General features: G+C 43.5%; 4 protein-coding genes, 1 long non-coding RNA gene and 2 pseudogenes across 6 annotated transcripts in view; 2 read left to right on the top strand and 5 right to left on the bottom strand.

Moving 5' to 3' along the window:
* NEXMIF (neurite extension and migration factor) overlaps positions 1-63,961 on the bottom strand; it is a 516,507-nt gene extending 452,546 nt beyond the window's left edge. Inside the window, exon 1 of the mRNA XM_077467898.1 lies at positions 63,493-63,961. The gene's annotated coding sequence lies outside the window, so the exon portion shown is untranslated. The remainder of the gene's footprint in view (positions 1-63,492) is intronic.
* A 47,241-nt stretch (positions 63,962-111,202) lies between these two features.
* Positions 111,203-159,415, top strand: LOC143987983 (uncharacterized). Its single transcript, XR_013276729.1, has 3 exons — positions 111,203-111,309; positions 137,488-137,652; positions 159,310-159,415. It is a non-coding gene; the product is annotated as an uncharacterized LOC143987983 (long non-coding RNA).
* An 84,333-nt stretch (positions 159,416-243,748) lies between these two features.
* Positions 243,749-405,774, bottom strand: ABCB7 (ATP binding cassette subfamily B member 7). The gene is made up of 16 exons (XM_077466692.1): positions 405,530-405,774; positions 364,376-364,456; positions 361,792-361,878; positions 342,984-343,103; positions 295,749-295,881; positions 283,738-284,006; positions 279,479-279,567; positions 276,752-276,839; positions 274,253-274,427; positions 268,387-268,544; positions 266,663-266,826; positions 265,998-266,127; positions 264,029-264,200; positions 258,903-259,006; positions 254,741-254,848; positions 243,749-244,366 (listed from the first exon to the last, which is right to left on the bottom strand). Exons 1-16 carry the CDS (start codon positions 405,668-405,670, stop codon positions 244,148-244,150), a joined length of 2,238 nt encoding a protein of 745 aa, XP_077322818.1. The 5' UTR covers positions 405,671-405,774; the 3' UTR covers positions 243,749-244,147.
* Positions 379,163-379,250, bottom strand: LOC143989631 (U6 spliceosomal RNA; annotated as a pseudogene).
* Positions 405,775-405,830: 56 nt separating the features above from the next.
* On the top strand, positions 405,831-429,342 carry UPRT (uracil phosphoribosyltransferase homolog). The gene is made up of 7 exons (XM_077467368.1): positions 405,831-406,177; positions 416,231-416,273; positions 417,305-417,374; positions 417,463-417,525; positions 421,947-422,108; positions 426,081-426,179; positions 428,884-429,342. Exons 1-7 carry the CDS (start codon positions 405,963-405,965, stop codon positions 428,988-428,990), a joined length of 759 nt encoding a protein of 252 aa, XP_077323494.1. The 5' UTR covers positions 405,831-405,962; the 3' UTR covers positions 428,991-429,342.
* Positions 429,343-434,120: 4,778 nt separating this feature from the next.
* Positions 434,121-511,461, bottom strand: ZDHHC15 (zDHHC palmitoyltransferase 15). The gene is made up of 12 exons (XM_077465650.1): positions 511,266-511,461; positions 505,567-505,593; positions 502,728-502,822; positions 494,031-494,151; positions 491,029-491,098; positions 489,118-489,150; positions 471,570-471,690; positions 464,405-464,537; positions 447,191-447,317; positions 446,273-446,382; positions 442,384-442,464; positions 434,121-437,938 (listed from the first exon to the last, which is right to left on the bottom strand). Exons 1-11 carry the CDS (start codon positions 511,399-511,401, stop codon positions 442,421-442,423), a joined length of 1,017 nt encoding a protein of 338 aa, XP_077321776.1. The 5' UTR covers positions 511,402-511,461; the 3' UTR covers positions 434,121-437,938; positions 442,384-442,420.
* A 7,076-nt stretch (positions 511,462-518,537) lies between these two features.
* Positions 518,538-559,999, bottom strand: LOC143953643 (histo-blood group ABO system transferase-like; annotated as a pseudogene). The gene is made up of 7 exons (XR_013269206.1): positions 559,696-559,999; positions 540,775-540,847; positions 537,553-537,609; positions 537,123-537,188; positions 532,666-532,701; positions 531,474-531,608; positions 518,538-522,831 (listed from the first exon to the last, which is right to left on the bottom strand). The product of XR_013269206.1 is annotated as a histo-blood group ABO system transferase-like (transcript).
* Between the last annotated feature and the right edge of the window lie 16,717 nt (positions 560,000-576,716).

The following is a 576,716-nucleotide window of genomic DNA, read 5'->3' as shown; positions in this document are numbered from 1 at the left end:
ATCATGGGGACATGGATGGTTGGGTGAGTTCGCTTTGAACATTAAAGGAAAAGTATAGCCAAAGCTCTTTTGGCTGTACTTCTTCTATGGATCACAGGAGTGCAATTCGTTTTGCGCGCCTGTGACCCGTTTTCAGCAGGGAACGGACTTGTCAGTCCAGGCACTGCATCCTCCTGACCACAGAGTCTGAATCCACCAGGTGCCTGAACTGACATCTCAGCTCAGCCTCTCAGCGAGCTGCTGAGAGCCTGAGACGGCCGCCCCACCCACTCCACAGCTCAGCACTCCAATGAGCGAGGAGGCAGAAGAGCAGAGAGCTGTGACTGACAGTCTGCAGCTCTATGCTCATGGAGCCATGAAAAGCAAGTGAGTGCGATGTTCGATCACTCGGTTCTCAGTGTAGAGGCGCTGGGGGACAGATGCAGCATCGGACCGATGCTGCATTCACCTAGGTAAGTATTAATCAGGGGAAAAAATGTCCTTTACTCCTTTTTTAATAATGAATAAAATAGTGGTTTAGTTTGTGGTGCTCAGATGCAGTGTAGTCCTGCTTTAAGGTGGCAGAGAGGCAGCAGGGTAAGCCATTGGCTTCTGCTGCTGTCAGTCAAATCCTGTGAGTAGAGAGCGTGGGGCAGGGCTGAGCCAGGCTGTGTGTGTCTATAGCCTGGCTCAGGATTGAGCCTGCGGGTTATGAGGGCACACAAAGAAGAGTAGGAGCCAAAAACACTGGTGGCGGACCCAAGAAGAAGAGGTTTAGGGCTACTCTGTGCAAAACAACTGCACAGAGCAGGTAACTATAACATGTTTGTTAATTTATTTTTTCATTATCTTGACAAATGCTTTAAACCCTTATTATAAGAATTACAACAAAGGGCAACTAATATTCTAATTATAGTAAAATAAATTTTTCTGTGATTTAAGCATATTTAAGAGGTACAGTATGCATCTGTTTGTCTGTTTGTGATGCATCCACAGCCAAAGAAAAAGAAAAGAAAAAAAAAAAAAAGGACAATGGATCTTGTCTTTAGGATACAGCCATATGACAAACTCTTTTCCTATTCACATTTAAATGCAAATGAATGTCACATCGCTGGGAAAACTACATATATCAAAAATTCTTAAGATAACTGCATTTTTTGTATGATGTTCCATATCAACATGTTTTTTTTTTATCCAGAAAAAAACTTTATTCAGTAGTGCACACATACAGTCCAAATAATCACAGACAGTACAAAACAATACAGTACAGTGCAAAGTGGTCCGAGGACATACAGTACATAAGGGCGTTTGAGTCCCCCCCACCCCTCCCATCTACAACCCGACAGTGATAGTAATCTTTACATACACCAAGACATTAATCCACAGCCATGCAAATAGAAATATATTTATATTGCAGCGCTTATCGCACCCCTGGTCCGAGCAGTCGCATATCAACATGTTGTAATACAGCATTGTTTTGAGCAATAGTCCTTACTCAATATATCATTTATATAGTGTATTTATATATTGGGACAGATAAAAAAAAAACTAAAGCCTCTTAAAATACATAGGTTTTCCTGTTCTTAGGCTCTTCCAATTCTAATGGCATGTAGCATGGCCAATAAGGCCATTGTGGGGGGGGCTGCAATTGAAAGAATCTTGAGTTGGGGGCAAGTGTGCTGTTAATCTTCATAAGAATTGTGCTTGTAAGTGCCTTTTGTTTGACTCGTGGAAAATAAAAATTAAAAACTATCCTTTAAATCCCTAAAGCAGCATTGAGTTTTTCAGGTCTACAAGCAGATAGGTGCATTAATCCAACATTAAGTATTGTTCCTCACAAAATTAGATTCATATGAATTAGATATGGCCAAAAAGCAGATTAAGAGAGAAATAACAATGCTGATTATTTTCCCATAATCATTCGTATGTATGGGTTAAACAATCCTAGTCCAATCACCAGATAAGCTCATACTAATATGATAAACAGGGATAAAATGTTGGTCATAAATCACACATCAGAAGTCACCCATATGTCTATAAAATCACATGAATATTATGTCATCCGGTATGCAATTCTGATGTCCTGGAGTGCTGGTATTTCAATTAAAAGCTATTCATTTCATGTATCCAGGAAGACCTAGTAGTTTATATATTGTCTGAAAAGACTACTGCTTGATTCATCACAATTATGTGTTATTTCAAATGCATCCCTGCAGAATCTGCAGGTATGAAGACAAGCATTCAAGGAATATCAACCATGTTCCTTTGACTTCTGATCCTGCTTTGTTCTTGGAATCCTAAAAACTGCAAGACCTTCAACCATTGCCTACTGTTCCTCCATCTACAATCCCATAAAAGTTACTATTCAATTAAATATATCTATTTCTATCATATGCAGCATGTGACATATTTACTGCATAATAAAGATACAAGCTACACCTTATACATGTAAACGATGTTCCTAAGGAGTAAAAATACTCTTTGGGACTGTGCAAATTCATTTATGTTTCTGTGTCAAAATGGTTAATTTATACACCTTCAGCAAAAAATGTGCCTGTGACAACCAGATACAAGCTGTCAAGCTGACCCGATTTCCCCATCTACACATTCAATGCGGATGGGGAAATCCTCCTCTTTGTATTCTCTCTGTCCTGACGGGGGGGGGGATACGCTCCCACCATCAAAATACACAGATCAGCTGGGCTGATTGAGCAAAAGCATACCAAAATGGCAGTTGAACAGAAGTCAATTGGTAGATCAGTGTGACCACACATGCCTTCAAATTCAGCCGTTCCCTGCCGACCCAAATTTTGATCCATGTATGGCCAGCTTGAAATATTTACAGCAGGGGCCTGAAATGAAAATGTAACCCTTGCACAATTCCCCATTGCCGTCAATTGGCATCCCTCACGATATCTCCCTAGACAGCTTAGAACGACAGACCCCATTAGTGGGCAACTCCATACCACAGGGACCTGTCCCGCTACCTACTGCATAGTCCCCGAATAGTCCCCACAACCACTCCTGGGCCGACCTCGTGGTTGACCTAGGGATAAGGATTCTCTAAATGCTACATAACACACCAGCACAGGTTGTATCTTTTTTTGTATTCGAAAGATTTAACTGGAAACCACTTATCTTCTGACAGTTTACAAAACCAAGATGGACAGGCTGTTGTAAGAGGACCCGTATGTTTTAATACCTTTGTGTACTGATTTTTTGTTCAAGAGTTTTGTCTGGAAATTCTATCTAGTCTGTTGGAGATTTCTGTACACTTGTGCATTTTCTTTAATAAAAAATGTATTGGAAAAAAAGAAAAAAAGAAAATGTAACCCTTGTCTCCATGCAATAGGGTTCTGCTCCATTTCCTTTTTAACCACTTCCCACCCGGCCAATGCATATATACGGCCGGGTGGGAGCCGCCTACTTCTGATAGGACGTTCAGGAACGTCCTTCAGAAGGAGAGGGATCTCGCGCGCGCGTGCCCGCGCAGCGGCGTGATCCCGATGCGCTCGTGTCACCCGGACACGGCGCATCTCAGATCGGCAGGAGGGCTCTGTGATTGGCCCTCCTGATCACATGATGGCCGTGTCCAATCACGGCCCTCATGTGATGTAAACAAACAGCCGGTTGCTAGGCAATCAGCTCCTCCTCTCCTCACACGGAAGTCGTCGCTGAGGAGAGGAGAGCAGATCGCTGCAGCCGGCTGATGATCAGTGAGTATGAGCTGTTTTTTACAGCTTTTTACTCACTGATCACCAGTCTAGTGTAAACGCACAACACACCACACAATATAAACACAATGTCCCCACATATGTCCCCAAAACATACATGTCCCCAAATAATAAAAACACATGTCCCTAATAATAAAAACATGTCCCCCACATATGTCCCACTAAAATCACATGTCCCAATGATTATCTGCACACATATGTACATGATCATTTGCGTACATATGTCCGTCATCACACAAACCAATTATTATACACTTAACGGAATTTTTTTTACCAAAAACATGTAGCAGAATACATTTTGGCTTAAATTTATGACAAAATTAGATTTTATTGGATTTCTTTTAAAATAGAAAAAATTAAATATTGTGTTTTTTCCAAATTTCCGCTTTTTTTTGCGCTTATATCACAAAAAATAAAAAACGGAGTCGTGAATAAATACCACCAAAATAAAGCTCTATTTGTGCGAACAAAATAATAAAAATTTCATTTGGGTCACAGTGTAGCATGACCGCGCAATTGTCACTGAAAGCGCGAGAGCGATGAAAGCTGAAAATTGGGCTGGGAAGGAAGGGGGCGAAAGTGCCCTGTATTGTAGTGGTTAAGAAACCTATCCAAATCCTACATTTTTAATATAATAGATTTAAATATTAAATAATAATATATTTTGTTATGAGAACCAATAGATACAAAATAAGATGCCTAGAATACTATAATGACATATACTATATAGTACACTAAACCTGCCACAAACCTGCACAGTTCTAACTAAGCATGTAATAAAAGCTGAAAAACGCACTGAAAATTACATGTCAAATCGATCAATAGATACAAAAACAAAGGCGGCTTATATGCAAGTTTTATACAAATATTATTTTATAACTTAAGAGTCTCTCCTCATCACACCTTATATTTGATGAATAACCGATTTCTTTTCCAATCAGTCTCCTCTGATCAGAATAATCAATCTATAGTCAACAACCCATTTGACCAACAAAGAAACATTCCCAAAGGAGAAGTTCCTGGAAATGGCTGTAAAATAATTGGGTGGTGCAGTGACCACTGGCTGGAGAACTGAAACAACACAGCACACCAAGGATCTCTGAAAAAGTGTCCAAAAGTGTTGTTAAACAATCACATCATGGAGTAACACAGCAATTTTTCAGAACCACGCAGCACCCCTTTCTCAGACTCCTGGAGTATGAAGCGAGGTAAAACCTATCCGGATAGACCTCAGCACCACCGAGGGTTTATCCGGCTCCGTACTCCAGGGAGAGCATGCACTGACCAGCCAGCTGCAGCAGTGATTTGCTACACACTGAAGAGCGTTCCTTTAACATTTCTCCTGTAAGTTGCCAATCTGTTGATTTCCATTAAAAGTGCTTTTTCATATTACACTTAGTAGGTGCTGCTTCTTTTTCTATTCTTGCCATTGCAGAGTTCCTTCTAGCTCTTTTATAGCAGCTGCCACCAAGTTGTTTTGGACATTTTTGGACTTTTAAACCAGTTCATTGTTTCATCTTCCTGTAAGAAAATTTGGGACTTATCATTTAGTGCACTAGACCATCCCCTTTCTTCCTAGGCAGGAAGCTTTTACACCTCAGAGGATCTCCTTGGCTTTTAGTTAGGGTTGTCCCGATATGATTTTTTAAGACCGAGTACAAGTACCGATACTTTTTTCAAGTGCTCGTCAATATTTCACAGGATGAAGGATTAAGGAATGATTTATACTATATATTTATGTTTTATGATTTGGTTTATGATAGCAGCTTATAATTTGATAAGAATTTGACAACCTGTCTTGAGCGCTGGGATCAGTGAGGAATATTTTTTTAATACTTTTCAGTGATATTAGTACTAGTTACTCGCCAATACCGATTACCTTTTTTTAATGTCATGTGGCACTAATATGCAGCACTGATGGGCACTGATGAGGCGTGGACTGTGTCCGTAGTTTTTATTTTTTTTACAATTTTATTTTTTACAATATTTTTTATTATTATTATTTTTTACAATTTATATATTTTCTATTTCTTTTACAATGTTTTCTTTTTTGTCTGGGAGAGAGTGGACAGTCAGTGTCAGTGTTTTTTTTTTTTTTTTTTGTATTATTTTTACAATTTTACTTTAGAATATTTATTCCAAAGTTTATTTTCTTTATTATTTTTTATTCAACCCTGTTGGGGGGGGGGGGGTCTTTGCTGAGATGTCAGGGGTCTAAACAGACTCCTGGCATCTCCCCTTTGAGTCATGGAAAGGGACTGAGGATAGAGGTTCCCCAGGCCCTTTCTCAGCACCCTCAGCTGCACTGAACATGAATGGACAGGAGACAGAGGCTCCTCTCCATTCATAAACTAAAGCATGATAAACATGGTTTACGATGCTCAGTTATGAATGGACAGATTCAGTCATCGCTGAGATGACTGAGCCCATTTTATGCACCTTGGAGTTCCACATGAAGGCTTACTGGGTATCATATAAATGTACTCACCGAGGCCAAGATGCCGAGAGCGGTCGCTGTTGCGACTCGGCGCAGACCACCCCTGAAAGTGGCACAGAGAGTGGTTGCACCAAGAGGCACAAGCTACCAGTAGGACAGTCACTTGCTAGCAGATCAGCAGGTAGCTTGAGCAGAGCTGAGAGGTGATGTCCCGTGGGAAGGTCCGAAAGCAATGGTAGCAAGTCCGTAAGGCAAAGACAGAATCCAGGAGACAGGCCAGGGGTCAAACACAGTCCAGATCAGAAGACAAGTACCAGGAACGCTGAGACAGAAGGATAATCCAAGACAAGCCGGGGGTCGAACACAGGAGACAGCAGGTAAGTCCAGATGCAGGCTGAGGGTCAAACACGTTAGAAAGCAGGAGTCCAAGATCAAGCCAGAGGTCGGGTCAGGAGAAGATCAGCGAGGTCGATAAGGCAATCCGGGTCACAACGGGTAATACAGATAACAGAAGCAGACGTGGGAATCACAGGAAGCTGAAGACAAACCAGCAGTGTGTTTGGATGACCTCACTTCCTTTATAGGTCAGCGAGGGGTCACACCCTGTGTGTGTGTGCTTGTGTGCTTTCGTTTATTCCTCTTGCACACAGCTGTGCGCCGGAGTGCTTTAACCGTGCGCATCCTATGACAGTGCCCCCCCCCCGAGGGGCGGCCTCCGGACGCCCAAGCTAGCCATCAATTCCGGATGTTGCTGATGGAATGTCTTTATTAATTTGGGAGCGTGAAGGTTCTTGGATGGTTCCCAGGAGTTATTTTCTGAAGGATACCCCTTCCATTTTACCAGGTATTGTATTTGTCTACCGACTTTCCTGCATCCTAGTAAAGCTTCTACTTCGAATTCATCTTCTCCATCGATCTTGATGGGTGGAGGAGGAGGCACTTCCCTTCCAGGAAAAGGACTAGGAACCAATGGCTTCAAAAGGGAGGCATGGAAAACAGGGTGTATCCTGTATGATTCAGGGAGGGCTAGTTCAAAGGCTACAGGATTTATTACCCTTTTGATTTTGAATGGTCCTATGAATCTGGGACCCAGCTTGCGTGTGGGACAAGGAAGTTTGAGATTGGTGGCAGATAGCCAGACTTCCTCGCCAATTTTAAAGGTAGGGTTCTCCTTCCTTCCCCTATCATGGTATTTTTTGTAATCATCCTGGGCCTTCTGTATGGTCTCCTGGATCCTTTGGAAATTAGATTGGATGGCGGCTATCCGATCTTGGACCGCAGGAACAGTGGATTCTGGGATGGAGTTGGGGAGGAAAGAAGGGTGAAACCCACAGTTGATCCAAAAGGGAGTCTGGTTGGTAGTTGTATGAATAGAATTATTGTAGGCGAATTCTGCATATGGCAATAGGGCCGACCAATCATTCTGAGATCCTGAACAAAAGCAGCGAAGATACTGCTCAAGGGTTTGGTTTGTCCGTTCCGTTTGCCCGTTACTTTGGGGATGATATGCCGATGACAAACAGATCTTGATTTCCAGTATCTTGCAGAGTTCTCTCCAAAATCTAGAGGTAAACTGTGGACCTCTATCAGACGTGATACTGCTGGGAACCCCATGGAGCCTGACAACCTCCTTAATAAAGAGATTGGCAGTTTCCAGAGCAGAGGGAGTACCGACCATAGGTAGGAAATGGGCCATCTTTGAAAGACGGTCGACTACTACCAGAATTGTGGTGAAACCTTCCGAGGGCGGTAGCTCCACAATAAAATCCATTGACACGTCTGCCCAAGGTCGGTCAGGAATGGGCAAAGGCCTTAACAGACCCCAGGGCTTGATCTTGGGACCCTTGCTACGCTGGCACGGTACACAAGAGGCAATGTAAGTCTGGCAGTCCTGTCTCCAACATGGCCACCAGAAAGAACGAGAGATCAGTTCCGCTGTCTTCTGTGTCCCAAAGTGGCCGGCCAATTTGTGATCATGACAAATCCTTAGAACTTGAGTCCTAATCTCAAGGGGAACGAAGACCTTGTTTCGGGCCCAAAACAGATTGTCACGTTTTTCCAAGGTAGATAGGACTGGGTCATTGCAATGGACTGAAGCTGTTTTGATGGCCGTAAGTAAGTCAGGCTGTGGGAGTAGAAGGAAGTTGTGAGGAGACAAGATCGTACTAGGCTCCGTTACCTGGGAAGACTCAGGGAACATGCGCAAGAGCGCATCCGCTTTGTTGTTCTTGGATCCGGGCCGGTACGAGATATGGAACTGGAATCTTGAAAAGAAAAGCGCCCAACGGGCTTGACGGGGTCTTAAGCGTTTGGCAGTCCGCAGATATTCAAGATTCTTGTGATCTGTGAATATTGTGATGGGATGAGTGGCTCCTTCCAAGAGGTATCTCCACTCCTCCAGGGCGAACTTGATGGCCAATAGTTCTCGGTCGCCTACGTCATAATTCCTCTCCGGTGGGGTTAGCTTCCGAGATGCGAAAGCCACCGGGTGTAACAAAGCTTTAGGCCCTTGTCGTTGAGAGAGGATGGCTCCTGTGGCTGTCTCTGAGGCATCTACTTCCAGTACGAATGGTAATACTGGATCGGGATGCCGTAAAATAGGAGCTGAGGTGAACAAGGTCTTTAGTTTGGTAAAGGCTACTTGGGCTTCTTGAGACCACTGAAATCGGGTATGTTGGCGGGTCAGCTGAGTAATGGGGGCGACTATTGAAGAGAACCCGGCGATGAATCTGCGATAAAAGTTAGCGAAGCCTATAAACCTTTGCACGGCTTTCTTATCCCTTGGAGCAGGCCATTCCAAGATTGCCTTGATCTTTTGGGGGTCCATGGAGATGCCCTCAGTAGAAATGATGAATCCTAAGAACTGAACTGTAGTTATCTCAAATTCACATTTCTCCGCCTTAAGGTACAGCCGATGTTGTCGGAGGATGGTGAGGACTTTCCGCACGTGGACCCTGTGGAGTTCAAGAGAAGCAGAGAAAATAAGGATATCATCTAAATATACCACTATAAAATTATCAAGATAGTCTCTGAAGATGTCATTTACTAGATGCTGAAATGTGGCCGGGGCATTGCACAGGCCAAAGGGCATAACAAGATATTCATAGTGGCCAAATCTTGATCTGAAGGCTGTCTTCCATTCATCCCCAGCACGGATTCTAATGAGATTGTAGGCCCCCCGCAAGTCCAGTTTGGAAAATACTTTGGCAGATCCTAAGCGCTGGAATAACTCAGGGATGAGTGGAAGTGGGTAGCGATTTTTGATTGTGACTTTATTAAGTTCCCTGTAGTCAACACATGGCCTAAGGGATCCATCCTTTTTTCCCACGAAGAAAATACCTGCCCCTGCTGGCGAAGAAGATGGGCGAATGAACCCCTTTTCAAGATTTTCATCAATGTAGGCTTTGAGAGCCTTTAGTTCAGTCTCGGATAAGGGGAAAATTCGTCCAAAAGGGATCTCAGAACCAGGTAACAGTTCAATGGGACAGTCATATGGTCTGTGTGGTGGTAGACGGTCAGCCTTCTTTTTATCGAAGACGTCCTTAAACTCGGAATAGACCTGAGGAATGTGCTGCAGGTGATCAGTGGTGGGGGCCACGGTCATACAAGGAGCTGGAACAGAATCAAAACAATGCTGCATACAGTAAGCGGATGTAAAGGACACTTCCTTCTTGTTCCAACTGATCTGGGGATCATGAGCCTGCAACCAAGGAAGTCCCAGGATGATAGGGAACATGGGAGATGATATTAGGTCGAAGCGTAGAAGTTCTCTATGGCCAGAGTCTGTAATAGTGAGCAAAGGTAGTGTCTCCTGTGTTACTGGACCTGAGAGTGGCAGAGATCCATCTGCTAAATGGACTAGAAGATGTGTTGCTTTATTCTGGCTTGGAATGCGTAGTTGCTGTGCGAGGGAGATGTCCAAAAAGCAACTACATGCCCCTGAATCAATCACGGGTGGGAGTGGGATCTTCTCTTCTGCCAGCTGTAGGGAAACAGAGAGAGTCACATAAGTTTGAGCAGGACCAACACTCTGGTAGTTCATTACACACCGTGGGGGCAACTTACGGGGTCTCACGGGACAGCTGTGAATGAAATGTCCAAGCCCCCCACAGTATAAGCACAGATTGGCTTGGCGTCTTCGTTGTCGCTCTTCTGGGGTGAGACGAGGACGGACCAAACCTAGCTGCATGGGCTCCCCTTCCGAAGCTGAGGGACCCGAAGGAACCGGGATGGGCGGATACGGGATAGTGGCCTTAGGAAGCATCCAACTAGGCCGAGGGGCCTGGAGGCGTTCGGAGCGCCGCTCGCGCATCCGTCTGTCCAGTTTTGTAGCCAACTGGATTAATTCCTCCAGGGAGGCAGGAGTCTCTACTCGGGCCAACTCATCCTTTAGGTTCTCGGAGAGCCCCAACCGGTATTGATAACGCAGGGCCGCCTCATTCCAGCTGGTGTCAGCTGACCACTTGCGAAACTCAACGGTGTAATCCTCCACCGGTCTTCTCCCCTGTGAGAGAGCATGCAGGGTAGCCTCAGCCGTGGCAGTACGCTGAGGGTCATCATATAATTGTCCCATAGCCTCAAAGAAGGTGTCCGTGGAGTTTAACAAGGGGCTTCTCTGTTCCATAAGGCTATGGGCCCCGGCCTGGGGTTCCTCAGCCAGAAGAGAGATAATAAACCCGACCTTGACAATCTCTGAAGAAAAGGTCCTGGGTTGCAAAGCCAAGTACAAGGAACATGCATTTTTAAAGGCTCTGAATTTCTTTCGGTCGCCTGAAAATCGCTCAGGCGTGGGTACTCGTGGTTCGGGTACTGCCATCATCATACCGGGTGGAGGCTGGACATGAGGTGTGGAGGCATCGCTGACTGAGGCCTGCGTAGGATTTGTGGGTGCCGGAGCTGTGGCTAGTCGCTGAAGCCTGCTGTCGATCTGCGCATAGCCATCCTGTAGTCTCTGTACTGCTTCTGTGAGTGCAGAGACTTGTTGGCACAGGACTTCTAATGGCGAACCCGCTCTGTTGGCCTCTGTCATTGCTGGTTTGTACTATCATATAAATGTACTCACCGAGGCCAAGATGCCGAGAGCGGTCGCTGTTGCGACTCGGCGCAGACCACCCCTGAAAGTGGCACAGAGAGTGGTTGCACCAAGAGGCACAAGCTACCAGTAGGACAGTCACTTGCTAGCAGATCAGCAGGTAGCTTGAGCAGAGCTGAGAGGTGATGTCCCGTGGGAAGGTCCGAAAGCAATGGTAGCAAGTCCGTAAGGCAAAGACAGAATCCAGGAGACAGGCCAGGGGTCAAACACAGTCCAGATCAGAAGACAAGTACCAGGAACGCTGAGACAGAAGGATAATCCAAGACAAGCCGGGGGTCGAACACAGGAGACAGCAGGTAAGTCCAGATGCAGGCTGAGGGTCAAACACGTTAGAAAGCAGGAGTCCAAGATCAAGCCAGAGGTCGGGTCAGGAGAAGATCAGCGAGGTCGATAAGGCAATCCGGGTCACAACGGGTAATACAGATAACAGAAGCAGACGTGGGAATCACAGGAAGCTGAAGACAAACCAGCAGTGTGTTTGGATGACCTCACTTCCTTTATAGGTCAGCGAGGGGTCACACCCTGTGTGTGTGTGCTTGTGTGCTTTCGTTTATTCCTCTTGCACACAGCTGTGCGCCGGAGTGCTTTAACCGTGCGCATCCTATGACACTGGGCCTCATCACACTGTGTTACTTCTGTGCCTGTGCGATGAGACGGGAACATACATACCCTTTGTTCACAAAGAGCGATTTTCTATGAAAGTTTTCTACCTAGTGAAAAGTTTTTCCTTTTTTTTTTTATCTACTCTACATTATGGTAGGAATTGGGTCCTTCTTGACTCCTACTCAGCATATGAAGAAGAGAATTGGTTGTCCTACCAAAGTTTGGGACGTGCCCAGAAATGTAACAGGTACTGATCGCTGGGCCCTCGGGACCAGGCTGGGGGCCAGTGAATGGCAGCCTCTTATTCTTGGTCTGCCCTTTCGGCATATTCCATGGGCTAAACTACCTGAGTTTGTAGTGGCATGCCACTGTTCTGTAAAAGTTAAAAAAGTTAATAGACAATACCATGCTGCTTCTGGTGAATACCACAACGTCATTAAATGAAGCTATGAGGGTGGTGCAAACCTTTGGTCATTATTCTGGATTGGTAGTTAACTGGACTAAAACCTCACTCATGTTTCTTGATAAAAGACCAGACCAGCAACTAACAACAATCCCTGATATTCCAGTATCTAGGAACATTAAATATTTAGGTATACAGGTCACTCCAGACCCTTTAGGCTAGCTTAGGTTGAATCTCACTCGTTTACTTAATCGTAGTCGCGATAGGATTAAGGTATGGTCCAAATTGAAAATGTCACCAGTAGGTAAGATCAACCTTATAAAAATTATTCCTATGCCCCAAATTTTATACGTGTTACATAATTCACCACTAGTTATCCCACTGAAACAGTTCCAAATTATTAACTCTATGGCACTCCTCTACAGCAGTGAGGAGAGTGAGTCTGGAACAGCTTCAGTGGCCTAAGGAAGCAGGTGGGTTGGCACTGCCAAATCCATGGCTGTACTACCTGGCCTCCCAGCTACAACACATGGCCAGAGCAATTAACTCCCCGTGCCCCAGAGATGAACTTAGCGGACTCCACTACTAAACTTCTAAAGCCGCGTACACACGGGCGGACTGTCTGGCCAACTTAGTCCGTCGAAACACATTTCAGCGGACAGTCCGCTCGTGTGTGGGCTTCAGCTGACTTTTTCAGCGTGCAGTCTGGCGGACTAAGTATTTCGGAAATTCCGTAATATTGTCCGTCATACTTTGGTTTCAGCGGACAATCCGCTCGTGAGTAGGCTAGTTCGACGGACTAAGAATGGCGCATGCTCAGAAAGGATTTATATGGCGGAAGGTTGCATTGCTGTGTATTGGACTTCCTATTTCTAGTCCCGTCGTACGTGCTGTACACGTCATCGCGCAAGCTTTCAACGGACTGTTTGTGTATCCGTGTGTGGTCAAGTCCGTTCATTCGAAAGTATGACGGACTGTCCGTCGGATTGTCTGACGGACTAAGTTGGCCAGACAATCCGCCCGTGTGTACGCGGCTTTACATTTACGATCGGGAAAGGGGTCGCTGAGGGATTGTAAACCTTGCAGTTCAGTAAATCAAACAAACTCTACCCCACGTATAACCTAATGCAAAATAATTTGGAATAAAGTCAGAACATTTCAACAGGTCACTGGGTTTACTACGTTTTTCCTATATGGCACAATGACCGGTGCACTGAGATAGGGAAATTGCAATATAGTAGAAAATGGCAGCAATACGGGGTTAACTACTTATACCAAATATTTCGTAATGGAGAGCTGCGAGCCTTTACTGCTCTGCAGGTGGAATTTCAGCACCCCCTCTCCATGCAGTTCTACTACTTCCAACTCCAGCATGCGATAAATGCCCCAAATGATGTGGATGAATGGGTACAAAACACTACTTCCATTTTTATTTACATGTCAGAGGTATTGTCTTATAAGGGCTTCATATCCTGCAGATGCATTATGCTACTTAATCTGTCCTTACCGGATTCTATCCAAAAAGTGATATCCCAGTGGGCCCTTTGAGGAGGAACAATGGGAGGAGGGGCTATTGGTGGTTTCACAGTGTTCTTTAAATGTTGCCCAGCGCCTGTCCCAGTTGTATATACTCTTGCAAGTCCATTATACTCCTGCCAAGTTGGTTAGAATGGGAGTGCGCGAAGATCCATCATGTACTCGCTGCATGTGGAACCATAGCGACCTGATACATCTTTTGTGGTGTTGCCCCAAATTACATGTTTACTGGACGGAGGTTATAGGGGTTATTAATTGGGTCTTTCCAGATTCGGATTGAAAAGGTTCCGAAACAATGTCTGTTAGGTATTATACGATGGCTTAGTGGAGGAGGTCCCTAGGCAGGCGATAGCCAGGGGTCTTTTTCAGGCCCAGAAACGTATTTTACGGCACTGTAAATCAACATAACCCCCTACAGTACGGGAGTGGCTAGAGCAAATGGGTAACACTTTAAGGCTAGAAAAATATATCTACCAACATAGGGGCAGTACAGCAACATTTGCCAAGCTATGGGAACCATGGCTGAATGTACTCGGGTTGGCTCCGGTAGAACTAGTATTGGACGGTTTGCTATAAACACTATGCCATGGCATTACCATTTGCTGGGCCCCTAGCTCACACTCGGGGGGGGGGGGGGCTGTGCCTCTATACCTGTGCAACTTTGTATAGATCCGAATTAGATCTCTGCACATATGTCACATGAAGCTGTTTATTGCTTCTAATGTGTACATGTTTACACTACACATGTTCGTTCAAAACTTTCAGTATCCTATGTGGAATTAAAAAGGAAGTAAAACCTGTATGCGCACGGGAGCCGCCACTCGCGGCATATCGCCATTGATCACGGCACGCTCAGTGCGCCTGCGCGCCGCTGTCTACGGCGCATGCACCGTAGACAGCGGTGCCTGTCTTTCGGCAAATATCTCCTAAACCGTGTAGGTTTAGGAGATATTTCGTGGACCTACAGGTAAGCCTTAATCTAGGCTTACTTGTAGGTCAAAGTGTGTTGTAAGGGTTTACAACCACTTTATGGTCTGTGAATGTATAACAAACTGTATTGCTCTGACGCCAGCAATGGATGTATTATGCTTGTCTAATAAAAAAGAGTTTTGAGATAAAAATATATATATATATATATATATATATATATATATTGTTTATGGCAATATCTGAGATAAAGAACGACATATTCATTTGTGAAATAAACAAGTCCAAAGAAGATCAGAAGGTCACTGAGATTTGAGGTGTGAAGAACATTTCTGCTGTTTCCATGGCATGAAAATTCTCAAACTGTTTAGAATTTTAAAAAGCTGATAACATAATCACTTAAATAAAAAAGAAAATGTTTGCCTGTTTCTTACACATTTGTGTGATGAGTTACTGATGAAATGTTCCCCATTAGCACTGCACCAAATCTATCCAAAGGCAGAGTCCATTTTCCTCTGAAACCTGCAATGCTGCTTTGAACAACATACTGCAGTGAGTGAGCAGATGAGACACACATTACAAACACAACAAAAAAAAAGAAATGGCACATAACAGATGTGTCCTCTCTTCTACCATCTCCCCAATGTTATTTAAAATAGATTACAACTGCAAACACCTCATTCTTCTGTTCATCTCAATTTACAGCTATAAGGTTCAATTATCCATGAATGTTACCATGTACACATGGAGCACAAAGCACAATAAAATTTCAGCAGATGCATAAAAGCATTAACCCCTTTAGCAGCTTTTATTGAGAATGCCGCATGCGGATTTTATGTAAGCCCCGTATCATTATAGCAGATATAAGAGAAGCTTAATCACATGTAAAATGTATACCACAGCAGAACAAATCATCCCTATACTTCATAAATGTATATTTCTACTTACTGACTGCCTTTTACAGGCTCACTCCGCCTACAGCTTCATGTCTACTCCATGGAACATGTTACAGCGCTCTACAACGTAGCAGTATTTAAAGGGCACCACCTAATCATCTTACTATTATTGTTCTGTTTCACTGACTGTTTATGGGTATTTTCAGACTGACACATGGGGGCAGATCGTTTTCTACATTAAATGCTGAAGCAACTTGTATCCTTCAAAGCTGGAATGATTTATTGAAAGAAACCTTTTTAAAGATCCTTTTAAAACACCAGCATAATACTGGAAGGTATAGAAGCAGCAATAGCATAGCAGGTGGACCATATGCTTGCAGTAGTCTTACTGCTTAACCACTTTCAGACCGGACCAATTTGCTGGTCAAAGACCAGACCACTTTTTGCGATTCGGCACTGCGTCGCTTTAACTGACAATTGCGCGGTTGTGCGACGTGGCTCCCAAACAAAATTGACGTCCTTTTTTCCCCACAAATAGAGCTTTCTTTTGGTGGTATTTGATCACCCCTGCGGTTTTTACTTTTTGCGCTATAAACAAAAATAGAGCCTCAATTTTGAAAAAAACGCATTATTTTTTACTTTTTGTTATAATAAATATCCCCCAAAAATATATAAAAAAACATTTTTTTCCCTCAGTTTAGGCCGATACGTATTCTTCTACATATTTTTGGTAAAAAAAAATCGCAATAAGCGATTATTGATTGGTTTGCGCAAAAGTTATAGCGTTTACAAAATAGGGATAGTTTTATAGCATTTTTATTAATAATTTTTTATTATTTTTTTTTTTTACTAGTAATGGCGGCGATCAGCGATTTTTATTGTGACTGCGACATTATGGCGGACACATCGGACATTTTTGACACATTTTTGGGACCATTGTCATTTATACAGCAATCACTGCTATACAAATGCAGTGATTCCTGTGTAAATGACACTGGCAGTGAAAGGCTTAACCAGTGGGTGGCAGTGTAGGGGTTAAGTGTTCCTAGGGGTGTGTTACTAACTGTGGGGGGGTTGGGCTTTCATTTAGTGTACACTGATCTCTGCTCCAATCACATGGAGCAGAGAACAGCGTCACTAGTTGCTAGGCAGAATGGAGAAATGTTGTTTACACAGGAAATGCTGTGTAAACAACGTGAGACGATCGCGAGGGATGCCCGCGGCGATCGAGTCCGCGGGTCCCGCGACCGGACTCACGGGGGTCCCGACCAGCGCGGGAGCGCGCCGGCGCCGGCGCGCTCCCGATGGCAGGGTGGCATCGAATATTGGACGTACCTGTACGCCAATATGCCTGCCCGTGCCATTCTGTCGACGTACATCGTCGTGCGCTGGTCGGGAAGTGGTTAAAGAGGAAGTAAACCCTGATAGGTGTTACTTCCCCTTTGATTCCCTGCAAAGGTAAAGCATAATGGGCAAAGAAAAAACTATACATCGCATAGTAGTCCATTATGTGTCACTTACCTGACACAGGAGCCAGCGAAGTCACCGCTGTCCCCTGTAGTCCGGAGCCTCCATCTTCTTGGTGGGTCTCGCTGCTCCGGCACTGTCATTAGTCGGAGCCGCGATTACGTCACTCCCGCGCATGCGCACGGGAGCCGCCACTCGCGGCATATCGCCGTTAACTGTGGCACGCTCATTGCGCATGACTTTCGGCAAATATCTCCTAAACCGTGTAGGTTTAGGAGATATTTCTTGGACCTACAGGTAAGCCTTAATCTAGGCTTAACTGTAGGTCAAAGTGGTTTGTAAGGGTTTACAACCACTTTAACAATGCATCGTTTACCTGTATCCGCCATTCCTCATATGTCAGAGTTTTGGAGGATATCCATTTTATTGCTATCAGTTTTCGTGCTGTAAATAGCATCCTATTAATGAGTATCCTAATTACTGGAGTGTATAATTCTTTATCTAATTGGCCCAATAAGCATACTCTTGGATCTACCTGTACCTGTGTTTGATACGATGATTAATAGTCTCTACCACATTTTGCCAATACCTGAACAGCTTAGGGCATTTCCAAAGCATATGCATTAGGTCAGCAGATGTTCTTGAACATCTCGGGTATTCCGACGTATCCCGCCTCCCCCATTGGTATAATTTAGCCGATGTCCTATAAGCGTTATATATTATATATAATTGGGTTAAGCATTGCTGCGGAGAGAGATGGATACGGACTGTACGTGTTCCAGTATACACTGACAGGTTTCATCTGTCATTTTTCCAAGGTCATTTTCCATCCCCTTCTGGCTAAACAGCTGTTTACCTTCTGTGATTGTTCAGTCAAACGGCCATAGAGAGTGGAAATAAGACCCCTCTTAGCCTGTGTCTTTACAAGGAAATCCATAAGTGGCATATTTTGTATCTTAACGTTGTTATCTTTAAACTTACTCTGTAGCACATGGCGCAGTTGTAGATACTGATAAAAGGTGTGGGAGGGCATTAAATGTTTTTTTTATGCAAATTTTGAAATGTTTTTAATATATTATCCGTATAAAGCTGTGCAATATATTTTATCCCCTTTTCTCTCCGTACTCCAAAACCCTTTTAGTCTGCCCATTTCCTCACTGTTTTTATTTCCCCGTAGGGAAGAATAGACTGAGATATTACTATATTGCATAATACGTCTCATTTCCTTCCATACTTTACGTATGCGTCCCAGGGTAGATCCCTGTAACGCATGAGCAAAATTACCTGATTCTAATTGAGCTATCAAATGAAATTGTGAAGCTCTACTCAGAAGTATCGATATGGATAGGATCTGTCCAGTCGATCACTCCCCATCCTGCGACCTGTTGGGAGTTGTACTGCTAAAAAGTACATTTTAGCATATGGAACAGTTAAACTCCCCTTATCTTTAGGGAGTTGTAGTGTAGTCAGCTTAATTCTAGCATTTTGCATCTTCTTTTAGACCCCCCGATCCCTCCATAAAGAGTACCTGTCACCACCTATTTCTGTTACAAGGGATGTTAAAGCAGGGTTCCACCCTAAAGTGGAACTTCTGCTGATCGGAACCCTCCCCCCCTCCGGTGTCACAATTGGCACCTTACAGGGGGGAGGGGGGTGGAGATACCTGTCAAAGACAGGTATTTACACCCACTTCCGGGCATAGACTCCCGTGGTAGTCTATGTCATTTCCTGCCCTGCCGCGCTGTCTGCTGGGACACACACGGGTCCCAGTGACAGCGCGGAGATTTCCTATTGCGCGGCGCAACTCGCGCATGTGCAGTTGGGAACCGGGAAGTGAAGCCGATTCGCTTCACTTCCTGATTCCCTCACCTAGAATGGTGGCGGCAGCAGCCGAGAGCCGAGCGATCGATCGGCCTCGGCTGCCGGCATCGCTGGAACCCGGGACAGGTGAGTGTCTATTTATTAAAAGTCAGCAGCTGTAGTATTTATAGCTGCTGGCTTTTAATTTTTTTTTTTTTAGGTGGAATCCCTCTTTAACATTCCTTGTGACAGCAATAAATGTGACCAGAATTTTTTTTTTCTTAAGGGGACAATGTAAAAAAAATAATAAAAAAATTAATAAGAAAGCAGCAAAGAAAACGCATACGTAAGTTGCTCCTACAAATGTAAACGGTATTCAAATTACACATTTGAGGTATCTCCGCGATCGTCAGAGTGAGAACAATAATTCTACCAAAAGACCTCCTCTGTAACTCTAACCTGGTAATGGTTACATTTTTTTAAAGAGCGCCTTTGGAGATTTTCAAAGCATGACATTTTAGGTATCTATTTACTCGTTGTAACATCATCTTTCACATTATACAAAACAATTGGGCTAACTTTACTGTTTTTTTTTTAATTAATGAAAGTGATTTTTTCCCCAAAAAAATTGCGTTTGAAAGACTGCTACGCAAATACCGCATGTCTTTGCTAAAAAAAATATATATAATGTTTGGGGGTTCTCAGTAATTTCCTAGCAAAAAATATGGATTTTAACTTCCAAACAACAAATGTCAGAAATAGGCATAGGCATGAAAATGTTAAGGATATACCTTTCTTGGTGTAGGAGGTGCAGGGGTTAGTACAGACTTGGGATGGAGGAATAGTCTGCAGGAGTCCGAACATTGCTCCTGAATGTTATTTTTATTTTTTTTCTGTCTGTGCCTTAGCCCTTGTACACATGGCCGGAGATTCCGACAACCAAATCCGTCGGATTTTGTCAGACGGATTTTGTCCGAAACTGTTGCATACACACGGTCGGACAAAGTTGTCGGAAAATCCGACGTGATGACGTTATTTCGTTATGACGGGACTACGTTCAGGCTAGTAGCCAATGGCTTTGGTGTAGGAATTTGATCTGAGCATGCGTGGCACTTTGTCCGATCGGAATTCTCTACACATGATCGGAGTATGTCCGATTGGAGCATTTTGTCGGGAAATTTTACCAACAAGTTGGAAAACTTGTTCCGTCGGATACTCCGACGGAAACAGTCCGATGGGGACCACACACAGTCGGAATATCCGACAAAACGGTCCGATTGGACACATTCCGTCGGAATCTCCAACTGTGTGTACAAGGGCTAAGTTAAAGAGATTTACCCTCTCTATGTGTCCTGCTTACCATTGGAAGTGAAAGTAAAAGACAATCCCAAAGTTTGAGTTGTCCCCAGAAAAGTAATAGAGGGGAAACCTTCCAATGGTGACACCAGTTCTGGTGTCCTGGGGGACCCCAAAGAATTCCTGAATTTGCAGCCATTTCCTCACACTTCCTATTTGGCTATGGGACAGGAAGAGAAGGAAAATCTTCTCAATGGGACACAGATGGCGAAAAAAATCTGACAGGAGTTATAATAATCCCTTACTCCTCTATCCAAAATGAAAATAAAAGTTTTGCCTAGTTCTACTTTAAGGTAAAAAAAAAAATTTTGTGTCACAGAATCACCCCCAGCCCCCCTTATACTTACCTGAGAATGATCTTAATCCAGTGCTATGCATGAGAGCATTGGCTCTCTCTGCTTTCTCCCTTCTCACTAGGTAGATTGATAGCAGCAGGAGCCATTGGCTGCCGCTGCTGTCAGTCAAATCTTGTAATGAGGGAGTGGGGTTCAGGGCAAAGACGCCCTCCGAGAGGGTGCCTCAGGAGCGAGCCCACACAAGTGCCCCCATAGAAAGCTTCTTTTTTATGGGGCACTCGCTTAAGAGGAGAAGCCAGAAGCACTATCAGAGGACCCCAGAAGAGGAGAATTGGGCTGTCAGTCCAAAACCATTGCACAGAGCAGGTAAGTATAACATGTTTGTTATTTTATTTTAAAAGATGAAGCTTTAATATCATGTTAAAGACGAGTGATTTTTGGGGTCCACAGGTGTTTAGAAATAAATTAACATTTGATTTTGGCACTGAAATCGTCATGTCCCTGTGTACTGCTCTGCTACTTCAACCTCCGTCTTGAAGACATTGTTGAGAACTGCACTTTTCCAAAGCAATTACTAAATATGGCCACACGGTCAGCTTTTGTTTGAGTTTTGATCTGTCATATCAGCTAAGGCTACCAAGAAGTAACAAGTGTGAAGGCCTCCTTGAGCAACCCATGCAAATTACAAACACAGAACCTCACAGTCCACAGTTGTTGATAATTCAGTAGAATTTGTTAATGTTACAAAATCTGTCTGTTTTGGACAATAAACACTGCAGCACACCAACTATTTCATAGTAATAAGACAGATGCTTTAACTATATTTGTTGTACATTAATTTGCTTCTGCATTGTTTGTCAATTATTGTTGCTGTGTTGATGAATCATTCTGTACCTCCCAGAGCTGGAACCCCCACATGGTGTGCTATGGCTTTAGGTACGCTGTTCTACATAAACTGCTATGGCTTTAGGTAGGCTGTTGCACATAAACTGCTATGGCTTTAGGTACACTGCTGCACATAAACTGCTATGGCTTTAGATATGCTGTTGCACATAAACTGCTATGGCTTTAGGTACACTGCTGCACATAAACTGCTATGGCTTTAGATACGCTGTTGCACATAAACTGCTATGGCTTTAGGTACGCTGTTCTACATAAACTGTTATGGCTTTAGGTACACTGTTGCACATAAACTGCTATGGCTTTAGGTACGCTGTTCTACATAAACTGTTATGGCTTTAGGTACACTGTTGCACATAAACTGCTATGGCTTTAGGTAGGCTGTTGCACATAAACTGCTATGGCTTTAGGTAGGCTGTTGCATATAAACTGCTATGGCTTTAGGTACGCTGTTGCACATAAACTGCTATGGCTTTAGGTACACTGTTGCACATAAACTGCTACGGCTTTAGGTAGGCTGTTGCACATAAACTGCTATGGCTTTAGGTACACTGTTGCACATAAACTGCTATGGCTTTAGGTACACTGTTGCACATAAACTGCTATGGCTTTAGGTAGGCTGTTGCACATGAACTGCTATGGCTTTAGGTACACTGTTGCACATAAACTGCTATGGCTTTAGGTAGGCTGTCGCACATAAACTGCTATGGCTTTAGGTACACTGTTGCACATAAACTGCTACGGCTTTAGGTAGGCTGTTGCACATAAACTGCTATGGCTTTAGGTACACTGTTGCACATAAACTGCTATGGCTTTAGGTACGCTGTTGCACATGAACTGCTATGGCTTTAGGTACACTGTTGCACATAAACTGCTATGGCTTTAGGTAGGCTGTCGCACATAAACTGCTACGGCTTTAGGTACACTGTTGCACATGAACTGCTATGGCTTTAGGTACGCTGTTGCACATAAACTGCTATGGCTTTAGGTAGGCTGTTGCACATAAGCTCCTCTGGCCATTGCCAAAACTGCTTGGATGAAAGTCCAATCCAGAATTTAAGAATTAAAGGGAATTTGTAGAAAGAGAGTCTAGTTAAGTAAACTAACTAAATCCTGAAATGGCAATGTGAAAGAATTTAAAGTTAGGCTAAAATAATGCAGGAGCTATGTGTCAAATGTAGGTACTTAACGGGATTGAAAAGGAAAGACTAACTGTGAAATAAAAGTAAAATGTGCCCATTCCCATTATACACATACACTGAGCTGTCAGCATTTTCTGAGCTAAAATCTTAGCTGTAAATCTGAACCGAAAACATGTTTTATAGCCTAGAATACAGATAAATTGCAGAAAAATCCGGCATGGTTTTTACCCTATTGATCTCCTAATTTTTCACCAGTTTATATCAGGTGAACAGAGAGACACTCCGGCGGCTCCAGTGAAAAATGACAGAAGTAGGAAGCCGGCCATTCATCTGATTTGTGTTTGTTTTTGCTGGAGTTATAAATGTAACACTACTATCCCAGCTGGAATAGATACATTGCTACTGGCAAAGCAAAAGCTTTATTATCTGACTACTAACGACAGCTAAAAGCACCAAGTAAAAAAAAAAAAAAAAAATAGCCCTGATTTTATGGCAAAGTATCCCTTTGTGATGTCAGAAATCTCACATGTTATTGTACCGATCTAAGGAGGGGATTTAGATTCCCAAACTTATTCTGAGTTTATAATTCAACCCGGAGGAATAATAAAGCAATATAAAGAAAACAAATTAGGTGTAGCCTACAGACACATATATATGATTGTATTCCCAGGTTACAAAGGGATTACAGGAATTACATCTAAAAATAATAAAAAAAATAAGGAAAAATATATAGTCTTTTCAACAGTTGGATATACATAAAAAAAGAGGTCTGCTTCATTTAAATCCTAATAGTGTATGTTTAAAGTGGTTGTAAACCCTTACAAACCACTTTGACCTACAGGTAAGCCTAGATTAAGGCTTACCTGTAGGTCCAAGAAATATCTCCTAAACCTACACGGTTTAGGAGATATTTACAAAAAGACAGGCACCGCTGTCCGTAGACAGTGGCGCGCAGGCGCACTGGGCAGGCCGCAGATCACGGCGATATGCCGCGAGTGTCGGCTCCCGTGCGCATGCGCGAGAGTGACGTCATCGTTGCTCCGACGAATCACAGCGCCGGAGCAGCGAGACCCGGAAGTCACTCCGGGATCCATGGCAGCGGCAGACATGAAGACGGAGGACCGCTTCGAGGGGCTTCGTTCTCAGGTAAGTTATTCATAATGACATAATGAGCTAGTATGCTATGCATACTAGCTCATTATGTCTTTGCCTTGCAGGTTGCTTCCCCCCCCCCCCCCCACATGGGTTTACAACCACTTTGAAGTTTAAAAACATTGTTTCTATGCATAGTCTGCAATTAGATAAGCACACTGGTGCAGTTATATGTACTCATTGCATAGTAAAAGCTGGTACACACGGGCCGAATATCAGCCGGTATCGGCCGGTGTACCTGAAACTGCCTGACATTTGGCCCACGTGTACAGCAGCCTGTCTGATAGAAAGTGGTATAACGGCCGGCCTTTATCGAAGGAGCGTGCTGGAAAACCAGCATCCAATCAGCACTGGCAGCCAATGGTTGTGATCAGTGTGTTCCAGCGGGGGGTGAGTCCCCCTTGTCAGAACACAACAGCACAGCGGGGGAGATCGCCACACTAACATTGCTTAGTTGGTACGGTGATCTTTTAAGATTTTTAGTTTGGCCCGCTTAGGTTGAACAAAAAAAAATTCCCTGTGCATACCTTGGATGAGCCCCTTCTTCCTGCTCTGTAGTGCTACACAATAAGTAAAAACACACAGAAAAATGAAAATGTGAACTAACACTCTACACAATTCTATATAGTATGTAAAACACGTGATCAATATTAAAATGAGCTATACTTTTCTTTAAGCCCTTGTACACATGGTCGGACATTCCGACGGAAAATGTCCGGCGGACTGTGTTGTCGGATAATCCGACTGTGTGTGGGCTTCATCGGACTGTTTCCGTCGGAATATCCGATGGACCGAGTTTTAGAGCTGTACTTTTTTCAGTGCACTGTGACTGTATACCACCGCAATGCAGTGGTATAAACTGGGCACATTTTGGGCATTTTGCCTTGTCCATGCAGTGGGACTGTGCTGCTGGAATAGCCACCAAACCCGATCCTACCGCATCTGGTGTGAATCTACCGTCACAGTCTCCTGTAACATTTTTCAGTCTATAACTGTCTCCTGAAGCATGTCGATATTCTACAACAGCACTCGTATTTAATGTATAGAATGCATTAAGGTAAAAAAAAAAAAATGTTAGCATTTACAACGACCTTAAACACTGGTAATTTGTAAAATATTACATTTTTGTTATTGGGTTTTCTTGTCCTTTAACCACTTCAATACTGGGCACTTAAACACCTTCCTGCCCAGACCAATTTTGAGCTTTCAGCGCTGTCGCACTTTGAATGACAATTGCGCGGTCATGCTACACTGTACCCAAATGAAATTTTTATCATTTTTTTCCCACAAATAGAGTTTTCTTTTGGTGGTATTTGATCACCTCTGCGGTTTTTATTTTTTGCGCTACAAATAAAAAAATACCGAAAATTTTGAAAAAAAAATGTTTTTTTTTGTTTCAGTTTCAAAACTTTGTAAATAAGTACGTTTTCTCCTTCACTGATGGGCACTGATGGGGCTACACTGATGGGCACTGATAAGGCGGCACTGATGGGCACCAATGAAGTGGCACTGATGAGGTGGCATTGATGGACACTGATATGTGGCACTGATAGGCGGCACTGATGGGCGACACGGATGGGCGACACGGATGGGCGACACGGACGGACACTGATAGGTGGCACAAATTGGCACTGATAGCTGGCACGGATTGGCATAGATGGGCGGCACAGATGGGCATGGATAGGCGGCAGATGGGCATGGATAGGCGGCACAGATGGGCATGGGTGGGCATGGATAGGCGGCACAGGTGGGCACTGATAGGCGGCACAGGTGGGCACTGATAGGCGGCACAGGTGGGCACTGATAGGCGGCACAGGTGGGCACTCATAGGCGGCATTGGTGTTATACTATAGTAATGGATGCCAATCAGTGCCAAACAATAATGCATGCCAATCAGTGATGCCCATTGTGGGCACTGATTGGCATCCATTATGGGCACTGATTGGCATCCATTGTGCTGAATGGCATCCCTGGTGGGCTAGGGAGGATTACCTTTTTCCATGGTGGTCTGGTGGCGTCCCTGGTGGTCCAGTGTGGGCATCCTCGGGGGGCTGTGCTGATAATCGATGAGCACAGACCCCCCCTGTCAGAGGAGCAGCCGATCGGCTCTCCTCTACTCGCGTGTGACAGACGCGAGTGAGGGAAAGCCGATCACCGGCTCTTCCCATTTACACTGTGATCAGCCGTGATTGGACACGGCTGATCACGTGGTAAAGAGTCTCCGTCGGAGACTCTTTACCGAGATCGTAGTTGCCGGGTGTCCGACTGACACCCCGCAACAACGATCGCCGCGATGCGCGCCCCCGGGGGCGCGCAGCGGCTCATAATCCTGATCACGTCATATGACGTCCGGTCAGGATTATGCAACCACTTTGCAGCCGTCAATTGCCTATAGGGCGGGCGGCAAGTGGTTAAGTAAAGAAAATATTCATACGGGAAAATCTGTTTACTCCATGATTAATTCTGTCGCTACATTTCTAAATTGCTATTTTAAGTGTATTAGCTGATCAGTACATTTGATGCCAAACCAAACCAAGTCATTTTTGCTATGTGTAATTATAATACAAATCCCATAAAAAATAACTAAAATGATTGTTGCCATTCCGGATATACATGTAAATGTAAAAAGTGCATGCCATTTTCTCAGCAATGAATCTGCATTTAGGCTGCACTCAAGAATACTTAGGAATACTAAATTACAGAGAATTATAATAATACTGCACTGCACCAAATAAAACATTGCATTGATAAACCTGTAAGCATTGTATCCATGCACAGGCTCTGATTAATATCCCCTGATGTGTCCTTGTGAGCGTTAGCCCCGGGGTTCACAAAGAGAGAGAGGGCAATCGAATTAGAACAGGGTGAGTAGAAGGACAATTCTACTTCAGGAATACAGAAGATGGGCAGGCCAAGAGAAGCTTCTTTCATGTTGCACTTCTGCTCATGTACTGTATGTGCAGGTATGTATGTACTGTATGTGCAGGTATGTATGTACTGTATGTGCAGGTATGTATGTACTGTATGTGCAGGTATGTATGTATGTACTGTATGTGCAGGTATGTATGTACTGTATGTGCAGGTATGTATGTATGTACTGTATGTGCAGGTAAGTATGTATGTACTGTATGTACAGGTTCACAGAGTACTTATGTGTTCACAGAGCATGTACAGATTAGAGGTCGACCGATATATCGGCTGATATTTGGCATTTTTTAATTAATCGGCATCGGCCGATTGTGCTTTTAAAAAAGGCAGATGATATCTTCAGCGCGACTTGCAAATTACTTCTGTAATAGAAGTCAATGTAAGTTGCCTGAAGCCATCAGTGAAGTGACTTCCCTCCTCTCTGGGCAGTCTGCCAAGAAAAGAGCAAAGAGATACAATGTTTCCACTTCTGAATGAACTCATCTCAGTGTGTAGAAGTTCTCAGCTTAACTATTTAAAGACTAAATCTTTTCTGACACTTGATGCTTACAAATAAAAATCCTGTATTTTCTGCCAGAAATTCACTTGGAACCCCCAAAAATTATATATATATATATTTTTTAGCAGAGATCCTAGGGAATAAAATAGCGGTTGTTGCAATATTTTATGTTATATTTGCGCAGAGGTCTTTCAAACGCAATTTTTTTTGGAAAAAATACACTAATGATTTAAAAAAATAAAAAACAGTAAAGTTAGCCCATTTTTTTCACCCAAAAGTTTTGATTACCTGTTTTTGTGTATTTAATATATATATATATATATTTATATAATTTTTTTTATCAAAATTATACATACAAGTGAACTGATTGGATGTTTGTTTTGTTTAATATATGTTTAAATGTAAGAAATTTTCTGTATTACTTAAGGCTGCTTTCACACTTAAGCGGGCAGGCGTTGATGGTAAAACGCTGCCAGTTTTAGCGGCACTTTGCCATAATTTTAGCGGCGCTATTCGGCTGCTAGCGGGCACTTAAAATCCAGCAAGCGGCAGAGGTAGGGGTTAAATGTGCCCGTAAAAGCGCCGCTGCCAAATCGCATTGCAGGCGCTTCGGCAGCGGTGCCCATTCATTTCAATGGGCAGGAGTGGTGGAGGAGCGATATACACCACTCCAAAGATGCTGCTTGCAGGACTTTTTTTTTAACGTCCTGCCAGCGCACCTCCTCAGTGTGAAAGCACTCGGGGCTTCCACACAGACTGCAGGGGAGCCGTTTTGCAGGCACTTTACAGGCGCTATTTTTAGCCCAAAAGCGCCTGAAAAACGCCCCAGTGTGAAAGGTGTCTAATGCAGGCCATACACGGTCGAATTTCGAACGAACTTTCTTTTTAAAATCAGAAAATTCTGTGATCCGATGATGCCACCATTGATTTTCAAAATTCGGCCGACCAAGCCTTCAATTTCACCTCATGTTGTTACAGAAAATAATTTTCTTGGCCGGGAATCTTCTTTTCTCTCCGTAAATTTTCTTTTATCTCCGTACATTTTCTTTTCTTATTACATTTCTCGCACGATTCTCCCATCATTGATTAGAAAATCATTTGTTTTTCAACAAATTTCCAACATTCGATTCCAACATCCGATTCCTCAAATTTTATTTCCGCACGAAAATCGGCTGTTGCTGCAGCCCCACTAATGGTGCGAATTTCATACGAAAATTCTTAGATACGATTTTCGAAAAGAAAATTCTTTCGAAAATTCGAACCGTGTATGGCCGGCATAACTGTTAGGCCGCGTACACACGCGTGGACTGTTGGCCCAACTTTGTCCGTCCAACAGTTTGAGCGAACAGTCCGCTCAAACTTAGCATGGACGGACATGGCCACACACGACGGACGAACAGTTTGCTGAAACCGTGCGCGATGACGTGAACGGCACGTACGACGGGACGAAAAATACGACGTCCTATACACTGCAATGCAACCTTCCGACGTGGAAATCCTTTCTGAGCATGCGCGAGACTTAGTTGGCCGAACAAGCCTACACACGAGCGAACAGTCCGCTGAAACCTTGTTTCAGCGGACAGTTTTTCGGAATTTCCGTAAGACCTTGTTCGGCCAACTGTCCGCTGAAACTGTCCGCTGAAGCCCCACACACGAGCGGACTGTCCGCCCAAACACTGTTCAGCGGACAAGGTTGGGCGAACAGTCCGCGCGTGTGTACGCGGCCTTAGATTTTATGAAATGAAGGGGGAAAAAAAAATTAAAAAAAAATCGACCTAACATATCGGCCCAAAGAAAACGGCATCATATCGGCCATCGGCCGCGGCGATTTCTAAATATCGGCATCGGCCAGAGAAAAACCCATATCGGTCGACCTCTAGTACAGATGTGTTCCCAGTGTGTATATGGATTTGTACACGTTCACAGAATGTGTGCGTGTATTTTTACTGTTCTAGGTCTCTTATCTTCTTCCATCCACAGCACTCAGCATACAAATGTGACAAGGACTGAGCAGGCCTCAAATATTAATTATCACAGTGCTCAGAACGTCTTTAGCATCAGTTCACAGTTTATCTGAGGTGACTGCATAAGCAACACTAAATAGAGGCCTCCTGTAATAGACATATGCAGTATATGAAGAAGAGAGGAACTTTGTCCAGTTCTGTTATTTACTATCACAGCAAGTGTCAGTGTAGGTGACAAGTGGAAGAAATCACCCCTAGTCTGCACCAAGTTGGATAGCAGTCCTTATTATAAAATCTGGGCCTTGCAAGGAAAAGGGAAAAAAGTTTTTTTTTTTTGTGAAACATGATGCAGTCTAGGTAGGGTTTGAATAGATGAAAGGTGAGGCGTAAATTTTCCCACGTTTTAAATTTTAATATACCAGAAGGTATAAAACACATGATGTACTAGAATCAACTATCTACACATAATATGAATGTAAAAAGTGGGAGGCAAACCTTTTGCCTTCTATCTTCCATCCTCTGGTACTAACTCTTTAGCACATACTCAGTAATACTGCAAACATAAATATGTAACCAATCCATCTAATGTAGACCATCAATTAAAATGTATTTAACGTTTGGATAGAGTATGGAGAGGTTAGAATCCCTCTTAGTTTTTATTGCTGTTTGTGTTGGTATTGAGATGATACATTCTCACCTACTATTCAAAATGATTATTGTCATCTGAGCAAAAAGTGAGAAATCCAAAATGTGGCAGATGTCACCAGAACATGAAGAGAGAAGATATCTTCTAATGGGGACTTTAGTTACGGTGACATTTAGAGCCGGTTCACACAGGGGCGACTCAGATCCGACTTCAAGTCGCCCCAAGTCACCTCAGGTCGCACAACATGTAGAAATCAATGTAAGTGAATGAGAGCCGTCTTAATGCACACTACTGAAGTCGCTCCGGCTTCAGAAAAGGTTCCTGTACTACTTCAATCCGACTTGTAGGCGACTGGCACCCATTGATTTCAATGGAGGTCGCCTCCAAGTCGGATCTCGGTCTATACGGAGGCGACTCTCAGAGAATTATCAGCTCTCAAAAGGAGTTCCCCCTGAGAGCTCATTCTCTGATTGGCCACGGCAAGTCGCCTGGCCTGGGGCGATTTAAAGTAGTGTTGTAAGTCGTGTCCAAATCACGTCCAAGTCACTTCCAAGTCACATCCAAGTCGCGTCCAAGTCACATCCAAGTCATGTCCAAGTCACGTCCAAGTCACGTCCAAGCTGCCTCCAAAAGTCATGTTGAAAGTCGTGTTGCCCCTGTGTGAACCGAGCCTTAGAGCCGGTTCACACAGGGGCGACTCAGATCCGCCCCAAGTCACCTCAGGTCGCACAACATGTAGAAATCAATGTAAGTGAATGCGAGCTGTCTTAATGCACACTACTGAAGTCGCTCCGACTTCAGAAAAGGTTCCTGTACTACTTCAATCCGACTTGTAGGCGACTGGTACCCATTGATTTCAATGGAGGTCGCCTCCAAGTCAGATCTCCGTCTATACGGAGGCGACTCTCAGAGAATTATCAGCTCTCAAAAGGAGTTCCCCCCTGAGAGCTCATTCTCTGATTGGCGACAGCAAGTCGCCTGGCCTGGGGCGACTTAAAGTAGTGTTGTAAGTTGTGTCCAAGTCGCGTCCAAGTCACGTCCAAATTGCCTCCAAAAGTCGTGTTGAAAGTCGTGTTGCCCCTGTGTGAACCGAGCCTTAGAGCCGGTTCACACAGCGGGCGATGTGAGGCGACACGACTCGCCTCGCCTCGTTCTCGCAAGTCGCCCCCGTTCTGTACAATGGAACCGTTCTGAGAGGAGCGACTCGAGTCGCTCCGACTCAGAAAAAAGGTTCCTGTACTACTTTTGGGCGACCTCGGGGCGACTTGCATTGACTTCTATACAGAAGTCATTTGCAAGTCGCCGCTGAGGCCGCGGCAGGTCGCGGCGAGGCAAGTCGGAGTCGCCTCGCCTCGCCTGCAGTGTGAACCGGCCCTTACTCTATTCACTTTCTGCCATATCATCAGAAGTGAAAAAAATCTCCCCAGGAAGTGACACAAACTTAAAGAAAAAACAAAACAAGCGATAATATAAATTATACATAAATACATATATCCAAAGCTTTAAAAACACTTTAGCCAAAGGTGATCTACATTGTGTACCTGTGTAGAACCGTTTCACTTTTTTCATTGCACGACTATATATACACTATCTCACGAAAGTGAGTACACCCCTCACATGTTTGTAAATATTTTATTATATCTTTTCATGTGACAGCACTGATGAAATGACACTTTGCTACAATGTAAAGTAGTGAGTGTACAGCTTGTATAACAGTGTAAATTTGCTGTCCCCTCAAAATAACTCAACACACAGCCATTAATGTCTAAACCGCTGGCAACAAACGTGAGTACACCCCTAAGTGAAAATGTCCAAATTGGGCCCAAAGTGTCAATATTTTGTGTGGCCACCATTATTTTTCAGCACTGCCTTAACCCTCTTGGGCATGGAGTTCACCAGAGCTTCACAGGTGGCCACTGGAGTCTTCTACTCCTCCATGACGACATCACATAGCTGGTGGATGTTGGAGACCTTCTGTTTGAGGATCCCCCAAGGATTCTCAATAGGGTTTAGGTCTGCAGACATGCTTGGCCAGTCCATCACCTCTACCCTCAGCTTCTTTAGCAAGGCAGTGGTCGCCTTGGAGGTGTGTTTGGGGTCATTATCATGTTGGAATACTACCCTGCCCTTCAGTATGTCACAGTACATGTTGGCATTTGTGGTTCCCTCAATGAACTGTAGCTCCCCAGTGCTGGCAGCACCCAGACCTTGACACTCCCACCACCCTGCTTGACTGTAGGAAAGACACACTTTGTACTCCTCGCCTGGTTGCCGCCACACACACTTGACACTATCTGAACTCTGGTGAACTCCATGCCCAAGAGGGTTAAGGCAGTGCTGGAAAATAATGGCGGCCACACAAAATATTGACACTTTTAGTACACTCACAAAAATGTATTTATTAATAATAACATTTACAAAAATGCGAGGGGTGTACTCTCTCGTGTGTGATACTGTATATACACTTTCTAAGAGTATTAAAATTTCAACACAAAGCTTCTGATGACATATTTTGGCGACATCCAATTATGCATTGTAGTTATCATTTACCGTATATACTCGAGTATAAGCCGAGATTTTCAGCCTCTTTTTTGAGGCTGAAAGTGCCCCCCTCGGCTTATACTCGAGTCATCGCTGTCTGCCCGCTCGATCAGCGTGTCGAGCAGACAGACAGCGGCCATTCTATCATTCAAAAGCCGCGCCTCCGGCTCCGCCTTCGCCTGTGATAGGCGGAACACTGAATTTCCCAGCAGCCTGTGTTCCGCCTATCACGGACATCGTATCATCCTCGTACTACGGACGAGGATGAAAGGATGGCCGTGATAGGCGGAACACAGACTGCTGGGAAATTGTGTTCCGCCTATCACAGACAGGGAGGCGCGGCATTTGAACAGGGGAATGGGCGCCGACGAAGAGCGGTGATCCTGGGACGGGACCGGACGGAGGCTCGGCTCGGCTCGGGACGGGACGGGACCGCACGGGACCGGACGGAGTCTCGGGACGGGACCGGACCGGACGAAGGCTCGGCTCGGCTCGGGACGGGACGGGACCGGACGGAGGCTGGGGACACAGGTAGGCTGGACACACAAGGCCACACACACACACACACACACACACACACACACAGGGATGGATGGATGGATGGACACACACACACACACACAGGGATGGATGGATGGATGGACACACACACACACACAGGGATGGATGGATGGATGGACACACACACACACAGGGATGGATGGATGGATGGACACACACAGGGATGGATGGACACACACACACACACAGGGATGGATGGATGGATGGACACACACACAGGGATGGACAGGCATATCTCACCCTCGGCTTATACACGAGTCAATAGGTTTCCCAGTTTTTTGGGGGTAAATTGGGGGCCTCGGCTTATACTCGGGTCGGCCTATACTCGAGTATATACGGTACTCATTTTACCATTGTGACAATTAATATTATCAGTTTATTTTTACATACCATCAATGGTATCAAACCCATCACTGTCATTTTTAAATGACAAAAATGTTGCTTCTTCCTCTCTTAGCTACCAGAATACAGACAGTGCAAGCAACATCTTTACTAAACAGCTACTGCAAAATATAAGCTTGCTACAAAAGTTACATGATTAAAGAGTAAGCCCTTGTACACACGGTCGGGGAGATTCCGACAACCAAATCCGTCGGATTTTGTCCAACGGATCTTGTCCGAAACTGTTGCATACACTCGGTCGGACAAAGTTGTCGGAAAATCCGATCTTTCAGAACGTGATGACGTAATTTCGTTACGACGGGACAACGTTCAGGCTAGTAGCCAATAGCTTTGATGTAGGAATTTGATCTGAGCATGCGTGGCACTTTGTCCGATCGGAATTCTGTACACATGATCGGAGTATGTCCGATCGGAGCAGTTTGTCGGAAAATATTTCCAGCAAGTTGGAAAATTTGGTCCGACGGAAACAGTCCGATGCAGAACACACACAGTCGGAATATCCGACAAACCGATCCGATCGGACACATTCCGACGGAATCTCCGACCGTGTGTACAAGGGCATAGTCTGTTGACACATCTCTTTCCACTTACTGAAAATTTAAATAAGAGCGACAATAACACACAATTTGCTGAACTGGTAAGCAAAATGCATCACAAGTACATGCAATAAGCAAATATGATCATCGTCTGTACCTAAATAATTCTAAACTATAATCAAAAACAAAATGTATCGTAAAAAGATTATTTGCTATAAACTGACACTATATATCCATACCTAAAAAAAAAAATCCCTTTATAAAAATTATTCTCCAATGAAATTCTCTAAAGAAAGCATTCTCCATTTTGTTTTATTGCACTACTAAATCTGTGTGGATAAATCCCAAATTGAAAAAGTAAAATCATTTTTAGTTTCAAGCTAGGCAATAACTAAGTTTCAATAAACAAGAGCATTTCCAGAAAAAAAAATACATCTAATTAATTGTATGCAACATAAGATAAAAAGCTCACACTAAAATACCCAACTGATATCGTTTTTCAAAAAACAGCCCAAAAAAAAAAAAATAAGAATTTCAGCATGCGGTATCTTCGCAACCACACAAGCAATCAGAACAAAACCTGGCACGTTGTGAGACGAGAAGACTCTCACTGTGCAAACCAAACTTTTTACAAATATGAGGAAAAACTTGTTGATGTTTATAAAAAAAAAGCTAAAAAAAGATTTATGGCTAGGAAGGCCAGAATACATGGTGGATGAAGATTTATGAATGCATTTTGAAAACTGTAGTTAAATACTAAAAAAGTATCTGTGCGAAGTCTCACACACTGGACAAAGGGGTGTTTCTGCCTTTGAAAAAAGATTATTGTCACACTTTGTGAAATAGCAGAAAATCCAAGCTTCTCATAGGAGGCTCTAAGTGGAGGCTGTAGCTTCTCCAGCGCACACAGCATATCCACTTGCCGACCAGCGCACGCCGATGTACGTCGACAGAATGGCACGGGCAGGCAAATGGGCGTACATGTACGTCCCTTTAAATTTGCCGCCCTGCCATTGGGAGAGTGCCGCGCTGGTCGGGACCCCCGTGAGTCCGGTCGCAGGACCCGCGGACTCGATCGGCGCGGGCATACCTGCGATCGTCTCACGGAGCGGCCGAATGAAGAAATGCATTTCTCCATTCTGCCTAGCAACTAGTGACGCTGATCTCTGCTCCATGTGATTGGAGCAGAGATCAGTGTTCACTAAATGAAAGCCCAGCCCCCCCACAGTTAGTAACACACCCCCTAGGAACACTTAACCCCTACACTGCCACCCACTGGTTAACCCCTTCACTGCCAGTGTCATTTACACAGGAATCACAGCATTTATATAGCAGTAATTACTGTATAAATGACAATGGTCCCAAAAATGTGTCAAAAATGTCCGATGGGTCCCCCACAATGTCGCAGTCACAATAAAAATCGCTGATCGCCGCCATTACTAGTAAAAAAAAAAAAAAAAAAAATTATTAATAAAAATGCTATAAAACTATCCCTATTTTGTAAATGCTATAACTTTTGCGCAAACCAATCAATAATCACTTATTGTGATTTTTTTTTACCAAAAATATGTAGAAGAACACGTATCGGCCTAAACTGAGGGAAAAAAATGTTTTTTTATATATTTTTGGGGGATATTTATTATAACAAAAAGTAAAAAGTAATGCGTTTTTTTCAAAATTGTCGCTCTATTTTTGTTTATAGCGCAAAAAATAAAAACTGCAGGGGTGATCAAATACCACCAAAAGAAAGCTCTATTTGTGGGAAAAAAAGGATGTCAATTTTGTTTGGGAGCCACGTCGCACGACCGCGCAATTGTCAGTTAAAGCGACGCAAGAAGTGGTCTGGTCTTTGACCAGCAAAATGGTCCGATCTGAAAGTGGATATACAACGCAGGAGATAGCAGGTATGGGTGTAAATTCATTGTCTCCTCTGTCTACCGCATTCTGAAGATGAATATAGAAGGTTATTCTTCTCAGGGTCAGGTTGAAGGACACTATATAAGACCTATCCTTAGAAACAAGCAGAATGATGCATCCCATACCATTGTGCTACAGCCAGGTAGAACCTTCACAGTTGTCTGCCAGAAATTCATAAGAACCAGCTCCAACTGTGCAATCACATTAACACTTCAGAGTTCATTTAATAACAATACAAAAAGCAGTGATGTGAAGTACGCTATAACAAGTAAGCGGAAATCAGATATCACCACCAAATAGCTCTGGGACTCGGAAAATGACCACCACCACTCACTGTGATTATAAATAAAGCTTTGAGTAAAGACTCACACACAAAACAAATAAATATTATTATTACTATACAGGATTTATATAGCTCCAACGGTTTGCACAGCAATTTAAAACATGACGGCAGACAGTACATTTACAAAAAATTCTATACAGGAGGAATCAGAGGGCCCTGCTCATTAGAGATTACAATCTCAGCCCTTGTACACACGGTCCGACATTCCGACGGAAAATGTCACAAAAAATGAAAATGTGAACTAACACTCTACAACACCATAATACATATTACAAAATTCTATAGAGTATGTAAAACACGCGATCAATATTAAAATGAGCTATACTTTTCTTCTTTTTTTTTTTAACAGAAACGTTTTTATTGGTCTCTGAACGGATACAGCAATGCAGCCATCACAGCATGTTTTCTACATATAAAATATAAAATACAATGTAACAAGCACAAGAAAGAAAAGAAAAGAAAAAAGAAACAGAGCAGAATCATGCGATAGAGTATAGCGTACAATCAGATTTAGCAGTCACATTCTGGGGAACATATCGGCACCGCATCTATTCCAGTATCTATACTTTTCTTTAAGCCCTTGTACACACGGCCGGACATTCCGACGGAAAATGTCCGGCAGACCGTGTTGTTGGATAATCCGACAGTGTGTGGGTTCCATCGGACTGTTTCCGTCGGAATATCCAACTGACAAAGTTTTAAGCCCTTGTACACACGGTCGGAGATTCTGTCGGAATGTGTCCTATCGGACCGCGTTGTCGGATAATCCGACTGTGTGTGGTTTGCATCGGACTGATTCCGTCGGAATATCCGTCGGACCCAATTTTCCAACATGTTGGAAATATTTCCAGACCAACTGGTTCGATCGGACATACTCCGATCATGTGTAGCGAATTTTGGTCAGACCAAGTGCCACGCATGCTCAGATCAAATTCCTACATCAAAGCTATTGGCTACTAGCCTGAATCTAGTCCCATCGTAACGAAATTACGTCATCACTTTCTGAAAGATCGGATTTTTCGACAACTTAGTCCGACCGTGTGTATGCAACAGTTTCGGACAAGATCCGACGGACAAAATCCGACGGATTTGGTTGTCGAAATCTCCGACCGTGTGTACAGGGGCTTAGAGCTGGGCTATAATACTTTCCAACAACATGATCCGATCGGACTTTGTCCGATCATGTGTAGAGATTTCGGATCGGACAAAGTGCAACGCATGCTCAGATCAAATTCCTAGACCAAAGCTATTGGCTACTAGCCTGAACGTAGTCCCGTCGTAACTAAATAACATCATCACGTTACGAGTGATCGGATTTTCCGACAACTTTGTCCGACCGTGTGTATGCAAGACCAGTTTCGGACAAAATCTGACGGATTTTGTTGTCGGAATGTCCGACCGTGTGTGTACAAGGGCTCAGTGGTTGGGTCAAGTAATACAAAAAGTAATAACTATGGGGGTGAGCTAATGGAGTAAATATAAATACAGTTTTAGGGCTTCTCTGAAGTAGGAGTAGGATATAATCAGACAGATTGGGATACAGCGTTCCAAAGGATGGGAGATGCTCGGGAAAAGTCCTGGAGGTGAGCAAGGGAAGAGGTGACAAGGGAACTAGAGAGCACGAGGTCTTGAGAGGAACAAAGAGAATGATTTGATATGGTATTTTGAATATTAGTATTAAATTACAATGCACAGCCTTCCACTGAACCAGGTGACTTCATTGTCACTATACATTCCTCATGCAGAGTAGATTCACTTGCAGAAGAATGGTTTACACTTGGTCTTAATGAAATCAACTGACCACAATCCATAACAAATCAAAAGCAGAACACTTGAGGTCAGCACAGTGGATAGTCTGTATCAATTTCTACAAGAGAGGTCATGCAATATTAAAAGGCATTTCCAGCCACCTACAATTTTGTCATCCTTCTTCAAAGAGGACAGATAATCCTTAATAACGCCTGCAAGTAATTATTCTCCCAAATACGCCTGATGTTTGGCTTGCAGGCAGGTGATGATAATGTGTTATCCAACAGGACAGACATAAGGATGATAGCTGTACCGGCAAACAAAAGTGAAAGGTACTCACGGCTCTGAACGTACCATTTTATTAGAAAATGATTGTGAAAACCAGTATTGTGATTCCAGATGATTATTGCTGAAAGATCCTTTTATACATGCACAATAGACCATAAACTAAATAATAATAATAATAATAATAATAATAATAATAAATAAAGACAACATGAAATGTCCTGGGTATCCAATGCCATTGTTTCTTTAATTTTTAAAGCTGTGCCTCTTTGTAAGGGTTAAGCCGCGTACACATGGGCGGACTGTATGGCCAACTTAGTCCGTCAGACAATCCGACGGACAGTCCGTCCTACTTTCGAATGAACGGACTTGACCACACACGATGAACAAACAGTCCGTTGAAAGCTTGCGCGATGACGTGTACAGCACGTACGACGGGACTAGAAATAGGACGTCCAATACACAGCAATGCAACCTTCCGCCGTGTAAATCCTTTCTGAGCATGCGCCATACTTAGTCCGTCCAACTAGCCTACTCACGAGCAGACTGTCCGCTGAAACCAAAGTCTGACGGACAATATTACGGAAATTCCGAAGTACTTAGTCCGCCAGACTGCACGCTGAAAAAGTCCGCTGAAGCCCACACACGAGCGGACTGTCCGCTGAAATGTGTTTCGGCGGACTAAGTTGGACAGACAGTCCGCCCGTGTGTACGCGGCTTTAGTTCACCTTTACCAAAAAAAACTGCCTATGCAGATAAGGGGCTTCTGTAGATAAAAACAAACAGTGCAGCTCTGATTAAAGTGGTTGTAAACCCTTACAAACCACTTTGACCTACAGGTAAGCCTAGATTAAAGCTTACCTGTAGGTCCAAGAAATATCTCCTAAACCTACACGGTTTAGGAGATATTTACAAAAAAACAGGCACCGTTGTCTACGGCGCATGCGCCGTAGACAGTGGCGCGCATGCGCACTGAGCAGGCCGCAGATCACGGCGGTATGCTGCTCGTGTCAGCTCCCGTGCACATGTGTGACGTCATCGCGGCTCCGGCGAATCACAGCGCGGGAGCAGCGAGACCCGGAAGTCACTCCGGGATACATGGAAGCGGTGAAGATGAAAAAGGAGGACCGCTTCGGGGGCTTCATTCTCAGGTAACTTATTCATAATGAGCTAGTATGCTATGCATACTAACTCATTATGCCTTTGCCTTGCAGGTTGCATTTAAAAATAAAAAAAAAGTGACTTTACTTCCTCTTTAATGTTGAACAATACCCTTGCTATAGGTGTAAGCCATTACCTCCTGAAGCCTGACTGAAATGCTGGATGTTATTGGGATGTTCTTAAAAGAGGTCGAGTCATCACTGTTCACCTCCACCATCCCAGGATTGACCTCTCAAATCCTGAGCTCAGAGCTACTGCATCAGAGGAGAGAGAGAGAGCATGTGAGAGAGCGTAAATAATAGAAATGGCTCACTCCTGTGATGGTGGAGGTGAGCAGTAAGGACTAGGTCTCACGTAGCAATATCCTGGGAGTATTCCAGTCATGGGCAGTTTTAATGTAAAGATAAAGTAACGCTTTAAAGTGGTTGTAAACCCTTACAAACCACTTTGACCTACAGGTAAGCCTAGATTAAGGCTTACCTGTAGGTCCAAGAAATATCTCCTAAACCTACACGGTTTAGGAGATATTTGCCCGAAGACAGGCACCACTGTCTACGGCGCATGCGCCGTAGACAGCGGCGCGCAGGCGCACTGAGCGCGGCATTTTCAGCGATGGAGCTGCCGCGCGTGTCAGCTCCCGTGCGCATGCGCGGGAGTGACGTCATCGCGGCTTCGCCAAATGACAGCGGCGGAGCTGCGAGACCCCACCAAGAAGATGGATGCGCCGGACTACAGGGGACAGCGGCGACTTCGCTGGCTCCTGTGTCAGGTAAGTGACACATAATGGATGCAATACATAGTAGTCCATTATGCTTTGCCTTTGCAGGGAATGAAAGAGGAAGTAAACTCATCAGGGTTTACTTCCTCTTTAAATTGCAGTTAATAATCTGATCAACTGTTACACCCAGAAAATCACGGCCACATTTCCTTTGTAAACCATGTTTCTACTAAGATATGTTTATAAATGTCTTGGGAATCAAGGCGTGGAATCAAGGTGTGGGAAATAAGCTTGTGGCTGTTACTGTTTTGGCTTTAATGTAAAGGTCATCCAGGAGGCCATAACAGAGGGCAGGGAAACTTTAGGATTCCAATAGACCCCGGATGTCTCCATAAAGAGAACCCATCACTTGTCAATGTTAGCAATAAAGTAAAAAAAAAAACCTACCTATGCAAACGAGGGATGTTCGTAGATAAAAGCAAACTGTGCAACTGAAGTTGAAAAATAACCTTGCCATAAGTGTAGGCCATTTACAAACCTCATGAAGCCTAATTGAAATACTCCCAGACCATTGCTAGGAGTTTGCTAGGTGAGGTCTAGTCGCTACTGCTCACCTCCGCAATCACAGGTGTGACCCTTTTCTCCGATTCAAAACCCCCTTGCATACACTTTCTCTCCCTGATCCGAATTGTCTGATGGACCTGCTCCGGCAAAAAATCCGCTGGACTTTATAACGAACGGACTTGGCCACACACGGACACTCCGAAAGTCCGGCGATTTCTAACGCGATGACGTACAGCATGTACGACGGGACTAGAAAAAGGAAGTTCAATAGCCAGTAGCCAATAGCTTCCTTCTTCCTTCTCGTACTTGCTTCAGAGCATGCGTCATTCTTAGTCCGCCGGACTAGCACACTGAAGAATGGATTGTCCGCTGAAAGCCAAGTCCAGCGGACAAATTTTGAGTCAAAACTACTTTCTAAGTCCGCCGGACTTTTACGATAAAAAAGTCAGCTGGAGCCAACACACGATCGAATTGTCCGGCGTACTATGGTCCGTATGCAGCATTAGCCTCACTTAGCAATGTCCTAGCAATGCCCGGGGAGAATTCCAGTCAGGCTTCATGAGGTACGTAAATGGCCTACACCTATAGCAAGGGCATTATTCAACTTTAGTCAGAGCTGCACAATTTGTTTTTTAACCGCTTGCCGACCACCCACCGTATTGACGGTGGCAGAATAGCTCCCCTGCGTGAATCACCGTAGCTGTACGGTAAGGGGTATAGGGGGTGCACGTGTTCACCAGGCACCCGCGATCACTCCTTACAGAGCCAGAATGAGGATCTGTGTGTGTAAACACACAAATCCACGTTCTGGCAGGGGAGAGGAGACAGATTGTGTGTTCCTAGTATATAGGAACACCAATCGGTCTCCTCCCCCAGGCAGTCCCCCTACAGTTAGAACACGCTGAGGGAACACATATAACCCCTTGATTGCCCCCTAGTGTTAACCTCCTCCCTGCCAGTGACATTTATACAGTAATCAGTAGCTATTTTTACTTTAGCTCTGATCGCAGTATAAATGTCAATGGTCCCAAAAAAGTGTGAAAAGTGTCTGATCTGTCTGTCACAATACCGATATAAATCACAGATCGCTGCCATTACTAGTAAAAAAAAAAAAAAAAAATGCCATAAAGCTATCCCCAATTTTGTAGACGCTAAAACTTTTGCACAAACCAATCAATGGAAGCTTATTGCGATTTTTTTTACCAAGAATTTGTAGAAGAATATATTTTGGCCTAAACTGAGGAAGAAATGTATTTATTTTTTTTCAATTTAGGGATATTTATTATAGCAAAAAGTAAAAAAATAATGTTTTTTTTTTCAAAATTGTCACTTGTTTTTTGTTTATAGCGCAAAAAATAAAAACAGCAGAGGTGATTAAATACCAAAAGAAATCACTGTGGGGAAAAAGGGATGACAATTTTGTTTGGGTACAGCGTCGCAGTGCCGTATCGCAAAAAAACAACCCAGTCAGGAAGGGGGGAAATCTTTCCGGGGCTGAAGTGGTTAATCTACAGACACCTCTTATCTGCATATCCAGTTTTTTGGTAAAGGGGAAATAACCCAGTAAATAAAATTAATTGTTAAAAAAAAAAATGTATATTATAATTAAATAAATAACAATGACAACAAAAAAAGCAACCCTGTCACCCTGCGTGTATACAACAGTCACCAGGACAAATAGAGAGGGCGAATCTCCCTAGCCAAAACAAAAAAAGCTCCAACCCTTCATATTCCAAAAAAAATAAAAATAAAAAAATAAAAGGTTTTGACTATAGATACATTGTATCTATAAACTGACAATTTACATTAATGTAAAAAAGGGGACAGTTGGAATGAAGCCCACATGAGAGATAGATTTTTTTTGCATCTAAACCCCTTTTAAGTTTTATTAAAGAGACCTGTACTTGGTGGGAATCACACACTTGCTTCTTCTATTTCTCAGGGACACAGGATGATATTTTTGCCTCTGATGCATTGGTTACAGAAGCAAAGGAACAAAAGGTCCAGCAGTGACAATGGATTCTCCTGGAATGTCCACAGCCTGTGAAATAGAAGCTCAAGAGTGCTTGAAAAATAAGAAGTTTGCACTCGCAAAAAAAAGAAAATCAGAAAAATGTAATTTAGCTGAATTTACCCTTTGACCCAAAGATGAAAACTTTTAACTCTTCTAAGATGGAAAATGCAAGTCTAAGCAAATGTTGCAAATCTTGAAGTGCTTTAATTTCTTCATCAAAAATCATAAAGGGTTTTCAAATATGTTATTTAAACTCACTGACACATATTAAAAGCAGATTATATTATCACACAATATACAAGTTACAGTCGTCATCATTATACTATAGGTAAATATGCGAATATAAGGTGCCGCAGTGAAACTTTTTCACCTGTATTCAAAGTATTAGCATACAAGAAAGTGCTCTTTCTGCCAGACATTTTATATTTAAAAAAAACACCATCTAAGAACCGGTTCACACAGGGGCAACTTGTCAGGGCGACTTAGCCGCCTGACAAGTCGCGTCCCGCTCTGTGCAATGGAACCGTTCTAATCGGAGCGACTCAAGTCGCTCCGACTTAGAAAAAGGTTCCTGTACGACTTTTGGGGCGACTTGCATTGACTTCTATACAGAAGTCGTTTTGCCGCAGTGGTCGCGTCCAGGTCGCCTGAGGCAGTCGCGCTGTAAGTCGTGCTGCCTCAGTGTGAACTGGACCTTCGGCTTGGTGTCTGCTATTACCTCTTTTTTTTTTAACTAGAAATCCTCCTTTGTGTTTTCACTTGACTTTGGTTAGGCTCGGTTCACACCAGACGCGGCACGACTTGCCGTGCCGCAACCTGACAAGTCGCCCCCGTTCTGTACTACGGAACCGTTCTAAGAGGAGCGACTCAAGTCGCTCCGACTTAGAAAAAAGGTTCCTGTACTACTTTTGGCATGACTTCAGGCGACTTGCATTGACTTCTATACAGGAGTCATTTTGCAAGTCGCCGCTGAGGTCTCGGCAGGTCGCGGCGCTGCAAGTCGTGCCGCGTCACGCCGCCTCCTGTGTGAACCGAGCCTTAGACTAAGCCTGATCTCAATGACTTTGAAGCTAAAGCTAGCCATGCACATTTAGATTTCTCTCGTTCAGCCTGTGGGAAAATCAATAGATTTCTCAATCCACACTAAACAGCATGGATGGCGGAATCTGCATTGGCAGCTATTGTATTACCCGAACAGTTACCACATACAGTATATTGAGCTGGAACTTCAGCCATATTCTGAGTCCTGCTGCCGAACCAGTACCTCCGTTCCCCTATCCGACAGGTACACCTTTGTAGATGGCAAGTGCACTTTTACTAAAAAGACATTTATATTGTTGTTTATGGAGAGAATGCACCTTGTGCACCCAGGGACAAGGAGTGAAGGAAGGTTTCCCATGTAGGGACACTGCAATAAATGCCTGAAGGGGTTTTACTCAAAACTAAAGAAAAAGGTTTTCCTGAGCTGGAATTTAAAGTGATTGTTTTTTTTTAAAACGTATCATACTTACCTGCTCTGTGCAATGGTTTTGCACAGAGTGGCCACGATCCGCCTCTTCTCTGGTTTCCCGTAGGTGCTCCTGGCTTCACCTCTTTTCAGTGTACCACCATAGGAAGCCACTTTCTATGGTGGTTGACCTGCGTGCTCAATCCTGAGCCGCTCTGCCTGTGTCTATAGACACAGACAGCGTGGCTCAGCCCTGCCCCCCAGCTCCCTCATCACAGGATCTGACTGACAGCAAAGCCTCTGACAGCGGGGAGAGCCACTATAGACAGGCACAGGGCTAGACTGAGTGAGGGCTCATATACCACTGATAAGGTAGTACAGCCAACCCATCTGTACCAAGCCCAGCCACCATCAGTTCAAAGCCGAGCAGGATGGATGGCTGTACTGCCTTGTAACTTTTGTGGATACCCTGCAGCGCTGACGACTTTCTCCCTCCGGCTGCTCAGCAGGGGGATCAGTTCTACAAACTTGTAAACGGCCCGATTTTGCAACAGGGACAGCTGCAGAGTCTCTGCCTTTGCCTCTGATTCTGTGGGGTTTTGAAACTCACGCTCCATCCCTCTATGTCCAGCAGTGTTATCTCTTGCCAGGATGAAAGATAGAGGAATGAAGAAGTTCTCTGCCTGCTCTACCTCTGAAGCTCTGTTCCCTCCACAATGTGCTCGGTGTACTGTAAACTCCAGTGCTGGCTGCAGTGCTTGAATGAAATAGCGCTTCTGCTGGAGGGGGTGAGTGTGGGGGGGAGTGAAGCTGCAGAAAGTTCAGGATTCAGACAGGGGTTGAATGTGCCAGGAGCCAGCCTAGAACTCTAAGTAGACGCTAGCTGGCACTGCAGTGCTGGAGTCAGGGGCCACTGAATACACCAATCCCTCCAGCTGACAGACATCTCTGCCAACCACCCCTAATGCCCCATTAAAACTTCACGTAGCAGATATGCAAATTCCTGCTTGCATTTGTTTTCTGCTTGTTTCTCACACATAGGACAGCCCATTAACTTGAAAACTTGAATAGGCTGGTATACGTGCGATAACTGCACCATAGAAGCTCTAGAACCCTTTCAGGTGTGCACCTTTGCAAGTTTGCTTGTATTCAAAGTATTAGCATACAAGAAAGTGCTCTTGCTGCCAGACATTTTATATTTAAAAAAACACCATCTAAGAGCCGGTTCACACAGGGGCAACTTGTCAGAGCGACTTAGCCGCCTGACAAGTCGCGTCCCGCTCTGTGCAATGGAACCGTTCTAATCGGAGCGACTCAAGTCGCTCCGACTTAGAAAAAGGTTCCTGTATGACTTTTGGGGCGACTTGCATTGACTTCTATAAAGAAGTCGTTTTGCAAGTTGCCGCAGTGGTCGCGTTCAGGTCGCCTGAGGCAGTCGCGCTGTAAGTCGTGCTGCCTCAGTGTGAACCGGCCTTCGGCTAGGTGTCTGCTATTACCTCTTTTTTTTAAACTAGAAACTGTGCACCTTTGCAAGTTTGCCACACGACAAAATGCAGGTCTGCTCACTGCATTTGGGGTGCCATTAACAATTAATGCCACCACAAGCATTATGCACGTTTGCAGCTGCACAATATGCACTTCGTCACACATTCAGGAAATGCCAAACTAAGGGCTCGTTCGCATAAGCGGCTGAGCCAAATCCTAACAATACAGTTAGGTAGGTCTGTACACATGCCTTAGCTGTAATGCCTTAGTTCACAGCTGCGCCATGGCTGCTGAGTTTGACAGGCAGCACCACCTATCAAACTCCCCATTGAGTTCAATGGGGCTGCTCGGCAACTACGAGCCAAATACTTGGCTCACATTTGCAGCCCAGTCTCGCAATGTAAGCAAAATAGTAAAAAAGAAAAACAAAAAAAAAACAAGTGTCAGGAGGCAGCGGTAATAAGGATATAGTTTCTACCCTGGCATTTTAGCGAAAATATCATTTGATATTTTCAGGGGGGCCTGTCAGGCAGGCTGTATGGGGCCCCATGATTTCTAACAGCAGCCCTGCATACACATCTTACTAATAAGAGCACACACAGTAGCAGTGTATCTCAGCTCCCCTCCGCATGCCTTTACTATTGTTCCAAGGACACTGACTACAGTTAACTAAAACACGACTTTGGGGAATACTTAGCTGCCAGACTCCATTAACAATGTCAAACTGTGCTTTGGAGGCTGTCATGCCTTCTATAATGGTTTAAACAAAGGTAAAGCAAAATCTGCTTCAAAATCTTTTAAACGTTAGGACGTTGTTGACCAAAACATTCAAGGTCCAAACAACAGACACTGAAAGGGTTACCTCCACTTTCTCCTTCCTATTTTTCTATATATACCCAATGAGCTGATGTGCCTATAGACATGGTAATTGTTTGGAAAATAATATATAGTCTCGGAAACAGCTTTCTACTCCTTTATATACAACAATTATTATTGTGAACATCAGCCTACTAGGGTACTAAAGCAAGTTTCAGACAGACAGCTAAACACACAGTCAAAACACTAATATGTAAATTGTCTGTTCTGCCCCGGGATCCATAATTCTGTTCAGTCAGTCCTGTGATCCAGACACCTCAATAATTTTGCTATTCACTGCATTGACTCCTGTCACCAGGCTCCCATTGTTTGACTGAATGCACTATCCAGGGTAATATGGTCTGGCGCAATCACGGTGGCGCCCTGTCCTTTCCCAGTTCTGTTGTGTAGAGGGCTTTATATCTGCCTAGATTTCAACTTTACATAATCTTAAAATGGACAGAAAGGTTACAACCTGTCTTGACACATTTGTTTAGATCAGGGGTGCCCAACCAGTGGCCCGGGGGCCACATGTGGCCCGTGGAGCCCTCTGATGTGGCCCGCGACCTCCTGCTCTGTGATGGAATGGAATACTGTTATTGATAGTAAGTCACTAAAATCAAAAAAAATGTATCACTAAAATCACAGTATATATATATAGGCATATCTGTTCTGCAGTGGTTACTGGGCTGCTTTCAAACTGATCCGCAGGTGCAGAGCAGTGCACCTGGGGGTTACCTGCACTGAGCCATAGGCCCCTTTCACACGGTCAGTCCGACCCAATTGGACCCTCCATTCACCTCTAAAAAGTAGAAGATGTAAATGGACTTGTGTCTGCTTACAAACGCCTACCTCCAATCCGATCCGCAAAAAGAAAAAAAGTAGAGTGGGCTCTATAGAGTAGAGTGGGCTGCCATGCACCCGCTCCACTCATTGTGGCCCGCGACCGGTTACCAAGTCACTTAGGTGGCCCTCACTCTTCAAAAGGTTGGGCACTCCTGGTTTAGATTTACCAAAACAGCCCAGTGCAACAGCATACTTAAAGTGGAAGTAAACACTCCTATCGTTTTCAGCCAAGGAAGCTGCCATCTTGGCCTCCCTTTAATCTTTAACTGCCATGAAGCTGCACATGTGATCATTTATGACACCAGCCATTGGATGGTTTGACAGTTTGGTTGACAGCACAACCAATGTGACAGTTAAGATTTCCGGCATGCTGGGAATGTAACTGTTTTTTCAAACTGTTAGATCAATGGGTTTACTTCCGCTTTAAACAACGTGTTTAGCTTAGATCAGCCTTTTTAATCGTTTTACCATGTGGGAAACCCTTGAAATAATTTTTAGGTCTCTGTGAACCCCTGTTAATATTGGTTATATCTACAGCTCTCGGTACAAAAGCCACACCATATTGATGGTCCGTAATAATCATGTCATGGTTCACTGGTGATCAGTGTAGTTCCCCCGTACTTTGGAGGTCAGTGCGAAGAATACTCCTTGATTGGTGGTTAAAGCGGGAGTCCACCGGGACTCCGCGTTTTTTATTTTTTTTTTAAAAGCCAGCAGCTACAAATACTGCAGCTGCTGACTTTTAAAATAGTGACACTTACCTGTCCAGCGCGCCCGCGATGTCGGCACCCGAAGCCGATCGCTAGGTCGTCTGTCGGGTCCTGCCGCAGCCATCTTGGGTATGGGAATCAGAAAATGGAGCCTTTCGGCTTCATTTCCCGGTTCCCTACTGCGCATGCGCGAATTGCGCTGCGCAATAAGGACGCTCCCCGCTGCCTCTGGGAGCTGTGTGTTTCCCAGCAGGCAGCGGGGCACTTGCGGGAAGGGGCGGGCACTTGCGGAAAGGGGCGTAAGTTACGCCCCTTTCCGCAGAGAGCTGTCCCGGAAGTGGGTGCAGTTACCTGGATTATCCAGGTAACTGCACCCCCCTCCCCCCTGAAAGGTGCCGATTGTGGCACCGGAGGGGGGGAGGGTTCCGATGAGCGGAAGGTCCACTTTAGGGTGGACCTCCGCTTTAATAGACAAAATGTCACCCTAATGGCGCGTACACACGATCGGAATTCTCGTCGGAAAAAGCTCTGATGGTTTTCCCAACGGAATTTGGCTCAAGCTGTCTTGCCTACACACAGTCACATCAAATTCCGATCGTTTATAAAGCAGTGACATACAACACGTATGACGTGACTAGAAAAAGGAAGTTCAATAGCCAGTAGCCAATAGCTTGTGTCTCGTAGTTGAATCTGAGCATGCGTGATTTTTGTCGGAATTGCATACACACGATCGGAATTACCGATAGAAAGTTTTTCCGTCTGGAAAATTGAGAACATGCTATAAATTTTTAAGAATTTCAAAGACAAAAAACACTGCGCTATCCGAAAAGGAAAAAAAAAGCAGCTAACACAATAAACTGGATAATTTAGTTCAAATAATATATACATAAAAAGTGTTGCGCTAAAGAACGTGTTACACGAAAAATGTGGCAAAAGTGACCTATGTATTTTACCACTTTTAAATTCTGAAAATTATTTAGCATCTGAAATCATACTTAATACAAAGCCACTATAAACATGTATGTATAAGAAAAAGTCCTTTCATAGAAAGTCAAAATGTGATCCCCCTTGGTGCAAAGATGAAGAGATGGAAAAATCCTTCAGTCCATAGAAATGTTGATCATAAACACCCTGGTGCTGACACCGCCACACAAAGAAGGATGTAAGGTTACCGACTCCAATTGACCCAGGCAAGCGTATGCTCCAAGGGTCAAATGCGCTTTGGTATCATACAGCTGAAGAGCCCTCTAGCCGGAAAAGCTGGACACTCAATGCTGAAAATCGCTCCACAATTGTTTCACAGAGTTGAACACGAAGCCAGTGCTCACAGAACAGGTAACACTCCCCGCAAGGAACCATGCAGAACGAAAAAAATTGGGCCAAATAGCGTAATTCCATAAAACAAACTACTTTATTAAAAATTGGATCTCACTTACATTTATGCAGTGAATTGAGCGCTTCTTATATAAAAATTGGCAGCAGTGGAGTCCTCCCAACGCGTTTTGTCTCCTTGGACATCGTCTGGGGTGTCCCTCCACTGCTGCAACACTTACTTATATAGCCAAATGATTGGAGTCCCCCTCCCAGTGTCACTACAAGTCACTTCCGGTTTCAGCCCCAAAATGGCCGCCCCGCGTGTGTTTCAAGCCTCTTTCTGGAATTCAGAATGTAAACAATGCTTAATACGCATAAATCTCTGCTTATACAACAGAAAAACTGGACCATTGATGGTTAAATGATAACTGTTGTTCCCAGAATATATAATGCTGATCACCAAATTGTAAAAATGAATAGTTTGTTTGTATATCGAAAATTACAGTAACAAAAGAGATTGTGCCATTATTGGTGAGGTGACCCGGAAGTGACGTGAACAATAGCCCATCGTCACTTTCGCTTCCTGTTTGCCTGGAACGCAAACAATCCGTTGTGGACCGCACAGTGACACAAGAGGTTGTACCTCTCATGGTGTACCAGCAGCGAACGCTTAACGTCACTTCCGCTTCTTGTTTGCTTGAAACGCAAACATACAATTATGGTCGACTCCTACTCCCAGAAATGACGTGTTCCCCTGTCTTATACATACATGTTTATAATGCTATCAATTTTTGGCTGGCGGAAATTCGGACAGCTAAATTCAGATGGAGCATACACACGGTCGCATTTTTAGATGAAAAGCTCTCATTGGTCTTTTTCTGGCCGGAATTCCGATCGTGTGTACGCGGCATTACACACTGTTAACATGATCACTGGTGCCAGTGGCTTCCTGCCTGAGTGAGAAACAAGAGAAGTTCTACTAGCCCCATGTCAGTGGCTCAGCAGAGTACTATCAAGACGGGACATCAATCTACCACTGCTTACTACTCAAGAAAGACCAAGAGGGTCTTGGTGCATGCACAGCTCAGGGTGCATTTTCAGTATGGTGCATCAGATCCAGCATTGTCCTGTTGAGATCCTCTTCTCTCCTGCCCCCCTCTCGGTACCAAGCCGCCATCTTCTTGCGTGATTCCATCAGGAAGCTACTGGCTCTTCCAGGTTCAGCGGGTGGCTCGCCCGATAATGAGCCACTAGGCCCACTCCCCTCCTCCTTTCTCAATGAAGGACTATACTTCCTTGAATGTGTGAGGTACTTCTCCCAGGAGGCACAGCAGGCAAAGTGCATGTCATTCACATAGGCAGGTGACATGCATGAGGGGTGCATGTCAAAAAAGGTGAATTTAAAGTTTTGTTTTTTTTAAAGTCCTGTTTGCACAGCAGAGGGGAGGAGGGGTGGAGAGGAGGCAACATAAAATTAAGGGTGTAGATCCGCTTGGAGCTAGCCATAAATGATTCATGTTTTCCTTAAGCCAGAAAAAAAGAAAAGAAAAAACGAATAGATTCCTCCATCCACACAAGTGAGGTGGATAGAGGTATCCCCCCGCCAGGAGATTGTATGCTGACTGCGGGACTCTCCACTGTCAGAACACACTGATCAGCAGCTGCAGCCACTGATCAACAAACGTTTTCCAACACTCCCATTCGACAGAAGTCAATCTAATGATGGGCTTCCGATGAACAGATACGGCTACATAAAGATCAAAATTCAGCCACTCCCTAAATTTCAACCAGCTGAATTTCAATCCATCTATGGCCAGCTTTAGTCTGGCGTTAATGCTGAACTAAACTGCAAATTACCTCCAAAAATACCTCCACTCCAGTGATGTGATGTCTGAGAGCTCGCTCGCTGGCACCGACATCTTCTCTCCAACCTTTTCAGGTCCAGGGTTTTCATCCGTCTTGATTGGCCAGCGGAGAATGACATAACACATAGGAGTTCAGTTATTCCAGTAACAAGGCATGGTGACAAAGTATTTTGTGCATGGGCAGCTCAGTGTAATTCTATAGAAGATTAAGTACAAGCAGGTAAGTTTGTTTTATTGAAGAAGAGCTGTAGTATGTCTCTTCTGCAAAAAAAAAAAAACATGCCTGCTCACAATTTTTATTGTTTCGCTTTAGTTCCACTTAAAGCGGGATTCCACCCTAAAGTGGAACCTCCGCTGATCGGAACCCCCCCCCCTCCGGTGTCACAATTGACACCTTTCAGGGGGGAGGGGGGTGGAGATACCTGTCAAAGACAGGTATTTTCACCCACTTCCGGGCATAGACTCCCACGGGAGTCTACGCCATTTCCTGCCCTGCCGCGCTGTCTGCTGGGACACACACGGGTCCCAGTGACAGCGCGGACCATTCCCCTGGCGCGGCGCGGCTCGCGCATGCGCAGTAGGGAACCGGGAAGTGAAGCCGATTCGCTTTACTTCCTGATTCCCTCACCTCGAATGGCGGCTGCCGGCATCGCTGGAACCCGGGACAGGTGAGTTTCCATTTATTAAAAGTCAGCAGCTGTAGTATTTATAGCTGCTGGCTTTTAATATTTTTTTTTGGGCGGAATCCCTCTTTAAAGCTTTGTGAAATTACACTATAGTGTTTTTTATTGTGTACTATGTTTCACTTGTATTTCTAGCATGGAAAATATTACCTTTGGCTCTCTCTCTCTCTCTCTGTCTGCCTATCTGCAATACTTGTCTAAGGTCAGGCATGTACTGGCCATTGGGACTACAGGGAGTTTCCCGGTGGGCCGATGGCTCAGTGGGCCGGTTTCAGTGACAAAGTAATGGCTGCGCGGCTCGCCTTCAACTTCACGCAGTGATGTAAGAAAGATGAGAAAAATACAGAGGAGAATAAGTGAAATAATAAAAGAGGTTTGTTATGCTACTTATGTTTTTTTGCACAATTACGTATAGTTTTTTAAACTGTTTTTGTGCTTGTTTGCAAAATTAAAGTGGGCTGGTCTGGATGAAGTCCAGGGCCAAATTTGTGTCCCAGTCCAGCCCTGTCTAAGCCCCTGTACACACGGTCGGAGATTTCCACAACCAAATCCATCGGATTTTGCCCGTCGGATTTTGTCCGTCGGATCTTGTCCGAAACTGTTGCATACACACGGTCGGACTAAGTTGGCGAAAAATCAGATCTTTCAGAACGTGATGACGTAATTTCGTTACGATGGGACTACATTCAGGCTAGTAGCCAATAGCTTTGATGTAGGAATTTGATCTGAGCATGCGTGACACTTGGTCCGATCAAAATTCTCTACACATGATCGGAGTTTGTCCGATCGGCCCAGTTGGTCGGGAAATATTTCCAACGTGTTGGAAAATTGGGTCCGACGGATATTCCAACGGAATCAGTCTGATGCATACCACACACAGTCGGATTATCTGACGACACGGTCCGATAAGACGCATTCCGACGGATTCTCCGACCGTGTGTACGCGGCATAAGGTTGTTTCTCCCAGGTGAAACACCAATCAACTCTGCCCCCAAACCAAATGGCAACACACGTTTATTGGTGTGGCAAATCTCTGACACCTCACTATGTCTGCAAACACTGTGTAAGGTGAGAGTAACCTATAAATAAAGCATAATGTTTCTTATGGGTTGGCACCTACAGTTTACACAGAATTCTTGTTGCCTATAACATATTAAAAAAACACGCATACAATATGTATGGCATTCACAAGTATACAGGCAATGACATAAATAGCTTAAATCATACTGGCTTATGTTAGTACAGTTGAAGTGTCTGTTTCAGTATCAACAGCGGCCACCTAGATTCATCTAATTGTGTGAATGAAGATGGTGTGAAATGGTGGTCATTATCACACTCACATGAAATGATTTCTTTGCAGTTTTGACAAAATCAATGTGGTTATTGTGTTTTATCAGAACATGGGTGCTCAACCTTTTGAAGAGCAGGGGCCACTGAAGTGATTTGATAACCTGTCGCAGGCCATATGGAACTATGGGTTTTTACCACCCCAGCAAATTTAAACACGCCCTTAGGCTGGATTCACACCTAGGCATTTTTTGTGCTTTTTGCATTTTTCAGATTTACGCTACAGATCGTGTTGCATAGGAAACCATGGTGAATAGAATGTAGTGCAAAACTGCAAAATGCAAAAAGCACTAAAACTGCATAGGTGTGAATCCAGCCCCTACAAGACTGCTTTCAGACTGATGAGCTGCGGTTTACCAGCATTGCAGGTGCAGTGCAGTGCATTCCTGCAGGTTAGCTGCGCTTTGTTACAGACATCTATTACATCTTGCGAGTGTGGTGCACTTTCTAAAAGCGCAGCAAACCCGCAGGCTATAATAGAGTCAAGGGCTCAGTGCAGCTAACCTGTAGGTGCACTGCGCTGCACCTACGCATCAATGTGAAAGCAGCCTAATATCCTTTTTTTTATAAGTGCTAATATGTCCATTGCAAAAGTGCAGTCAATGAGATGTTTAATACACTGACCTTTTCCTACTCCTACTGCTGGCATCACTCTCCAGGCTACAAGAAGGGTCTCAGGCAATGTGCCTGGGACAATAGTTGAAGCTACAGAGGAAGTATAAGCTTATGCGGCTCCTGCTCGCTCCACAGCCACCCGATCTGTCCCCTGCCAGTACCAGCTCCATGTACTCTGATGCTCTGGGATGTTGGGTCGGCAGACCGTTGACCATGATCTGGGCCACCATCCATCCCAGTGCAAGGACATGAGCTTCTCTGTAAACTATACAAAAAACAAGGTGCACTGAACAATTCCCAAGTGAGAGGACCACATTGGAAATTGCTCCATGACACTCATATGATCTAGTCCATCTGCCTGTGCACCTTGTTGACCTGGAGAACTTGGTTTTCATGTGAGCTGCTTTTACTTATTGCTTAGAATAAACTGTGACTCCTTATTTTTGTTGACAATTTGGGCTTATGGTTGTTATTTATCATTATGTCTGGTTAAGCGCTCCTAATCTGGTGACTTCTATGCGCTTCTCTGGTTTGAGGTCATGGTCCACATCAGAGGGCTCAGAGCGCCACATGTTGTGTATAGTTCCATAAATGACAATGCATCTATGTTCAGATCAGTAAAAACATTATGTTTCATAGTTAGTAAGGTTGAATAAAGACACCAGTCCATCCAGTTCAACCTGAGTGAGTGTCTACAACCATCCCTATCCCTGTACATTTCACACTCACATTGGTCTCTACCCTCAAGGAGCCCACAATCCAAGGTCCCCCATTCATATACTAGGGCCAATTTTGGACAGAAGCCAATTAACCTACCTGCATGTCTTTGGTTAGTGGGAGGAAACTGGAGTACCCGGAGGAAACCCACGCAGGCACAGGGAGAACATGCAAACTTCAGGCAGGTAGTGTTGTGGTTGGGATTCGAGCCAGCCACTACACACTACACCACTGTGCCGCCCTTTTTTAAGTCTTCCACTGGCTCAGAAAACAGTCTAGGGCAGTGATATGCAATTAGTGGACCTCCAGCTGTTGCAGAACTACAATTCCCATCAGGCATAGCAAGACTCTTACAGCCACAAGCATGACTCCCAGAGGCAGAGGCATGATGGGACTTGTAGTTTTGCAACAGATGGAGGTCCGCTAATTGCATATCCCTGGTCTAGGGGTTCTTTTTAGTGTTTTTTTTTATTGGAACATGAACTTTGATAGGGATAGAGAGCATGGGATACCACCAATGAACTGTATCTGAACAACTTGAGGGCTCCTCAAATTCTGCCTGCACTACATAGTATGTTTTTTTTTACTTATGTGTGCAAGAGGCCTTAAGGTGGCAATGTTATTTTTACAGCTTTGTGCACACCGGATGCACTTCTTTTACTGGCACATTGAAAAGGACATTTCTTTGCACCCCATGGTCATGGCTCAAAATTATGACAGACAACATTGTTCAATGGATTGAATAGTAAACCCTAATGGAGAGTAATTTACATGCAGTGCACATAAGTAGATACATTCCATGGTGAATAAATATATACTGTATAAATGTGATTGATCATTTAACAATAACACAGCTCAGCTGAAAACGATGCCCTTATAAATTCAGTCTCACATGCATGTGTGTGTGTGTGTTTTTTCTATTTTTTATGGACTACTTCAGGGGTAGGCATCCCCCGACGCTGGTGCAGCAAGCGGCACACAAAGCCTCTTTTGCCGGCACTCAACTCCCTTCCCATCAGCAGAGCAGCGCAGGGAAGCGTCAGTGAGACACTAATGCATTCCAATTTCAGAATTCCCCACACCGCACCTGCACAGAGGTAGAGGCACCGTGCCCCCACACATTGTAAAAGATGGGAAACATTGTTTGGTTCTCTAACTTTGGTGTAGCTGCGATCGGCAGCTTTTGTGATGGGGAAGAGATTGGATGCAGTTCTGCTGGTGGGGGGGGGGGGGGGGGTCCCTGTTTCCAAGAGAAGGACTGTCATTGGCCACTGCTAAAGCCAAGCACAGTCCTGCTAGCCCAGGCCACCATCTGGAGGAAGAGGACTTGCTTGGTGGCCACTACCAATCACAGAAAAAAGGGATTTCACTGTGATTGAGACAACCATAATCAGGTGACAGTTTGTGGCATTACTGTTGAGCTTCTGGGAACTTTGTTGAAATTATTCCTGAACCTTTGTGTCACTTACTACTGAACCCCTCGGCACGCCGTGTCCCTTTAAGCCACAACCAGTATTCAGCGCAATGAAAATCACACACAACCACTTTTTCTCAGCTGCGGGGGCCCAACTAATGATTCTGCACACAGGCCCACTGCTTTCAGAAAATGCCTCTGACCTGAGCTCATCACTGTGCATCCATTCCATATGCTTGTATGTGACATCACATACATCACATACATCACATACATCACATACATCACATACAAGCACGTGGGCAGCGATGCGAGAGGTGAATCAGCAGAATGAGTGTGCTAGGACAGGTAGATGTGTCTCGTCTCTGCCTCCTTTCACCACTCTGCATATCACACATATCATAGATGAGAAGAGGGTACAGCGGTGGAGCAGATGAGCAGGAGGGTACAGTGGTGGGAAAAATGAGCAAGAGAGGTTCAGAGGTGGAAAAGAAGAACAGGAGGGTACAGCAATGGGGCAGATGTGCAGGGAGGTACAATGGTGGAAGAAATGAGAAGGTGGTTCAGCATTGGGACAGAATAGCAGGGGGGTAAATTGTTGGGCCAGTTGAGGAGGGGGGTTCAGTGTTGGGCCAGATGAGCAGGGGGGTAGAGCACTAGGGCAGATGTGAAAGGATGTGTATTGGTGGGGCAGGAGAGCAGGGGGAACAGTGACGGGGCAGGAGAGCAGGGGGAACAGTGACAGGGCAGGAGAGCAGGGGTTACAGAAGTGAGACAGATGTGCAGGAGGTACACTGGTGGGGCAGGTGAGAAAGCGGGTTACAGTGGTGCGGCAGATGAGCAGATGGGTTCAGTGTTAGGACAGATGAGAAGGTGATTCAGTAGTGAGACAGAAGAGCATGGGTTTACGGTGGTGGAGCTCATGTGCAGGGAGGTACAGTGGTGGGGCAGATGAGAAAAGGGGTACATTGACTGGGTAGATGAGCAGGGAGCTTACAGCGGTGGGACAGAAGAGCAAGGGCGTACAGAGGTGGGGCAGATGTGCAGGAGGTACAGTGGTAGGAGGGATGAGAAGGGGGTTTAGCGGTGGGACAGAAAAGCAGGGGGGGTACAGTGATGGGGCAGATGAGAAGGGGGTTACAGCAGTATAATCAAAAGGTTGCCTACCCCTGTTCTACTTCAATCAAGAGCTCCTAACAAAGCACCAAAGATACCTCTGTTATTTCAGTTTTAGGTAGATGTTGCGTAGTTAAAAGTAAACAAATAAAAGAATAAATTTGTTTTTATATCACTCTAGATATCATGCACACTGGACGTTTTCTAAACTCTCCTGCAAGCCTTTCCTTTTGGCAGCACTGTTTTGACGGGAAGAAAACGCCTGACGCTTGTAAAAGTGTGTAGTGTTGATAAAGTGCTTGGACATTAATTTATTTTATTGGCCAAAATAGTAAGCCAATGAAATGAATTAAACATGTGGTAATGCTAAGCTAAGGCTCTGTTCACATACAGTATATGAGGCACTGGTTTCTCTGCAGAGTCCGGTGCAGTTTCCATTCACTGGTGCACAAAGCAAGATCCATAAAGTCATGGATGAGCGAGATTGGGGTGGAGGAACTTGGCTGGCCTGCACAAAGTCCTGTCCTCAACGCTATAGAACCCCTTTGGGATGAATTAGAGCGGAGACTGCGAGCGAGGCCTTTTCGTCCACATCAGTGCCTGACCTCACTAATGCGCTTCTGGAAGAATGGTCAAACATTCCCATAGACGCACTCCTAAACCTTGTAGACGGCTTTCTCAGAGGAGTTGAAGCTATTAAAGCTGCAAAGGGTGGGCCAACTCAATATTGAACACTATGGACTTAGACTGGGATGCCATTATGTAAAGGTAGGTGTCCCAATACTTTTGGTAATAGAGTGTATGTGAGCCGGCTCTATTGAAAGCCGATTTGGTTCACGTTATGCCAATCGGATGTGGCTCAAAACGCATCTGATGCATTACCATAAGTTTAGACACGTTACAACACGTTTACAAGCACCAGGCATTTTTTATGCCAAAATGTTGCCACTTCTGGATACACTGGCAGTGTGTTTTTTTTTTATCTGCCTCTAAAAGCCCTAAGACCCCTTTCACACTGGAGCGTTTTTCAGGCGCCTGTAAAGCGCTTGAAAGAAGCCTCATCTGCAATCCCAATGTGAAAGTCCAAGTGCTTTAAAGTGGTTGTAAACCCTTACAAACCACTTTGACCTACAGGTAAGCCCTAGATTAAGGCTTACCTGTAGGTCCAAGAAATATCTCCCAAACCTATACGGTTTAGGAGATATTTGCCCGAAGACGGGCACCGCTGTCTGCGGCGCGAAGGCGCACTGAGCGTGGCATCCTCGATAACGAAGATGCCGCGCAATGCCGCGCGTCTCGGCTCCCGTGCGCATGCGCGGGAGTGACGTCATCGCGGCTTCGCCGAATGACAGCGGCGGAGCTGCAAGACCCACCGAGAAGATGGATGCGGCGGACTACAGGGGACAGCGGTGACATCGCTGGCTCCTGTGTCAGGTAAGTGACACATAATGGGCTACTATGCGATGCATAGTAGTCCATTATGCTTTACCTTTGCAGGGAATGAAAGAGGAAGTAAACTCATCAGGGTTTACTTCCTCTTTAAGAGCCCTTTCACAATGTCAGCGCCTGAAAAACGCTCGTAAAGCGCAACTTTAACTAGCAACGCTTTACCAGCGTTTTTCGAGCATTATTGGGGCGCTTTTAACCCCTGCTAGTGGCCAAATAAAAGGGTTAAAAGCGCCCACAAAGAGCTGCTGCCAAAAGCGCTTTTCAGGCGTTTTGCAGGCGCTTCCCATTGATTTCAATGGGAAGGGGCGCTTTAGGAGCGTTGTATTCACCGCTCCAAAAGAACTGCAAAGAAGCTGCTTGCAGGACTTTTTTTGACGCTCTGCCAGCGCAGCGCCTCAGTGTGAAAGCACTCGGGCTTTTACATTGGAATTGCAGTTGTGGCTTCTTTCAGGTGCCTTTTTTAAAGCTAAAGCGCTTGAAAAAACGCACCCAGTGTGAAAAGGATCTCAGTGTGAAAGCACTCGGGCTTTTACATTGGGATTGCAGTTGCAGCTTCTTTCAATCGCTTTACAGGCGATTCTTTTAACGCTAAAGCGTTAAGACCCCTTCCTACAGTGTGAAAGGGGTCTAAAGGTCTATGTGTGCATGGACACATAGGCTAACATGCAGTGGAGTTTAGAGGCAGGAAAAAAAATGCAAAAGGCCCCTAGGAGCAGCTACTAAAATGTCCAGTGTGCATGAGGCCTTACGATCCTGACACATGCCACATCCGAACACCTGCTATGGCAATGACAAGGTGTCCCCCTCCCCCACTTTCCTATTGAATTTTATATAATGAACACAAAGGGAAGTGTGGAAAGACCATTGCATCAAGAGTAATACTCCAAAATGGATAGAAATTGTGGTAGGCAGATGTCACCACTGGAGGACCCAAGACAAAGACAAAGTGGCCAATATCACCACTGAACTGCTGCTTTTGGGACAAATGACCCTTTACATCTTTAAGTATGGCTCTAGCTTACATCAGACTAATGCCCCGTACACACTATCAGATTGTCTGCTGAGTTTTTCCCTTCAGATTTACCAAAACCATATAATATGAGGTCAAACCTTAGGAGTTTCAATGTGTATGCAATCAGGCAGGCCCTTCCACTACATGGTTTTGGTAAATCTGAAGGAAAAACTCAGAAGACAATCTTATAGTGTGAACGGGGCTTAATGCAGGCCATACACAGGTCGAATTTCAAATGAATTTTCTTTTCAAAATCAGAAAATTCGTAGTTTTTTTTTGTGATCCGATGATGCCACCATTGATTTTTCGAAATTCGGCCGACCAAGCCTTCAATTTCACCCCATGTTGCTACAGAAAATAATTTTCGTGGCCGGGAATCTTCTTTTCTCTCTCCGTAAATTTTCTTTTCTTATTACATTTCTCGCACGATTCTCCCATCATTGATTAGAAAATCGTTCGTTTTCCAAAAAAATTTCCCAACACGTCCGATTTCTCAAATTTGATTTCCACGCGAAAATCGGCTGTTGCTGCAGCCCCACTAAATGTGTGCGAAATTCATACGAAAATTCTTAGATACGACTTTTCGAGAAAAAAAAAATGAAAATTCTTTCGAAAATTCGAACCGTGTATGGTCGGCATTAGGAGACTGATGTCATTTCTATGTCAACATAATACAACTTTCCAGCCTTACATTATACAGCAATAAGGGACTTAAAAGTGGTTGTAAACCCTTACAACCAACTTTGACCTACAGGTAAGCCTAGATTAAGGCTTACTTGTAGGTCCAAGAAATATCTCCTAAACCTACACGGTTTAGGAGATATTTGCCGAAAAAGACAGGCACCGCTGTCTACGGCGCATGCGCCGTAGACTGCGGCGCGCAGGCGCACTGAGTGCGCCTCGCTCAATGGCGATATGCCGCGAGTGGCGGCTCCCATGCACATGCGCGGGAGTGACGCCATTGGGCATAGTAATATTTTAAAGTGGTTGTAAACCCTTACAACCAACTTTGACCTACAGGTAAGCCTAGATCAAGGCTTACCTGTAGGTCCAAGAAATATCTCCTAAACCTACACGGTACTGAGCGCGCCGCTGTCAACGGTGATATGCCGCGAGTGGTGGCTCCCATGCGCATGCGCGGGAGTGACGCCATTGGGCATAGTAATATTTTAAAGTGGTTGTAAACCCTTACAACCAACTTTGACCTACAGGTAAGCCTAGATTAAGGCTTACCTGCAGGTCCAAGAAATATCTCCTAAACCTACACGGTACTGAGCGCGCCGCTGTCAACGGTGATATGCCGCGAGTGGTGGCTCCCGTGCGCATGCGCGGGAGTGATGTCATCGCAGCTTCGTCGAATGACAGCGGCCGAGCAGCGAGAGCCACCGAGAAGATGGATGCGCCGGACTACAGGGGACAGCGGTGACTTCGCTGGCTCCTGTGTCAGGTAAGTGACACATAATGGACTACTATGCGATGCATAGTAGTCCATTATGCTTTACCTTTGCAGGGAATCAAAGAGGAAGTAAACTCATCAGGGTTTACTTCCTATTTAACTTAAAGCGGGATTCCACCCTAAAGTGGAACCTCCGCTGATCGGATCCCTCCCCCCCTCCAGTGTCACAATTGACACCTTTCAGGGGGGAGGGGGTGGAGATACCTGTCAAAGACAGGTATTTACACCCACTTCCGGGCATAGACTCCCGTGGGAGTCTACGCCATTTCCTGCCCTGCCGCGCTGTCTGCTGGGACACACACGGGTCCCAGTGACAGCGCGGAGATTTCCTATTGCGCGGCGCAACTTGCGCATGCGCAGTAGGGAACTGGGAAGTGAAGCCGATTCGCTTCACTTCCTGATTCCCTCACCTAGAATGGTGGCGGCAGCAGCCGAGGGCCGAGCGATCGATCGGCCTCGGCATCGCTGGAACCCGGGACAGGTGAGTGTCCATTTATTAAAAGTCAGCAGCTGTAGTATTTATAGCTGCTGGCTTTTAATATTTTTTTTTTTTTTTGGTGGAATCCCTCTTTAACCCTATTTCTATATAGATATTAGGAACCCGAGCTTGTAACTGAATGTTCCCAATGGAGATTTCCGTTACTCCCGACACAGATGGTTAATTGTATTAGCAACCAAATTTCCTCTCCGGTATCCATTCCAAAAGTCATTCACACAGCGGACTATTTGCCAGCAACCTTGTTAATATGTAAATGATAGCTAGCCGTGTTTCTATGTTGGCATTATACGTGTGCACGGTAAATCACTGCACGGTTGTGCCAAGTCCAGAGAAACGGTTTTCTACAAACTGTAGGCAGAGTGTAAAAGGGGGATAGATACATTGCAAGGCAGAACGTGGAAGGAAGTCAAGGGAACAGCAATGGCCTGTGGCAAAGACAAAATCCACTTGTACCACGCATTACTGCGAAGATGTCACAAGCGCCAACAGCATCGTACTATATGCACACAATGGGCAATCTGAGGATCTCTTCTGCGTAGCCACGCTATTCTATCCCCGCAGGATTCCACGCGCACGCAAGGCCTCTACTATGTACCTTCCTACGATAAAAATACACCTCATCAAATACACAACTGTGTCATACAAGCCTTTACATACATTAACCAGTGTAACGTAGAGTCTCGTGGGCCAGCCGTGGACCTTCAGGGCATTTTCTGCTGCCCTCTAACCTCCCAATGGGCCCTCAAAACCAAGCGCCACCGGATTTCATCACTTTCCACAAAATATATATATATATCGCTAATCTATCATCATATAATCTTTCCAATAACCCCAGCACCATTGCCGAACGTCTGCCTCCTTTATACATAAATGATAAAATCGCTTAATATTACATTAGTAAGAATAATTTAATAGACGCCGACATAATTAGCGACATTACGGAGAATTTATTCCCGAGCCTCCAGGAATCCGCATATACTCCAAAAGTATTTCAGACACAACAGTAATTAGACAAAAAAATAGTAATTATGTCAGAAAACGGACTTTTAAATAAAGATCATTTCTATGTCATCGTTATATATCTTCATCGGCTCATTAAAACGGCATTTGCTTTGTGCGCTCATTGGGGGGGGGGGGGGGGGCGAAAAAGGGGAAATGTAAGATAATGACATAATTGTTTATTTCTGACCCGTGTTGGATGCAAAACCTTTCCGTATATACACATAGATGACGACAGACAGCTAGGAGTTTGTGCTGCGGACCAATCGGAAAGGAAAACGATACACAACTAACTCTCCATCCCCATCCTAAAGCCCCCACACACACTATCAGATTTTCTTCCCCTTCAGATTTACCAAAAACCATATAATATGAGGTCAAACCTTAGGAGTTTCAATGTGCATGCAATCAGGCAGGGCCCTTCTACTACACGGTTTTGGTAAATCTGAAGGAAAAACTCAGCAGAAAATCTGATAGTGTGTATGGGGGCTTAAGAGGATCCCCAAAAACGAGAGAGAGATGACAGCCCCCCCCCCCCCCCCGGTACCCCGGGGCACTGCTACACGGAGCTTCTCTTATTATTATTAGCTTTGTTTTGGCGACACTGGGTGCGAATTGCCCGCGTCCGAACCTCCTAGGAAAGCGGAAACGTCGTGCGGATGAAGTGAATGTCAAGCTGGAGCATATGTTAGCACCTCGGCGGTAGACGATGCACGGTTTGGCGGCGGCGGAGGCTTTTTTTTTTTTTTTTAGGGGAAATAGGTGGCCCCGGTGATTGGTTCTCTGTGGATAGGAGGTGCGTGGTGCCTGATACATTGACATTCTTACTATGCCCCCCCCTGATTCTACAAACAAGTGCGAGGCGAAGACAACCCATTGACATGTACGATGCATTCACCCATGGAAGCCTCCCGGAGCCACGCATCTCATCTATAAATGATTATTAAGTGCAGCAGGGCTCGGAGGGAACCCAACGTGGGCCTGGCCATGCTCCTCATGCCTGAAACTGAGGGGGAGGAGGCCTGGGCAGGCTTGGATGGTGGATGCATGCCCCTCACCCCCCCCCCCCACCCACCACCACACACCCTAAAATGGGATCCAAAGCAGGCACTTACCTAGAAGGCAATGTGACATGGCTGGGGTGCAGGGTGTCCCCCCTCTCCTGGCTCTCTTGTATGGTGGATGGGTGTCCTGTGCTGGTAGTGTCCTCCTTCCCTCTCTGGGGGCCCCTGCTGGATGAGTGACTGTCCCCCCCACCCCTCTGCAGCACTTAGTGAGGAGCAGAGCTCTGGCTCGGGAGCCCCGGTTGCAGCAGGTGGATGCTCCTCCCTGTCTCTGCTCCTCCTGCAGGATGCTGCATCCTCCCCAGCGCGCACAGCCCTTTGTGCATCACCCTGCTCTCTGCATCTCCCTCAAGGAGGAGGAGGAGGAGGAGGGGGGACCGGGCCGACCGGGAGCGCTCCTCTATTCCTGCACTAGACGCGTCCTCCGCTCTCCATCCTCACACAGCGCCCGTCATTGTTCCCCTCTCCCCGTTCTCTACTATTAAGGGGCTCCGGGAAAGGAAGCGGGGCCGCGCGGCGACCTGTCATAAAGGGCGCGCACCCGGGGAGCAGGGAGCGCGCCGAGGAGAAGGGGCTGCAGCAGGTGCACGAGCACAGAGGACCATAATGGGGGGGGGGGGGGCGGGGCCGGGAGATGGGGATGGATGGAGGAATAAAGCAGCACATGGTTAACCCTTGTACTGGCTGAGGGAGCTCCACACTCCATGATAATAAGCCCCAAAGCAGTTGCATTTCTATGTACAAACATCACCTCACAACTCTATTCTGTGCTAATACACGCAATTCCTCACATGTTTCCTGGGCGCCTCACCGTATCTTCTCCAGCGTTTACCTCAGACCATTCACTGCAGGTGTATCCTCCCCCCGGTGACTGATTCACGGGGGGAACTTTGCTCCGCACCGTACATTAGCCATCATACCGCTGAGCGAATGTTATTTATTGTGGGATTGGAACTGTATTGGTATGTGGTGGAGTTATGTACTGAGTCGCAGTCCCCCGTAAAGTATTTGGGGGTTTTTGTATCGATTCTTTCGATATCTGCGACCTAGGATTGCGTGTGTATTGCGGCATCGTGCGATCGTGCAAGCTGTATTGTGCACAGCAATTGTTTTTTTAATGGCGCCTCCGCACACCAAGCTATCGCACAGGGGCGGACTGGCAACTCATGGGGTCCCCCGGGCAATAGGAGATTATGGGGCCCCCCAGGCAATCAGACATTATGGGGCCACACAGTATATACAAACACACACAGTATACAATCACACAGTATACACAAACACACACACACACAGTATACAATCACACAGTATACACAAACACACAGTATACACAAACACACACACACAGTATACACAAACACACACACACACAGTATACAATCACACAGTATATACAAACACACACACAGTATACAATCACACAGTATACAATCACACGGTATACACAAACACACACACAGTATACACAAACACACACACAGTATACACAAACACACACACACACAGTATACAATCACACAGTATACACAGACATGTTTCTATTGGCTGAGAAGGTACTGGAGAGGTGGGGCAGCTATAATCTCTGGATTTTTGGACCAAAAGGATGTCGGTAAGGGACATTTCAGAGACAGATGTAAAAAAAAACACAGATTTTTACATACTTTCCCTGGTTTTACAGAGGCTGGCAACCCTGATGGGGCCCCCTAGTGGCACGGGGCCCTCGGGCAGTGCCCGAGTGGCCCAATGGTCAGTCCGCCCCTGCTATCGCACATGCTTTGCATCTCACCACAACTCATGGTTATTACTGTTACGTTATTACCAAGCATTGTAGTGAGATGCAAATGAAAGAAAATGGTTGTGAGCTTCTTTTTTATGCGATTTAGATGTAATAGGCAGCATATTCAAGTGACTGAGATGGCCTAAAGCAGGAGTCTTCAAACTACGGCCCTACAGTTGTTTTTTCAGGAACTACTATTCCCATCATGCCTAGTCGTGTCTGACAGAGTTATACAATGCCTCATGGGATGTGTAGTTCCTCAACAGCTGGAGGGCCGTAGTTTGAAGATCCTTGGCCTATAGCAACACACATGCACTGGCACATTACAAAGATGTGAACGCAGCCTTAGCCCTTGTACACACGGTCGGACATTCCGACAACTAAATCCTTCAGATTTTTTTCTGATGGATTTTGTCCGAAACTGGTGTTGCATACACACGGTCAGACAAAGTTGTCGGAAAATCCGATCGTTCGTAACGTGATGATGTAATTTGGTTACGACGGGACTACGTTCAGGCTGGTAGCCAATAGCTTTGGTCTAGGAATTTGATCTGAGCATGCGTGGCACTTTGTCCGATCGTAATTATCTACACACAATCGGACAAAGTCCGATCCGATCATGTTGTTGGAAAGTTTTATAGCCCAGCTCTAAAACTTTGTCCGTCGGATATTCCGACGGAAACAGTCCGATGGAGCCCACACACAGTCGGATTATCCGACAACACGGTCCTATCGGACATTTTCCGTCGGAATGTACGACCGTGTGTACAAGGGCTTATACATAGGCAGAAGAAGGAATGATGTAAGTGCATATGTCCGCATGATTTTATGTTTATCGAAAGTATGCATGCTTATGTTCCTCTTTTTGTGTGTTTTTGTTTTCAGTTTAAATCCTCTAGACCAGTGATGGTGAACCTTGGCACCCCAGATGTTTTGAAACTACATTTCCCATGATGCACATGAACTCTGCAGTGTAGTTGAGCATCATGGGAAATGTAGTTCCAAAACATCTGGGGTGCCAAGGTTCGCCATTACTGCTCTAGACCGTGTACAGAGAGACTATAATAAGGAGATGTAAGCACACGGAGCATCTTGAGTGGAGCCCCAAGCACCTTCAAGTCACACCCTATGTCAGAGCAGCTTTCTTTCCTGAGAGATTCCATGGCATCTAGAGAGTATATTGATATTTAATTTATTTTTCTGGGGGGGGGGGGGGAGGGGACCCACAAGTGAATTTTATTTGTTTTATTCATTTTTCTATTTTTATCAATTTTAATAAGAACTTTTTAGTTTTTTATGTTTTTTTTTTTTTTCATTTTATAATTTTCCCCAAAAAGTATTTTTTTTTTTGGAAAATGAACTTCTTATTTTCTGTTCAATTATTTTTACTGGTTTCACAAAATAGCACATAACAAGTCAATGCAAGATACATAGAGCCTGAACAGGGCATGCAGGCCAATGGTCAGACATTAACAGGTGTAGACAGTATAGTACAAGAAAGAATGACCAATATATGACCTCAGGGTCCTTGCACAGTGTCAACCAGCATGCAATTAAGAGGTGAGAGAGAAAAAGATGTGAGTTGAAAGAGAAAGAAGAAGGGGGGGAGAGTAGGGGAAGGTGAGTGGGGTCAAGTGTCGGGGGGGGGGGTGGGGGAGGAGCATCGAAGAAGGTTTACTGGTATCTCTCCAGCTATGGTGAAGTAGAATGACTGTTCAGAGGTCTAGAAGGTGGCAAACAAATTCTGCAGGCATAAATTCAAGATCCATGGATCCCAGGTTATATGAAAGGTGCACAGAGAGTGTTCATCAGCCACAATCTGGCTATAATTTGTTTGGTGTCTGTGAGTATATCAAATATGAAAATTGTGTGCAGTATTTCATGTAGCTGGGTCCATAAGGTCTGAACAGTTGGTAAGCTCCATCATATGTGTGTGCAAGTGCCTAGTCCAGAACAGCCCCAAAAACAAAAACAGGTCCTGGCATATACAGTATATATTTATATATAGTTATATATAGTTACAGTTATGGTATAACATGCAACTCGAACCTGGAACCAGGTACCAACGATTCAGCAATTTATAGTTTGTTGCAAATGTGAGTGTAAGCAACATTTGGTGGTTTGCCATATCTGTTGCTATTGTTAAAGGAAATGCTGAGATCTGATTCCCATTTCTGCCTATAAGTGTGATGGGGATGTGGAACCTGTTAGGAGCTGAGAATATAGTAAGGGGATCAAGCCTGGGGAGTGTGGCTCATTCTGGCAATTTCCTTCAAAGGCATCATGGGTGGTCCTACAATTGGGAAAGGAATGAAGGACTGAACAAAATGCTTGACTTGCAGATAGCGAAATAATTTTGACCAAGCAAGGTGAGGAGGGAACTCCTGTTGGTAAGTTTTAGGTCTACCCAATGTCAAAATGCTGTTGGGTTTTCCCATCCCAGCAGGAAAGCAGGATTGACCAGAAAAGACATTGGGGGTAGGTGAGCGGCCTGGAGCCTGCCCCAGGGCTGGTGCAAGGATTTTTGACACCCTAGGCGAAATCTCATTTTGCTGCCCCCCCCCCCCCCACAGCCTCACCAGCGCCCATCAATGCCACTTCACCAGCGCCCATCAATGCCACTTCACCAGCGCCCATCAATTCCGCCTCACCAGCCCCCATCAAAGTCGCTTCACCAGCGCCCATCAATGCCACTTCACCAGCGCCCATCAATGCCACTTCACCAGCGCCCATCAATTCCGCCTCACCAACGCCCATCAAAGTCGCTTCACCAGCGCCCATCAATGCCACTTCACCAGCGCCCATCAATGCAGCCTCACCAGCGCCCATCAAATCCGCTTCACCAGCGCCCATCAAATCCGCTTCACCAGCGCCCATTAAAGCCGCTTCACCAGCGCCCATTAAAGCCGCTTCACCAGCGACCATCAATGCCACTTCACCAGCGACCATCAATGCCACTTCACCAGCGACCATCAATGCTACCTCACCAGCGCCCATCAAAGCCGCTTCACCAGTGCCCATCAATGCCACCTCACCAGCGCCCATTAATGCCACTTAACCAGCACCCATCAAATACAGACTCGGGGGGGACATTTGGCATATCAGTCAACAGTTAATATAATAAGTATACACTCACATTTTAACATTACATTTCATGGTCATCACATTCACATATACAGTCTCATTAACTCAGAGAGAAAGCAACAGTTTTTTACTTACCACACCAGTAACACCTGTTCCTTGCTGGCACCAACTCTACTGTAATTGCCAGCCTGTGTACCTGCGTTGTGTGGTGCCTCTTCAGCCAGCCCAGGCTGCACAAACTTGACCCCAAGCCCGGAGAGCGGCCGTCAGGCGCCATGCCGTCATGCTGTATCCCATGATGCATGCATCCATCCTCCATCCATACTCCGTTCCAGGAGAGCGTGGGGGGGCGGGGCCAAGGGTGCTATGCTGCTGGACTGACATGGCACGGACTGTGACACACACCGACACTGTAGAGCGCTGCGGAGAGCAGCCTCGGCATGATATCATATTACATGTGTCACAGGCCGGGCGGACTGACAGAGAGCGGAGAGTTGAGAGGGGAGAGAGCGGAGAGGGGGGCCGGCTACTGTCTGACACTGAGAGCGCCCTGGGGGTTGCTGCAGCTGAACAGTGACCTGGACATAATACTGGCTCACTGCGTGATAGAACAGAGAGGAGGATTACTGTAAACACATCAGCGGAAAGCCAGAGCGCGGTGGGGCGGCGGGGGGGCGATGGCGCTGCTGCTTGACATGGCACTGACAGCTGCAAGCACAGTGCAGGATTAAAATACCCAGCGGCCAGGCGCCCTAGGCGGCAGTGCGCCCTAGGCAGTTGCCTAGTCCGCCTAGTGGTAGCGCCGGCCCTGGCCTGCCCTAGTATTTAAGGTCATTGCATATCTTTAAAGAGTGATGGGAGATGGGGTTCTAGAGAGGACTTGTCACATGGGAAAAACCACAGCAGATTTGTGGGCATTATAGCATCGCAGTCAGCTGCCTCGGGGGACGTCCATATAGAGGCTTCAGCTTTGGCATGTTATTTAGTAAGGACCACCAACTGTACAGATTGATAGTACTACTGAAAATGCAGAACCCCTAACCCACCCCTAAGCTGGTTCTAGGAAAGAGTTTGTTTAGGTGCCTCAAGACTTGTGGCAGTGACAGACTAATTTTAACAGTTTGTGTTGAAGTTCCCACAGAACAGGGGTTGTGACCCTAATAGGCAGGACCCAGGAACAAATACAAGAGATCTTGATCTCAGCAATGCAGTCCAACCAAGAGAAAACGTAATCCTTCCAAGCCTGGAGCAGGGTTTTAAGTCTGCTAGGAAATTGGAGATAGTTAGCAGCATATAGAGAATGGTAGGCAGGCATAAGGTAGATCCCCAGATAGGAAAGTTGTTTGGTCTCCTAGTGGTAAGGAAAGGTTGTTTGTAACAAGGCCACTTTAGCTAGCGGTAAGGAAATATTTAAAATCTGGGACTTAGCGTTATAAATGTGCAGGCCAGAAATGCTGCTGAAATCATCACCAACTCCATTGTCACGCTTCAGGTTGGGAAGCGGGACAACGGGGTTGATGATGAATAGTACAATGCCATCCACAAACAGGCTGTGCTTGTGGTGATGTCCTGCTTTTAACTACTTTTTAATGTTTTTATACATCTTTATTTTTATTTAATTATTGATTTTTTTTGCATTTATTTTTTTTAATTTGTAATGTTTACTCTTTTTAGAACAGCCAACTGGCCACGACATCAGACAGAGGAGGAGTTAGAGGAGGCAGAGGCAAAATATTGATGAGGAGGCTAGTACCTCCAATCCACCCACAACCACGTCAGTTTCTATCTCCCTCTATGTATTTATAGATATCTCATGTTATCTATAAGTTGAAAAAAATGTAAAGTGAGCGCTAAAGCAAAATTATACAGCTGCTAGCAAAAGGCAATATACCAAGTCCTTCAAATCAATAAACATATAAAATGTGCAGCACTGTAATATGTGAAAAAAAAAATAATATAATAATGTAAATAAAAATAGTCCTTTTGTATTATTAAAAAAAAAACACAAATCATCCAGTGATCCAACTTAGTAGGTGCAAGAATGTTCAGCCAATATAAGGATTGAAGGCTTACCGGAATTATTGGCTACACAACTAAATGCAGCAAACACGTATGAATTACACCACTCCTGTGGAGTTGGTATGTCCTCTCCTCTATCCTTTGTGAAACTCCATAAGGCCCCTGAGGCTGCACTTTTGTGCAAATCACGAAGGGTAGGTATTAAGAGCCAGAATGTCGTGGCCGCCACATCAAAGTTCTGGGTGGCGATGTCATATGTAAGTTTAGCAGCTTGTCATGTTGATTTTACGTGTATTTTTATATCTGTTTTGTTTTTAATTGTATGTCCATTCCAATAAATACTGCACTGTGAGTTATGCTTTTGTTTATTGCCTTTGGTATTTGGGGACATATGAATGGGGTTCTGCTCTGTTAAAGTGAGAAAGATTGGGTAACTTTACCCTTGTTGCCGCAAAAAGATTATTTTCTGGTGAGTGCGCATTGCATGGGGGGTGATAACTTATGAAGGTTGGTGATCGGAGTTTGCAGTATTATTTTGTATGAAGTGATGTCCACTTGGGTGTAATTATCAATATTGTAACAATATTACACCATACAAGTTTTTTCTTCTTTTCTGACACACCTGGTGTTTCACAAATAAGGATAGAGGAGAGGACATACCAACTCCACAGGATTGACGTAATTCATGCGTATTTACAGAAGGACTATTTTTATTTACTTTTTTTTTGCACATATCACATCGCTGCACGTTTTGTATGTTCATATTATCTATATCTCTCTATCACTATCTATCTGCTGTATCTCTATTATCTATAATTACATTGTCTGTGTTCTTTCTTCATAGCTTACTCATGTACAAGCCTCTTCTCCTAGAGGTCATGGACATAAGCCCTGTCAGCGTAAGAGGGGGCAAGAAATGGCGACACAAACTGAAGCAAGAATACTGGAGCTAATTGGGGATATCAGGCAGGAGAGAAGGCAAAATAATTTTTTCCCGACCTGAACAATCCCTAAGTGATATTTTACCAAAGCTTTTTCATGCTTCTCGAGGAGCTTGGTGTGGACCGAGAGAAGCATTGCACAGAAAGCAGTGGCCGCTGGTGGTATCTTTTTTGGGGTGGGCGGCAAACAATCCACCCGCCACGATCAGTTGGATCACCTACAGTCCTCTGCGCCCTGAGCCTCTGGCTCTAATCATGTGCTTCTAAAAAACTAAAAAAAACATTGGAATCCATGTGTTTGGCATTCTACATGTAGATTAGGGGACAGGCACATGGATTAGGGATGGTGGTGCCCCTGTGCACCATGTGGACAAGCAGCCACTGATAGAAAGTATATATGCATTTGTGTTGGCCTCCAGGGCACCTTAATCCTTCCACCAAACCAATCCTCCTCCATGTCTGTTGATACCTTGTCAGAAACCATGAAAGAGACTGAGACAGAAGTACAATCAAATCACACTTGTTTATTAATAAAAATAAAAAGGTAAATAGGAAAAAGCGTAGTCAAGCATAGCCAGAGTCCTGTAGCCAGATCGGGTAGTCAGCCAGTCCAAAGTTCATTAACCAGATCGGGTAATCAGCCAGGCCGGAAGTCAGGGATCCAAGGAGAGCAACCGCAAGCAGGATAAGAAGCCAGGTGGGATGTCAGCAAGCCAGTCTTGAAACAAACAGCAGGAGATGGTTCCCTGTGATGTGACCAACACGAAGGCAATGAAAAAGTGAGCAGGAAGGCTTTAAATAGGCAGGTCAGGCGAGCATCATCGGGAACAGCTGGTAACTGTTGAGCAGCCAGCTGAGCAGCCAGCCCAGAGGAGGAAGGGCTAAGCCAGCCCTGACACACCTTCATACTATACCTGTCCCGGTCCCTCCAATCCCCATCTTACCTACCTACAACAAGCTTTAAAGCAGTATTAAACCCAAAAGCAAACATTTATATGGATGATCTGGATGTTTGAGTTGAACGTAAGTTTCGACTCGAACATCAGCTGTTCGTTTGTTCGCAGAACAAATGAACATATGGGACATTTGTGGCAAATTCGAGCACAGAGGAGCGCCTCATAATGCACTGCTAGATCGCAGTACATTGACGGCTGCTGATTGGCCAAAGCATGTACCTGACCTGCATGCTTTGGCCAATCACAGCACGATCTGCTGCGAGAGCCATAATTGGCAGGGTGCAGCCGGTCATAGAATGCCAACAAACCACGGTAACGAGCTGTTACCAGGTTCTCCTCCTCACACACTGATCATGTGTGAGGAGAAGATTGCGGTAACAGCTCCGGTGGAGGCTTTTACCACGTGATCAGCCATGTCCAATCACGGCTGATCACGATGTAAACAGGAAAAGCCATTGATCGGCTTTTCCTCCCTTGCGTCTGACAGACGCAAGTAGAGGAGAGGCGATTGGCGGCTCTCCTGACAGGGGGGTCTGCGCTGATTGTTTATCAGTGCAGCCCCCCCTCAGATGCCCACAATGGACCACCAGGGAACCCCCCAGGACCACCAGGGATGTGAGCAACATGTGGATGGCCAGGTATGTAACCCATGGCCATCCACATGTGCCCAATCTGTGCCAATCAGTGCCCACAAATGGGCACTGACTGGCACCATCATGTACAAAATAAAATCAGTGACGCCCAGAAATGCCATCCATCAGTGTCATCAGTGCCACCCATAAGTACCCATCAGTGCTGCCTATGAGTGCCCATCAGTGCTGCATACCAGTGTCACCTATCAGTGCCCATCATCAGTGCCCATCAGTGTCACCTCATCAGTACCACCTCATTGGTGCCACCTCATCGATGCCCATCAGTGCCGCCTTATCATTGCCCGTCAATGCAGCCATATCACTGCCTGTCATTGAAGAAGAAAACGTACTTATTTAAAAAAAAAATAACAGAAACAAAGAAAAACTTTGGTCTTTTTTTATTTGTTGCGCAAAAAATAAAAACGGCAGAGGTGATAAAATGCCACCAAAAGAAAGCTCCATTTGTGGGAACAAAAGGATAACAAATGGCATCTTGGAGTGTAATTTGAAGAATGCATATGCTGTGTGTGAGAAATAACTTGTTATTATGACAATTGTGTGTAAAAAAAAAGAATTTTCTTAATTTTCCCAAGAATTGTGCGAAAAAAATTATAACTTAAAAAAACTCACTATGCCTCTTATTAAATACCTTGGACTGTCTACTTTTCAGAAAGGGTTCATTTGGGGGGTATTTGTACTTTCCTGACAATTCAGGGCCCCAAGCGATGAGATGGCTGTCAGTGCATCAGGTGTGATCAATTTTCAATGATTTGCACCATAGCTTGTAGACTTTCACACAGACCAAATAATATACACTTATTTGGGTTATTTTTGCCAAAGACATGTAGCAGTATAAATTTTGGCCTACATTTATGAACAAAAATGACTTATTTGCAAAATTTTATCATAGTAACTAAAAATAAGTTTTTTTTTTTTCACATTTTTGCTCTTTTTTCACTTATATCGCAAAAAATAAAAAAGGGTAAAAAATGTTGTTTGGGTACAGTGTTGCATGACTGAGAAATTGGCATTGAAAATGTGAGAGCGCTCAAAGCTAAAAATTGGTCTGGGCAGGAAGGGTGTATAAGTGTCCTGTATTGAAGTGGTTAAAGGGAACTTTCATTTTTATTGTTTCACTTTAAGCATTATTAAAATCACCACTCCGGAAAAAACTGTTGTTTAACCACTTCAGTTCCGGACCAATAAACACCTTAAGGACCAGAGGTCTTTTTGCAATTTCGCACTGCGCTGCTTTAACTGGTAATTGCGCGGTCATGCAATATTGCACCCAAACGAAATTTGCGTCCTTTTCTTCCCACAAATAGAGCTTTCTTTTGATGGTATTTGATTGCCTCTGCGATTTTTTTTTTTTGCGATATAAATGAAAAAAGAGCGAAAATTTTGAAAAAAAAAGATATTTTCTTCTTTTTGTTATAAGAAAAATCGAATAAACTAAATTTTAGTCATACATTGAGGGCAAAATTTATTCAGCCACATGTCTTTAGTAAAAAAAATGTCAATAAGCGTATATTTTTTGGTTTGCGCAAAAGTTATAGCGTCTACAAACTAGAGTACATTTTCTGGAATTTACACAGCTTTTAATTTATGACTGCCGATCTCATTTCTTGAGGTGCTAAAATGGCAGGGCAGTACAAATCCCCCCCAAATGACCCCATTTTGGAAAGTAGACACCCCAAGGAAATTGCTGATGGGTATGTTGAGCCCATTGAATATTTATTTTTTTTGTCCTAAGGGATTGAATAATGACAAAAAAAAAAAAAAAAAATTTTTTTTACAAAAAGTTGTCACTAAATGATATATTGCTCACACATGCCATGGTTATATGTGAAATGACACCCCAAAATACATTCTGCTGCTTCTCCCGAGTACGGGGATACCACATGTGTGGGACTTTTTGGGAGTCTAGTCGCGCACGGCACCCCGAAAACCAATCACCACCTTCAGGATTTCTAAGGGTGCAAATTTTTGATTTAACTCCTCACTACCTATCACAGTTTCGAAGGCCATAAAATGCCAAAATAGCACAAAACCCCCCCAAATGACCCCATTTTGGAAAGTAGACACCCCAAGCTATTTACTGAGAGGCATGTTGAGTCCATGGAATATTTTATATTTTGCCAAAAGTTGCGGGAATATTACAAACTTTTTTTTTTTTTGCACAAAGTTGTCACTAAATGATATATTGCTCACACATGCTATGGGCAGAAGTCAAATTACACCCCAAAATAAATTCTGCTGCTTCTCCCGAGTACGGGGATACCACATGTGGGGGACTTTTTGGGAGCCTAGTTAACTAGCTACCTAGCGACACTAGCGACACTGATGCAGCGTTCAGAAAAATTATCGCTTAGTGACACTGGCAAAAGGGGGTGAAAGGGTTAACTAGCGGAAATCAGGGGGTTAAAACCATTATTGGGTAGTATATCGGGGTACCTAGCGCTATAAAAACCTGGCGGTGAACCTAAAAAAATAACTAGCTACCTAGCGACTGTAGCGACACTAATGCAGCGATCAGAAAAACGATCGCTTAGTGACACTGGCAAAAGGAGGTTAAAGGGTTAACTAGCGGCAATCAGGGGGTTAAAAACATTATTGGGTAGTATATCGGGGTACCTAGCGATATAAAAACCTGGCGGTGAACCTAAAAAAATAACTAGCTACCTAGCGACACATGCAGCGATCAGAAAAATTATCGCTTAGTGACACTGGCAAAAGGGGGTGAAAGGGTTAACTAGCGGCAATCAGGGGGTTAAAAACATTATTGGGTAGTATATCGGGGTACCTAGCGCTATAAAAACCTGGCGGTGAACCTAAAAAAATAACTAGCTACCTAGCGACTGTAGCGACACTAATGCAGCGATCAGAAAAACGATCGCTTAGTGACACTGGCAAAAGGGGGTGAAAGGGTTAACTAGCGGCAATCAGGGGGTTAAAAACATTATTGGGTAGTATATCGGGGTACCTAGCGATATAAAAACCTGGCGGTGAACCTAAAAAAATAACTAGCTACCTAGCGACACTAGCGACACATGCAGCGATCAGAAAAATGATCGCTTAGTGACACTGGCAAAAGGGGGTGAAAGGGTTAACTCTAGGGGCAATCAGGGGGTTAAATCTTTATTGGGGGGTGATAGGGGGCTACCCTGGACCTAACACTAACTGTCCTGACAGTTTTTACTGTCACAACTGACACTGAATGCATTGATCAGTAAAGAAATGATCAATGCAATCAGTGACACTGTGACTGGGGGGGGAGGGGGGCGGGGGGGGGATCGGGGGGCGATCGGGGGGGGATCGGGGGGGGTTTGTGTGCCTGTGTGTACCTACATGTCAGTGTAGTGTTCGTGCACACTTACTTTTACTCTTCTCCTCGTAGTCCGGTCAAAAAGACCGCCCCGAGGAGAATGACATCACTTCCTCCTTCCTGTGTAAACAATACACAGGGGAGGAAGCTTCTCATTGGCCAGGAGCGATCCAGAGGGGGTGGCCGAAAACGAACGGCCATCCCCTCATCACGGATCGCTGCTGGACCGAATCGGACCGCCGTAACCAGCGGGAGGGGGTCCGATGGGACCCCCCACCCGCTGGAAGGCAATCACGTAGATGTACGTGATTCTGCCTGCCTGTGCCATTGTGCTGACGTACATTGGCAATACGGCGGTCCTGAAGTGGTTAACCACTTGCAGACCGGACCATTTTGCTGGTCAAAGACCAGACCACTTTTTGCGATTCGGCACTGCGCGGTCGTGCGACGTGGCTCCCAAACAAAATTTACGTCCTTTTTTTCCCACAAATAGAGCTTTCTTTTGGTGGTATTTGATCACCCCTGCGGTTTTTATTTTTTGCGCTATAAACAAAAATAGAGCGACGATTTTGAAAAAAACGCGTTATTTTTTACTTTTTGTTACAATAAATATCCCCCAAAAATATATAAAAAAAATTTTTTTCCCTCAGTTTAGGCCGATACGTATTCTTCTACATATTTCTGGTAAAAAAAAAATCGCAATAAGCGATTATTGATTGGTTTGCGCAAAAGTTATAGCATTTACAAAATAGGGATAGTTTTATAGCATTTTTATTAATAATTTTTTATTATTATTTTTTTTACTAGTAATGGCGGCGATCAGCGATTTTTATTGTGACTGCGACATTGTGGGGGACCCATCGGACATTTTTGACACATTTTTGGGACCATTGTCATTTATACAGTAATCACTGCTATATAAATGCAGTGATTCCTGTGTAGATGACACTGGCAGTGAAGGGGTTAACCAGGGGGTGGCAGTGTAGGGGTTAAGTGTTCCTAGGGGTGTGTTACTAACTGTGGGGGGGCTGGGCTTTCATTTAGTAAAAAACTGATCTCTGCTCCAATCACATGGAGCAGAGATCAGCGTCACTAGTTGCTAGGCAGAATGGAGAAATGCTGTTTACTCTAGAACTTTTTGCCTGTTTGCGGTGTTCTGGTGCACACCGAACGGGGGGGGGGGGCATCCCAACTCACTAATACAGGATGTGTGTTACTGGCCAGTTTACCAGTTAAAAATAAAGGGAAAAAAGCCAAAGAAAAGAAAACTGATGCAGCCATAATTGGTAAGCTGCAATATATTAAATTTTTTGTTTTGGGTTTAATACTGCTTAAAGTTTATTTCATTTTTTGTTCATGTTTATTAATGCCACTTTTTTTTCTACTTATTGAACAATTGTTTTGGCCTTTTTTATGTTTGTCAAATGTTCTGGCCAAAGCTTCTATTTAATAATATACTTAAAATATAATATTTAAAAAAATGAAATTTTTCATATTTACGGTAATAAGAAAAAAGTTTTAACACCTCATTGCAGACTCTCAGAGGACTCCTCTATCCCCCCGACTCCCGGAGGCTCCCACATCAATGCATATGAAGCACAGGTGAGAATACGCTAATCCCAGGAGTACTATGGAAAAGTATTTCTTATAATTGAAATAGGGTAAACTGAACTTGGGTAACATTTTCACTGAAACTTGTTTTTTGTTCAGGGCTCGTATGCAATTGGGAAACAGTCTTCTCCCAAAATTCATCAGCAACCTCTTCCCATATCTCTTTAACCACTTGCTTACTGGGCACTTAAACCCCCCTCAGTCCCAGACCAATTTTCAGCTTTCAGCGCTGATGCACTTTGAATGACAATTGCGCGGTCATACAACACTGTACCCAAATGAAATTTTTATCATTTTTTTCCCACAAATAGAGCTTTCTTTTGGTGGTATTTAGTTACAGCTCGGAGTTTTATTTTTTGCTAAACAAACAAAAAAAGATGCAAAAAATAAAAAATAAAAAATCATGTTTTAATAGTTTGTTATAAAATTTTGCAAACGGGTCATTTTTCTCCTTCATTGAAGTGCGCTGATAAGGCGGCACTGATAGGCTGCATTGGTGGGCACTGATGGGCTGCATTGGTGGGCACTGATAGGCTGCATTGGTGGGCACTGATAGGCTGCACTGGTGGGCACTGATAGGCATAGTTAAGGCGGCACTAATAGGCACAGATAAGGCGGCACCGATGGGCACAGATAAGGCGGCACTGATGGGCAAAGATGGGCACAGATAAGATGGCACGGATGGGTGGCACGGATAAGTGGCACGGATGGGTGGCACGGATGGGCACTGATAGGTACCACAGATAGATGGGACTGATGGGCACTAATAGGTGGCACTGATAGGTGGCTCTGATAGGTGGCACTGCTGGGCACTGATGGGCGGCACTGATGGGCGGCACTGCTGGGCACTGATGGGCGGCACTGGGGTGCAGCACCTTTGAGGCAGATTGGGTGGCACTGTGGGTGGCACTGTGGGTGGCACTGTGGGTGGCACTGTGGGTGGCACTGTGGGGTGGCACTGTGGGCACTATGGGCACAGACGGGGGGCACTTACTTTTACTTTTAGTGATACTTCAGGATGGCACTGCGGGAGGCAGGTGGGCACTGGCAGGTGGCATGTGGTGCCTTGCATTGCTGGCCGTGATCGGGACTGATGTCCCGATCACGGCCGCCGGTGATCGGCTTTTTTTTTTTCTCCTCGCGCTGTCAGCGCGAGGAGGAATAATAGCCGATTACCGGCTCCGTTCTATCACATGATCAGCTGTCATTGGCTGACAGCTGATCACGTGATAAGGGGTCGGGATCGACCCCTTGCACGGATCGGTGATCAGGCGAGTCTCATAGACTCGCCGATCACAGAGCGCGCCGCGCGCGCCCCTCAGGGGGCGCGCAGGCCGCTCGTAACCGGGACGACGTCAATAGACGTAGTCCCGGAAATCTAGGTCCGCGCTAATGCCGTCATTCGGCAATAGCTCGGTACCGAAGTGGTTAACTGGCTGAGGCATAATGACATTATGTAACCCTACCCTCAGTGCCAAGCAAGTTTCCCAGGTCACTTTTGCCACCATGCTCACACACCCATCAGAAAGTAATGGTGTAGGAAGGCAAAAGTTTGTCCTGTTTTCAGAAACCTAGAATAGAAAAAAATTGTCATAAAAAAATTGACCATGGAAAAAAAAGGGAAAAATATGAATAATAGAGCTAAAAACAGCATTTTAAAAAATCTTATGGGAAAACAGGACCATTTATAAAAAAAAAAAAAAAATAGAAACAAGTGTAAAAAAAAGGATAGAAAATCATTGAAAAAATTATTGGCACAAACACTTTTTGTAAAAAAATAGATACATGTTACCTTTATATAATTACATACCTAATGCCGCGTACACACGATCAAATTGTCCGGCGTACTTAGTCCGCCGAAACGCATTTCACCAGACAATTCGATCATGTGTGGGCTTCAGCGGACTTTCTCAGCGTAAAGTCCGGCGGACTTAGAAAGTATTTTTGCAGTCCAATACATTCGTCAGTATGCTAGTCCGGCGGACTAAGAATGACGCATGCTTAGAAGCAAGTACGAAAAGAAAGCTATTGGCTACTGGCTATTGAACTTCCTTTTTCTAGTCCCGTCGTACATGCTGTACGTCATCGCGCTAGCAAACGCCGGACTTTCTGTGTGTCCGTGTGTGGCCAAGTCCGTTCGGTAGAAAGTCCGCCGGACTATCCGCCGGATTGTTTGCCGGACTAAGTACGCCGGAAAATTCGATCGTGTGTACGCGGCAAAAGTGTCACTGGAAGACATTCCTCAGATAACATGCTTATCTTCAACTGGGTGTCCATGCAAGTTAGATGGGGTCACAACCTCTCCAGAAGATCATTGCCTACAGACACCCTTGTAAAGTTGAAGAACTTGTCAGTATAATTTCACAGCTAAATAAACATGTTAGCATAGTATCCCGAAGATATGCACTGAGACATTAGGAGATGAGTCAAGTAGCCACGAACTATGGTGCTTTCATGCAATTCTCTCCATCTTCTGACCTTCTCCAGCAGCAGAAGCAGGTGTATTTCCTCAATTGTGTTCATGACTGAATCCATAATGAACAGAACAAGGAAAGACAGATAGCTCCCTGCTAAACACAGCGCTCTCTCTGCTTTCACAAAATGGCTCCCAAATATAATAATTAACTACTTAACAATGCACTGCGGGCACTTAGGAGTGAAGAAGGTGTTATTTTGGAAAAATGCTTATAAAAGTCAGTGCACTTAAACGTGTGAGCAAAACACGGTTTAAAGAGCATTTTTGCAGCTGTGTTTTCCTCACAGCATTTCTGGCATTCAATTGGGGTTTGTCAAATGCCCTGTGTAGCCTTACACAGTGCTACACCTACTTCCTTTTGATACCATTTAGATTGGAGACATGGGGGGGGGGCGTTCACTGTCTGAACTGCGTCTTTCCACAGTAAATAAGGGTTTGTACTGGTTAGTAATGCGGAGACCAAAAAATGGGCTTGGATCAAGGGCCTGTGAATGACAATGCCAACCCATGGTTAGGTGTATGGCAATGATCATCAGCATGCGCCTAGTGATCCAGAAGCAGTTAAATTAGTATGTGTGTATGTAAGGATGACAATGGTCTTAAATAGTAAAACAAAGAGTAGTTACCATAGCAGCCAATTAGTCTTAAGCTTATTGTAGTTAAAGCAATAGATTATAAATGCCAATTGGCTGATGTTATAATTGTACTTTGAATGTAAATATTTGCCCTACAAAATAGATCAGCAATCAGTAATACGCAGCATTACTTTACATTTTTTATTTTGTATGTTCATTGTCACAGATACATAATATGCAGGGTATTGCAAAGTACAAGATAAAGAGCATTCAGTGCGTACATTGTATGAACAAGCTTTGAGTTAGATCTACGAAGTACATGACAAAATTCACAATCAATGTTCAACGATACAAGTGAAAGAAATAATCACAACGAACCACAGTATAACTGTCCATTTGGAGTCTCGGGGACTCCGTTTAACAAAAGGTAGAACCCATATCTTTGTATAAAGTTTCTACTGGCTCCCATTTATCTGGGGACAAGTCATTTCCTAAAACGCTGTCCTACCCACCAGGATTAAGAGTTATTACAAGTTACATTGTAGGATTTCTTTTCCAACCACTTAAAACATTTTTTTTCCCTTCTCCTCCAACCACTCAGCTTAATGGCCTTGTAAAAGTCTATCGTTGACTAGTTGAAGTGGCGCTAGCCCGGGTACTTCCAGCCATGCACACCACAGTGTGTAAAATTTACGGGGTACATTCCTATGTTGGAATGTCAGTTTTTATCTTATTAGCATTCGGTTGACCTGTTGTACCCATTAATGTCTAGTAGGAACCCTGGGAGCTATCCAAAGTTGTGCAATTAATTTGCGGGCTACGTATAGCAGGCGAAGAATTGCCGTACGTGCAGAAGGGGATAACATCTCTTCATCCAGGGCACCCAATAGACATACCTTAGGGTCTCGCTGAATAGTAAAATCAAATACCTGAGAGATTGTGTCTAGTATTGCATTCCAGTACCGGAGTTTGGGGCACTTCCAGAACATGTGCAGCAGGTCACCACTGTCTCTCTGACATTTTGGGCATATGGGTGTATCACGTATTCCCCATTTGTGAAGACGTGCTGGGGTTTTATACTCCTGGTGCAACAAGAAAAGATGTGACAATCGCTGAGAAGCAGATACTGAGACCAGGGGGGCAGAGGCGAGGCAAAGGTTGCACACCTCCCCAACCAATGATTCAGCATTACATTTTTGACAGCCAATGAGTGTGTGCACATTGCTATGGCTTACTGCTCTGTAAACATTCTTATTGTAGTACTTTATTGTTTTTGTTTTTTGGATAGAATGGAGAGGGATTAGAACACCTAGACCACAGACCCATTATTTCTGAGGAAGCATACACATTGAAGGATTTTGTCCCACTGAAAAAAGAGAATCTGGAGGAGGAAGACAGATTTCAAATTGTGTATGCAAGCGGTCAGTGGGAGAATACTACACAGGACAAAGAATGAGTGAAAACAAGGGAAGAGCTCACTCAGCTCAGGTAGGTTTGGACATGTGTCAAAACCAGCCTGGGCCATCCCACCAGGAAGCTATTGAAGCCAACAGTCAGTCATAGTTGGTGGAGGAATACCCTACCTCAGGGCCGCATGTATGCAAGGGGCAGGTATCAGTGGCGGCTGGTGAAGTTTTAGGATGGGGGGTGCCAGATCCTGCCCTTACTTTTTGACCCCTGCCACTTCTCACAAGCCCCACCCCATATATAATCCACCCATTTTGTCCTCTATTCCACTTGCTTCCACCCATAGTATAGAGAAAGAGACAGCGCCCTCTAAGTGCAGCAATAAAGTTGCTAAAATTTATTAAAAATGGTTAAAAAACACTCACATTAAATTAGTGGTGTACAGGCACATCAGGGATGTAATGTTTCATCCGTATGTCCACGGGGGCGACTCGCAGGGCTGTAAGGCAGGGTTTCAGGCATCTGACTTCATGACCGATGGTTGGTGTTCTGGTCTATTCCTTGTATTTCCTCGGAATGGTCAGAGCAGACAGGGTAGTGCTGGTAGCTGTAGTGCCTTTAGTCCGATGTTCACGGAGTCGGTGTCCTCAGGAGACGGGCTGGGCAAAGCGGCGCTTCGGAGCATGCGTGCTCCTTCTTCAGGCTTTAGGTGATGTGTGTGTGGTGGAGGCCAATTTGAAGAACAAGTGGGAGGGGCAATGAAGGGGCGGGTAGTAACAGAGCTAATATATACATATATAATAAGTCTGATCATACAGAGAAATAGTGTAAGTAACAGTGTGATGACAGTTTACTTTATGATTTGTACCCTGCAGAGCGTGCAGGGAGGTAGGTCAGACACGCCGAGATGCGGCATGTCTATAGCAGAGGCGCGCATCTCGGCGTGTCTGACCTACCTCCCTGCACGCTCTGCAGGGTACAAATCATAAAGTAAACTGTCATCACACTGTTACTTACACTATTTCTCTGTATGATCAGACTTATTATATATGTATATATTAGCTCTGTTACTACCCGCCCCTTCATTGCCCCTCCCACTTGTTCTTCAAATTGGCCTCCACCACACACACATCACCTAAAGCCTGAAGAAGGAGCACGCATGCTCCGAAGCGCCGCTTTGCCCAGCCCGTCTCCTGAGGACACCGACTCCGTGAACATCGGACTAAAGGCACTACAGCTACCAGCACTACCCTGTCTGCTCTGACCATTCCGAGGAAATACAAGGAATAGACCAGAACACCAACCATCGTTCATGAAGTCAGATGCCTGAAACCCTGCCTTACAGCCCTGCGAGTCGCCCCCGTGGACATACGGATGAAACATTACATCCCTGATGTGCCTGTACACCACTAATTTAATGTGAGTGTTTTTTAACCATTTTTAATAAATTTTAGCAACTTTATTGCTGCACTTAGAGGGCGCTGTCTCTTTCTCTATTCCATTGTTTCCTAGAGCTACTTCTTGCTTTAAGACTGGCAGCCCTTTAAGGTACAGCCTGTACTGCTGATCCTCCTTATGGACTACTTTGATGATCTACAAAGACCCTGAACTTCTCTCCGAGGATACTGGTGTGTGGATATACCCAAAACTCACACAAAAACCGATATACTTTGGCTATATAAAGACGATCAATATATATAATCTTTATATCAACAATTTGTGATCATATTACAACGTATATAATTTTGGGATCCCCAGCGAGCGCCATAATCCCCTCCTCTGCTGTTCCACCCATAGTGTCAGCAGTATACAGCTCAGCATCACAGGACAGAGTATACAGCCCTAGAATCACAGAACAGGAGTATTCAGCCCCAACATCATATGACAGAGTATACAGCTCAGTATTACAGGACAGAGTATACAGCTCAGCCTTACATATCAGGGTATATAGCTCAGCCTCACAGATCAGGGTATATAGCTCAGCCTCACAGATCAAGGTATATAGCTCAGCCTCACCGAGCAGGGTATATAGCTCAGCCTCACAGATCAGGGTATACAGTTCAACATCACAGATCAGGGTATATAGCTCAGCCTCACAGATCAGGGTATATAGTTCAACATCACAGATCAGGGTATACTGACCACTGCCAAAACATCCACAGTCTGCACTCACTGACTGGGGAGACCTCACTGAGTAGAGAAGCGCAGGAAACTGACTGAGGGAAGCGTTTGTGGAGCCGAGGGGCAGCTTGCAGCTGTCAGACAGTCAGCTTACTCAGCTAGGACTAGGAGAGAGAGACTGAGAGCTGTGCCATTAGCTTTATCTACCGTTACTGCACCGCTCAGCTCAGGCTGGCTTCCACCATGCATCGGTTGCACAGTCAGTCAGTCTCAGAGTCCACTCCACACCATAGTGAGCCAGCCTCACTGACTTGGCCACCATTACCATTAATGTAGAAGGCTGTAACGGGTGAGCAATAGGCTGACACATAAGCAAGTCACTCAGCTTGTCCAGCTGACGCTCCCCCCTTACAGACAGTGGGGTGTAACAAGTAAGTTACACACAGCATGCTATACCATCTCTGCAGACTTTAGGGAGAGCCAAGAGTGGAGAAAAGTCTCTATTGGGGTAAATTAAGGGTAGAGTCTGTACTGGGAATGGGGAGGGGGGCAATATTTGCTGTACACTGGCCAGCGTATTACCTCTGTGCCATGTGCATTGCACACTCCTGAACACTGTCTGAGACACATACTTGAACCCTCTACTCAATGCACTCCTCAGATCAGCAAAACAATCAAACCTCAGCACAACACCTGTACAATATGCATTCCTGAACCCTGTGCTGTCTGTGCTTATCACACTCCTGTGCCATCTGTGCATATCGCACTCCTGTGCCATCTGTGAATATCGCACTCCTGTGCCATCTGTGCATATCGCACTCCTGTGCCATCTGTGAGTATCGCACTCCTGTGCCATCTGTGAGTATCGCACTCCTGTGCCATCTGTGAATATCGCACTCCTGTGCCGTCTGTGAGTGTCGCACTCGTGTGCCACCTGTTGTACACTGCCAATCATATGCAGCTTTTGTGCCCACCATATGCAGCTTCTGTGCCCATAATATGCAGCCACTGTGACCCCCCCCCCTGGTCGCATGCCATCAAACCGGCACTTACTCCATCCGGGTGACTGCAGCAAGCTGTGGGATGGGCAGGCGACGACTCCTGGATCCCCCATGGTTCCAGCGCGTCTCCTCCTCCATTCCGTGGGGCGCCGGCATGCACACCGGCAGTACTACCCCCAATAGGATGCCCGGCGCTTTGGCCAATCGGGAAACAGGTCTCACTGACTTTGGTGTAAAAATAACGAACATTAATTCGCTATGGTCACACAGCAGAGTGTGATCAGGGTGCACTCTCTGCTCCCCAAGCCCACCCTTTTTTGAAGCCTATTAGAGCCTTAGGCTCTAAGCAGGTACTGATAAACCACCCCTCCCACGCTTCCATAGGATAGGGAGGCAGGGGCAGGGATTAGGAGGGGCGGCGCTCGTGTGCCCGCAATGCACGGGCCACTCCTGGTTCAAACGTCACTACACTGATGCTATCTGAACTGTCCCTACTCTAGCTATACACTAATGTAAAGATTACTGACATGGTCTTACTACACTACACTGAAACTATATGAGCTTTGCCTACTCTACACTAATGTATGAATGACACGGTCTCACTATACTACAGTGAAACTATCTGAGCTGTCCCTACTCTAGCTGCACACTATGCAAAGCTGAATGATGGTCTTCCTCACTACACTCACACTATCCCTAGACTGACACTAAACTAATATTCTACAATGACAATTGAAACAAAATAGCACTATAGCACCCTAACTAATAGCACTGTTCTCTCTCTCTCCACGCCAAAATCACACTGAAAATGGCTGCCATTGAAAGAATGCTTTTATACTGTGGGGCGGAAATGAGCCATGATTGGATAAAGTCATGATGACAGTGTCCAACCATGACTCTGTCAGTGCTCTGTGCCCTGATTGGCTGAAGCTTTCACTGCTTCAACCAATCAGGGCTTTCAATGCACTGTTCAGCGCCACAATGCACTGTAGTTGGTTCAGGGGACCGAACAAACGGTCAAATGACCCGTTTGTTCGGATGTTCGTCGAACCAAACAACATAAGTTTTGCCCGAACTTATGCTTGGGCTGAACCTTTCGCCCATCCCTAGTGAGGATTGTACTGGGGGAGAGACTGAACTGGGGAGAATAGCACTGCGGGTCAAACTGACCATGGGGGAGAGGATTGCACTGGGGGCAGACTAAACTGGGGGAAATTAAGGATGGAAGAATCAGTTTGTTACACACTCCTGCACTATATATACTGTACACTATATTGTCAATTGCACACCTCTGCACAATATCCACTTACAGACCGGACCATTTTGCTGGTCAAAGACCAGACCACTTTTTGCGATTCGGCACTGATTCGCTTTAACTGACAATTGCGCGGTCGTGCAACGTGGCTCCCAAACAAAATTTACGTCCTTTTTTTACCACAGATAGAGCTTTCTTTTGGTGGTATTTGATCACCCCTGTGGTTTTTATTTTTTGCGCTATAAACAAAAATAGAGCGCCAATTTAAAAAAAACGCATTATTTTTTACTTTTTGTTATAATAAATATCCCCCAAAAATATATAAAAAAACATTTTTTTCCCTCAGTTTAGGCCGATACGTATTCTTCTACATATTTTTGGTAAAAAAAAATCGCAATAAGCGATTATTGATTGGTTTGCGCAAAAGTTATAGCGTTTACAAAATAGGGATAGTTTTATGGCATTTTTATTAATAATTTTTTATTCTTTTTTTTTTACTAGTAATGGCGGTGATCAGCGATTTTTATTGTGACTGCGACATTATGGCGGACACATCAGACATTTTTGGGACCATTGTCATTTATACAGCAATCACTGCTATATAAATGCAGTGATTCCTGTGTAAATGACATTGGCAGTGAAGGGGTTAACCAGTGGGTGGCAGTGTAGGAGTTAAGTGTTCCTAGGTGTGTGCTACTAACTGTGGGGGGCTGGGCTTTCATTAAGTGAACACTGATCTCTGCTCCAATCACATGGAGCAGAGATCAGCGTCACTAGTTGCTAGGCAGAATGGGGAAATGCTGTTTACAATGTAATTTCTTCATTCAGCCGCCCCGTGAGACGATTGCGGGTATGCCCGTGGCGATCGAGTCCGTGGAACCCGCGACAGGACTCACGGGGGTCCCAACCGGCACGTGAGCACGCCGGCGGCGGCGCGCTCGTGATGGCAGGGTGGCATTAAAGATTGGATGTACCTGTACACCAATATGCCTGCCCGTGCCATTCTGCCGACGTATATCGGCGTGCGCTGGTCGGGAACCGGATATACACTATCTTGTGCATTACACACTTCTCACCAAAGTGTTTAGTGTCAACAGCTTCTGGTTTCTAAGCAGTCCTGATTATTTAATGACGTTATTCTGTCTCAGGCAGTGTGTTAGCTCTCTGTCTATTTTCAGTGTAAACAAAATGATTGTGCTGAGTTTTATACATGTCTGTGAGACTTGCTTGTGGCACAGCGATCTACAGGGGCAGACTGACCATTGGGCCACTCGGGCACTGCCCGAGGGCCCCGTGCCACTAGGGGGCCCCATCAGGGTTGCCAGCCTCAGTAAAACCAGGAAAAGTATGTAAAAATCTGTGTTTTTTTTACATCTGTCTCTCCAGTACCTTCTGAGTAGAAACATGTCTGTGTATACTGTGTGATTGTATACTGTATGTGTGTGTTTGTGTATACTGTGTGGCCCCATAATGTCTGATTGCCTGGGGGCCCCATAATGTCCTATTGCCCGGGGGCCCCATGATTTGTCAGCCCGCCCCTGGTGATCTATACACATTTTATGGGTACAAAAGGCTTTTTTTTTTATCCAAACATACCCCTTTAAGCCACTCCCACTGTTAACACAAGTCAGCCACACTCACACATGCACTGTTCGTGTGTAGCAAGCCACATTAATTCTGTCCTTGGAGCACCCAAAACTGCCCTGGGCCTTTTTACAATCCTAATTAACCCCCTTGCACAAAGAAACCCATGTCTACACCACACTAAGCACACCAGAACAATGGGGCCCAACTTATGATCCTACACATAGGCCCACTGATTTCATGGAACACCCTATATGGATGTACAGAATGGTATATGGATGTGCAGAATGGTATATGGATGCGCAGGATGCTATATGAGAGGTATATAGATGTACAAGATCGTATATAAGAGACATATATGGATTTCCAGGATGGTATATAAGAGAGTTATATGGATGAATAGGGTTGTATAAAAGAGCGGTATATGGATGTACAGCATGGTGTATACAGTGTGTGTGTGTGTGTGTGTGTATATATACACACACACACATATACAGTGCCTTGAAATTTTCCACATTTTGTCATATTACAACCAAAAACGTAAATGTATTTTCGTGAGATTTTATGTGATAGACCAACACAATGTGGCACATAATTGTGAAATGTAAGGAAAATGATAAATGGTTTTCAATTTTTTTTACAAATAAATATCTGAAAAGTGTGACTTGCATTTGTATTTAGTCCCCTTTACTCTGATACCCCCAACTAAAATCTAGTGGAACCAATTGCCTTCAGAAGTCACCTAATTAGTAAATAGAGTCCACCTGTGCGTAGTTTAATCTCAGTATAAATACAGCTGTTCTGTGAATTCCTCATAGGTTTGTTAGAAAACCTTAGTGAACAAACAGCGTCATGAAAGTCAAGGAACACACCAGACAGGTCAGGGATAATGTTGTGGAGAAGTTTAAAGCAGGGTTAGGTTATAAAAAAATATCCCAAGCTTTGAACATCTCACGGAGCACTGTTCATTCCATCATCCGAAAATGGAAAGAGTATGGCACAACTGCAAACCTACCAAGACGTGGCTGTCCACCTAAACCTACAGGCCGGACAAGGAGAGCAATAATCAGAGAAGCAGCCAAGAAGCCCATGGTAACTCTGGAGGAAATGCAGAGATCCATGAGAGAATCTGTCCACTATCCGTAGAAGAGTGGCAAGAAGAAAGCCACTGTTGAAAAAAAGCCATAAGAAGTCCCGTTTGCAGTTTGCGAGAAGCCATGTGGGGGACACAGAAAACATCGGACAGAGCTTGACAGAACTATTTTGCAAAGCATAATGGGCAAGAATGTCACTCTCTAGATGTGCAAAGCTGGTAAAGCAATCTACAAAAAAACTTGTAGCTGTAATTGCAACAAAAGGTGGTTCTACAAAGTATAGACTTGGGAGCTGAATATAAATGCACGCCACATTTTCACATATTTATTTGTAAAAAAATTTGACAACCATTTATAATTTTCCTTCCACTTCACAATGATGTGTTTGTCTATCGCATAAAAATCCCAAAAATATTTACCTTTTTGGCTGTAACATGACAAAATGTGGAAAATTTCAAGGGGTATGAATACTTTTTCAAGGCACTTTATATATAGTAGGGTTGGCATCTTTGCCCAATTGCTCTGCACTGCAGGAAAGCAAAAGAAAGCACCAGGGAGGGAAAAGGGACAGTGAGAAAAGGGGGAAAATTTGAGGAGGACTGTGGTTTCTCTTTTTTTGGGGCTGTAAGATAGCTTTATCTGACTGCATAGGATTTTGAAGAATGTCATTATTAATTGAAATTGGAATCATGATAAACGATGATTGTTTCATGAGTAGAGAGTTGATCACTGATGTAAAAGAGTCGTTCTATTTTTTTATTGTTCTATTGATTAGAACCTTTACCAGGTGTAATTGCTCTCTGTGTGCCCTTTAGGGAGATTCCCCCTCTTTATTTGTTGTGGTGACTGTTACCACCGAAAATCCTAAATTTTGGGTTGTCACCAGAATAGGAAGTGAGCGGAAATATTCCAATGGGTACACTAGTTCTGATGATCTTGGTGACAACCAGGGATTTTCTCACTTTGGAGGATTTTTCCTCTTCTTACCTGATTTGCCTATAGGACAGGAAGTGAAGGGAAATTTCCCCAATCAGACACAGATGGCAAAAAAACTGTCAGGGATTATAAGCCTCCCTTACGCTATCCAAATGAAAAATAAACATTGCCTTTAGTTCTACTTTAGGCTGGGTTCACACTGCTGCGGGGGGAGATCCGGATGTGATTCGCACCGCAAATCACATCCGATCTCCATAGCGATGCGAGTTCAGCCATACAGATAGTATGGCTGAATTCGCATCGCTCCCGCAGCAAACTCGCACGGGACCCTTTTTTTGGTCCGCAACAGAATCGGATCGCATGGGGGTTCACACCATGCGATCCGATTCCTGTGCGAGTCGGCAGATCGCACTGCGATATGCGGACGGATCTAGGGGTGTCATTAACATATCATTGACACTCCCAGCCGTCCGCATAGGGCAGTGTGAACTGCCGGCGGGAGTAATGCGATGCGGGAAAACGCCGCGGATTCGCGGCGTTCCTGCATCGCAGCGGTGTGAACCCGGCCTTAAGGTAGGAAGGCCATACATGCACACAAACATAAGCAATTCATATTTACAAGCCATGCCCTAGCCCCTTTAACCACTTACCTACCGCCTCCTGTATATATACGTCAGCACTTTGAAGAGGGATATCTCTGTAAGGGCAGCAGCTGCTGCCACAACCGAGATATCCATCTTTACAGCAGGCGGTCGTGTTTCAAGATCACCGATATCACTTTTGACCCCAGATCTCATATTTTTAAGAGGACCTGTCATGCTTTTTTCTATTACAAGGGATGTTTACATTCCTTGTAATAGGAATAAAAGTGATTTTTAAAAAAAAAAAAACAATGTAAAAACAAATAAAATCAAGTAAAATAAATAAGAAGTTTTTAACACCCCGTCCCGACGAGCTTGCGCGCAGAAGCGAACGCATACGAAAATGTTAGTCAAACCACACATGTGAGGCATCACCGCGATTGGTAGAGCGAGAACAATAATTCTAGCCATAGGCCTCCTCTGTAACGCAAAACATGCAACACAGTGGTGTAGTGGTTAGCACTCTCACCTAGCAGTAAAAAGGGTCGCTGGTTTGAATCCCAACCACTGCACCACCTGCCTGGAGTTTGCATGTTCTCCCTGTGCCTGTGTGGGTTTCCTCCGGGTACTCCGGTTTCCTCCCACACTCCAAAGACATGCAGGTAGGCTAATTGGCTTTTGTCCCAAATTGGCCCTAGTATATGACTGGGGACCTTGGATTGTGGGCTCCTTGAGGGTAGGGACCGATGTGAGTGTGCAATGTACAGGGATAGGGACAATTGTAGACACTCACTCAGGATGGACTTGTGTCTTTATTCAACCTTACTAACTATGTAACCTGTAGAATTTTTTAAATGTCGCTTATGGAGATTTTTGAGGGTGAAAGTTTGACGCCATTCCACGAGCAGGCGCAATTTTGAAGCATGACATGTTGGGTATAAATTTTCTCGGCGTAACATTATCTTTCACAATAAAAAAAAAAATGGGCTAATTTTACTGGTGTCTTATTTTTTTATTCTAAAAAGTCAATTTTTTCCAAAAAAATTGCGCTTGTAAGAATGCTGCGCAAATACGGTGTGAAAAAAAGTATTGCAATGACTGCCATTTTACTCTCTAGGGCAGGGGTGCTCAACCTGTGGCTCTCCAGCTGTTGCAGAACTACAAGTCCCATGAGGCATAGCAAGACTCCGACAGCCACAAGCATGACACCCAGAGGCAGAGACATGATGGGACTTGTAGTTTTGCAACAGCTGGAGAGCCACAGGTTGAGCACCCCTGCTCTAGGGTGTTAGAAAAAAAACAATATATATATATAATGTTTGGGGGTTCTAAGTAATTTTCTAGCAAAAAAAAAAACTGTTTTAAACATGTAAACACCGAGTCTGAAAAAGAGGCCTGGTCCTTAAGTGGTTAAACCACTTTGTGTGTCTATACTAGGGATGAGCTCAGGCGTGTTCGCATGGAACACGTGCAGATCCCGCCAGGAAGTCGGCGCTTCGCTGCGCTAATCACAGGCAGTCAGGGCTGGACTGGGACAAAAATGTGGCCCTGGACTTCATCCAGACCGGCCCACTTTAATTTTGCAAACATGCACAAAACAGTATATAAACTATACGCAATTGTGCAAAAAAACATAAGTAGCATAACATAAGGAGTCCTCACTAACCTCTTTTATTATTTCACTTATTCTTCTCTGCATTTTTCTCCTCCTTCTCACATCCCTGCGTGAAGTTGGGGGCGAGCCACGCAGCCATTACTTTGATGGGCTGTCACTGAAACCGGCCCACCGAGCCATCGGCCCACCGGGTAACTCCCTGTAGTCCCGATGGCCAGTACATGCCTGCAGGCAGTGAGACATTGCCCGATCTCTGCAGCCACACATCGGGGCAATGTCTCACTGCCTATGATTAGCGCAGCGCTTGCGCCGACTTCCTGGCGGGCTCTGCACGTGTTCCATGCGAACACGCCTGAGCTCATCCCTAGTCTATACTACTGATGGCACCCAATAGGAGAGCAAGCTTTTTACCCCTTCTTCGCCCTGCTCGGAATTCTGTTGCACATGTTGCTAACTGGCTGATCGGAGGAAGAAATGCACTGAAAATTTGCTGGTCATGTTTTTTCCTATGATTAATATATACAAAAAGCTCTGCTAGGGAATACTTCTGTTATCCTATTGCTCGGAAAAGTATACATGACCTTTACTATGAACTCGCTATCACTAGTGATCTATAAGCTGTCATATAAAAAAAGCTGCCATTTTCTCCAAGCATATATAACTATGGCTGTTTTGCCAACTTTAGGTCATATAAAACACTTCTCTTTAAGCCATATTCAGATTATTTCTGCTATTCTATCTTTAGATACCTTTGAGACATAAACAGATGGCTGTAATACACTTGAAGGTATGAAGTCACATTCACGGAAGTAATGAATACTCTTCTGGGTGCTTCTTTGGTAACAGAAGATATTAAAGTCAATCACATAAATGTGGCTCAGAATACTGCCACCATTATATAAAATGTATCCATATCTACTTAGGCTAATGTCATGGGGTGATCTGGATGCTGGAGAAAAGTCACCAGTGGCAGGATTGCTAAGAGAATGCCTGCCAGCCCTTACAAAAGTGCTTGCTCACTAGCTGACCTAGCAAGATGTTGCTCCTGCTGCTAGCAATCGAGATTGGGTAGCATTCAAATCCATTAAGGGAATGATACCATAGAGGTAAATTGATGGTTGTCCCATGTCACTTTGCCTCTGAGAACCTGTGGGCTGCCCAAATGAGATCATTTTTAGTTTTTCTTGTGAATAGAGATTTTAGTGAAATATCAAAAATTTCTCTACCTGCTTTTTTTTTTTTCAAATATCGGGTGACATTAGTCTTGTTGCAGAGCATTCCCAGACGACTGAAATTAAGTTTAATGGGATTTTACATTTTTTTTTCAGGGAGAGATTTTAAAGACCATTTTGTATCCTTTCTGAAAATGAAAAGGTCTTTTGGAAAAGGGTAAAGATTGCAGATAAAAATAGTGGCAAAGAAAAGTATTTCCTTCTAGCGGGTCATCCCTATCTGTAACAGAATTTTTATTTTTTCCTCCTTGGTAGCTTTAACTGTTCTTCTTTTATAATGCTTTCCTTTGGAGAAACAGCATTCAAACTGGAATTAGCAAAAGAGAAATTGCATTTTTATGCAGGGGCGGACTGACCATTGGGCTACTCGGGCACTGCCCGAGGGCCCCGAGCCACTAGGGGGCCCCCTCAGGGTTGCCAGCCTCAGTAAAACCAGGGACAGTATATAAAAATCTGTTTTTTGTTAAATCTGTCTCTGAAATGTCCCTTACCGACATCCTTTTGGTCTAAAAATCTAGAGATTATAGCTGCCCCACCTCTCCAGTACCTTCTCAGCCAATAGAAACATGTCTGTGTATACTGTGTGATTGTATACTGTGTGTGTGTGTGTGTGTGTGTGTGTGTGTGTGTGTGTGTATACTGTGTGGCCCCATAATCTCAGATTGCCTGGGGGCCCCATAATGTCCTACTGCCGGGGGCCCCATGAGCTGTCAGTCCACCCCTGACCAGAAGTTGCTAATAGTGAGCACAGCAGCTGCTGAGATGTTGAAAATACATTTCTCTTTAGGAAGCATATAAGATATAAAAATATAATTTTTGAGGGAGAAATAATGACAGCTACTGTTAATTTTGTTGGCAAAAACTTTTTGTCTTTTGCAATCAGAATCTGAATCTAAGTGACAATGAAAGAAGTACAGAAACCCTTCTCCCGTGTTGTGTCATCATCCACTTTGTTTTTACCTTTTACAACAAAAATCAAAAAGAAATGCCTCATAAGAAGCAGAATTTTTAGCATCTGGTGTCCGTTGTTCACCTAAATATGGAAGATAGGCCACTGTTCTTTTTTCTTTTAAAGGAGAAGTACAGCCAAAGCTTATTTGGCTATACTTCTTCTGTGGATCATAGGAGTGCAGTTCATTCTGCACTCCTGTGAACCGTTTTCAGTAGACTGAAGCCCACTGTCGGATGACGTCACAGAGCCGGTCCAAGCTCCGGCAAGACCGCAACAATGAAGTCAGGATCCGCCCACATGTCTGGACTGGCACCCGGCTAAGACAGCCACTCCCGCCCCCTCCGCAGCCCATTGCTCCAGTGAGCATGGGAGGTAGAGCAGAGAGCCCGTGACTGTGACAGTCACTAGCTCTCTGCTCAGGGAGCCCTGAGAACTGAGCGATCGGTGGTGTTTGATCGCTCATTTCTCAGTGTTAGAGCAGACGGGGAACAGATGCAGCATCGGATTGATGCTGCATCCACCAAGGTGAGTATGATTCTGGAAAAAAAAAAAAAAAAAAAATTCTTCTCTTTTAAGCACACACACATGTGGGCGTGTTAACATGAAAAAAGAAAACATACTAAATATGTACAGATTAATTTATTTATATACTGGCAAATGTGTGCTCATTTAAGAACAGGCTAATATTTGAAGTGAAAATCTGTCCCATAAGAAAATTGTCACCTATTCATTGAACACAATATGAATGGAGCTATTGTTGAATAGTCCTGCTACTCAATAACATTATGCTTTCAATAATATTGCGAGCAGTTTAAACATTTATCAGTGATCTGTAGTGGGATGCTGATGGATTGCATTTTCCAACTCAACCTTTCGATGTTCCATTTTTTTTCTTCCATGACCTCTGCTGCTTCCGGCAATAGCTCTCCTTGCTGAGCCACCTGAGATGCTGGAAAGCATCCTATCTGAACCTTTGCATAATCTTTCCTTGTACCTTGTTTCTTGTGAACCTTCAACTCCCTGCTCCTCCCATGAGCATCCTATTTAAGCTATGCTTTTGCAATTTCTGTTTGGCAGATTATTTTGCTCTCTCCATCAGATCTCTTGCTCCTTTGCTTACCCGCTGCTGTCTTTATCTCCACTACCACTCAATAGGAACTTTTGGCTTGTTCCCCAACTACCCTTCTGCTTGATCCCAACTTGCAACCATGTGTTACCGACCTTTAGCTTGTTTACTAACTACGCTTCTGCTTGATCTCTTCCTGCTATATCTGCTACTGGACTTTGGCTTGCTCACTTCTGGTTGGGGCAATCCCAAGGACAGTGACTTTGGGCTAACACACAGCAGCAACACTGATGAATACCAATTAGTGCTTAGACTCGCACCTTGAATGAGCATGCGTCATCAACCAGGGTGACCTGCTTGAACACCTGTACAGCTGGTCAATGGGAGCCTCTCTACACTATAGCTACTGGTCTCTGAAAAAAAAAAAAATGCTGAGCAAGTGGTGTCAGCCCTGCCATTTATTTTTTTATGGATTTCAAAGGACACAGCCCTTTCTTCATGCCTCTCCTTTATTTCCATACCCCTAACTGTGCACAAGATTTTTTTTAACTCGCAGGATTTCTGGTGGAATCTGGTATTTTGGCATTGGCAAAAAAAAAGCTGCAGCTGGGGCTGCCATTCAAGTGAACCTTTTTGCCCTCAAGAGTTACTATGAAAAGAAACTGCATAATAGGCATAAACCTGTAGCGGTTCACCTTGAAGTACATGATCAAATTTAGCAATTCGTGGAATGATCATCAATCGTGTTCCATAATCAAATTGTGGTGGTGACAGGAACTGAGTATTGTTATATAGCCCTTTTCACACATTATGGATAGTTTACCCAGTTTGGTTCAGAACTAATTTATTTTTGACCTGTTTCTTACCTGAATCTTACATCTCATTACCTTTGTTTTTGTCTTTCAATTTAACTATAGTACAACATCTAATTTAGGTTTGCTTTATTTATTTGTTTATTTTTATTCCTTTCACTTAGGTTCTATGATCTACATCCACCTCCTCTATTTGCATGTGTGTGTCTCCTCTACTCTGTTTACTTTCTCAGCATGTTTACTATGATAGTTATGACCACCACCAACCTAACAAAATACATTTGAACCAAGAAAGATGACATCTTGCAGATGCATGCAACATCCCTTCCAGGTAATGAAACGCACACTCACTGGCAGGCGAAGGCACATATGGTTTCAGAAGTGCACGCTGGAGCGCTCGGATTGAGCACATTGTGCTGCTTTTGTAAGTTTGGTTCATCCTATCACCTGCATTGAAGGGGCACTTTTCTATGTATAATTTATTATGTTATTCATTGTATTACCCTGGAGTGGGTATGACAGATACACAATCAGCAGGGTTATGGTGGACTTTGTTGATCACTTGTTAGGCATGAATGTATTTGTGTTACACACGTACAGTGCTGCGAAAAAGTGTTTGCCCCCTTCCTGATAATTTTTTTCCTATACTTGTCACATTTAAAGGGGTTGTAAACCCTCAAGGTTTTTGCTGCAGCTGCCCCCAGAGCTCCCCCTTTTTTCTTTCCTGACCCCGTCCATTGCAGCGATGAGAACAAGCCCAGCAGCTCCAGTCGATGTCTTCGTCCTCTTTGAATAGATTGATAGCAGCGGGAGACAATGTCAATTCAATTTTTTGGTAGGCTAGCCCCTCCTGGGAAGATTCATAACTGTTCCAAGTTTTCTTCTTTTGTGGATAATGGCTCTCACCCTGGTTTGCTGGAGTCTCAAAGCCTTAGAAATGGCTTTGTAATCCTTTCCAGACTGATACATGTCAATTATTTTGTTTCTCATCTGTTCCCAAATTTCTTTAGATTGCGGCATGATGTGTTGCTTTTTGAGATCTTTTAGCGTGCTTCACTTTGTCAGACAGCTTCTATTTATGTGATTTCTTGCCACTTGTGTGGCAAGTGAAATTTAACGCGGCTTTCCCAAAAATTTGGTTAATCAAAGTTCATTCATGATTAAGCATGATAAAGTAAAGGGGGGCGGGGGGGGTACTTTTTCACATAGGGCCAGGCATGTTTGGACAGCTTTTTTACCTTAATAAATTAAATTAAAAAAAAAATTAAAAATCAGGAAGGGGGCAAATACTTTTTCACAACACTGTATGTGATTAATAACTTGGACCTGTGTGTCTCTGAAATACTGGGTATGCTTTATATAGGACTAAAGTAATATGCACTGGATTTGAAAATGGTTTCCTGTTTTTTTTTTCCGGTAAGCCCTTGTACACACGGTCGGACATTCTGACAACCAAATCCGTTGGATTTTGTCCAACGGATTTTGTCCGTCGGATTTTGTCCGAAACTGTTGCATACACACGGTCGGACAAAGTTGTCGGAAAATCCGATCGTTCAGAACGTGATGACGTAATTTCGTTACGATGGGACTACGTTCAGGCTAGTAGCCAATAGCTTTGGTCTAGGAATTTGATCTGAGCATGCGTGGCACTTTGTCTGATCGGAATTCTCTACACACAATCGGACAAAGTCTGATCGGATCATGTTGTCGGAAAATTTTATAGCCCAGCTGGAAAACTTGGTCCGTCGGATACTCCGACGGAAACAGTCCGATGGAGCCCACACACGGTCGGATTATCCGACAACACGGTCCTATCGGACATTGTCCATCGGAATATCCGACCGTGTGTACAAGGGCTAATAGATATTTGATGGCACCACCATTGGCCAAGCACCCACTTCATCTCGTTTTGGTGGTTGGAGACAGTGTGGCATGTATTGTTAATTTTAGAATAAAGTGAACCCGTCCCACTTCTTTCAAGTATGTGACAGAGGAATTACTGGAGCCATTCAAACCATGCAAGCAGTGTTTTTAAAAAAGACAGATTTAAAGTCACAGTATACATTTTTTTTGGGCAGAAATGTATTTCAATGTAAACCTTTCTGGCTGTGGAAAAGGGGAATTATGAGCCCCCAAAGGCCTTGATGTACATTTCATGTAACTGCTAGTTGTTGCATTCCCGGCGCACCTAAACAGCATATTGCTGCATACAGGCTTTGTTGCTTGTAATGGCAGTAACCTAAAATGACCGAGAACTTCTCCACAACCCAGTGCTTGCAGAAAAACATAGGTAAACAGCTGTTCATATACCATATTACTGTGTTTTACAGTTTGCCTGGAGGTAATAGAAATTACTTTCTCATATTTGAAATTGGTTATCTTTAATTCTTTATGGGTATACATTAACATGAATGCAATTTTCCAGTCGCAGCAGAAGAATGAGTAAGATATTCAAAGCTCATACAAACTGCAGATTAGAAAAATCAACAACACTTTGAGCAGACGCCTTTGTAAAGTGTAGAGTTTAAAAAAAAGTACAATATTTAACAATACGCTCTAAATGAACAGTTTGATCCTAAGACCACCTACCTCCCCTTATGCCTAGCACATACGAAATTTAATGTCATTATTTCACTGCATTTTACCCCTTTGACAGACCCTAAAATTACATTGTGTGCGTGGTGCATTGCAAGTCACAATTAATGTACGAAAGCTTTAGAATACTTAAAATATATTACTCAAGTAATAAGTAGACAATATAGGCTAAATCATGAACTGGCTTTTTATATTTCCAAGCTTGGGCTCTGCCCTCCTCCTCAGCAGTGCTCAACCATGCATTGTGCACTGTTAAATATTTCAAATTGGAATTTAAAATAATATATAACAAAAGGACTTGTCCCCCCAAAAGCTTTAAGCTCTGGCAACCCTTTATCAATGCACTTGGTCACCCGACTCAACAGTTTGGCATTGGGAATGGACCCCCGCTATACTCTGGGACCTGCTAACTTGTTATTTAAAATGGCTAATTATTTTTGTTCCTTTACCACTGTAAAGGGGCAGGATTTCTGAGTATGTGAATGTACATAGGTATGTGCAATTTGTCTTATGACTCCGTAACCAAGTCCTCCTGGACACCACCCGCCATCTTTGGGCAAACCATCTCCCCAAAGACCAAGGCGAAGAGTCTCCGGGTCATTTTGGACTCACAAATGTCAATGGATGCAGAAATAGGAGCAGTAGTTAGTGGTGCTCACCATCTACTATGCCTGCTACGCAGACTAACCCCGTTCATCCCTCAGAAGGACAAAGCAGTGGTAGTTGGAACAGTCATTAATTCATGACTGGACTACGCAAACTCACTTTATATAGGATTACCCCAATATCAACTTGCGCGATTACAACTTATCCAAAACATGGCGGCAAGGCTGATAACAGGAAAAAAACCCTGGGAATCCATCTCCCCTTCCCTGAGGAACCTACATTGGCTAACCGTAAAGAATCGGATCACATTCAAGACCCTCTGCCTCACCCACAAATGCGTGCAAAAAGACGCTCCACAATAGCTAACTGAGAAAATAAATCATTACACACCAAACCGCTGTCTACGATCATCTAACAAAAATCTCCTCCTCGTTCCCAAAGCACGGTACAAATCGAAGGGGGATCGGAGATTCGCTGCCCAAGGACCTCGGCTATGGAACACTCTACCAACCAACATCCGCCTGGAAGAAAACCACCAGGCCTTTAGGAAAAAACTCAAGACCTTCCTCTTCTAGTTGATGACAACTAAGCTCTACACAGCGCCTTGAGGCGATTCCGTTCGCGTTGTGCGCTTTACAAATAGTTTCATTCATTCATTCATTCATTCATATGTTAGCATACCTGCAGGTATGCAGTTTGTTGCTGTTACTCACATACAAATGCATAAACAATTAAAATATATTTCAAGATGTATTTTAAATAAAAATCCTAAATTGGGAGGGGTACTCTACCGTAACAACCAAGACCAATGAGCAAATATCTTCCTGCTAGACAGGAAGATGTTTGTTCACAATACATTTTTTAATCTTTTTTTATAGTGAAAAGTGTCCAGCTGCTAGGCATGTCTGATTGCCCACTTAAAGCGACTCTGTCGCTAAATTGAATGTACCAATAAAAGATGTCCCTGAAAAGTAAATAATTACCTCTTCTGCTAGCCATGCTACTGAAAGCCACATTATTTAAGATACACTGCCAGCGACATCTTTTTAAAAAATGGACGCTTCAGGGAGTGTTGATCTTTTTGTCCTTGGATGTGTCCAGTGTATAGGTAAGTATTTACTTTTTCCTTCACAAAGATATATTTATTGGGACTTTTACTTTACTGTCAGAATCCCTTTAAATTATAGCTATATTTATAGGTTAAATAAGCCCAACTGCCCCCTTGTTTTGGGTGACCAGATGCACTCGGTTTCCGGGGACAGACTGGCTCTGGGGACAGGGCCTTTGGTCCAGGGACTGAGGTTTTGTCCCTGGATTGCAGGGGCGGCAGTAGGTGCAGGGCCGATCCTGGGCTAGCATTAAGGTGGGGAGGGGGGGTGCTGAAGCCAGTGGCATATCAATGGAGGCAGTTCGCCCCGGGTGTCACACACTGGGGGGTGTCAGGCTGTCGCCCACTGTGACAGCTTTAATTTCAATCACTGAATGCCTGCCGTCACACAAAGTCCTGCCTCCTGGTTTGGGTCCTTTTGATAGACAGCACACTTGTCCAGTGCTGGGACATATGCTGTCTATCATAGGTAGGAGCCAATCCAGGAGGCAGGACTTGTGAAACGGCGGACTCCCGGCGATTTACATTAAAGCTGTCACAGCAGGCAATGGCGGTCTATGTAATGATCTGTCCGGCTCTCCTCTTCCTCTCTTCTCTCTGATCCCCTGCACTGGTGAGGCTGCATTGGTTGGGCACAGGCGAGGTTGCATTGATAGGCGCTGGTAAGGCTGCATAGATGGGCACTGGTGAGGCTGCATAGAGGGGCATTGGTGAGGCTGCATAGATGGGCACTGGTGAGGCTGCATTGCTGGGCACTGGTGAGGCTACATAGATGGGCACTGGTGAGGCTACATAGATGGGCACTGGTGAGGCTACATAGATGGGCACTGGTGAGGCTGCATAGAAGGGCACTGGTGAGGCTGCATTGATGGGCACTGGTGAGGCTGCATTGCTGGGCACCAGTCAGGCTGCATAGATGGGCACTGTTGAGGCTGCCTAGATGGGCACTGGCGAGGCTGCATTAATGGGCACTTGAGACTGCATAGATGGGCACTAGTGAGGCTGCATTGCTGGGCACTGGGGAGGCTGCATTGCTGGGCACTGGTGAGGCTGCAATGATGGATATTGGTGAGGCTGCATAGATGGATACTGGTGAGGCTGCATAGATGGGCACTGGTGAGGCTGCATAGATGGGCACTGGTGAGGCTGCATAGATGGGCACTGGTGAGGCTGAAGTGCTGGGCACTGGTCAGGCTGCATAGATGGGCACAGTTGAGCCCTGTAGTCTTTATGTAGTGCACTGCTGAGCCCTGCATTCTTTATGTAGCACGCTCCTGAGCGCTCCTTAGCCCTGCATTCTCTATGTAGCGCACTCCTTAGCCCTTCATTCTTTATGTACCTTACTCATGAACTCTGCATTCTGTAAGTAGCGCACCCCTGAACTCTGCACTCTGTTTTTTTCTTTATCTTATCTTCATAACATTTGGTAAGGATATCTCAAAAAATTCTAAGAAGTATCTTTTTTTTTATCTCATGGATGAAATGTGAGAAATAACGCATATATCATACAATCATTCCATAAACACATACAACATACACTGCATACATAATGTAATTTGAGGAAAATATGCTTATAAAATACCATTACCATATGCCAATAAAAAAATAAAAAATACGTCCCCGGATTTAATTTAAAAGATCTGGTCACCTTACCCTTGTCTTCCCCAGTATAGTAGTATATTCTCTAACACAGACCAGATCTAACACCCCCATTGAGGGAAAAAAGTGTAAAAAAAATAAAAGAAAGAAAAAAATATTTAACCACTTTAGCCTCTGAAGATTTTACCCCCTTCCCAACCAGAGCACTTTTTACAATTTGGCACTACGTCGATTTAACTGACAATTGCGCGGTCATGCAATGCTGTGTCCAAACAAAATTTGCTTCCCTTTTTTCCCAAAAATAGAGCTTTCTTTTGGTGGTATTTGATCACCTCTGCATTTTTATTTATTTTTTGCGCTATAAACAAAAAAGTGCAACAATTTTGAAAAAAATATATATATATTTTTTGCTATAATAAATATCCCCAAAATGTTTTTAAAACTAATTTCTTCAACAGTTTAGGCCAATATATATTCTACATATTTTTTGGTAAAAAAAATCACAATAAGCTTAAATTTAATGGTTTGCACAAAAGTTATAGTGTCTACAAACTATGGAAACGATTTATGGCATTTTTATAATTTTTTTTACTAGTAATGTCGGTGTTCTGCGATTTTTAGCGGTACTATGACATTGCGACAGACAGATCGGACACTTTTGACACATTTTTGGGACCATTGACATATATACAGCGATCAGTGCTATAAAAAGCCACTGATTACTGTGTAAATGTTCCTACTTAGTGGTTCTCATGCATGCGATCACGCCCGCCGGCCACACGCATCGAGTCCCCCGCCCTGCAGCGGGTGTGCGCGCACTCTGGTAGCTGATATAGGGAAGGACGTACCCATACGGGATTTCGCCCATGAGAGCCATTCTGCTGCTGTAAATCTGCGTGAGCCGGTCGGGAACCGGTTAAAGAGCATTAAATGCAATGTCATTTGGACTGGAAACTTGTGAAAAAGTTGCCTTTGTGCTAATATGTGCCCTCATCAACTTGATCTTATCTTATGTTATGCTGCCAATTTACACAAGCTGAATGTTTCCATGCATGCACTTCAATATAGTGTTGTAATCAGGGGCAGACAGACAACTCATGTGGTCCCCGGGCAATAGGAGATTATGGGGCCCCCAGGCAATCAGAGATTATGGGGCCACACAGTAGACACAAACACACACACACAGTATACAATCACACAGTATACACAGACATGTTTCTATTGGCTGAGAAGGTCCTGGAGAGGTGGGGCAGCTATAATCTCTGGATTTTTAGACCAAAAAGGTGTCGGTAAAGGACATTTCAGAGACAGATGTAAAAAACAAAACACAGATTTTTACATACTGTCCCTGGTTTTACTGAGGCTGGCAACCCTGATGGGGCCCCCTAGTGGTATGGGGCCCTTGGGCAATGCCCGAGTGGCCCAATGGTCAGTCCGCTCCTGGTTGTGATATAGTGTTGAAAGGTAAATAAGGATCTCCAAAAGCCATACCATTTTACCATTTTACTATGCTACGTAAAAATCGCACCTATGTGATGCCACTTGTGATTTGGTGCTTACAAGTTAAAAACTGTTTTTTTGCTAGAAAATTACTTAGAACCCCCAAACTTTATATATTTTTTTTCTAACACCCTAGAGAATAAAATGGCGGTCGTTAGAATACTTTCTGTTACACCGTATTTGTGCAGCAGTCTTACAAGTGCACAGTAAAGTTAGCCCAATTTTTTATATTGTGAAAGATAATGTTACGCTGAGTAAATTAATACCCAAAATGTCATGCTTCAAAATTGCACTCGCTCGTGGAATGGCGACAAAACTTTTACCCTTAAAAATCTCCATAGGCGAGGTTTAGAAAATTCTATAGGTTGCATGTTTTGAGTTACAGAGGAGGTCTAGGATTATTGCTCTCGCTCTAACGATCTCGGTGATACCTCACATGTGTGGTTTGAACACCGTTTTCATATGCGGGTGCTACTCACGTATGCGTTTGCTTCTGCACGCCAGCTCGGCGGGACGGGGTGTGTTTAAAATTTTACCTTTCTATTTTTAATTTTTACACTGTTCTTTTAAAAAAAAAATGATGTCACTTTTATTCCTATTACAAGGAATGTAAATATCCCTTGTAATAGAAAAAAAGCATGACGGGACCTCTTAAATATGAGATTTGGGGTCAAAAAGACCTCAGATCTCATATTTACACTAAAATGCAATTAAAAAAAAGAAAAAATGTAATGTCATTTGAAAAAAAAAAGTCTCTCTAAGAGCTATGGACAGAAGTGATGTTTTGACGTCACTTCCACCCCTGCAATGGTATGGAGAAGGGTGGGGGCCATCTTCCCCCTCACTCGTCTCCATAACGAACAGGGAGAAGAACCCGATCGCCTCCGCCGCTGCCAATGACTCTGGTAAGCGGCAGAGGGCACCGGAGCGTGGCCGGAGGAGGCTCCCTCTCCTGCCGCCGATAAAAGTGATCTCGCGGCGAATCCATCACAGAGACCACTTTTATCTGAAAGCACCGACCGCTGAAGAAGAGGATACTGGGGTTATGGCAGCTAGTTGCTGCCATAAACAAAGATATTACTCTTCAAAGTACTGATGTATAACGACAGCAGGTGGTCTGTAAGTGGTTAAATAAAAAATGTGATCTCTGAGTCTGATATTTACCAGATTCAACTTCTAATAGTCTATACAGTATATATCTCTTCTAATAGTATATACAGTATATCTCTTCTGTCTGTTATTCTCAGAGTGGATTAGAGATTTTGCTCCCTAACCATATAGTTGGTTATTCATATTTACCACTGCATATCGATAGTTAAGAATAAATTGCCTTTTTAAACTTTACATATTAACTAAATTATACCCCACACTTTTTTTTTAAGGTGGATATCCGATTAATCATGTCAGAATGTAGTGTCGAAAGTGGAATAAAGCTCCCAAAGCAAATTGCAACTGTGTACTTTGAGCATTTCGCTATGTTACATAAAAATATCACTTATTTTCTATTTTAATTGACAGGCCTATATTTAATGGTAAATATCTGGCGGGCGAGCAATTTGTTTAGAAGTACAAGAAAAGCATTTTTTGTCAAATTTTTACTATTTGTGCCAAAAAACCTAGGAAATAAAAATATATGTCTACATATCTGCTACCAAATTGAAACCCTATTTGTCCCCAAACTCCCTACCTGTTACCCCAAAAATCCTGTGCCATCATAGGTATAAGGCATAGAACCAAGACATTTTTGAAAAGACAAAAGCAATCTGGGAAATTGGGAAATGACAGGATTAACCACTTCCCGACCAACGCACGACGATGTACGTCGACAGAATGGCACGGGCAGGCATATTGGCGTACAGGTACGTCCAATATTCAATGCCCCCTGCCATCGGGAGCGCGCCGCTGGCAGCGTGCTCCCGCGCTGGTCGGGACCCCCGTGAATCCAGTCGCGGGACCCGCGGACTCGGCATCCCCGCGATCGTCTCACGGAGTGGCCGAATGGAGGAAATGCTGTGTAAACAACATTTCTCCATTCTGCCTAGCAACTAGTGACGCTGATCTCTGCTCCATGTGATTGGAGCAGAGATCAGTGTTCACTAAATGAAAGCCCAACCCCCCCACAGTTAGTAACACACCCCTAGGAACACTTAACCCCTACACTGCCACCCACTGGTTAACCCTTTCACTGCCAGTGTCATTTACACAGGAATCACTGCATTTATATAGCAGTGATTACTGTATAAATGACAATGGTCCCAAAAATGTGTCAAAAATGTCCGATGGGTCCCCCACAATGTCGCAGTCACAATAAAAATCGCTGATTGCCGCCATTACTAGTAAAAAAAAAAAATAATAAAAAATTATTAATAAAAATGCTATAAAACTATCCCTATTTTGTAAACGCTATAACTTTTGCGCAAACCAATCAATAATCGCTTATTGCGATTTTTTTTTTTTTATCAAAAATATGTAGAAGAATACGTATCGGCCTAAACTGAGGGAAAAAAATGTTTTTTTATATATTTTTGGGGGATATTTATTATAACAAAGTAAAAAATAATGCGTTTTTTTTCAAAATTGTTGCTCTATTTTTGTTTATAGCGCAAAAAATAAAAACCGCAGGGGTGATCAAATACCACCAAAAGAAAGCTCTATTTGTGGGAAAAAAAGGACGTCAATTTTGTTTGGGAGCCACGTCGCACGACCGCGCAATTGTCAGTTAAAGCGATGCAGTGCCGAATCGCAAAAAGTGGTCTGGTCTTTGACCAGCAAAATGGTCCGGTCTGCAAGTGGTTAAGGGAGAAAAAGGTCTTGGAGCTCAAGTGGTTAAAAAGGATAGTTTTTGTGTTATCAGTGCATCTGCAGCTGGTCACTATTCTTAAATATTCTTTACGAAATACATAAACCTACAAGGTAATTGATGTAGCCAGTCTCTGGGCGGAGAACAAACCTGATTTAACCCTTTCATACAAAAAAGCCTATTTCTGACATTTGTTGCTTACAAGTTAACCACTTACCCACTGGGCACTTAAACCCCCTTCTTAACCAGACCAATTTTCAGCTTTCAGTGCTCTCACATTTTGAATGCCAGTTACTGTCATGCAACACTGTACCCATATTCATTTTTTGTCCCTTTTTTCACACAAATGGAGCTTTCTTTTGGTGGTATTTGATCACCTCTGGCTTTTTTATGTTTTGCGCTATAAATGAGAAAAGATTGAAAAATTTCCGTTATAAAATTTTGCAAATGAGTAATTTTTCTTCTTTAATTTTGACCAAAAATGTTTACTGCTACATATCTTTGGTAAAAATAACCCAAATCAGTGTAAATTATTTGGTCTGTATGAAAGTTATAGAGTCTACAAGCTGTGCTGCCAATCACTGAAAATGTATCACATATGATGTACTGGCGGCCTATCTCATTTCTTGAGACCCCAACAAGCCAGGACAGTACAAATACCCCCTAAATGACCCCTTTTAGAAAGTAGTCAGCCCAAGGAATTTAGTAAGATGCATAGTGAGTTTTTTTTTTTAAAGTTGTAATTTTTTCCCACAATTCTTTGCAAAAATTAAGATTTTTTTGTTCTTTTTTTTTTAAACAAAAAAGTCATATTAATGGGTAATTTCTCTCACACAGCATATGCATGCCACAAATTAAAACACATTCTGCTACTCCTCCCGAGTATGGCGATACCTTATGTGTGAGACTTTTACACAGCCTGGCCACATAGATAGACCCAGCATGCAGGGAGCACCATCAGGGACATACATTTCAAATCTAATTTGACTACCTATTACACATTTGTGTGGCGCTGATGGGCACTGAAGTGCCACTGATGTGGTGAACCATGGATGGAGCATGGATGAGCAATGGAAGGAGCACGCATGGAGCATGGATGGATGGATGGAGCATGGATGGATGGATGAGACATGGATGGAGCATGGATGGAGCATGGATGGATGGATGGATGAGACATGGATGGAGCATGGATGGATGGATGAGACATGGATGGATGAATGAGACATGGATGGAGCACACGTGGAAGATGGATGGATGGAGCAAGCATGGAGCATTTATGGAGCAAGGATGAGCCATGAATGGAGCACAGATGAGCCATGGACGGAGCATGAATGGATGGATGAGCCGTGGTGGACATCCCTTCCCGCTCCTTTAGGATAACAGCCTAGCGTCTTTTAGCCGCATCAGTTGTTATCACTCAGGCTACTTTCACACTGAGGCGTTTTACAGGCGCTATAAAAATAGCACCCGCAAAGCTCCTGTAAATCGTCTCTTCTGTCACTTCAGTGTGAAAGCCCGAGGGCTTTCATACTGTAGCAGTGCGCTGGCAGGACGCTAAAAGAATTCCTGCAAGCAGCATCTTTGAGGCGCTTTAGGAGCAGTGTATACACCGCTCCTAAAGCGCCACTGTGAGTTTTACCACCGACGCCCCAGAACCTCATTTTGAAAGTGTCCTAAAAGGCCAAACACTGGCTCTTAAAAAACAGGCATCACCCCGGTTTAACCCCTACAAGCCATGAACGCAAATTTGCGTACTGTTGGCGCGAAGGGGTTAAGCCAGCCAATCCTACAGTCGCTTGCTTGTGATAGTGTGTGTGACATGTGCTTCAAGCTCCCTGTTTGTCTGACCTATGCCTGCTAGTTTGGATTTCCATTGTTGACTACCTCGGATCAAATATCGACTTTGCTCAGAACTCAGCCTTCCCTGCACCCGGACTGTTACTGAGCACTCTGCCTGTCTGCCAACTGCAAGTACCTGTTCTCTGTGCTCAACTTGCGCCTGCCCTAGCATGGTAGCCAGGCACTATAGCTTTGTGTACAAGACCTGGGGGCAACCGAGTACCGGTAGACCTACTTGCATTATGGGAAAGGAGGCTGCTATAGACGAAGACTACAGAAGCCAACTATAGTGCCTGACTACCTACGCTAGGGGAGGGTTGTGTTTCAGGAGCATGCAACGCTCCTGCTTCTAATTTCAGCATCCTGATTTTGGCTGTGGCATTCTTCTTGTCTATCTGTCCACCTGGAAAGTGATTGATGTGGCCAGTCTCTGAGTGGAGACCAAACCTGATTTAGGCCAGCCAAGTCTGCAGTCTCATGCTTGTGATATTGCGTTTGTTAAAAACAGGGCAAGTTCCCTGTTTGCCTGCCCTGCTCTGCCAAATTGGATTCCCTTGTTGACAACCTCAGATCGGATATCAACTATTCTCTGAACCCTGCCTGCCTTTTGACTACGGATTTGAACCCAACTATTCTAAACCTTGCCTGCCTTGTACCTTGACTGTCAATTGAACCACTCTGCCTGTCTGTCAACCACAAGTACCTGTTTGCTGTGCTCCATTTGTGCCTGCCCCGGCATGGTAGCCAGGCACTATAGCATTGTGTATAAGTCCTGGCGGCAACCAAAGACTGGTAGGTCTGTTTGCCTTAGGCAAAGGGGGCAGCTACAGGTGAAGAATACAGAAGCCAGCTATAGTGTCTGATCACCTGTGTTAGGGGTATGTGTGGCAGAGTGACACAGTGCAGGAAGTATAGGGGTGTGGATGTGATTAGACCCTAGACTTGCAGATAAGGGGTCATTGGAGTTTTTTTTAAATCATTATATTGCACAAAATATAGAAATAACAAGCTATAAAGAAAACACGTACAGGGGTTGCCATTGCGAATGCTAGATCACTTGCTGTCCCTGGGTTCAACACTTTTATGGAACAAGCAATGCAGCTAATGAAGTCAGAGTAAAGTTAGTTTCCTGACGCATCATGGCAGCACACACTGGGTTGTGACTCTGCCCCCACAACCTGACAGGATTGGTTAGCAGGGATGAGCTCAGGCGTGTTCGCATGGTCCACTTGCAGAGCCCGCCAGGAAGTCGGCGCAGTGCTGCGCTAATCACAGGCAGTGAGACATTGTCCAGATGCGCGGCTGCAGAGATCGGGCAATGTCTCACTGCCTGTGATTAGTGCAGCGCCGACTTCCCGGCGGGCTCTGCAAGTGGAGCATTCGAACACGCCTGAGCCCATCCCTATTGGTTAGCTATAAATTTGAAGGAGGGGCACCCCACTTCATTCTCTTTTTTTATCCTCATCCGACAAGATTGGAAAGACAAGACTCTGCACCCTTACAGTATTCGCCCCACCAGGTTAGCCTCTCCTGTCTGGAAGTCTCTCCTGTTCAGCCTCTAAAGGAGTCTTTATGGAGAGAGCCCCACCTGGTGGTCTCAGGGGCAGGGATTTCTGGGACAAACAGGCTTTAAAGAAGCTTAAAAAATCGCAGTGGCTTCCTACCTGTCTCCTCTCCTGTAAATGTGTCATTTTCTTTCATTTTTGTGTGTTTTAAAGTTCTGCTGGGCTTTATAGTTCCACAGTAAGGATGAGCTCAGGCGTGTTCACATGCTCCACGTGCAGAGCCCGCCAGGAAGTCGGCGCAGCGCTGCACTAATCACAGGCAGTGAGACATTGCCCCGAAGCGCGGCTACAGAGATCGGGCAATGTCTCACTGCCTGTGATTAGTGCAGCGCTGCGCCGACTTCCTGACAGGCTTTGCACATGGACCATTCGAACACGCCTGAGCCCATCCCTATTGGTTAGTTGTAAATTTGAAGGAGAGGCACCCCACTTTATTCTCTTTTTTATCCTCATCTGACAAGATTGGAAAGACAAGACTCTGCACCCTTACAGTATTCGCCCCACCAGGTTAGCCTCTCCTGGCTCGAAGTCTCTCCTGTTCAGCCTCTAAAGGAGTCTTTATGGAAAGAGCCCCACTCTGGTGGTCTCAGGGGCAAAGATTTCTGGCACAAACAGGCTTTAAAGAAGCTTAAAAAATCGCAGTGGCTTCCTACCTGTCTCCTCTCCTGTAAGTGTGTCATTTCCTTTTGCTGAGCTTTATAGTTCCACAGTAAGGATGAGCTCAGGCGTGTTCACATGCTCCACGTGCAGAGCCCGCCAGGAAGTCGGCACAGGGCTGTACTAATCACAGGCAGCGAGACATTGCCCCGATGCTGGGCTACAGAGATCGGGCAATGTCTCACTGCCTGTGATTAGCACAGCGCTGCGCCGACTTCCTGGCGGGCTCTGAACGTGGACCATGCGAACACGCCTGAGCTCATCCCTATTCCACAGGCAAGGAGAATCTCCAAGATGGTTGCAGTGTCCTCATCAGCTCTCTGCACAGGTGCTGGGAGAAGTGAGGTCATACTACTGGAACTTTTGCCCTTCTCCAAGATGGCGCCCGGGACTACACAGCACTACTGCACATGTGCGGTGATGTCATTTCCAGCGTGACGGAGGAGGGGAATTTAAAAAGCCTTGTAATCTGTCAGTTTTTGCTGATAGTTATACAGGCATATTACAAAAGGATTTTCCTTGCTGTTTTTGCTGTCCTCAGTCTCAGGTAAGTCCACATCTCTTTTGCTTGTGTTAATAAGTGATCTTTTTATGTCTGTGGCTACTTGTGCAATCCTATACTATATGCTTTCTAGATACTGTCTTCTGGTGCACTGTTTTAATGGAAGCCACTAACCCAGAGCAGACCATCATCATATGAGATAAGAGGTGCCAGCATTCATGGTAGGTATGACGGAGAGACAAAAAGAGTGCATATTCGCTAATCATGCGATTTCTGGTAGCCCTTCCAGGTCTAAATCTACCAATTCCAAGCATCACAGACGCTCTAGTCATACTTCGAGTCATGGGAGATCTAGAAGAAGGTGCTCAAGATCTTCATCCTGCCATTGTCACTCTGGTCGCAGCCTCTCTCATTATAGTCGCTCACACCGGAGTCGCTCATATAAAAGGTCACCTTCACCCCATCACGAAAAGAGCTATCACACCTGCCCTGCAGCAAACACTTGCTGGGTGTGTGGAGCTCCAGCTTTGCCAGACAAAATGAAGCAACCAGAGAAAAGGAATCTGATGTAAGAGAGGTGACTGACCTCATCAGAGAGTCTGTACGGGAGACTATCTTGGAGAGATGTCAAGTGGGCCAATCACCCTCTACTTATACAATTTATAACAGTGTGTGTCAAGATCAGGCCTCCAAGAAGACCGACTTTCCCAGCATGGGATTTATCGATAGTCCTGAAAACCCTATCAGAGTCTCCTTTCCATCCAGCTGATTCAATCACACTATGGAACTTAACTTTAAAACTAACATTTCTTATAGCTATCACTTCTGCTAAAAGAGTTTCGGAAATACAGGCGTTAATGATTTCAGAGCCATACGTGGTCTTTTACCCAGACAAGGTGGTACTGAAACCCTCAGACCAATTCACTCCAAAGGTGTCATCATCCTTCCATTACAATCAAGAAATCAATCTTCCGTCATTTACAGATAATCAAGGTCAACCACACACTTTGGATGTTAAGACTACTATTAGAAATTATCTATCAGCTTCAGTCTTTTTCAGGAAGACCGAAAGTCTATTAGTGATTCCCCATGGGGGGGAGAAGAGGCCAGATGGCATCATCCTGCAGCATCGCATCTTGGTTGGTCAAGACAATCAAGAAAACTTATGACATTCAGAATCTGCTGGTACCCCGGAGGCATCAGGGCTCATTCAACAAGGGTAGTGGCAGATTCCTGGGCAGTGTATTGCAGAGTGTCTCACGAGACAGTTTGCAGGGCAGCTACCTGGCCCTCCAGGCATACTTTCATGTCCCACTATAGAGTGGATTCGTCTCAGGTATCAACGGTAGATTTTGGAAGAGCCGTTGTTCGAGCCAATTCTTCAGCTATATAATAAACACTACTACTTAGTATATTAGTGATTTCCCCATGGGGGGAGAAGAGGCCAGATGGCATCATCCTGCACCATCGCATCTTGGTTGGTCAAGACAATCAAGAAAACTTATGACATTCAGAATCTGCTGGTTCCCCCGGAGGCATCAGGGCTCATTCAACAAGGGTAGTGGCAGATTCCTGGGCAGTGTATTGCAGAGTGTCTCCCGAGACAATTTGCAGGGCAGCTACCTGGCCCTCCAGGCATACTTTCATGTCCCACTATAGAGTGGATTCGTCTCAGGTATCAACGGTAGATTTTGGAAGAGCCGTTGTTCTAGCCAATTCTTCAGCTATATAATAAACACTACTACTTTAACTTGCACCCACCCGATTTGGCGAGTTATTTCCCAGTGTGTGCTGCCATGATGCGTCAGGAAAAACGGGAAATTGTATACTCACCTTTCCGTAATTTTCCTTTCCTGACGCATCCCCATGGCAGCGCACAGCATCCCACCCCTTCTTTAGGATGATAGTTACAGTCTCCTTCAAATTTATAGCTAACCAATCCTGTCAGGTTGTGGGGACGGAGTCACAACCCAGTGTGTGCTGCCATGGGGATGCGTCAGGAAAGGAAAATTACGGAAAGGTGAGTATACAATTTTCAGTTTTTCTTCATCTACGCACTTGTTCTAGGTCAGTTATTCAGAAAACAAAAGTTCAAAGTTAAGATTCAGCAATAGCAGTCTACACATTTTTTTTTTTTTTTTTTTCAGAACAGGTTTCCTATAAGTTGTATTTAAACAAGTGAGGGGCAAATGTTACAGAGACCCTGCTTGCCTCAGATCAGCAGATTCATTTACATGGCATATCAGAAATACATTTTGAAGACATTCTATTTATTTTCAAGGTGTTACAAGCTTGTGAAAGAATGAATGATGCAATTTGAATCTATTTTTCTGGATAAAAATCCCTCCCCAGGGGATTGTTGAGTTGACACCAAGGTCTGTGTGCTGTCAAGAGTCTTGAAGTGACCTTTCACTTGTTGCTGCAGACAGATATACTCAGCCTTCAGGTTATGAAAAGCACATTGTATTTTTAAAGTCCTGACCTTTATGGGGTTTTTTTTTCTAATTCTCATGATGTTCCATTGGGCTGAAAACCTTTTTCAAATTCTTTAGGATCCTCAACTGAACTACAACAGCACAAATAACTGTGTACCTATGAAATAAATTCTATTTAAACATAGTCGATAATATATTGTTACATAACACAATGCCTAAAAAGGTATGTACCGTATTTATCGGCGTATAACACGCGCCAACGTATAACACGCGCCGGCGTATAACAAGTTTAGGAAGGAATTTTAAGGAAAAAAAAAACTTGCATTTAAATGCCCATCAATGCAGCCTTATCAGTGTAATTTGCAGCCTTGTCATGCCGCCCTGTCCATCATTGCCGCCCTGTCCATCATTGCCGCCCTGTCCATCATTGCCGCCCTGTCCATCGTTGTCCCCTTGTCAGTTGCAGCCTTGTCCATCATTGCAGCCTTGTGCATCGTTGTCCCCTTGTCAGTGTTAATTTCAGATTTTATTTTTAAAAATGGCGCCGTCGAGATGTCCTGTGTATCTTGGCGGCGCCCGGTAGTTCTCAGCGGCCTTCGGCCGTTCTCGTCGGCTTTCGGCCGCTCTTGGCCTTTCTCAGCGGTTTTTGCCCTCCGAGAATGGCTGAAGGCGGCTAAAAGCCGCCGAGAGGCTAAAAAATCACCAAAAAATTGCCGAGGATCGGCGTATAACACGCACCTGCAATTTCCCCCTGATTTTAAGGGGAAAAAAGTGCGTGTTATACGCCGATAAATACAGTATATGTTTTTACTTTTCATTGATGTTTTACTTGATAAACAAAATATAATGGGCATATAAGTGGGAATTAACAGAGCTTCATGCTCCATTATCATTATCAGTACAGGAAGCTGGCATATGCTGCATCAACAAAGCAGGTGGACCTATTTCAGGTCTATCTGCACCACCCACACCAGTTTCTATTGGAGAGTGATGTAGAAACTGGCATGGGTTCCCCACCTAATTACAAAGGGATAAGAGCAGTTTCAATATATAGAAAACTGTGAACATCCCCCACTAGATTGGACCTGTTTTTTGGGCTATGGACTGACTGCCAGCAACCTGACAGATAGCTTACAAGTCTCTTTCTGCCCCTGTACTGAATACACTACACGGGCAGAATGTGCATATAGGTATGGGAAGCTCTATTCCCTGTCTATATCCCCAGCTTTTAACTGTGAAAAATGCATGGTTACTAGCCTCCCCCTCCATTGCTCTCAGGTGTGTGTGTGTGCTCTCTCTATGCCTTCTGGGTCAGGGGTAAGAACAAACCATGCAGAATTGTAGAACTGCCCAGGAGTCAGGAAGAGATGAATCGCATCCACAGAGCGACCAGGCAAGCACTGCAATATGCACTGGGCTCAGGCAAGAACCATCTTGTATAGAACGGCTGACCAATGAGAAATCAGAAGTGGGCACGCCAATACCTTCACTTGAACATGCTTGCATGGGAGTTCAGAAACCCATGTGAAAACACATGCTACAAGAAAGATAGGAGGATTAGGTACATGTGTGTACCATGTGAACAGGAGGCAGACAATGACAGGGACAAAGCTGAAGATTTTTTTGTTGTTGGTTATTTAATTAGAGCGATTTAAATTTAAAAGCTAACTCGTACAATGTCTCGGTGTGATCTACAGCATTGTGATCTCACCTCACATATGTCACAATGACATTGTATTTTGAAGTTTAATTGCACACACATATTTTGAGTTATTATTGCAGAAAATAAAATTTTACATGTTTACTCTTTCACGTTCTGTCATTGTATTGACATTTTAACCATCGAAGGAACCACTTGACGTGTTTGGTCCTCTGTTCTTGCTCCCATGACTCTGCTAACAGCTCTGTACTCTGACACACCTGGCTGGGCTGAGGATATTGGTGCAGAAACCTGTATGTATAAAGACCCCCAAACACAGAAACAAATATACACCAGAAAATTACACCGACCTGTTTAACCACTTTCAGACCGGACCATTTTGCTGGCTTAAGACCAGACCACTTTTGCGATTTGGCACTGCGCCGCTTTAACTGACAATTGCGCGATCGTGCGATGTGACTCCCAAACAAAATTTACGTCCTTTTTTTTTTTTTTTTTTTTTTTTTTCCCCACAAATAGAGCTTTCTTTTGGTGGTATTTGATCACCCCTGCGGTTTTTATTTTTTGTGCTATAAACAAAAATAGAGGGACAATTTTGAAAAAAACACATTTATTTTTAACTTTTTGCTATAATAAATATCCCCCAAAAATATATAAAAAAAAAAAAAAAAAAAATTTCCCTCAGTTTAGGCAGATACGTATTCTTCTACATATTTTTGGTAAAAAAAAATCACAATAAGCGATTGATTGGTTTTCGCAAAAGTTAGAGCATTTACAAAATAGGGGATAGTTTTATGGCATTTTTTTTAAAAAACATTTTTTTTACTAGTAACGGTGGCAATCAGCTTTTTTTTTTTTTTTTTTTTTTTGACTGTGACATTATGGCGGACACATCGGATATTTTTGGGACCATTGTCATTTATACAGCAATCAGTGCTATACAAATGCAGTGATTCCTGTGTAAATGACACTGGCAGTGAAGGGGTTAACCAGGAGGTGGCAGTGTAGGGGTTAAGTGTTTCTAGGGGAGTGTTACTAACTGTGGGGGGCTGGGCTTTGTGTTAGTGAACACTGATCTCTGCTCCAATCACATGGAGCAGAGATCAGCGTCACTTGTTGCTAGGCAGAACGGGGAGATGCTGTTTACAACGGCATCGCCCCGTGAGACGATCGAGTCCGCGGGACCCACGACCGGACTCGGGGTCCCGACTGGCACGTAAGCGTGCCGGCGGCGGCACGCACGCGATGGCAGGACGGCATATTAAAATGGACGTACCTGTACGCCAATATGCCTGCCCGTGCCATTCTGCCGACGTACATCGGCGTGCGCCGGTCGGGAACTGGTTAAAGCAGAACTTCACTCTCTCAATCAATATTGACTATTCTAAATCCTTATGCTGCTACGGTAGTTTTAGGAAATCAATAAGAAGGTATATTATATTTACTTGGTTTAAACTGTTTTTTACATTACTTCAGGTTCTTCCTAGTTTCTAGGCCTAGGCAAATTATGTCAGATCCCATGAGTCTTTAGGAGAGGTTTCTGCTAAGTGCAGATAAATTTTAGGAAGTAAATACTACATGAATCATTTGCTCTTATCAAGATGGCTATGGCCAAACATTCTAGGGTGATTTTAAAAGTGATTTCTCAACAAAATAAATCATGGAGATGTAAATGGATGGGTGAGTTTGCTCTGAATATTAAAAATTAATTAAATAACATTTTTTTGGTTTGTGGTGCTCAGATGTAATATAGTTCCACGTTGAGTATTGTAATTGATGTAGAGCTTATACCGGGGTATATTAGGCAGGAAAAGTTATACTAATATGGGTTCACTATCAAAGATTATAAGACATCAGGTAACGATCAAACATTAGCAAATGGTAATTAACCACTTGCTGACCAGCTGCTGCAGTTATATTGCGGCAGGTTGGCTTGGCTGCGCAAATCGGCGTAAGTGTACACCAGTCCCTCAAAAGCCCCATACACACGATCGGACTTTGTACAAACTTTCCCGTGGACTTTTGTACAAAGGGCGTGGTCCACAAGTTTGTATTGCATACACACGGTCGGACTTTTTGACAACAAACACGAACGTAATGACGTCACAACGTACTGACGCCGCTTCAAAAGAGGACGTTCAATGACTCCAGCGCCACCTTTGGTCAACTTCTGTATTGTAGTCTGATCTTTTGCATTGTTTCTGAGCATGCGTGTTTGTACCTTGTACAAAAGTCCGATGCTTTTGCATACACACGGTCGGACTTTGCTCCATCGGACTTTTGTTGCCAGAAAGTTTGTCCGTTCGCACAGCCAACAAAAGTCAGATGAAAACAGAAAAAGTTCGTACGATGGGGCGTACACACAGTCGGATGTTGCTCCAAAACAGCTAATTTGCATGTTTGTTGTCAAAAAGTCCGACCGTGTGTACGGGCCTTAATTGTGATAGCAGGCGCACACGCGCACCAGCGTTCACTTTCACTTAATGGGGGTTATTTACTAAAGGCAACTTCACTTTGCACTGCAAGTGCACTTGGAAGTAAAGTCGCTGTAGATCTGAGAGGGACATGCAAGGAAAATAAAAAAACAGCATTTTTGCTTGCACATGATTGGATGGTAAAATCAGCAGAGCTTCCCCTCAGATCTATAGCGATCTACAGCGACTGCACTTTCAAGTGCACTTGTAGTGCAGAGTGGATTTGCCTTTAGTAAATCAACCCCAATATGTGAAAGCTTTTTCCAATCTACTTAGTTAAACTTGCATTGGATTTGCATTGCTTAGCCATTTATATTATCCAGTGTGACCTAAAGTTTCAGATTTTTTTTTTTTTTCATACCAACTCAAACTGTAAGGAAAACTTTTTTGAAATTCATAATTTTGCAAGTACTTCATATGCATAAGGCTAAAGGAATTATATAATAATATTTGACTACTCTGTGTCTACAATGGGATTGCGTGGCTCCTTCTCAATAGCTCCCGCCTGGTACTCTTCCACCTAACGTTATCTCTGCCTCTCTTTTCACCATCCTTACTTAGAAGGAAATGTAATACCTTGGAGAACCCAGAGCGCCCACACAATCACAACTGTGCATTGAGCCCATTCATTATATACATGTATGCAACATAGATGTCTGTGACAGGATACAATCTTTCTCACCATATCAGACATGCAGGTGTTCAAACTGATGCTTTATTTCCAATTTGTCATATGAACTTGCTTTTTCTTTCTGATTACACCCATGTTGACTCCATACCCTAAAATATATCATTCCTGGATGGAAAATGTCACTTTATATCAGTGTCCCACATATGTTTGCTCTTTTCTACTCTGAGGAATAATAAATAAAGAATAAAAAAAAGTATATTGGATAAATTAGGTATCCTAAAAACCCATTTAGAAACACAATCTTTTAGTAAAAAGACAAAGGCACAGCTACCAATATAAGTGAATATATACAGGGACTACATTTTGTATAAGTCAATTATTTACATAGGTGCCATTCTTGCCTTTGAATTGAATTCATTAAAGAGGAAGTAAACTCTCCCACTCTGATGCTTCTTTTCATTTAGTCCATTATAATAAGTAATTATCAGACTATAGCCACTGTAATCCAGCCCAAATCGCATATTATTTACTGTTTAAAGAAACTTTAAAAATCTTGTTTCCAGGGGTTAGGCAGCGCCATCTTAAGTATTGTTTTCTGAGTCCACAGTGGAGTGTATTTCCGCCCTTACATTGAGCACTTCCTGTACTGTAAACCAAGCCTCCTTCTCAATCCAACGTTTCTATGGCAACCCTGCTTCCCTGTTCATAGCTGACTTGTTTATTTCATAGATTTTACTTGTGCCGATGTTTAATGTTTGCCTTTGTCAGACTTATCAGCTTCAGCTGATAAGACTGCAGTAATGGGCAAGTTTAGACTGCATGCGAGGTCACATGGTGTGTAGGAGGAAGCTCTGAGTGATTAGCAGAGTTCAGTGCTGTGCCGTAGGAAGTCCTGATAACAGATAGATAAGACATGGAGAGTGTGCCGTAAATCAAGGGAGATCTGGGCATGCTCAGTGACGTCATTCTAAAGAACAAAAAGGATTACAACAATACTAAGCAAGTAAGGAGATATCTACAAGCAGTGTTCATTAGGGTTTTTTATGCTGATTTACATGGGACAAAGTTGTGGGGGAGGGTTTACAACCACTTTAAGACATAACGACTGAGGATGTAATATAAACAGCAATGTCCCTAAAAAGTAACAAATGGACTGGTCCCTCTTGATGTAGAATTAAACCCTCAGCATTTTCTCGCTTAACATACTGAGCAGCACAATACAATAAACATTCCCAAGTAAAGTATTTTTGAAATGCTTACTCCAACACTTTGTATATTTCAACTTTCAATGCGGCTGGCTTTCAACCTGCCAGTGCTACTTCCCTGAACTTCTGTTTTTCAGGGGAAAAAGTTAACAGTGGCCAATGTAGTCTGGAGTCAGTTCATTAGCTTGCTTTGCTAAATTACTTAATGCAGACCTGAAGTCCCTCTTCCCCGACTTCAGGTCTGCATTAAGTAATTTAGCAAATTTTGTATAATTTTTGATTACGTAAGCTATTTTAACCACTTGCTTACTGGGCACTTAAACCCCCCTCCTGTCCAGACCAATTTTCAGCTTTCAGCGCTGATGCACTTTGTATGACAATTGCGCGGCCATACAACACTGTACCCAAATGAAATTTTTTATCATTTTTTTTCCCACAAATAGAGCTTTCTTTTGGTGGTATTTAATTACAGCTGGGAGTTTTATTTTTTGCTAAACAAACAAAAAAAAAGATGCAAAATAAAAAAAAAATGAAAAATCATGTTTCATAGTTTGTTATAAAATTTTGCCAACAGGTCATTTTTCTCCTTCATTGAAATGCGCTGATGAGGCGGCACTGGTGGGCACTGATAGGCTGCACTGATAGGCACAGTTAAGGCGGCACTAATAAGCACAGATAAGGTGGCACCGATAGGCACAGATAAGGCGGCACTGATGGGCAAAGATGGGCACAGATAAGATGGCACGGATGGGTGGCACGGATGGGTGGCACTAAGGGGCACTGATAGGTACCACTGATAGATGGGCTCTGATAGGTGGCTCTGATAGGTGGCACTGCTGGGCACTGATGGGCACTGGTAGATGACACTGATGGGCACGGATATGTGGCACTGGGGTGCAGCACTGTTGTTGAGGCAGATTGTGGGCACTGATGGGTGGCACTGTGGGCACTGATGGGTGGCACTGTAGGCACTGATGGGGGGCACTTTTTTATTATTTAGGTGGTACTGGCAGGGGGCAGGTGGGCACTGATAAGCTGGCCACCGGTGATCGGCCTTTTTTTTTCTCCTCGCGCTGTCAGCGCGAGGAGGAAAAATAGCCGGTTACCGGCTCTGTTGTGTCACATAATCAGCTGTCATTGGCTGACAGCTGATCACGTGGTAAGGGGTCGGGATCGACCCCTTGCTCCGATTCCCTGATCAGGCGAGTCTCATAGACTCGCTGATCACAGAGCGCGCCGCGCGCGCCCCTCAGGGGGCGCGCAGGCCGCTCGTGCACAGCAAAGCAGGTCCGCGCTGTAGCCGGTGGCGGAATTATAGGGGTCGCCAAGATCGCCATGGCGACCGGGCCCCTTGCTGCAGGGGGCCCTCAGGCCCCCTGTACTCTTCCGTAGGAGGGGAGGCTGAGCGGAGCTCCTCTATCATCAGCCGAACTGAAATCGGCTCTGTGCGGGAGCTCCTCACATTAGGGTAAAGTGTGTGCTCTTTGTCTCCCCCTACAGTGCAGTACCCGGCAGGAAGAGCCAAGGTACTGTAAATGTCTGCCGTTTTTTTTTTATAAGACTAGCTACTGCATTTGTGTTTATATGTGTGTGTGAGAGCATGCTTGTATGTATGTGTGTGTGAGCATGCTTGTATGTGTATAAGAAAAAAAGGAAGAAACTGCGCAATCCCTAATGTCCCATATTAGGATATAAACATCTCACCCAAAATTGAATGAGAACTTAAAAGTGCACAATATTTGTACAAAGAAAACCATAGAAACCAAACCTATTGCATGGCATATACTAACCACATTTGATAATAAATGTATAACAGTGTCACTAATTACATAACCGTCTCACTAATTACATAAACAGTGAATCTCAGTGATATTTGTGCCCAAAACTGACACAAAAGAAATGTGCAAATAAATAAATCACATAAATTATTGATGTGTCCTCATTGAAATAGTTCTTTGTGAAAAACAAAATTTTGAGTGCAAATGCACTATAAACGGAAACATCACGTGTCCAAAATGGCTCCAAGTCTCTGAATCATGTGTCAACGTGGAACGAATTGAAGTGCACCACCACCAAACGAATAAAATTAGCTCCTTACCAGATGCCCTAGTAAGGTGCGCTTTTTGAAAGATCAGGTCAGAATATGCATGAAACTTGAATCGTCCAACCCTGGATCCACTTTAGAACAGGACTCGGGTGTATTCCAACAGGAAGGAAAATGGTCCACCATAGGAAGGAAAAAAGCACTCCAGATAGTGTAAAACCATTTATTAAAATAAAAGTAAGAAAGAAATGCACTTACAGAGTTATTGTAAAGAAAGGCATATCATCATGGAAAGCGTCGGCCGATCGCAACTCCAAAATCATATCCTAGTTCTGCTGCTGTTCTAATGAGGTAAAAACGTAGCGTGTCACACCGCCCTACGCGTTTCGTGATAAATCACGTCGTCTTGGGGTACGGGTGACACGCCATAATGCCTCCATTTTATAATAAGCTGTGGTCCATGTCACCTCCTCCATTGGACAACCAAGCCTCACTTCCGAGTGTATACTGGAAGTGGCGCATATACGTCATTTGTGTTTGTCATTGGATTATATCTTAAAACCTAACCAAAAGAGAAAACTAAAAAAGGACCCATATTAGATAAAATAAATTATTCAACCGAGTCTCTAAAGCTCTAATATTGAGCTGCTGGAATGGACTATTCGGCCCCATGTTTGAAAACGGAACCAGGCCTCAATGTCAGCAACCAATCAGGGGCGAGGTCAATCCGGTCAGAGCGACGGAAGTGACGCACATCAGCGTGATCACCCGTCCCTCTATAGTAAAAACGCCGTGGCCACGCCCCGTCCCCGCGCGCAACTAAGGGTCACGTTCCAAAGCCGAACCCGCTACGTCACCTCCCACACAGGAAGTGTCTGCGCTCCACATAAACCGAGCCTCGCTTCTGATGTATGAATGAATCGACATTGGGCATTTCTTCCTTTTTTTTTTTTTTTTCTTATCTACATACGTATATAACTTTTTGGTATATATTTGAACTGCAGCATCATACAATTTTCTGTGTTTTTGTTTACTCTGTAGCGCAAATGTTTTCTTGTATGTATGTGTGTATGTGCATGTGTGTGTGTGTGTGTGTGTGTGTGTGTGTGTGTGTGTGTGAGCATGCTTGTATGTGCTTGTGTGTGTGTGTGTGTGTGAGCATGCTTGTATGTGTGTGTGTGAGCATGCTTGTATGTATGTGCTTGTGTGTGTGTGTGAGCATGCTTGTATGTGTGTGTGTGAGCATGCTTGTATGTATGTGCGTGTGAGCATGCTTGTATGTATGTGCGTGTGAGCATGCTTGTATGTATGTATGTGCGTGTGAGCATGCTTGTATGTATGTGCGTGTGAGCATGCTTGTATGTATGTGCGTGTGAGCATGCTTGTATGTATGTATGTATGTGCGTGTGAGCATGCTTGTATGTATGTATGTATGTATGTATGTGCGTGTGAGCATGCTTGTATGTATGTATGTATGTATGTATGTGCGTGTGAGCATGCTTGTATGTATGTATGTATGTATGTGCGTGTGAGCATGCTTGTATGTATGTATGTATGTATGTATGTGCGTGTGAGCATGCATGTATGTATGTATGTATGTGCGTGTGAGCATGCATGTATGTATGTATGTATGTGCGTGTGAGCATGCATGTATGTATGTATGTATGTATGTGCGTGTGAGCATGCTTGTATGTATGTATGTATGTATGTATGTGCGTGTGAGCATGCTTGTATGTATGTATGTATGTATGTATGTATGTATGTGCGTGTGAGCATGCTTGTATGTATGTATGTGCGTGTGAGCATGCTTGTATGTATGTATGTGCGTGTGAGCATGCTTGTATGTATGTATGTATGTATGTATGTGCGTGTGAGCATGCTTGTATGTATGTATGTGTGTGTGTGTGTGTGAGCATGTGTGTGAGTGTGCATGTATGCATATGTATGTATGTATGTGAATGTGCATGTGTTTCAGTGGCGGTGCATCCAAAAGGGTGCACAGGTGCCACCCCCTCTCTCCAGCCACACCCTCTATATCCAATGGATAGATTCATGCATAGCATAGCATGAATCTATCCATAGCCACCGCTGGCACCCCCATATTTAGGTGTCTGGTCCCTTTTGGGGTGTCGGGCGCCTGAATTACAGCGGCGGGGGGTGTTTTTGCAGCACCTGATTAGAGCCATGGGCTCTAATAGGCTTCAAAATAGGTGAACTGCGAGCGCCATGCTTGACGCTCAGTCTACCCAGGTGTGTTAGAAAAGTGAATTAATCACTTTCCTAACACTGAACCGCCTCTCCACCAATCAGGTGTGCGGGTCTGTTACCCATCACCTGATTGGCTGAAACGATAGGCGCAGCTATCGGACGCCTATCAGGAGGAGAGGACAGGAGATGAGGATGGCAGGAGATGCATGGAGGACCCCGCTCATGGCCGTTACCCGCTGCCCCACCCAGACAGGGTAAGTGGCGGGCAGACAGCGAGCGGGTGGTGGGGATTCACAGTGGCAGCATTTGATGGGCACACCAACAGCATTTGATGTGCACAGTGGCGGCATTTGTTGGGTACACTGGCAGCATTTGTTGGGTACACTGGCAGCATTTGTTGGGCACAGCGGTGGCGTTTGATGGGCACAGCGGCAGAGTTTGATGGACACAGTGGTGACATTTGATGGTACAGTGGTGGCGCTTGATGGTACAGTGGTGGCATTAGATGGTACAGTGGTGGCGTTTGATGGGCACAGTGGCTTTAATTGATGTTTTTTAAATCGGTTCCTTTTATATGTGGCCACTCGGAGAAAAGAGCCCTGTCCAGAGGTCGGGGGGGGGGGGGGGCCCTCCCAAGGTTTCCTGCATCGGGGCCCTGAAGGTTCTAGTTACGCCACTGGCTGTAGCCGTCATTTGGCTATAGCGTGGATCTCTAGTGGTTAACAAACCTTAGAAAGCCGGAGTAAGGTAAAATAGGATAAACACTATTTTCTTGCACTGTACAAACTATCATCATCACACTATGCAAGTGTACAGGATATGTCTCTCTCTTTAGTCATTTATCTCAGCTATCCTCTGCCTGCTTCTCTTTAACATGCATTCTACTTAGAAAGGGAAATATACCCTATGTGTTAGTAGCATTTATTTTGACATATTTTTTCTATTAATGTTCAGTGAAACATATGGGTATGTGTTATTCTGCACATCAATCCTTATTTCTCTGCATATTTACATTCATTTGTATCACTTGTAACTGCCATATAAATTGCTCTCTGTCATTTGAACGATGGAAATACTGAGCAAGACTAGCAGTAAAAAACATGTATTGACTCAGACTGTGCATCCAATGAACATGACTTTACTTCTATTGGTGTTGGCTCAACAAGGCAGCTGTGTCCATTTACTAACAAACTACATATTTTATGGTAAGTCATGGTGCAAACAAGAAGTAATTGTTACACCGGCATTTCAAGTTGTTTTCCTGATCAATAAATAACAGACTTGTACCCAGTTTGGCTGTGTGTGTGTGTGTGTGTGTATATGTATGTATATGTATATGTATATATGTGTGTGTGTATATATATATATATATATATATATATATATATATATATATATATATATATAATATATATATATATATAATATTTATTTACACACACATACACACTATATTACTAAAAGTATTGGGATACCTGCCTTTACACGCACATTCATTTTAATAACATCCCAGTCTTAGTCCGTAGGGTTCAATATTAAGTTGGCCCACCCTTTGCAGCTATAACAGCTTCAACTCTTCTAGGAAGGCTGTCCACAAGGTTTAGGAGCGTATCTATGGGAATATTTGACCATTCTTCCAGAAGCGCATTTGTGAGGTCAGGCACTGATGTTGGAGAGAAGGCCTGGCTCTCACTCTGCACTCTAATTCATACCAAAGGTGTTCCATTGGGTTGAGGTCAGGACTCTGTGCAGGCCAGTCAAGTCCCTCCACCCCAAATCCGCTCATCCATGTCTTTATGGACCTTGCTTTGTGCACTGGTCCAATTTGATAAAGGAGGATTGTGATGTGGGCTTGTTTTTCAGGGCTTTGGCTTGGCCCCTTAGTTCCAGTGAAGGGAAATCTTTAGGTGTCAGTATACCAAGACATTTTGGACAGTTTTATGCTCCCAACTTTGTGGGAACAGTTTGGGGACAGCCCCTTCCTTCTCAAACATGACTGCTCACCAGTGCACAAAGCAAGGTCCATAAAGACATGGATGAGCAGGTTTGGGGTGGAGGAACCTGACTGGCCTGCACAGAGTCCTGACCTCAACCTGATAGAACACCTTTGGGATAAATTAGAGTGCAGACTGAAAACCAAGCCTTCTCTCCAACATCAGTGCCTGACCTCACAAATGCGCTTCTTGAAGAATGGTCAAACATTCCCATAAACACACTCCTAAACACTGTGGACAGCCTTCCAAGGAAGAGCTGAAGCTGTTATAGCTGCAAAAGGTGGGCCAACTCAATATTGGACCCTACGAACTAAAACTGAGATGCCATTAATGTCCATGTGCATGTAAAGGCAGGCATACAAATACTTTTGGTAATATAGTGTGTGTATGTGTGTGTGTATATGTATATGTATGTATGTATATATATATATATATATATTATACAGTGGTGTGAAAAAGTGTTTGCCCCCTTCCTCATTTCCTGTTCCTTTGCATGTTTGTCACACTTAAGTGTTTTCGGAACATCAAACCAATTTAAACAATAGTCAAGGACAACACAAGTAAACACAAAATGCAATTTGTAAATGAAGGTGTTTATTATTAAAGGTGAAAAAAAATCCAAACCATCATGGCCCTGTGTGAAAAAGTGATTGCCCCCTAAACCTAATAACTGGTTGGGCCACCCTTAGCAGCAACAACTGCAACCAAGCGTTTGCGATAACGTGCAATGAGGCTTTTACAGCGTCCTGGAGGAATTTTGGCCCACTCATCGTTGCAGAATTGTCCTAATTCAGTTACATTAGACGGTTTTCGAGCTGAACGGCCTTTTTAAGGTCATACCACAACATCTCAATAGGATTCAGGTCAGGACTTTGGCTAGGCCACTCCGAAGTCTTCATTTTGTTTTTCTTCAGCCATTCGGTGGTGGACTTGCTGGTGTGTTTAGGATCATTGTCCTGCTGCAGAACCCAAGTTCGTTTCAGCTTGAGTACACGAACAGATGGTCGGACATTCTCCTTCAGGATCTCTTGGTAGACAGCAGAATTCATAGTTCCTTTTATCACGGCAAGTCTTCCAGGTCCTGAAGCAGCAAAACAGCCCCAGACCATCACACTACCACCACCATATTTTACTGTTGGTATAATGTTCTTTTTATGAAATGCAGTGTTCCTTCTACGCCAGATATACTTGGACACACACCTTCCAAAGAGTTCCACTTTTGTCTCATCGGTCCACAGAATGTTGTCCCAAAAGTCTTGGGGATCATCAAGATGTGTTGTGGAGAAATTGAGACGAGCTTTGATGTTCTTTTTGCTCAGCAGTGGTTTTCTCCTTGGAACTCTGCCATGCAGGCCATTTTTGCCCAGTCTTTTCCTGATGGTGGAGGCATGAACGCTGACCTTAACTGAGGCAAGTGAGGCCTGCAGTTCCTTGGACGTTGTTGTGGGGTCTTTTGTGACCTCTTGGATGAGTCGTCGCTGCGCTCTTGGGGTAATTTTGGGCGGCCGGCCACTCCTGGGAAGGTTCACCACTGTTCCATGTCTTCGCCATTTGTGGATAATGGCTCTCACTGTGGTTCGCTGGATTCCCAAAGCTTTGGAAATGGCTTTATAACCCTTTCCAGACTGATAGATCTCAATTACTTTCTTTCTCAATTGTTCCTGAATTTCTTTGGGTCTCGGCATGATGTGTAGCTTTTAACCACTTTCAGACCGGACCAATTTGCTGGTCAAAGACCAGACCACTTTTTGCGATTCGGCACTGCGTCGCTGTAACTGACAATTGCGCGGTCGTGCGACGTGGCTCCCAAACAAAATTGACGTCCTTTTTTTCCCACAAATAGAGCTTTCTTTTGGTGGTATTTGATCACCCCTGCGGTTTTTCTTTTTTGCACTATAAACAAAAATAGAGCGACAATTTTGAAAAAAACGTATTATTTTTTACTTTTTGTTATAATAAATATCCCCCAAAAATATATAAAAAAACTTTTTTTTCCCTCAATTTAGGCCGATACGTATTCTTCTACATATTTTTGGTAAAAAAATCGCAATAAGCGATTGATTGGTTTGCGCAAAAGTTATAGCGTTTACAAAATAGGGATAGTTTTATAGCATTTTTATTAATAATTTTTTATTATTTTTTTTTTTTACTAGTAATGGCGGCGATCTGCAATTTTTATTGTGACTGCGACATTGTCGGGGACCCATCAGACATTTTTGACACATTTTTGGGACCATTGTCATTTATACAGTAATCACTGCTATATAAATGCAGTGATTCCTGTGTAAATGACACTGGCAGTGAAAGGGTTAACCAGTGGGTGGCAGTGTAGGGGTTAAGTGTTCCTAGGGGTGTGTTACTAACTGTGGGGGGGTTGGGCTTTCATTTAGTGTACACTGATCTCTGCTCCAATCACATGGAGCAGAGATCAGCGTCACTAGTTGCTAGGCAGAATGGGAAAATGTTGTTTATACAGCATTTCCTCCATTCGGCCGCTCCGTGAGACGATCGCGGGGATGCCCGCGGCGATCGGGTCCCGCGACCGGACTCACGGGGGTCCCGACCAGCGCGGGAGCATGCCGCTGGCGGCGCGCTCCCGATGGCACGGCGGCAACGAATATTGGACGTACATGTACGCCAATATGCCTGCCCGTGCCATTCTGTCGACGTACATCGTCGTGCGCTGGTCGGGAAGTGGTTAAGGATCTTCTGGTGGACCTTACTGTGTCAAGCAGCTCCTATTTAAGTGATGCCTTGATTGTGAACAGGTGTGGCAATAATCAGGCCTGGGTGTGGCTAGAGAAATTGAACTCAGGTGTGGACAACCACAGTTATAGTATGTTTTAACAAGGGGGGCAATCACTTTTTCACACAGGGCCATGATGGTTTGGATTTTTTTTCACCTTTAATAATAAACACCTTCATTTACAAATTGCATTTTGTGTTTACTTGTGTTGTCCTTGACTATTGTTTAAATTGGTTTGATGTTCCGAAACACTTAAGTGTGACAAACATGCAAAGGAACAGGAAATGAGGAAGGGGGCAAACACTTTTTCACACCACTGTGTGTGTGTGTATATGTGTATATATAGGCAAAGGGCTTAGGCAGGTGTGAAAAAATGTTGTAAATAAAGTAGGATTTCAGGAACAGAAGTGTTTAATAGTTTATTTTTATCAATAAACTAAATTGAAAGTAAATGAACAGAAGAGATATCCGGATCCGATCAATATTTATTGTGACTAAGTTTCAAACAAGACAATATACTGACAACAGTTTCAGGTCTAGCTACTTGATCCTTCCTCAAGCCTATGAGGATCAGGCAATAGACTTGAGGAGGTGTCAGGGAGCTAGAGTTGAAACTGTTATCAGTATATTGCCTTTTTACTTGGAAACAGTAAGGATTTGTTACTTCAGATGTATTAAAAAGAAGAAAAAAGAAGAGTGCTGCAATGACTTGGTGTTAAAAAAAAAAAAAAAAAGAAGCTATTGTGTATATAAATATACCATGTTTTTACCAAGTCACTCATGAAAAGTAAGCTATAAAATGCAGGCACCTAAAGGTGCTTTACCCACCACTATGTGCAAATCCCCAGGCTATTCTGATTAAGTAAAGCTCTGACCTTTCCTGGTGATATTTAACTCCCACCTCCCAAGCATTCCTATTGGGCCATCACTATGATGGGTCACCACAATGACTAATAGGAATGAGGCAGGATGAGAGTAGAGGTCGACCGATATGGGTTTTTCTCTGGCCGATGCCGATATTTAGAAATCGCGGCGGCCGATGGCAGATGTATAATGCCAATTTTTTTTTTTTTTTTTCCCCTTCATCTCATAAAATCTAAGTTGGACACCTTTCACACTGGGGCATTTTTCATGCGATTTTGGGCTAAAAATAGTGCTAAAAAAATTGCCTTCAAAACGGCTCCCCTGCAGTCTGTGTGAAAGCCTGCGTGCTTTCACAATGAGGACATGCGCTGGCAGGACGTTAAAAAAAAAAAAAAAAAAAAAAATCCTGCAAGCAGCATCTTTGGAGCGGTGTAAACCGCTCCTCCACCACTCCTGCCCATTGAAATGAATAGTCACCACTGCTGAAGCGCATGCAATGCGATTTTTTTTGCAGCACTGCCCCGCTAGCAGCCGAATAGCGGGGCTAAAATGATGGTAAATCGCTGCTAAAACTTGCAGTGTTTTACCGTCAACGCCTGCCCGCTCCAGTGTGAAAGCAGCCTTAATAAGTGATGCAGAAAATTTCTTACACATTTATTAAACAAAACAAACCTCCAATCAGTTCACTTGTATGTATAATTTAGATAAAAAACAAAACAAAAAAACAATTTATTAAATACACACACAAAAACAGGTACTCAAAACTTTTGGACAAAAAAAAAAAAAAGGGCTAACTTGCGTTTGAACGACCTCTGCACAAAATACCGCGTCACATAAAATATTGCAACAACCACTATTTTATTCCCTGGGGTCTCTGCTAAAAAAATATATATAATTTTTGGGGGTTCTGAGTGATTTTCTAGCAGAAAATACAGGATTTTTACTTGTAAGCAACAAGTGTCAGAAAAGATTTAGTCTCTAAATGGTTAAACTGAGACCTTCTACACAGGGAGTTCAGCCCATTGAAGAAGAAAACATTGTATCTCTTTGATCTTTTCTTGGCAGCCCAGAGAGGAGGAAAGTCCTTCACTGATGTCTTCAGGCAACTTACATTGACTTCTATTACAGAAGTCTTTTGCAAGTCTCACTGAACATGTAATCGGCTTTTTTATCAGCACAATCGGCCGATGCCGATTAATTAAAAAATGCCAAATATCGGCCGATATATCGGTCGACCTCTAGATGAGAGTGCGCAAGCTCTGATGCTACCAATTGTGCCTGAGCTTTGTCTAATTAGAAAAACCCAGCTTTCCAATATAGCACAGCTTGAAGACTGCTGCAGGTAAGTAGAAGCCCCTGTATACCCGATAGGAAAAAACATGTTAATACTCCTGATACAGGAAGACACCAAAGATAATAATAAAACTCAAAAATGGATGCAATTTGAATTAATTAGCTAGCAAAGGAATGGTACATAGGGTTAGGGGTAGGTATAAGCCTACCAAACTTCCCTTTACTAAGAAACTCAATGAAAATTGTTGACAATAATTGACTTTTTAGGCATAAATATAGATATAACAAAAAGAGGGAAGATAAATTTAAAACAATTTTTATTTCTAAAAAGACAACAAACAAAATCTCAATGCCTCAGAGCGTAATCCTTCACTGTCTAGCGTATTGTAAGTACATCACATTCTACATGTATTCCCATAGGCATCCAACATAAGGGACATCAAGGAACAAATAACCATCAGTACAGAAAATAATTTATATAGCCAGTATATCACATAGGAATCAGCTCAGAGATACTCAAATGCTCTACATGTTTCGCGTTCACCATAACGCTTCATCAGGAGCTTATCATTTTTCTAAAAATAGAAAAAACATAGCATTAAGATAGTTTGTTATAAAAGAAAATAATAAACCATAAAAATAATTATACAAATAATTCCCAAAGATTTTTACCAAACTTCCCTCATACTCAGTGAAGCCAGTACTATGAAAAGGTAATCAATCACATGAGCTGGAAATTACATTTTTGGACTAATTCTGTACACAAACAGGGTACAGAATACCACCATTGCTGACATGATTACAATGAAGCCATACTTGAATTTTTTGCCAATTTTGGAAAATTATAGCTAGCTGCTGATTAAAATTGAAAGGTAGTTTATAACCACCAAGAAATTACAAAATGGCTTTTGTAGCAATTATATGTAGAATTTTTATGCAGCGGAGTTATCCTTTGTTAGAAGTGCATAAAAGAGGGCTATGTAAGCATGCATATACACTGTATACAATGCAAATTTTCAAAAACATGGGACCTACCCCTGAAAATAAGCCACATTTGAAAAAAACACAAACATTAGAAAGAAATAGTTAAGGTCACTTAACATTTTGCTGTTATTTTTTTCAACAGACAAAAACATGGAAACATTTAGGAGTCAATGGCCACCTAAATGTTCAGAAATAAAAGCATAGCAGCAAAGATAAAGTTACCGTATTTATCGGCGTATAACACGCACTTTTTTCCCCTTAAAATCAGGGGAAAATCGCGGGTGTGTGTTATACGCAGATACTCCGCGATTTCTGAACAATTTTTTGGGCTCTGGGCGGCTTTAAGACACCCAGAGCCCTTCTCGGCGGCTATCGGCCGCTCTCTGACCTTCTCGGCGGCTATCGGCCGCTCTCTGACCTTCTCGGCGGCTATCGGCCGCTCTCTGACCTTCTCGGCGGCTTGCGGCTGCCTCGCCCCCCTTCTCAGGCGGCTTTCGGCCGCTCTTGGACCTTCCGAGAAGGGCCGAGAGCGGCCGAAAGCCTCCGAGAAGGTCCGAGAGTGGCCGAAAGCCGCCAAGAACTTCCGGGAGCCACCAAGATACATAGGACATCTCGGCGGCGCCATTTTTAAAAAATAAGCCGACAATGCAATGACGAGGCTGCATGACGAGGCTGCAATGAGGACAGGCTGCATGACGAGGCTGCAATGAGGACAGGCTGCAATGAAAAGGCTGCAAATGACACTGACGAGGCTTCAGATGGACACTGATAAGGCTGCATTGATGAGCATTTAAATGTAAGTTTTTTTGTTTTGTTTTTTTTTTCCTTAAATTTCCCTCCAAAAAGTTTTTACCACAAAATTCCCTCCTAAACTTGGGGTGCGTGTTATATGCCGGCGCGTGTTATACGCCAATAAATACGGTACTTGTATCTATTTGCATAATATGGTTGATTCTATGTTATGAATACTGTAAATTAATAAAAATACGTATTTTTAGTAACCTCAGAATAGTTTAATGTACAAACAAAAAACATTGTGTAAGAAAATTTAAACTTGAACTCCAGGCACAAAGCCTTTCATTTATATGAACTCCACAAAGAATATAACTCCAGTTTTTGTGCACCAAGTGTCTTTGACAACCCAGATATTGCCATGTAAAAGTAGCGGTGACATCACCACTGTGCTGTACATGGCCTGTGCAGAGAATGGAGTAGTAGGAAGGACTGAGTAGGCCCACCCACTACAGTCTGCCTAGGAGAACTAGAAAACTGCACAGGTTTAGGAAAAAAAACATAAATAACCCTATCCCTAAGTAAGAGTGCACATTCCTCTTGTATCTAGAGGGTATTTGCTTATACTGGAGTTTAGCTTGAACTGATGCAGATATAGAAATAAAAGAATAATTTACAAAATGGATGGTTACATTGATGTACATACTGTTATGGGATCTACTGCAGTGGTTTCCCACAATACAAAGTTCAGGGCAGAAGCAAACAATTGGCAGGTCTGTGCTGTCACATAGGAGGCTTTCCTAACAGAGGCAGTATCTTAAGGATAGTTCTCTCCCCAAAATGTTGAATATATGTTCCTTAAAATGTATGTTACCCGGGGCGTGGCTTGGCCATGACTGTGTGAGGAGGCACGGCTTCTCAACTCCTCACAGTCTGCCGCTGATTCAGTGAATACCGGGTGGAATACCACCACTACCGGACATTGCCCACGATGTCACAGTACCGCAGGGTATGCTCCCAGCCATGGGGCACCGCAAAGTCTGCCAAGGGCTCCCTAAATAACTTCGGCAACAGGGGGGCAGCTGCATGGAGGGATATCCAAGATGGCGCCCAGTCGGAGCAGGGATGCAGACACAGTATCCACGGCCCTGCCAGTACATCAGCCTCCAGCCTCCCCTATCTCATCCCCATGGCTGGTAAGCAAAACAGCTCCCACAGTGTCTCAGGGCTCCTCCGCCCTCCCAAGATCAAGGCTCTGACATCTTTGAGCTGCAGGGAGATCAGAACCTGAGAAAGCACATATGGTCCCTTCCCACTAAAGAGGATCTGGAGAGATTTGCTAGCCGGGTGGAGAAGGCCCTGAAACAAAACATTGAGCAGCTGCAGGCAAATACTGCCCATCTTGGCAATAGAATTGAAACCCTAGAGCAGAGATTTAAGGAATCACTGCCCACTATATCCCAGCTCGGAGACACATGCTCTGCACAGGATCAGAGGATTGAGGCCCTAGTGTGTCAGCTTGATCACTACGAAAATCGTAGCCGACGTTCTAACATTTGTATCTGCAGGTTACCCGAGGCTATGTCAGCCCCTATATTATAGGGCATATTCAAGGAGATCCTGGAGTTAACTCCTGCCACGTCAATTGAAATTAATAGAGCGCACAGAGCCCCCCTTCTCAGGATGTATCGCAAACACGAGAGACGTTATTTTCAAACTGCATAAATCCACGGTTAAAGAGGTTGTAAACCCTTGTATTTTTTCACCTTAATGCATTCTATGCATTAGGGTGAAAAAACTCCTGGCAGTCACTGGCCCCCCAACCCCCATTTTATTCACCTGAGCCTCTTCATTTTCTTGGAGGAGACGCACTGTCCCAATCTCCTCTGAGTCCCGACTCTTGATTGGATAGATTAATAGCAGCGCAGCCATTGGCTCCCGCTGCTGTCAATCAAATCCAATGACGCGGGCGCCGGGGGTGGGGCTGAGTCCGACATTCATGTCTGGGAAGGTAAATGCTGGAGTCAGGAGCGTGCCCACAAGGTAACCCCCTCGGGAGAGTGCTTCTCCTAGGGGGTTATCTGATGTGGGGAGCCACGAGGGTACCCCAGGAAAGGATGATCGGGGGCACTCTGTGCAAAATGAGCTGCACAGTGGAGGTAGGTATGATATTTTTTTTTTTTTTTATAAAAAATTATCCTTTACAATCACTTTAAGGAGCAAATTATGCAACCTATGCGTAAATGTCCTTTTTTCTATTTTGATGGGGTCCGATTATTCTTTTACCAGAACCTGGTGGCACACTAATGCAACACAGGGCACTTCACCCTCTACTGGAAGCTCTGAAGGCAACAGGTATCACTTATCACTGGGGGTTCCCCTTTAGCCTTCAAGCCGAGAGAAATGGAAAGTCTGTAACACTGCGCACTAAAGATGACCTCTCCCATTTCCTTGCCCAGCTGTGATTGGAGCCAGTAGATTTCCCAGATATTCCTCATACAGCTTCAGCTCAACCCTGGCTCCTTGCATGACCTAAACCTAAACGGCGCTCCAAGGGTCGTAAGCGCTCATCATTAGGCACATTGCACTGCCCTGTTCCTTGAAGATGATGGCCCTTACCGACTTGCATGCTAGAGTCACTTGTCTTTCTTTTTGTCATCATAACCTAGAAAGACGCCATTATCTTTAACCACTTAAGGACCAAGCCTCTTTTTTACAGTTGTTGTTTACAAGTTAAAATATTTTTTTAGAACCCCCAAACATTATATATTTTTTTTTCTAACATCCTAGAGAATAAAATGGTGGTCATTGCAAAACTTTCTGTTATACTGTTTTTGCAAGCGCATTTTTTTTTTTTGAAAAAATACACTTCTTTTAATAAAAAAATAGGACAAGAGTAAATTTAGCCCAATTTGCGTGGAATGGTGGCAAACTTTTTTACCCTTAAAAATCTCCATAGGCGATGTTTAAAAATTTCTACAGGTTACCAGTTTTGAGTTAGAGGAGGTCTAGGGCTAGAATTATTGCTCTCGGTTTAACGATCGCGGTGATACCTCACATGTGTGGTTTGAACACTGTTTTCATATATGGGTGCTACTCACGTATGTGTTCACTTCTGCGCATGTTCTCGTCAGGACGGGGTGCTTTAAAAAAATTTATATATTTTTTCTTTATTTTACTTTACGTAAATTTTTTTATTTTGACACAGTTTAAAAAAAAAAAAAATTCGGATCACTTTTATTCCTATTACAATATCCCTTGTAATAGAAAAAATGAATGATAGGACCTCTTAAATATGAGATCTGGGGTCAAAAAGACCTCAGATCTCATATTTACACTAAAATGCAAGAAAAAAAAATTGTAAAAATAATTGAAAAAATAAATACATTTTTTTTCCTTTTAAGAGCTATGTGCAGAAGTGACGTTTGACGTCGCTTCCGCCCTCCCATGCCATGGAGCCGAGCAGGGGCCATCTTCCCCTCAGTCGGCAGCCAGGCATCTATGGGAGAGGACATGATCGTCTCCGCCGCTACCAGCGGAGACAACCGGGAGGGGGGTGGGCTCCTCTCCTGTCTCTGATAAATTTGCAAGGAATCCACCACAGAGACTACTTTTATCTTAAAGAGAAACGCACACTGTTCTCGAAAATACAGAGGTTATGGCTGCCATAACCCTGGTATTTAGCATCAAAGTACCAACGTATGGGCCCTTCCTGTTCCAATATGACTGTGCACCAGTGCACAAAACAAGGTCCATAAAGAATGGGTGAGCAAATTTGGAGTGGGGGGGGGCTTGACTGGCCTGCACAGAGTCCAGACCTCAACCCAATAGAACACCTTTGGGACGAATTAGAGCGGAGACTGCAAGCCAAGCCTCCTCGTCCAATATCAGTGCCTGACCTCACAAATGCGCTTCAGGAAGATTGGTCAAACATTCCCATAGACCCTACTAAACTTTTGTCACCATCTCAATTCTGCCAGGAAATGTATGATGCAGCCATCATTGGAGTGCATGTAGACTGGAGTGGCTGCAAAGAGACTGCACCGAGATGCAAGGAATTATGGAAAAAGAATGAAAACACATTTTATTACAAAAAAAAAAAAAATCAATTGCCTAAGATGCATAGTGCTTTGGAAGCCGAAATGTTTACAAGAAACTCATGCAAGCATGGAAGGCCTATTTTTTTTAAAACTTCTGAAATCTTGCCTAATGCACAGATGCATTGCAAGGATTGCAGACATGGAGCCTCCTTCCCAGTGTAAATAAACCATTACACCTGTCGATAAATTTCGATTTAAAAGGCAGACCTGCCAGCCATTATGCCCCATACACACTATCAGTTTGTCTGCTGAGTTTTTCCTTCAGATTTACCAAAACCATATAATATGAGGTCAAACCTTAGGAGTTTCAATGCGTATGCAATCAGGCAGGCCCTTGCACTACATGGTTTTGGTAAACCTGAAGGAAAAACTCAGCAGACAAACTGATAGTGTGTATGGGGCTTTAGTGGAATGGTCATTTGAAGACCTCCTATAGTAGCAGAATATTTCAAGTAACAACTTCTACAAATATCTGCCAAACAAAAATGTAGAACGATAACTTTAGCTACATCTGTGTTTATTACCCGTTACTATTTATATATAATTTTTTATTTCCTATTGAGTAATAGTAGAAATATCTTTGGTGTTTGAACAGACGTTATTTTTCTTCTGCTAAAAATTTCACTGTCTCTATGCAAATACAAACCTATTTGTGGATTCTTAAGGAGAATTACTTGGAGAATTACTGCTTCTCGGTAAACAGACCTTTATCCATTTGTGGGGGATGTTCTCGGTTTGAATTGTGTTTTTTTTTTTTTTTTTTTTTTTTTTTTTTTTTTTATGTGCTTGGTTAGTTACATCTCTATATAAATTCTTATTTAGAAATACTTTTTTTTTCCCTCTGTCTAAACAGTTTCAGACCAAAAAGAAAGCAGATGGACTCATGCCTGAAGGATCTTGGAATATTTTCAGAAACGATTTGGAGCCAGTAGATGGGCTAATTTGAACCAACATATGCCAACATGGACAGTCATGTCAGCTTTCATGTGGCTTCATCAAGATTAGCGCCAGAGGAATGGTAAAATAACTAGGATCTTATAATTCTCACCAGTGCCAAGGAGTGTTTCTAAGTACCGAGAGTAAGAAAATAATAGCCTTTCCTTACAAATATTTATAACATTGCAATCTTACAACATTCATAATACAGAAATACAGAAACAATTATGCAAGTAAACTTTTATCTGAGAGTTTTAATTCAAATAGGTCCTTTGAATGTAACGTTCTAAAAACAGTTAGACTAGGGATGCAATGCATATTTACTTTTTTTTTTGTCATTAGAGTACCATTTCGAAATAATGCTGTTTTTGTTAAGCCAAAGGGGATTTAAAGCTGAGGTCCACCCTAAAATGGACCTTCCGCTCATCGGATTCCTCCCCCCCTCCGACGCCACAATTGGCACCTTTCAGGGGGGAGGGGGGTGCAGTTACCTGGATAATCCAGGTAACTGCACCCACTTCCGGGCTAGCTCTCTGCGGAAAGGGGCGTACATTACGCCCCTTTCCGCAAGTGCCCGCCCCCTTCCGCAAGTGCCCCACTGCCTGCTGGGAAACACACAGATCCCAGAGGCAGCGGGGACCGTCCTCATTGCGCAGCGCGGCTCGCGCATGCGCAGTAGGGAACCGGGAAATGAAGCCGAAAGGCTCCATTTCCTGATTCCCATACCCAAGATGGTGGCGGCAGCACTCGAGCGTCGATCTAGAGATCGGCTTCGGGTGCCGACATCGCGGGCGCGCTGGACAGGTAAGTGTCACTATTTTAAAAGTCAGCAGCTGCAGTATTTGTAACTGCTGACTTTAAAAAAAAAAAAAAAAAAAACGCGGCGTCCCGGTGGACTCCCGCTTTAAAGAGTCATTGTAAACATTTGATTAAGATTTTTCTTTTGTTTGTTCGCTTTGCCACATTCAAATGGGGAAAATAACGTTTTCGTTTCGACCAATTCAAAATTTATCGACTTGAACGTTTCAAATCGAAGAATATTCCAAAAAGACATGAAACAATTTCCGAGTACGAATTCTAAATACAAAGCCTGAATAGGAATTGAACGAATCAACCGAATTTAAGGAAACGCAAAATAACTAGATTAACGATTCTAAAAAAAACAAAACTAAATAAATTTTTTCGTCATGCACGTGTCTACTTCACCTCATTCACAACTATAATTCACTTTGAAAAGTGAAAATGCTCTGAATATTTAGTAAATCCACCTCAAAGTTTTTGGCTTAAAGTATATATGTGTGTATGTGTATATATATATATATATATATATATATATATATATATATATATATATATATATATATAAATATAAATTTTTTTTTTTTTTTTTTTTAATTATTTCAGAAAGGATCGCAGATCTTAGCACAGCCGAACTTCAGTTTTTTATGATAGGCAAAGCTCCAACACTTCCAACTAGTGTCAGAAAATGCTGTCAAAACCTTTTCTTACACATTCCTATTGGCCCATCACCAGTTGCGGCTAGTGCTCCATTTTTTTGGGGGGAGGGCCGCAAACCACTTCAAGCTCGACAGCCCCTCTCAATGGCTCGCAGCCCAGCTTGAAAGCCTGCTCGCTGGCCCCACATTTATCCCATCCAGGTTCCGAGTGGCTTTGCCAGCTTCCCCAGCTTCTCCTCCCAGCCAATCTGGTTGCATCTCCTCGTGCCCAATCTGGTCTCAGGACCCGCTTCCTATCCTGATTAGCCAGGAGGAGAAGCAAGAAGACAATGGCAAATGTTGATCTGCTATTGTCACAAGTGGGTGGACTCAGGGTGCAGTGCTCTGCACTCTGAGCCAATGTTTTTCAAGCCAATTGGAGCCTCTGGCTCTAATCACATGTGTCCGGAGCCCTGCATGGAGATTAGGGTGTCGAGCACATAGAGATTAGGTGGGTGGCACCCCTGTGCCCTTTATGGATGGGCCGCTGCTGCCCATAAATATGCTTCAATGGGCAGCAGAAATGTGATAGAGGTCAGGGAGGGAGGGTGGCTTCAGCTTCATCAGGAAGTACCAACATTTTGCCTGTCAGAATGGCATTAGATTCAGCCATTATAGTAAAGTGCCTGAACTCCGGACAGATAGAAACACCTACCCTATAATCCAGTTCTAGAATCAGTGGGAAAAAAATCATTATGGTTGTATTTACACATTTGCATTTTAGTGCAGTGTGTTAAATCCTGCTTTCTGAATCTATGATGTAAATTCTAGGAAAATGCACCTTCGATATGGGTAAATGTAAAATATAATATAATGTGTCTAAATATAATATAATGTGTCTAAATGCACCACACTGCAACTGCACCACATAGAAAAAGCATAAGCCTAAATGTAGTCTATATGTATTTATACATAAAGCTGGAAAATATATCTGAAACTCTCTTGAACACAAGAATACTGCATTCAGAGGCAGGGCAACACTGTAAGCCAATCAGGCTCTACTGCGTGTAGTGCTGTCTATCCAACACTAAACTTTATCTAAAAGAAGAAAGGAGTATAGAAAGGATCTTATGGGTATGCTTATGTTTTTGCTTTGTCCAGTTACAGTATGAGGCAGGTCCAACTAACCTTAGTAATCCCAAAGACTGCAGAATCTGGTTAAGCTGTCTAACAAGAATATGTGGATTACAAAATGGCTGTTAGAACTATAAATCTTTTACCCGCTTGCCAACCACAATACGTATATACACATAGCGGCTTGCAAGTGATTCTCAACTGGTAACTGGCTTTCTTGTGCAAGCAGTCTGAATGGCTAATTAGTCGCTGAATAGCTTTCTGAAGCAGTGGCAGGGGTCTTCTCCCGCCGCTCGCCGGTGTTTCTCAGGCTTACCGTTCTCACCGGTGCACCCAAGAAATGATCTGACGGGTCGTGCAGCTGGCCATAGAGGTTACCAGATTGCCTCTATGATGTTGGAGGACCGGAGTGACATCATAACCTAATTTCCCGTGTAAGGCGGAAGTAAACAATTTTTTTTTTTTTTTAAAGCAAAGGTCACATTTTTTATTATCTTATACTTTTAAAAGGTAGAGGAGAGATTTCGGGTCTTATTGACCCCAGACCTCTCCATAAAGAGGACCTGTTATCCCTTATTTATATTACAAGGGATGTTTACATTCCTTGTAATTAATAATAAAAGTGATCAAAAAAATTAATTAAAGGGACAGTATAAAAATAAAATAAATAAGAAAAACAAATGCAAATGCATACGTAAGTTGTGCACAAATATGTAAATGATGCTCGCACCACACATGTGAGGTATTGCTGCGAACGTTAGCACCTTAAGGAACTCAGTCAAGTAATTGCCAAACCATTCTTTATTATAAAAAAAAAATTTGAACAGTATATTGACTGGAATGGTACCAGCTGATTGGAGAAAAGCCAATGTAGCACCAATATTTAAAAAAGGGCCAGGATACATTCCTGGGAATTACAGACTTTGCATTCATTTACTAACATCAATTGTATGCAAGCTCTTGGAGGGGATGATAAGGGACTATATACAAGATTTTAGTAATGAAAATGGTATCATTAGCAGTAATCAACATGGATTCATGAAGAATCATTCTTGCCAAACCAATCTTTTAACCTTTTATGAGGAGGTGAGCTGCCATCTAGATAAAGGAAGGCCCGTAGACGTGGCATATCTGGATTTTGCAAAACCATTTGATACAGTTCCCCATATATGTTTACTGTACAAAGTAAGGTCTGTTGGACCATAGGGTGAGTACATGGATTGAAATTTGGCTATAGGGGCGAGTTCAGAGGGTGATGATAAATGGGGAGTACTCGAAATGGTCCAGGGTGGAAAGTGGGGTCCCCCAGGGTTCTGTTCTGGGACCAATCCTATTTAATTTATTCATAAATGACCTGGAGAATGGGATAAACAGCTCAATCTCTGTGGAAACGTTATAATATCTGCAGAAATTAATGGGATGGGCAACTACATGGCAAATGAGATTTAAACACTTAAGCCCCAGACCATTTTGCTGGCCAAAGACCAGAGCACTTTTTGCGATTCGGCACTGCGTCGCTTTAACTGATAATTGCGTGGTCCCTTTTTTCCCCACAAATAGAGCTTTCTTTTGGTGGTATTTGATCACCTCTGCGGTTTTTATTTTTTGCGCTATAATCAAAAAAAGAGGGACAATTTAGAAAAAAAACATATTATTTTTAACTTTTTGCTATAATGAATATCCCCCAAAAAACATTTTTTTTTCCTCAGTTTAGGCTTATACGTAGTCTTCGACATATTTTTGGTAAAAAAAAAAAAAATGGCAATAAGCATTTATTGATTGCAAAATAGGGGATAGATTTATGCCATTTTTATTATATTTTTTTTTTACTAGTACTGGCGGCAATCAGCAATTTTTATTGTGACTGCGGCATTATGGCGGACACATCGGACAATTTTGACACATTTTTGGGACCATTGGCATTAATACAGCGATCAATGCTATAAAATTGCATTGATTACGGTAAAAATGTCACTGGCAGTGAAGGGGTTAACCACTAGGGGGCGGGAGAGGGGTTAAGTGTCTCCTGGGGAGTGATTCTAACTGTCTGGGGGATGGGCTAGTAGTGACATGACACTGATCGATGCTCCCGATGACAGGGAGCAGACGATCAGTGTCTTGTCAGTAGGCAGAACAGGGAGATGCTGTGTTTACATCGGCACAACGGGGAGATGCTGTGTTTACATTGGCATCTTCCCGTTCTTCAGCTCTGTGACACGATCGCGGGCACGGTGACGGAGCTAGCGGCAGGCACGCGCGCATGGCGGGAAATTCAAAGTAATGTACGGGAACGTTACTTTGCCCAGCCGTGCCATTCTGCCAACGTATATGTGCACGACACAGTCGGCAAGCGGTTAATGTAGATAAATGTAAAATAATGCATTTGGATGGCAAGAAATATAAATGAAATCTACTCACTAGGGGGAGAACTTCTGGGGGGAATGTAGAATGTAAAAGGACCTGGGGGTCCTAGTAGATGACAGGCTCCCCACTCCCCAGGACACACTTGATATATATATTATAGTGCTTGGTGGCTCCTCTCACGGCTCCCGCAGATCTCACTGCGGGAGCATAAGCTCAGACTAATTGAAGCTGAGCACAGGATCTCTGCCATAGAGAATAAGCTCTATAAGGCTCAAGCCACTGAAGAATCACTAGACAAAACCAATCATTTTATTATTCAGAAGCTTTATAGGAGTCCCTGAATCCCTACAGGCACCTGCCATTTTGGAATTCTGCGCTTCGCACATCCCGGAAGACTTGGGTTTTTCCACCCCCTGCAAAAATCCTGATCTTTGCTGACTACTCCGCGGACGTGTCTAAAAAATGTATAGCTTTCCAGCAAATATGTTCAGAGCTCTTCAAGCATTAATAAAATTCACTCTACCATTCTCTGCCATACTCCAGCTAAAGTCACCGAACGGGGACCAACTCGTCTTCCATGACCCACCAGATGCTGAAAACTTTCTCTGCTCCCTGAACCCGGAGGCTCATGTGAATCTCCCTACTAAGACCCAACCTATCTCATGCCCCCTGGATCAATGGAGTCCAAGGAAGGACCCCCCCGAAACATCTTAAATCCTCAGGCTCCAACAACCGCTTCGGCTATCGCTGAATTTCCCCCCACTGTGGCCCTCATGGCCTCTGTGGTATTAGGACATATGGGTAAATGATTTCATATTAGCTTTCTCATCTGTTATTCATGCAATGTTTTTACAATTTGTTATTAGTTACTGGTATAGAAAACATTTACCCTATTTGGGCACCACCTTTCTTTCTTTTTTTGTTCCACAAATTACACCTTTCTATTTTATCATGGGCTTCACTAGCCACCTCCCAGCACTCCCATGTCTTTACATCCTGGGCATTTCCAATCAAGTAATTTTACAGACGGGCAGTTACATAACCCTGGTCATTGGGTGAGATCTAGGGAGCTGGCTTATTCAGCAATCCCATGTGGAGAAAAGAAAAGTCCCGCAATTATTTGTATGTTTGGGTTACTTTTTCACTGATCATTTTATGTTCTCATCCCCGTTGTGCACCTGCACCATATATTTTAGCACACTATCTCAACTCCTTGACCGTACTCATCCTCTCTATGGCACTGACTCGACTTCTATTCCACTCCTAAAATTACTTCAACTTTGAGACCCCTTTGACTTGCAAGCCCCTTGATCTAATCCACTACCCTAGGGCTCCTTCATAATGCTTGGTGGTTCTAAGTAATTTTCTAGCAAAAAATACTGATTTAAACTTGGAAAGAAAAAGTGTCTGAAAAGGCTTGGTCTGCAAGTGGTTATTATCTTTAATAGATCGCATATGTGTAAATCTTTTGTCTATGTATCTGTATGCTTGGAGTTTAGCTTTAATTGCAAGTGTACATTTTGAAGTGGAAGCTTTAAGCGTGGGATAGCATAATCATTAGACATTTTAAAACATACTAGAGTTTTTTTCATTAGCTAGATGCAAACATTTTTGTTTTTTATAATTTTAAATATTTTAACTCTAAAAATGGTGTAGAAAACCTTTTTGAATTAATCAATTGCAAAAGAAAAATTTATAAAAGGAAATATAGACGTAATGGGGGTCACTCAATTTAAAGTGAACCCGTGCCTTGTTCATGCTGAAACAAGCAACAGGGTTTATATTAATAGTGTCCCCACAGGCAGCTTTTTTTTACCTTCACTTCCCCACCGCTCTGTTTGGCCATTAGGAGTAAAGGATGTTAGCCCTGTGTACGCTTCAAATCTGTCAGGAACCATGAAACAGAGGCAGAAGTACAATCAAATCACACTTGTTTATTAATAAAAATAAAAAGGTAAATAAGAAAAAGCGTAGTCAAGCATAGCCAGAGTCCAGTAGCCAGATCGGGTAGTCAGCCAGTCCAAAGTTCATAAACCAGATCGGGTAATCAGCCAGTCCAGACGTCAGGGATCCAAGGAGAGCAACTGCAAGCAGGATAGAAGCCAGGAGGGATGTCAGCAAGCCAGTCTTGAAACAAACAGCAGGAGATGGTTCTTAGTGATGTGACGAACGTGAAGGCAATGGAGAAATGAGCTGGAAGGCTTTAAATAGGCAGGTCAGACGAGCATCATCGGGAACAGCTGGTAACTGTGGGGAGAAAAGAGAGCTGGCAATTAGCCAACAGCTGAGCAGCCAGCCCAGAGGAGGAAGGGCTAAGCCAGCCCTGACAAAATCAAGACTTGGAATTTTCTTCGAGCCATGTACTCTTGCCCTTCCCCATACCCGGAAATTCTGGATATTTTGTGTCACTCCCCACAGTTCACTGGTAAACATGGCTGCATTGACAAAGCACAAATTCACTTTAAATTCTTACCCTAGTTGGCCACGGTTTCGTAAATGCATCAGTTTTGACAGGCCTGGCATAAAGAGATGTATCATCAGGTTAAAAACCTGTCTTGTGCAACTTTACCATCTTTGGCAAAGTGTTTGTAACTGGTTAAGACTTTAACAAGACCGCAATGATTTAAATTCAATAAGCCTGAAAACGTGGCATTGGCAAATATATGGTTTTGCTTATAATATGCTTATATTTCTTAGTATTACATTTGGTTCTCAGTATGGTTTAAAGGTAATTAACAGGTGTCTGCAGCTGCAGAGAGGAAAATGGTGCAGTGCGTCATAGGCAAACAGTGATCCTGCCTTTATGTGTACAGCTAAGAGCTTTCATCACTAGCGACAGACACCAGCAGCTTGACATGAGTTATAAACTATGACATTTGTGCCCTGAGATCATAGCAGATGTGTCTCTGCTGATAAAAGCACTGGACCCATGTTATAAGATGTTAAATCTTGGGATATAAACAAGGAGAACCAAGTGGGGGGGGAATGTTTGCTGCAATTAGCTATTATTCTGGAGAGAGAATTAAATCACAACCAAGGAAATATCAATTCCCGATCTTGTTAAGATATATTGACAGCAGTAGCACTGGTGACATGCAGAATCCCTCAGGCTACAACACTGTGATTGGAAAAAATATATATAATGTAATGAAGGATAAAAATGTATTACTATATGTATACTTCTGTAAACAAACTGTTAAAGCAGGACTCCAGGTACAGGAACTTTTGTAATCCCTGTGCCGGTTTATTCTGACCAAACAAGTAATTTTACTGGAACAACTACAGACACACACTGACCGATTCTCTTTAGAACTAATTGCTGGTGAGGATTCTACCACACTTGTTTCTCTGGTTATACAGTTTATGTGACAAGCACTTGAACTTTTTTCTCTGTAAAATTGTCCAGAAGGTAAGTTAACTTTTAGATGAAGAACATTTACTTTGTTCTCATCACTGTTCAATATTTGGTGTTTGTGTGCATTTTCCAATGTGTGACTGTTATGAATAATTTGTGCCAATTCAGTTTATATTGCTATTTTGAGGTGGTTACCATGAGCAATAAGCTCCTCGTGTATGACCACTTTACATCCCTCCCATATTGAGCTCTAAGACACCTCCCCAGGGATATTACTCTGAAAATAGTTTTAAATGGCAGTTATTACCAGTAATATCATCCAAAAGATTTAAGTCGTCACAGCTGATCTTTACAGATCACACATATGATCTCTTCATGGGTGTGTGATCAGAGATTATAATTTGTTCTATTGTAGCCCTTTCTGGGTGGTCTAGATGAAATTGTTCAACATATAAAAGACCTATTCTGGAGACAGTCTGTTGAACTTTTGTGTAATAACTATAGTCACTAGTCAGCGCATGCGTTGACTTCCAGCAATCCAGTGTAGACTTTGGATTGTGAAAATGTTTCAGGACTACAAAGGAGAGTAGATATTTGCCTGTGTAAGTATACAGAGCTCTTGGTAGAGGTTTTCCCTTCAGAAGAGCAGAGCACCCAGTTCACCAAGGGTTGATCCTTTTTATTGGATGTATTCCATTAAGTGGAACAGGGCCTATTGGTAATACACATCAAGCTATCACAGGTCATCTAGCTCAGCCTCTATGCCCTTCAAGGACACAAAGTGTTTTATTAATTGGTGCATGGGGGTGCACAGTAAGAAAATAACCAAGGCATGTACCACAGATATTGAAAATTGAAGTTGGTTGCGTCTAAGGTGGTTCTGTTTGTGAGGATAGGTAAATTAGTTCAGGAGGTCCAATCAAGGCCTCTTGTTGAGGGAGGCAGATCCAGGGGGTATGTGTTCCTTGGTGCTCGCTTTTAGTTGGCGAGTGATGATGCTATTCCAGACCGTTGCTCATGCAAGAAAAGTGGTAAAAATCAGCTGGCTACATTAAAGCAGTTCAAAAGCCTAATCAAGGGAGACTCCTTTGAGAGGCGTATTTATGGGCCCTGAGCCCTCCCATAAACAGTAGGATTGGAGTTGCTGTATTCCCCATTATGTCTTGTGGAAGTGTTTTTACATGAAGAATCATTGAACAAAGCTGATTTTATTAGATGTGAGGCCAATTGGATTTTCCTTTGTTCCATAAAGACTGTTGCGGACGATGCCAGCACCTGCTACTGTGTCAGTAGTGGTGGAAGAGTGGACCGACCTGGAGCAATGTTTTGTTTTCTTTTAGTAGAATTGGATAGTATGAGGATGGGGTTTCCCATCTATATGGAGTAATGCTACATACAAGTACATTGCCTACTAGTGGTGTGGAAAATTACAATGAAGGAACTTGCCCATCCTCAGTTCAGTGTAAGGTGCAGAACTCATTGATGAGGCGTATCAGTCTGTCACTTGCAATGATGGTTTAGTTGGGTGGAATGAACAGAAAAGGATGCTGATTTCTGTGTTATTTATTGGCATTGCTGCTGTTTCAGTCTGCCCTTGCTGGTTTTCCAAGGTTTTTTTTTCTAGCTGGGTAGGGCAAAGTCCTCCACCACTCTCCAGTTAGAAATCTCGGTTCTAGCCAGGTGTAGTTGCTCGGTGAAGAATGGCAGGTCCAGGTTCAGTCTCTGAGAAGGAAGGTTTTGTTGTTCATTTGTGCAATTAGGCAGAATGGATACCTCCAGTAATAGGGCATCCCCTTTTTGCACAGTTGGTCCAGAAGGAGTTGAAGGGCTCTTTTCAGCATTAGAGTGCATGCAGACCAAGATAGAAGTACAGTTAAATCACACTTGTTTAAAAATAAAAGTGAATAGAACAAATGTAGTCAAAACATAGCCAAAGCCAAAGTTTGATAACCAGAACGAATAGCCAGACAAGTCAGAAAGCCATAGATCAGCGTAGTGGAACAGCAAGCAGGATCTGGAGCCAGAAGGAATGTCAGCTACGTAAGTCTTTAAAAGGAACGCAGGAGATTGCCTTGGTCAACATCACAGAGACTAATGCAGGCCATACACGATCGAATTTCGAACGAATTTTCTTTTCAAAATCAGAAAATTCGTTTTTTTTGTGATCCGATGATGCCACCATTGATTTTCGAAATTCGGCCGACCAAGCCTTCAATTTCACCTCATGTTGCTACTGAAAAGAATTTTCTTGGCTGGGAATCTTCTTTTCTCTCCGTACATTTTCTTTTCTTATTACGTTTCTCGCATGATTCTCCCATCATTGATTAGAAAATCGTTAGTTTTTCTAAAAATTTCCAACATGTCCGATTCCTCAAATTTTCTTTCCGAACGAAAATCGGCTGTTGCTGCAGCCCACTAATGGTGCGAAATTCATGCGAAAATTCTTAGATACGATTTTCGAAAGGAAAATTCTTTCGAAATTCGAACCGTGTATGGCTGGCATAAGGCAGAGATCATCTGGGCTGGACAGCTTAAGTAGGTAGGATTGATGAGCAGGATATCATTAACAGGTGAGTCACTGTGGAGAGATAGGAGCTTGCAATTAGCTAACAGCTGAGCGGCCAACTCAGAGGAAGGAAGGGCTGAGCTAAGCCCTGACAAAATGCCTGTATCTCTTAAGAAACACTGCCGGATGCAGTGTGTCATGTGCTGTCTGTGGCCATCATCTTGCATACAGCCTGTGCTCTTCAGGGCCCCACAAACTGTTTTTAAAAGAACCAGAGTGGGTGTCAGAGTTTTGCCACTTCCCTGGAATGTTGCCTGCGCTGTTATTGACTCATGGCAGCATCGTTGCATAACCGGGACACACCCTTTCTCTACCTTTTCTGATATTGGTGCGCCAAACATTATTCTCTATTAGTCTGGTTAAATACCTTTTGGGTATATCAAAAGCATAGTGCTATTGATTTTTGAGTGTCAGTATATAGTGTTGTTATAAAAGATTCACAGACAATAAAGCATTCTGCAATTTGTGTCCTTGTTTAACGAGACCTACATGTGGAATACATGCAACAATCTTTCAAGAAATAACAAAACAGAGAGGGGATCAGAATAAATATACTTGTGTTTAGCCACCAGAGAGATAATAAGAATGGGTTACAGCCTTTAGACATCTACATATCAGGGAAGTCCAGCATTCCAAAGAGCGCCCAATCAGTGTCAGGGGTAAGTATTTGAATACATAGGAGGGACACCACAGCTTTCTAAAATTCTTTGATCTTGGGGCAAGCCCAAAAATCATGGTACTAGTCTGTGTCTTCATTTCAAACAGGACAAGGCCCATGAGATAGTAGTGTTGTAAAGATATATGAAGCTGACCATGTATGGCTCATTTTTTATTTTTTTTTTCCATTTAGCCTGCTGGCTGAACGGGAAAACAGAACCAATTTCTCCATCCACACATTCAAGGTGGTTGGGGAAATCCTCCTCTCGTGAAAGAGGGACAGGGGGACAGCTGAGACCTATGCGATTTTTCCCTAGACATCTGCGCAGGAAAATGAAATTGCTAGCAAAGTTGGGCTGAGGCGATTTCACACTTGTGCAACTTTTCCTGGGACTTTGGACATCAGAATCGTATGACAAGCACCCCAAGATTTTCAATGAGTACCATTCCTATCTGTGCAACTTCAAGTCACACTGACTTCAAAGTAGTCCCTATACTACTTTGGTTCAACTTTGATGCAAGTTGAGGTCCATAGACCTCAAGTTTACACAGGCATTCCCTGAAATCATGGCAAAATTGCCACTGCAAAATCGCTGCAAAATGTCAGCAAAATTGCACGACTTTCCCTGCAACTCCTTCATCCATAGACCTCAAGATTACACAGGCATTGCTTAAAGTTGCATCAAAATCGCGGAAAAAAGTGCTGCAAAATCGCACGACTTTCAGGTAGCACAAGTGTGAAAGGGGCCTAAGTCACTGTGCTGAGTACTATTATACCTAGAATATAAAGTAGTCCCACCATCAAACACTAGTAATGGTATGTTCTCAATATAATTGTGCTTAAATGGCAGAAAATCACACAGATGGTATCGCCTACTAAAAGCTTGCATTTTACTCCACAGCATTAAGGACTTTAAGGGAAACCCCACATGAAAATGTAAAAAAAAATTACATGGGACAACCATGCGCCGTAGACAGCGGTGCCTGTCTTTTTGGAAATATCTCCTAAACCGTATAGGTTTAGGAGATATTTCTTGGACCTACAGGTAAGCCTTAATCTAGGCTGACCTGTAGGTCAAAGTGGTTTGTAAGGGTTTACAACCACTTTAAGAAATGTGAAACTATGAAACTATTAGTGCGACTTCATTCACAGAATGATCTCTGATTCAATGTTTACAAAATATTTACACTCCTGAGCCAACAACACTGCATTCTCACACATTATTATTATTATTATTATTATTATTATTATTATTATTATTATTATTCTAAAAGATTAATATAGCGCCAAATTTGAGGGAAGACAGTATAGTTACAATGCAATTCACTACGGAAGAAATCTGAGGGCCCCGCTTACAATCTAAAGATAAATTGTTTCTTTTAACTTACTGAGTTTGCCTGATTGATTGCTTTTTTTTTTTTTTTTTTTTTTTTTTTTTTTTTTTTTACATTTGTAAAATGAGAAAAATAAATAATTTTTCTTCTTAGGCCCAGTCACACTTTACATAGTGAGAACTTGTGTTCCTGCTCACAATTTTGTACAGGTGATTTTCATGTGATTTTGCGTGCCATGTAAAGGGCATCCAAGTCACTTGAATGGGATGCCCTATGCACGTTTTTCATAGCAAAGAAGTTCAAGAACCAAAGTTTGGTCCTGAGCCAGGTGCATTTTTTTGGCTGTATGGTTTGCCGAGATTTTTGCCCGTATGGTTGGCCGAGATTTTTGCCCGTATGGTTGTTGTGCGACAATCACAGCAAAATAGTAGGGGTGCCATTAAGGATAAATGGCACCTAGAAATGCGCTGTGTTTTTCTGTGATTTTAGCGTCATTCAGAATAAGTTTATGAAAGAGAGAAAAGCCACGATCCGTGGGAGGATCACGGCTGATCTCTCATGTGTACAGGTTTATGTAGCTGAGGTGAGGAGCAGAGAGAATGTGATATATGTGTGTGTGTGTGTATATCTATAGCTTTGTATATGTTTTATGTATATATAACCCTTTCATGCTTAAGCCTATGTCTGACATTTGTTGCTTACAAGTTAAAATCCGTATTTTTTGCTACAAAATTACTTAGAACCCCAAACATTATATATATATATATATATCTCGAAGGCGGCCGAGAACTACCGAGCGCCGCCGAGATACACAGGACATCTCGGCGGCGCCATTTTTGAAGATAAAACTGACAAGGCTGAAAATGACACTGACAAGGCTGCAATGATGGACAAGGCTGCAATGATAGACAGGCTGCATGACAAGGCTGCAATGATGGACCAGGCTGCATGACAAAGCTGCATATGACACTGACAAGGCTTCAGATGGACACTGATAAGGCTGCATTGATGGGCATTTAAATGTAAGTTTTTTTTTTTTTGTTTTTCCTTAAACTTCCCTCCTAAACTTGGGGTGCATGTTATACGCCAGCACGTGTTATACGCCGATAAATACGGTATATGCACCTGTTGAACAGGGGCAGAAAAATTGGGCCTCTGGTGGTGGTGTTGCCACAACACTGTAAGCCCTCAGTTACTCTTGGTGGGCGCAGGAATGGGCTCTGCTGTGAAATATTAGATCAAGAATTGTAATTACATGTCCCTGTTGAATAGGGACATAAAAATTGGGCCTTAGGCACTGGTGCCACAACACTGCAACACCTCACAGAAACTCTAGTTGGAGCGCAGGAATGAGCCCTTCTGCAAAGTATTGCATCAAAAATTGTAATTACACGCCCCTGTTAAATAGGGGCTGAAAAATTGGGCCTTAGCCACTGGTGGAGGCGCCAAGAACCAAAAATGTTCTTACAAGCTATGAGCATGATCATTGAGGAAGAAGAGGATAGTCACTCAGCATAACAGGATAGTCACTCAGCATCAGCATAGGAAGGGATCTGACATTTAAAAAAAATATATTTGGTTACATCAGCATCAGGTGCTTGGTAGCTGGTGGTGACCCAAGACTGATTCATCTTTATGAAGGTCAGTCAATCAACCGAGTCAGTGGACAGGCGCACCCTGTGATCGGTTACAAAGCCTCCAGCAGCACTGAATGTGCATTCCGAAAGAACGCTGGATGCAGGACAGGCCAGTAGCTCAATTGCATACTGCGCAAGCTCTGTCCAGTGATCCATTCTCAAGACCCAGCAACCCAGAGGATTTTCGGTGGGAAAGGTGTCCATGTCTGATCTTGCCCCTAGGTATTCCTGCACCATGTAAATCAGATGCTGGTGATGGTTGCTGGAACCGATCATACCTTGGGGCTGCGGACTAAAAAATTGTCTGAACGCATCGGTTAGACGGCCACATTCTCCACCGCTCCTTCTGTGACTGACTGAAGCCTCAGCAACACATTGTCCAGGACCAGGAATTTGTAACCTCCCAGTCAGGAGGGCATGGAGCCCAAAATCGACTGCTTCATCTATGCAGGTAAGAGCCTATGACAGCTTCTAGTATGCACTGGAACCAGACGGTATGGCTGCTACACACATCGTCTCAATGATGGAACCTGGAGATCACAGGGCTCTGGAATTATACCCCTGTATGATCTGGGCATGCCCCTGTATGATCTGGGCAAACCATGTATGATCTAGGCATACCCTGTATGATTTACTCCCTGTACACACGGTCGGACATTTCAACCACAAAATCCGTTGGATTTTTTTCCAATGGATTTTGTCTGTAACTTGTGTTACATATACACGGTCGCACAAAGTTGTCCAAAAATCCGAACGTTCTGAAAGAGGTGACGTCAAACGTGTACATCAGAACTATAAATGGGCCAGTAGCCAATAGCTTTCCTCTTTTTAGTTTTATTCTGAGCATGCGTGGCACTTTGTCCATCAGAATTGTCTACGCACGATCAGAATTTATGCGATCAGATTTTGGAGTCCGATAGAGCCCACGCACGATCGGATTTTCCGACAACATAATCCAATCGGACTTTTTCCATCAGAATTTCCGACCATGTGTACAGGGCATTAGACATACCATGTATGATCTGTGCATATCCCTGTATAATCTGGATAAAATACGATAAATTATGAGGGCGTGTTTTTTTAAGTTGTCATTTTTTGGTACAATTTATTTTGAAAATGAAGAAATTGAATAAAAAAAATTCACTGTCATCAGTGCAGTACAGCATCATCATATGACTGGTGTGGCTGTTATCAGGGACACAATACATGTATACACATGTCTAAAAGCCATTTTATTAAATTTGTTTGACAGTTTTTACTATTTTTTTTTATTTTTTTATTATTATTTTCATCAGTGTCACCATAGTAACACTGTACTACTATAAGGGGGTGATCAGTGACTTTTATTTTTTAAATGTGTTTGCTGTTACAGTGATGGTCAATGTAACAGCAAAGTTTTCAAGGAGAAAGAGAGAGAGAGATCGTCAACCACGGTAGGAAGTTTTCCTAAAAACTTTCTGATAATGAGGCAGTAAGGTAAATACCCAGGTACATGAACTTATTGTTGGCCCATGTAAATGGGAAGTTGTGTCCTATGTTCTGAACCTTTTAGAGGGGTAGGTTCACATTCATTGCCTCCAACTTTTGCTCATTTATCTTGTAATTAGAGAGTGCTGCATACAGGGCAGGACTTAGGGTGGTGGAGGCCCCTGGGCTTGAGTAATTTTCGGGCCCTACCTTCTATATATTACCGTATTTATTGGCGTATAACATGCGCCGGAGTATAACACACCCCACGTTTAGGAGGGAATTTTAAGCAAAAAACATACATTTAAATGCCCATCAATGCAGCCTTATCAGTGTCCATCTGCAGCCTTACCCATCCATCTGCACCCTTGTCAGTGTAGCCTTGTCTTTTTCAGCCTTGTCATTGCAGTCTTGAAGTTTAAAAATGGCGCCGCCGAGATAGAGTCCTGTGTATCTTGGGTCTTCTCGCAGTCCCGAGAGGAGCTGAGCGCAGCCGAGCTGAGTATACTCGGCTATGTATCTGGGCGGGGCCCATGGGTTTGAGCCCAGTCAAGCCCAATGGTAAGTCCAGCCCTGGCTACATATGTCTTAAGGGATTTCAGCAGGTTAGGGATAGTAAGTTCAGGATTAGTGACAAAGAACAATAAGTCGTCTGCATTAGCTGCAACTTTGATGGACTCTCCCACTCTGTATGCCCCTTATGTCCACATTGACCCTGAAATGGCAAAGTAAAGGTTCTAGAACTAATGCAAAGTTCAGAGGCGAAAGGGAGCATCCCTGTCGGGTCCCATTGTTCCAACTAAAAGTAGAGCACAGTCCTGTATTGGACTTGAGGACACTGAGGAACAGTCCATTACTGGAGTGTAAGGAAGCACCAGCTGCTGTGGGATCAAGTAAGTACAATTACTTTTCTGAAGCCTTAGACCTAAAAGAGCATTTAACTCTTGAAGTGTGGGAGCAGCCCTACTAGAAGGGATGATTTATTTTCCCCGGGGTTGGGCTTTAAGGACATTTACCATCATTAGCTTTGATATAATAGTCACAGGAAATAAACTGCAACTATTTCTTCTACTATCTGCTACACCTTTTCTTTTTTTGATGTACATGTACTGACTGGCCAATAGATGACTTACTGAAAATTTTAGATAAACAATAATAATAATAATGCTGAAGGCATGACAGTAGCTCAAAAGGAAGGGAACACATTTAAATATTCATCATGGCATCATGGTAAGAAGCATTAGAACATCATTTTGAAATACTGTTTAATAGCAATGGACCCCCAGGATGCTAGGGATACTATGATTTTTATATCTAGAATGCATATCCTGCTAACAGGAAGCAGGGCTTGCAGTACTGCAAACAAGATTGACCCAGGAGACCTGTTCTACTATTGCTACTCATTCTTTCACTTCAGTGTATAGTATCATATGTAGATCACCTCGAGGCAAGGATATGGATAGACATTGCTGATAATTTGGCCTGTTCACTTCTTTTGGGAGGATTTTATGGATAGCATTTTGTAAGCTAATTAAAGCTTGGTAACCTAAGGCAACTTATTCTTAAGCAGGTCAGGCTTTTCAGCAATATGTCAATACTAAGTCAGTTTCCTTTGCATTGATCCCAGTTAAGCTGATTAATGACAGAATGATTGGTTAATTATGTGTTAATAAGAGAAACTTTGAAACCTGGATCAGTGGTGACCACTGAGGATCATAATGTAGACTAGGGATGAGCTCGAACATCCGGTGTTTGCCCATTCACTGAACAGTGAATATTATGGGGCCTTTGAGGCAAATTCGAGTGCCGCGGAACGCCCCATAATGCTCTGCGAGATCGCAGTGCATTGATGTCTGATAATTGGCTAAAGCATGCACCTGACCTGTATGCTTTGGCCAATCACCGCACGCTCTGCTGCAAAAGCCATGACTCATGTCTCAGGGGGACTAGGGCCACGCCCCACACTATATAAGGCTGCTTACATAGCATAGAAAAAAAACCCTGCCGACTGTTGTCTCTTGGCTTTGACAGCTGTTATATAGGCAAGGGCAGGGCAACCTGGTGATGTCAGAAGGGGCGGGGTCACCCGTTTACATCACCGTGTGGCCCCTCCCTTGCATGCATAACAGTGTTCATAGCCAAGAGACAGCATTTTAATAGAGGAATTGTTAAATACTGTCTCCTGACGTTTTTACTTTTTTGACACTTTTGTTTGGTGAATGGGTAGGGGCTCAATGTACCCCATACCCATTCACATAGGCGGGGTGGGATCTAGGGGCCAGATTCTGATAAGCCCCCCCACCTGCAGACCCCCACAACCACCGGCAAGGGTTGCGGGGATGAGGCCCTTGTCCCCATGATGGAATATTTCATTTTTATTGTTTAACCATTTAACTATTTAATATTGGCTGATCCAATTGCTCTATCACTTTTAGGTATTGGTATATTTAGACTTTTTTTTTTTAGACTTGGGGTTACCTATACGCATATATATATATTTAGACCTTTTATGTTTATTTAGGTCCTATTTTTGGCAGCTTTCCTATGACCTCCAATATGGACCGCCCAGCATCAATTCTTGGGTTCTTATCTTGATCCCAATGTAGTGGACATAGCTTAATGAGATGGGATGCGAAGTTGCATAACAAATATGGTGTTTAGGTGAGATCACATTTTGGACCTACATCGATTGTATCATAAACAAGCGTTTCAATATTCTATAGGTTTTCATCTCTGTGCATATTTCATTGTATCTATAATTTAAGACATTATAGACTATGTTTTAGTGTCATGCAGCATGAGTTGTATTCATATATGTATTCGTTTTTGATTTATTTTTGTATTCATTTCATTTACAGTTTATCTACTAGATATACCAACTACTCCTGAAGAAGCTCGTTTTTGGAGCGAAACATGTTGTGTGGTATATTCTATAAGCCCCATAAACTGTATCAAATCTGTTAATCAAATGATGTGATTAATTGTTTTTATTCAATATTTTTGTATCCCTTTTTTATACACACTATGTAATAAAAATCTTTGTCATTTTTATACTATCTCTTTTTGGTATTGTCCCTATTATGGTATATCAGCACCTTGAAAGTCCCTAAGGGCTAGATCCCTTGTCCCTGTCCTTGTTGTTCCATCTATCATAGAAGCCGGTCCAGGAGGCAGGACGTCGTATGACAGCAGCCGCACCGGGTAAACGGGAGGTCTCCGCACTGTGTAATCCAGCAGCTCTTCTCTCTCTAATCCCCATGCACTGAACAGACTGCATTGATGGACACTGGTGAGGCTGCATTGATGGGCACTGATGAGGCTGAGCTGATGGGGACTGGTGAGGCTGCATGAATGGGCACTGATGAGGCTGCATTGATGGACACTAGGAAAGCTGCATTGATGGACACTGGTGAGGCTGCATTGATGGACACTGGTGAGGCTGCATTGATGGACACTGGTGAGGCTGCATTGATGGACACTGGTGAGGCTGCATTGATGGACACTGGTGAGGCTGCATTGATGGACACTGGTGAGGCTGCATTGATGGACACTGGTGAGGCTGCTTTGGATGGGCACTGGTGAGGCTGCATTGATGGGCACTGGTGAGGCTGCATTAATGGGCACCCATCAGGTTGCATTGATGGGCACTGTTGAGGCAGCATTGATGGACATTGGTGAGGCAGCGTTGATGGGCACTGGTGATGGTGAGCTGATTCATGGTTTAATGGGCCACTTGTCTGGACTTGCCCCCCCAGACCTAAGGCTGCCAGCCTGCCCCTGGGTCACGCCCCCCATAAGGACCATGTAGATCAAACAGCTATAAAAGTTATGGAAAAGATAATGGAAGTTGGGTCATAGGACCATTACTTATTTAAACAGAATGAACAAAGAGTGACACACAATGTAACACTAGATCTAAAGGGTATTTGCATTTTAATTTGTGGGATGAGTTTATGGTCATGTATGAACCATAACCAGTGAAAGAAAAAACGTGGACAAATGAAAGTCATATTATATTGGAATAAGAAATAACTCACATTTGACTCCCCTGAAACATGTCAACTTAAATCTGGTCCAGTTGTTACATGCAATTCTTTGTTACTCAATGGTTGTATTACTGTAACAGTGTCTTTTGTTTTTTGTTTTTTTTAATTCTCACTGTAATAAAATGACTTGACCTGTATCTGATTTTGTACAACCTAATAAAGTGTTTATGGAATAAAAAATAAATAAAAAAAAGTTAGCTAATTGTCTGTCTTCAACCTTCCTGCTTCTTGCATAATGAAAGTTAAAAGTAAAGCAAATGAACCAGAGAAGGAAAATCACAAAGCAGACTGGGTGACCAAGAATGCTGCATTAGTCCGCTCATTTTGAGCACGTCTCCAGGTAGGCGGGGCCCATGAAGGATGCCGGAATCTGGGAGCCCCCTTTAATAAGGGGGCCCCTGGATACCGGCCCCCCACCCTATGTGAATGAGTATGGGGTACAATGTACCCCTACCCATTCACCTGTAAAATAAAGTAAAAAAACACAACACACAAGGGTTAAAATAGTTTATTGCACAGCTCCGGGGGTCTTCCGTCTTCAGGGGTCTTCTCGCCGGACTCCTCCGCTATCTTCTTCTAGCTCTTTTGCTAGCGGAGGAGCCCGGCTTTCTTCCTCGCCGCCGCCCTCTTGTTCCGACTTCGGGGGTCTTGTCCCCCTCTTCGGTTGTTCTTGCCGGGCCACCGCGCCTTCTTCTAGCTCTTTTACAGGCGGGCATTGGCACTATGCAATCTGATTGGCCAATCTCTGTACGAATCGATATTTAGGCAAAATAGGTAACAGGAAGATGCACTTGAACAATTAATTTTAAATTATAGGAAATCAAACAGGCTCTTACACTAAATCCTAATTTATTTAAGATCTTACTGATTGCAGTGTATGGTCACCTTTAAAGATCAAGATCTGAAAATATAAATGTATTGGGTTTATAAACACTTCTCTGTTATTTGTAATGTATTGAAAGATTTGGGTAAAAAAAAAATAAAAAAAAGAATAAACACTAAAAATAGTGCCGCTTTACCGGCGACGCCACCCCGCCCAAGTGTGAAAGTTGCCTAAGGGAAATGGCTGATTATGCGTTGTAATTAGATTCCTGAGAAACCAGCCAGTATAAACATTGAGAATTGGTGGCTGACTCCGCTCTTCCTGTTTCCCTTCTGGGGTCTAGTGCCCAGTTAGTATTACATCATTGTAGCCATCAATTGAAGCTAGCACCCTTTGCATCCTTTTATGGATGCTTAACAATTTCTTGCCTATTATTATTATCTTTCAGAATAGGACCATTCAGTCAATTGTGTCTGTGTATTGGTTGACTTACTTATAGAAGACATTGTTTGTTTGTTAAGTCACTTCCGTGTGACACCTGGCACACCACTCTTATGAGGGCCCTTCTCTATATGTAAGTGGCACCCTGTACACATTGCATCTCTATATATATATATATATATATAGGGATTATACTGAGAAAATGTTATGCTGCACTTTTCATCTGATTAAAAATGTGATGTTTCATTGAGGTCGGTCAACCAGCTCATGACTATATAGGTTTCTACAAACTGTCATACCTTGTGGTTTGGTTTACATGGTCTGACCAGTCGAGTTGTATCTACAGTACAGTACAGTACAAACCTGTTCTGATCTTTGTACCAATGTATGTTTGCTGTTTTATCTTATTCCTTTGCAAATAAAGAATTTAAAAGGAAAAAAAAAATATGATGTTTCCCTCCTCTTTTCTTTTGTACAGGATCTCTGTCTATAGTCAAGGAAATAAGGTCCTGAGGAAGCATACAAGCGAAACGTCAACCTCTTTTGACCTAGTAGCAATAGAGCTCTATTATGATATCAAGTAAGTGGTCAAATTAATGACAGCTCAAATTTTCTTGTTTTTATAGAATGCACAAACATTTTTTAACCAATACATGTTTTGTAATTTTTTGTAAAAAATTAATTTAGTATTATTACGTAGTGATTGTCCTTCTCAGGTACCAGTACAGTCCGCTCAGTCTGTCCAATTATCTTTAAACAATCTTTATATGGATGAAGTACCACCATAGCCAATACATTCTTTATATAGGTATATTTTCATATTTATTCTATTATTTAATCCTATTTCAAAAAAGGTTTGTTATAGTTACATAGTTAGTCAGGTTGAAAAAAAGATACAAGACGTTCTAGTTCATCCAGTTATACTAACAGCTTGCTGATAACATTAATGTTCCATGAGCTGTAGATGTGAACAATATTTCAGGGGTTCCCTGAGGTCTTAAACTTTTTGTCAAGGGTTCCTCTAAAGTAAAAATGTTGAGAAATCCTGGTCTAATGCAAGATTTACAAAATATGAATTTGCTTTGCTATTCTATACAAATCTCACTATCAAAAGGTGCACCATTTTAAACCCAACCATCCTATTGCCTGTATTAGAAGAGGCTGGAGACAAAGAGGAGCCACATGTTTTTGATTTGATGTGTATGAATCAGCTTCTATAAGGCTAGTGCAGAGTACACCCCTTGAAGACCCAGATCTTTGTCTTTTAGTAGATCGATCCTAATTTTATGCTGAGGATGGTAATCCTATACTGGTTATGCAGTTGTCACACAGGAGGACAGTCTCTATTTAGAGTCATTGGATTCTTCTGTCTCCATTCAAGAAGCAGAAATCTATACCATAGAAAAAAAATCTGTAAACTATCAAACAAGTAAACATTTACACAAATAGCATATATGCTTTTGGGGTGGTGCATGATTTTGGATCCCATTTGGAGGGCTAGACATATTTTTTTATTTCAGCAGGCAAACCAACCTAGCATACTAAATTAGTTGATTGACGTGAAAAGGAGGAAGGTACAATATCCTCATAAATCCAGAGCTTTTGGATGGTAGGGCATAGGATCATCACAAATGTCTCTACTTATCCCTTGAATTATACCTCAGCACAATATCTACTTCATCACACTCCCTTAACTAAAATTTAACATTTTATATCACTGATCATGCACATGGTAAGTGCAGCACAGTTATGTATCCCTACACATTGGAGTTGTAAACTTCAACAATCAATTGTTTATTAGGTTTAACAGAATCAAAGACTTGGAAGAACTGATTGTACTGATTTTTCCTATACCCCTCTTATTGACTCTCCTTGAACATGACAGCTTACGTTTGGTCCAGTTGTTACATGCAATTCTTTCTTACTATGGTTGTATTACTTTAACAGTGGCTTTCATTGTTTTATTTGAGTCCTCCCTGTAATACAATTACTTGTCTCTGGACCTGTATCTGATTTTGTACAACCGAATAAAGTTTTAATAAACTAAAATAAAGTTAGCTGATTGGCTGCCTTCAACCTTCCAACTTCTTGCATAATGAAAGTTAAAAGTGCATACTGAAGCAAACAAACTGGAGGCCAAGGAAAATCATAAAGCGGGCCAGGTTACCAAGAATGCTGCATTACAACTCTAAAAAGAAAAAGGGCACTGGATTTGGATTTTCTAATGCCACGTACACACGATCGAATTGACTAAGTCCGCCGGACCACAGTATGCCGGACAATTTCGATCGTGTGTGGGCTCCAGCAGACTTTTTCATCGTAAAAGTCTGGCGGACTTAGAAAGTAGTTTTGACTCAAAATATGTCCCCTGGACTTGGCTTTCAGCGGACAATCCGTTCGTCAGTGTGCTAGTCCGGCGGACTAAGAATGATGCATGCTCTGAAGCAAGTACGAGAAGGAAGCTATTGGCTACTGGCTATTGAACTTCCTTTTTCTAGTCCCGTCGTATGTGCTGTACGTCATTGCGTTAGCAATCACCAGACTTTCGGAGTGTCCATGTGTGGCCAAGTCCATTCGTTATAAAGTCCGGATTGTTTGCCGGACTAATTCCGCCGGACAATTCGATCTTGTGTGTACGCGGCATGAGTCACTGAAATTTTCCACTTGATACACTAGTTTTGCAAATCTACACACATACAATCCCATGAGAGGGCCAAAAAAATGTCCAAGAGTCCAAGGTAATTTAGTAAAAAAAAAGAATTTGTAGCTGAATAGATCCAACAGATTTTGGGGGCCAAACATACTCTTCCTTCACCGGGGTTTAGAAACTCTGATGGTGCTTGGAGTCAGTTTAACAGATACCAAATAAAACAGCTCTGGGATTTACAGCTTGGAAAGTTTCAGCAAGGCAGGTCAAACCAGTGTTAGAGACTGCAGGAGAAAAGAAAAAAAAAAGGTTAAAGGTGATAGCAAGTATGGTCAGGGAATGGAAAATATTGATTAAACTGTGGGGGTCTAAAAGATATGTAAAATTCTGTATAATACTGTACTACATTTGGTCCAGGTCTGATGTGGACACTCTTGGAAGTGAGGGCCCTGTGCATTATTGTGTGTCCTGGATGTCCAGGATGGACCACTGGTTATAGAATGCACAATATGTTTTCTGGCTTGCCCTGCAACAAGTGTGCTGTCTGGGTGGGCCTTCAGCATAACAGGAGATTTTGTTATGGAGAAGTAAATCTGCCTGTCCCCTGAACGTGTGGACAGGCTCACTTTTATCAATTGAATCTGTCTTGGAGTACTAATGAGTACAAAATCCCTGCTACTGATGTTAAAGACTAACATTTTCAGTGCCATCAGAAGTGGACCTTAGCTGCCAAGTTTGCTGCAGGGTAAAACATAACCTGCATTGCTTTTTGGAAATTGTGGCATTTTCCAGTGTTCTGGCACTGAAAAGGTGCTATACAATGTTTCCAAAGCTGAACCTCAGATGCCAAATTTTTATTTTATTGCTGCAAGCTGAATCATGCTCTGTGTATTCAAATGTGTGGCCTATTCTGGTACTCCAGTACTCAGATAATACATATAATTTTTAGTTCAAGATAAAACATGCCTTGTCTCTCTTTCTCTTTGGGGCCTAACCAAACTACTTACTTTCTGCCCAGCCATTGTACAATATTCTTTGCTTTTGTCTCTAAAATAATTTACTCTAATGTTTATTTTAGGATAAAACCTGACTTAGCTTTTACTGGTATACTACAGCCTAAATAAGCTGCTTACATAATGTCTAGTCACTGTCAAATATTGGTGACTATCTTTTCTCAGAAGATACACGTTTATTTTAAGATAACAGTTACCTTGTCTCAACTTCTTATACTGTGGTCTAATCAAGCTGCTTGCATATTCCTCAGTCACAGCACAATATTTGCGACTATTGTCTCTCAGATAACCCACCTCAATGTTTATCTCAACATAAAGTTGTCTGATCTCTCCTTCTTACACTCTGGCTTTACCAAGCTGCTTGCATACTGTACAGCCATGGAACAATATTGTGGCAACTGTCTCTCAAATGATACACTCTAGTATTTATTTCAAGATAAAGCCTACTTTTCTCTCCCTCTAAAATTTGCGGCTTTACCAAGTTGCTTACCTCCTATCTAGCCACTGTACAATATGTGTGCCTATTGCCTCTTAGATCATTCATTCTGATGTTTATTTCAAGATAATACCTGCCTTGTCTTTCCCTCTTACATTGTGACCTTACCAAGCTCACTCCAGCTGCTGAACAATATTTTTGGCTATTTTCTCTCAAATAATGTAGTTGACATATTTGTTATTGCAAGACTTATCCTGTCTCTTTCTATTTGTCTATCAAATGCTGACAATTGCCAAACACATACCTAAAGTCTATAATTTGATAATTTTGGAATAATTGCAAAAGAGCAGGAAAGGATGGGGAACAAAGTTGAAAGGTTTAAATTATTTTATTTTTTTTATCAGTAAACTTTCCTATAGCTTTTAGATTTATTGTGGCTACCACTTCCACCATTCTAAGGCTTAGTACCGATAAATAAAGAATATCAGGTGTCACAGAAAAAACAAAATAAAAAGTCCCTTTTTAAGTTGTAGTAAATCAGATTGGGGTGCTGCTGCTCCATTTCAGCCAATGAAGGTTAGAGGAGTATTTAAACTTTGAGGACATCAGCTATGAGGCTAGATTTGCTAAACTGAGTTTATTCTCTCTTGAGAAGGGGGCATATTTGAGGTGGGGGGGAGATTATGATCATCACATATACAAAATAAAAATGGTCCACACATTGAACATGACAAGGGACACTCTTTGCATCTGGAGGAAAAGAGATTCAACCTATGCATATGGAAATGCTTCCTTACAGTGAGAGCAGGACAAAGTGGAGTAGCTCTAGCCAGCTCAGGTGAGCCAGATGGATTTGGATATGCACAGAATATAACTATCAACATTTATAAGTAATAATGTCAGAGATTGTTGATCCAGGGAATATCCAACTGCTTTAGGAGATCAGGAAATTTTTTTTTTTGTACCCGTTGGAGATAATTTGACCATGTTTTATAAGGTTTCTTTGTTTTCTTCTGTATCAGCTGTGGGTTTAGGTGTCTATGTGAAGGCTTTCAATTTATGCATTTTTTTCATTCTTCTATATTGTTTGACATTGACAGACTTGTGTCTTTTTTTTCAACCTAACAGTTTATTCATGTAACTTCATAAGGATTTGTTGTCAAGTTCATGTTTTACAGACTTCAAGCAGGATCCAATGAACTCCCTATGAAATCAGATTCGCCCTTCCCTTATTCTGCCACTTGCCTGGAATTAAGCTTTAAAGTGTTACTAAACCCACAACAGTTAAAGCAGTCTATATATGCAGTAAAGCATGCTTATTATACTCACTATGGAACCTAAGGGGTTAATCCTCCACATTGTGTAAAAAGGCTGCTTGATCCCCTCTTCTCTGATCCTCCCCGTCTTTTATTGTTCTTAATCAATATGTTGATAGCTCAGAGCCTTTGGAGGCACTCTGCACATGCTCAGTTTGATGTGTATTGCTAAAGAGTTTTTTTTTTTTTTTTTTTGGGAGAGTGCATGTGATCAGCACAGGGCCAATCAGCACTGTCCAGACAGAGGGTCAAGGGTCATTCAGCCTCAGAGGACAGTGAGAGAAGTATGAATACTCCTCCTACAAGCTTTAACCAGACACTGATAGAAGTCATAAGACTGCCATATACTGCTGATGAGAAAAGGTATTTTGCAGTTTATATTTACTAAAATAATTGCATTTCCATATTCTGTGTACTGTGGGAGACCAGATATAGTAAATACGGGATCCTGGGTTTAGTAACGCTTTAAGTCTCAATCAATTTGACTGTTCTCAAACTACTGTAGTCTAAATCATATTAATTTACAGAAGAGAAACAATGTAATTTAATGCTAAGTTAAACTGTTAGTTCGTATTGACACATGCCAGTTGCTCGGATACAAAAATTAAGTTAACTGTCGATTTGTCAGAGGTTGGTTATTTCTGTACTTGTGTAAAAAAAAATGGCTATGCTATGATATCATAGGTGTATGATTCATCAAGTAGTTATTTCAAATGTCTTAATGAATCGTGACAAGAGAAAAACATGATGTGAACACGTATCTTGATTCTTAATTCCTCATTCCAGCAGAATCTTGCTACTTTATAGAATGCCTGCAATTTTTGGCTGGATTCACACATTTGCATTTTTGCTTGATGTATTTTCTGTTTTTAAAAAATGGAAACACATTAAAGTGCATCTCGCCACATACGTTAAGACATGCGTCAGTGGACTTCATGATGCACCTAAATGCATTATGATGCTTATTGAAATTCAACATAAAGTGTATTGCAACAGCATTGAAACGTGCAACAAACATTGATATGCATTTTTATGTGTTTCCATTGATTTCAAAGCACACTGGGGGAAAATCTCATAGGTGTTAATCTAGCCAGTTTATTTTTATCTGCTTGCATGCTCTTCTTTTATTCTTCTGTAGTTGATATAGCTTGCCCTGATTTCAGACTTTTGATATATTCCAAACTGATATTAGGTAGAAATGAGATGATTATTTTTATAGAGAGGTACATTTACTGTGTATGCTGCATATAAAATTATTGAGAGAAGTTATAGCAAAAAGCAGTGTATTTATAGATGAAATGGACTAAGGTGAACCTAAAATAAAGCAGGCAGAGGGCCGAGGAATAATCGCTAGTATTGCCTGTGGTCTCCCAGTAGCTGATATTGTCCCCATTATTGAGTAACTCTTCCTTGTTTTTCTAGGTGTTTGCCCTTGTACACACGGTCGGACATTCCGACGAAAAATGTGGGCTCCATCGGACTGTTTCTGTCTGAATATCCGACGGACAAAGTTTTAGAGCTGGGCTATAAAACTTTCCGACAACATGATCCGATCGGACTTTGTCCGATTGTGTGTAGAGAATTCCGATCGGACAAAGTGTCACGCATGCTCAGATCAAATTCCTAGACCAAAGCTATTGGCTACTAGCCTGAACATAGTCCCGTCCTAACGAAATAACGTCATCACGTTACGTATGATCGGATTTTCCGACAACTTTGTCCGACCGTGTGTATGCAACACAAGTTTTGGACAAAATCCGTTGGACAAAATCCAACTGATTTTGTTGTCGGAATGTCCGACCGTGTGTACAAGGGCTTTCTGTGTGGAGGTGGCCATCTTGGTAGAGGCAGGGCTTTGCTTTTCAAGACCGGAGCCTCCATCAAAGAAAAGGGTAGGTAACAAAGTCGTGGCATCACCAAATATTAAACAACAACAACACGCAAATATTAAGAAGCGGACTTCTTTTTTTCAGGAAAAATTAAAGACAAATGTTAAATCTGTCAGAAACAATGCACATATCTAGATGCTCCTTATAACACAGCAAATCTTCACTTTTTGAGGTGGGGGAGATAAACATATGGTTAAAGAGTTTGTTACCTCCAACACTTCATATTCCTGATATGTGCCCTCTGTACCATGTACCACTTGTATGAGAAAGTATCCTGTTCTCTTTGTATTGCTTCCTTTATGTGAAATCCCTAGTGTTCCTGCAAGTCCCGTTGCATGGTCAGCTCTCAAGCTATGCTGGAAACTCTGTGTACTCTTCTCCAACTTCTCCTGACATGCACCTGGCTGCACAGCCATTCACTGGGAAGCTCAGTGTGCTGCTGCTTCCTCTCTCCAGCTTTTATGCAGCTGAGAACAGAGGGAATGCGATCACTTATTAAAAAAAAGGGGGGAAAAGGTATTTATATATTTTTTTGTTTTGTTTTTTATATCTATACAAAAATGTTTTGCCTTTCATTTCTATTTTAACCACTTCAACCTCGGAAGATTTTACCCCCTTCCTGACCAGAGCACTCTTTACAATTTGACACTGCGTCACTTTAACTGACAATTGCGTGGTCGTGTGACGCTGTACTCAAACAAAATTTACGTCCTTTTATTCTTTTGGTGGTATTTGATTACCCCTGCTGTTTTTATTTTTTGCTCTATATACAAAAAAACAGCAATTACTTTTTGCTATCATAAATATCTCCAAAAAATGTTTTTAAAAAACAAATTTCTTCATCAGTTTAGGCCAATATATATTCTTCTACATATTTTTGGTTGAAAAAAAATCACAATAAGCGTATATTGATTGGTTTGCATCAAAGTTATAGCATCTACAAACTATGGGAAAGATTTATGGCATTTTTATTATTATTATTTTTATATAATAATGGTGGTGATCTGCTCTGATTTTTTGCAGTACTGTGACATTGCGGCAGAGAGATCGAACACTTTTGACACATTTTTGGTACCATCGACATTTATACAGCGATCGGAGCTGCTGTGTAAATGTCACTGGTAGGGAAGGGGTTAACACTAGGGGTTTAAAGCAAGGGGTTAAATGTGCTCCCCAGTTAGTGTTTCTAACTGTACGGGGATAGGACTGACTGGGGGAGAAGACATATCGTTGTTCCTACCTAGTAGGAACAAACAATATGTCCTCTCTCCCCTGACAGAACAGAACACACACAAATCCCCGTGCTGGTTCTTGTGCATGGGATTGGGGTGACCAGCGGCGATCGTGCCCTCAGGCCACTCATATCGGGTTGCCTGCGGTGCCGCGGCCACGCTCGCGCCTGCGGCGGCTTTTAAAGGGAACAATGTACCCATACGTTGTTTTGTGCACCCGTGCCACGTATATCGGCTTGAGCTGGTCGGCAAGTGGTTAAACTGAGTGCATTGTTTAACAATTTGCTAGTTTACAATCACTTTAAATTATGCAGGTACCCCGGCTTGAACTTTCTGGAAGTGAGGATTCCAGAAGAAAAATTAAGAATTTGTCTTATCTTTGGTGATGGACTTTATTCAGAATAAGCTGTTGATTTCCACAACCTTCAGACTTACCTCTAGTTCCTGTGATGATTATAAGTCCCTTCACTTCATTTATGAGATGTCCAAATTAAGGCTGCTAAGCAATACATGGTCCCCATGGAAACCTAAATCCAACCAGCTAATTTGATCAAGATAAGAAATGTAGTGAAATTTCCCTGAAAGATGTACATGCAAACCCTAGTTTCTTTGACATCAAACTAATTTAGCGCATCATCCACAAAGCAACTAGGGATGAGATTATGGTTTGCAGCTACCATGGGTTCGATGTGGATCCTCCAGGTTGGCTGTCCTGGCACATTTTTGTGCAGATTCACCCAACAGAATTCTTTTATACATCAGTGCACTGCATGGCCTTTGAATTAGGGCCAGCAGGTTTAGAAGGGCCAATAATACATCCCCGCATTATAAAAAAGGGGCACAAAGCAGTCATAGTGTCAGAGAATTGGAAGCTGTTATAGGGAAAGCATAGTAAAACCTGACAAACTGCATAGGGAGAATTTAGGATCAGTTAGGAAAATATACTTGGAGTCTAATTACTAGCTCTGTGAGCAATCAACTCACATGCTGCCGTTTTTATTTTTGATCTTACTATTGGGGGGGGGGTTGCCTTTCAGTTTATTTTCTGGTTGATTTAAGGTCAGTAATCACTTTTAGCTACTGTCCTGTCCATAGCAAACTTTTGAAAAATGGGCCTTTGCTGGTATCTTGTTTATTTATTTTGTGGATTTAATTGTAGCGCCGGCTCCTGAAGAGCATGCGCTATATGTTTTTAAAATTTAATGCTACCCTTAAACCGCAGTTTGGTTTGGGTTTGATTACTCTACTCTAAATTTTGACCTCTGCACCAGTCTGACTGGACTGCAGGGTGTTCTGCCTAGCCATAGGTGGCACTTTTACTTGCGGCAGGCATGGAAACACAGGTCTAGTTGGGTGCATTAAGGTTACTTTCTCTCGGAACCAGCCCAGTGGGAGCGTCACTCTTGCTATGCCTTCTGTAAGAGGGTACTTAAGGTGCGGCTGTCACGTGTTTCGGAGTTCCGGTCCAGAAGTATGTTCTGACTGCATGGTCCTGGTCCTCCTGACCAGCCCCCAGAACTTCCATGGCCTGGAGTGCAGATCCACACGACTTTACGTCTTGGGGCTGGCTAGCCCCAAGCGAGGAAACTGAAAGAAGGATTTGGAGGTGGTCCGGTGCCGTCTCAGTTAGTGGAGAGGCCCAGCAACTGGGAAGTTATCCAGGGGAGGACTCTTTGGGAGAAGGCCACGCAAGGGTTAATCAAGAGGAAGGCAGCGATGGAGAAAATGTTGGAATTGGTGAAGCCTTTGTATCCCAGGGCAGTAATATTGGGAACCTGAGGAGTCCATTTAATAGGCAGCACAATACGGTCCTGGACTCAGAGATCGGGAGCAGCAGGAGATGACAAATATGTCCCCAGGCTGTGGTCTTAAAACAGCCTGCGTTTTTTTGCCAGACCAGACTGAACCCAGGCAATCGCTCTCAACATTTCCTTCCACATTGTCTGAGGCCATTTTTTTTCTTGTGCATTCTTTAATAAGAGGCCCTCACACCGCACGGCTTCCTCCCGCTATTCCTCCAGCGTGTCCCCTAATCTCCACGCTGCACACTTGCCAGCCGTCATCCCCTGGCCCCTCACCTCCAGCGTGTCACGTCGGCATGACGTACATCAAGGGACTTGTTATGTCTAATAGGATTTCTTCAAAAGATGGGATAGTACTTGAAGTTAGCTAGGTCTTTGTGCAAAGGGATGTACACTGGTGTTCTATTGTCACTGTATGATAAGTTTAAGTTTCAAAAAAAGAAGATTTTACTTGTAATACAGAGTCTGGCTCTTTGTATAATGGACTGGATTTCATTCAACTTTCTTTAATTTAGTACCCCTCTTTGCAAGAGATCTAAAGATATAACATGGGCATCTTAGGTTTGATCCAAACAAATTAGTTAAGATAGTAGAGGACAAATGAGCCTCAAGCAGGATGGAGACAGCCTAAGGTGCAGTCTCTGAGAGCAGACAAGTTAATCCCTCGAGAAGAACTCCCAGGTGCAAACTAACACTGGTTCCCTTTGCTCGTAGGAAGCGGGCATTGGCAAATGCCCGATTCAATCCAATCGATATATACGCTTATTGCGCTACTTTTTTACCAAAAATATGTATTAGAATATATGTCGGCCTAAAGTGAGGAAGAAATTCATTTTTTTTATATATTTTTGGGCGGTATTATAGCAAAAAGTGAAAAATATAGCTTTTTTTCCTATAATTTTCTGTCTTTTTTTGTTTATAGCGCAAAAAATAAAAACCGAAAAGGTAATCAAATACCACCAAAAGAAGTCTCTATTTGTGGAAAAAGGGACGTCGGTTTTGTTTGGGTACAATGTCACACGACCGCGCAACTGTCAGTTAAAGCGACGCAGTACCGTATTGCAAAAAATGTTCTGGTCATTAAAAGGGTAAAACCTTCTGGGGCTAATGGGGTTATGCTCCATAAAAAAAACAGTCAGGGTCCCACGGGACAAACCAACCCTGTTTGAAAGAGTGTGGACCCCTTGGCTTTCTTACCTGCAGGCACCGAACACTTGGGATTTACAATGGATCGATGCTGGGTTGGACTCATGGATGCTTGTGGTCTCACCTTTTTGTTCTCTTTTCTGACTCACTTCCTTCTCTTTTTCTAACTTATTCCATGTATGTATATATATATATATATATATATATATGTATATGTATATATGTTTAGTGTTGGATGACATAATGGTCGTAATAATTTCATTATTGTGCTTATAGGTGGCCTAGGTGGATGGGTGGGTGCTGTCCTGCTTGACCTCTCTGCCGATTGCACAAAGTTGGCCTGATGTAAGACCCACTGGTTGTTTGACCTATTAGTGACATAAACAAATATGTTTCTCAATCATAGTTTTCTTATAAGTTGACCACTGTGTCACAGTCTCTGATACCCATTGGCGGATATCCATGGATTTAGGTCTTAATTACTTAGCTTTAATTCTGTAAATTTTATAAACAGATAGAAACAGGAAGAAGTATAATCCTAAAGTAGTGGAGGAGGCTTATAATTATGCTATGACACCCTCATTTGGCGGGGAGGTGATATTTCGAAACAGCCACCTTGAGCGGGTTCCTTTGTCTATTTATTAGTCAGAAAGTAGTGTGGATTTTTTGACTTAGGCCCCAAGGGACTGAGTGTATATTTTTACATTAAAAGCTATAGAATTCTCAGTTTTCATTTTTGTATAGGATGGTGACCTTTCGTCTTTGTAAAATGCACTTAGGATGTTTATATGGGAAGATGCAATATTTTTGGACTATATATATATTTTATTAATCCTTTTTATATCCATTCATTTCATGAATTCTTGAGATAATGGTGATTTTATTTAGTATTTAAACTGCATTAATAATGATGCTTTTATAGCACAGTCCCAGGCCTCTTTAGGCCTAATAGTTACCTCCAGAGTAAGGGACAGCTGACATCATTCAGTGTAGAGTGGGTTACAAGGCATGGTGGGTGTAATGCAAGATAAACAAGTGGGCGCATGACACTTTTATAATGCAAAAAGAGATTGATTGTCTCTTAAAAAGCACAGTGGGAGAGAGGCTTAGGGCCAGGACACCCTTAGGTAGATGCAATGTTAATTAGCAGACTCTGAGACTTCTATAGGTAGACAGCTATACTGGTGAAGGCCTCCAGCCGGACACCACTTCTGTATAGGTAGGACCGCTGTCTCCTACGACAACAATCTTGTAGCTGTTACTAACGGTAAAGTTATTCAACTTTCTACAACACGAACGGTTCTCTTTACCCCACACTCGCTCACTGTGGGTCTCCTCTTAACAAGCTCCCAGTCTCTCTCACCAGACTTCAGATCCATTAGCCACTGGATCCCCTGAGCTCTTTCACTGTAGCACTCAGTATCTTCCTCAAGTGTCACCCCCGCCTCACTGCTGGGTCCCTGGCTTGGCACACTACAAGCGTCACCTCTGCTGTCCCGCTGGGTCCCTGACTTGACACTTCCTGAAGTTTTCCCACTTATTCACCCCCCTCCCACTTCTGGTACTGGCCTCAGCTTACTCACAGTGATCTTTGGTAGCAAGGTGGATGGTCCCTTAGTGGCGATAGCTTCCCATCTACCTCCAACCACAACTGGTTCCCCGGCCGGCGGAACCGTTGCGTCTGGTTGGACTACAAGCCCACAGTTCCAACCCTCCGCTGCTTTACTGCTTCTAGGTAGGTCCTCAGACAGTCTAGCAACCAGATGTCCCCAGGATAGACCTTAGGTTTCTGGCCTAGTAGCCTGGGGCAATACAATACACGTCCACCCAGACAGCCATCCAGGTAGCACAGAACCCTGATCACTTGACTCCACCCAAACAAAAAGGTTCTCCCAGCAGGCCAAGGGACACAGGAAAATCCCCTGTCCATTGGCTGAGACACCCCATTCATTACTAATCTGTCCTTGCAATGCCCTTGTCTTATCCAATGTCACCAGATACCCGGCCATCTAGTGACAGAAGAGAGAAGTGCAGCAATTCCAGAATTAGGGCAAAATCAATTGACCTCCTAACAATTGGCCAAGGCAACTATAACTAGGCAAATACATTTAGTAGCAACCCTGCCTAAACATAAGGGTGCTACACTTTTTATAATGTTGCTTCTCATATGGATAGTGACAAATTTTAAGGATTATCGTTGGACAAAAATTGTTGGAGAAACTGTTGGGCCAAGTTGCCGGGGGAACGGGGTTTTCATTGAATAAAGGTTCTGGTGAACCTGTGTTTGGCATTGAGAGTTATTGTCTGCAAAGAAGATTAAACTGATTTGTCTGTTGACAGTGGATCTCTACATTAATGAAAACGTCTGTATTTATGAATGACATTGCAATAGGAGCTGGGAGTGCAGAAGGAGTGCGGTCATTTTTTTTAACTATTTAAAAAGTCACCAAAAAGAAAGATAAGAGTTATGAAGTCAGAAAACTGTAAGTTGCACAATGGATTGGCCCAGTCTAAGCATAGGACAGCAAGTTTGTGCCACTGCAGACTGTATTAGTAATGAGAAACTGAGCTCACAGCAAACAGCTCAGTATGTCTGCAGTCTGGCCAATAATTAACATTGTAAATCACTGCATGATTTATCGTCCATCAGATTGTTGCAAAAAGACTTTCAGGATTTGAAGCAATTATTTTATTCACAGGAGGGTGTCTGTTTTTTTTTTTTTCCTGTGAGAAGATTAAAGGGAGGAGAGGAGCAGTAGAACAGATATATTTTAATTATCTTTCCTCCTACATTTATTTTATGTGCAGAAAATATAACAGACCAGTGCCCTCTTAACTGTAAGAGTTCAGTGCAGGCAGAACTGGACTTTACACAGCTTAACACTTGTCGGCTCATTTTAGCAGTTTTTTCTTTTAAACTATTTTCTGAAATAGCATAAGACTCTACCCCAATAATTAAATTGCAGATGGATGATGCAACATCTCTATTTGGGCTATACATGGCACTTGCCACTAAATACTTACTCACCGTCTGACCTAAGTGGCATCCTTGCAATTACTAAAAGCATACTGCACAGCTAGAATTTTTTGGCACATGGGTTTACATGGGAGACAATTCATTTGAGGATGCAGGTACTTAACCACTTCAATACCGGGCACTTAAACACCTTCCTGCCCAGACCAATTTTGAGCTTTCAGCGCTGTCGCACTTTGAATGACAATTGCGCGGTCATGCTACACTGTACCCGAATGAAATTTTTATCATTTTTTTCCCCACAAATAGAGCTTTCTTTTGGTGGTATTTGATCACCTCTACGGTTTTTATTTTTTGCGCTACAAATAAAAAAATACCGAAAATTTTGAAAAAAATAAATGTTTTTTTTGTTTCAGTTTCAAAACTTTGTAAATAAGTAAGTTTTCTCCTTCACTGATGGGCACTGATGGGGCTACACTGGGCACTGATAAGGCGGCACTGATGGGCACCAATGATGTGGCACTGATGAGGTGGCATTGATGGACACTGATGGGCGGCACGGATGGGCGACACGGATGGGCGACACGGATAGACACTGATAGGTGGCACAAATTGGCACTGATAGCTGGCCCGGATTGGCATGGATGGGCGGCACAGATGGGCATGGATGGGCGGCACAGATGGGCATGGATGGGCGGCACAGATGGGCATGGATAGGCGGCACAGATGGGCACAGGTGGGCACTGATAGGCGGCACAGGTGGGCACTGATAGGCGGCACAGGTGGGCACTGATAGGCGGCACAGGTGGGCACTGATAGGCAGCACAGGTGGGCACTCATAGGCGGCATTGGTGTTATACTGTACTAATGGATGCCAATCAGTGCCAAACAATAATGCATGCCAATCAGTAATGCCCATTGTGGGCACTGATTGGCATCCATTATGGGCACTGATTGGCATCCATTATGCTGACTGGCATCCCTGGTGGTCTAGGGAGGATTACCTTTTCCCTGGTGGTCTGGTGGCGTCCCTGGTGGTCCAGTGTGGGCATCCTCGGGGGGCTGTGCTGATAATCGATCAGCACAGACCCCCCCTGTCAGAGGAGCAGCCGATCGGCTCTCCTCTACTCGCGTCTGACAGACGCGAGTGAAGGAAAGCCGATCACCGGCTCTTCCCATTTACACTGTGATCAGCCGTGATTGAACACGGCTGATCACGTTGTAAAGAGTCTCCGTCAGACTCTTTCTCGAGATCGTAGTTGCCGGGTGTCAGACTGATGCGCGAGTCGCGCATCGCTTTGTGAATGGGACGCGCTGTGTTCTGGAACACACAGTTCCCAGAACACAGCGCGACCCATTACCCAAAAGACAACGCGACAAGGAGAGAAGAAAGAGAAGCTCTCCGCGGAGGAGGAAGAGGAAGATTAGGATTATGTGCCTAGCAACAGGCATTTCTGGTATGTAAAAAAAAATAAAAAAAAAATTTTCTTTTTTTTTTTTTTTTTTTTTAGATTTTTAATATTTTTTTTTTTTCAGGGTGGCCCTCCACTTTAATTTCTCATTTAGTTATTACCATGTAGGCACATACATGATGTGATAATTGTAGAATATGCATGTGTTGCAGATTTACATTGTTGTGTGAGCACCTACACCTACGCTGTACCCAAATAAAATTTTTATCTTTTTGTTTGCACAAATAGAGCTTTCTTTTGGTGGTATTTATTCACCACTCCGTTTTTGGTAAAAAAATAAAATAAAAAAATCCGTTAAGTGTATAATAACTGGTTTGTGTGATCACGGACAGATGTACGCAAATGATCATGTACAGATGTGCGCAGGTGATCATTGGGACATGTGATTTTAGTGGGACATATGTGGGGGACAGGTGTTTTTATTATTTGGGGACATGTGTTTTGGGGATATGTGTTTTGGTGACATGTATTTTGGGGACATTGTGTGGGGACACTAGGTTGGTGATCAGTAAGTAAAAAGCTGTAAAAAACAGCTCATACTCACTGATCACCAGCTGGCTGGAGCGATCTCCTCTCCTCACCGTTAACTTCTGTATGAGGAGAGGAGAGCCGATTGCCTAGCAACCGGCTCTGTGATTACATCACATGATGGCTGTGATTGGACACGGCCACCATGTGATCAGGAGGGCCAATCACAGAGCCCTCCTGCCGATCGGAAATGCGCCGTGTCCGGGTGACATGCGCAGGCCCACACGCGCGTGATCCCCCTCCTTCTGAGGGACGTTCCTGAATGTCCACTCAGGAGAGAGCACCCACCCGGCCGTTTATGTACATTGGCTGGGTGGGAAGTAGTTAAGGGAGAAAGATTTGACACTGGAATTATCCATCAGAATATGTATGTTGTTTGAACATTCTGAAGGCCACTAAGGAACTAAAAATAAAGATAAAGTGTTTGTGGTGCAACAGAATAAAAGGCAATGCAACTGTGGTAGTGAACACGTTACTGAGCGTGGCAAGTGTCCGGTTTTTAACAAAAGGTGTAACTCATGCAACAAATGGGATCATTTTGCAAAATGCTGTATGTCCAAGCCTCAAAATAGAGGTGCGTGGATGACACCATCTAGTGACACTAAACAATAAAATGTGCACAGAATTAATGAAGTGGAAAGTGATGATCACTAAAACTGTTTTCATTGTGAAAGTGTGGACCTAATTGCAAATGAAGGCGAAAACAATTCAGACACTGGGCAATTGTACCTTGGATCTATCAGGGAACAAGCTGCTATTCCTCATTGTGGATAGAAATGTTAAGAGCCTGCCAGATTATACCAGACACCATGCGCTTAAATCGAATCCAACTCGGTACAGAAGTACATGCAGTACAATAACAGGCTCCTGAGATGACTGATTATGAGGACTTATTTTGAACTGACACTGTTGATAAGCTTCCAGTCATGTATCACATGCGCTTAGATGAAACGGTACAGCCTACGGTGTGTGCTCCTGGAAGGATCTCACTGGCTATAAAAGACAAAGTCTTGCAAGAGTTGGAAAGGATGACTAGACTGGGCATCATTGCACCAGTGCAGAAGGCTACCCCCTGGGTGTCTGCCATGAAAGTAGTAGTTAAGAGAGATGGCACTGTCGGCATATGCATTGATCCTGTGCACCTCAATAAAGCTCTCCTGAGGCCTTATTACCCATTAAAGACTGTAGAGCAAGTGTTCACTAATATGCAACATGCAAAGGTCTTCAGCATCCTAGATGCAAAATGGGGATTATGGCAAATCCCTCTGGATGAGGAATCATCATTACTCACAATATTTATGACCCCATTTGGGAGATACAAATGCTTACCAATGCAATGCCATATGAAATTTCAACTGGAAGCAAAGTCTTTCAGAGATGTATAGAATAGCTCTTTGCTGGACAGCCAAGTGAAATAGTCGTGAATGATATCTTGATTTAGGGATCATCCGATGAGGAACATGACAAATGACTTAAATACGTATTAGACCGTGTCAGAGCCATCAATATGCAGCTCAACCCCACCAAATGTCGCTTCAGGTTCTCAGAGGTGCCATATGTTGGACACCTTCTCATGTATAAAGGGGGTCAAGTCTGACCCAGAAAAAAACAAAGCCATCCATCAAATACCTGCTCCAGAGAACCAGCATGATTTGCAAAGATTTATTGGCATGACTAATTATCTCGCAAAATTCATTCATCACTACAGTGAGATAACATCTCCACTCCGTCAGCTTCTGCGCCACGATGTCGACTGGTGTTGGACTAAACAACATGCTGTTGCTGTGGATACATTGAAAGCACAATTAGTTAGTCCACCTGTCCTACATTATTTTGATGTGCATAAGCCAACGGCAGCGGTGGAACTACCGCCATAGCGACCCATGAGGTCGCTATGGGGCCCGGTGAGCAGGTGGCGGTTGAGCTGCCCGTCCGCTTGGCGAATGCAGCTGGGTGACTCGGCGGCGGGGGGTGGGGAAGCTGCCAGCTAGGAGGCTTGGTGGGTGGGTGGCCAATCAACGGGGGGCATCATCTCTCACCACCCGGCGCCCGCCCTGTAGATTTACATTGCAGATTTACAGTTTTGTGTGAGCACCTGGGGGTGGGAACAGGAAGAAGGAAGTTATGAAGTGAAACTAAAAAAGGTTTACACAAGGATCACTGCTGGCGGCGCCCGCCCTGCATCCTGGCAGTTCCGCCCTTACTCACTGTACAGGCAGCAGAGAGATTACATCATCTCTCTGCTGCCTTACTCAGACTGGGAAAAAGAAGTAACAATCCCCATTCCCCACCTTAGCAGGAAAGTGACAATCCACAACCTGTGGCAGGTGACGTAAAAAATGCAAAGCATGCAAATTTATCTCTCACTGGCAAAAGTAATTTAACTGTAAGGATGGTCGCACTTTCCGTATTAAACAGTTTATATGCTGCAATACACAGTTAGTTGTTTACGGTTTGAGGTGCCCATGTGGGTACCTCTATGTAGGCAGAACGGTGCGAGCTATGAGGACCCGCTTTGGTGAACACCGGAGGTTTATATAAAAGAAAATTGAGAAGCATAGGGTGCCACGTCATTTTAAGCACAAACACGATGGTAGAACTATAGGGTTAGAATTATTTGCCATAGAATCTATATCTATGTCTATTTCGGAAGGTGAACATTTTGACCGATTGTGTAAAGTGAATCCTTTTGGATTTTTACCTTAAATAGTATGGCGCCGGAAGGGTTAAATGAAGAAATCAACATAAGCACTCTCATATGATATAAAATCAGTCTGGTATTCATTATTTAAATAATTTTTAATGCTGTCATCTACTATACTATTCAATTTTTATTTTCATTTATATTACATATATATATATATATATATATATATATATTATTATTATTTTTATTATAATTAGTTTTGGTATTATTTTTGGTAATATATATGTATTTATAGGCATCATGGATCATGGGGTCTGGGTTTTTGACAAGACCCCACTACATAATTAATTACTTATTTAATTGACATCTTTTTATATATAAATGTATCCTGTGGTGTCCTATATATAAGGTAATACGTGAAATTATTTTAGATTGATTTGTGTGAAGGGGCCAATTAACTATAATATGATATAATGAATTTTATAAATTTTATGTAATATACATATACATATAAAATGTATTTAGATGCAATATTGTACTATGTATGACAATTTTACTCCGTTCGTAGTTTGTATATATTTTCATTTTAATTAAGAGTCCCTATTGATGCATATTATACTATATCATATTCGTATAGAGTACTCTCTGTGGTATTAAAATTGTTCACATATATATTTTTAATCATTATTTAAGTTGTAATTATATATACTAATTTTTAAACTGTTGCTAAACAGCCCCCTCCTCTTTGTAGATATATCTGGTTACAAGCCTCCTGCTCCTGGTTTGTGTGCTAGCATTGGTTTGCGGTGAGGGGTGGTAGGGCGTGTGTGCATAAGTCACAAGTGGACTAGAGGGCGGTACCTGAAGGAGGCCACGCATCGGAAACATGTCATCCTAGTAACGGTTATCAACATACCTGAGCAGTGAGCACGATCACAGTGTATTCCTGTATTCTGTCCTTCAGGACGGCAAGTTTGCACAGGTGATCTGACAGAGGAACAACATACCATCCCGATACCAATCCGGTATTTACCATTGTTTTACCTGATATAGAGCGGTGCACTAGCGCACCTAATCTATGTGAGTGCCCCAGTTGGGGGGCCTTTTTTGCTTTCTGTTTATTAAACGTAATAGGTAAACAAACTATTTTGCATAGTCACAAAGACCTTCTTATCATGGCAGCTGGAGTTATATAAGCAATGGGCATCTCACAGCCATTATACCGGAGTTCAGATGATAAATTTACCTGGCGGTCATTAAGTAGCTGACCAGCAAAAGCTAATACATGAAAAAGTATATAAAAAAATATACAATTTATGAAAAAATATGTATAGAACAAGAATGAGTATAAAATATATATATATATATATATATATATATATATATATATATATATATATATATATATATATATATATATAACCTAAAAATAGATGCATCTTTATCTTAAAACAGTGTGATGCTGAGATTGGTAAACCACATATAAAGCAAAAAACAAAAAAAAAAAAAAAAAAAAGATGCCGACCGCAGTCTGGAAGATAAATTCTATAGATAAAATAAGGATACAGAGGCAATAAAAATAAATAAAAATAAGATCCAATAAAATATATTACGTTTGCATTGGAAGTGGCATCGGTAGACACATGGAACCTAATCTGCATGAGGATGTTAAAGGGGGATTCCAGATTCCGATAAGCCCGCAGACCCTGACAACCAACGGCCAGTATCTAAACTAATGGAACGTAATGAGAGAAGAGAAAGAGACAATATAAAAATATATATAAATATTATCTCAAAAAATTAAAAATCACTAATAAAACAATTAATATCAAATTCTATGTTAAGACCCTGAGGTGCGAAAGTGTCCAACGTAAAAATCCACTTTGATTCTAATTGACTCAATGTTTTCACTTTATGGCCCCCATGCCAATGTCTCACATAGGGTTCTATTCCCAAAAACTTCAAATGAGTAGGATCTTTGTTGTGATGTGTGGCAAAGTGTTTCAATATGCTGTGCTTATCGAACCCTTTAAGTATGTTTTGCACATGTTCTCTTATGCGTATTTTAAGGGGTCTTTTTGTCTGATCTATATATTGTAGCCCACAACTACACTCAAGGGCACAGACTGCTCCCTCTGTTTTGCAGCAAATGAACTCATTAATCTCGTAGGAATTTCCTGTACTTATGGAAGTGAAGGTCTTTTTCTTTTCTTTTCATTTCGGCGTTTTGCTTTAGCGCATGCGAAACACCGTCTACAGGGGTAAAAACCTTTGCCAGTGAAGAAAGTCAAACCTCTACCTGGAGGGTCAGGGATACTGTTCACAATCTTGTCACGGATAGTAGGGGCTCTTCCGTAAACAAATTTTGGAATAATGGGAAGGATGTCTTACAGATGTCTGTCGGCCAATAGGATACACCAATGTCGTTTAATAATTTTTTTCAATTTATGGGTACAGTTCCGTTTTAAGCGCATTAATTGGCCTTTTGGTATGTTGTACAACCAATTTTTGTGGTGGCAACTCTCGAGGGGCAAATAACTATTTCTGTCTACGTTCTCGAAGTGTGTTCTGGAAATAAAATCGTTATCTTCTTGTAGGATCTCTAGATCTAAAAAATTTGATATTATAAATTCATTACGTTCCATTAGTTTAGATACTGGCCGTTGGTTGTCAGGGTCTGCGGGCGGGGGGCTTATCGGAATCTGGAATCCCCCTTTAACAAGAGAGCCCCTGATCCCGTCCCCCACCCTATATGAATGAGTATGGGGTAAATTGTACCCCTACCAATTCACCTAAAAAAAAAGTGTAAAAAATAAAATGCAGTACACAGGTTTTCAAAGTAATTTATTAAGACAGCTCCGGTGTCTCTTCCGATTTTCTTCTCCGCTCTCCGCTGAGGTCTTCTAGCCCTCTCCGGTTCTTCTCCCTCTGTCCACTTTTGCCAGGTCTTCTCTGCTGTCTTCTCCCTCTGCTCTTCTTCCGATATTGACTCTCTCCCGCTCTAATGCTGGGTGCGCATTGTGCTACAACTTATATTGTCATGGGGCGGGGTCACCAGATGAGGTCATCTGTATGCCAGCCCCTTATGATGTCACCACTTGGGTATGATGGGATGGGACATCATAAGGGGCGGGCCTGCCGAGGTTGTTGTGGAGTTGGCCCTTGTCCTCATCAACATGGAGGGAGCATGCTCGGATAAGAGATTGGTATGGATTTTGGGGGACCCCACGCCGTTTTTTTCGGTGGGGAGATCCCCTTAGAAACCCATGCCAGACCGAAGGGCCTGGTATGGTCTTGGAGGGGGAACCCATGTAGTTTTTTTTTTTTTTTTTTTTTTTTTTTTTTTTTTTTATCTTGGCGTGGAGCTCCCCCTAAAGATTCATACCGGACATAAAGTGCCTGGCATTGTCGGGATCAAAGTCACATGCCAGTTCATTAAAGTCGGACGGATGTTGGACCTCACATTGCAGAGCAAAATCGGATCCACAGTCATACGACTGTCGTGTCATACCAGTGTGAACCCGGCCAAAGAGATGGGATCTTAATTAAACAGTGTGTGTGTTTAGTATCACTTTAAGTAGTAAAAGAGAACCTAGAGGAGAAAGTGTTTATCCTGCTTGCATACCCACCTTATCTTGCCTGAGCCTCTGTGTCAAGTTCATTCTGGTCCCATGCCAACATACCAACACCAAAAATAGATGATTTACAGTGTGTTTAAAAAGTATTCATACCCCTTGAAATTTTCCACATTTTGTCATGTTACAACCAAAAACGTAAATGTATTTTATTGGGATTTTATGTGATAGACCAACACAAAGTGGCACATAATTGTGAATAGGAAGGAAAATGATAAATGTTTTTCAAAGTTTTGGACAAATAAATATGTGAAAAGTTTGGTTTGGTATTCAACCCCCCTGAGTCAATACTTTGTATAACCACCTTTCGCTGCTATTACAGCTGCAGGTCTTTTTGGGTATGTCTCTACCAGCTTTGCACATCTAGAGAGTGAAATGTTTACATATTCTTCTTTGCAAAGTAGCTCAAGCTCTGTCAGATTGAACGGAGAGCATCTGTGAACAGCAATTTTCAAGTCTTGCCACATATTCTCAGTTGGATTCAGATCTGGACTTTGAGTCATTCTAACACATGAATTTACTTTGATCTAAACCATTCCATTGTAGCTCTGGCTGTATGTTTAGGGTCATTGTTCTGCTGGAAGGTGAACCTCTGCCCCAGTCTCAGGTCTTTTGCAGACTCTAATGCCGGGTACACACGATCGGAATTCTTGTCGGAAAAAGCTCTGATGGTTTTCCTGATGGAATTCCGACGGAATTCCGCTCAAGCTGTCTTGCCTACACACGGTCACACCAAATTCTGACCGCCAAGAACGCAGTGACGTACACCACGTACGACAAGACTATAAAAGGAAAGTTCAGCACCACGTGCGGCACCCTTTGGGCTCCTTCTGCTGATCTCGTGTTTATCGCGTGTTAGCAGAAGTTTGGTTAGAGACAATTTGCGCTTTTCAGACTTGTGCTTCAGATCGTTCCTGCTCTACAGTTTGTGCATGTCGGTGCGTATCTGCTTATCAGTGCGTGTAGTCAGTTGGCATGCGTTTGTCATTGTGGCCTATATTTATATAGTACTCTTTGATTTTCAGTGCTTATTGTCCGTTCGTTGCTGATTTGGAGTTCATTCTTTCAGGCCTTGCTGTTTATCAGTGCTTTCTGTTAGTCCGTTCTGACCAGCCGACCGTTTTGAAGCCATGTTGTGTGTACGTACTCGTCGTAGAGTTTGTGCTGTGCGGGGGCTTGGTGTTGGGGTTCTTACTTTGACACAAGCCCAGTCCATGAACAGGGCAAGGAGGAGTTCATGGACCAAGAATTGGTTGCTCCAGCGTGACCTATTCTCTCATGTGCCTTTGCTGCGTGAGATCCGTGAGAATAATCCTGATGATTTCAGGAATTATCTCAGGATGACAGACCCAGTTTTTCACCATCTGTTGGCTTTCCTGACCCCTTATATCAGCAAGCAGGATACCTGCATGCGGCAAGCCATCACTCCGGAGCAGAGGCTATTTGCCACGCTGCGGTACTTGGCAACAGGGAGAAGTCTTCGGGACCTCAAGTTCTCGACAGGCATCTCCCCCCAGGCTCTGGGGATCATTATTCCAGAGACCTGTTCTGCCATCATTCAGGTCCTGCAGAAGAAATATATTGGGGTAAGTTTTCTCCTTTAACATCACATTATATTTATTTACTGTTTGCTAATGTTCTTTCATCATTCTATAATTAACATAATTGTAATAAGCTGTGAATTTCCTCTTTGTCTTCATGCATGTTGAATTTTTGTATGCTCCTTTTTTGTCCTTCATGCATATTTGCCTTCACTAACCTCCCCAGTATGCTATCCTGGGCCTATATACTCCTACTCTAGTCACTTAACAATGTATTTTGTCAGCTCCATTGTAATTTTTTATCCTAAAGACCCCCTAAAATGTGTACAAATGTTACTGTTGTCCTTAAATTCATGGAGAGTGCCAGAGGCTTTTTTTTGGGGGGGGCCCAAAATCATTTGGAACCCCCCTCTCCCAACTGCTAAGTCAGCTGATACCAATCCTCTATCTGCTGACTTTGCCAAACCCATACCTACCTCTTTTGTGGTCAGATTTATGGATGAATTTCTCAAAGCATACAGTATAGTGCAAGGGCCTGCCTCAATACTTTCAAATGCTACTGTTTAAATATTTCTTCTCCTATTATTATCTTGATAGGTAATTGCACAATCTAAAAATGTGCTTCAATTTATTAATTTGTTTTGATGCCACTTCTTATTACCTGTCCAGGGAGGGGCTGGCCAAAGTAACACACATTACTTTGTTACTCCATTACGTAGTGGAGAGGGTGGTTACTTGTCCAAAACATACCCTCCCCCTAAAATATTTACAAGGGGCCATCAGAGGGGGTGATGAATCTGAAAAGTGAACCTTATATTTTAGCCTTTAAATACTCTTTACAAGAAATGTTATACTGATGTTGGCCAACAATGTTTTTGTGTATAATCTGCTTGTAATGTTTCTGTGCAAAATTACTATATAGATTTTTCTTGTTTGACTCCACAGTTACCTTCAACGCCACAGGAATGTCAGACTGTGGCCTCCCAGTTTGCCCAGCAGTGGGATTTTCCTAACTGCGGGGGGGGGGGGGGGGGGGGGGCGGCGGCAATCGATGGGAAGCATTGTCCCACATACTATTTTAACTATAAGGGGTTTCATAGTATCGTGTATCGAGTTTCTGTATGTGAAGGTGGAGAGGAATGGCCGGATGGAGGATGGAGGAGTATTTACCCGGACCGAGTTTTACTGACGTCTCAAGAGTAGTGGCTTGGGATTGCCACCCCCGGGGGAGAATGTCGAAGGACTGCCATTTGTCTTTGTCGCAGATGAGGCTTTCGGTCTGGGAAACCATGTCATGAGGCCATTCCCCCAGAGGACCCTCACCCCGGAGAAGAGGGTTTTTAATTACCGGCTGGCCAGAGCCAAAAGAGTTGTTGAGAAAGCGTTTGGGATCCTGGCCAGCCAGTTCCACCTGTTTCAAACGGCCATTAATATGGCGGAATAAAAACTTAATACCATTGTGTTGTTTTGTTGCATCCTGCATAACTTTTTGAAAATAAATAACCCAAATTATGTGGTCACAGTTGGGCCTGACGCCGGACTTTAGCAATCAATGACGGCCCTGTAAGCAGCCCGTCCTGGCTTGCCCCCCCCCCCCAAAGCGCACGTGAAGTGCGTCAAAATTATTTGGAATATTTTTCGGGGAGGGGAGCCATTGCTTTGCCAGCACATTTTGAATACATTTTAGATTTAATCTGCTAAAATCTTGATTTTGATTTACTGCTTGTGTTTCTTTTTTGTGTCTCCTAGTACACTTGTAGTGCCAAGTGTTTTTTACATTCTTATGTAACACCCATTGTCACTGTAAACACAAAAACTGATATTGATCATTAAAAGAAGAAGCCACACATTGTTGAGTATAAATCCTTTTACTCTGTACACATTCACATGTTGTAAAACATTTTTTGTTAAAGTAAAACATTTTGAGTTATCTACATATTTTTTTTTTTTTTTTTTAGGTTACATAAACAGCCATGTTTCAAAACAGAACATACACAACTCTGGAACTTCCAAAGTTCAACATTGAAAAACTTAAGGCAAGATCACACATTATATTGTCCAAAACATGTGCATCTTGCCTTCAACAGATGGGGTGAAGTCACCCTTGTAAAAGCCTAATTTTGAAGATGCACACAAATTGTGAGTCAAACTGGGGATTTACATCCTGATCCCATGCCTAATGTCAACATGCGCTATCTCCCATCATGGGGGATAAATGGATGTGTTTTGGGGGTGCAACCCCCTCCTCTCACCTACTTGAGTTTTGAGGAAGGGGTTGCAGGCACAAAACGCGTACATTGATATCCTCTGATGGCAGATAGCACATGTTGACATACTGTGTGCATCTTCAAAATTTCTTCAAAAGGCTTTATAAAATGTTTAAAAATGTAAAAAAAAAATTCACAAAATGGATTCTGTCTCTGACTATTGACATCTTCTCTTCTGGTAACTAGATGGTGCCTCTGATTGTATTGAATAGGGCCCCTAAAAACACCAGGGACTGAGACAGGTCTAACTGACTCTTCTACAAGTTCAGGATCCACCCGAATTCCTGTAGGGTGTAGATGACCTGCTGTCTGTGTACCAAGATAAACTTTTTTGGTTCCGATGGTGTCAATCACGTGTGGCAGAAACCAAGTGAGGAGTACCACGACAAGTGTGTCTTGCCTATAGTCAAGCATGGTCTGGGGCTGCATGAGTGCTGCCGGAACTGGGGAGCTACAGTTCATTGAGGGAACCATAAATGCCAACATGTACTGTGACATACTGAAACAGAGCATGATCCCCTCCCTTTGGAGACTGGGCCACAGGGCAGTATTCCAACATGATAACGACCCCAAACGCAACTTCAAGACAACCTTGCAAAATAAGCTGAAGGTAAAGGTGATGGACTTCCCAAGCATGTCTCCAGACTTAAACCCTTTTGAGCATCTGTGGGGCATCCTTAAACAGAAGGTGGAGGAGCGCAAGGTGTCTAACATCCACCAGCTCCGTGATGTTATCATGGAGAAGTGGAAGAGGACTCCGGTGGCAACCTGTGAAGCTCTGGAGAACTCCATGCCCAAGAGGGTTAAGGCAGTGCTGGAAAATAATGGTGGCCACACAAAATATTAGCACTTTGGGCCCAATTTGGACATTTTCACTTAGGGGTGTACTCACTTTTGTTGCCAGCGGTTTAGACGTTAATGACTGTGTGTTGAATTATTTTGAGGGGACAGCAAATTTACACTGTTATACAAGCTGTACACTCACTAATTTACATTGTAGCAAAGGTTCATTTCTTCAGGGTTGTCACATGAAAAGAATAATAAATATAAATAAATATAATAATAAAATATTTTTAAAAATGTGATTTTTTTTTTTTCCTTTTTATCCCCTTTTGGGGTACCATATACATGGCTATATATGACCTTGTTCATATACTTTGCAGCCTGACCACCATGGCGTGAGTTGGCAAGCATCTTGCAATTAACCGGAAAATGAATACATTACAGTATACTTTTTATACAATACATATATATATTTTCCTGTGATACACTATTTATGCATTGATGTTCATAAACAAGTTGTTATATTGTATGTGGTTTTTAAATGTATGTGAATACATTTTTCATATCTTTGATATATTTTGTTTGAGGTGTGACTCCTAAAAAGTCCAGTGGGCTAAATATTTTTTGTTGTGTGTGTGTGTGTGTATACTAATTTGGGACTGAGACACTACCTCTACCCATTTCATATCAGCTCTTTTTGTATGTCACTGTATGTGCTTTAGAGTGCAAATAGTAATTTGCAATCTCTACCCAAGCTCAGTGGGTGCAGCACCTGAATGTTAGCCATTGGGAAAAAAAGGGCTGCACTCCTCTTCCATCCAGCACCTCCCTTTCTTCCTCTAAGGCCGCGTACACACGCGGGGACTGTTCGCCCAACTTTGTCCGCTGAACAGTGTTTCGGCAAACAGTCCGCTCGTGTGTGGGCTTTCAGCGGACAGTTTCAGCGAACAGTCCGCTGAACAAGGTTTTTCGGAATTTCCGAAAAACTGTCCGCTGAAACCTTGTTTCAGCGAACAGTTCCCTCGTGTGTAGGCTTGTTCGACAAACTAAGTTCCGCGCATGCTCAGAAAGGCTTTACACGCCGAAAGTTATAATGCAGTGTATAGGACGTCGTATTTTTCGTCCCGTCGTACGTGCCGTTCACGTCATCGCGCACGGTTTCAGCAAACTGTTCGTACGTCGTGTGTGGCCATGTCCGTCCATGCTAATTTTGAGCGGACTGTTTGCCGAAACTGTTTGACGGACAAAGTTGGGCGAACAGTCCCCGCGTGTGTACGCGGCCTAATACTGTTCGGTTCGCACCAGAACATGCGAACAGGCAAAACATTTGTTCAAACATGCAAACACTGTTAAAGTCTGTGGGACTCGAACATGAATAATCAAAAGTGCAAATTTTAAAGGCTTATATGCAAGTTATTGTCATAAAAAGTGTTTGGGGGCCTTGGTCCTGCCCCAGGGGACATGTATCAATGCAAAAAAAAGTTTTTAAAATGGCAGTTTTTTCAGGAGCAAATGAAACAATAAAAGTGTAATATTCCTTTAAATTTCATACCTGGGGGGTGTATATAGTCTGCCTATAAAGGGGCGCATGTTTCCCGTGTTTAGAACAGTCTGACAGCAAAATGACATTTCTAAAGGAAAAAAACGAATTTAAAACTACTCATAGTTACAACGAATTGTTGGGTCCGACAATACACATAACAGTTCATTGATAAAAACGGCATGGGGATTTCCCCACAGGGGAATCCCAAACCAAAATTAAGAAAAAAAAATGCGTGGGGACCCCCAAAATTCCATACCAGGCCCTTCAAGTCTGGTATGGATTTTAAGGGGAACCCCATGCCAAATTTAAAAAGAAAATGGCCATACCAGACCCTTATCCAAGCATGCAACCAGGCAGGCTGCAGGAAAAGAGGGGGGACGAGAGAATGCCCCCCTCCTGAACCGTATTAGGCCACATGCCCTCAGCATTGGGAGGGTGCTTTGGGGTAGCCCCCCCAAAGCACCTTGTCCCCCTGTTGATGGGGACAAGGGCCTTATCCCCACAACCCTTGTCCGGTGGTTGTGGGGGTCTGCGGGCGGGGGGCTTATCAGAATCTGGAAGCCTCCTTTAACAAGGGGACCCCCAGATCTCGGCCTCCCCCTGTGTTACACGGTAATGGAGTACAAAAAAGTGTAAAAAATAAAAAAAATTACAAGAGACAGTTTTTGGCAATTCCTTTTTTTTAAAGTCTTCTTCTTTCCATCTTCTTTGGGTCTTCTTCCTTCCTTCTTCCTTCGGTTTCTTCCTCCATCTTCTTCTTTTTTTGCTTCTTCCTCCGATCCTCTGCTTCTTGCTCCGGTGTTCTCGTCCGGCGTCTTCCTCCGCGACGTCTTCTTCCCCGATTCGTTCTTGGGCCGCTCCGCATCCATGGGAGGCTCCTGCTGTGTGACGCTTCGGTTATGTAACGGGTGACCCCGCCCCCCCTGACGTGACGGGGAAAGTCATAGGGAAGTCCCCGTCAAGTCCCCATGCGTCAGAGGGGGCGGGGTCACCGTTATATAAGAAGTGTCAGAAGAAGAGAACCTCCATCCTAGCCTCAAATCACACACACAGTGTGGTACATGTTTTGCTCAAGAATATCCCCGTATTTAGCACCATCTTTCCCTCAACTCTGACCAGTTTCCCAGTCCTGACTGTTGAAAAAAACATGAAAAACATGATGCTGCCACCACCATGTTTCACTGTGTGTTCTTTGGGTGATGTGATGTGTTAGGTTTGTGCCAGACATAGCGTTTTCTTTGATGGGCAAAAAGCACCATCAGACCAGAGCACCTTTCTCCATACATTTTGGGAGTCTCCCACATGCCTTTTCGCAAACTCAAAACATGCCATTTTGTTTTTTTGATGAAAGTAGTGGCTTTCTTCTGGCCACGTTGCCATAAAGCCCAACTCTGCAGCTCCTCCAGGGTTAACTTAGGTCTTTGTGCTGCCTCTCTGATTAATGCCCTCATTGCCCAGTCCGTGAGTTTTGGTGTGCAGTCATCTTTTGGCAGGTTTGCCATGTTTTTTCCATTTGGTTATGATATATTTGATGGTGCTCCTAGGGATCATCAAAGATTTGGATATTTTTTGTAACCTAACCCTGACTTGTACTTCTCAACAACATTGTCACTTACTTGTTTGGAGAGTTCCTTGGTCTTCATGGCAGTGTCTGGTTAATGGTGCCTCTTGCTTAGGTGTTGCAGCCTCTGGGGCCTTTCATAAAGGTGTGTGTAATGACAGATCATGTGACACTTAAGGCCCATACACACGATCAGACTTTTTGACAGCAAACATGCAAATTGGCTGTTTTGGAGCAACATCCGACCGTGTGTACGCTCCATCGGACAAACTTTTTTGGTTTTCATCTGACTTTTGTTGGCTGTGCGAACGGACAAACTTTCTGGCAACAAAAGTCCGATGGAGCAAAGTCTGATCGTGTGTACAGAAAACCATAGGACTTTTGTACAAAGTACAAACGGGCATGCTCAGAACCAATGCAAAAGATCAGACAACAATACAGAAGTTGACCAAAGGTGGCAGTAAAGAGCAGAAAAACCACGTGATTTGGTGAAAGTTGGCTGAAAAAGTTCTGCTGTGTGTATGCAATACAAGTTCAGGGCCGACGCCCTTTGTACAAAAATCCAAGGGAAAGTTTGTACAAAGTCCTATCGTGTGTATGAGGCTTAAGATTGCACACAGGTGGACATCATTTCATTAATTATGTGACTTCTGAAGATATTGGTTGCAACAGAGCTTTTTATGGGCTTCATAACAAAGGGGGGTGAATACATACGCACTTGCCAATTATCAGTTTTTTTATTTCTGAAAAATAGTTTTATGTATATATTTTTTTAATTTTTACTTCACCAACTTAGACTATTTGTGTTCTGATCCATCACATACAATTCAGATTAAAAAAACATTGAACTAAAGGCTGTAATGTAACAAAATAGGTAAAAAGCCAAAGGGGTGAATACTTTTGCAAGGCACTGTATCTTTTCTAAATACAGTATACTACTAAGCATGATTGGCAAAATAAAAAGAATATAAGCCATTGTTTCTTAAAAAGTCTTTATTTGGTTTATCCTTTTATTATCAATTATATCATTCTATTCAAATTACTGTAATGTCTATTATTATGCTATACTCCATGGTTATGATAAAAGCACTATATGTCTGCACTAAGGCGTTCAAAGGACACACTTAAACCCCTCTATGTACTATAAGTCAGTTTGTTTCATTCTGTACTTGTTGCTTTCTTGCTATCCTATAAAACAATCCATGGAAACATTAAATAACTTTGTTCTTTTTAAATGAAAACTTCCTGATGATAAAAAGTAAAACCACGATACATAAACACACAGTGTTCTGTTGTGTAATGGCCTTAGCCAACCAGGATAACAAGCACAACAATAGCAACATAGCAAATTCCATTTGTGACCCTATAAGTAACTTTAGGAGACTCACCTTCAAAACACACTAACAGCGTATAACGCAAATACAGCAAAAAGTTAAGAGAATGCCAAAATTACTCTGTATCTCTTCATATCTCAATGACTTTAATTATATCTCTTTTATGATTAAAATACGGTTTGCAGCACAATCCTGGCAGAATTGCCTGCATTGTGCAGCAATAGATGTGTAATTTGGACAGAATCGTGGCGATTCTACCTGCAATTCCAAGTTGTGAAGTGTGATTGGAGTCTTAGCCCCTGTACGCACGGTCGGAGATTTCCACAACCAAATCCGTCGGATTCTGCCCGTCGGATTTTGTCCATCGGATCTTGTCCGAAACTGTTGCATACACACGGTCGGACAAAGTTGGCGAAAAATCTGATCTTTCAGAACGTGATGATGTAATTTCATTACGATGGGACTACATTCAGGCTAGTAGCCAATAGCTTTGATGTAGGAATTTGATCTGAGCATGCGTGGCACTTGGTCCGATCAAAATGCTCTACACATGATCGGATTAGGTCCGACCGGCCCAATTGGTCGGGAAATATTTCCAACATGTTGGAAAATTGGGTCTGACGGAGATTCAGATTCAGATGGAATCAGTCCGATGCATACCACACACAGTCGGATTATCCGACGACACGGTCCGATAGGACACATTTCGACAGATTCTCAGACCGTGTGTACAAGGCTTAAGACCTGCCAACTCTCCCAGGAAATTCAGAAGTCACCAGATATTACAGGATGGTCTCCTGGGAGCTTGCTGCGTACACACGATCGAATTGTCCAGCGGAATTGGTCCAGCAAACAATCCGCCGGACTTTATAACGAACGGACTTGGCCACACACGGACACTCCGAAAGTCCAGCGATTGCTTACGCTATGATGTACAGCACGTACGACGGGACTAGAAAAAGGAAGTTCAATAGCCAGTAGCCAATAGCTTCCTTCTCGTACTTGCTTCAGAGCATGCGTCATTCTTAGTCCACTGGACTAGCATACTGACGAATGGATTGTCCACTGATAGCCAAGTTCGGCGGACATATTTTGAGTCAAAACTACTTTCTAAGTCCGCCGGACTTTTTACGATGAAAAAGTCCGCTGGAGCCCACACACGATCGAATTGTCTGGCGTACTGTAGTCTATTAGATCGTGTGTACGTGGCATTAGAGGTACTTAAACTGTACCATGATTAAAAATGCAAATATAATATAATGCAGCTTTCCAGTCTTCATATGTAATGGCCAGTGTTAATTTCATTGATTAAAACCGACTAAAACATTTTAGTCAACTAACTTAATACCATTTGTCAACTAAAATATGACTAAAACTAAAACAATTGAGATGACTAAAATATGGCATTTTAGTCAAAAGACTAAAATGGGACTAAAACGAAAATGCCATTTTAGTCAAAAGACTAAGACTAAAACTAAATTGAAATTTGATATAAAAATGAACACTGGTCTGCATTGCATGTTCATACCTTAATACCCTAAATAATAACATATTCGATTTTTCACTCCAGCAGTATATAATGAGTTTGGAAATTGTAGAGAAATGCTTAACCACTTTCAGACCGGACCATTTTGCTGGTCAAAGACCAGACCACTTTTTGCGATTCGTCACTGCGTCGCTTTAACTGACAATTGCGCAGTCGTGCGACGTGGCTCCCAAACAAAGTTGACGTCCTTTTTTTCCCACAAATGGCTTTCTTTTGGTGGTATTTGATCACCCCTGCGGTTTTTATTTTTTGCGCTATAAACAAAAATAGAGCGACAATTTTGAAAAAAACGCATTATTTTTTACTTTTTGTTATAATAAATATCCCCCAAAAATATATAAAAAAACATTTTTTTTCCCTCAGTTTAGGCCGATACGTATTCTTCTACATATTTTTGGTAAAAAAATTGCAATAAGCGATTATTGATTGGTTTGCGCAAAAGTTATAGCGTTTACAAAATAGGGATAGTTTTATAGCATTTTTATTAATTTTTTATTCTTCTTTTTTTTTTTACTAGTAATGGCAGCGATCAGCGATTTTTATTGTGACTGCGACATTGTGGGGGACCCATCGGACATTTTTGACACATTTTTGGGACCATTGTCATTTATACAGTAATCACTGCTATATAAATGCAGTGATTCCTGTGTAAATGACACTGGCAGTGAAAGGGTTAACCAGTGGGTGGCAGTGTAGGGGTTAAGTGTTCCTAGGGGTTTGTTACTAACTGTGGGGGGGTTGGGCTTTCATTTAGTGAACACTGATCTCTGCTCCAATCACATGGAGCAGAGATCAGCATCACTAGTTGCTAGGCAGAATGGAGAAATGCTGTTTACACGGCATTTCCTCCATTCAGCCGTCCCGTGAGACGATCGCGGGTATGCCCGCAGTGATCGTGTCCGCGGGTCCCGCGACCGGACTCACGGGGGTCCCGCGACCGGACTCACGGGGGTCCTGACTGGCAGCGCGCTCCCGATGGCAGGGCGGCATTGAAGATTGGACGTACATGTACGCCAATATGCCTGCCCGTGCCATTCTGTCGACGTACATCGTCGTGCGCTGGTCGGGAAGTGGTTAAATAATGCATTACAATTTAACTACACCCATTAGATTTTAGTCAACTAAATTTATTTTAGTCAACTAAATTTATTTTAGTCGACTAAAATGTACTGTAGATTTTAGTCAACTAAAATGTCCTGGAGATTTAGTCGACGAAATACGACTAAAAGTAAAACAATTGCAGAAGACTAAAATGGGACTAAAACTAAAATGCCATTTTAGTCCTAAGACTAAGACTAGTCAACATCACAGAAACTATTTCCTGCGATCCTGTTCAAGCCTTGCTTTGCTGACATCCTTCTGGCTCCAGATCCTGCTTGCTGTTCCACTACATTGATCCCTGACTTCTGGCTTGTCTGACTATCCGAGGCCATGAATTCAGAAGATGCAGTCAATCCACTTGTTAGTAATATTTTTTCAAGTTGGATGAACTTGATCACTGCATGGATCAGTTTACCATGGCGATACAAACGCTCTTGAGTCACATGGCTCACCTGGAATCTCCCACTGTGGCTGTCCCGGTACAACCTATGTTGCAGGCCGAACCCTGCTGTGCAAAGTAGGTTTCGTGATATCTTTGCTTTCTGAGAGAGCCCCTTGGCCTGGGCAAACCTTCTATGGGAGACGCAAAAACCTGTTGTCTTGAGCTACCCTGAGTTTGTGGCTTAGTTTAAAAGGATATTTGACATCCCCCACACGCTACGCTTCTGCTGCCAAGTGCCTTATGTCCATCGAACAGAGTAGAAGAACTGTTGCCAACTACGCCTTTGAATTCTGTACTCTGGCAGCAGAGGTTGCGTGGAACAATGAAGGCCCTCTTGGCTGCTTTTTCTCATGGTCTCTCGAATACCATCAAGGATGAGATGGTAGATAATGTTTTTGAAGCAGGGAAATTGCCCCCTTCATTGTATGAGGCTCATATGGTGTTACTTCCCAAGCCTGATAAAGACCTTCTTAACTGTTCCTCCTACAGGCCCATAGCACTGTTAAACATGGACCTCAAAATTTTGACCAAAATGATTGCCAATAGGTTGATGAGTATTCTAGAGCATTTGATATCGCCAGATCAGACAGGGCTTATGCCCAAGAAAGCTACTGACATTAATATCCGCAGAGTGTACACCCACACTCAAATAGATGAAGAGATATCTTCTGGAGGGGCTCTGTTTTTTTTCGATCTGGAAAAGGCATTTGACTCCATTGATTGGGGATATATGACCCAGGTATTTCAACGCATGGGATTTGGCCCCATATTCCTCAAATGGATATCAATGCTTTATGATCAGCCGGTGGCAGCACTCCGCCTAAATGGAGGGGTGTCTGACAATTTTCCAGTATCTAGAGGCACCAGACAAGGGTGCCCGTTGTCACTGGGCTTATTTGCATTGGTCATGGAACCTCTGGGGATTGCACTGCGCTCCTCCTCTCAAATTCAGGGTATTAGGGTGGGCACCCTTACCGAAACTACAGTCCTTTATGCAGACAACCTGGTCCTATTCATTAGAGATACTGGACCTTCTCTACAGTCTGCACTGGTACTACTGAAGCGATTTACTGGGGTTTCTCGACTCAGGGTCAACTGTAACAAATCCAAGATACTTCCGCTGTGTTCCCACATGGCAACTAGACAGGCAGAAACTAGTAATGCCTTGCAATGGGTAACACAAATTACATACCTGGATCTTCAAATTACAAATTCGGTAACCAAATTCATCAGTCTTAACGTGTCCTCATTACTAGACATTATCTCCAAAAAAATTACGCTCCTGGAAAAACCTCCCATTGTCCCTTATTGAAAAGATAAATCTAACCAAAATGAAAATTCTATCTTTACTCCTGTATACCCTTAGAAACTCTCCAGTGTGGATGTCAAAAACTATTTTCAAGTCAATAGACAGTATGATCTCTACCTTTCTGTGGCAGGGAGGAATCCCCTGCATTAAACTGACGATCATACAGCAACCGTGGGGGGGGGGGGGAGGCCCAGCAGTACCCAATGTCCATAAATATTTTTTAGCTGGCCAATTAGCGGTGGCACACCGCTGGTTGGCCACACCTTCATGTGATGCTGCGGTGTCGTTGGAGGCAGCATGTGTGGGTTCATATGAAGCGCTATCCTACTTGGTATATAGGGGTGTACGGGCCCCCTACCCTCTGACGTCCTCCATGCGCTCAGTAATTAGGGCATGGTCTGTGACTCAGAGGCTCCGGCCTTCTAGTCATGATAAATTTTCACCAAACCTCCCCTTGTGGAGGAATCCCAATCTACCTCACTTCTTTGATTTCCCAGACTCAATAGTGTGGACGAAATATGGAATTAAGACACTAAGGCCCCTTTCACACGGGGCGGATCAGTAAAGATCCGCCCCGTGATGATCCGCTCGCTCAGCGGGGATCGCTCCGTTGTCCCCGTTGAGCCGGCTGCGGACAGGGCGGTCTCCGCACACTGTGCGGGGACCGCCCTGTCAGCTCTCCGCTCTCCTCTATGGGGATCGGACGAGCACGGACCGTGTGTCTGTGTTCATCCGATCCGCTCTGCAGACGGACAGAAAAATAGGATTTTCCTCCGTCTGCAGAATCGGACATTTGCGGAGGCGGACAATAGCGGGTGTCTGCGGATGCTCATCCGCAGACACCCGCTATCCCATAGGGATGAATGGATGTCCGTATTTCATCCGCAAACGGATGGATGAAATACGGACATATCATCCGCATGTGTGAAAGGGGCCTAAATCACATTGTAGGGAATGGCACCCTAATGTCCTTTGACGTTTTGAAATCACGTTATGAAATACCAAATGCACATTTTTTTGATACATTAAATTAAGGCATGCCTTTTAATCTCAGTTTGGTGGAAGACCTCTTGACCTTGAGCCCAGTAATTTAGAACTGCTGATTTGCAGTGAATTTTTAGCTAAACCAGTTTCCAGCCTATACAAAAACCTCTTTCAGGAAACGACAAAACTATTGGAACCCTGCAGACAGGCGTGGGAAGCTGCAACCTCTGGGTTAGACAGAGATGACTGGGACGATGTATGGGGAATTGCAATTCAGACCCTGGTCTCTACTAGAGACAGACTAATTCACTATAAATTCCTGCACAGGATCTATCTGACCCCAGCTAGACTTGCTAGAATGTTTGGGAATCAACAATCCTCTTGCTAGAGGTGCTCCTTGCCACTAGCAAATTTTATGCATATCTTTTGGGAATGCCTACAGGTCAAAGCATACTGGCAGGCTGTAGCAAGCTGCATAAGGTCGGTCACCTCTATTTCGATTCCCATGATGGTTGAGGTATGCTTACTACATCTGGTGGTGCCCCTGGCTACTACCAGGGCTATTAGAACTCTTCTTACCCTATTGCTGTTTTATGCCAAAAAGCGGATTATTCTTTCCTGGAAAAGTTCCTCAGCCCCAACCTTGGAATCCTGGAAAGCATTGGTTAACAAGACAGTACCATTTTATAAAGCCACCTATTTGAGTAGGGGGGCACTGACCAAATATTAACAAGGTGTGGGGGGGTTGGATGGCATCGGTGGATACGGTATCAGACTAATTACTGCTAACCTATAGCTATTGATATTGGTGTGATAGGCCATAACGGGGGATGTATATGACTGGCATACAGGAGAAATATTGATAATTCTGCATTAGGATAACTGGTCACTTTTGCAGGGGGGACGAGTTATTTCTACATATAAAATTATTGGTGCTGGGGAGGGGGTGGGCCATACTTTGGACTGTATTTAGCATCACGGCCCAAAATGTCGGACAACGCGGGTGTGGTGTCACCTAGTGCCTTCCTCCAGTTTGGAGACCAACTTGAACCTTGAACCTGTTTCTTCAGGACCCGTGCCGTGATCGGTGGCTCCCGCGCGCATTGCACGGGAGTGACGTCATCATGGTTTCGGCCAATCGCAGCTCCAGAGAGACATGTTTGCCGGTCACAGCAGTGTGCGGGCACTGCTGCAACAGCTTCGATGTAAGGTAAGTATTTCATAATGAGCTAGTATTGTATGCGATGCATACTACCTCATTATGCCTTTGCCGTGCAGGTTTTTGTTTTTTGTTTTTTTGGAGTTTACAATCACTTTAACAACTACATTGCTGCATTAAGGCCTCTTGCACACCGCAGCTTGAAAAAGCTTTTTTTTTTTACTGAGCTAAAATACAGCCTATTAATTGTAATGTGCCTATGCACACAGGCATGTAAACAAGCCTCATACATTCTTCAGTAAAAATAAATAAATTAAATAATAAAAAATTTAGAAAAAATTTTTTTTTGGTCAGTAACATGAAAAGCAGAATTGGTATCCAAACAATACTTTCTAGGTATAGCAAAGTAATACTTATAAGGAGTAGAAGCCTTTAATTGTGAACATTATCATTGGTTAAGATAACTTTTGAACATAACTACCCTATTTACCCCTATGGAAACTAACTGTAAATAGGGCGTATAACATAAATAGCAATTTGCATACCATTTGACAAGTAGGAAGCAGATAAGATGTATACATGAAGCTATTGATTTATCATAAACTTCTCAATAGAAAGGAGTGTTTACAGTTATTTAAGATTGTTGGTAAAGTTCTTTCAATAATTTTAGAGGCTTTAGGATGGGTAATCCAGTTGAGCCAATATTTCCTAAAATGATTTATGCTATAATTCTTTTGAGCTCAAACTCAAAGAGTGCTTGTATGTTTAGTATTGTAATGACTTCAGTAAGGTTAGGGGCTTCAATTGAGTTCCATAATTTGGTTATGGTAATTCTTGCGGCTATAAGAATTTTAGCCACTATTGTTCTATAATGAGGTGGAAAGATGTCTAGATTAATACTTAGCAGGGCCATAGCTGGAGAAGCTTTGATTAGGTTACCTGTAAGGGAGCCCAAAATAGAGTTCCAAAATCTAGATAAAGTCTTGCAGCTCCATAACGTATGATACAGCGTACAGGCTGTTTTATTAATGATCATGGCTTTATACCAACGATCTTCAGAAAAGGGTTCGGACAGATCTTTTTCCCACTTTAACATATTTTGGTTTTTCACAAACTTGGGGTATTGAGAGATCATCTTATAAAAGAAAGCAATACCTTTAGTTATTAAATCTTTGATGATAGAAAGATGCTTCCAAATTAATGTTGAAATGTACCATGCTTTATTTGGGCTGAATTTCTTCAAGTGATTGTATTTATGAAGTTTGTTAATTAAAATGTTCTTATCCTCTGAAAAAAAGATTATCATAAAAGTTAAATCCTTGGTTAATCCGTTTATCCATCAAGAGTCGCGCCTTACAATAATCTAAGGCTCTTAGCGGAATCGGTATATTGTGTGCTTCACCAAAAAGGTGAAAATTTGACGATATAAATTTCCATGCTAACAATGTAGCTTTGATGGATAAAAGTTTAGGTATAATAACCTTAGGGGACAGAGTATATGCTATTGCTAAAGCAAACAGATCATTACCTTTAGTGGATTATTTTTCAATGGATAGCCATAGTTTATCATCAGTGGAAAGGACTCAGTGTTTCAATTGGTCTAGTAGCGTGGTATATTAGTAATTTTGTATATCAGGTAGATTCATAACCCCTTCATATTTATGGGATGTCAGAATTGAGAATAATACTCTGGGTTTTTTGCCATTCCAAATAGCGTTTACTTGCTTGATCTGCCAGATTCACTTTTATCGATAACGGCTGCTGTAGCTGCTAGCGATAATCGCTGTCTTCCCCCACAAGGAGAAGACAATTACTGGACAGGAGGAACCCCTTGTCAGCACTGTATGTGTTAATGGGGGTATCATGCAAATTTCTTTCCTGCAACCCATGGCCTGCCTAAAAATTATGGGCAGTCTCAGTGTCTTTGTCCTTGCAGAGTCTAAACCAGGCATGTCCAAAGTGCGGCCCGTGTTCCGGTTTAGTTTAGTTCTGGCAGCCTCAGAGGGGACAGGGAGGGGACAGGATGAGTGCCATCAGATTACATATAGAAGAATCTCCTGTTTACTCTGCGGCCTCTGTAATAGGAAGTCCCAACTCCTGGGCTGGCATTGGACGACTGTTCTGTCTATCATAGGAGGTGGGACTTTGGATTAAAGAGGCCGCTGAGTAAACAGGAGATTCACCTATATGTAATCTGTTGGCACTCGTCCTGCCCCCCTCCCTGTTCCCTCCGAGGCTGCAGATGGGCATGGATCAGGCTGCACTGATGACAATGGTGACTGCAGACATGGTACTTGTGAGGCTGCATTCATGTCAATGGTGAGGTTGCATTCAGACGCTGCATTCATGGTAATGGTGAGGCTGCCTTCATGGCACTTGTGAGGCTGCCTTCATGGCACTTGTGAGGCTGCCTTCATGGCACTTGTGAGGCTGCCTTCATGGCACTTGTGAGGCTGCATTCATGGCACTTGTGAGGCTGCATTCATGGCACTTGTGAGGCTGCATTCATGGCACTTGTGAGGCTGCATTCATGGCACTGGTATGGCTGCATTCATGGCAATGGTGAGGCTTCATTTATGGCAATAGTGAGGCTGCATATGGGCACTGATCAGGCTGCATTGATGGCCCTTATTTTGCTTCACGGTTCTGTATTTAAAATTGAAGTTTTTTCTGAAACTTCCCTCTTAAAGTGAAGGTGCGTGTTATACTATTGTGCGTGTTATACGCCGATAAATACAGTATATCCAAATAACACGCCAAGCTCATCCTTTGACTCTTCACCACACACAGCCACAAAGGCAGTGTATTAGTTAATGTGCATTTAATTTTAATGGTTCAAAGAATGTCAGACAAAATGGTCGGCCCTCACACATGTTCACATCATCAAATCTGGCCCTCTTTGAAAAAAGTTTGGACACCCCTGGACTAAACCATAACTCATTAATGTACAATGCGAAGGAGGAAGGGTTCTACATTTTGAACTCTTTATTATGACATAGTTACATAGTCAGGTTGAAAAAAGACACAAGTCCATCCAGTTCAACCTTAAAAATAAAATAAAAAATATCGTACAATCCAATATACCCAATGTTATAACCACAGTTGAGAGGAAGGCAAAAAAAAACCCCTAGCAGAGCATGTCCTCTGGGTTGACCGTACAGAGAATAACTCAACACCAAGTTCATTATATGGACCCCTTATATATTTGAACATGTTGATCATATCCCCCCCTTATTCTCCTCTTCTCGAGAGTGAATAAATTCAGTTCCTCTAATCTTTCCTCGTAGCTGAGCTCCTCCATGCCTCTTATTAGTTTGGTTGCCCTTTTCTGCACTTTCTCCAGTTCCCCGATATCCTTTTTGAGAACTGGTGCCCAAAACTGAACTGCATATTCCAGGTGATTTGAACAGGGGCAAAATTATATCTCTCACTCTGGAGTCCATACCTCTCTTAATACAAGAAAGGACTTTGCTCGCTTTGGAAACAGCAGCTTGGCATCACATGTTATTATTGAGTTTATGATCTACCAAAACCCTCAGATCCTTCTCCACCATGGATTCCCCCAGTTGCATGTATGATGCATGCATATGCTTAGCCCCCAAGTGCATAACTTTACATTTATCAACATTAAACCTTATCTGCCACATAGTCGCCCAATTAGACAGTGTACTGAGGTCGGCTTGTAAATTGGAGACATCCTGTAAGGACGTTATTCCACTGCATATCTTGGTGTCATCTGCAAAGACAGAAATTTTACTTTTGATCCCATACCCAATATCATTTATAAAGATGTTAAAAAGTAAGGGTCCCTGTACTGAACCTTGGGGTACACCACTGATAACCTTAGACCATTCAGAGTAAGAATCATTAACCACTACTCCTGTGAATTCTGTCTTTTAGCCAGTTTTCTAGCCATTTACAAACTGATATTTCCAAAGACTTTCCGTAGACTTTACCTTACACATGAACCTTGTGTGCGGAACTGTGTCAAACGCTTTTGCAAAATCCAAGTATACCACGTCCACCGCCACCCCTCTGTCCAAGGTTTTACTTAACTCTTCATAAAAAGAAATCAGATTTGTCTGACAACGTCTGTCTTTCATGAATCCATGCTGTCTGTTGCTTAAAGTGTTTTTTTCCAGCAAGAACTCGTCAATGTGGCATTTGATTAAACGCTCCAGTATCTTCCCAGCTATAGAAGTTAAACTAACAGGTCTATAGTTACTTGGTAAAGACTGATCCCTTTTAAAATATAGGCACCACGTTCGCCCTGCGCCAATCCAGTGGTACTATTCTCATCATTAATGAGAACATGCAGTGTTCAAATTTAGTTTACAGCTGATAATAAAGAACTGCAAACACAGTACAGACAGGGTTGATTAAGTTAAACATTACACTACATTCCCATAAACATTACAAAGCAGAGAGAGCAAGTAAGAATTTTTAAGCAAGTGGTGCGGCCACAGTTATAGCATCAATACATAGTGGGCACAGAACACAGTATTGTCAACTCAAACAATTGACCACAAACACGTAGAGTACCCAAAATAAACACTAAATGAAGTCCTTAGCTGAACTTGGGCATGGCAGTCACCCTGTCCAAACTGAATTTATTCACTACAAACATCCAAAATGGAAAAGCTAAGGCAAAGTCTTGCAGCTGGAAAAGGGGTGCAAAAAATTAGAGGAGAATGTAATTCCCTAGAGCAAGTGAAAAAAGCCCAATAGAACCACATGCGCCTGAATTTCTCTTCCTTGCCTCGTAGGGCTGCCATGATAATTTTGATAATGTGGATTTTCATTGAAATCAAAGAGAAAATCTTGCTTCCAAAGTGGCAAAATAAACACGCGGCATTCAATGGATGGACTAGCATAGATTTCTTATATTTATGTTTCGGGGAGATCCGAGAGATGCAGTAGGTACCTGGCTGGTTCCATACCTAAATCAAAGTCATTCCTCTGCCTGATAATTTCCCGTACTCTGGTCCAAAACCTTTCAAGGTTTTTGCAGGCCTAGAAAATGTGGAGAATGGAACAGTCTGCTTCTTCTACATTTTGCATTTTGAATTTAGCATTTTGTATCCTAGTTTGGAGGCTATGGAAGAATTATGAGGGAATTATTGAACGAGGCCCCTTATACTCCCACTTGAGTAAGGTGGGTGGTACATAGGAATCTGTAGGTTGTATTAACAGGCGTTAGGTCGCTGAGACTGCTTGTAAGGATGGCTCTGGTTCTGGGCACAGGGTTTCAATGGGATAGTCAGGATGGGAAGATATGCCCCACTTAAGTATCATGATTATAAAAAGGGCAAGTTGCAGAGGTCTCCAAGTGTCCAACTGAGGGTCACTAAGCCACTAAAGTTCCAAGATGGGTTTTAGGCCTGTTCTAGTAACAAATTCTCAAAGTCTAAAGACTCCCTGTTGTACAAGTTGGCAACATTTCCTATCCATCACGCTGGGGGGGGGGGGGGGAGCCAGAATACCCAGAACTGGGAGCAACCTAGTGACTTAAAATTCTGAGCCAAAGGAGTCAAAACACTGATTCAGGATCATAAGAGCGGGGCCTATAAGGGGGTGTATTTTGAGTGAAAAGAGTAGGTTGAGTGCTATCCAGGGTAAACACTGTAGCAGGATGTCAGTATGAGATTGTTCTATGACAGCCCATTGTTTAGAGGCAACATTTCTACACCAAGTTATGGCTCTAGAGAGATGTACTGCTTGATAATGTTTGCTCGAATCTGGAAAAGCCGTCCCCCATTAACCTTAAAGTGGTTGTAAACCCTTACAAACCACTTTGACCTACAGGTAAGCCTAGATTAAGGCTTACCTGTAGGTCCAAGAAATATCTCCTAAACCTATACGGTTTAGGAGATATTTACCTGAAAGACAGCCACCGCTGTCTACGGCGCATGCGTCGTAGACAGCGACGCGCAGGCGCACTGGGTAAGCCGCAGATCGCGGCGATATGCTGCGAGTGTAGATTCGGGTAGATTTCATAAGTTATGTCTGGGCAAAATCACATCCCCCGTCAATCTCATTCCTGTCTTTCGATGCTTAAAGAGGAAGTAAACCCTGATGGGTTTACTTCCTCTTTGATTCCCTGCAAAGGTAAAGCATAATGGACTACTATGCATCGCATAGTAGTCCATTATAGGTCACTTACCTGACACAGGAGCCAGCGAAGTCACCGCTGTCCCCTGTAGTTCTGAGCATCCATCTTCTTGGTGGGTCTCACTGCTCCGGCGCTGTGATTCGCCGGAGCAGCGATGACGTCACTCCCGCGCATGGGGAAGAAGTATCAGCAGAGTATGACATAAATATAAGATTCTGGGCATGATGTTCATCTTGAGGGTGGCTTTCTACCCATCAAGGTATAGGCTTTATGGTGTCACTTGTGAAGGTCTTCCCAAATAACAGTAAGAATAGGTGGGAAGTTGGCAGAGAATACCTTGTCTATTGATGATGTAAGCTTCACACCCAAGTATGAGAGATGGGGTGTGAGGAGGGAGTCACCCAGAGGAAAAGGAACTAAAAAAACCTTATTAGGAGGAAGTATGACGCTCAGCATTTCCGAAATTATGCAGGTTTACTCTAAGGCCGCGTACACACGGGCGGATCGTCTGGCCAACTAAGTTCGTCAGACAATCCGACAGACAGTCCGTCCTACTTTCGAATGAACGGACTTGACCACACACGATGAACAGACAGTCCGCCGAAAGCTTGCGCGATGACGTGTACGGCACATACGACGGGACTAGAAATTCGACGTCCAATACACTGCAATGCAACCTTCGGCCATGTAAATCCTTTCTGAGCATGCGCCATACTTAGTCCGTCGAACTAGCCTACTCACGAGCGGATTGTCCGCTGAAACCAAGTTTGGACGGACAATATTACGGAAATTCCGAAAGACTTAGTCCGCCAGACTGTCCGCTGAAAAAGTCAGCTGAAGCCCACACACGAGCGGATTGTCCGCTGAAACACGTTTCAGCGGACTAAGTTGGACGGACAATCCTCTCGTGTGTACGCGGCCTTAGGTTAGTAAGTTTCCCATAGTTGCGGAGTTTACTCAGAAGGTTAATAAGGGTGGTTTTCAAGGCCATAAGTTATGCTATGTTATATAAACATAAAGTAGGTGTTATCCCAATTTGGCCACAAAAGTGGAAATGCAGTTTAAATGTAACTTGCTTTTAATTCATTCATCAGTTGCAGTTAACAGTTTTAGTGCTTTCTTTTCTTGTTTGTATTTGATAGACTAGATAAGATACCTGTTCATTCTGAGAGTGTCCTCTGCATTACCAGGCTTCCTGTGTTGTCCTGACCATGCTAACCATGGCTGCAAACACGTTAGCACAGTTTGGTTGCACTTTTTTCTCCATTTGGAACAAAGAATGTAGGCACAACAGGCCTGCAGTCACCAGGTTAGCCTGTGACATCAAAGACTGGCACATTCACTGTTCAGTGCTGCCTGGAATGACTGAAAGTGGATCTAAAGAGGGAGTCCGCCGTTTTTTTTTTTTTTTTTTTTTTTTTAAAAGCCAGCAGCTACAAATACTGCAGCTGCTGACTGTTAAAATAATGACACTTACCTGCCCAGCGCGCCCGCGATGTCGGCACCCGAAGCCGATCTCTCGATCGTCTCTCGGGTGCTGCCGCCGCCATCTTGGGTATGGGAATCAGGAAGTGGAGCCTTTCGGCTTCATTTCCTGGTTCCCTACTGCACATGCGCGAGTCGCGCCGCGCAAAAAGGATGGTCCCCGCTGTCTCTGGGATCCCTGTGTTTCCCAGCAGGCAGCGGGGGACCTTCGTAAGGGGCGTAGATTCTGCGAAAAGGGGCGTACCTTCTGCAGAATCTACGACGGAAGTGGGTGCAGATACCTGTACTGTACAGGTACCTGCACCCCCCTCCCCCCTGAAAGGTGCCAATTGTGGCGCCAGAGGGGGGGAGGGTTCCAATGAGCGGAAGGTCCACTTTAGGGTGGACCTCCGCTTTAAGCATTTTATGTAGAGAGCCATCTACTGTTGTGCTTGGAGGACCTCACTTGCCTCACTTTGCCTTCAACAGCTAAAGAATTATGGATCATTCTCTGCATAATATCTCTTTGTGTGCTGATTCTCTAAATTTTGGCAGTATGACTCCAGACAGAAGCTGCTGTCAGTCATTCCAGGCAGGGTTAATAAAACTAAGCAGTACTGGCATTATAAAGAGGCTTTTGCAAACAATGGCTCAGCAAACACACTTCTGTGGCCCTCTCTCTGCAATAAATCTGCTTTTTCGACCACGGCTCCTGCAGAAAACAGTACTTCAAATACATTTCAATCAATGGAACTCTTCATGAATAGCAGCAGTTGTGAAGTAAGGGGGGGGGGGGGGAGGCAGCACAGAAGCTTGTTTTGGGAGGTAGGCAGGCAATAGTGCTTAACCACTTACAGACCGGAAGATTTGCCCCCTTTATGACCAGGCCATTTTTTGTGATACGGCACTTCATCGATTTAACTGACAATTGCACGGTGGTGCATTGCTGTGCCCAAAGAAAATTGATGTCCTTTCTTTTGACGTTATTTGATCACCTCTGCGTTTTTTTGTTTTTTTGCGCTATCTATAAACAAAAAAAAGGCATCAATTTTGAAAAAAAAACAATATTTTTTACTTTTTGCTATAATAAATATCCCCACCAAAAAATGTAAAAAAACAAATTTGTTCATCAGTTTAGGCCGATATGTATTCTTCTACATATTTTTGGTAAAAATAAAAAAAATCACAATAGTCATATATTTACTGGTTTGCGCAAATGTTATAGCGTCTACAAAATTCCCACAAGTGGGACTGTGACATTGCGGTGGACAGATCGGACACTTTTGACACTTTTTTGGGACCATTAACATTTATACAGCAATCAGTGCTATAAAAATGCACTAATTACTGTAACTGTCACTGGCAGGGAAGGGGTTAACACTACAGACACACACATCGTCGTTCTGGCTCTCGTGCCTGCGATCATAGGTGGCTGTGCAGCAGGCGCACGCCCTTAAAGGTGCCGACATACACCTACGGCGATTCATGGGATTCACAGAATTGTGCCAACCTGCCACAGTATACTAACGGCGGCTGGTCGGCAAGTGATTAAAGTGATATTAAAGTCTTTTTTTTTTTTTTTTGTTTGTTTGTTTAAAAATAAAAGACATGTTACACTCACCTGCTTTGTGCAGTGGATTTGCACAGAGCAGCCCAGATCTTCTCGGGTCCCTTGCTAGCACTCCTAGCCCCTCCCTCCTGCCGAGTGACCCCGTACCAAGAAGCTTGCTATGGGGGCACCTGTGCAGAGTCGCTGCTCTGTGTGTCCCCTCAGGCAGGGAGCTGTGGCTCCGCCCTGCTCCATCTCTCTCATTGGCTCACTGACTTTGACTGCAGCGGGAGCCAATGGCACCCTCTGCTGTCTTAGCCGATGAGGAGGGAGACTCCCAGACAGCTGAGGATCCATCACCGGATCAAGATGGGGTTCAGGTAAGTAGGAGGGCTGTGGGGAGTGCTGCACACAAAGGGTTTTTTATCTTAATGCATAGAATGCAATAAGATAAATAAAAACCTTTTGCCTTTAGAACCACTTTAACCTCTTGCTGCTCACATAATGCATATGATGTGCAGTGGCACAGAGAGTGGGCTTTAATGCACATATGCATCCATGGGAGGCAGAGATCTTTGTGCTGAACGCATGCTTTTTGCACGCTCCCAGAACAGTGACCAAGCTGCCAAAGAAAGCTTTCATTCCCAACTATTGATCAAGAGTCACGTTTATCAGCCACTCTTAATAAAAAGACCACCGCCACCCTTCTTAGCTGCAAAGAGTTGAGGCATTGTCGTAGCACCCTTTAAAACTATGCAGAACCATGAGGCACCCTAGGTTTGTTTTTGTTTTGTTTTTCAGTACAAACTGGGCCTTCATTCGGTGTTAAATATTTGCAAAGATATATCATCTAGTGAGCAGAAAGAAATTCACAGAGGAGAAACACTGTGGGGTTGGGTTCTAATACTAGTGATCACTGTGATTGGCTATTACAGTGATCGTGTGACTGGGAGCCAGTCCAGCTTCCAGTTGTTATTCTGAGACAAGGTGACAGACTGACGGTGGCGGTTCACGCTCCGTGCTGGAGGTGTGTGCTCGGGAGCTGCGATACGCCAGTTTTGAAAGGCTAATTTACAGCTATTGCAGTCATATTTCTGTAAGGAAAAAGACTTCCTGAATGTATGTACCATACTATTATAGGTTTACCTGTGGCATTTATATGTTTGTTACCCAACAGATATAACTCCCTGCCCCATTTCCTTCACTCTACAGATGCTTTAACCTTTCATGACTAAGCCTATTTTTGGCATTTGGTGTTTACAAGTTAAAATCCATATTTTTTCTTAGAAAATTACTTGGAACCCCCAAACATTTTATATATATATATATATATATATATATATATATATATATATATATATATATATATATATATATATATATATATATATATATATATATATATATATATATATATATTTTTTTAAGCAGAGACTCTAGAGAATAAAACGGCGATTGTTGCAATATTTTATGTCACACGGTATTTGCGCAGCGGTGTTTTTAGACGCAACTTTTTGGGAAAATTTACACTTTCATGAATTTAAAAAAAACTAAACAGTAAAAGTAGCCCAATTTTTTTGCATAATATGAAAGATAATGTTACGCCGAGTAAATAGATACCAAACATGTCACACTATAATTGCACGCACTCGTGGAATGACGACAAACTACGGTACCTAAAAATCTCAATAGGCAATGCTTAAAATTTTTTTCCCAGTTACCAGGTTAGAGTTACAGAGGAGGTCTAGTGCTAGAATTATTGCTCTCGCTCTGATGATGGCGGCGATACCTCACATGTGTGATTTGGACACCGTTTACATATGCGGGCGTGACTTCCGTATGCATTTTCTTTGCTTCGCGAGCTCGCTGGGACAGCGGGCGCTTTAAAAAAAAAATTTTTTATTTATTTTAAAATTTATACATTTAAAAAAATAAAAAAAATTTTGATCACTTTTATTGCTGTCACAAGGAATGTAAACATCCCTTGTGACAGTAATAAGTGGTAACAGGTACTCTTTATGGAGGGATCGGAGCTCTAAAAGACCCCCGATCCCTCCTTTACACTTCAAACTATTCAGATCGCCATTTTTGGCGATTCTGAATAGTGTATTTTTTTTTTTAAATCCGGCGCCATCGGCAGCCGAGTAAACGGGAAGTGACGTCATGACGTCGCTTCAGTGTTTACTATTAGGAGACTGGAATGAAGCCGCTTACGGCTTCATTCCAGTCCCTGCCCAGCAGCCAGAGGCATCAGATCGTGTACCGATTGAGCGGGAGCACCGGAAAGAGCGGCAGGAGGGGGGACGTCCCCTCCCGCTCCTCCGGCATAACAGCCGAGCGGCTTTTAGCCGCATCGGTTGTTATGGCTGGAAAGCCGATCGCCCGCTCTGCAAAACGGTACCGGGTTGATGCCTGCAGGTGCGGGCATCATCCCGGTATAACCCCCGGAAGCTGAGTACGCACATCTGCGTACGCTCGGCGGCAAGGGGTTAAGAGCATGATCATAAGTGCCTGCTCAGAGGAGTGCATCCCTTATGTACACTGTAATACAGCCATGATCACTGTGCTTGACTCCCAGCCTCTTCTTCACCTTGATTCATGGCTAATGATAACTAGCTGTCAGCATACACGCAGACAGTCTCCATTAGCTATACAGTTAAGCAAAAAGCCTACAACCAGGGCTTTTTTTTTCAGCGGGAACTCGGGGGAGCACAGTTACGGCACCTCCAGCACTGAATGTATGTAATAGCATGGGGTGTGGGGTATGCTGGAGGGTCTATTGATATTGGCTGCTGGGGGATTTATTGTCATTGGCGGGGATCTGATTTTGTGTGAGGGTCTATTGTTGCCGATGGGGAATCTATTGTTGCTGGGTAGTCTTATGTTGCTGTTGAGGGAGGCGTCTATTTTTTTACTGGCTGCTGGAGGATCTATTGATGCTGGCTGCTGGGAGATCTGTTGTTGCTGCTGGGGAGGGGTCTAATGTTGCTTGGGTGGATATTTTGTTATTGGGTGTGATATTTTGTTGTGGGTAGTTCACTGTTCCTGCAGGGAATCTATTGTTGTTGGGCTGGAGTCCATTGTTGCTGGGGGAGTCTATTGTTGTGTGGTGATCTATTGCTGGGATTCTATTGTTGCTGGCTGCAGGGGATCTATTTTACTGCTTTTCTTTTTATCAACAATATGTTCCATACAAATGATTTAGCACCACAAAATGATACTTGGTTCTGTATTATCTAAAAGGGGCAGTACGGGTAGGTGAGTAGGGGGAGGAATCAAGGGACGGTGGTCAGAGGTGGGTAGGGGGCAGAGACAAGGGGTGACTTTGCCGGGGGGAGTTCTACACCTTTTCTCAGAGAAAAAAAGCCCTGCCTACAACTAAAAGTGGAACTTTATCCAAAAGGGGTATTTCCACCGTTCCTCCTCCTCGGCCACATTTGGAAACATTTTTTTTAGGGGGGGGGGATGTGTACCTAGTTTGACAAGTAGCTGCTCCCTACTTTCACCTGGATCGCCTAGGCTATCCGAGCAAAAGTTTTCCTCCCACCTCTCTGCCCAGAGACTTCTGGTACACATCACAGGTCCCAGAAGGCTGGGGGACCATTCACAAAGTACAGCGCGGCTCACGCATGCACAGTGGGCAGCCCGATGTGTAGCCTCAAGTAGTCAAAGCCAGAAGCCCAAAGTTAACTTGCCAGCACTGGGACCCAAACACCAGTGAAGAAACTGGTTCAGGTCAGGACAGCGCTTAATCCCTGAGCAGGAATTTATCTGTTTATAAAAAGTCAGCAGCTACAAGTTTTTGTAGCTGCTGACGTTTAATTTTAAAATAAACGACAAAAACACCTCTGTAAGTACACTATGCCTATTAATGCCAGATATTTTGATTCTTGTATGTGTATTCACTCTGAAAATTTTTCTTGGAACGGCATGGGTTAAATTCTAGTGATTAAAATAACGCTCATTTTCAGTGCTCCTGACTACGTAGTTGCGCTCCATCATGCTTATAAGAAGCTGACAGGCAGATGTGCAATGTACCTTCCCTTGAGTTACAGATTCTCGCCCATAAATTTCCAAATATATACACAATATACAAGGCAAACTGACTCAGAAAGACACATATGTCAATTGCTATAAGTAGTATACAAAGCAGCTGCAGACACCTACATTTCCAGTGGTACAGAAAGAATAGTATGGGTATAAGGTTTTTTGGAAGTGTATGAAATGTTCTAGCTTGCTGATGACTGTTTGCTGACTACTCAAAACATGGTATGAATGAAATTTAACAAATAAACAACCCTGCTTACACTACTGCAGCCTTCAAATTGTTTATTTTGGATATTTTCAAATTGAAATGAAAAATAGGGTATACTTACCTGCTCTGTGCAATGGAATTGCACGAAGTGGTCCCTTACCTCCTCTTCTGGGGTCCCCCACCAGTGCTGATTGCACCTCCTCTTCTCCAAGTGCCCCCTCAACAGACAACTGTGCTGAGGCAGTACTCATGTGAGCCTACTGGCGAGCAGTGCTATGTGTGTCGACAGCAAGGCACCTCCATGCCCCTGCTCCTTCCTCACAGGTTTGTGGCTGACAGCAGCAGGAGCCTATGGCTCCCACTGCTTTTAAAGATTCCTGTGAATGCAAGTAGTAAGGAGCAGCGCTGCTGCACACAAAACAACAATGGATTGAATGAGGATTAATAATGCAGAGAATGCATGTGCCTGTGCGGGACTCTATGCACACAGCCACAGGCTTTCAAACAGAAAACTTATACAGAGGTACAGGCAGAAAGTGAGGGCCCACATTACACCCATGGTCTACTGATCACAGGTGCAATGCTTTCCAGGCTCCTGCAGGAAAGAAAAAAAATACTATTTTTCTGCAAAAATGTGTGTATTTACTATGTTTTCTGTAAAGGTAAACTTTCCTTTTAAGATAAAGAACTTTTTGCTTTTATAAGCACTTTAAAAAATGTTGATCTGGGTCCTGGAGATTGGAGATCTTTTAGAGCTATGACTAGGATAAAGCCTCCATTCCTAGGTCCACATCTTTTCTGTTAGCAAGGCCCCAATATTAAAGGAGAAGTACAGCCAAAGCTTGTTTGGCTGTACTTCTCCTGTGGATCACAGGGTTTGTTCTGCACCCTTGTGACCTGCTTTTAGCATACAGAGCTGGTCCAGGCTCAGGAAAGATCGCAAACATATGGACGGGATCTGCTCACATGCTTGAACCACCACCCAGCTCAGCCTCCCAGTGAGCCACCACAGTCACTAGCTCGAGTGATTGGCGGTGTTTGATTGCTCGGTTCTCAGCCAACTTCTCTTTTAATGCCGTGTACACACGACCCGACTTTCTGGCAGACTAGGTCCGACGGCCATCCCGACGGACTTTCACACAGGGATGGACAGGCATATCTCACCCTCGGCTTATACACGAGTCAATAGGTTTCCCAGTTTTTTGGGGGTAAATTGGGGGCCTCGGCTTATACTCGGGTCGGCCTATACTCGAGTATATACGGTAGTTAAAAATCCTTCTCCAGCTCTATTAATTGTAACCAGTAAACAATGCATCAGCAATAATAGAGTTTGCTGACAGACTTCATGGCAGCATACGTATGGGTTAACCCTGCCTCCACTCCTCCCCTATAGGTCCCCTCTCCCATAAATCTTTGCTCCAAGCCAGCAGCCATGTTCCTTTTTTGTCCTCCTCAAAAGGACCGCGATCAAGACGGCCAGCGGCGAGCACTGGGAAGACAGGTTGTGATACTCCGATAAGTCTGGCTATTAGCAGGGTATGGAGTGAGTTAAATGGAAGATACTCCGATAAGCCTTGGCTGTTAGCAGGGTATGGAGTTGGCAAGCGAAGGAGGCACTGGAAGAGCTGAAGCCTGGCCATTGGCAGAATAAGAAATTAAATTTAAGGACAATAAGAAAATATAGACGTGGATCTGGTCCACAGCCACCCTGCCCAGGCTGTGATTACTGCCAAGGAGCCACACGAACCAGGCTGTAACACTGTAGCTGCCCACACACAGGTTTCTTTCCCTCTCCCTGACCACCAGTGAGCAAATGAGTAGCTTTTGAGGGAGAGGAGGAGGAGAGAGAGCATTCAAGAGCATGATATGGCCACGTGATACTTTTGGCAGGACTGTGTTAGCTGCAAAGAGAACCAGAGGAGGACCCTGCCCACTGGCCAAGGAATGAAAAAAGGATAGAGAAGCCCAGGCTTGGGGCAGTCTTGTGAGGAAAGGGAAAGAAGACCACTGGAGAGAACTGCATATTTAGTGTTTGCCGCAAGGTCAGAGAGAGACTGGACTGCCACATCTGCACAGAAGGATCAGCTGTCAATAAGCTGGGTGAAGGGGGAATCATTGGTTCCATGAGCAATCACCACTACCTGGTCCCGAGTCTCCACCAATACCACTGGTTTCAGATGCCAGAGAGCAGGAGCAGACTTAATCACAAACTGTTTAATGGTGAGAGACCCCTGACTACAACTTCCTTACCCACTTCTCGTCACCCCTAATTTGTAACATAATTTGGGTACTTACATCCTGTACCATGGGATCCACTTTAATCTGAGCACTCCAATGCAGGAACTTTGAGCCCCAATGATTAAAAATATACTGGCCTGTGGGGGGGGGGGGGGGGTTTGGAGAGACTGAAGGACATTTTAGTTTCCAGTTCCTCCCCTTTAGTTAGGGCCTCCATAGATTCAGGGTTCAGGTGCAAGACACTTGGTCCTCTTATTGTTTGTGGTGTTGTACAAATTTCTTATGTTATAATTTATTGATATTTATATTCTTGAGTGCATTTCCTGAATAAACCCACCTTCTTTAGCCTTGGTGTGTCAAGGGGAGTGGTATTGCCAGAAGATTTGTCGTCATCCGGAATTAGAGGGCCTATACATCAGCAGCTCCTTCGGGGGCTCACTTCATAGAATTGGTAAAACCTTGGTGTCCAGTGTGAAATATTTGTATATCTCATCCATTAATCTTCTAGGCAGATCTGACTAAGTATTGTTATTTTCTGAGTAACCAAAATTGGTGTCTAACCAGTATCTTGTGGATCCACATGCCAGCACTGAAAGCGGAAAATGCTCTATAAAGCCAACACCATGTAATTGGCATCCTTCAACTTAAAGTCACATACAGCTTTAATACAGCAAACAACTAATGGTCCATAAAGAGATGATCTTCAGCACGCTGGTGGATTCATTGCTGACGTTCCGCTCATAGCCCTGGTGTTGGAATTGCCTGCCAATGCGGTAATTTATTCACCATAATTATGTGTCAAATCAACACAAGCTACATTATGATGTGACCTGTGAACGTCTTCATAATGAGATTGCTTGTAACCCTCTCACTGCAAGGAAGATCCTTTAAATAAGGCTGAGACACAGCCAGACCAAGCCAGTTAGCACAGAACGGGTTAAAGCCTTGACAAAACAGCAGGACAGAATCTCATCGAAACATCTCTCTTGTCCTTTCATTATCAGTAGCCTGCATGATTTTCTTTCCCAAATAGCAGCAGGATAAGCATTTCTCTGCAACAATGTGACAAAATTAACATTTATGTAGACAGAGCTACAGAAGTGTGTCACTATGCAACTAGATTACCATACCCACGCAGGCCAAAGTGTACACAGCCCAGGCCTCTCCAGCCCAACAGGGTTTCAGACTTGAGTTTATTAGTAGCAGATGGTAGAAAGTAGATATCAGTCACCTGTCTCCTACAAGCGGGGCTGAGGAATACATACGGATAATACTTCTGTTTACTGCTTAGTCTTACTCACAGAGTACATGTGAAAGTAAAAATAAACCAGACCGTTTGGATACAGAAAGCCTTAATGAGATCTGTTATAAAGCTGTCAAAGGGTCACCAGCATTGGATGCAGTAATGAGTCTTTCGGGAGAGCAATCCTGCAGCTATTTACCAGCCATATGTACTTATCAGAAATGCACTATATTTCTCTGTTTCTATGGATATGATATATCAGGGGAGTTGTTACTAAACAGATTTTGAAATGTAAAAGGTAAAGAAGGAGGAAAGAAAACACTTTGTTACTTGGGGATAAATGTAACGGGAAGAAGCGTTTAGATTCTTCAGAAAGGTGTTGGAGTATGTGCTAATTATCCTTTACTGATAAACAGCATAGACAGCTGACAAAGCACTTTGTTTAATTATTTTATATACTTCTATACATTTATATCTTTAAGTCATATTGCCAGTATCACAGAGGTGGTAAAGTTAACGCAAGTTCACGTAGTACCATTTATGTGCTCAGTACATATTTGAGCTTAAAGGAATAACACATAAATCAATATAGTGTAACTGTCTAGGAATTTACCAAAACTATACTAATAACGTTGGTATAGAGGTGGACTCCTGTCTACATATGTTTACTTTTATTTCTCTGAACTGAAATTAGATTTTTTTTTTCGGTTGGTTAATGTCTTTTGCTCAATTTGAATCAGTTTAAAAAGCAAGCAAACCAGTCAACAGCAATTTTTTATTGTCCCGATTATATGAATGTAGGTATGTGTGGTCTAGAGAGAATGATGCCATTCACAAGTCACAACTGCCCAGATTACTAAATTGCATGACTCTTTACAGATCAGACACCTGAACATATTCCAGTTTAATCCCACACACAAGCAAAATGTCAACTCCGCTCTTGTTTTATCTAGGATACAACTTTAGCTGTATGCTGAGCAATAGTGGTTATCCCACCATGTATTGGCTTCTCTACCTCTAAGGACAAAGCCTTAATTTGCAGGTCCCGTCTGAAAATCTAGGTAATCTAGCTATCTTGTCGCTTGATGCGGCAAAAGCGTTTGATAGTATAGAATGGGATTTTTTTAATGACATTGTTTAGAAAAATGTGGTTTTGGATTACAGTTTATAAGATGGATACAACTTCTTTACCCTAGCCCGGTAGCACGGGTACAGGTAAATAGACACGTATCAGCACCTTTTTCATGGCAACGAGGAACAAGACAGGGATGGCCATTATAACCATTTACTTTTTTTTTGGCCTTTTAACCATTGGCTGCATCTGTCCGACAATCATCGAATATTATTGGGTTTCGTAGACTATTAGGAGAAGATAATATTGCTTTATATGCTGATGACGTATTTTTATTTTTGGGAGACACTTTATCCTTTTTGAAGGCAGTGATGTCTTTAATTAATATATATGGCTCTTTTTAAGGTTTTACAATAAACTGGGATAAGTCCTAGTTCTTTTGCCTGTGGATCCCCTGATGACCAACCTGCCACCTTCTGCTTCTCAAATAGCTGTAGTTTCTACATTTAAATATTTCGGCATACAAGTGAGAACATACATGGAAAGGAACTTAGTCCCATTATTTAGGCGTTTTAAGCAAGTGTGGTAAATTTGGAGTAAACTGCCATTAACGATAATAGTTAGAGCTAATTTGATAAAGATGATATGGTTGCCACAATTACTATATTTGTTACATAATTGTCCTGTATGGCTTCACTGGAATTTTTTTTCTAAACAAATGCATACCTTGTTCAGAGATCTTATTTGGAGATGCATACATCCCCAGATTAGACTGGAAATCATGTAGATGCCGAAGGAAGAAGGAGGCTTGGCATTTCCTAATGGCAGATTATATTATCTGGCATCCCAACTCCAGCAATTACCTGGATGGAATGTTATAGATTGTGAGGATCCCATACAGCCAATTATATTTTCTCAATTCCCGTTAGATCCACCGGTGCAGTTAATAGTAGCTTATCACTTTTACAGTAAGTAAAGTTACCCCACATTTTACTTGATTCATAAAATATGGACTACTATTCAACAAGATACTCACTATGAGGGATATACTCAATATATGCCTATATGGAATAATCTACAATTACCTGATGTGGCGAGTCTTGAGACTTTAAGTTATGGAAAAATGCTAGCATTAAGTTTATTTATCAACTTTACGATGATGAGGTTATGCAACTGTTTGACAAACTGGCAGGGAAATACCACTTACCTAATAAATTATTTTTTCAATACCCACAGCTACGGCATGTTTTGCAGAACCAACTTAGGACCTTCCGATTAAAACATAACCCTTTGCCAATTTTAGCTCTGGCAGTAACAGCAAGAAGCTCTAAACAGGGACTCATAGGGAGTATATATTCTTCTCTACAAAGGATAGTTAGAACTAATCCACAAGAGGGTAGCAAAGAAGACACTCAGTGATGAGGAATGGGAACAAGCTCTGAAGAATTTATTTGAGGTATCCCTATCCTCCTCACAGTGTTTGACTCAGTTATTTATCAGTCATAGAGTGCATTATACTCTGTTAAAGTTGCACTCCTGGGGGAAAAGCAATTACAACAAATTGTCCAAGGTGTAAAACTGATACAGGTACACTTATTCATATGCTGTGATGATGTCCTCCACTGCATTGCTACTGGGAGCGTCTATTTGATACTTTAAACACTTTGTGCAATATGCAGCTTCACCGTAATCCAAAAATAGCATTATTAGGGATTGTACCGGAAGATACTCTCCCAGTTGAAATGTATGTGATGTGGCTGAGAACTATGGATATGGCTCGTAAACTTATATTACAAAAATGGATATCAAACTACCCGCCAAAAATAAATTAAGGTTAATCATTTAGATCCATTGATCTAAGACATGAGGAATGGACATTTAAACATAGAAGTGCTAAACAAATTGTAAAAAACTGGCAATGGTGGCTAGTTTCTAACTTGTCTGAGCAGTCAGTTGAGTATATATTAATGATGCTGGGTAAAGTTAATAATGAGACAGACTTTTGGAGGGGGATAACTATATATGTGTATAGGTACCATAAGGGTGTAATGATCTGATGAAGGGTTCTGACTAATGATTGCAGCAAGGATCCTAATGAGAGTGCGGAAGCATGAGCATATCACTCCAATTTTAAAATCTCTTCATTGGCTGCCGGTCTCTACAAGGATTGAGTATAAGGTCTCTCTTCTTGTCCATCAATGCATACATGGACAAGCTCCACCTTATCTTAAGGAACTTTTTAGATTGGAAAATCTACCGCGTTCCCTTTGCTCAACTAATTTGAATTGTTTAGAGATTCCAAAAACTAGGTTGAAAACCATGGGAGATAGGGCCTTTTGTGCTGCTGCCCCACGTCTGTGGAATGCTTTGCCTGATAGTTTGAGGGTTTCTCAGTCTATTGAAAATTTTAAAAAGGGGTTGAAGACTTTTCTTTTTAGCAAATGTTTTGTAAATTAAGCGGTTTGTTTGTTTTTATTGTAATTATGTAGCACTTTGAGGTATTTTGATGGAAAGTGCATTATAAATAAAATGTATTATTATTATTGAAGTATGGTCTGGTGAGTGCAAATATTGGAAATTAAAACATTTTTTTTTTTATGTGAGTGATTTAGTTGGATGGAGATATTGAATGGAAATGTTTTATATGTTTTTGTATTGGTGTTGTATAATGAAAAATTAATAAAAAATATTTGATTGGAAAAAAAGGACAAAGCCAAGAAAAATGCTGTCATGGCCATGTGTCCTACCTTGAAGAAACAGGACACATCTCTGAAACCGCCTGTTAAAGCCTAGTAAGAGTATATGCTCAACAGTTCTCCTCCCAAAGATGTCAAAATGCTCACATAACTATTCTCCACATGTTCTGGTCTTGCCCAAAATGGACAGCCTTCTTCAGAGGGAGAACAAACTCGCAGGAATTTAGACTTTAAAATCCTGTATGATCATTCCTTTTTTTTTCTTTCACTTTCCAAGGGAAACCTACTGCTACCTAATGCTGCAAAAGGCTGCATTCCATTACAGTGAAAAGGCCCTTGTCCACCATTGATCTTCATATGGATATTCAAGCTGGATGAGAGTAAGACGATGGATGACCTTGTCTTGTCCTCACAAAACAAGCATGATATATTCTATAAAAGTTGGTTCTACTGTAATGACTTCATTATTTCAGATGAAAGCACAATTCCGATATCATAAATGACTAAAAATCCACTCCCACTCCCAAAGGAACCCCGTTACCCCAACCTGACCAATTGTACTGCCTTTGCTGATCTAATATTGCATTTGTTTCTCTTTTCCTCATTTCTACTATTCTTTCTTTCTTTCCTGCCCGTACCCACCATCCTCCACTCTTTCCTTGGCCCTTCCTACTCTGACCTCTGGTCTGGAGAACCCCTACCTCTATATATCCCTCCACTCTACCTCCTTCCCTCCCATTATCCCCTCCTCTCACAAAGAAAATTGTCCCAGTTTCTTGTGTTTGAAAAATATTTGTAAGCTTAATTTCACAAGTAATTTCCATAAACACATTAGGCTATGGACTTTGTGGTAGATTTGTGTAATTAAATGTATATTATTGTCAAAAGTCAAACTAGAATTTGCCTTATCATGGGTTATGCTTTATTTTTTAATATCAAAAATATTGGAAGGAACACAGTGAGTAAACTGTGGTCAATAACTGGGAGGCTTATCTTCTCATTAACGCACATTATTATTGAACATCAGACATAAAATGTCCAGCTTTTTAGAACATATCAATGGTTCCAGTGGGACACACATTGTAATGTTGGATGACGACTTTTTACATGGTTAGAGATAGTCTTTTTTTTTTTTACTATTGTGAAGTATTTCACAGCAAGAGTGCTTCTAAAACATGTATCAGGCTGTGTATGAATTATAAATATGATTACCTGATTACAGAATCCCTCTAAGGTAATAACCTTGATGTGCAGCATGAGTTAGACTGCTAAATGTTAGTATATGTGTGACAGCATCTTTATTTGTCCTTGTATTACGGTGTGACTCATCAAGCCAGCACATTAATTTTTCTTACAAATTTTTATAGCATTTACGTATTCGCTTATATACAGTGCCTTGAAAAAGTATTCATAGCCCTTGAAATTTTCCACATTTTGTTATGGTACAACCAAAACCATAAATGTATTATTTTATTGGGATTTTATGTGATAGACTTTAACAAAGTGGCACATAATTGTGAAGTGGAAGGAAAATTATAAATGGTTTTCATAATTTTTTACAAATAAATATGTGAAAAGTGTAACGTGCATTTGTGTTCACCCCCATTTACTCCGATACCCCTAACTAAAATTTAATGGAAACAATTGCCTTCACTCTAATTTAATCTTTTATTATAGTTTTTGAATATGCATAGCACATATTGTCAGACACTACATAGTGCTTATTCATTAATATGACGCAATACCCACTACCCCCCCTCCCTCCAGTCTTGATCTGTTGTCCTCATCACCTATCTTCTTTAGACAGATTCAATCATTCCCTGTGAATATTTTTCTGACGTTTTAAATCGATGCCATCTTGCCCAGATTACTCTATAATTTTTCGATATGTCCCTGCTCCGCACAGCTTAGGTACTCCATATTGCCAATATGGTCCACCCTCTGTAGCCACTCTTTAATACTTGGATTTTTTTTTAGCTGCGTGGAGCAGGTATGGCACCAAAGTTTTTTTATATTGTTTCCCTGATGTTGGGGGATCCTTTCTCCTGTTATCGCCTCCATGTACTCCAATATACCTTGCCAGTATTCCTTTATCTCTGGACATTCCCACCATATGCGAGATGTTGTTCCTTGTTGTTTATAATTCCTACATCAAAGTGGGGACTTAGCAGGCTGAATTTTATTGATTCTATCCGGTGTCAGATGCCAGCGTACCATATACTTCTAATTTGCCTTTATCGAGGTTGTGTCCGATGCATAGCTGTGTACTGCGCCTATCATTTGACTTTCATTTAGTTTTTTACCCATGTCGTTTTCCCATTTTCCTATGAAAGGTAGTGTTCCCTGCCCTTCTAGTTCTGATAGTATTTCATATACCTGAGATGTCGCGTGCCGTAAAGGCTTTTTTGCATTACAGAGCTTTTCTATTGGTGTTAACTCATTCTCCTCTCTGATTGGTTGGGGGATAGTGCTTATAAAGTGTTTGTTTTGTAGAAACTCCCATTCATTTAGGTAAGACCAACCGTGAATCAATATTAAGTCCTATTTTGTTATAATTTTGCCGTATGTTACGATATCCTTTAACCACATAAGCCCGGACCATTTTGCTGGCCAAAGACCAGACCACTGTTTGCGATTCGGCACTGCGTCGCTTTAACTGACAACTGCGCGGTCGTGCCATGTTGCTCCCAAACAAAATTGACGTCCTTCTTTTTTTCCCACAAATAGAGCTTTATTTTGGTGGTATATGATCACCCTTGGGTTTTTTATTTTTTGTGCTATAAACAAAAAAAGACCGACAATTTTGAAAAAAAAACACATTATTTTTTACTTTTTGCTACAATAAATATCCCCCAAAAATGTAAAAAAACAAAACAAAACGATTATTGATTGGTTTGAGCAAAAGTTATAGCGTTTAAAAATTAGGGGATAGTTTTATGGCATTTCTATTAATCATTTTTTTTTTTTTACTTGTAATGGCGCGGTCAGCGATTTTCATTGTGACTGCGACATTATGGCGGACACATCGGACATTTTTGACACATTTTTGCATCTTTAGCATCTCTCCGTTCTTCCTCCCCATGAGACGATCGCGGGTATCCCCATGGCGATCGAGTCCGCGGGACCCGTGTTCGGACTCACGGAGGTCCCGACTGGTGCGCACGGGCATCGCCAGCGGCGCGCACGCGATGGCATGGTGGCAAATTTAAAGGGACGTACTTGTACGCCCATTTGCCTGTCCGTGAAGTGGTTAATTGTGCGTTACCCATTTGTTTTCCCATTCGTGCCCCGTTTCCTGGTGTGAAAAAATTTGTGCCCGTGATTGGAATTAATTAATTATACTTCCATTTTTCTTTTCGGTAAAGTGTATCCCATATTTTAAGTACTGTTTTAGTTATCTCGTGTGTATTTTTACTAAGTGTTCTGTATTTCGGTGGAATCCAAATAGTTTTTTGCAGTTGTGTCCCATACAGTGTATCTTCCATCTTTACCCACATGACAAAAGTATGCCTTTACACACACATGAACTTTAATGGCATCCCAGTCTTAGTCCGTAGGGTTTAATATTAAGTTGGCCCTCCTTTTGAAGCTATAACCGCTTCAACTTTTCTGGGAAGGCCGTCCACAAGGTCTAGGAGTGTCTATGAGAATGTTTGACCATTCTTCCAGAAGTGCATTTGTGAGGTCAGGCACTGTGGTGGAAGAGAAGGCCTGGCTCACAGTCTTCGCTCTAATTCATCCCAAATTTATTCATTCTATCGGGTTGGGGTCAGGACTCGAGTTCCTACACCCCAAACTTGCTCATCCATGTCTTTATGGACCTTGCTTTGTTCGGGGGGGTAGAATCTGCACCTATTCTCGGACAGAAAAAAAAAATCCCCTTCAAATCAGAAGCTATGGGAGTGGCAGTCCCTCCCCTGTTACTTCAAGGTTCAGATTTGAATGGACAGGCGTGGCCCTGAAATACTTAGCCCTGAAATACCAGCTACTCTTTTGAAACTCAACTTTCCTCCACTCTTACGCAAAGTACACAATTTAATGTAAACCTGGAATTTGGGGCTACATTCCTGGTTTGGCAGATGTAATATTATCAAAATGAATATCTTACCAAAGTGTTTATATCCCCTTCAGGCTTTACCCATCACTAATACTACTATCTTAATCAGCGCAAATAAAAACAATCTCAAAATTTAATAAATGTAAAATTCATCAAGTGAATGGATATATAAATCAGTTGCTGTTTAACACTCAAAAGTATTCCCACTCACTTTAATCTGAATACAACCTAATATATAATGCAGCGCAACTGGCAGCAGATTAACAACTGCTCAAGTGAATGTATAAATATCTAACAGAGTAACATTAAGTCTTCAAAATCAAAAATAGCTACACACAAAAACAGATAACAGTGAAATTGTATCCAAACATAACAAACAAGTGATGGCTCAGTAGTTTATGTGCAGATATTTAGTATGGACCCAGGACGTCACAGGACGTCACGGGACGTCTGGGATTAGGAGCCAGACCCTCAGCTACCACCCGGCGGTCATCGATATCCTTACTGAAGCACGTCGGGTGCCTTTTATGTGAGTGCGCTACCTCTATTTTATTTGATATTAAAACTCTGACAAAGAGAACTCAATCTCATTTGCTTATTTCCATATACCGCTGAATGAGAACATGCAGCACTGAAGAGAGGGGTAGGAGTGGAGCTGATTCACCCAAATTCATCCCTACTTGGGAACTGATTACTTAGACCCACTGGTGAAACAGGGGTCTAAGCATAAGGTGAGCGGCCATCCAATTATTGGTGGAGGATATTTATGAGCACTGCTGTATTACTGAACACGGAGGTGGAGGATCGCAGCATTTTATTCTTTTTTTTTCGTCTTTGCTTTTTTCTGAATATCAGCATATATCGTTCCAACTGCTGAGCTATCACTTGTTTGTTATGTTTGGATCCAATTTCATTGTTATCTATTTTTGTGTGTAGTTATTTTTTGATTTTTGAAGACTTAATGTTACACTGTTCTATATAGACACATTCGCTTGAGTATTTGTTAATTTGTTGCCAGTTGCGCTGCACTATATATTAGGTTTTACCCATCACTATACTTACGAGTTATTTCAGGCGGGTCCAATCCCTCTTCACAAATTTCATTTGGGCACACAAACACCCTAGGACTAATCAGATTCTATGGATATTCCCTAAACATTTTGGAGGCCTTGCTGTTCCAGACCTCTATAAGTACTACCAGGCAACCCACCTAGGACATCTGATTGGTGTCGACATACCAACATCAAACTATGGCCAAGCCTGGAGCAAGCCCAGTGCCGATTTTTGCTACACAGATCCCTACGGTGTTATGACTTTTTTGTTATGACACCCCCTTTTTTTAAAAAAATACACTCATTGGGCCCACAACGCATGTGTGCTTCAGACTCTTTGCATCTAAATTAGCTTCTGTGGAAGCTGTACCCTATCATGGGCAATCCACGCTTTTTTTCAGGGCTTCAAGAAAGCTCATTCCACTCGCTATGTGAGTAGGGAAGTTTTCAGGCCTCCCATTAATTGTCCTCAGGTACTTGGCCCACGCTACAAATCCTTTTAACTGTCATCTGACCACGCTTAAAGTATATTGCATAGAACAAGGCCTGCTACTCCATACCCTCTCGATGATGTACTCACTATTGACACCCTCCGAGGAAGCCCTTCTTAACAAAGTGGGAATCTGACCTGGGTTGACCATTTACGAAAATGCAAAAAACGAATATAATTCACTCCACCCTAAAATCCTCGATCTGTATGAAAATACAGGAGACAAATTTTAAGATTCTTTCCTGGTGGTATCATGCCCCATTCCTACATCGATATTTCCTGACCGCCTCTGATAGATGTTGGTGTTGTCGGTCTTGTCTTAAACTTGGGAGTTTCTGGAAGGAGGTCCACAACATATCCCAAAAATTTACTGATTACAACATCCCTGATGACTCTGCATTTTTCCTGCTTCATGCCTCTAACATCCCCACTAAAGTGTACAAGAAATTAATTTTACGTTACCTTCTTAAAGAGGAAGTAAACCCTGATGGGTTTACTTTCTCTTTGTCTCCCTGCAAAGGTAAAGCATAATGGGCTACTATGCATCGCATAGTAGCCCATTATGTGTCACTTACCTGACACATAAATCGTCCATCTTCTTCCGGGTATAGCTGCTCTGGCCCTGTGAGTGGCCGGAGCAGGAATGACGTCACTCCCGCACATGTGAACGGGGTGGCTCAGTGCGCCTGCACGCCAACGTCTACGGCGCATGCTCCGTAGACAGCAGCTCCTTTCTTTTTGCAAATATCTCTTAAACTGTGCCTTAATCTAGGCTTACCTGTAGGTCAAAGTGGTCTGTAAGGGTTTACAACCAATTTAATGCCGCTAAATCCTGTATCCCCCTTACCTGGGAACAGACACAGCCTCCAACTATTTGGTTGTGGCCTAGGAAGGTGGCAGAGTTGAACTAGATGGAGGATTTGGCTTTGCCGGCGCAACAAAAACAAGAGGTATATCCGAAAACATGATCTTTATGGAATACGTTTATATATTCAGAGGAAGGCAAGGCTCTCTTTGAATGTGATCCCCCTGGCTGATGGTGCTGACCTTCTCCCCCTCTGTGCTGAGTCCTTCCCTGACACCCCTTCTACAACCTCCCTCTCCCCCCGCACTCTTTTTCTCTTGACTTTCTTTTCCTTTCCTCAATCCCCTCTGTTCATAGTTAAAATTGAGGCAATTTCTGATGCACACTGGGCTCATTCCGAACACTCTCCCTTGACGGTGACCACTTGTTGGGATCCCTGCCCAGGACCTACTTCCAATGGGCAGACTGACCCATTACTGCTTATGTTTCCATTGCCCTTTTAGGGGGCTAGGGAGGTACTACAGTACTTTGTCAAGACAGCGTGGCCTTTGCATCATATCTTTCTGACATAAGTTACTGCAATGGAATGTGGATTTTATCAGTTCCGCTTTGTATTTATAATATTTTGTGTGTGGATATTTGTATGACTTGGAAAAGGCTGATTATTTGAGATCTCAGTTCAGTGCACATAAAGTTACAAAGACACAGAATTTCTGGAAAGATCAACAGGTTATTTTCTTTACTTCCTGCAATTGTACCTAGACTGGAAAAGAAAACAAATGCAGCCATCAGTTATATTTTAAATACAGTACATCTCCCTCTCTATTTCTATATCATGTACGTACAAGTTCAACAGAATTGGTCCCAGAACAGAGCCCTGGGGCATTCAGAAGATACTCTTTATCACCACCCTTTGGATGTGCTCTGGGAATAGAATAGAATGGAATAGATTAGCAATAATTATCTAGCAATAACCTGGCTAAGTTCTTCAGAGACTCTTGGGTGTAAGCCATCTGGTCCTGGTCATTTATTCACATTGAGTTTCAAATCTTTCTTTGAACATTAGTCATAAGGGAACAGTCCATGCTGTGTTCATAACAATACTGTCTTGTCTATTATACCCCTCCTTTCACTTAGTAAAAACTGTGGAGAAGAATGTATTTAACACAGTTGCCTTCTCCCTGTCACTTGTAACCAAATTCCCCTGGCTATCCTTAATGGGACCGATTTGCTCCAGCAGATTTATTAAAAAAAAAAAATCAGATTTTTTTTATTTATTTTTTTACTATTATCCGCTATGTGCCTCCCCTGGTCTATTTTGGTTAACTGTCCTAATCACACCCTTACATTTCTTATTGCATTCCTCAATAGTGTTGGAATGCTTATGGTGACCCCTCGGCCTTATATTTTCTAATTTGTAATATTTTCCATTCTCCTCATATCTACAATCCTCCCTAACCTTGGCTTTCATTAGGAACTCTTTCTCACCACTTTCATTTATATTAGCACTCCAGGCTTCTGATGCATTACTGTTTTCTACAACGGGGTGTGTGTGTGTGTGTGTGTGTGTGTGTGTGTGTGTGTGTGTGTGTGTGTGTATATATATATATTTATTATCGTATAGAGAAAAATAATCTTCCCCTATGTGGTAAGGTTATTTCCCTATTCAAAGCACTGTGCCCAGGAAATATTAACATGACTAACATACTGGTTTAGAGTAGTTGGTTATATAAACCAATCAGCCATAACTTTATCTTGTTAAAATAGAATCTGAAATTCAGTGGGATATATTAGACAGCAAGGAAACATGTTGTCCTTGAAGCTGATGTGTTAAAAGCAGAAAGAAATAGGCATAAGTTTGTTGTGCATGGTACTGCTTAGCCGCAGACGGGTCAAGGTGCCCATGCTGACCTGTGCCCACAGCCAACAGGGCCTAAAGTGGTCATGTGAGCATCAGAATTTGACCATGCAGCAATGGAAGAGTGTGACCTGGTCTGATGAATCAAGTTTTCGTTTACATTATATGGATCATAAGTAAGGAGCGTGGAGGTATAGAGAGTATGGTAAAATCTATGAAAAGGCTCTAGGACAGTGATGGCCAACCTTGGCACCCCAGATGTTTTGGAACTACATTTCCCATGATGCTCATGTACTCTGCAGTGTAGGTGAGCATCATGGGAAATGTAGTTCCAAAACATCTGGAGTGCCAAGGTTCGCCATCACTGCTCTAGGATATCCTCACGGGTAGAGGCACTGTCCCCAGCAGGGAGCTTTATCTTGGAGATAGTGGTAATGGGCTGATTGTGTAGGGCCTATAATGCCAGAGGACGGTCATTCCTGTCTCCCTGCTCAAAAAACGTCTGCTTGGTGTAAGCTGAGCCAAATGCAGATGGTGTTCCAGTTGGGTAGCCTGAGGATGAACAAGTTTAGTGTCCCTAGAGTCAGAGTTATGTGCTTCTGTTTGATTAGCTACTGACTCTCTAAGCGATTGGGTAGTAGAATTGAGAACTGATTTGATTGCAGCAATAGAGCAGATGTATTGCCTCTAGTATAGGTCTTGAAAGCATGTCAGCTCAGCTAACAGCAGGATGGGACAACCACTCCACCACCCCCATTGATATCCCAATATTTGGTCAATTGGGGTGGCACATTTTCCCTAAGCTCGGGGTGGAAATCTCAGTGAGAAGCAAGCCGCCACAAAGACATTTTATGGGAGGCTGGGGTACAAAGAGAGCCAGTTACAGGGGATTGTGATCCGACAGTCCACTAGGCATGTATGAGGTTGCCATTACATCAGCCAATAAGGTATAATTCACATAGGCAAAGTCTATGCGGGAGGAGGTTTGATGAACGATTGAAAAACAGGAATATGAATGAGTGGAGGGGTGCTTCCACCTCCAGGCCTTCATGAGCCCTGCAGCCCTCAGGCACAGAGATCCCCAGAAAATTGTTTGGGAAGTACAGGCCTGTCAAGATACAGGGATAGAATAGCAATAAAGTCACCCATTATCAATTTGGCAGGGAAATAGGGGGCAATCCTCTCCAGTACAGTGTGAAACACAGTAGGGCAAAACAGGGGGAATACACATTAAAGGGGGTTGTAAACCCTCAAGGCATTTCACCATAATGCATTCTATGTATTACGGTTAAAAACCTTCTGTAGTACAGCAGCTCCCCAGAGCCCCCTTTTACTTACTTGAACTAGATCGTTCCAGTGACTGGGACAAGCACAGCAGCTCCACCCGCGGTCTCGGGTCCTCATTGGATAGATTGACAGCAGCGGGAGCAATCGGCACAGAAGCTGGGGGCGGGCCGAGTCCTGCTGTCTGTGTTGATGGACGCAGCAGCAGGACATGGAAGCACGCCGCATGAGTGTCTCAATGGAATGCGGCTCTCCGTAAGGACACTTGAGAAAAGGAGAAGGAGCCAGGAGCACCGCTGAGGGAAGTATGACATGTTTGGTATTTAAAAAACAAACCTTTAAACCCCTTTAACAACCACATAAGCGGTGGTAAATACCACAATAACAGACGTTCCCTGGGGGTCTGTAAGAATCACTTCTATTACACATGGTTAATGTTAATCAGTATAGAAACCCCTATAGCAGGTAAAGTACGTAGCATGATACGCTTTCTGAACCCTCAGTTTTTCAGAGCCAATAATTTGCTACCCATACAGGGGTAGCACTAAATTTGCCCTTGCTTTATTTTCAATAGAGGCAAATGTGGATGGTTCTGCAGTTTTTAAAACTCAAACTAACCCTAAAATTGACTTTTAAAATGTAGCCCCCCGCCAACACTTTACCAAATCATAACCAAACGCCCTTTGAAAATAAACAAAAAAATCGATCAAGGCTCCAATAAAACACAGCATAGTGTACTGTGTCTCGTCCCCAGTAGTGTCCTCTGCTCCTCTCATCCAGTAGTGTCTTCTGTCCCCCGTACATCCCCCCCCCCCCCACTCTGGTGGTCTCTAGCCACATTCACATCACTCCCACTGTAGTGTCCTTTGCCCCTCTTCCCATCAACCTCCCATGTAGTGTCCTCTTGTCCTCTGCCCTTTCATATCACCCCCCCCCCGAGTGTCCTGCGCCCCTCTGCACCCCACCACGCACACACAGTGTAGGTAGCACTCTCCTCCCTTGCACTCTGGAGCAGAGCGGATGTCACAGTACTGGATGAAGGGTGGGAGCTGCCAGCGTTAACGTTTTCAAATTAACAAGCTAGTGATTGCTTGCTAGGGCTGCCCAGCTTTCTAGCAATCAGTCACCTGCTGGTTAATGTGAACAGTTAACTCTGGCAGCTCCCGCCCTCCATTCAGTACTATAATACATCCCGCTCTCTTCTCTGCAGTTAGGGGGCGAGTGGCGTAGGTTGGGGGGGGGAGACCAGCAATTCAGGCCGTCCTTTTAAACTGGCGACCGACGACTTGCAGACCCTCCCTGTAAAGCCTTCTATGGAGATTTTTAAGTACTGTAGTTTGTAACCATTCCATGGGTGTATGCAATTTTATGGCATGTTGGGTATCTATTTATTTTCTGTAACATGATCTTTAATATTTTACCCCAGAAAATGGGTTTTATATTGTGTTTGTGGGCATATTGGGTATCTATTTATTTTCTGTAACATGATCTTTAATATTTTACCCCAGAAAATGGGTTTTATATTGTGTTTGTGGGCATATTGGGTATCTATTTATTTTCTGTAACATGATCTTTAATATTTTACCCCAGAAAATGGGTTTTATATTGTGTTTGTGGGCATTAAAATTCATTCAGTGTATTTTTCCAAAAATGTTTAAAACACCGCTGTGCAAAAATAGTTTGACATAAAAAAATGCAACACCCACCATTTTTCTTCTCTAGGGCCTCTGCTTAAAAAATATATAATGGTTGGGGGTTCTAAATAATATTCTAGCTAAAAAGCTGATATTTACACATGAGACGTGTCAGAATTGGATTGAGCAGCTAATGGTTAACCGCCTGCCAACCAGCGCATGTAGATTTTCATCGGCAGATAGACACTGGCTAGGAAAAGGTACGTCCCCTTTGAGAAGCTATCGCAAGCGCGTGCGCGCCCGCCGTGGTCTCCGTGACCGCTGGTCCCGAGGACTCTATGTCCGTTGGGTGTCCGGGATCGGGTCACGGAGAGGAAGAACGGGGAGATACTTTTGTAAACAAAGCATTTCCCCGTTCTGCCTAGTGACAGGACAGTGATCACAGCACTCTCTCACTGAGAGCAGTGATCACTGTCCTATGTGTTGTAGCCCAGCCCCATCACAGTTAGAATCACTTCCTAGGACACACTTAACCCCTTTCACTGCCCCCTAGTGGTAAATCCCTTCACTGCCAGTGTCATTTACACAGTAATCAATGCATTTTTATAGCATCGATTGCTGTATAAATGACAGTAGTCCCAAAATAGCATAAAAAAAAATATATAAATAATTTAAATAAAAATTGCAGATCGTCACCATTACTAATAAAAAAAAAATAATAATAAAATGCTATAACTCTATCCCCTATTTTGTAGACGCTATAACTTTTGCGCAAACCAGTCAATATACGCTTATTGTGATTTTTTTTTTTTTTACCAAAAATATGTAGAAGAATACATAACTAGTTTTGACAAGTACCGGCTACCACTTCCGCTCAGATCCCTTAGGCGAATCAAGCGCAAGTTGGCCCCTCCTCTCTTTATCCACAGCTTTATGGGACACATCACAGGTCACAGAACGCTGCTGGACCATTCCCAAAGCGCAGCATGTCTCGCACATGCTCAGTAGAAAGCCGGCTGTGAAGCCAAAAGCTGTCACAGTCAGCTACCCACAAAAGAGATGCCAATGCAGGGAACACAGAGACTATGTGAAAAACGAACCCTGCTGAGGGCCGCCCTGGATCACAGGACAGATAAGTGTCCTTTTAGTAAAAGTTATCAGCTACAGGATTTGAAGTTGCTTATTTTTGTAGAGAGAAGAACCTCTTTAAGTTAACAACCAACATGTCCAAAAATGGATACTTACATTAATGATAATTTTTTCTTAATCTAAATTTGTTTCAACACTATAATAAATCAGCACAGGGAGTGTAAGGATTTATTCACCCAGTGTGGAATACTAAATGGAATATTCCTATCAAAATACTTACCGTAATTTTCCTTTCCTGATGGACTCCATGGCAGCAATGTGTGGGTTTAGTGCCGCCTCTACTACCCCATAGGACACTACTGCCATTAATCTTTGCTTCCTGCCATCGGCCATGCTTGATAACTAGCCTATTCCAGACATATGGGAGGGAACTCCTGCTGCCATGGAATCCATCAGGAAAGGAAAATTACGGTAAGTATTTTGATAGGAATTTTCCATTTTCCTGACAGACTCCATGGCAGCAACAGGTGTGAAAGAATTCACCATACACCCCGGGTGGGAAAAAATGCTGAACAAAGATTTATTTAACATCGTCAACCAACAGTACTTTCAAACCAAAATTGAGACCGTTCCTCGCTATGGTGCCCTGATCTTGAGGGTGAACTGTGGCGTTTAGACTGGAAGGGCTGACAAAAAAGAAAAAACAGGGAACACAAGAGTCATGGGAAGACTGTCCCCAGAAAGCCACCCAATAACATAGACACAGGGGCCAGGAGAAGTCGCTGCAATAGTCTGCAAGCATTCCCAAAGCTTGCAGGCTTTTTCCCCTGTTTAAATAAGGTGCCCTGTGACATCACCGCTCCGCCATACACAGCACCCATGTGCATGCACGATTATCGCCATTTTGCTGCCATCGCGCATGCACGAACCAAGCCTCGTTCTCGTACCCTACTCATGCATGCGCAGCACCGCCGTGGAACGAAGCAGGAAGTAAACGCAGGAGGAACTAGCCGCGATGCCTGTAGCCACGCAACTAACGAAGGATAGAAGGGGATACACAGGAGATAAGAAACAAAAACTGCTGCCATGACCAATAAGGAAAAATCTCACCACTCCCACCACGATCGTCTCCTGGGTCAAAGGTAAGAGGAATACACCGGACTTCTAGAGGGCAATAGGGTCACCTGCTAATAGCTGGGCTATATGACCAATGCACGGCCTGCCTGCCAGTGGCTAGGTTTCTAGCTTCTTCCAGCGCCTCTTCCCGTGCCCACTCCATACCCCGCTAGTAGCTAGGGCTTAACGGAGTAATGTGACTTTCCACTCCCAAAGTCGCAGCTTGGCCTGATCATGGGAGAGAGAGAATCCTCAGGTAGTTCGACCACCACTAGGTCCTTCGGACTTGAAAGTGTTGACTGTATTTGTTTTCTATTTATTAGGCCTTTTCTTTTTCTTTTTTTTTTACATTCACACTGGCAATTAGGGCTGATGTGTATTGTAGCGTCAGGATTTAGAGATTCCTGCTGCAGCCCTTAGCAGCTAGGTGTGGCCGTCTGGCCCGGTTTACTATAATGACAGGTCACTTTTGTGCAAAAGTAGACTTTTGCACAAACCAATCAATATATGCTTATTGACATTTATTTATTTTTACCAAAAAAATGTAGCAAAATATATATTGATCTAAATTGACAAAGAAATTTTATTTTATTTTTTTTTTTTATTGGGTAAGTTTTACAGCAGAAAGTTACAAAAAAAAATTCAAAATTGATGCTATTTTTTTGCTTATGGTGCAAAAAATAAAAACCACAGAGGTGATCAAATACCACCTAAAGAAAGCTCTATTTGTGGGGGAAAAAAAAAAACTTTATTTGGGTACAGCATGATACAACCGCGCAATTGTCAGTTAAAATAACGCAGTGCCATATCGCAAAAAGTGACCTGGTCATTATGGGGGGGGGTAAAACCTTTTGGGGCTGAAGTGGCTAAAGTTGATCTAAACCCTAACTGGTTTGACATTTAGTTTGCTAATGTACGGTGTATCAAAAATTGCCCTAGTGTCTACTTTCATCAAATCCAGTTTGTGCGTCTTTATAGTCTTTTGCATCCCAGTTTTGCACCCACTTCCTGTCTACATACAATTGCTTGAATTTCATTGCCCTGGCTTCTTGATGGTGACTGTGCCTACACAATATACTTAAAACTTGGTACTTAACTTAGAAAGTATATTAATAGATACAATTTTAATGCAATATGAAATTAAAAAGGAGGGGGTTCAGGTTCAACTGGTCAGAGAGAAATGATAAAATCCTGGCAACAGTCCAGCAAATCTGGGGCATTTGTACATTTTTCCTGAACGCAATTGTAAACTATGAAGAAAACAATATTTTGAATAACTTTTCAAATAATAGAGCTGAAAAAAAAACACTAAAAAGGTACATCCTGTGCTGCCAACATCCATTGTTACTCTGTTTAGTACTGAAATGAAAATTAGATGTGTTTAAACTATATATTATGACGCAAAGTGAACAGTAGACAAAAAAATCATGGTGAAGTTATATAGAACAGAACAAAATAAAGCATACCGTTGTGCTCATACGTTTACATACCCTGGCAGAATTTATGATTTCTTCACCATTTTTCAGAGAATATGAATGAGAACACAAAAACTTTTATTAAACTCATATTTAGTGTTTGGCTGAAGCCATTATCAACTGTGTTTACTCTTATTAAATTCTATTTAAAACATAAACTACCCAAATGACCCTGATCAAAAGCTTTCACACCCTGGTGATTTTGGTCTGATAACATGCACACAAGTTGACACAAAGGGGTTTGAATGGCTATTAAAGGTAACCATCCTCACTTTTGATCTGTTTGCTTGTAATTAGTTGTGTATAAAAAAAATCAATGAGCTTCTGGACTCCTGACAGACCCTTGCATCTTTCATCCAGTGCTGCACTGACGTTTCTGGATTCTGAGTCATGAGGAAAGCAAAAGAATTGTCGAATGATCTGTGAGAAAGGTAAGTTGAACTGTATAAAACAGGAAAGGGATATACAAAGATACCCATTGAATTGAGAATTACAATCAGCAGGGTTCAAACTCTAATCAAGAAGCGGAAAATGAGGGGTTCTGTTGAAGCAAAACCACGGTCAGGTAGACCAACTAAAATTTATGCCACAACTGCCAGGAAAATTGTTTGGGATTCAAAGAAAAACCCACAAATAACTTCAGGTGAAATACAGGACTCTCTGAAAACATGTGGTGTGGCTGTTTCAAGATGCACAATATGGAGGCACTTGAAGAAAGATGGGCTGTATGGTCGAGTCACCAGAAGAAAGCCATTACTACGCAAATGCCACAAAGTATCACGCTTACAATGCGCCAAACAGCACAGAGAGACGAGCCTCAAACATTCTGGGACAAAGCCATTTGGAGTGATGAGACCAAAATTTAGCTTTTTGGCCACAACCTTAAACGCTACACTTGGAGATGAGTCAACAAGGCCAACGATGAAAGGTATGGAGGTAAATCGCTAATGTTTTGGGGATGTGTGAGCTACAAAAGCACAGGAAATTTGGTCACAATTGTTGGCAAGATGATTGCAGTATGTTATCAAAAAATAATGGAGGAACATTTGCATTCATCAGCCAGGAAGCTGCACATGGGACGTACATACATACTCCAACATGACAATGATCGAAAACACAAGGCCAAGTCGACCCGTCATTGGCTACAGCAGAATAAAATGGAGGTTCAGAAGTGGCCATCTCGGTGTCCTGACCTCAATATCATTCAGCCACTCTGGGGAGATCATAAATGTGCAGTTTATGCAAGACAGCCCAAGAATTTACAGGAACTGGAGGCTTTTTGCCAAGAGCAGCTTCACCATCTGAGAAGATAAAGAGCCTCATCCACAAATACCACAAAAGACTTCAAGCTGTCATTGATGTTAAAGGGGGCAATACACGGTATTAAGAACTGGGGTATGTAAACTTTTGATCAGGGTCATTTGGGTAGTTTTCTGTGGCCATTATGATTTAAAAAGAGTAAACACAACTGATTGATAATAAAGGGCTTCAGCGAAACACTAACCATGAGTAAAAGAAAAGTTTTTGTGTTATCATTCATATTCTTACAAAAATGGCCAAGGAATCAAACTCTGCCAGGCAGGGGCGGATTAACATAGGGGCTATTGGAGCTATGGCTTCAGGCCCCTTACCTTAAGATAGGCCCATTTGCCCCAAAAAAAAAAAAGATCAAGCTTCGAGAGTCACAGAGACCCTCAAAGAATTTGATAGGTAGGTAGCCGAAGACGTACCCCAACATTGGTCAAAATTTGGGTCTCCTAGGACCTATGGTTCTGGAGATACGGGGCTCCTTGATCAGCCTGTCAGAAGCTACATACAGAGTGCCCAGTTTAAATACAAGCTGGCAAACTTTGTTTGCAGCAAATAGAGGATGAGCTCACAGTGCCTTAATTACCTAAAAACAATATATAATAATTATTTGTATATTACTTACTTATGGTAATTAACCCCTTACCACCCAGGCCAATTCTGACACTTCTCTCCTACATGTAAAAAAACATAATTTTTTTTTTCTAGAAAATTACTCAGAACCCCAAAACATTAAATATATATGTATATATTTAGCAGACACCCTAAGGCAGTGATGGCGAACCTTGGCACCCCAGATCATGGGAAATGTAGTTCCAAAACATCTGGGGTGCCAAGGTTCACCATCACTGCCCTAAGGAATAAAATGGTGGTCATTGCAACTTTTTATGTCACACAGTATTTAGACAGCAATTTTTCGAACATAAAAAAAAAAAAAAAAACCCACTAAAGTTAGCATGATTTATTTGTACACTATGAAAGATGCTGTTACGCAGAGTAAATAGATACTTAACATGTCACACTTTAAAATTGCGCACACTTGTGGAACGGCGCCAAACTTCAGTACTTAAAAATCTCCATAGGCCTAGTGGTAGAATTATTGCTCTCGCTCTAACAATCCTGGCGTATATGTAACCTGTGTGTATCTGCCTCTGATACTAGCCAGTGCCTCACCAGCCACTGACCTCACTGCACGTCCTTGACCCAAATCTTAAAAATACATTTGGACAGGGCTGTATGAATGCCGTAGTTGTGATGCTTTACTTCACAGCTGCAACTTTTTTTTTTTTTTTTTTTTTTAGCTGCAGCATCTTTAACTCAGCCTGCAAAGTTTGATAGGCAGCACCGCCTGTCAAACTCGCCTATTGGTTTTAATGGGGCCACTCTGCAACTGCAAGCCAAATTCGCTTGCAGTAGCAGCATAGTCCAACAATGTAAAAATACCATTCAGCAATGTAAAAAAAAAAGGAGGCGGCAGTTTCACCTCATAAACACCCGTCAACTGCTGCTATACCACTCGCTGAAAAGCAGTCCAACACAGATCACTTTTCAGAGGGCAGTAAGCATTACCGCAAATGTGAAAGAAACTTGAAACACATCATCCATTCACATTCGCCACCAACCAGGTCACACCCCAGCCACTTTGCAAGTTAGCCTCCTCCCTTCAACTTACAGCTACGGCACACACTGTCCAAAATGTATATTAAGGGCCAGTTCACACCATAGAAATGCAGTCCGGATGTGCTCCAGATGCTTTTTTTTGCATGTGCGTTTTTGATGCATTTTTGGTGTGTTTTTGATGTAGTCCAGTGCATCCCCCCCCCCTTTTTTTTTTTTCCATAACCTTAAATAAAAACGTGTCTTCCAATGCGTTTTTGGTTCATTCCTGTGAGTTTTTGATGCTTTCTACAGCGTCCCAGTACAGTCCAGGACAAGAAAAATCAGCATGTTCTACTTTTTTTTTCTGGAACTGGAACTTCAAGCACTGGAGGGAACTATGCCATTCAAAACCATATAACCTACTTTGTATCCATTTTTGATGCAGAAAAAAAATGCACTCTACTTCATGTGATGTGAACTGGCCCTTAAGATTTGGGTCAGGGACGTGCAGTGAGGTCAGTGGCTAGTATTAGAGCCAAATACACACAGCTTACATACACCACAAATGTTAGAGCGAGAACAATAATTCTAGCACTTTTTAAAGCGTCGCCTATGGAGATTTTTAAGTTCTGAAGTTTGGCGAAATTCCACAAGTGTGCGCAATTGTAAACCGTGACATATTAGGTATCTATTTACTCAGCATAACATCATGTTTCATAGTATACAAATAAACTGCCCTATGCGGACTGCTGGGAGTGTCAGTGAAATGTTAATGACACCCCCAGATCAGTTCGCATATCGCAGTGCGATCTGCAAACTCGGACAGGAATCGGATCGCATGGTGTGAACACCCATGCGATCCGATTCTGCTGCGGACCAAAAAAAGGGTCCTGTGCGAGTTTGGGGCGGGTGCGATGCGAATTCAGCCATACTATCTGTATGGCTGAACTCGCATCGCACAGAGATTGGATGTGATTTGCACTGCAGTGCGGTGCGAATCACATCCGGATCTCCTCGCCGCAACAGTGTGAACCCAGCCTAATTCAAAAAGCAGCTCTGCAGCAGCCAGCAAAAACTTTGTTTTATATGTAAGTGCACTGATTTTAAAATAAAACGGTTGAGATTATACTACACCATGAGGAGTCTCCCTGTTTTTTTACCCATTTTAACTATGAGGATTCATTTATCCATCCCTCTGAGACGATGAGCTGGATCATCTTGTCACCATAAGAGGAACACAATAAGGCTGGCGGGGGGAATATTTCCGGATTTCCATCTGAGGAGATCCCAATTAGCACTGAACGATCTTCCCAGTAAGGAAGATCGCTGGTGGTCTGGTAAGCCCCCATTTGGTGAAGGTGTCCCAACAGTGAATGTCTAAGCACTGCGCCATCAGGAGCGATCTATCTAGTGTGGGACACTGGCATGCATAAACTGTTTGCACAGGAGCACTTTAGTGATCAATTTATGAACTTTGCACTTTCATGAATATATTATATTTTGCATAAGGTCATTTTTGGATTGAATAATATTTTGATTGGATTTTCTGTTCACTTCAAAAGGTTTTGCACTATGTCATATATGTTTTTTTTGCACATGGTAAATTTTATTTAGCGCTGCGTTTTTAGGACAGTCATTTTATACGTCTCATAAGATTTTTAGGAGAGCTAGCCCTTTTCAGTCTTCTGCATTTTGAACATTAAAAGATATCTTTCAGACTGTAATTACCCTATATGCTAAATGATCCTTTGTACTAATAACAGTTCTCAAAATCAATCGTCTACAGAAAATGATTTTCCAACAAGCTGGAAATCAATTTGACTCATATCTTGTTTTATCTTGTTCATTGATGTACGTGTGATCATTTTTGTAAATGCTACAGTCACTTGTGTTCCCTGAATATTCCTCAAGTCTTCTCAAACTAAACCTTTCTATAGCCAGCATCTACCGTAAGAATTATAATGAAAAAAAAAAAAAAAACATAATTAACTAAGGTAAGAGGAGACACGTTGCATAGACAGCTCTCATCTGTCCATTCCTGAGGCGATTTGCAAGACAAGACCAACAAGCACAGAGAGTAGGATTCCTGTACCAAGAGGGCAGCAAATCAAGAAAATGAAGAATGAAGGAAGACAGCAGAGATGTCAGCAGGTCATCTGGGAAATAAGGATTCAGGACCTGGATTTAGATGGAGATCACATTTTAAGTCCATTGACGTATGTTACATGACTTAAAATGATTAAGGTCATTTTCTGTCTTTCAGAGCTATATGGACTCACTGCAATGATGGAAGACACTTGAATGCCAGGAACTCTTACACATGAAATTGAACGTCTATTTCACACAGCTTTCTGTATGCCAGCTGTGTTAACTCACTCTTTTTTGAAAAAGACAACAGTGGGCTGTGCATTCTATACCTGCCGATGTACGGTACACACAGCATGTAACATATTAGTTTAATTTCATATCATAAACATCATACAATATATCTTCTAGAAAACAAAATCTGGTTTTCTTTTTCAATTAAAAGAGGCTGCACATTTGCTTGTGTTTATATTTGTAATAATCTCAAATTGTTACTTCTTGGCACAGTTGAGTTTGCAGAAATATGCTTTCATCGTGAAAAGTTTTTTTATTTTACCTTGTTCCAGTAGCAAAAAAGTTCATTACTCCCTGTGACATCATCACATGGCTGTGAAATCCTTGCAAGTGCAGCTGTTGGGAAGCGAGTGATTATAAAGCTAGGCATACCTCCCAGAAATAGAACTTCCAACAGAGCTTTCTCTACACACAGTACAAGGGCAGGCTCTTTGGAGTCAAGCCGGGTTCACACATGTGCTGCCGCGGTTTCCAGCATGGGTTCCGGTACATCCCTGTTCACTGGTTCAGGTGTGAATCAGGTCCAAATTTTTGCCTAAATTTCGCATCCCAACCAGACCCAAAGATGCACAGAATCCTTTTGGAATGCTGACCACGGTTGCCCCAGACATGTGTGAGCTGGACACACTCGCATGTCATGCGAATTGGATGCAAGGAAATCCACATCCAATTCGCAATATGTGAACCGGGAGTCAAGGCAGCTGCATTGTTTTTCCTGAAAATAATTCATCATATGCATGTGGAGAGGTACCAAGGGGTCAGGGATTGGTGGGGTTCTGTAGTCCCAACAGGAAGGGCTGGTAATGGCGTTTGGCATTTCCATGCAACAGAGGTGGTTTTCAGCTAACTAAAGGAAGTTAGGACCTCACAAAATGTTTGTCAGGATGACCGAGTGTTTTTCTCTACTTAAAGCATATTAACCACTTAAGGACCGAGCTTCTTTCTGTTGATTTGTGGTTTACACATTAAAAACAGTTTGTCATTTAAAGAAATGAAAAAGAAAATGGCCCTTTAAGAGCTATGGGCGGAAGTAACGTTTTGACATTGCATCTGCCCTGCAATGATATGGAGATGGGTGAGGGCCCTAACACCTCCGGTAAGCCGCGGGGGGATGGGGGACGGGGTTATGGCAGCTAGCTGCTGCCATAATAATATTCCTCTTCAAACAGCCGACGTATAAGGACGGTGGGCGGTCCAGAAGTGATTAAATGGATAAACCACAGGGAAATGTAAATGTATACAGCATAGGATTTTTTTTCTCTCCAAATATTGTCAAGCCACAAACGTCATCAAAACTAAGGAAACATAATTCCAATACTTAATTTCAGGGCACTGTCAGGATTGTTGTTGGCAAGTTGTAGTCATCGGTTTGTTTCTGTAATGGAAAAACCAGTTGAACATGCCAGAAAAATGCCATGCATGGCCAGCATTACTCTAACAGCCACTACGTGTAAACAGCTATAAATATGGTTACAGGAAAAAAAAATGCACATAATGGAGGACAACCTGAGAAGAATGTCTAGATCACAAAGACAATAATAGTACATTGCTCACACAAGAAATACATGCTCATTAACTTACATAGGTAATCCTTTTTTGTATGATAATTTTTTCTGAATAAATATTTAATTGATTGTGCTTTATTAATTTATGGTCAAAAAGGTCTCAAAGTGCCCAATTATTTATCACAACCCCCTATATATGAAAAACACAATAATTATTAACTTGCAAAAATAGGATTTTTAAAACCCGCTTACCTGTAAAATCGTTTGCTTTGATGTACATCAGGGGACACAGAGCCGTAGTAATTACTACGTGGGTTATATCGGCGTATCAGGTGCTGGACACTGGCACGCCCCCTTAAGGTGTGAACTTCCCCCATATAACCCCTCCCACTACTGGGAGTCCTCAGTTTTGTAGCCAAGCATTCAAAGTGTATAAGAAGAAGGGAGGGACCTCTGTGTCTCCTGATGTACATCAAAGAAAAGGATTTTACAGGTAAGCCGTTTTAAAAATCATATTTTCTTTTCTTACATCAGGGGACACAGAGCCGTAGTAATTACTATGTGGGATGTCCCATAGCAATGGCAACTGAAGGATGGCTGGCTCTCAAAGGATTACTGTCCGTGGAGCTCAGTACAAGACATCCTTACACGTGCCCAACACCTTAGACACTGGCAAAAAAATGGAGGACTCCCATTAGTGGCAGGAGTTATATGGGGGAAGTTCACTCCTTAAGGTAGAACAGTAGAGGCTCAAATGGTGGTAACTCCAAAAGGTACCTTTGAGCAACAGGGGAAAGGGGGACTATTTCGGTACCAATATATAGTAAATCAATTTTGAAAAAATATTAAAATATAGAGTTGTTTATTAAAGATATTAATGACAATGACATCAAATTAGAAAAAAACAAAAAAACTGTCACAAAAAAAAGGGGCGTGCCAGTGTCCACCACCTGATACGCCGATATAACCCACGTAGTAATTACTACGGCTCTGTGTCCCCTGATGTAATAAAATAAATATTGGTTATATGTGTTGTGGTAGTACGGAATCTCCAATCCCGGGACCGGGTTTTGGGAACAGCCAGCAGTCTGGCTGGATGATTGCACAGGTGGGTCTTGGGCTTAAAACAAAGCCAACACCATGGTTCTAGGCTCCACCCTCCCGAGGAGTCCAGGCGTGTAAGGGAGAAGAAGTGTGCATGTCTGCACAGGTCGGTCTGTCAGAGCAGACAGAGGGTCCAAGCTTGTGGGCTGAAAAAGAAGCTAGTAAAGAGTGCTGAGGTACTGGGTGTACAGGAACTCTGTTAAAGAGCCAAGAGGGCTGCAGCCGAAGTCTGAGCAGAAGTGCTGCTAAAGAGAGCCAGGTGGCTTGGTATTTTTGGTTCTACGTACATTATTGCTGTGGAAAGCTGAAACCCCTGTGTGGGCAACTATTTTGTTATCGGACTTTTCTTTCTTTAATAAAAGTGGGCCTACAAGCCCTTAAAACGGCATATCTGGCGTGGACTCAGCTCACTGGTAAGCTCTACCTTTAAGCTAAAATAACCCCCAAATATTACAGTGTTCAAAAACATTGTAACATAGAATGTCAATTGTGCTATTAAGTTTACATACCCTTGGCATGAAAAAGGGTAAAAAAAATGATGCCAAGATGAATGCATATCAGCAGAAAATACTGGGAGACAAATTTGCATTCATGACCCTGGAAGCTGCAGGCGCACACTTGAACTTTCCAATATGACAATTATCTGAAACAAAAGGCTGACCCTTCAGTGGCCACAGTGAAAAAAAAACCCTGAAGGTTCTGAAATGGCCATTACATTTTACTGACCTCCACATCATTGAGGCACTTCTTTGGGAACATCTCAAAAGATGCAGCTCATGCTAGACAACGTTTACAGGACCTAGAATGTTTTTTTCTTTGTTGTTAAGAATATGGATGAAAGGAAGCTTTGGACAAATTAACAGGGCCTAATAAACAACTCTTACAAAGAGTTAAAGTTGTTATTGAAGCTAGAAAGAGGGCTGATACATGATGTAAATAACTAAGGGAATGCAAACTTCTGAACAGGGCCTATTTGTTAGCCTACCTAGAAAGCTATGGTTTGAGTAAAGTGTGCTATTCTGCGATACCTTATCATTTGGGCGGCACAGTGGTGTAGTGGTTAGCACTCTCACCTAGTAGTAAAAAGGGTCAATGGTTCAAATCCTAACCATGACACTATCTGCCTGGAGTTTGCAAGTTCTCCCTGTGCCTGTGTGGGTTTCCTCCGGTTACTCCGGTTTCCTCCCACACTCCAAAGACATGCAGGTAGGTTAATTGGCTTCTGTCCAAAATTGGCCCTAGTATATGAATGGGGACCTTAGATTGTGGGCTCCTTGAGGGTAGGGACCGATGTGAGTGTGCAATGTACAGGGATAGGGGTAGACACTCACTCAGGCTGAACTGGATGGACTGGTGTCTTTATTCAACCTTACTAACTATGAAACTATTTAATTTGAACCACATTAAAAATAAAATAAATCTATTTGAGCTGAACACTCATGTTTTATTTAAAAAAAAACTGATCCACATCTTACAAATTCTGCAAGGGGGTATGAAAACATGAGCATAACTGTACAAGAAAGGCTTACATTTCCCACTAAAAACCTGGAAACACATACAAATGTTATATATGAAGAAGCTTAAATGGCCAGTTCTAATATTGATATGTTAAAATCCTGATTAGAGCAGAGTAACCAATTAATTTCTTCCATTACTTTGCTCGCACAGTGTTACAGGCTAGAAATAAGATTTATTGTGTTTTTGTCACTAATCTAAAAAATATATTTAAAGGGATAAAAAATTTTTTTTTTAAATGACATTTTACCCAAGCTATGAACAAAAAAATGAAAAACACCAACACATAGACAGAATAAAGCTCTGGAGATTCAACAATACTGGTTGGGTTCTGAAAAAAATCCCAAATACTGAACACCCCCAAGAAGCACCATTAAATCCATCATTAAAAATTGATAAAATATGGCACAGCCACAAATCTGCCTACAGGAGGCCATGGTGGCATGTTGTAGTGAGGATGCTTTTATCTAAAGGGTTTTGTAAACTACTCAAGATTGAAGGCAAGAAGGTTCAAGCCAACAGACCCAAGACTGAGGTTGAGGTTCACCTTCCAGTAGGACAAATACCATAGACCTCAGTCCAATTCAGAATCTGTGTCAAGCCTTGATTATTCTTGTCCACCAACAGCCCCTATCAAAACTCACAGATAAAGAATAATATTTAAAAAAGAATGGGCAAGAATTGCAGAAATCAATTTTTTTTTCTTTTTAAACCTTTAAAACCCAATGGAAGTCTTGAGTCTTTTACATTCTTTACAGGTAGAAACCTTCCCTGCCGGCAAAATAAAACGATTAGTATTGACAGCTATAGCGGGCGGCACCAATTGTTTGGAAAAATCCGACAGGTTGGTTGTACACAAGTCAATAGGTGCCCATATATTCGACCGGTTTAGCAGGAACCAGACAAATTTAGATCTATGTATGACCGACTTGACTCTCCAGCCTTTCGGATGCCCCGTCATATTTAGACATCATGTGCAACTGTAGCAAGAAAGTGAAGAATAGACTGTAAAAATGGAGGTTACTTGTTCCAAGTCTCTCTGACTGCACATCTTTATACATTAATTTATTATGGCATTAAGCCAAACCGCATTCACACCTTCAAAGTTTTAGAAATGTGGTGTAAATGAAATAGTAAAAATCCCAGTTAAATTGTTTTAGTTCCATCTTGAAAAAAATACAAATGTGGAAAAGACCAAGCGGTAGAGGGTATATTCTTGTCCAAAGAACTGTAATCTGCTTCAAGTATATTTGTAACCAGATGTGAAAAATGAATATAATAGGTGCGTTTAATCCAGCTATATTAATCTGACCATGAAATAGTTTGAGGGAAATGGTTTTGAAAATGTCCATTTATAATGGCTTGTAACATTTTACAGAGTATATGTAAATATTTACATTCAGTCCTAGCCCTAAGGGGGCTTATTGGCAACGGACCCTACTGCAGATCATTATGCTCTAGGGCAAAACTGATCACGTCAATAAATCTGATGCTATATTTTTATATAGTGTTTGGGAACTGGATTACCTGAATGAAACTCATGCAAATATAGGAAAAGCATACAAATTCCATGCAGTGTTCTTGGTGGGATCTAAACGAAATAAATAACTCCTATCCAACATGCTGCCCTAGAAAACACGATTCTAATTTTGTACGTTTCCTAAAAAAGTCTGTGAGCAGCACACAGTTAACAAACCAAACAATAAAAGTATCAGTTATAAAGTCTTTTATAAAAACTCTTTACTATTATCAAAGCTAATCACTGTACATTAGCAACCATTTTTCAGGCCTTAAATTACTGGACCAGTTGTGGAGAAACGGACAATAGTGATGGAGAAAAAAATGACACAACTGGAAGATCAGCAAGTTGTCCAATATCACTACTGGAGACAATCTTTGTAAGAAAATATATTTCAAATATTTCAGGAAGAATTTGTTACACTATGAAGAAATCAGGTAGATATATATATATACACAAATCAAAAAAAATTATGGGAAGAAGAAAAAGGGGTCAAAAAAAGATTTGTTCCTAAAAGTGAAGAGATGAGGGAAAACATAATAATATTGAGGGCATATGAAGATCCATTTCCAGTTTAGGCTCTCCATTTCATCAGCAGGAACAGTTGCCACATCCTTTAACGCTGTTAATTATCTCCTCCTGCAGCTTCTTTCGTTCCTCCTCTTTGGACATTTCTTGGCTACTTTTCTCAGACTTCGGATTGCTGTGACTATTTAAGACCCTGTTACTCTGTGTGTGCCACAGTTCAGAATAAAGGCTGCTAGGGTTTTCCAAAAGTCCAAAATGTGTTCCTCTCTCTGCCACTTTACCCTGTCACAAGATGAACAGAAATTACAGTCAGACTAGAATAAAAATGAAACATTCTTTGTGTTGCAACAAGGTTAATTAGTATGTAAAGGCCTTATGTCAAATTAAAAAAACAGGCAAATAATTCACATCAAAGAAGCCAAGAATTTCTCCATATCGCTCCAGCCCTTCATAGAAATTTGCATACTGGGCCTGATAGATCATATAATTCCCACTGTGGCGCAACGCACCCTGGTTGGGCTTCTTCTCTTCCACGCCCGCAAGGCCATAGCCCTCAGCTGGCGTAAGCCAACTCCTCCTCCTCTCTCCCTGTGGAAAAAATTGGTCAACGGCAGCCTGCCTCTTTACAATGACTGCTATGTTAATAGGGGTTGCCCACAAAAATATGACAAGGTCTGGTCCAGCTGGCTGGCTAACGCCTCCACAGCCTCTGACCCGCAGCCTACTTAACAAGTTACCTTCTGCTAGTAAACAGGAAACTGCACCAGTGAAAATGTCGTATATCTGAGTAGCATGTTTTAGCTCCAAGTTGTCCTGCTGCACATGGAGTCAGCTATCTGTGGCCAATGAGGTGCCTTAGACTCTCTGTCATAATCTGTATGTACCAAACTGTCTTGTATTACAATACTGTATACGCCACGCCTGTAACTCTAGTCGTGACCAATGTATGTGTTCTTTTTTGTTTGTTAGTTTGCTTGCTAAATCTCAATAAAAAGATTTGAAAAAAAAAAAAAAAAAAAAGAAGCCAAGAATTTACTTATTATAATAGTCTCCCCTCAAAATATTACTATCATATACATGTAGTCCTCCAGCATTGCCCTCCTGGTTATTTATTCATAAAAGGGGTATATTGATGGATGATTCTTCTCCAGTACTTCTATCATCGGTGAACAGCTCATGACCACCAAATCATGCATGCATACAAGGGACCTTGACAAAACAAATGTACTATAGTTTTCTCAATGGTTACATCCTAAGCATGAACTGTTGCAGAGATCAGAGATGCAAATAGATCATGCTTCCAAAGCTCTGTGCTTTCTTCGCGCTATCAGTTCACCCACGACTCATGAACAAGCGAATCAGAAGTACTACAGGCACTAATACAGTGCAACAAGGAATACATTAGATCACAGCAACAGAACGTGATTCCTGAGTTTTTTCATCCACATTTCTCAGAGTTTCTTTTGTTAATGCTTCTTTCTTTGCAAACAAGTATCAAATGGTAGTTACCAGGAGCAAAAATTTTGGGTGACAAACCTTTCCAAATATTTAAAAAGTAACTGCACACCAGTAATTACTTCCAGTCTATAAACAATTTGTTGAGGCAGGCCATACAGACTCTGAACTCAAAGTTCTTATGTTGGATAATTACCCGATGTCAATTCGGGGCGGAGATTCAATCTTTCAATAAAAGAAACAGGGAGTGTGGTGCACCCACAAATTAGTCCCAAAGGACCTAGTAAGGCTTATTATGATATATACTTATAGATTTGATTTAACCACAAACCTGGGTTGTCTTTATGGGGTCTCGATTAATTGTTTTTACAATTTAAAGAGGAGTTCCCCTTAAAAAAAAAAAAAATAATAATAATTAAAAGTCAGCAGCTACAAATATTGCAGCTGCTGACTTTTAATAATTGGACACTTACCTGTCCCAAGGTCCAGCGATGCGGGGGAACGAAGCCTCGCTCATCCCCCCTCTGCTCGGCGGCGCCGGCATTGCAACTGTGGGCACCCGGCTGTGGCTTCAAAGCCGGGCACCCACTGCGCATGTGCGAGCGGCGCCACGCACCGTGACTGGCCGTGCAGTCATCTGGGACCTGCCACGTGTCCCAGATGACTGACAGGAGGGAGGGGTCAGAGCTGAGCCATTCCTGCACCGAGGGGAAGTGATGTCACCAGCCCAGGCACTGAAGGAGGCAGACTACAAGGGACCCCCTAGCAACAGGCATTTAGGGGCGAGTTAAAAAAAAAAAATAATCCAAATTTATTTTTGTTTATTTTTTCGGAATTTTAATCTTTTTTTTTTGTGTGTAACACCACTTTAAAGGTGAAAACTTGACAGTAGGAAATTAGTAGTATGAAATTAATCGATTACTATTTTCATAATCGATTAATTGGTCAGTAACATAATGGGGTTAAAAAAAAAAAAAAAAAAAAAAAAATTAACCCTTTAAAGTACAAAAAGAGCAAATAACCGCTACAGTAAATATTACTTCCGCAGTTCTACAGTAAAAAAAAAAAAAAAAAAAAAAAAAAAAATGAACCCCTTACAGTAGTGATTTTTTTGTACAATAAAGAGCTAATTTTAGTTTTTTAACCCCATTATGTTACGAAATGTCTTAGGCCTGGTTCACATCTATTTGTTTTTTGGTGCTTTTTGCAGAAACGCACTACAGTTCATTTACATAGTTTCCTATGGGACACGTTCACATCTGTACTTTTTTTCAGCCGCTGCATATTTAGAAAAGATTTGATCTCTGAGTCTGATATTTATTTATATATATATATATATATATATATATATATATATATATATATATATATATATATATCTATCTATATCTATATATATATATATATATATATATATATATTTGTATATACAGTATATATCCTCTAATAGAGTATACAGTATATCTCCTCTAATAGAATATACAGTATATCTCCTCTAATAGTATATACAGTATATCTCCTATAATAGTATATACAGTATACTTACCATATAGAAGGTTCTTTTTTACCACTGCATACAGAGATATTTAAGAATAAATTGCCTTTATTTATTTATTTTTAATTTACATATTAACTAAATTATACACAACACTTTTTCTTAAGGTTATTAACCAATTAATCGAAACAAGAATCAGCCAACTAATGGATTATGAAAATAACCGTCAGTTGCAGCCCTACTTGGCAGTGCACATGTGACGAGGTTCTGGCTGGAAGAAGCTGAATGAGTCATGATGATAAGAGGGTCACCTTCACCTTCCCTGCCTCTCAAGCAAAGACTGAACATCTTAACCAGTCAGCATGAATTGGTAGGCAATGCACAGGAAGAAGGTGATGGGCGCTCTTTGCAGAAGTCCAGCATGCTTTGCCAATTGAGTTTAATGGATGAGCCATACACTAATTGTGACAGAATACCTGTATGTCCTCACAGAATTTGATCTGGTAATAAACGATTCTAAAAAAGAACATTTTCAAACAAATAAGCAATAATTCAATTCGAAAACCACTCAGAACTGGGCCGTTCTCGCAGACTTGTGTGAACAACTCTGTTTTGTACTCCTTCAAGCTGATCGCTTTATACATCATACATAGTACTTACCATATAAGCCCAGATTTTCTGAGACCTGCCTTACTCACGTCTTTTTTTTCAGCAGATAGCATTGCTCACAGAATAATCAAGATAGCTTTTCAAAGGCAAAACTCAAAACCCTAAAAACTCAAAACCTTAAAATGATGTTTTAAATAACTCATTGTACTGGTAGTGATCAAATAATTGACGAAAAGGATGGATACAGCCATGCCTCCTATGAAGAGAGACTGTAGCAACTGTGGAATTTCTCTGTCTTCCCACTCCTGTGCTGCCATGTGTCTGAGTGTCTGATCTTGCTGCCTTCCTATGGGGCTAGTGTGAATGCCATACCAGCAGGAAACAATGTATAACAGCAGGAATTTGGCTCTAAAACAAGATTCACTAGGCATACATCTAACAGAAAAGACAGTGATGTAATGCTTCTATACACTAGTGTACCTGCATTATACCACATAGCTATCAGACTGACCAGATTTCTGTTTTCACATTACAACTGCGGCTGGCATATTGCACATAATATGAATTACAATTTAGAAACACATGCAAAACTGCAGGTAAAAGATTCCATTTGTCTGTAAAACAAGAAACAAATTGCCCATGGACACCCCGCAAGGCTGTGGTGTTAGCTGGGCAAGACACTCATTATGCTCTTAATGTTAAATTAAACTTGTAACAGATGTCCTTACTGTCATAGAAGTTACAATTAACAGGAGGAAAATGTATATATGACCACCATCAGACATTTCTTATTGCAATATTATGGACATACATTTAAATGTTGCTGTAAAAGAAATATCAGTTTTGAAAAAAAAAAAAACTGCAATTTATAACCAATTTAAAGAGAAAGTAAACCCGGATGGGTTTTACTTCCTCTTTGTTCCCCTGCAAAGTAAAAGCATAATGGGTTAGTATGCACCGCCCATTATGTGCCACTTACCTGCAAACAAAGCCCGCTGTGTCCCGCTGGTGGCTGCATCCATCTTCTGCCCTCTTCCTTTTGGCTCTGTGACTGGCTCTGTGACTGGCTGGAGCCACGTGACGTCACTCCCCACGCATGAGTCAGTCACGGCACACATGAGTGAAGAAACGCCACAGCGCATACAACGATGACATCATCGGTGCAGTGTACAGGAAATATCTCCTAAACAGCGCACGTTTTGGAGATACTTCCACTACCTATAGGTAAGCCTTATTATAGGCTTACCTATAGGTAAAACTTACAAATGTGGGTTAACAACCACTTTAATGTGCATTTGCTGTACTTCATGTGAAAAACCTTTGTACATTTTTTAGTGCCAATTCATCCATGTAAACAGTATGTCCCTTTATAAACTGATGCTCATAGTATCCTGAACACAATGGACAGTAACACAAGCAATGCTCACCTTTGTGTGTTGCATGAACTATTCTAATAGCTGATGTAGACATAATAGGATTGATAAACTTTGAGGCTATTCACTTAGCTTAGTGTACGAGATGAAGCTGTGCTCACCTAAATGGCAAGTTTACCTTTACAGAAATTTTTTTTAAAGCGGGAGTCCGCCGGGAGTTCCGCCGTTTTTTTTTTAAAAGCCAGCAGCTACAAATACAGCAGCTGCTGACTTTTAAAATAAGGACACTTAACCGCCCAGAGCGCCCGCGATGTCGGCACCCGAAGCCGATCTCTCGATCGCCTCTCGGGTGCTGCCGCCGCCATCTTGGGTATGGGAATCAGGAAGTGGAGCCTTTCGGCTTCATTTCCCGGTTCCCTACTGCGCATGCGCGAGTCGCGCTGCGCAATAAGGATGGACCCGCTGCCTCTGGGATCTGTGTGTTTCCCAGCAGGCAGCGGGGGACTTTCGGAAAGGGGCGTAGATCTACGCCCCTTTCCGCAGAGAGCTATCCCAGAAGTGGGTGCAGATACCTGTACTGTACAGGTACCTGCACCCCCCTCCCCCCTGAAAGGTGCCAATTGTGGCGCCGGAGGGGGGGGGGGATTCCAATGAGCGGAAGGTCCACTTTAGGGTGGACCTCCGCTTTAAAAAGTTGTACATTCTGATTACACCTAAAATGCTTAGATTGACAAGCAGAAGAGTGCGGCGAAGAAGACAACACCAGAGGAAGAAGCTTGCATGGGGAACCATTGATTTTGAACAGAAGCAGAGAAACATAGCTAAAAACTAACGCGGCTAAACGTGCATTAAAGACAAATGCAAAAGGCTGCTAAAAGCGCGTTCTTACAGCGGCTTTTTCCTGGTGTTAGTAGTGGCTTGCAGCCTGTTTTTCTAACGCCCTATGTGCATGAAGCCTTAGTCAGAGCATGTGCTTGAAGAGCATGGGAAAACTGGCTACTAAATATAATGGAAGTGGGAGAAGATATCTGCATATTTAACACTTTTACTACTGAAGGCAGACATTTAATGCACATTATAGAAAACTTCAGAGTTCTTTGGTCTTGTTACGTCACGTGAATCCTCGTGTCTTTTTCCCTTTCCGATCTAGGGTCACTGAGCAGAACAGGGCACCATCATCCCCTAACCAGCAGGGAGCAGTGTACAGTATTTTCATATATTAACCATTGGGTAAAACTGACATAAAAAGTTTAACCTCTGCAGGGCACGCACTTATCATAGGTGCTGCCTTTTGGAGTAGCTGTGTATAGTATGCGCCATTGCCTCCCTTTCTCTCATCCCTAGCAAGTTCCTCTCGGTACTAGTTTCTAAAGTGGTATGGTTTCTGGTGTTGTCCTGCCCCCTAGAATTCTATTGTGGAACAGGCATAGTGGAGCTAAACCAGGGATGTCCAACCAGGGATCCCATATATTCTCAAATTTTCTGGAACGATCTTGGTGTTTGTATGCGAGTTGTTCTCCAATAAACGAGTCGTTTACGGATGCAATGCATTCTGTGTGTGTGTGTGTGTGTGTGTGTGTGTGTGTGCCATCGTAGATAGCTAGGAATAGTGCCCTGAGAATGGCAATATACATGTGGAGTGTATACTGTTCTTCATCCAACTAGCCTAATAGACAAAGCTTAGGGTCAGTTGTAAGGTTGAGGTTCCATATGCTATTGATAGTGTTTATCACTGCAGCCCAATACCTTTGTAGTTTTGGGCATTTCCGCAGCATATGGACAAGTATGCCACTGTTGACCAGGCAGCGTGGGCAGAGTGGGTCACCTCTCCTGTACCATCTATGTAATTTCTCAGGTGTGTGGTACGTGCGGCGAATAATGAACAATTGGGTAAGTTTTTGAAAGGAGGATAGTGATACCTTAAGTACGTTATCTAATATGGTGTTCCATTCCTCATCCGAGATATGACCTATGTCATCTCCCCAGCCAGCTATACAGTTCAAAGTCATTGCTTTAGATACATGACAGAGAAGAGAGCTATATATAGGGGAAATTTGTCCCTTCCAGGATGATGACATACTTATTTGTGTAAGCACCGTGGGCCTGGTTAGTTCCCATGTGGAGGTCGTGGCCTGTGCCACTACAGTGCGTCTAAGTTGTAGGTACTGGAAGAATGAGGTATTTGGTACGTTAAATTCTAAGTGCAATGATTGGAAGTCTCCGAGCACACCCCCACAATATAATTTGCTCCCCTCCTTGACCAATTGGAAAATTCCTGTCGTTTGATTAGTTCTGGATAGTTTCGGTTGTTCCATATGCGTGACCAGTTAGTATAACCTGTATTTTGCTGGTGTCGTTTGGTTTTGTTCCATATTCTATCTATAAGTAGTAATGTGGGATATGAAGTAAATGCCCCCAGCTTACCTGCCTCTATACACTCCACAAGTCCATCACCAGACATCTGTGTGCGCACATTGTTCCGAATGGTGTCAGAGCACTCAGGGTACAGCCAGCCCGTTATGTGTTGCAGCTGAGCCACCACAAAATAATAGAATGGGTTTGGTACTGCCAGGCCACCAGGGTCCTTTGCTTCTTGTAAGGTTTCCAATTTGATTTTTTGAACCTTTTTCCTCCGTATCAATGTGCAAAAAATTATATTACACCTTTTAAATACATGGATAGGGATCCAGAGAGGGGCATTGTGTAGTGCATATAATATCTGTGGATTTCAGATCATCTTTATTAAGCTGCAGCAGCCGACTACGAAGACTAGCACCTTACTCCAGCTAGTTGTTTTTTCTTGGAATTGTTTAAGCAGTGGGTCTATATTAAGCCTAATACATTGGTCTAGGTTAGGGTGTATAACTATACCTAGGTATTTGAACCTATCCACTATTCTGATTTGTTCAGCTATCTGAGGTAGGTACCCCACCAGTGGATCTAAGGGCAGTATTGTGGATTTGTCACAATTTATTTTGAATCCGGAGAAGGTCTCGAATGTGTGGATTAATTTCATAAGTTTTACCAGTGATGTAGATGTGTCACCTAGAAAGAGAAGTGCATCATCGGCATAAAGTGCCAATTTGTCTTCCAGCTCCCCCCGTTTAAATCCAATTATTTTTGGGCTTCCCCTTATGGCAGTGGCCAGGGGCTCTATGACTAGGGCAAAAAGTAATGGGGACAGGGGGGCAGCCTTGCCTAGTTCCCCTGTGTAGATCAAAGGAAGGAGATACGGCGTTGTTTATTCTAATGCATGCTTTTGCCGCTTTGTACAATAATTTGATTTAAGAAATTATGTTTTCTTCCTGGTTAAGACTTTCTAGTACTCTCCATGGGTATATCCATTCAACTATCAAACGCCTCGGTGGCATCTAGCAACAGGATAGCTCTCTGTCCCTGATTATCAGTGGGGATTTGCATGTTGAGATAGAAGTGGCAGAGATTATTTGCCATGGACCTGTTTGGTATGAAGCTGGATTGGTTCAGGTGTACTAGTTTAGTTTAGTCACCACCTTTGAGAGTCTCATGGCAATGACTTTGAGGAGTTTTAAATCCGTATTCAACAGTGAGATGGGTCATTAGGATTCGAGTTTATCAGGTTCTTTCCCTGGTTTTATAAGGACTACCACCACCGCTTCATACATGGATCTCGACAATGAATCTGAATTAAACGCCTCTGTAAGTGTATGGAGTAGCTACTGTAGGAGCATTCCTCCAACTTTTTTGTATAGTTCAATTGGTAGGCCATTATTGCCCAGGGCCTTCGGATTCGGGAATGTGGCTAGTGCGAGTTGCAGTTCCTCAAGGGTAATAGGTGCATTTTAAAGGTTTTCTATCTGTTTCTTGAAGCTAGAGTAGGGTGACAGAGTCCAGGAATTGTGTGAACTCATCTATAGGGTAAGATACTTTAGAGGAGTATAGATCCTGAAAGAAGGAGGAGAACTCCTTCAGGATGGATGGGGTATTAGTAACAGTTTGTGTTGGTGATGTGGTAATGCTATGTATCACTTGAAGAGGTTGTTGTGACCTGGCTATCATGGCCAGTTAACAGTCAGCATGCTTATACTAAAATTTGTACTACCCCATACATAGGGCTGCCGAAATTTTGAAAAGGTTTCACATTTATAACAAACAGAAGGAGGTCTGTAAGGGGAAACCACTCTTTCATTGTCCAATCCACAGGCTGAGGACGGTGTGTACTTTTATCCTGTGTTCTTGACCGATCACGCTGCTGCTGCAGTGGAGGTCAAAGACTAGGCTGTGTTGTCTTGGCAGGGCGACTTGATCACAAAACTAACGGCACAACTAAACTGCAGTATATTTTCAGAATCACTGCAGTTTTATTTATTACAGGTACTTATACAGAACCATCAATATACACAGTGCTTTACATGTATAGTGTGCATTCACATCAGTCCCTGCCATCAAGAAGTTTACCAATCTAAGGTCCTTAACTCACATACTAGGGCCAATTTAGACTGGAGCCAATTAACCTACCAGCAAGTCTTTGGAATGTGGGAGAAAACCGGAGTACTCAGAGGAAACCCATGCAGGCACAGGGAGAACATGCAAACTCCATGGAGTTGTGTCGTGCAATGTGGATTTCAGGTGAGAACTGGCCTCACTCACATGAACCGACTATTGAAATACCATGAGGTTTATGTGTACTGCAGAACACCGCAAAAAGGAATCACATCTAGGCTAGTCTATATTCCTGCTGTTTGTAAAGGAATCAAGACTAATGTGTACATTCCCAATCAGGTACCTTTGTGATCCAGGAAACCTGATGGCCAGACAGACATTGAAAAATAAAAAAACCTTCACATTTTAGCCAGTTTCTAATAAACAGGTGAATCAGTGGGTAGCTCTGTCAGCACCATGCCGTCCCAAAAACACTTTTAGACTGAAAAATCATAAGACAGATTAGAAATTGTCGAACAGCGTCTGCATCCAATAAGATGCAGGAACTATTTAGTATTCTGAAACACAGGGGCACTGGCTGTCAGAATAAAATACCTGCAACAAAATAGTTGTTCAAAGGAATGTGTTAAGATTTCTTTTGTTTATCACACAGTGAACAAAATAAAACTATATATGTGTATGGCCAATAGCATGTGCCCAGTAGCATCTTTTGATTCAGTCTTTGATCTGTTTTTTTTTTCCCTTTTTCTTTTTTAATGCAGAAAGAAAACTGCAAAACAAAACAGGTCATGTGAAACTTAGCATTACATTATCTTTCTGGTTTTAAAATGCTGTCATTTTCACACTATACTATATAGACAACATATAATAAAACAGAGGATCCAGTGTTTTTCTGCTGTTCAAGCTCAATCTCGGTTTAAAACAAAAACTATTATATTTCTCATCATTCCTTACATGCCAGGTATAAGTAAAACAATTTTTGCACTCTGCTTGCCTTATGAACCAAAAGGTCACATGACTACCCCATTCCTCTTATTCAGTCTTGCAGTGCTGGACCACGGGAAGAATAGAATAGAGTCCCACAAAAGGTGTGCAAGGGTGCTTATTTAAAGCATATCTTCAAAGGTTTGTGGGCATGATGATGGGCTTCTTCCGTATAATAACATACATACATGTCTCTTGCCTATCTCACACATGCCCCTTGCCCTACAAAAAATCTTTTCAATGAAAATCTAGTGTTAGCAAATCCCGCAGTTATTGATCCCAGCTACCCCATTATATAAGCAATTAGGTGCTGCTTACCTTTTCCAGCACTATAATTTCATCTGCATCGACAATGGTGGACAACCTGTGAGCGATGAACACAGAGGTCCTGTGTCTTATCATATCACGCATCGAGCTGAGAATATTCTGTCAAATATAGAGTTGTAGAACAATGACTTCACAGGTAAACTGTCAGACTTTATTAAGGTAATATTTACATTTTGGACTAAACTAGTACTCTAAACTCAAATGTATTTTAACATCCTGCTACGGAATATGCAATATATAATTGGAAAACGTCAATTTGCATTGTAAAACCTTCAGCTTCATTTGGACACGTTGCAATCCACAGTAAACTTATGTAAATTAATTTACTCTATTGCAGCCTAAATTAGCTACTTGGTGCAAAAAGCAAAAACTAAAAGCAAGAAGGTGCGATTGAGGGCCAGTTTATACTAGGAATCAGGGCCGTCTTTAAGGCAGGGCAAAAGGGGCAGCTGCCCTGGGCCCTGTCATTGTTGTGGGGCCCAAAGCAGCTGCCTCATACTTGCCAACTATCCCAGTTTACATTCCCTTGTCCCTTGAGGTTTTAGTCCTGTTGTTGTGTACAGACAACTCACCTGCAGACCCTGTGTTTACATGTAAATAACCAGCATTGATATGTAAATAGCAGTGACATGCATATGTAAATAGCTGAGGCCAACTGCATTGATATGTAAATAAGGCAGCATTCATATGTATATCATGCCCCCTGCAGTGAGGAGATGATGTGCTGTAACCTACAGCAACCAGTGAGCAGTATTACTGTACAGTAATCTCTAGCAGCCAATCAACAAGCCAAAATCATGTGCTGTAACCTCTAGCAACTAATCAGTGATCCTTAAGGAGTGCTGTAACCTCTAGCAACCAGTCAGTAAGCAGTAATGATATGCTGTAACCTCTGGCAACCAATCGCAATCACTGCCTGATCTGATACAGTAAACTGATTTTAAGTCTAGCTGCTATTTATTGTATGTCTCAGAGAAGATGGAGAGCGAAATTGCATGGGGGGGGAGGGGGGCCCTAAGCAAATTTTTGCCCAGGGCCCAATCAATATTAAAGACGGCCCTGCTAGGAATAGCACAGGAATGCGCTGCTCATTCTTGTGCAATATTCCGTTCAGTGCAGTGCAAGCTGAGCTCATTCGTTTTGAATGAACAAATGAATTTTGAAGAAGTGGTAATAAATACCGTGCACAAATCTGGCTATTTCTTTTGCCTTTCATGGAAAATCAAATATATTTAAAATGATCATAGTTATATGTAGGCTATCTAGGCTATTAAACACTTCCTTACATCTTCTTTAGACCCAGCATGGCTTAAGATTTGAAAGAAAAATCCTTGTGGTGTCACTAGAGTAACCATATGTTTTATACGCTTTTAAGTCAAATTTATTTTGTGTTAAAAGGGAAAGGATCAACAGTTACTAAGGCAAACATACATGACTGTGTTAATTTAGAGAAAAGAGCAATCTATGGCATTGAGCAAGGCTTTTTACAACCCTTCATTGCCGAAGAGCATGCACTGAAGTAAAGCTGCTTTTTAAATAGAGGTCTAAATAATAAGTTGCAGAAAATTTCTCAAAACTTGTGTGCAGAAAAAGAAAAAACAAAAAGAAAGTTTGTTCAGCACTAGCGCATTGCCACTGAAACTGGTTTCACACCTGTGCATTTTTATATGCATTTTGTAGCATATAAAAATACACGCGACATAAAAATACATTGAGTTCACTGAGGCTGTGCACGGTGTTAAAAATGCAGCATATCCAATTTTTTTTTTTTTTTTTGAAAATCTGTTTACAGCATATCCAATTTTACATCCGAGTTTTCTGGCCTACTGAAGCTCATAAAAGTACATAAAAATACACATTGTGCATTTTCATGCGTTTACTTCCATGCATTTTCAACTTGTTGTGGGCGAGTACATGGCAGCTTGAAATCACATGTTTACAAGCACCTTCCCTGGATACCAGCCATGTGCTTAGCTACAATAAAGACTGAGAATTGATGAGGCAGTATAAAAGCAGCCAAGTTTCCTAAACTCCATACACTGAAAGCCAGGTAACACATTCCTCCATGATGTCACTATAAGAAAATAAACCTCATTGGTTAACATCAAATATGCACAATGTATAAAAATGCATGTACAACGCACATTGCTCAAAAACGAGCATTTAAAAAAAAATGCATGGCAGCGAAAATGGAGAGATGGGTACAAAAATACAGATCAATAAAAAAAGCGTAGAAAGTCTGCAGGCTATGTACCCGACATGTTTCGGAATAAACTTGCTTCAACTGGCCCCAGTTGAAGCAAGTTTATTGCGAAACATGTCGGGTACATAGCCTGCAGACTTTCTACGCTTTTTTTTATTGATATCTGTATTTTTGTACCCTTCTTCATTGAGGGTTTGTACATACATGTATCTTGTTTCTTTTAAATTTGTTTTAATAAAACATTTCCTATCGGATTAATCTGCTCTATGAAGAGGCTTTTTGTTTTTTCCCTCTTTTTCTGTTTGCATTTTTTACGCACCTATTTGGGGTGCGATTGTCCTTTTTACCACCTTGGAGCCGAAAAAACTTCACGGATTGGATACCCCGAGATTGGATGGTGTATTGGCATAGCTGAGGTTTACATCACCTGGATGGAGGAATTGCTGTCTATCGCAATTTGATGTCTGAATGACTCGCCACCAAGGTGTGTGGGTCCACACCTTCGGGTAAGCGTATCCATTACCTTTCCTGTTTATAACGTGGTATCTGTATGAAGGGTGACATCCAGCTGCTGTCTTCACCTCTGGGGTATTTTGACGTGTGGCATTGCAACAGATCCTGACTACTCTCTACCGTGAAGTGATCATCTAGGATTATAGAGACTATTGTCTTTTCTTATGTAGGGTCTGGGTATAGTCCCAGGCCACTTGGTACATCCATTATTTGAACTTTTTTTGTTTTTTTCATGTCACGAGTCACAAAGACTTTCTCACACTTGTGATCCCCTGATGAAGTCACGTGATTGACGTAACGCGTAGGGAGTGGCCGCCGTAATACCGAAAGTGACGTAAGACGCCAGGATACCATTTTTATTGTGTGCTGTTTGATTTACTTCTAAATGTGAGAGTCTTATTCGTTCGTTTATCTAATAAACCGCTCGTTTTTAACAATACTGCACTATTGGAGCCTTCTCTTCTCTTTTATGTGAATATATGGAGTGACATTTGTTTATGGACACCGCTGCCTATACCACAGTACAACAATTACAGGAATCAATAGCCCTCTGGTGGCCCGTGGTGGATGTTCATAACTGGGGAAATATTTACTGTTGAGGACCCCCTGCTGGCTAAAGAGAGAACGGAGGCTGCCTATTTTATTTGATGTGCCTATTTTCCTTAAAGTAGAGGTGAGAGTTCTGGGAGCCCATATCCTTTCCTTTCTACATGAATATGTTTTAACTACTTCCTCTTTGAGTTGAGTCTATCAGAATACCTTTGGTGCCGTTGAATATACCTACAGATTTGCTATATGGACTAGATTTTTTAATTACCTTTTTGTATATTTATTTATTTATGCACTAGCACGTTTATCATCATATTTTGTATTTGCGCAGGACCACTATTTATTTTATTTTCCAGTACTGGTATTTTGTGAATACTACTAGGTCCAGCTGCACTTATTAGCACTTTAATTGCCATTTTGCACATTTACACGTTTTAGTGACGCTTGATTTAAGTGCGTTTATTCACTTCATTTGTCTATATGAGGTTTTCTATCACATTTATACATATATTTATCACTTTCAATATTAATTTTTTGTGATCTTACACTTTAAATAGTAGCGCGAAGGCCTTTTTCCTATTTTATCTGTGTAGTTATACTAAGTGCACTTGCCTTTATTTGGTGTAGCTTGACGCTATCTATTACATTTATATTTTTTGTGTGTTATAATAACACTTTTCTTCACGAGGTGTTTTCTATTTTAAGCGCTAAATTTTTTGGTTTTTAACATTAGCGATTAGTTATTAGACCTCCAATTGACTTCCAAGATTTAGGTCCATGCTAAAAGGTTTATGTTGCTAGCAGATATGTTCTGCCCGTTCCTGTTGTTCCTTTGTACATATGCTTTGTCTCATCTCCAACAGAGAATCTTAAAAGCCATGAACATACCTCCTCAGTAATGGAGTCCAAGGAAGAAGTGGCTTCATCATACAAAATAATAGGTGGGTTCTTCAACATTGCCCTGGCAATTGCCACTCGCTGCTTTTCTCCACCTTAAGAAAAATCGCAAAAATTTAATTAAAAATTGCTAAACTATATTACTAAAATGCCACAGCAAAAAGAGCAGTATCAATAAAAAAATTAAAAAAAAACACTTTTTCTTGCTTAAAAAGCAGTCTTTGGGATCCTGTCAAGTGACTTTTACCCAAGCTGACATAATGGCATCAGTCTGTTACAGGCAGCAGGAAGAATGACTTAAAGTATAAGTTCAGCTTAAAACTAACCAAGTCTCAATTTACTCGCAGCCACATTCTAAGACTAACCTACCTAGCCTTGTAAAGAAGAAATCGCTATACATACCTTTTCTGAAGTCACTCCTGTCCAGTCTCACGCTGATCTGTCAGCAGTGACTTCTGCGTGTGGGCGTGTGCAGAAGAGGCAGTCAACAACGGAAGCTTCATAGTAACTCTATGGGTGATGTCAATTCCCAGCCATTGCTGCCTTACTTCTGGCAGACAGCATCCACTGCTGGGGACCAGAATGGACCGGCTTCAGAAAAGGTAGGTATAGCAATTTTTGCTTTTACAGGTTTGGATAAGTTAGTCTTAGAATGTGGCTGCGAGTAGATTTAGGCTGAACTTCCGCTTTAAGTTTTTTCTTCCACAGTGACACCCAGATGTGTGTCAGACATTTGTGAACACAGCCAAGAACTGTACAGGCATCTGGATTTACACGATCATGGCATCTCTAAACCAGCGTTTTAATTCAAGAACTAAATACCAACTATGGATGATGATGGCATTCAGGTAAAAGAAGAAATGACAACATTATCAGTGGGAGTGCTGTGGCTTATGTGAGAGGTAATAAATACCTGAAATTTTATTCTTCTACATTACTTACCATGTATGCATTGAAAGTGTATCTAATGCCCCATACACACGATGAGATTATCGGACGAATGATCATCCGTTTTTTATTGCATGCTAATCTCAGATTGAATCTGATGAGTTTACTAAAGTCACGAAAATTCCCGCACGACAGAAAAAAAATTCGGAAGTGATGTCATGTGTTGTAATGCATTTGTATTGCATTTTTGAACGACAGCTGTACTGATTAAAACGAAAATCATACGATCTGGCATCGTACGAAAAACATTTCCGTGCATGTCCGATAGAATAATATCGGATGAACTGTCCTAATCGGCTCTCGAAAGCTCTGTACCAACGATCCGATTATCGTACGATCGATTCGAAAGCGGTATTTTCCGTACGATTTTCGGATCGTGTGTACGGGGCATTAAGCCAAAACAAAAAATGTAATACATTGCGCCTTACCAATCCTTAAATGTGGTTATTACATTTCTTTTCTTCTAAGCTTTAAACAAACCCTAACAATTGGCTCCTATTCGCCATTAAGAGCAATTTGTTATATCTGTTCAACAAAGGCATCAAAACAAAACAAACAAAAAACAAACAAAACACACGCACCTTTTAATTCTGCCTGAAATCCCATGAACTTGTAATTTCTAGTAGTCAGCTGACAATAAAATGTCTCTGCCTCTCCCAGTTCACCTCAGTATTCACTACTGTATTCCAACCTGTAAATTGGGTTCAGTGAGAACTTCCTCAGATTAAGGATCCAATCAAAGCTCTGCGGAATCTGCCCTGTCTGCTGGGTAACAGGGAGAACTGGTCCTTCAACAGGATATCATTCAGATATCCCACAACATGAATCCCCTGAGCAATTAACAGAGTCAAAATGTGGGTAGGCAGCTTGGTGAAAACCAGGGGGCTGTGGCTATGCCAAAGAGAGGGGTGACAAATTGGTAATGCTAAATGTTCCACAGAAAAGCACAAATAGTGTTGATTAAGGTTAGAAATGTGAAAGTAAGCATCCAAGATGTCAACAGAGGTCACAAAAAAAGTGAGGATATAAACAACCTAGCTGTTTTCATGCCAAACTTTTAAAGCTGTAGAGCAAATTTAGAAACTTAAGATCCAGAATGGGCCAAACTAAACTGTTCAGTTTGGCAACTGTAAAAAAGCTTGAAAGATCCCTTGAAAGCGTTCTTTTGTTGGTACAGAGGTAAGGACCCCTTGAATCAAGAGCTGCGGGAAAGCATCAAGCAAAGCCACCTGCCAAAACAGGGAAGGAGACAAAATAGACAGCATGAACCAAGAAGGAGGTAGTGGGAGAAACTCCAGTTTGTAGCCTCTGGAAATGACACTTTGGACGAGGGCATCAGAATTTTTTTTTGGGACCAGAGTGTTGACAGACATCCCCCTACTTTTAGAAGTGGGGGCATACCATCACTGGAAAGAGGTATCGGAGTCAGTCTTGCCTGGTTTAGAGGACAAAGCCTTCTTAGAAATGTAGGTACCTAAAACTTAAACTAAGCACTGGAGGACTGGGAGGGACAAAAGGAATCCTTCCTAGCCTCAGCAGTAGAAGACCCACTGGTAGAGGCACAGGTCCTCTTTTTCTGGGAAAGGCGACTACACTTACTGTAAGTGAGTCCCATGGATGTAAATTATTTATCCAAGGCGTGACCAAAAAGGTGTTCCCCATTCAAAGCGTTATCACTCAAGGTGTTTGTTGTATGGGAGCTCAGGTGACAAGCATTCAAGCAAAAGATTCCTGCACATGTTGATGGAGATTTGACAAAATGTATCTGCCAAGGCATTTACAAATTAGCATAAGGCTGTAAGTAAAATGTCTAAATGACTGTAAACAGAGACAGCCATAAGGATGAACCTAGGATTTCTGGCTATACACTTGGCTTAGACAGCAACGGTCTGACAAACTGCCATTAAAGCACCAGAGATAGCATGGTAGGGTCGATCAAAGAAAAAGGATGGCCTCTAAACTCTTCTCTACCAGTCTTTATCCTCCATGGGGGCTGTAAGAGTATTGGTAAGGCAAGATATGGCAGGATCCACCACATGAAGTACCCACCTTTGCAGGAAACGTTCCTCAATAGGATACTGTTGGGCAAAGCATTTTGGAGAAATACAAAACTTCTCCGGCTGAGACCAGACCAGATAGGTTTTACTTCCAAGTGGACAGGGAAAATCTTGACTGGTGTAGGCAATTTAAGAGATCCCATACTGCATACCTAGGAGTGAGTACACTTTGTTTTAATCTCTGTTACGGGCATGTCATCCTGTTCCAATTCCTCAGAAAAAGAAGCATGAGGAGCATCAGTGGGGAAGGTGCCAGCCTCTCAGCAGGCAATGAGTGCGGCATCTTATCCAAGAGGAATGTGCACACTGCCCACGCGACGAGTGACGTCACCTGCTGGTTCTCCCACCGCTACTGCGAATACGTGATTTTCGACGCCATTATCGGCAAGAATTCTTTTTCGGCAAAATGCCGAAAAGGACATTTTTGGTTGATATGTTTTTTGGCGGCTGAAATTTCTCAACTCCCATCTCCTAACGTAATGTGTCTACCTCAAGAGTAAAAATAAGGGGGGGGGGGGGGGGGGGTTTCGAAGAGGCATGACCACATATAGACAGAAAGGAGGAAGCAAGTGTGGCAGATGGCTCAGCAGAATGGCCTGAGAAACGCAGGGAGTCTTACTGCGAGCAACCAGAGGAGAGGGTACTGGGCTCTGAATAGATAACCTACCATTATGCATGTGCAGCTCTGTGTACAATCTCAGTATGTCTTGGGTGCTGGGATGAATCGACTCTTGTATTCATGCACAGGAATTATGTCATCCAGGGACAGCCGATCAAGATGGCCGATGCTGGCAAATCTCAAAAAACAATAGGCAAAGACAAAGTGCTTTTGACAAGGGATCGCATACACATTGCATTGCTGGAGAGGTTGTCTTGGTAGGTAAGCACAACAGACTGTGGTTTTGTTTATGCCTGATCTAACTGTTGCTTTATATATATACACCGGTATATATTTTTTTACTTCACACTAAATATTTGCTTCACAAATAAAATATTTAATTTGCGTCAGAGGACTTCTAGAACACTATAAATTAGCTAAGAGACAGCACAGCAGAAGCTGCTGTTAGTTTTTTATCATTGATATCGACAACAGAAATTGCTAAATATATTTGGTAGTAAGTTACATCAGCCATTTAGTACTTTTTATGTGTGAAATGCAAAACACTTGTTTCATTTTTTTTCTTAATAAGAAATCAAAGGAAATGACTAAATGCAACCAAAAAAATAAAAGCCTATAATTGGGATCACGTTCTTGCTGAAGGCAAAGATAATTTAGTGGATAACATAGGCTTCCTGTCCAGTAATCTAAAAAAAAAAAATGGACTTTATACATACACTTTGCTATGTCTTCTTAAGCATAAAATAAAACTAAAAAAACTAAATAGAGCAAACGTAGCTTTAAAGTGAATGCAAATATCTCAAATGCTGTGCAGGGAAAAAAAGTTAAAAAATCTGAATGGTATTGATACTACTTCTACCTAAAGAATTACGAGTTCTTTAAATGTAAAATTTATGTTGACCTACTTACAAAGGAAGCCCAATGTTCAACAAAATAAATATTACAGTCCATCCTAAAAAATAATCTGAAACTGTAAAATGTCTGGGGCACAAGCAACAAATTGCTTATTAAACCCAGTTACAGGAAATAGTAACTCAAACAAATGCTTTTATGAATCATGAATAAACAGCTAATCCCACATCTAGGCCTCAACAGTGTGTGGCAAAGAAAGAACAGCAATGGTTTCTTTAGCCTTTGATAAGAAATAATATTCATGCCACCAAGTGGGCAGTGTGCCCAGTAACAAACACATCAAAATCTTTTGCTGTGCTACTCAGAAACCCTCTGTGATTTGAGACATAGAATTTAATTACACACGAAAGTCACTTAACACCAAAGACTTTATTGAAGGGTTCACTTATCTAAGCTATTGTAACCATAAAAAATTGGTACAAATAATCTTTTTCACTTACTAAACAATCAGTCTTTATCAGGCACTACCAGCAAAAAATTTAAAATATTACTGGCCTCTTAATTATTTACATAGTGTTTTTTTTTTTACCTTTTCACTAACCAGTAGTAATCATTTGTGAACACGGTTTTTAGGACATTACCTGATAGCTTAAGCCCTCGTTCCCCTACTTGAGTATTGTAACCATGAGGCATCCGGAGAATAGCATCGTGTAATCCTGCTAACCTGGCTACTTCATACACTTCTTCAGGTGAGGCATTGATATTTCCATACATCAGGTTATAGAAAAGTGTGTTATGGAAAAGTACAGCATCCTATAGAGAAATAAATATAAAATTTTAAGCAGCGATTTTTTTTTTCCGTATCTTTAGTCAACAATTAAAGCCTAAGCCCTTGTACACACGGTCGGAGATTCTGACAACCAAATCCGTCGGATTTTGTCCGAAACTGTTGTATACACACGGTCGGACAAAGTTGTCGCGAAATCCGACGTGATGACGTTATTTAGTTACGACGGGACTACGTTCACGCTAGTAGCCAATAGCTTTGGTGTAGGAATTTGATCTGAGCATGCGTGGCACTTTGTCTGATCGGAATTCTCTACACATGATCGGAGTATGTCCGATCGGAGCATTTTGTCGGAAAATATTTCCGGCAAGTTGGAAAAGTTGGTCCAACGGAAACAGTCCGATGCAGACCACACACAGTCGGAATATCCGACAAAACACTCCGATCGGACACATTCCGACGGAATCTCCGACCGTGTGTACAAGGGCTAACTCCAGCTGAAACATTATCTTTTTCTCATGGAGTATGGGGGGGTACTTCCATTATGTTTATATTCCAGCCAGTGTTCTTATTGGGAAGATGACCACTACGTTTTTATTCTGAGGACAACCTATCAACAGTTTTTCACTGTAACAAGAAGTGAGGGAAAATACCCACAGAGGACACAGTGCGCAATAAAAACCTGACAAAAAGGTTCTTACCTTTCCCCACTGAGAATAAATACAAGTTGTCTTTGTAGTTGAGCTTTAAATTCTATAGCAGAATCACCCACAAATACAGCTACTGGGCTTCCGTAACACTTCAGCAGTGTCACAGGCTGATCGCCTCCAAGTATTGCATGCATACTATACGGTACATGGACATACTTTTCAGTAAGACAACATTTCTGTAATAAAAATCTTTTTTTTTTATTGGTCTTATGTAATATTCAAATTTTCTGATGCAGAATTTTAGGTTTTCACTAGCTGTAAGCCCAAATCATCAAAAATAAAAGAAAGAAATGCTTGAAATATATCACTCTGTGTGTAATGAATCTATACAATATAGGAGTTTCACTTTTTGAACTGAATTACTGAAATGAATTAACTTTTTGATGATAGTCACATTTTTTGAGATGCACCTGTAACTATAGACAGAGTATGCACCTTCCTCTGCAAGAGAATGTTAATATTGCACCGGCCTTATTCTAGGAGTTTATGGAATCAAACTTTGTACAGGGGCGGACTGACCATTGGGCTACTCGGGCACTGCCCGAGGGCCCCATGCCACTAGGGGGCCCCATCAGGGTTGCCAGCCTCAGTAAAACCAGGGACAGTATGTAAATCCCGAGATTATAGCTGCCCCACCTCTCCAGTACCTTCTCAGCCAATAGAAACATGTCTGTGTTTACTGTGTGTGTGATTGTATACTGTGTGTGTGTTTGTGTATACTATGTGGGCCCATAATCTCTGATTGCCTGGGGGCCCCATAATCTCCTATTGCCCGGGGGCCCCCTGAGTTGTCAGTCTGCCCCTGACTTTGTACCATATACAGCATGGATATAGTTCTACTTTTGCAAAATAGCAGTTACCTATGTAAAGGATGCATTTTAACTACCATTATTTTGAATATATGAAAGATTTTCTAAAAGATGTCTGCAGACTTTACCTAAAATGTACTGCTTTTGCCCTTTTACATCCTGTGCTAGTAACGACCGCTTATATACTGGGTAGAATTTTAACTTTCTGAATAAAAAAGATACAAGTCTGGCTCCTCACTAAAAATGTATAAAACTTTGACTCTCATTCTTTTAAGTAAAATTTTGTCTATGACATAAATCATACCTGGGGAACAACGCCAATGGCTTTTCTCAGACTCTCCAGACTGACATCCTGAATGTTCTGGCCAGCCACATATATGTTTCCCTTCTGAGGCTCATAAAACCGGAACAAAAGTCGGATCAGAGTGCTCTTGCTTGAAAACAATTGAAAAGATTTTACAAAGTAAATGAGGGGGTTTCCACAAAATTTGACAGATTGTAAGAATAAAAATGTAACAGATCAGGACAGAAGGAGAGGACTGTCACTGCTGACTTGTCTTTAAAGGTTCAAGCTGTAGAGAGGTTATCATCATCCTGATCTTATAATCTAGCAAGTCATCAACCAGAAACATGCATGCAGAGAGCGTTCAGACTACACTAGCTGTACGCTTGTTCCAAATCACTAAATCACAAAATCAATAGGTAAAAAAAGAAAGAATTAGAAGATTATTTCAAAACCTGCACCGATACCTTTTATGTAAATGGGTGCAGTGGGATCCAAGAGAAGTGGTTTATCATAGCCAAGACAAGTTTTGCATACCCTCCTTTATTCCTATCTGACATTAATGGAATGGAAAGGGTAAAGTATTGGGAGCGAGTTATCTGAAATTAACTATACCAATTAAAGAAACCCAAGACTATTACTCTATTTTAAAGAAAAGATCTTAAAAACAAATGACAGCTTCTTACCCTGAGCCACTGCCACCAACAATTGCTATTTTCTTTCCAGCAGGAACTTCAAAAGACACACCATTTAGGACTTTTTGTCCCTCCAAATATTCAAAGTGGACATCATCAAAGGTGATATTTGAAGTCTGAGGAGTGACCACTATTGGGGGAGCCAAACCTTTATTCTAGAGAGAACAGAAGACAAATGCTGGGGGTTATAGGGTCCATGAACATTAGGCAGCAGAAAAATGCAGCATAATAAATTCTCCTATGGAGCATATTGTCAATGTATTTAGGTGCATTAGCCATGTTTGTGTTCATAGGCATTTTCCCCAAAAACACTAGAATAAAATGTACACTTTAAAACACATTTTTTTCTGCTGGAAAACTCCTCTCAAAAACACGTGTGAGGTTTTGCTTTTTTTTTCTCTAAAACAAAAAAGCCAGTAATTGCCCAAATGTACATAGACACGTAGGTTAACAGAGTTGCCTCTAAAGGCTGAAAGAAAAGAAAAAATGCCAAACGCCTATATGAGCAGCATTTTTGATGCCCAGTGTGCATAAGGCCTTAATTAAGGCGACGCCAAAGATACCCTTTTTATTTTCTAAAAATTACAAACGTTATACTTACCTGCTCTGTACGATGGTTTTGCACAGAGCAGTCCCAATCCTCCTCTTCTCGAGTCCCCCACTTGTACTTTGGTCTCCCTTCCTCCCTCTGAGTGCACCCATAGCAAGCTGATTGGATCGAAAGCAGGCTTAACTAAGTATAAGGGGGGCTGGGGAAAATCCTCTGGCACAGAAGTTTTTTTTACCTTAATGCATAGAATGCATTAAGGTAATAAACCTTCAGCCTTTACAACCACTTTAGGGTATTTGCTGGAAAAACCTGACTTGCTCTATCTTATAATGGGGGTGTTTACCTGCTACTTGAACACATCATTAGATAAACATTTCACCACCCATCTAACATCAGTATCTAGAGACACCATACTATCCCACTTCCTAAGTGGTGTTTACTCTGACCTGCAAATGACAACAATCTCCCAATCAGAGGAATCCTATCTTGAAAACATCAAACTCTATTAGACTCCCTATTACTTTAGAAGAAATACAGACAGCAAAAAATGCTTCCCTAATCATAAGGCCCCTGGTGATGACAAGTTTATAAACATTATGCAGAATGTTCCACAGCTTCTATAAATGACAACACCCAGTATAACAATGCAATTAAACCTAGTAAAGACCCCACTGATCCCAACTTGTAAAGACCTATTTCACTCTTGCGATAGGATGTAAAAATACTGGCTAAGGTTCAGGCGAACAGATTAAACAGTTATAAATAAGAGATTTAACCTGTGTGCAACTTTTCCATAATTACACACGAAGTGTCATGAAAGCATGAACTACTCACCATCCCACACCCCACAATTCCAGAATCAGAAATCAAGCAAGACTTGTATCCCAAAAACAGTATCTGAATAAGATCAAACTTACTAATATGTACACATGGGCGCATTTCCCCAGTATGTTGTGAACAACCTAGTGTATTTTCGTGTATATTTTTAGTTCCTAGTGCTGCTTACAGCTACCTACAGAGATAATTGGCTGCACAGAGCACGAAAGTTCCTAAAGTCAGACTAGCTGAGTTTGAAAAGAATGCTTGTGTGCATCTGCCGCTTTATGCAATATTACACATGCAAATCAACTACTCTTCACGACAAATAAAACCCAAGAAGAATTACCTTAATTTTTGTGTCTATATTCAGAAGAGTGAAGAGTGTGTTCATATCAATTAGAGCTTGTCTTGTCTCTCTGTAGACTGTTCCCAAGAAGTTCAAGGGCAAGGAAAGCTGGAACAACAGCCCGTTTACCATAACCAGGTCCCCGATAGTTAGGGTTCCTGAAAAGAGCACATAGCATTATGCACACAAATCCAAAGTATATACATTGTGTGTAAAAAAAAAAAAAAAAAAAAAAAAAAATTATATATATATATATATATATATATATATAAAATCACACAAAAGTGAGTACACCCCTCAGATTTTGTAAATATTTTATTATATCTTTTCATGTGACAACACTAAAGAAATTACATTTTGCTACAATGTAAAGTAGTGAGTGTACAGCTTGTATAACAGTGTAAATTTGCTGTCCCCTCAAAATAACTCAACACACAGCCATTAATGTCTAAACCGCTGGCAACAAAAGTGAGTATACCCCTAAGTGAAAATGTCCAAATTGGGCCCAAAGTGCTAATATTTTGTGTGGCCAACATTTTTTTCCCAGCACTGCCTTAACCCTCTTGGGCATGGAGTTCACCAGAGCTTCACAGGTTGCCACTGGAGTCCTCTTCCACTCCTCCATGACAACATCACGGAGCTGGTGGATGTTCGAGACCTTGTGCTCCTCCTCCTCCCATTTTAAGATGCCCCACAGATACTCAATAGGGTTTAGGTCTGGGGACATGCTTGTCCCGTCCATCACTTTTACCCTCAGCTCCTTTAGCAAGGCAGTGGTCGTCTTGGTGGTGTGTTTGAGGTCGTTGTTGGAATACTGCCCTGCGGCCCAGTCTCTGAAGGGAGGGGATCATGCTCTGCTTCAGAATATCACAGTACATGTTGGCATTCATGGTTCCCTCAATGAACTGTACCTCCCCAGGGCCGGCAGCACTCATGCAGCCCCAGACCATGACACTCCCACCACCATGCTTGACTGTAGCCAAGACACACTTGTCTTTGTACTCCTCACCTGGTTGCCACCACACATGTTTGACACCATCTGAACCAAATAAGTTTATCTTGGTCTCATCAGACCACAGGACATGGTTCCAGTAATTCATGTCCTTATTCTGCTTGTCTTCAGCAAACTGTTTGTGGGCTTTCTTGTGCATCATCTTTAGAAGAGGCTTCCTTCTGGGGCAACAGCCATGCAGACCAATTTTTTGCAGTGTGCGGGGTATGGTCTGAGCACTGACAGGCTGACCCCTCACCCCTTCAACCTTTGCATAAATGCTGGCAACACTTACACATCTATATCCCAAACACAACCTGTGGATAGGACATAAAAAAAAGGCAGTAGCAAAAAACACCATGACTTTTTTTATCTTGTACAGATTGCATAGGTTTATAGGGATGTATATCATCTCCTTTATCACCTTATAAAGCAATCTGTGAATCCCGTCAGCCAGAAGGTAATCTATTTAGTTACAATAGACACCCGTCTGGGGTTGTAGTCCTCTTGAACAAAACCAATGCATAAACAAAAAATTATGGAAAGATTCCCAAAAAGAAGCTCATCAGCGAGGACAGACCAGGTATAACAAGCTTTAATAAAACCTTGTTATACCTGGTCTGTCCTCGCTGATGAGCTTCTTTTTGGGAATCTTTCCATAATTTTTTTGTTTATGCTGTGGATATGACGCTGAGCACATGCACTCAACTTCTTTGGTCGCCCATGGCGAGGCTTGTTCTGAGTGGAACCTTTCCTGTTAAAACCGCTGCGCGGTCTTAGCCACCGTGCTGCAGCCTAGGTCATTTTTATGTAAACAATTTTTTCCACCTCCTCAGAGCCTTCTTTGCCACGAAGTGCCATGTTGAACTTCCATTGACCAATATGAGAGAGTGAGAGCTTGTAACACTAACGAGTCACATGACACAGGGAGAGAAAATGGCTAATTGGGCCCAATTTGGACATTTTCACTTAGGGATGTACTCACCTTTGTTGCCAGCCGTTTTAGACAATAATGGGTGTGTGTTGAGTTATTTTGAGGGGACAGCAAATTTACACTGTTATATAAGCTGTACACGCACTACTTTACATTGTAGAAAAGTGTCATTTCTTCAGTGTTGTCACATGAAAAGATATAATAAAATATTCACAAAAATGTTAGGGGTGTACTCACTTTTGTGAGATACTGTATGTATATATATATATATATATATATATATATATATATATATATATATATATATATATATATATATATACACACATACATACACACACACACACATTACAGTGCATATAACATAAGTCGTGCATTATATATAAGTCTACAAACTCCTGTAAAAAGAATTCCACCTTTAAATGTGACCTATAAACTGTACAACTCAGTTCAACAACAAACTTAAATCTTTTAGATGGAGGGAAGTAAAAATAAAATAATATGGTTGCATAAGTGTGCACACCCTTAAACTAAAACTTTGTTGAAGCACCTTTTGATTTTATTACATCACTCAGTCTTTTTAGGTATAAGTACATACCTAAAAAGACTGGCACATGGCACATGGCACATGGCACATCATGACTTGGCAATATTTGCCCCCTCTTCTTTGCAAAAACACTCCAAATCTGTCAGATTGCGAGGGCATCACCTGTGCATGGCGCTCTTCAGACCACCCCACAGATTTCAATCAAATTCAGGTCTGGGCTCTGGCTGGGTCATTCCAAAACTTAAGGCTGGGTTCACATTCCTGCTCATTGGATGCAGGTGCGCCTCATCCAATTCGCAATAGCAGAAGATTTTGACCGTCTCTCTATGGAGCCGGTTCACATATCTCCATTGCAGCGAATTTACACAGGAGCCCTGTGTATCTTTTGGTCACTGTCAGGTCCGATTTCAGCCTGAATTTTGGGCTGAATTGGTGAACGGGGACGCATCGGATGGTGAACAGGGATACACCGGACTGCTGCTGTGAGCCACATGCGACGATAGTGTCAACCCAGCCTTAATCTTCTTCTGGTGAAGCCATTCCTTTGTGGATTTGGATATATGCTGTGAGGCGTTGCCATGCTGAAAGATGAAGTTCCTCTTCATGTTCAGCTTTCAAGAAGCAGCCTGGAGGTTTTGTGCCAATATTGACTGGTATTTCATAATTCCCTCTACCTCGACTAAGGCCCCTGTTCCAGCTGAAGAAAAACAGCCCTAAAGCATGATGCTGCCACCACCATGCTTCACTGTGGGTATGTTGTTCTTTTGGTAACGTGCAGTGTTGTTTTAGCGCCAAACATATCTTTTGGAATTATGGCTAAAAAAGTTCAACCTTGGTTTCATCAGCCTATAATACCTTTTTGTTGACGACTGTCTTCACTTTGTTCCATGGTATATCCAATGCCTTGGAAATTCATTTGTACCCTTCTCCTGACTGATAACTTTCAACAATGAGATCCCTCTGATGCTTTGGAAGCCCTCTACAGACCATGGCTTTTGTTGTAGGATGCGACTAAGAAAATGTCGGGAAAGACCTACTAGAACATCTGAACTTTATTTTGGGTTAAAGCGGGAGTCCACCGGGACTCCGCGTTTTTTTTTTTTTTTTTAAAGCCAGCAGCTACAAATACTGCAGCTGCTGACTTTTAAATAGTGACACTTACCTGTCCAGCGCGCCCGCGATGTCGGCACCCGAAGCCGATCGCTCGCTCGGCTGCCGGGTCCCGCCGCCATCTTGGGTATGGGAATCAGGAAATGGAGCCTTTCGGCTTCATTTCCCGGTTCCCTACTGCGCATGCGCGAGCCGCGCGGCGCAATCCGGACGGTCCCCGCTGCCTCTGGGAGCTGTGTGTTTCCCAGCAGGCAGCGGGGCACTTGCTGAAGGGGGCGGGCGCTTGCGGAACGGGGGCGTAACCTACGCTCGTTCCGCAGAGAGCTAGCCCGGAAGTGGGTGCAGTTACCCCCCTCCCCCCTGAAAGGTGCCGATTGTGGCGCCGGAGGGGGGGGGGGGGGGGATTCCGATGAGCGGAGGTCCATTTTAGGGTGGACCTCCGCTTTAATCAGAGGCACTTTAAATGATGGCAGGTGAATCCTATTTAAAATGAGTTTGAATCCGATTGCTTAATTCTGAACACAGCTACACCCCCCCCCCCCCAGCTATAAGAGGGTGTGCACACATATGCAACCACTGGATTACATTTGTGCTCATAAGTTTACATACCCTGGCAGAATTTATGATTTCTTGGCCATTTTTCAGAGAATATGAATAACACAAACTTTTCTTTCATTCATAGTTAGGGTTTGGCTGAAGTCATTTATTATCAATCAACTGCGTTTACCGTATATACTCGAGTATAAGCCGAGATTTTCAGCCTCTTTTTTGAGGCTGAAAGTGCCCCCCTCGGCTTATACTCGAGTCATCGCTGTCTGCCCGCTCGATCAGCGTGTCGAGCAGACAGACAGCGGCCATTCTATTCAAAAGCCGCGCCTCCGGCTCCGCCTTCGCCTGTGATAGGCGGAACACTGAATTTCCCAGCAGCCTGTGTTCCGCCTATCACGGACATCGTATCATCCTCGTACTACGGACGAGGATGATACGACGTCTGTGATAGGCGGAACACAGGCTGCTGGGAAATTCAGTGTTCCGCCTATCACAGGCGAAGGCGGCGGCGCAGCTTTTGAACTTTACAATGGCCGCCGACGAAGAGGGCACGGGACGGAGGCAAGGGAAGGCACGGCACGGGACGGGACGGGACGGCGGCGGCAAGGCACGGCACGGCACGACACGGGACGGATGCAAGGAGGCAAGTCACGGCACGGGACGGAGGCAAGGAGGCAAGGCACGGGACGGAGGCTCGGGACAAAGGTAGGCTGGACACACACACACACACACACACACACACACACACACACACACACGGATGGAGACACACACAGGGATGGATGGATGGATGGATGGAGACACACACACACACAGGGATGGATGGATGGATGGATGGAGACACACACACACAGGGATGGATGGATGGATGGATGGAGACACACACACACAGGGATGGATGGATGGATGGACACACACACACACAGGGATGGATGGACGGACACACAGGGATGGACGGACACACAGGGATGGACGGACACACAGGGATGGACGGACACACACACAGGGATGGACAGGCATGTCTCACCCTCGGCTTATACACGAGTCAATAAGTTTGCCAGTTTTTTTGGGGGTAAATTGGGGGCCTCGGCTTATATTCGGGTCGGCCTATACTCGAGTATATACGGTACTCTTTTTAAATCATAATTACAACAGAAACTACCCAAAGGTCATTTGTGAATGCTAGAAAAGTGCTTTAGTTTCAGAAAAAAACATGTTTGGTGAATGGCCAAACCGGAACATTCTTGTTATGTTCACAAGGTTTCGTGCACCTTCAACATCGACAAATTATATTGGATGTTATTTTTGGATAACCTTTGAATACCCTTAAATACCATTAACTGCATGGACAAATTAGACTGATTTATCTGGATACTTCTATTTAAATGTGCACATTTTACCATGAAATCAAACACGTTTATGATGAACACATTTTTTGACTGTACTTTGTTATACAACACTGGGGCTCCGGAATAGGTTTTATTTCCTGGCGAACTTTATAAATCGGTACATATGATATTTTATTGCATTTCACCGTATCCACAGATTTTACCTATCCTTACAATACCTGACAGATTTTATATATAATTTACAGTTTTTACACACACATTATATTATATATATATATATATATATATATATATATATATATATAAAATGCATGCCAGTACACTACATTTTTTATATTATTTTCTATAGACAAAAAGTTTGTGTGATCAATCTAGTGTTATCCAACCTGCAAGGATTCCTTTGCTTGCAAGCACCATGATAGCTGTCAGGCCCACACTAAATATTGCACTTTGTCCAAAGTTCAGCATGGCAAGTGTTGAGGTAGTCTTCAGAGAAGAATTTTCATATACTTTCAAATAGCCATCGTACCTCTCTGCTTCATATTTCTCATTGTTGAAGTACTGTCACAAAAAGAAAGAATGCAACATAGTAAAATAAAAGCAAAACCAGCCAAGGCCCTCTGCTAATGTTCACGTTAAAAGGTACATTAGCGAAAAAAAGTTTTTTCACAGCTAACTAGTTATTGACCTAATGGAATCTAAAAGTTAGACATAGGCATACATGGTGTGAAACCTGCTCTTAACGCTCATATATTGTTGATTAATAATGGTGAATTATCACATAGCACAGATGGCAAATATGGTCAAAAATTACCCATCTACTGTCATATACATTCATCTTAATGTGGCTACTTTAGAAGAGACAGAAAAACAACAGCTTTTAAAAAATGGAACCTAGATGTCACCACATACATACTTACACACCATGTAGAAAACGAACCTGCCCTTAAATGCAAGATGGTCTAACGACCAAATCTTTGAGACCATGGAGCACGCCCCTTCTGCACCTCACCACTATTGGTTAGACCATGGGTCTTCAAACTACGGCCCTCCAGTTGTTCGGGAACTACAATTCCCATCATGCCTAGCCATGTCTGTGAATGTCAGAGTTTTACAATGCCTCATGGGATGTGTAGTTTCGCAACAGCTGGAGGGCCATAGTTTGAGGATCCCTGGGTTAGACCATTGATCATAGTTATGGGCCAACAGTCAGGCACAGAGGGCAGATGTTCCTTGGAAACGAAATCCTGGGGACAATACCATTTGCATTTTGAGGATTACACAGATACTTACTTCTGGTTTGCAAGGCCACCATTCAAAACTGTTGGGCCTCATACAGCGTGTCTGACATGCAGCCTAGCTGACTAATCCACCTCACACAGAGGCAATTTAAATATCTTATTGCGCGCACAGTAATCCCAATGGCAGCAGTTTCTAGTAATTAAATAAAAGTTCCCTGGGCCAAGTGACATACTTAGCATATCTAGCACCTGGGGCTGATCAGAGTTGTGGGTGTGGCCAAGTTGAGTTAACAATGGGAGGAGCTTAAAGGTCTATAGATAAATAAAACCTGAGCCTATTCACTGTATACACAGTACGCATATGCCGCAGTACTTGTACCTACACTCTCAGGAGTGCATAACATGTAGAGTGCAGGGCTCAGGAGTAGGTCACATACATGCTACTGTACAGAATATGACCCACAGCTCTACCCTCCCCCCACTACCAATCTTAGCCCCACAGGCTTCCCTGAGCCCACCACCTCAGTACAAACCCCCTTCTCAGCTCAACCCTTTAGTACAGACTACTTTACCCAGATCTACCCTCCCAGTCATACCCCCCTCTGTGGGGAACCAATGCATACAGAACCCCCTTTAATAACCTAACCCCTCAATACAAACCCCCCTTCGAGCTTAACCCATCAGTTAAGCCCCCTACCTTCTGTCCTAACCCCTCATTACAGACATCCCACTGTCAGTCTAATCCCATAGCACCGAATCACCACACTTAGACCAAAACTTCAGTACACACCTCCTTTCCAGCTTAATCCCACAGTAAAGACACCCAGCCCATGTCCCCAAGTACAGATACCCCTCCCAGCCTAGCCCTTCATTACAAACCACCACCACAGTACAATACAGCACTGCTTTTGCCTGACAGAAACACGAACAATAAACCAGACCTGTTTTGCAGATGCATAAAACTGAAGGTTAAATTAATCGTAACACATTTGTGACAGATGTCCGTCACATATCAGATGTCTCAGCTAAACCATAATTAAGGGGTTGCTGTTGTACTTGAATTTATAACATTACTGAGAAAGTAGCATGAGGTTTACCATTTAAGGGAAAGCTATCAGTACATTTTTAGGGGTGCAAGTTTTGTATTTACTGTAACGTTAACTGGAAAGCAACTGTAGTTGTAACTTTCAGATCCATGCTCACTCAGTGTTTACAGGTATGGAAAAACATTAGACCCCCCCACCCAGTATGAAAACCCACTGGCCTAGTGGCTGGAGGAGGTGAAGACACTGCACTCTCTGAGCGTCAACACTTGGGGGGGGGGGGGGGGGGGGGGGGCGAGTAGGAGAAAGTTGATGTGACCACTTCCGCTAGGATTCGACAACAGCCTAAACCACGTTTTGTTGGTGCCACCTGTCATAGAAGGAGTGGTGGGGAGCGCTGGATCAGCAAGTATCAGTGAGGTAGGGCAGTTTTTCTTTTACGGGAACTGTCACTTTGCTGTGAAAAATTAATAGTGTCCTCAAATAAAGACAGGAAATCAGCAACATGTCTCTTTGAACCTGAACACAAAGTAAACACAGTATTCCACGAGACTGCCATAGAACTGAAAGGAACATACTTTTAAAAACTATTATTCCTTACCTTAACAGTTTCATAATTTAGAAGTGAATCTATAGCAGCATTTCCAGCTTCATTATCAGCCTTGTTCATTTCTATTCTGAACTTCGTCCTATAAAAATATTCAGCAAAAAACAGTACATAAGTAATGCAATTTAGGGACATTAAATCGGTAGTAAATCCAGTTTCAAAAAACACTTACATTCCCGGGATGCCGGAAATGCTAACTTTCACATTGGTTGTGCTCTCAACCAAACTTTCAAACCATCCAATGGCTGGTGTCATAACTGATCACATGTGCAGTGTTATGGCAGTTGAAGAATCATTAGAGGCCAAGATGGCAGCTTCCTTGACTGAAAACGATAGAAGGGTTTACTTCCACTTTAAAGTTATGGTGAGGATGAAGAAGGATTTCTTAAAGGAAACATGTACTGAAAAAACGTGACAGTTGCCATTGCTGTCCTCGCCTTCTCAAAATTTTTAAGGTCAGTCTTTTCAAGCTAATCCACCTTTTTCAATGCTTTCTACTGCACCGACATGAACCCACTATATAGGTTAGAGGTTCTGAGTTAATGACTCAAAACAAACATGTGGATTGGAATAGTTATGCACTGAAGATAGAGAGAGCCTGGAAACTAGTGTTTTAAGATGGTAGTCACCAAAAGCAGCTCCCTTATTCTTTAAATACAGGTTTGCCTTAAATTCCAATTCAATTCTGACACCCAGGCATGCGATTATTGGTAACTGATTTAGCTTAAAAATGTCTTAGCATATTCTGTTCTCCGTCAGAAATTGTTGTTTCCCATTCTCCCTCTCCAGTGTTCTCTGCTGGCATAGCTGAGCAATAAGCGCAGCCCCTCATCACCAGCATCCTCACATACAGTGCCTTGCAAAAGTATTTACTCCCCTTGGCTTTTTACTTATTTTGTTACATTACAGCCTTTAGTTCAATGTTTTTTTTAAATCCGAATTATATGTGATGGATCAAAACACAATAGTCTAAGTTGGTGAAATAAAATTTGAAAAGTAGGATTTTTATAACAGCTTACCCTGTAAAATCCTTTTTCTTGGAGTACATCATAGGACACAGCCTCAAGTATTTGCTTATTGGACACTGGCACATCCAATACAGGAAGTTGACTCCCCTATATAACACCTCCTCCTTCCAGGAGTACCTCAGTTTTTGTAGCCAAGCAATAATAATAAGCAATATACTTAAACCCCATAAAAGAAGAGGGGCGGGAACTCTGTGTCCTATGACGTACTCCAAGAAAAGGATTTTACAGGTAAGCCGTTAAAAATAGAAACCAAAAAAAGGGCTGTGCTAAAGGATTGACTAATGAATGATGAGCAGAATAGTCACGGCTGAAGGCAACGGTGTATTACAACAAGTGAAATCTAAAAAAACAAAAAAAAAAAAAACAAAAAAAAAACGCACAGCTCACCCAATAGAGTACATTCAATAATAATAAAAGCATGTGCAAACAAAATATATGTGTGCTTGTGAGAAAAAAAAAAAAAAATCTATAATCATATTGCAAATATATACATATAAAAATCAAGTGACCTAAATCCAACAGAAAATGATGACCCAACCAGGGTTAATGAATAAGTAATTAAGTGAAGATAATATATTTAAGACAGAAAAATCCCCCAAAAAAAAGGGGTGTTTTCTTCCAAAGTGATGAAGATTGGAAATATCCCATAAACACGTGTCAAACGTGAAAGTGCCTCCACCACAGCAAACACTGCCGCTTACCAGATGGTAGAGGTCCCTTATGACAGGGCGCCACAATATGCAGGTGGCTATCACCCCAGCCGGGGGTCTCAAAGAAATGCACTGGAATGTACCAGACTCCCCCAAACTTCACAGAGATGCCCCCCCCCCCCGTAAATCAAGCCAAGCACAGCAGTGGCAACAGCATCCCCACAAAGTAATAAGAACTAAGCCCTTTTTTGGTTTCTATTTTGCTTAATGTTGTATAACATTTGGGAGTTGTAGCTTGATATACTATACAGAATAGCAGTTTTTTTTCTTTTTAACTTCTTTTTTTTTTTTTTCACCCTGGTCTCCAGGCTCTGCTGATCCTCCGCCGCTCAGTCCTATCTCTGTAGTCCTTGCTCACCTTAGGCCAGAGATAGGCAACCTCGATACCCTAGCTGTTGTAGAACTACAAGTCCCAAGAGGCACTGCATGACTGACTGCCACAGGCATAACCTCCAGGAGAAGAGGGATGATGGGATTTGTAGTTTCAGTACAGCTGGAGTGCAAAGGTTGCCTACCCCTGCTATAGGCTAGAATGGTCTTACGTTGCACACCACGTGTGCGTTCCGCTAGTTGCTCATCTCCGGTCTGGGCCCTGTTTACTTTCCTGCTGCTCCATACAGCACACCAGATGTGACGTCTGCATTAGCCACTCCCATAAACATATGAATCAGAAATGACTACTGATGATGTCTTTCTGGCTCACTTGTTGGTTTCCCAGTTCATTCTGAGATATCTTATACCTACAATACTTCCAAAACTAAGCAAAGTTAACTGTGAATAAAAGCCTCCCAAATGCTGCAGGTTGTGGTTGGGTATAACTTTTGAAGGAAAGCAAATGCAAAATCGTGAACAAGACTTTACGCTAACCTCTATTCATTGAGAGGTGCATTGATTGGCATTCAGAGTTCTTTAAAAATATAAAAAATAAAGTTTAAATGCTACATTTTGAAGTGTAAACGAGCCCCAAGACAGAATAAAATTACCTCCACTGTGTGACTCCAACAGTGAATGCTGTATAAGTTCCAAGCGTTCCCAAAGTTGCAAGTGCAAATGGGGCTCCACATTTGTAATACTGTGTAGAGAGGGAAAAACATGTAAGACATTTAAAATAATAAACAAATTACCTGTAACTGCAGAAAACATACAATGCCTTGCGAAAGTATTCGGCCCCCTTGAACTTTTCAACCTTTTGCCACATTTCAGGCTTCAAACATAAAGATATAAAAATTTTCTTTTATGTGAAGAATCACCAACAAGTGGGACACAATTGTGAAGTGGAACGAAATCTATTGGATTTTTTGAAACTTTTTTAACTAATAAAAAAAATGAAAAGTGGGGCGTGCAAAATTATTCGGCCCCCTTGCGTTAATACTTTGTAGAGCCACCTTTTGCTGCGATTACAGCTGAAAGTCGCTTGGGGTATGTCTCTATCAGTTTTGCACATCGAGAGACTGAAATTCTTGCCCATTCTTCCTTGCAAAACAGCTCGAGCTCAGTGAGGTTGGATGGAGAGCGTTTGTGAACAGCAGTTTTCAGCTCTTTCCACAGATTCTCGATTGGATTCAGGTCTGGACTTTGACTTGGCCATTCTAACACCTGGATACGTTTATTTGTGAACCATTCCTTTGTAGATTTTGCTGTATGTTTGGGATCATTGTCTTGTTGGAAGATAAATCTCCGTCCCAGTTTCAGGACTTTTGCAGACTCCAACAGGTTTTCATCCAGAATGGTCCTGTATTTGGCTGCATCCATCTTCCCCTCAATTTTAACCATCTTCCCTGTCCCTGCTGAAGAAAAGCAGGCCCAAACCATGATGCTGCCACCACCATGTTTGACAGTGGGGATGGTGTGTTGAGGGTGATGAGCTGTGTTGCTTTTACGCCAAACATATCGTTTTGCATTGTGGGCAAAACATTCGATTTCGGTTTCATCTGACCAGAGCACCTTCTTCCACATGTTTGGTGTGTCTCCCAGGTGGCTTGTGGCAAACTTTAGACGAGACTTTTTATGGATATCTTTGAGAAATGGCTTTCTTCTTGCCACTCTTCCATAAAGGCCAGATTTGTGCAGTGTACGACTGATTGTTGTCCTATGGACAGACTCTCCCACCTCAGCTGTAGTTCTCTGCAGTTCATCCAGAGTGATCATGGGCCTCTTGGCTGCATCTCTGATCAGTCTTCTCCTTGTCTGAGCTGAAAGTTTAGAGGGACGGCCAGGTCTTGGTAGATTTGCAGTGGTCTGATACTCCTTCCATTTCAAAATGATCGCTTGCACAGTGCTCCTTGGGATGTGTAAAGCTTGGGAAATCTTTTTGTATCCAAATCCAGCTTTAAACTTCTCCACAACAGTATTAGGGACCTGCCTGGTGTGTTACTTGGTCTTCATGATACTCTCTGCGCTTTCAACAGAACCCTGAGACTATCACAGAGCAGGTGCATTTATACAGAGACTTGATTACACACAGGTGGATTCTATTTATCACCATCAGTCATTTAGGACAACATTGGATCATTCAGAGATCCTCGCTGAACTTCTGGAGTGAGTTTGCTGCACTGAAAGTAAAGGGGCCGAATAATTTTGCACCCAACACTTTTCAGTTTTTTATTTGCTAAAAAAGTTTAAAATATCCAATAGATTTCGTTCCACTTCACAATTGTGTCCCACTTGTTGGTAATTCTTAACAAAAAATTAAAATTTTATATCTTTATGTTTGAAGCCTGAAATGTGGCAAAAGGTTGAAAAGTTCAAGGGGGCCGAATACTTTCGCAAGGCTCTGTACATTCATAGCCGTCAAACAATATGCAAGGTTTTAATGACCTTAACTGTACAAACAGCACACAGTCTTTCAAATAGCCCACCAGAGAGTTGTATATTAAAATATATGTGAACCCTCACCTTCTAAAACAACCTACTCAGTTTACTATGCAAAACATTAATGTATGCATATTAAAAAAATTGTAAATACCTTTTTTCTCCCCTTTTATAAGTGATCACTTACCCTCTGTTCTCAGATGCAGAAGGAGCTCAGAGAGCTAGAGGAAGAGAAACAGCAGCACACCCGTCTTCCCAGTAAATAGCTGTGCAAGTCTAATCATTGGAGGAAAGAAGGCTGAGTCCCCAGCACAGCCAGAAAACTGACCACACTGTGCTCTCATGCCAAGTATGGTCAGTTTTTAAATAGGAAAGCAGATGGACTGACAGGAACACCAGTGATTTCACAAAAGGAAGCAATACAAATAGAAAAGGATACTTTTTCCATACAAGTACATGGTACAGCATGAACATCAGGAATATGAAATGTTAGGGTAACATTCTTTAACCCATATCTAGGCTGCCTTTTTGTGGGGTAATTGAATAGTACACCAGTGCTTGAAGTTAAAAAGTGTTTAAGAATTTCCAAAATATAAGTACGGAAAAAACATGTTACAGATATAGGCCTTTAATCTTCCAAAACTAATAGCCAATAATGAACAAAAAGTAGACAAAACGTAGATCGCTTGTCGTTGCATTTCCAACGATGGATTAAAAATTCTAAGAAAATATGAAAAAAAAAATTATTTATCAAAATGATAATCACACAGGGGGATTCACTTAGCCTGGAGCAGAAAGAAATTTGGAACAGTTGTGCGTAGTAACCAATCAGGTTTTTTACTTCAGCTTGCTCATTGAGGCTGGGTTCACACTGCAGCGGTGACGAGAATCGGATGTGATTCGCACCGCACTGCAGTGCAAATCACATCCGATCTCTGTGCGATGCGAGTTCAGCCATACAGATAGTATGGCTGAATTTGCATCGCATCCGGCCCAAACTCACACAGGACCCTTTTTTGGTCCGCAGCAGAATCGGATCGCATGGGTGTTCACACCATGCCATCCGATTCCTGTCTGAGTTTGCAGATCGCACTGCGATTTGCAAACTGATCTGGGGGTGTCGTTAACGTTTCACTGACACTCCCAGCAGTTCGCATAGGGCAGTGTGAACTGCCACCGGGAGGCATGCGATGCGGGAACCCGCAGCGGACTCGCAGCGTTCCCGCATCGCTGCAGTGTGAACCCAGTCTTAAGCTTTGTAAATGAATTCCTTTACTGAATACCACACCGTGCTATACAAGCTATTAACACAAGGCCCATTTTTATTGATATACCAAAAACGAAAGCAACTAGGGAATCCGGCCTCTAATCCATAAAGTAGTACTCACCGACTTAATAGCGGGGGGTGTAATCAAAACTATATATTATCCAAAAAAAAAAAAAGAATGACACTAACACAGACCCTAAAGAGTTTAACTACAGACATTTATTAGCTATAAAAAATACAAAGAAGCACATAAAATCCCTTAAAGCGGAGGTCCACCCTAAAGTGGACCTTCCACTCATTGGAACCCTCCCCCCCTCTGGCGCCACAATTGGCACCTTTCAGGGGGGAGGGGGTGCAGGTACCTGTACAGTACAGGTATCTGCACCCACTTCCGGCGTAGATTCTGCAGAAGGTACGCCCCTTTCTGCAGAATCTACGCCCCTTTCCGAAGGTCCCCCGCTGCCTGCTGGGAAACACACGGATCCCAGAGACAGCGGGGACCATCCTTATTGAGCAGCGCGACTCGTGCATGCGCAGTAGGGAACCAGGAAATTAAGCCGAAAGGCTCCACTTCCTGATTCCCATACCCAAGATGGCGGCGGCAGCACCCGAGAGATGATCGAGAGATCGGCTTCGGGTGCCGACATCGCGGGCGCGCTGGGCGGGTAAGTGTCATTATTTTAAAAGTCAGCAGCTGCAGTATTTGTAGCTGCTGGCATTTAAAAAAAAAAAAAAACGGCGGACTACCACTTTAATCCCCAATACTAACCCCATATATGAAGTCCCTATACAAAAATCCCTATACAAAGATTATATACTTAACCAATTCCACAAAAAAACATACCACTACAAAAGTATATTAATAAAAATGTTCCCCCTCTCAAAAAGAGAGGGGTATGTTGATGCAGTGGATGATTCCCTTTTGTTATTGAGTCAGTATCTTTAAATAAAGTCTATTTTATACAAAGCAAATTATGGATTTCATGTGAGTACAATATACACAATATATAAACAGCCAGAATTAATTCCCTTACATGGATAAAGATCGTGTGAAAAAAAAAAACCCTACCTACAAGTGACCTCAGTATCTGGTGTTCCACATTTTACAATTAAAAAAATACTAAAAAGGCTAAAAACAGGTTTAAGATACAAGACAGAACATACCAATATGCTGCTGACAAGGAAAACCTCAAACATCGTGGGCCCCAGATTAAACACCAGGGCACTGAGCACAAAGCTGATGCCTCTTGTACCCCGATCAATGGCTTTAGAGAGAGCTCCTGTTTGTCTGCTCAGGTGGAAACCAAGGTCCAGATTATGCAGATGTAAAAATACATTTTTTGCAATCCTCCTGATGGAATTCTGCGCCACCTTTCCAAATACGGCATTTCTCAGTTCATTAAAAAGAGCAGAGCTGGCTCTAGCCACACCATCTAGAAAAAAGGGAAAAAAATATATATATATTACAGAGATTGAACATGAGAAAAAAAAAAAAAAACACCTTGCTATGGTCACAGAAAAAACACTTTATTGTTTGTGTTTCTATTAAAATTCAGATTTCTTTAAATTAGAGTCATTTTTGACAATCTTTTCACTTTCTAAAAAATCTCATTTATGTTGTGAGCTCTGAGTCTCTGCTGGCCATCTCTTTCATTTCAATTTCTAACGACTACATATCCCATGGTACCTTGCTGCCTGCAATTATTGATTCCTGTACTCACTTTGCCTCCTGAATCTACTCTTCTTAGTACATCTGTAGCTCAGAAGGCAGGCTCTTTGAAATATGTGACACAGCAGTGCCTATTTACATGGGTGTAATAAATATGTGTCACACAGAATTTAACCACTTACAGACCGGACCATTTTGCTGGTCAAAGACCAGACCACTTTTTGCGATTCAGCACTGCGTCGCTTTAACTGTCAAGCGACGTGGCTCCCAAACAAAATTGACGTCCTTTTTTTCCCACAAATAGAGCTTTCTTTTGGTGGTATTTGATCACCTCTGTGGTTTTTATTTTTTGCGCTATAAACAAAAATAGAGCGACGATTTTGAAAAAAAAAACGCATTATTTTTTACTTTATGTTATAATAAATATCCCCCAAAAATATATAAAAAAATCGCAATAAGCGATTATAGATTGGTTTGCGCAAAAGTTATAGCGTTTACAAAATAAGGGATCGTTTTATGGCATTTTTATTAATATTTTTTTTTTTCTAGTAATGGCGGCGATCAGCGATTTTTATTGTGACTGTGACATTATGGCGGACACATCGGACATTTCTGACACATTTTTGGGACCATTGTCATTTATACAGTAATCACTGCTATATAAATGCACCGATTCCTGTGTAAATGACACTGGCAGTGAAGGGGTTAACCAGTGGGTGGCAGTGTAGGGGTTAAGTGTTCCTAGGGGTGTATTACTAACTGTTGGGGGCTGGGCTTTAATTTAGTGAACACTGATCTCTGCTCCAATCACATGGAGCAGAGATCAGCATCACTAGTTGCTAGGCAGAATGGAGAAATGCTGTTTACAACGGCATTTGTTCATTTGGCCGCTCCGTGAGACAATCGCGGGGATGCCCGCGGTGATCGAGTCCGCGGGTCCCGCGATCGGACTCACAGGGGCCCCGACCAGCATGGGAGCGCGCCGCTGGCGGCGCGCTCTTGATGGCAGGGCGGCAAATTTAAAGGGACGTACAGGTACGCCCATTTGCCTGCCCGTGCCATTCTGCCAACGTATATCGGCGTGCGCTGGTCGGCAACTGGTTAATGAAGTAATTGTGAGAGAATCTTAAAAAGGTACGTTTACAAACTTTAATATCATTCTGAATGATAGGAATAGACTAGAAACAGTAATACCGGGTGTAACAATGGTGAACTTACCCTTTCAGTTAATCTATTTTTATTAAGTTGATTTTAAAACACCTACTGACTTTTTTATATTTAAATTTGAATATAAGAAAATACAGTTCAAATACCGAAAGCAACTACTCCTTTAGCAACAGAGCGGATAACTGAGAAATACAACTTTCTTGGGTCCCTTAGTAGCGCCATGTTTAAGTTACTTTCCATTTTCTCCCTACTTTTACCGTTATCCCTCTACAGAATTAAGATTTTAAAATTTCCAATCCATCCAATTAGTATATACTGATCTAAAAAGATTAATGCATGAAAACTGCAGTAATGAACTTTAACAAATATTGTGTCTTCTCTTAGAGCCAAGATAAGAAAAATACTCATTACTAAAGTTAAAGATGTCCAGAAAAAAACATAAAAAGTGTGAAGGCACACAGCAGAGCAGAGGAGCGGGGGCAGAGGTCGGATATCAATCTCTTTCTGATCAAAGACAAAACACCTCAGTGTGTATACTGGATGGGCATAAACGAGACAGCAGCCGTTAGAAGTTATAAATATAGCTGGAAGGAAAAGGTTACAAAAAAACTAAACAAAATGTGTGTGTTCTCATGTTACTATACTGCTGAGAGCTGCAAGTGTCAAAAATGTAGTTGACAGTAGGTTATCTTGTATGCTTTCATTAGCACAAAAAAAAAAAAAAAATAATGGGGGCACTCGGAAAGAGGGACCTCAGAAGAAGAGGATTGGGGCTGCTCTGTGCAAAACCACTGCACAGAGCAGGCGAGTATGATATGTTTGCTATTTAAACAAAAACAAACTTACCTTTGGAATCATTTTAAATATATTTGAGCACAGCAAGCCAGTCCACCATGGCTTTCAAATATAAGAGACCACTTTGGACACAATAGGCGGTTATTTACTAAAGGCAAATCCACTTTGCACTGCAAGTGCACTTGGGAGTGCAGTCACTCTAAATCTAAGGGGTAGATCTAAAATGAGTGGAAGATCTGCAGATTTTATCATCCAATCATGTGCAAGCTAAAATGCTGCGTTTTTTTTATTTTCCTTGCACGTCCCCCTCGGATCTACAGCGACTTTACTTCCAAGTGCACTTTCAAGTGTACTTGCAGTGCAAAGTGGATTTTCCTTTAGTAAATAACCCTCTTAGTGTCCAGTCTAAAGTAAACTAACAAACCAAAAAAAAAAAACACATGGGAATAGTTTGTAGTCCAGAAGGCAGGGAATAAGTATTCTAATAAAGTTGGCCATACACTATTAGCCCTTGTACACACGGTCGGAGATTCCAACGGAATGTGTCCTATCGGACCGTTTTGTCGCATAATCCGACTGTGTGTGGTCTGCATCGGACTGTTTCGGTCGGAATATCCGTCAGACCCAATTTTCCAACTTGTTGGAAATATTTTCAGACAAACTGGTCCGATAGGATATACTCCGATCATGTGTAGAGAATTTTGATCGGACAAAGTCCCACGCATGCTCAGATCAAATTCCTAGACCAAAGCTATTGGCTACTAGCCTGAACGTAGTCCCGTCGTAACGAAATTACGTCATCACGTTCTGAATGATCGGATTTTCCGACAACTTGGTCCGACCGTGTGTATGCAACAGTTTCGAACAAAATCCGTCGGACAAAATCCGTCAGACAAAATCCGTCGGACAAAATCCAACGGATTTGGTTGGCAGAATGTCCGACTGTGTGTACAGGGGCTTAGATGTTTTTTTTTGTGGCGTGAAATGAAAAATATCGAGCAGATTACTCCATCCAGGCTATACAGCGTGGATGGATGAATCCCCCCTGCTAGACCATTGTATTCTAAACTGCATTTGATTAGATGCAGCTTCTGTTCGGTCAACAGTTTTATGCCTACCCCCTTTGACTTTTCAATCTAGAGATGTTGGACGGGAAGAGGCCCAACAGGGCCACCTGATAAGTGAATTTTGCTTAGTTCATCAGGAACCAGATACATTTCTTCAAGCCAGAACATAATCTGTTATTAAAGAATTAAGGATATTTAACTCCCTAGGGTACCAAGTGAATTGCATTCTTGTTCCCATTTAAATCCATCCCTTAGTTTCTAAGAAGAGTGGTGAGGTTACCCCCACCCCATCTAAAACCCCCAACACTGCTAAAAAGGAGACAATTTATGACTGACAGCTCTGGTCTCAGGTAGAAGGGGCTGTTCTGGAGACCAACACTACCCTTCAGCCTGTGACGTTGTGTGTCTATCAGCAACTGTATACATACACTGTATACATACACAGCCCAGATGATGGATGATACAGCGCTGCAGCATTGTGCGATGTTTCAGTTTTATGAATGAACAATCAGCAGTGGTAGACACTGCATCAACCTGCCATTGCTGATCACTGTGTAATCTATCACCCTTCTATTGGTTTAACTAGATGGACTTGTGTCTTTTTTCAACCAGACTGTATCAGCTAAGCTGTATATATGTGTACCATCAGCCACTGATAGACACACAAAGCCGCAACTCTGAGCGATCTCCCCTGGTTATAAATGAACAATCATTTGCCAATGCCCTGTATGTGTAAGCAGCTGCAGATACATTACATGCAGCTGCAGCCAAGTGATCTTTTACCAATATGAATAAACAAGCGGCTTTGATTGTTCATTCACAATAGTGAGAAATCACTCAGCTTAGAGAGGGGTGGGGCTCTGCGCTGGCTGTACCTCCCCACAGGAATCCTTATAATGTGGGGTTCACAAAGGAGGTGGAGCTACAGTCAGCATACCGAGGTGTGCATAGGGGACAGAGAGGCCACCAGTTAGAACGGTACCAAGTGCTGTATGCAACGGTGAGTTAAATAAACAAACAAAAAAAAAACCCACACTAGTTCTCCCTTAAAAGGAGTTAAGGCAGTGCATACAAGCACTGCCCGCCCCATCGCTAGTATAACCTGTAGTATATGCTGCATGCCTTTTTGTAAAATTCCTCTAAATACCTTACTTTTTCTCCCCGATAAGTGGTCATGTGACCGCCCATTGCTCTATCCCTGCACTGTATGTACTAGGGAGGCAGGGGCCAGCATCTCCCTCCAATGTCTCCTGGGCAGTCACGTGACCTCCCTCCCTAGTGTATACATCAGAGGAAGAGAGCGATGGGCGGTCATGTGAGCGCTGATCGGGGAGAAGGAATAAGGCATTTAGAAGAATTTTACAAAAAGGCATACAGTATATACACTACATGTTTTACTAACAGTGGGGCTGGCAGTGCTTGTGTGCAGAAATGTGTGCACTGCTCAGAGAGGTGCTACAAGGGGAGGGGAGACTAACAGACAAAGAGGGTGTGGGGGGGGGGGGGCAGCGGGAGGGCACAGGAGTCAGGAAAGCAGAGAGCAGGCCTGCGGATGATGGAGGCATGTAAACTGACCACAATGCCCAGGCTCAGCAGCCATGATTAACCATGGTCAGTTTTTAAGAGGGAGGGCAGAAACTGGCAGGATCAACCAGGTATTTCAAATGATACAGGGGACCAAATTACACAGCACAAGCACTGTGTGTTTTTTTTTCATGCTTTAAAGGAACAGGATCCTTTTTTCTTTTAGGTTAACAAACGCTTTAAGTTCTCTCTTTTTCTGGGAATATTTTCAATAAGAGGAAAAGGCAGGAATCATAAGCATAAAATCCCTTTTTTTCCCCAGAATACCCTCTTAGCCCCCGTACACACGGTCGGAGAATCCGTCGGAATGTGTCCTATCGGACCGTGTTGTTGGATAATCTGACTGTGTGTGGTATGCATCGGACTGTTTCCGTCGGACCAAATTTTCAAACTTGCTGGAAATATTTTCCGACAAACTGATCCGATAGGACATACTCCGATCATGTGTAGAGAATTTCGATCGGACAAAGTGCCACGCATGCTCAGATCAAATTCCTACATCAAAGCTATTGGCTACTAGCCTGAACTTAGTCCCATCGTAATGAAATTACGTCATCACGCTCTGAAAGATCAGATTTTTCATCAACTTTGTCCGACCGTGTAAATTCAACAGTTTCGGACAAAAATCCGACGGATTTGGTTGTCAAAATGTCCGACCGTGTGTACAAGAGCTAAGAGTTAGTATGTTTCATGCTATATAAATGGAAATCATTTGAGTAACCCAGTTCTAAAAAAAAAAAAAACCTTCCTTCCACCTATGATGGCCATCAATTAGATTCCTTTTAGTTTGGACACATTATTGTACATAAAGTAAGACCAGGACAACTATGATCATTGTGTGATAAATATGTTAGGCTTCCAATTTTGTATCAAATATAGGCTGCATAACAACCCAAAGTTAGCTTGAAAAAAAATAATGTATAAAAATGAAGCCTGCACACATCTTTAGAAAAAAAAATTAAAATCAAGAATAAAAACAACCAAAAAGTCTTAACGTAAAATAAATAAGCACGGCTATGGTAACCTTGCCAATCCAATAATTACAGTCATAACAGAAAATGCAGACAAGGGGAGAGAACACATTAAGCTGGAAAGGATTAACAATTTGTTGATTTTGCACTTCTATTTTATTTTTGTTAGCCAAGTGCTTTTAAAGTATGAAGAAAGCTGCTTGTTGAGTCTTATGTGTAAAAAAAACAGCAGGCCTCTTCCCTTTAGCCTTCTTATACAGTTTGTGCATAATACATTTCTAGACTCTGTAAACATACAAGTCTTTGTCTTATTTCTAGTTAAACGTTGGAATAAAAAACAGGAAATCCAAAAAGAAAAACCATGTTCATAAACTGGAATTAAATAGAAAGATGGGCATCCAATCAATCAATGGATGGACCTTACAAAAAAACTTGTAGTGAAAATGATTGTTTTTATTTTGATTGCAAAATAAGTTTTTTTTTTTTACTATACGGTCTCATAATAGATAAATAATATATATATATATATATATATATATATATATATACACATAATAATAAAAAAAACAAAAAAAAAAAACAAAAAAAAAAAAAACAGTTTATTTCAGGGTTTGCAAATTGTGGAACATGTACCCTGATGGGTATCGTTCCATAATTCAGGTGGCATATAACAGCACGTATAATGATGAAATGCACATGAGGAAACACTTCCAGCTAGTTATTTAAATCAGCATGCTTTTTTTCTAGGACCTGGCAGCTGCAACTAGAATGAGCAAATTTGAATATGCTCACACAAGCAGACGCTGCCAGGCACTAGAGGCAGCATAAAGATTTAAAACAGAAAAACATCAATTTCTATGGGCTCCCCTAGCTGTTCAGAAAAGTGTAGTGTTCAGAATGGGCAGCTTTTTGGGTGAGTGGAGCAGCCATCCTAAGCCAAGCAGAAAAGAGGAATGGAATGATCTGCAGGAAGGGACTGCAAAGCTTCAATTAGCGGCTTCAAGACATACAACAGATCGTTTTCAGTGTAGTTGGGGAGAAGAGGTTGGCAGAAAAGAGCCCATCCAGGCTTAGAACGAGAGAAGATTTGTCAAAAGGTGGTTCTGGTGGCATGTGACTCAAAAGAAATGATGGAAAATGCATTTTTATTTTGATACATTGATAAAACAAAATCAGCCAACCTAGAATCAAATCTCTGTTATATATGAAATTCCACCCCCCCCCCACCTAAAAAAAAAGGTTAACCACTTGCAGACCGGACCATTTTGCTGGTCAAAGACCAGACCACTTTTTGCGATTCGGCACTGCGTCGCTTTAACTGACAATTCTGCGGTCGTGCGACATGGCTCCCAAACAAAATTGACGTCCCTTTTTTCCCACAAATAGAGCTTTCTTTTGGTGGTATTTGATCACCCCTGCGGTTTTTATTTTTTGCGCTATAAACAAAAATAGAGCGACAATTTTGAAAAAAACGCATTATTTTTTACTTTTTGTAAATATCCCCCAAAAATATATAAAAAAAACATTTTTTCCCCTCAGTTTAGGCCGATACGTATTCTTCTACATATTTTTGGTAAAAAAAAATCACAATAAGCGATTATTGATTGGTTTGCGCAAAAGTTATAGTGTTTACAAAATAGGGATAGTTTTATAGCATTTTTATTAATAATTATTATTATTTTTTTTTACTAGTAATGGCGGCGATCAGCGATTTTTATTGTGACTGCGACATTGTGGGGGGACCCATCTGACATTTTTGACACATTTTTGGGACCATTGTCATTTATACTGTAATCACTGCTATATAAATGCAGTGATTCCTGTGTAAATGACACTGGCAGTGAGAGGGTTAACCAGTGGGTGACAGTGTAGGGGTTAAGTGTTCCTAGGGGTGTGTTACTAACTGTAGGGGGTTGGGCTTTCATTTAGTGAACACTGATCTCTGCTCCAATCACATGGAGCAGAGATCAGCATCACTAGTTGCTAGGCAGAATGGAGAAATGTTGTTTACACAGCATTTCCTCCATTCGGCCGCTCCGTGAGACGATCGCGGGGATGCCCGTGGCGATCGAGTCCGCGGGTCCCGCGACCGGACTCACGGGGGTCCCGACCAGCGCGGGAGCGCGCCGCCGGCGGCGCGCTCCCGATGGCAGGGCGGCATTGAATATTGGACGTACCTGTACGCCAATATGCCTGCCCGTGCCATTCTGTCGACGTACATCGCCGTGCGCTGGTCGGGAAGTGGTTAAATATACCAGAAAAGTAAATATATTTAAAAAAATGTGTGGACAGAAGGAAAGGAAAAACCTTTGAAGTCCAGAAATCATTAGCCTTTGGGTCAAACCATAAAGGTCACTTGTAATTTAAAATGGTAATTACTGCCAACATTGCATTTGACAGATGAATTAGGTCTTGACAAAGACTTAATTATACTGGATGTTTAATTAATAATAATATTTAAAACATGACTTCATGTCCTCAAAAATAATATTAACAAGGGAAAGACTCTGCTGTAGCAGATACGTTGCTTTTTTGTTTAAGATACCAGTGAACATAGGCCGAAATGTATATTGTACATCATAGAAAATTAAGACAACTTACCCTAATTTAGCTGTGAAAATTATACTAGTAAACTGGAAAAATAATTTCATCCAATGAAAGGATATCTTTGCCATGCACAAGCACTAGGGGGTTTCATTAGAAGCCCTTGTACACACGGTCGGAGATTCCGACGGAATGTGTCCGATCGGAGCGTTTTGTCGGATATTCCGACTGTGTGTGGTCTGCATCGGACTGTTTCCGTCGGACCAAATTTTCCAACTTGCCGGAAATATTTTCCGTCAAAATGCTCCAATCGGACATACTCCGATCATGTGTAGAGAATTCCGATCGGACAAAGTGCCACGCATGCTCAGATCAAATTCCTACATCAAAGCTATTGGCTACTAGCCTGAACGTAGTCCCGTCGTAACGAAATAACGTCATCACGTTCTGAACGATCGGATTTTCCCGACAACTTCGTCCGACCGTGTGTATACAACAGTTTCGGACAAAATCCGACGGATTTGGTTGTCGGAATCTCCGACCGTGTGTACAAGGGCTAAGAGAGCGTGGACATGGCCATCAGCCCTTCAATATACTCTGAAATGCTATTGCACAACCCAGTCTGCATTTTAAAGCTCACTGTTAAAATGCAGGCATGGAACCTGTGGTGTTTTGTGGAGTTCTCATTTTTTTTTGCACATTTCTAACCACAAGGTTAAGGTTTAAGGATCGGAAGGATTTGCCCCCCTTAATGACCAGGCCGTTTTCTGAGATACAGCACTGCGGCGCTTTAAATGACAATTGCGCGGTCGTGTGACACTGTAACCAAACAAAATTATTTTTTTTCCCCCACAAATAGAGCTTTCTTTTGGTGGTATTTGATCACCTCTACGGTTTTTATTTTTTGCGCTATAAACAAAAAAGAGTGACAATTTAAAAAAAAAATATACAGTACATTTTTTTTTTACTTTTTGCTATAATAAATATCCAAAAAATAAAATAAAACAATTCTTCACCAGTATAGGCCAATATGTATTCTTCTACATATTTTTGGTAACAAAAATAGCAATAATTGTATATTGACTGGTTTGTGAATGGGGTTTGACAGCTGGGTGTTTCTGTCCACTCCCTCCTATGTACTTGTATAAAGATGGCCATATACTATGCAATCTGATTGCGAATTTAGTGAGAAGGTTGATCACTGGTTGATTGCATTTCATTTAAAAAAAAATGTGCAGCTGGGAGTGCGAGGGTGGATGATGTAGGGTGTGTGCTAATGAGATCAACTCTTTCCTGTGTCATGACCTACAGTCTGTAAGGACGCAAGACAGAAGCAATAGATACGTTTGGAATCATAGATGGAGGACAGTAAGGTACGTTTCTGTAGATTTTATGGAAAGCTTTGATATTCTTGCAAAAAAAGTACATGAATGCTATATTGGTGCATAGGAGGACTGAAATTTAGGAAAAAAAAAAGTGAACTTAGACTTTAACCAAAATAGTGGGCCTTCAGATCTGACACTCAACAAGTTAAAAGTGGAGGGCCAGTTATAAAAAAAAAAAAAAAAAAAAAAAAAAAAAAGTCAGCAGCTGCAAACACTGCAGCTGCTGACTTAATAAACACACTCACCTGTCCAGGGCGCCCGCGATGTCGGCCGCCCGAGGCCGACCCGTCCCTCGGGTCCCGGCGCCGCCATCCCTTGTAAGGGAAACAGGCAGCGGAGCCTTATGGCTTCACTGCCCGTTTCCTACTGCGCATGCGCGAGTCCCGCAGCTACTGCACATGCGCGAGTCCCGCAGCGCTTTCTGAATGGGACGCGCTGTGTTCTGGAACACACAGTTCCCAGAACACAGCGCGACTCATTACCCAGAAGACGCCGCGACGAAGACAGAAGACAGAAGATCTCCGCGGAGGAGGAAGAGGAAGATTAGGAGAAAGTGCCTAGCAACAGGCATTTCTGGTAAGTAAAAAAAAAAATTTTTTTTCATTTTTTTTTTTTTTTAGATTTTTTGTAATTTTTAACATTTTTTTGTTTTTCAGGGTGGCCCTCCCCTTTAAACCCAACTATTGTAATTTAAAGCGGAGGTCCACCCTAAAGTGGACCTTCCGCTCTGCAGGTATCTGCACCCACTTCCGGGATGGCTCTCTGCGGAAAGGGGCATAGATTACGCCCCTTTCCGAAAGTCCCCCGCTGCCTGCTGGGAAACACAAAGATCCCAGAGGCAGCGGGTCCATCCTTATTGCGCACCGCGACTCGCGCATGCGCAGTAGGGAACCGGGAAATGAAGCCGAAAGGCTCCACTTCCTGATTCCCATACCCAAGATGGCGGCGGCAGCACCCGAGAGACGATCGAGAGATCTGCTTCGGGTGCCGACATTGCGGGTGCACTGGGCGGGTAAGCGTCACTATTTTAAAAGTCAGCAGCTGCAGTATTTGTAGCTGCTGGCTTTAAAAAAAAAAAAAAAAAAAAAACGCGCACTCCCGGCGGACTCCCTCTTTAAGTGTCAAATTCCACAAATGACAAAGGGATAGTTTAGTAGCTGTGGATGTGGTGTTTAATTTTGACTTGAGGTCCTGGATACAGTCTAGGCCACTGTGTCAGCACTCACTGTAATGACCTGGATCTTAAAGAGGAAGTAAACCCTGATGGGTTTACTTCCTCTTTTTTTCCCTGCAAAGGTAAAGCATAATGGACTACTATGCATCGCATAGTAGCTCATTATGTGTCACTTACCTGACACAGGAGCCAGCGAAGTCGCCGCTGATCCCTGTAGTCCGCCGCATCCATGTTGCTGGTGGCGTCTCGCAGCTCCGACGAATCAAAGCAGCGAAGCCGCGATGACGTCACTCCCGCGCATGCGCCCCGGATTTTGCGTCTCGCAGCTCCGCCGCTGCCACTCGGCGAAGCCGCGATGACGTCACTCCCGCGCATGCGCACGGGAGTCGACAAATTAGGCAAATCCATTCATGGATTTGCCGCATTTAGTGCGCCTGCGCGCCGCTGTCTACGGCGCATGCGCCGTAGACAGCGGTGCCCATTTTCGGGCAAATATCTCCTAAACCATATAGGTTTAGGAGATATTGCTTGGACCTACAGGTAAGCCTTAATCTAGGCTTACCTGTAGGTCCAAGTTGTTTGGAAGGGTTTACTTCCTCTTTAACATATTTGCAATGGGGAGTGAAGGAGAGGTAAGTGTGTACAGCTGAAAAAAAAAACAGCAAAGTGAACCTGTTTAATTTTTGTTGTGTAAGCAAAGCACGGGTTCTTTTAAATCTTTCACTTTTATTGGCAAATCCAGCTGAATCCTGAATCATCAGTGTTTGGGAAGGTTCTTCAATACATTAGTGTATATTTGTTAATCATAGTAGTACTTACATCCAATCAAAACCGATGTTGCTATAGTTGCCACAGTATTTGGTGCATCTGCTAGATTCAGTATGTTCCCAGATACCTCATTCAAATTGTCAACTGCATATTTAAACATAAACGGCACCACAATATTCATACCCTGTAAAGAAACAAAAAAATGGTCCATGAAGAGAAAGAATATGTGCCTAAAATTAACTTTTTGTTTTTTGGTAAAATGGTTATATTCATACTTTTACACACAAGATTGGATAAAAAAAAAAAAAAAAAAAAAGTACAAATTGTTAACGTATGAGCAGATTATTGTGTTACACAAACCCATTACATTATGAATTTGGTTTGAACACGTGGAGGACATATAAACCTAGCACACATAATTGACCGATTTAGCGACAGATTTAAAAACTGCAAAAATCTGTAATGCCGCGTACACACGATCAAATTATCCGGCGGACAACCCACCCATGTGTGGGCTCCGGCGGACTTTTTCTTCCCAAAAGTCCGGCGGCCTTAGAAAGAAGTTTTGACTCAAAATTGACCAGCGGACTTGGCAGTCCGGCGGATAATTTGCCCGTCTGTGTGCGGCCCCCCCACCCCAAAGCACCTTGTCCCCATGTTGATGAGGACAAGGGCCTCTTCCCAACAAAAAGACCCCCAAAAGAGCAGAAGATAGCGGAGGAGTCCAGCGAGAAGACCCCCGAAGACAGAAGAAGAGAAGACCACTGGAGCTGTCTAATAAAGTATTTATATATACCCCATACTCATTCACATAAGGTAGGGGGCCAGAATCTGGGAGGCCCCTTATTAAAGGGGGCTCCCGGATTCTGATAAGCACCCCGCCCGTAGACACCGACAACCAACGGCCAGGGTTGTCAAGAAGAGGCCTTTGTCCTCATCAACATGGGGACAAGGTGCTTTGGGGTGGGCGGGCCCCTTCCCCAAAGCACCCCCCCATGTTGAGGGCACGTGGCTTGGTACAGCTCAGGAGGGGGTGCTCGCTCGTCCCCACCCCCTTTCCTAACCGGCCGGGCTGCGTTCTCGGATAAGGGTCTGTTATGGACTTTGGGGGGACCCACGCACCGTTTTTTTCAGCGTAGGGCTTCCCCTTTAAAACCATACCAGGTGACGGGGCATTTCATTAACTAAAAACAATCAAGGTAATTATTAGGAACCAAACAGAGGGAAAAAAAAAAGTTCCTTGTTCTATGTGCTAGTAATTATTTTGATTGTTTTTAATTAATGAAATACTGCCTCCCTTTTGGGGATGTATGTTAGACATTATATATTTCAGTATTTTAAACATTTTCTGTATGCTATGAGGAAGGCTGCAAAAGCCAAAATGCATTAGTATCTTTTGTATCATGCTTTTATACATCTAGCCAATAAAGATTTTTCTTCACAAGAGCACTCCGAGTCACTGGCTTTAATCTTATTGATATCTACTACCTTGGGAGCGGAACGCCCCAGCCAGAGGACCAGACTCCAGCTCCTGGATATAAAACATAGCTGTTGAACTTGGGTAAAACTTCTATATTTTTCTGTATGGGAATGAAGTCTTGTGCCCCCCCACTGAGTGCTGGCCATGAAGGAAGCTCATCCATGCTCCAGGCAATTGCAGAGAGTGGCCAGGTGTCTCGTGATCAAATGCAGGCATGCGATGATGATGATGATCACATGACTTAGGAAGAGGTCCTGCGCGGCTTTAGAACATTGCACTGTCTTCTATGACGTGATCATTCTTCAATAAAGCTTTGGAAGCAATTGACGATCTGAGGTGTGCTGGCAAATATGTGCATGTGATCTGCGATGTTTCCAGTTCCAGCCGGTTGTTGCAGCAGCACCTGTTACTCCTAAAGTTATATCCTGGAATGTGTGCAATGGGAATATTAATACTACTAGATATCTTGGGAGCCGCACATAAAGTCAAGACCTGCTGTATGAAAGTAAATGGCAATCTCAGCCAGAACTCCCACCAGGCCATGTCCTCAATGCATTTCACTCCGCCTCATGAGTAAGCTCCGATGGGCAGAGTGAAACTTATTGGGGGCATGACCTTGTGGAGGTCCAGGCTGAGACTGCCATTCACTATCATTCAGCAGGTCTTGACATGATGTGCAGCTTCCCGGGACATCTAGCCAATCTACCAAATGGTTCACGGAGCCTTATTATACTTATCTGAGATTTGACATGGACATGTCATGTGACTAAATAAATCCAAAAAGAAGGCAATTTGGGGATTTACATGAGCAACACCTGGCAAAAAGGTCCTATTAGGGACCGTGAAGCAAGTGGTTTCTGGAAAAGGATGGATAGCAGAGACATGCCCTTTAAAGTGACTCTAAACAATATCCTTACTCTGTGAAAATAATCCAAAACGCATCCACTACAAAATGGCCCTGTAATTGATTTTTCATAAAATTTCTTACTGCGTTTTTCTGCCATCTTGTAATGTCCACGGGCTCTCAAATCTCTCCCTTTCCACTTACTTCCATTTGTTTGGAACAAGAACTGAATCTTAGTTGCGGTCACAAGCACTGCTCTATGCAAACTACAAATCCCACAGTTTATAGTCTCTAGTCTATCTCAGGGAGCCAGCAAAAGAAGGGTGGCTACGATAGTACTTACAGTGGGACCATGGAGAATGAACGGAACCACCCTCTAAAAGGAAGTCAGATTTCAGCAGCAAAAAAGGGGATTTGGAAGAGGATGACAACAATACAAGGTACAGTGGTGTGAAAAAGTGTTTGCCCCCTTCCTCATTTCCTGTTCCTTTGCATGTTTGTCACACTTAAGTGTTTCAGAACATCGAACCAATTTAAACAATAGTCAAGGACAACACAAGTAAACACAAAATGCAATTTGTAAATGAAGGTGTTTATTATTAAAGGTGAAAAAAAATCCAAACCATCATGGCCCTGTGTGAAAAAGTGATTGCCCCCCTTGTTAAAACATACTATAACTGTGGTTGTCCACACCTGAGTTCAATTTCTCTAGCCACACCCAGGCCTGATTATTGCCACACCTGTTCACAATCAAGGCATCACTTAAATAGGAGCTGCTTGACACAGTAAGGTCCACCAGAAGATCCTTAAAAGCTACACATCATGCCGAGACCCAAAGAAATTCAGGAACAATTGAGAAAGAAAGTAATTGAGATCTATCAGTCTGGAAAGGGTTATAAAGCCATTTCCAAAGCTTTGGGAATCCAGCGAACCACAGTGAGAGCCATTATCCACAAATGGCGAAGACATGGAACAGTGGTGAACCTTCCCAGGAGTGGCCGGCCGCCCAAAATTACCCCAAGAGCGCAGCGACGACTCCAAGAGGTCACAAAAGACCCCACAACAACGTCCAAGGAACTGCAGGCCTCACTTGCCTCAGTTAAGGTCAGCGTTCATGCCTCCACCATCAGGAAAAGACTGGGCAAAAATGGCCTGCATGGCAGAGTTCCAAGGAGAAAACCACTGCTGAGCAAAAAGAACATCAAAGCTCGTCTCAATTTCTCCACAACACATCTTGATGATCCCCAAGACTTTTGGGACAACATTCTGTGGACCGATGAGACAAAAGTGGAACTCTTTGGAAGGTGTGTGTCCAAGTATATCTGGCGTAAAAGGAACACTGCATTTCATAAAAAGAACATTATACCAACAGTAAAATATGGTGGTGGTAGTGTGATGGTCTGGGGCTGTTTTGCTGCTTCAGGACCTGGAAGACTTGCCGTGATAAAAGGAACTATGAATTCTGCTGTCTACCAAGAGATCCTGAAGGAGAATGTCCGACCATCTGTTCGTGTACTCAAGCTGAAACGAACTTGGGTTCTGCAGCAGGACAATGATCCTAAACACACCAGCAAGTCCACCACCGAATGGCTGAAGAAAAACAAAATGAAGACTTTGGAGTGGCCTAGCCAAAGTCCTGACCTGAATCCTATTGAGATGTTGTGGTATGACCTTAAAAAGGCCGTTCATGCTCGAAAACCCTCTAATGTAACTGAATTAGGACAATTCTGCAAAGATGAGTGGGCCAAAATTCCTCCAGGACGCTGTAAAAGCCTCATTGCACGTTATCGCAAACGCTTGGTTGCAGTTGTTGCTGCTAAGGGTGGCCCAACCAGTTATTAGGTTTAGGGGGCAATCACTTTTTCACACAGGGCCATGATGGTTTGGATTTTTCTTCACCTTTAATAATAAACACCTTCATTTACAAATTGCATTTTGTGTTTACTTGTGTTGTCCTTGACTATTGTTTAAATTGGTTTGATGTTCCGAAACACTTAAGTGTGACAAACATGCAAAGGAACAGGAAATGAGGAAGGGGGCAAACACTTTTTCACACCACTGTATTTCTCTGAATTAAAAACACATACTCTAATAATTTTGTCTAAATATTCTGTATTTGTTGATATTCAATGTTTTAAAAAAAAACAAAAAAACACATATTTGAAAATAGTTGACTGTAATTTTAAAGTGTTGCTAAAGACAGGACCCTGCATTCACTATATCTGATCTCCCACAGTACACAGAACATGGAAATGCAATTATTTTAGTAAAAAATAAACTGCTAAATACCTTTTCTCATCATCAGTATATATAGCAGTTTGTGACTTCTATGAGTGTCTGGTTACAGCTTGTAGGAGGAGTTTTCATTCTGCACTGACTGTCCTATCTGAATGCAGGACCCCTGACCCTCTGTCTGGACAGTGCTGATCACATGCATCCCCTCCCAAGAAAAAAAAAACTCTAGCAATACAAACCAAACTAAGCATTTGCAGCCTGTCCCCTGGCTCTGTGTTATCATGAAATATATTGGGGATAGTGTAAGGAGGAGCAGATTAGAGGAGACAGGATCAAACAGCCTTTTTTTACACAACGCAGAGGATTAACCCCTTAGGTTCCACAGTGAGTATAATGAGCATGCGTTACTGTATATACACATTGATTTTACAGTTGTGGATTTAGGTACACTTTAAGGATGCTCAAGGCTAAGCACCAATCGCGACCAGATTAATAGGCCAATATAAAAGCAACAGAGTATTCTCAGGGAGTCAGGCCTCTTTCCCCGCACCAAGCAAAGATAGCGCTCCATGTGTGATAGGAGATCTTGCGGAAAGTAGATTTGATTTCCTAGCTCTGAGCAAGGTGGGCATGAATGAATCAAACATGTCCCTATCCTTCAAGCCCTGAGTTTCAACCGTCATACTGTGACTGAGAAACAGGGTCGAATAGGGGTTCTTGTACCATTAATTTGGTCTGTTTGGAGTTCGAGTATGTCTGTGTACCACATCATTCTGGGTCAATTTAGTGTGATGAGGCCAACCAGAACCTTTTTACATTTATCTTGCACAGAAGAGCCAAGGAAGAATCTTTATAAGAGGGAAGGCATAGCTCATCAAGCTAAACACAAAGGCAATCACCCCAATTTGTAGCTAGCTTTGAGAGCAATGTTCACATGGCAGTGCTTCACACACAGCAAACTAGACAAAGGGGGTTATTTACTAAAGGAAAATCCACTTTGCACTACAAGTGCACTTGAAAGTGCACTGAAAGTGCAATTGGACATAAAGTAGCAGGAGATCCGAGGGGGACATGAATGGAAAATAAAAAAGCATTTTTGCTTGCACACGATTGGATGATAAACATCAGCAGAGCTTCCACTCATTTCAGATCTATCCCTTAGATTTAGAGCGACTGCACTTCCAAGTGCACTTGCAGTGCAAAGTAGATTTGCGTTTTGCAAATAACCCCCAAAATGTATTTCCCAGCACACTTACCAGCTAGTCAGCAAAATAAAAAATATAGGACTCTCTGTATCGTATGGTCGTATCTATAGTCTATAAGAGTCTCGATGTTGCAGCATACTTCCTTCAAGGAGCAAGGGCAGAAGATCAGCAGTGCAAATGGCAGCTGAAGGCATCTAATGTGTCCTTGTGCCATATCCATCAAGCTAAACAGAATTGGCATTGCCACAATTGATATCCAGTTAGCCTGCAAAAGAAAAAAAAAAAAAAAAAAGCTGCACTGCCTCATGAAGGCCCCTCTGTATAGTGTGGTCTTAAAGGGGTTGTAAAGCTTTGTTTTTTATTTTCTAAATAGGTTCCTTTAAGCTAGTGCATTGTTGGTTCAATTACCTTTTCCTTCAACTTCCCTTCTAAATGTTTTTTTTCTTTGTCTGAATATCTCACTTCCTGTTTCTCCTCAGTAAACTTCACACCATCATCCGAGCGGTGTTTAGTCAGCCAGAACAGCTTGCTGAACAGCTTACTGAGGAGGAACAGGAAATTAGAAATTCAGACAAAGAAAAAAAAAAAAAAACATTTAGAAGGGAAATTGAAGGAAAAGGTAAGTGAACCAACAATGCACTAGCTTAAAGGAACCTAATTTAGAAAATAAAAAAATGAACCTTTACAACCCCTTTAACCCTAGTCTGAGCTACCAACTGAGTCTTCACGTTGGAACATATATCAATGGATAAATTAGGCCCAGAAATGCAAATGTTGGGCAAATAGATCCCTTTGTTTTTTAAAGCAACTGGTTAGTGTCAATTATTTTCTTTTTCTGGCTAGCTGTCAGTCACCAGCTCTCTGCTCTTCACCTCCAGCGCTCATTAGAGAGCTGGGCTGTGGAAAGAGTGGGAGTGGCTGGCTCTGTCTCCCAGTGGCTTGCTCAGAGCCTGAGCCAGCTGCTGATCCAGGCATCTGGATGGATCGTGACATTTGAGTTGGGATTGATCCAGAGCCTGGACCAGCTGAGTGACGTCAGCCAGCTGTCGGCTAAAAATGGGTCACATTAGTGCAGAAAGAAGTGCACTCCTGTCATGTGATTCCCAGAATCGGTAGGGCCAAAAGAGCTTTGGCCCTATGAATCCTTTCAGGACTGGGCCTATCCTCATAGTGCACATTTAATATGTGCATGAATAGGAAATGTCATTTTTGATTTAGTCATTCAGTACCCATAGGGACTTGTTTTTTTGCTGTGGAGTATCAGGTGCTGCTAGGCAAATGCAAGTGGGCACTGCATCAACAGTGAAAACCATTTGTTGAGAAGCCACAATATGTGGCTCATAAAGTGCAAGGGTTATAAAATACTCCGATTACTGATTCAAGAACAATGTCAAGGAGGAGGGGATAATGTTTTTGGTCTCTAGAAGTCAAAGGTTCTAGGAGGGACGAAAGTTTTTCGAAGAATTCAGACACAGTGGTAGAGAAATCTGAATTTGTGCACCTGAGAGGGAGCTGGAGTCAAAGGAAAGAAATGTTGTCATAGTAGGTAGCTCCAGGACAAGGGAACGGCCGTCACCCTGAGTAGTGTTTTGTGTTTGCTGTAATTCATTGACCGAGTGCATTATTTAGTTCTTTTGTCTTAGCTCCCTTATGTCTGTGATCCACCATAGATAAAGTGAGGGGATACTCAGTGGGGAACTCAAGGAATAGATATGGAAGGTATGGGGTTTTGCATATGTGGAATTGAAGAGATGCTACGTATATCGCAGGAGCTGCTTTATCTGTCTCTGTAGCAGAAGGTGGCAGAAAGTGTAGTAAACATGTTGCACACGTTTTGTGCAGCTGTGGCAGGCAGATGTGCATCAGCCAGAAAACATGTCGAAACCGCAATACATTCTGAAACCCAGATGGGAGGAGACTAACAGACAATTTTAGATTGTAATAAAAATAATCTACTTGTATAGTACTGAAGCATTATGAACAAGTGCAAAGTGGATTGGCACAATAAAATTAATTCGAGCATCTGCTTGAATGCCAAGCTACATTTTGGTGTTGTTAGGAACTGGTCTACAGTACAGGGAAATCATCTCTTACCTTATTCATGTTGCTGTACCCACAAAAAGGCCCACATTTCACCCATTATGGTGTGCATACCCCCCAAAGGGTACTTTGGTGTCTGAGAACCATAGAGATAGCCAACCTGTACAGCATTATTATATGCAGGATTCAGTACCCAAAAGCAAACATTACAAGCCATCCCCATACACAGTGGGGTTCAGGTATGGACTTCATGCCTAAAGGCTCACTGAATATTTTCAGGACACAATAGTTATGTGATAAAATAAATTCATCTGTGTGAACCGACTAACATATGTTGCCACTTATTAGTTTAAAGAGGAGCTGCACCTAAAAAAAAAATATTAAAAGCCAGCAGCTACTAATATTGCAGCTGCTGACTTTTAATAAAATCACACTTACCTGTCCCAGCGATCGCTCGTCTCGCTGCTGCCACCGCCGCCATCCTCTGTCAGGGAATCGGGAAGTGAAGCATGACGGCTTCACTGCCCAGTTCCCTACTGCGCATGCGCGAGTCGCACCGCGCGTCTCTTATGGTCCCCCGCTGTGTCTCTGGGAACTGTGTGTTTCCCAGAACACAACGGGGGGGGGGGGGGGGGGGGGCGGAGCGTCTGCGGGGGTTTGGCCGGAAGTGGGTGCAGTTACCTGGATTATCCAGGTAACTGCACCCCCCCCCCCTGAAAGGTGCCGATTGTGGCACCGGAGGGGGGGAGGGATAAGATTAGCGGAACTTCCCCTTTAGGGTGAAGAACCGCTTTAAGGTTGTAATGTACAGTGCCTTATACTTGACAAATACTGGGCCCTTTTGTGGCAACTTCAACCACCTCCCCTTTGTCTTGATCAGTGCCAAAAATGGCCCATTAGTACACTTTAGAAAGGTATGATGGTATTTTTCTGCAGGCAGGCAATACAGGCATAGCGACGTTCCTGTACTACCGGGTTCAGGGTGTGCAGAATAACCAGCAACCATACATCTTCAACACTCCAGTTGGGAAAAATATACCTTGTCACCTACCTACAATAGTAGTCTTCAATATATAAAAAAAATAAAAAATCCCACACCTAAAAAGCTGCCGTATTAGCTGACAGTATAGACTTTAGGACTGTCCCAATGGTGATTATGGTCACCTTTAATAACAGGCTGTAACCGAGTTGGCTAACAAAATGAAGAGATATTTGAATATTTTAAGAAGCAGGATTCATTGTAATATAATATCCTGCAGTGTGATTATCATTAAAGGAAATAGCGTTAATGGCTTTCAGTTCTAGAGATATGGCTCTATTGCTTGTCTTTCCAATTCCAAATCCCACCATGGAGCCATAAACCTGACATTTTACAGAAACAGAATATGGGTATAAATCTGCCAGTTAAGGAAAAGAATATCCTTTTAGCAAGTAAATTCAATTGTGCCTCTTTCCTTCAACATATCCTTTAGATAAGTCTTTCAACAGGAATATTCCTAAGTATCCTGCACACATTTTAATAACATCTAAAGCCGACATCCAGGATTTCAGTGCAGTGGATTCCCTGAGGGTAAAACATGAATATATATAAGGCCAAGTACCATTCCATTTCATTCATAATCAAGTGAGGATTTATTCTCATCAGCAAAATTTGCCTTGATTTGAAATTCATTAATATCGCAAGGAGCGGATTAGGCTGAAAGAGGCAGAGATGTGTGAGCAAAACTGTGTGGTTTACGTTTTAAATTAAATGCTTTGTGGATGGAGGGCTAATGCCATGCAAACTCCCGCTCAAGGCAAAACAAAACAAAAAATAAATAAAAAATGCACACATGCAATTCAATTTATAGTAGAATGTGAGATATATAAAAGAAGGGAATAGAAGAAAATAAATAATGCCAAACTCTTGAGGAAATCTATGATTAGCCAGGCATAATTAGGTTTTAGAAGATCATTCTAAGAAAATTTTTAGGTGTGCAGCATAAGCACTCGATTTCAAATGGAAATGATAAGCACAGGAATCGTATTTGTGTTTTTGTGGTCTAGGTATGACACAATATATTATATTTCCTTTTTGTATAAAACACCCTATTTTCTTTTTGTTGCCAAGTCTGAAATAATGTTTAAAAGGCTAGTTGGAGAGAGGAACATCACACACCTGAATTAAAGTTTAAAGTTGAACTCCAATTTCAAAACTAAATACTTATCTGCTGTAGCACAGTTCCTATCATTGTCGCTCCTTTTCGATGCATGCAAGGCTGAATGTCCTATGGCACATGTAGTCCCTGTGAAGGTGCCCTTAAGTACATGTGCAGCTGTGTCCCATCCACCTACAGAGCAGAATGTGGGAAGAATAATGGGGCAGCCATGTGACTGCAACTTTTATTTCTAAAACCGTATTTGGCAGGAGTTTTTATTTTATTTTTTTAAATAGGGGCACAGGTAAGGGACAAAGGAAATTATTTTATTTGGTGACTGGAATTTGGCTTTAAGGCTGGGTTCACACTGCTGCGGCTACGAGACCCGGATGTGATTCGCACCGCACTGCAGTGCAAATCACATGCGATCTCTGTGCGATGCGAGTTCAGCTGCGAACTGATCTGGGGGTGTCATTAACGTTTCACTGACACTCCCAGCAGTTTGCATAGGGCAGTGTGAACTGCCGCCAGGAGGCATGCGATGCGGGAACCCGCCGCGGATTTGCGGCGTTCCCCGCATCGCTGCAGTGTGAACCCAGCCTAAAGCAGTAGTAAGACCCCTTTTACACTGTTAAAAATAGTGCCTGTATAGCGCCTGAAAAAAGCTCTCCTTTTACGCCAGTGTGAAAGCCCGAGGGCTTTCCACTGGAGCGGTGTGCTGGCAGAATATAGAAAGAATAGTGGTGCACTGAATTAAATATACATGAAATCAATAATATCTGAATAGATGTGTAAAATCAATCTTAAACGTTATCGTTGAAAAATAAAATATAGTGTAGAACTTATAAGAGCAAGCAAGGCTAATATCAATACGTAAATGACCAATGGAAGCTGGTTATTGAATAAATCAAGAAAGAAAAAAATTCCAAAAGAAAAAAGGAAATTATTATGAGCCTGCGTGCTGGAAAATAGGATTATATAAAATGTGATCACAAAGTGTCAACGGTGCATAAATTAAATAAATGTGCAATAATTAGAATAAATAATCAATAATAGAATAAATTCATAAAAAAGAATCAATATCCAAAAACGACATGGAATATATTTAAATAATCAATAATAGAATAAATTCATAAAAAATAATCAATATCCAAAAACGATGTGCTGGCAGGGCATCACAAAAAGTCCTGCCAACAGCTTATTTGGAGCGGTGAACTCACTGCTGCTCCCCTTTGAAATCAATGGGGCAGTGCTGTGATACTGCCGGCAAAACGCAGTTCCAGCGGCGTTTTGCAGGAGGATTTAACCCCTTTTCTGCTGCTGCTTATCCTCCCCTGCTCTTATGCAGGTGAAAACAGAGGGAATGTGATCAGGAATGTGATCAGGAATTTCCCAGGATGAAACTGAGGCCAGGGTTACAACATTTTTGCCCCACTGAACCACAAAGTGGAAAAAAAACAGTAGTCATAAGTAAAAAGTTAAAAATGTTAGTTTAGCCTGTTGCGCATATTTGTAGTGGCAAAGAAGGCGATGCCTTAACCCGCACATGCCACATGTGTGTTCATGGGCAGCAGAAGTTCCATGTTGAGAGTGCACTCAGAGCACAGCAAATTAACCGAGTCATCAAGGACAGCTCCCGGTTTATAGCAATGATGACCACTACGACAGTCAATCACAATGTTCATGTGATCAGGCAGACCTTCCCGCCCTCAGAGTATAATAGCCCAGTTAAAGGATAAATTCAACTTCTGGAGCATGTTACCTGTTACACTCTTATTTAGGGTGTAAAGTATAACATGTTCCAGACTTTATGAGTATACAGAAAAAGTTCAGAAAAAACAGGGATATAGCAGACCACATATCTGGTGTCCTTTTCAGTTGGCAAAATAAAAAGAAAGAGACATGCCATCATCTGATAAGATCCAACAGGAAAAGAGTGAAGGAAGAAACCCAGTAAAGGAGAAAGGTGAACAGTTCAGACCTTCATCCCCGATAGAAGAAAAATCTGCTATAGGTCCCCTAACAGGAAATATATGGGACCTAGGAGGAAAGAGGTTACTAATTCACCATATAGGAGGGCTTGTCACCCTTAGAGAGACACAGAATAGATTTCTTCATTGAGGAACCGTATGGGAGGACTATGTTTATGCGCATGCAAGCAGGGATTGGAAATATGATGTCCCATACCATTACCCCAACCATGAGAGACCTGGATGAAAGCCCAGTCAGGCACAGGGCTCTTAGCCCTTGTACACACGGTCGGGGATTCCGACGGAATGTTTCCATTCAGACCGTTTTGTCGGAGATTCCGACTGCGTGTGGTCTGCATCGGACTGTTTCCGTCGGAATATCCGACGGACCAACTTTTCCAACTTGCCGGTAAAATTTTCAGCCAAAATGCTCTGATCGGACATACTCCGATCATGTGTAGCCTACTCCGACGGACAAAGTGCCACGCATGCTCAGATCAAATTCCTAGACCAAAGCTATTGGCTACTAGCCTGTACGTAGTCCCGTCGTAACGAAATAACGTCATCACGTTATGTACAATCTGATTTTTCGACAACTTAGTCCGACCGTGTGTATGCAACATCACTTCCGGACCTCTTCCGGAATTACTCTGATGGATTTGGTTGTCGGAATCTCCGACCGTGTGTACAAGGGCTAAGAGACCAACTTATTGGGGTTTTCCCAGAGTGAATCAAGGAAGAAAAAAAAAAAAAAAAAAGCAGAAAAAAAAGGCACCAGTGGAGGAGACGACTCCAGACTTAAAATAAACAGGATGCGATTGGGAAAGGTATTCATTCAATTTAAGCAGGGAGGAAAAAACCCTCGACAAGGGATTAAAGTTCCCCCTCCTAAGTTTAATGAGTTCCAAACATTTATGGATGTTTGAAATATATTAGAAAACTCAATGTTAAGCTGTACCATATCACCAATCCTGTAAGGGATAAGAGGAGGATTCAGCCTGTGAGGGGACAGCATTCTGGTCTCGCTAATGCTGCTCTGTTCAACCACCTCCATCAGTGTTTTTAGGGACTTGGTTCTCAAAGACCTAGACAATTTGAAAGTGGAAAGCCCTAATATTGAACATACTTTTTGCAAGTGTGTAAAACAATTACATGAGAGGAAAAATTTGGTCATTAGGCCAACTGATAAGAGTGTTGGTATTGTGGTCTTGGATAAAGTTGGACTATCAGAAATCAATAAAATTCTCTCTGATAAAGAAACCCATGTCCTTTTGAAAGGCACATATAATAGAAAATTACAAAAGTTAATTAATAAGGGTTATAATTCCCATGGCCCCTTGGATTGTTGTGATATAATATTTTCCGAAGGTCCATTAGGACCCTGTTCATCCACCGAATCGTCCAATAATTAGTGGAATAGATTCTATACCAGCCAAAATCAGGGAATGCATTGATCATATTCTTTCTACAACCCCTGGTAAGAAATATGCCCTCTTTTTTTAAAGATACTAGAGATACCCTTATTCTCTTACGAGGGGTAGAAAAGAAGACAGGGAAGGAGATTTGCTAGCCACGGAAGATGCGGCCTCCCTGTATATTATCAGCTCTCACAGACTGGGTTACCAAGCTGTAGATCATCTTAAACAGGATATCAAAATACCAGATGTTCAAAATGTGCCTCCAGGCTCGCTAATCTTTTCAAGGCTAAGTGGGAGGAGGGTGTGGTCTTTGTCCAGGGGCTGGAATTGGTCCGGTGGGCCAGGTATATCAATTATATCCTCTTCCTGTGGGATAAACATTTTGATTCCTTAGCCTATTTTATATGGGAGTCCACATGAAATAATCTGTCGGGCTGGATTCAGGCTGCAGGCCTTGCATTTAACACGTGCTTTATAGGCTGCTACTGCACTATAAAGGATGACCGTAGGTTAATGAATCATGCTCACACGTCAAGCTATAACCCCAATACATAATGCAGTAAACCTGTTAAGCAAAGGCCTAGAAATACAGAGAAGAGAGTGGGATGTGTTTATGCAATGTCCAAGATCACTGTTTAAGAAATACTAACTACTAATACTAACCTTTTTTATTGCGATGTATTTTTAGAAGGTGCTATATAAAAGGGCTTTAGTACTACATATACGTTGTCATTGATTTAAGTCTTCAGCAATGAGATTGCTAAAAAATAAAGCTGAATTCCAAGAATTTTTTGCATAGCTAAATTGGGCCAGCTTGGCTTGATGCAAGTATGAATATAGAATATCTGGAGGGCCACTGGAGATACAGTAAATCATTTTTGTAGCCTGTGCCAACATACAGTAGAATCCATGATATTCTGAGTTCTGTGCAAGTGGCTTCCCCTCTGAACACTTATCACAAGGGGCCGCATTTATAGAATGCCTCATTGCCACCACGTCCAACCAGAAAATACCTTGTATTTACAGAAAAAGATACAAAGCAGATAAATGGTAGGGGTGCCAAGTGATCGACCCCCTGGGGTCAGTGTGCAGAGTGGAAGCTCCTCACACAGAACCCAGAAAATCGTGACTCATACTTACTGTATTTTAGTGTAGACTACTACAGTGATTAACAGCATCCCTAGTGGCCGCCTGGATATTATATATGCATACTTTAGACATTAAGTCAACTGGCCCAATGTAATTATGCAAAATATTCTTCATGGAGTTTAGCTTTAAAGCGGGAGTCCGGCGGGACTCCGCGTTTTTTTTTTTTTTTTAAAAGCCAGCAGCTACAAATACTGCAGCTGCTGACTTTTAAAATAGTGACACTTACCTGTCCAGCGCGCCCGCGATGTCGGCACCCGAAGCCGATCTCTAGATCGTCTTGTCGGGTGCTGCCGCCGCCATCTTGGGTATGGGAATCAGGAAATGGAGCCTTTCGGCTTAATTTCCCGGTTCCCTACTGCGCATGCGCGAATCGCACTGCGCAATAAGGATGGTCCCCGCTGCCTCTGGGATCTGTGTGTTTCCCAGCAGGCAGCGGGGCACTTGCGGAAAGGGGCGTAATCTACGCCCCTTTCCGCAGAGAGCTATCCCGGAAGTGGGTGCAGATACCTGTACTGTACAGGTATCTGCACCCCCCTCCCCCCTGAAAGGTGCCAATTGTGGCGCCGGAGGGGGGGAGGGTTCCGATGAGCGGAGGTCCACTTTAGGGTGGACCTCCGCTTTAAAGAGATGGGCCGTTTAAAAAAAAAAAAAGTCAGCAGCTGCAAACACTGCAGCTGTTGAATTAATAAGCACACTTACCTGTCCAGGGCGCCCGCGATTTTGGCCGCCCGAGGCCGACCCGTCCCTCGGCTCTCGGGTCCCGGCGCCGCCATTCTTTCTAAGGGAAACAGGCAGTGGAGCCTTGCGGCTTTACTGCCCGTTTCCTACTGAGCATGCACGAGTCACGCAGCACTTTGTGAATGGGATGCGCTGTGTTCTGGGACACACAGTTCCCAGAACACAGCGCGACCCATTACCCAGAAGACAATGCCACGAGGAGAGAAGAAAGAAGATCTCCGGAGGAGGAAGAGGCAGATTAGGATGATGTGCCTAGAAACAGGCATTTCTGGTAAGTAAAAAAAAATAAAAATTTCATTTTCTTTTTTTAGATTTTTTTGTAATTTTTAATGTATTTTTTTTTTTCAGGGTGGCCCTCCACTTTAAGGTCCAAGAGAAAGAACAAAAAAAAAAAAAAAAAAAAAAAAAAACAGCAATGCACCGAAATTTGTATATTGCCAGAATGGTGTGATTATGTGGGCTTTACTAAATTCACTCTAGACAAAAAGATTTGTGTGTGTATATTGGTTATGGTTGTTCAAACTGTCTATTGTAGAAGCCTAGATCTTTAAATCTTTATGAATTAAATCCATAGGCCTAGCGATGTTAACAGTCTGCAATTATTGCACTGAAGCATGTCAAATGTAAGCAGGTGCCAACCATTCAATAACAAATTCTGACTCTGCTATTATTATTGCTAGGCGAAGAGCATCACCTATACATTTTGTGACACGTAGAAATGACAGGACAGCAGCTCCAAGGAGGGTAACTAATCATTAAGGCTATTTCTTGCTTTTTAAAAGTGACATGCACCTCACCACTGTGACAGAAAGAGTTAACTACTTGCATGCCAGACATTGTAAGGTCCTTGTATACCATCAAATTTGATGTCAAATAAATGACAGCTATATGCAAGCAGCTATATTACATACCAAAGAAAATTATACCTGCAATTCAAGGGGGGCAGTTCATAAAAACTGGAAATGGGGGAAAAAAAAAAAAAAAAACACTATGCTGATACTAACTGCAACTAATCAGGCTTTACATTTGATTTAAGTTTTTTTTCAATATAAATAAGAATAGCATACAAGAGACAATTAACCACTTGCTTACTGGGCACTTAAACCCCCCTCCTGCCCAGACTAATTTTCAGCTTTCAGCCCTGATGCACTTTGAATGACAATTGCGCGGCCATACAACACTCTACCCAAATGAAATGTTTATCATTTTTTTCCCACAAATAGAGCTTTCTTTTGGTGGTATTTAACCGCTTCCTGCCCGCCCTATAGCCGAATGCCGGCCTTAGGGCGGGCGGCTTCCCGTGCCTGGCCGTCCCTGGACGGCCTGGTGTTTACTTCCGCAATGCGCGCCGCCGCGGGCGCGCATCGCGGAAGTTCTGTGTTTGCCGTGTCCCCCGGGGACAGGCAAACACAGATCGCTGTAAACGGCCAATCACAGCGGCCGTTTACAGCGTGATCGGCGTGTCCAATGGGAGATGATCTCATATGTAAACATATGAGATCATCTCTCAGCGCCGCTCTCCCTCCTCACACAGACAGCGTGTGAGAGGGGAGAGAAGAACGGCTGCAGCAGCCGTCAGTGTAAAAAAGAAAAAAAAAAAAAAAAAGTAAAAAAAAAGTTTAATAAAAAGTGCCATCCTCCCCCAGTGCCACCCCCCCCCCCAGTGCCATGCCCCCCCCCCCAGTGCCATCCTGCCCCAGTGCCATCCTGCCCCAGTGCCATCCGCCCCAGTGCCATCCTGCCCCAGTGCCATCCGCCCCAGTGCCATCCACCCCACCCCAGTGCCACCTGCCCGCAGTGCTATCTGTCCCCAGTGCCACCTGTTGTCAGTGCCATTTGTCCCCAGTGCCATCTGTCATCAGTGCCACGTATAAGTGGCATCTGTCATCAGTGCCACGTGTTATTAGTGCCACATAGTGCCATCTGTCATCAGTGCCACGTATTAGTGCCATCTGTCATCAGTGCCACGTATCAGTGGCATTTGTCATCAGTGCCACCTGTCAGTGTCACGTGCCATCTGTTGTCAGTGTCACGTGTCATCAATGCCACTTATCAGTGCCATCTGTCATCAGTGTCACGTGTCATTGGTGCCACGTATTAGTGCCATCTGTCACCGGTGGCACGTATTAGTGCCACGTATTAGTGCCACATGTCATCAGTGCCACGTATTAGTGCCATGTGTCATCAGTGCCACATATTAGTGCCACGTGTCATCAGTGCCACGTATTAGTGCCACGTGTCATCAGTGCCACGTATTAGTGCCACGTGTCATCAGTGCCACATATTAGTGTCATCTGTCATCAGTGCCACGTGTCATCAGTGCCACGTATAAGTGTCATCATTGCCACGTATCAGTGCCATCTGTCATCAGTGTCACGTGTCATTGTCCTGGTATTTCAAAAGTGTAATAAGTAGTCAACAAGTTAGATGTGTAATTTATGCTCCTAGAACACGTGATGGCGCTCCCTGCATGTTGGGCCTCTCTATGTGGCCAGGCTGCGAAAAAGTCCCACACATGTGGTATTGTAATACTCAGGAGGAGTAGCAGAATTTTTTGGGGGGTGTCATTTGTGGTATACACATGCCACGTGAGAGAAATAACCTATTACAATGACAATTTTGTGGAGAAAAATAAAGAAAATGAAAAATCTTCATTTTGCAAAGAATTGTGGGAAAAAAATGACAACATCAAAAAGCTCACCATGCCTCTTACTAAATACATTGGAATGTCTACTTTCCAAAAAGGGGTCATTTGGGGGGGTATTTGTACTTTCCTGACTTGTTTGGGTCACAAGAAGCGAGATAGGCCACCAGTACATCAGATGTGATCAATTTTGTGCGATTCGCACCACAGCTTGTAGACTCTCTAACTTTCACAAAGACCAAATAATATCCACTAATTTGGGTTATTTTTACCAAAGATATGTAGCAGTATAAATTGTGGCCAAAATTTATGAAGAAAAATTAATAATTTGCATAATTCTGTCACAGAAACAAAGAAATATGCGTTTTTTTTCAAAATTTTCGGTCTTTTTTCATTTATAGCGCAAAAAATAAAAACCCCAGAGGTGATGAAATACCACCAAAAGAAAGCTCTATTTGTGGGAAAAAAAGGACACAAAATTCATTTGGGTACAGTGTTGCATGACTGAGTAATTGTCATTCAAAGTGTGAGAGCACCGAAAGCTGAAAATTGGTCTGGGCAGGAAGGGTGTTTAAGTGCCCAGTAAGCAAGTGGTTAATTACAGCTGGGAGTTTTATTTTTTGCTAAACAAACAAAAAAATTGCAAAATAAAAAAAAATAAAAAATCATGTTTAACCACTTGCCGCCCGCCCTATTACAAATTGACGGCGGCAAAGTGGTTTCATTATCCTAACCGGACGTCATATGACGTGATTAGGATAATGAGCCGCTGCGCGCCCCCGGGGGCGCGCATCGCAGCGATCGTTGTTGGGGGGTGTCAGTCTGACACCCGGCAACTACGATCTCGGTAAAGAGTCTCCGACGGAGACTCTTTACCATGTGATCAGCCGTGTCCAATCACGGCTGATCACAGTGTAAATGGGAAGAGCCGGTGATCGGCTTTCCCTCACTCGCGTCTGTCAGACGCGAGTAGAGGAGAGCCGATCGGCTGCTCCTCTGACAGGGGGGGGTCTGTGCTGATCGATTATCAGCACAGCCCCCCCGAGGATGCCCACACTGGACCACCAGGGACACCACTAGACCACCAGGGAAAAGGTAATAACAATCCATAATCCTCCCTAGACCACCAGGGTGCCAGTCAGCACAATGGGTGCCAATCAGTGCCCATAATGGATGCCAATCAGTGGCCACAATGGGCATCACTGATTGGCATGCATTATTGTTTGGCACTGATTGGCATCCATTACTATAACACCGATGCCGCCTGAGTGCCCACCTGTGCCGCCTGAGTGCCCACCTGTGCCGCCTGAGTGCCCACCTGTGCCGCCTGAGTGCCCACCTGTGCCGCCTATGAGTGCCCACCTGTGCCACCTATCTATGCCCACCTGTGCCGCCTATCTATGCCCACCTGTGCCGCCTATCTATGCCCACCTGTGCCGCCTATCCATGCCCACCTGTGCCGCCTATCCATGCCCATCCGTGCCGCCCATCCGTGCCAGCTATCAGTGCCAATTTGTGCCACCTATCAGTGTCCGTCCGTGTCGCCCATCCGTGTCGCCCATCCGTGTCACCCATCCGTGTCGCTCATCAGTGCCGCCTATCAGTGCCACTTCATTGGTGCCACATTGGTGCCCATCAGTGCCACCTTATCAGTGCCCATCAGTGTAGCCCCATCAGTGCCCATCAGTGTAGCCCCATCAGTGCCCATCAGTGAAGGAGAAAACATACTTATTTACAAAGTTTTGAAACTGAAACAAAAAAAAACATATTTTTTTTCAAAATTTTCGGTACTTTTTTATTTGTAGCGCAAAAAATAAAAACCGTAGAGGTGATCAAATACCACCAAAAGAAAGCTCTATTTGTGGGAAAAAAATGATAAAAATTTCATTTGGGTACAGTGTAGCATGACCGCGCAATTGTCATTCAAAGTGCGACAGCGCTGAAAGCTCAAAATTGGTCTGGGCAGGAAGGTGTTTAAGTGCCCTGTATTGAAGTGGTTAATAGTTTGTTATAAAATCTTGCAAACAGGTCATTTTTCTCCTTCATTGAAATGCGCTGATGAGGCGGCACTGGTGGGCACTGATAGGCTGCACTGGTGGGCACTGATAGGCATGGTTAAGGTGGCACCGATAGGCACAGATAAGGCAGCACTGATGGGCACAGATAAGGCAGCACTGATGGGCACAGATAAGGTGGCATGGATGGGCATGGATAGGTACCACTGATAGATGGCACTGATGGGCACTGGTAGATGACACTGATGGGCACGGATATGTGGCATATAAGGTGCAGCACTGTTGAGGCAGATTGTGGGCACTGATAGGTGGCACTGTGGGCACTGATGGGTGGCACTATGGGCACTGATGGGTGGCACTATGGGCACTAAGGGGTGGTACTGATGGGTGGCACTTTTACTTTTAGGTGGCACTGGCAGGGGGCAGGTGGGCACTGATGACTTAGCCCTGATCGGGACTGAAGTCCCTCTCACGGCTGCCGATGATCGGCTTTTTTTTCGATTACCGGCTGTTGTGATCACATGATCAGCTGTCATTGGCTGACAGCTGATCACATGGTAAGGGGTCGGGATCGACCCCCTTGCTCCGATCTGTGATCAGGCGAGTCTCAGACTCTCTGATCACAGAGCGTGCCGCGCGCGCCCCTCAGGGGGCGCGCAGGCCGCTCCTGCACGGGACGACGTCAATAGACGTAGTCCCGGCAAAGCAGGTCCGCGCTGTAGCAGTTATTCGGCTATAGCGCGGATCTCAATCGGTTAAAGGATGTCATATGAAATAAACAACCAGCAATAGCCACAATTTAGATGGTTGTGGCATAAACTTGAGGGTTTATTGAAACATTTTAACACAATGTTGTTTTGCCAAGCTTATTGGTAGATTATTATATACATGTCATTTTGGAGCACAGGCTGGCAGGATTGTGGGTGGTATACATACAGTATATCACCTACACATAATAAAAGGCTTCTGGGTTTATGGATGATGTGGACAATAAAACATTTTTTTCTTTTAGATCCCAAATGTTTTGTAGAGGTGTGGCCAAGATAAAGCTTCCCTTTTTAGACCCATATCTTACCTGGTAGCCAGACGTCAATATAAATCTCAGTTGACCTTTATATATGCAAGCTGACTGAGATAAGATGTGCTGTTTGCTTTATGCTATGGACTTTCTGTACAAAGCCCCCCCACACTGATCCTGCATTTATTTCCTGAATGAAAGGGTACAACAAATCAGCCTGGGCTGTTCCTAGAAATCCCTGTCTCATGTATGTTTTACTGCTGCCAATTACAGTTGAGCATTTCCCCCTGTACAGGATGCCAAGTTTGGGTCCTGGATGGGTGCTATAGAGCACCAATACTTGGGGTATGGTCCCTTTAAGAGAAGTGTGGTAGTGTTAAAGGGGTCACCCAGAATGGGGGAGAAATTCCCGGGAGTAGGATCAATCAGGAGGGGACTGATTTGCAGTCCTCTCTGTCTTAGAGAGTTATTTGTGACCCGGAATTTGGGAGGCTCTGAAGTGATATTCAGGTGGGAAAGAGCCTCCACCCCTGACCACTGGAATTCAGCACACAGGGGGTTAAAGGGCTCCAGGAAACAGCTCATAAAAGAAGGGAAGTAGTGAGAGGTGGTGGCGAGGAGGAGTAGGCGACTACACTTGTTGTGATGAGCTGTGTATCTGTTGGAAGCTGCTAAAAGATTCAACAAGGACTCTTAAAAATCTGGGGTGAAGAAACGGCCACAAACTGCACGTGCCTTTTCTTTAATTTTCTTTGTGCTGAAGAGAAGTCGACTTTATTTTATGCTGAAGATAAGCGGACTTTGTTTTATATTTTTGTGCTGTGTGCTGAATGAAGCTTTATTTTTGATTGGCTGCCTACGAGAACAAGGGGTCATTGACGCTAGAAACCAAGTGTCCATGAGGGCCAGCCATTTCTTACAAAAACTGACACCCAGCGATGATGTAGAGGCCTTCCTCACTACCTTTGAGAGGATAGCGGAGAGAGAGGCGCGGGGTCAACAAGGACTCTTAAAACTCTGGGATGAAGACCCGGCCACAAATTGTACGTGCTTTTTTTTTTCCTTTGTGCTGAAGATAAGCGGACTTTTATATTTTTTGTGCTGAATGAAGCTTTATTTTTGATTTGCTTACAAATAAAAGCCTTTTTTTGTTTAAAGTTTAAATTGTTTATGCACTTGGTCCTGTGGAGCCATTATCCCCCAAACCTTACGCTCCTTACAAATTGGTGTTGTAGAATACCCTCAAAAGAGGCCATGTTGGCAAATGCCAACTAGCATGTAGCGAGCCACTTAGCTCAATGGGTGCAAAAGCTGACTGCAGGCCACCAAGCCTCTTTTGAAGGACAGTGGCAAGTTATCTTGTCCTTAGAGCAGAAAATAAAATCCTCATTGGAGAGACAGATTGGGACACACGGGTGACAACTGGTGCAGAGAGCTTCATGGATATTGTCTCTGGAACGATGATGTTGAAGCACACCTCGGAAACTTAAGATTTGCCAAAAATTAAAAGTTACCCAAGGTGCATTGGACTGATGTGCTAGCACTCTTTAACAGGGTAACCCCAAAAGCAATACTTTGACCTACAAACCTAAGGATGGCAAGATTCAAATGAAAAATTATTTTTATTACTATACAGGATGTATACAGCTACAATACAATTTAATATAAAAGGGTTTAGAGGGCCCTGCTTGTGAGTGCTTACAATCTAACAAAGAGGGGGCAAATGATAGAAAAGGTAATAATGGTGTGGGATGAGCTGAAGGGCAAAGTAAAAGTAACAGATATGGTAAACGAAGCTTCAACAACAAAACAAGCGAGCACTCAAGAGTATGGGCAGCTAGAACAATGGTGACCATAAAAACCCTAATAGAAATACAAATAAAAAGGTGCAGAGCTCCAAAAACAAACACAATTTCACAGAAATTCATAGTCCGTGATAGAGTGTTATAGTGTCTTCAATAAAGAAAGATAAACCATTCACTGTGCAAAGTAAAGTAAAAGGTGCAGCTTATCCTCCACCGTTTATGCACTCACCAGATGGCTAGCCACGTATAAAACGTAGCAAACACAGCATATACCCCCACGCCCCGTTTTACTTACCTGTACCCCCTCTATCTCACGCCGGGGACGAGCACACCAGCAAAAGCTGGTTTCTTGGTCCTGATTGGATGTATTGATAGCGCGGCATTGGCTCCTACTGCTGCCAATCAAATCCAATGATGCGAGCACCAGGGGGAGGGGACGAGTCCTGTTTTCTGTCTGAATAGACGCAGAAGCAGGATACGGAAGCGCGCCCGCATGGGTGTCCACCAAGGAGAATGCTTCTCTGACGGGGCACTCAAGAAGAGGAGGAGCCACTGAGGGACTCCAGGAGAAGGAAAATCAGGGCCACTCTGTGAGAAACCAACTGCACAGCAGAGGCAAGTATGACATATTTGCTTTTTAAATCCCTGAACCTTTACAACCCCTTTAACGACCAGGCATCACCCTGCTACTGTTTTTTAGAGCCGTGGAAGTTTTCTTGTAATAGGAATTGAAGTAGCTAATTCACTGCTTGATAGCTATTACAAGCAGTGAGATTGAACACCCCCCCCCCCCCCCTCCACGGCTTGCTCGGGCTCTCTGGTCCCACCGGGAAACACGCCTGCCAGCTGATGTACAGCCAAAAAAGCCAGAATTGGCTCTGATCTGCTGTTCATGATATTAACGTGGAAACAATGACATTACATTACTTCCGGCTTATCTGGATGTCAACATCGCCATTTAAAAAATAAATAAAAATCAAAAGTATTCAAAAACACAGATTTTGCTTTTTTTAATGCTTTTAAAGGCAGAGGAGGGATCTGGGGTCTTACAGACTCCAGATCCCTCCATAGAGAGTACCCGTGACAGGTCTATTGCTATCACAAATTGTGACAGTAATAAAAGTGATATTGTTTTTCTTTAAAGCAAGAGTGTAAAAATAAAAAACAATAAAATAAATTATTAAATGTTAAACAAAAATTAAAGTGCCCCCACCCCCCCATGCTAGCGCACAAAGGCGAACGCATGCATCAGTTGCACATGCATGCAAACAGCAACTGTCTCACACATATGAGGTATCACCATGAATATGGGCATTATTTCTAGCACTAGACCTCCTCTTTAAATCTAAAGTCTTGACCTGTAAAGGCTTTTAAAGTGTTTCCTATGGATAGTAAAATTATGTCGTTTGTCACTGTTGCACAGGTGTGTGCAATTTTAAAGCGTAACATGTTTGGTATCCATTTACTCGGCGTGACATCTTTTATATTTTACAAAAAAATTGGGTTATGCATTGTGTTTTTTTGCATTTGAAAAATCGCTGTACAAATACAGTGTGGCATTAAAAAATTGTAACACCCACCAATTTATTATATAGGGCCTCTTTATAAATATATAATGTTTGGGGTTCTAACACATTTTCTAACACAAAAATACAGATTTTTACAAAGTGTCAAAAAAAATAAAAAAATAAAAAAAAAAGCACCTGGAGCTTAAGTGGATATTTTCTCAATAATCCACTCCGCAGCAGCACTCAGAGATTCACCCAATCTTCATCAGGTGACACTCCAGCCAGAGGGGGGGACTGTATAAGAAAAAGCTCACCACGTGAAGCCAGATTGTAGTATTTATTAAAGTGATGAATCGCAGCATAAAAATTACACAGATTCTAAAGCATGGATCCTAATATAAATCAGCACTCAAAAAAAAATAAAAAAAATAAAACTTGGCTACACTTACTAAGACAGCGGCCATCTTAGGAATTCCGGCTGGCTGGAGTCTCCCCTGGTGAAGATTGGGTGAATCTCTGATGAGTGCTCCTGCGGAGTGGATTATTCACAACATATGCTGTGCTTGCTACATTTATACGTGGCTGACAATCTGATAAGTGCATAAAGGGGGAAGGATAAGCGGCACCTTTACTTTACTCTGCACAGTGGTTGATCTCCAATTTTTTTTTCTTGAAGACACTATAAAATTCTATCACAGACTGTGTTTATAACAAATTTGTGGATTAACCCCTTCCCACCTACTGTAAGCATATATGCGGCCTCATGGAAGTGCATCTTTATCCATGGGGCCACATATATGTGTATCCCTCTTTGTGCTGGGAGCGCGCTCTCACCAAGATCCCCGGGTCTTGTAATACCAATAGGGCCCCAGGAATCCTGGATCGGGGCAACCTGATTGCTGCGATAACATCCGATTGCCTACCACAGTGATTGGTGATCTGTTTTTTTCTCTTCCTTTTCTGAATGAAGAGGAAGATACATGGTATTTTACTCTTCTTGCGGGAGAGGAAGATATATACAAACAAGTGTGTAAAAAAAAAAAAAAATAAAGAGAAAAATAAGATAAAAGGTTTTCCAGGGTTAGTGTTAGGATCAAAGGTCATGGTCAACATATTTTGGGTAGAATGTAAGTGTGTTTTAGGCAGGACAAAAAAAAATACAAAATGCACACCATTGTTTCTGGGCCCTACTATGGCTACAAAACAATTAACATACACATATGTGGTATCAGAGATGGTGACATTCATCCACATCTCCTCCATTTACAGAACAACTTGCATTCTATAAAGAATGCATAGCCTTTTCTGAATGAGATGTGTGAAACTTGATTAGAGGCAACTGATTTTTACAGTGAAAAATGTAAAAAATTTGTTTTTGGTCATACTTTAATTTTTATAATAAAACTCCAGAAAGATCCGAGAGGCTCTTTGAGCAGAAAGCGCCGCTAAAGTATAACCAGCAAAAAGCATGCCAGAGGTTGGGGTGTCTGAGATGCTGTCGGATACTCAAAATGAGAGTTCTTGCAGAGAGAGGTTTTTAGAATTACTTGGCGAAACGAACAACCTACCTTAACATTGTAACCGAGTCTCACTTTAGTGTAAAGTTAAGACCTTGAAACTCATGGAAAAGCCATTTCAGAATAAGTATAAAAAGAAAGTAAGCCATTGAGTCATTGAGGAGCCTATAAGCAAGTGGTCAAGGAACATGGTGCTCATCCCCAAGCCAAATGGCTACAAGGTTCTAAAATGAATTCAGGAAACAAAATTAAATATCTAAATATGATCTGATGGGGCATATGCTATACCACATGAAAAAGTTGATGGAAAGGTTGGGTCCGAAAAGAAACATTACCACAATAGATCCTACTAAAGAGTAGTGGGAAGGTTCCCCAACAGCCAGGGCAAGGAAAAAGTTTTGCAGCACCAAATGGGCTGGTCCAGTACATGGTCCTCCATTTTGGTTTACATTAAGCTCCAACCCCATTACAAAAGATATTATGGATCGCATTCTAAAGCCCTGCAAAGCATATGCGTCTTCATATCTGAATGGTGATGTTATGTTTAGTTTTGATTGGGATTCGCAGCAATTGAAAGACTGTTAAAAAGTCAATACAAAAATGCCCAATAGGCCTGAAAGAAGCTCAGTATCCAGGCTACCATACTGGGTGGGGGCATAAAATTTGCTAGTTTAACAGCTCCAGTTACTAATCTCACTAAAGAGAGCAAGTCCACCATGGTGAAATGCAATAAAAGGCAGAGAGCTTTTCAGGAGCTGAAGGCAGCACTGTATAAGAGTCTAGGATTAAACACTCAACTTCAGTAAACAATTTCTTGCACAGATAGATTATGCCTCTGATGTTGGCCTGAGAACAGTCTTGTCCCAAAAAATGATTGCAGAAGATCATCCAGTAGCTTACCTTAGCCAGAAATGAACCCCTCTACAAGGAAGAACTATTCTATAGTGGAAAGGGAGTGTCTGGCCATACAGTGGGCACTAGAGTTATTGAGACATTAGTTTTCAGGCAAACAGTTCTAATTGATTACAGATCATTCTCCACTACGGTGAATGACTGAACCAATGGAACAATGCAAGAGTTTCTGGCTTTACAAAGCTTACACTTTTATGCAGGCCAAGGACCCAGCACGGGAATGCTAATGGACAGTCATCTGTCCAATATACAGTGGGGACGGAAAGTATTCAGACTCTCTTAAATTTTTCCCTCTGTTATATTGCAGCCATTTTCTAAAATCATTTAAGTTCATTTTTTCTCACTAATGTATACACAGCACCCCATATTGACAGAAAAACACAGAATTGTTGACATTTTTGTAGATTTATTAAAAAAGGAAAACTGAAATATCACATGGTCCTAAGTATTCAGACCCTTTGCTGTGACACTCATATATTTAGCTCAGGTGCTGTCCATTTCTTCTGATCATCCTTGAGATGGTTCTACACCTTCATTTGAGTCCAGCTGTGTTGGATTATACTGATTGGACTTGATTAGGAAAGCCACACACCTGTCTATATAAGACCTTACAGCTCACAGTGCATGTCAGAACAAATGAGAATCATGAGGTCAAAATGAACTGCCTGAAGAGCTCAGAGACAGAATTGTGGCAAGGTACAGATCTGGGCAAGGTTACAAAAAAAATTCTGCTGCACTTAAGGTCCCTAAGAGCACAGTGGCCTCCATAATCCTTAAATGGAAGACGTTTGGGATGACCAGAACCCTTCCTAGAGCTGGCCGTCCAGCCAAACTGAGCTATCCGGGAGAAGAGCCTTGGTGAGAGAGGTAAAGAAGAAACCAAAGATCACTGTGGCTGAGCTCCACAAATGTAGTCTGGAGATAGGAGAAAGTTATAGAAAGTCAACCATCACTGCAGCCCTCCACCAGTCGGGGCTTTATGGCAGAGTGGCCCGAAGGAAGCCTCTCCTTAGTGCAAGACACATGAAAGCCCGCATGGAGTTTGCAAAAAAAAAAAAAAAAAACCTGAAGGACTCCAAGATGGTGAGAAATAAGATTCTTTAGTCTCAGGAGACCAAGATTGGGCGGCACAGTGGTGTAGTGGTTAGCACTCTCGCTTAGAAGTAAAAAGGGTTGCTGGTTCAAATCCCAACCAAGACACTACCTGCCTGAAGTTTGCATGTTCTCCCTGTGCCTGCGTGGGTTTCCTCCGGGTACTCCGGTTTCCTCCCACACTCCAAAGACATGCAGGTAGGTTAATTGGCTTCTGTCCAAAATTTGCCCTAGTATAGGAATGGGGACCTTGGATTGTGGGCTCCTTGAGGGTAGGGACCAATGTGAGTGTGCAATGTACAGGGATAGCAACAATTGTAGACATTCACTCAGGTTGAACTGGATGGACTGGTGTCTTTATTCAACCTTACTAACCATGTAACTATAGAACTTTTTGGTCTTAAATCTAAGCAGTATGTGTGGAGAAAACCAGGCACTGCTCATCACCTGTCCAATACAGTCCCAACAGTGAAGCATTGTGGTGGCAGCCTCATGCTGTGGGAGTATTTTTCAGCTGCAGAGACAGGATGACTGGCTGAAATTGAGGGAAAGATGAATGCAGCCAAGTACAGAGATATCCTGGATGAAAACTTTCTCCAGAGTGCTCAGGACCTCAGACTGGGCCAAAGGTTTACCTACCAACAAAACAATGACCCTAAGCACACAGCTAAAATAATGAAGGAGTGGCTTCACAACAACTCCGTGACTGTTCTTGAATGGCCCAGGCAGAGCCCTGACTTAAACCCAATTGAGCATCTCTGGAGAGACCTAAAAATGGCTGTCCACCAATGTTTAACATCCAACCTGTCAGAACTGGAGAGGATCTGCAAGGAGGAATGGCAGAGGATATCCCCAAATCCAGGTGTGAAAAACTTGTTGCATCTTTCCAAAAAGACTCATGGCTATATTAGATCAAAAGGGTGCTTCTACTAAATACTGAGCAGAGGGTCTAAATACTTCTGTACAAAATTGGCCCTAGTATATGAATGGGGACCTTGGATTGTGGGCTCCTTGAGGGTAGGGACCGATGTGGGTGTGCAATGTACAGGGATAGGGACAATTGTAGACACTCATTCAGGTTGAACTGGATGGACTGGTGTCTTTATTCAACCTTACTAACTATGTAATACTTAGGACCATGTGATATTTCAGTATTTCTTTTTTAATAAATCTGCAAAAATGTCAACAATTCTGTGTTTTTCTGTCAATATGGGGTGCTGTGTGTACATTAATGAGGAAAAAAAATGAATGTAAATGATTTTAGCAAATGGCTGCAATATAACAGAGTGAAAAATTTACGGGGGTCTGAATACTTTCCGTCCCCACTGTATGTTGGCAAAATGTGTGCCTTTCCAAAAGGTCTCCCAAGTCTCCAAAGAGTTCCCTAACCTCTCCTTCTAGCCCTTCTCCCTCCAACTCTGCCTGGGAAAAAGTGACTAGATGCCCCTACTCTTCCTCTGCCATCTCTTCCCTAAGTTCTGGAAGGCTCCCAGAGCTAGTAGATAGGGTAACCACCAGATTCTGCATTGAGCACTGCTAACTAGATGGAGGCTGCTGAAGGTGAATACTAGCGAGTAGGGATCTAAGTGACTGCAAAGTGCTAGATGATGCCCGTTTAACTAAGGCTACAAAGTCTTTACACTGATTAACTGACTTTTCTCTGACATGGTCTGCAATGCAAGACTTACACAATGCTTTAGTCGAGGACTCTTTAAGAGTAACTTTGCACGATGGGCATTTCCTTTTGATCCCATAAGGAGGAGGTCTAACCTTTCCTGGGGCCTTCCCCTGCAAAAAAAATATATCACAGGGAATCCACATTAACAAATCAATTGTCACCAACCACCACAGCACTCAGAAGATCCCACCCCCGGAACTCCAAGTGTCCAGTCCCTGCCTCTGACCACCTAGAGGAAAACCACCAATGGAGGAGTAACTAGGAAGAAACCAAGTAAGAGTCACTCCTCTACAGGCCCCCTTGCCCAAGAATGGATGGTGCTTGCTGCACCCAATACCTTTGCAACTGAGCTCCCTACTTCGGACATGCTGGCATAGCCAGCATTAAGAGGTAGAAGCAAAGATAGTCCACCAACTGAGTTTAAAAAAATAATGCCACTGTGCCTCCAAAAACCCAGACACCAGCGCACACCTGACTCACTATCACTGAGCTCCGCAGCCACCAGAAGCCAAGCACCTGGGGGAAATTTGCCCCCCCCACCCCTGGAAAAGATATTACCTGCTCTACGGGACTGGAACGCAGGGGTTTGGGCTATAGAAGGTCTCAACACTGCTCCCTGCTGCAGGGAAGCTTTCTCCTGCTCCAGTACTGACCTCATTGGGCACTAAACTGAAAGCGGATACCCAGAGATTCTCCCACCCATCAGAGGGGAGGCTGAGTGTTCAAATAAACAACAGGTAAGCCCGAATTTGCTGCAGATAGTCGGGCTGGGCCCCATCTGCTGGGATAGGCCATCACAAGCCATCTCCCTGTGCAAAGCCCTCAGTGTCCTATCTAAATCTCACCAACAGCCATGGTTTCCCACAGTGTCTCCCTGTCGGAAACATGTAAGACAGCGTTTCCTGATCAGGGGGTGGAGCCTGGTCTCTCAAAAGGTGCTGTCCTGAAGGACGCTTGGGGGAAAAATCTTTAACTGCTGGAGTTGTTGCCTTTTTCAGGAGTACTCTTCCCCCCCATCCAGTGACTTCCTAGATATAGGAGTCCAAGGATTTACTAAAAAGGAATTCTCCATCAATGGACATCTGCAAGAGACACACAGAAGTTCTGCAGTCCAACATTTGAGCCAAAAGGACCCTCCTAATATGTCCCAAAAGGAGACACAGTCTTTATGAAGTGCATCTGCTAGCCCACTGAAACAATAGCACAGGGCCACAGGCAAGAGCTGCAGTTGAACAGAGGGATCAGTAAGTATCAATGCATGGTTCCAAGCCTTTTTCTTGGACCAGAGTCTGATAGACCGACATGGTCATAACAGGTTGCATAGCAAGATTCACAGGGGTAAATCAGGTCTTGGAAAGGTCTTCTAACCCTTTATATCCACAGGGTCTTGAACACTAAAATATTCTAAACAGGAACAGTTAAATAGGATATTGTTGAGCAAAAAGCTTGGGAGGAGTTTTAGTAGACCAAGGCATATTTAGGGAACCCAGGCTAGTGGCCTTTTGTTTAGTCCGACAGAGTTAATAAGGATAGAAATAGTATCTTTAAGTTTGGGAGATATGTCAGCAAACTGAACTTACCAGGAAGCAAACAAAGGACGATCAGAGATGGAGTCTGGGGGATAGAATGATGGAGGTCTTTAATAGGGCAAATGTTTTCCATAAATTCAGACCCAGTGGCATAAAATTCCTCTCCTGATAATTGAGAGAACGAGGGTTAAGGATAGGAAGGGTTAAGCTTCTATGGGCAGTAGAGAGCACAGGAAATGTCAGAGAATCACTGGATTATAGTTTCATAGTTAGTAAGGTTGAATAAAGACACCAGTCCATCCAGTTCAACCTGAGTGAGTGTCTACAATGGTCCCTTTCCCTGTACATCGCTACACCCACATCGGTCCCTATCCTCAAGGAGCCCACAATCCAAGGTCCCCATTCATATACTAGGGCCAATTTTGGACAGAAGCCAATTAACCTACCTGCATGTCTTTGGATTGTGGGAGGAAACTGGAGTACCCAGAGGAAACCCACGCAGGCACAGGGAGAACATGCAAACTCCAGGCAGGTAGTGTCATGGTTGGGATTTGAACCAGCGACCCTTTTTACTGCTAGGTGAGAGTGCTAACCACTACACCACTGTGCCGCCAGTGGTCCGCATGCAAATTTCCAAAGAAGGCACGTGCATGTCTGGTAGGAATGGGCTCATGCACGTTTGATCAAAATACAGTGCCTTGCAAAAGTATTCACCCCCCTTGGCATTTTTCATGTTTAGTTGTCTCACAACCTGGAATTAACATGGATTGTTTGAGGATTTGCATAATTTACAGAATATGCCCACAACATTGAAGATGTTTTTTTTTTTTTTTTATTGTGAAGCAAATAACAAATAGGACAAAATAACAGAAAATGCAAATGTGTATAACTATTCAGCCCTCTTACGTCAATACTTTGTACAGCTACCTTTTGCGGCTATCACAGCTCCAAGTCGCTTTGGATAAGTCTCTATGAGCTTGCCACTGGAATTTTTGCCCATTCCTCCTTGCAAAATGCTCCAGCTCCTTCAAGTTGGATGGTTTGCGCTTGTAAACAGCAATCTTTAAGTCTGACCACAGATTTTCTATTGGATTGAGGTCTGGGCTTTGACTAGGCCATTCCAACACATTTACACATCTTCCCTTTAAATCACTCAAGTGTTGCTTTAGCAGTGTGTTTGGGGTCATTGTCCTGCTGGAAGGTGAACCTCCGTCCTACCCTTAAATCACACACAGAGTGGTACAGGTTTTGCTCAAGAATATCCCTGTATTTAGCACCATCCATCTTTCCCTCAACTCTGACCAGTTTCCCAGTCCTGACTGCTGAAAAACATCTGCTGAACATGGTGTTCTTTGGGTGATGTAATGTGTTGGGTTTGCACCAGACAGCATTTTTCTTGATGGCCAAAAAGCTCAATTTCAGTCTCATCAGACCAGAGCACCTTCCTCCATACATTTTGGGAGTCTCCCACATGCCTTTTCGCAAACTCAAAACATGCCATTTTGTTTTTTGCTCAAAGTAATGGCTTTCTTCTGGCCACTCTGCCATAAAGCCCAACTCTATGGAGTGTAGAGCTTATTGTCGTCCTATGTACAGATACTCCAGTCTCTGCTGTGGAACCTCCAGGGTTACCTTAGGTCTCTGTTGTGCCTCTCTGATTAATGTCCTCCTTGCCCGGTCCGTGAGTTTTGGTGTGCGGCCGTCTCTTGGCAGGTTTGCTGTTATGCCATGGTCTTTCGATTTGGTTATGATAGATTGGATGGTGCTCCTAGGGATCATTAAAGATTTGGATATTTTTTTATTTTTTTTTTTATAACCTAACCCTGACTTGTACGTCTCAATAAAAATTGTCCCTTACTTGTTTGGAGAGTTCCTTGGTCTTCATGGCAGTGTTTGGTTAGTGGTGCCTCTTGCTTAGGTGTTGCAGCCTCTGAGGCCTTTCAAAAAGTGTGTATATGTAATGACAGATCATGACACTTCCATTGCACACAGGTGGATATCATTCACTAATTAGGTGTCTTCTGAAGGTAATTGGTTGCACCAGAGCTTTTTATGGGCTTCATAACAAAAAGGGTGAATACATACGCACATGCCAATAATGAGTTTTTTATTTCTGAAAAATCGTTTTATGTATATATTTTTCTAATTTAACTTCACCAACTAAGACTATTGTGTTCTGAAAAAACATTGAACTAAAGGCTGTAATGTAACAAAATAGGTAAAAAGCCAAGGGGGGTGAATACTTTAGCAAGGCACTATAAGTGGGCGAGTGGTTCAGTAACTAAACTGAACAACAAGGGGGATAGGGGGAAACCTTGTCTAGTGCCTCTTGCTATGGTCTAAGGGTCCTTTCACACGGGGCGGATCAGTTCTGATCCGCCCCGTGGATGTCCGTTTGCTCAGCGGGGATCACTCCGCCGATCCCCGCTGAGCAGGGAGATGACAGGTCTGTCTCCGCACACTGTGCAGGGACGGACCTGTCACAGCGCCGCTCTCCCCTATGGGAGATCGGATGACGACGGACCGCAGTGCCCGTCGTCATCCGATCCGATGACGGATGGAAAAATAGCTTTTCCCTCCGTCACACTTTTTCGGATCGGAGCGGGTCGGATGTCAGCGGACATGTCACCGCTGACATCCGACGCTCCATAGAGCTCTATGGAGCACCCGTTCAGGTCCGCCTGAAAAACTGACAGGCGGGCCTGAACGGGACGTTAGTGTGAAAGGGGCCTAAGTCAGATTTGTACCCAGAGTATTTCAAGTACGCTCGTGCATCAGAGAAGAAAGACCAAACCCAATGTAAAAAAGTTAGGGTCGAAGCCCCAGCATTTCACAATGAATCAAATTTCAAAGGCCAAGAAACTGAATAAAATGCCTTTTGTTTGTCAAATGATGAAGGCTGGTATACTCCTTTTCTGAACTACACGTAACAGAATTGATGCCCTTCTTATATTAATCGCTAGCTTGACGATGGGGGGTGAACACAACTTGATCTTTATGGATCAATGAGCCTATTGTATTAGCTAATTGTATTGTGAGAACTTTAGCAAGGGGTTTAAAGCTATAATAAACCCAAAAAGCAAACATATTGCAGCTTACAAATTCTTAGATGTGATGGCTGCATTAATTTTCATTTTTTAGGCATTCTTCTATTTTCATTTGGTGATCTGGCCAGTAAGCGCTCTTCCAGATGTATCAGTTTACAGGGATGAGATAAACCATTTAACACTGGCAGGGATCAGTTTTGATCAGTTTTTATTTATTCGTGTAAAACCTTTATCCCCAAAAAAAAAAAAAAAGTTTGCTTTAAGGGTCCTTTCACACGGGGCGGATCAGTTCTGATCCGCAGACGGATGGAAAAATAGCTTTTTCCTCCGTCACACTTTTTCGGATCGGAGCGGGTCGGATGTCAGCGGACATGTCACCGCTGACATCCGACGCTCCATAGACCTCTATGGAGCACCCGTTCAGGTCCGCCTGAAAAACTGACAGGCGGGCCTGAACGGGACGTCAGTGTGAAAGAGGCCTAACTGATTATAAAGTGTGATCTAGAGTTTGACTTAAATTTGTTAGTGTAATTAAATTTTCTAGCACCTCCATCACTTTCCTTCCCCCATACTGACAATGCTGCTGTCTGCTGTGCCCCCTGTGCTCATTCATCCAGAGTGATGGCACTCTAAATAGGCGAGGAGGTGTGCTACTGGCCAGGTCACCAGGTGAAACCAGAGGGAAAAGCCTAAAAATTAAAACGAATGCAACCACCACATCATGGTTGTTACAGCGGTCAGTTTTTCATCTGAAAGACTGCTTTTTATTTTTTTTAAAAAATCTGGAGTAAACCCAGTTTCAAAAAACACTTACATTCCCGGGATGCCGGAAATGCTAACTTTCACATTGGTTGTGCTCTCAACCAAACTTTAAAACCATCCAATGGCTGGTTTCATAACTGATCACATGTGCAGCATTATGGCAGTTGAAAAATCATTAGAGGCCAAGATGGCGGCTTCCTTGACTGAAAACGGTAGAAGGGTTTACTTCCACTTTAAGTAGCACAGTGCCTTAACAATAATACAAAAAGGAGGCATTGGAGGCACAATGGGTACAAAAATAAGTAAATATGACAATGAAGAATATCATCCTTTGTGGATTTATGCTTTTGAAATTCCATGTAATTATACTGTATGTGCTATGTGATTCACACTGCTTGGTGCTTTTTAGTAATAGGCATAGTCACATGACCTTGTGGGATGTCTTTTGTCAGCATACCAAGACATTTTGGACAATTTCATGCTCCCAACTTTGTGGGTTTGGGGATGGCCCCTTCCTGTTCTAACATAACTGCGCACCAGTACACAAAGCAAGGTCCATAAAGACATGGAGGGGGAAAAAAAAAAAACAGGGCGGGGAGGCGCCGCCAACCTGAGTGTAGTATTAAAATGATGACTTTAATAGGATAACATTAAAAACGCTTACAATATGATAAAAGATTCATGCTTGTCAAAGTAAAGTGACGTCACCGGCGTCTGATTGACAAGAATCCAACCTTGCCCTTGGACCAATCAGGGCTGCAGTGGTGAAGGCTACGCGCTCGGAGCTGGCTGCTCTAGAGGCCATTAGAAGGAGCAATCACTTCCAAGCGCATAGCCTTCACCACTGCAGCCCCGATTGACAAGATTCCAGCCCTGTCCTGGTCCAATCAGATGCCGGTGACGTCACTTCTGGGTCAGCGTGGAGGTTCCTGGAGAAACACCGATTCATTCCTGCCAGCTGCCAAATCCTTTTCAGCTACCCAGAACAGAGGTGGGACCCGCAGAGCCATGTGGAATGCCAGGACAGCACTTTACTTTGACAAGCATGCATCTTTTATCATATTGTATATATACTCTTATCCTATTAAAGTCATAAATACTACACTCAGGTCGGTGCCCCCCAACCTTTTTTTTTTTCCCCTTACATGTCTTGCAGAGTTCTAGCCTTCCTTTTTATTCCTTAATACCCCTTTGTTTTCCAACCACACAACTATTACAGTCACAGACTATACTCCTAAGGATTATTCCATTTGGAGCACCAGATACCACTGACTATATGGATAAAGACATGGAGGAGCAAGTTTGGGGTGGACGAACTTGACTAGCCTGCACAGAGTCTTGAACTTAACCCAATAGAACACCTTTTGGATGAATTAGAGTGGAGACCGTGAGCCAGGCCTTCTCATTCACATCAGTGCCCGACCTCACAAATGCACTTCTGGAAGAATGGTCAAACATTCCCATAGACACACACCTAAACCTTGTGGACAGCCTTCCCAGAAGAGTTCAAGCTGTCGTAACTGCAAAGGGTGGGCCAACGCAATATTGAACACTACAGACTAAGATGCTATTAAAGTTTATGTGTGTGTGTGTAAAGGGAGACGTCCCAATACTTTTGATAGTATAGTGCATCTGAACTTAGAAGGTCCAAATGGTTTGGCCCTGAGGAAGAAGGTACTTCTCTCAAAATGCGTAGGCCAGCTAGGATCCTGGTGGTGTCCTCCCATGGTCTGGATTATGCTGAAAAAAATAAATAAATCAAACAACCTTGAAGATATCACTTCCTTTGAGGAGCTTTGTGAGTATATTTTATTTGGATTATAATTAAATGGTGCATGGGATAATGTACTAGGCTGGTGTGCCCTCTTTTATTTTAATTTTTCATAGAGTGCTGCCGGGAGTTCACCACGGTGGTGTGCTCCTGAGAATGCAATGCAGCGAATGTATATGAGGAGCTGGCACCAGACTATCATACTCACGCGCAGGCAGCATTTTGTTTTGCGGTCTATGGTACGTCGTCTTTGACTACTGTCACTGCTGTCTGTTGGCTGCCATCATTGAGAAAAGCAAGCAGAAACCACTGACATTTCATAAATAGGAGCCATAAGTGGGCTTCTGCTTCATCCTCCTGTAGGTCTTGATCAACTTTCAAATCAAAGTTCGAATATATTTAGCACATCTACAGATACATTTATAAAACCTAAAAATATGTAAATAATGCCATGTAATTGTTGGGCAGGGGTCATTTATATTTGATCCTACACCATGCCTTCCCAACAGTGACATCTAGAGGCTGGAAGATGCAGTGAAGTACCATAGGGACTGTGAACATGTTATAACATACATTATTATTATTACTATCTTAAGTATTACATAACACTTTATAGGTAAAATATTTTTAGCATAAGTAGCCAGCACAGTTAAACTAGAACTTTACCTCCTTTTCATATCAGATTGTTAAAGGGATTGTAAAATTCCCCAAAATTTTTTTTTTAAATAACAAACATGTTATGCTTACCTCCACTGTGCAGCTCGTTTTGCACAAAGTGGCCCCGAACCTGGTCTTCTGGGGTCCCTCGGCGGCTGTCTCTGCTTCCTCCCGCAGGTACTTCTCACGTTCATGCGAGCTCCCTCGCATGGTGAGAAGCATCTGCCCGCGGCTATAGCCTCTCGCTGTATCACATGCCCCCCCCCCCAGGCGCTCCGCATCAGTGGATGTGATTGACAGCAGCGCGAGCCAATGGCTGCGCTGCTTTCCATCCATCCACTCCAGCCAATCAGCGGCCATGCTGAGTGGTGAAGAAAAACGGCGGGGGCGAGTGCGGGATTTTCGAGGGGTGAGGTAAGTAAAACAGGGGGGGGGGGGCTGGGGGCGCAGGCAGTGTCAGATGTTTTTTCCCCTTAATGCATAGAATGCATTAAGGTGAAAAAACATTTACCTTTACAACCCCTTTAAGTTTCCCTTTTCAATTGTATTTTTTTCTCCTACAGATTCGTGAAGAGCAAGCTTATTCAAACTTCCTGCGTCCAACAGAGAAAGCTTTTTAAAAGTTCATTCAACCAACAATCAGCTAAAATTCAAAGCGGAACAGTTACAGAAATTCAGAGTCACAGCTCATTAAAAAAAAAAAATTAATGTTAAAGCGGAGGGAGGTGCACCCCCCCCCCAAAAAAGTTAAAAATAAATAAATTAAAAACCAGCAGCTACACATACTGCAGCTGCTGGCTTTTAATAATAGGACACTTACCTGTCCTGGAGTCCAGCGATGTCGGCACCGCAGCTGATGTTTCCGTTAGCTGTCGGGTGCTGCCGCTGCCATTGCGGGAAAGGGTACCCGGCACAGTGTAGCTTTTCGGCTTCACGCCAGCAACCCTACTGCGCATGCGCAAGGTCCGCCGCTCTCTCCTACTGGCCCGGTGGCAGGGGAAGGAGGGGGAAGTCAACGGCTGCAGCTGAGGCTCCCAGAAGTGGGAAAGGATACCTGTCCTCCCCCCCCCCCCCCCCCCAAAGGTGTCAATTGTGGCACCAGAGAGGGGGAGGAATCAGATGAGTGGAACATCCACTTTTGGGTGGAACTCCGCTTTAAATAACACATTTTTGTTACTCCATCATCTTAAAGCATTCCACCTGGCTGAAACAAATGTTTTGGTTGCGGATGGAAGGCACTAGGGACAAAGACTTAATTCTTGAGGTGCGATTCCTGGATTTGTCTCTATCCTGCAATGAAAATTCATACCTCTGTCCGCATGAACCTTCCTGCTACATTCCCTGCATGAAATATCATATATTACAGTTGCACATAAGTGAAAGAGGAGAAATCTGTGGGGACTTAAATTAAAAGAAACCAGGCTGGAGGGCTTTTAACCACTTCCCGCCTGGCCTATAGCAAAATGACGGGCGGGCAGTGGTTCAGTTATCCTGACTGGGCGTCTTATGACGTCCAGCAGGATAACTGCCGGGGCGTGCATCGTGGCAATTGGTGGTGCGGCGTGCCAGTCTGACACATCACAGCACCGATCTGGGTAAAGAGCGTGATCAGTGGAGGGGTCTGCTGGCTCCTGAATCTTCAGGGTATCACGCACAGCTGCGATAAGTGCTCCAACAAGCGCTTTGTCGTGCACGGACCCGGACAGGGACTCATTCTCACTGTCCGAACGGCCCTTGTCAGCGTCATCTGACAAGACAGAGCAGGGGTCACCAGCCTCAGCAGGACCCGAGTCTGTGTCAGAGCTCTCCCCGGAGGACAGGGGGGTTGGGTAGGGGCCGCTTTTTTGCACCTTTTTCCCACATGCCGCCTCCATTTTGGCAACCAACGAATTGAGGACCACCGTCAGGGTGTCCATGGGCACTGCGCAGTCCACAGGCGACCCGGTTGCAATTGCCTGGATTTTGGGGGAAGAAACACCAGTTTCTGAAGCCATGCTGACCCTACCCTGTCTGTCACCCGAAGGGGACTTAGAACAGTGACAGTCCCACCCTCCTTACTGCCGCTGGCTGAGGGGCTCTTTCCTGCTGGACTCACCACCCTGAGGAGTTCTGCGCTATTCAGCAGGTAGTGCCTGTAGTCCCTGTTGGCTCCCAGGTGCAGAGGAAACAGTGCTGTGTCGGTGGAAGCAGCTGCAAACGGTGCTAAAACCACTCTGGAGGGTGCTCAGGCTTCAAGAAAATGGCCGCCCAGCGTCCAGCACAAGGACATAAAACACAGGGAAAATGGCTGTGAGAGCACAGGAGCACATGCTGCCACTAGAGAACACTAAAAAACGTGTTCAGGCTTCAAGAAAAAGGCCGCCGGTGTCCTGCATAGGAAACCGCCAGGAAGATGCCCGCTGAAGCCGAGGAGAGCACGCTGCCCTTGCCCACACCTAAAATGGCTGCCGAAAGCAGCTCCATGAGGTACAGGGAAAAATCAAGGGCGGTAAGCACAGTGCTGCGCAGGACATCAGCAAGGCCTCACAGACACATTCCAGGGGCATGATGAACAGGACCCAGGACACAGCTAGCCAGCGCAACCCCCCCCCCCCCCCAGGTGAGAGCCCCTGCATAGCACACACACAACGCTCAGCAGCCACATGCAGCATCCCCCACAGGGAGGGGGGGGGGGGAGGAAGATAGGGAGAGAAGAGAGGGAGGTGAGGGACCCCCGAATTGCCCTCCCAGGGAATGCCCAGCTGCTTAGCCCCGCCGAGGCAGGGAGAGCTGTACTTACCAGTCCTGAAGAGCTGAGAGACATTCCATCACAGACCCACTCACTGATCAGTACATGGTGGCTGCTGGCCCGGCATACTGTGACGCAGACGTCAGTAGCCCGGTCATATGTATGCCCTGGAGCATAAAAGCTCACGACCACCTCTGGAGCTGAGGTTTTGTCGTGGCCTGCCTAGCGTGTAGCTGCGGCCTGCATATGTTCGATGGCCGGACTGGGGAGACTACAAGGATAAGAGTATCCAGCCTGTCACCCAGCCGGCTGTTGATAGCAGATCACGGGATCAATCATCTTGCGCAAAAAGTCACACTTCTGCAGAAAAAAGCATGGACCGATGGGCCCGCAGGGTTCCTAGGTCCTTCTCCTTCATTAGGCAAAATAAAACTGATGACTGCATGGCAGGCTAGAGGGTTTTGCCCAAGGGACCGCCCCTTGGGTGGAACTAAAGAGTTCTGAGTTTTGTATTACAACTAATGCCTAGTATCTCCTAGTAATAGAGCTGTGTCGGTCAGTGAACATAAGAGAAAATAAAAACCCCAACAGTGATCAAATAGCACCAAAAGAAAGCTCTATTTGTGGGAACAAAATGATGCAAAAAAAATTAAAAAATTGTTTGGGTACAGTGTAGCATGACCGCGCAATTGTCATACAAAGTGCGACAGCGCTGAAAGCTAAAAATTGGCTTGGGCAAGAAGAGGCGAAAGTGCCTGATATTCAAGTGGGTAAACAAGGCATGACACAAATCTGATCTAGCCGACTTGCAGTATACCCATACTTGCATATAAAAGAATCAAAGTAATTTGGTATTTTGTGGTTTGAAATTCTGTTGGCCATCTTAAAGCATATTCTGTGCCAGTGTGCTTAAACAAGGTGAGATCATTTAGAAGTGGTGTTCGAAACTGATTAAAATTTCATGAATGTCTGGTAAGAAGCAGCCAAGCACTGTGCTGCCTGAGGCAGCTACATAATCTCACTCGTCCTGTACACAATCTGTAATGTGTTAGCTGTGCACAACAGCAAAGGGCAGTATAATATGATTTTCAGTGGCCTCTGCACTAATACAGGCATGCAAAAAAAAAAACTTATATACTTCCCCTCGAAATCTAGGATTTCAAGTTTTAAACAATTGAGAATAAAGCCCAAACATTCTGTGAAGACTTTAGGACATGTACCCCTGAAAAAAAGAAGAAAAGGGGGAGTACATAGAATAATGCAAACATCAAAGTGGAAGTAAACCCATGGATTTAAACAGTTAAGAAAAAAAAAAAAAAAAAGGCATGCCGGGAATGCTAACTGCACATTGGCTGTGCTCTCAGCTAAACTATCAAACCATCCAATGGCTGGTGTCATAACGAATCACATGTGCAGCACCATAGCAGTTGAAGATTAAACAGAGGCAAAGATGGCAGCTTCCTTGGCTGAAAACGATAGGGGAGTTTACTTCCACTTTAACATACTGTAAAACTTGGAAAGGTATTTCTCCTTCCAATGACTCCAGAAGACATTGGCAAGGTGCTGAACCTGTTTTTACTGTCATCTATGAACATTAGTAAAGGGCGGTTCTGTGCTTAATCTGTCAGGTGACAGCTCCGCAATTTGCTGTTTTTTGTGGCTTCCTTGCCATTTTGGACACGTGACACATAGTGAAGAATTGTGGGATACGCCTCTTTATTTCAACAATCCAAAACCCTGCAGATTTTACGGCTCCTTCCGTAAAGTCCTGTCCTTGGTGCTCAACTTGCTTGTGGTGATTTCAAACCAGCAGTGCAGTGATGTGATGTAGATCTGGAACAATAAAGGGGATTGTGTTCCTGATTGAACTTCCTTATGTGACCTCTAAGTAACTTAGAAAGGTTTAGGCCTCTTTCACACTGACGTCCCGTTCAGGCCCGCCTGTCAGTTTTTCAGGTGGACCTGAACGGGTGCTCCATAGAGGTCTATGGAGCGTCGGATGTCAGCGGTGACATGTCCGCTGACATCCGACCCGCTCCGATCCGAAAAAGTGTAACGGAGGAAAAAGCTATTTTTCCATCCGTCTGCGGATCGGATCGGGTGACGACGGGCACTGCGGTCCGTAGTCATCCGATCTCCCATAGGGGAGAGCGGCGTTGTGACAGATCCGTCCCTGCGCAGTGTGCAGAGACGGACCGGTCATCTCCCTGCTCAGCGGGGATCGACGGAGTGATCCCCGCTGAGCAAACGGATATCCACGGGGCGGATCAGAACTGATCCGCCCCGTGTGAAAGGACCCTTAGTCCCTTTAATATGTTATCAATCTCCCGTGAGCACGCTTCATGTTGAACACATCGAATGATGACATTTTTAGCTTGTAAAATTTCCTACATGGTGGGAGGCTCTTTACAGATGTGCAATCCATAACACTCTTTATTGTCTTCAGTATTGGTTGCAAATTGTTGAGCAACATGCATAAGTCGTGCAACAGCTTGTACGACAGAAAACCACTTTGAAAAGCATAAAAAAAAAAATTTAAAAAAATTTAAAAAAAACGGTGAGAACTCAACCTTGTCTGACTTCACAGAGGTGTTGACTGTAATGGTATTAGCTCAGATTTTCCTAAAAGACTCAGGAGTAACCCAGTTCAAATGTAGAAATATTGTGAAGTGCGATAGGTTCATCATTGGAACATGAGGAAGCTTCCATTTTCTTCTCGAACTATGAAACTGTGGAACATTTCCTGAACGTAAGCCACTGGTTCTTGTCCTAACCGGTTCCCGACCAGCGCACGACGATGTACGTCGACAGAATGGCACGGGCAGGCATATTGGCGTACATGTACGTCCAATCTTCAATGGCGCCCTGCCATCGGGAGCACGCCGCCGGCGGCGCGCTCCCGCGCTGGTCGGGACCCCCGTGAATCTGGTCGCGGGACCCCCGTGAATCTGGTCGCGGGACCCGCGGACTCGATCGCCGCGGGCATACCCGCGATCGTCTCACGGGACGGCTGAATGGAGGAAATGCAGTGTAAACAGCATTTCTCCATTCTGCCTAGCAACTAGTGACGCTGATCTCTGCTCCATGTGATTGGAGCAGAGATCAGTGTTCACTAAATGAAAGCCCAACTCCCCCACAGTTAGTAACACACCCCTAGGAACACTTAACCCCTACACTGCCACCCACTGGCTAACCCCTTCACTGCCAGTGTCATTTACACAGGAATCACTGCATTTATATAGCAGTGATTACTGTATAAATGACAATGGTCCCAAAAATGTGTCAAAAATGTCCGATGGGTCCCCCACAATGTCGCAGTCACAATAAAAATCGCTGATCGCCGCCATTACTAGTAAAAAAAAATAATAATAAAAAAATTAATAAAAATGCTATAAAACTATCCCTATTTTGTAAATGGTATAACTTTTGCGCAAACCAATCAATCGCATACTGCGATTTTTTTTACCAAAAATATGTAGAAGAATACGTATCGGCCTAAACTGAGGGAAAAAAAAATGTTTTTTTTATATACTTTTGGGGGATATTTATTATAACAAAAAGTAAAAAATAATGCGTTTTTTTCAAAATTGTCGCTCTATTTTTGGTTATAGCGCAAAAAATAAAAAACCGCAGGGGTGATCAAATACCACCAAAAGAAAGCTCTATTTGTGGGAAAAAAAGGACGTCAATTTTGTTTGGGAGCCACGTCGCACGACCGCGCAATTGTCAGTTAAAGTGACGCAGTGCCGAATCGCAAAAGAGTGGTCTGGTCTTTGACCAGCAAAATGGTCCGGTCTGTAAGTGGTTAAGCAAAGCAAAATGTATATAGGGTTGTTGTTCAGATTAGGCCATGTGAGAAGGACATTGTTGAGCAAAACACCTTCATATCAAGCACTTAAGTCAAAAGACCACCTTGATCTAATCTGGCTTGTCAAAATGGTACCAAGATTCCTCTCCTTCCTTGAGGGGTGGTGCAGGCTCCCCATTATCTCTCACACACTAGTCAACAAGGTGTTTTTTCATCCCAGGTTTTCTGTTCAGGGTTGTTAAACCGCCTGTTTTACCACAAACTTTTGGACATTGTAATTTGGTTTGTTGCAGGCTGCCTCGCAAGTGAACTGCGAATTTCTGTTTGCTGTTTTTTGACATGCGTTGCCCTTCCATGTGCTCCTTGCTGCATAAGCCAGATAGAAATTGGGGTGGTTGCCATTTGTCTGTTCAGGGTACATTGTAAAGAAGTAAATTGTGCTCCTGCATGCTGAACATTATTTAGTAGTTTCTCTCTTAAGGCACAAAATAGTAGTGGTTATGTTTAAGTTTAAGCATCCCCTTTCACACTGGGACGCTTTGCAGGCGATACAGCGCTAAAAACAGAGCCTGCAAAGCGCCCTGAAAGAGCCACTGCTCTGTCTCCAATGAGGGCTTTCACACTGGAGCGGTGTGCTGGCAGAACGCTAAATAAAGTCCTGCTAGCAGCATCTTTGGATCTGTGAAAATCAATGGGGCAGCGCGGCTATACCGCTGTCATAGCGCCGCCGCAGCAGCACTTTGCAGGCACTATTTTTAGCGCTGTATCGCCTGAAAAGCGTCCCATAGCGTTGCCGCAGCAGTACTTTGCAGTGTTTTTAACTCTCTCGCCTACTAGAGCGGGGGGGGGGGGGGTAAAAGCACCCCGCTAGCGGCCACAAAATTGATGGTAAAGAGTCGCTAAAAATAGTGGCGTTTTAACGCCGGCGCACCCGCCGCCCCAGTGTGAAAAGGGCCTAAGAGATTGCAGACATGATACAAGAGATGTTTAGAGACTGAAGACTGCATTTTTCTTGAGCTTTTCTTGCAATAAAAGGTGCCAATAATGGCCAACAATAAAATCATATTATTTTAAATTGATAATTCTAATTAAAAAGGTTGAATATAATACAATTGTATATAAAAAATATAAATATTTTTAAAAAACGTTAATTTTGTAATTTTCGGTATTGGTTTTTGGCCTAGTGCATCCTTCATTTTCGGTACCAAAATTTCCATTTGGTGCAACCCTATATACAATACTGAAAATGTCAAATTACCATCCCTTCACCATCTCTTTACGCAATATTTACCTCAAAAAGCAAAAACGCTCCGCAAATACTGTTAAGTAGTGGGCCCAGGCATATGATATGAAATCTTCCTTCTCTGAGCTAGCCACTCAGCTGTCAGCTATTTGCCATCTCCTATCTCTCCACAGTTACTCAGCTGTTGATGATATCCTGCTCGTCAGTCCTGCCTACTTAAGCCATCCAGTCCAGATGATCTCTGACTTCGCCTTGGTCAACATCACAGAAACTATTTCCTGCTATCCTGTTAAAGACTTGCTTTACTGACATCCCTTCTGGCTTGCTGTTCCACTATATTGATCCCCGACTTCTGGCTTGGCTGACTAGCCTTTCCGGTTATTGAACTTTGGCTATGTTTTGTCTACGTTTGTTCTTTTTACTTTTACTATAAAACTAGTGTGATTTAACCGTACTTCTGTCTCGGCCTGATTTCATGGTTTCTGACAAGTCAGGACTTGTGTGAGGCCCACCTCTAAAATCCATACCAGATCCTTATACGGTATGTAGCTTGGCAGGGCCACGGGGTGTAAGGGAGACAAGCCACATGCCCTCAACATATGGGGGGGGGGGGGGCGGGGAGGGGGGTGACTCTCCCTAGCACTTCAACCTCATGTTGATGAGGACAATGGCCTATTCCCCAAAACACTGGCCTTACCAGTTTTGCAAACCATGGGATGCAAAAAAGAAAATCACTTGATTCCCCCATCTACACAGTCAGTTGATGGGGGAATCAATCCTGCAGAGCTATTATGTTCTCAGACAGTGAGAAACGAGCAAACGCCATCGAATGCTCGGTTTTTACAGCTCAGTGAGCAGAGAGCTGGTGACTGTCAGTTACTGTCTCTCTGCGCTGCCCCCCCCCCCCCCCCCCATGCATGTGCTCACTGGAGCGCTGTGCTGTGGAGGAGGCTGATCAGGCTCTCAGTGGCTCTCTGAGAGGCTGAGCCAGTCCAGGCATGTGGGCACATCCTGACCATATAGTCACGATCTTTCTCGAGCCTGGAACGGCTCTGTGGTGTAAGCCCGCTGTCTGCTGAAAACGGGTCACAGGAGTGCAGAACGAATTACGCCCCTGTGATCCACAGGAGAGCTTTGGCTGTACTTCTCTTAATAAAGAAAGTGACATATAGTTTTTGAGACGAGAGTGAGGGGGAGAGTTTCCAATAAGTAAGGGAGTGCTCTGGGCTTCAATAAAATGGCAGCCTACAAAGCTGGAGGCAATTCACAGCACACATTAAGTGGGTAGCATAATTAAGGAATGTATGTTTTGTAAAGATAACATTAATGGTTATCGAATTGTTATGGGTAAAAGTTCTGCTTTAAAGTGGTTGTAAACCCTTACAAACCACTTTGACCTACAGGTAAGCCTAAATTAAGGCTTACCTGTAGGTCCAAGCAATATCTCCTAAACCTATATGGTTTAGGAGATATTTGCCCGAAAACGGGCACCGCTGTCTACGGCGCATGCGCCGTAGACAGCGGCGCGCAGGCGCACCAATCGCGGCATTTCCAAAAATGGAGCTGCCGCGTGTGTCGACTCCCGTGCGCATGCGCGGGAGTGACGTCATTGCGGCTTCGCCGAATGACAGCGGCGGAGCTGCGAGACGCCACCAGCAAGATGGATGCGGCGGACTACAGGGGACAGCGGCGACTTTGCTGGCTCCTGTGTCAGGTAAGTGACACATAATGGGCTACTATGCGATGCATAGTAGTCCATTATGCTTTGCCTTTGCAGGGAATGAAAGAGGAAGTAAACCCATCAGGGTTTACTTCCTCTTTAAGCTTTATATACACACACAAACTACACCCTATTCAACAAAGAAGTAATTGAAACAATGAAACAGAAAAGGAAGAGAGCCTTTCCCAGGTAATTTTCAGTACCTCAATATTGCAGGATAGTGACAATATGTTCAGAATCTTTAAATGGCAGTTTCAAATCAATAATAAGCCGTCAGAAACTTATGGGACCTGTGAATTCCAAATGTCTGTTGTGTCTGAACAAATTCATAAATAAAATCAAATGCTGTGTAAAAGAAAATGCTTGTTTAAAAATGACCACCAATGGGTTAAACATGTTGCTGCCACTGGCTCAGTCTCTGGTTTAGATTACATATTGTACAAGAGGAAGTAGAGCACTAGAGTATTAATCCTATGATTTCCAATATTTCCAAACTGCTGTGCCACTGATATGGATAAAAAAAAGTGACCTATGGGGTCATATGCAGGCACTTATTTCAGCCTCCCTATGGACATGATTAATGGTTTTCTGAATAAAGGCCATAGGATCACTTACCTTTGCACCAGCTAAAAGCCCAAGGGATATAGCAACTCTTGCTCGTAAATCAGGCCGGTCTTTGGGCCACACATAAGAAAACATAGCTTTTAAGATTTTCCTTGAATCCACCTCCTTCAGCTGTTGGAAGACGACAAAACAAAATAATAAATTGATTCTGATTCTGTACTAATTGGATAATTCTTTTATAAAGTAAAATGCATTTCAGTTGCATATATTTTAGTCCTACATCAATAGAGGTTATGGTTTATTTACAGCTTTCTAACAAATTCTGTTTAGTACAGGAAATGCAATACAGTAACAAAAAACATGCACTTAGATGAATGTGACCCCCCCCCCCCCAAACTGAGCAACAATGCACCTTTATTAACCACTTGCTCACTGGGCACTTAAACACCCTTCCTGACCAGACCAATTTTCAGCTTTCGGTGCTCTCACACTTTGAATGACAATTACTCAGTCATGCAACACTGTACCCAAATGAATTTTGTGTCCTTTTTTTCCCACAAATAGAGCTTTCTTTTGGTGGTATTTGATCACCTCTGGGGTTTTTATTTTTTGCGCTATAAATGAAAAAAGACCGAAAATTTTGAAAAAAAACGCATATTTCTTTGTTTCTGTGACAGAATTATGCAAATTATTAATTTTTCTTCATAAATTTTGGCCACAATTTATACTGCTACATATCTTTGGTAAAAATAACCCAAATTAGTGGATATTATTTGGTCTTTGTGAAAGTTAGAGAGTCTACAAGCTGTGGTGCGAATCGCACAAAATTGATCACATCTGATGTACTGGTGACCTATCTCGCTTCTTGTGACCCGAACAAGTCAGGAAAGTACAAATACCCCCCAAATGACCCCTTTTTGGAAAGTAGACATTCCAAGGTATTTAGTAAGAGGCATGGTGAGCTTTTTGATGTTGTCATTTTTTTCCCACAATTCTTTGCAAAATGAAGATTTTTCATTTTCTTTATTTTTCTCCACAAAATTGTCATTGTAATAGGTTATTTCTCTCACGTGGCATGTGTATACCACAAATGACACCCCCCAAAAAATTCTGCTACTCCTGAGTATTACAATACCACATGTGTGGGACTTTTTCACAGCCTGGCCACATAGAGAGGCCCAACATGCAGGGAGCGCCATCACGTGTTCTAGAAGCATAAATTACACATCTAACTTGTTGACTACTTATTACACTTTTGAAATACCAGGACAATGACACGTGACACTGATGACAGATGGCACTGATACGTGGCAATGATGACACTTATACGTGGCACTGATGACACGTGGCACTGATGACAGATGACACTAATATGTGGCACTGATGACACGTGGCACTAATACGCGGCACTGATGACACGTGGCACTAATACGCGGCACTGATGACACGTGGCACTAATATGTGGCACTGATGACACGTGGCACTAATACGTGGCACTGATGACACGTGGCACTAATACGTGCCACCGGTGACAGATGGCACTAATACGTGGCACCAATGACGCGTGACACTGATGACAGATGGCACTGATAAGTGGCATTGATGACACGTGACACTGACAACAGATGGCACGTGACACTGACAGGTGGCACTGATGACAAATGGCACTGATACGTGACACTGATGACAGATGGCACTAATACGTGGCACTGATGACAGATGGCACTATGTGGCACTAATAACACGTGGCACTGATGACAGATGGCACTGGGGACAAATGGCACTGACAACAGGTGGCACTGGGGACAGATAGCACTGCGGGCAGGTGGCACTGGGGTGGGGTGGATTGCACTGGGGTGGATGGCACTGGGGCGGATGGCACTGGGGCAGGATGGCACTGGGGCGGATGGCACTGGGGCAGGATGGCACTGGGGGGGGCATGGCACTGGGGGGGGGGTGGCACTTTTTTTTTAACTTATTTTTTTTTTTTTTCTTTTTTACACTGACGGCTGCTGCAGCCGTTCTTCTCTCCCCTCTCACACGCTGTCTGTGTGAGGAGGGAGAGCGGCGCTGAGAGATGATCTCATATGTTTACATATGAGATCATCTCCCATTGGACACGCCGATCACGCTGTAAACGGCCGCTGTGATTGGCCGTTTACAGCGATCTGTGTTTGCCTGTCCCCGGGGGACACGGCAAACACAGAACTTCCGCGATGCGCGCCCGCGGCGGCGCGCATTGCGGAAATAAACACCAGGCCGTCCAGGGACGGCCAGGCGAGGGAAGCCGCCCGCCCTAAGGCCGTCATTCGGCTATAGGGCGGGCGGGAAGCGGTTAAAGTGACACTAAACAATATCCTTATTCTTCAAAACTAATCATCAATACACATCCACTACTTACTGGCCCTGTAATCTATTTTTCTGCCTCCCGGTAAGGCCGCGTACACACGCGGACTGTTCGCCCAACTTTGTCCGCTGAACAGTGTTTGGGCGGACAGTCCGCTCGTGTGTGGGCTTTCAGCGGACAGTTTCAGCGGACAGTTTGACGAACAAGGTTTTACGGAATTTCCGAAAAACTGTCCGCTGAAACCTTGTTTCAGCGAACAGTCCGCCCGTGTGTAGGCTTGTTCGTCAAACTAAGTTCCGCGCATGCTCAGAAAGGATTTACACGCCGAAAGTTATAATGCAGTGTATAGGACGTCGTATTTTTCGTCCCGTCGTACGTGCCGTTCACGTCATCGCGCACGGTTTCAGCAAACTGTTCGTTCGTCGTGTGTGGCCATGTCCGTCCATGCTAATTTTGAGCGGACTGTTTGCCGAAACTGTTTGACGAACAAGGTTGGGCGAACAGTCCGCGCGTGTGTACGTGGCCTAACATCCTGCTTGAGCTTCACAATGTCTCCCTTTTCCTCCTCACTTACACTTATTGGGAAAAGCAGTGCAATTAGTTGCAGTCATGTGCACTGTTCTATGTAAACTAAAAATCCCATAGTCCTTAGGCCATCTCAGGAGTGAACGGGAGAGGGTGGCTTCCTATATACAGTGGGACCAATATTAGATACTTTGAGTTAAAGAGAAGTTCCAGCCTGGGTGAAAAAAAGTTAAAAAAGTCAGAAGCTACAAATACTGTAGCTGCTGTCTTTTAATTAAATTTAACCACTTCCCACCCTGCCAATGCATATATACAGCCGGGTGGGAGCCGTCTACTTCTGATAGGACGTTCAGGAACGTCCTTCAGAAGTAGCGGGATCGCACGCGCGTGCCCGCGCAGCGGCGCGATCCCGATGTGCTCGTGTCACCTGGACGCGGCACATCTCAGATCGGCAGGAGGGCTCTGTGATTGGCCCTCCTGATCACATGACGCCCGTGTCCAATCACGGCCGTCATGTGATGTAAACAAACAGCCGGTTGCTAGGCAATCGGCTCTCCTCTCCTCACACCGAAGTCATCGCTGAGGAGAGGAGAGCAGAACGCTGCAGCCGGCTGATGATCAGTGAGTATGAGCTGTTTTTTACAGCTTTTTACTCACTGATCATCAGTCTAGTGTACAACACACAACACAGTGTAAACACAGTCCCCACACATATGTCCCCAAAACACACATGTCCCCAAAACACACATGTCCCCAAAACACACATGTCCCCAAAAAATAAAAACACATGTCCCTAATAATAAAAACATGTCCCCCACATATGTCCCACTAAAATCACATGTCCCAATGATTATCTGCACACATATGTACGTGATCACCTGCACACATATGTACATGATCATTTGCGTACATATGTCCGTGATCACACAAACCAATTATTATACACTTAACGGAATTTTTTTTACCAAAAACATGTAGCAGAATACATTTTGGCTTAAATTTATGACAAAATTTGATTTTATTGGATTTCTTTTAAAATAGAAAAAAGAAAATCAGAAATTTGGAAAAAAAACTATTTTTTTGCGCTAATATCTCAAAAAATAAAAAACGGAGTCGTGAATAAATAACACCAAAATAAAGCTCTATTTGTGCGAACAAAATGATAACAATTTCATTTGGGTACAGTGTAGCATGACTGCGCAATTGTCACTGAAAGCGCTAAAGCGATGAAAGCTGAAAATTGGGCTGGGAAGGAAGGGGGCGAAAGTGCCCGGTATTGTAGTGGTTAAGGACACTTACCTGTCAAGGGAGCCCACGATGTCAGCACTCGAAGCCAACTCATCCATTCGCTCCATGTGCAGGCGCCAGCATCCTTACCAAGGGAAATAGGAAGTTCAGCCTTGCAGCTTCACAGCCTGTTACCTACAGCGCATTCGCGAGTCGTGCGGCGCATTCTGAATGGTCCCGTTGACCTCTGGGACAAACACAGGTGCCAGAAGGTGACCGGGGGGGGAGGAGGAGGAGGAGGAGGGAAAAAACAAAACAAACCCGTGGCCCTGTGGGATGGAAGGCCCAAAGAAAATAGAAGACAAAAAGGTATGAAAACAAACAAAAAAAATCCAAAAACGAGGATTGGATTGGGTCTGTGGCTTCGTTTTCTAAGGAGGTCAATTTTTGCCTGGACTTTGTATCACGAATACATACTTGAATCTTTTTTTAAAGCAGAGTTTAGTGTCGCTTTAATGATTTATGAGCTGAAATGTATAGTCCGTGCTGGCAAACATTAGTCAAACTTAGCAAAATAGGCTTATGTCTATTCACCATTGAGGGGGATTCCTGTGGTTGCCATTGTATTACAAGGATCTGGCCACTCTGGGTATTAATATTCTTGGGTTTACTTCGTATGCTTAATCTAAGTGTCTTGGGTGTGCTGGCTGACGTTCTGACATGCGCTTTTTTTCTGTGTCTCAGGACGATGGACAGCAGCTCCTGTATGTAAGACGCAAACACCGGGACCTATTATCGTGGACTTCATGTAGAAGGTACATGTTTTGAGTCCATCATCATGTTTCTTCCTTCAGTATTTGGAGAGTCAATGTCCCAGATCAAGCATGTACACATTCGGTATCCTGACACTCAATATGCACATGATTTTCCAAAACCAGTTAATGAAGAGTAGATTAAGATAACTGCCCTTGAGTCTTTACCTTTAAAAAGAAGCCAGCAATGGTAGCTTCCATGTTTCAGAAAGGTTCATCTATAGTCACACCAGCCACCATTCTGTTGTACAAGGCTAAGTATCATTACAGCTATTGTTATAGAAACCTAAGAGGTCCATACATGCTCTCCCATAGCCAGTTTGATAATGCACTGTTCTATTGATGACCTCTCACTTTTTAGACACTAGTGTGATATGGTTTGGTTACAAAGAAAAAAATATTCATTTGCTCAATGACTACTGTAGATGTGGAAGTCTTCAAAGACGACATATGATTTACAATGGATACATATAAATATCTTCAGTGAAAAGCGTTTTTTAGTCAAAAATAAAACCGAAATAAAAAAACAGTAGGCCTGGACTGTTGGCGGGGATGTAAGACAACTGGGAGCATGGGTCATATATGGTGGGATTGTCCCACAATTAAAGAATACTGGAAGAGGATTATTGATATAATAAAAGTGGTCACAGGAAAAGAAATTAGAGAAGACCTATTGGATGGTTTTATTTCATGGGACAGATGAGACAATAAAACAATATAAATCCACGTTAGTTCCCATATTACTTGATACCGCAAAAAGCTTAATACTGAGAAAATAGCGAGAGAAGGAGAGTCCTAAAATAAAGGAGTGGTTCTCTCGAGTATCCGAAAGTCAACATATGGAGGGTTTTGAGGAAGGGGAAGAGGAACCATCCGCAAAGGAGGATAGAGTCGGGAAATGGGAACCCTGGGAAAAATTTAAAAAATCTTGGCGATACATGGAGGAATTAACACAATAGTAACAAAGAAAAGTAAATAAGAATAAATAATAATTAAACTGGAACCCCGCGAGAAACTAACCAGGAATGGGAGGGGGGGGCGAGAAGATAGAAGGGTTTTTAAGGATTCGAGAAAAATTTTGTATAAAATTAAGATTAAAGTAGATAATAGTACGAAATGTCTGTAAAAGAGAGGAATGAATTTGTAATTGATTTTATTTTTCTCTGTTTCTTTTTTCTCGTTCTTGTATGGATGGAAAAAACAAATAAATAAAGTTATAAAAAAAAAAAACAGTAGTTATAGTACCAAAGTATCTTAAAGCCTAATTGTAGTTTCCTTTTATAGATGTCAAATACATTCAAAACAAAAGATGGTCAAAGTCTTTCAATTCATTCCCTTTGTAAAGCAGCCACATCCAGAATAGAAAACCTGCCTACTCTCAGCATGCAGTAGAGAAGGACCGATGCCGTGTGGAAGGAGCAGTTTCTCTGCAGCAGGCCACACTTCCGAGTCAAAAATACAGCTATCCAAAACAAAGCTCTTGGTCCCTTCTGACTGGAGAGCTCTAACTCTCCAGCATTGAGGTTAACAGCTTTGAAAACGTAAATTTAGCTAAACCGAAAGAGTGAGAATCACTATACAACAAAATGGGTTTATTAATGTACTATGAAAAAATACAAAATGGGTTTATCAATGTAGTATGAAAAAGGAAAAAACCAGCACAAATGGGTCTTTATGGCACTGATCAGGTTGTGGACTTGGCACTGGCATGTACAAGATAATTTGTGAGCCTAAAAGATGAAGTAAACCCTGATGGGTTTACTTCCTCTGATTCCCTGCAAAAGTAAAGCATAATGGACTACTATGCATCGCATCACATCCATTATGTGTCACTTACCTGACACAGGAGCCAGCGATGTCACCGCTGTCCCCTGTAGTCTGGAGCATCCATCTTCTCGGTGGGTCTCGCTGCTCCGCCGCTGTCATTCGACGAAGCCGCAATGACGTCACTCCCGCGCATGCGCAGGGGAGCTGCCACTCACGGCAGATCGCTGTTGACAGCGGCACGCTCAGTACGCCTATGCGCCATAGACAGCGGTGCCTGTGTTTTGGCAAATATCTCCTAAACTGTGTAGGTTTAGGAGATATTTCTTGGACCTACAGGTAAGCCTTAATCTAGGCTTACCTGTAGGTCAAAGTGGTTTGTAAGGGTTTACAACCACTTTAAAGATGAAGGTATGTATCCACCGACTTCTGACAAAATAGTCCAATTAGTCAAGTGTTGGCACTGCATCTCCAGTCCTTTGATTTCCATCTGGTTAGTGTGCTTGTCAGGACTAATTATTGGCGATACAAAAAGCAACACTCTTTTCTGTGAATATAATCTACAATGTAAACTGGATTTTTTTCAGTGCACACTGCAGTGAATTCCCAGCTAAAAGCTTGAGAATTGTTCTAGCTTGCTTAACTGCGCGTAAAATGTCACCACTTCATTTAACAGGGCTGGCTCTAAACTTGTGTAATCATGCATTATGAGTCCATTAAGCTATAGAGCACAAGACTATATTTAAAGGTTAAACGTGTATTGCAGAGGTTCCCAAATGAGCTCTTCAAAAAGAGTACATCCTATTTAAAGAAGAAACTCAAGATCAAACATGGCAAGGGGGGGGGGGGGAAGCCTAATGTTTCTATGAGGATTGGGTTTTAATGCTAATTTTTATTTAACCTTGTTGGACAGAAATGGAGGTCAACATGGAACTACTGTTGAAGGGAAAAAAGGGTTTACGGTTTGCAGCAGTCGTTCCTTATAGCTTCTGCATCAAACACATTGAAAAAGTATGTTTGAGCTCAAGTTTGCTATTCACTCTTTTCGTTTACAGGTACGTCTTTTCTGCCTTATTTTTTATTTTATTTTTTACTTATATGTGCAACACCACCAATATACAGTTTATGAGGTGTGACAAATTAATAGAATGTATGCGGCGCAGCACAATGGTGGTGCGTCAGCCATTCACACTCGAGCGTGTTCCGACATGTTCTAATTTGCACTCGCCTGGGTCGCAGACCAGTTGACTCAGTCTTTATGGATTAGAAGAAATAACAATTGTATGCATTGCGCTGTTGGTGGAAAATGAGTGTCATGAAACTGCAGCAGGGGATTAACATTAACATGAAATTTTGAGTGAAAGTTGGCAAAAGTGCAACTTTAGCTCTGTTACAACAGGCTTATATTGAACATTGCATGAAGAAATCAAGTGTTTTTGAATGGCATAGATGGTTTAAGGAGGGGTGGGAAGATGTCCATGATGAAGCAAGAAGTGGGCAGCCAAAAATACAAAGGAAGGATGCAAATGTGGACAGTCTGTAAATCCTTGTACATTCAAGGTAGTGTGTTCTTTTGATCACAAGGGATAATAGAACATGGTACAATGGCGAACCAACATTGTTACTTGGAAATTCTGAAGAGGTTACAGGAATCTTTTCGGAGTGAAAGACTGGAACTCTGGCCTGACAAGTGGATCCTTCACCACAACAATGCTTCTGGACAAACAATTTTTTCACATTTCATTCCAGGAATTAAGACATATATAAAAAAAATAAAAAAAATGTATCAAACATTTATTAACAAAAAAAATGGTCTCCCCTTGCCTCCAACGCAGCTTACTAAGCACAGTTCTGCTCGGTTAGCTGCTTCCCTGGCTGTGACATCCAAATAATGTGGGTTTTCGAAGATTCTTCCTCCCGAGTTTATTGCTAGCCCTATTAGAAAGCTTTCGAGAGTAGGAAATCTTCCCAACAGGGACACAAACAAAATTTTTTTTTCGGGAAAATTGGGTAGAGTTGGGAAAAACAATGGCTAATGTGGTGCAATGCTTGGAGGAAACCACGAGATGGAAAAAGAGGAAGCTTGCAAAATTGTACAGCAGTTTGACCACGCAAGTAGGTGCCGTTTGAGCTCTTCTGATTCATTGTCCGTTGAACAGGAAGGCGATAAACGTAAGTGGAAAACTGAAATGCCATCCTGGCTATGCAGAATAAATTCGGAGTGTAAATCAAAACAGTGGCTGAACAAAATGACACATCCTCAACAGATACAGCAGTTCTCACACAAGTAATTTAACAATACATTTAGCCGTTTGCCTGGTTTGCAATGATAACATTTTGGGGGCCCTTAGAAGCCCCTAAAGTTGGGCTACATTGAGATAAATCCCTAATACCACGCCCCACAAAACACAGAGTATGCACTTTCTTTATCCTATAGAAAGGAGCACAAATGTGTATATTTAGTCATGTCACTGAAGATCTTCTACTTTTAGGTTTGTTTGCTGTACTAAAAATATAAAGTTATGCTTGCTATGCAAGGTGTACTAGACAGTGTTCTTCAGCTACAGCTTTGTGAAAATTGAAGCTGCATTACAGTCCATGCATAATGAAATGCTGCCAGCTTTACCTGGGTATAAAGGATTATATATTCTCACATATACATACAAAATTATATATATATATATTTATATATTATACATACACACACACACACACACGTACGTATATATATATATATATATATAATATGTTCGTGTGTGTATATATATATATATATATATATATATATATTACACATATATATATATATTATTATACATACACACACACACGTACGTGTATATATATATGTTTGTGTGTGTGTGTGTATATATATATATATAGACACACACACACACACATATAAATATAAATATATATATATATATATATATATATATATATATATATATATATATATATATATATATTGCATCTGTGTTGGATATAAGCCCACCCTTAAAATAATTGCTCCACATGCTCCAAGATTTCCAAAATAAGTGCTTTTATAATTAACACATTTAACAAAGAAAAACATATTAAAAATAAAAGCACCAAAAAACAAGACCATTTGAAGATTAAAAAACGAAAAAAATAAATAAAAAGGAGGAGGACAGAAAAAAAAAAAATGTAAGAAAATGAATCATTTATGCTCATCTGTACCTGGATGAGAAAGAAAAGGCAGAGCACAGCGACAGCTTTTAGCTACAAATCCATCTTCTCATCGCAGTATATAGAATAAGGATATGCATAAATAGTTTTATTGTATCCAAGCACAGTTGGTACCAGGTCTATGAGAAACATGAGGAGCTGGAAGTGGAAGGGATGCTGTGACGGTATAAAAGAACCCTATGAAGAGAGAGTGTATGTAATTATACATTGCTACAGGCTAGTCAGGATAAGTCAAGATTGTGATTAGGAAGGGGGGAGGCAGACAATATAGTGAAATAGGTATTTGTCTGCACGGCACAGGTTCACAAATCGTAAATACTGAAGGGCAAACTGCACAGTCAACCTTACAAACATATATTTGTAATCTATATCCTGCTGCATGCAGACACTAAAAGATGGAAATTTTATTTATACACATTAAAGGTCATTTTCATTGGCCGCAACCTAAAAATAGTTAATACATGTAGTCAGTCAATGTAATGACCGATTTGTGGGGTACAGGGCCATGAGATATCTGCAAAAGCTACAAAATTAAATCTGCACGTTCACTGGTAACTTTTCCTTCCAAAGGCACGAAGAACGGTTGTTACCTAAAACATTTAAGAACGTATTTATAAATAAACATTTCTGTGTCAATCACCACAATTTCAGTATTTTCAGAACTTCTGTCATTTATTAAAGCGGGATTCCACCCTAAAGTGGAACCTCCGCTGATCGGATCCCTCCCCCCCTCCGGTGTCACAATTGACACCTTTCAGGGGGGAGGGGGGTGGAGATACCTGTCAAAGACAGGTGTTTTCACCCACTTCCGGGCATAGACTCCCGTGGGAGTCTACGCCATTTCCTGCCCTGCCGCGCTGTCTGCTGGGACACACACGGGTCCCAGTGACAGCGCGGAGATTTCCTATTGCGCGGCACGGCTCGCGCATGCGCAGTAGGGAACCGGGAAGTGAAGCTGATTCGCTTCACTTCCTGATTCCCTCACCTAGAATGGTGACTGCAGCAGCCGAGAGCCGAGCGATCGATCGGCCTCGGCTGCCGGCATCGCTGGACCCCGGGACAGGTGAGTGTCCATTTATTAAAAGTCAGCAGCTGTAGTATTTATAGCTGCTGGCTTTTAATATTTTTTTTTTTGGTGGAATCCCTCTTTAAGCTGGTTTGTGGGATAACTTCTGTGGGCCACTTCACACCCACAAGTTCACCTTAACCATTTGCTACCCTAACTAGACCTTTTTCTCACACTTATCTACAAGTAAAAATCTGTATTTTTTGCTAGAAAATGACTTAGAACCTAAAAAATGTATATATTATTATATATAAATAAATATAAAAGAGATCCTAGAGAGAATGGTGGTTGTTGCAATTATTTTTTTATGTCACACAGTTTTTATGCAGTGTGCAATTGTTTTGGAAAAAATACACACAAAAAAAAACATAGAATTATACCCCAATTTTTTCTATAAAATGAAAAAGAATATTTGGAAATATTTAGAAATGCTTTAAAATTGCGCGCGCTCATGGACTAGCACCAAACTATGGTACTTAACTTCTTGAGATCCGTGCTATAGCCGAATGACGGCTACAGCGCGGACCTGCTTTGCCGGGACTACTATTGACGTCGTCCCATGCACGAGCGGCCTGCGCGCCCCCTGGGTGCGCGCTCTGTGATCAGCAAGTCTATGAGACTCGCCTGATCACAGATCGGAGCAAGGGGTCGATCCCGACCCCTTACCACGTGATCAGCTGTCAGCCAATGAGATCACAACACAGCCGGTAATTGGCTATTTTTCCTCCTCGCGCTGACAGCGTGAGGAGAAAAAAAAAAGCCAATCACCGGCTGCCGTGTTCGGGACATCAGTCCCGATCACGGTGAGCTGGGGACAGCTCATTAGTGCCCACCTGCCCCCTGCCACCAAAAATATGCCAAAAAGTGACACCCATCAGTGCCCACAGTGCCACCTATCAGTGCCCACAGTGCCACCTATCAGTGCCCACAGTGCCACCTATCAGTGCCCACAATCTGCCTCGCCCACACAGTGCTGCACCTCAGTGCCACATATCCGTGCACATCAGTGTCATCTATCAGTGCCACCTATCAGTGGTACCTATCAGTGCCCATCTGTGCCACCCATCAGTGCCATCTTATCTGTGCCCATCAGTACTGCCTTATTTGTGCCCATCGGTGCCACCTTATCTGTGGCTATTAGTGCTGCCTTAACTGTGCCTATCAGTGCCCACCAGCGCATTTCAATGAAGGAGAAAAATTACCTGTTTGCAAAATTTTATAACAAACTATTAAACATGATTTTTTATTTTTTATTTTTATTTTGCACCTTTTTTTGTTTGTTTAGCAAAAAATAAAACTCCCAGCTGTAATTAAATACCACCAAAAGAAAGCTCTATTTGTGGGAAAAAAATGATAAAAATTTCATTTGGGTACAGTGTTGTATGGCCGCGCAATTGTCATTCAAAGTGCATCAGCGCTGAAAGCTGAAAATTGGTCTGGGCAGGAGGGGGGTTTAAGTGCCCAGTAAGCAAGTGGTTAAAAATCTTAAATAGGCGATGCTTTAAAGATTTCAAAACCAAAATTTCAAGATTTAAAGATTTCTACAAGTTACCAGTTTAGAGATCTAGTGCTATAAGTAAGCTCTCGCGCAGACGTTTACAGGGATACCTCACATGTGTGGTGCAAACAGCATTTACATATGTGGGAGTGACCTATGTATGTGTTCACCACTGTGCACAAGCACGTGGGGACGGCGCTTTTAAAAACATTTTTTATTACGGTAATTAATTTTATTACGTTTTTGCACTTTTTTAAAAATCACTTTTATTGCTAAATCGCAGGGAATGTAAACATCCCTTGTGATAACAATACAATATGACAGGTCCTCTATATGGAGAAAAGACCCCAAATCTCTCCTCTACCCCTGTTTACATGTGGCTGGAACCGGAAGGGGAGAGGAGTAGGGGTGCTTAGCAACAGGTTACACCCTAAATACATGGTTGATGAAATCTTTAAAGAGGTATTAAACTAAAAAAAAAATTTATATGTTGCAGCTTACCAATTATTGGATGTGGTGGTTGCCATTTATTTATAATTAGTTTTATTTTTTAGGCTTTCTTTCCCCTCTGCTTTCAACTGGTGCTCTGGCCAGTAATAAAGTGCACAGGGGGTACAGGAGACAGCAGCATTGTCAGTCGGGGGGTGAGTAGTGTTTAACCACTGGGCACTTAAAACACCCTTAATAACCAGACCAACTTTCAGATTTCGGTGCTCTCACATTTTGAATGACAATTACTCAGTCATGCAACACTGGACCTATATGACATTTTTGTCCTTTTTTTCACACAAATAGAGCTTTCTTTTGGTGGTATTTAAATCACCGCTCGTTTTTTTTTTTGTGTTATAAAAGAAAAAAAAAAAAAAAAAAAGACCAAAAATTCTGTAAAAAAAAAAATTTTTTCTTTGTTTCTGTTATAAAATTTAGCAAATTTGTAATTTTTCTTCATAAATTTGGGCCAAAATTTATACTACTACATATCTTTGGTAAAAATAAGTACAAATTGGTGGATATTATTTGGTCTTTGTGAAAGTTATAGAGTCCACAAGCTATGGTGCCAATATCTGAAAATTGATCACACCTGCAGTACTGACGGCCTATTTCAATTCTTGAGACCCTAACATGCCATAAAATTACAAATACCCCCCAAATGACCCCTTTTTGTAAAAAAGACATTCCAAGGTATTTAGTAAGAGGCATGATGAGTTTTTTGAAGTTGTCATTTTTTTCCCCCAATTCTTAGCAAAATCAAGATTTTTTTTACTTTTTTTTTTTTTTTCCACAAAATTGTCATATTATCAGTTTATTTCTCACACACACAGCATATGCATACCACAAATTACACCCTAAGGCTGGGTTCACACCACAGCGATGCGGGAACGCCGCGAATCCGCTGCGTTTTCCCGCATCGCATGACTCCCGCCGGCAGTTCACACTGCCCTATGCGAACGGCTGGGAGTGTCAATGAAATGTTAATGACACCCCCAGATCCGTCCGCATATCGCAGTGCGATCTGCAGACTCGCACAGGAATCGGATCGCATGGTGTGAACACCCATGCGATCCGATTCTGTTGCGGACCAAAAAAAGGGTCCAGTGCGAGTTTGCTGCGGGAGCGATGCGAATTCAGCCATACTATCTGTATGGCTGAACTCGCATCGCTACGGAGATCGGATGTGATTTGCACTGCAGTGCGGTGCGAATCACATCCGGATCTCCCCCCGCAGCAGTGTGAACCCGGCCTTAAACACATTCTGCTATTACTCCCGAGTACGGCGATACCACATGTGTGAGACTTTTACACAGTGCGGCCACATACAGAGGCCCAACATGCAGGGAGCACCATCAGGCGTTCTGGAGCACCCAGGACAATTCTGACATTTCTCTCCTACATGTAAAAATCATAATTTATTTGCTAGAAAATTATATAGAATCCCAAAACATTATATATGTTTTTTTAGCAAACACCCTGGAGAATACAATGGTGGTCGTTGCAACTTTTTATCTCGCACAGTATTTGCGCAGCAATTTTTCGAATGCTTTTTTTTGAAAAAAACAAAACAAAATTTGTGCTTAAAAAAAAAACAAAAAAAAAAAAAAACACAGTAAAGTTAGCCCAATTTTTGCATAAAGTGAAAGATGAAGTTACGCTGAGTAAATAGATACCTAACATGTCACTGTTCAAAATTGCACATGCCCGTGGAATGGCACCAAACATCGCTACTTAAAAATCCCCATAGGCAACGCTTTAAATTTTTTTTTACTGGTTACATGTTTTGAGTTACAGAGGAGTTCTAGGGCTAGAATTATTGCTCTCGCTCTAACGTTCGCAGTGATACCTCACATGTGTGGTTTGAACATCTTCATATGTCTTTCATATGTGGGCGGGACTTACGTATGCGTTCGCTTCTGCAAGCAAGCACATGGGGACAGGGGCGCTTTAAAAAAAAAAAATTCTTATTGTTCATTTTACTTTATTTATTTTAGTTTGACATTTTTTTCCCCAAAAATAAATGTTTTGATCACTTTTATTCCTATTACAAGGAATGTAAACATCCCTTGCAATAGGAATATGGCATGACAGGTCCTCTTTACAGTGAGATATGGGGTCAATAAGACCCCACATCTCACCTCTAAGTTGGGAAGCCTGAAATAAAAAAAAAAAAAGATTCTGGCTTTGATTGTATTGGCGAGTCGGTAGAAGCACCGGAGGGCGGCGGGGGGGGGGGGGATGTCTATGGCTGGGTATTGCAGGATATCACCGAGTATGGCAATTTATGGCAGGGTATTGCAGAGTATTGGCAGGGTATTGCAGAGTATTGGCTGGAAGCGGACTTTTTCAGCGGACAGTCTGACGGACTAAGTCTTTCGGAATTTCCGTAATTTTGTCCGTCCAAACTTGGTTTCAGCGGACAGTCCGCTCGTGAGTAGGCAAGTTGGACGGACTAAGTATGGCGCATGCTCAGAAAGGATTTACACGGCGAAGGTTGCATTGCAGTGCATTGGACGTCGTATTTCTAGTCCCGTCGTACGTGCCGTTCACGTCATCGCGCAAGCTTTCAGCGGACTCTCTGTTCATTCAAAAGTTGGACGGACTGTCTGTCGGATTGTCTGACGAACTTAGTTGGGCAGATAATCCGCCCGTGTGTACGCGGCCTTAAGGTGAGAATTTGCCTTTTTACAAGTGTGTTGTCTACTTCCAAAAATGCCCCTAATGCTGATGACACAAAAAACATCCAATATAACTTCTGGCACTTGTTCATGTCCTACCTTGAGCTAGACCAGCTCTGAAGCAATAATCATGTGCCATATTTGAGGAGAAACACCTAGGTCTTTGCATAGGCAAAAGTTTGCCAGTGATCCAATTTAAAAAAATGCAAGATCAGAAAGCTGAAAAATAGGTCCCTATAGTTTCTATAGGGAACATGCCCTAGCCCTCTTTCATCTGTTATTAAAATTAGCTGACAAGTGTTGGACTGACCACTAGCAAGTGTCTCCAAACCATTCGGGATGCTGAATTATGCCCCAACTGCACCCAACTGTTGGATAGCTATTTATCTCCATTTTCCACGAATGCCACGTACACACCACCGGACTTTCTGTCAGAATAAACTCTATCAGTCTTTCTGACGGAGTTCTGCTGAAACGGACTTGCCTACACACAATCACACTGCTGTGCTATGACCCCCTTAAGGTTCCCATTGCATTTATTTTAGTTCAGTTTTGATTTCTTCTCAAAATCAGATATTATTTATTGAAAAAAATGTTGTGACAAACAAAACACAAATTGAGAAGCGTACAACCCTGATAATGGTATACAAAGTCAACAGTATAATAATATATATATATATATATATATATATATATATATATATATATATATAGCCAGTCTAATAGATAAAGTTAGGGATCTATTTTAAGTTAGAGATTCCATATTTTAGACCATACATAGACCAGTTGATAAGTCCCTGTAATTTTCAAAGTTCAAATGATTTGTTATTGTTAATAATAAAAAAAATAAAAAGAGTATTATAAGTAGTATAGCCCAAATATTTAAAGCATTGTTTAATTTTACACCAGAGCTTATCAATAAAAGGCCAATGTTGGGAACTTAGACAGAGCCTCAAATTCTCCTGCCTCTAGGCATTCCACAAGATTTTCATTAAAAAACAATGTCATGAGAATACCGTCGCTGGGATCAGAGGACTCGGGGGTCAAGCCAGCCAGTAAGATGCTGCAGTTGCGCAGCCCAGCTTTCTAATTGTTCTGCTAATAACCATATTACCTTGCATATAACCTTGCTTATGTACAATTTATACTCTGTATATACTGTACATACAATCTGTTCTTCCCACGCTTTACTGGAGATTTGTTGATTACTATTTTAGATCTTGGCTTTCTTGTCACATCTTTCTAGTTTGTTCAGTTTCACAACTAACATATTTGATGCAATATCAAGTTCATTATGCAGGCCTGCCACATGTTTTCACTTAAACCGAAGTTGCCCTTTAAGCACTCCTCGCCCCCTGAAATGCCACATTTGGCATGTCTTTTTTTTGGGGTGGTGGGGGGAGTGTGTACCTTATTTTATTTATTATATTTATTTTTAGTGGGACTTCCTGTCCCACTTCCTCATGCTTTTTGGCCACCTAGGCGACGACTTCTCTCGCCCTAGGAGGCCCCCTCCTTGACAGCGATCTTCTGAGACACAACACAGGTCCCAGAACATTGGCTGGCCAATAGCAGAGCGCAGCACGACACGCTCATGCACAGTGCGCGCCCGGCCGTGAAGCCGTAAGCTGTAACTGCCAGGTGCCCACAGTTGCTATGACAGCCCCGGGGAGAGGAGTGAGGCTTCGGGCAGCCGCATCGCTGGACAGGCGAGTGTCTGTTTATTAAAAGCCAGCAGCCACGCTTTTTGTAGCTGCTGACTTTTAATAAACTAAAAAAAAACGGGTGGAACTCCACTTTGGCATCGAATGTCTCTTAGCCTTTGTCCTGGAGTTTCCTCGTTACAGCAATCACATTACCCAGATCTGGATTCATTCCGCTGTCAAACTTTAGTGAATTGTTAATAAGCAAATTCATTGTACAATGTAATGAATTAGGTATAGCCTATGAAAAAGTAACATTGTTACAAGACACATCTTTATTTTACTACAAATTCTGACTCATCAAACCCAGTATGTACTATATATTGCAAAATGTCAAATTCAGTTAAACTAAAGCAACATCCGAGTTTGGTTAGAAATAGCATTTAATATCACCTTTTAAATGGTCTGCACTTCTAAACCAATATACTGGGAATCCCGCGTCTCAGAATTTCTGTCATTTAAAGGTCATTAAAATGGCAGCGACGCACTCCTTAGTGTCTCTTTGGACCTTTGGGTCTGTGAATGGCAGCCTGTTAAGTTTTCTCTTGCCACATAATTAGTGAATACAGCAGAAGAGGAGATTCCAAGAAGATTTCTAAAAACCCAACTACAAAATAGAGTTGAAATATTAATTACAAAGCTGATGCTGACTTTCCTAGCCCTTAATTAAACTAACATCCCTTACTTGCTTCATGAATATACTACGATGGCATTGTGCTCAATAAAGCCAGCCATAGACGATTGGAACCTCGGCTGTTCAGCTGGGACCGGCTGAGATTTGAACCATGTATGGGCAGGATGAATGTACCAAAGTTGATCAATAGACTTGGGTACAACCAGCCTGCAGGATCTTACATGCGAATATTACTAGTGGCTGCTATGGTGGGTCACTAGCAATAACCACTGTGTTCTCCCAAAGAGGAGACTTCAGATAGGCTGCCTTTACTGCACTCTTATCAGTTGCACTTTTCCCTGCTAATTCTTTGGACTATAAAACACCTCTAAGTAATGATAAAAAAAAAAGGGCGGGCATTTTGTAGTCCTGTCCTAGTGCTGCTCCACCATATACAGTACAATATATAGAATGGTGAGCAAACGTTGTTACCCAGGTAGAGAAGAAAGAACGTTACTGCAAAATTTACTAGCTAAAAGTAAAGGAAAACAAGCCTTAAAAATATTTTTTTTTAGAAAAAGAGAAGGAATGCAGCCACCACTTTTCAGGATTGGTAAATTAGAGTTTCGTTCTTGAGTTCAAACACACTAACAACAGTTGACAAGAAAACACTTGGCTTTATCGTTATGCCATCAAAATTGGGAAAATCCAGAATCAATTTTTTCAAGAGGCAAGACCTAATCTGCTGAAATCTGATTGGTTACTATCGATTAAGGCACACAGGCCTACAGTATATACCATTAATCGATAGCTTTGTATCCACAACTGCTACATGAAAAGTCAAAAATGACATAAAAAAATGAATTTAAGTAAAAATATTTAGGGGGAAAATTAACGCATACTAAAAACGGCTGGTTTTCTTACCCCTTCTTTGGGATCTGTGTGAAGTCCACCTCCTGCATTCCCATGCCAACATGATCTTATATGGGTAGAAGGCCATCCCGATAGTATCTACAATAAAAGGACACATTTTTAAAAGGTAAACATCTTCCTTGTCATAAGGCACAACTACATAAACAAATGCCTTTATTTGTGTAAAGGAAAGGTATTGGAAAGTCATACATCCTCTGTGGTTTTCAAGTCAGAATTTCATTCAGGAAACAAAAGAAAAAATTCACAATTACTTAGAAATATGATTAAAGCAGAATTACAAGCAAATCTTTTTTTCTTTAATTTTGGATATAGTAAGGTGGAGGGGTGTTATAACTCCAGTCAGGTTATATATCCCTTCACTTCCTGTCCCAAAGCCAAAACAGGAAATGAGAGAAAATCCCCCCATAGTTAGGAAGTCCCTGGTTGTCGCCAGAGCCAATATGCCCATTGGAAGATTTCACATCTATTACAGTTCCGGGGGCAATCCAATATTTTAATTTTTCTTTTACTTTCGATGAGAAGTGGTAAACATGACAAATAGAGAGGGTGAATCTCCATAATTGGGGCACAGGCAGCAATAAAAACCTTGTGTTGTAATCCCTCCCCACTCAATCTAAAAATAAAAAATAAAGAATAAGTTTTGTCTTTAGTGATACTTTAAGGGCCACTTGACACTATAGCAGAGAGCTGCTTTCTTCTAGAGAAGAAAAATGCATCTCTCAGCAAGGGCACACATGGAACAATGGTTTTCTGTGTGTCCTGTTTGCACTTCCTGGCAGTTGACAGCTGCGGGACATAAAGTGCACACATGCTATATTTTTTTTCTGCCCACAGCAGGAGGCACCTGCTGACTGTATGGGTCAAGCATTCCCTGACCAACTAAACAAGTCTAAAAAAACGGGCAGAGATGGTTGTGGCATCATAAGCCTGCCCATCGATATCTTCCTGCTATAATACCTAATGTAAAAACACAGTGATCGCGAAGTGTCAGGATGTGTAGCAGCATGGTTAGGAACATCAAGACAGGCCATGTACATATAAGTTAAAGAGAACATAAACCCTGTGGAGGGGGGGGGGGGGGGGGGGAGGTTGTTTTCCGCTTCCCTGCAAAGTAAAGGCATAATGTGCTAGTATGCATTGAATATTAGCACATTATGTGACACTTACCTGCAAACAAAGCCCACGCTGTCCCCATTGCAGGCTGCATCCATGCTTGCCCTTCTTCCTTCCGGGCCGCGGACTACGGCTGTGTGACTGGCTGGAGCCACGTGACGCAACTCTCAAACATGCGCGTGGGTGACGTCAGTTACCTCACTTGCTCCTGAAGAAACAGCACCGTTCCTTCAGAGCACATGCACCAATGACATCATCGGCGCAGTATACAGTAAATATTACATTTATCAGATATGTACAGTACCTATAAGTAAGCCTTTTTCTAGTCTTACCTATAGGTACAAGTACTGTATGGAGGTTTACAACCTCTTTAACTATTAAATGACTATATTTTTATTATGTGTGTTTTATTTTAAATAAAGGCTTTTTTTTCCCCATGGTGTAGTCACTCTTTACTATCGCTGGATTATTGTTTTTGTAAATAAGTAATCAGGGTTATTTTGTACCCCTTACCTATTTATGTGGGGGAGTAGGGAGATTCTCCTTACACCCCCCACAACCCTTAGGCCAGGGCTGTGGGGAAGAGGCCCAAGTCATCATTAACATAGGGACAAAGTACGTTTGCCAGGGGCCACCCTTAGCAAGGTACACCCCCCCCCCCCCCATGTATTTTTATTTATTAATTTCAGGTACTTGTATAGCGACGCCAATTTATGCAGCGCTTTACATATACATTGTACATTCACATGAGTCCTTACCCTCAAGGAGCTTACAATCTAAGGTCCCTAAACTTACATACACATACTAGGGCCAATTTAGACAGGAGCCAATTCACCTACTAGCAGGTCTTTGGAGTATTAATCATGATTAAACCCTGGGGGTGGGGCAAAATGTGGGGTATGGCTTAGACCAGTGATGTGGAACCTTGGCACTCCAGATGTTTTGGAACTACATTTCCCATGATGCTCATGCACTCTGGAGTGTAGTTGAGCATCATGGGTAATGTAGTTCCAAAACATCTGGGGTGCCAAGGTTCGCCATCACTGGCTTAGACGGAGCAAGTTGAGGCTACTTTTAACTATTAATTGCGTGCCCAGGAATGGTGTCGCCGTCAGCATATCTCTTTATCTCTGCACTGGCTGGTTTGCTATTGGCAACATCTCCATATATACTATGACCTTCTTTTTCCCAGTTTTAATGAATCAGCCCCTATGTGTATAGTATGTACTATATGTTTGCAAATGTATTTTTACATAACATATAGTTTAACACAGATGTGAAACATTTTATCAAATTTACCCCACAATCCATTTAATTGTGCTGCAGGCAGAGGATTTACCTTTTTTCCACGCACAGAAAACGAGACATTATGGAAAATGTTGCAGAATAAAAATGGCGAATGCTCTCAATGTGTTTCCCATCTCATCCCAAAGCTTTCAGAATAGGATGAAGCTATTAATACCTTTGCAGCATCTAACAAGTGTCTTGAATTGTCTCTCTCCCAATTGCGACAAACGGTCTGCCTTGGAAGTGTGTGCAGCACCTGAATAGAAAAAACAAGGTCATATTAATACACAAAAAGGAATATTAGCTCTTCAAGCAGCACCAGTTTCCCTCTGCTTTCATGCTTTGCGATACCCAAGAGGAAAGCACAGAATATAATGCTGAAACAGAGCCAGAAGAACACAAGGCAGCAGGTGTAAAGCAAATTAAAAACAAACATTAAAAATGCAAAAATGACAAAAGGGCCCTTTGTACCACCACAGCTTCCATGTCTCTAGACACCAGCAGTCTTTACTTCTTTGTAAATCAGAGTCCCATTACATTATCAGAGCTCCCTTCCCCTATGTGACTATATTCATAGCCTACAAAAGCTACAATGATACAGAAGAACACAAAGCTACAGGTAGAGCATTACAGTGGACATCCCCTAGTGAAGAGCTCCGCATGGCAAAAAGTGTGCAAGAGACTAAAACTCTCTTTCTTCATTACACTCTTCATTTAGAAGAATGTTTTCCAAAAAGCCATCAGCACCCTTCAGATTCCCCTCTGTCAGAATACAATAACGTGGCAGCAGATGTCCCTGCATCATGTATTGTTTGTGTCAGGGATTTTTTTTTTTTTTTTTTTTCGCTCAACCCGCACGTTGAATGGAAAAAATAAAATAAAAATAATAATAAAAAAAAGGTTTATACTGGGCTTAAAGTGGAGGGCCACCCTGAAAAAAAAAAAATTATTAAAAATTACAAAAAAAATCAAAAAAAAGGAAAAAAAAAAAAAAAAAAAAGAAAAAATGTTTATTTATTTTTTTACTTACCAGAAATGCCTGTTGCTAGGCACATCATCCTAATCTTCCTCTTCCTCCTCCGCGGAGATCTTCTATCCTCTCTCCTCCGTGAGGCGTCTTCTGGGTAATGGGTCGCGCTGTGTTCTGGGAACTGTATGTCCCAGAACACAGCGTGCCCCATCCACAAAGCGCTGCGCGACTCGCACATGCGCAGTAGGAAACGGGCAGTGAAGCCGTAAGGCTCCAATGCCTGTTTCCCTTACAAGGAATGGCGGCGCCGGGACCCGAGAGCCGAGGGACCCGAGGGACGGGTCGGCCTCGGGCGGCCGACATCGCGGGCGCCCTGGAGAGGTAAGTGTGCTTATTAAGTCAGCAGCTGCAGTGTTTGCAGCTGCTGACTTTAAATTTTTTTTTAAATGGCCCTCCTCTTTAACCGCCTCCTGCACGCTGTGTAGACAGCGGGATCCCCTCTTGCTCTGGGCCGACGCCATATGGTGAACATCCCTGGGACACGATGAGACCCCCAATCTCGCGGCATCTCCTCGCAGGGGAGACCTGTAGAGATAATCAGTGATCATCAGTGCAGCCCAAACAGTGCCCAGCAGTGATGCCAGTCTGTGTCCATCAGTGACACCAATTTGAACCCATCAGTGAAGCTATTCTGTGCCCATCAGTGATGCAAAGCAGTGCTGCCTTTCAGTGTCCATTCATGAGTGCCGCCTATCATTGCTCATAAGTGCCACCTATCAGTGCCGCATATTAATGCCGCCTCATCAGTGCTGCCTCATCAGTGGAGAAAAATAACTTGTTTACAAAATTTTCTGACAGGAAACAAAAGAAAAACTTTTTTCATTTTTTTGGCAAAAAATAAAAAACCCAGTGGTGATTAAATACCATCAAAAGAAAGCTCTATTTGTGGCAAAAAAAAAAAAATGCAAATGCAGTCAGTGTTGATGGGAGAATCATCCCACAGAGCTATTGTGCAGGGGCGGACTGACAACTCATGGGGCCCCCAGGCAATAGGAGATTATGGGGCCCCCAGGCAATAGGAGATTATGGGGCCCCCAGGAAATCAGAGATTATGGGGCCACACAGTAAACACAAACACACAGTATACAATCACACAGACATGTTTCTATTGAGAAGGTACTGGAGAGGTGGGGTAGCTATAATCTCAGGATTTTTACACCAAAAGGATGTTGGTAAGGGACATTTCAGAGATTGTATGTTTACATCTGTCCCTGGTTTACTGAGGCTGGCAACCCTGATGGGGCCCCCTAGTGGCATGGGGCCCATGGGCAGTGCCTGAGTGGCCCAATGGTCAGTCTGCCCCTGCTATTGTGTGATCTTGGCTGTCCCTGCTGGGAGAGCACAGCAATTATTGATAGTGGCTACAGCAGCTACTAGCAAGAATCGCATGTAAAATTCGGGGAGCCGGTTGTACCCAAGTTGATCAATCAACTTGGGTACATTGGGCCTGTCCATACATGGTTTGAACCATCTATAGCCGCCTTTAGTCTTCACGTTGATCCCCATGGAGCTCTACTAGGCCGAGGACGCACTTCACTACAAGTCAAAATTATTTAACCTTAACTCATCAGCAGTTCAACAAGATTAGGAATAGTTCTGAAAGGTGTACGGTTCACATATATGCTCTCAGCTGTATTTTTAGCTGTTTGCCAAGAATTCAGCTTTTATAGGCTGAGTATCTTTTGGTATATGTGCCATACGAATACTACTGTGGAAAAAATCCCAAACAGAGAATCAAACCTATAAAAAATAACTCTTAGCTCAATTTCTAAAAGATTAGTTTTCACGCGAAACAAAATTATTAATTTAAAAAGATAAATTATTCATATCTATTGAGAGCTTTCAGTAGTGGGAGTTCAAAGGAGTGTGCGCTTTTATGACTGTCAGGCCAAGTTGTATACGGAGCATTCAGGCCTGATTCACACCTATGTAGGTTGCAGTTTGCATATTCCAGGTGCATTTCGCGTTATTCTATACACATTTTAGATCCATTGAAGTCTATGGAACCAAAAAACCAGAAAAAAGTCCCTGACCCTTTCCATAAAACGCACAGATGTGAACTACATCCATAGGAAAACATGTTGAATGGCCTGTAGTGTGTTTCTGCAAAACTGAAACCGCACTAAAAAAAAAAAACAAACAAACAAAAAAAAAAAAAAAAAAACACATGCATAGGTGTGAACCAGGCCTTACAGGGAATGGTTGTCTAGCAGTTTCCTTGGCCTGGGTGATGATTACCGTATTTATCGGCATATAACACGCACTTTTTTTCACCTGAAAATAGGAGGCAAATCAGGGGTACGTGTTACACGCCAACAGCGTACCTCGGAGGGGGACGAGTGCCGCCGGAATTCACTGAGCCGTCATCTTCTTTCCACTCGGCTCTCACGTCACACACAGAGTCCCGCGGCCACCACCGGCATTGGACCAGTGTTCTGCCTATAACAGGAGCAGGTCCGATGGCGGAGGCAGGTGTGTGTGTGTGTGTGTGTGTGTTTGTGTGTGTGTGTGTGTTTGTGTGTGTGTGTTTGTGTGTGTGTGTTTGTGTGTGTGTGTTTGTGTGTGTGTGTTTGTGTGTGTGTGTTTGTGTGTGTGTGTTTGTGTGTGTGTGTTTGTGTGTGTGTGTTTGTGTGTGTGTGTTTGTGTGTGTGTGTTTGTGTGTGTGTGTTTGTGTGTGTGTGTTTGTGTGTGTGTGTGTTTGTGTTTGTGTGTGTGTTTGTGTGTGTGTTTGTGTGTGTGTTTGTGTGTGTGTGTTTGTGTGTGTGTGTTTGTGTGTGTGTGTTTGTGTGTGTGTGTTTGTGTGTGTGTGTTTGTGTGTGTGTTTGTGTGTGTGTTTGTGTGTGTGTGTTTGTGTGTGTGTGTGTGTGTTTGTGTGTGTGTGTGTGTTTGTGTGTGTGTGTGTGTGTTTGTGTGTGTGTGTTTGTGTGTGTGTGTGTGTTTGTGTGTGTGTGTGTTTGTGTGTGTGTGTGTTTGTGTGTGTTTGTTTGTGTTTGTGTGTGTGTGTGATGAGAGCCAAGTGGAGAGGAAATGACGGCTCTGTGATTTCCTGATGTTCAGGCTGCTTTTATGAGATGGTGAGGCTGCAAAATAGATTAAAAAAATGCATTAATCAGGCTGCATTTATGCATTCATGGGCTGCAGATGGACATTAATCAGGCTGCATTGATGTATTCATGGGCTGCAGATAGACATCAGGCTGCATTGATGCATTCATGGGCTGCAGATAGACATTAATCAGGCTGCATTGATGCATTCATGGGCTGCAGATGGACATCAGGCTGCATTGATGCATTCATGGGCTGCAGATGGACATTAATCAGGCTGCATTGATGTATTCATGGGCTGCAGATAGACATTAATCAGGCTGCATTGATGTATTCATGGGCTGCAGATAGACATTAATCAGGCTGCATTGATGCATTCATGGGCTGCAGATAGACATTAATCAGGCTGCATTGATGCATTCATGGGCTGCAGATAGACATTAATCAGGCTGCATTGATGCATGCATGGGCTGCAGATGGACATTAATCAGGCTGCATTGATGCATTCATGGGCTGCAGATGGACATTAATCAGGCTGCATTGAGGACATTAATCAGGCTGCAGAAGGACATTGATGGGCACTGACCCTTAATTTGCTTCAAAAATGTTTACTTTTTTCCTGAAACGTCCCTCTTCTTAATATTAGGGTGAATGTTATACGCCGACAGCATGTGAGTGAAATTAAAGTTTATCAAACAGTCTCAGTTTACATTGCCTAATGCTTTACAATCGCTTCTTGCCTCAACATAAAACATACAAGTTGTGAACAAACTAAACGCCAAAGACATCAACAGGAACTTTATTCTAATCTACGCAAATGTTCTAAGTCCAGGACTGTTATCATGGTGAAACAGAAGCCCAGAATAAGCTCCACCCTATTCATAAAGCCTTGTGTTTTCACAACACACACCAGAAAACTGATGATTGCTCTTTAAATGCATGTCCAGCATGCTCGAAGGCTGCTTTAACAATGCTCTGTTGGGGGGGGGGGGGGGGGGAAAGCATGAAAAACATATGCATTTTACTGCGTTACTAGTGCATTTTCTGGTTCCCCGATTCCCAGCATGCACCTGTTTGACATGGTCAGGTGACTCAAAAATTGCAGCAAAGAAACACAACCGAGGTGCATTTTTGATGCTTCTTCTATTAATTATAATGGAGTGGTGCGTTTTTGGTGTGGTTTTGAAAAGTGCACCAAAGATGCAGCAAGCAGGACTTTTAAAAATGCAGATGACTGGTGTGAAGAGTTCCATAGGATTTAAAGTGGTTGTAAACCCTTACAAAGCTACAAGTAAGCCTAGATTAAGGCTTACCTGTAGGTCCAAGAAATATCTCCTAAACCTACACGGTTTAGGACATATTTACAAAAAGACAGGCACCTCTGTCTACGGCGCATGGGCCATAGACAGTGTCGCGCAGGCGCACTGGGCAGGCCGTAGATCGCGGCGATATGCAGCTCGTGTAGGCTCCCGCGCACATGCGCAGGAGTGACGTCATCGCGGCTCCAGTGAATCACAGTGCCGGAGCCGCGAGACCCAGAAGTCACTCCGGGATACATGGCAGCAGCGAAGATGAAGACTGAGGACCGCTTCGGGGGCTTCGTTCTCAGGCAAGTTATTCATAATGAGCTAGTATGCTATGCATACTAGCTCATTATGCCTTTGCCTTACAGGGTGTGTTTATTTTATTTTTTGCCTTTACTTCCTCTTTAAAGTGATGCATTTTCTTCCGTTCCCCCCCCCCCCCAACCACTGACAAACAAGGGTGCTCCAACTAGATGCTGAATGATAGTACTACATAAAGGCTGTGGCTGCAACTGTACAAGAGCAGCAATTTAACAATTAGGCCTGGTTCACACCTATGCAGGTTGCACTTTGCATATTGCAGGTGCATTTTGCGTTTTTCAGTACACATTTTTGATGCATTGAGGTCTATGGAACCAAAAACCACAAAAAAAGCCCTGGCCCTTTCTATAAAAAAAAAACACAGATGTGAACTACATCCATAGGAAAGCATTTTAAAATAGACTGTAGTGTGTTTCTGCAAAATTGAAAATGCACAAAAAAAATGCATAGGTGTGAACCAGACCTAATACATTGTCATGCTTATACATGCTATGCATACTAGCTCATTATGCCTTTGCCTTGCATTAAAAATAAATAAATAATTAACAATATATATAGTGCCTTTACTTCTTCTTTAAAAGTGATACTAAAACACACACGGTTTAAATTTACATTGCCCCCTGTCTATTTTTGTATGTGGATGGCACTGTAAATATTTAAAATTTAATAAATCTAAGTACCCTTTTCCTAATCTATATCCAGCTGTCACATGACCCAGATCTTTCCCAGCCTGTCTGCATGGAAACATAAGCAGGAAGAGCTTCTAGTGCTCTGCTGCCGGTGACATGTCCAAATAAATAAAAAAAAAAAAAAAATAAAAAAAAAATAGCCTTTGGAATACAGAATAAAAACAAATATCAATAAATTGTTTTAAATTGGCCCCCTCCGACCTGCGTCTTATAATAAGAGGGAGGTGAAGCCTCCATTAATCTAATATCTGTAATATTATGGCCCTATTGTGTTTAGCTGGTTAGCGGGCATGAAGGAGGAGGAAAGGAGTGTCAATTACCACCATGTATACCTCCCATATGTGTGACTCTATAGTCACAATGGCTGCTCAGATGTGATAGGGAAAAAAAATGCTCAGAATAGAAACTCACTGAAAACTGAGCATGTGCAGAGTTGCCACCACAGCTACAAAATCCTTAACTCAATTGGGGACACAAACAGAAGGTGGAGATAGAAAATGAATCTCATAGTGACTGAGTATGAACAGCATGTAATACACCATTTATACATCGTTTCTTATGATGTGGGTTTAGTGTAGACCGATATGGGTTTTTCTCTGGCTGATGCCGATATTTAGAAATCATGGCGGCCGATGGCCGATATATGATGCCGATTTTTCTGGGCCGATATGTTAGGCCGATTTTTTTTCTTTTAAATTTTCCTTTTTTTTTTTTTTCTCTTTTATCCCCCTTCATCTCATAAAATCTAACAGAAACCTTTCCCACTGGGGCGTTTTTTCAGGCGCTTGTGGGCTAAAAATAGTGCCTGTAAAGTTCCTGCAAAACAGCTTCCCTGCAGTCTGTGTGAAAGACAGAGTGCCCTCACACTGAGGCGATGCGCTGGCAGGATGTTAAAAAAAATAAAATAAAAAGTCCTGCAAGCAGCAAGTTTGGTGTAGTGTATACCGCTCCTCCACCATTCCTGCCCATTGATATTAATCAATTAAAATTTCTTACATTTAAACATTTATTAAACAAAACAAACTTCCAAAAAACAAAAACAAAAAAAATAACTATATATTAAATAAAAACAGGTAGTCAAAACTTTTGCATGAAAAAAAATAAAAAAAGGGCTAACTTTACCGTTTTAGTTTTCTTTTTTTTTTAAATCAGTGTATTTTTTTTCCCAAAAAGATTGCATTTGAAAGACCTCTGTGCAAATGCCGTGTGACATAAAAAATATTGCAACAACCGCTATTTTATTCCCTAGGATCTCTGCTAAAATATATATATATAGTTTTTGGGGGGGGGGGTGTCCAAGTGATTTTCTGGCAGAAAATACAGGATTTTTACTTGTAAGCAACAAGTGTCGGAAAAGATTTAGGCTCCGTTCACACAGGGGCGACTTGTCCAGGCGACTTAGCCGCCTGACAAGTCGCGCTCCGTTCTGTACTATGGAACCGTTCTAATAGGAGCGACTCAAGTCGCTCCGACTTAGAAAAAAGGTTCCTGTACTACTTTTGGGGCGACTTCAGGCGACTTGCATTGACTTCTATACAGAAGTCGTTTTGCAAGTCGCCGCTGAAGTCGTTTGCAGGTCGCGTCTGTGAGTCGCGCTGCAAGTCGTGCCGCCCCTGTGCGAACCGAGCCTTAGTCTTTGAATGGTTAAACTGAGAACTCTGCACAGAGTTAAGTTCATTCATTCAAGTGTAAACATTGTATCTCTTTGCTCTTTTCTTGCCAGACTGACCAGTAATGCCATTATATATTGCTCTACAGTATATTAGAAGCGTCAGTAAAAAAAAAAAAAAAAAAAAAAACTAAGAACTTCAGAAAAAGCCCAAAGTATCCTGCTAAAGAAGTGTACTGAACATATCAGACATGGAGAAATCGCAGCAACAAGACAGCTTCTAGCAAGTTAAAGGTTACCGTAGAAATCTAATTGAAGGACAATGTCCGGCTTACAGATATTTTGTCTGACTTGCGTGTGGGATTTGTCTGCTGCAAAGGTTCTTACTCCATATGCCGTCCATTCAGCCCAACACTGTCAAGAACTCTTCCAGTGGAGAAGTTTACCTTTTACGAGTCCCTGGTTATAGATGGATTTTATTCCAACTATGGATGGGGATTCAAAGGAGATTAAAGTGAGGGAAGTGCAGCGTTTTCAAGGCAAATCCCAATGTGCTTTGCGGCACAATTAAAGTGCCAACAGAAGTCATGGCATCGCAAACGCGCCCTGCGTTTTGCAGCCATTTGAATTTGCAGCGATTCCATCCACAATCATGTGTGAATGCAGCTTAACCACTTCCCACCCGGCCAATGCACATATACGGCCGGGTGGGAGCCGTCTACTTCTGATAGGACGTTCAGGAACGTCCCTCAGAAGGAGCGGGATCACGCGCGCGTGCCCGCGCAGCGGCGCGATCCCGATGCGCCTGTGTCACCCAGACACGGCGCATCTCAGATCGGCAGGAGGGCTCTGTGATTGGCCCTCCTGATCACCTCCTGGTCCAATCACGGCCGTCATGTGATGTAAACAAACAGCCGGTTGCTAGGCAATCGGCTCCTCCTCTCCTCACACGGAAGTCATCGCTGAGGAGAGGAGAGTAGATCACTGCAGCCGGCTGATGATCAGTGAGTATGAGCTGTTTTTTACAGCTTTTTACTCACTGATCATCAGTCTAGTGTAAACACAAATCACCACACAGTATAAACACACCACACAATGTCCCCAAAACATACATGTCCCCAAATAATAAATACACATGTCCCTAATAATAAAAACATGTCCCCCACATATGTCCCACTAAAATCACATGTCCCAATGATTATCTCCACACATATGTACGTGATCACCTGCACACATATGTACATGATCATTTGCGTACATATGTCCGTGATCACACAAACCAATTATTATACACTTAAAGGAATTTTTTTTTACCAAAAACATGTAGCAGAATACATTTTGGCTTAAATTTATGACAAAATTTGATTTTATTGGATTTCTTTTAAAATAGAAAGAAGAAAATATTGTTTTTTTTCCAAATTTCCGCTTTTTTTTGCACTTATATCGCAAAAAATAAAAAATGGAGTCGTGAATAAATACCACCAAAATAAAGCTCTATTTGTGCGAACAAAATGATAAAAATTTCATTTGGGTCACAGTGTAGCATGACTGCGCAATTGTCACTGAAAGCGCTAGAGCGATGACAGCTGAAAATTGGGCTGGGAAGGAAGGGGGCGAAAGTGCCCGGTATTGAAGTGGTTAAAAGAAATCCGGGTGATTTTACACCTGCCGGATCACAATGTGCTCAATTAGGTCCAGTGAAAGGCAGAAGTGACATTAGGAGACTAATAAAGAATGAAAAACTGTCACCTGAACATGCCATCATGTAACATAAAAAAAATTGCAAATGCCCCTATTTTATTCAACAGGGCTTCGACTTTCAGAAACACGGAGTTTAATGTAATTTTTTAACAAAACAAAAAAAAGTGTGAAAGTTAAACCAACTCAGACTTCACATCAAAATGCACTTGTCTATGGAAAAGTCATGAAATCATATCAGTCCTACCACATGTAAGGGTTAACGGAGTGCTAAAAGTGTGCTTAGGATTTTTTTTTTCTTTAAAGTAGCTGTGCAGGCAAAATATTAAAACTGTCAAGCAAAGCTTTCTACTCTCCTGCTATGCTACAAGCAGTAGTGGACTATTATACACTAATGGGGAGAAGAGGGAGGCTGCAAAAAATCTTGAACGCTACAGAGAGAAAAAGGTGGCACAAAGGGCAACTCTAGGAAAAGATAACATAAGTCAGTTTATTGTGAGTTTAGCATTTAGGACATTTCAGGAAGACTACAGTGTAAGAATACAGTATAAAAATAAATAAGAACATATTTTCCAATGGTAGGGCTCCTATATGCGCCATATTAATAATACATATATACATTCAACCTTCCACAGCCCCAGCATGGGGGGGGGGGGGGGAGAAAAAAAAAAACCAAAAAAAAAAAAAAAACACCCGTATCTTCGAGTATAGTATATCCCAGGGATATGCAATTAGCGGACCTCCAACTGTTGCAAAACTACAAGTCCCATCATGCCTCTGCCTCTGGGTGTCTTGCTTGTGGCTGTTGGAGTCTTGCTATGCCTCATGGGACTTGTAGTTCTGCAACAGCTGGAGGTCCGCTAATTGCATATCCCTGGTATAGGACACCGGAATCAATTCGTAGATCATGGGGTATATGTAGTTACCGTTAGCTTCCAATTTTTTTTTTTTTTTTTTTTTTAGCAAGCACCAAGGAGATTACAGAGGAAAAAGGGACAGGGTTCAGTGTCCTGTACTGTACTCCAACATGGAATTTACAGGCACATCAACATTCCTATTCTCTTTATTGTACAGTGCCTGAATCGATTCATAGACCATGGGATGTCCCCAAGCAATAAATCGAGGGCTGGGCAACAATGCAGCAGCAAAAGTCCCACTGGAAAAAACAAGAAGGGTCAACTGACCTGAACAAACAAGCAGAAGCATTTTGCAGATGATGCAAGTGACAGTGGAGGCTCAATCAGTCTCCAGGCAAACAAACAGGTTTGGAGTAAACTGTGAACAAAAGATCAGGTGCTGACTCGGCACAAATGAGAATGACCGACGCTAGAAACTGTATAGACCCCAAAACCCGCCCATAGCAGAAGATTAGGCTCGGAAAAGAAAGAAGCGACTCATTCCCTGGGGGCAGAAGCCCTATTAAAAAACAAAAAATAAAATAAAAAACATGAAACAACCAGTCAGGTGGAAGACAAGGGTAGATTTCAAAGAAGGGATCTCTCTGCATAGAAGTGATGAGAAGAGTGTTCATGAAGAGCACCAGGGAAACCAATAGGAGATCTGCCTTCCAGGATACCCAGTTCCAAAACAGCTAAAGAAAGAAGAGCAAGCCAAGGTAGAACTAATCATGGCTGGGGGGGGGAGATCAGAAGGAAGGGGGTTCTATTTTATAAGGAACCCATGAAAGTAGGGGCACTTTAGAACAGGAAGGAAAGAGACCCAACAGATGTCCCAGACATAGAAAGGTTGCAGTGGAGACAAAGGAGAGCCACCTATAGCAGAAAGTATACTAGAGGTGCAAAGCCTAAAGAGATAAAGAATACAGTCCAAACCAAGACCCACAAGGTGTGTGCTATGCTGTAGGCAGTGCCAGGCAGAAAGATGTGCAGAATGGAGAATGAAAGTAAACGCGAGAATAAGGTTCCCTACCAACACACTAAGTAAAACTGTCTTACAAGAAAAACTGGAGCCTGGGGGGGGAATGGGGGGGGGAAGAGGAGAAGTCTCCATGCCCAAGAAAAAGAGGACATCCAACATAGAAGTTGGGATGTGTCTAACGGGACAATATCAGGAAATCACTGGGCATGTCTGTAGAGCAGCAAGTCTCCAATACACCTTTGGATTGTTCAGACAATGGGTCCAATGAAAAAGCATCACAAAACATGGTAAATTAAAAATAGTTTCTGTTTGTAATGTAGGAGTTTCATGGGCTTCGTCTGCCAAAAGGGAAATACATATCTTACATGAGAGATCTAGTGACAGGTCTACAAGAGACTAGGGACAAGTCTAACTATGAAAGTAGAAAAATGGCATGGCTATAGGTGACCTTGTGGGTACCTTGCTACTAATTCAATTTTGACCAATGCACCATGGGGGTTGATGAGATATGCAGACCTGAAAGAACAACAGTTCCTGTAGTAGGATTGGAAAGTCCTTCTATTTTATTCCCAAGGAAAAGCAATGAACACCCACTGCCACCCTAAGGCAATAATTGGCTTAATTAAAACCATCTTCCAAAAGCAGAAAGTAGAGACAGATAGCAGCAAGGAATAGAGAGAAAGGACAGCAATAAGATTCACTGTGTGGCTCTAGGTAGGAGGTAGAATCAAAGAAAAAGCCAAAACGTTTATTTTCTAGCTTGAGAAAAGCGCCTTAATGAACTACTTCTTTGCCTTCAGAGATGGAAGCAAATCTTTAATGTGGCTGATTTTTAGCAGGTCTGGGGGGCTTAGATGTGGAAGGTCTGCCAGGACCAGGAAGAATTGCCGTAGTAGATAATGATGCCTGGAGGGGGTGAGGAGCTCTTACAGATAAGGCAGGTGATGTTTATTCCAAAGGAAATTAGGATTGTGGATATGGGTGTACCAACCCCCTTCCATCAGTAGTTGCCGCAATATATTCATTGAGGGAGTTCCCAGACGTTCGCCAAAAGGGTCTACACAGAAAGCACATTTCCTGAACCAGGTCAGTCACCCAAGCTTTAAGCCATAACATTCTGTAAATAAGTACAGAAAGGAAGGACATGCTGGAGATTTGATGGATCTTGTTCTCCTTGGCGTCTACGCGAAATGGAATGGTCTAGAGCAGGGGTCGTCAAACTATGGTCCTCCTACAATTCCCATCATGTCTAGTCATGTCTGTGAATGTCAGAGTTTTGCAATGCCTCATGGGATGTACAGTTCCGCAACAGCTAGAGGGCCATAGTTTGAAAATCTCTGGTCTAGAGCAAGAACTGCAATCTTAAAGATTGGGATGATCTACATCAGAAGAAAGCACAGCATTAAATTTATCCAGCCCTGTTTGCCAAAGTCTTGGCAACGGATAAGATGGCTATAGCCAGCTGTAGAGCGGGGCCTGCCGGAGCAAAGGAGGACTTCAAGAACCTCTTCAAACACCTATCCATTGAATTCTTAAAGATAAAATGGTACCTCAATAGAAATATAAGATCATTCAGTGCAAGAATGGTAGGGTCCACAGTCGGGACAGACCATTTATTTTAAAATTCTAAATCCACAGATTACAAGGCATCAAAGTTGGCAGGAGGAGTCAATCTCTCCAAGTTTAGTCAACCAATGTATTATTATTATTATTATTATTATTATTAATGATTTATATAGTGCCAACAGTTTACGCATCGCTTTACAATGTAGAGGGGGGACAGCACAATTACAGTATGATACAGAAGGGACAGCAGGGCCCTGCTCATAGAGCTTACATGGTAAAGGGGGTGGTGGTACAAAAGGTAATAGATGCGGGGAATGATTTGGGGATGTTAGGTGGGTGTGGGATAGGCTTCCCTGAATAAGTGAGTTTTCAGGGATCTCCTAAATGTGGACAGGTTAGGGGCTGATTTGATAAACCGTAGCAGGGAATTCCAGAGGATGGGAGAGGCTCTGGAGAAGTCTTGAAGACGAACATGAGAGGAGGTAACAAGGGAGCTATAAAGCAGGAGGTCCTGGGAGGAGCGGAGGGGACGATTTGGGCGATATCTGCAGATGAGGTTGGTGATGTAGCTGGGGGCGATGTTGTAGATGGCCTTGTATGTTATGGTTAGAATTTCGAATTTTATACAATGGGGTAGGGGAAGCCAGTGAAGGGATTGGCAGAGATCTGGCCTTATCTGAAAATATCATCCAAATGTCTTTTTTACTCTTTCCAAGACCTCAAAATCTCTAGTTCCCTGGTCTCCTTCTCCCATATTCGTCTCCAGGAATCTCAAGAGCCTCTTACATCCTCTGGAATGCTCTACTCCAATTTTTCCAGTTATTTCCTTCTCTGTCCACCTTTAAACCATCCCTGAAAACAAATCTCTTTAAAAAAACGCTACACCATATCCAACTATAAACTGACCTTTTACCTTCAACCTTTATGCACAGTATATTAATTATATGCATTTTTTAAATGTATGTGCATTCGTTTTATTACAATAGAAAATTCTAAATTGATTTAGCTGTCACGCAAACAGAAAAAGAGATACCCTTGAACAATGTAAAATGGAGTATGCATTTACTTATTGGTCATTTATGCATTTCCTTTTCCCATCTGTATTTCAAAATAAGTACTGTACTAATTTTAGGCTAGGTTTACATATGTGCAGGTGATAAACGCATACATAAATTGCACGCCTTTCCAAACCACAGGCAAAACATGCTGTGCTCTAGCAGTTGTGTGGATGAGCCAGTAATTTTTATTCTCACACATCGGGAAACGTGGTGCATTTTCCTGTGAGAGAAACCATATGGTGCTACAGCACCTTGTGGTTCCATAAAGGGCGTTTTTAAAAAAAAAAGGGACTTTCCCCCCCACATTTCTTGCGGTATAGAAGTCCATTCAGATGACTGGGCTTCTATGCCTGTGCAAACGCACCCACACATATGTGAACCTAGACTCAGAGACATGTCTACAGAAACCAAAAAACACTTGCAATAGTTCAGTGTTGCATTGATTTATACATATAGTATCTCACAAAAGTGAGTACTCCCCTCAAACACACAACCATTAAAGCGGAGTTCCACCAACAAATGGAACTTCTGATTTAAGTGATGGTGACCCCCTGACATGCCACATTTGGCATGTTTTTTGAGGGGGGGGGGGGAGCAGATACTCTCTTTTTAGAGGCACCCAGCTCCCACTTCCACCCAGAGCGCCGGAAGGAAGTTCACCTCTACCTCCCTACAATCTTCTGGGACATGTCACAGGTCCCATAAGATTGCCTGGCCATTCACAGCACAGCTCACGCATGCGCAGTGCGTGCCTGGCTGTGAAGCCACGAATTTGCGTGTCATCCTTGCGCAGGGGCCATGCTAATCTTCTCTGTATCGTTCCAATTTTAGTATATGTGCTGCCGAAGCGAGCTGTGAAGCCATAGCCAGGCGCCCACAGTTACAATGCCGGCACCACAGAAAGGAGGGGGAGAGGAGCAGGGCTTTGTTCAGCTGCATCTCTGGACCGTGGGACAGGCGAGTGTGATTATTAAAAGTCATCAACTACACTTTTTGTAGCTGCTGACTTTTAAATGGGTGGAACTCTGCTTTAATGTCTAAACCGCTGGCAACAAAAAGGTGAGTACACCCCTAAGTGAAAATGTTCAAAACTGGGCCCAAGTAGCCAATTCCCATGGGACTCGTTAGTTACAAGGTCTCAGGTGTGAATGGGGAGCAGGTGTGTTAGATTTGGCGTTATAGCTCTCTCTCTCATACTGGTCACTGGAAGTTCAACATGGCACCTCATGGCAAAGAACTCTCTGAGGATCTGAAAAAAAAAAAAAGAATTGTTGCTCTGCATAAAGATGGCCTAGGCTATAAGAAGATTGCCAAGACCCTGAAACTGAGCTGCAGCACCATGGCCAAGACCATACAGCGATTTAACAGGACAGTTTCCACTCAGAACAGGCTTTGCCATAGTCAACCAAAGAAGTTGAGGTCACGTGCTCAGCACCATATCCAGAGGTTGTCTTTGGGAAATAGAAGTATGAGTGCTGCCAGCATTGCTGCAGAGGTTGAAGGGGAGGGGGGGGGGGGGCAATCTGCCAGTGCTCAGACCATACGCTGCACACTGCATCAAATTGGTCTGCATGGCTGTCTTCCCAAAAGGAAGCCTTTTCTAAAGGTGTTGCACAAGAAAGAGCACAAACAGTTTACGGACAACAAGCAGACTAAGGATATGGATTACTGATACCATGTCCTGTAGTGTGAGGAGACCAAGATGAACTTATTGGGTTCAGATAGTGTCAAGTGTGTGTGGTGGCAACCAGGTGAGAAGTACAAAAACAAGCAAGTGTGTCTTGCCTACAGTCAAGCATGGTGGTGGGAGTAACGAAGAAGGAGAATCTGGACAAATGCACTTCGATACAAACACCTTTATTGCATAAAATGACAAAGGTTCATACAGCAGCAGGGTACATGATGAAATACTGACACGTTTCACACTCTCAATAGTGCTTAATCATAGCTAGTGGTGGTGGGAGTGTCATGGTCTGGGGCTGCATGAGTGCTGCCGGCACTGGAGAGCTACAGGTCATTGAGGGAACCATGAATGCCAACATGTACTGTGACATACTGAAGCAGGGCATGATCCCCTCCCTTCAGAGACTGAGCTACACGGCAATATTCCAACATAAGGACCCCAAACACCTCCAAGACGACCACTGCCTTGATAAAGAAGCTGAGGGTAAAGGTGATGAACTGGCCAAGCATGTCTCCAGAACAAAACCCTATTGATCATCTGTAGGGCATCCTCAAACAGAAGGTGGACGAGCGCAATGCATCTAACATCTACAAGCTCCGTGATGTCATCAAGGAGTGGAAGAGGACACCAGTGGCAACATGCGACACTCAGGTGATCTCACAGCCAAGCCAACAAAAAAAGTGGCGCAAGAAGATCTTGGAGTGACCTCGCCAGTCTCCAGACCTTACCTTGTGGCATCCTCAAATGGAAGTTGGAGGAGCGCAAGGTCTCTAACATCCATCAGCTCTGTGATGTTGTAATGGAGGAGTGGAAGAGGAGTCCAATGGCAACCTGTGAAGCTCTGGGGAACTCCATGCACAAGAGGGTTGAAGTGGTTGTAAACTAACTAAAAAAAAAAAAAACCTGCAAGACAAAATCATAATGAGCGAGTATGAATAGCATACTAGCTCATTATGAATTACCTTAGATTGAAGCCCCCGCAGCGGTCCTCGTACACCGTTCCGGGCGGCAACATCGCTCCCGGACTTACCTCCGGGTATTGTGGGCTCCGGCACTGTGAGTCGCCGGTAATGGCACACTAACTAAAGCAACATCATTTACATGCCATTGCTTCAGTGCGCATGTGGCGATGATGTCAGCACATGCAGATACAGTGGATATCTCCTAAACCGTGCAGGTTTAAGCCCTTGGACAATGTCCGATAGGACCGTGTTGTCGGATAATCCGACTGTGTGTGGGCTCCATCGGACTGTTTCCGTCTGAGTATCCGACGGACCAAGTTTTCCAGCTGGGCTATAACATTTTCCGACAACATGATCCGATCGGACTTTGTCCGATTGTGTGTAGAGAATTCCGATCGAACAAAGTGCCACGCATGCTCAGATCAAATTCCTAGACCAAAGCTATTGGCTACTAGCCTGAACGTAGTCGCGTCCTAACTAAATAACGTCATCACGTTAAGTACGATCGGATTTTCTGACAACTTTGTCCGACTGTGTGTGTGCGCAACAGTTTCGGGCAGAATCCGTCGGATTTGGTTGTCGGAATGTCCGACCGTGTGTACAAGGGCTAAGAGATATCCGGGGTAGCTACAGGTAAGCCTCATTATAGGCTTACCTGTAGTAAAAAGCGATTGTAAAGGGTTTACAATCACTTTAAGGCAGTGCTGGGAAAATAAATGGCGGCCACACAAAATATTGACACTTTGGGCCCAATTTGGAAATTTTCAATTAGGGGTGTACTCACTTTTGTTGCCAGCGGTTTAGACATTAATGGCTGTGTGTTGAGTTATTTTCAGGGGGCAGCAAATTTACACTGTAAGGCTCCATGCACACTGGAGCTGATAAACTGCAGTTTATTGGAGTTTGGGCGTTTTTTGTAAAAGCCCATAAACTCCACTCTATGTTAGCCTATGTGTCCATGCACACATGGACGTTTTTAAGCTTTAGGCTGCATTCACACCTGAGCGTAGCGTTTTAAAGCATTTTTCCCGCGATTTGCGCGTTACCGCGATTCGCGGCGTTTTTTGCCGCGTTTTGTCGCGAATTTGTGCAGGGCAAAAGGTCACCAATGTTAAAAGAAGAAAAACGCCCAAATTAGCCCGATTCGCGCGACAAAAAAGGGTCCGGAACTTGTTTGAGCTTCAGGCGTAGGGCTTCAGGCGACTTGGAGTGGAGATGTGAACCATCTCCATTGAGAATAATGGATTTTTTCCCCTCCAGCGTTTTGTAGCTTCAGGCGTCAAGCTACAAAACGCTCAGGTGTGAATGGGGTCCAAATGAGCAGTGGAGTTTATGGGCTTTTTTCTGAACGCCAGAAATTCGCGTTCAAAGTGCCGTTTTTCACCGCCAAAAAACTGTGCCGTTTTTCACCGCTGATAAACGCTTATAAATGCTCATAAAACGCGCGTTAATTAGTGTTCGGCATTCTATTTCTTCAATGCATTGTGGGAGTTGGGAATGTACTGTGGGATTTTTTGGAGTGTCCTCTGTGTATTTTTATTGAAAACGCCCATAAACGCTCATAAACGCTCATAAACGCTCATAAACGCTCATAAACGCTCATAAACGCTAGTACAAAACGCTGTTAAAAGCAAGTTTTTCAACCAGCGTTTTCTGCCAGCAATCTGGCGTCCAGAAAAAGCTTTTTTGAGCTTCAGTGTGCATGGAGCCTTATACAAGCTGTACACTCACTACTTTATATTGTAGCAAAGTCTAATCTCTTCAGTGTTTAACCACTACAATACCGGGCACTTTCACCCCCTTCCTTCCCAGCCCAATTTTCAGCTTTCAGCGCTCTAGCGCTTTCAGTGACAATTGCGCGGTCATGCTACACTGTACCCAAATGAAATTGTTATCATTTTGTTCGCACAAATAGAGCTTTATTTTGGTGTTATTTATTCACGACTACGTTTTTTTTTTTTGCGATATAAGCGCAAAAATAGCGGAAATTTGGAAAAAAAAACAATATTTTCTTTTTTCTATTTGAAAAGAAATCCAATAAAATCAAATTTTGTCATAAATTTAAGCCAAAATGTATTCTGCTACATGTTTTTGGTAAAAAAAATTCCGTTAAGTGTATAATAATTGGTTTGTGTGATCACGGACATATGTACGCAAATGATCATGTACATATGTGTGCAGGTGATCACGTACATATGTGTGCAGATAATCATTGGGACATGTGATTTTAGTGGGACATATGTGGGGGACATATTTTTATTATTAGGGACATGTGTTTTTATTATTTGGGGACATGTGTGTTTTGGGGACATGTGTGTTGTGTGTTTACACTACACTGATGATCAGTGAGTAAAAAGCTGTAAAAAGCAGCCCATACTCACTGATCATCAGCCGGCTGCAGCGTTCTGCTCTCCTCTCCTCAGCGGTGACTTCCGTGTGAGGAGAGGAGAGCCGATTGCCTAGCAACCGGCTGTTTGTTTACATCACATGACGGCCGTGATTGGACACGGCCGTCATGTGATCAGGAGGGCCAATCACAGAGCCCTCCTGCCGATCTGAGATGTGCCGTGTCCGGGTGACACGAGCACATCGGGATCGCGCCGTTGCGTGGGCGCGCGCGATCCCGCTACTCCTGAAGGATGTTCCTGAACGTCCTATCAGGAGTAGACGGCTCCCACCCGGCCGTATATATGCATTGGCCGGGTGGGAAGTGGTTAAACAAAAAAAGATATAATAAAATAGTAACAAAAATATGAGGGGTGTACTCACTTTTGTGAGATACTGTATCTCTATATCAAACCACACACAAATACACAATCCATTATATACAAATCTGTAAAGCTGCTTCTTCTAGAAATGGTATTTTTACAACATATTTCCTGTTGTGCTCTTCCCTAGCCTCCCATTGGCCACCCACTCTATGCATGGAAGCTATGCTCACATTAGCTACTTGCTATCCTCCAGGAAGCACTGTATTTGTTTTATTGTAGTAAGCAATGGATCTTTGAGGTTTTAGCCCTGGAACCCTGCTGGTTACTATTACTAAAGAAATTGAGATTTGAAATAGGGATCACAAACTGTGTTATTCCCCAATTATCTTCCTAACACATGGTCAGTCAAGGCCCCTTTAATGTATCCATGGGAGTTATTATTTTCAGCTTTTGTAATCATGTAGAGTAGTTAGAACAGAAGCAGAACATTATGTTGTTCCACTTAATTTGTTAAATAGTATTTCTGTGAAAGGACATACTGTCTCCTTTGTCTAATAAGCTTGTTTGCGTTACTTAATAATGGCCATTTACAATAAAAGAAAAGTTAAAAGTCAACATACATATATACACACACACGTTACTGTCAATGTGTGAAATTTGCCATTGTATAGAACACCTGGGAAATCTACAGGATGCTGAAAATGGGACGTCAAAGTATGAAACGCATCAAAGAGAAGTGCGCGTTTACATTAAAACATATATACTCAACTAGATGGCTGCAGCTGTCCCCCCACCAGCTCTACACCAAGAACTGAGCAAAGACCTTCAGCTGATGACTGACAGTCTGTCCCCTCCAGCGCTCACTGGAGCTCAACAGTACACTAAGAGGCTGAGCCGGCTGCCAGTCAGGCATCTGGGCGGATCCCAACCTTGTTGTCAGATTCCATGTAGAGCCTGGACCAGCTCTGTGAGGTCAGCTGAATATGGGACATAGAAGTGCGATGCTAAGTCTAGGCAATCTAAACAGAAGTGAGTGGGTACCTGTCAAAAATAGGCACCCTCTCTCCCCACCCCATAAAAATGTGGCATTTTTTGAAGAGGAACAGGGGAAGAGGCCTTAAAAGTATAACTTCACCTTTTGTTTGGTAAATGGTTTGTCTCATCCATGTAAACTGATACATCTGGAAGAGAGTTTATTCTTTTTGAAAAAGAACAAACTTATTGGCCAGATCACAGATTAAAATAGAAAAAAAAGAAAGCCTAAAAAATAAGTCTAATGCAACCTTCACATCTAAGCCCTTGTACACACGGTCGGAGATTCCGGCGGAATGTGTCCGATCGGAGCGTTTTGTCGGATATTCCGACTGTGTGTGGTCTGCATCGGACTGTTTCCATCGGAATATCCGTCGGACCAAATTTTCCAACTTGCCGGAAATATTTTCAGACAAACTGCTCCGATTGGACATACTCCGATCATGTGTAGAGAATTCCGATTGGACAAAGTGCCATGCATGCTCAGATCAAATTCCTACATCAAAGCTATTGGCTACTAGCCTGAACGTAGTCCCGTCGTAACGAAATTACGTCATCACGTTCTGAACGATCGGATTTTCCAACAATTTCGTCCGACCGTGTGTATGCAACAGTTTTGGACAAAATCCAACGGATTTGGTTGTCGGAATCACCGAACGTGTGTACAAGGCCTAAGAATTGGTGAGCTGCAATATAATAAATATGTTTGCTTTTGGGTTTAACCACTTCCCACCCGGCCAATGCACATATACGGCCGGGTGGGAGCCGTCTACTTCTGATAGGACGTTCAGGAACGTCCATCAGAAAGAGCGGGATCGCGCGTGCCCGCGCAGCGGCGCGATCCCAATGCGCCCGTGTCACCCAGACACGGCGCATCTCAGATCGGCAGGAGGGCTCTGTGATTGGCCCTCCTGATCACATGACAGCCGTGTCCAATCACAAACAGCCGGTTGCTAGGCAATCGGCTCCTCCTCTCCTCACACAGAAGTCATCGCTGAGGAGAGGAGAGCAGATCGCTGCAGCCGGCTGGTGATCAGTGAGTATGAGCTGTTTTTTACAGCTTTTTACTCACTGATCACCAGTCTAGTGTAAACACAAATCACCACACAGTAAACACACCACACAATGTCCCCACACATGTCCCCAAAACATACATGTCCCCAAATAATAAAAACATGTCCCCCACATATGTCCCACTAAAATCACATGTCCCAATGATTATCTGCACACATATGTACATGATCATTTGCGTACATATGTCCGTGATCACACAAACCAATTATTATACACTTAACGGAATTTTTTTTTACCAAAAACATGTAGCAGAATACATTTTGGCTTAAATTTATGACAAAATTTGATTTTATTGGATTTCTTTTAAAATAGAAAAAAGAAAATATTGTTTTTTTTCTAAATTTCCGCTTTTTTTGCGCTTATATCGCAAAAAATAAAAAATGGAGTCGTGAATAAATACCACCAAAATAAAGCTCTATTTGTGCGAACAAAATGATAAAAATTTCATTTGGGTACAGTGTAGCATGACTGCGCAATTGTCATTGAAAGTGCGAGAGCGCTGAAAGCTGAAAATTGGGCTGGGAAGGAAGGGGGTGAAAGTGCCCGGTATTGAAGTGGTTAAAGAGGAATTAAACCCAGATGGTTTTACGTCTTCTTTGTCTCCCTGCAAAGGTAAGGTGTATGCATCGCATAGTAGCCCATTATGTGTCACTTACCTGACACAGGAGCTAAAGATGTCACCACTGTCCTCTGTAGTACGGAGCGTCCATCTTCTTCTCCGGGTATCGCTGCTCCAGCCACTCACAGCGCCAGAGCAGCGATGACGTCACTCCCATGCATGCGCACGGGAGCTGCCACTAACGGCATATAACGGCGATAGTGTGCCTGTGCGTCGCTGTCTACAACGCACGCACCATAGCGATGCCTGTCTTTTAGTAAATATCTCCTAAACCACGTAGGTTTAGGAGATATTTCTTGGACCTACAGGTAAGCCTTAATCTAGGCTTGCCTGTAGGTCAAAGTGGTTTGTAAGGGTTTACAACCACTTTAATACTGCTTTTACCGGAAAGATGCCTGCAACGACATGTATCATCCCAGTTTTTTTTATCCGGCGATGGGCTTTGTTGTAAAAGTGATCCTAGCGGCTAATTAGCCTCTGCATTGCTCCTTGCAGGCAGTGGAAGGGGGGGACCTTCCTGTATTTTAGAGCAATCACTGCTGCCGCCTTCCTTACCTTGTGCAGGGTGACCGGCCTTGTATCTGCCCCAGACCATAGTGGGTTGGCCTGCTGAGTCCCTCCCAGAGCTCTGCTCTCTGAACAGACGATGTGCAACACAGCAATAAATGTCACTTCTATTTTACAAGGTAATAACTAGACTTGCAATGGAATTTGATGCTCACTGAAGCTTTGAAAAATATATCTAAAATGATCATTTTTGTGCTTAGAGTTCGGCTTTAAACATTTGTATAAATAAAAGCAAAAAAAAAAAAAAAAAAAAAAAAAGCAGCATTATATTCTCTCTGTGGTAAAAGATCAGAATTCATTGTACAAATATTTCTTTGACACAAACAATATTTTTTTCCCCCGTTTTGCCTAGCACATTGTAAATGGGTTTGTAGGTGACGATATGTGAAGGGCGGCAGGCAGGTGCTATGCCATGACAACAGGATACATGAAAAGACTGTTGTTGGAAGAACCGACTAAAAGAACAGAACAGATTCATTTAAAATGTTTCAAATCAACTTTCAAGACAAAAAGCTTCAAAACAGGTAAAATAAAGTACATGTAAAACAAGTATTTTGACGTTGGTATTAAAGTTGAACAGACACCCATGATAATCTACTCCTACCGACTTACTGGAATGCGACATTTCATGAATATATAAAAGTACAATTCCTGAAATAACGCTCTCAGTTTAGCATCGTCTGTCTTGGTGAGAATAGATCCTCCTTATGGTAACAATATACTCAATGGTTGGGGCTGCAATGTAACAAACAAAGCTAAAAAGTCAGCCCTATCCAATGAAAGTTATCCATAACCAGGAGACTTATCACCCAGTCTGGCACAAATTAAAATGGATTGGTATTAATTTTAATGTCTATGTACCAGCAGCTCCCCCCTCCGATTATCCCACGGGGATAAGGATATTGGCCAGGTTGGATTTTTCAAGCCAGCTAAAAATGTGTCTAAACTTAATACATATATTGCGGCAAACCAGTAAAGGATGTTGACAAAGCAATGAGGAAGTGTGTTATTCACAGAATTTACAGGTGAAAAAAAAAAAAGGTAAAAAGCCTAAAGGAGAAAACTAATGCAGTCACCTCACCTTAACCGATTGCCGACCGCCGCCTGTATCGGCAGAATGGCACGGCTGGGCAAAGTAACGTACCCATACGTTACTTTGAATTTCCCGTCTTGAGCACACGCCTGCCGCAAGCTCCGTGACCGTGCCCGCAGGGACTAGGTGTCCACGGGGATACCCACGATCGTGTCACGGAGCTGAAGAACAGGGGAGATACTGATGTAAACACAGCATCTCCCCATTCTGCCTAGTGACAGAACACTGATTGTCTGCTCCCTGTCATCGGGAGCAGCGATCAGTGTCATGTCACTGCTAGCCCATCCCCCAGACAGTTAGAAACACGCCCCCAGGACACACTTAAGCCCTCCCTGGCCCCCTAGTGGTTAACCCCTTCACTGCCAGTGACATTTTTACAGTAATCAATGCAATTTTATAGCATTGATCGCTGTATTAATGCCAATGGTCCCAAAAAAAAAAAAAAAAAAAAATGATTAAATAAAAATGACATAAATCTATCCCCTATTTTGTAGACGCTATAACTTTTGCGCAAACCAATCAATAAACGCTTATTATATAACCAAGAAGGTGAAAAGAGAAAAATAAAAGAAAAAAATGATCATTATTATCATCATTTTTTTCTTTTATTTTTCTTTTTTTATTTTTATTTTTCTTTTTATTTTTTCACCTTCTTGGTTATATATTAACCACTTCCCACCCGGCCAATGTATATATACGGCGGGTGGGAGCCGCCTGCTCCTGATAGGACGTTCAGGAACGTCATTCAGGAGCAGCGGGATCGCGCGCGCGCGCGCCCGCGCAGCGGCGCGATCCCGATGTGCTCGTGTCACCCGGACACGGCACATCTCAGATCGGCAGGAGGGCTCTGTGATTGGCCCTCCTGATCACATGACGGCCGTGTCCAATCACGGCCGTCATGTGATGTAAACAAACAGCCGGTTGCTAGGCAATCGGCTCTCCTCTCCTCACACGGAAGTCACCGCTGAGAAGAGGAGAGCAGAACGCTGCAGCCGGCTGATGATCAGTGAGTATGGGCTGCTTTTCACAGCTTTTTACTCACTGATCATCAGTGTAGTGTAAACACACAACACACCACACAGTGAAAACACAGTCCCCACATATGTCCCCAAAACACACATGTCCCCAAAACATACATGTCCCCAAATAATAAAAACACATGTCCCTAATAATAAAAACATGTCCCCCACATATGTCCCACTAAAATCACATGTCCCAATGATTATCTGCACACATATGTACGTGATCACCTGCACACATATGTACATGATCATTTGCGTACATATGTCCGTGATCACACAAACCAATTATTATACACTTAACGGAATTTTTTTTACCAAAAACATGTAGCAGAATACATTTTGGCTTAAATTTATGACAAAATTTGATTTTATTGGATTTCTTTTCAAATAGAAAAAAGAAAATATTGTTTTTTTCCCAAATTTCCGCTTTTTTTGCGCTTATATCGCAAAAAAAAAAAAACGGAGTCGTGAATAAATAACACCAAAATAAAGCTCTATTTGTGCGAACAAAATGATAACAATTTCATTTGGGTACAGTGTAGCATGACCGCGCAATTGTCACTGAAAGCGCTAGAGCGCTGAAAGCTGAAAATTGGGCTGGGAAGGAAGGGGGTGAAAGTGCCCTGTATTGAAGTGGTTAAGCGTTGAAGTAGCAGCTATTAGGAGAGGAGTTTGAGCGCTGTGGTGATACACTAGAGGGGAGGTCTTTTATGGTGTATCTAGATTTTTAATAAACGCTTATTGCAGTTTTTTTTTTTTTACCAAAAATATGGTCAAAGAATACGTATCAGCCTAAACTGAGGGGAAAAAAAATATATGTTATTTTTATATATTTTTGGGGGATATTTATTATAGCAAAAAGTACAAAAATAATGTGTTTTTTTTTTTCCAAATTTTTGCTGCTTTTTTGTTCATAGCGCAAAAAATAAAAACCACAGAGATGATCAGATACCACCAAAAGAAAGCTCTATTTGTGGGAAAAAGTGGACGCCAATTTTGTTTGGGTGCAACGTCGCACGACCGCGCAATTGTCAGTTAAAGCGACACAGTGCAGAATCACAAAATGTGCTCTGGTGAGGAAGAGGGTAAATCCTTCCGGGGCTGAAGTGGTTAAAATGTTACTAAACCCAGGACCCTGCATTCACTATATCTGGTCTCCCACAGAACATGAAAATGCAGTTATTTTAGTAAATATAGTTGGTTACACATTAAAGCTATGTTGTCACCCTAAGGAAGGATTCCAGACCATGAGAATACAAACTCAAGACCCTGAGGGATCCATTTATAAATAGCTGCATGGTTATTTGTTTGGGGAATCTGGGATATACATTCATTCTGTGTGAATGGGCAAAACCCCAAGAGGCTTTCCTCTACTGGACAAGTCAACTGCTGCCTCCCCACCCAGACCCGGGGTTTCGTATAAAGGTATTTCTGCATTTCTTTTTACAGCCTTTCCTCTGAACAAAAAAGTTGCTGATGGTGTGCCTTAGCTTTTGGATGTGGGGTACCTATGTGTGTTTGAACACACTTTAGATATTAACTATGAGGTAAGCAGACAACTCACAGTTGAAATATATACATTGTCGTACTAGGCAAACAATTTATAATTTTATCAGCCAGTCTGGTGATCCAGGCACCCCTGCCAAACAGCACAGCCAGATCCTGGACCTCCTGTACTGCAAAGAAATCATCTCCAGCCCTCTAACTAAACAAGTGAGGAGCAATGCACTGATGAGGTCATCCTTGTGCTCAGAGTCTTTTACTGCCAGCCCTGTATAAAGCAATAGTGCTGACCCTCCGAATCGGAGTGCATTAGCTGGACACCTACTAAAGTCATCACTAACAAAATGCAAACTTTCTCAATAACAGGCACTGAATATAAAAGGTAGTTACAGTCCAAAAATGTCTAACCCAAAGCCAAGAGCTTGGTCCCTTCATCCCACAATGCAATGTGTGCGCACCCCTTTTGGTGCTCACGTCAGTGCCCCACCTTGTCCAATCAGAGAACACTTTGTATTCCTTCAGTGAATGCAAAGCTTTGTCTGAATTGAACCCATGCCAAGTGGCCAGTCTACTCTGTTTAGAATGCAACAGGGCAGCTGCTCAGCACAGGACCGGGGAGCAAGTATCTAAGAAATCTATTCATAGAAGCTTCCCTGTGCTGCAGTCTTCAGACCAGTCCAAAGATGTCATCAAAATTTCTGACATTCCAAAAAGTTCCTCAATGAGGTTTAACCACTTCAATACAGGGCACTTTCACCCCCTTCCCAGCCCAATTTTCAGCTTTCAGCGCTCTCGCACTTTCAGTGACAATTGCGCAGTCATGCTACGCTGTACCCAAATGAAATTTTTATCATTTTGTTCGCACAAATAGAGCTTTATTTTGGTGGTATTTATTCACGACTCCGTTTATTTTTTGCGATATAAGCGCAAAAAAAGCGGAAATTTGGAAAAAAAAAACAATATTTTCTTTTTTCTATTTTAAAAGAAATCCAATAAAATCTAATTTTGTCATAAATTTAAGCCAAAATGTATTCTGCTACATGTTGGTAAAAAAAATTCCATTAGGTGTATAATAATTGGTTTGTGTGATCACAGACATATGTACGCAAATGATCATGTACATATGTGTGCAGGTGATCACGTACATATGTGTGCAGATAATCATTGGGACATATGTGGGGGACATGTTTTTATTATTAGGGACATGTGTGTTTTGGGGACATATGTGGGGACTGTGTTTGTACTGTGTGGTGTGTTGTGTGGTGACACTAGACTGGTGATCAGCGAGTAAAAAGCTGTAAAAAACAGCTCATACTCACTGATCATCAGCCGGCTGCAGCGATCTGCTCTCCTCTCCTCAGCGATGACTTCTGTGTGAGGAGAGGAGGAGCTGATTGCCTAGCAACTGGCTGTTTGTTTACATCACATGACGGCCGTGATTGGACACGGCCGTCATGTTATCAGGAGGGCCAATCACAGAGCCCTCCTGCCGATCTGAGATGCGCCGTGTCCGGGTGACACGAGCGCATCGGGATCGTGCCGCTGCGCGGGCACGCGCGCGTGATCCCGCTCCTTCTGAAGGACGTTCCTGAACGTCCTATCAGAAGTAGACGGCTCCCACCCGGCCGTATATGTGCATTGGCCGGGTGGGAAGTGGTTAACCACTTCAATACCAGGCACTGATACACCTTCCTGCCCAGACCAATTTTGAGCTTTCAGCGCTGTCGCACGTTAAAGGACAATTGCGCAGTCATGCTACACTGTACCCAAACTAAATTTTTAGCATTTTGTTCCCACAAATAGAGCTTTCTTTTGGTGGTATTTGATCGCCTCTGGGATTTTTATTTTCTGCTAAACAAATAAAAAAAGACCGAAAATCTTGAAAAAAAAATGTTTTTTTTTGTTTCAGTTACAAAACTTTGTAAATAAGTAAGTTTTCTCCTTCACTGATGGGCACTGACGGGGCTGCAGTGACAGGCACTGATAAGATGGCACTGATGGGCACCGATGAGGTGGCACTGATATGCGACACAGATAGACACTGATAGGTGGCACGGATTGGCACGGATGGGCATCATGGATAGGCGGCACGGATTGGCATGGATAGGCGGCACGGATGGGCACTGATAGGCGGCACGGATGGGCACTGATAGGCGGCTAGGATGGGCACTGATAGGCGGCATTATAATTTAAAGTTTTGTAGGGATGGATGCCAATCAGTGCCAAACAATAATGCATGCCAATCAGTGATGCCCATTGTGGGCACTGATTGGCATTCATTATGGGCACTGGCTGGCATCCCTGGTGGTCTAGGGGGCATACCTGGTGCTGGGCATCTCCTGGTGGTGTAGTGGCGTCCCTGGTGGTCCAGTGTGGGCATCCTCGGGGGGCTGTGCTGATAATCGATCAGCACAGACCCCCCCCCGTCAGAGGAGCAGCCGATCAGCTCTCCTCTACTCGCGTCTGACAGACACGAGTGAGGAAAAGCCGATCACCGGCTCTTCCCATTTATACTGCGATCAGCCGTGATTGGACACGGCTGATCACGGGGTAAAGAGTCTCCGTTGGAGACTCTTCACGAGATCGTAGTTGCAGGGTGTCAGAATGACACCCCGCAACAACGATTGCCGCGATGCGCGCCCCCGGGGGCGTGCAGCGGCTTAATATCCTGATCACGTCATATGACGTCCGGTAAGGATATTACAACCACTTTGCCACCGTCATTTTGCTATATGGCGGGGCGGCAAGTGGTTAAACAGACTTTACTAGTGGAAGATGAGAGAACACTCAAATTTAGGGCTGAAACAACTAATCGATTAATCGACAACTAATCGATTATGAAATTAATCAATTATTATTTTCATAATCGATTAATCGGCCAGTAACATAATGGGGTTAAAAAACTAAAATGAGCCCTTTATAATACAAAAAGAGCAAATAATCACTACTGTAAATATTACTCACTGTTCTACAGTAAAAATACAGTAGTGATTATTTGCTTTTTTTCTACTTTAAAGGGCTAATTTTAGTTTTTTTAACCCCCATTATGTTAGTAAACGTCTTAGACCTGGTTCACATCAATGCGTTGGTGCTTTTTGCAGAAATGCACTACAGTTCATTTACATGGTTTCCTATGGGACACGTTCACATCTGAAAGGGTCAGGGACCTTTAAACGCAAAATGGTGCTTTATTGGTTCAATATACTTCAATGGAGAAGCTGCAGAAAAGCATGTAATGCATTTTTGCAGCAATTTGTGTTTTTTAATCTGCCCAAAAAAAAAGGTAAAAATGCAAATTGCAGTAAAATCACGTGCGCAAAAATCAAAACATACAGCAAAAAGCACTGCAGAAACGGATCAAAAGAAAACTGCATAGGTGTGCACCGAGCCTTATGCCGGCCACACAGATCAGTTTTCAGATGAGAATATTCAGACGAAAAATCTTTGTACATTCGCTGAATGAAAGAATTTTGTTTGAAATTTTCACTTGTTTTTAACATTCTGTTTTTAAAATGAATGTAATTTCTGAACGAAAACCACATCCACTGTCTGAAAATTCCCTTGACTAAGAAGTTTTCTATTTCCAAATTTTCCCGTCACTGTGGTTGAAAATGAACATCAATTTGACCCACTTTTTAACCGATTAATCGAAACAATAAATCGGCCAACTAATCGATTATGAAAATAATCTTTAGTTGCAGCCCTACTCAAATTTGATAAAATCATTATGCAATGCTTCAGTGATAGAACTTAAAAAAAAAAAAAAAAAAAACTTCTAGACCATCCGCTAAACCATATCTCCTCTAAATTCACTTTACATATTGTTACATATATATATTCTACTCTCCATATGAAATATTCTACAGGTATTGCCTTGTAACAATTGTCCCCTTAGGTCAACGTGCTTCTCATAAAGCTTCTTCAGCTCCAGTTGAGGATCCAATGAGGAGATCATAGTAACCGCAAAGTGCAAAAAGACTTCCGGGATCAGTGGAGGCGGCAGATACAAAGTGGGGCAATCCCCTGGGGTGGACATTGGGACATGGAGACTGGATCTAAACCGTGGCCAAACCAAAGCTCAATGGGACTAAAAGCTTACATTTTCAGCAATCTTGCCCTAAGAATGCCTGATTGGGTCCTTAATGTCCTTATCTGGCGTAAAATATTTTTCCTCCATTAAACCTACAATTTGTGTATGCTATAACCATGGGTTCCCAATACGGAGCACCTAGAGCATTTGACCATAATCAAATTTGGTCATACTGGCCATATCTGATCCCATAATGATAATAAGTCCCCATAAAGAGTGGAGTGTGCATCTTTGGGACATTTGAGGCAGCTGCTTAAAGCAGGGCTCGACAAACCCCCAGGCGCCAGGTCGCATCTGCGACTAGAATTAGCGACCTGGCGCATCTCTGTGCGACACCGTCCCCCACCCCCCGTCTAGTGCGCGATAGCGTTGGGCCATGCCGGTAATTGAGGCCGCGACTTTGCGGCCTTCTGCAAACCTATCGTTCCTTTTTGAATATGGCGCCCTCTTGTTGTGGCCGCTGGTATGACAAGACAACCACCTATGCTAATGGGGCTTCCCCCGCCTGTTTTCCTTCCCATCTCCTTCCCTTTACTTAGAACCTCCAAACATTATATATTTTTTTTATTCTGACACCCTAGAGAAGAAAATGGCAGTCGTTACTTTCCGTTACAACGTATTTGCACAGCGGTCTTACAAGCGCACTTTTCTTGGGAAAAAAAATCCTTTTTTTAAATTAAAAAAATAAGACAACAGTAAAGTTAGTCCAATTTTTTTTTTATATTGTGAAAGATAATGTTACGCCGAGTAAATTTATACCCAACATGTCACTCTTCAAAATTTCATCTGCTTGTGGAATGGCAACAAATTTTTACCCTTTAAAATCTCCAAAAATTCTACCGGTTGCACGTTTGGAGTTACGGGGCATGTTTAAAATTATTTATTTTTTTCTTATTTTAACTTAAATTTTTTTTAATTTTTTTTACTGTTCTTTTAAAAAAAAAAAAAAAATGGTGTCACTTTTATTCCTTACAAGGAATGTAAAAATCCCTTGTAATAGAAAAAAGCACGACATGTCCTCTTAAATATGAGATCTGGGGTCAAAAAGACCTCAGATCTCATAGTTAAACTAAAATGCATAAAAAAAAAGAAAATTATATTTAATATTATATATATTAGTGTCATTTGAAAAGAATAAAGAAGAATAAAAATGTCCCTTTTTAAAAACTATGGAGACGGGCGGGGGGCCCCATCTTCCCCTCACTGGTCTCCATGTCAGGCCAGGGACTTGGCCACGGTAAGCGTTGACGGGCACCGAAGCGTGGCGGGGGGGGGGGGGGGGGTTTGAGCGTTTTGTCGGTGATTAAAAAAAAAAAAAGAAAACCTGGCCCCTAATTTTTTAGCTGGCTCCTAGATTCCAAGCAAATTTGTCAAGCCCTGGCTTTAAGAAATTATTTTAGGCAGGGTTCTATGTGGCAAGGAGATTTGTGGTACCTGGCTCTGCCTATGTACTTAAACAGAAAGATACAGTATTCTATATGGGGGCCAATGTGATTATGATCAAATACTCTAAGTGCTCAGTATTGGGAACCCATCATTATAGTGTATACAGATCATTCGTTTAATGGAGGAAAGCGATTGTGCACCAGATAAGGACATTAAAGTCCCAATCAGGCATGCTTATGGCAAGATTGCTGAAAAGATAAGCTTTTTGTCCCATTGAGCTTTGGTTAGGCCACGGTTTGGATCCAGTCTCTATGTCCCCAGTGTCCACCCCAGGGGATTGCTCCAATTTGTGACCGCCCCCTTCACTGTTCCAAGAAGTAATTTTTCACTTTGTGGTTACTATTTTCTCCTCACTAAATCATTGACTGGTCTTGAAGAAGCTTTATGAAAAATGTGATATACACCACCGCTCAAAAGGCAGGTCCTGGGAACTCAGAGATAATTGCTCCGGGTGAGAGCCACAGCATGCAGATAATGTGGATAATGACAGGACTCTGGACGGCTGCACTCCAATGCTAAAGCGATGCTTTATTCAAATAATATTTAGGACACAGCAAATGACATCACAGCGAAATATGCTAACAGCTGACGCGTTTCACACTAAGGCTAGTGCTTACTCATAGCTGGTTCACCAGCTATGAGTAAGCACTAGCCTTAGTGTGAAACGCGTCAGCTGTTAGCATCTTTCGCTGTGATGTCATTTGCTGTGTCCTAAATATTATTTGAATAAAGCATCGCTTTAACATTGGAGTGCGGCCGTCTAGAGTTCTGTCATTATGAAAAATGTGTTGAGCTAAGGAGACAACATATGAAGCAATACCTGTACAATACATCATATGTAGAATTAATATGGAATAATAATATGTAAAGTGAATTTAGAGGGGATATGGTTTACCAGATGGTCAAGAAATGTTAGGATCAAGCAGATCCATTTTATTTATTTATTATTATCTCATTTTGTATCAGTAAAGTCCATGTAAACCTCCCGGATTAACTTTTTAGAACATAAGAAAGGTTTGGGATGTGATATATTGGTGGTGGCACCTTATTAAGTTAAAGGAATCTTTCCTCTTCAGCTTGAGTGGCGCTTCCTGTTGGGCTAAGCTGCACTCATGTAAAGATGTGTGAAGTCGGCTCTGTTACTAGCCCAGGTTACATGATGCCCCTCTGGGGTTTGGTGCATCCACTATGAGCTGAGAGGATAGCAGCCCAAAAATCAAGTGAAGCTGAATCTCAGAATAGTGAATCTTCAGAGGACAGCACCAGAGAAGAGGCAAATATTGCAACAGTTTTTTTTGTTTTTGTTTTTAAACAAGCATGGCAATGCAAAAAATTTTTACTCCTTAAAGTGGGGTGCCCCCTAAAAAAAAAAATAAAAAAAAAAAAAAAAAAAAATGTAAAAGTCAGCAGCTACAAATACTGCAGCTGCTGACTTAATAATTGGACACTTACCTGTCCCAGGGTCCAGCGATGCGGGGGAACGAAGCCCCCCTCCCCTCGTTCCCCACTCCACTCGCAGCACTGTGACAGGTCCCAGATGACTGTGCGGCGCGAGGGGAAGTGATGTCACCAGCCCGGGCATTGAAGAAGGCAGACTACGAGGAACCCCCTAGCAACAGGCATTTAGAGGTGAGTAAAAAAAAAAACTTTTTTTTCCAATTATTTATTTTATTTATTTTTTTATGAATTTTAAGCTATTTTTTTTATTTATTTTTTTGGTGGCAACACTACTTTAAGGCTGCTTTCACACTGGGGCGTCGGCAGCAAAGTGGCGTCATTTTTTGCGGAGCTTTCCTGTAGTTTTTGTGGAGGTTTTCGGCCTCTAGAAGGGTGCTTTAAACCCCCGCTTGCGATCGAAAAGGGGTTAAAACGACCTGCAAGCGCTGCAGCGACGCCTTGCCGGCGGTTCGGTGATGCTGCCCATTCATTTCAATAGCAGGGGTGCTTTAGGAGCGGTGTATACACACGGAGACTGCAGGGGAACCGTTTTTCAGGTACTATTCTTAGCCCAAAAGCACCTGAAAAAAGCCTCAGTGTGAAAGGGGTCTAAAGCCTCATACACACGATCGGACTTTGTACAAACTTTTCCGTGGACTTTTGTACAAAGGGCGTGGTCCACAAGTTTGTATTGCATACACACGGCAGGACTTTTTGACAACAAACACGAACGTAGTGACGTCACAACGTACTGACGCCACTTCAAAAGAGGACGTTCAATGACTCCAGCGCCACCTTTGGTCAACTTCTGTATTGTAGTCTGATCTTTTGCATTGGTTCTGAGCATGCGTGTTTGTACCTTGTACAAAAGTCCGATGCTTTTGCGTACACACGGTCGGACTTTGCTCCATCGGACTTTTGTTGCCAGAAAGTTTGTCCGTTCGCACAGCCAACAAAAGTCAGATGAAAACAGAAAAAGTTTGTCCGATGGAGCGTACACATGGATGTTGCTCCAAAACAGCTAATTTGCATGTTTGTTGTCAAAAAGTCCAACCGTGTGTACGGGCCTTAACTGTAACTCAGCTTTAAACCATTGCTTCTGCAAACGGTCACGAATAAATTGGTGATTTTTTTTTTTTTATCACAGTGCTGATGTGTCAGCAGAGACCTGAAAATAAGCAAAGAGTACTGAGAAAGATAACAAGGATATGCCACGTGCACAGAATATTCACAGCCATCGGCAAAATAATGGAAAACACCCTCAGAACTTCAATTCCCGGTTTTAATTCACACGTGACCATTCTTGGTGAAAAGGCCATCTCACCAGGATCTCGCATCAATTCTCTACTAATGCCTTGGTCTTCCAATCACCTATCTCTGCACACCAGTTCTGTAAACTCAAAACTTCTGAAAAAAGTCCACTGTGACTGCAGAAACCTCCTACAGAAAGAGGTCCTCCAAGCCCCACCCCTCATCATCCTAGACTTCGCCAGCCCAGCCCCCAACGCTTCTTTCATCCCAGCTGCAAAGTAATAGCTGCAAAATAAACTGCATCACTGTTCCAAGTATAAAATATTAGAGCTGCTGGACAAAGAAGCGATCTGCAATGCTAGTTACCAATAACACAGGGGAAAAAACAGGTTGGTACAATGGTTAGAAAGGTGATGGGTGATGTTAACATTTACTAAACATTAAAAGAGAAGTATGGGGTTTCGTTTATTTGCAGAATCGTACTTACCTAGCTCCGGTCCGATTCTGCATCTGTCCCCCACCGGCTCTAACACTGAGAACCAAGTGATCAAACACCGCCAATCGCTCAGTTTGCAGAGCTCCCTGAGCAGAGAGCTGGTGACTGTCAGTACAATAGGTAATTAGCTGCGGGGGGGGGGGTGATCTGATGGAGGTGACTTGGGTACAGTTCTTAATTGGAGGTGGAGTAGGTTTCCCTAAATAAGAGAATTTTTAAGGATCACCTAAAGGCGGACAGGGTAGGGGTTGACCTGGGGAAGGGAGTTCTAGAGGATGGGGAGAGGCTCTGGAGAAGTCCTGGGAGGTGAGCATGGGAGGAGATAAAAAGGGAGCTAAAGAGCAGAAGGTCTTGGGGGGGCGGTGAAGAGCTGTATAAAAAGTCATAGGAGGCTGCAGGTGGGGAAGGGAGGGGGCAGGACAAGCAACATCATTCTCACCTAACCAAGAACATGGAAGCAGGTACCTATTTAAAAAAAAAAAAAAAAAAAAAAGTATATACTGTGTTTTGTTTAATTTTTATTCATTAAAGTGTATTTTTTCAAATTATTTTGTATTTTTGCTGCACAAATACCGTGCAAAATAAAATATTGCAACAGTTGCCATTTTATTCTCTAGGGCAGTGATGGCGAACCTTGGCACCCCAGATGTTTTGGAACTACATTTCCCATAATGCTCAGCTACATTGCAGAGTGTATTAGCATCATGGGAAATGTAGTCCCAAAACATCTGGGGTGCCAAGGTTCGCCATCACTGCTCTAGGGTCTCTGCTAAAGCAAATATATAATATTTGGGGGTTATTAGTAATTTGCTAGCAAAAAAAAAAAGATTTTAACTGTTTAACAAAAAGTGCCAGAAAAGGCCTGGTTGGCTAAGTGTCATTTCTGTCTTCTCCTTCAATTCTCTGCCATCAGCCTGAATTACGTATGACACGTTTTCCTGACACCAAGCAAAAAAAATAAAATAAAAAATGGTGACAGAGAAGGGGGCTCCAGCTGATTGACAGCCTCGGCTCTGTTCCTCTGTGCTGTGTAAAGGGGGTGTGTCCCTTCCATCCAATCACCTTGAAGAGCTCTCCTCACTGAACTTGGCAGAGTGTAACTTCAGCTCCCAGACAAGCTTTATAATATAGCACTTTGAATGGATGTAGAAAAGAGAAGACAGCAGAGAAGGTACAACTTATGTAGGAGGATTTGCTTCATCTCTGTGTATCACGTGAGGCCAGTCACTAGACTGGGCACATGGAAGGGTTTACAACTACTTGTAACATGGGGATCCATTTATACAAGAAAAAAAACAAACAAACAGTGACATGAATATGAAAAGCATTCACCCATTCTTGTCTACTTCTAAATGTATGTTGATCAATACAGTGCTTTCCTATGATCGTCAGCTTCATCTAGTGGTCATAATTCAGTATTTCTTGCAATTGAGGCATATCAGGATAAATATCACATTATGGCCACTAGAGGGTGACGAAAATTACAGGAAAATGCTATATTAAGCACAAAACGGTCAGAATTTGCCAGGTGTGGGTGAATGTTTGTCACATTCTTTAAACTTATTTTTTATTTTAAAGCGGAGGTCCACCCTAAAGTGGAGCTTCCGCTCATTGGAACCCTCCCCCCCTCCGGCGCCACAATTGGCACCTTTCAGGGGGGAGGGGGTGCAGGTACCTGTAGAGTACAGGTATCTGCACCCACTTCCGGCATAGATATCTGCAGAATCTACGCCCCTTTCCGAAGGTCCTCCGCTGCCTGCTGGGAAACACACGGATCCCAGAGACAGCGGGGACCATCCTTATTGCGCAGCGCGACTCGCGCATGCGCAGTAGGGAACTGGGAAATGAAGCCGCAAGGCTCCACTTCCTGATTCCCATACCTAAGATGGCGGCGGCAGCACCCGAGAGACGATCGAGAGATCGGCTTCGGGTGCCGACATCGCGGGCGCGCTGGACAGGTAAGTGTCATTATTTTAAAAGTCAGCAGCTGCAGTATTTGTAGCTGCTGGCTTTTAAGAAAAAAAAAAAAAAAAAAAAAACGGTGGACTCCCGCTTTAAACAGCCCCCTATGTGCTACAAATGTAAACATTCACTTCCCTTTGAAGTAGATGGGATATATTTTATTTTCTCTGTGTGCTAATGTACACAATGCATTCCGTACACACAGTTACATAACTGGTAAGTTTGAAAAAAAATAAACAAGTTCATCAAGTCTAACCTGTGTGTGCGCTTTTATGTCAATATTACATTATATATTCCTGTATGTGGTGGTCGTTTATCGAATACTTTTTTGAAATTATCGATGCTCCCAGCTAAAACCAGAGCTTGTGTAAGAGAATTCCACATTCTTAGCGCTCTTACCGTAAAGAACCCTCTACGCCGTTTCCAGTTAAAAATCGGTTTTCCTCTCATTTTAGTGAATGGCCACGTGTCTTTTTAAAAATTCCCTTTCACGGAAAAGCTTTATCACTATTGTGGGGTCACCAGTACGGTATTTGTAAATTTAAAAACGTATCCACTCTCAAGCATCTCTTCTCCAGAGAGAACAAGGCCCCTCCCTCCTGTTCAGTGCCCCCACAGCAAGCACCTTACTATGGGGGCACCCAAACCGAGTCACAGCCCCCAGTGTCCATTCAGGCAGGGAGCCCCACCCCTCTCTATTCTGATTGGCTGAGAATCAATGTCAGTTAGCCAATCAGGAGGGAGAATCTCAGACGGCTGAGACATTCGAGGACATCGCTGGACAGAGAAGGTCTTCAGGTAAGTGTTAGGGGGGCTGAGGGGGGGGGGGGGCGCTGCACACAGAAAGCTTTTTATCTTAATGCACTACCACTTGCCGACCAGCCGCCGTAAATTATACGGCGGACGGTCAGCACATTCCTGCAAATCGCCAAAGCTGTACGGCAGCTCCTTTAAGAGCTATAGGAGGCGTGCGTGCACCTGCTGCACATGGCTGGCGCCCGCAATGGCGGGCACGAGAGCCAGGATGGAGATTTATGTATGCAAAACACACAAGTCCCCATTCTGACAGGAGAGGAGAGGAGAGACAGATCTACTGTTCCTACTAATAAGGAACAGCGATCTGTCTCCTCCTCTAGTCTGTCCCATCCCCCCCTACACTAAGCCTACTTTCACACTGGGGCGGGTGGGCGCCGGCAGTAAAGCGGCGCTATTTTTGGCACCGCTTTACCGTCGTTTTAGCGGCGCTATTGAGCCACTTTGTCAGCGGTTTGGCCGCGCTGCCCATTGTTTTCAAGGGGCACTTTGAATACACCGCTCCTACAGCGCTGCAAAGATGCAGCTTGCAGGACTTTTTTGATCGTCCTGCAAGTGCACCGCTCCAGTGTCAGGAGAAGACACAGGAGAGGCTCTTTACAGGCGCTATTTTTAACGCTGTAGCGACTGCAAAGCGCCTCAGTGTGAAAGTAGCCCTAGAAACACCGAGCAGGGAACACACTAGTGTTAACCCCTTCCCTGCCAGTGACATTTATACAGTAATCCGTGCATTTTTATAGCACTGATCGCTGTATAAGACCCCTTTCACACTGGAGGGTTTTGCAGGCGCTATAGCATTAAAAATAGCGCCTGCTATTTGAAAGGGCTTTCACATTGGAGCGGTGTGCTGGCAGGGTGTCGGAAAAAGTCCTGCCAGCAGCTTCTTTGGAGAGGTGAACTCACCGCTCCTCCACCGCTGCTCCCCATTGAAATCAATGGGGCAGCGCTGTGATACCGCCGGCGTTTTGCGGGTGGATTTAACCCCTTTTTGGGCACTAGCGCGGGGGGGGTTAAAACCGCCCTGCTAGCGGCCGAATAGCGCTGCTAAAATGCCGCTAAAAATGGCGCCGCTTTACCGCTGATGCCTGGGGCAGCTCGGTGTGAAAAGGGGCTAAATGTCAATGGTCCAAAAAAAAAAAAAAAAAGTGTCAAAAGCATCCAATCTGTCGTGATCGGCACAGATTGCCACCATTACTAGTGACTAGGAAGGGGTTAAACATCAGGGGGTGATCAAAGGGTTAAATGTGTGCCTAGCCAGTGTTTTTAATGAAGTGAGGGAGGAGCTTTTACTAGAGGAAGGCATAAAACCATTTCTCTGCTTCGCAGGAACACAGGATCCATGCCTTCCTTACTGACAGAACAGCAATCTGCCTTGTTTACATAGGCAGACCGCCGTTCTGTCTGTTAGGGGCACAACGGATCGTCACCGATCCGTCATGCGAACGGGTTACCCCGCTCGGATCGGCACATGCCGCGCCCCGCGGTCTCGGCCTTAGGAAAGGCCGCGGCTTTGGCCTAGCTCCGAAGCGGCGGCCATATTTCTACACCCAGGCATTTACAATGTGATCGCTCTTATGGAGCGATCACTTGTAAACAAACCGGGGTCACGTCATAACGCCAGATTCTCTCTCCCCGCCCTGTACTAATCTGTACAGTGGAGGAGAGAGATCGGATGGAAGCAGCCATCCCTCAATACTCTGCCAATACCCAGCCGTGCCAATACTCTGCCATAACCAGCCATACCCTACAATACCCTGCAATACCCAGCCAATTTTACAGTGGGGAGATTGTGGATATTATAGTGGGGACTATATGGTGGTGGAATTTTCACAGGTTTTTGCAAATTCAATTATTATTTGCTGATCCGAAAAATGATCCGATCCGTAACTCTGATCCGAGGAACAATCCGATCCGTGAGTTTTTTGATCCGTTGCACCCCTACTGCCTGTGTACTGAGCGGTCAGCAGGCGCCGGCAGATGTGGCGTCAGCAGGGACCCGCTGTTTGGCTCCTTCTGTGTAGAATCGCAGCGTGAGCGAGTTGCGCACCCACGCCCACTACCTGAACGTGCAGGATAACGTACATACACACAGGATCCTGTGCAGCCCGGTCACCTCTATAGGGCAGTCAGCAACTGGTCAAAGTAGAGATAAAGGCATAAAAAAAAAATGTTCTCTTTGGGTAGAGTAAGGGAGGGTTATTACTAGGGATGAGCTCTGGCGTGTTCGCGTGGTCCACGTGCAGAGCCCGCCGGGAAGTCGGCGCAGCGCTAATCACAGGCAGAGAGACATTTCCTGATCTCCACTGCCCCGCATCGGGGCAATGTCCCACTGCCTGTGATTAAAGCGGGAGTTCCGAAGTTTTTTTAAAAGTCTAAAAAGACAAATACTGCAGCTGCTGACTTTTAAAATAAGGACACTTACCCACCCAGCGCGCCTGCGATGTCGGCACCCAAAGCCAATCTCTCAATCAGCTCTCGGGTGCTGCCGCCGCCATCTTGGGTATGGGAATCAGGAAGTGAAGCCTTGCGCAATAAGGATGTCCCCGCTGTCTCTGGGATCCGTGTGTTTCCCAGCAGACAGCGGGGGACCCGCAGGAAGTGGCGTAAATACCCGCAGAATCTGCGGCTATCTATGCCCGGAAGTAGGTGCAAATACCTGTACTATACAGGTATCTGCACCCCCCCTCCCCCCTGAAAGGTGCCAATTGTGGCACCGGAGGGGGGGAGGGTTCCAATGAGCGGAAGTTCCACTTTAGGATGGAACCCCGCTTTTAAAAAAAAAAAAACATGACAGGTGATAACTAAGGATGAGCTCCGGCGTGTTCGCATGGTCCACGTGCAGAGCACGCCAGGAAGCCAGCGGAGAGCTGCGCTAATCACAGGCAGTGAGATATTGCCCCAATGCGTGGCAGCGGAGATCAGGAAGTGTCTCACTGCCTGTGATTAGCGCAGCGCTGCGCCGACTTCCTGGCGGGCTCTGCACGGCGGCCATGCGAACACGTCGGAGCTCATCCTTAGTGATCACCTGTCAGGTTTTTGTTCCCCCCCCCCCCATCTGTGTCCCATTGGTAAGGCTTCCCTTTACTTCCTGTCCCATAGCCAAAACAGGAAGTGCGAGGAAATCTCTCCAAAGTGATGGAATTCCTGGTTGTGTCCCCATTGGAAGATTCCTCCTCTATTCCTGTTCTGGGGACAACCCAAAATGTGGGACTTTCTCTCTCAATAACAGCGATCATCAGCATGCAATAAAAGCTGACAGGGGTTCTGATCACATCCCTGTCAGGTCCTCTTCATGTGCTCAGCCGTAGTAGGGCCCTCCATCCCCTGACAGCACCCCGCCCCCCCCATGACTCCATGCAGCCGGGCTCACCTGGCTCTGCTCCCCCTTTGCCCGGGAACTGATGGACTTCCACCTCCGTCCTCCTTGATAGTAGCAGCCGAGAGGCCTCCTGAGCTGCCATAGTGACCCCGGTCTCTTGCGGGGCACATTGAGAACCATGAGCAGCGCCATGTCCGGGGTCACGGGGTCTGCGTGACAGAGACTGGAGAGTTTCTAGTCCTCCCGCACCATAGAGTAACGAGGCCAAACAGCCCTCCCCGCTGTACGACTTCAGCAATACATCGCTGGTCATACCCAACGCAAAGCCCCGCCTCCAGTTCCTGGAAAGGAGCCAATCGCGTCGTTGGTGCGTGGGCCACGATGTGATTGGCAGCCGCGGTGACCAACGAGTCGCGCCGTCCGAGATGCTCGCGAGAGGCTGCCAAGCTTTGCACGGGGCAGTGTGGAGTCGCAGCCGGGCTGCATGGAAGACATGCCGGGGGAACAGCAGCAGCAACAGGAGCCCGTCCATCGGCAGATCCGCTTCGCTGATGGCAGCGGGAGCAGCAATGAGACGGATAAGGAGAGTGAGGAGAGCCCGGAGCTGGAGGAAGATCACCTGCAGCAGGTGGGACCTCAACTCAAACTTCTCCCCATGAATGACCAGATCCGGGAGCTGCAGACCATCATCCGGGACAGGTGAGCGGCCTTCGCCATGGTATGTGTGCGCGCTATGGGGCTTCTCCAGGCTCGTTCACCCCCTTTATTGGAAATGGACACAGAATGAGAATGGAACCCTTCTTCATCGGGACGTACTAAAAGGAATGACAGAATGGGATGCCCATAGACTTTAGCGGGGAGGTGGGATGCCCATAGACTTTAACGGGGAGGTGGGATGCCCATAGACTTTAGCGGGGAGGTGGGATGCCCATAGACTTTAGCGGGGAGGTGGGATGCCCATAGACTTTAGCGGGGAGGTGGGATGCCCATAGACTTTAACGGGGAGGTGGGATGCCCATAGACTTTAGCGGGGAGGTGGGATGCCCATAGACTTTAGCGGGGAGGTGGGATGCCCATAGACTTTAGCGGGGAGGTGGGATGCCCATAGACTTTAGCGGGGAGGTGGGATGCCCATAGACTTTAGCGGGGAGGTGGGATGCCCATAGACTTTAGCGGGGAGGTGGGATGCCCATAGACTTTAGCGGGGAGGTGGGATGCCCATAGACTTTAGCGGGGAGGTGGGATGCCCATAGACTTTAGCGGGGAGGTGGGATGCCCATAGACTTTAGCGGGGAGGTGGGATGCCCATAGACTTTAGCGGGGAGGTGGGATGCCCATAGACTTTAGCGGGGAGGTGGGATGCCCATAGACTTTAGCGGGGAGGTGGGATGCCCATAGACTTCAGCGGGGAGGTGGGATGCCCATAGAGAATAACGGAAAAAAAACAATTTGTGACAGACTCTTTACACACATCCATTTTTTTTTTTTTTTATCTACTTTTTAATATCAGTGGCCATGTTTAACATTGAGATTAGGTTGGATTATTGTTGTTTTTTATGGCATAACAAAGGTGAATGACAGAAGGGAATGCCCATAGACTATAATGGGAAGCAAAATATTGACTAGTTTACAGGTAAATCTGAGAGACACGGAAATTTATCCTTTACCACAGCTGTTCCTCAAGTAGAGTAGCAGATTAAGATTATTTGGGATTACATCTGTTTTCTATGGAAAGACAGATAAATAATAGAAAGGAATGCCCATAGAGTATAATGGGAAGGAAGATGTGACCCGGAGTCAGAATCATTGGTCATTTCAGATCAATCTTTAGCAGACATACTCTCTATGTCCAGCGCTGATGTCCAAATTTGACATTAAGCAGCATTATTATTGTTTTCTATGGAATGACAAACATATGACAGAATGGAATGCCCATAGAGTGTAATGGGAAGTAAAATCTAAACTCATTTGCAGGCAAATCTGAGAGACGTGGCAATCTATCCTTTACCACAGCTGTTCCTCAAGTAGAGTAGCAGATTGTAAGATTGAGATTATTTGGGATTACAGCTGTTTTCTACGGAATGACAGATAAATAATAGAAAGGAATGCCCATAGATCAATGATGGCGATCCTTGGCACCCCAGATGTTTTGGAACTACATTTCCCATGATGCTCATGCACTCTGCAGTGTAGTGGAGCATCATGGGAAATGTAGTTCCAAAACATCTGGGGTGCCAAGGTTCACCTTCACTGCCATAGAGTATAATCCTAAATACAGTAATCTGAATCTTACAATCTGCTACTCTACTTGAGGAACAGCTGTGGTAAAGGATGCATTACTATGTATCTTGGATTTGCCTTCTTCATCCGCAGAATGGAGTGCCAGCTCCCTAGTGTGCCCGACCCAGGGGGGTCAAATCCATACAGAAAATCACTGAATCTGCTGACTGCCCTGACTTACATGGAGGCTGTCATTGCTGAGCTGCCCCTCTGAAAATGCTTGTCACCTGGCTGACCCTATCAGTGGTGGCCATACAGGGGTTTGGGGGGACGCCAGTATGGCGCCACCGCCCCCCCCCCCCCCCTGTCTACGCGTGGGGAGGGCGCCGCCCCCAGTCTACGCGTGGGGAGGGCGCCGCCCCCAGTCTACGCGTGGGGAGGGCGCCGCCCCCAGTCTACGCGTGGGGAGGGCGCCGCCCCCAGTCTACGCGTGGGGAGGGCGCCGCCCCCAGTCTACGCGTGGGGAGGGCGCCGCCCCCAGTCTACGCGTGGGGAGGGCCCCGCCGCCCCCCCCCCCCAGTCTACGCGTGGGGAGGGCCCCGCCGCCCCCCCCCCCCAGTCTACACGTGGGGAGGGCGCCGCCCCCCCCCCAGTCTACGCGTGGGGAGGGCGCCCCCCCAGTCTACGCGTGGGGAGGGCGCCCCCCCCAGTCTACGCGTGGGGAGGGCGCCCCCCCCCAGTCTACGCGTGGGGAGGGCGCCCCCCCCAGTCTACGCGTGGGGAGGGCGCCCCCCCCAGTCTACGCGTGGGGAGGGCGCCCCCCCCAGTCTACGCGTGGGGAGGGCGCCCCCCCCAGTCTACGCGTGGGGAGGGCGCCCCCCCCAGTCTACGCGTGGGGAGGGCGCCCCCCCCAGTCTACGCGTGGGGAGGGCGCCCCCCCCAGTCTACGCGTGGGGAGGGCGCCCCCCCCAGTCTACGCGTGGGGAGGGCGCCCCCCCCCAGTCTACGCGCGGGGAGGGCGCCGCCCCCCCCCCCAGTCTACGCGCGGGGAGGGCGCCGCCCCCCCCCCCCAGTCTACGCGCGGGGAGGGCGCCGCCCCCCCCCCCCCCCAGTCTACGCGCGGGGAGGGCGCCGCCCCCCCCCCCCCCAGTCTACGCGCGGGGAGGGCGCCGCCCCCCCCCCCCCCAGTCTACGCGCGGGGAGGGCGCCGCCCCCCCCCAGTCTACGCGCGGGGAGGGCGCCGCCCCCCCCCCAAGTCTACGCGCGGGGAGGGCGCCGCCCCCCCCCAAGTCTACGCGCGGGGAGGGCGCCGCCCCCCCCCAAGTCTACGCGCGGGGAGGGCGCCGCCCCCCCCCAAGTCTACGCGCGGGGAGGGCGCCGCCCCCCCCCCCAGTCTACGCGCGGGGAGGGCGCCGCCCCCCCCCCAGTCTACGCGCGGGGAGGGCGCCGCCCCCCCCCCCAGTCTACGCGCGGGGAGGGCGCCGCCCCCCCCCCCAGTCTACGCGCGGGGAGGGCGCCGCACACATGGATTCCAATGAGGTCATGTTATATATATTTTTTTTTTTTTTCCTTAGGAGCACATGATTAGAGCCAGAGGCTCTAATAGGCTTCAAAAAAAGGCAGAGCCCTGAACCCGCAAAGTTGTGTGACCAGAGCAAATTAATATTTGCTATTGTCATCCTGATTCTCCTCCTGGCCAATCAGGAAGCAGGTCCTAAGACCCATCACCCGAATGGCCAAGAGGAGAAGCAATCCTATTGGCTGCTGTTGAGATGCAGGGTAAGCTGCCATAAAGCACCAGGCGGAGGAGACGCAGGGTGAAGCCGCTGCCCACAACCTAGATGGGGGAAGTGTCCGAAGACTGCAACCTGGACCGGAAATTCACAACGGTGTGTGGATATTGGCTCCATGTCAGTGGCTTAGAGGGTTGTGTGTGAAAACAAATAAATCCACATAGGAAAACTATGTGTAGATGTTTTATTATGTTATCTGTGTCCCCCCTGGGGAAATGTACTTTTTCTTTGTGTCTCATAACTAAAACAGAGGAAGTCCCTCCAAAGTAAGGGAATCAAAGGGGCTCACCAGCACTAGTGTCCCCATTGGAAGATTTCTTATTTATTACTGTTTTGGGGAGAACCTAAAATTTGGGTTTTTCATTCACTTTCTATAATAACAGTAAGCATGACAAATGAGGGGAATCTCCCTAATGGGGGTTCTAAGACTTTGTTTCTGGATACAGTAGATATAAAAAGTCTACACACCCCTGTTAAAATGTCAGGTTTCTGTGATGTAAAAAAAGAGAGACAAAGAAAAAATAATTTCAGAACATTTTCCTCCTTTTAAAGTGGTTGTAAACCCTTACAAACCACTCTGACCTACAAGTAAGCCTAGATTAAGGCTTACCTGTAGGTCCAAGAAATATCTCCTAAACCTATACGGTTTAAGAGATGTTTACAAAAAGACAGGCACCGCTGTCTATGGCGCATGCGCCGTAGAAGCAGCGCACTGGGCAGGCCGCAGATCACGGCGATATGCCGCTCGTGTCGGCTCCCATGCGCATGCGTGGGAGTAACGTCTTCGCAGCTCCGGTAAATCACAGCGCCGGAGCAGCGAGACCCAGAAGCTCACGTGCAGAAACGAACACATACGTGATTAGCGTCCGCATATGAAAACAGTGTTCAAACCACATGTGAGCTATCGCTGCGATTGGTAGAGCGAGATAAATAATTCTAGTCCTATTTATTTTTGAACCGTTGCCTATAGAGACTTTTAAGGGTAAAAGCTTGTCGCCATTCCACGAGCGGGCACAATTTTGAAGCGTGATATGTTGGATATCAATTTACTCTGCGTAACATCTTTTTTAGTTCATGTTTTTTAATTCAAAAAAGTGTGTTTTTTCCAAAAAAGAAAAGTGCGCTTGTAAGATTGCTGCGCAAATGCAGTGTGACAAAGTATTGCAATGACCGCCATTTTATTCTCTAAGGCAGTGATGGTGAACCTTGGCACCCCAGATGTTTTGGAACTACATTTCCCATGATGCTCAACTTACACTGCAGAGTGCATGAGCATCATGGGAAATGTAGTTCCAAAACATCTGGGGTGCCAAGGTTCCCCATCACTGCCCTAGGGTGTTAGAAAAAAAATGTATAATGTTTGGGGGTTATAAGTTTTCTAGCAAAAAAAAACTGTTTTTAACTTGTAAACAACAAATCTCAGAAAGAGGCTCGGTCCTTTTAAGTGGTTAAAGAATATTCCTGAACTTTATCTCATGGTTACTGTGAAATTGTGTGAATGCAGTGCATGTTATCTCAGCTTGCAGAGCTTGGATTCATTGAATGCATTTACCAAAAAATTTAAATATTGCAGAATATACAGCTACATAACTAAGCTCCATTTCATGCTGAATAAATTAAATTATTAATGTATCTTAAATAGAAAACGATCTTTAGATAGTTTGTAGCAGGGTGGATAAAAATCAATGATTAAAAAATAAATAAAAAAAGTGTGTGTGTGTGTGTGTGTGTGTGTGTGTGTGTGTGTATATATATATATATATATATAATGTTGTTTAAATAAAATGCTTTTGGAGTAATTAGATAGAGATATATAATTATTATTATTTATTTATTTTTAATCAGCCCTAACTCCAAAAGCATTTTATTAAAATAAGTTTAACAAAAATCGATTGACTTTTTTTTTTTCTTTTTTTTTTTTATCCACCCTGCGATCCTCGGTTTGTTTTTTAATCCTGTGTCTGTTATAAAAATAAGCAGTTTACCTGTTTTCAGAGCGTCGGCTCTCCCCTCCTGACTGACGTCAGAGGGGTAATCTCAGCCCCGCTTGCTGCAGCTGTCAGGCAGGTAGAACAGAGAGGCGGCGGGTCACGTGAGCGCCGATCGGCGCTGTGAAAACAAGTAAAGAACATAATTTTTTTTTATTTTTATTTTTTTATAAAACACAGACACTGACGCACGGGATTAATAAACACAGAAGATGGTATAAAATGGCTTAACAACCACTTTAATTTGTATTCTAAGGAAAGTTCTTTCAAAGCGTATTTAAAGGAGGGGACTGCATGTAAGAAGGAGCTCTCTTTTCACTTTCCATTGGGTCTTGACCAAGCGGTATTGTTTTGACTGCAGAAAGTAAATTGTCAGAACTTGGAAATGGTATCTAGCAAGGTGTCTGGATTAGAATGCTGGATGAAAAGGATTATGTGGTCTTTTATTTTATTTTATTTTTTTGGCAGGTTTGACTGTTCACAAATGGTGTTGGCCAAAAATATTGGCACCCCTGCATTTCTGTCAAATAATGCACCACTTGTCCAGAAAATTGTTGCAATTACAAATGTTTAGGCATTCTTAGGTTTATTTCTTTTGTTTTGTATTGGTATGACACAAAGTTTAGAAACAAAAAGAAAAATCTGACACATTCCACAGAAAAATCCCAAAATGGACTGGGCAAAATTATTCGCACCTTCTCAAAATTTGTAAGAAATAATTAGTGGGAATGCTTTATCAGTCCCACTATTGTTGTTCGTGTTTTTTATTTTATTAACCATCATCTTTTTATTATCTTTTTTTTATTATTATTATTCCGTACGTTTTTTGACTCTGTGTAACTTATGCATACTTTCAGCTATTAAAGCCATTCAACTTTTAAAATGTTCAGCTCTTTCAGCTGATGTGTGGACTTCTTCAACTTTTTTATTTTTTTTTCTTCTATTTTATACTTTTTAAAATATTAAGCTTTTTAACACTTTTTTTTTTTATTTTTTTTTAAATATTGAAGTCAATGAGAGCATGCTTAAAATCTTTAAAATCTTCTTCCGCTGCCAAAAGTTTCAGCTCCTTCATACTTTCACCTACAGACGCCAAACAAATTTTAAAATGCGTACAAAATATTCATCTATCTGGCTATATCTTTTCCGTTTGATACCTTTTACAGTTTTTGTGAAAAAGCGGTTTAAGTTTAGTGATCATTTCAGAAAATGTCATTACATTTAGGGCATCCAGGCTTTTGTTGTCTGTTTTTGTTTCCATGGTTACCAAAGCTTCTTATACACAGTGATGGGCAGTTTGGGGGGGGGGGGGGAAGGGGAGGCGGCTGGAGCATCTCAGATTACAGAGCCCGGGGGAGAGCACAGATACACCATGTACTGATTTATAATAGAGGAATATGATGGGGGAGTTTTGATGGTGGCAATATGATGAGGCAGTTTTGATGCTATTCAGCATTCCCACGTGTTTTTGTAATTTTTAATTTTTTTTTGTAATTAAACTCAATTAACAGGCGCTGAACATAGAAATCACATCGGCAACCAGTTAAAATGGTGAAAAATGTTCTCAACTTTTTCTGTTTGTCTCTGTGTGCCACATGGAGCATGGAGAAGAGAGAGAGCAGCAAAAAAATTGTCTGAGGATTGAGAACACAAATTGTGGAAAAGCATGGACAATCCCAAGGTCACAAGTCCATCTCCTCGGAGATCTTAATGTTCTCGTGTCCACTGTGTGCAACATTGTCGAAGTTTACAGCCCGATGCACTGTAGCTAATCTCTTGAAAAATTGATAAGCGATTGCAACAAAGGATTGTTTGAATGGTGGATAAAGAACCTCAATCAACTTCTAGACAAATTCAAGCAACCCTTCAGGCACAGGGTACAACTGTCACCTCACCCTATACATTGCCATCTGAATTAAAATTAATACTATGGTAGGAGACCCAGGAAGACCCCTGTCGGAGAACTCGCAGTGCTAATGCCTGTCTTCGTGCAGCAGTGGCTAATTCCCATTCCGCTAATGCCAATGGGCATGTGCATTGTCCCCGACAGAGGCGTACGAGTTCCGGAATGAACGTGTGTGCACACTCGTGCACGCACATTCACGTCCACCAATCCTAGCGCATGGCGCCCTATATAAACAGAGTCTCTGCCTGATACCAGTGCTTGGTCGTCTTCAGCTTGTTCCTGGTTGCTGTTTTGACCTGTTACCTTGCTCCTGACAAACCCGGCTTCCTTGACCATTCTCCTGGATCACCCCTGCCTGTTATCTACCTTTACTGACCTCGGCTTGGATTCTCTACTGTGGCTCTTCTTCCTGATTCTGTACCTCGCTGCCAGCCTGTTGCCAACCTATGCCTGTTCCTGAATCCATACTTGCCTGGCTTCCGCTGAACAGTTCTGGTGATCAGTCTTCACACCTTCCTCTGAGAGGATCCTGTATCTCCCAGCTCCAGCCTTCAGTCTGCAGGCACCTTCACCCTTTCGTTGCCCCTGCACTCCCTGTCCTCACTACCAGAGGTGTTGGGACCGGAACCGTGCAAGAGGCCACCCTCAGCATTTCGGGCTCCGCTGTAAGGTACGTGACAACCCCACTGCTGACGCAGAAACATAAAGCCAGATTGTAGTTTGACAAAACATACCTGAGAAAGCCAAAATCCTTTTTGGGAGAATATGCTGTGGACAGACTAAACAAAATTGCATCCTTTTGGTTAAGCTGGTAGAAAAAGAAATGAGGCCTTTTTAAAGAAAATACACTCGAACATGGTGGAGGTTCACTAACTTAGACATGGGTGGTGCATAGGGAGCTGAAACAAAGGTTTCCCAACCTCTCCAAGGTTGGGAAAATGGAGACCCCCTCCCCCGCCCAAAGTGACTCTCGTCACAACTACCAAATAATTCTGGGGTGCAATGTAGGCCCCAATGTCAAAGTTGGATCTACGTCAGAAGTCGTGGGCCTTACAGCAGGACAATGACCCAAAGCACCTAGAAATGGTTTAAGACAAAGCGCTGGAGAGTACTGAACTGCCCAGCAATGAGTCCGGTTCTAAATCCCCATAGAGTACCTGTGGAGAGCTCTCAAAACAGCAGTTGGGAAAAGGAAGCCTTCCAATCTGAGAGACCTGCAGCAGTTGGCGAAAAAAATGTCCAAAATTCCAGTAGAGAGGTTTAAGAACATCATTGATGGTTAAAGGAAGCGATTTGATTTTAGTTATTTTCCAAGCGGTGTGCTGCCAAAATATTAAATTGAGGGTGGCAATTTTGTCCAGTCCATTTTTGGACTTTTGTGTGGAATGTGTCAGATTTGTGTTTTTTTTTTTTTTTTTTTTTGTTTCTCCACTTTTTTGTGTCATACCAATACAAACAAAAGAAATGAACATGAGAATGCCTAAACATTTGTAATTGCAACAATTTTCAGGGCGAAGTGGTGCATTATCTGACAAATGCAGGGGTGCCAATATATTTGACCATAACTATATGTATATAGCCAGTCTCCTATCGTTTTAAAGTAACTTTCATTGCCCAAAATAATTCTTAATAGCAAGTCTCTCTGGCTGCTGTAGCCTCCACCAGGTTATTTTACATTCAACATTTTTGGGAGTGGCAGGTGCATGTGTCCTCCGCCATGTGCCGTAGTTCCAGTCAACATCACTGCTGTGTCCTTTAACGGCGTCAAGACTGCAGGAGTCAGAGGAATGGACTATAGTCCATCTCGGAGATCATAGGCATCTGGCACGCTCAACTGTTGAATCCAAAGTTTAAAGTGGAAGTAAACTCCCCTATCGTTTTCATCCACGGAAGCTGCCATCTTTGCCTCTGTTTAATCTTCAGCTGCCACGGTGCTGCACATGTGATCCGTTATGACACCAGCCATTGGGTGGTTTGACAGTTTGGTTGAGAGCACAGCCAATGTGCAGTTAGCATTCCCGGCATGCCGTTTTTTGAAACTGTTTAAATCGATGGGTTTACTTCCACTTTAACAAATGCTGCAGTGTTCCATCTGAGGGAGGATGGGAGAAACAAGGTAAGTTTTTAATGTCAAGTATTCTGCCTTCTTTTCTTCTCTTTTTTTTTTTTTTTTTTTTTTTTTTTATTTGGTGACAACAGTGTCACTTTAAAGTTATTGTAAAGCTACTTAGTTTTTAAAAAAAAATAACAAACATACCTCCACTGTGCAGTTTGTTTTTGCACAGAGGGATCCCTGGGCGGCTCCTCCCTGCATCATATAACCCTCTAGGAGAAGCAGGGGCGCTCCCGAGTCTAGCATTCTGCGTCCATAGACTTATTTGCCACCCCCCTGCTCCTGCGTCATTGGATTTGATTGACAGCAGTGAGAGCCAATGGCTGCGTTGCTATCTATCCAATCAAGAATGCCAGGCAGAGGAAGAGCGTGTCTCCACCTTGGGGAAATTACAGGGCTCGGGTGAGTAAAACGGGGGGGGGGGGGGGCTGGGGTGCTGGTCACTAGAAGGTCACATAGGATGCATTAAGGTGAAAACACAAGGGTTTAAAACCACTTTATGCCTTCCTACTATACAAAAAGACAGAAGATGGACATCTAAAATGGCAGGCAGAAAAGGGATCTAACTGTACATTTAGAGGTCTTATATTGCTGGTTCTGGTGGTAAATAACTGGGGATTCCAGAGGACATTGAATAAACCTCGTGGGCAGGAAATACTTGACATCATACTCTGTGGCTATCATTACAGTAACGTGATGGTAATGCATTTTCTGCATTTCTCTGTTTTACAGGACCACAAGCAGAGGAGATTTTGTATTTTCTGCAGATCGGTTGGTACGTGTATTTACCAGTAATATGGTGTTTTTATTTTTTTGTAAATTAACTGAGTATATAATCAAAATACTGTAGTTATTCTATTTCACTTAAAGCCTAAGTTTACCTAAAGCCTAAAAAAAAAAAAAAATTAATATTCCTTGCCTTCGGAGTGATGTGTCCCTTGTTCTGCTGAGAAAACTTCTTGTTCCAATGCCATATAGCTTATTGCAGGGATTTCCTCTTTCTTCCTGGCTATGGGACATCACTGCAATTGGACACAGATGGCAAAAAAAAAAAAAAAAAACAATCTGAAGGGTTAGGGATGCACCGAATGGGTTTTTTGATGCCGAAACCGATACCAAAAATAAATCTTCCTTGATCCCAAAAACCGATATCGAAAGTGACCTTTTTTTTTTTTTTTTTTATTATTATTATTATTATTATTATTATTATTATTATTATTATATTTTTTTTTTTTTTTTTTTTTTTTTTTATATATATTTTTATACAGGAGTTAGTCAGCGACTGGGAACGTGGTACAGGAGATCAATGCAACCAGCCAGTGTCCCCATTGTAGCCAGTGATGGGAGAGGAGAGCCGCCGCCTGTTTGATTACAGCGCCAGGAACATCACAGCTTTCATTTCAATAGCTGTGTGTTCCCTGCTGCGCTCCGTCACATACAATCGCCCCCCCATTGTCTGAGCACTTTGATAGACTGATCACCTGTCCAATCCTGGGATGGGTGATCTGTCTATCAAAGTGCCTGGACAAGGGGGAGGGGCTGTATGTGACGGCGCAGAGCGGGGAACACACAGCTATTGAAATGAAAGCTTTGATGTTCCCGGCGCTATAATCCAACGGGGGGGGGGGGGGGGTTGTCTGGTTCTACTTTAATGTCATAGGTGAATAAGTGCCTCATTGTTGGTGACAGTGAGAGGAATATCTATGGGAAGAACAGTCCCGCAAAGGGCCACATCTAGTCCGGGGGGCGCAGTTTGGAGACCGCTGCGATAAAGCATGTTACTAATGTATGTTGTTGATGTTGCAGATACGGTTGGTGGTTGAGGAGGGTCTGAACCAATTACCATATACAGAATGCACTGTCACTACTCCAACAGGTAAGATCCTCCTCTCTGATGTCTGTTCTTCCCTTTTTGTTTTGCTTTAAAAAAAACAAGCTAATATCTTTTATTTTTTTCTTTGTAGGGTACAAGTATGATGGAGTAAAATTCGAAAAAGGAAACTGTGGTGTGAGCATTATGAGGAGTGGTAGGTAACTGCCATGCTAGGTTCAGTTTGTTTTATTTGAAGAAATACACTTCTGATTCCAGGTCTTTACTAAATGGTTTTCCCATTGTTAATTGGGCACCACATGGTAAAGGGAATAGCAGTTTGTAACACCGGCATGAATTGTGAACCAAGAGAAGCCTAGTTTAATTGGGCCCCGATCTTTGTGCCCACGTCTGAGCATCGGTGCTGCCGCAAGATTTGCATCGCCGGCTATCCATAGCTATGAGAAATCTCAACAATCGGCATAATTGAGAGGTCCCAGTGCATATAATGCCGCGTACACACGATCGAACTGTATGACGTACTTAGTCCGTTGAAACACATTTCAACGGACAATCCACTCGTGTGTGGGCTTCAGCAGACTTTTTCAGCGTGCAGTCCGGAGTACTAAGAAGTTCGGTTTGCACAACAATCTTTCCGTCGTACTTTGGTTTCAGCGGACAATACGGTCGTCAGTGTGCTAGTCCGACGGACTAAGAATGGCGCATGCCCAGAAAGGATTTACAGGGCGGAAGCGCTCTGTCTTGTAAAACTAGTGTTCGTATTGAAGCTAGCATATTCGTCATGCTGCTAGTTTTGTGTTTTTTTAATATAGCACATTCTTTTCTTCTTCATAATGCAAGAAAAGTGAAGTTGCTTTGCTGCTTATATTCACACAGAGTTATCACAAATGTCTTTATTCATCCTCATCCTATGATTAATATTCCAATTCGAGAATAAATAAAAAAAAAAAAACGGACGAATTAAGCTGAAGTCTGAAAAGCGCGAATCGTCTCTAACCAAACTTCCACTAACGCAAAGTCAGCAGAAGGAGCCCAAAGGGTGCTTTGCTGTGTATTGGACTTCCTATTTCTAGTCCCTTCGTACGTGCTGTACACGTCATCGCGCAAGCTTTCGTCGGACTGTTTGTGTATCCGTGTGTGGTCAAGTCCGTTCAGTAGAAAGTACGCGTAGGATTGTATGACGGACTGTTTGTGCATCCGTGTGTGGTCAAGTCCGTTCAGTGGAAAGTACGACGGACTGTCCGTCGGATTGTATGACGGACTAAGTACGTCATACAGTTCGATCGTGTGTACGCGGCATAAGGCATTGGCTCATTTAATACATTCGTAACCTTATGGCAAGAATCAGGGAAACACCACCTGAGAGCGAGAAGCAGAAAGAAGACAGAGAAAAAAGAAAGAGGGAGAAGTAGACTTAGAACTCGGAGTATATCAATCTCTAGTAATCATCCAAGTATAGGATAGAGAGGTACTTATGCATAGCCCATGATTCCCAAATATGTTCAAAGAGGACCTGTTTGTCATTTATTACTCTAGCCACCTTCTCATGTATCATGTTCCAGGATATTTTATGCTTCATGCGGCAAATGGAAGCAGTGGGTGACTTCCATGCTCCTGAGATCATGATCTTAGCCGCAAGAAGCATAAAATTGTTTCACAGGGAGCGGGATACCATTTGGGAGACAATTTAGCAAAGCAATAGAAGGCTGTTGGTCTACCGCAATCCCTGTTATTTTACAGATCAAGGAGAAGACTCAACTCCAGTAGCTCTTGATACGGGGACATTCCCACCAGATGTGGAGCATGGTGCCCCCACAAGGCGCATCCTCTAAAGCAGTCTGCTGAAGTTGATGGGTATATCCTGGCTAGGCGAGAAGGAACCAAATACCATCTCATTAACACTTTAATACTCGCCTCTTTTAACCACTTACAGACCGGACCATTTTGCTGGTCAAAGACCAGACCACTTTTTGCGATTCGGCACTGCGTCGCTTTAACTGACAATTGCGCGGTCATGCGACGTGGCTCCCAAACAAAATGTCCTTTTTTTCCCCACATATAGAGCTTTCTTTTGGTGGTATTTGATCACCCCTGCGGCTTTTATTTTTTGCGATATAAACAAAAATAGAGCGACAATTTTGAAAAAAAACTCATTATTTTTTACTTTTTGTTATAATAAATATCCCCCAAAAATATATATTAAAAAAAAAAAAAACTTTTTTCCCTCAGTTTAGGCCGATATGTATTCTTCTACATATTTTTGGTAAAAAAATTGTAATAAGCGATTATTGATTGGTTTGCGCAAAAGTTATAGCGTTTACAAAATAGGGATAGTTTTATAGTATTTTTATTAATAATTTTTTATTATTTTATTTTTTTTACTAGTAATGGCGGCGATCAGCGATTTTTATTGTGACTGCGACATTGTGGGGGACACATCGGACATTTTTGACAAATTTTTGGGACCATTGTCGTTTATACAGTAATCATTTCTATATAAATGCAGTGATTCCTGTGTAAATGACACTGGCAGTGAAGGGGTTAACCAGTGGGTGGCAGTGTATGGGTTAAGTGTTCCTAGGGGTGTGTTACTAACTGTGGGGGGGTTGGGCTTTCATTTAGTGAACACTAATCTCTGCTCCAATCACATGGAGCAGAGATCAGCGTCACTAGTTGCTAGGCAGAATGGAGAAATGCTGTTTACACGGCATTTCCTCCATTCAGCCGTCCCGTGAGACGATCGCGGGTATGCCCGCGGCGATCGAGTCCGCGGGACCCGCGACCGGACTCGCGGGGGTCCCGACTGGCACGCAAGCGCGCCGCGGCATTGAAGATTGGACGCACCTGTACGCCAATATGCCTGCCCGTGCCATTCTGCCTATGTACATCGGCGTGCGCTGGTCGGGAACCGGTTAATATACCTCTGAAAGAGACCCAGAGCCTGGAAAATCAGATCTCTGGTTCCAGCGAGAGGATTCCTCTCCCAAGCCAGCATGTATGGATGTTTCAAAAGGGAAACGAGCGAGGATACATACGCCATGCAGATGCCACCACTAGAGCCCTGATTTTTTTATTTATTTTTTATTTTTATTTTTTTTCTAGTACGCCATTGTCCATGAGCTGTTAAGGATGGATATTCAGAAGCCGCGTAAAGGGTCAACAAAAAAAAAGGGCAATTTCAAAAAAAGGGAACAGTTCAGAGAGGGGCATCTCTAGAGTGGTATTGCAATGGGATAGGGTAAAGGGCCCTGTATGAGTGAAGAAAGGTCCTATGCGGTTTAAGCCTTTATCCATCCACTTAAAAGCTCTTATTTCCATGCCTGGACGGAAGACCGGGGTTATGAAATGATCTAGGGGAGTGGAGTCAGAAACCAACCCAGGGTTATTAGGAAGTCGGTCCCAAAGTGCAAAGGAGTGAGAGAGGGCAGGCGCCATAATGGGAGGTCTGGCTTTAGCAGTACGTCAGAGCAGAAAATGGATAGTATGGGACGGAATAGCTATTCTTTTTATAGACAGCCGTCGGGGTGTTTTCGTCTCTCTAATATATCACCGATAATTGTACAAGTTGCGTAGCTCTATAGTATGTCTGGGACACCCAGCCCCCCATTCGATTTTGCCGTGTATAGGATGCCGCAAGCCAATCTAGAACACTTAGGGCCCCGGAAAAAAAAACGTAACTTTTAAATGGAATTGTGCCAAATCAGCCCTGTTAAGGAGAACTGGTAAGGAGCGAAAGGGGTAGAGTAACTTGGGTAATGGCTTTTATTTTTAAATGTAAAACTTTTATCCAAAAGGAAAAGACGTTGCTGTAACTGGAGTGTGAGAAGGAGTTTGGCTTCAGTTTGTTAGTGTATCTAAATCTGCTAGTACATCCCATAGACTGACAGTGCTCCTTCATCCAGAGTGGGGACCCTGTAATACAGGAGGTGTTACTGGCCAGATCGCCAGGCGAAAACAGAGGGGAAAAAGTCTAAAACAGAAAACAAATGCAGCCATCATATCTAGGGATTAATAAACTGCAATATAATACTTTGTTTTCTGGGGGGTTAATACCATTTTAAAAACTATACTCCCAATGCTTTTTTTTCTCCTGATGGTCAGCTTATGTAATTGTCACCATTTTTAGGAAGGACACCACATGCAATGAAGCAAACTTCTTCTTTTAGCTTTACAATTAAGCAAATAACATAATAGGCTGTAACTTTTTTTTTTTATTAATATTTTTTATTTTTTTTGCCCAGTGAATAAACAATATAAAATTAAAAAAATATACAAAGTGTATGTGTCTAAAAATATGAAAAATATATAAAATTCAAAGCTGAAGAAGAGGTGAAGTCTAGAATGCCGGCGTGGGACTTCAGAAGAGAAGGTTTGGAGCTGCTTTGTGCTATAATTTTGCATATGCTTATTATTTTAATGAAGAAAAAAAAATTGGGAGCCTTTTATAACTGCTTTAAAGTGGAACTCAACTCCACAATATTCTTTAAGTTGCCTTTTTTCTTTTTTATATATATATATATATATATATATATATATATATATATATATATATATATATATATATATATATATATATTCCCTACCAATTCTCAGCTCTCACATTATTTCTTGGTATAGGTGAAGCCATGGAACAGGGTCTGCGAGACTGCTGCCGCTCCATTCGCATTGGAAAAATTTTAATCCAGAGTGATGAAGAAACACAACGTGCCAAAGTCTATTATGCAAAGTTCCCACCAGATATTTACAGGAGAAAGGTTTTGTTAATGTATCCTATACTAAGTAAGGATTTTTCTTATCCCACTGTTTCTTACTTGTTTTGCTTAAAGCGGGAGTCCGCCGGGACTCCGCGTTTTTTTTTTTTTTTTTTTTAAAAGCCAGCAGCTACAAATACTGCAGCTGCTGACTTTTAAAATAGTGACACTTACCTGTCCAGCGCGCCCGCGATGTCGGCACCCGAAGCCGATCTCTCGATCGTCTCTCGGGTGCTGCCGCCGCCATCTTGGGTATGGGAATCAGGAAATTGAGCCTTTTCGGCTTCATTTCCCGGTTCCCTACTGCGCATGCGCGAATCGCGCTGCGCAATAAGGATGGTCCCCGCTGCCTCTGGGATCTGTGTGTTTCCCAGCAGGCAGCGGGGCACTTGCGGAAAGGGGCGTAATCTACGCCCCTTTCCGCAGAGAGCTATCCCGGAAGTGGGTGCAGAATACCTGTACTGTACAGGTATCTGCACCCCCCTCCCCCCCTGAAAGGTGCCAATTGTGGCGCCGGAGGGGGGGAGGGTTCCGATGAGCGGAGGTCCACTTTAGGGTGGACCTCCGCTTTAAGCTTTAATCTATCACAATACATAAACGGTAAGGCTCGGTTCACACAGGGGCGACTTGTCCAGGCGACTTCGCCGCCTGACAAGTCGCGCTCCGTTCTGTACTATGGAACCATTCTAATAGGAGCGACTCAAGTCGCTCCGACTTAGAAAAAAGGTACCTGTACTATTTTTGGGGCGACTTCAGGCGACTTGCATTGACTTCTATACAGAAGTTGTTTTGCAAGTCGCCGCTGATCGTGTGCAGGTCGCGGCACTGCAAGTCTTGCCGCCCCTGTGTGAACCGAGCCTTACTGATGACTTGAACATACACACCAATTTGGTCCATGATACACATTCACAGAGTAAGCAACGTACTTTCTGTCTCATGCTAGTTTGATCATTGAGAGGCCAATAGTAAGGCTTTAGGAGGTGAAGGGCAATGGGTCAGAATCCAGAATGGACTAGGATAAGGGGGTTTTCACTATAATAGAGAGAAAAACCAACCCGCTGTGTAGTCACCTTCTGCCATTTTCTATTTCTTGCTGTTGGGATGCAGTAAGGACAGGAAGGCTCCTATTTCAGCCTTTTCCTAGGCACCATTAATTGCAAAAAGTCAGACCGCTGCAGTAGAGAATGTAGTGTAACCACTTCCCGACCAGGCCATTTTTGCGATATGGCGCTGCATTAACTGACAATTGCACGGTCGTGCGATGCTGTACCCAAATAAATAAAATATGTCCTTTTTTTTCCCCAAAAACTGAGCTTTCTTTTGGTGGTGTTTTATCATCTGCTTTTTATTATTTTTTTTTTGTTAGTTTTTTGCGCTATAAACAAAAGACCGACAATTTTGGAAAAAAAAAAAGTTTTACATTTTTCCATAAAAGCTATCCAATAAAAATTCAAATTTCTTCATCAATTAAGGCCAATAAGTACATATTGGTTTGTGCAAAAGTGATAGCATCTACAAACTTTGGGATATATTTATGGAATTTTTCTTTCTTTAGCTTTTACTAGTAATGGCGGCGATCCAAGGGTTAGCTATGTGCCTAGCCCAGTGTTTCTCAATTCCAGTCCTCATGGCCCACTAACAGGTCATGTTTTCCAGGCTTTCCATTATTTTGCACAGGTGATTTCATCAGTTTCACTGCCTTAGTAATTACCCCAGCTGTTTCATCTGAGGGAAATCCTGAAAACATGACCTGTTAGTGGGCCATGAGGACTGGAATTGAGAAACACTGGCCTAGCCTGTGTTTTATTAGTGTGGGAGGTGTTTGTACTAGGACTAGACCCGGATCCACGTCCCTGCTTTGCTTGGACACAGGTCAGAACAGCAATCTGCCATATTTACATAGGCAGACTTCCGTTCTGCCTCTCTGCAGGACGATTGGTGGGTGCTGGCAGGTATTGCGTCTGTGGTGATGGAGCACGCATGCTCAGAGCGCGCTCCTCCCCGCTCTCTCTCCCCAACCGTAAGTGAAGTACACCGCTATCTGTGAGCCGTCCGGAGTGTCTGGAAGCGCTGGGAACCATCGGCGTCCCTGTACCCCTCAGCTGCCTCTTTGCCAATGAGAAGCTCGTCTTGCCCACGAGTGGATGAACCACATTATTAATCCCGCATGCATTGACCTCCCATACATCTTGTGAGTTACCAATTGTCTTTTGTGGAATAAAATGTCTTAATAATGCTGCACTTAGATGGCACTGCTCTCCTTCTGTCTTTGCATTCCACAGAGCTACTTCTAGCCTGTCACAAGCTGGCAGCCATCCACAGTCAGCTTATCTAAGAATACTTCCCGCTAATCGGCTCCCGCTGTGTATAATCACAGCGGACGTGAGCTGCCAGCGGCACGCTTTTGCGTCCCCTACCCAGAAATGCAGATAGAGATAGAGAGATATCTCTAGCTCTAGCTCTATCTCTCAAAAGTGAGTACACCCCTCATATTTTTGTAAATATTTTATTATATCTTTTCATGTGACAACACTGAAGATATGAGACTTTGCTACGATGTAAAGTAGTGAGTGTACAGCTTGTATAACAGTGTAAATGTGCTGTTCCCTCAAAATAACTCAACACACAGCCATGTCTAAACTCCTGGCAACAAAAGTGAGTACACCCCTAAAGTAAAAATATCCAAATTGGGTCTCGGGGGTGAATGGGGGGCAGGTGTGTTAACACGAAGTTTATCGCTCTCACTCTCTCATACTGGTCACTGGAAGTTCAACATGGCACCTCATGGCAAAGAACTCTCTGAGGATCTGAAAAAAAGAATTGTTGCTCTACATAAAAATGGTTCAGGCTATAAGAAGATTGCCAAGACCGTGAAGATTGCACGTGATGGGGCTCGGCATCATATCCAGAGGTTCTCTTTGGGAAATAGACGTATAAGTGCTGCCAGCATTGCTGCAGAGGTTGAGGGAGGGGGGGGGGGGGAGAGAGGAATTGGCCTGTCATGTTCTCAGACCATATGCTGCACACTGCATCAAATTGGTCTGCATGGCTGTCATCCCAGAAGGAAGCCTCTTCTAAAGATGATGCACAAGAAAGCCCACACAGTTTGCTGACAACAAGCAGACTAAAGAGATGGATTACTGGAGCCATGTCCTGTAGTGTGAGGAGACCAAGATAAACGTATTTGGTTCATATGGTGTCAAACGTGTTCACCCGCAACCAGGTGAGGAGTACAAAGGCAAGTGTATCTTGCCTACAGTAAAGCATGGTGGCGGGAGTGTCATGGTCTGGGGCTGCATGAGTGCTGCCAGCACTGGGGAGCTACAATTCATAGAGGGAACCATGAATGCCAACATGTATTGTGACATACTGAAGCAGATCATGATCCCCTCCCATCGGAGACTGGGCCGCAGGGCAGTATTCTAACATGATGACCACTGCCTGGCAAAAGAAGCTGAGGGTAAAGGTAATGGACTGGCCAAGCATGTCTCCAGACCTAAACCCTATTGAGCATCTGTGGGACATCCTCAAACGGAAGGTGGAGGAACGCAAAGTACTAACATCAACCAGCTCCCAGATGTCATCCAGTGGCAACCTGTGAAGCTCTGGTGAACTCCGTACCCAAGAGGGTTAGGGCAGTGCTGGAAAATAATGGTGGCCACACAAAATGTTGACACTTTGGGCCCAATTTGGTGATTTTTTCACTTAGGGTTGTACTAGCTTTTTTTTTGCCAGCGGTTTAGGCATTCATGGCTGTGTGTTGAGTTATTTTGAGGGGACAGCAAATTTACACTGTAATGTAAGCTGTACACCACTACTCACTATATTGTATAATTTATATATACGCTATATTGTATATATGTGTGTATTTTTGTGTGATCTTTAAAGAGTGATAGAAGTAGATTATTAATGTGTTGATATCAAATTTTAAAAGGGTTTTCCCCTTACCTATTTTTTTAGTTGTTCCCTGTCGTCATGTGTGTTTAAATTTATTCTGCAGGTACTGGCAATACGGTTATTGAAGCAGTTAAAGTTTTGATTGAACATGGAGTCCAACCTAGCTGTATTATACTTCTCAGTCTCTTCTCCACCCCACATGGTAAGCCTTTTGGATATTTTACACACAGAAATTCACATTAACCTTTTTAATGCCAATGTAATTATTAAGTTGGGGTCAACGTCGATTTGTGCACAAAAATCCAGCCACTATAGCAGCCTTTAGTTTGTGTACATGGAAAGATTTGACAACAGCAGTGCACGTATCGTCTGACCCCACTTCCCTTTTTATTTATTTTTTTTTTTTTGGAAAAACCAAAACTGTACTAAAAGAATTATGTAGACTGCCATTGCTGACCCCCCCTCTGCAAAATGCTAGTTGTCTGGCTTCAGTATTTTTTTTTTTTTTTTTTTTATATGGTGATACAAGAATTATCAATATAAAAGATTACATCAGACCCTAGATATCGGAGGTGTCTAATCACCTACTATAATCTGGAGCATAGATTCTAATCTTATGTATTTGAAGTGTTGGTAAATATAGGGGATGTACATTATTAGTTGTACAGTACAAGGCACAGGTTATATGCTGCCACCTTTTGCTGTTAGCAATGCCCATATAACCTCCTACTACCATCCCCAACTACTGGACCTAAGGTCACCAGTATGGGATCTCTTCTCACAACCAAAAAACCTACTGGGTCCTTCTCAGCCCTTGTACACACGGTCGTAGAATCTGTCGGAATGAGTCTTATGGGACCGTGTCGTCAGATAATCCGACTGTGTGTGGTATGCATCGGACTGATTCCGTCCGAATCCCAGTCTGACCCAATTTTCCAACATGTTGGAAATATTTCCCGACCAACTGGGCCGGACGGACCTAATCCGATCATGTGTAGAGCATTTTCATCGGACCAAGTGCCACGCATGCTCAGATCAAATTCCTACATCAAAGCTATTGGCTACTAGCCTGAACGTAGTCCCGTCGTAACGAAATTACGTCATCACGTTCTGAAAGATCGGATTTTTCGCCAACTTGGCCCGACCGTGTGTATGCAACAGTTTCGGACACAATCCGTCGGACTAAATCCGACGGATTTGGTTGGCAAAATCTCCGACCGTGTGTACGTGGGCTCAGTTTACCCACTGGTACTGGGTGTTCTGAATGAGGTCTGTCCGAGGCCAGACAAATTGTATACTCCTCCAAAGAGGTTTGTACAGCAAGTCCCGTTGGACAAAGGGCTGGAGGCCCTGCTCAAAGGCTCCTTTGCTATGGAGCTTGTTCATGGAACTGTTGGTGGTATGCATGGTCATTTGCCAGAACCTGGCAGCCTGGGCCAAGCACATGGTGCGCAGCTCTGGATTGATCCTAATGGATCCCTTAGATCTTAAATAACTAGTGGGCTCTGTTGCATAGGCGTGGTGGTGGATTACCTGTGCCTCCATGCATAGAATGCATTAAGATAAACTAGGGCTGCAACTATTTTCATAATCTATTAGTTGTCGGATTTATTGTTTCTATTAATCGGTTAATCTTAAAAAAAATAAAAAAAAAAAAGTACAAGGAATATCTCCTAAATGTGCACCGTTTTAGGAGATTTTTCACTACTTCTGAAGCCGGTGACATCATTGGCACATGCACACTGTGCTCTAAAGGGATGGCATTCCTTCCCTTCAGAGCGCTGTGCTGCAGTGCATACTAGCACATTATGCTCTTAACTTGCAGGGGGATTTTTTTTGGTTTGTTTTACATGTCCCTTTTACTACCACTTTTGCATCCCTGTCCAGGCAGAGGTGGGCCCATCTAATTCGGTGTTTGGTGCAAGCCCATGTGCAGTGTACCCTATATCTTTAGCAGGGTGCTCTACAGGTCCAGGGCAGTGATCCTGTGGGACATGCCTACTGTGATGGGTAAATGTTTTGCCTTGTGCTTTTGAAAGGCCCCGATTAGTCTTCCTTCTGTGCGGTGCTTTAAAGCATAGGATGGCATTAGGACATGGTTTTTCCCCTTATGGGTTGATATACAAGCTGTAGCAATGTTAAAAGGGGTAAACGTGCCATTTTGTGTCCCAATATCTATAAGGATTCCTTACCATCTGGTATCTGTCATCCTGCCTTCCACATTCACTAACCAAGCTGACTTCCAATCATGGGGGCACAGCAAGTACAGCGGCCTGTGTATTATTTGGTAGGGGGCTGACACTCCTTTCAGTTAAATGGCCGCTTTTTGCTAGGTTATAGACCTGTCCTTCCTCACCAGACCATGGCTTCTTGCAGGCAGAGAAGACAGTGGGGGCTCCCAGATTCCTTCATCAGGTAGGGAGGTCCTCCTGCCAAGTTTGCCCTGCAATGGCCCCCCTATGGAGCAGATTAGCTTTGAATCCCTGCCCTTATCTGGTATTTCCACTGTTTGAGGGGCACAGTCCTCTTCTTCCTTTGCATAATTGCTGGTCTGCAAGATCGGCTATCAGTGGTTTACACTAGCCTGGGACATAATTCATGGCCGCTCAACTTCCTTCTGCAAGGAGAGGAACGCAGATAAACACTCCTGCAGATGGGCACAGCGCTGGATGAATGTAGGACTCGGGTAAGCATTTGGATAGGTGAAGGGGGGGGGGGCGCAATTATTGGGAGATTCCCTCCATTAAGGATAAAAAAATGTCCTGGCTTTAGAACTATTTTAACCCCTCTGTGTCCTGTGATGTAGTCTAAGAAAAAAGATTTTACAAATATACATATAAACCAAAAAAATAACAAATTCATCTGCATGTTTGCTATACAGTTAAATATCTTTATTTCCTTAACAGGTGCAATGTCCATCATTCAAGAATTTCCTGACATAACCATTTTAGCCACTGAAGTCCACCCAGTGGCCCCTACACACTTTGGACAAAAGTATTTTGGGACAGACTGACCTTTTTTATTTTGTAATCCTGCCTCTTCAGAGGCTGCTTATGTATGACCCAGTGTTTCTCAGTGCCCCTGAATAATGTGCACTGCTGCCGAAAACATGCACAAGACACTGAATTATGCAGGCTTTTTACTGTATATGTTTTTCTAGCTTTTTACTGAATATTTACTTTGCCTAGCCACCAGCAACAGCAACTGAATGGTATTCCTTGACTTTGCTTGCACACCCCCACCAAGGGTCCACGTTCCATTCAAATGCAGCTTGTATGGTTGTGCTGAGGCGTTCCAGGGCATCAATTATTTATTTATTTGTATGACTATTATAGCTACTTGGCAATTAAAAAAAAATTGCAAGATCTTTGTCACTGTGTCTTTTTTTTTTTTTTTTTTTCTTTTATTCATGGTAAGCTTTATAGGCCACTATTAAAAATAAATACTTTGGCACCAGACGAGTTACATAATTTACATAGCCTCCTTTTTTAGCCCCTGTAATGTATACTTTTACGTGCTTTTTCAAGCATATTAGCTTTGTAGTAACATTGTGACAGCTCACTACATTGTGAGCGGCGCCTACTCCAATATGCTCTTACCCTGTTTAAATTCATGATGATAAATTGGTGTCAATTGTTATCGTACTGTGCTATAATGTATTCATATCAATCAATAATGTCTATCAATTTTGCATGGCATGCTACAGAGGAAAAATGCTTAAAAAAATTCCAAATGTCATTATTATACTCTGCATGGAATTCACTAAAGCGGTCATTGTCTCCCTTAATTGGGGAAAGCGTTCATGTGCCCATCTTTTCACTCTATACATTACAGATATATCCTGACCTCAGAAATTGTCACTGTAACCAATGATGCATCATCTAGAACAGGGGTGCCCAACCTTTTTGAGGAGTAAGGGCCACTTTATCAACTTGGTAACCGGTCGCGGGCCACAATGATTGTAAAGGGGGGGGATGGCAGGACTGTGTCCACTCTGCATATGTAGAGCAGACACGGATGCAACCCCCTCTACCCTAAGGGCAGTCAGGGGAGAAGATCGCTGCCATTGCTAGTAAATAAAAAAAAAAATATATATATATATATATAATAAAAAGGCCATAAATCTATTGCCTATTTTTTGTAGACGCTATAACTTTTGCACAAACCAATCAATATTATTATTATTATTATTTTTTTTTTTTTTTTATATACCTAAAATACCTAGTACAATACATCTCGGCCTAAACTGATGAAAACATTCGTTTTTTTGGGGTGTATTTTATAGCAAATTTTTATTTTTTTTTTTCAAATTGTCGGTCTTTTTTTGTTTATAGCCGGAAAAAAAAATCGCAGGTGATCAAATACCACCCAAAGAAAGCTCTAATTGTGGGAGGGGAAAAAAAAAAGGACGGACATTTTTGTTTGGGTACAGCGTCGCACACCTGTGCAATTGTTGGTTAAATTGACACAGTGCCGTATCGCAAAAGATGGCCTGGTTAGTAGGGGGGGCAAATCCTTCTAGTCCTTAAGTGGTTAAACAAGCCATTCTCAGCCAGGGTGCCACAGCTAGTTTACTTATAGAAACATGCAGACTTCCCCCCCCCCCCGTGTATTATAATGTTCTGTTCTACTTTGGTGAAAAAGTTAACATCCACCCTCTAGTCTTTGGTGTGGGCAAGCCTCATCCAATGAAATCTGTTAACTCCCTCTGCCCCCTACTTGTATGTCTTATTCACATCTAAAACAGGATGCAAGATAAAAACAGAACAAAATGGATTTGCAGCTGTTCAGGAGATGCTGAAACGGTCTTCCTGTGTCAGTCCGGTCACTGCTCAGTGTAGGGCAGACAAGGAATCGCTCTGTACAGGCAGGTAAAGATGTAGTAATGTGGCCGTTGTGAAAGTTAATGCTGCTGTATGGTTTAACATCATAGATACTAGTCTTGCAAAGTGCTGTGGGCATTGTTGGAACATTGACACTTGTAGGATTTGAATGTTTACATTGGTCAGAACCTGCCTTGGGAAAGGTGCTGAACAAGTGGCTAATGGCGCCTGCACTGCAAACTCCAAGAAATGTCCTCTTTGCAGTGGTTAAAGAGGAAGTAAACCCTGATGGGTTTACTTCCTCTTTCATTCCCTGCAAAGGCAAAGCATAATGGACTACTATGCATCGCATAGTAGCCCATTATGTGTCACTTACCTGACACAGGAGCCAGCGAAGTGGCCACTGTCCCCTGTAGTCCGCCGCATCCATCTTGTTGGTGGGGTCTCGCAGCTCCGCCACTGTCATTCGGCGAAGCCGCGATGACGTCACTCCTGCACATGCGCACAGGAGCTGACTTTTTTCACCGTCCCGCTAGCGCACCGATCCAATGTGAAAGCCCCTCGGGCTTTCACACAGGAGTGAAAGGAGCTGTTTTTTTCAGGCGCTACACAGGCGCCATTTTTAGCGCTGTGGCATCTGAAAACCGCCCCAGTGTGAAAGGGGCCTTTATATGCTGGCTTTTCTGCAGTTGGAACTTGGCCAAAACTTGTGTAAGTACTCTTAAGGAACATGTTTTGTCTTTGTCCATCCTATGCCAAAAGCCTGCGGCTTCTTTCTATCTTTTGTAAAACCCTTTATTCTTCGTAAGGCATCAGCTTTCTACCTTAATGAAGACATTGGGGGTTATTTACTAAATGCAAATCCACTTTGCACTACAAGGGCAAACTGCACTTGAAATTGTACTTGGAAGTGCCGTCGCTGTAGATCCGAGGGGGACAGGCAAGGAAAATAAACAGCATTTTAGCTTGCACATGGTTGTATAATAAAATCAGCAGAGCTTCCCCTCAGATCTACAGCGACTGCACTTTCAGTGCAATTTCAAGTGCAGTTTGCACTTGTAGTGCAAAGTGGATTTGCCTATCGTAAATAGCCCCCCGTGTCCTACCTTTCTTGTGCCTGGTTGCCAAGCTTCCCAAGGAAATTGCTATACATAGTTTGTGGCTTTTAGGATTTGACAGCTCTAAGCCCTTGTACACACGGTCGGAGATTCCGACGGAATGTGTCCGATCAGACAGTTTTGTCGGATATTCCGACTGTGTGTGGTATCCATCGGACTGTTTCCGTCGGAGTATCCGACGGACCAAGTTTTCCAACTTGTTGGTAAAATTTTCCGACAAAATGCTCCGATCGGACATACTCCGATCATGTGTAGAGAATTCCGATCAGACAAAGTGCCACGCATGCTCAGATCAAAATCCTACACCAAAGCTATTGGCTACTAGCCTGAACGTAGTCCTGTCGTAACGAAATAACTTTGTCCGACCGTATGTATGCAACAGTTTCGGACAAAATCCGACGGATTTGGTTGTCGGAATCTCCGACCGTGTGTACAAGGGCTAATACATCCAATCTCCATGCAAAAACCAGACTCTGTGTTCTGTCAACAGGGTTTTACAAGATGCAATACCACCAGTACCCTTGAGGTACTTGCTCCTCCAGATCAGTGGGGGTTTTCTGGGCATTCAGCCACCAGGCATCTGTTGCTCAGTTTTTTTTTTGTTTTTTTTTTTTTTTTTAATGCTACCACCTGGTCTTCAGTTCACACATTCTCAAAGTTCTAATAGATGGATGTCCACTCTTCCGGGAATGCGGTTTTCAATTGCAGGTTCTTTCAGTGGAACTGTGAGTAGGGTTTCTGTTTTAGTTGGCTTGTTGTTACCCATCCTTCTGATTCATTGCTTGAGGATATTCCCAGGGTCTTTTATTAACCTGCTTGTGTCCTGTACTATTGGAATAAAAGGATTTTGACTGTAAACTCCATATCATGGGAGTATATTACAGGACACCCTCTGTGTTACTCTGCATTGCTTGCTAAAGGAACGGAGGTCTCAGGGTGTGGGGGTAGGGTTAGAGAGATATGCCCAGGGAGGGGTCCAAAAGCTTTGCCAATGTCCAATCACATTAAGGTAGCAGAGTGTAACCCAGGGTCTAAGAATATACAGCCTCTGTCCCTTAGTGTACTCCAGGATATGGAATTTACAGGAAAGCCAAAATTCCTCTTTAAAAATACAAACTTTTACCACACACGCCCTCCCTCTTAGCCCTTGTACACACGGTCGGAGAATCTGTCGGAATGAGTCTTATCGGACCGCGTCGTCAGATAATCCGACTGTGTGTGGTATGCATCGGACTGATTCCATCCCAATCTCCGTCCGACCCAATTTTCCAACATGTTGGAAATATTTCCCGACCAACTGGGCCGGACGGACCTAATCCGATCATGTGTAGAGCATTTTCATCGGACCAAGTGCCACGCATGCTCAGATCAAATTCCTACATCAAAGCTATTGGCTACTAGCCTGAACGTAGTCCCATCGTAATGAAATTACGTCATCACGTTCTGAAAGATCGGATTTTTCACCAACTTGGCCCGACCGTGTGTATGCAACAGTTTCGGACACAATCCGTCAGACTAAATCCGACAGATTTGGTTGCCAAAATCTCCGACCGTGTGTACGTGGGCTTAGGATAGATACCCTTGATGTCTGCCTACCATTGAGGGCTTTGCAACTGTTTTGTTTCTTTCTTAATTTATCGTTCACATTGACTCCTCTGCTCAAAAGTTTGGTATACTATATATTGTCCAAGTACTCACTTGCATATTTATGCCCCACTACTTCATGTAGGTCACATGCTTCTGTTTTGTGAAGAAAACATTCCATACCTACGTTGCAATGTATGTGGTGTACTTGGAATTTCTTCATTGCATTATCGTGTTTACGTAATAAAACTTTAAATTTAGCCACTCGCAGCCTCGTCAGTGTTTCCTAACCATACCACAATTCCCATTTGCTAGTGCAGCAGAGGGGACGTCTTTCATCCCCCATAACAGAAGGTCAATGCCTTCAAACAGACCTGGGGGGCTGAAGGTAAACACTGCAAGAACCCGGGCATTGCACACACACACACACACACACACACACACACACACACACACAACCCGTTGATTGCAGGTGTAAGGCTTTGCAAGCTTAGATGCAAAAAAGCACTGTGCCTTTAACTGGCTCAAAATAGAAATGGCCTAGCCCGTCTAATGTACAGGGGCAATAGAACTAACGTGAATCGTGTATTTGAAATAAAAAAAACACAATACCAAGTATTTACAAATTAGACTTCGTTTTATTCGTCAGGCAGCAGATCCAGCAAAAACATTATGGAAAAAGGAGTGTTGGCCCTTAAAAATGCCTTGCAAGAGTGTAAAAATAAAAACTGTACAAAAAAAATAAAATTTGTTGCATTTCCGTTTGTAAAAGCACTAATCATAACACGAATGACCACATGATGTTTGATCATTAAAGTGCACCTGTCACTTAAAACCATTTTTTCTGCCCATTTAGCATTTATCACAATGCCACTTACTGATTCACTCAGAATGACTGGCATCACTGAAGCACACTGCATGATAAATATTCATGTACCCAAATTTATATTTTGATCGTCATGTTTTGTAGCTAATTGGCTGAATTCCAAATGATTTTGGATTCAGTCCACAAAAATGTATGCATATTATATATAGTGGTGCATTGAAATAACTTGTGTCTCCCATTTGTAGGCTATGAATCTAAACTTTTATTTTAGATGGACATACATATTATAAATGGCTTTAGTCAGACTGCTGATGTATATTAAATGTGGTGTTGATCAAACTGAGGCAAATCCTTTTAAAAAAAAAATCCAAACTTATACAGAGCAAAATAATGTTTGCATATTTTGCAGTCAAAATTAAGGCTTCAAAGCTTGAATTTATAGATAAAGCCTGTTCCACTTTTCAGTTACTGTAAAGCATAACAGAACTTAACAGCAGTATAAAATGCAACCAATTAAAAACGACATTTAAGCAGATTCAACCAATAGCTGGTAGCTAATGGTCAAGCTGCTTATGGCAATGTGTTATTTCCAATGCATTTAGAACTGGTAACAAGGCTACTAAGCAATGATGGCTCTGAAACATTTTGAAAGTTACAAAATATGCACATTTAGCAGGCAAGTACATACACATGGTAAAAAAACAAGGCTCCGTCAAAGGAGCACACACACAAACGCACATTCACTTACATGAACAGATCCTCCTTTTAAGAGGTAATTAAGTCAATGCACAGCAACCGTGAATACTGGCAGCTTACAGCAATACAAACACCACTAATATCTTATGCTGGACCTAATTTCCAGCTAATCCAGTGAAGATTCAAACATCAGTAACCATTTTCTAACCTAATCTGCAGCTTTAATTAAAAGGTCTTTCAGTATGCTGAACCGTTTGTATAAAACAATGGGAAAACGACTGCTCGCTCAATTTCTGACCTAAAAAATGGCGTTTAACAGTTTTTGTTTATTGACAAACCAAAGCACAAATGATGTGAAACTGAAGTCCTGTTTCACTTGTTGATTGTGTCATTTCTGCAATTACAGCAGCAGATGATTAAGCTTTGGTACAGGAATGACCAACGTTGCTTTATAATCTTCCTTCCTTCCTCACACCAGCTTTATGAATAGCAAAGTTAAGGCCCGTACACACGGTCGGACTTTTTGACAACAAACATGCAAATTAGCTGTTTTGGAGCAACATCCGACTGTGTGTACGCTCCATCGGACAAACTTTTTCTGTTTTCATCGGACTTTTGTTGGCTGTGCAAACGGACAAACTTTCTGGCAACAAAAGTCAGTTGGAGCACAGTCTGACCGTGTGTACGCAAAAGCATCGGACTTTTGGACAAGGTACAAACACGCATGCTCAGAACCAATGCAAAAGATCAGACTACAGAAGTTGACCAAAGGTGGCGCTGGAGTCATTGAACGTACTCTTTTGAAGTGGCGTCCGTACGTTGTGACGTCACTACGTTCGTGTTTGTTGTCAAAAAGTCCGACCGTGTGTATGCAATACAAACTTGTGGACCACTCCCTTTGTACAAAAGTCCACGGAAAAGTTTGTACAAAGTCCGATCGTGTGTATGAGGCTTTAGAATAATGTGCTCAGGCAAAACTTCCATTTTAAAACCCAAGGGCTGTCAAATTTGAGAAACATCTACTTCATGTTTATCTGTTTCCATACACAGAGCATATCTAAATTAAATGAAAAGGAACATTTCATAGCTTTCTAGATGCTCCCTTGAAGCAGAATTATACATAGGACTCTTTTGTGCTTTAGATAAAAAAAATAAAAAAAAGTTGCAATTAAGGGACAGTTTCTTTTAAAAGTGCATTAAACCCTTACAACCAACTTTGACCTACAGGTAACTATAGATTAAGGCTTACCTGTAGGTCCAAGAAATATCTCCTAAACCTACACGGTTTAGGAGATATTTGCCGAAAGACAGGCACCGCTGTCTATGGGGCATGCGTCGTAGACAGCGGCGCACTGAGCGCGCCACTGTGAACGACAATATGCCGCAAGTGGCGGCTTCGCCGAATGACAGTGCCGGAGCAGCGAGACCCACCGAGAAGATGGATGCTCCGGACTACAGGGGACAGCGGTGACTTCGCTGGCTCCTGTGTCAGGTAAGTGACACATAATGGACTACTATGCGATGCACAGTAGTCTATTATGCTTTACCTTTGCAGGGAATCAAAGAGGAAGTAAACTCATCAGGGTTTACTTCCTCTTTAAACTACAAATGTACCACCTAAGCCTGGGGATCATCAATTTATTTTTTATTTTTAGGACAGACTGTGTATAAAACAGATGAGGATGTTTCAGCACAGTACAGGCAGAGTTGATTATAAGCATAACTCCCCAGCACCCTAAACTGGGTAAAATTGGTAAGCAAGTAAAAAAGGTAAGTGAATGGAAACATGTCATTAATATAAGTAGTTGTAGGCTGCAAACGTGGAAATACACTTTAAAAGGCCAAGGTCACCTTTACGTTCCCTAAATTTTAGCCCCCCCCTATGTACAAATTTAGCATTAATTTACTTCTTTTGCAAAGATAAAACTGCTTTCCATTTATTCTATACACACATACCTCACTCTCTTCATGGATGTTTAAAAACGCTGCTCCATTACTTCTGCCTTACTTCCTGAACAGACTTTAGGTCATGTCAAAGGAAGGAGTTGACCGGCTGATCTCATTAGCACACACCCTGCATCATCTACCCTCAGCTAGTCAACTCCTTCCTGTGTCACGACCTATAGTCTGTCCAGGAAGTAAGGCAGAAGTAATGGAGCAGTGTTTTTAAACAGCCACAAAGACAGTGAGGTAAGCATGGGTAGAATAAATGGAAAAAGCGGTTTTATTTTTGCAAAAGAAGTACATTAATGATATATAGTTACATAGGGGAGCTGGAATTAAAAAAAAAAATGAACAAAAACGTGAACTTAGCCTTTAAGCCTGGCATTTGTCATTTTAACCTTAAACCAGTGACAAAGCTGGTAGACAAAAGGGAGCATGAATCTGTGGGAAAACTTGATGGAAATACGATGAGCATGGTTTTACAGTGCAAATTCTCAACCACCACTCATAAAATGACCTCCAGTCTATTATGTGCCTATAACAGCTTCTCCAGGTTTTAAATACCAAGTAAAATACCTTCAGGAAACACAAGATGGAAATAACCCTCTGTCATAAAATGATTAGTAAACTGTATTTATACAAAAAGCCAACTGGCTAAACAACCAATAAATTAGAATATCAAAAAGTTAAAGTACATAATGAAAATCACTCTGTTACTGAAACTCCTCTTGCATAGAAAGAATTCTCAGAGTGCAGAAGAAAAAAAACAAATTGGTCGCATTTTCCTTTCGCCCACCCACCCAATACAAATAATTGCCCAACTTAAGCAGCAGATTTGTCCAACAGCGTCAAAGCCTGAGTGGCTCCTAGGGATGGAGTTCTAAAGCTGTACAATGTCTGCATGTGGAGCAAGGGTGCCTGGATATTGGCTGTCGGATGCTATGTGCAAACATTCCCAGTATTCTGACCCCTAAAATGCAAAAGAAGAAAATATTTCAGAAGTCAACTTACTTCAGTAAACAACAGCATTGTGATAAAGATGCTGAACACCATCATCCCCCATAAATTCCAAACTTCAGCAAAATATCACCATTTACATAATTAAATAGAACAGTTCGCTTTTTATCCCCATCTGTGTCCCACTTGGGAGGTCCTTCACTTCCTATCCTGTAGATATAAGCAGGGCCGCTGATAGGCCAGTACAACTGGCCCTGTTGTACCGGGCCCGACCAGCAGGGGGGCCCAAGGCAACCTTAACAGAAAACGAATGAATGTAATGTAAAAAAAAAAAAAAAAAAAACTCTTTCAGCCACCATGACCTAACATCGTCCGTTATGGCATTAGCATAATGTGTGGCACTGTCTGCAGCATAATAGGGCATTGGTAGCATGGGTGACACTGTCTGCAGGTAGCACATGCGTTATGGCCCATACCGCATGTGCTGCCTGCAGAGACAGTGTCACCCATGCCGCCGCTGCAGAGACAGTTTCAAGGCGGGGTCTGGGGAGGGGCCAGGGGTGGGGCTGAAGGAGGGACCAGGGGTGGAGCTGAAGGGGGCCCGGTCAGGTAGGCTGTACAGGGCCCCATGATTTCTATCAGCGGCCCTGGATACAAGTGAGAGAAAATCTTTACAAGTTAAAGTGGAACTTCCGCTTATACGCTTCCTCCCCAACTCCGGTGCCACATTTGGCACCTTTCAGGGGTGAGTGGGAGGAGGGAACGGGGACCTATTTTGGACAGGTCCCCTTCCTCTCTTCCCAGAGACGAAGCAGTGACCCCATCTCCTGGAAGTTCAGGCCCCCCCTCTTTCCCCCCCTGCCAGGCCCCCCTCCACTTTACACATGCGCAGTAGGGAACCAGCTGTGAAGCAGAAAGGTTTCACTGCCAGGTTCCCTTACCAGGAATTGGCGGCGGCGGCGGCAGCACCTGAAAGTTGATCCAAAGACCGGCTGGGGTGCCGACATCGCGAGCGCCCTGGACAGGTACGTGCCCTAATATTAAAAAAGTCAGCAGCTACAGTATTTTCTAGCTGCTGACTTTTAAAAATGTTTTCACCCAGCCTGGACCTCCTTTTTAACCACTTAAGCCCCGGACCATTTTGCTTGCCAAAGGCCAGAGCACTTTTTGCGATTCGGCACTGCGTCGATTTAACTGACAATTGCACGGTCGTGCGACGTGGCTCCCAAACAAAATTTACGTCTTTTTTTTCCCCCACAAATAGAGCTTTCTTTTGGTGGTATTTGACCACCTCTGCGATTTTTATTTTTTGCGCTATAAACAAAAAAATAGCGACAATTTTCCCCCTCAGTTTAGGCCGATACGTATTCTTCTACATATTTTTGGTAAAAAAAAAAAAAAAAAAGAAATCGCAATAAGCGTTTATTGATTGGTTTGCGCAAAAGTTATAGCGTTTACAAAATAGGGGATCGTTTTATGGCATTTTTATTAATTTATTTTCACTAGTAATGGCGGCGATCTGCGTTTTTTTTTATCGTGACTGCGACATTATGGCGGACGCATCGGACATTTTTGACACATTTTTGGGACCATTGTCATTTATACAGCAATCAGTGCTATACAAATGCACCGATTCCGGTGTAAATGACACTGGCAGTGAAGGGGTTAACCACTAGGGGGCAGTGTAGGGGTTATGTCCTGGGGAGTGATTCTAATTGTGTGGGGCGTGGCTACGTGTTACATGTCGCCGATCTCTGCTCCCGATCACAGGGAGCAGAGATCTGCGACACTGTCACTAGGCAGAACGGGGAGATGCTTGTTTACATTGGCATCTCCCCATTCTTCCTCTCAGTGAGGCGATTGCGGGTACCCCCGCGGACATAGAGTCCGCGGGACCCACGACCCGACTTACAGAGCTTGCCGCGGGTGCGCCCGCAGGCCGCCTCTTAAAGGGCAATGTACAGGTAGGTTAGTTTGCATGTACGAGCCCTTCTACTGATGTATATCAGAGTCAGGCGGTCGGCAAGTGGTTTAAGTCATTAGAAAGTCTCATTGTTACCTAAACAAAACAAAAAAAAAAAACACAAGCATGTTATACTTACCTGCTCTGTGCAGTGGATTTGCACAGAGCAGCCCGGATCTTCATCCTCTCGGGTCCCTCTCTGGCACTGCTGACCCTTCCCTCCTGTTGAGTGTCCCCACAGCAAGCAGCTTGCTATGGGGGCACCCGAGCCAAGCCACGGCTCCCTGTGTCCATTCAGACACGGAAACCGGGGCCCCACACCACCCCCTGTCTCTCCTCATTGGCTGACTGACTTTGATGAACAGCAATGGGAGTGGCGCTGTGGTCTCAGACAATGAGGAGGGGAGTCCCAGCCAGCCAAGAGCCTTGTACAACATCGCTGGATCTAGAGGGGGGCTCAGGTAAGTATTTGGGGGGCTGCTGCACACAGAAGGCTTTTTATCTTAATGCATAGACTGCATTAAGAGAAAAAAAATCTTCTGACTTTACAACCCCTTTAAGGAAAGTGCCTTTTGGACAGCTGTCATTGGAAACCAGTGTCCTCATTAGTAGTTTATTTTTCCCTATTCCTGTCCACTTAACATAAAACTTTGATTTGATTCTGTGGAATGTGGCTACCTGTGGCAAACATTATACGGCTTTGGTCTTTGATTTATTAAATGGCTTTAACTTCTCTAAGCTTCTCCCATGGCCAGAATGTGTGTCAATGGGTGGACATCTGATGATTTTCTACGTGCCAGGGGCATTAGACAGGGATGTTCTTTTTCTCCTCTCTTGCACACCATTGTGGTAAAACCTCAGGCGGCTTGATTCATGGACTGGAAGGTACTAAAGGCAGTTAATGCTTTCTCTGCATTAAGGAAAAAACGAACAAAAAGAAAACAAAAACATCCATTGTGTGTATAACGTGGGTTGCGCTAAATTTAACTTTTGGTTAATTTTTGTTTAAATGCCTTGCTCATAAAAACTTACTTGACTAAAAAAAATACCCCCTCATAACATATTAATCCAATAGTGTAAGATGTGAACCAGGGAGGTGTATTGGTGCCACCCAGGTCACTGGCCTCTGCACCGATATCAGATATTTAAAGAATTAAAGTGTCTTACAATACCCACGAGGTGTGAAAACAAAATGTATACTATGGGTGTTCCAGATTGGCATTTACCCCGAGACACCCCTACCATACAATAACTAAAGTGCCTTATAGTGCCCTAATTCACCTAACTATACAAGGATACTATGGGTGTCCCAAGAGAGTGATCACCCGGGAACAACCCCAGCAATACAACAAAGTGCTTTTATAGTGCCTTTAAACCACATATAATAAAAAAAACTAATTACAAATTGTTTTTTAAAAACATCCACTGTCTGTGCCTCTGCTCCCCCCTTCCCAAAACACTTACCCAACACCTCCCTCAATCCACTACGCTCCTTGCCAGCAGCCCCCCGCTCTGCTCTTTTTCTGCATTCAAGCGCTTTACTGAGAGCAGCGGGAGCCATTGGCTCCTACTGTGTCAGTCAAATCCCGTGAGGAAGGAGTGAGGGCGGTGCCTAGCCGCACAGAATGTCCCTAGCCCCCAAAGAAAGCGTCAGACCAGTGTTTAGCATTAGTGTGATTCAGCGCTGGACGCCTTGTTGCCTTTTAAGTGTATTATGCGTTTTACGACTGTGGTATTGTAGATGCTTAGAAGTTATCCACACATTTAGTTTTCCATCCATCTGTGTTATATTCCTTCTTATTGCTTTTGGCCACATATACCCAGAACTCATTTAGCATTTTTCTTTATTTTGGCGTTCTCCTCTGCATGCGTGGATTGGAGCTGTGGGCGGGATAGTGGTTTTGGAGCACAGCGATTCCCGAGCATTTTGTGACGCAATAGGCATGCTTTCACTTTGTTCACACTTCTACTCTTGTTTTTAGCGTTTCTAAACGCTGGAGAAGTTATCTGGAAAGTATTATGTATTTTTTAACAGAAAAGTTGTATTGACTTTTCCAACTACAAGCATACATACCTGGTGGATAGAGGGTAAAGACATCTACTTTACCTTGAAGGATTACAGAATGGCATACAGAGACATTTTAGCAATAGCACATGGTGATAAAAAAATAATAATAATAATCATAATAATAATAATACCATATTCTTCACATATGACAAACTCAATGATTCCTACACAGGCATTTGAAGTATAAAACAACTTCTAGGCTTCCCAGTTCACAGTTTTCGGTCTTTAGATGTTCCCGCTTTGAAGTGAGTTTAGCCGCGTTGAGCGTTTCTGTTTTCTATTTCCCCGAAATGCAGCTAAACGGTTGGAATTTTAACGTTTAATGATACTAATGAGAAATTACTACTTGTATTTATGTGTTTGGAAATGTCCTCTAAAAGCATATAAACCCAGATTTGACGCTGCCAGTGTAATATAACATACATACCTCATCTTTGCATTTTCAGCTTCAAATGTGCCAGTAACTATGTGTCCATTTCTATGGCTATGTGTGAAGTCTCATGAGGACCTGAAGTACAAAAGGATACAAAACAGCTGATTTTTCGGAACAAATAGGCCTTCTTCAAAAATTTGCCGTTTTAGAGGTAGTGTCCCCTTGGGGCATTCACTACCTTTTTTGCAGTACAATTTTCCAATACAAAGATCTTTTTAGAGAGATTTATAAAAACATGTGGGTGAATTAAACCTCTAGCTATATCAGATTTCGGTGGATTGAAATAGGTCATTTTATGGGATTTTTCGGACTATGTTTTTGGGCAAAATTTGATTTTTTTTTGCATTACCTGTAAAATCGATTTCTTTAAGTACAGTACAAGACAGGACACAAGAAGATTTAGAGAAGACTGGGATATAGGCAGGTATGTTGAGGTGATTGGACACTAGCAAAAAGACTGCAAAGGTTTCCATATAACCCCCTCCCACTCTCAGTTCTTTAAGCAAGCAATAAGGGCACCAGAAAGGGAAGGGTGGCCTGTGTCCTTATCTTTAAAATCCATTTCTTGGGCCTCCAAGAGCTCCATCTCTACACCCTATAAAGAAAATCAATGCAAGATTTTACTCCACTGGTACCAAACCCCAGACCTGCTCCATATACCCCTCTGCCGATTCCCGCTGTTGGCTTTGTGCTAACGATAAAGGGAAGCTATATCAGATCTACTGGACCTGCCCTCTAATCATCCCCTATTGGGGAATGGTGCACTCTTTACTTCACTCCATCCTTGGTTCCTGGGTGTCCTTAATCCTTAAAACTTTTCTTCTGGGCCTCCCACCCCCCTCCTCTTTTTCCAAACTGTCTAAGGTGCTAACTGTAGCGATATGCTTGGTGGCCCTGAAAGCGGGAGTCCACCGGGACTCCGCGTTTTTTTTTTTTTTTTTAAAAGCCAGCAGCTACAAATACTGCAGCTGCTGACTTTTAAATAGTGACACTTACCTGTCCAGCGCGCCCGCGATGTCGGCACCCGAAGCCGATCGCTCGCTCGTCTGTCGGGTCCTGCCGCCGCCATCTTGGGTATGGGAATCAGGAAATGGAGCCTTTCGGCTTCATTTCCCGGTTCCCTACTGCGCATGCGCGAGCCGCGCGGCGCAATCCGGACGGTCCCCGCTGCCTCTGGGAGCTGTGTGTTTCCCAGCAGGCAGCGGGGCACTTGCTGAAGGGGGCGGGTGCTTGCGGAAAGGGGCGTAACGTACGCCCCTTTCCGCAGAGAGCTAGCCCGGAAGTGGGTGCAGTTACCTGGATTATCCAGGTAACTGCACCCCCCTCCCCCCTGAAAGGTGCCGATTGTGGCGCCGGAGGGGGGGGGGGGATTCCGATGAGCGGAGGTCCATTTTAGGGTGGACCTCCGCTTTAAGTGGAAAAGGAAGGAACAACCCCCCCCCACACACTGTTTGAACTGCACTCCAGGATCAGAGATGTTAAAAGGATGGAGTACTTGACAGCCTCCCTAAACAACACTCTTGAAATATACAATTTACTGTGGGAGCCGTGGGTTACGCTGGAGAGCCCCACAACCTGATTGCCCAAGGAACCCTGACCTTGAGGGGGTTGCTTGTCCTTGCGGTTGATGTCCCCAGGCAGAGCAGAGCTCCTGGAGTGGTTGGTCGTCCCCCTCCACCCTTTCTCCCCTACTCCCCCTTATCTGGTTTTCTCAGCTTCCTTTCACTTTTCTAACCTTCTCACTATCCTCTTTATCTTCCTCACACACCCACAAGCACTTCTGCAGGGTGAACTCTGTTGTGCTACAGCAACTCTGAACCCTATCCAACCCATCTGATGATATCACAGTATGTTTATGGATATAAGATTTGTGTGTCCTGACCAAGCTTCAGGAAAGAAAACGAATGGAGAGGGGAGCAGGAGTCTTTCATGATGTTGATGGCCCACGGACTGAATAAGATCCACAATCTGTCTGATAAGCGTAGACATAGAAATTGCAAAGTCCTTCTCGCAGAGGCATGAGACCTATGGAGCACCTGAAAGGGCAATGGATACGTCCAAGGAGGGGGAGGGGGAACAACTTGGCAAACTGTCAGTGGCTGAATCCCCAGGATGGGTCAGTGCAGCTCATGCAGCTCCACTGGTATCCAAAGACCACGCCCTCTCCCGTGTTCCTCCATAAAAAGTGATGAGTGTCTCCTGTATAGGATACTCACTGTGGCCTAGGAGGTGATGAAGGGGTAAAAAAAAAAACACTATGTCCCCCAGTGTCTGACTACACAGATGTGCTCTTCACAATATGCAGTCGCCCTCTGGAAGCTTTATTGCTCATGTGGTGAATAAGCAGAGTGCTAAAATGGTCACTGCGCTGTCCGATACATGCTCAGTATACACAAGTGACCAAGATCCTTAGAGGGTAGCAAGACTGCCTAGGGCTGTCTGCACCTGTGCCTGAGCGGTAGTTATTGGCCTTGAGAGACCCTACTACTCATACTCATTGGAAGAAGAAAAGGAGGATGATTAGGAGGTCAGCGTGGACATGCCCCACTGTAAGTGAGAGGAATGGAGTGTTACCCCACCAGGGCAGGGCATTCACTTCCGCACAGGGAAGAGCAGTCATTAACCCTTTCTAAAACCAGTTTCATCCAGTTTAGAAGGTCATACCCCAACAGCAAGGGGGCCTTCAAGGACTGGGTCACATTGGTACAGATCACCTCTGCTCTGGACCTGTATAGCAGCCTGCAGCTAACCCAGCATGCAGCAATACATGCCAAGGCAGGTCCCTAATGAAGGATTACGTTCACAAAGTAACTTTACAGGTCAGCATACATTTTCTCTGGTGGGATAAGGATATGGTCCCTGAAGCTCTCACTCAGGGGAACTAATTTGGAAATGGTATAAGATGCCAGTCGCAGTCATAACAGAGCAACACATTTTGACTGAAGAATTCAGTAAGTGTGACTGAGAAAATAAAATCCCCACTAGAGTGTAGAGAAGACACCCGATACCTAAAGACAAGCGATAAACTGAGGCTTTCTGGGAGTGGGAGGAGTTATAGGGGGTTCCTTGCCGTTTCTTTTGCCAGTGTCCAACCTGAAGGTACTTGCCTATAACCCAGTTGTCTCTGAATCTGCCTGTGTCTTGTAGTGTATTAAGAGATTACAATTCCTAGCAATGTAAAAATATGCGGTATGACCATCTAGCTTGACATTTCTATGTTAAGAACAGACATCTTAGAGCAGTGGTCATCAACTCTCTCCTCAGGGCCCACTAACAGGCCAGGTTTGCAAGATAACTGAAATGCATCACAGGTGATATCATTTGCTGCTCAGTGATTGCCGTATTCCAATCTGCATCTTCCCAAGGGGATGCATAAAACCTGGCCTGTTAGTGGGCCCTGAGGACAGGGTTGATGACCACTGTCTAAGGCCTCTTTCACACTGATGTCCCGTTCAGGCCCGCCTGTCAGTTTTTCAGGCGGACCTGAACGGGTGCTCCATAGAGGTCTATGGAGCGTCGGATGTCAGCGGTGACATGTCCGCTGACATCCGACCCGCTCCGATCCGAAAAAGTGTAACGGAGGAAAAAGCTATTTTTCCATCCGTCTGCGGATCGGATCGGATGACGACGGGCACTGCGGTCCGTCGTCATCCGATCTCCCATAGGGGAGAGCGGCGCTGTGACAGATCCGTCCCTGCGCAGTGTGCAGAGACAGACCTGTCATCTCCCTGCTCAGCGGGGATCGGCGGAGTGATCCCTGCTGAGCAAACGGACATCCACGGGGCGGATCAGAACTGATCCGCCCCGTGTGAAAGGACCCTTAGAGAATCCCCCCAACTACCTGATACAATTCTAAGCTACGTCTGTGTTTTGAAAGCCTCACCTGGATTTTCTTCATCTGTACCATCATCATCCCACTGATCCTCTCTAGACAGCAAAGGGTTTTGAGATTCTGAAACTGTTCTCATTGGAAAGGATAGTCCATCTCCAATACTAAGAAAAAGAAAACAAATACACAGCACAGCGTATAGTGATGTAAATAATACAATGCAGAGGAAACATGAAAACACAAGTTACTCATGTATTTCTTCTCATCGATTTTAACTCAAAGCAGATCATCAACCTAAATTATAACGTTGTCTTTCATCTTCCCTCCACAAAGCGGCCTTTTTTTCCCTTTATTTTCCTTTTTTTGTTGTTAGATATTTAATATATAAAAAAAAAAAAAAAAAAAAAATTGTTTTTTAATCACCAGGACTCATGAACATCCCAGTAACCCATGTCACATGTGGAGGTTTTCTTGATCCAATACTAATACCCCACTTTCTCTCTCTGGGTTAACCAATGGGTCCTCTGTACACTTTTTTATCCTTTCGTTGCGTTTCTGTATTGTCGGATCAGTGTGTATTTTGATATGTATAAAGGAATTGTGTTACTTTTTTTTTTATATGTGCCTGAAAAGTCAAGTTTTTCCTCCACATTTCAAATTTATTGCAACTAAACAAATCCCTGCCAAACCCTGGAAATGTACACCTCTTAATTTCCACAAAATTTAAGAACAGGATACAGGAGACCCAGGAATATGAATAAAATGACTGCAGAATTACCAATTTTGGCAAAATCTGTACCCCTAGGGTTAGGCTTTTACATGTGCACACACACTCGCACACTGGAGGATTACGTGCAGCCCCTTGGGCATGTTAGGGTCCACATGTCAGGCACCTTATACCATGTAAGCTGACCAACACCACCATAAAATATAAAAAAAAAAAAAAAAATATGCAAAAACCGCTTAGCCTACCTTGTAAAGAGAGGAATTAACCAAAGATTTTTCTGTTTCCCAAACACTTGATCCAAGTTCTTTCTAATGCCCAGGTGGAAGCCATTTTTATCAGGACCACTGTTAAACACTGGGGTTGAGAAGGCCTCTATAGAAGGTAAGAAAAAGGACAAGGCAGTTATTACAAATATTGCTACAAAATATCTTTCTCAGCTCATACAATTCCCATTTTATTTTAGACTATATAAAAAGAAAAGATTCAATCAAATCTAAATCTGTTACAATTAACTACTGTATATTACTGTTGCCCAACACATGGCTCATTGACCCTTTACATGCAGCCGACAGACTATTGGGCACCATATGGACAGTAGAATTGAAGTGGGGTGTTGGTCGCTGAATCGTTCCTTCATGTGTTCTATTACCTGGCATTGAAGGAGATATTGTACTGTGGGTGCGAAGGGATGGGCTTGAACTTTTAGTGCCATGATCACAGGGGGGGGGGGGGGGGGGGTTGGGATTTACTTTCACTGCCAGTGACCACTGACTTGGAGGGAGGAATGTAGGGAGAAGGGTGGGGGTGAATATCACCAACACCAGTGCCGGTGGATATTATTGCTATGCGTTATGAATACATTCACTGACACCAATTGATGGGGATTATTGTACTCCCAACTTCTTCAGTGTGTATTGCGATACACTGCAAAACACAGACATTTTTGGGCGTTGAGATGCAAAAATGCGCTGCTATTGTGCAGCCTTCTGGAAGCGTCGGGGGTCCCATTTGTGGCCCTATGTAATTTTCAAGTTGACCACCACTGAACTATGAATTTAACCACTTCCCACCCACCATATAGCAGAATGACAGCTGCAAAGTGGTTAAGTTATCCTGACCGGGCCTCATGACATCTAGTGGGATGAGCCGGTGGTATGGTGTGTCACTGACACACCACATCTCCAATCTTGATAAAGAGTCTATGACATAGGCTCTTAACCATATGATCAGCTATGTCCAATCACAGCTGGTCACATAGTAAGCAGGAAGTGCCATTTATTGGCTTATTTGGCCTCTATTGGCACCGACAAGAGCAGATCTCCTGACGACGGAGGGGTCTGCGCTGATAATCTATTTCCCAAAGACAACCTCTGCATAGGATGCTGAGCACGTGCACGCAACTTCTTTGGTCGACCATGGCGAGGCCTGTTCTGGGTGGAACCTGCCCTGTTAAACCGCTGTATACACACACAGAGTTGTGCTCATAAGTTTACACACCCTGGCAGAATTTATGATTTCCTGACCATTTTTCAGAGAATATGAATGAGAACACAAACTTTTTTCACTCATGGTTAGTGTTTGGTTGAAGCCATTTATTGTCAATTAACTGTGTTTACTTTTTTTTAAATCATAAACAGAAACTCCCCAAATTACCTTGATCAAAAGTTCACATACCCCAGTTCTTAATACCATGTATTGCCCCCCTTACATCAATGACTACTTGAAGTCTTTTGTGGCATTTGTGGATGAGGCTCTTTATCCTCTCAGATGGTAAAGCTGCCCATTCCTCCTGGCAAAAAGCCTCCAGTTCCTGTAAATTCTTGGGATGTCTTGCATGAACTGCACTTTTGAGATCTCCCCAGAGGGGCTCAACGATATTGAGGTCAGAAGACTGAGATGGCCACTCCAGAAGCTTCACTTTATTCTGCTGTAGAAAATGACAGATTGACTTGGCCTTGTGTTTTGGATCATTGTCATGTTGGAATGTGCAAGTACGTCCTACACACAGCTTCCTGGCTGATGAATGCAAATGTTCCTCCAGTATTTTTTTTGACAACATACTCCATTTATTTTGCCATCGATTTTGACCACATTTCATGCGTCTTTGTAGCTCACACATCCCCAAAACATCAGCGATTCACCTGTTTCACAGTAGGAATGGTGTACCTTTCATCATAGATCTTGTTGACTCCTCTCCAAATGTAGCGTTTATGGTTGTGGCCAATAAGCTAAATTTTGGTCTCATCACTCCAAATGACTTTGTGCCAGAAGTTTTGAGGCTTGTCTCTGTGCCATTTGGCATATTGTAAGCGGGATACTTTGTGGCATTTGCGTAGTAATGGCTTTCTTCTGGTGACTCGACCATGCAGCCCATCTTTCTTCAAGTGCCTCCTTATTGTGCATCTTGAAACAGCCACACCACATGTTTTCAGAGAGTCCTGTATTTCACCTGAAGTGATTTGTGGGTGTTTCTTCGCATCCTGAACAATTTTCCTGGCAGTTGTGGCTGAAATTTCAGTTGGTCTACCTGACCATGGTTTGGTTTCAACAGAACTCTTTATTTTCCATTTCTTGATTAGAGTTTGAACACTGCTGATTGGCTTTCTAAATTCCTTGGATATCTTTTTTTATCCCTTTCCTGTTTTGTACAGTTCAACTACCTTTCCCCGCAGATCCTTTGACAATTCTTTTGCTTTCCCCATGACTCAAAATCTAGAAATGTCAGGACGGCACTGGATGAAACATGCAACGGTCTGTCATGAGTCCAGAAACTCATTGACCTTTGTATATATATATATATATATATATATATATATACACACATACATACATACATACATATATATATATATATATATATATATATATATATATATATATATATATGTATGTATGTATGTATGTATGTATGTATGTATGTATGTATGTATGTATGTATGTATGTATGTATGTGTGTATATATATATATATATATATATATATATATATATATATATATATATATATATATATATATATATATATATATATATATATATATATATATATATATATATATATATATTATACATATATTATACATATACACACACACACACATACATACATACATACATACACACACACACACACACACACACACACTTTACAAGCAAACAAATCACAGGTGAGGGTGGTTACCCTTTTATAGCCATTCAAACCCCTTTATCAACTTGTGTGCATGTTATCAGGCCCAAATCACCAGGGTATGTAAACTTTTGATCAGGGTCATTTGGGTAGTTTCTGTTGCGATGATTTAAAAAAGAGTAAACACAGTTGACTGATAATAAATGGCCAACCAAACACTAACCATGAGTGAAAGAAATGTTTTTGTGTTATCATGCATATTCTCTGAAAAATGGCCAAGAAATCAAATTCTGCCAGGGTATGTAAACTTATGAGCAAAATTTATATATACACACACACACATATATATATATATATATATATATATATATATATATATATATATATATATATATATACACACACACACACACACACATATATATATATATATATATATATACACACACACACATCTTATATATGCACACTGAATTTTACCTCTGTGTTCTAATGCTTCATTCCACCCTCTCACGCCTTTCACCTTGTATTCCTGTCAATGAGTCAATCAGTAATCCGGTTTTGTTGCCCAAGAGGCCTAGTAACACACCGTACTGCAGAACACTGCTGCAGACAAGCGGGGGTCCTTCAAGAGTGTGGGATAATGCTTACTAGTTATGCACAACCTAGAAAATACTGTGCAAAGCAATCTCAGCCGCTGCACACAGAATGTTCCTAATTAAGCAATAACCCCCCTCAATAAAAGGCTCATAATTACTCAGGAGTTTGAGAAATCACCGAGTGGGTTGCCACAGCAACATACCATTATAATATTAGTGGTATTTCTGCTGTTTACAAGCACAGAAATGCAAGATAGCAGTCACAGAAAGACTAGAAGGGATATACAGACTCATAACTGGCATGCTTTCAAAGAAGCAAGGGGAAGGGGGGAGGTAATATTTAGGAGCTGGAAAATGATGCAGCTATTATAGGACATCTACAAACGCTGTATAGGAGGGATGGTAGGAAAAGTAGGTGCACAGTTATTGTCATGTCCCATTTGTGTGCATCTTTTTTTTAAAAGGATGCAAGCCTTTGCCCATGTCACTAAAGGGAACCTGCCATCTGGGCTGCATAATAATTCCAGGGCAGCAACTATAATCACAGTAGATCTGAATAGGGATGAGCCAACCCCAACCCCCCCCCCCGCCCAGGTTCGGCTCGCACCAGAACTTGCGAACAGGCAAAAAATTTGGACGAACACACCAACACCGTTAAAAGGTAATCGCATCCGGATTTACTTCCTCTTTAACAGTTTGGCTATTGAAATCCACATTTTGAACCGTCGTGGGCTTTCAGGCTCAGAGATATCTAGGCCAGACACTAGAGGGCGCAGATGCTCCTAGCCTATTGTAGGCAGGAAGAAGGGCAGCAATTACCATGTGCCGACAGGTCGGACAGGCTCGGAGACAGAACAGTGGGCTGTGTGTGAGTGCCAGCTTGGGAACCAGTACAGGCAAGTCATGATTACATGCTGCATATTTTCTGCCTATCCATGGGGCATCTACATGCTGTAAGTAGTATATACACCCCTGGATTAGCAGTTCACTTTAAAAGTGTCATTGTCTGCTTGAGGGCACAAACAGCATAATATACGCGCTTGTAGTTTTAAAATGCATGTTCTTATAATACATGTTTGAAAGGTTTGAGCATAGTGCATATGTGCTTGGTATCCTACAGGTATAAGTATAGGACCAACTGCAGTTGAGCAGCTGCTTGCTTACAGACTTGCTAAAATCGCACAGTTGCTAAATACACATAGATGCTGATATACTTAGTTGCTAGTATGCACAGATGCTGATATGTACAGTTGCTAAAATCACTCAGTGGCTAACATGCACAGATGCTGAAATACACAGTGGCTGGATCGCACAGTTGCTGCTGAAACGCTAAGTTGCTGCTTAAACAAACAGGTTGCATAAAGATACATGGTCATGTGTGTACAAAATGCATGTCTGGCCATTTTTTTTTTAAAACAAAACATGCTTATTTTTTTGATCACATAAGAACGTGTGATCACAAGTCACAGGATCTCTTAACCACATGCTTACTGGGCACTTAAACCCCACTCCTGTCCAGACCAATTTTCAGCACTGATGCACTTTGAATGACAATTGCGCGGTCATAAAACACTGTACCCACATTTTTTATAATTTTTTTTCACCCACAAATAGAGCTTTCTTTTGGTGGTATTCGATCACCTCTGTGGTATTTTTTTTTTGGTCATAAAATTGCAGGATTGTTCTCTCAGGGTACAATCAGACAATGCCACATCAGTGGTTATTCTTCATTTACCAAGGAGGCACTAGAACTCACGCAGCCAGAGGAAGTGGGCCATGTTCTGGTGTGGGCAGAGGAGCTTGCACCTTACCTATCAACAATCTTAATTTCGTGAAATGGAGACTTGACAGGCGGCTCTCTGGAGCCGTCAACAATTGTTGCTGGGAGAAAGACCTCTGCACCTAGACTTTTTTCTGACCAGATAAGATTTTTGGGTGTTCAGGTTAAACAAGAAGTTGGACATCTTTGTGTCAAGAGTTAGGGATCCACTCGCATATGGGATAGATGAGTTAGTGACCCCGTGGGATCAGTTTTTTACTGATTTATGCGTATAGTTCCTTCCAGTTTAGCTGCTTCCACGCATGTGCAGATTCTACGTATGTGGAAGGGAAGCCGATAATACTAACAGCCCGGCATGGCCCGAAGATCCTGGTATGCAGAGATCGTAAGGTTGGCAGTAGGGAAACCGCGGACTCTTCTGTCTAGTCCAAAGTTGCTTTCGCAAAAGGGCCGGTATTCTATCCTGCCTTACAATCACTAAATTTAAACAGTTTGTCTATTGAAGCCCACATTATAAAGAATCGGGGGCTTTCAAGTTCAGTGGTAACTCCCCTGATTAATGCAAGAAAGCGGGCCTCTAGGACCATTTATTATAGGGTCTGGAGGACCTATGTTTCCTGGTATGAAACCAAAAGATGGCATCCTCGGAGGTATGGCATAGGTAGAATTCTTGCCTTCCTACAGTTGGGGGTAAAAATGAAGCTAGCCTTGAATACCATCAAGGGTCAGATCTCGGCCTTTGTCATTGTTTTTGAAAGGCTGCTTGCTTCACATTCCTTGATCTGGGTCTTCTATACAAGGGACAACGCATATAAATCCACCAGTTAGGCCGCACTTGTGCCCGTAGGGTTGAGCCTAGTTTTGTCGGCTTACAAGGACAGCATCTTGGGCCGATGCACCATATTTACTTGATCCTCCTAACAGGGGAATTGGTGTTCTTGGTTGCAGTAGCCTCCGCAAGAGAGTTTGTGTTGGCAGCTCTCTTTTGTATAGTGCCATACTTAATTATTCTTAGGGATAGGGTGATAAATCCTCACCCAGCCTTTTTATTTTTTCCTAAAAGAATCTAGCTGTCATTTGAATCAAGACATTTCTTACCTTCCTTTTACCAGAACCTTTTTCTGCGGAAGGAAAGTTATTACTTCCCCTCAATATAGTGAGAGCAGTAAAGGTATATCTGAATGTTTCAGATATGGGAAACTGACATTTGTTGCGCTGCCAGAGATCCCTAAATGGGCAGGCAGCGTTCAAATCGGCTACTAAAATGGTTGCATTCTCTCGTAGTGAGAGCTGTCAAGGCCAATCTGAAGTGACTGCTCAGATACGGAAAACGAATGTTTGTATTGCTACCAGGAGGTCTCAGGAAAGGGCAGATAGCGTCTAAAGCAACTGTTTTTAATGCTGATTTGTCAAGTTATTATTCAGGCTTGCAGTTTGAAGAAAAGGTTTTCTCATTTAGAGAGTGCACTTTACCAGGGCAGTAAGCGCTTCATGGGCGGTGCGTTACCAAGCATTTATGACTCAGATTTACAAGGTCACTACTTGGTTGTCTATACATACGTTCGCTAATTTCTATCAGGTGAATGTAAGACAGCAAGAGGATGCCACTTTTGGCGCAGTGGTTTTGCAGGCAGCAGTATAGGTCCTCATGTCTGATGGCGATCTGCGTTTATTTATGTCTCCCTCCCCTCAGTAGGCATTGCTTTAGGACATCCCACATAGTAATTACTATGAGCCTCCGTGACCCGTGATGTACGATAAAGAAAATAGGATTTTTATAACAGCTTACCTGTAAAATCCTTTTCTTGGAGTACATCATGGGACACAGAGCTCCCGCCCCACTTGTGGGAATTTATTGCTTTGCTACAAAAACTGAGGTACTCCCTGTAGGGTAGGGGTTATATTAGGGAGGAAACTTCCTGTCTAATTGATTACACCAGTGTCCAGCACCTGAAGGTGAGATATAACCCACTTAGTAATTACTATGAGCCTGTGTCCGGTGATGTACTCCAAGAAAAGGATTTTACAGGTAAGCGGTTATAAAAATCCTATTTTTTTTTAGCCGACTTGGCTGGCCAGGGTCTCCTTTGCCCTAGACTCTATGTTTTCCCCCTGGATTTGGTCAACTGAGTGTGAAAGAGGAGTGCCTATATGCGGAAGAACCAGAAACTTGGGAGTAGCAGATACTCTGTAAGCCGGACACTTGCCCTTCTTCTTGAGTGGCAAGAAGGAACTATTTCCATTAAAAAATCTTTTGGAGAGTGCGCATGCGCGCGGCGCCGCGATCGGACATGGACTGATCCGGCTCCGCATTCCTCCGGCAAACTTCAGCGATATTTAGCGAGGGGGGACGCCCGGAACGCCGTCGGATCTCGATCCAGTCTCCCGCGAGCGGAGGATGCAGCGGAGAGTGACGGGGAACGGCTCCAGCAAACGCAGACATTCCCAGCAGACTCGTAAGCCCCGCACCTCACAGGCCTCACAACAACCCAAGATGGCGCCCGGGAGGAGAGACAAGCAGAGCGGCAGCCCACAGCCCCCCCCGCAGCGCCTGACACAGGCTGAGCTGCTGCGGGGAGAGGAGAACACAGTTAGTTCTAAGACTGACACCCAGCGACCCCAGGTAGCACGGGACCCCAGAGAGACTGATGTTGACCCAGCCTATGCTTATTCCCCTCCAGTTATGCAGGAGGGGGAGAGGGGGGGCGCAGCACGAGGAGGTGGACAGGGCTTGCTGACAACATTGCCCCGCTATAGCCTTATCACCCAGGCTGAAGTCCACAGGGATCCCTTCTCATCCCAGTCCCAGGAAGACCTTTTTTCTTCACAGAAGGGACACCCTCAATCGTCTCCCTTGTCAGACTCTCCTGAACACGCTACACTGTTCACGGGCTCCCCGGCCTCCTCCACAGACAGGCAGATGGCTGAAATGGCTGAAGCTGTGTTGAGTCAAAATGGAAACGAGCCTGCTCAGCATCCCGCCCCTATAGCCGCATATTCAGGGGACACTGTCCTGTTGGCCAGATTTTCTGCCCTGTTGCAACAAGAACTGTCTAAAGCATGTGATATAATTACAACTGGCATGAAAACCGACTTTCAAAACATTGGAGAAAGGCTAGACACCATTGAAACTAAAATGGATGGTACGGTGAGGCGAGTGAACCAGAATTCTAAAATGATTACATCTCTTCAGGACCAACTTGACCAAGCGAACGCAAAGATTGAGGATCTGGAGAACAGATCTCGGAGATACAATTTTCGAGTACGGGGTCTCCCAGAGACGGAGGCGAACTTAGAAGAATCGATCCACGCCTTGATGACGGAATTGATACCAGATATCTCCCCCCATCAGCTAGAGCTGGACAGGGTTCACAGAGCCCTGACCGCCCCAAGAGCGGATGGACTACCGCGAGATGTGATAGTCAAACCTCATTTTTACCGGATTAAAGAAAGGCTCATGTTGGAAGCAAGACAGAGAGGTGATATCACTATGGCGGGACACTCGATCCAGATTTTCGCGGACCTAGCTCCATCGACGATCCAAAAAAGGAGAACACTGAAACCACTTCTGACTCAACTTATCGAGCACCGTATCAAGTACCGATGGTCTTTCCCTTTCAGATTGACATTCGCCTATAAGGGTAAAACCCATTCCTTCTCTGACTTTCAGTCTGGTGAGGCGCTGCTCCAGAATCTAGGCCTGCTTCCTTTGGAGCCTCATGCCTCCAACTCCCCCGTGGATGAGGGTCGACCAGTTTCACCTCTGTGGTTACAACAAGGCAGGTCCAGGGCTAGGAAGTCTCAGTCGGTCACCTGACCTGCCATGGGTCCTCTCTACCCTAAATTGGCCCTGATGGGCCCTTGTCAAGATTGAACTTGATATCTCACTGGGACTCGGACGCTATCCTGTGTCTCTTCCGGGAGTTTTTTCCCTTGTTTTTGTATTTGTTTTGTTTCCTGTTTTGTTATATTATTTGCTGCGTGTTCCTCCCCCCCCCCCCCCCCCCCGGACTGTGCGAGGCTATTGTTCCTCTGTATGGAGGTGGTGGCTTCTTCTAGGCCCTTTTTATGTCATCCCTGATTCTTCTGGGGGGGGGGGGGGGGGGGGGAGCGCTGCTTCACGGTTGCTTAGAGAGCTATTATACCCGAGTTTATTGGTTTCCTCTCCCGAATGGCTTGAGGGTGACTGATCCTTATGTTAAGCTCTCTAACTTTAAGTTGTTTTTGTTTTTCTGAGGTTGCCTTGATTTCGGCGGCGAGCTGGCTTGACCCCTTCAACGGCCGTGTTTTTTAGAGCCGGAGGAGGACGCACGCCACTCGTGGTGGACTTGTTGCTACACTTTTAGTGGGGACAACTCCACGACAAACAGGAGGGACTTAGTGCCCCAATAGGTGCACTGCCAGACAGTGTGCCGGTTACTTTTAGTAGTAATTTTAGTTACCTTTGTCATCCTTGTGGTGACAATGAACGAGCAGTTCTACTTTTATTTTTATTGTTATATTTCTAACCTTCTGTCTTTTTTCCTCTCTTTCCTTTCTCTATCCTGTTATTCTACGGATGCGCTCTGGTTCCGGGACTGGATCCAGCCGGGAAGTCCAGACGGCCTCGGCGGGATCCGCCTCCGGCAGCAACACAGTGAGTACAACCTGCTAAACCATCATGACCAATAACCCACAACTGACTTATTCCATAGTGACACATAATGTACAAGGCCTGAATTCCCCGACCAAGAGGGCAAAAGCTTTTCACCAATACCATAAAATGAGGGTGGACGTCCTATTATTACAAGAGACACACTTCTCAAGGAACTCAGCCCCAAAATACCTAAATGTCAGATACCCCACGGCTTACCTGTCTAGTGGACCCGATAAAAAAAGGGGGGTGGCTATATGCTTCGCGAAACACGTCCCTTTCACCCCAACTACTGTTATAAAGGATAGGGAAGGTCGATATATTCTAGTGGTCGGGAAGATAGATGATAGCGTAGTCACCTTTCTCTCATACTATGCCCCTAACACAGGTCAATTATCTTTCTTCCGGGCAATGTTAAAAGTGGTGATGCCTCATGTGGCCGGTCAGGTTGTATTCGGGGGCGACAGTAATGCTTCCCTGGATCGGATCTTGGATAGGTCTAACCTGGGGAAGCCTGTTCTGAAACATACCCCAAAACACAGCTGCGAAATAGCTCGTTTAATACACAGTTATGACCTCATCGACCTCTGGCGTAATGTACACCCTTCTGTTAGAGATTATACGTTTTATTCTCCAGTGCATAAAACATACTCCCGTATAGATCATTTGTTTACTTTGTCCCCTTTGTTCCCCCATGTCTTGGAGTCTAGTATTATCCCTGTAGCATGGTCTGACCACTCTCTGGTCCAGGTGGTCCTGACGGGCTTATGGGCCAGACCGTGCTCGACCGCGTGGAGATTAAACGAATCCTTAATGAATGACCCACTCATTGCTGACGAAATAGAAAAAACTTTACGTCACTACTTTCAGGACAACCCCTGTGAAGACACTTCTCCCTCGATAGTGTGGGCGGCCCATAAGGCCACTGTTCGGGGCAAGCTAATACAAATATCTGCCAGAACCAAACGGGAGAGAGACCGGATGATTCAGCAGCAAGAAAAGGAGCTGTTAGACATAACTCAGGCACAAAAAGCCAACCCGCAATTAGATCTTAGGAGCCAGATCGACGCAGCGCGTTTGGCTTTAAATTTGAGCCTCACAACCAGAGCGGACAAGTATGTCAGATGGAATAGGCACCGATACTATTCTCTCGGAGACAAACCTAACACCCTACTAGCTAGGAGGCTCAATCCAAGACCCTTTAATCCAGCACCCCCCAAATTGAGACTTAAAAATGGCCACGCATCCCAAAATCCTCAGCTCATTGTGCAGGAATTCTACGCATTCTACTCTAAGTTGTACGATTCTCCCAATGATCTTAATATACAAGAGGCCGAAGCATTTTTGCGGGATTTACCGCTCCCCACGTTATCTAGAGAACATGTAGAGATAATGGAGTCAGAGTTTACAGAGAGGGAAATAGCGGCGGCCATCAAATCCCTGCGTCCGTCTAAATCACCGGGCCCTGACGGTCTCTCGGGTCACTATTACCGTAAATATAGTGAGATCCTGACTCCTCCTCACCTCTGCTCTTACTACAATGAGCTACGCAGAGGTTGCCCTTTGCCTCCACACGAGAATAGGGCTTACATACATGTAATTCCCAAGCCAAACAAGGACCACGGTGATTGTACTAACTATCGGCCCATTTCTTTAATCAACGTGGACCTCAAATTAATGACCAAGATAATGGCTACACGTTTAAATGGGTTCCTAGCACACTATATTCACCCGGACCAGTCTGGGTTTGTCCCTACTAGACAAGCCCCAGATCAGACCAGACGGGTCATTGATCTTATCTCTGCATTGAACTCGGGTTGGGATGGAGGGGGACAGAGAGGAGCACTACTGGTCTCTCTTGACCTGCACAAAGCGTTCGATTCCTTGTCCTGGAATTATTTGTTCTTTATTTTGGGTAAATATGGTTTCGGACCGAGTTTCTTGACTACACTTAAAATGATTTATGACACCCCCACGGCGAATCTAATGATCAAAGGGCACCAGTCACCAAACATACATATACGCAGAGGGACCCGCCAAGGGTGCCCCCTGTCTCCCCTATTGTTTATATTAGCTTTGGAGCCATTGGCCATTAAAATCCGTGCACATCCAGATATATTGGGGGTCACAAGTGGCGGACGGGAACATAAATGCGCTTTGTTCGCAGACGATATCTTATTGCTCCTCTCCTCCCCAGTCACCTCTTTACCTAATTTGCACAAGGTATTGCAACATTTTACAACATTCACAGGGTTAAAAGTAAACCACTCCAAATCTCAGGCACTTAATGTGTCCCTACAACCGCATATAGTTCGTGCTCTACGGAGCTCTTTTCCATTCCAATGGCAAGACAAGACCCTACCATACTTAGGTATCACACTGACCCCTACTCTCACGTCATTGTATAAACATAATTTTCCCCCACTGTTCAAAAGAATTTCTGCAGATCTTAAACGATGGTCGAATAACTCTCCGTCATGGTTTGGCAGGTTGTGCTCCATTAAGATGACAGTCTTACCTAAAGTACTCTACCTGTTCCGGTCCCTACCTATCTCTGTTGATAGGCGAGAACTTCAGAGGTTCCAGGGTACACTGTTGGACTTTATATGGGAGCACGGAAGGCCTAGGGTGAATAGACGGACGATGTATACACCAAAGGTGGGGGGAGGCTTGGGCATGCCGGATTTGTTTAAATATCACCAGGCGGCACTAATTTCACAATTAATTCGGTTCCATACTAATCGAGACAGGCCGCTCTGGATGCTGCTGGAATCCTCTCAATTTCCAGGAAAAGAAATTAGTCACTTAATGTGGATGAGAGCTAAGGACCGGCCCACGGTGATGTGCCCGACTTTGTCCTTCTCTCTAAATTTGTGGGATAGGCTAACTACTACCCATAACTTCAAATCCGGACATGCCCCGCTAGCCCCTTTGCTTAACAACCCGGTGTTCGCCCCGGGTCTTCGCCCCCAAGAGTTTTCATGGTGGACCAACAAGGGTTTACTTCGGATAGCTGACTTGTGTGACCATAAGGGGGCTCTGTCGCGAGCGTCCCTGCAAGAAAAGTATCAGCTTCCGAGGGCAGAATTCTATCGCTATACTCAAATAGCGCACTTTTTGGCGTCACTGAGTCGCACTTCTGCACTCACCACATGCACCCCGATGGAAACTATTTGTAGGACGTACGACGGCCTCACGGGTCACATATCTCGGCTATACAATATTTTGTTCCCCCCTTCTCAGAAATTGCCATACATGGAGAGATGGGAAGGGGATATGCATGTCACTTTGACGATGGAGGAGTGGAACAAAGTAATACGAAGTGCATCAAAATCTTTCATTAACACATCTTTGATTGAAGCAAACTATAAAGGTGTTGATGAGGTGGTATATGGTTCCGGCCCGTCTGGCCACCTTCGCCCCTGGGGCGTCTCCGCGGTGTTTTAGGGGCTGTAATGCGGATGGTACAATGTATCATATATGGTGGTCGTGCCCGAAGGTGCGACGGTTTTGGATACGCACATACAATTTTATATATTCTCTGACCCGAGTGAACCTCCGCAAATCGCCCCTGCACGCGCTGCTGGGACGCCCCGTAGAAGGGGCTTCAAAGCCAATGAGCAGGCTTATAACTTATCTTTGTGGCAGCAAGGATCTCCATAGCTAAATCGTGGAAATCACCAATTGTTCCGTTTTACTTAAAGCAAAATTGTCCTGGATAATGGTGAATGAACGTTTATCGGCAATACTCGCTGACAGAATGGCTTGGTTTAATAGAGTGTGGGAACCTTGGATTAGAGATCTGGTAACTGAGTAAAGGGAGTCCTTTTGATGTGGGGCTGGGGGGGGGTCCCCGGGAACTGGAGTGCATCCTTCTTCTTCTTCTTTCTCTCTTCTTTTTGCTTTTTATTTCTTACTTCTTTATCCTTTCTTACTATAGCTACTTTCGTTCAATTGAGTGCACCTGAAAACACAAGTGCCCGTACCCCCTCTCCTTTTTATTTTTTTATTTTATTATCATATATTTAGGAGGTACTGTGGCACTGAAGTCAAAAAAGGGAGGATTGGATAATGAGGGCTCAGATGCTGCTCTCTGGACCCCTAATAGGAGCAAGATGCAGGATAACTACTTGGAGGGGTTGGGCCTGTAACCCTTTGAAATACCCTTGCTGCTTCACACATGTACAACCGTTTCTTTCCTCCTCCCTTTTTATAGTTGAATTGTTCCGTATTATTTTCTTGTGCTTTTATGTATCGACAATGTCAGATACTGAATTTGTAATTTCTTCTGTTGAAAATTGAATAAAAATATTGTAAAAAAAAAAAAAAAAAAAAAAAAAATCTTTTGGATATATTTATCCAGGTCCTCACCGAACAGGCTTTTCTCATGAAATGTAAACCCCGCTAACAACTTTTTACAGGGTAAATCAGCTGACCAGCTCTTCACCCAGACACCAGAGCTAAACAAGAAATTTGCTAAATAGTGTCCTTCAGGGCATCTACGACAAAACACAAGGCCTGGCCACAAGCTCCCGAGTTTCCTTGGGCTTGGAGTCCTCAGAGGTAGATACTACTGCTTGACTTTCATAAATTCTACGCGGACCACTTCCAGCAATCTTTCCTTCTAGGCCTGCCAATGCCACAGCCAACTCATCCTTCATGAGATAGGTTATGGTCCTTGCAGTGGCCACAATACCAAACACAGCGGCTCAGATGCACCAGTCACTTGTGGTCTATCAGGAGATAGAAACAGCAGTGCACCTGCATCCTTCCCCCCTCCTCCCTATCCACCCAGCCTAGAGAACAATCTGGCTGCCAGTGTCCATCCCAAAAGGTAATATTGACATGCCCCAGAATGAAGAGCCTGCCCTTATTGCCAATATGCCAGCAAAACCACCTGCTGCTCTAAAAAGCCCTACAATCTGAAACAGTCTTCATTTAGTAAGCTGGCCGCTGGTGTCCGCCTCCCCAACATACTTTCAGTCCGCAATGCTCAGGCACACGCGTGTTCACTTAGAGTAATCCCATATGTGCATCGATTACAGAGAAATACCTAAAACAAACCCTGAGCTCTTTGGACCAGGATAAACACTACACCAAAGTGCCGGCAGTGACATAGAACAAGGCCACTCACAGACACCACAAGGGTTCAGCAGCAACCCAGGACACAGACCACTACCCTGCCCCCAGTGAAATGAGGAAGGACCTTCAGGCAGCCCAAACATGGTTCATACTTACAGAACCCCCATTGTAAAAGAATACTCACTTATTTCTTGCTGCAGGATCCTGCCCAAAGGACAGGGTACCAAGACTTCACCCATCACAACAAGTTGTCACATTGGCTCACATTTGGGTCAACTGCCTTGGACCAGTACAGCACCCTACCATAACACCTTGGTCAGAACCAAACTGCGCTGGGTTTCATAAACGCAGGGTGCAGCGCTGAAAAGGTTGCATTACAGGCAATCCCCAACCAAAACTTCAGTCTTTATCGCAGCAGACCCGGGTACCATCCATCTTAGCCTCCCAGCAATAAGAATAGATCCAGCCAACTAATCTCTTGATCCCTGCTGGAATCACTTAAGAAGCTGGTCATACCATACAGAGAGCTGCACTTCAATTACCATCATGTCCAACACACTGGCGAAAAAAAAACTGCAGATCTTCCAATACAGGAAGACTTCCTGTTTGTTTTTGTCAGTGTCCCTTCACCTAGAGGTGGCGCATAACCCAGGTAGTCATGATTTATAGCCTGCTCTGTGTCCCATAATGCATGACAGAGATAAGAATAGAACCCTAATGCCACGTACACACGACCGGACTTTGACAGCAAAGGTCCGACAGAGCAAATCCGTTGGACAATTCGATCGTGTGTGGGCTCCATCGGACCTTTGCTGTCCAAAAATCTGACGGACTTTAGAAATAGAACACGTTTCAAATTTTTTCGCAGGAACTCCGCCAGACCCAGTTCCTATCGAGAAATCCGCTCGTGTGTATGCTAGTCCCACGGATGAAAACCAACGCGAGGGCAGCTATTGGCTACTGGCTATGAACTTCCTTATTCTATTCCGGTCGTACGTCATCACATTCAAATCCATCGGACTTTGGTGTGATTGTGTGTGGCCAACTCTGTTCATTCAGAAAGTCTGTGGGAACTCCGCCGAAAAGTCCGCTCGTGTGTACGCGGCATTACTGTGCAAACCATCAATGTGGTTTTCAGAAAAATCAGATCAGAGGTGAAATTTGCTTGTTACAAATTTAAAATTGACACCAAACAATCAAAACAGGCCTACGACACTACAGGAAATTGAAATCCATACTATTAGGGGTAATGAATAGGAAACTTAATGGCATATTTTTAAAGATGCAATTCATACAACATACTTTATTTTATTGATTTAATTTCTGTGGTTTTAGTTGTAACAGAGGTGTTTTAGCGGTTTCTATTAGATTCAATTTTAACACAGCCTAAAATTTGGTAATAGCACAGGTGTTCCTAATTGGATAATATTTATAAAGGAGGGAATGTGAAACCCCGTTTTTCCTCAGAAGTTTTTGAACATATGAGTACTTGTTCAGTTTGGTAATCATATGCCCACTGAATGAAGGTCCTATTTCTGTAAAATTATACACAAAATTATTATGGTTAAATTAAGACCTGCCCTCCAATGCAAGAAGTACTGAGCACCTTTGACAAATTACACTAATGAAGTAGCTACATTTAAGTGTCTATGCCAGTTAGTCTGTGTACTAGTTATGAGCATAATGTAAATTTACACTTTTAACACTTTTACCATTTTAAACCCTAATGAAGGGTATTAATATTCACCATAGCTTTAGGAAATCTGTAAATCTCCTCAGCAACTTGCATTATTAGGGTCACCCGCTAGCTGGATGATTTCCAATAGGCTAATTTACAGCAGATGTAGAATAGCACACACATAAAAGATGACAAGGTGGACTACAGTAGGCAATTGATGCCATTAACAGCAGGATGCTTTTTTCCAATGATTATAAAACTGATAAGGGATATTATGGTTTGTTTATTTATTTATTGTATTTCATGCAGTTTATAATTTACTTACCATCCTTTGCTCTAACATATTGAAAAACAATAATAGATGCATAGAATGTAGAGAAAAAGTAGACAAGGTGTGTGTTCTTTCGCTCCTTTTGGGGAAACCAAAAAAAAAAAAACGCAAATGCTTGCAATGCTTATTTGTGTGTTTAAGCAAATTTACATTTTTATAATTATAGGCTCTAGAGTTATAACGCCTCACAAATGGGCAAATGGTAACAAGAAGTTTACAATGCAGCTTACCAAGGGTAGTTCTGTTTAGACTCACTAACCAGCAATGATATCCAAAGAGAAACAGGAGGCTCAAGAAGAACATCAAAGCGACAAAAAGCAGGAAAAGGACATGAAATTTTGCACGGCTATTTGATAGCTCACCCTGTGTAAAAAAATAAAATAAAAAAACATTTCAGCATTTAATTTACATGTACCTACTGTGCATCTCTGCCTGGTAAATGACATCCTCTAAAATATCTAAATGAAAAGGCAACAATTTTACAGTATCTCACAAAAGTGAGTAGACCTCTCACAGTTTTGTAAATATTTTATTATATCTTTTCATGTGACAACACTGAAGAAATTACACTTGCTACAATATAAAGTAGTGAGTGTACAGCTTGTATAACAGTGTAGATTTGCTGTAAACCGCTGGCGAGATAAGCGAGTACACCCCTAAGTGAAAATGTCCAAATTGGGCCCAATTAGCTTCCCCCGTGTCACGTGACTCGTTAGTGTTACAAAGTCTCAGGTGTGAAATTTGGCGTCATCGCTCTCACTCCTTCTCTCATACTGGTCACTGGAAGTTCAACATGGCACGGAACTCTGAGGATCTGAAAAAAAAAAGAAATTGTTCCTCTACAGAAAGATGGCCTAGGCCAGTGATGGCGAACCTTGGCACCCCAGATGTTTTGGAACTACATTTCCCATGATTCTCATGCACTCTGCAGTGTATTTGAGCATCATGGGAAATGTAGTTCCAAAACATCTGGGGTGCCAAGGTTCGCCATCACTGGCCTAGGCTATAAGAAGATAGCCAAGAACCTAAAACAGAGCTGCAGCACGCTTACCAAGACCATACAGCGGTTTAACAAGATAGGTCCGCTCTGAACAGGCCTTACCATGGTCGATCAAAGAAATTGATTGCACATGCTCAGCGTCATATCCAGAGTTGTCTTTGGGAAATAGACGGGTGAGTGCTGCCAGCATTGCTACAGAGGTTGAAAGGGTGGGGGGGGGGGGGGGGGTGTCAGACTGTCAGTGCTCAGACCATATACTGCATCAAATTGGTCTGCATGGTTGTCATCCCAGAAGGAAGCCTCTTCTAAAGAGGATGCACAAGAAAGCCCTCAGTTTACTGAAGACAAGCAGACTAAGGACATGGATTACTGGAGCCATGTATTGTGGTCTGATGAGACCAAGATAAACGTATTTGGTTCAGATGGTGACAAGCGTGTGTGGTGGCAACCAGGTGAGGAGTACAAAGTCAAGTATGTCTTGCCTACAGTCAAGCATGTTGGTAGGCGTGTCATGGTCTGGGGCTGCATGAGTGCTGCCGGCACGGGATAGCTACAGTTCATTGAGGGAACCACGAATGCCAACATGTACTGTTACATACTGAAACCAAGCATGATCGCCTCCCTTTGGAGAATGGGCCGTAGGACAGTATTCCAACATAAATTACCCCAAACACACCTCCAAGACAACCACTGCCTTGCTAAAGAAGCTGAGGGTAAAGGAGATGGACTGGCCTCCAGACCTAAACCCTATTGAGCATCTGTGGGGCATCCTCAAACAGAAGGTGGAGGAGCGCAAGGTCTCTAACATCCACCAGCTCCGTGATGTCATCATGGAGGAGTGGAAGAGGACTCCACTGGCAACCTGTGAAGATCTGATGAGCGCCATGCCCAAGAGGGTTAAGGCAGTGCTGGAGAATAATGGTGGCCACACAAAATATTGACACTTTGGGTCAAATTTGGACATTTTTCACTTAGGGGTGTACTCACTTTTTTTTGCCAGCGGTTTAGATATTAATGGCTGTGTGTTGTTGTTTTGAGGGGACAGCAAATTTAAACTGTTATACAAGCTGTACACTCACTACTTTATATTGTGGCAAAGTGTAATTTCTTCAGTGTTGCCACATGAAAAGATAGAATAAAAGATTTACAAAAATGTGAGGGGTGTACTCACATTTGTGATTATACTGCATGCTACCAATCCATAGATTTTTATGATATAAAGCTTTTAATTGGCGCACAGTTTTAAAACCTGGTTCCGATTTTTTATTATAAAAATGATAAATGGAAAAAAAAAAAAAAAGTGCAGCTTGATTAATGCGCAATGTATTTTGAATTATTAATACTACTTCAAACATCTTTAAGAAATTATTATTTTCTTTCACACATCCTGAGTACAGGGACCTCAAAATATGTGTATTATTGATGCACGTCAACACTGTAGTTGAAAAATGTGCATTTATATTAGATTTTTAAATATTAGGCATTTACAAGCACAAAAAAAATTCAAAAATAAGTACTGGACTGGTCTTTGCGCAATGAATGCAGATAAAAACAATGCAACTGCTTCTGGTTACAAACTGACAGCTTATTGAATCAATGCTACTATAAGATACAGAAAGAGTGCAGGTAATGGCAAATTATTTAGGGAGTAGCAGGAATACGCAGGGTAGTATTTTTCAGCAGGTTTCCTCAGGATTGACACAGATTTTTAAAGACAGTTGAAATGTCCCGGGCTCAGGAGCTTTAAAATTTGGAGCAGCTTGTCTAGTGGCCAGATAGCAATGACACCCAAGAGAATTCCAGCTTAGGCACATGCAAAAAATGTTTTCGACAGCTACTCTCATCTACTGGTTTCAGAGACCTACCACCCCCTTCCTCAGGATAAGAGCTGTCAGCATGTCTGAGACATGACAGATGTCCAAAATCAGTACATAAGAGAATTTGTCAGACACATTTTTGCATGCGCATGCTCAGAAACTGTTGGATGTCACTGCTGCCTGGCAAACCCCTCTATCCTTTAATACCTGGGTTTCACCAGCCATGCCATTAAAGCAGGTTTGGTTTGTTGGGAAGAGACCAAGAGTTGTTTCCTAGAAGTCTTAGTATGTCTATGTTCGATGTTCTGCAATTTTTTGCCATTTCTTCTCTTGCTTTATTTTTTTGAGCAAAGGAAGTAGTATTCACACTGGAGGGAAGTATATTATCAGGACATTGGAGGCTAGAGCTAGAGGATCCAAAGTTCTTGTAACAAACGGAGGTAATTTTTTGTTGAATCTGGAGGCCAAGATGTCCACATCTGGAATCCCTGACTTTTGGCATATCAGATCGAAGACCTCTAAGAGAGCCCATTCCCCTTGATCCAAGTATGGCGGATGAGATAACCCACCTGCCAGTTATCCACTCCAAGAATGTGGACTGCAGAGATCACTGGACAATAAAATTCCGTCCAAGAGATGATCCTTCAAGGAACCCAGACTCCTGGTGCATCCTTAAAGAGGAAGTAAACCCTAATGGGTTTACTTCCTCTTTGATTCCCTGCAAAGGTAAAGCATAAATGGACTACTATGCATCGCTTTGTAGTCCATTATGTGTCACTTACCTGACACAGGAGCCAGCGAAGTCACCGCCGTCCCCTCGTGTACGGAGCCTCCATCTTCTTGGTGGGTCTCGCTGCTCCGGCACTGTCATTCAACGGAGCCGCCTGTCTTGGCGGATATCTCCTAAACCGTGTAGGTTTAGGAGATATTTCTTGGACCTACAGGTAAGCCTTAATCTAGGCTTACCTGTAGGTCAAAGTGGTTTGTAAGGGTTTACAACCACTTTAAAGTCGTATTAAACCCCAAAAACTTTACACTGCAGCGTATCAATCAGATGTGGTGGCTGCATCCGTTTTTTTGTTTTTTTTTTTTGCTCAACACCCCCCCCCCCCCTAATCTGGCCAGTAACACACCTGTATTAGGGAGACAAACGTCTGGAATTATGAGCATAGGAAGCACATCAGACAGCTGCATTGTCAGTCAGGGGAGGGTGATCAACTCCAGCTCAACACTTTATAATCTGCTGCAGCAGTTTTTTCTCCCTTATGGTATAAAGAAGGTTTTAAGTGAATAAATAAAAGTTGATCATTTTAGTCACCCCTTGCCCCCATTCATGTAAACTGATACATTTTGCTGGAGAGCTTGTGCCTTTGAAAAACAACAGACTTGCTGGCTGGATCACTAAATGAAAATAGAAGAAAGCCTAAAAAGGAAAACAAACACAGCCATCACAACTAATACTTGGATGCAATATAATAATAGTTTACCTTTGGGGTTTAATACTGCTTTATTGGCTGATGTAGGTCATTGCCGTGGCATTGCTGGACTGCACCTTGATTGGGCGTCTCTTCAGAAAGGAGGGGGGGGGGGGAGCCAATGCTGCAAGGGCCAATCTGACTGCTCTGAGCTCCAAGATGTAGATGGGGAGCTTGGCAAAGGGACTAGAATACTCCTCTGCTGCCTGAGACACTTGCATTAATTGTAATAACTTCCCCACAATTTAAAGCGGTCTTGTGGCAGTACTAGAACCTCTTCCGGGAAGATAAGGTGGTTCAGGGCATTCTGAAAATGTAACTACCCTTTGGCAGTCTTTGATTTAAAAGGAGTAGCAAGGCTATAGTTTTTTTTTAACTCAATTTTGTACCCCTTTGATTCCACGGGTCTGGGACCCAGAGACGCAAACTGTAACAGATGTCCCACCACTCTTAGGAGTGAGGGAACCTCTTCATTGTAAGGAGGGCTGTTGGTGGGCCAAAAAGAAAGGACTGAACTTGATTTTGAAGCTGAAGCCCGGCAAGAGCGGACAGAGGCTCTCCTTTTAGAGGAACTAGGGGCTCCTGATGAGGGTGCCCTTGGGACCTTGCTCTGCGAAAGTAAAAAAAAACATTCCCACCTGTGACCCCTTTGATTAATTGATAAAGTACCTCAGCAAACAGTTGTCTTCATCGAAAAGGCATACACGTGAAGCACCTTTGGCAAGCAGCTTCAGATTAGAGCCATTCATGAAAATGTACCTCTATGTTCTAGGACAGGGATATGCAATTAGCAGACCTCCATCTGTTGCAAAACTACAAGTCCCATGAGGCATAGCAAGACTGAGAGCCAGCAGCATGACACCCAGAGGCAGAGGCATGATGGGACTTGTAGTTTTGCAACAGCTGGAGGTCCGCTAATTGCATATCCCTGCTGTAGTCCATAAAGATAACTGGGAACTATGTAACTCAGAGCTTGACAAGTTTTGCTTTGAGGCTGGGTTTACACTGCTGCAGCTACGAGAACCGGAGGTGATTTGCACCGAACTGCAGTGCAATTAGCTGGAGGTCCGCTCATTGCATATTCCTGTTCTAGGACATACACACTGAAAAGCACAGCAGAAGGCAATTGCTTTAATTGCTCTCCAACGTGATCCTGAAATACAGGGTCATGTTGGTTGTTCCTGGTCATAGTCCAGTTAGCTGCAGTTTGACATACTGAAATTGAGCTGGTTGCGGGGCTGGGCTTAACAGATCAGAGAGCCTTTAGAAGCATTTCAAATTTTCTATGTGCAGAATCTTTTAAAAAAGGAAAATTAATTCAAAAGAAAACAGTGATATCTTTGATTAAGACAAAGAGAACAGGATCAACTACAGGAATAATCCACTTCTTTGCAAACTCTTTATCCACTTGACATCAGCAAAGAGTTCAGGGGAGGGGGGGGGGGTGAAAACTCTCTCAGGATATGCAGTCTATGACGATTGGGTCACTCCTATCTGTTCATGAACAGGGGATGTTTTGCAGGATTTTGCAGGCCTCTTTGTATCCCATGGAGATGAAGGAGAGTAAAGTTGTACAATGTCAAGGATTTTGTAGACAGAGGCAATGAGCTTTTCAACGTTCTCAAGCACGTTACGTGAAGCTCTCTCTTCAATATAGTGACATTCTGGGGAAGAGAAATCTTTTGCAGATGCCTCCAATACTGCATTAATATCCTCTCCATGCCTTTTCGGTGGCTGCACCCTCTAGGACCGGCATCAGACTCAGTTTGAAAAACAGAAGTAAGAGAAGAGGCATAGCGCTTTGGGGCTCTGGACAAGGCTGTATTAACACCATAACTTGTCCAAGAAAATGTCACACACAGATCCAAAGAATTTTGCTTTAGTCAAATAGGCCATTTGTTGAATGCCTGAAATACAGCTGGAATCAGATGCCGAAACCGGTGTTAGAGACAATTCTTGCTCCAAAGTGAAGGAAGCATGGTTATTTTGAGGTTGAGTGTTGCACCAGCCTTCGGCAGAGCAAATGTTTGCATTGACTTTCAACTAGCTCCAATGGGAGTATCTCCCTGTGGAGTACTCACAGAATAGGGGGCGGAGTATAGGGTAAGCAACTGTCCTGTAACAAACTCATGGGAAAAGGGCGGGTGAAGCGCCCGAGAACCTTATAAGGGCTAGGCAATATCACAGGCCTTCTCCACAGCGTAGGGTCCAGATAATAAAACGAAGGATGAATTTCTCTATAAAAAAGGAGAAAAGATCCCTCACCTTTATATACTTGTACAAAACTGAGGACTTTCAGAGCAGCGTAGGCTTATAGGAAAGGTGCCGCCCAGGGGGTGTGTCCTCTAAAGCTTTTCCAATGTCCAATCACTTGAAAGTGCACACCTTTATCCCACAGTGTATGAATACTCTACCTGTGTCCTGTCCAAGTCAGTCTGGTTTTCTATTTTTTTTTACATGAAGTTTCATATAATATTATCAGTTATTAAAGAGGAAGTAAACCCTGATGAGTTTACTTCCTCTTTCATTCCCTGCAAAGGTAAACCATAATGTACTACTATGCATCGCATAGTAGTCCATTATGTGTCACTTACCTGACACAGGAGCCAGCGATGTCACCGCTGTCCCCTGTAGTCTGGCGCATCCATCTTCTTGGTGGGTCTCGCTGCTCCGGCGCTGTCATTCGGCGGAGCCGCCACACGCGGCATATTCGCCGTTGATGGTTCCGCGCTCAGTGCGCCTGCGCGCCGCTGTCTACGGCGTAAATATCTCCTAAACCGCATACCTACAGGTAAGCCTTAATCTAGGCTTACCTGTAGGTCAAAGTGTGTTGTAAGGGTTTACAACCACTTTAATCTATAACTGCCCATCCTTTCAAAGCAAAGATCCCAATTTGTTTGGTTTATACATTTAGTGCCATGCTCAAAATGTATAAAATAGGGTCATGTACTTGCACCAGTACATAACATCTGACAGAACATATCCATTACCTTGATGGCATAACTACACAACTCTTTTGAAACCGCCCTAAAGATACCAAAAAAAGTCAGAAAAAAAAAAGCTCAAAAAAGGTAACATGCAGAAAAGACAGTAAAATACCTACCGTCCAGTAAAGAAGGAAGTATTTAAAAACTGTAGAAGCAATGTACAAACAGTACAGCATGGAATATGCCAGGAACAGCAGGAAGAATTTGTAGTTAGAAAATCCAATACAGTTGTTTACCCTGAAATAAAAAATGAAATTGTAATTGCATGTAAAATATGATAACGTCAACAAAGTAGGTTTTAGAGGCTTGGGGAAATTTCATGACTTTGCAAATATATTATTTATTTATATTGTCAATCAGAGCAATCTCCTTTTTTTTTTTCTTTTTTTTTGAAAAGCCAGTGGAGTGTGAAACACACCCAAAAAGCTCCACCCTGTGCCAAAAAAAGTGCACACAAAGAGAGTGAGACACAAAACGTGCAATGGCTGTTACACTGTCCTCCACTAGGAAGGACTTTACCCTGACCCCCCGGGGCGTTAGGCTCCAGACGGAGACTGAGGTACTCACATGGGACCATCTGGCCGAGACCAGACAATCCTCCTTTCTCTGGAAGGTCTGTCGAAACAGACCCGCCCAAGTACTCGGTGGGGCTCCCCTGAAGGGAGAACCCATGAGAGAAGGCAAACCAAGCCAAAAGGCCATGTCCACCTCCTCCCAAGACTTTCAGGGTTGGCCTGAGGACCCACACCCTACTCATCACACTGTGACAAAAACGTGCAACACATCAAACAAGAAAATACAAAAAAAAGGTGACAAACATGGGGAATAAATAAAAGAAAGTGAGGGAGAAGGAAGTGGGAGAGAGTGAAAAGTGACCATTGTGCAATACAATGGCCGGCCCTCCGGCAAGGAATAAAAAATTCCTCTGTTCCTAGCCAAAAGGCTCGGCCCTAGAGGCAGGTGCGAAAAACGTGTGTCGTGGCGAAGTGACCATGGTGCCCCAACTCAAAGCGATCTCCATCACAGTGAAAAAAAAAGGGTTCATCCTCTTCTTCCAGGCTCGTTTGTGGGCTGGGCTCCCTGTTTCTCTACATAGGATTTGATTAATAGCAGCATGAGCCAATAGCTTCTGCACCTGCCTCTGCAAGGAGAGAGAGGAGGGAGCTGCTGCAGACAGGCACAGCGCTGGATCACAATAGGACTCAGGTAAGTATAAAAAGGGGAGTGAGGGGGCAATAAAAACACTGGGACATTTTGTATCCTAATGCATGGAATGCATTAAGGCAAAAACATCCAAGCTTTAGAACCACTTTGGTTTTAAAAGAAGCAATTTTTTTTTTTTTAATATACCATTTAATTTATTTAAAATGTAGTCAAGGTTCGGGGGGATAACCAATTTTGCAAATGGCCATTACTGCTTAAAATATCTAATGCAAAATGTATTATTTATATAAACTTCAAAGCCCAAATTTTTAGAAGGCATTTCCTTAGTGTCCTAAAGATAAACGCTTTTAGTTCATACTTAATTAATCGTGTTAAAATAATTGGTTTTTAATTGAATTAGTAATGCTAAAACCTTTTATTATGTTCAGAAAAGCAAGCAAATTATCTTTCGTTGGTGTGAGAGGAAAACACTGGAAGATGGTGGAAGTAGCCTAGGTTATCCCCTGGGAAGCTTCTTGTGTCTGAGAAAGTACTGAGAAAGCAAGTTTGTTGAGGAAAGGATGCTGTGCTGTGAGTACCTCAGAAACTGAAGGTAATTAAGGGCAATTATTCCACTGCTGTGATAATTCTTGATAAAGGAGGCAGCTGCCTTCAAAACAGGGAAAAGAGCATAGACACTGAATAGTGGGTGACTGGAAAGATGCGTTTTCAATTGAAGAATACATTTGAGGTGTTTGCATCAAAGAAAAGAGATGTCCAGAATTCATCCATGCATGAAACTCTTTTCCATTCATCCACCAGTGTACGTTCATTCCCCTTTTAAAAAATAAATAAAATAAAAATAATTTTATTCTGCCAAATGTATTTTTTATTTTGTTTATGACTGCCTCTAAAGTCAGCATGCTGAAGGTTTATGCCCCTTTCACACGGGCGCCTCTGCCAAGCGTCATCCGCTTGCTCAGCAGGACATCTCTCCGCTGATCCCCCATGAGCAGGCGGATGACGGTCCTGCTCTCCTCTATGGGGCAATTGGATGGAAACGGACTGCCTGTCCGCTTCCATCGGATGCCATCCGATCTGCCGCACAGATGGGGTCTAGGGCCACTAGCAATCTGTTTTTGGCAGACATGATGGTGGCAGGTGTCAGTGGACATGTGTCCGCCGATATCAGCCGCTCCATAGAAGAGACTGTAGGGTCCGATCGGGTCCACCTGAAAAACTGGCAGGCGAACATGATCAGACAACCCGTGTGAAAGGAGCCTTACTGTTGTAATCTACTTTGGCAAATACTCTTTTGGGCTGGATTCACACCTATGCATTTTTTATTTTTTTTTTAAAATGTTTTTTATTGAGTTTTAGACAGACAAACGAACATTCAACAAAAAAAAAAAAAAAACAGTGACATGCCACATTGTTATGGTTAGACCCACGCAGGGGTCGTCAAGTGATTCTAACAGAATAATCGACACCTGTAGCACATCCACAACAACAATCACTAACTTAGTGCTAGGTTGGCTCCCGCTCCATATAACAACTTAGGACCAATTTCTGTAGTCGGGCCGCAAGGGGCACCAGAATAATTGAACTAGGCATATAGGATTGGTAACACTAAAAAAAAAAAAAAAAACAAGACATTGAGGTGGAGCAATGCCAGGGGGCCCTCCCCATCCACACTCCCATCTTCCCTCAGGATGACATCCCAGACCTGTTAATCTGTAGTCACTGTGGAGGCATCAGCCAGCCACTTAGACCACACTTTCATGTATTTTTTGGGGCAACCCCTGTTATGATACGTTTCCTTGTAATGTGGTAAGACTTTATTGACATGGGATTTCCACAGTTGTAATGACGGCGGGGCCTGCTTTTTCCAGCATAAGGTGATCATTTTCCTGGCATAAAAGAGTAGAAGTCCTATCAGGGTTCTGTCTGCTATCCTGGGGGCCACCCCTTCCACCAATCCCAGAAGGCATATCCGCGGGGTCTGGGCTACATCTATTCCCACCACTTCATGAATTATGGATAGTACCTGTGACCAGTAACGCTGAATTACCGGGCAGGACCAGAAGATGTGTATAAAGTCACCCGGATCCCCAGTACATCTCCAGCATTCCGAGGACAGGGAGGTTCTCATTTTATGTAATCTATACGGGGTAATATATGCCCGGTGTAGAATTTTGTATTGTATGAGGCGGTCCCGAAGGGATACCAGGATGGTGAAGGGAAAGTCCCACATGTCCTCCCAGTCCTCGGAATCCAGATCCGATATGTCTTGAGTCCATCTCTGCCGGAGCTTTGACAGATCTGGAAAAGAGACCCTAATAAGGTGCGCATACAGGACCGAAGTCGGTTTCCTAGTACATTCAGATCTTGTAATCTTTTCCAGGGCAGATTGCACAATTTGCGTGGTATTGGGTACAACTTGAGCCTTGAAAGCATGGGATAGCTGCATATAGCGGAATAGATGAGAGGGGGGTACATTATTGCGAGATACCAGGTGATTAAAGGGGTGTATAGTCGTACCGGTCGTGAGGTCAGATAAGAGTTTTATGCCACATCTGGCCCAAATTTTGGGGTCTGGTAGTGAATAGAGGTGGGGTAAGGTAGGATTATTCCATAGGGGGGCGTGCGGGGAGATTGCAGTCCCCGGAAACCCCTCCAGTCCCAGTCCCGCCCGCCAGGCCCTTAGAGTTGTGTGCATAGAGGGTGTCAGGTACACCTATGCATTTTTAGTGCTTTTTGCATTTTGCAGATTTGTGCTACAGTCCATTCACCATGGTTTCCTATGGAACACGTTCTGTAGTGCAAATCTGCAAAATGCAAAAAGCACTAAAAATGCCTAGATGTGAATCCAGCCTTAGGCTTCATTCACACTAATGTGTTTTTTTGATGCATTTTGCAGAAATGCAGGGAAATTTTTTAACATGGGTTCCTATGAATCATGTTCACATCAATGCATTTTTGTGCCTCTGCGTTTTTGGAAAGGGTCAGGGACTTTTTTTTTCATGCAAAACGCAGCGTTTTGCATCTAATAGAAGTCAATGGGCCTGCATCAAAAACTCAACTACCGTGCTTTTACCGCGATTTGCGTTTTTTTCCCCACTGTATATGGCTGGTTGCCAAGCACCACAGTGTAAAAAACAAAACAAAAAAAAACGCGGCTAAATCGCGGCAAAAACACATGTCCAAAAATGCGACAAGCACCGTAAAAACGCTCAAAAGCAACATGCATAGATGTGAATCGAGCCTTAGCAAGCAGAGGATTGCATAATCCTGTTGTCAGGCACAGCAGAGTAAAAACATACTGATAGGGCTGCTCTGTTGCTAGTAGTAACTAAAACACAAAAGGTTACCACTCCAATTTTACACAGCTATGCTATCTCCCTGTGTTTAGAAATTAAATTGATACAAAACGTAAAAGTGTCACTAAAGGCAATCTTACAATAAGGTCACTAGTTCCACTGACCCTGGTTACACCCGGAGATTCTCGCACTTCCTGCTTTGGCAAGAGGGCAGGAAGTAAAGGGAAATCTCTGAAATGGGACACAGATGGCAAAAAAAAATAAAAAAATAAAAAAAGGGAGAAACACAGCCACACCTGACAAGGGTTATAACCCTCACTTACTCTATCCAAAAATGGAAAAATAAAGGTTTTGCTTTTAGTGACACTTTAACCAAGCAGCTGGACTAAGGTCAAACACACACACTTTTAAGCCATTCAAACATGTAGGGCTGCAACTAAAGATTATTTTCATAATCGATTAGTTGATCGATTATCGTTTCGATTAATCGGTTAATAATCTTAAAAAAAAAAAAAAAAAAAAAATGTAAAAAAAAAAAGTGTGTCAAATTGACGTTCATTTTCAACCACAGTGACAGGAAAATTTGGAAATAATAGAAAACTTCTTAGTCAAAGGAATTTTCAGACAGTGGATGTGGTTTTCGTTCAGAAACGACATTCATTTTAAAAACAGAATGTTTAAGTGAAAATTTCAAACAAAAATTCTTTCATTCAGCAAATGTACAAAGATTTTTCATCTGAATATTCTCATCTGAAAATTGATCTGTGTGGCCGGCATAAGGCTCGGTGCACACCTATGCAGTTTGCTTTTGGTCTGTTTCTGCCCTGCTTTTTGCTGTGCGTTTTGATTTTTGCGCACGCGATTTGCATATTTGCAGTTTTTTTTGGGCAGATTAAAAAACACAAATTGCTGCAAAAATGCATTGCATGCTTTTCTGCAGCTTCTCCATTGAAGTATATTGAACCAATAAAGCACCATTTTGCGTTAAAAGTCCCTGATCCTTTCAGATGTGAACGTGTCCCATAGGAAACCATGTAAATGAACTGTAGTGCATTTCTGCAAAAAGCACCAATAAACACATAGATGTGAATCAGATCTAACACGTTTAGTAACATAATGGGGTTAAAAAAAAAATAAAATGAGCCCTTTATAGTAGAAAAAAAAAGCAGATACTCACTACTGTAAGTGGTTCATTTTTTTACTGTAGAACAGTGAAAGTAATATTTACAGTAGCGATTATTTGCTCTTTTTGTACTATAAAGGGCTCATTTTAGTTATTTTTTAACCCCATTATGTTAGTGGCCAATTAATCGATTATGAAAATAGTAATCGATTAATTTCATAATCGATTAGTTGTTTCAGCCCTACAAAAATTTGAGGCTAAAGAAAAAAAAAAAAAAAAAGCAAGCTAGATTACTGTCTTTTATGGGGGAGGGGCTGGATTTGGAGCTTTACACCTTAAAACAGGGTTCCCCAAACCCGGGGGGGGGCCTCAGCCTGTTTGCAGCCAGGCCGCACTGTCTGACGTGCAGCGGCGGGCAAGCGGAGAGATTATATCACTCTCCGCCTTCCCGGATCATCGCTCTTCCACCGACACAGCGAGGCGGGGGAGCAGAGAGATGACATCATCTCTCACCACCCACTCGGATCACCGCTCTTCTGCCCAACACAGCGGGGCTGCTACACTGCTGGAGGTGAGGCGGGACAGCAGAGAGATGAGATCATCTCTCACCACCGACCTCCCATCATCAATGTTCTCCCTCTTTGGCCTGTGCTGCCACTATGGCAGATGACGAACCTCATTTGATGGCAGGTGATGTGGCAAGTGACAATCCACATCTGTGGCAGGTGACATGGCAAGTGACAAACAGCATCTGGAGGCAGATTCTGCATTATGGGGAGTTGAACTATTTCATTTTATATTACAATGTAAGGACAGAAATAATGTGCTTCAATCATCCTGACACCATATCAGCCATGGTTCTGTGATGATTGAAGCGCTAACACCAGCCATTTCCCTGACAAAGTGCCTGTGAAAAGACGCATAAACAATACTCATTTAACCCACTGTGTATATTTACACTACATTAGCAAAAATATTGGAACGCCTGCCTTTGCACGCACATGAACTTTAATGGCATCCCAGTCTTAGTTTGTAGGGTTCAATATTGAGTTGGCCCACCCTATGCAGCTTTAGCAGCTTCAATTCTTCTGGAAAGGCTCTCCATGAGGTTTAGGGGTGTTTATAAGGGAAGGTTTGATCATTCTTCCAGAAGCGCATTTGTGAGGTCAGGCACTGATGTAGAAGAGAAGGCCTGGCTAGCAGTCTCTGCCCTATTTCACCCCAAAGGTGTTCTACCGGGTTGAGGTCAGGACTCTGTGCAGGCCAGTCAAGTTCTTCCACCCCAAACTCGCCCATCCATGTCTTCATGGACCTTGCTTTGTGCACTCATGTGCAGTCATGTTCGAACAGGAAGGGGCCACTCTCAAACTGTTCCCACAAAGTTGGGCGCATTAAATTGTCTTGGTATTCTGACGTACATGCTGCCAGGCCTTCTGGAACCCTACAGATTAAGACTGGGGTGACATTAAAGTTCATGTGCGTGTAAAGGCAGGTGTCCCAATACTTTTGACAATGTGGCGTATATTTCATGACACAACCTTTTTTGTGTTTTGGTTTATTTTACCACATTATAAAATCTTATTACCACCAACTCTGATCTGTTAAGATATCCTGTATACCTTATATACTAAGCAATGCTTTCCTCTGTAGGTCTGCTGTAGCAATCGCCTTTATTAGCCAACAGTCTGCTTTTCTGGATTTTAATGGCTTTTGCAATCAAGTCAGATTGTCAGAATCCTCTAACAGCAGAAAAGGAAGGAAGGAAAATGACAAGTGAAATTTAGGGAACTTTTTTTTTTTTTTTTTATTAATCTGACTACAAGAGGAAAAGAAAACATTAGCAAATTGCCACACACATGCCTCTTAGAAAAGGCTACAGCTTGGCAATTCAGTCTTCCTCCTTTTTTTTTTTTTATTAGTCTTGGTTCCTGTTAATATAACCCTGTACTAAAAGTATTTACAAGGAAAGGAGAAGGAAACATTGGATCCTTTAATGGTAGATTAAACCTATTGTTTTGTACAGTATTACTACAGCCCTGTATAACAAGAGGTTATAAAGAACATAACATTGTGACTATTCACTGAAGGTAAACACATCACTGGATACCTGCCAAATTATTAAAGAGGAAGTAAACCCTGATGAGTTTACTTCCTCTTTGTCTCCCTGCAAAGGTAAAGCATAATGGACTACTATGCATCGCATAGAGCCCATTATGTGTCACTTACCTGACACAGGAGCCAGCGAAGTCACCGCTGTCCCCTTGTGTATGGAGCCTCCATCTTCTTGGTGGGTCTCGCTGCTCCGGCGCTGTGATTCGCGAACATGCGCACGGGAGCCGACACTTGCAGCATATCGCCGCGATCTGCGGCTTACCCAGTGCGCCTGCACACCGCTGTCTACGGCGCATGCGCCGTAGACAGCGGTGGCTGTCTTCAGGTAAACATCTCCTAAACCGTATAGGTTTAGGAGATATTTCTTGGACCTACAGGTAAGCCTTAATCTAGGCTTACCTGTAGGTCAAAGTGGTTTGTAAGGGTTTACAACCACTTTAATGATCGTGTAACGTACATCGATGTGCATTAAGTTGCACATTCTAATTAAGAATGTATAGTGGAAACACATTCTACGTTTTCTTTTCCTTCACTGTAATGTATTACACTAACACATTCTGACATTTCAAGAAAGACTTGGTCTATGCTTTTCCTTAGAACCCTTTCACACTGTAAAGCGCTTGAAAGAAGCCTTATCTGCAATCCCAATGTGAAAGCTGGAGTGCTTTCACACGGAGATCCCTTTCACACTGGGGCATTTATCAGGCGCTTTAGCTTCAAAAAAAGCGCCTGTAAAGTGCCTGAAAGAAGTCGCAACTGCAATCCCAATGTAAAAGCCCGAGTGCTTTCACACTGAGGCGCTGCGCTGGCAGGGCGTCAAAAAAAGTCCTGCAAGCAGCTTCTTTGCAGCGCTTTTGGAGCGATGAATACAACGCTCCTAAAGCGCCCCTTCCCATTGAAATCAATGGGAAGCGCCTGCAAAGTGCTTTTTGCAGCAGTGTTTTGTGGGCGCTTTTAACCCTTTATTTGGCCACTAGCAGCGGTTTAAAGCGCCCCAATAGCGCTCGAAAAAACCCTGGTAAATCACTGCTAGTTTAAGCGGCGCTTTACAAGCATTTTTCGGGTGCTGACATTGTGAAAGTCAATTTTCAAAATAAGAAAAAAATTCTTTTAGACCCCTTTCACACTGGGGCGTTTTTCAGGTGCTTTAGTGTTAAAAAAAGCGCCTGTAAAGTGCTAGAAAGAAGTCTCATCTGCAATCCCAATGTGAAAGCCCAAGTGCTTTAAAGTGGAGGGCCACCCTGAAAAAAAAAATACATTACAAATTAGAAATTTTTTTTTTTTTTTTTAACTTACCAGAAATGCCTGTTGCTAGGCACATCATCCTAATCTGCCTCTTCCTCCTCCGCGGAGATCTTCTTTCTTCTCTCCTCGTCGCGTTGTCTTCTGGGTAATGAGGCGCTGTGTGTTCTGGGAACTGTGTATCCCAGAACACAGCGCGTCCCATTTACAAACCGCTGCGCGACTCGCGCATGTGCAGTAGGAAACAGGCAGTGAAGCCGCAAGGCTCCACTGCCTGTTTCCCTTAGCAAAAATGGCGACGCCGGGACCCGAGACCAAGGGACGAGTCAGCCTTGGGCGGCCGACATCGCGGGCGCCCTGGACAGGTAAGTGTGCTTATTAAAAGTCAGCAGCTAGTGTTTGCAGCTGCTGACTTTTAATATATTTTTTTTTTTTTAAACCGGCCCTCCTCTTTAAAGTGGTTGTAAACCCTTACAAACCACTTTGACCTACAGGTAAGCCTAGATTAAGACAGCGGCGCGCAGGTGCACTGAGCGCGGCATTTCCAACAACGGAGCTGCCGCGCGTGTCGGCTCCCGTGCGCATGCGCGGGAGTGACGTCATCGCGGCTTCGCCGAATGACAGCGTCGGAGCTGCGAGACCACCGAAAAGATGGATGCGCCGGACTACAGGGGACAGCGGTGACATTGCTGGCTCCTGTGTCAGGTAAGTGACACATAATGGGCTCTATGCGATGCGATGCATAGTAGTCCATTATGCTTTGCCTTTGCAGGGAATGAAAGAGGACGTAAACCCATCAGGGTTTACTTCCTCTTTAAGAGCCCTTTCACCGCTCCAAAGAAGCTGCTTGCAGGACCTTTTTTTTTTTTTACGCCCTGCCAACGCAGCGCCTCAGTGTGAAAGCACCTGAAAAAAGCTTCAGTTCGGCCTGCAAAAATTAGCATCTACAAAAACCGTAGCTGCAGACTTTTAATAAAAGGACACTCACCTGTCCAGGGATCCAGCACTGTCCTGACCCAAACCAGTTCTACACTGGTTTACGGATTCCCGCCAACGGCGTGTTAACTGTGGGCAACCGGCTAGGACTCCTTGAGGCTTTATAGCCAGGTGCCCACTGCGCATGCGTGAGCCGCTCAGCACTTTTTGAATGGTTCAGCAGCCTTCTGAGACCAGAAGGCTTCCAGTGGATACGTTGGTGCAATCTGACCAGAAGTGGGAGCAGGTACCTGTCAAAACAAGGTACACACTTTACCCTGCACAAAATCACAAAATTGTATTCCAGATATAGCCGGGGGTGAGTAGGAGGAGAGGAACTTCCCCTTTTGGGTAAAGTTATGATTTAACGTTTTAAAGGACAGGATGACTGATGTACAAAGTTGAGCTCTGACAAGGTGGAAAGCGCCGGCAGACTAGTCTGAAGGCCACAAGTGCTTTCCAGGGATGAGGAAAGACACAACTACTAATTCAGTGCTGAATTTTTTTTTTTGTAATAGTTTCTAGGAAATAGCATTTTCTGTGTGGTGAATGAATCCATCACTCCAATGTTTTACTCTGGAATATAGAAACATTTAATCCGTTATGTTTCTGTCCCATTGCAGGTAGGTAGCTCTTTTCAGAGTATAAGTGCACCAACAAACCACGGTCATGGTTCACCGATTGCATGATTGTGTCATCCCTATAAAAAGCTGAGAATTTATTGTAACTTTTAAAAGGTTCTTGTCATACAGCGATATAATGCACAGCTGGGCAAAGCAATAAACAGGTTTAACCACAATCCTGGCATTCTAGATCAAGAAACCCAACAAGCATATTCTGCTCTAAAAGAGATTTTGATATGTCGTCAGCGATTGGGAATGACAATTGTTAACCTAGGGAACAGAACTTGGCTAAAGTCAATTGCAATTTTTAAGGTTCATAAACTGTTTGTACGGAACACATCATAGTTTTCCTATACAAAAAAAAAAAAAAAAACGATTCTGCTATCCAACAGATTATTGGCTTAAAGTGGAATTAAACTCCCCTATCGTTTTCAGCCAAGGAAGCTGCCATCTTTGCTTCTGTTTAATCTTCAACTGCCACGGTGCTGCACATGTGATTCGTTATGACACCAGCCATTGGATGGTTTAATAGTTTGGCTGAGAGCACAGCCAATGTGCAGTTAGCATTCCCGGCATGCCTTTTGTTTTTTTAACCACTTCCCGACCAGCGTACGACGATGTACGTCGACAGCATGGCACGAGCAGGCATATTGGCGTACATGTACGTCCAATATTCGTTGCCGCCGTGCCACCGGGAGCGTGCCACCGGGAGCATGCCGCCGGCGGCGCGCTCCCGCGCTGGTCGGGACCCCCGTGAGTCCGGTCGCGGGACCCGCGGACTCGATCGCCGCGGGCATCCCCGCGATCGTCTCACGGAGCGGCCGAATGGAGGAAATGCTGTATAAACAACATTTTCCCATTCTGCCTAGCAACTAGTGACACTGATCTCTGCTCCATGTGATTGGAGCAGAGATCAGTGTACACTAAATGAAAGCCCAACCCCCCCACAGTTAGTAACACACCCCTAGGAACACTTAACCCCTACACTGCCACCCACTGGTTAACCCTTTCACTGCCAGTGTCATTTACACAGGAATCACTGCATTTATATAGCAGTGATTACTGTATAAATGACAATGGTCCCAAAAATGTGTCAAAAATGTCCGATGGGTCCCCGACAATGTCGCAGTCACAATAAAAATCGCAGATCGCCGCCATTACTAGTAAAAAAATAAATAAAAAATTATTAATAAAAATGCTATAAAACTATCCCTATTTTGTAAACGCTATAACTTTTGCGCAAACCAATCAATAATCGCTTATTGCGATTTTTACCAAAAATATGTAGAAGGATACGTATCGGCCTAAATTGAGGGAAAAAAATGTTTTTTTTATATATTTTTGGGGGATATTTATTATAACAAAAAGTAAAAAATAATGCGTTTTTTTCAAAATTGTCGCTCTATTTTTGTTTATAGCGCAAAAAATAAAAACCGCAGGGGTGATCAAATACCACCAAAAGAAAGCTCTATTTGTGGGAAAAAAAGGACGTCAATTTTGTTTGGGAGCCACGTCGCACGACCGTGCAATTGTCAGTTAAAGCGATGCAGTGCCGAATCGCAAAAAGTGGTCTGGTCTTTGACCAGCAAATTGGTCCGGTCTGAAAGTGGTTAACTGTTTAAATCGATGGGTTTACTTCCACTTTAATTGATAATGCCACAACAGGCAGGTGGATTAAAGCGGAGCTCCAGTCTCGGACGTGAAAATTAAAAAGTCAGCAGCTACAAAAATTGTAGCCGCTACTTTACAATCACTCACCTGTCCCACGATCCAGCTGTGTGCTCACCCCAGTTGTATTCTCCCTGTGTCCTCCCTCGCCGGCATCTTCACTATGGGCACCCGGCTGTGATAGCTTGCGGCTTCACACCCGAGTGGCCCACTATGCATGCGCGAGCGGCGCTGTGTTCCGTAACTGGTCCTAGAAGACTTCAGGAGGGAGGAGAACTTTGGCTTCCAATCGCCAGACGCTCAGAGGGGAAGTGTGAGCGGGTACCTGCTCCCCCCTCTTCCTCCAAAGGTCCACTTCACCAACAGGAGTCGGAGAGGAGGCCTTAAAGTGGGACTTTCCCTTTTGGTTGGAGCTCCACTTTAAGCCTGCCTTTTTTTATTACACAAAGCCCCCGGTTTTAAATTGTGCAGCATTCTAATAACCAAGGATGTCATATGTTGATAAGGAGGAAAATCAGGCATCAGTGTTTGCCCCTCTCCGTCAACTCCTGGGTCACATTATTTGAATGAGAGTGAGGAGAAATGCTGAAATACTAGTCAAGTATTCGTTTTTTACATTTTTGAAAGTGGTGGTCGCGATTATGCATAATTTTAGAGAGTGGCTTGACTGAAAAAAGGTTGGGAAACCGTGTACTACAACAGTCATAAATACATATGCAATAAGCGCTGTCAAAAATTAAATGAAAAAAATAAAAAAATAAAAAAAGTTAAAAAAAGAAAAACCCAAAAAAGGTTGAACTTTTTGGCCATAATTCCAAAAGATATGTTTGGCACAAGAACAACACTGCATATCACCATAAGAACACCATACCCACGGTGAAGCATGCTGGTGGCAGCATCATGCTTTGAGGCTGTTTTTCTTCAGCTGGAACAGGGGTCTTAGTGAAGGTAGGAGGGAAATATGAACAGTTCCAAATACCAGTCAATAAAACCTTTAGGCTTCTGCTAGAAAGCTGAACATGAAGAGGACCTTCATCTTTAGCATGACAACGACCCAAAGCATACATCCAAATCAACAAAGGAATGGCTTCACCAGAAGATTAAAGTTTTGGAATGGCCCAGCAAGAGCCCAGACCTGAATCTGATTGGAAATCTGTGGGGTGATCTGAAGAGGGCTTTGCACAGGAGATGCCCTCACAATCTGACAGATTTGGAGTGTTTTTTTGCAAAGAAGAGTGGGCAAATGTTGCCAAGTCAAAATGTGCCAAGCTGACTCATACGCAAAAAGACTGAGTGCTGTAATAAAATCAAAAGGTGCTTTAACAAAAGTATTCGTTTAAGGGTGTGCACACTTATGCAACCATATTTTATTTTTTTATTTTTACTTCCCTCCACCTAAAAGATTTCAGTTTGTAGTTCAAACTGAGTACAGTTTATGGGTCACATTAAAAAGGTGGAAAGAGTTCTGAAATGGTTCATCTTTGTCTCATTTTGTTTTACATCACAGAAACCTGACATTTTAACAGGGGGGGGGGGGTGTAGACTTTATATCCACTGTGTATAATAAACATAAATATTATTTATATACACAATAAATTATATTATAATATATACATATACATATACACACACACACATACATACATATACACATTATAATATATTATACACAAATACAGTGTCTGTTTATGCACCTGGTGCAGCTTTAGGTGCATGGTCCTATGTGGGGGTTTACATTTTTATTAGTCATTTTCGGGCAATTTATCATTGTGTAGAGGTTGAGTTGGTGTCCCCGAATAGGATGCAGGCTCTTGGAGGTATCCGTGACACAGAATCCCCAAAATCGGAATGGCTGGCAATCCTGAGGCATGAGGTGGGGTTAGAGATCTTTGTAGTTCCCCACCTCATAAAATGCACGACTTGGGGTGGAGCTGTGGGCAAGATGTAGGAGGAGCCCAGGTGGAAGAGGGCTTGGTCCAGTGTAGAGAGCGGTGGGAGGATGGGAACTCCGATAACAGGATTGCCGTCCTCACAGCAGCTCCGTACGTCAACTCCGGGTCTATAGCCACGCCTAAGCCTACATCACTTCTGATTTGTGAGCCGCACCTGCGGGTGCGCAGTAACAACTGATGTTGCTATGGAAGTCAAGGGCGATACGGTATTATTTTGTTTCCGGCTCCGCACTAGCGGGCACGGTTGCCATGGGAGCTAACAAAGGAGACTATTTATTGCAGTGTGGCAGCATGGCCCCTCACCTACTGAGGAAGCCCAACGCATATAGCAGTAGAGCCACACTGCAAGGAGTCGTAAGATACACATGTTCTGGTGATCATAAGCAAGAAGGCTGGTTCCTCTCATGAATTCTGTATCCGCATATCATAGCACTGTTGGTGCTTTTACAATGTGAGTGGAATAATATAAGATTTTAAATCGAACGCTATAAAGTGGAGTACACTATTGGTCCTATTTCTATTTACATGTGGCTGGATTTATGAGAGCAAGGAGGAGAAGAGAAGGATAGAAGAGACTAAGGATTTAACTCCCAGAAGTCTGGTGGCAGTCTCTTTTGGTCCTTATAACATATGCGTGCATGACCCGATAAAAATTGAGGTCCACTGAGGGAGATGAGCATATATACTGCATATATATTGCTTCAAATATAAGGAGCACTGGAAGAGGATTGCACTGATTTTGATATTGGTGATTGGACTGTGAAATAAGGAACAATATTTTTTTTTGATACAATTGACATTTTTGCGCTGTTTTTGAATTAACAGTCATTATAAGTCACAAAAGACCAGAATTTCTAGCAACAAGAGCCAATGGAAGGTTAACAAAATCAGCATGGCTAAAACTAAACAAACAAAAATTCATTAGGACAATGAATGAATGGTTGCCCAAACCAATTTTCAGCTTTCAGTGCTGTTGAACTTTGAACCACAAAAAAAAAAAAAAAAAAATGAATAAAAAAAACAGGAGACCCTCTGGTGGGACTTTTAAAGGGCAAAAACTCCACTTTGAATGACAACACTGCCCCCATATGAAATTCGTATCGTTGTTTTGAGACAGAGTTTGGTTTTCGTTGGAATATAGTCACCACACTTTTTTTTTTTTTTGCTAAACAAAACAAAAAAATGTAAATGAAAAAAAAAAAAAATAAAAAAAAAAAAACACACAACTTCTTAATTTCTATTATAAGATTTTGGAAATCAGTCATTTTTTCTTCTTCACTGATGTACAGTAATGAGGCTGCACTGATGGGCACGATAGGTTGCACTGATAATCAGGAGACTGATGACCAGCGCCTTGATTATCAGTGTACTGACACACATACAGCACGTGAGGAAAGGAATGGCAATAACTGGCAAGTCCGTGATCAGCTGTGATTGGACCTTTTCCAAGATTTGTTACTAGCTGTGTCCTAAGCACACAGCAGTCACAGAGCGCACCCAGGGGGGCGCCGTTCTGTGAGGATGTCCATGGACACCTTCCCAGAAGGAGAGAGCTGCGCTGTAGCAGTCTTTCAGCTATAGCACTGTAATGAAGTGGTTAAAAAAAAAAACCCTGCAAAGCACCAGCATTATGTGCTAGTATGCATTGCATACTAGCACATTATGAAATACTTGCCTTAAAACAAAGCCCTCCAGAGCAGTGCTGTCACAGTTGACAGGACTTCCATGTTCCCCTGCTCTTCCTTCCAATTTTGCAGACTCCTGTCCCATGAATGGCTGAGCCGCGATGACGCACCTCCTGAGCATGCTCACAGGAGTCAGTTTACGTCACAGCATTCTGAAAGAACAGCACAGGTAAGCCATCTCTTCAGTGCGCATGCACCAGTGACATCACCGGCTGCATTCAGTGTGAATATCTCCTAAACACTGCAAATTTAAGAGATATTCACTGTACCTACAGGTAAGCCTTATTAAAAGTTCAAAAGCCAAGTTCACTTCCACTTTAACACTTGCGCTATACAGTAGAATGTTTTGAGTGGATTTTAAAATTCATAGAAATCCAAGTTATACAAATATTGCAGAAAATAGCATGTTTATGCATGCATGATCATAACAGTATCAGTAATATGGATCATATACAAATGGACTACCTGCCATCAGGAGACATATCAGTATATGCCAAGATTTCTGTGTGCTGATAAGTAAAATCCTGATGTTATAATTGCAGCGAAAAAACACAACAGGCAATCACATGCTTAGGTCATTGACACACACAGTATGCATGCCATGGTAAATACTTTATATTCATTTGTGGTTAAGAAGTGTTCACATATCTATAAGTCACTGCTGGTTTAGTGTTTCTTTTAAAATATTAACCACCCAAAGCCCTGCCCACAACCCGAAAACACCCTTTTTTACTGCAGATCATGAAATATTCCTGGTAGAAATACTAGGGGAAAAAAATAAAAAAATAAAATAAAATCAGACTTATCCAGTGCTGATATTATCCATGCATTATCCTTAGGAGGAGCGTGGCAGGATAGACGTGGGAGCTGACATTCCTAACTTGTGCCTGAAGCAAGCTCCAGGATTGTCATCCTCAGCAAGTTAAACCTGGAAAAGCATTCAGCCAGACTAGTGCCAGGTCAACTAATAGGCACATGCTTGTTCCCGGTCACTCAGTCACCAGGTAGTGAGGTGAAGGCTGGAGATCAGAGCTTCAAAAGCAGCTACCCTGACCAGTTCCTTTTAATTCTAACATGTATCTGTAACCATAAGTTGGCGTTAATGTAACCTTTCCAAAAATACTTGAAAATAAAGTATATTATTATTCCCTCATCCCTTCTCCCTGCGACTCCAATTCAACAAATGAGGGGTGTGGTTGTTACCAGGACAGAGGCACAGAAAGCAATATATGCACGGTCAAAGTTCTAGTCCTTTCCATTGTGCCCATTGGGGAGACTCATCACTTCCTGTGCTGACAAAGGATGTGTCTCCAATAATAACTTGACTGAGGCTTTAAAATTCCCTACTCTAAAGCCTAGTACACACTAATATTTTTATTTTTTTCAGCCCAGTGGGTTGAATAAAAAAAACAAAAAAAAAAACACAACTGAGAGCTCAGAGCCACTGTCCTAACAATCCAATGTTAGTACAGCGATCTCCCCTGCTGAACTATTGTTTTCTGACAGTTGGACGACTCCCCTGCCTGAACACTCCAGTCAGCGCTCTCAGCCATTGGTTTTCCAGCATGCTCATCCGACAAAAGCCGACTTCTGTCAGACCAGCCGCCATACACAAGGGCCAAATGGTGACCGAACCAGCCAATGTTGCCTGACATTCAGCCCATGTGTACTAGGCTTTACACTAGAAGTGTGCAACTAAGAAATAATATAAAACCAAGTAGAAGGTTTTGTTTGGAGCTGGGCTTTAACTATGGAAGCTTCAGTGTTGGGTGGCATTTTCTTTGCAGAGTGCATAATACAAGCATTATTCCAGATACATACCATGGACAATGATGGTCCATCTTTAAGACACACCTATGACAAAAAAAAAAAGAAAAGAAAAAAAAAGACAGAAGATTAAATACACCAGCAGCAGAAACATTTCCTGAGAGAAACATTGAGACTACCATCACCAACTTCTCATTTTTCAAATGCTATTTGCCCAACAACCCTCTGACTTCAATACACCAAAGCTGGGTACACACTACAACATAACATTGGAGGAAAAATTCTGTACAAAAGGAAAGATAGGTAGATTATGTGATTAGTATAGGGCTTTTGACAGCCGATTCCGACTGTTCGGACAAAAAATAAATAAATAACGGTGCAAGCTCATTACACAAGAAAGAACGTTTGCCTTTGTCGTTTAAGAATTTTCGCACAAGTTAATACCATTTCTCGGTTACATCAGGATACACACCTTAAGACCCTTTCACATAGAGCCGCCCCGGACGTCAGAGATAAAGTGGCACTATTTTTAGCTCCACTTTACCGGCATTTTAGTGGCACTATTCGATCGCTAGCGGGGTGGTTTTAATCCCCCCGCTAGCAGCCAAAAAGGGGTTAAATCCACCCGCAAAACACTGCTGCAGCGGCGATTTGCCGGCGGTATCACGGCGCTGCCCCATTTTTTCTTAATGGGTAGGAGTGGTGTATTCAGCGCTCTTCCACTGCGGCAAAGAAGCTGCTGGCAGGACATTTTGTGACGCCCTGCCAGCTCAACGCCCCAGTGTGAAAGCACTTGTATGGATTTTCTTTAACTTTCATGGATAATTGTAAATGTGGCAAAGGGAGAGGGTGAATCCCCCTAACTGGGTCACAAACCACATTAACAACCCGACAGGTTTTCTAATCCCTCCACAGTCCACACCCTATAAAAAAAATACTCTGACTTTAGTTATATTTTAAAGATCACTACACAGACTACAATCTGATTATATCAATATATTAATCTCCTCTGCCAACAATGTTCTGGCCTGCCTGACTGGACACAAACCAAATAATAGTTTAGGTAGGTCCTCACATTACAAAAAAAGTTTTGATAAATCTAAAGTTGATTCTAAAGTGTATGGTGACCCCAATAGTGTAGAAAGAAAGGAGGATGGGGCATAACTTTGTCAGGAAGGAGGTCTAAAGCCCTGCATACAGTATGCCCCCCGAAACCCAGAGGCTCGCCTGGATCCCAGAAGAGACATGCCTAGTACACACGATCAGAAAATCGGCTGAAAAATACCACTTTGGAAGAGTCTGATAATCTGATAGTACACAGCTTTCGAGAGCCGATCACGACAGTTCATCCAAAATTATCCAAAAGGGAAAAACATGAAAATTTTTCTAGAGATTTTCATTTGATCAGTACAGTATTTGTCAAGAAAAAAAAATTAAATTAAAAATTAAAAACCAGTAGAGCAAGACTACACATGCTTGGGAACTAATTGTTACATCACTTCCAAAGTTCTATTCTATCGTATGAGAATTTTCATAAGTTTAGTAACCTGTTGGTTACTAATATAAAACTAGCATGCAAGGATGGGGGGGAAAAAAACAAAACAAAACAAAAAAACCCTGCAGTCATTTGTTTGATATTCTCATCTTGTGTACAAGGCTTTAGAGAATTACCAAGGTTACTACAGACACCAACAAGGTACATTGTAATGTGGCTGTATTGTTAGATATGTCTGACATTGATACAACTGACAGAATTGCTTCATAAATCAAACTATGAATAACTGTGCATTCTAACAGAACTTTGAAATGTAGATCCATAGCTCATAAAGGCAGATGAATTCAGACAATAATAATAATAAAAAAAAAAAAAAAAAAAAAAAAAAAAGGAGCAAAACCAAAAAAATATATTTATTGTAATAAAATGCACAGGAATAAAGAAAAACCGTATGGTCGGAAGATACTTACATGCCACACACAGAGCAGTGATGGCAGCGATCAGGCTTCACCACCTGGCACCGATCACAGAAGCGAATTGCTGAAATATATAAAGCAGTACGTGTCAGAATCCAGTGCCATTTACTGTCACTCTTGGTTGTAATGCAATGTTTATGTATTTACAAAAGTAAAACACTCATCTACATCAGTAGATGACTTTAGAAAGTAGATAACCTTGCTAGGGTAAGATGCCATGCACTGTATTTTCCAAGAGGGGGGGGGGGGGGGGTGGGGGGGTTGTAGTCAAGTCTCAGTGTTGTGGCAATTCAAACACCTTGACAGATCTTTCATTAGCCTTCAGTCTTGGAAAGGCCAACCAAGATCACACAAAACGAATCAATATATGCCTATCGGGATTTTTTTTTACAAACAAATATGAAGCAGAATACATATTGGCCTAAATGAATGAAGAAATTCGATTTTTTACATTTTTTTATTGGATGTGTTTTATAGCAGAAAGTAAAAAAAAAAAAAAAAAAAAAGTATATATTTTTTTAAAATGGTCAGCTTTTTTTTTTTTTTTTTTGTTTACAGCGCAAAAAATAAAAACCGCAGAGGTGATCAAATACCACCAAAAGAAAGCTCTATTTGTGGGGAAGGCAATCAATTTTATTGTGTACAGCGTAATTGTCAGTTGAAGTAATGCAATTAACGCAATGCCGTATCACAAAAAAAAAAAAATGGCCTGGGCTTCTGGAGCTGAAGTGGGTAATGTCAGTTTTTTTTTGCATATTTTTTTTAACCTAAAGCCAAATTCCACATATGTCAATTTCTGACTTGTTAAACTGTTGCAGCTTGGACCAATGTAACTATTCATGTGCCATACTTGGGTGATCCCCTTGAAGCTGGAAAAATCACTATAGTAGCGGTTGTTAGTTTTCAGGTCTTGTGTGTCAGTGAACACAGGAGGTCACTCACTCAACATGGGTGCCATTTACAGAACACATTGCATTTTTCTCAGTGAATGCAAAACCTTCTCTGATAAGGTGAAGGGGAGAGGTGTGGCAGTGATAAGATCTCCACTTTATCTAATCTGAAAGCTAGCAGTGATCATTGTAGAATTGGTGCCAACTACAGCAATTTCCAGCTTTTGCAGGGATGCCCAGGTATGGCACAGAAAAAATAAAAAATACAGCAAAAAATTAAAAAAAAATTAAAATCCTGCCAGACAATACATAAAGTGATTGTAAAGGCAGTACATTTTCTACTCGAATGCATTCCCTGCATTAGGGTAAAAAACATCCCAGCAGTTATATTGTTACCTGAAGCCTCTTTTACTTACAAGTCCTATGCTGATCCAGCGCTGTGCTCCATCTGCAGCTGCACTCTCCCCTCACAGGACACAGAGGCAGCAGTGGGAGCCATTGGCTTTTGATGTTGTAAATCAAATCCTATGGCATTGAATTGGGGCTGAGCAGCACTGTGTGTATCTATGGATACATGCAGTCCTGCTCAGGAGCGAGCCCACAGGTGCTCAATCATAGGAAGCAGCTTTCTATGAGGATGCACAGTGAACAGGAGGAGCTAGTGGGGGACCCCAGAAGAGGAGGCTCAGGGCCACTCTGTCCAATACCACTGCACAGACTAGGTTAGTATAACATGTTTATTATTAAAAAAATATATATTTATAGTTTATAACCACTATAATAATTGCGTTAGAAACTGATATCAAATAAAAATGTATAAAAACAGAACTGTATGTGGTACAAAAGTATGAACTGCTGATGAAAGATCTGTCAGCAGTCATCTGACTTGCCAAAACCACTGGGACTTGACACTCTCCCCTCCCGGTCTAAGCAAATACAGTGCATGGAAAAAGTCATATGACGGATAAAAGAACAATATACTGCAGTTTATTAAATCAGAACTATACTGAGAAAAAAAAAATATATATATATATATATATATATATATATATATATATATATATATATATATATATATATATATATATATATATATATATATATATATATATATATATATATATATATATATAAAACAGGGCAAACAGGCTCTTTACGGCAGAAGAGAGACATGCTAGGTATTTTCTATAATAAAACAAGCTTGTTAACAATCTTATTTAAAACGTAACGCTAAAAAAAAATTGTCAGCATACCCCGGCGCCAGACTGAATTCCTGTGGGAGTTACATGGCTGAAAAGTCCCAAATCCATAAAGAGAACAGGCAAAGATGTCGGCGCCAGCAAGGGAAAGAGTATAGTTCTGTCTTAGTTAAGAGGTCCCATACAAAATACACAGTAATACAAGCAGTGGCAGCCAGTCCATTAGGGGCACGCGGCCGGCGCCCCCCCATCCATCCATGCACCCAGCCCCCTGATCTACATACAGCAACGGACGATGGCTTGCAATGGGGGGGGGTTGAAGCACGTGATTAGAGCCAGAGGCTTTAATAGGCTTTGAAAAAGGGTGGGCTCTGGGCACGGTGATCCCACCTAGTTGTGTGACAATAGTGAATGAATATTCGCTATTTTCACACTAGATCTCCTCCCGCCAATTAGGAAGCGGGTGCTGAGACCCATTTCCCAATTGGTCAAAACATCAGGCAATCCTATTGTATGCCTAGCCCCTAGGAGGAGAGGAAAGACGACGTTCTGGAGGAGAGGACACTGGAGCAGCTGCCTGCCACCTAGATGGGGCCGGCTGTGCTGGAGAAGAGGACACCGAGCAGCCCGCCACCTGGATGGGGTAAGCAACGGACCTATCGGCAGACAGCAAGGGGGGGGGGGTTAATGGTTGTTTGCCAATCCCCCGCCCCCCAATTTTTATTTTTTTTTTTTTAAAACACCAGCCGCCACTGAATACAAGTACAGTCTCTGTAGCGCTTCATACTGGTCAAATCACATAAGGTAGGCAAAGAAAATAGTAGCTGAATTTCAAGAGACTGAATGTCACTAGGTGATACAGTGGATTGTTATCTCAGAGACGTTCACAAATATGTGCTTGGCTAACCTCCATTTGCTGTCCGGGTATAAACAGGTAGCTTCTTTGCAAATTCAGCAAGGATTTGCCTCTGAACTTCTGGGCTCTCCTCACTGTCATATCGCTCCTTTTCAGCATAAGGCAGCAAAAACTGAAAACACAAGTATGGATTTAGTCAGTCACACAACTCTTGCTAGGGATACAGTAAAACTATGCACCTAAAGTTTACGAGCATCCATAAAAACCAGTTAAGACTATCCAATTATTTATCTATAATTGCCTGTGGTACATAATCATATGCATTAAGCATTCTTATTTAATGGCAAAAAAAATAAATAATTTTATTAACACAACAATTATCCATGGCAGTGCATTCTTGTCATCCCAGTCTCACAGCAGTACTCGGGCCTATAATATTTTTGTAAAAGGTATGGAACGCCTGGTAATGAACTGCTATATTTTGCTTCCTTTTGGTCTGTTAAATACACCACGGAAAATGTCTTGTTATATTGGTTTGAGAACTGCAAAAGAATTACCTGTTGATCTTGCCAGAAATCCTGTCATGTGACAACTTGATGCGCTCTCCGCTTGTACTGCAGTTGTATTAGTTACATCAGGGCTCAACAAATCCCAGGCGCCAGGTTGCCATGGCAACAGGAAATTGTGCCTGGGCTACCACCCACATGTTTGTGCTCCCCTGCTAAGTATCCCGGGCTCCACTAGTCCATCTCCAGACCCAAGACTGGCATAGATGGTGCCACCGTGAGGAGAGGAGAGCGGACACACGTCTGCTCTCCTCCCCTTGTTGCTGACCCGGAAGTGATGTGCATGATGTCGCTTCCGGATCCCCGTTCACAGTTTCCATGACCACTGCATTACATTCAGTGGAGCACAGGGGAAACATTGGTGGTCTTTTAGACCCTGGATATATCAATAAAGATAACCTATCACCAAAAAAAAAAAAAAAAAAAAAAAAAAAAAAAAAAAAAGGGGGGAAGACGACGATGTACCGTTTCTCCCCCCCCAGCAAACCACATAGGGGACCAAACATCCCCTGTGTGATTGTTTGTTTTTTTTGTTTTTTTTACAATAAAAAAATAAAAATAAAAAAAAAGTACACCCAAGCTCATAACATTTATAACATCCCCTCCAAAAAAAAAAAAAATAGAGATTTAGCCCCCCCCACCCCTACATATACGCACATACGAATGTAAAAACGCATGCATAGGGCTCCTTTGCCTGAAAACGTTGAATGTAATATACGTTACATATCGCCACAAGCTGGAGTGAGAGCAATAATTCCAGCACCAGACCTCCTTCATAACGCTAAACTGATGACTTATAGGAGCTTTTAAAAAGGTCTCCTATTGGAAATATAGGGTACTGAAGCTTGTCACCATTTCATAGGTGCACGCAAAAAGTAAGGTTTGACATGTTGGGTATCTATTTACTTCACTGCAACCTCTGCTTTTATATAATTTTGCCAAATAAATTTGGTAATTTATTGTGTTTTTGTGCCATCTAAAATTAACTTTATTGTGTTTTTTTATTACAATTTAAACCTCTGTGGCATTATAGTGCAACATAAAAAATTGGAACTACCACTATTCTATAGGATGTCTGCTTTCAGAAAATATATAATGTTTGGGGGGGGGGGGGGGGGGGGGGGGTTATGTAATCTTCAGGCCTAAAAAAAACGATAAAAGGATAAGTTCACCTTTGGAAACATGTTACATGTTCCACCCGTAAGCTTTGTGGATTAAAAAGACCTGGCTCCTAACGCTGGCTACTAGATTCAAAGCAAAACTTGTCAAGCTCCGAGTTACATAGTTCCCAGTTATCTTTATGGACTACAGCAGGGATATGCAATTAGCGGACCTCCAGCTGTTGCAAAACTACAAGTCCCATCATGCCTCTGGGTGTCATGCTTGTGGCTATCAGAGTCTTGCTATGCCTCATGGGACTTGTAGTTCTGCAACAGCTGGAGGTCCACTAATTGCATATCCCTGCACTACAGGCTCCCCCTTTTATTTAGGCCCCTTTCACACTGGGGTGGGAGCGGCGTCGGCGGTAAAACTCCGCTATTTTTAGCGGCGTCGGCGGTAAAGCACCGCTATTTTTAGCGTCGTTTTAGCGGCGGTCTGCGGGCGCTAGCGGGGTGGTTTTAACCCCCGCTAGCGGCCGAAAAAGGGTTAAAACCGCCCGCAAAGCGCCGCTGCAGCGGCGCTTTGCCGGCGGTATGGCCGCGCTGTCCCATTGATTTCAATGGGTAGGAGCGGTTTAGGAGCGGAGAATACACCGCTCCTTCACCGCTCCAAAGATGCGGCTAGCAGGACTTTTTTCACCGTCCTGCCAGCGCACCGCTCCAGTGTGAAAGCCCTCCGGCTTTCACACTGGAGTGAAAGGGGCCGTTTTTTTCAGGCGCTACACAGGCGCTATTTTTAGCGCTGTAACGCCTGAAAACCGCCCCAGTGTGAAAGGAGCCTTATGGGGGAAGGTTTTAGAAGTCCTGTCCTAGGGTCACAGCATAGATTATAAATAGATAAGGTACAGAGAGTGAGTGTTTTCACACTGGTCAGAAAGTGTGCTACTGGTTATAGTTTAGCAAAAGTGTGTCCATGTATGCACAGGACAAATCAACTGAAAAAAAAAAAAAAAAAGTCAGCATATAGGTTTTTCTTTAATGAAAAAGTGTTTGTCTGCTGGTGGGATACTGGGGTATATCTCATTGGTGGCATGGATAATGGAAAGTGAGCCGCATGTGTTGGGAGTGTACATACCACAGGCAGGGCCGGTGCTTAACTATTTTGCGCCCTAGGCAAGGGGTGTCGTTAGTCTTGCCAGACTCCCCGGACTCAGCAGCTATGTTCAGAGACATGGTCCCTGCCTCCTTTGCTGACCCTGTGCCCATCTAAACAGGCTGAGCTGCTGCTGACCTCTGCAGCAGCCATGACGGATGTCCTCCATGGCTGCTGCTTTCTCTGCAGAATGAGTCAGCACTCCAGCCCTGTGTAGGGCCCCTTGTATGCCCCAGCCAGGCTAATGGGGAAGTTATTGACTGTGGCTGCGCTCCCTAGGCAGCTGCCTAGTTCTCCTAGCGGGAACGTCGGCCCTGTCCACAGGCGACATGGGATGCATGCACTAAATTATTATTATTATTATTGTTAGACTTCACAAGCTGCAAGCATCTGTATACAAATCTCACTGGTGCCTTAGATACAAGGGAGTGTGCTGTGCAAGCTGAAAAGCAGGTTTTGCAGGTAATATAGATAATGAAAAAACAAGCTCTGTGTACTAGCGTGTACGCCTCACTGATTGCATGCATTACTTTAAAGCGAGTTTGTCCTGGACTCATTCTAATAAAATAGATTAAGGGAAGCGAGACAAGTATAGTGGCACAGATCGCACAGGATTCATGGAAACAAGCTGTGTGTACTGGGGTATATAGATCTGACTGGTGTCACAAATATTGTGGAGTGAGCTGTGTGTGCTGAGCACACCATACTGACATGGCTACAGGATGCTGGGGATGGAACCGTGTGTGCCAAGAGCAGACTGGGGAGCAAGCAAGTGTATGTTGGAAGCTGGATACTTGGTGTAGACCAAAGTGTGTGGCGAGGGGCGATATCTCACTGGTAGATCCTGTACTGTTCAGCTAAAATTCATTACTACAGGAAGAACGTTCCGGCAGGAAATCAGGAGGTTGCAATCTCCTAAAAACTAATTTTAAAATATATATTTGATATACAAGACACCACGGATAGAACGTACACTGAACAATGCCACATTTTTAACCAGTTCCCACCCAGGCAAATTCTGACATTTCTTTCCTACATGTAAAAATCTGTATTTTGTTGCTAGAATTGTTTTTTTTTTTTTTTTTTGTTTTTTTTTTTAGCAGAGACCCTAGAGAAGTCCCATCATGCCTCTGCCTCTGGGTGTCATTTTTGTGGCGGTCTTGCTATCCTTCATGGGACTTGTAGTTCTGCAACAGCTGGAGGTCCGCTAATTGCATATCCCTGCCCTAGAGAATTAAATGGCAATTGTTGCAAGCTGTTATGCCATACAGTATTTGTGCAGCAATTTTATTTTATCTAAGGAAAAAAAATACAATTTTAATAAAAAACACAAACACACACACACACACACACACCAATATAACACCCGTTTTTCTGTATTTTTTGCAAAATATAGAAGATGCAACGCCGAGTAAATAGATACCAAACATGTTATGCTTTAAAATTGCACACGCTACTTAAACTCCATCATCGGCTCTTTAAACATTTTTTATCAGTTTAGAGTTACAGAGGAGAATTATTGCTCTCGATCTGATGCAGCAACACCTCACATGTACCTCACACGTGGTGTGAACTAGAGGTCGACCGATATGGGTTTTTATCTGGCCGATGCCGATATTTAGAAATCGCAGCGGCCGATGGCCGATATATGATGCCGATTTTTTGGGGACGATATGTTAGGCCGATTTCCCCCCCCCCCCCCCCCTTCGCCTTATAAAATCGAATAGTTAGACACCTTTCACAGTGAGGTGTTTTTCAGGCACGTTTGGGCTAAAAATAGCGCCTGTAAAACGGCTCCCCTGCAGTCTCAGTGTGAAAGCCCGAGTGCTTTCTCACTGAGGAGAAGATGCACTGGCAGGGCGTTAAAAATAAATAAAATAAAAAAGTCCTGCAAGCAGCATCTTTGGAGTGGTGTATACTGCTCCTCCAACACTCCTCCGCTTCACGGGCACATTTAACTCCTTCCTCGGCTGCTAGCTGGGTTATAAGTGCCCCGCAAGCAGCCAAATAGCGCCGCTAAAATGACAGTAAAGCGACGCTAAAACTAGCAGCGTTTTACAGTCAGCGCCTGCCCGCTCCAGTGTGAAAGCAGCCTTAAGTAATAAGTGATACAGAAAATTTCTTACATTTATTAAACAAAACAAACTTCCAATCAATCATTTCACTTGTATGTATAATTTAGATATATAAAAAATGTTTATATATAAATAATTTTAAATGCACAAAAACAGGTAATCAAAACTTTTGGATGAAAAAAATAAAAATAAATATGGGCTAACTTTACAGTTTCCTTTTTTAATCATTAGTGTATTTGTTCCAAAAAAAATTGCGTTTGAAAGACCTGTGCGCAAATACCGTGTGACATAAAATATTGCAACAACCGCTATTTTATTCCCTAGGGTCTAGGATTAAAAAAAATATATATATATAATTTTTGGGGGTTTTGAGTGATTTTCTAGCAGAAAATACAGGATTTTTACTTGTAAGCATTAAAGCGGTAGTAAACCCGCAATTTTTTTTTTTTTTTTTTTTAAACCTGCAAAGCAAAAGGCATAATGAGCTAGTATGCACCGCATACTAGCTCATTATGAAATACTTACCTTAGAACGAGGCCCCGACATCTCGCCCGATCCACGCCGAGGGAGCCAACATGCTCCCTCGGCGTCTCTTCCGGGTATCGCGGCTCCGGCGCTGTGAGTGGCCGGAGCCGCGATATCGTCACTCCCGCGCATGCGCGCGGGAGATTTAAATCCGGCCGGACGAGCGCTGCCGGATTTTCACGGAGAGAACCCCCTTGTGCGCATGCGCCGCTGCAGTCAGCGGCGCATACCGAGGGGAATATCTCCTAAACCGTACAGGTTTAGGAGATATTTTTTTTACCTACAGGTAAGCCTTATTATAGGCTTCCCTGTAGGTAAAAGTTAAAAAATTGAGTTTACAACCACTTCAAGTGTCAGAAAAGATTTAGTCTTTAAGTGGTTAAAACTGAGAACTTCTACACACATACAGAGTTCAGTTCATTGATAATTATAAACATTGTATCTCTTTGCTCTTTTCTTGGCAGACTGTCCAGAGAGGAGATAAATCATTCCACTGAAGACTCAGGCAACTTGCATTGACTTCTATTACAGAAGTCATTTGCAAGTCGAGCTGAAGATATAATCTGCCTTTTTTAATTGCACAATCGGCCGATGCTGATTAATTATAAAAAACGCCAAATATCAGCCGATATATCTGTCGACCTCTAGTGTGGAAACCATTTATAGATGTGGGTGTGACCCATGTATGCATTAACTTCTGCGTGCAAGCATGAGGGGACTCGGGAGCTTTAAAAAAAATATATATATAATATATATATATATATATTTTTTTTTTTTTATCATTTTTTCACTTTTATTCCTATCACAATAAATGTAAACTTCACTTGTGATATTAATAAGGCATGACAGGTCCTATTTATGGGGAGATCTGGGGTCTATAAGACTCCAGATATCTCCTCTACCCTGAAAAGCATGAGTTAAAAATAAAAATAATAATAATAATAATAATAATAATGGTAGCGTTTACATCTGCCAGAGCGGGAAGTGATGTCATGATGTTGCTTCCAGCCTCCCAGGGTCAAAGAGATGGCTGGGGGACCATTTGGAATGTCTCCATCCGCTGCCTGTAAAAGCAGTCCAGTGTATAATAAGCTGCTAGGATGGCTTCTACATTAGAGGAAATCGCTGGCTGAAATAAAAGATATCTGGATGATGCCTGTAGCTGCAGGTCCACGTCGTCATGATGTCATACAGAGTGAGAAGTGTTTAAAGCAGGGATATGCAATTAGCGGACATCCAGCTGTTGCAGAACTACAAGTCCCATGAGGCATAGCAAAACGGACAGCAACAAGCATGACACCGAGAGGCATGATGGGACTTTTGCTACAGCTGGGAGGTCAGCTAATTGCATATCCCTGGTTTAAAGGCTGAACAAAAAACGGTACATATGTGTTTTTAGTTATACATGGATGTTTGCAAGCTGAAATATCCACTACCTTCTTAGGCACTCAAGCAGCAAAATTTAAATGCTGAACTTCAAAGTACTGCATTACCTCGGTCACAGAGGTTCGCTCTTACTGCTGCATTCAGTACAGGAAAAATGGGCATGTAGAGTGGCACGCTCCGAGTGGAATCGCTACATCAGGTAGAAATAGCTGGGAACTCAGGTGCAGAGATCCCACTGCCAGAGAAACATAAGGGGTGATTTACTAAAACTAGAGAATTAAAGAGGAGGGCCGGTTTAAAAAAAAAAAAAATTTTTTTAAAAAGTCAGCAGCTGCAAACACTGTAGCTGCTGACTTTTAATAAGCACACTTACCTGTCCAGGGCGCCCGCGATGTCGGCCACCCGAGGCTGACCCGTCCCTCGGCTCCCAGCGCCACCCATTTTAGCTAAGGGAAACAGGCAGTAGAGCCTTTCGGCTTCACTGCCCGTTTCCTACTGCTCATGCGCGAGTCGCGCATCGCTTTGTGAATGGGGCGCGCTGTGTTCTGGGACACATAGTTTCCAGAACATAGTGCGACCCATTACCCAGAAGACGCCGCATGGAGGAGAGAAGACAGAAGATCCCCGCGGAGGAGGAAGAGGCAGATTAGGACGATGTGCCTAACAACAGGCATTTATGGCAAGTAAAAAAAATATATACCGTATATACTCGAGTATAAGCCGAGATTTTCAGCCTCTTTTTTGAGGCTGAAAGTGCCCCCCTCGGCTTATACTCGAGTCATCGCTGTCTGCCCGCTCGATCAGCGTGTCGAGCAGACAGACAGCGGCCATTCTATTCAAAAGCCGCGCCTCCGGCTCCGCCTTCGCCTGTGATAGGCGGAACACTGAATTTCCCAGCAGCCTGTGTTCCGCCTATCACGGACATCGTATCATCCTCGTACTACGGACGAGGATGATACGACGTCTGTGATAGGCGGAACACAGGCTGCTGGGAAATTCAGTGTTCCGCCTATCACAGGCGAAGGCGGCGGCGCAGCTTTTGAATTTTACAATGGCCGCCGACGAAGAGGGCACGGGACGGAGGCAAGGCAAGGCACGGCACGGGACGGGACGGGGGCAAGGCAAGGCACGACACGGGACGGATGCAAGGCAAGGCACGGCACGGGACGGAGGCAAGGAGGCAAGGCACGGGACGGAGGCTCGGGACAAAGGTAGGCTGGACACACACACACACACACACACACACACAGGGATGGATGGAGACACACACAGGGATGGATGGATGGAGACACACACACACAGGGATGGATGGATGGATGGATGGAGACACACACACACACAGGGATGGATGGATGGATGGATGGAGACACACACACACAGGGATGGATGGATGGATGGACACACACACACACAGGGATGGATGGACGGACACACAGGGATGGACGGACACACAGGGATGGACGGACACACACACAGGGATGGACAGGCATGTCTCACCCTCGGCTTATACACGAGTCAATAAGTTTGCCAGTTTTTTTGGGGGTAAATTGGGGGCCTCGGCTTATATTCGGGTCGGCCTATACTCGAGTATATACGGTATATATATTAAAGGTTTTTTTTTTTCAGATTTTTTTCTAAATTTTAATGTATTTTTGTTTTTCAGGGTGGCCCTCCACTTTAAAAATCTGTTGCAGCTCTGCATAGTAGCCAATCAGCTTCTAACCTCAGCTTGTTCAATTAAGCTTTAAAAAAAAAAAAAAAAAAAAGTGGAAGCTGATTGGTTTCTATGTAGAGCTGCGCCAGATTTTGCACCAGTTTTAGTGAATCAACCCCATGAAGCCAAGCGCTTCAACCTTTTGCCATTGATCCCAGATTTAAAAAATATCAGTTCTGGATTTACTGACACTTTGGATTTAAATAGTTTATCTATAGAAGATTCCCACCTTTTTTGTTGGCTCTTTAGGAGAAGTAAAAATTGCTTTCCAGTACGTCCAAATAAAGAGTAAAAACATTATATGAAATATGAAGAGGTATAACGCTGTTGAGAGGAAACAGAGAATACAATAAAAAAAAAAACATATTAGTAGCAGAAATATCCATTGAATGCCTAAATGAAATACAAACACTGATCATTCATTTGTGGGTGGGCAGATTTTGCTGAAACACAGACTGTCTGTTCTTACTTACTGGCGCTGTAGCATTGATATCTATCTGCGGAAAATTCCTACTACTTCCCACTTCTACTGAGGAGGGCTGCTCATACCCCAGTAAAAAGTTCACACTATATTTGATGCAGTCGCCATATTAAATTAAATGACAAAAACAGGATGACAGATGGATACCCTTTCATGATAAATACAGTAATTGGGCAGGATTGTGGATTCAGGGGTAACATTTTGCACCAAATGTTCCATTCAGTGCACCCCTACTAACCAGGGTTATTTGACACCTAGGGCAGATAATATTTAACAAAAGTTTCAGCACTTAATAAAGTGTCAGTATACACAAAAATGATTTAACTAAAACATTACTAATCAACGAATGCTGGTGTCAAGTGCAAAAGTGTCCAAACGAGTACATACTAAAGAGGTATTCAATTTGTGCTGGAACAGTTCATATATTTAGTGATCCTCCGAATGTGTAGGATGAGCCTTCACAAAAATTAACCCACCACAGCACTTTGCTGCTGTCTCAGCCAATTAGGAGGAAGAGTCCTGGGCAGCCGAGTCTCTCGGGCAACATTGCTGCATCGAGAGAGGGCTCAGGTAAGTATTAGTGGGGGGGCTGCCGCCGCACACAGAAGGCTTTTTATCTTAAAGCATTTGACGCATTAAGATAAAAAGCCTTTTATGTGCAGCAGCCCCCCCACTAATACTTACCTGAGCCCCTTGTCTGTCCAGCAATGTCTCGGCTATCCATGACTCTCTCCTCATTGGCTGAGACACAGCCATGGCGCCATTATCTCCTGCTGCTTTCAAAGTGAGTTAGCCAATCAGGAGAGAGAGGTTGTGGGGCAAGGCCGTGGCTCCGTGTCTGAATGGACATGGGGAGCTGTGGCTCAGGCTCGGTTGCCCATAGCAAGCTGCTTGCTGTGGAGGCACTTGACAGGAGGGACCAGAGAAGAGGAGGATCTGGGCTATATGCAACTCCACTGCAACAGAGCAGGCAAGTATAACATGATGGTTATTTTTTTATAGAAAAAAAAAAAACAACTAAATAAAATAAAAATCACTTAAATGCATAGAATGCATTAAGATAAAAAAACTTTTGTCTTTACAATCACTTTAAGTGGAAATGCAAACTCACCAGATCATATTGCTGTCTACATGCTAGAAAAGCTAAATGCACTCATAGGAGAAACATCCCTTTCAGGGAATTCAGCATCTCATCATTTGGTGTCTTGGTACAGTCAACCAGGAGAAGAAATAATAATGTTTTGATTCAATCATTTTTGTGTATACTGATACTTTATTAAGCACTGCAATTTTTTTAATATATTTATTGCATGCAGCTTTACACTTTACCATTAAGCGCATGCAGAATTTTTGTTTAAAAGTGGTTGTAAACCCTTACAAACCACTTTGACCTACAGGCAAGCCTAGATTAAGGCTTACCTGTAGGTCCAAGAAATATCTCATAAACCTACACGGTTTAGGAGATATTTAGTAAAAGACAGTGACAGCTGTCTACGGTGCATGTGCCGTAGACAGCGGCACGCAGGCGCACTATCACCGTTAGCAGCATGCCGCTGCTAACGGCGATATGCCGTTAGTGGCGGCTCCAGTGCGCATGTGACGTCATCGCTGCTCCGGCGCTGTGAGTGGTCGGAGCAGCGATACCCGGAAGAAGATGGAGGCTCCGCACTACAGGGGACAGCGGTGACATCGCTGGCTCCTGTGTCAGGTAAGTGACACATAATGGGCTACTATGCGATGCACAGTAGTCCATTATGCTTTACCTTTGCAGGGAGACATAGAGGAAGTAAACCCATCAGGGTTTACTTCCTCTTTAAGATCATTTTTAAACTCTCTCCCATTCTATATAGAGAAAAGTATTTTCAATAATTATGATGAAATGAAATAAATAACAGAAAAATGCAGACAGTAAGAATTGTGGCGTGGTCTACCATTAGTGGTCAGTGTAGAAGTGGCCCTTACATTGGCGATTATTGTAGGTGGGAGAGCGCTTCCTGCTCAGGGAACACCCATCAACCTCAAGAGAAGCCCCCTTAGTTCCATAGAACCCGGATTAAAAAAAAGGAAAAAAGCCAGATGTAGAGAATGAAGTATCTAGATCAGTTTTATCATTCTATAAAAGGGTCCACTGAATCCACCAGTGAGTAAAGTGTGTTAGCCCCGCCCCCCTCACATGAGCCGTGTACATTCGAAAAAGCAGGGAACCCATGAACAGAATTGTACATATGTCACTTTTCTAGCAAACAAGTCTATTCAGGTTTTTCCAACCAAACCTTAACAGACCCATATTTAATCTATGGGAAGGCGTATGTAAACCGTTATTTCTTTTTACATTTAAATACATCTGATCACAGAACTAATCTGGGTCCCCCCCCCCACTGTCATCAGATTTAGATGGCATCAGCGATAATCTGATGTTAATGGCTGCTTGGTCTTTCCATCCGCCCGTCCATAGGCTTACATGGCGCTTCAGTTAAAATCCACCTGAAAAACTGACAGGGGGATCAGAACTGACCAGCCGTACATTGGCACATTGGAGAATATCTTGCTTTACAGCACACTGTCAGACATATTTACACAGACTTACCTCTTTCTAAAGCATTTTCGATAGTCACTAAAAAGAAAAAAAAAAAAGAAAAAAGGGATATGATTTCAATACACAAGTCAAACGAATCACACAGATTGACAAAAATCAGCGCGGACACATATAGCCCCAATGGTATCTGTACTACACACAATCCTGCCATTAGTGACTGGGTTGCTATACAGACTGCATTGAATCCAAGCTCACCGAATACTTCTATGGGATTCTGCAACCCCCTTACATTAGGCTAGTGATCCCCCACACAATGTCACTTTAAGAGGAAGCAGAGAAAAAAGAAACACATTCAAAGTAAAGCTTGCCATACACTACACCAGGGATATGCAATTAGCGGACCTCCAGCTGTTGCAGAACTACAAATCCCATGAGGCATAGCAAGACTCTGACAGCCACCAGCATGACACCCAGAGGCAGAGGCATGATGGGACTTGTAGTTTTGCAACACCTGGAGGACCGCTAATTGCATATCCCCGCACTACACCAATCAGCCATAGCATTATGACCAGGGTGGATATAAAGCAATGATTTTTTTTTTTTTTATCGATTTTGGAGGAGAAAAAAAAAAAAAAAAAAAAAAAAAAAAAAAAAAAGAAAAGAAGGTTAAGGAAACCACCTGTGTTTGCGACACTGGACTGTGATAAGTCTTCTCTCCTTGAAAGACTCAGTGGAGGCTCTGAGACCAGAGTCTGTAACAGGGAAAACTATGGCCACTTGGGCCAGAAAGGGGCTATTAGGATGAGATCTGTTTCTTATAGAAGAAACTTCTGGAGGACTTCCGGAATTAGCCTGATCGGCGGGAAGGCGTAATAGAGGACCAATGGCTACGGATTCACTAGAGCATCGATCCAATGATCGATCCCGCTGAGTCCAGAGAATAGAACTTTTCCATCTTGCGATTGTTCTGATCTGTGCAAAAGTCCACTTCGGGACATCCCCATCTATCGATGAGACCCGCAAAGATTTCGGGATGAAGGGACCAATTGTCTCGGACGGACAGGCAGGTAGGCGGGCGGGCGGACAGGCAGGTAGGCGGGCGGGCGGACAGGCAGGTAGGCGGGCGGGCGGACAGGCAGGCAGGCGGACGGACAGGCAGGCAGGCGAACGGACAGGCAGGCAGGCGGACGGACAGGCAGGCAGGCGGACGGACAGGCAGGCAGGCGGACGGACAGGCAGGCAGGCGGACGGACAGGCAGGCAGGCGGACGGACAGGCAGGCAGGCGGACGGACAGGCAGGCAGGCGGACGGACAGGCAGGCAGGCGGACGGACAGGCAGGCAGGCGGACGGACAGGCAGGCAGGCGGACGGACAGGCAGGCAGGCGGACGGACAGGCAGGCAGGCGGACGGACGGACAGGCAGGCAGGCGGACGGACGGACAGGCAGGCAGGCGGACGGACGGACAGGCAGGCGGACGGACGGACAGGCAGGCGGACGGACGGACAGGCAGGCGGACGGACGGACAGGCAGGCGGACGGACGGACAGGCAGGCGGACGGACGGACAGGCAGGCGGGCGGACGGACGGACAGGCAGGCGGGCGGACGGACGGACAGGCAGGCGGGCGGACGGACGGACAGGCAGGCGGGCGGACGGACGGACAGGCAGGCGGGCGGACGGACGGACAGGCAGGCGGGCGGACGGACAGGCGGGCGGACGGACGGACGGACAGGCAGGCGGGCGGACGGACAGGCAGGCGGGCGGACGGACGGACAGGCGGGCGGGCGGACGGACGGACAGGCAGGCGGGCGGACGGACAGGCGGGCGGACGGACGGACAGGCAGGCGGGCGGACGGACAGGCAGGTAGGCGGGTGGGCGGACGGACAGGCAGGTAGGCGGGTGGGCGGACGGCACAGGCAGGTAGGCGGGTGGGCGGACGGCACAGGCAGGTAGGCGGGTGGGCGGACGGCACAGGCAGGTAGGCGGGTGGGCGGACGGCACAGGCAGGTAGGCGGGTGGGCGGACGGCACAGGCAGGTAGGCGGGTGGGCGGACGGCACAGGCAGGTAGGCGGGTGGGCGGACGGCACAGGCAGGTAGGCGGGTGGGCGGACGGCACAGGCAGGTAGGCGGGTGGGCGGACGGACAGGCAGGCAGGCGGACGGACAGGCAGGCAGGCGGACGGACAGGCAGGCAGGCGGACGGACAGGCAGGCAGGCGGACGGACAGGCAGGCAGGCGGACGGACAGGCAGGCAGGCGGACGGACGGACAGGCAGGCAGGCGGACGGACGGACAGGCAGGCGGACGGACGGACAGGCAGGCGGACGGACGGACAGGCAGGCGGACGGACGGACAGGCAGGCGGACGGACGGACAGGCAGGCGGACGGACGGACAGGCAGGCGGACGGACGGACAGGCAGGCGGGCGGACGGACGGACAGGCAGGCGGGCGGACGGACGGACAGGCAGGCGGGCGGACGGACGGACAGGCAGGCGGGCGGACGGACGGACAGGCAGGCGGGCGGACGGACGGACAGGCAGGCGGGCGGACGGACAGGCGGGCGGACGGACGGACGGACAGGCAGGCGGGCGGACGGACAGGCAGGCGGGCGGACGGACGGACAGGCGGGCGGGCGGACGGACGGACAGGCAGGCGGGCGGACGGACAGGCGGGCGGACGGACGGACAGGCAGGCGGGCGGACGGACAGGCAGGTAGGCGGGTGGGCGGACGGACAGGCAGGTAGGCGGGTGGGCGGACGGCACAGGCAGGTAGGCGGGTGGGCGGACGGCACAGGCAGGTAGGCGGGTGGGCGGACGGCACAGGCAGGTAGGCGGGTGGGCGGACGGCACAGGCAGGTAGGCGGGTGGGCGGACGGCACAGGCAGGTAGGCGGGTGGGCGGACGGACAGGCAGGTAGGCGGGCGGACGGACAGGCAGGTAGGCGGGTGGGCGGACGGCACAGGCAGGTAGGCGGGTGGGCGGACGGCACAGGCAGGTAGGCGGGTGGGCGGACGGCACAGGCAGGTAGGCGGGTGGGCGGACGGCACAGGCAGGTAGGCGGGTGGGCGGACGGCACAGGCAGGTAGGCGGGTGGGCGGACGGCACAGGCAGGTAGGCGGGTGGGCGGACGGCACAGGCAGGTAGGCGGGTGGGCGGACGGCACAGGCAGGTAGGCGGGTGGGCGGACGGCACAGGCAGGTAGGCGGGTGGGCGGACGGCACAGGCAGGTAGGCGGGTGGGCGGACGGCACAGGCAGGTAGGCGGGTGGGCGGACGGCACAGGCAGGTAGGCGGGTGGGCGGACGGCACAGGCAGGTAGGCGGACGGCACAGGCAGGTAGGCGGACGGCACAGGCAGGTAGGCGGACGGACAGGCAGGTAGGCGGACGGACAGGCAGGTAGGCGGACGGACAGGCAGGTAGGCGGACGGACAGGCAGGTAGGCGGACGGACAGGCAGGTAGGCGGACGGACAGGCAGGTAGGCGGGTGGGCGGACGGACAGGCAGGTAGGCGGGTGGGCGGACGGACAGGCAGGTAGGCGGGTGGGCGGACGGACAGGCAGGTAGGCGGGTGGGCGGACGGACAGGCAGGTAGGCGGGTGGGCGGACGGACAGGCAGGTAGGCGGGTGGGCGGACGGACAGGCAGGTAGGCGGGTGGGCGGGTGGGCGGACGGACAGGCAGGTAGGCGGGTGGGCGGACAGGCAGGCAGGTAGGCGGGCGGACGGACAGGCAGGCAGGTAGGCGGGCGGACGGACAGGCAGGCAGGTAGGCGGGCGGACGGACAGGCAGGCAGGTAGGCGGGCGGACGGACAGGCAGGCAGGTAGGCGGGCGGACGGACAGGCAGGCAGGCGGGCGGGCGTACGGACAGGCAGGTAGGCGGGCGGACGGACAGGCAGGTAGGCGGGCGGACAGGCAGGCAGGCGGGCGGACAGGTTGGCGGGCGGGCGGACAGGCAGGTTGGCGGGCGGGCGGACAGGCAGGTTGGCGGACGGACAGGCAGGCGGACGGACGGACAGGCAGGTTGGCGGGCGGGCGGACAGGCAGGTTGGGCGGGCGGGCGGACAGGCAGGTTGGGCGGGCGGGCGGACAGGCAGGCAGGTAGGCGGGTGGACGGACAGGCAGGTAGGCGGGTGGGCGGACGGACAGGCAGGTGGGCGGGCGGACGGACAGGTAGGCGGGCGGGCGGACGGACGGACAGGCAGGTAGGCGGGCGGACGGACAGGCAGGTAGGCGGGCGGGCGGGCGGACGGACAGGCAGGTAGGCGGGCGGGCGGACAGGCAGGTAGGCGGGCGGACGGATGGACAGGCAGGTAGGTAGGTGGGCGGACGGACAGGCAGGCAGGTGGGCGGACAGGCAGGCAAGCAGGCAGGTGGGCGGACAGGCAGGCAAGCAGGCAGGTGGGCGGACAGGCAGGCAAGCAGGCAGGCGGGCGGACAGGCAGGTAGGCGGGCGGACGGATGGACAGGCAGGTAGGTAGGTGGGCGGACGGACAGGCAGGCAGGTGGGCGGACAGGCAGGCAAGCAGGCAGGTGGGCGGACAGGCAGGCAAGCGGGCAGGTGGGCGGACAGGCAGGCAAGCGGGCAGGTGGGCGGACAGGCAGGCAAGCGGGCAGGTGGGCGGACAGGCAGGCAAGCGGGCAGGTGGGCGGACAGGCAGGCAAGCGGGCAGGTGGGCGGACAGGCAGGCAAGCGGGCAGGTGGGCGGACAGGCAGGCAAGCGGGCAGGTGGACGGACAGGCAGGCAAGCGGGCAGGTGGACGGACAGGCAGGCAAGCGGGCAGGTGGGCGGACAGGCAGGCAAGCGGGCGGGCGGGCGGACAGGCAGGCAAGCGGGCGGACAGGCAGGCAAGCGGGCGGGCGGGCAGGCAAGCGGGCGGGCGGGCAGGCGGGCGGGCAGGTAGGCGGGCGGACAGGCAGGCAGGTAGGCGGGCGGGCAGGCAGGCAGGTAGGCGGGCGGGCGGACAGGTAGGCGGGCGGGCGGACAGGTAGGCGGGCGGGCGGGCGGGCAGGCGGACAGGCAGGCAGGTAGGCGGGCGGGCGGACAGGCAGGCAGGCAGGTAGGCGGGCGGGCGGACAGGCAGGCAGGTAGGCGGGCGGACAGGCAGGCAGGTAGGCGGGCGGGCGGACAGGCAGGTAGGCGGGCGGGCGGACAGGCAGGTAGGCGGGCGGGCGGACAGGCAGGTAGGCGGGCGGGCGGACAGGCAGGTAGGCGGGCGGGCGGACAGGCAGGTAGGCGGGCGGGCGGACAGGCAGGTAGGCGGGCGGGCGGACAGGCAGGTAGGCGGGCGGGCGGACAGGCAGGCAGGCAGGCAGGTAGGCGGGCGGGCGGGCGGGCGGACAGGCAGGCAGGTAGGCGGGCGGGCGGACAGGCAGGCAGGTAGGCGGGCGGACAGGCAGGTAGGCGGGCGGACAGGCAGGCAGGCAGGTAGGCGGGCGGACAGGCAGGCAGGCAGGTGGGCGGACAGGCAGGCAGGTAGGTAGGTAGGTAGGCAGGCAGGTAGGCGGACAGGTAGGTAGGTGGGTGGGTGGGTGTGTGAACAGACAAGGGGATGGGTGGGTGGATCGGACCCCCAGGAAGGAGTGTGCAGAGTCCTCCAGGCAGGACACAGCGCACACCATGGAGGGGGAAGGAGGACTCATCTCCATAACAAAGGCACCTGACATGGAAGGAAGGCGGAAATGTCTGTAGGGAGTTCACCTCACCGACTATCACTAGGAAATCAGCGCCGCTAAGGACATTGTCTGCTCACCTAGACACAGCTCACACACATAGGCGTAATACGACCAAAGCACGACCAGGGAGATGATGACTACAGGCACCCATGCTACGACTCGCTGGCAGCACCTCAGTCCCCTGGACAGAGCCATTCCGCAACCAGTCTGCATCCTGATCCGTGATATCAGCGGTCCTCTAGTCTGGCCTTCCTGATAGGCACTCGATTCACTCGGAAATGGGGCGCATGTGACTCTTATTCGAGTTTTACTGTAGCGACATCTGGCGGCATACAGGTAATATTACACCAATTTGTAACTAGGGGCGGTTGAGCAAATATTCCTGAAAACGATAATTCGTCACCAATCAGGTTTCATCTATTATTACCTGGAAATTAAAAAAGAAAACTAAAAGGTCACTATGGGTAGGTGATATATGCAGGTTTTAGGTGAATTACACACCCGATTGAGCACGTTTTAAAGGCTCCTTTGCACCATATCTGTTAAAGGATAACTATTTGTTATACAAAAAAATATTGCAAGTAAGAAAAAGTAATAGAGTATATACGATTGCTACACAAACCACATTGCAATTTAATGTTATTAAAAATAACCTGATGACCTGATTTCCAGGACAGTGGGCTGGACGCTCATGGACCGGAAAGTTGACCCTAATGGCCAATTCCTAAATTGCCATAGATTCCCTCTGGCTTCCCTGTACCTCCTCCTAATCATGCCACGTGCGTTAATGCCCTCCAGACCTTTGTAGAAGAGGCGATGATCATGGGTGGAGATCTTAAAGCAGAACTCCACTCAAAAGTGGAAGTTCCGCTTTAAGTTCTCCTTCCCCCATTCTGTCCCATATTTGGCATGTTATATTTTTTTTGGGGGAGGGGGGAGCAGGTACTTCGTTTTGACAGTTACCAGTTCCCACCTCCCCTTGGATCAAAGCAATCCAAGGGAAATTTCTCCTTTCCCCTTCCCTCCCCGCAGTCTTCTTGGACACGTTGCATGTCCCAGAAGACTGGGGGACCATTCACAAAGTGCAGCATAGCTCATCATGCATGGGTGATACCGAAAGCTGCATAGCTGGCTGCCCACAGATAGGATGCCAGCACCAGGAACCCAAAGGCTTGTGAAGAACTAGCTTAGGTGGAGGCGACACTGGATCCCTGGACAGGTAAGTGTCCTTATAGCAAAAGTCAGCAGCTACAGTATTGGTAGCCATTGACTGTTAATAGTTTTCGCCCAGACTGAAACTCCTCTTTGATGTGGCTTTGGATCCCTCCAGATAATGCACTCACCTTTCTTAGGGTTGATTACCTTCTGATCTCTCTTTCCCTTCTCCCTAACAGTGACTAGAAAACTGTGACTGAAAATCAAATTATCTCAGACCAGGCACTGGTCTCTATGGATGTCCAGATAGGGACTTCTTCACCTAGAGTGTGGTACTGAAGTTGATTGCCTCCCTGATTCAGGGAGACCCACTGAGGTCGGAACTTTTTAATTGTCTCTTCAAGGGCTTTGTGGATAATGCCACCATAGACTCCTCCCCACTTATTCAGTGGGAAAGCCGAAAATGCGTCATGCAGTGACTCCTTATCTGGAAAGCTATAGTAAAGAAAGCCAGGAATGCGCAATTGCACTGGCACATAACAAGTAGTTACCATGCTCTGTAACCACTAAACTTACCCCCAAAAGGGGACGGTCTGCTTGTTTGCTTCCTCCCTCCCTCCGCTGCCACATTTGGTAACTTTCAGGGGGAGCAGGTACCTGGTTTTGACAGATACCCACTCTCACTTCCAGCTGACTTCGTCACGGCAAACTCAGCAGGAAGTTCAGCCCCCCTCCCCCTTCCCCCACTGCCAGGCCACTCACAAAGCACATGGACAGTAGGAAGCCAGCTGTGAAGCTGCAAGATGGTGGCGGCAGCATATAAGAGCAGAGTGAAAAATCGGCTTAGGTGAAGACGCTGCTGGATTTGTGTACAGGTAAGTATCCAGGGGTCAAGTCCTGGGGGAAAAAAGTGTGAGAACTCCCACCCAAGATCCACTCCCCCACCAAAAAAAATGATACGCTCATATGCACGAACGCTTCAAAAGTGGTATTTTTCATCCAATTTTCGTATTGTGTGTATGAAGCTTAACTGTTAGTACATAAAAAAACAAACAATCTTCAATAAACATAAATACAGTGATTCTCTGAATAATCAGCATTCATTCAATTGTGCTTCCATGCAAATATGAACATCATGTTCTGATCTTTATTGGGGAATGTTATTTTGTATATAGAGTGTTTATGTGGTGAGTTAATATATATATATATATATATATATATATATATATATATATATATATTTACTAAACTGCCTGCACGCCACTAACTAACCTGCCTAATCTAACTCAAGTTCTCTCCTCCACGTTATTATCACACTATAAACGGCCAACGCATAAGCAGTCTTATATAGTTTGGGGCGTGGACTTAGCCTCCTGAGCCATGATTGGCCAAAGGCACCCTGCCCTTGGCCAACCATGGCTCTCACAGCAGATCACGCTGTCATTGGCCAAAGCATGAAGGTCAGGTGGATGCTCTGGCCATTCAGCAGCCGTCAATGCTTTGCAATCTCGCAATGCATTATGGGGCGCTCCGAGGAGCTTGAATTTGCCATGAACGCCTCGTATGTTCGGTTCGTTTGCGAGCAACGAACACCCGAAGTTTGAGTTGAACATCGGGACCATCCCTATTGGGGACATTCTCAGGTTTGGAATCCCCTAAAAGCAGCTTGAATATAGGATTGAGAGCTATATCGCTCTTAAATCTCAGTTATTTGCTCTCTAGCAAGTATACTACTTGAATATATACTGTTACTGTTGCCAAGTGTGCCAGAGGGGCCTGAGGCTGTTATTAGGGTTGAGAGGCAGAGTAACGGACTGAACAAATGCAAGCGGTTTATTTGGGTGTAGTACTACATGTGGGTGCTCGCCCAGGATAAGACCGCACCCCTAAAAGTGCCAAGATGGTTGCTGCAACACAGTGGTGTGGTTTAGAAGGCCCAGCCCAGAATCAAGCGTAATGATTGAACTCCCTGAGGAGGCCTGGACTAAGGAACAGATCGGTCAGGTAGTACAGACATTGTCCTTAGACGAGAAAACATGGATGATCGATGTTAGGCCTCCTGTACACATGTGCTACTGGAAGCAAGGGATCCATGACCATTTTGCCCTGGCCCATTTTGCAATTGCCCTGGCCTGTTCAAAAACTGAGTTTGAGTTATCTGAGAGTGTATATTAATGGTTTCATCAAAATCCAGAGGTGTGTCAATACCTGTTGAATTTAGACTGTGGTTGATATTATAAATTTGTTAGTAACCTTTTCTTCTCACTAAGTTATTAGGGTGGCTATCTCCATGTCTTTGGGGACCAAAGAGTTCAAGTGGGGGGGGGGGGGATGTAGCCAAGGTCAGCTATTATGCTTATAAATTAGAGACATTTTCTGTGTTGTTAATGTGTGGTTGGCTCCCTCTAGTGTTTGCTGGACTCTATGTGTAAATTCTTCTCTTACTGTGTAAGGACGTAGAGCAAAGCATCATGGGACATGTAGTTCAGAATTCTAAAGTGACTCTGCCAGCAGAACTGATCTGAACTACAAGGAACAGAATGCTGAATGCACAGAACAGACTACTGCGAGAGGATATAAAAAGGGCTGGCGTGACCTAGATCAGCCTCTCTGAACACCGTTTGACTCTGCCAGCAGGAGGTCTGTGTGACAGGGAGTTTGCTGATGATTTGTGGCCTACACAGCAGGGAGTCGGACAGCTATACCCAGAGGGATCTCTGCGGACAGCATCGCTTCTTCAGTGCAGTGGACGGGCGGGTGTTCCGGATCATCCAGAGGCGCCTACAATTCACATTCCAGTGAACTGCAGCGTGACACTGTCTGCACCGTTATCGAATCCATCTGAGATTTGGAGTAGTGAGCGACCATAGCCCATGTTATAGTTAAGGACGTTGCTGTTTAACAATACTCACACAGTTTGGCTGGTGGTACTTGTAGTCCCACGGAAGTTAAACTCTCTATTATAACGGACACAGCTAGTAGATGCCTATGCTCAGTACACATTACTGATTTCAGTAGCCATATCAGATGACATCTTTAGGATTATAAAAAAAAAGGAGGTTATACTACTACCAGGATAAATCACAACTTTGCTAACTTTGCTACACCTTGTCTTTTGTGGATTACTTTATTTACAATTTAAAATAGGCTAGCTGAAGACATCCGGATTTCAAGGAATACCCTTTCTCATCTTTTTATAATTTTCTCTCCTCGTCTGCTCAGATTGCATTGAACTGCTAAAGGGAGCCATCCTATTGAATATAATATTGTTTATACTATTTTCAATATTGTGCAGGATTGCTGGCCTGTGAGTTGAGGAGGCAGAAGGGAGAGATCTGACACATAAGATATTGTGCCAGATGTCTACTCTCCTGTTAACCCGTTCACATAGGTCCTTGTATTGACTTAATATTTATGTTCGTTCACAATTAAGGGAACTTTACACCAATATATTGTGTTTACTAGATAAGCTTGAGATAAAGGGCGGTGTATACAGGAGTGTTTCCATTATTGACCAAAGTTGACATACATATGTATCTTGTGTTTTGACACTGCAGTAAATATATTTGAACTGTTTCTTTAATATTGTACGAGTCTCTATTTACTACCACAGCTGGTGACATGATGGAACCCAGGGTGTCAGAGGTGAGGGAGAATTTACAGAGTCGAGGTAAACAGTGGGGTGCAGAGTCTATTAGCAGCTCTTACAGGGTTACCACTACACAAATAAAATCATGAATAAAATTGTAAACAGTTATTTTATCCACTATATCCTCAGGCCCCATGTGTTGTACTGTTAGTGAAGCCAGTATGACTATGCACAAACTTATGAGTGAATTTAACTATCTTTACTTAGGTTTCTGCAGAACAAAATATGGTACCAAAACTAAAGAAAAAAACAACAACATGTTACAAACATAAATTATTAAGCAATGCCGTTAGTAATGTGCACCACGAAGGGGTTAATGTACGGCCACTGGTCACTGATCTATTATTGACCAGTGCCCGTTAATTAACCCCTTTGTGCTACATTATTGCCACCAATATTATTGTGTCAGGGCTGGCTTAGCCCTTCATCCTCTGGGCTGGTCGCTCAGCTGTCGGCTAATTGCCAGCTCTCTTCTCTTTCCACAGTTACCAGCTGTTCCCGATGATGCTTGTCTGACCTGCCTATTTAAATCCTTCCAGTTCACTTTTTCCTTTGCCTTTGCGTTGGTCACATCACAAAGAACCATCTCCTGCTGTTTGTTCAAGACTGGCTTGCTGACATCCCACCTGGCTTCTTATCCTGCTTGCAGTTGCTCTCCTTGGATCGCTGACTTCTGGCCTGGCTGATTAACCAATCTGGTTAATGAACTTTGGACTGGCTGACTACCCGATCTGGCTACTGGACTCTGGCTATGCTTGACTACGCTTTTTTCTATTTACATTTTTATTTTTATTAATAAACAAGTGTGATTTGATTGTACTTCTGTCTCATGGTTTCTGACATATTGCTAATGAACCTCTTTATGCTGCAGTATTAAGGGGTTAATAAACACTGCCACTGGCTACCAATGCAGCACAAAGGGGTTAATTTACACCACCACTGCCCACGAATGGGGAGGGATGTTTGAAATGGCTCAACCACTGACCATCAATGCAGAAAGGTTTAAGTAAAATTCCAGCCTCAAATTGCCCCTCCTCCCCACCTAATGCCCAGTGCACACAATGAGATTATCGGACGAATGATCGTCCGTTTTGATTTTTGCATGCTAATCTCATACTGAAGGTGATGAGTTTACTAAAGTCACGAAAATTCCCATACGACAGAATAAAAATTTGGAAGTGATGTCATGTGTTGTATTGCATTTTCGAATGACAGCTGACAAAATTCCGCTGTAGCAAATGACAACACGAGTTAGCAGCAGGCGTGCACACGCGTGCCCCTAAAACAGGCTGGATGATGTACATGCATTTGGTCCAGCCTGCCTGTGCCATTCCACTGTAGTAAATATACTGTGGCCGGGCAGCAAGCAGTGAAGAATGCCACTGACCAACAATGCTGGGGGTTATTATTGTTGCTACCGACAACAATGCTAGGGATTATTATTTCAGAACCTAGCACCAATGCAGAGGTTATTAAGGAAGCTGGAACCAGTGCTGGGGATTGTTGTTGCAGAAACTGACATCAATGCTGGGGATTATTATTGTGAAAACTGGCACAAATGCTGAGGGATATTATTGCTGCCACAGACACCAATGCTGGGGATTATTATTGCAGAAACCGGTACCAATGCAGAAGCCAGTACCAATGCTAAAGGTTATTACTGTGTAATCTGGCACCAATGCTAGGGGTTATTATTGCAGAAACCGGTACCAATGCTAAGAGTTATTAATGCATAAACTGGCGCCAATGCTGGGGGTTAATATTGCAGAAACTGGCTCCAATGCTGGGAGTTAGTATTGCAGAAACTGGCACCAATGCTGGGAGTTATTATTTCAGAATCTGGAACTGATGCTGGGGGTTATGATTGCTGCTATTGACACCAATGCTGGGAGTATTAGTGTGAAAACTGGCACTGATGCCACAGGGTTATTATTATGGGACCTGCCATCTATGCTGGGGTAGTTATTGAGTAAACTGGCACTGATGCTGGGGGTTATTATTGCAACAAAGCTAGAGGGTTATTATTTCAGAAACTGGCACTGATGCTGGGGATTATTATGGTTGTTACTGACACCAATGCTGGGGGTTATTATTGCAGAAACTGGAACTGGAATTGATTTGGGGGGTTAATATTGCTGCTACTGACACCAAGCTGGGGGCGTAATTGCAAAAACCGCACCAATGCTGATCTTATTATTGCGTAAACTGTCAATGTGGTGGGCTTTACTGTAGAAACTGCAGTTTGCCATTTTCAGTCTGAGCACCAGATGAATGGCACTGGTGGTGGTTGCGCAATATATTGGAGCGCTGACTGGCTTGATAGGTTATGGAATTGAATTTGTTTTCAGCAGGGAAGTTCATATGTGTGTGTGTGTATAGATAGATAGAGATATATATATATAATATCCTTGCTAGTTGTTAGGCAAATGTTGTTTTTTGAGCTTCCGCAGTAATTGTTTGTTGTAGTCTGTTCAGGGTTTCTGCCAGGAGTCAGCAGGTGGGAGATGACCAGAGATATGTAGCTACACAAAAACTGGGACCAGACTATAGGAATATATCTTTAAACAAAAGACAATCACACACCAGCAGTAAAACATGAACAAACTCCAGCGACAAAATACCTAATTAACCTAACAAAGACCTGACAACTAACTACATATCAAATATATACAAAATGAGGGACACAGGTAATAGGGAGTACCAAGCATGCAAGGGGGGAATCAAGACTGTGTACAGGATCAGAGAACAGGAGTAAGCAGCAGGGTACAGGGTGCAAGGCTAGTTTAGGAGCAGGATAGGCATAAGGATCTGGCAGCAAGGATGGCAATCAAAACACTAACACGCCGTGTGCTAGTGGGAGAAGAATTATATGTTCTGCTAGCAGCCAAGATCATTTGGGACTGATTACTGGGACCTTTCGGCCTCTAGGAGACCTGCTGGTTGACACTGGAACTACAGCAATCAGCCCAGAGAACCACAGTGCCACCAGTGGGAGTTTCATTCCATCTAACCCCTGCCTTCAGAAGAAGTTTCTAGAGGATAGGGTAGGAGAATTCAGATACCTGGCCTGAATATTTAATAGGGCCAAGCTAATAGAGAGGTGTGCCCAGATGGTGGCTGGGCTACTGTTAAATAGGCTGTAACCCCGGGAGAATTGTCTTCTGTCCCCCCTGTGGGGATGGACCCATGTGCTCAAGGGAAAGAGGACTGCTTAACTTTGGACTCCCCTTCTTGGACTGGAAGCTGGGCTACTCTGCTGGAGGTCGCATCTCTGGACTGATCATCGGCAGGATCTGTGAGTAGAGCCAAGCCTCTGTGTTGCAGGGTCTCTCTGTCCCTCAGTCAGAAGACTTTAGCCCACTGACGGCTGAATCTGAGTCACAGAAGAGCAGAACTAAGTGCACTCCTGTGAGAGCTTTAGCCATACTTCTCCTTTACATTTGGTGAGCAATGGGAAAAGGGGTTGGCCTTCAGCTGGCAGGGTAATTACAAAGTGTGAGCAAATTCCTAATTCCCATAGAATCTACTACTACTCAAACCCTGATTCTCTCCACTTCAGTTCACTCTCCAAAACAAGATTTGTTTTGGGCAGAAAACAGGAAAGGGTCAGACCCTCTGTAATGTATTATATTAGGTCTGTATCCCCACTGAGAAGATTTTTTATTCTATTAGGAGATTGCGCAAATGTTGCGACACATGGGTGAAAACATTGATAAACCGACCTTTCAGAAATAGTTTAACAGAGAACAGTTGTTTACTTTATTGTAATATTTTTTGCTAATGTTTATACGGTCTTTAGTAATACCAATATGAATGTCTGAAAACATTGTTACATTTCTTTTTTAACAAAAGTTACTCCAACCCCATTTGAAAGAAAGTTGCTCTCTACTAGTCTAATTCAATCATTTTACAATGGAGGAAACCATTAAATCCTTTTCAGCTTTTAGGGAAAAGCTCACCGTTCATTAGCCATACCACACTGCTGCTCAATGGAAGAGGGCCTCACTTACACTGGCAGTCAGGAACAAAGACTGTCCTGTTACATTAGTCATTATCTTGAAGAATGCCTGCATATTAGTGGTCAGAGTACAGCAGCCTTATATAAATGGACAGCTGAAGGAATTCTCTTTCCAGTGGTGGTCATTAGGAAGAATATTCCCTCTACACACAGCTAACATGATCATTGATGTCAGTGGTTACTTCACCGCTCCACCATTGCCAAAATTATACAGGCGCCATCAGACAGAAAATCAATCCATCGTTGCTCAGGGAGCCCATAGAACCCTGGTTAAGAAATGCTGCACTCTGCAGACATTTACATCAGTGCTACGAGATGAACATTTCTGAAAACACAAAAATAATCTATTGTGCTTACAAAATAAGGAAGTGCAATGGCTCCCAACAACTGCGAACCTACCACCAATTAATGCACTAAAGTGGTTGTAAACCCTTACAACACACTTTGACCTACAGGTAAGCCTAGATTAAGGCTTACCTGTAGGTCCAAGAAATATCTCCTAAACCTATACAGTTTAGGAGATATTTGCCCGAAGACAGGCACCGCTGCCTACTGCGCATGCGCCGTAGACAGCGGCACGCAGGTGCACTGAGCGCGGCATTTCCAACGACGCGTGTGTCGTCATCGGGAGTGACGTCATCGTGGCTTTGCCGAATGATATCGGTGGAGCTGCGAGACCCCACCGAGAAGATGGATGCGCCGGACTACAGGGGACAGCGGTGACTTCGTTGGCTCCTGTGTTAGGTAAGTGACACATAATGGACTACTATGCGATGCATAGTAGTCCATTATGCTTTACCTTTGCAGGGAATCAAAGAGGAAGTAAACTCATCAGGGTTTACTTCCTCTTAAGCGCTCGTATGCTAGGTGCAATGTCAGATGACAACAGAAATAGTGAAAAGGTTTCATTTTGGATATAGTAGGAACAACAGAAAGGAGAGGAAATTTTCTTATGAAATAAAATATTCCCTTTAGACAGTTGTCATCGGGGACAGAGGTCCTAATTGAGAGATTTGATTCTCACCTCCTTTTCGGCAGACAACTGTAAATTGTTGGCCTTCCCATCCCTTTTTTTCCTGCTGAAAATGGTTACCAGAGCAAATAGAGGGTGCATGTCTCCAGTTGGGACAGGCAGTAATAAATACTTGACAGGGACCCTTCTCTTTCTCCATCCAAAACACACAAAAATATTTTTATGATAACTGAAAACTGGACATACAAAGCTTATCTTACAATGCATGTTTTCCTTCTGCTAAGTTGATGTCAACAATGACCTGAAAGGGATCCCTAGCTAATCCATAACAGAAAATATAAAAACATTAAGGCTCCATGCACACTGAAGCTCAAAAAGCTTTTTCTGGACGCCAGATTGCTGGCAGAAAACGCTGGTTGAAAAACCTGCTTTTAACAGCATTTTGTACTAGCATTTATGAGCGTTTATGAGCGTTAGCGTTTATGGGCATTTTTAATAAAAATACACCGAGGACACTCCAAAAATTCCACAGTGCATTCCAAACTCCCACAAGGCATTGAAAAAATAGAACACCGAACACTAATTAACGCGTGTTTATGCGCATTTGCCGTTTTTTTTAGCGGTGAAAAGCGGCACTTTGAATGCAAATTTCTGATCTTCAGAAAAAAGCCCATAAACTCCACTGCTCATTAAAGCTAAAAAACTTCCTTTTGTGCTTGGGCACATAGGCTAACATAGAGTGGAGTTTATGGGCTTTTAAAAAAAAAACGCCCAAACTCCAATAAACTGCAGTTTATGAGCTCCAGTGTGCATGGAGCCTAATTATAAAAGGAGACCCGGGTGTGAATTTATCTTCACTGGTCAGTAGATGAAAATCTTTAACTGGACATTTACTGTGATCCCACACCACACAAAAAATATATTATAACAGCATAGAAAACAGTCTAGGATGTGTGTATTGCATAGAAAGTGTTCTTTTACTCAGGATGAACTGGTGGGCAGCAGACAGCCAGGTCTGACATTGTCTAAATGCACTCTGTGTTCTTAGATTGACTACAAAGCACATCCAACTACTATAGGTTGCGTTTTGTGACTTGCAGTAGGTGAAATCCCATCACCTATAAAACTTTCCTCCAGTTCCTGAAAACACCCTGCAGTGCTCGTTTGCTGCGAATTTCATTATGGTTCTTGGGAACGGCAACAAATCTTCTTCTCTTGAGAAAACTATAAATTGTAAAATTCTCATCCCACAGGTACTCTGGAGAAAGAATCTTAGTGGGTTTTTGATAAAGAAAATACTTATTCAAGTAGCTTTCATCATGCCAAATGGCTTCCATTTGTTGTCCCTTATCCACCATCATAGCATTATAGCAGAAGTTGGTCAGTTTGTAGACTTCTTCTACTGTACCCCCAAAAAATCCACCAGCATAGTAAAAGTCCCCTTCATCTGTGGGAATGTAAGCTGTGGACTCTGGCCGTCGCTCATATGTAAATTGTTCTCGTGATAAACTAAAAAATCCAGGATGTAATGTCCCAAACACGCCACCTAAAATCTCAACCCCGACCTCATCAGTGAATCTCATATCAACATCCACACAGACCAGATAATCCACTTCATGGATAAATCTCTGGTGGGAATGATCGCGAATCATCTCCATCCGTCGCATTGACACATCTTGCCAACGTTGATAGCTGGGAACCTCCAGTGTTACCAGTTTTCTGCCAGCACCAAGGGTAAAGGCAGGAATCTCGCTGACTTGATCAGTAAATATATAATAGGTGACTTTATGTCCCACCATAAAAAACTTCTCAGCAGATTCTATGAACGTCTGAACAAAGACCGAATACCTGAAAGATAATTAATATAATTAATCAAAGACAACAGAGTCATAAATTAAGAAACGTGGAGTGAATGAGATGTAATTGGGCTGTCCACATGTGTTGTGTAGAAATTGTGTGACTGCTTGCCAGCTCCAGGGCAGGACTTACCATTGGGCTTGACTGGGCTCAAGCCCATGGGACCCGCCGAGATACATAGCCGAGTGTACTCGGCTCAGCTCCGCTCACAGTCACACCCAGTCCCGCTTTATGATGGACATAACACAGGGACTGGGTGTGAAGGTGAGCCAAGCTGAGTACACTCGGATATTCTCTGCTCCGCTCGGGACTGCGACAGGACCCGAGAGCCGCCAAGAGGACCCGAGACCTGCCAAGATGTATCTCGGCGACGCCATTTTTAAATGTCAAGACTGCAATGACAAGGCTACACTGACAAGGCTGCAATGACACTGGACAAGGCTGCAGATGGATGGGCAAGGCTGCAGATGGACACTGATAAGGGTGCATTGATGGGCATTTAAATGTAAGTTTTTTTCCTTAAAATCCCCTCCTAAACTTCGGGTGCGTGTTATACGCCGATAAATCCGATAATGTATGGAAGGTAGGGCCCGAAGATGACTCAAGCCCAGGGGCCCCCACCACCCTAAGTCCTGCCCTGGCCAGCTCCATCTATGGGGGTGGGTGGGGGGGGGGGCGGAAAAAAGGTGACTATACAGGTCTACAGGATTACTTGCGAAACCATTCTCTATTGACTTATGAGTGAGTTATGGGGATTTTTGGAGTCTACGGAGCTTGGTGCAAAGGGTCTTCAGCATTAGAGGGTTCCGTAAGCCCAGGATAAAGGCTGTCAATGTCACACAAATGCTTTATCATAAAATCCATCAAGTTTTTTTCCCCCATTATGATTTAAAATCATACTCATGAAAATCTAAGAGATTTTTGTATTTGTATTGAGATTGGTACAATTGAGAGCCCCATTTGTGTACCTTTTGGCTTTATACTGTAGCGTGATCAAGGTATATATATATTTATTTATATATATATATAGATACTACGATATAATATAGATACTTCGATATGGATATACATCTTTTAATTCAGTCCTTGGAGAAGCTTGAAGATAGTGCAAGGCTGTGGAGGGAGCAGAGCATTCTGCAAGCCTACGTATGTGCCAGTAGGATACGTTCGGCTACAGAGGATGCTTGAGACAAAGCTGATTATAGAGTAACTAAAGTACTGTTGGTCTATGGGGGGGGCTGGCAGTTCTCTGGATCTGTGAATGAAGCAGAGTACTTTGAAAAGTTTATATAAATGGCCCTTTCGTTTGTTTAAACTCAGGAGTAATTGTGTACCATAAGGATTCGGGTTTGATGTTTAGATATATATGGATAGTATTGCTAACTTCATGTTACAGCATCACATCATTTCTTTATATCTATATATGTGTATATATTTTTTGCTAATTATTCATATTTGTTTTTTCACTGTATTGGATGGATTTAGCAAGCTTTGAATACTGGTGTTGAAGAACTGTAATCTTGCTATCACTGTTTTACGAGCTGGTTTGAATAAACAGTGTCTTGAAAAAGTATTCATACCCCCTTAAAATTTTCCACATTTTCTCATGTTACAACTAAGAATGAGCTCCGGCGTGTTCGCACACCCCATGTCCAGAGCCCGCCAGCAAGTCGGCACTGTGCTGCACTAATCACAGGCAGTGAGACATTGTCCTGATGCGCGACTGCAGAGATCGGGAAATGTCTCGAACACGCCGGAGCTCGCCCTGTAACAAGGGGAACAGAACAAAATATTACAGCGCACACATGCAAAAAAGACATTTACCTCCTGCAAGGCTCATTTAAAACACCTAAACATTTATAAAAAACATTATCAAAAAATATGGGGATTTGGTCACACCATATTGCTATATGGTGCTTAAGCCCACTTACTGCGACAAAGTGGGTCCTACCCTATCCATAGACTGAGAGATCCTGCTTCGCTAAACCATGGGAGCAATACACTCCTCTATATGGGAGAACTGGAGGTCTCCACCCATGACACAGGTGGACACTAATGAGAGACACTGTAACAAGGGGGGGGGGGCCCAAATCCTGGCCCCTCACCCTATGTGAATGAGTATGGGGTACATTGGGTAGGGGTACATTCACCCCAAAAAAGGGTCAAAAATTAATAAATGACTTTAAAAACCTGTGTAGCGCGTTCTTATTTTTGACACTTTTTTTAAGTGAATGGGTAGGAGTACAATGTATCAAATACTCATTCACATAGGGTGAGGGTCCAGGATCTTGTTAATGGAGGCTTCTAGATTCCGATAAGCCCCCCACCTGCAGACTCTGACAACCAATGGCCAGGGTTGTTGGGAAGAGGCCCCTGTCCTCATCAACATGGGGACAAGGTGCTTTGGGGTGAGGGGCACAGGGCCCCCCCGCCCCAAAGCACCCACCCCTCATTTTGAGGGCATGTGGCCTGGTACGGTTCAGGAGGGAGGACGCTCGCTTGTCCCCACCCCCTTTCCTGACCTGCCAGGCTGTGTGCTCGGATAAGGGTCTGGTATAGATTTTTTTGGTGTGGTATTCCTCCTAAAATCCATACCAGACCGAAGGGCCTTGGAGGGGGAACCCATGCCGTTTTTTTTGTTTTGTTTTTTAATTTGCTGTGGGATTCCCCTTAAGGATCTTCAGGGCATGCCAAAGTTGGATCAGTTAAGATGGGGATCCGACTTTGATCTAACTTCAGTGATATTCAACGGGCTGAAGTAGGATCAAAGTCAGACAAAAGTAGTACAGGAACCTTTTTCAAAGTTGGACCGACTTATGTCAGACCAGTTAAGACGGCTCTCATAGGGAACCATTGATTTTCACCCATCATGCGACATGTGCTCCCAATGTCGGAGCGTTTGTCGTACAAGTGTGAACCCAGCCTGAGGGTCTCACAGAACAGATGTTTTTATACGAAGATTAAATTACACACCGGTGGGCTCTATTTACTAATTAGGTGACTTCTGAAGGCAGATGGTTCAACTAGATTTTAGTTAGGGGTATCAGAGTAAAGGGGGCTGAATACAAATGTACGCCAAACTTTTCAGTTACTTATTCATTAAAAAAATTTGAAAACCATCATTTTCATTTTACTTCTCAATTATGTGCGACTTTGTGTCAGTCTGACACCTAAAATCCCAATAAAATACATTTACGTTTTTGGTTGTAACGTGACAAAATGTGGAAAATTTGAGGGGTGTGAATACTTTTTCAAGGCACTGTATATTTATATATATATATATATATATATATATATATATATATATATATATATATATATATATATATATATATATATATATATATAAATTGCATCATTATTTGATCCATCAGACATTTATTTAATTGTGAGTATTGTGGAAAATAGAATGCCTGAGCCTAATGAATATATATATATATATAGACTACGCTTATGAACCCTGTGACTAATGGGGGACCAAGCAGCTAACCTAAAGTTTGGGTATTACAAACATAAATCAAAGTGTACTAAATAAAGGCAATGCTGCACCACAAAATGTTGCAATGAACACATTAGTAAACAAATAAAAATACCAATAAACAAACTCATACATAAAAAGATCTTCATAGAAAGTTTAGACAAAAGTGCATTACTTTTCTCCAACACACGAATATAGTTATTGAAAAGAGTTCCAAATAAACAGTATAAAGTCCAGTGTGAAAGTGAAATATGCTACTAATATTATGTCTTGTACACACGGTCGGACATTCTGACCACAAAATCCGTCTGATTTTTTCCGACGGATTTTGTCCGAAACTGGTCTTGCATATGCGCGGTTGGACAACGTTGTCGGAAAATCCGATCGTTCGGAACGTGGTGACATTCGTTGCATCCGACGGGACTACGTAGAGGCTAGTAGCCAATAGCTTTGGTCTCCTAATTTGATTTGAGCATGCGTGGCACTTTGTCGGAATTCTCTACAAATGATCGGAAAAAGTCAGATCGGATTTTTTTGTCTGAAAATTTTAGATCCTGCTCTCAATTTTTTTCCGGTGGAATTTCCAACGGAAAAAGTCGCACACACGATCAAATTTTCCAACATTATAATCCGATCTGACCTTTTCCGTCTGAATTTCCGACCGTGTGTACAGGGCATTATAGTACTTAGTGCTCCACTTACGAAATAGGGCGATAGATGTTTAAAAACAAATAAGCCTGCAATAGTGTCAAATCCTTTTAAAAATCACATTTATTATTATATAATTTTATTATTATTATTATTTAGCAGATATACTCAATAGTAACAGCGTTTCAACAAAACGTAGCCAGCATTCAGCTTGGAGAAAGTCTGATGCACGTGATGACCCTATGCGTTTCACTAGAAGCTGTTGTCTTCAGGGGACCACCTACTGGACATCCATCATGCACCTAAATACAGTGAGAGAAGGAGGCTGGAATTCTGAAAGCGAATAAGCCGCCAGCAATCGTTAAATCGGAGACCGGACCCATAGTACTCAGTAGAGCCATCTTGTGGAAAAATTGAAATATGGCACAAGAAATTCTATTTATTAAACAACTCCACTGAATGAAAAAAAAAGGAACAAAAAAGATTCCACAAGATTAAAAAATGAGGAGGAACTGCTCTCAGGAGATGTGTTTTTCAATTCACAAGTGGAGGTACTGAAAACTAGGTTCCTTTATAAGACAAAGAAGTGCGGGGCTGTCAGTGTGTCAGAAAAATCGGGTAAGGTGGTCCCATCCCTAGAGTAAATAGACATAGTAAATAGTCCCCCTTTGATGGGACTTTAAATGGACCACCAATACCACCGAAATTCAATATAAAATAAATAATTTTTAATTCATATAACAAAGCTTAAAAAAGAGAAACTTACAGACCCATAGTATCTCCGATAAAATATCAAATAGCTATACATAGAAAACATGTATACACAAATAACTCTCAAAATATCCCAAACCCTGGGTATAAAATAAATATATATTTTGAGAGTTATTTTGTATACATGTTTTCTATGTATAGTTATTTGATATTTTATCAGAGATACTATGGGTCTGTAAGTTTCTCTTTTTTAAGCTTTGTTATATGAATTAAAGTGGTAGTATGGTCATTTTTTTAACTTTTACCTACAGGAAAGCCTATAATAAGGCTTACCTGTAGGTAAAAAAAATATCTCCTAAACCTGTACGGTTTAGGAGATATTCCCCTCGGTATGCGCCGCTGACTGCAGCGGCGCATGCGCACAAGGGGGTTCTCTCCGTGAAAATCCGGTAGCGCTCGTGCGGCCGGACGGAAATCTCCCGCGCGCATGCGCGGCTCCGGCGCTGTGAGTGGCCGGAGCCGCGATACCCGGAAGAGACGCCGAGGGAGCATGTCGGCTCCCTCGGCGTGGATCGGGCCAGATGTCGGGGCCTCGTTCTAAGGTAAGTATTTCATAATGAGCTAGTATGCGGTGCATACTAGCTCATTATGCCTTTTGCTTTGCAGGTTTAAAAAAAAAAAAAAAACATTGCGGGTTTACTACCGCTTTAAAAATGATTTATTTTATATTGGATTTTGGTGGTATTGGTGGTCCATATAAAGTCCCATCAAAGGGGGAATATTTTTGTCAGGTCCCTTTATAAAGGTTATAATTCTGACACTCTTCACGTTCCTATTTCCTCAGTGTGCCATATTGATAGAGATACCTTGCTGATAGATAAACCTGAGGTTGTCAGTGATGTGGACAAATTCGCTTGGTCTACACTTTCTAGGATGATCACTTATGCAGGAGTTTGTTTAAGGTTATTTTTATTTCTTTTCTTTACTAATGTTTTCATTGTAACGTTATGGGGTGCAGTGCTGCCTTTATTTAGTACTCAATGTCTGAGCCTAGTAAGCACAGTAGTTTGGAGTTTCAATGTAATAGGATGTTATCGGCATGTTTAAAGTGGTTGTAAACCCTTACAAACCACTTTGACCTACAGGTAAGCCTAGATTAAGGCTTACCTGTAGGTTCAAGGAATATCTCCTAAACCTATATGGTTTAGGAGATATTTACCTGAAGACAGCCACCGCTATATACGGCGCATGCGCCGTAGACAGGGGGGCGCAGGCACACTAGGTAAGCCGCAGATCACGGCGATATGCCGTGAGTGTCGGCTCCCGTGCGCATGCGCGGGAGTGACGTCATCGCTGCTCTGTCGAATCACAGCGCCGGAGCAGCAAGACCCACCAAGAAGATGGACGCTCAGAACTACAGGGGACAGCGGTGACTTCGCTGGCTCCTGTGTCAGGTAAGTGACACATAATGGGCTACTATGCGATGCATAGCAGTCCATTATGCTTTACCTTTGCAGGGAATGAAGGAGGAAGTAAACTCATCAGGGTTTACTTCCTCTTCAATGTCTCCGTGGGCACATGTAAACAAGTAGTGGTATTTATGCCTGGCTATCGTCACCCAGCCCCATCCACTGAAGAAGTCATGTGATCTATGACGCAACAAACCGGATGTTGGTGAGGAACTTCAACTGTGTATATTACTGCTGAGCCTGTTACATATGTTTTATTGTGAGTGCAATTCTACTAATTAAAAAGGCTCATTTAAAAACATATTTTATTTATTAATGGCAATATCTTCTTTCTTCTGAGAACTGCTCCAGCAATGTGATTTGAGCTTGATCCTTTAAAGAGACACCCACCTCCTAGATCCAGGGATCTCATCTTTGTGGAAGAGATAGATACCACATGCTGACTGGTACAGGATAAAGTGCATAAGACCTAAATAACATATGGGTCAAATCTAGAGGCGAGTGTGTAATCTGCCCAAAGGTGGAGAATTCATTGGTTTGAAGTATAGTGGAGCACAGGCAAGACATCACATGTGATTTTAAATTAAGCACTGGTTGAATAATATATGGACTGAAATTCATGCCTATTTACAAAATAAGTTAGATCGATAGCGCTGGTGTTTAGGAGTAAATGAATACCATAGGGATTCACGTTTGAGGTTTATATATAGATAGTATTGTTAACTTCATGCGCTGGTATCACTTACTATACTGATATTGCACAAAAAATTTCTTTATATCTATATATGTGTATATTGGTGGATCTCACTTGAGAAAGGGTTGTTTACTCCGAAATGTTGTGATTCCCACCTCCACCTGATCCCGCATGACAGCTAAAGGTTTTTTTCTGGTATCTATCTATGGGGGTTATTTACGAAAGGCAAATCCACTTTGCACTACAAGTGCAAAGTGCACTTGAAATTGCACTGAAAGTGCACTTGAAAGTGCAGTTGCTGTAGATCTGAGGGATAGATCTGAAATGAGGGGAAGTTCTGCTGATTTTATCATCCAATCATGTGCAAGCTAAAATTCTGTTTTTTATTTTCCTTGCATGTCCCCCTCAGATCTGCAGTGACTGCATTTCCAAGTGCACTTTCAGTGTAATTTCAAGCGCACTTTGCACTTGTAGTGCAATGTGGATTTGCCTTTCATAAATAACCCCCTATGTGTATTGATATTTGATAATTGCTGTACTTTTAAGCCTGGATCCACTCCCTGTTCTAATGAAAAATATATTGCTTGTAGCTGAGAGTTTGTCTTTGTCTAGATAGAGGAACTGTGGGGAGGTCTTGTGCATGTACTCTTGGACTGTTTTGTCTTTATATGATGCTATCCTTCATAAATATATGAAAATCTAAATGTTACCTGCTTTGGGTGCTGCCTATAATTTACTTATAGATCATTATTCCTGGGTCTTACTTGAGAAAACCAATATATGGTGCCAACACCCACATTCATGCAATTAACTCTTTATGCACTAATGTGATTTGGGTATGCATTAGCTTACCTTTTGTTTTACTATTTTTTGTATTCCTGAACCAGCAACACGATTAGTAATGCATCTATACAGGGGAGATGATGTATACTCAGTTTTAGTCTGTAGAGGGGATCTTTTCTCCAAAAAGGTCACTGAGGCGACTTGATTTATGCTTTTGATTCATAAATAAAATATATATTTTCTTATCCAACTGCTCAGAGGTCCATATCATAATCCTAATCTTGAGCCTTATTTTAACGTTACCTTTAATCTACAGGTTATAGTTAACCATGTGAAGACTGTGGTTGGCTAATGTCTTGCTCATTGCCTCCTGCATGCTTACCTATACTTGTTTTTTTTTTTTTTACTGGCACAAGAGAAGAAGATTAGTAGCAAACACAGCAAGCATAAATGGCTTTACAGAAGGAAATATTCAAAACAGTTAATTATTGCCAACATCCTCAAATGTAATGTAAATGGTCCAGTAGAGTGAAGGAATTTAGTGCTGGAGCCTGAAATTTAGGCAGTTTCCTTTCTTCGGGATCTCCCAACATACTGGCCACTGACCACAACAGCAGGTTGATATAGAGCACCGTCTTTCTGACTACAAATGTGAGAAAAATTGTAGTCATCCAGAGGTTCCCCGATATATGTATATTCTGCCAGTTTGTTATATTCAGGGTGGAGGTGATGTGAAGAATGAAATTTTGAGAAGCTTATGTAAGCCTTTTCCCCAAATTCTATTATTACTATTTCCTCTGAAGACTAGACAATTATATATTACGACACAGGATTGACTGATTCAACTTACTTCTTAATAGCAAATGCAGTAAGGCCAATGTGGACCTTTCTCTGGTGGAATTGTGCATTCAATATGTCTAAGTTATAGGTGCCACTCCAAACAATTGGAGCAAGCCAAGGCGTCATTGTCAGGACATCCTTCCTCCTGGAACAGAGCGGAAAACAGAGACCAATAACTCAACACTGTTAACACATTACCCACAAAGTGTTCTACAGGTTTTACCAGATCTGTGTTATGGACGCAGGACTGCATTGCAGGATCATGATGAGCAAGGTATTATGTTTGAACAACTTCCGCCATTTAAAATATATATATATATATATATATATATATATATATATTTTTTTTTTTTTTCAAATGTTAAAATAAATATGTAGAGGTACAATGTTGTCTATATATTTAACTGCCCATTATGATTGTCATCCAAGTATCTAACTCATCTTATTTGATCAGGTGTCACCTGAACATTTTTCCACCCCTACCCCGCCATCTCTGATATTGTAAGTCTCCTAAAGGAGAAATATATGGTGGTGCAATGCAGGAAAAATCTTCAATTTTTGCTTCTCAGCTTGTCACCCTTTCAAGCTCATTATGTGGAGCTCAGGAAATGACATCACAGGATAACTGTAGTGAATAAATGAGAGAGAATCCTTACACTCAGTGGCAAGTTAGGGCCAGTAGACACTTCCTTGTGCGGCTCTACGTGAAGGGTTACATCAGTCATGGTCCAGTGCTAAGATCTCATCAACATATGGTTATGGTGTTGCTTAGTGGATAGCGACATCAGTTTTCAGATGCCTGTTATTGCATTACCATCACTTAGCTGGTTCTGCCAGTCATTATAAACAGTAAATCCTGGTACAGTCTGCATTTACAACTACACATCTGTGGATATAGCTTAACAGGCCAGCAAAGCCATGGGCTTGTTCATACCAGATGAGCTGTACTAGCAATATGCATGGACATAAGAAAATGATTTTTAACAGGGTCTGGTCCTGCCAATGTGTTGTAAGGCAACATGCATTTACACAAGTGTTCTGGTGTAAACAATTGCTATGTTTGTATACTGAACAATACACTTCAACATCTACAACACACGATGCTGTCCAACACCGATATGTGCTCTGCACATTTAGCATTCAGGAACTCAATGTAAATGCAGTCCAAAACTACTGATTACTAATAAAAATAATTTACTTACAGAGGCTTCATAGGATCTGGCTTCTCATACAACATCCTACAAGAAGAAGGGATAAAGTTAAGAAATACTTTGGATCCCCACTCATAGGAGTAGGCACTTAGTGCCACTAAGATGCCCCCTCACCCCTTCTCATCAGGGCAGGACTTAGGGTGGTGGGGGCCCCCGGGCTTGAGTCACTTGCGGGCCCTACCTTCTATACATTACCATATTTATCTGCATATAACATGCGCCGGCGTATAACATGCACCCCAACTTTAGGAGGGAAGTTTAAGGAAAAAACTTTTAAATGCCCGTCAATGCAGCCTTATTAGTGTCCATCTGCAGCTTTGTCCATCCATCTGCAGCCTTGTCCAATGTCATTGCAGCCTTGTCAGCGTAGCCTTGTCATTTGCAGCCTTGTCCCAGTGTCATTTGCAGTCTTGTCGTTTGCAGCCTTGTCATTGCAGTCTTGTAGTTTAAAAATGGCACCGCCAAGAGGCTCTTGGGTCCTCTCAGCGGCTCTCAGGTCCTCTCAGCATCTCTTGGGTCCTCTCGCAGTCCCGAGCAGGAGCCAAGAGTAGCCGAGTGTACTCGGCTCAGCTCACAGTCACACCCAGTCCCTGTGTTATGTCCATCATAGGGCAGGACTGGGTGTGACTGTGAGCCGAGCCGAGCCGAGTACACTCCGCTATGTATCTCAGCAGGGCCCACGGGGGCCCCCTACTGGACGGGGCCCATGGGCTTGAGCCCAGTCAAGCCCAATGGTAAGTCCTCCCACAAATACAAAACCACACCAGATGTACACCATTGAGAAGGGCCCCCCACACCAGGAATTACCAGTCTAAAACTCCTTTCCCCAACAGCAGAGGCAAGAAACCACCCCCTCCAATGCCAGGAGCATGCCAATCAACTACCTTTCCTCTCACTGGCACAGCAGCATGTTCCCAGGGACACTACACTGGCGAGTCTGAAATGGGGGTCTATATTCCTATGAACAGTATACTGGCAAAATAAAAAAAAGGATTCTGTATATCTAGGGACACTACACGCAGGTCAGAAATGGGGATGGATATTCCTTGCACACTACACTGGCAAGTCAGAGATAGGAATGATATTCCTAGGGGACAATACAACAGCAAGTTCTTCTGAGTCAGACAAGGGGAACATGGATAATTCAAGGTACATTCTGCTACTGCAATAGTGAAAGAGGAGCGAGGATGCTTCTAGGAACATGGTCACTGAATGTGCAACAAATTACCAAAATCATCAAAGACCCTTCAATATGTCACCTTCTATGAGGCAGAAAATATTTTGTTCCTGAACTCCTCTCAGCCCTTGTACACACGGTCGGAGATTCCGACAACCAAATCCGTCTGAGTAATTCCGACAGATTAATTCCGGAAGAGGTCCGGAAGTGAGGTTGCATACACACGGTCGGACTAAGTTGTGGGAAAATCCAATTGTACATAACGTGATGACGTTATTTTGTTAGGACGGGACTACGTTCAGGCTAGTAGCCAATAGCTTTGGTCTAGGAATTTGATCTGAGCATGCGTGGCACCTTATCCGTCGGAGTAGGCTACAGATGATCGGAGCATTTTGTCGGAAAATTTTACCGGCAAGTTGGAAAAATTGGTCCGTCGGATATTCCGACGGAAACAGTCCGATGCATATCCAACAAAACGGTCCGATAGGACACATTCCGTCGGAATCTCCGACCCCGTGTGTACAAGGGCTTACACTCATGCAAAGAGTCTGTTTAACCACTTGCCTACGGAGCACTTCCATCCCCTTCCTGCCCGGGCCAATTTTCAGTAATGTCGCACTGTTTGAATAAGAATTGCACGGTCATGCTACACTGTACCCAGATTACATTTTTATAATTTTCTCATTTTCTTCTCACAAATAGAGCTTTATTTTGGTGGTATTTAATCACTGCTGAGTTTTTTATTTTTTACTAGAAAAAAAAAGAAATTTTCTGTCAGTAAATTTTGTAACTAAGTAATTTTTCTCCTACACAGATGTGTGCTGATGAGGCGGCACTAATGGGCACTGATAGCCTGAACTGGTGGGCATTTATGAGGCGGCACCTATGAGGTGGCACTTATGGTCACTGCTTAGGTGGCACTGATGAGGAGGCATTAATATGCCTCACTTATGGGCACTGATAGGCGGCACTGATGGGCACTAATAGGTGGCACTGATAGGTAGCACTGGTGGACACTGATGAGCATTGATGGGTGGCACTGATGGGCATTGATGGACAACAGGGAAGGGCATTGATGGGCAGCACTGATAGGCGGGACTGATATCCAGCATGGACTGGCATCACTAATGGGCATTGATTGGTGGCACTTGTGGGCAGTGGTGGGCACTGATTGCTGGCACTGTTTTGTGGCATTGGTGCCCTGATTACATGTGTAGGTGTCTCCTGTAAGAAGATGCAGCTGATTGGCTCTCCTTGCCACACACTGTCAGTGTGAGGCGAGCAGCACCGATTACCTGCATCTCCATGTTCACATGTGATCGGCTGTGATTGGACACAGTTGATCATATGGTTATTGAGCCGCGGACGTGGCTATTTACAGAGATCGGGGTCGCGCCATGTCCTAGCAACGCGGTGCGGCCGCGATCGCCACGCTGCGCGTCACCATGGGCGCGTGAGAGCGGCCATTCTGGGCCGCCATTATATGACGTTGACCCAGAACGAGAGCCGCAGCAACTAGTTAAAGTGTTACTAAACCCACAACAGTAAAGCCAGTCTGTATATACAGTAAAGCATGCTTGTTATATTCACTGTGGAATCGATGGGGTAAATCGTCCGCATTGCGTATAAAGGCTGTTTGATCCTGTCTTCTCTGAACCTCCCCTTCTTCCACTGTCCCCAATCTATCTTCTGATAAGACAGAGTCTGTGGAGTCACTCTGGACATGCTCAGTTTGGTGTGTATTGCTAGAGAGTTTCTTTTTCCCTTGGAAGGGTGCATGTGATCAACACAGGGCCAATCAGCACTGTTTTTTTTTCTCCCAAATTCTTTATTTGCGAAATAACAATACAGTAAGTGTAATCATACTTGGTTACAAAGGGCAGAACTTGTTGTATTTACAATATCTGTGCGTCTCGACTTTCCAGAGCATAAGAAGATTATAACATTTTACATCCCTGGGTCGGGACTACTGTGTTCCCATTCCGGGATAACAGTCTAGTGAGTATGAAGCTCCTTGTGTCCCTCGTGTTGGTATTTTTGGTTCATTAGCAAGTATGGGGTGATATTTGATGTCGACTCATGAGTCAACGTTCCTTTAAAGCAGTGTTTCTCAAATCCAGTCCTCAGGCCCCCCCAACAGGTCATGTTTTCAGGATTTCCCTCAGATGAAACGGCTGTGGTAATTGCTAAGGCAGTGAAACTGATCAAATCACCTGTGAAAAATAATGGAAAACCTGAAAACATGACCTGTTGGGGGGGCCTGAGGACTGGATTTGAGAAACACTGCTTTAAAGGGTTAGATAAAGAAAGAAATGTGAGGGTAAAGTAAGTTAAAGAGGGGGAAGGAGATAGGAAAGGGGGAAGGGGTAGACTCCAGCAGGGAGGGTAGGCCCAGGGGGGATTTGGCCATCCTCCAGCCCCCCCCATCTGTGTCACCACACCCGATTAGGGGTTACTCAGCCCCCCTATTTATGTTGTCAATCTCGCATATTCCTCTGGGTAGTAAAATTCAAGCCAATAGTACAATTTTTTAAGGAATTGCTCCCTGAGGCCCCTGTCCGTGGCCACAAGGTCTTCCATACTCTGCATTTCCGCTACCCGCGTCAACCACACCGCCACTCCCGGAGGCTCCGTCTGTTTCCAAAAAAGGGAGATGCAATTTTTTCTTGCTGCCGTGATCAGAACTGGAAGGATGGGTTTTCTGTATGTCTTGCTTGGTATGTCATGGTGGTGTATTAAAAAAGCTCAGGGGCAATCAGTACTTTTAAGACAGAGGGTCAGGGGTCCTGCAGCCTCATAGGACAGTCAGAGTAGAATGAAAACTCGTCCTACATGCTTTAACTGGACACTGATAGAAGTCACAAGACTGCTATATACCACTGATGAGAAAAGGTATTTAGAAATTAATATTTACCAAAATAATTGCATTTCCATGTTCTGTGTACTGTGGGAGATCAGATATAGTGAATGCAGGGTCCTGGGTTTAGTAACACTTTAGCTGTCAGAAAGGTAAAGGGAGGCCCAGGAGTAGAGTATTTTTTTTGTACATTATAGAGTGGGTCATACTGGATGCAAGCCAGACATCTGTTATGTTAGCCGTAGGAGGGATTCAACTGAAGCTTCCACAATGCTACTCCAAACCAAGACAAGCTGATTGAAGACAACAAGACAACCATTTCTATAGCTTGCATTAGGAAAGGTTTGTTTTCAGTGCATATGGAGAAGATTGTGTTGTGTTGTGTTGTGTATTCAGTACAGACAGAAGACACACCTGTGCATTCCGACACTCTTCATAAGGTCCAGCCGGGAGGTGTTGGTGATACGAATGGCACTGGCCCTGTATGGAAGAAGGGAGCATTACACCAAAAAGCTTACAAAGGAGATGTAAAATGTGTAACTGCAGTCATGTGGTTTGTTTTTCACTTGAATGAATGAATCCTTATGTTTGTGAATGTTTTTTTTTTTATTGTCTGCAATGCACTGTTACACTACAGACCTCATTAAAGGGCTGCAATCTTCACACTTGAGGCGGTTTGTAAAAGTACATCACCAAATGAAAATGGCAGTTTATGGATCAGGACCCAGCATTACCACAGAGGCTACAAAGGAGATTTCATGAAATGCTGTCTGGAAATCCCAACATAATGGGAACCAACAACATTCAGCTTTTCTGCAACACTTTTACAAAATGAACTACTTACGGCAAATTACAGATGAATGATGCACCAGCGTCCCTTTGGCTGCGTCTGAATGTGTACCTGAAATCACAAACATGTTGCGTAGATAAATGTGGTGCTAGAATTAGTTAATTAGATATACATTTATACAAAAGCGGCTGCAATCATCTCCGAAAAACAGATACCCCTTAGCTAGCTCCCGACCGGCGCACGCCAATGTACAGGCAGAATGGCACGGGAAGGCATATTGGCGTACAGGCACATCCATTTTTAAATGCCGCCCTGCCATCGAGTGCGCCCTGCCGCGTGCCAGTCGGGACCCCCGTGAGTCCGGTCACGGGTCCCATGGACTCAATCACCGCGGGGATACCCATGATCGTCTCACGGGGAGATGCCATTGTAAACAGCATCTCCCCGTTCTGCCTAGCAACAAGTGATGCTGATCTCTGCTCCATGTGATTGGAGCAGAGATCAGTGTCCACTAACACAAAGCCCAGACCCCCACAGTTAGTAACACACCCCTAGGAACACTTAACCCCCTACATTGCCACCCCTGGATAACCCCTTCATTGCCAGTGTCATTTACACAGTAATCAATGGTTTTGTATAGCACTGATTGCTGTATAAATGACAATGGTCCCAAAAATGTGTAAAAAATGTCCGATGTGTCCACCATAATGTTGCAGTCACAATAAAATCGCTGATCGCCACCATTACTATCCCCCATTTTGTAAACGCTATAACTTTTGCGCAAACCAATCAATAATCGCTTATTGTAATTTTTTTTTACCAAAATATGTAGAAGAATACGTATCGGCCTAAACTGAGGGAAAAAAATATTTTTTATATCTTTTTGGGGGATATTTATTATAACAAAAGGTAAAAAAAAAATTTTTTTTCAAAATTGTCGCTCTATTTTTGTTTATAGCGCAAATAATCAAAACCGCAGGGGTGATCAAATACCACCAAAAGAAAGCTCTATTTGTGTGGAAAAAAGGATGTCAATTTTGTTTGGGAGCCACGTCACACGACCGCACAATTGTCAGTTAAAGTGACGCAGTGCCGAATCGCAAAAAGTGGTCTGATCTTAAGCCAGCAAAATGGTCCGGTCTGAAAGTGGTTTAAATAAGAAGAAGAAGAAAAAAATCACCAAACACACACACACCAGCAACACATAAGGAACTTCTGCATTCACCAGTAAATGGAACTGATGTAATCAAACTTGGGTTTTCAGTTGACTGAGAACTTTTGTTTGTGTGAACAAGCAGAAAAAAAATAAAAAACTGTGAAGTTGATTTACTAAAGGCAAATAGATTGTTCGATTCACAAAGTGCAGTTGCTCCAGAGCTTAGTAAATGAGGTAAAGCTTAAAGCGGGAGTTCCGCCGTTTTTTTTTTGTTTTTTTTTTAAAAGCCAGCAGCTAAAAATAATAGTAATAATAATAATAATAATAGGTTAAAATAAGGACACTTACCCACCCAGCGCGCTCGCGATGTCGGCACCCGAAGCCGATCTCTCGATCGGCTCTCGGGTGCTGCCGCCGTCATCTTGGGTATGGGAATCAGGAAGTGGAGCCTTGCAGCTTCATTTCCCGGTTCCCTACTGTGCATGCGTGAGTCGCGCTGCGCAATAAGGATGGTCCCCGCTGTCTCTGGGATCTGTGTGTTTCCCAGGGACCTGCGGAAAGGGGCGTAGATTCTGAGGAAAGGGGCGTATATTCTGCAGATATCTATGCCGGAAGTGGGTGCAGATACTTGTACTGTACAGGTACCTGCACCCCCCTCCCCCCTGAAAGGTGCCAATTGTGGCACTGGAGGGGGGGAGGGTTCTAATGAGCGGAAGCTCCACTTTAGGGTGGACCTCCGCTTTAATATAGATAAAGAATCACATGCAAGGAAAAAAAAACAGCATTTTTGCTTGCACGTGATTGAATGATAGAAGTCAGCAGAGCTTCTACTCATTTACTAAACTCTGGGGCAACTGCTCTTGCAGAGCGCACAGTCTATTTTGCCTTTAGTAAATCAACCCAAGTGTATCCAAGGAAAAGTGAATATTTAACTTATCAGAAAGTGAAATAATTGTCATTTTATAATGCACAACTTGTAAAGGCTTGTAATGTTTTGAAGCAGTAGCACTCTTCATTCTGATGAAAAGGAGCTGTTTTTTCTCCTAAATGCATTTAAAGCAGTATTAAACCCAATACAGGCATACCCCACCTTTAAAGAGAGATTTCACTGTGAAAAAAAATATTAAAAGCCAGCAGCTACAAATACTACAGCTGCTGACTTTTAATAAATAAATAGACACTCACCTCTCCCAGGGTCCAGCGATGTCGGCAGCCGAGGCCGATTGATCGCTCGGCTCTCGGCTGCTGCCGCCACCATTCTAGGTGAGGGAATCAGGAAGTGAAGCATTGCGGCTTCACTTCCCGATTCCCTACTGCGCATGCGTGAGCCGCGCAGCGCAATAGGAATTGTCCGCGCTGTCACTGGGACCCGTGTGTGTCCCAGCAGACAGCGCGCAGGGACAGGAAGAGGCATAGACTCTCGTGGGAGTCTATGCCCGGAAGTGGGTGTAAATACCTGTCTTCGACAGGTATTTCCACCCCCCCTCCCCACTGAAAGAAACCAAACCAAGTCCACCACCGAATGGCTGAAGAAAAGCAAAATGAAGACTTTGGAGTGGCCTAGCCAAAGTCCTGACCTGAATCCTATTGAGATGTTGTGGTATGACCTTAAAAAGGCCGTTCATGCTCGGAAACCCTCTAATGTAACTGAATTAGGACAATTCTGCAAAGATGAGTGGGCCAAAATTCCTCCAGGACGCTGTAAAAGCCTCATTGCACGTTATCGCAAACACTTGGTTGCAGTTGTTGCTGCTAAGGGTGGCCCAACCAGTTATTAGGTTTAGGGGGCAATCACTTTTTCACACAGGGCCATGATGGTTTGGATTTTTTTTCACCTTTAATAATAAACACCTTCATTTACAAATTGCATTTTGTGTTTACTTGTGTTGTCCTTGACTATTGTTTAAATTGGTTTGATGTTCCGAAACACTTAAGTGTGACAAACATGCAAAGGAACAGGAAATGAGGAAGGGGGCAAACACTTTTTCACACCACTGTATATGTATCTTCTACTTCTACACGTTGTATGTACACACAAGTGTTTATCCACCTATAGGTGCTATTCACAAATTGGGGATAACATGATAAAATAGCCCCCCCCCCCCACACCCAAATCTTACCAGAAGATGGAGCAGAGCAGGATACTCAGATAAAGCAGCAGACAATATTTCTTCTTCCCACATATCTTCTCACCTGGGGGGAGAGGAAATCAGCTTAAAGGTCTATCCAACATGGAACTCCCAGATCTCCCAAAACAAACCATTTTGCATCCCATGTATTATTCAGACAGTGAGAACACACCTGTTTAGGATTAGCGTTAAAGTTGAGTCACTATCTGTTGTGGCAACACATCTCTAGCTAGAAGTATTACATCTCTGCAGGAATCTTGGAGAATTTAAAAATACTTATTGATTTTCAAGAAAAAACAAATCACTCAGTTTTCTACTTGGCTACGAAATACTGATACTGAGAAAAGGGAATCTTGCTACTATTCAGGGATCTAAGCATAGGGAATAAGGCAACTTTCGCACTGATCCACAGCAAAACCACCTACTAATGCATATATGTTTTTGACGCAATTTTCCCACGTTCCTGGTGCATTTTTTTACAGGACATGACTCAAAAACCTCATCAAAAACAAAACGCGGGTGCGAATTTGATGCGTTATGGCTGCATCTTCAAAGTATTTCAATGAGAGGTGCCTTTTTGGTGCGCACCAAACAGCAGAATTTTTTTTTACACCGGAAGGGAAACACAACGTCCCAGTGTGAACACATACATAGAATTTAAAGGGAAGCACTTTTCTTGAGCTTTTCTGATGCTTTTTTTTTTTTTCACTTCAAAAAAACTCCTCAGTGTAGTAGCCTAAGCCCCTGTACACACGGTCGGAGATTTTGACAACCAAATCCGTCGGATTCTGTCCGAGACTGTTGCATACACACGGTCGGACTAAGTTGTCGAAAAATCCAATCATTCAGAACGTGATGATGTAATTTCGTTACGATGGGACTACGTTCAGGCTAGTAGCCAATAGCTTTGATGTAGGAATTTGATCTGAGCATGCGTGGCACTTGGTCCGATCAAAATTCTCTACACATGAACGGAGTATCTCCGATCGAACCAGTTGGTCGGGAAATATTTCCATCAAGTTGGAAAATTGGGTCCGACGGATATTCCGACGGAATCAGTCCGATGCATACCACACACAGTCGTATTATCCGACAACACGGTCCGATAGGACACATTCCGACGGATTCTCCGACCGTATGTACAAGGGCTAAGAATAGATACTGAGACCTACACTCAGTATACAGGACAAGTGGCACTAGGCTATATCAATACTTGGGAGATTAAAGTGGTTGTATAGTCAATTTTTTGACTTTTACATACAGGAAAGCCTATAATAAGGCTTACCTGTAGGTAAAAAAAAAAAATCTCCTAAACTTGTACGGTTTAGGAGATATTCCCCTCGCAATGCGCCGCTGACAGCGGCACATGCGCACAGGGGATTCTCGGCTGAAAGTCCGGCAGACGCCGGACCCTGCCAGGAAGAAATCTCCCGCACGCATGCGCAGGAGTGACGATATCGCGGCTCTAGCCACTCACAGCGCCGGAGCCGTGATACCCAGAAGAAACACAGAGGGAACATGTCAGCTCCCTTGGCGTGGATCGGGCCAGATGTCAGGGCCTCGTTCTAAGGTATTTCATAATGAGCTAGTATGCGGTGCATACTAGCTCATTATGCCTTTTCCTTTGCAGGCGAGTAAAATAAATAAAAAATTCAGCGGGTATACAACCGCTTTATTGTTAATTCTAACTGTGGCACTTGGGTCATTGTACAACATTTTTATCCATCCAATAAAAGAAGGTCCAAACCCAAATTTCTCCAGGACACACCAGACATACTCCCACTCAAGGCAATCAAAAGCCTAAGTCATAGCCAAGCACAAAACAGCCCTCGATATTCAGGAATGCCCTGGATGTCGGTCTATATGATGTTACATCTAATGGGTCCTTCCCTTCATTATGTATCATTATAATAATTGTCTCTAGCATCGAATCGGGCAGGTTGCCCTCTAACTCCGCTTCTCTCAGTAATATTTCCCCGTAGTATTTATATACCTCCATCGGGAGTCCATCTGGCCCAGGAGATTTTTGGTTGGCCACAACCAGTTGTAGCTCCTTCAGGGTGATTGGACCTTCCAAATCTTCTCTATCATCTCGGGAAATAGTCGGTATCTCCATATTCTCTAAAAATGTTATTAATTTTTCTTCGAATCTCTGAGATTTATACAGTTTCTCATAATAAATCACCAAATGTATCTACAATCTCTATTGTGAGAGAGAGGAAATCTCTCCATTTGCAGTCCTGATTATCATTATACCAGAGGGAGGAGAGTTGACTTTCGCTAAGTGAGCCAACATTCATCTCACACATTCCCCTTCTCCAAAAGGAGCACTGCTTCTGGGACAGCCTCTTATTCTTTACCTTTCTCGTAGTTGCATTCCTATACCCTTGCTGTTTATTAAGCCATATTTTTTGTTTTTCCGGGGTAAGATCATTTTCTGCTTCCATCGCCTCCTTCCTAATACTTTCCTCCCATTCCCTAGATTCTTTCTTAATTTTTGCCACCTGCTGGATCAAGATACTTCTAAGGAACGCCTTTAAGCAGGGGCGTAACTATAGGGGGTGCAGCAGTTGCGACCGCAACCGGGCCCTGTGATGCAGGGGGCCCATGCAGCCCCCTCTACATATGGCAGCAGCATAGGCAGCTAGGGGTACCAGTGCACCATGCACACGGGTGGCTGGAGGTGGAGGGTGACTAGCAGAGCTCTATGCTCGATTATCGCACTGGTTGCTCTTTAGTTGTGCATTCCCCGCATGACCTGTGTCCTCGGCCGGCTCCTCAGAGTACCCCTCTCCTGCTCCATGCATTGCCACTCAGTCCGATGTCTGTTCTCCCCAGCCAGAGTCCCGCCCCCCCCCCGAGTCCGGCCCACACTGCACTGCATACTTCTCCCGGGTAAACAAACTTTAAGCAAACAGATGCAGTGCAGCCCTATGAGAGCTCCCCGGAGGACACTGCAGGCTTGTCTGCTAACCCCCCTTCCTCCCCGTCATACACAGATGATGAAAGGTCTTTCTGGGAGATATGCTGATCGCCCATCCAGCACACTGGATGGAGCCCAGGTCAACATGGATGAGTGCGTGGCCTACAGCTTGGTCATGGTGAGTGAGAGGACCCCATCCCCCCACACACCATTACATATCCCCTCCATCTCCCCCTGGGGACAGGGACCCTTCTCACGTAGGGACAGGGACCCCCTCCTCCCCTGGGGACAGGGACCCCTTCTCACCTAGGGGCAGTAACTTCATCTGCCCTGGAGAAAAGGACCTCATCTCTTCTGGGGACAGGGACCCCATCCTGCCTAGGGACAGTCCCCCAATGGGGCACCAAAAAAAAAAAAAATCTACTGATACCAGTGGTGGAACTACAGGGCTCACAAAGGTCATACCTGTGACCACGCCCTGGAGTTCCACTGCCGGACTCGGAGGGAAGGGCCCTGGCTGGGGTTCAGGGGGGCCCTTCATGGTTTCTTGCATCGGGGGCCCTGAAGGTTCTAGTTACGCCACTGCCTTTAAGTTATCCCAAAGTATCCCAGTTGACACCGTATCTATATTAAACTCAAATTCTTTCAGTTTTGGCAAAACCTTGTCTGCATTCCTCATTAATTCAAGCCAAAATGGGCTTATTCTCCAGCCCCCCAGGGCTCTTTTTCCCCCTAGCGCCAGTGATAACACCAGTGGCGAGTGGTCCGAAACTCCTCCAGGCAAGTAGGATATATTTTTAATGTTCTAAAGTGCTTCCCCATTCCCCAGGGCCATATCTATCCGGGAGAGTGTGGAATAGGAGCTTGAGAAGCAAGAATATTGCTGTACACCCAGGTTCCGCTCTCTCCACATGTCCATCAACCCAGCTTCCTCCAAAAAAAAAATGGCATACCTGATTCTTCCCAGCATTCTCCAGTCACGTTCCAGAAGAAAATCTATCAACATTTTTATCAAGAACCTCATTAAAATCTCCCATTATTATACCCGGCACATCTTCCTTATCTACCATAAATTCCATCAATCTTTACATAACCTCCAACTTAAAAGGCGGTGGAGTGTATATATTTGCCAGAACATATTGCCTGTTCTCCAGCAGGCAATAAAGAAAAATATAACGCCTCATTTCATCTACAACTAGCACTGTACAATATCCACACATACAGAATGAAAACAGATACTGGGAATTAGACCCAGCATTCAGAATAAGGAATGTGCCACTGTGCAGTGTTAATGCATGCAAAATAATTACTGATACTGAGAATTACAACTAGTGTACAAAACACTACGCAATGTCCAATCTTCTTTCCGTCCCTTATTAAATTCATTTATTTTTTCATTCCTCAGTTTAACCATACCTCCATCCAACCTTTCTCTCCTTTTTCTCCATGCATCCATCATCAGGGAACACCCATAGCACTCTTAAGAAAACATGTGGTATGCAAAGTCTGCTTTGCTAACAGTGGATCTGAACAAATATTTAGGAGATTGTAGTTAAAACAATCCACCATCTTTTTATGGAAGGTAACAAAAAAAAAAAAGAAAAGTACCTTGTGCTTTAATAAATTACACCCACTCATTTAGTTTTTGTGTGAGGAAAATGCATTTAAAGTCAAAATGTCAAATGTTTGTACATTGAGTGTCATTTCAGCTAAGCCTGGCTGTCCGTGCTTGACTAATGAAGCAATGGCTGATTTCATTGCAGGAGGAGTAATGTTAGATCATCATCTGCAGTGGCAATAAATCTGACACTGTGAGGCTCATCAAGTGGAGTCTCTCTAAAAGTCTAAAATTATCAAATAATGTAGAATAAACGACAGAAATTCTGACATGAAATTATGTACAGTTTAAAAAAAAAAAAGAACTTGGTTTAAATTAAGCAATATGTACATGTAAATTGCCTTAAAGGGGTTGTAAAGGTTTTTTATTTTCTAAATAAGTTCCTTTAAGCTAGTGCATTGTTGGTTCACTTATCTTTTCCTTCGATTTCCCTTATAAATGTTTTTTTTCTTTGTTTTCTTTGTCTGAATTTCTCACTTCCTGTTCCTCCTCAGTAAGCTGTTCAGTAAGCTGTTCTGGCTGACTAACCACCGCTCGGATGATGGTGAGAAGTTTACTGAGGAGAAACAGGAAGTGAGATATTCAGATAAAGAAAAAAAAAAACATTTAGAAGGGAAATCGAAGGAAAAGGTAAGTGAACCAACAATGCACTAGCTTAGAGGAACCTATGTAGAAAATAAAAAACGAACCTTTACAACCCCTTTAAACTATTCATGTTTCTATACATGATGTTGTGTTGCCTCTCACTGCCCATATATAGTTACCGGAAAATCTCAAAGTAGGAGGTTTGGGATTTCCAGCCTTTGTCCAGTTTTTCATTTTGAACAAAAGTTAGCTATGAGTAAGCGCTGGTTGTAGCGTGAAACGCATCAGAATATTGTTTCCCTATTTCCCTTTGCCGTGATGTTTCGTGTGATGTGGAGTTTTTGTACTTGAAGAAATAAAGGCATTTTCATTTTTTACCTAATCCGGAGTGTGGCTGTCCAGAGTTTTGTTCATTTTCTGTATACTTGGTTTGTGTAATCAGCCTGCACCTGGAATCCCCACCTATCTGGAGAGTTGATAGCTTGCGGGTGGATTGGCCTGGAGCTGTGTACTTTCGCTTTCTTCATCCCCCTGCTGGCCGTCTAGCACAGGTAGTCCAAAGATCGGTGCAATCCTCTCCGTCTTCGACCTCTCACATGTTGGAGGAACCTATGCAGCTTGGGCGAACCCGCCTCACTCCCGAGGAGTGTGGCCGACGCATGGGACTGGGTTTGTGCCTTTACTGTGGCGATAAAGGACATCTTTTGAACTCCTGTCCAGTCCATCCGGGAAACTCCAGGGTCTAGCTCACTCGTAGGGAGGTGATCTAGACCGATCCGTTAATTTCCCTCGATTCCCTCGTTTCACCCTTCCCGTGGCTATCCGCTGGGCTCAGAATGCCTATCAACTCTCTGCGTACGTGGATTCTGGTGCTGCTGGGAATTTCATTGAACAATCTTTAGCTTCCGAGTTAGGCATCGCCTTTGTTGCTTTGGCTACACCCCTCTCCGTGACCGCAGTAGACGGCTCCTTGTTGCCTATGAGTCCAATCCAGTTTAAAACCTCTCCTATAGAGTTACACATTGGGGCTTTGCATAGTGAGGAGAGCTCTTTCCTAATATTGCCTAAATCCTCCAACCCCATCATCCTGGGCCTTCCATGGTTGCAGAAACACTCCCCACATCTTGACTGGAATTCTGGACAAGTATTGGCTTGGAGTCCTCCATGCCAACAACAATGTATTTCCAAGGTGCTACCTCCTCCTTCCATTCCTCTTGCTGAAACCTCCACAACTCCCATGTTGCCTGCCCAATATCAGTCCTTCCGAGATGTTTTCTGCAAAAAGGCAGCCGATCGCCTTCCTCCTCATAGAGACTTTCACTGCTCCATTGAGCTTTTACCTGGGACCTCTCCTCCCCGTGGCCGAGTCTACCCTCTATCTATCCCCGAGACACAAGCCATGTCTGAATACATTTGGGAAAACCTACAAAAGGGTTTCATTAGGAAATCTAACTCACCTGCCGGAGCCGGGTTCTTCTTTGTACCAAAAAAAGATGGTTCACTCCGTCCATGCATCGACTACAGAGGTCTTAACGCCATCACCGTGAAGAACCGATACCCCCTTCCTTTAATTTCCGAACTCTTTGACAGACTGCGAGGTTCTCATATCTTTACTAAATTGGATCTTAGAGGGGCCTACAATTTAATAAGAATCCGGGAAGGAGACGAATGGATGACCGCCTTTAACACCAGGGATGGACATTATGAGTATCTGGTGATGCCCTTCGGTTTATGCAATGCTCCAGCGGTCTTCCAAAATTTTGTTAACGAGATCTTTCATGACCTTCTGTATGTCTGTGTTATTGTATATCTAGAGGATATTCTAATTTTCTCGCCAGACTTACCTACCCATCGTCTTCATGTAAAAACTGTGCTACAGCGTCTACGGGACAATTGTCTATATGCTAAATTGGAGAAGTGTCTATTTGAACAAACACAAGTTCCATTTTTGGGCTATATAATCTCATCACAAGGTCTCCTCATGGACCCAGCCAAACTTCGGGCCATCTCCGAGTGGCCTCAGCCCTCTGGTCTTAAAGCCACCCAGCGCTTTTTGGGCTTCACCAATTACTACCGCCAATTCATTCGTTACTACTCCACCTTGGTGGCTCCTATTACATCGCTCACCTGCAAAGGTGTAAATGCTCAGCTCTGGTCCCCTGAAGCCATTGAAGCTTTCCGCAAACTCAAGGCAGCCTTCCTCTCCGTCCCTATTCTTCTACGCCCGGACATTACTAAACCCTTTTCTTTGGAGGTTAATGTCTCTTCTGTAGGAGTCGGTGCTCTCCTACTCCAAGCTCAGCAGGGCAAGTCTCAACCTTGCGGATTCTTTTCCAAGAAGTTTTCTGATGCTGAGAAAAACTATACCATTGGGGACCGTGAGCTACTCGCCATTAAACTAGCTCTTCAAGAATGGCGACATCTTCTAGAGGGTTCTCCCCATTGTATTACCATCTATACTGATAATAAAAATCTGCAGTATTTACAATCCGCGAAACGCTTGAACCCACGTCAAGCTCGCTGGGCCCTCTTTTTCGCCTGCTTCAATTATAACATTACTTTCCGTCCAGGTGCCAAGAACCTTCGAGCCGATGCCTTGTCCAGGTCGTTTGATGTCAATGATTCTGAGAATCACCTAGATCCTGGTCCCATCATTCCTCCGCATCGTATTCTAGCCACCACTCAGCTCCAGTCTATGCAGCCTCCTCCTGGTAAAACTTTTGTAGCCCCTGCACTTCGTCCCAAACTCCTTGCTTGGGCACGACGCCAAGTTCTTGGGACATCCTGGCATACCTCGTACTTGTGACCTTTTTCAGCGTCATTATTGGTGGCCATCTCTTCGTAAGGATGTCAAGGAATACATTCAAGCTTGTACGGTTTGTGTACTTTCCAAATCTTCCACGTCCGCCCCTGCTGGGATGCTTTTGCCCTTACCAGTGCCCGATGTACCTTGGCGTTGTATTGTCATGGACTTTATATCAGATCTGCCTCCCTCAACAGGTTCTACAGTCATCTGGGTATTGGTGGATCAGTTCTTCAAAATGTGTCACTTGATTCCTCTCCCAGGCCTACCTTCTGCTCCCAGTCTTGCCACAACTTTCATTAAGGAGATCTTTCGTCTTCATGGGATGCCTTCCCATATCGTCTCTGACAGGGGAGTTCAATTTACTGCCCGGTTTTGGAGAGCCTTGGCCAGCTCCTTTGGGATTAAATTGGATTTTTCTTCTGCCTTTCATCCCCAGTCCAAGCGGCAAACGGAACGTGTCAATCAAAATGTAGAACATTTTCTCCGTGCCTTCATTTCAGCCCACCAAGATGACTGGGTGGACCTTTTGCCCTGGGCAGAGTTTGCCTTAAACCATCACGCCAATGCCAGTTCTGGGAAATCTCCTTTTTTCACAGTTTATGGGCAGCATCCATCTGTTCCCTTTCCTGTTCCCATTTCTTCTGTGGTACCAGCAGCAGCTGAGACCCAAAGGTCTTTCAACTAAATCAGGAAAGAAGTCGAAAAAACGGCAGCAGATCGTCATCACCGTCCGACTCCTAAGTTCCTGCCTGGTGATAGAGTTTGGCTCTCTACCAAGCACATCCGCCTCCGGGTACCCTCAATGAAATTTGCCCCTCTCTTCATTGGTCCATTTCCTATTCTACGCCAGATCAATCCAGTGTCTTTCAAGCTCCATCTACCCTCTCTTCTCAGGATACCCAACACCTTCCATGTCTCCCTGCTCAGGCCACTGGTCCTCAATCACTTCTCTCGCCCTTCTTCTCACCCCGCTCCTGTGGCTGATACCTCGGATCAGTATGAGATTAAAGTAATATTGGACTCCAAGTACTCCCAGGGGAAGTTATTCTATCTCACTGATTGGAAGGGATATGGTCCGGAGGAGAGGTCTTGGGTCCCTGCCACTGATGTCTGTGCCCCACGTCTGGTGACCAGATTCCATCAGAAATTTCCCTCCAAGCCAGCCCCCAGGCCTCGCAAGGGGGGGTGGGGGGTACTGTCACAGATCAGCTGCGGGGCTGATCTGTGTCTCACCTTTACTGCAGTGGGTCGGCTGGCATCTGTTGTCCAATGTCTGGTGTTCAGCTCTGTGCACTCTACAGCTATGGGTGTCGACGCCCTTCACCTGTTGAATAATATAGGTTTCCTTCCTGCTACTTCCTGTCCAGCCCCATGTGCTTCTCTATTTAAGTCTCTTCCTAACTAGCTACCATTGCTTGAGTAACGTTTGTTTCTGAAGCTCCCCTGTGTAACCTGTTTTACCTAACTTCTCGTGAACTGATCTTCTGTGTACCAACCCGGCTTGTTCTGATTACGTTGTCTGCAGCCCGCCCTGACCTTGGCTCACCACCTGGCTTTCCTTGCTTCATCCATCCATCCTTGTCTACAGTGTCTTCTGGTACTTCCCTAGCGAGCAGGGTGAACCCGGGGGTCGTGACCTGGGGTCAGCACGCAGCTAAGTCCAAACCTTCGTGAGAGGGCCCCTGGCGGAACACCGGTTGACTCTTAGATTCCACGCCCTGGGTGATCCCCTGTCACCTGCTCGCCAGTGGCTTCGCTGTAAGTAGTACCGTGACACGTAGGATCGGGCAAGCCAAAGATGTTCCGCAGGTGGTACTGTCCTCCCTCCACTAAACCGACCTGTTCCTGGCTAATCTTCAAGGACAGTATGTCTCCCACAGCTTCTACGCGTTTCACAATTCAGCATCGTCAGGAAGCTGTGGGTTTGAGTTTAAATTATTTATATTGGTTGGGGGGGGGGGGAATTAGTGAATAGGAGGCGCAATCCCCCAACATACATTGTACATTCAATGGAAATTAAACCTAGTGGAGCAACGGGTGCTCTCAGATCCAAGTTCCACATAGGGGGGGAACAAGGCTTCTTTTCACCCTGGCTTTAGCCAATCATGGCTCTCCGTTTTTCTGCGCTGTGATTGGCCAAAGCATGCGGGTCATAGTGCATGCTTGGCCAATCAGCAGCCAGCAATGCACTGCGATGCCGCAGTGAATTATGGGCCGTGACGCACCACTCGAATTTGTCGCGAATGCCCAATAACATTCGGAAATTCGCTGAACAGACGATATTCGAGTCGTACATGGGTTTGACTCGAACACGAAGCTCATCCCTAGTCAATAGTCTACGGGCCACCTTCTATCTGGGTTTGAATGACATGATGAGTTTTAGGCCTTTCCTATAACAATCTCTAATAAATTGTATGTAGTTGATCCTGAGAGATATAATAATCTTTGTTCCCACATTCAGATCCCCCCTCCCCTTGTTTCCGCTGAAGCAAATATAATTATATTTGTAACTACATGTTTTTTCTTTATCTACAGTGATCAATATTTGTTAAATAGGATTACTATTTTGTTTAGTTATATGATTACATTTTTTATATTTCTTATTAATGGAAGCTAAATTTATAAATATGTGTATATTTCTATTTCTTTACTGTTCATGTGTTTTTTATTTACTCAGCCTGTGCTCTCTATCCATGAGTGTTTTTCAGGGTTTGGGCGTCTCCTGACCTAGAAATGATGTGGGTTGCTCCTCTCGTATGTGTACGCGGGTGCTGTTATGTTTATAGGTTTCTTTGGCGAACAAGGTTGCGGTCTGCTTTGGGGTTTTTATCTGTTCATGGGGCACATGCGCTAGCTGAGCATTCGCTTACTGCGCTGTCTGGAGCTTTCACGGCGCACTTTGTTCTGTGTGGCACTTGGTTGTGTCAGTGTCACACCATACTGTCCCTCATAAATTTATTGTGGAGGCAGTTTATTTTTAGGTTTTGCACGCGCAATCCGCTAAAAACACAGCCTACAATCCCCACAATCCAATCTTCTTAGGATGATGCACCGATGTGTGCGCATCATATGATACAGGTGTGTATGTATCAACTATAAATAACTTGCAGTCTTATAGTGTGCACAGCGTCGGGCAGTCTCCCAGGGGCATGTCTCTTTGTTTCATCACACATGTAAGTTCTCTTACCCATTTGCCTATCCCACTATAGCTTTTGACAGGTTGGTTATTATCTCTTTTTGTCTTTCCTCCTATTGTAGACATGTATCTGCTGACTATGCTGAATGGGCTACATTAGCTGTTACCAGTATCTGCTATGCTCCACTTGGATGGGAATTTGGCCTTTATGGGCTGCTCCTGTTGATGTTACAATGTGGAATGAGACTCTTTCTGCCCCTGCTATAAGGAACTATTAACTATTTTTTGGTAGGCATTTTGAATACGCAACTGGTCTGTGACATTGTCCTTTATATGTATAAAAATTGACACATAAAAAATAAAAAATACATGTTAGACTATGTTTACCAATGGTGTTTTACTCTCTTCATATTATTTATCAGAACATACTGTTTATCTTATCACAGCCTGGCAGACTCTCCCCAAATATTTGGACTTTTCCCAGTTGCCGTCATATTTGTACCTAAGGCGTAGCCCATTTGAAGGTATTTTCCACCATTTTTTGGTTGTGTTTGTCCCCCTGTTTTCTGGATAGTTGAGCACATGCTTTTTTAAATGTAACATACAATGCAAAGTTTTTGTATATATGTGTTGTTTTAAATTTGAATTTTAATATATCTCATTTCAGATAGTTAGATTTATTCTGCTCTTTTTTACGTCTTTGAACCTTTTTCCATGTCCTGAGGAAGCCTTTACGGCGAAACGTGTAGACGCAACGCACAAGGGCTCAATGTACAAAATGTATAATTTTATATGATTTTTAACTATTTTGAACGCTGTTATGATACTAGGTATTTTTCATAAATAAACAATTTTTTCGCTACTTTCTCATTTGTTTCCATGCCTTAGAAGTCAGACCTGTTGGTACCTATTTGGGATCCTTTTTGTTTCCCTTAAAATATATATACGAATGTGGTATTGTGAGTGCTTCTCCCCTTTTCCCTATTTACCACACATTATCCTCTCACTCTTGCCTCACATCTTTCCACATCTCATATCTGACCACGCCCCCCAGCGGTGATACCGTGAGGTACTTCAATGGAAATTAAACCTAGTGGAGCAACGGGTGCTTTTAGATCCAAGTTCCACATAGGGGGAACAAGGATTTTCCCTAAAGTCATATATAGATTGTCATCTGGAAGAAGCATCTGGGCACTGGCTTTTGCACCCATCTACAGCCTGTGAAAAGATAAAGTAGAGATCTGTACCTAAGTTGCCAGACCAACCTCTAGCGCTGACTGTAAAATGTTAAGGATATTGGCTAAAGCAGGGAACACAGGAGAGAAAGATTTTGCTGAGCAGACAAAACAGACTTCTTTCATATCCCCCTCCTATGTAGCTTTCCCTGCACCTCTAGTGTAGCCTATTACATAGGCAGGCTATTTAAAGTACTCTCATTGGATTGGGTTGCTGTTACTAATGTTGCCATAAAAGATTTCATTTGACCAGAGATAAAGATCAAACAGAAAATTCCATGGCACTGTGAACCTATCTTGTATGACGAAGTCTTTGCATTGGTATCCTGTTGCAAATATTAGAAGCTGCATGTTCAGTGAAGTCTCCCTGAGAACTACTGCTGGAATGCCCCATAGGGCCAATATTGGTATGAGGCACTTGTTGAAAAAATATTCTGCCTAACCAAACCAATATTTGGATTTGCTTCTCTGGCAAGACGACCAACCTTAACTGACTGCAAGTGGTTCTCTGCCCAACGAAAACGTTCTTTGCAAGATGTAACAAGAAAAGACTTTTGGTGTCCCCTTGTGAGGCAATGTAGGCTACTACTTTCATGCTGTCAACCTTACTCAGGCCTCCTTGAAGATCCTGAAAGGCTTGCAATGCTAGAAAAAGGGTTCCTTCCATTCAAGATACTTGGGGAGTCTGCACTTCACTGCGCTCCAATGGCCTTGCACTTGTTTCTTCAGGTTGTGGAGTCCCCAGCCCCATAGACTGGCATCAGAATCCTCCTATTTCCTGGGCTGCGAGGCATGCCTTCGAAATAAGCACAGTGGCGATGTCCAAAATTCTAGTTCTTGTTGAATTTGTATAGGCACAAAGATTTTCTGATTCTGAGCTCATAGGCTAAAGAAGGCAAATTGAAATACCCTCATGTACCACCTGGCCCAAGGTACCACCACTGCCAACAAGATCTTCAAAAATTTTCTGGGGCTGTGCCAATTCTGTAAAGGGCAGACACCTGAACTGGAAGTGACACCTGGCCACCGCATATCTGCATCATTTCTGCTCCTAAAATAATGCAAAACACCTTAAATTGAATAATTTCCTTCAGCGCTCTTTTAAAAACCATGTCCCATGTTGCCCCCTGCTACCTTTGCTAATCTTCTGTGCCACCAACAGGTGTGGCAAGCTCATATTTGTACAAAATATATGGAAAAAAGCATATTACCTCTCACCAAAAAAACATGGCGCCCTGTCTCTTGAAGACCCACCTGCCTTCCTCCACTCACAGAAGCCGCAGCAGGTGAGCTCAGACAGCATTTCCAAAGGCAGACACAGTCAGAGTCTAAGACAAAAAAACAGTCAGACTGTCAAACCCACAGAAGTGCATCGCAAGGGAGCCAGGACCGCACATCCAGAGGCAGACAGAAGACCCAGAATGTGAGGTAAATCCTTTATCCGGCAGGACTGCAGAGAAGCCCTCTCAATTACCGACCTCCAAGATCATTTACACCATTGCATGGCGACTGGCCCATCCTGTGCTGCCCATCTCCCTGCACCCTGTGACCTGATTCACAGCAGCTCTGACAATAAAGCCAGGAGAGCAGTGTGGTGCACTGCATATCAAAAGACAGGAACAAAAAAAACAAAGAGAGAGGCAAGGATGACATTACAGAGCTCTTAGCATACTACGCCTGTACAATATCAATGCTGTTTAAACATCATTTTGCCTGCGGCCTTGGTACAAAAGGCACACCGTTTTTAGAAGGATTTACCTGCAGCATTCAGGGTCTTCCAACTCTATGAGAGGCTGCACATGGAGGGGTACGTTCTAGGTTCGGCGGGGGGGAGGGGGGTGTATCAAACAAATAACTTACCAACTGCAATCAACAGGTGGCCTGGAGCAGACCAAAAAAAAAAAAAAGAACGACTTAGTTGGGGGAGGGGCTGTCTTTTATTCAGCTAGGTACAGGTGGTCATGTGGGTCTTCAGAGGTTAACCGTTGTGTGCTGACGTGAGGTGGGCCATAAAATGCCTTTGCATTGCAGATCTACTGTGTATTTTCTAAGACTAAAGTTTAAGATTTAATATATCTGCATTGCCATTCCCTTTTTTTGTGTTGCCTTAAAAGTCCTTAGTAAAATACTAAATTTGTTTTGCTACAGCTTAGTGTCATTTGCATGTGTGTCTGCAGTGATTTCATCTAACCAGGTGTGCCAGAGGGGCTGAGGTTCTTGGGGTTGAGGCACAAAACAGAGAACCAAAAATTACAAAGCAGCTTCTTTCAGGGATGGCATTACATTCAGAGGCGGCTCTAGGCTTCGTGAGGCCTTAGGCAAATCTTAGACATGAGGCCCCACTCACTCCCATAACTGAAAAAAAAAAATTTGAGCGATAGAAATTAGTGCAGAAAAGGCCGCAGACATGATAAAAGACATGGTCAGAGGCCGCAGACATGGTACAAGACATGGTCAGAGGCCGCAGACATGGTACAAGACATGGTCAGAGGCCGCAGACATGGTACAAGACATGGTCAGAGGCCGCAGACATGGTACAAGACATGGTCAGAGGCCGCAGACATGGTACAAGAGATGGTCAGAGGCCGCAGACATGATACAAGAGATGGTCAGAGGCCGCAGGCATGATACAAGAGATGGTCAGAGGCCGCAGACATGATACAAGAGATGGTCAGAGGCCGCAGACATGATACAACACGGTAACGCCACATTGTTGCAGCAGCCACCCAACACTAGAGCCAGAGACAATCCCGCCATAGACAGAGTGCAGACAGATAATCCCTCTATACACTTCTCTGTCCTCTACTACAAGCAGGAGAAGCAGGCATATTTGCTTTGGGCGCCCTGCAGTGCATCCTGGGAGTTGTAGTCTCTGCAGAGCGCAGGCACTGGAGGGCCAAGTCTAGTGTGTGGTGTGGAGAACTACAACTCCTGCCATGCAATGTGGTTCTGGCTTTGGGGGAAGGCTAGGATGGCAGCAGTAGAGCCTTCTATTGCCTGCAGCTGATGAGATGTTCTCCGTGTGGGGGGGTGGGGTGTTACAGCTGGCTGTAACCTCCATGGCTTTACCCAAGTGTGTGCCGGCCTGCTCACCCCACCAGACTGGGGACACCAGGGCCATCTTTATTATTGATTGGACCCTGGGCAAACATTTTCCTGCCCCCACCCCAGCAATTTCGCTCTTCTTCCCAACATCCCAAAAAACACACAAAGAATTATCACACGTTAATAATGTAAACATAAAGATCTGGTTCACCGTCACTGATTGTAGCAAGCTCACTGATTGGTTACTAAAGGTTACTGCACATAATTACAGATTACTGCTTAGATGACAGGGGGTGGGGTGGTAGGAAGCTGGCAGAGGGGTACATGGGGCAAAGATGACAGGGGGTGGGGATGTAGGAAGCTGGCAGAGGGGTGCAGAGGGGGTGAAGATGACAGAAGCTGGCAGAGGGGTGCAGAGGTGATGAAGATGACAGGAGGTGGTAGGAACCTGGCAGAGGGGTGCAAGGGGGATGAAGATGACAGGGGGTGAGCTGGTAGGAAGCTGTCAGAGGAGTGCAGGGGGGGGAGTGGTAGGAACCTGGCAGAGGGGTGCAGGGGAATGAAGATAACAGGGGGTGGGGTGGTAGGAAGCTGGCAGAGGAGATGAAGATGACAGGGGTGGGGATGTAGGAAGCTGGCAGAGGTGTGCAGGGGGATGAAGATGACAGGGGGTGGGGTGGGGTGGTAGGAAGCTGGCAGAGGGGTGCAAGGGGGGGATTGAAGATGACAGGGGTGGGGTGGTAGGAAGCTGGCAGAGGGAATGAAGATGACAGGGGGGTTGGTATGAAGCTGGCAGAGGGAATGAAGATGACAGGGGGTGGGGTGGAAGGAAGCTGGCAGAGGGGTGCAGGGGGGATGAAGATGACAGGGAGTGGGGTGGTAAGAAGCTGGCAGAAGGGTACATTATGGTGAAGATGACAGGGGGTGGGAATGTAGGAAGCTGTCAGAAGTAATGAAGATGACAGGGGGTGGTAGGAAGCTGGCAGAGGGAATGAAGATGACAGGGGGTGGGGTGGAAGGAACCTGGCAGAGGGGTGCAGGGGGATGAAGATGACAGGGGGTGGGGTGGTAGGAAACTGGAAGAGGAGTGCAGGGGGATGAAGATGACGGGGTGGGGATGCAGGGGGGATCATAAGAAGTATGATGATAGGATGCCAGGAACAGGATAATGATGATGACAGGGGTCAGTAGGTGGCATCATATGTTGGATGGCAAACATATCATCAGTGCACGGCTCTGTGTGTGAGTGAGGTCACAGGTGGCTGGCAGCAGTGATTTTCAGGGCGCCAGTCATGGGATGCCGTTAGTGTCCGTCAGGAGTGTCGTGAAGTACCTTGAGACCCAGATGATCAGCAGGCGCCAGCTCCATTACGGATTTGATCAAGTAGCTGCTCAGCCGCTGCAGGCATTATCGGAGCTCTGTCTGCAAGTGCACATGGTACGAGAAGGAGATCCTCAGCGCGCGGCAGAAGGGGTGGAGCCAGAGGAGGGGACTACATGCAGTCACTCGTTATCCTGGGCTCTTGGGCAGTTCTCCAGTGGTCAGGGAAAACCTAGTTGTGCGTAACGCAGGCTTTTGCCCCGCATTAAAGTGGAAGTAAACTCCCCTATGGTTTTCAGCCAAGGAAGCTGCCATCTTTGCCTCTGTTTAATCTTCAACTGCTATGGTGCTGCACATGTGATTCGTTATGACACCATCCATTGGATGGTTTTATAGTTTGGCTGAGAGCACAGCCAATGTGCAGTTAGCATTCCCGGCATGACTTTTTTTTTTTAACTGTTTAAATCCATGGGTTTACTTCCACTTTAAAGGCTGTGACGGCGCTGAACACACAGTAGGCAAATTAGGCGGCCGCGTGGCCCCTAGGAGTGGGAGGCCTTAGGCGACCACCTAATTTGCCCAATTAAAGAGCCGCCTCTGACTACAATTGCACTTACAAAATAGACCACTGCCGCTAGTGCTAGCTCAAACGCATGTATCAAACACATACGCAGACTCTCTTCACAAAGGTAAGATGTGATGACATGACACCCAAGGCTTGATTCCCCTATACACATTGCATCCAAAGCCAGAAACTTCTTCAGTAGGAGTCATGCAGCAGGTATCTTACCACTGAGCCAAGAGCTGGCCTATGTGTTTGTTATGTGCATTTGAGCTAGCACTGACAGCAGTTCTTTATTTTGTAAGTGCAATATTCTTCTTTTATTTATTAAACCTTTTAAACAGAGAGCATTTTATCTTTGAAGTGAGAGGCTAGTTTGGATGGTGGAGGAACACTGAACAATTCTATTATTTGGATCACAGTGGTGATTGCATATACTGATTGGACTTTAACTTACACTATTTGTGGACTATCATATTTGTTGCACATTACAATGTTATTATATGCCTATAGCACTTTTTTTTTTGATATTTTGGTATTTATATTCAGTATCAGTACAAGAGACTTATTTTTGTTGTTGTTTTCTATTTATTTATATATACTTTTACAAGCAGAAAATGAATAGCTTTTGAAAATTACAATCATAATGTGCAGAAGAGAAGCAGTACTGTGCATACAGAATAAGATCAGATACCAGGGATTCCATCCAGAACACAGGGCAGGATAAGGAGTATTTTGCAGTAGATACTGAGAATAAACATCAAATATGTATAAAGCACAAGACAACTAGCACTGTACAATATCCACACATACAGAATGAAAACAGATACTGGGAATTAGACCCAGCATTCAGAATAAGGAATGTGCCACTGTGCAGCATTAATGCATGCAAAATAATTACCGATACTGAGAATTACAACCAGTGTACAAAACACTACGCAATGCCCAATCTTCTTTCCGCCCCCCCTTATTAAATTAATTTATTTCTTCATTCCTCAGTTTAACCATACCTCCATCCAACTTTTCTCTCCTTTTTCTCCATGCATCCATCATCAGGGAACACCCATAGCACTCTTAAGAAAACATGTGGTATGCAAAGTCTGCTTTGCTAACAGTGGATCTGAACAAATATGTAGGAGATTGTAGTTAAAACAATCCACCATCTTTTTATGAAATGTAAAAAAAAAAAAAAAAAAAAAGTACGTTGTGCTTTAATAAATTACACCCACTCCTTTAGTTTTTGTGTGAGGAAAATGCATTTAAAGTCAAAATGTCAAATGTTTGTACATTCAGTGTCATTTCAGCTAAGCCTGGCTGTCTGTGCTTGACTAATGAAGCAATGGCTGATTTCATTGCAGGAGCAGTAATGTTAGATCATCATCTGCAGTGGCAATAAATCTAACACTGTGAGGCTCATCAAGTGGAGTCTCTCTAAAAGTCTAAAATTATCAAATAATGTAAAATAAACTGCAGAAATTCTGACATGAAATTATGTACAGTTTAAAAAAAAAAGAAGTTGGTTTAAATTAAACAATACATACATGTAAATTGCCTTAAACTATTCATGTTTTTATACATGATGTTGTGTTGCCTCTCACTGCCCATATATAGTTACCGGAAAATCTCATAGTAGGAGGTTTGGGATTTCCAGCCTTTGTCCAGAAGGATCAGATGTACTTACAGATTTCCATTGACATTTCATGAAGTGCCTTTTTCAATCCACTAGGGTCTCTGGTACATGAAGTCTGCGGACTGGGATCCACTGGGGTCACTGATTAAAGAATGCTGGATTAAAGATCCATTAGCTTCCATAAACAGTTGAGTGAAAGGATGAGATGTTGGAATGAATAAAGAGACAGGTGTGGCGGCTCCGCCTCCTCCAGGTAGATTGAAGTGACTCCTGGGAATGAATGCAGCAGGTGGAAGAACATTACTATTATTAGAGACAGGCTCTGCTGAGGGAATACCTTTCTTATGTTTCTCATTTAGTTCTTTTTGTTAGAATGAAATTTAATACGTTATTTCAGCATTCATAGTGGGAAGGTCATACCTTAAACCATGTAATTCAAATGATAAAGAACCATATCAGACTTCATGTTGCCATGGGGCTTGGGTATGTCATTTCAAAAGGGAGGCTTTACATACACTGAAATATAATAAATCGTTTGGGCTAATTGATATTAACCTGTGCAAATCATTCAACAATAGGTTTTAGTGTAATATACAGTGCCTAACAATTTTTATACATATATATCCAAAAAGTCCAATTTTCTACATCATAACGATGAAAATGAAAATAATAAATAAAGTGCTTCAGTGCAAAATACAATCTTGTGAAATTTCTTTAAATCTTCTTGTTCAAATATGTGCCAAAAATGTTCATCCTCGTGCTCCCATACAGGGTATGTTCTCACCTCAATATGTTAAGTTCGGTCAAACCATGCTTTTTTTAGTCTTAAGCCCCGTACACACGAGAGGATTTATGTCCAACAGACTTCCGAAGGAGTCCTGCCGGAGTTCTGCCGGAGTTCCGACAGAGTTCTGACGGACTTTTCGACTGAGCGGACTTGGCCACACACAATCACACCAAACTCCGACGGATTCGAACGTGATGACGTACGACTGGACTCGAATAAGGAAGTTCATAGCCAGTAGCCAATAGCTGCCCTAGCGTCGGTTTTAGTCCGTCGGAATAGCATACACACGAGCGAATTTTTCGAAGGGACCGGGTCCGGCGGAGTTCCGGCGGAAAAATTTGAAGCATGTTCCATTTCTAAAGTCCGTCAGACTTTTGCGAATCAAAAGTCCGTTGCAGCCCACACACGATCGAATAGTCTGACGGAATCAGTCCGTCGGACTTTGGATGTTGAAAAGTCCGCTCGTGTGTACGCGGCATAACAGAACTAATCAGATACATTTCCTCCTTCCAATCCATCCATTTGCGTCTCCAAGGCGTTGTTTAACCGGTATATGTAAAAAAAAAAAAAAAAAAGGTGCACCGCGTGCGTAAACTGTTTAAAAACCGTGACTTTATTAAGAACGTGTAAATTACACTCACATGTGCTGGGTGCTCCAGTGCACCAACTGTATACAGCATTTTTTTTTTTAATCCAAGGCACTGCCACGACAGCTCCGTATTGTTCCAATAGATATCTCAGTGTCTTATTAAAACCATTCGTCCCTCCCCTAGGTTTTACATACACCGACATCTTCAATTGTGTTTTGGTTAATTATCATCTACCTTGAGACAATATATGATTAAATAAGGGTGGATTACAGTAACAGACTTACCCATGTGGCTACAAGCACCAAGATATGTTTCTGAAATTCATTAGAACATCATCATTACTATACAAGTGCAGCTGATTGGGACTGACAACTACTAGCTATAACATGACCTGGAAAAATGGGAACCTCCACAGGTATACAAGACAGACGTGTGTGCAGGGTACAAACATAAGACAGGTAGGTGTGTGTGCGTGGTGTAGACACGAAGGTCAGGTAGATGTGTGGAGCGTAGTGATATGGGACAGGTAAGTGTGTGAAGTGTGAAGACACAGGACATGTATACATATTCGTGTGCGAGGTGTAATAATAAAGGACAAGCATGTTTAGAGTAGTGATGGGCTTAGGGGTGTTCGGGATCATAGTCCCAATCTACCAGAGCAATTGTGCCAGGAATAGGGTTGCCACCTCAACCCTTTAAACCCAAACACACATTAATTACACAGGATCTGTGACTGATTAAGGTGGTAATTATACTCACTTGGTGCCTTCTCTGCATTAAATTAGCCTCAGAACCTGTGTAATTCATATGTGTTCAGGTTTAAAGGGGTGAGGTGGCAACCCTAGCCAGGAAGCCGACACTGCGCAGACTGGAAAATGCCTCATTGCCTATGATTGACTGTGTGCAGCGTTGGCTTCCTGGCGCAATTGTTCAGGTGGGTTGGGACTACGATCCCATACACGCCTGAGCCCATCACTAGTTTAGAGTAGTGACACAAGACAGTTAACTGTGTTTGGTGTAGTGACATAAGACAGATAGATTTGTGAGGCGTACAGACACAGGACAGGTAGAAATGTGGAGTATAGTGATAGAGGGTGGGTAGATGTATGTGATGTAGAGCAGGGCTCAAAATTTCAAGTCCTGAGCTACTAGCCAGGTCTCAAGGGTTACTCGCTACCAGTTGCACCACTCAACCTTTACCCTGCCCTGCCCCTAATCACGCCATCATAAATGATCTCATGAAATGATACTTAAATGTTTTATGCAGGGGGGGGGGGGGGGCCTGTGCCAAGATGGCAGAGTGAACGGACATCTCAGAGCTCTGCTGCTCCATTGATCCTGAATTTCATTTAACCGAGTCAATCGACAATGTGTATTGGCTCAATTGGCGGTGAATGCCTTCTAGAAAACCCAGATGAGGCAAAGGCGGGGGGGAAGAATTTCCCCCTGAAATACCGCCGGAGACCAGCCCCGCTACCCGGAGGCCTAGTGGACAGGCGCCTTGTGTCAACATGGCATCGTAAACGGACGCATAAGAAGGATTTGCTGCACCCGTTCCAGGCATCCCGGAGGTCATGGCCGCAATTGCTACCTGCCAAACGGCCTTTGCCTCATGCCAGGCGGCCCTGACCACTAAAATACAGGGGGTATAGATGGACGTGAGCCTCATTCGGCAGGACTTGGACAAAGTTCGCTCCAGGCTGACCGCGACGGGGAGCCGAGTGGGACAAGTAGAAGGTGCGGTGGGAGATAATACTGGAGCCACCCACTCACTGCAATCCAGAGTCAAAATGGTGGAACACAGAACCAAGGATTCGGAGAACAGATGCTGTTGGAACAATAACCAAATCGTGGGTCTGGCGGAGGGCACGGAGGGTAAGAATCCCACTGTTTTTCAGAGGAGCTGCTCTGGTCTTTGCTCCCTACGGCCCATCTGTCCCCTTATTTCACAGTGGAGAGAGCTCACAGACTGCCGGCCACAACTTGGCCCACAGGATTCCCCTGCCCGCACTTTCATCATGCGTTGCCCAAACTTTAGATACTGGAATGAGCTGCTTAGAGCTGCTAGAGAGGCAGGGGAGCTGATATAGGAACAACCGTCTAATGTTATTCCCCCGGATTTCCCCATTGAAACACAAAAGCTCTGGCGCTCGTATGATGCGGTAAAGGCGATGAATTAAATACAGTGTACTTTTCCCCGCCAAACTCCGGGTGATCGATGGGGAAAGAGTCCTCTTTTTTACATCCCCAAAGGAGGTGGCTAAGTGGCTGGAAACTGTCCCCCTCTGGGATGAAGACCTGTGGTTATTCTGATCACTTGTTTATTCCGCTAGACGGTTATGTTCCTTGGATTATACCGACTGTGTCCACTCTGTTTGTATGACTGATCAGTACTATTTATCCGGCTATGGGGTCGGCTGACTCCCCTCTTTTACGGTTGTGCCTCAATGTTGGCTGCACGCTGGTAGCAGGGTAACATGATATGTGTCACTGCATACCATCTGCTGGAATATGAAGTTTCGTCATATTTATCTATTGTTTCTTCCGGCATGGAGCTACTGAACTTTGCACAACCTTGGTGAAAATGAACTACCAACCCTCTCTGCCGTGGTGTAGGCTGCTGCCTGTGTGCTGATGGTTGGGTTTGCTATCATGCTAGGTTTTATGGCCCTTGAGCCACCATAACATTGTCAGTTTATCCATATTTCTCCTAATTAAACAGAAACTGTAAGCTTAAGCCCCTGGTACAGTCCAGGTGATTTCTACAATCAGGATGTTTTAGCAGCATCTCGTGTGCCTATGTTGTTCACAACTTATGTGACTTAATCCCTCTTTCTATCTATAAGTTTGCAGCTAGAGCACAGGCGATGCAAACTGCTGACTCTTGGAATTAACGCACGCCTCTCAGAAGTTGGTTGACTTCAAAACAATAGATTTGCCGAGTATTACAGGCACCTGTACTCTTCCAGGGTGGAATATTCTCCCCAAGAGCTGTATGTGTACCTGGCTGGAATTCCTCTACCGACTCTTAGTGACAGGGTTTGTAAGGACCTAGAAACTGACATTACCCTGGAGGAGGTCCAGACTGCTCTCTCCCAACTTCAGGCGGGGAAGACTCACGGGGCAGACAGCCTGCCTATGGAGTTCTACTCACACCATCAAGATCTACTGGCCCCTCGGCTCATATCCCTATACGCTCAGTTCTCACTGAGTCCATGTCTGAGGCAGTGGTGGTGTTGATACCCAAACCAGGAAAGGATCCCGAAGACTGCTCCTCATAACGACCAATTTTCCTCTTAAACGTTAATGCCAAGATTTTGGCAAAAATCCTCGCAAATAGGTTATCTACGGTACTGGAGGAGGTGGTCCACCCAGATCAAACTGGGTTTATGCCTTGGAAGGGTACCAACATCAATCTCCGCCGCCTCTTTCTTAATATGTCTGTAACTCATGAAAACAGCGGCAAGCGGGTCATCGCCTCATTGGATGCCGAAAAGGCATTTGACTTGGTGGAATGGGTCTTGCTGTGGGAAGCACTGAGCCGGTTCGGATTCGATCCTAGGTTTCTCCAATGGATCCATATGCTCTACCGGGCACCCCTGGCACGTATCTGAACCAATGACAGGCCATCAGCGCCCTTTCCAGTGCAGAGGGGCACACGTCAGGGCTGTCCTTTGTGCCTGGCCCTCTTTGCGCTCGCTCTTGAACCCCTGGCTATCCTAATTAGGAACTCGGAGAGGGTGGGGGGATTGAAGGTGGGCTCCCTGGAAGAGAAAATTTCTCTACACGCGAACAACACCCTACTGTATCTACAGGATGCGGGCAAATCGCTGACAGCAGCACTAGAGATATTTAATACATTTGGTAGGTTCACAGGAATACGTATTAATTGGTCCAAATCAAACATCTTTCCTTTGGACACCCAGGCCTGTGATCCTAGTATAGACATACCTCTTCTCTGGGTGGAACAATTTAGGTATTTGGGTATCCAGGTGAGGAGGGAGCTGACAAGCTTTAGTGAACATAATCTGCTACTGGTCATGACCCAACTTCGGGCCAGGTGCGACTCTTGGGCCTCCCAGCCTCTGAACCTTATGAGTTAGAGTCGCATAAACCTTCTGAAGATGCTGTTTCTTCCAAAAATGTTATATATGTGTTTCGCAACAGCCCTACCTGGATTCCCAACTCCTTTTTCGCTGAGGTGGATAGATGGTGTGGGCTCCTTCATTTGAGGGGGGAGCAACTCCCAGACTGGCTAGATCAACCCTGACACTTCTTGTCCGCTGCGGGGACCGCCCTGGGCCGTCATCGGCTATGGGCCGATTGTTAAGTGGTTAATGGAAGGACTAAAACCCCATACACACTATCAGATTTTCTGCAGATTTTTCCTTCAGATTTATCAAAACCATATAATATGAAGCCAAACCTTAGGAGTTTCAATGTGTATGCAATCAGGCAGGCCCTTCTACTACATGGTTTTGGTAACTCTGAAGACAAAAATCAGCAGAAAATCCGATGTGTATGTGTGTATGGGGCTTAACCAGGGCCGTCTTTAATATAGATTGGGCCCTGGGCAAGATTTTTCCATGCAATTTCCCTCTCCACCTACTCTGAGACACAATAAATAGCAGCTAGACCTAAAATTAGTTTTCTGTATCAGATCAGGCAGCAATTGCGATTGGTTGCCAGCAATTACAGCATATCATTACTGCTTACTGACTAGTTGCTAGAGGTTACAGCACATCACCTCCTCACAGCAGGGAAGCATGATATACATAGGAATGCCACCTTTATTTACATATCAATGCCGCCAGCCGCAGCTATTTACTTAGTATTGTCGCCGCTATTTACATATGAATGCAGGTTATTTATATGTAAACACAGGGTCTGCAGGTGAGTCACTTGCACACAACAATAGGGCAGAGCTGGGCAGCATTAGTACCAGCACTTCACACAGATATTAGGACACAGCACAGGAATAAAACTTCAAGGGACAAGGCAAATTAAACCTGGATAGTTGGCAAGTATGAGGCAGCTTTTTTGGCCCCCACAACAATGACAGGGCCCAGGGCAGCTGCCCCTTTTGCCCTGCCTTAAAGACGGCCCTGGGCTTAACGTTTGTAAACTAGCAGGCTTTAGTACTTATTGAAACCTGTTGAAAGTCAGCTAGCAGTTTGAGTAAAGGGAAAGTCCGTACTTTTATTAGGACGAGTTCAACAAAGCTGCTTCAAGCTTGCCAAATGCTTTGCAAAAGCTTACGGTGCATATATCTCTTAGATAAGCTGAAGCCCCATTCACACCTGAGTGTACACACGAAAACACTCAGCAAAAGGAATACTATTATTTTCATTTCAAAGATGATTCATTTTAAAATAAGGTATACAAAATAAAAGGGGAAAACATTGTTTCAGGTTGAGTACAAGCAGGAAAAGGGAAGCCAAAAGACACAGGGCTTCTGCCAACGTGCAGGGATCACAGCACAGAAATTGCATCATCCTAATATGAGAGCATAACAGCTGGGTCTCAGCTCAAAAGTGAGAGACAAGAACTTGAGAAATTGCTTTACATTTCTAGGACATGGGACTATAGCCAACAAACTATCAAGCTGACATTGAACAAAAGGCACTGCTCCAAAGTCAAAGGGGAGCATGCACACGATGGGTTTAGAGAGGAATTGTCAAGTTTCTATGGCAGGTGAACCCCATGTAGAAAGCCAGCTCCCCAGTTCCCCAGGGTGCCGAATCTAAGCCCCAGCCTGCTTCTTCACCAGGACCCCTGATGGTGGGGATGGACTTACAGCAACCTGGCCCCCAGGTACGCCCAGCTGACAATGCCAAGAAGAAGGGCTGGGTGTATGGTAATAGATGCAGAGAGAAAGGCTGTTTTGAGTTTGTGTAAATCCTCTTGCGTCGTACTTGGTCCGTCGGACTAGCACACAGGCGAACGGTTTTCCCAATTTTTAATCCGTTGGATAGATTTGAAACATGTTTTATTTCTAGATCTGTCGGATTTTTTTTTTAATAAAAAACGGTCGGACTAGCCCACACATGATCGGATTGTCAGATGGACTGATCCCGTCGTATCTAGTCTGCCGGAAAGTTCCGGTCTTGTGTACGCGGCATAAGAAATACACAGGAGAAAATGCATGTCGACAAGGGGAGCGTGGAGGTGGGCGGGGAGTCTCCTGCCATCATGATTCCACCCACCGAGCTCCGGACAACAGACCCACCCACAGAATCTGCAGTTTTTCGGGTCTCATAAGAGACAGAGGGGAGACATTTGACAGGTAAGGATACATGGAGGAGACATGTATATCTTTATAGATAACCACTACGGCAGTAGTTTAGAAAGGATGAGAGCGGGTTTACATCCACTTTAAGTGTACGCCCGTGTGAGAGCCATGTTTTGTTTTGTAGATCCTGCCATTAGAAATTGGGTCCTGTACAGTCTACCTGACAGGGCCCCATTGAACATCCAGAGGGCAATAAAGAAGCACCATGTCAAGCACGCCGTGGATAAATTGTGGGTGTAGCAAAACTGTAGCAACAGTGGGAGGACCTTAAAAATGTAACCTACATACAGAGTGCAGGGGTCAGGAGTATCTACTGTACAGACTGCAGGTGTCAGGGTTATGTAACATACAGAGTGCATGAGTCAGGAGTATGTATCGTACTGAGTGCAGGTAATAGGAGTATGTATTGTACAGGGGTGATGAGTATCTATTGTACAGACTGCACGTGTCAGGGTTATGCAACATATAGAGTGCAGGGGTTAGGAGTATCTATTGTACAGACTGCACGTGTCAGGGTTATGTAACATATAGAGTGCAGGGGTCAGGAGTATCTATTGTACAGACTGCACGTGTCAGGGTTATGTAACATACAGAGTGCAGGGGTCAGGAGTATGTATCGTACTGAGTGCAGGTAATAGTAGTATGTATTGTACAGGGGTCAGAAGTATCTATTGTACAGACTGCAGGTGTCAGGAATATGTGCCATACAAACTACAGCTGTCAGGAATATGTACCAGAGAACATGGGTCAGGAATATCTATTGTACAGAGAGGAGGTGTCAGGAGAATACATCGTACAGAGTGCAGGGGTCAGGAGTGACTTACAGGAGCCAAGTCAGCTATTATTGCTTCTCCTAGTTTTTTTTTTCTCTTACATATGTTCATTATACCGAAAGGATGATTCTGACTGATTACCTGCCTACACTACAGTGCATTTGTGTACTGAATGCAACTGTCCCACTCAGATGATTCCTGCAACGTTCTTTTGGCTTTGCTCAATAAAATCTTTATGGAACAAAAAATAAATAAATATTACTTCTCCTGCTCCCAAATGAGAAACAAAAGCCCTCTCTCTGACCTGGACCCTCCTAAACTAGTGGGGCACAGAGACCTTTACTATACTGCTGAAAGCCATGGTAATACTTTGCCTTACCCCCATGGAAAATAAAAACGTCCCTCTCTGCTAAAGGGACCCCCTACTGGACTAATGGGGACAAGGAAAAATGTAAGATTGGCAGTTACAATATTCTACTCAATTCACCTGCATTTGTCTTGTGAGGAGCAAAAGTGATCTGCAATAGGGGAGTCAGTCTCCAGGAGCTGAATAGAAGAAGCCACGGTACCGGAATCTGCAAAACACATGACCACCCAAATTCATATGTGCCAGGTAAATTGTAATCTTCTAGAAATGGTTAAAAAAATGTGTGACATTCATTCATAAATGTCATCAATAGTGATGGACGAACTTCCGACGGGACGTTTCGCGAACGCGAAACGCGAACGGACACAAACGTTCGCGAAAACGACCGTTCGCCGCGGGCTCCATTGACTTCAATGGGAGGCGAATTTCGCAAACCTTTAGGTCGAATTTGCGGCCACGGGGTAATTATTAGGGGGTAGCACGTAGTCCCACCACCTGGACAATAGCATAATACATGTATGAGGTGAATTTGGGATCGATAACTACAAGCATTTTTTTTTTATTTGGGAAATTGTTCTGACAATTCAGGACTATGGAGCTAATGAAGGCAATGGAGGAGAGGGAAGGTCAGGGACCAGGGTAGGCAAACAAGAGGGTGCAGGAGATACAGAGCACTGACAGCAGCACCGTAATACAGAGCACTGACATCAGCACCGTGACATACAGCGCTGACAGCAGCTCCGTGACATACAGCGCTGACAGCAGCTCCGTGACATACAGCGCTGACAGCAGCTCCGTGACATACAGCGCTGACAGCAGCTCCGTGACATACAGCGCTGACAGCAGCTCCGTGACATACAGCGCTGACAGCAGCACCGTGACATACAGCGCTGACAGCAGCTCCGTGACATACAGCGCTGACAGCAGCTCCGTGACATACAGCGCTGACAGCAGCTCCGTGACATACAGCACTGACAGCAGCTCCGTGACATACAGCGCTGACAGCAGCTCCGTGACATACAGCGCTGACAGCAGCACCGTGACATACAGCGCTGACAGCAGCTCCGTGACATACAGCGCTGACAGCAGCTCCGTGACATACAGCGCTGACAGCAGCTCCGTGACATACAGCGCTGACAGCAGCTCCGTGACATACAGCGCTGACAGCAGCTCCGTGACATACAGCGCTGACAGCAGCTCCGTGACATACAGCGCTGACAGCAGCTCCGTGACATACAGCGCTGACAGCAGCTCCGTGACATACAGCGCTGACAGCAGCTCCGTGACATACAGCGCTGACAGCAGCTCCGTGACATACAGCGCTGACAGCAGCACCGTAAGCAGCCCCAGGAGGAAGTCAGCACAGCACAGGGATGGTGTGATCCCCTCATAATAAGAACCCCCAGGAGGAAGTCAGCACAGCACAGGGATGGTGGGAGCCCCTCATAATAAGAACACCCAGGAGGAAGTCAGCACAGCACAGGGATGGTGGGAACCCCTCATAATAAGCAGCCCCAGTAGAAATATGACACCGCTCAACCTCTTCAAAGAGGAGGGTAGGGGCATATAGTACGGTGTGCTTTTTTGGGTCAGGGAAGTGAGCCAAATGAATTAAGAAGGTCTGTGTGCTTGATTCCAAAAATTGTTTATAGACATATACATGGTCTACTGATCACATGTGTTGAATTCCTCCGAGATCCATGCCTCATTCATTTTTAGAAATGTGAGGTAGTTAACACTGTGGTGAGCTAGGCGAGTACGCTTATCGGTCACAATCCCCCCTGCTGCGCTGAACGTCCTTTCGGACAGGACACTGGATGAGGGGCAAGCCAACAGTTCGATTGCAAATTGGGCAAGCTCTGGCCAGAGGTCAAGCCTGCCCACCCAGTAGTCTAGGGGTTCATCACTCCTCAGAGCGTCCACATCGGCCGTTAACCCAATGTAGTCGGACACCTGACGGTCTAGGCGTTCCCTGATGCTGGATCCGGATGACACCTGTCGATGGGTCGGCTGAAAGAATGACCTCATATCCGAAGTCACCAACACATCTTCAAACCGGCCTCTTCTTGCAGGCGCTGTTGGATTGGTACCCGCAAATCCTTCTCTGGGAGTGGGAATTGCTCCTCTGCCAGCGCACGCAAAAGCAGAATGCAGCATTTCTCGAAGCAAGGCCTGGAAGTGCTGCATTCTGACAGCCCTCTGCGACGGCGGTAACATTTCCGCCATTTTGTGTTTGTACCGGGGGTCTAAGTACGTTGCCACCCAGTACTGGTCCTTGACCCTCATGCTTTTTATACGGGGGTCCCTATTAAAACACTGGAGCATGAAGGCCCCCATTTGCACTAAAGTGGAAGCGGTGTGGTGGCCTGGCTCCTGCTCATCATCCAGGATAATGTCGTCCTCTTCATTCTCCTCTCCCCATCCTCGCACAACAGGGATCCCAGAAAGGTTTAAAGCATGCTCTTCTTGCTCCTGCTCATCCGCCCCGGCACCATCCTCCTCTGACTCCTCATCAGACTCCTGTTGTTGACTTGTCTCAGATAGAGTAGCCCCCCCTGGGAATTCATCCAGCATTGCGACTTCCTCATCTTCCCGCTCCTGCTCCTCCACAGCCTGATCAATGACACGACGCAATGCACGCTCCAGAAAGAAGGCATAAGGTACCATGTCACTGATGGCGCCATGGCTGCGACTGACCAGTTTGGTGATCTCCTCAAATGGCCGCAGAAGTCTGCATGTGTCGCGCATGAGCAGCCACTGGCGCGGTGAAAAAAAACCCAGCTCCCCAGAACCGTTTCTTTCGCAGAGTTCATACAGGTAGACGTTAACTGCACGTTTCTGCTGGAGCAGCCTATCAAGCATATAGAAGGTTGAGTTCCATCGCGTCGGGCAATCGCAAATAAGACGTCTGACCGGCAGATGGTGTCGCCGCTGAATGTCAGCAAGGCGAGCCATGGCCGTGTAAGATCTTCTGAAATGGGCCGAGATTTTCCTTGCCTGCCGCAAGATGTCCTGGACCCCAGGGTATTTGACAAGGAATCGCTGCACGACCAAGTTTAAGACGTGTGCCATGCACGGCACGTGCGTGATTTTGCCCTGTTTCAATGCGCTAAGCAGATTGGCACCGTTGTCACACACCACTTTACCAACTGTCAAATTGAGCGGTGTTAGCCACTCATCTGCCTGTGAACGCAAAGCTGAAAGGAGTGCCGGGCCAGTGTGGCTCTTTGCTTCCAGGCACAACAGACGCAGCACGGCATGGCAACGTCTCACCTGGCATGTGGAATAGGTTCTGGGGAGCTTGGGCGGTGCAGTGGAAGAGACGCTAGCAGCGGAAAAGGAGGAGGCAGCTGAGGAGGAGAGGGAGGAGGATGGAGTAGGAGGAGGAGAAGAAGAGTCAGGCCTGCATGCAATCCGTGGCGGTAAAACCAAATCTACACGGGTGCCACGGGTTACATGCTTGACGGCCGTCAGAAGGTTCACCCAGTGGGCAGTAAAACTGATATACCTTCCCTGCCCGTGTTTGCTAGACCACGTGTCTGTGGTCAGATGTATCTTGGCACCGACACTGTGTGCCAGAGATACATTCACTTGCCGCTGAACATGGCCATATAGCTCTGGGATGCCCTTCTCTGAGAAATACTTCCTTCCTGGGACCTTCCATTGTGGTGTTCCAATGGCCACAAATTTGCGAAAGGCCTCCGAGTCCACCAGTTTATATGGCAGTAGTTGGCGGGCTATGAGTTCTGACAAGCCAGCCGCCAACCGTTGGGCAAGAGGGTTATCCGGCGTCATCATTTTTTTACGCTCAAACATTAGGCCCACGGAAGCCTGCCTTTTTGCAGAAAAATGTGAGCTTGGCGTGATGGAAGGTGGAGTGGAGGACAATTGTGAGGAGAGAGGAGAAGGAGAAGTAGAAGACGAGGCTGGACGGTGAGAGCCTGCAGTGTGGCTTTGTGTGTTCCGTTGCTCCCACTGGGCTCGGTGATGGCTGCTCATGTGCCTTCTTAAGGCGGTCGTCCCTAGGTGAGTATTGGGCTTACCGCGACTAACGCGTTGACTGCAAAGATTGCAGATGGCAACGCTATTGTCAGCAGCGGACACGTTAAAAAAAGCCCACACTGCGGAGCCATGTGCCGGTGTCCTGGGAGCGCCAGATGTGACCGTACATGGTCGATGACTCGCTCCTGATACATTTGCAGTCTGCTTTGTCCCTGCTGTGCAATGTAAGTCATTGCTGCTTCTCCTCCCTATCTGCTGGTCCATATCTCCCTCTGAACTCCCCTCCTCTTCCTCTCTTGTGGGCACCCACGTGACATCACTAGACACGTCATCATCAACGTCACCTTCCCCACCGCTATAAGTAGAGTAGGCAGCAACACCGGGGACCAACCTCCTCCTTGGGCTGATCTGGGTACTGGCGTCAGACTGCTGAGTAGCGCTTGTTGCTACCTCCTCTTCCTGATCCAATACCAAGAGTGGCTGCGCATCAGAAATGTCCTCTTGATATGGATCGGAAAATAATTCCAGTGACTCAAGCGGAAGGTATGTGGTGGTGGTGGTGGTGGTCGTGTTGTTGGTGGTAGTGTCTTTGGGGGTGCACATAGCAGAGAGTGAAGAAGAGGGTGCAGATCGAGAGGATGAGGAGGGTGCAGAAGAGTAAGGCTGAGCGAGCCACTCAACCAAGTCTGGTGCATCCTTTAAAGTAATTGAACGCACCTTCTGCAACTTCCCACTTTGGCTCAAGCCTGTTGCTCCTGCCCTACCCCTACCACCCCTGCGGAAGGGCCTGCCTCTTCCTCTGCATGTCATTTTTTAAATGACCCTGTGACAAAACTCTTAGTCCCTATACCGCTGAAGGACTGCTGCAGTATAGGTGAGCGGTCAGCAGTGGTGCACGTCAACCCTATCTATTGTGGACCTATAGCGGTCCTTACAGAACAGCAGACTGTACCGCACTCAAGCCTATGTACCGTAGCACCCTATACCAAGTTACCAGTCCTTATAAGAACTTTTGTGGACCAAGCAGGTTGTGTATTAGTGTTTAGCAGACTGTACGTCAGTCCCTATACCGCTGAAGGACTGCTGCAGTATAGGGCAGCGGTCAGCAGTGGTGCACGTCAACCCTATCTATTGTGGACCGATAGCGGTCCTTACAGAACAGCAGACTGTACCGCACTCAAGCCTATGTACCGTAGCACCCTATACCAAGTTACCAGTCCTTATAAGAACTTTTGTGGACCAAGCAGGTTGTGTATTAGTGTTTAGCAGACTGTACGTCAGTCCCTATACCGCTGAAGGACTGCTGCAGTATAGGGCAGCGGTCAGCAGTGGTGCACGTCAACCCTATCTATTGTGGACCGATAGCGGTCCTTACAGAACAGCAGACTGTACCGCACTCAAGCCTATGTACCGTAGCACCCTATACCAAGTTACCAGTCCTTATAAGAACTTTTGTGGAACAAGCAGGTTGTGTGTTAGTGATTAGCAGACTGTACGTCAGTCCCTATACCGCTGAAGGACTGCTGCAGTATAGGTGAGCGGTCAGCAGTGGTGCACGTCAACCCTATCTATTGTGGACCGATAGCGGTCCTTACAGAACAGCAGACTGTACCGCACTCAAGCCTATGTACCGTAGCACCCTATACCAAGTTACCAGTCCTTATAAGAACTTTTGTGGAACAAGCAGGTTGTGTGTTAGTGATTAGCAGACTGTACGTCAGTCCCTATACCGCTGAAGGACTGCTGCAGTATAGGTGAGCGGTCAGCAGTGGTGCACGTCAACCCTATCTATTGTGGACCGATAGCGGTCCTTACAGAACAGCAGACTGTACCGCACTCAAGCCTATGTACCGTAGCACCCTATACCAAGTTACCAGTCCTTATAAGAACTTTTGTGGACCAAGCAGGTTGTGTATTAGTGTTTAGCAGACTGTACGTCAGTCCCTATACCGCTGAAGGACTGCTGCAGTATAGGGCAGCGGTCAGCAGTGGTGCACGTCAACCCTATCTATTGTGGACCGATAGCGGTCCTTACAGAACAGCAGACTGTACCGCACTCAAGCCTATGTACCGTAGCACCCTATACCAAGTTACCAGTCCTTATAAGAACTTTTGTGGAACAAGCAGGTTGTGTGTTAGTGATTAGCAGACTGTACGTCAGTCCCTATACCGCTGAAGGACTGCTGCAGTATAGGGCAGCGGTCAGCAGTGGTGCACGTCAACCCTATCTATTGTGGACCGATAGCGGTCCTTACAGAACAGCAGACTGTACCGCACTCAAGCCTATGTACCGTAGCACCCTATACCAAGTTACCAGTCCTTATAAGAACTTTTGTGGAACAAGCAGGTTGTGTGTTAGTGATTAGCAGACTGTACGTCAGTCCCTATACCGCTGAAGGACTGCTGCAGTATAGGTGAGCGGTCAGCAGTGGTGCACGTCAACCCTATCTATTGTGGACCGATAGCGGTCCTTACAGAACAGCAGACTGTACCGCACTCAAGCCTATGTACCGTAGCACCCTATACCAAGTTACCAGTCCTTATAAGAACTTTTGTGGACCAAGCAGGTTGTGTATTAGTGTTTAGCAGACTGTACGTCAGTCCCTATACCGCTGAAGGACTGCTGCAGTATAGGGCAGCGGTCAGCAGTGGTGCACGTCAACCCTATCTATTGTGGACCGATAGCGGTCCTTACAGAACAGCAGACTGTACCGCACTCAAGCCTATGTACCGTAGCACCCTATACCAAGTTACCAGTCCTTATAAGAACTTTTGTGGAACAAGCAGGTTGTGTGTTAGTGATTAGCAGACTGTACGTCAGTCCCTATACCGCTGAAGGACTGCTGCAGTATAGGGCAGCGGTCAGCAGTGGTGCACGTCAACCCTATCTATTGTGGACCGATAGCGGTCCTTACAGAACAGCAGACTGTACCGCACTCAAGCCTATGTACCGTAGCACCCTATACCAAGTTACCAGTCCTTATAAGAACTTTTGTGGAACAAGCAGGTTGTGTGTTAGTGATTAGCAGACTGTACGTCAGTCCCTATACCGCTGAAGGACTGCTGCAGTATAGGTGAGCGGTCAGCAGTGGTGCACGTCAACCCTATCTATTGTGGACCGATAGCGGTCCTTACAGAACAGCAGACTGTACCGCACTCAAGCCTATGTACCGTAGCACCCTATACCAAGTTACCAGTCCTTATAAGAACTTTTGTGGACCAAGCAGGTTGTGTATTAGTGTTTAGCAGACTGTACGTCAGTCCCTATACCGCTGAAGGACTGCTGCAGTATAGGGCAGCGGTCAGCAGTGGTGCACGTCAACCCTATCTATTGTGGACCGATAGCGGTCCTTACAGAACAGCAGACTGTACCGCACTCAAGCCTATGTACCGTAGCACCCTATACCAAGTTACCAGTCCTTATAAGAACTTTTGTGGAACAAGCAGGTTGTGTGTTAGTGATTAGCAGACTGTACGTCAGTCCCTATACCGCTGAAGGACTGCTGCAGTATAGGGCAGCGGTCAGCAGTGGTGCACGTCAACCCTATCTATTGTGGACCGATAGCGGTCCTTACAGAACAGCAGACTGTACCGCACTCAAGCCTATGTACCGTAGCACCCTATACCAAGTTACCAGTCCTTATAAGAACTTTTGTGGAACAAGCAGGTTGTGTGTTAGTGATTAGCAGACTGTACGTCAGTCCCTATACCGCTGAAGGACTGCTGCAGTATAGGTGAGCGGTCAGCAGTGGTGCACGTCAACCCTATCTATTGTGGACCGATAGCGGTCCTTACAGAACAGCAGACTGTACCGCACTCAAGCCTATGTACCGTAGCACCCTATACCAAGTTACCAGTCCTTATAAGAACTTTTGTGGACCAAGCAGGTTGTGTATTAGTGTTTAGCAGACTGTACGTCAGTCCCTATACCGCTGAAGGACTGCTGCAGTATAGGGCAGCGGTCAGCAGTGGTGCACGTCAACCCTATCTATTGTGGACCGATAGCGGTCCTTACAGAACAGCAGACTGTACCGCACTCAAGCCTATGTACCGTAGCACCCTATACCAAGTTACCAGTCCTTATAAGAACTTTTGTGGACCAAGCAGGTTGTGTATTAGTGTTTAGCAGACTGTACGTCAGTCCCTATACCGCTGAAGGACTGCTGCAGTATAGGGCAGCGGTCAGCAGTGGTGCACGTCAACCCTATCTATTGTGGACCGATAGCGGTCCTTACAGAACAGCAGACTGTACCGCACTCAA

This window comes from Lithobates pipiens, unplaced genomic scaffold, assembly GCF_037356315.1.
Source record: "Lithobates pipiens isolate NorthernLeopardFrog02 unplaced genomic scaffold, aLitPip1_a1.2 Scaffold_1, whole genome shotgun sequence".
NCBI lineage: Eukaryota > Metazoa > Chordata > Amphibia > Anura > Ranidae > Lithobates > Lithobates pipiens.
This window is presented reverse-complemented; position numbering and strand designations above follow the sequence as displayed.

Excerpts from the sequence above, each read along its gene's own strand:
- ABCB7 (XM_077466692.1), bottom strand. The coding sequence starts at position 405,670 with ATGGCGCTGCTCATGGTTCTCAATGTGCCCCGCAAGAGACCGGGGTCA. Across the intron at positions 266,827-268,386 it reads ATATAGACACAAAAATTAAG|AATAAAGGTTTGGCTCCCCC; the intron begins GTAATTCTTCTT and ends TGTTCTCTCTAG. Across the intron at positions 259,007-264,028 it reads ACGAGGGCTTAAGCTATCAG|GTGGAGAAAAGCAGCGAGTG; the intron begins GTAATGTCCTAA and ends ATTTTTCTTAAG.
- UPRT (XM_077467368.1), top strand. The coding sequence starts at position 405,963 with ATGGAAGACATGCCGGGGGAACAGCAGCAGCAACAGGAGCCCGTCCAT. Across the intron at positions 416,274-417,304 it reads TATTTTCTGCAGATCGGTTG|ATACGGTTGGTGGTTGAGGA; the intron begins GTACGTGTATTT and ends TTGATGTTGCAG. Across the intron at positions 417,375-417,462 it reads CACTGTCACTACTCCAACAG|GGTACAAGTATGATGGAGTA; the intron begins GTAAGATCCTCC and ends TTTTCTTTGTAG.
- ZDHHC15 (XM_077465650.1), bottom strand. The coding sequence starts at position 511,401 with ATGCAGACTGGTTGCGGAATGGCTCTGTCCAGGGGACTGAGGTGCTGC. Across the intron at positions 491,099-494,030 it reads TACCCGGACAGCAAATGGAG|CAATTCGCTTCTGTGATCGG; the intron begins GTTAGCCAAGCA and ends TATATATTTCAG. Across the intron at positions 489,151-491,028 it reads CACTGCTCTGTGTGTGGCAT|GTGTGTCTTAAAGATGGACC; the intron begins GTAAGTATCTTC and ends TTTTTGTCATAG.